This window comes from Marmota monax, unplaced genomic scaffold, assembly GCF_021218885.2.
Source record: "Marmota monax isolate L192 unplaced genomic scaffold, Marmota_monax_Labrador192_F-V1.1 WCK01_AAM20220418_F8-fsc00056, whole genome shotgun sequence".
NCBI classification, from domain to species: domain Eukaryota; kingdom Metazoa; phylum Chordata; class Mammalia; order Rodentia; family Sciuridae; genus Marmota; species Marmota monax.
In genome coordinates, this window is record NW_026695212.1 from 1,080,340 (window position 1) to 1,575,707 (window position 495,368).

Genomic DNA, 495,368 nt, shown 5'->3' on the forward strand with positions numbered 1-495,368 from the left:
CCCTCAAAAAAATCTAGAATTGTTGTTAGGAAAAGGACCTTGAGGGTCAACAGCAACAAATTGAATATGATCCTGCTATATATTCACAAATTGCTGTAGATGGAGTTAAGGGATGGAAGACTTTACAAGGACATGGAAATTTACAAGGTCAATTATCTAAGATAATACAAGGAGTTAATGACCCTTACGCTGAATTTGTAGATAGGCTTATTCAAATGGCTACCAGAGTTTTTGGGGACACAGAATGAGCAATGCCATTAATTAAACAGCTAGCCTTTGAGCAAGCAAAGAGATGGTGCAAGGAGGCCATTAGACCATGGAAACATGGAGATTTAAACACATATATTAAATTATGTAGAGATATTAATGAACAAGGGCAAGTTTTCGCAGCTGCAGTACAACAGGCTTTAGATGCCAGGCCAAACACATGCTTCAATTGTGAACAAACAGACGCTTGCATGGTAGGCGGGCCTGTGACCCACCGGCAGAACAGGCGCAGCGGCCTGCTGAGGGGCAGAGCTGCCCCCTCACACCGTGCCTGCAAGGTAGGCAGAACTGTGACCACCGGAAGAACAGGCCCAGCGGCCTGCTGAGGGGAAGAGCCGCCCCCTCCCCCTGCGCCTGCAAGGTAGGCGGAATTGTGACAACCGGCAGAAGAGGACCAGCGGCCTGCTGAGGGGCAGAGCCGCCGCCTCCCCCCGCGCCTGCAAGGTAGGCGGAACTGTGACCACAGACAGAACAGGCCCAGCGGCCCGCGGAGGGGCAGAGCTGCCAACCACGCCTGCAAGGTAGGCGGACCTCCGACCCCCCGGCACATCAGGCCCAGTGGCCTGCTGAGGGGCAGAGCCGCCCCCTCCCCCCGCGCCTGCAAGGTAGGCAGAACTGTGACCACCGACAGAACAGGCCCAGAGGCCCACGGAGGGGCAGAGATGCCCCCCATGCCTGCAAGGTAGGCGGACCTGTGACCCACCGGCAGAACAGGCCCAGCGGGGGCAGTGCCGCTGCCCGCGCCTGCAAAGTAGGCAGAATTGCGACCACCTACAGAACAAGCCCAGCGGCCCGCAGAGGGGCAGAGCCGCCGCCCGTGCCTGCAAGGTAGGCAGACCTGCTACCGACCGGCAGAAGAGGCCCAGTGGGCTGCCGGCGTGGTAGGCACATTGCCCCAATTGGAGGAGGGGCAGAGCTGCCACCGGCGCCTGCAAGGGAGACTTTGCAACTATACAAGACCAATATAAATATATAGGGGTAAAATTCAATAGCACAACAGTTTCACCAAGCAGAAAGAAACACGAACAGTATGAAGAGACAAGGAAAGAAAGGATCACAAGCAATGCAGTCAACTCAACGTTAGAAGAGGTAATATCTGCAGCAGATGGAATGTCAGATAAAGAATTCAGGATATACATGCTTCAGATGATCTGGAGTCTCAAGGAAGACATCAGACAGCAAAATCAGACAATGAAAGATCACTTCAACAATGAATTACATAAACAAATCCAAGAAGCAAAAGATCAACTATACAGGGAGATAGAGGTTATAAAAAACAAACAAACAAAATCCTAGAAATGCAGGAAGCAATAAACCAACTTAAAAACTCAATTGAGAATACTACAAGCAGAGTAGAACACTTAGAAGATAGAACATCAGACAATGAAGACAAAGTATTTCAACTTGAAAAGAACATAGACAGCTCAGCAAGACTATTAAGAAACCAAGAGCAGAACATCCAAGAAATATGGGATAACATAAAGAGACCAAACTTAAGAGTCATTGGGATACAGGAAGGGATAGAGGTTCAAACCAAAGGAATGAGCAATCTATTCAATGAAATATTACGAGAAACTTCCCAGACTTGAAGAATGAGACAGAATCCCAAATCCTAGAAGCCTACAGGACGCCGAATGTGCAAAATCATAAGAGATCCACACCTAGACACATTATAATGAAGACGCCCAACATACAGAATGAGGAGAGAATTTTAAAAGCTACAAGAGAAAGGAAGCAGATTACATTTAGGGGTAAACCAATCAGGATAACAGCTGATCTTTCAACACAGACTCTGAAAGCTAGAAGATCCTGGAATAACATATTTCAAACACTGAAAGATAATGGGTTCCAACCAAGAATTGTGTATCCAGCGAAATTAAGCTTCAGGATGGAAGATGAAATTAAAACCTTCCACGATAAACAAAAGTTTAAAGAATTCGCAGCTAGAAAACCATCTCTTCAAAACATCCTCGCCAAAGCATTACAGGAAGAGGAAATGGAAAATAACAATGAAAACCAACAGTGGGAGGTAGGACAGTAAAGGGGGGGAAAATAATCAAAGAGGAAAACAAACCATGTTTAGTAACAGAAATAAACAAATATGGCTGGAAGAACAACCCATATCTCAATAATAACCCTAAATGTTAATGGCTTACACTCACCAATTAAGAGACACAGGCTAGTAGAATGGATCACAAAACAAGACCCAACAATATGCTGCCTACAGGAGACGCATTTGATAGGAAAAGACATACATAGGCTGAAGGTGAAAGGTTGGGAAAAATCATATCACTCATATGGACTTTGGAAACAAGCAGGAGTGTCCATACTCATATCAAATAAAATAGATTTCAAGCCAAAGTTAATCAAAAAGGATAAAGAGGGACACTACATACTGCTTAAGGGAACCATACACCAACAAGACATAACAATCATAAATATATATGCCCCAAACAATGGTGCAGCTATGTTCATCAAACAAACTCTTCTCAAGTTCAAGAGTCTAATAGACCACCATACAATAATCATGGGAGACTTCAACACACCTCTCTCGCCACTGGACAGATCTTCAAAACAAAAGTTGAATAAGGAAACTATAGAACTCAATAACACAATTAATAACCTAGACTTAATTGACATATATAGAATATACCACCCAACATCAAGCAGTTACACTTTTTCTCAGCAGCACATGGATCATTCTCAAAAATAGATCATATATTACAAGCTACATCCTCAGTTCTTTTCAGGGATGTAGCTTGGTGGTAAAACATCCCTGGGTTCAATCCCCAGTACCAAAACAAACAAACCAACAGACAATAAGCAAAACAAAACAACAACAACAACAAACAAACCAGAAGGTCCAGAGAGCTTCTTAACTAATTACAGACAGAAAGGTAGGGATCAACTCTAATTAAAAAAAAAAAAATAGATCATATATTATGTCACAGGGCAACTCTTAAACAATATAAAGGAGTAGAGATAATACCATGCGTCTTATCTGATCATAATGGAATGAAACTGAAAATCAACGATAAAAGAAGCAAGGAAAAATCATGCATCACTTGGAGAACGAACAATAGGTTACTGAATGATCAATGGGTTATAGAAGACATCAAGGAGGAAATTAAAAAATTCTTAGAGATAAATGAAAACACAGACACAACATATCGGAATCTATGGGACACATTGAAAGCAGTTCTAAGAGGAAAATTCATTGCTTGGAGTTCATTCCTTAAAAAAAGAAAAAACCAACAAATAAATGATCTCATACTTCATCTCAAAATCCTAGAAAAAGAAGAGCAAAACAACAGCAAAAGAAGTAGAAGGCAAGAAATAATTAAAATCAGAGCTGAAATTAATGAAATCGAAACAGAAGAAACAATTGAAAAAATTGACAAAACTAAAGTTGGTTCTTTGAAAAAATCAACAAAATCGACAGACCCTTAGCCATGCTAGAGAAGAGAAGATGAGAGAGAACTCAAATTACTAGCATACGGGATGAAAAAGGCAATATCACAACAGACACTGCAGAAATACAGAAGATAATCAAAAATTATTTTGAATCCTTATACTCCAATAAATTAGAAGATAGTGAAGGCATCGATAAATTTCTTAAGTCATATGATCTGCCCAGATTGAGTCAGGAAGATATAGACAACCTAAACAGACCAATATCAATTGAAGAAATAGAAGAAACCATCAAAAGACTACCAACTAAGAAAAACCCAGGACCGGATTGGTATACAGCAGAGTTTTACAAAACCTTTAAAGAGGAACTAATACCAATACTTTTCAAGCTACTTCAGGAAATAGAAAAAGAGGGAGAACTTCCAAATTCATTCTACGAGGCCAACATCACCCTGATTCCTAAACAGACAAAGACACTTCAAAGAAAGAAAACTACAGACCAATATCTCTAATGAACCTAGATGCAAAAATCCTCAATAAAATTCTGGCCACTCGGATACAAAAACATATCAAAAAAATTGTGCACCATGATCAAGTAGGATTCATCCCTGGGATGCAAGGCTGTTCAATATACGGAAATCAATAAATGTTATTCACCACATCAATAGACTTAAAAATAAGAACCATATGATCATCTCGACAGATGTGGAAAAAGCATTCGACAAAGTACAGCATCCCTTTATGTTCAAAACTCTAGAAAAACTAGGGATAACAGGAACATACCTCAATATTGTAAAAGCAATCTATGCTAAGCCTCAGGCTAGCATCATTCTAAATGGAGAAAAATTGAAGGCATTCCCTCTAAAATCTGGAACAAGACAGGGATGCCCTCTCTCTCCACTTCTGTTCAACATAGTTCTCGAAACACTGGCCAGAGCAATTAGACAGACAAAAGAAACTAAAGGCATAAAAATAGGAAAAGAAGACCTTAAATTATCACTATTTGCAGTGACATGATTCTATACCTAGCAGACCCAAAAGGGTCTACAAAGAAACTATTAGAGCTAATAAATGAATTAAGCAAAGTGGCAGGATATAAAATCAACATGCATAAATCAAAGGCATTCCTGTATATCAGCGACAAATCCTCTGAAATGGAAATGAGGACAACCACTCCATTCACAATATCCTCAAAAAAAATAAAATACTTGGGAATCAACCTAACAAAAGAGGTGAAAGACTTATACAATGAAAACTACAGAACCCTAAAGAGAGAAATAGAAGAAGATCTTAGAAGATGGAAAAATATACCCTGTTCATGGATAGGCAGATCTAACATCATCAAAATGGTGATATTACCAAAAGTTCTCTATAGGTTTAATGCAGTCCCAATCAAAATCCCAACAGCATTTCTTGTAGAAATAGAGAAAGCAATCATGAAATTCATATGGAAAAATAAAAGACCCAGAATAGCAAAAACAATGTTAAGCAGGAAGTGTGAATCAGGCGGTATAGCGATACCAGACTTCAAAGTATACTACAGAGCAATAGTAACAAAAACAGCATGGTACTGGTACCAAAACAGGCGGGTGGACCAATGGTACAGAATAGAGGACACAGAAACCAATCCACAAAACTACAACTATCTTATATTTGATAAAGGGGCTAAAAGCATGCAATGGAGGAAGGATAGCATCTTCAACAAATGGTTCTGGGAAAACTGGAAATCCATATGCAACAAAATGAAACTGAATCCCTTTCTCTCACCATGCACAAAAGTTAATTCAAAATGGATCAAGGAGCTTGATATCAAATCAGAGACACGCCATCTGATAGAAGAAAAAGTTGGCTATGATCTACATACTGTTGGGTCGGGCTCCAAATTCCTCAATAGGACACCCATAGCACAAAAGTTAATAACTAGAATCAACAAATGGGACTTACTCAAACTAAAAAGTTTTTTCTCAGCAAAAGAAACAATAAGAGAGGTAAATAGGGAGCCTACATCCTGGGAACAAATCTTTACTCCTTACACTTCAGATAGAGCCCTAATATCCAGAGTACACAAAGAACTCAAAAAATTAGACAATAAGAGAACAAACAACCCAATCAACAAATGGGCCAAGGACCTGAACAGACACTTCTCAGAGGAGGACATACAATCAATCAACAAGTACATGAAAAAATGCTCACCATCTCTAGCAGTCAGAGAAATGCAAATCAAAACCACCCTAAGATACCGTCTCACTCCAGTAAGATTGGCAGCCATTATGAAGTCAAACAACAACAAGCGCTGGCGAGGATGTGGGGAAAAGGTACACGTGTACATTGCTGGTGGGACTGCAAATTGGTGCAGCCAATTTGGAAAGCAGTATGAAGATTTCTTGGAAAGCTGGGAATGGAGCCACCATTTGACCCAGCTATTCCCCTTCTCGGTCTATTCCCTAAAGACCTAAAAAGAGCATGCTACAGGGACACTGCTACATCGATGTTCATAGCAGCACAATTCACAATAGCAAGACTTTGGAACCAACCTAGATGCCCTTCAATAGACGAATGGATAAAAAAAAATGTGGCATTTATACACAATGGAGTATTACTCTGCATTAAAAAAATGACAAAATCATAGAATTTGCAGGGAAATGGATGGCATTAGAGCAGATTATGCTAAGTGAAGCTAGCCGATCCCTAAAAAACAGATGCCAAATGTCTTCTTTGATATAAGGAGAGTAACTAAGAACAGAGTAGGGACGAAGAGCATGAGAAGAAGATTAACATTAAACAGGGATGAGAGGTGGAAGGAAAAGGGAGAGAGAAGGGAAATTGCATGGAAATGGAAGGAGACCCTCAGGGTTATACAAAAGTACACACAAGAGGAAGTGAGGGGAAAGGGAAAAATAATACAAGGGGGACAAATGAATGACAGTAGAGGGGGTAGAGAGAGAAGAGGGGAGGGGAGGGGAGGGGGGATAGTAGAGGATAGGAAAGGCAGCAGAACACAACAGACACTAGTATGGCAATATGTAAATCAATGGATGTGTAACTGATGTGATTCTGCAATCTGTATATGGGGTAAAAATGGGAGTTCATAACCCACTTTAATCAAAGTGTGAAATATGATATATAAAGAACTATGTAATGTTTTGAACAACCAACAATAAAAAAAAGAATTACAGTTGTCAAAATTTTTTGAAAACAGAAAGTGAATATAGAACTAGTTATTGACTTAGCAAAGAGGAGAAAGATACAAATAATGAGTGCAAACCAATACCACTCCTTAGTTCTGCTCTCTAGAAGATAGGCCTTGTTCATTGTTCCTGTTATTTTTTATTCATAAATAATATTGTATGGTTTTATCATATACAACATGATGTTCTGAAATATACATACATTTTGAAAAGGCTAAGTCAAGCTAATTAACAAATATATTACCACAAGCGGTCATCATTTTCTGGTGAGAGTGCATAACATCCACTCTTTTTACATTTTCAAGAATGTATCCTCATTAACTATGATCACCTTATTGTATAAAAGAGCTCTTGATATTTATTCCTCCTATCTAACTATCCTTTAACCAACAACTCCTCATTCCCTCCTCCCCACTCTCCATGCCAGTCTCTGGTAACCACTACTCTACTTTCTGATTCTATGAGAACAACTTCTTTACACTCCACATATGAGTGAGATTATTTGATATTTATCTCCCCATATCTTTCATATTCCACCAACTTAATGTTCTTTTAGTTCATTCATTTTGTTGCAAATGGCAGGATTTTATTCTTTATTATGGGGTATTTAAAAATAGGCATGAGTCCTAAAGAGATATTTATCTAAAAAAAAGACCTATAAGAGGCCAAAAAAGTATACAGAAAAAACATATTCAACAAAACTAATTATCAAGGAAAAGCAAATCACAATCACATCGAGGTTTCAATTCTCCTGTTACAATGGCTATGATCAAAAAGATAAAAAATATTGGTGATGATATAGAGAAAAGGACATCATTGAATACTATTGATGGGTATGTAAATTAGTATAGCCATTATGGGAAATAGTATGGAAGTTCTTTAAAAAGTTCAAAATAGAACTATCATCAGATGACCCAGAAATCACACTACTGGGTATGGAGACAAATAAACTGAAGTCAGCTGTCAAAGAGATATCTGCACTCTCATATTAACAATCATTGTTAACAATCACTGTTGGAAGGGAATGAACTAAGTGTCCTTCAACTGATTATGGGATAAAGAAATTATGATGTAAATAGATAATATCTACCTTTTGATGGTGCCACTTAAAAGTGTTTCTACTTTACAGAGGTGCAAAAACTATGTATGCAGTAGAAACTGTACATCAAATTTAGAATTTTGATCTTTTCCCCTGTAGCAATATGCAATATTATATTCCCTTGTGATGTTGGGCAGTGAAAGCAAGCCAAAGCTCCCACTTAACCATGTGACTACAGGAGTAAACAGCAGATACTCTACAGTATTGTGTTGCTAAACTACAATGTTTGGTAAGTTATGTGCATTAAATGCATTTTTGTGTGATTTTTCAACTCACAATAGGGTTATAAAGATGTAACCCCATGTAAGTTAAGGAACATCTGCATACACAATGGAATACTATTCATCCATGTTCATTATTCTTAATAATGTCATTTCTGAGAGAGAATTCAGTGGGAAGAATTCCTCTTAGCATTAGCAGCCCTTCCTATTATTATTGATTTAGTACATTTCAACAGTCCTTTGATTTCCAACATTTATTATTCTAAATAGTGATTGTATAAGTATGTACCAAAGCCAATAAGCATATTATGCTGTCTATGGACCTTGACTCTCCTTGCCAGTCTTGAGAATATTTTCTTATATAGACCTTAATATTCAACCATTACCCTAATCCTCAACTCTTCTATTTCCATCTTAATTTCCAATTAAAGACAAGTCTGACATAGTGAATTAAAAAACAATATTTGCTTTCCCAAGCTGTAGTCCACTATTCTTGCATATTTTTGTATTACACACCTATAATCACATAATAATATTAGTATTTTATATATATGTAAACTTCTGAAAATAAAGGCAAGAAGAATATCCTGCATATGTTATCTATAGATAACTATATTAATTAGTTTTCCATTAGTATAACATAATATCTGAATTTGGGCAACCTTATAAAGAAAAGAGGGTTATTTAGCTCTCAGTACTAGAGATTCAAGCATATGGTACTGACTTCTACTCAGCTCTGGTGAAAGTCTCATGATGGATAACATCATGGTAGTGGAAACACATAAAAGAACACATCACATCATAAAATAGAAAATCAGAGAGAAAGGAAAGAGTCAGGATTTCTCCTTCTGTCAAGAACTAACAAAAGAGTCCCATAAGACCACCTTAATTCCTTCCAAGTGCAGTGCTCACAATGACCTGAGGACCTCCCCTAAACCCCACCTGTCACATCACCACATTGAGGACCAAACCTCTAATACATGAACCCTTGGAGGACAAGCTCAAACCATATCCAAACTTCAGCAATAGCTAATCAATAAAAGAAAAATAATCATAATCCTGTTATATTCCTCAACAATAACAGTGTATGAAAGTTGATAGCAAAGCAATATCTTCCAAGTGGCAAAGAAAACCACCTACAGTATCAAACACCAAATGACATAAATACATACAAAACTACCCTTGAAACAGAGCCTTGAAATAATTAGAAATTTAGCTCATTCCCATACAAGTTGGCAATTTATGGTTTTACTGGACTTAGCTGGGCTCACCAACATGTCTGAAGGTCAGCTGGCTATTAGCTAAAATAGGATGACTTTGTATCAGATAATTCAAATGAGTTGAGTAACACATGTTCTCATGGCGATGGTTTAGGGCAAGAACCATAAAACCAAATAGTCTCAATAACTTCTCAATAGTCTTGTGTTGTACTTGTTAACATCTGTATTAGCCAGAATTCTCTAGCAGAACAGAACCAATAGCAGATACACATACATATATACACACATACATATGCCCTTTTATAATCATATGTGTGATTATGATTATAAAAGGGAATATATTATATTGACTTAAACAATCAGAAACCAATAGTTCCACAATGGCTGTCTGCAGACTAGAGAGCTGGAGGAAACAATAACTGCTTAATACAAGAAACTAGAGTCTCAGAAAAAGAGGAACCAATGATGCAGCCCTAGTCTGGGACTAGAAGTCTAACACTCCCTCAAGAGTCACTGTTCAGAGTCTGCTTTGGAAGAGTGAAGGAGCTGGAGTCCAATAACTTTAGGAAATCACAGCAGTAATCCAAGCGCCCACCCAAGAAAGAGAAAATGGCGCTTGCATCTGCGCTGTCTTCCTCTTTCCTCCACCCTCATTCTGTCCAGGCCCCTAGCCCATCGGTCTGCACTGCCCACATTCAGGATGGCTCTGTCCTCTCTGTTTGCTGCCCCACGTGTCAATAATCTCTGAAATACCCTCATCAACACACACAAAAGTCTCAATCCAATCAAGCTGACAATCTACATGAGTCATCAGAACATCTCATTTACCAAAACAAGTCACGTGAGCCAAGTCCAGAATCAAGGCATTGATGTTGCCTTGATAAGGATTAAAAAGTAGGGTCTTGATAGCTTTGGGGACAGGAGTCCCCTGTGTTTCTTCTTTGCTAGTAAAGCAATAAACCTTCTTTTTCATTTTTTCTTTTCTTTTTTTCCCCCCAAAACCATGTCCTTGTTACTGGATTGGCATTGGGGACAAGGACCAAGCTTTTGGCAACAGATGGAGATTTTGGCAACAAATTTGGTACCCCAGGTGGAGAGTTTTCTTGGGTAGTCCTGGCTTTCCAAGGAACCCCACTTCCATGCTGACGATGTAAGGTGAACTTGTTGAGAGCCAGCTGAAGAGTTAGGAGAGGGGTGAGTTTGCCTTGCGTTGAACCGGAGGAGCTGTTCCTGTGAGTAAAGGGAGGAACTGAGGGACCATCCCAGCAGCTGCCCAAGCTCTTTTGCTTCAGGGAACCCTCGCCTTCTCTCCCTGAACAGTACAGGTTGCTCCATCATGGTCCACTTTGAGAAAAAGGAAACTGAACTCAGGAAAGTCGCAACACTCATGACCATTTTTAAGTCCCCTGGTGTGTACACCAAGACCCTTGATTCCACACATCTGGTTCCTTTTTTGGAGAACATCTGGTTTCTCTTTCTGCAGACATCTGTGGTGCCACTGGTGTAGAAGTCATGGTTAAGTGGGACTCAAGAACCAACCTAGGGCTGGGTGCTGTGGCACATGCCTGTAATCCCAGTGGCTCGGGAGGCTGAGGCAGGAGGATCATGAGTTCAAAGCCAGCCTCAGCAAAAGCAAGGTGCTAAACAACTCAGTGAGACCCTGTTTCTAAATAAAATACAAAATAGGGCTGGGGATCTGGCTCAGTGGTTGAGTGCCCTGAGTTCAATCCCTGATACCCGCCCCCTCCCCCAAAAAGAGCCTAAGGATATGTACTCCCTTTTGATTTGTTCTAGGTTCTCATCTGTTCATTGGCCTTAGACTTAGGAATTCCCTTTGGTTGTTGGTTTTGGCCATGGTTTCGGGGCTCCTCTCTGCTTGTCTCTGAGTGTTTCTTTTTTGTACAGTCTTGCAATTGGAGTTGGTCTGCCAAAGGTGAAATGAGTTGAAGAAAAGACCACCAATAGATATAAGCCTGTCTAACATAATGTTTTACTGTAATAATCTGGCTTTTAAATAGCTTTCTGGATTATTATACAATCTTGTAGTTGGAGTTGGTCTGTGAGGGATAAAGTATATGAAAGAGATTCTGTATGTTTAGGCATTTTTGCAGTTTTGTGACAAGGGATTTGAATCATCAGGAACTAAGTTGAAGGTGCTAAAAGTCACTGCCTTTGGTGTGCAAGGATAGCAGAACATGAGAAGAAAGGGTTAAAAAGATTTCAGTATTTTAAACCCAGTGCTGGCACTCGTGGCACTGTTTCTCAGCCTGGCCCCAGACGGCCGCAAATCATCTCACTGAGGTCAAAGACACTGGGGGTGGGGGATCCCAGAAAAGCTTCTGGGCTATAGAAAAATGGCCAAAGAGAACCTGGACTCTGCCCTGCCTTCCATCCCCTTGTGCCCTGTATGTGTGTGTGTGTGTGTGTGTGTGGCAGGGCTGGGGTGGGGGGGGCGGGGATGGAGTCTGCTGGCCACAAAGAATCTGGCAGTAGGTTCCAGCATTGTCAGTTTATGACCTGGGGACAGGAATAGTCTCTACTTAAAGATCTGACAGGACATCCCATTTGGCCAGGGGATATTCATCACTGGGGAAGAACAATTCTTGCTATAATAGTATCCCATCAAACTAGATGCCTGGGGAAACTGGTAGAATAAATAACTACATCCAGAAAAGAAAAGGCCAACCTGTGTTTTGTAGACAGCCTTTGCAAAGGGATCTCAAGGAAACCTAAAGAAAAGGATGGAAAGAGCCTTCTCCATTGCACACCAATATGTCTAATATAAGAAAAAGAGCCCCCAAAGAGCCTCTGGGTTCAATTGACAGTCAGGAACTCACTTAAAGTCGATGGCATCATGATAATGATAAGGCAGACAGGTCAGCCTCAAAAATAGCCTGTGCTCCAACCCCTTGAATGCAACCCAGGAGAAAGAAAGACTAAGGCATAGTTTTTGTATGTGCTGGATTGTCCAACTCTCTTCTGGGATGAAATTTGTTGTGTAAATTAAACATACAGATAACATTCTCAAGAACTGTTTCAGAATATGAATTTAAATAAGGGTCCAAAACTGGAAAAGATAAAAGAAAGTTACAGGTATGAAAATATACAGAAAATTAACGTTTCTGGATGAGAAAGTATCTTGGTAAAGTAATATTCTTGTGCTAAAGTCCAAGATGAAAGAGAACAAAACTAAGTATGTGAAGTTGTGACTGTCTAAGTAAGTCACAGACAGTTTGTGGAAGGTGAATCTCAAAAAGTTTGTGTTTGATTAAAGTTATTTAAACATTAATGTACTGATATGAAGCAAAGTCTGAAACATCGATCTGCTCTTATCTAACAAGATAATTTTCTTGTATTTGTTAGTTTTTTTTTATTACTTGCGGAAACTAGGTCTTAAAGGAATTAGGATTTGTTCCTTAAAAGTCTTAAATGATTACTTTGTAACTGGTTAGACAACTGTTATTTAGGTTATGACAACATAGTTGACATCCTAAATATATGTGACTAGGTATACATATGCATCTATGAACTATATCTGTCTAAGCTTTGTCTAAGTGTTATGTAAAAGTTTATAAAATGAAAGCTTATGTAAGTTTACTGGTGAGATAATGTTGAGTCCTCTCTTTTATACATTGTTTCTGATGTAGAAGGGCCACATTGTTATTTGAAGACCTGTCATATCTATTTGCTTTGACTAAGTCAATTTCTGATTATTAACGTTGTTTCCTTATTGTATAAGAGATTTAACGCTGTCCTTTGATTTTTATTAACTTATGCAGACCTGTGATTACTGTTACCATACACTCCGAATTCTAAATTGTACTTTAAATGATAAACTTAGTTAAATGTAAAGCTTAGGAGAGAACTTTGTTTTCCAAACTAACATTATGTGTAGCAAAATGCTCAGATTTGTATAAATATAACAAATTTTGTATTTAATTATTTCATTTGATGTTTTATAGCTAGATAAAGTAATCTGTTGTCAATAAGTTATATATACAATTTTGTGCTACTCTTCACACTGGAGTTGGAACTTAAATGCATTTTTGGAAGACAATAAGGAGACCCTGATCTGTTTAAATGTGATATTGTAAAACATAGAAGTATTTTGCAACTTTTTTTCACAAAAAGAAAGTTAAGCTGTCTTAGTCTTTGTTTGAATCATGTTTTAGATGCAATTGTATTGTGTTATTTGTCAAGAGCCCCACCTTACCTGAGATAAGGCTCTTCCTTGCACCTTTATTACATGTTACAATGACTTCCAAATAGGCTAAACTTGAGCCCATTTACAGTTGTATTCAAAAGATTGAATTTTGTTGTAAATATTACTATGATCTCAAAATAAACAGGGGGTATAATACATAACTAAGGCTTAAGATTATAAAAATCATTTTACTTGGTTCATAACCATTACACAAACTGAATATATTTGCTCTGTTAATTTCATTTTGTATTTTCCTTGTAAACTTTGTAAAATAAAAAAGTAGAGTCTTTTTTAACTCAAACCTCCACATTTAACCAAACTATTATTCACAATGAAATACAGATATTTTCAAATATTCAACTACTATTTAATTTAGTACCCATGATTTGTCTTTAGAAAAGTTACTAAGAAATAATTTAAGAAGAAAATTCAAGAAGAAAAATAAGTCTAAGGAGAATATAGAATACAACAAATAATGATGAGAAAGAAGGAACTTTGCAAGATCACACTGAGAAGAGAATCCTTTATTGTAGAGCATATGGAAGCTTTGGATTAATTTTCAATAAATTTATTAAGTCACATATTTCAATTGCTTCTTTAATTGCCATTGAGTAATGAACTATTCTCCATTTGTTTTGAGAAGCTAACAAATAGCTGCTTGAATTATATCATAATGCCACCAACTATAATTCAGTTGATTGTTAGAATTTTAAGTATATTTAACTATGTATTAATTCAGTGATCTTACTTTTAAAACACTTATGTTTTAACAGACTGAGCTTAATTTAAATTTTACAAAATCAAAAAAGAAGGTCATAAAGATATCTGGCATCAAATTTTATGCTTGGCTAATATTTAGAAAAATAACAACCTAAAAACAAAATCATCGGCAAATCTTAAAGCAGATCATTTCAAAATAAAAAGCTATAATTTTTCATACACTAAATGGTGATGAATGCACAGCAACAAAATTAGTTAACCTTTTTTTATCCAAACAAAAATGGTGAAAGAGAAATATTCACAATGAAAATGAAAATATGCATGCTTTTATAAGTTAGTATAGTAATTCTTCATTTTCCTTATCAAGTGTTCCAGATTAGACAAAATTTTTTGTGTTATCTCCTACACAGACTTGGAATTCAAAATAAACTTTTCTCCCCTATTAGGAATGATATTGCATATGGAAATGGCACTAAAACAGACACCCAGACCAATATACAGAAGACAGAGAAAAACCCACATATCAACAGTCATCTGATTCTGAAGAAAGGTACCAAAAACATACACTGGAGAAAATAGCAATCTTTTTAACAAATGGTGCTGGGGAAATTTGATATCCACATGTAGAAGAATGAAATTAGACCCTTATCTCTCACCCTGCACAAAAATCAACTCAAAATGGATCAAACACTGGGAATTGGAACAGAAACTATGCATCTACTACAAGAAAACACAGGGTCAACACTCCAACATTAAGGAGTAGGCAACAGTTTTCTCAGTAGGACTGCTAAAGCTCAGGAAATAAAGCCAAGCTTCTGCACAACACAAGAATGAAAAGAGAAAATTACAGAATGGGAGAAAATCTTTGCTAGCTACTCTTCTGAGACAGGATTAATATTCAGAATATATATAAAAACTCAAAACAACTAAAACAAATAACAAATGGTAATCAGTATGGAGATTCCTCAAAAAAAAAAAAACAGGAATAGAACCACCATATAACCCATATATACCACTCCTTGGTATTTATCCTGAAGAATTAAAGTCAGCATACTGTAGCAATACTAGCATACCCCTGTTAATAACAACACAATTCACAATAGCCAAATTATAGAACTAGCCTAGGTGTCTGTCAATGTATGAATGGACCAGTAAAATGTGGTATATATACACATTGGAGTTTTATTTAGCCATAAAGAATATCATTTGTAGAAAAATGGGTGAAACTTGAGAACATTATGTTAAGTGAAATAAGCCAAACTCAGAAAGTAATTTTCTCTCATATTATGTGGAAACTAGACAGGATGAAGGTAAAGAAAGGGAGTGGGGTATCTTGTGAAAAGTAAAGGGAGAAGAGGAGAGGAGAAGGACCAACAGGAGAGAAAGGGACAGGGCAATTACTGGGAATGATATTGACCTAATCATATTGTATGTTGTGTGCATGTACAAATATGTAACAACACATCCTACCATTATGTGCAGTTACAATGCACCAATAAAAACATGAAAAAAGCTGAAAAGAATAAAATAAAAAGAATGGTATTGCATAAAGGAATTGGAGATATTACTCACCAACTAATAACTAGATAGCTACCATCTCCAGTACTTAAAACCTCAAAATTATTGGCTTTTCTTTTGTATACAGTTAAAAGATAAGCCCTTCTCAGAAAATTGCCTTGTGGTAGGTCCTCACTGAAGGACTTATACACAGTGGCAAATGGAAAATAAGTTGATACTCAATGGGAAAAAAAGATAGTCATAAGTCAACAAATGTCAAAAACTCATTGGGGGGGGGGGTATGATAACAGGGTTGCAAAAAGCTATCATGTTTGTCTAGTAAAACATAAAGTATCTATCATTTGTTAAGACTTGCTTTATTTATCTAGCTGACACTTTATGTTGTGTCTGGGAAGTTTTCCATTTTGAGGAGGGTAGAGTTGGTTCCATGAATCCCTGTGTGTACACGGACTGCCCCTACTTTGCACAGCCTATGAATGTTCATCATCCTAGCAAAAGACACTTGAAAGAGAGGAACATGGGAAGGCAGTCCCTCCAAATTTTACCAGTCCAAATCAGAAGTCATAAGATTATTTGAGAGAATCTCCATGCAGTTTTCCAATATTCCTTCTGTGTCTTCATTATGCCAATGCCATTAGAATGCCCTCCCCACTCTGGGCTAAGGAGCCCAAAGGAGGTGAAACTGGAGAATCCCATCTAACTTAAGTTTAGCTGGAAAAATAAATTTTTGATCCATTCAAAAATTTTATAGTAGCTCTCAAGGGGCCTTTGCATAATGTTTGGTCCTATTTGCAAACTTTATTTAAAAACATTGCAATATTATAAATTATTTTTATTAATTTGATTCCATTTTAACTACTTGCTCATCAACTAAATTCTCCATTATACCAAATAATATTCATATATCTAACAAATTAAACCTTTAAATTTTTTTATTAGTTTAGATAAATCTAAACTTCTCTTATTTACCTTTTTATTTATCATAAATTTAAAAGGATTTCAACTTAAGATCATGAATCTCAACTATTTAATCGGTTACTTCAAATCAGAGCTACAAGACTGACTGTATTCAATCAAGTTTTTTACATGTGATAAGTACTAATAGTGATAGCAAATACTTACAAAGTGCCTGTTTCATGCCAAATGTTGTTCAAAACCTATAAACTAACAAAGATATAAACAAATTTTTATTGTTTTATCCCTTCTGTATTTAAATCTTTCCACAACTAGGGAAAGCATAGCCATTAATGCAGATAATTTTCATCAAGTTAATTAAAGTTATTTACTTTGGAGTTTTTGAAGAAAACAAGATACAGTCTCCAAAGCAATTCTTCTCACCAGAAAACTGTGATATCATCCCAAGCTTTCTCAATATGCTTGAAATTACCAATAACCAGAGACTTAGATCAAAACACTAATAAGATTATTGGTGGTGACCATTATGGAACTCACTAAGCTCTATGTCATAATATGCTCACATAATAAGCTCCAAAACCTGAAAGTTCAAATAAAAATCAGGCCCATATCCTTGGATTCAGTTTATGTAAGCACTCCATGATTGTTTTGTCTACATTCAAAAGAATGTAGACTAGAACCCATAAAGCGATTGCATTTTGTTTTTTTTTTTTTTTTGGTGGGATTCATGTGACTTTTAATTTATTATTTTACTAATGTCTTACAGCAAATGTGAGGAATAAAGATAGGGATAGGAAGAAAAGTGTCTTTTGAGTTCCTTGAGCTATTGAAGCATGTGCTAGAATAAGGAAGTTCAGTAAACGCATCATGTCCTTGTCACCACAGAGCTCATAATGGAGCTGTGGGACAGGGACAGGGGCAGCTGTAGCTTTGTTGGAAGTAAGCGCTGAGAGTCCTGCATCAAACTTGGCACATGTGGCAGACAGGGCAATGCAGATGCTACATAGTCAGGCGGATGAAAAACTGACCCTCCAGACTACAGTCCAGGAAGTGAGAAGCAATGTGCACACCACTCTGGGGTCTGCGTGTCTCTGCCTTTCCAGCAAGGAAGGGACACCTGCCAACCATGCAGCAGTGAGGCAACTGTGGGGGAAGACTCTTAGAAAAAAAGAGAATGATTTCTTTTTTATGTTTGCTGGTGATGCTGATTGACCAGAAGTGAGATTGTTATTGTTTTTTAACTTTTGGGCAATAGCATTGTGTCCTGGTGATAAAATATCCTCTACTTAGCATTCTTAAAAGGCATAGGAGAGTGAAGGCAAGGCCTCTTTAGGACCTAGACTAGTGAGAAGGGGAACACATGGATTCTAAGGATAAGGGCACAAAAAAGCTAGTTCTATACCACACAGTCTGACACAGATGAGACCTTGGCTTTTTCCACTGCATTTTGGACTCTAAATATTTGTTATTATATTTCTCCTTTATCTTAAAAACAAAGATTCTTCAAAAAACAGAAGTTCAAACACTCAGAAAAATCACAACACCCAACCCCTTTATGTTCTATCTAAACCTAAAAATTAATACTATTTAAAAACAAACAGGCCATTGGACAAATGTGTGACCAAATAGACATCAGCAACTGCCAGCTTCCTCCTCAAACACATAACAAGAATGATGCAAGACTTGGGCTTCCCCATTGCCATAGAAATTTTGGAGAAATGTAATTAAAATAATATTTTATCTATTTCTAAGATAAAAATACTCTCCACAACAAAAAAAAAACAGAAACAGAATACTTCTATTACTGCATAAAGATTAGATCATAATGTAACACACATCACAGCCAATGTGCTAAGTGATTGCAAAGATAGGAAAAAACCTTAACCTGCTATACATATGTTATGGTTTGGGTGTGGAGTTGTCCTTCAGAAAGCTCCTGTGTTGATGAATAAATGTTCCTAGGTAAAGTGATTGGATTGTGAGAGTTGTAACCTAATTAGTCCACCTCAGTTTGAATGAGTGGCTAGTAATCATAGGCAGGTCTGGTATCTCTGGAGAAGGTAGGTTACTAGGGACATGCTCTGGAAGGGTGCATCTGCCCTATGGGCCCTAGTCTCTACACCCTTCTCCTTCCTAACCATGCCAGGAGCTGAGCAGCTTTCCTCTGCTAGGCCCTTCACATGAAATGCTGCCTCACTTGGGGCCCAGAGCATGGTGCTGGCCGTCTACGGACTGGGACCTCTAAAAACACAAGCCCCAAATAAACTTTTCCTCCTCTGAGTTGTTCTTGTCAGATATTTTGGTGACAACAATGAAAAGCTGACTAAAACAATATGCATATTTCCAAAATAAACAATAACTAGTCCTCAAGTAAGAGGATTAGACAGCACTTCTTGCGCCACACGGTACATCCTTCCTTTAGCTGGATTATGGTGACCGACTGCATCACTTTATATATATATATATATATATATATATATATATATATATATATATATATATATATATATATAGAGAGAGAGAGAGAGAGAGAGAGAGAGAGAGAGAGAGAGAGAGAGATTTGAAATTTAGAGCAAGCAGCCTCCAAAGTTAAATTTCTAGAAACTGGAAACTAAAAACTCTTCAAAGAGATGTAAGCAGCAGGGTCTTGAAAAAGGCCTTCCTAGGTCTAAAGATCCATCTAGTTTTCAGATTAGCTAGCCTACAAGCTTACTAAAGTAAATGCTCTAAGAAAAAAAAAGGAGGGGAATCTCTTTCCTTACTTTCCACAGGTAGAATTCAACTCTTGTTTCTTAAAATAAACTTTCATTTTTAGAGCAGTTTTAGGTCCACAGCAAAAATGAGTGAAAAGTACAAAGATTTCTTATATCCCCTGCCCAAAATTTGTTTTGCCAGCTAAACTTAAGTTAGATGGGAGTCTCCAGTCTCACCACCTTTGTCTCCTTCAGTCCAGAGCGGGGAGGGCATTCTAATGGCATAGGCATAATGAAGACACAGAAGGAATATTGGAGAACTTCAAGGAAATTCTCTCAAATAACCTATGACTTCTGATTTAGACTGGTAAAGTTTGGAGGGACTGCCTTCCCATGTTCCTCTCTTTCAAGTGTCTTTTGCTAGGATGATGAACATTCATAGGTTGTGCAAAGTAGGGCCAGTCCATGTACACACAGGGATTCATGGAACCAACTCTACCCTCCTCAAAATGGAAAACTTCTATCTTATATATCACCCAAAGTCCATAGTTTACATTAGGGTTCACTCTTGGTATTGTACATTCTGTGGGTTTTGACAAATATATAATTGCATATACCTATCATTATAGTATCATATAAGAGTGTGACAGGCTCTTTCATCAACAGTGAAATCCAACAGTTTCACTGCCATGAAAAAATTCTATGTGATTTGCCTATTCCTTCTTCCCTCCCCACTAATCATTGGCAACCACTGATTCTTATACTGTCTCCATATTTGGCTTTTTTCCAGAAGGTCATATAGGTGAAACCATACCTATGTAGAATTATCCAGTTGGCTTCTTTCACTTAAAAATATGCATTCATGATTCTTCCATTTGTATTTATGGCCTGAAAGTGCATTTCTTTTTGAAGAATATTATAGTACCTGGAAAGTCTCTTATTTTTTATTAATATTTGTCCATACAGAGCCTAGGATCTTTCAAGTTTTTTTAGTGGAGTGCTACTGAAATTTTAGGTAGGACAATTCTTTCTAACCAGATAGAAGGTAGCACTGATCCTATGCAACAAATATTTGTGAAACCCAAGTTATTGAAAAAAATTTAAAGTCCTGCCAAAACTTACCAACTGTCTCCACATGGAAACGGTTGCCCCTGTCAATCACTATTAGATCCCTCTTTTCTCACTGCTATTGAAGTTGTCTAATACCATCTTCTACCATCCAATACCAGTATTTTTACTATTAATAATTCTAGCACTAATACTAAGCTAAAACACTAATCTAACTCTAATATCTAACTTAATATCAAATATTTAACGAATATGGGCTGGGGTTGTGGTTCAATGGTAGAGCACTCACCTAGCATGGGTGAGGCCCTGGGTTCGATCCTCAGCACCACATAAAATAAATAAATAAATATATTTTTAAAAATACTTAACAAATATGTAATTTGATCATTTAATTCTATGTTCCTATTACTAATATATCTAATTCTAATACCCTCCTTTAATACATGTGTGCCAAGTATACACACACAATTCATTCAGCCATCCATCCAGGGAGTGCCACAGACTCTTTCATCAAATTGCTTTAATGCAAAAATTGCTAAATTCCTTAAACCTCAGGAAGACACAGCCTATAAATGATGGATTGAAAACACACAATGCCCTTCAAAAGACATTCTCCTGTTCGGTGAATAAATGTAATTCTCATAAGTAGGCTAAGGAAATTATCCTAGGAGAAATCTATTTCACTGAAAGTAAGTTTCTACCAACCAAACTTTTTAATTTTAGCAACTGGAAATAGATCAAAATGGAGTAACTCTTTCCTCAGAGAAAGCCTTCATAACTAAAGGCCAGAGGGTAGATGATTGTAGAATTAAAGAATCAATCTGTAGCAGGAAGCAAGATGTGAAGACTAGCATTTAGACGTGTATAATATGTGTACGATACACAATACATGTAAGAAATTCTTACACATTGTTAGGTGTATTCATCACATACAATAAAAACTTTATTGCCTGCCAAAAGTTACTGAGCTGCTGTATTAATATAGACATGTGACAAGTTCACTGAGACTATTGTTCAGAGGTTTCAGGGTTCCATTTATATTGGTCTCCTTGGAAAGTGCCCTCCAAACAATTTCTAAAGGCTTAACTAACATGAACATTTTGTTGAAAAGTATTTTCAAAATTGTGTTGAATTGTGTGTCTGCGTGTGTGTGCACATGCATGCATACATAAATTACTTGGAAAGGTTCTCACGATTATTTCCAAAAATATTCAATGTTAATAATGATGCATGCTTTTAAAGCTAAAATTACATGAATTAGCATTTTAAAACTAATAATTTTCTCTTTTCTTAGCCTTAAGCATAAAAAGAGGAACTTAACACCAATAAAAAAAATATGGAAAATAAAAAAGAGGAGCTTAACTAGGGACTGATAAGAAAAACAAGACATTCTAAAAGCTTGACTACCCCACAATCTGGAGGTTAGCTACCAAAAAGGTGGTAGTTGAGAATCATGCCTGATACTCAAAGCTGCATTCTTGAAGGATGGATATCAAAGCAACCACTCTCGGCATTTTCTTGAAAATTATATATTCATTTTATTTTCTCAATATTATTTTTCTCTTTTGGGCACTTTTAAATCAAATATCCTTTTTTAAATTCCAAAGTCTAATAAAAGCAGAGTTTTCGGAATCTGGGAAATATAATAGATTGGGGGGGGGTTGTTTTGTTTTGGTTTTGGGTTTTTAGTTTATTTGTTTTTTGTTTTTTTGTTTTTTGTTTTTTTGTTGGGGAGGGGGTCTTTGAAGTCATTGCCTTTGGAATGCAATCAAAGTTTTATTTTTCTTTTGTGAGACTTATCTTTTCACAAATACACTATTTCACTTAGCAACAAAGGAATTTTTCAATTTTATTAGATATTTCATGAAATGTGCAGTCCAGGAGCCAAGTGTTCATTTAATTCAGCACTACCTTCTGGCTTTTTAGAACTCCCAGAGCCACAGAAGCACAGCACCAATCTGCCTTCTTTCTGAGAGAGTGGACCATGTGTCTTCCAGAAGCTTCACACCAGCCATACAGCTTTAGAAAACGTATTTCCAATTGGAGATCCACATGTGTAAAGAAAACTCAATAGTCTTTTCATTGCTGGAAATTGTTTGGTTTTCACCCATTGTACACCAAGACCTGTACAAAAAACTCAGGGCCTATGACAGAATATGAGGCACCCACATACTTATAGAATCATATTTACTATCACAAAAAGATACTGAAACATTTTGTAGACTCAAATTACAAAACAGAATCCACCCTATAATCTTATTTTTAAGTGAGTATGTGAAAGTCAATATATTTGAAAATGTATGTATGAGTTTGTTTCCAACTTTCAGTCCTTAAAATTTGTGTGACCTTGATGTAGACTGACCCTGACTACTCCAAACTTGCTTTTTCACTTGAAATTTAAGCATAGAAAGGAAAAGTCTTTAACTATGGAACTGGAAGCAGGTTGTAACCTTCTATTTCCTTTTGGGTGACTACTAAGCAGTTAAAAGTGTTAAGAAAGTTTCAATAAATGAATTAAATATAATTTAGTTCATTTGAATGGATGTCATTTGTAGGCCATCTTATATTAAATAACATAGTATAGCCAATTATCTTATTTGTGACTATCACATAATGCCTAACACATAATAAACTAGCTATGATTATCATCATCATTACTTTTAAAATTATATAACTCATAAAAATTTATAAGACCAAAATCACTACAAAATTTCCAAATCAGTTTAGAAATTATACTAGAGCAAGATATCCTAGACTGGTTCTTAAAATGAAAGACAGCTTAATTAAAATTGAGCAGCCTGAACATCTGAAAATAAAAAAAGAATTAAAACTCTGTCACAATCTAATGTCATTACTAAATTCAAGACACATTAAATGCCTTGGAATTACTGTATTTTAATAGTTGCCTATATGAGATTTAATTTAAGTCATAATTCAGCAAAAGCAATTACCATAACCAGAAATAAATCTTGAATAATCCCCCTTAACTGCTATATCATCAGGCAGGCTTTCCTACAGAGGGGTGTGTTAACAATGAACAGCTTCCCAAATGAGCATTGAAATGATATGTTTGTTTCCTTGGAACAAGAGGCAAGAATAATCTTCAGATGAGATTCAGCAGATTGAGTTTCATTTCCCATATTTGGTCTCTGCTCACATTCTTGGTTATTGGTTAATTCTGAGGAGTGGGGAAAAAGTATATGTTGGATAAATTCCAACATTTCAGGTTTGCTTGAGAGACAAAGTGAAATAACATGGAGTCCAGGAACCCCAGTGATGTTTCAGGAATGTTCAACTAATAGAACAATGAGAAAAGTTAAATCTCTAGGCAGAAAGAGAAACAAGGACAAACTCAGTGTATTCCCCAAAATAATTGTTATAAAAAGTGTCTGTTATGAAAAGGGCCCCTTTTCTATTGCTGCTCTCCAGTATTAATACCACTACAAATGGAGTCACTGGGTTGTTTCTAAGAACAATCACCTCATCCTTTCCTAATAACTAATTCCATACCAGAACTTGTTTAGAAATTCTATGAAGAGACAAATGACACCTTTGCAAAATGGACAGGTATTTGAAGAATCAAACCACTATAGTCACCTCCTTCACAGGTTCTATTAAGAGACAAGTCAGAGCTTTATTATAAATCTCTTTAAAACCTTATGAGTACTGTTTCTGCTCTAATGAACAAAAAAGAGGTATTCCAATTCCACCTAAGCTGCCACTATGATAGTAAGAAATAACAAAGGAGACAGATGATTCCAATTTTCCAGATGTAAGGAAAGAATAACTACTATATATAAGGCATTGCACTCACTTATTTTAATCCCCACTCAATTCCAATATGATATTATTTGTCCACACTTTTTAAGGAAACATCAGTTGATATGTGGTAACCACTTTAGTTAGTGCTATGGCTTAGATCTGAATATCTCCCAAAGTCTCAAGTGTTGAAGACAATGCAGCACTAACATCCTGGTATAAGCCTGTTGGCTGTGTCACAACGCAGTAGAAAAACTGAAAGGGAACTGACTGCATGCAGATGGGTACATGTAAGAGCAAAGAAGCAAGACAGTGGGGAAGGGACAGGTTTGCTCTGTAATAACAACCCACTCTTGTAATAATAATCCACCCCTATGGGACATGACTCCTTCCCACAAGACAGCAACAATCTATCCATGACAGTAGAGCTCCTGTGACCTAATTACCTTCCACTAGGTCCAATCAAAGTTTCCAACACCTCAGCACCACTAGCCTGGGGATCATATTCTACTACATGAACCTTTGGGGAACAAATGATATTCAAATCACAGCAGGAAAAGACTGAACCTATATGCCATGTTAATTGATGCTCTCTTCATCTTCAAAGTAGTGAGCAATTTAAAAGTTGAAAGCAAGAAGTCAAATTTTTTGGATTGTCATTTAAAGCATCAATCTGTATGCATTATAAAGATAAATTAATAATGGTGCCCAGTGGCTGCACAAAGACTACCAGAGATTTTGTAGCTAGCAAATAAGAGATAATGGTAGCTTGGACCAATGGTGGTAGCGGGGAAAAAAAATGGAAAACAGCAAAAGGACTTGATGAACATTTAGGAATGAAATAGACAAATCCTTATAGCCAGAGAGATATGGATTTTGTCCAGAAGAGGACAGAAGTTTGCAAATACTTTCTTCATAAGCCCAACAACATTATTAAAATAGTTTCAAATAATTTATTAAGGCATCATTTACATAAAACAGAAAGTCACTTTAGGATCAGAACCTAACATGATTTTTTTAATTAAAGACATGAAATAACTCTATTCCTTGCAAGTTCCTCTCTTCTTTTCTATTTCTTTTAAACATCAGACTAGATTCCCCTTCCCTCAGTCACCTTTCCTTTTTTTCTTCTTTCATAAGACTCTAATGTGTTTTTTATTACTATTATTTAATGTAGGAAGTTTATGTAGGATCTAAACCCATTTACTGGAGAAAAGAAATAACATTCTTTGGTGCATCTGAATGTCCCAGTCAGTTAAAAAGAAGAGAAAGTTTAATGTGAAGAGAAACTTGAATGGGTGGACTTTTTTATGATTACCAAAATTAAATTTATCATCTGATGTCCTTCTAAATAAATTCTACAATCTCCTGAAGAACAGTTTTTGGTCTCATTTGGGCAATGGAAATACACTAGTCATAGCTATGACATTTAGGTCATAACTATGTGATTCATTAGTGATCCCATTTTTTTTTCCTGGTACTGTGGGTTGAATGTAGGGGAGCACTACTAATGAGCTATATCCCAGTCCTTTTTAAAAAAAAAAAATTTATTTTGAGACAGGGTCTTGATAAGTTACTGAGGCTGGCCTTGGACTTTTCCTGCCTCAGTCTCCCAAGTCACTGGGATTACAGGTATGAGTCACCATGCCTGACTGAGAATCTTTTTATGTATTCTCAAATTGTCATCCAGAAAAGTTGTACAATATATAGATATAGCAGCAGCATAGATGAATGACCCATCTTGAATGCATTGAATATGACATTTGCTCAGTGTCTGCCCACTTGAAACATAAAGAGTGGTAAATTTTATTGTTGTTTAAATTCGAACTTCTTTGAATACTAGTGAAGTTTAGTGGTTTTATCCATATTTTCTTTTCTCATGTCATGCCATTCTCCCTAAAGGATAATATGCCATCTCTACCGGGTACCACTAGTCATGCTGATACTGATGCTCTGAGGACAAAGGTGCAAAGCTTCAAGGTGTTCTACAGTTACATTGAATCATGTATAAAAGCAATGGTACTGAGCCCCTTTTAGCACGACAATCCCTTTCATGATCACCTACATTGTCAAACCCCTCCCAACACATACATTCAGAAACAGACAGAAAAACCTAAGGAGACAGAGACTCAAACATCAGAAGAACAAATAATGCTCATAATTGCTCCCAACCCTTCCAATGATTAAGTTTTTGTTTTTTTAATTCTCTTCTTCAAATTGAGTTCTCAGTTCTTCCTTCCCAAAGCTCTTCACATTCACATAAATAGATAATGGTTGATTCATCTCATTACCCACTAGGTATTTCCAAGTTCCAATGGAAACAGTTTAAGTGAAATCTGGACACTCCTCCTTTCCAAAATCTCATGTATTTATGAAATATATAAATATATTTATAAACATATTAGTCATTTGGATTTCTAATTCTATGAATAGATTGCTGATATCCATTGTCAATGTTTTTAGAGGAGTGTTGATTTTTATTCATTTGTAAGAGCTAGAGCTCATTCCATATCATATGTCAAAGCCAATTACTTGGTTTTCAGTTGTCTATATTTCTATATGTCCTTGTCATATTTTTTAATAATCTAGACAAATCTATCAATTTCTGTTTGAATTTTTCTAAGTTTTCATACTAACAGAATAATTTATTATTTGGACATTTGTCTATATTAATACATTTTATACTACTTTTATAATTTCTTTTCTCTTTAGCTATTAATATATCTGGGCTATATTTTTTAAATATTGTGTCAATAGAAATAAATTCTTGAATTCAAAATATAACAATAATTAGTTTCCCAAACATCATTTGTTAATTACTCACCCTTTCCTTTCCTCTTCTTTTTTAATACTTCTTTTAATTTATATTAAGTTCTTACTGAATTAGAATATATATATATATATATATATATATATATATATATATCAGTGAAAGAATGCATAGTGTTTGTTAATAATAATAAACTGATCTGTTTATTTTGTACCAAAACCACACTGTTTAGTTACTGATTTTTCACAACATATTTTAATATGTGGTGAGATAAACTTTGTAATCATTCCTCTTTCTCCGACATTTCTCAGTTATTCCTCCTATTTCTTTTCTTTCAGATAAACTTAGATCTCTTGCCTGAGTTATTAAAGACTTAGATCAGCTTGCCTGAGTGATTTGAAGACAGCCATTTCAAATATTCCCAGACTGTGGTGAGCCGCTTCTGCCGTTTCTGCAGATTATGGTCGCCATTACAAGATGGCGCTGGCTCCGCTGTGGTCTGTGACAAACAATTTCTTATCTGGGAAAGTTGGCACATGATTTTTCACCACCCTGTGAGAAAGTTCCACGCGGCAGCTTTGCATTGGGGCTTGGGATGCTTTATTAAGGCTGGGAGGGGCACCCGAGAGGAAGAAGAAGAAATATCAAGGGCCTGAATAAACTGTTGAAAGAAGATTCTCGAGTTGCGTCTTCCTTGCGGGCAAGGGGTCGCGACAAGTGGTGCCGAGACCCGGGAACCAGAACTTTCAACAGTCAGGGATGGTGCACCGGTTAGTCCCAGGTAAGTGGGATCCGCGATCAAAGCGGGGTTAGTCCCAGGTAAGTGGGATCCGCGATGAAAGCGGGGTTAGTCCCTAGTAAGTGGGATCCGCGACCAAAGCGGGACAGCTCCTCTGTAATGAAAGAGAGAGCCTTACATTTTATTGCAGCTGCACTGTGTACTTTCGCTCCTACTTTCGCTTTCTTTCTTTTGTGCTTTCTTTGTTGTTGTGTCATGGGTGCCGCATCTTCAAGTCCGCTTCTCCTGGCCCTAGATGGCCTGTTACGTTCCAAGGGACTGGAAGTGAAACATAGTACTTTACAGAGATTTTTACAGAAGATAGATATCGCTGCACCGTGGTTTGCATTTTCGGGCAGCCTTACTGTGCCTAGTTGGGATAAATTAGGCAAAGATCTTGACTTTGCTTCTGAGCAGGGCATATTAGAGGGTGGGGTGATACCCCTTTGGAAAATGGTCCGTGGTTGCCTTACAGATGGTAAATGCCAGGAAGCTGTAAGTGAGGGTCAAGCTATTCTTGAGCAGCTGCATGAGGAAAAATCTGAAGGATCATGTAGTGAAGTGGCAGAGAGTATTAAAAGTAACAGTAGTGAGAAGGCAAAAGAGCCTGAAGATAAAAATAGGAGAAGGCTCTACCCAGACTTGACCGAATTAAAAACGCCTGAGAACACAAGCGACTCAGAGAGTTCTGAGGACCTTGATATATTGTTACAACAACTACATAAGATAAAAATGAAAAAGAAGAAAAAGGAGACACAGGGCACGCAGGCCTACTGTAAGAAGGGGAAGGGAGTTAACATCGGTCAACAAAACTCTGAGGAGGAGGAGGTAGAATATCTAGAAGAAGATATGGTGCCGATTGCCCCACCTCCGTATGTGGGGGGGAGCCAAGGTTCCGGGAGATCTTTTCATGCACAAGTTTGGAGTACAGTTAATACAGATATGGGACTTGCATACCCTGTATTTCAGGACAATAACAGGGGAAGATATCATGAGCCTTTAGACTTTAAGATAATTAAAACCTTGGCAGAATCTGTCCGCACTTATGGCATAGATGCCGCTTTCACTCTCACTCAGGTGGAGGGACTTACTAGATTTTGCATGAATCCCTCAGATTGGGCTAGTCTAGTCCGCGCTTGTGTTTCCCCAGGGAAATATTAGGAGTCCAAAGTTGGCTGTTTAATGTTTCTGGTAGTACCCAAGACTCGGAGCGAGATAGGAGGCTTAAAATTTTTGCAAATAATTCACAATTATCTAATGCTACATTACCCTCCGCAGCAGTCTGTCTCCAATCTCCGTTTCTGTTTCTTTTGGCTAATGATACATCACAGGGGATGCTTAATTGTTCTAGTGTTACCTGTCTCTTATCTGAGTGTTGGAATGGTTCTTGGACTGTAGCAGTGGTTATGAAAATTCCAACCTTTGTCCCAATCCCAGTCACTGCGGACCCAGATAAATTCCCCATTGTTGAGCTACTTAGAGTCCGCAGGGATTTTGGAATTACGGCAGCTATAGTGACAGCTGTGGCAGTGTCTGCTGCTGCAGCGGTTACGGCCGGAGTGGCCATGGCCAGTCAAGTACAAACTGCTGCCACCATTAATCAAGTTGTTCAACAAACTTCTACCATACTTGAGTCCCAAAATTCAATTAATCAACATATTTTGTCAGGGATTTTAGCTGCCAACCAAAGAATAGATTTACTCCAAGCTCAGGTAGAAGAATTGGCAGACTTGGTGCTTTTGGGTTGTGTTGACCAACGTGCACATTTATGCATAACCTCTGTCAGATTTAATGATTCCAGGAATGCCTCCCGCATCATTGGCGAATATTTGGCCGGAAATTGGTCCATGGCAGCAGAAAACTTGATCCAGTCTCAACTAACTCAGATTGCTGTTTTGAACAGTACCCGTGTTGAACCAGTGACTTTGGGTCAATTCACCGATTGGATATCTTCTGCCTTTTCCTTCTTCAAAGAGTGGGTGGGAGTAGGCATTTTTGGTGCAATGTGTTGCTTCAGTGTTGTACTTTGTTTGTGGCTTCTCTGTCGCCTTAAAACTCGCCATGCACAAGAAAAGGCTATGATCATACAAGCTCTTGCAGCTTTAGAAAATGGCAACTCGCCTCAAGTCTGGCTTGCGCATCTTAAGCAGTAAACCTTTGTCATGGTCGTTACACCCCAAGTTATTATAACATTGCACTGGGATCGACATGACTTTCCTTGTTATTCTCTTAGTGTTGGAAAGCCCTTGCACTCTGCCGGTCTTACTGCCATTGCACGCAGATGGGTTTCCACACTAGTGCTTTTCTATCGTCTTAAAGTCCGTGCCTTTCTTTCAGGGTGCTGTCAACTTGTTTGTCGTTATAAACAGCCACAGTTCAGCCTCAGCTATCCCCCTTCGTCCACCATCATCACGATACAGGATGCGAGGCAAGGCACTGCACTTGAGTGATCCTTGACGTGGACCTCAAGGAGAGCATGTCCTATTGCATGCGGGTTAGACGCGTCCACGCCCCGCCCCACGAAAAAAGGCGTCGGCTGATATGGCCTCAGATCTGGGGAAGGGCCCTCCTTGGGACTGAGCCATACTATGCAGCCACTTCTGCACAGTGGGATAGGACCTCTACTCTCGCCTGTATTGTTTTAATAAAACAGAAAAGGGGGAACTGTGGTGAGCCGCTTCTGCCATTTCTGCAGATTATGGTCGCCATTACAAGATGGCGCTGGCTCCGCTGTGGTCTGTGACAAACAATTTCTTATCTGGGAAAGTTGGCACATGATTTTTCACCACCCTGTGAGAAAGTTCCACGCGGCAGCTTTGCATTGGGGCTTGGGATGCTTTATTAAGGCTGGGAGGGGCACCCGAGAGGAAGAAGAAGAAATATCAAGGGCCTGAATAAACTGTTGAAAGAAGATTTTCGAGTTGCGTCTTCCTTGCGGGCAAGGGGTCGCGACACCAGACTAACCACATCTTTCTACTAAATTAAGCACTAAGTACACCAAGCACAAAAAAAAAAAAAAGGGCCGGAAGAGGTATATTTTCTTTTTTTTTTTTTAATTGGTTGTTCAAAACATTACAAAGCTCATGACATATCATCTTTCATACATTTGATTCACGTGGGTTATGAACTCCCATTTTTACCCCAAATACAAATTGCAGAATCACATCGGTTTCACATCCACGTTTTTACATAATGCCATATTAGTGACTGTTGTATTCTGCTACCTTTCCTATCCCCTACTATCCCCCCTCCCCTCCCCTTCCATCTTCTCTCTCTACCCCATCTGCTGTTATTCGATTCTCTCCCTTGTTGTTTTTTTTTCCCCCTTTCCCCTCACAACCTCTTATATGTAATTTTGTGTAACAATGAGGGTCTCCTTCTATTTCCATGCAATTTCCCTTCTCTCTCCCTTTCCCTCCCACCTCTCGTCCCTGTTTAATGTTAATCTTTTCCTCATGCAGGAAGAGGCATATTTTCTAAGCATTAGAAACTAGAAAGGAAAACACAGAAATGTCATGAGTGGTTGGACTATTTTTCAAATGCCCACATTTTACCCAACTAGAACTTCTCACACTCCTAGCTGGGCAGCCCAGAGCCCTGGCTCCTCAAGACTAAAGGATTAATGTCTACAGGCACTGTCTGCTGTGACTGAGAAGAGAAATGCCTCATTATCGAAGTGCAAGCATCCACAGGGATTGAAAGACCTTGTACCCTGTCAGTCAGGAAAGCACTGAAGGGCCCTCCCAGCTTCAGAGAAAGCCCCAGTTGAGACTGGATAGACACCCAACTCCTCCTCCTGCACAATTAGCTTCCTTCCACCACCCCCACTGGTGGAGAGATAGAACACTCTCCAATAAACTTCTAGCACACTGATGTGTTCCTCAAACTGATTTTTACAGATCAGGTAAGATATAACTATATAAAAATCAATGTTTTCCAGAACAACAGCAACAAACAAATATACATAGGGAAAAAATATTTTATTCACCATACTGAAGAATAATCTTAATTTAAAATGTGTTGAACCTTTGAGAATACAGTTTAAATCTTAACTAAAAGATATATATAAAGATATTAATAAATGAGAAAAATCTGTTCATTTTTTGGATGGGGAAACTGAATATAATATTGATTCTTCACAAGCCAATTTATTAAATTTAATGCAATTTCTGAGATTCTATTTGGTACCAAACAAATTAGTTTTCTTGATAAAAACCTTGTATATTTCAATGAAAAACTAACATAAGGGTCTGGGGTTGTGGCTCAGTGGTAGAGGGCTTGCCTAACACATGTAAGGCACTGGTTTCGATACTCAGCACCACATAAAAACAAATAAATAAAATAAAGGTATTGTGTCCTTCTACAATTAAAAAAGAAATACATACAAATAATAATAATAAAATAATGCACTGAGTAATCTGAGGTTCAGAATTTTTCTACACCACAATTCTATGACTTCTTCACCTTGGGAAATAAAAGCTAAACTTAACAATTATATCTTCTACAATGGGTATATTTTGACTCAAAATGTTTCATGAAATAAATAAGACTTCGTACAAAACAATATGCCCTAAGCAGAAAATGATCTGACTTGTCACTAAGCTTCCTAAATAAGATCATTTAACCAAAAGTTAACTAGACTCTCCCCTGAAAGAGTCTTAAATGTAGAAGTAACCAAAAGGAACACATTATCACCAGCAGCTCTGGATGTAATGCCTAAAGGAGTCAGTCTACTTCTGTCCCAACTGGCTAGCTAGAAACAGGAGACATAGTAAGCTAAGAAGTAACCAGTCTTACTACTCTTGGATTACATCCTTCTTGTTTCAGTGAAGTACTAGTGGTAAAACCAAGCTCTCTTACTGACCTAAGACAAAAACAGTATAAGTAGAAACCAAGAGCTGATTAGAGTCCAAGAAGATATCTTAACATTTCATGTGCCACAGACCTTCCATCTGAAAGAGAAGTGTACTGATCTCCTGGGAAGAGTACTACCTAGGCTGCACATATCCTGTGGTTTAACATCTACTTTCAAGAATCCAGTCTGCATAATTACCACACATGTGCCACAGTACATGCTAAGAATGTTTATCACAGCACTGTTTACAATAACAACAGAAGTAAACAAACTAAAATGCTTATCAACTGGAGAAAAAATCCACAGGGATTGAAATACAAATTGCAGAATCACATCGGTTTCACATCCACGTTTTTACATAATGCCATATTAGTGACTGTTGTATTCTGCTACCTTTCCTATCCCCTACTATCCCCTGTTGTATTAGAGTGTGGAGTTTTTATGTGATTGGTCATTAAGTAAGCATTAAAAGCAATATTTGGAGAAAATAAACTTCAATTGGGATATAAAGTTAAGTGAAAAAAATCAAGCTTTAGATAGGTAGTTAAGTACAGAGATATCTATGGATTATTTTGTCAAAAAATAAATATATTATTTGCATATTTAGTGACAAATTTCAATTCACCACCAAGTGTGTTTTAAATAAAAACTACAACTCAACTTTACTTTTCTACAACTTCTCTGAATATTTCAGGCTTGTATTCTAACATCAGATAACATCTCACAATTCCAGTCAACTTCATGTTTAATTTCAGTCAGTTTTGAAATTTGCCCTGTGAAGGTTTCAAAGATTCAGGATGCACTCATATCCTCACAATATTACAGGATCAGCCTCTATTGAAGGGTTGGCATTTTTCCACTCTAAATATGCTGAGAATATACGGTCCCAGCTGATGCTCAGCTGGTACCCACTGAGAGTCTGCATACCTCCTGAACCCTGGGCATCTCAAATGTACCTGCCCATGCCTTGGCAGCATGGGAATTCTGTCAGGTTGCTTCCTCCCAATGCTCCAATTGGAAGCAAGACCCAGAGCCCCTCTGTCTTCATATCACCAAAGTTTCCTGAAGTTTCCATAACTCCCAGAGGATGTTTACCTAAAGGGAGGAGCCAAAATCCAAGGCAAATTTCTCAAAGACCCCCACACAGTCAAGGCTAACTAACACACTTCCTCCTGATTATTTTTCTTAAACATCAAGTCAAAAAAATAACTGTCTCTCTTCCTAGGTCAAAGGAAAAACTAAATGGGCAAGTATTTTTTATACCTGTTATTCTTACTAAGAACTACATGTCTTTAACTGGGAAGAAAGATTAATTGAGTAAATTAAAGAACTGAAGAAACCAAAACTGTTTTATGTCACCTCTTCACAATAAAGACATAAAGAATTAGATTTCTAATTCTTTGGATTAAAAACATTTTGGTATACAGTCATATATATTTATATACCAAAATGTTAATGGTGATTATTTCTGGAGCATAGAATTGGAAGGTCAAAGGCAAATACTCTCATATTTATATTACATACTTTAAGAAAACATGTTGAGGTTTTAGATAAGTCTTGTTGTCTTTATCATTTGGTGTGTTTACCATATTTGACCATATAAAAATTATGTAGCAAAATATAATAACCAAACTCAAATAACAAAATAAAAATCAGCAAAACACAATGCTAATATCTGCTAATATCTATGATATATACTGAATTTCATAATTTATACACAGACCATGAATACACGGACACACACACACACACACAAATACCATAAAGAAAAAGTAAGTGCAAAAGTGACAGAGAACAATAGAAAAATGATTTATAAAAAAAAGACTTAACTCTAGTAGTCAAGAAAATGAAAATTAAGAAGATAGCGAGATATCATTTTCTACCAATGGGCCCATGGGAAAAAAAAAATAACTGTAAACTATATCACTGGTGGAAATACAGGACAGGTATATTTCCATGCATTGCTAGACATTTGCAGTATTTCACCCTTAAAGGAAAGCAATTTGCAATCTGTTTAAATTGAAACTATATATAACCTTTAACACAGCAATTGTACCCCTGGAAATCTATCCAATATATGTAAAAGTCAGTTTGTGAGAACATGCTTATAAAGATGATGATTGCAACATTTATCAAAAAAGCTGAAGCATGGAACAAAATATCCATCAACAGATGAATGGCTGAGCAATAAATCACATACCAGGTTTTTATGTAGTTATCATAAATAATAAGGCAGAATACCATGTGATTTGGAAAGATTTTCAAGAAGAATATTGACTGAAAAGAAAATTGTACATAAAATCATAATTTTGGAGAGAAAGAGAGCACTAGCTCCAAATCTAGAGATCCTATTAGGTATACAGGTCAGTATATAAGTGAAAAAAAAACTATAAATTGATTTACTGGATTAATTCATAGAATTCACTGGAGATATTCATAACAAGTTATCAATATGAGTTATCCCGGAAGAGGTAGAAGAGCTAATGTAAAGGATGAGGGGACAGAAAAATCCAAGACCAAACAGGAAATAAAGAAAAAACACTGGCTTTTTCTAAATATGATAATCTGAAATTATCATATTTACATAAAATTTCACATGTTGGTAACTTTTTAAAAGCATATAAAGCATTTTAATGGACATCTTACTTATAAGGAAACATTTCAAAAAAATCAAGATAAATCCAATATATTCATAATTAGCTATAAAAATTCATATGAAAATATAAGCTATAATCAAGGAGAAATTGATTATACTTTGCCTAATCCTAGCTTATGAAGTGGGTCAAGGCTCAAATATAACTGGTGATAATTTATCATGGCGTTAGCAAGCACTCTTTTTAAGCAAAGATCAGAGGCATTGTGAAAAGATATGATAATAAAGATTTCCCACACTATATCAAATCTCTGAAGGTAAAATTATTTATTAAAAATCAGATTTGATTCATGATGGTGGATTAGAGAAAGGCTGCATTTCCAGTTACTCTGTGGCTTGAGATTCAAGCAAGGGTATTGCTTCTCAGAGTGGTGGATGAAAGAAATTGAATATTGGGAAATATTCTCTAAGTCAGAGAGTCTTAGAGACTCAGAAATTTGAATGCATTGAACAAAGAACCAGAAAGAGTACATTGGAACCAACCCAGCTGTCAGTAGTAGTAGTGTAGGCAGAGGCACTGGTTCACCACAGAGGGTAGGCATAACAGTGAGACAGAGAGAAAAACAGTGGGATGATTTGACATGGAAAAACCTGTAGATCTGAAAAGCAGCCTGAACTTAGCTGGTAGAGAGGCTACACAATGAACTGGTGTTTGAAAAGTGCTCTATATTTCTCAGCTGGCAAATGAAGAACTGAATTAAGAGCAATCTTTAAGAGGCCATGCTGCAACTTGCTACTGCAGGATCCCAGAAGGTCATAGCAAACATTACCATACTGCCGCAGTCTGGCTGGGCACAAAATAACCGGGCCACCACACCGCCTTGTAGATTCAAACAGCAATTCTTTATTCCCGAACCCTCCCCGGCACTCTACACACACGTTCTGGGAAAATCCACACACTCCACCCGGCTCTGCATACCAAATACTCTCTGAATCCCAAGAGAACTCAACAGGAACTCAAGGAGTGGGCGCCTGAGGCAGCAGGATATGCCCTATTCCCAGCAGGATCCACCCTAAACCTGGAACCACCCTAAACCCGGATCCACCCTGGTCCTTGAGCAGGGTCACCTTTCTCAAACATTCATGCAATGTCACTGCAAATGACCTGGGTCCAAGGCAAGCCCATTTCCACAATGGAGAGTCCTCCCTCTAAGCAACATTGGGTAGGCTGACAAGGAAATTGCCATGCGTCATTCCTACTTGGCTATGGCTCTCAGCACCATACTGTCCCAGCAAGTACTTAATGTAGCCTAGGATGTACCTGACAGAAAGTGATAACACAGGTACAGAGGAGGTTGTATGAGAGGGATTCATATATTTTTTAAAAAATGGTAATCCAATTCAATTTCCTTTTGAGTCTGGTGGAGATTCTGAAAAAGTGGGTGTAAATACACTTGGGGACTAAGCTTGGAAAGGCTGTGTTCATGGGTATCAGAGTGTGTGGATGATTGCCTCCCCTGCCCTGTGAGTAGAATTCTTGGGAAGCTCCTGAGATCCAGACTCCCAATAGAGAGCAGCATCTACCTGGCCCTAGGGGAATGTTAATCTAATATCTCCAAAGCATATATAATACAATGAAGCCCTAAAGGCTCGATTAGAACTAAGCCCCAGGCACAGAAACTATCCTCATAGAACTCTGAAGCAACCTCACCCTGTGTACCACTCTGTGTCTGCCCAGACAAAACTCCAATTGACAGTACTTCCCATTCCATCCTACTTTATACTGGTTAGAAGGAAAGCTTAGATTTATTTCAACCAGCTTCAGTCTTAGGCCACTTCAACTGGCAGCTTGAAAAGCAAGACAAAAAGAGAAGAGGGTTAACAAATCCCAAACCCTGTTGTGTTCTCTCTCAAGAGACAGCCCAAGAAGAAACAGAAGGAAGGAAAGTTGGACATAGGCAAACGGAGACAATTCTTTCATGCTTCATTAAGAAACATTTTTCATGTGTGTATGGGTGTGTGTGTGTGTGTGTGTGTGTGTGTGTGTTCTTCCTGTGCTGATTAGTTTGTGGATATATTTTTTCTCAGTTTTAGTATTTTAAAAATATTGTTATTTTTCCTTGCCTTATTTTTTTAGGGTTAGGGATTTTGGTGTGTTTATTCTGTTTTTGTTTGTTTCTCTTGTTTCTCTGTCTCTCCTTTCTTCTCCCATTAACAGCCAAATTCTCTTGTCCTCTTTCTCTGCGCCTTTACTTTGTTTTTCTTATTTTTTCTTCTTGATAACCATCACTTGTTACATCTCTTCTACATTCTCTTTGTTCATGGTCTCTGACTGCCTCATGGCTGCATGTGCACTGGGAACTTGCTGTGCAAAGGTGCAGGTCAAGACTGCCCAGTTGCTATAGTGATGCATGGCCTGAGGAGGCTCCCTGCAAAGGCATAGAGCTATATGAGTCCGGATCTTGAGCTCAGGCTGCCAGGGATAGAGAATTCTGGGACTAATAAGATAACCAAAATATCTTGCAAGTGACCATGACCTTTAAGTCTGTCTGCTTTGCAGAAACTTTCCCACAAAAACCTTTTGATGATAAAACCTATATAATAAATGTGCTGTGCTAACTCTGAGTGACTGTTCCTCCATCAGAGGACAATGTCCCACCTGGTCCCAGCTTTTTCTTTATATGTGTTTGTTTGTATTTCTTAATCCCCCATCACTCCTCACCAGTTTCTGAATTAATAGCCATGCAGATCATGGCACAAACTAAATTCCAAAACCAGAAGAAGGAAGAAAATAATCAGCACCAAAATTGATGAAATAGAGAATTTTAAAAAATCAAAAAAACAATAAAACAAAGAGTTAGTTCTTTGAAAAGATAAACAAGATTGATAAGCCCATAGCCAAACTAACCAAAAGAAAAAGAAAACACACCCAAATTAATAAAATTAGGGATAAAAAGAGAGAGAAATCACCACAGACATCACAGAAATCCAGAGGACAATTAAAGATTATTTTGAAATCTTTTACTTCAATGAATTGGAAACCTAGAAGAAATGGATACATTTCTAGACAAATATTACCTTTTAAAACTGAATCCAGAAGACATAGAAAACCTAAACTGACCAATAACTATCAATGACATAGGTGCAGTAAGAAATAGAAAAAAACAAGGACTAGATGGATTCTCAGCTGAATTCTTCAAGATCTTTAAAGAATTAATGCTAAAGCTCCTCAAAATATTCTATGAATCAGAAAGGCATGGAACACTTCCAAATTTATTCTATGAAGCCAATATCACACTCATTCAAAAGCCAGAATAAGTACATATCAAGGAAAGAAAACTATAGAACAATATCCCTGATAAACTTAGATGCAAAAATCCTTAATAAAATATTAGTAAATCATATTCAACAACATATTAAGAGGAGTATACATCATGACTAAATTGGTTTTAGCCCAAGGACACAAGAATGGTTTAATATACACAAATCAATAAAAGTAATTCATCACATAAATAGAATTAAAGACAAAAAAACACTTAGTCATCTCAATAGATGCAGAAAAAGCCTCTGAAAAAATTCAGTACCCATTCATGATATAAACACTAAAGAAAGTGGGGATAGAAGGAATGTACCTCAACATCATAAAGGCTACATACAAAAACTCAAAATCAACATCAGAGTTAATGGAGAAAAACTTTCCTTTAAATTCTAGGACAAGAAAAGGATGTTCATTCTCACCACTCCTATGTAATATAGTACTAGAAATTCTAGCCAGAGCAATTAGGCAAGAGATAAAAATAGGAAAGGGAGAAGCCAAATTATCACTGTTTGCAGATGACAGGATCCTATACTTTGAAGATTTAAAAAAAAAAATTCCATCAAAAGACTGCTAGAACTAATATGCAAATTCAATAAAGTAGTAGATTATAAAATCAACATACAAAAGTCAATAGCTTCCTACATACCAATAATGAATCTGCTGAGAAAGTAATCAGGAAAACAATCCCATTCACAATAAACTCAAAAAATTAAATAAAACAAAATACATATGAATAAATCTAACCAAGGAGATGAAACACCTCTATAATGAAAACTATACAATAATGAAGAAAAAAACTTAAGAAGACACAAGAAGATGGCAGGACCTCCTATGCTCATGAATAGCCAGAATCAATATCGTTAAAATGGCCATACTACCAAAAGCAATATATAGATTCAATATAATCCCCATCAAAACACCAATGACATTCATCACAGAGCTAGAAAAAATATTCCTAAAATTCATTGGAAAGAATAAAAGAACCAGAACAGCCAAAGAAATTCTAAGACAAACAAGAATGCTAGAGGTATCCCGATACCTGACTTGAAATTATTCTACCAAGTTATAGTGACAAAAACTGCATGGTGTTAGCACAAAAACAGATACATAAACCAATTATATGGACCAGAAGATATAGAGACAAATCCACACATCTACATATCCCTGACAAGAGTGCCAAAAATACACATTGAAGAAAAGACAGGCTTTTTAACAAATGTTGCTGGGACAACTGGTTATCCATATGTAGAAGAATGAAACTACACCCTTATCTCTCACCCTGCACAAAAATAAACTTAAAATGAATCAAACACATATGAATTAGACCACAAACTATGCAACCTCTACAAGAAAACACAGGGTCAACACTCCTACATATAAGCACAGGCAACAATTTTCTCAATAGGACACCTAAAGCTCAGGAAAAAATGCCAAGAGTTGACAAATGGGATGGCATCAAATTAAAAAGCTTCTGCACAGCAAATAATTAAGAATGTACAGGGAGAATGTATGGAATGGGAGAAAATCTTTACAACTTACTTTTGTGACAGAGGATTAATAAAGTATAAAAAGAAGTCAAAAAATTTAACATAAAAAATTTAAAAATGAACAAATGAACTAAACAGACACTTCTCAAAAGAATAAATACAAATGGTCAACAAATATATGTAAAGATATTCAACATCACTAACCATTATGGAAATGCAAATCAAAACTACCCTGAAATTTCCTTTCACTTCCGTCAGAATGGCAGCCATGGACTGGGGATACAGCTCCCTGGTGGAGCACTTGCCAAACAAGTGCAAGTCCCTGAGTTCAATCCCCAGCACCACAAAAAGAAAACCAAAGTCAGAATGGTAGCCATCAAGAATACAAACAATAATAAGTGTTGGAGAGGATGTGGGGAAAAAGGAACATTTTTACCCTGTAAATAGGATTATAAATCAAAACAACTGCTACAGAAATCAGTATGGAGTTTTTTCAAAAGACAAGAAATGAAACCAATACAACCCAACTATACCACTTTTCAGTATATATCCTAAAGAATTCAAGTCATCATACTGTAGTGCTACATGCATACCAATGTTTATAGCAGCATAATTCACAATAGCCAAATTATGGGACCAGCCTAGGTGTCCATCAACCAATGAATGGATAAGGAAAATGTGGTGTATATCCACAATGGAGTTTTATTCAAAAAAGGAAAATAAAATTATCATTTGAAGGGAAACAGATGAAACTGGAGAACATAATTTTAAGTAAAATAAGCCAAACTCAGAAGGTCAAAGGTCATATGTTTTTTCTCATATATGGAAGTTAGAAAGGAAAAAGGAAAGAAAGTTGGGGGACGGTTCTTATGAAAATCAAAGGGAGATGAATAGAGTGTAGGAAAGGGAACAAGAAGAAGGAAGAAGAGAGGGAAAGGGGAAATACTGTGGAATGGTTTTGGCCAAATTATATTGTTATCTTGTGTGCATGTGTAAATATGTAGTATGTAACAACAAATCCCACCATTATGTGTAACGATAAAGCATTAATGAAAATATGGGGAAAAATCTTAAAAATGAACTTGCAAATCTTAAAAATGAACTTTCACAAATGTGAAATGGCATGTATAGTAGGCCATTTTTTAAATACTTGATTTATATCTTGTTCATAATGATAAAACTGAAATGGTAATTATGAACTTCAGTAATAAGCTTAGGTTGGACGAGACTTGGGGTTAATCAAAATATTATATTTAGACTTTTTATATCTGAGTTAACTGGTATTTTATTTTTTAGTTAACTTTTTAAGAAAGATATGGTAGTAATAAAGCTATAAACAACACTTGAACTGTAGGGAGATTTATCTTTAGTTATATGTAACTGATTATTCAAAACAGTTTTAGAAGGCAATAGTACTGAGACCATCAGTAGAGCTTTTTTAAAGTGAAAGCATGTTCTGAGGGATGAACCTAAGAAATAAAAATTTAAGGAGAAAAGCTAAACTATGAATCAGGGACATGGGGTTTAAGAGAAACCAGAGTGTACTTGGAATTGTATCATTTCTGTTAAAAATAATATCATTAATAGAGTTGGGATTGTGGCTCAGTGGTAGAGAACTTGCCTAGCATGTAAGAGGCACTGGGTTTGACCCTCAACACCACATAAAAATAAATAAATAAATAAATAAATGTCCAACTACAACTAAAAATTTTTTAAAATAATATCACTAAAAATAAGAATAATAACAACTTATTTTCAAAATTTGTGTCCTACTCTCCCATGTTGGGCAATATCCCCTCTTTTTTGGCTATCCCTTCCTCAAAGACTATTTATTCAGCAGTAAGGTATATAAAACATATTAGGAGCCAAACAAAAAGCATCTTTCCCACTGTCCTGTCATGGGATGACTATCCACTCCTACACAATTTGAACTTCTCAAGATCGGAGTAATCAGTGCCATCCCAGAGATGAGATACCATATTTATTAGGTAGTCAGAATAGTTTTCTCATTTCTGACCATTTCCTGCATTTGCTCACTGTCACCTTGAAATACTAAGGTATTTCGGGACTCTTAAAAGAACATTCTGATTTGTTTGTTAATTTTTAAAAAGAAGAAAAATACCCCTCCTTCTAGAAGAGTCAGTATTATATAAATCAGTATTTTTGATCATATATTAAGCTTGTCCAAGTCAAATGGTCCTTAGAGGTCCCTGAACCCATCCTAGATGCACCTCTGATACACCTCTATTTTTATAAATCCTTTCTCTGAATAATTTTTGTTTGCTACATTCCTCTTAGCCTTATTTTACACACACACACACACACACACACACACATTTGTCTGAATAAGTGTCAGGAAGGACATTTCCTGACTGACCCCATTCCAGGGAATACTTGGGGACCACACCCTTGTGAACCTGAGCATTACCCCACCTCTACTCTCAAACCAATGCTTCTTCATTTCTGATGGAAGCAACTCCCATGAGCTAACTAAGAAGTCTCAGTTTCCTTTAGAGACTCATAAGCTCCAAAAAGGATCCAGCTTTTCCACAAATGGCATGAACTGAATTCTTCCTGGAGTAAAAAAGAAACTGTGGCCTTCATTTCCCTTCTTTAGCTAGCACTCCCATCTTCCCTCTCCACTGGGCCTCAAAGAGGACAGCTGAAGCAATGAAGCCCACTCATTTCATCCATAGCTGGTGGGTTGGTATTTCTGAGTAAAGGGATAAAAAGAACTGGCTGCTAATATTCCCCTCTGATACTAGAAAATTAATTCTTTACCAGGGTAACACACCTAAACTTGCCTAATCCCTAGAGGTATTGATATAACCTAGAATTAAAAGCTACAGGCTTGAAGCATCATTTTAATTGATAAAGCATATTCATTTATAAAGACCATTTCCATTAAGAAACTTTTCAAATGAGCCAATGAGAGAAACACTTGACTCAATATTTCCAGGAATCACAAAGCAACACTGTTTATCCAGTGATGTAAGGGATTTGACAACTGAATGTACAGCATGTACTGTTACTTTTATTTTTAGAAATTTCTCTAGGAACTATTTTTTACCATGTACTATTCCTTATGAGTATTTCATCTACTGTTTTCTAGCAAGTAAACTGCCCCCTATTCAAGCCAGTGAGGATAATCTTCCTCATCAGAGGTCTTTTCGGGAGTCAGACAGACCTGAACCCTTCTCTGCAGTCAGACAAACCTGGATTCAAATCACAAGTTTATTTTTTTCTACATGTGTCCTTGGATAATGTTCTTAAGTAGCCTGATCCATTAAAGGAAAGTTTCTTTTTATTCTTTAGGGGTTACACAAATAATACATACATCCCAAGATCTGTATGCGGGAAACTAGAGACCCAAGAAGAGTTGATGTGTAGTTCCATTTGAGTCCCAAGTCCCAGGACTTTCTTCCAAAGCAAGAAAGTCAACCTACCTGAGATAAAACAAGAACAAATGTCTCGGTGTGAGTTAAAGGAAAGAAAAGACCAATGTCCCAGCTCAAAGCAGTCAGGTAAGAGCACCCAAATTTCATTAATTCTATCTCCACTCAGTATGGCCTGATAGTACTATAATCAGAGGCTCAGCTTCCCCTAGACAATGAACAGAACTACCAAAGTGCAATATTCAAACACTCCTTCCCCGAATTGCAATTCTTAAGTGGGGGTGACAGAAATTGGAAATGGTTAGCCATTTCCCTGATGGAACAGAGTCCCGACTATACTTTTCCTATAATATGCCTAATACAGTGTTTCATCTCTAGAACGGCCTTGGATGAACTTGTTTCCCTGCAGTTCTTCAGTTTTCTATGAATTATGGGAGCCCATAAAAGCCTTCCAATAAGTTTCCTTTGCTTAGATTAGCCAGAATCATCTATTTCTGTTGTTTACAACCAGAGCCCCTACTTCTACATCAATGCAATTTTATTGGATGTTTTCTCAGAGCAGGCACTAAGCTAGGACATTGTGGGAGCTACAGAGATTCATAAAGCATGGTGCCTGTTCCTAACTCATTTGGGAAAAAGAACATAGACCCACTAAAAGAAATTACTGCAGAAGGCAATGGATAATAAGTACCAAATGAGTAGTGAAAACAATATTCTACAGGCATTCAGAGGAGAAACATATTTCTGAGAGGCAGTGCTTTATTGTGCAAAATATGGAATTTGGAGTAGGACAATATGCTTTTAAGTCCCAACTCTCACACTTTTTATTTTAATTCTGCCACTTTGCTCCTACTGTACCTAAAAGGAGACAATGGAGTTGAAACTGATGTAAACAAGAAGGCACAACACAGACATTAGTTACCAGTTACTGCTATGAACTGGGCATGATGGGCAATTTCATGAAGTGGGTCTTTCTATCTAACAGTAAGCATTCATTTGCATGCCTAATATACACCACCTGTTGTACCAGATATACATTCCCACATGATTTATATAAGTATTACCCTTTTACAAATTAGAGAAGTAAGACCTATGGGCATTTGGTAATTTGCTGAAGGTCAAGTAGCTCATATTTGGCAAATTCAGGGTTTGAATTACATTTATCTGACTTCCAGTTCTATGTCATTTCCACAAAATTCTACTTCCCTTAGAGTACTTTCAGGAAGCATGGGATCTCAAAAGTGGATTACTATGAACAAAGATATGCATCTGGGCCTCTCTGCTCTCACTTCCTAGACATGTTAACAACATCCTCCTGATAACTCCACTAAGCCTTTCACTGGCTTCTCTCACTGTCAAGCAGAGACCTCTCAGAGCTTGTCAGTCACATGAGCCATGACATTTGTGACAAGTTCATTTAGAAGGAGATGTAGTCTAGATTTCTAGATAGAGTGCCATTGAGGGATCAGGGAAGGTGTAGCTTCTTGGAAAATGTTGCCTTTTACGCTGGTGTTTGTGTAAGACATGAGCTTAGCAATGCCACAAAAGCTACATGCTGCCAAGAACATACCACTTTATTTTCTCTTCCCTCCAACTAAAATACAGTACAAACTCTAGTTTATGGCAAGCAGTCTAAAAACAAGATACCTACTAGTAAAAGTCATCTGGTTAACAAAAAGGAAACTACTAACTTAAAATCTTTGGCTCATATCCAGAGAGATATCACAGGAAGCTTCCATAGTACCAATTTGAAAGACTCAAGGGAGAGTCCAGATGCCTTGGAATCTTGATGACCTTATTTGCACAGGTTATTATGGACCCATGGAGATAGACTTTTCCCAGAAGTCTTGATGGAATGAAACCAACATCTTGTCAAAGCCAACCAGTGATTGATTACTGTCTCACATAATCTTCTCACTTTTTTCCCTAAAGCAGTTTTACATTGGTTCTAGTTAGATGGAGCAGTTCCTGGGTCATTGGAATACTTTAAATGGCCAACAGTATAGTGATTGGGAGACTAATCATATTAACTATATCAGATGGTTTATTATTTACATGTTCATAACATCAATTATTTAATGACACAAACTTTTCAACTACTTGTATTTATTGTACAACTGAATGTGATTAACCAGTCATTACTTAAATTTTAAGAATAATTTGAAAAGTTTGATTGAATAAGAATTATATTACTACAGAATTTAACATAAATGTTTTTCACTCATAAAAATATCCAGGGGCCATGCAAGGTAAGTGGGCACAGACCTGAAGTTAGTAACCATCCAACTTATACCTTGGGAAGGATTAGACCTCTACTGGAACAAAATAAGATTGTTAATATCTAATATTTGTGGAAACTAATTAAACAACTGCTACATATCGAGTCATGTTCTTTGGCCATTTGCTGTCAAGAGCAGTAAATTAATGTTTAAATAAAAGATCGATCCTTTCATGTATTACTTTTATAAGAGATGATGAATGTTACCATTTTAACTAGTTTATTTTAATAACAAACTATTTTAATTATTATAAGAAAGAATATTATATGATAGATAAATGATAGATGAATCTAAGAGTTTTTTATTTGATCTAGAAAACATAACATATAGCCAAAGAATTATACAACAAATAAGTAATATAAATGTAGGTAGTATACTTGCTGATTTCCTGGCCTAGACTTCTTTATGCTTCAGGAACATCAAGTTATACATTGTCCCATTAGTCATCACTGTAAGGTCAGACAGCAGCCACCAAAAGGAGGCAGATTTAAAAAAGGAGGTCAGACAGCTACTGAACGAGGCATTATTGAGATTTCGCTCCCAGGTGAGACCCTCTAGACCAACAGGGCAGGTTCAGGGAGAAGAACTTGGGGCTCAACCAGACTGGAATTTTTATTGGGCTTAGAGCAGGAAGGGAGGGCTTGGGACAGGAAAAGGGGGTTTTTAGAGTCCCTTGTCCTACTGGGGTTGGTCAGGGGAGCTTGCTGAGGTCCAGGATTGGTCAGGAGACTCTGTTGATTGACTGTTGGCACCTGATTAGTGGTTCTTTCGTTTGCACAGGTTGCTTGGTGCTTTGTTCCTTAATCACCTCAAACTGACCTAACAATCACATAACCTTTAAAGTAACATTAGTCTATGAAAACAATTTCAAAAATGGTGTTTTTCAATTACATTTAATATTCTACCCTTCATTTACCTTATTAGCCTTGCAATCTTCATCTCTCCATCTATAATTTTATCCACTATATTAGTTTCTATTGCTGCTTAACAAGTTACTCCAAAATATAGCAATTTAAATCAACAAACATTTAGTAACTATCAGTTTGGGTGGATCAGGAATCTTGGTAGGACGTAGCTGGTCCTTGGGCTCAGGGTCTCTCACAAGGCTACAGTCAAGGTGTTAGCTGGAGTTGGCATCATCTGAAGGCTCAAGAGGGGAAAGGATCTGTTTCTGAGCTGTTTCTGAAAGCTCAATAGGGGAAAGGATCTGTTTCTGAGTCACTCACTGACTGCTGACAGGATTCAGTCCCTAGAAGGCTATTGGCTAAAGGCCTCCCCTAGTGTCTTGTCACTTGGGCCTCTCCATACAGCAGCTCAACATAGCACATTGCTTCCATCAGAGCAAGTGATGAGAGAGAGAGAGAGAGCAAGAAAGAAACCAGAACTATTCTGTGCTTTTAGTCTCAGAAGTGATAGCACATCCCAGTTTCCATATTTTACTAGGAATCAAGTCACTAAGCCAACCCATGTTGAAGGGAAGAGGATTTCACAGGGGCATGAGGACCAAGATTCAGATCATTGAGAGCCACAGTAGAAGCTTGCTCCCACATACAACCACAGAAATGGCCAAGGTTCACACAGCACGGTTCATACTCTAATGTTACTCAAAGTCACATTTAAAATGCTTAACATAGTGAAAACCAAATTAAATTTTTAATTTAATCTTGACTATTTCTTGCTAGCTACTCCAACATACCCTATCAATGAATTCTGATAAGTCAGGATATAACTGAGGCATCTTCTTGAAGTAAAATGCTAATACATGGGTTTCAGAGACAGAATGAAACCTGACAGAACAGATTGCAAGACTTCTGCTAATCCTGTGAATAGGCAGTATGTGATTTTTTTTTTGTAACATTACCTGGTTGGAGTCAGGGAGGAGACCTATTACAGTCATCTATCTTCAGATATTGGATTTAATCTATTTCTACCAATTCTTATCCAAGAATTGCAAATGCCCAAAAGATTTGGGTCAGTTTACAAGAAAATAGTGTCCTCCATCTATTTATTTTCAGAGTGTTTTCCCCAGCCTTCTTAATCCACAAGCAGTTTAAATGAAATAGAGTGTGTCTTCTACTTCTTAGTCATGGTTTAATTATTCCACATGAGAAGAGAATAATTAGAAAGCTTCTAGAAATTTAGCTGCTCTATTAGTTATTTACCATATAGATTTCATTGTGATAATTTCTTTTTTATATCTTTTATTGATTTTTTAATTTTATTTAAATACACAACAACAGTGGAATGCATTACAATTCTTATTACACACATATAGAGCACAATTTTCATTATGATAATTTCTAATATGCATTTCTGAGATAGCTCAGACCTTTTAACAGCAATATCTCACTTTACAAAAATCCAAGAGAGTTTGCATTTCCTTATACTTTTCTGAGAAAGGCATTATTACAGGAATAAAAGCAAATGTACCTTCAAAGTTTAAAATATATATATCAGTATGAAATATTCATCTCCATTTTTTCCAAATCCAAGACAGTCACAGATCAAATATATTCTCTAGCATCCTACTTCAGTTCCTCTTTCTAACATTGAATATTTCTTTCCCCGGGCAAAAATCAAAGACATTTAATCAGGAATCCAAAAGAAAACCAAATTTACAACACTGACTTTGCATTTTTTTAAGTTATTTCTGTTATTTCCACTGCGTTCTAAAGAATCAGAAATCAAAAATTCAAAACATCTAAAAATCAGATTCATAATTGGAAGGAAAGCAAGGAACCAGGAGATGGGTGAGCGAGAAATGAAAGATGGAGACCAGGCAGAGATACACACAGGGGTTTATTTGTCAGAGCCGACAAATAAAGGCACATCTCTCCATAAATGGAGAGAGGCAACACAGGCTTGAGTTCTAGGACTTTTATGGGGCAGACTCAGGGATTAGAGCCAGTTGGGTCCTAATGTGGGTGGTTAAGGGTGGGGTTAGTATGAGGGAGTGGTAAGCCTTTCTCAGAAAGGCCCTTGGGCAGGAAAGTGAAACTTTTTCTTAAGATGGCCATCCAGATGCTAAGCAAGAACCTTAAAATAATTGTCTTAGGGAAATCACTTCAAAAAAAAGCTAACTTTCCAGCTTTATTATTATTATTTATTATTGAGGCAAACTTCATAATTCATAAAAGACAATTTTTCTATGTGTTAACACTGCTGCTGGTTTTATTTTCTTGCTTGTGAAGTATTAATAACAGTGTTTGTGTAGGCTCATGGGAAACATGAGTAATAACACAAAATCCCCTCAAAAATCTACTCACAGTCACAGAGTTGTCACTTTCTATTTAGCAGGCATTCATCCTCATGAAGGCTTCTGACGAGAAATTTCACCCTTTGTACCTAAGTAGACAAAATAGATGAATAAAATGACTTTATTTTCTCTATAGACACGGTCAGCAGTTCGGAATTACTTTGTTCCTCTTTCAGTTTTATCCTATTCACTTTATTATACCCATTGAAAAGTTAGTTTAAAAAAATGTTGCTTTATGGGCTGGGGATGTGGCTCAAGCGGTAGCACGCTCGCCTAGCATGCGTGCGGCCCGGGTTAGATCCTCAGCACCACATACAAACAAAGATGTTGTGTCCGCCGAAAACTAAACAATAAATATTTAAAAAAAAAAAAAAGTGTTGCTTTATCTTTCAGTCCAATTCTTCTTTGTGTTTTAGGAAAAAAAAAAGTCATATACACCCCATGGAGCAACAGACAGAATGAAATTTCTGTAGTTTTTTTCTCATATACATGTTCAGGCAGCCCTGTAAAACTCAAAGTTTCTCAATATTTCCCTTTAAAACAGATTTGCTTCAAATCTGCTTAAGAATTAAGAAGGAAATTCAGAAATATTGCCTCTCAAAGAGTATTTTAATCTTTCTTCAGCCTCTATTAACCAAGAAGAATTTAAAAGACAAAAAAAAAAAAAAGGAGAGAAACGACAAAGACTCTTTTCTTCAGGGTCACAGCACAAAAGGTAGAGCACGCCACAGGCCCTCCTCAGACACACCCTGCAGCCGACCAGTGCAGCTGGGCAAGTAAGTGGGCACCCACCCAGAATTCTAAATGGAGAGGTAGGAGCAGCTGTCCTGCCTTGGGGAAGTTCATTTTCCACTTTTATCCCACCCACCCCCCTGGAGGGGAGGTGCAGTTAGACCATTCCAGCCACAGGGAAATGCTTTGCCTCAGAGACTTTACATCTGCTCTCCTTCACCTGGAATAGTCTTCCTGCAGATCCCACAGGACTCACCCCATCCATTCCTTAAATGTCAAAATCTTGTTGAGGTCTTTGCTGCTCTCCCTTATTTAAACTTTTCAATTCTCTACCCTGTTTCTTCCTTCTCTTCCTCTCCTCTCATTTTCTCCATAGCATTATCACCACCTGCCCTGCATGTCTCCCAATCCATCATCCACTTCCCCTCTCCCACCTGCTCAGTCTCATGGTGTGTATAAGGGACTGGCTGACAAACACCATCAACAACTCCCTTGTCCTCTGCCTTCCTGTTGGTTCTAACCAATGGGAGACACAGAAAGAAATCAGAGGCAGAAAGAGAAAGAGAATCTGAATTCTCTTTATTTCCCACTTCCATTTCTGCCATGTCCCTAAGGGTCAGCTGTCTGTCTCTAGAAAGGGCCAAATCCTTGCCTGACCCTCTCCATGCAGCTCTCCTTCCTGGGTTCTAATAACTTCTCCCTCCTTCACTTTCAGGCCCCAGGACATAGCATAGCCTGTGCTTTAAATTCTGCCTTATTACTAATCTTTTTACTAACCTTTATTACTTTTAATTAATAGCCTGATTAAAGTCTGTCAATTACCTATTAGCCATATTATATTAGCCTTTGTCAAATGCTTCTCCACTGCCCATTTTGACTATGACATTTCCTTTTCTAACTACTGTATCATTTGACATATCTTGCAAGATGTTTAATTACTTTCTTATTGTTTTTCTTCATTCAGTGAAGCATAGGCTTCAAAAAGTCAAGAATATTTGTCTCTTGTATACTGCTGCATTACCAGACCCAACAGACCATGCAGCATAAAAGGATATGAATAAATCATTATGGGATAAAATAATTAAATAACAAATGAATGTCTGACTTAGAAATGAACATGGAAAGTGAATTCTATAGATCCTCATCTTCTCTGCTTATTAGATCCCTGTCTTTACAGATGGTGTCTTTTATGTTTCTTTTTTTTTTAATTTTCTTCTTTCCTTCTTTCTTATCTTTCTTTTTGTATCCTTTGTTAGCATGAGATATTTTCTTTCTGCATTATTTCATCTCCCAATTTATACCTGACATTTTTGCATAACATCACCTAGCAACATCTTAGATAATTCACACAAATAAAGTCATGTAATTATAACCTGACATATAGCTTTCCACTTCATAGTGTTCATAAACAATATTCCTGAACCACAGGTAGAATCACTTTTAAAATAAAGTACAATCTGATAATGAGTTGCCACTGAACCTAACTTCTAGATGGGCAATAATAAATAACTCTGAAGTACAAATTCTGACATTGTATTTTTAAAATAATGACTAGAAGAGTTTGGAGTGTAGCTTAATGGTAGAGTGTTTATATAGAATACATGAGGGCCTGGGTTCAATCCCAAGCACTGTGAAAATAATTAACTAATATATGTCAAGATCATTGTAGTGTCATATGTAACTAATTAAAACAAATTTAAAAATGAAAAAAAAAGAATTAACTAATTAATCAAATAATACAAGCTTCATGAGATAAGGCTTTGTTTTACCCATTGATACAGCCCAGAAAATTAGAAAAGAATACAACACTAGAAGCAATTCAATGAAGCAGGTGTTTTCATCCATTGAAGATGCTGAATATATAATTGTTTCTTTAAACTCTTTTTTTTTTCATTCAGAATATGTGGTGGTAAATTTAAGGACATATTACTTTTAATTTCTGCCCCATGGCAATGTTGGAGATTATCCAAGTAAGGAGTTGATACAGTTGAGGCAGTAATATCAGTAAATACAAGATCAAAACCTCTCCATATAGCAGCTTTTCTACACAGTCTCTTATGGAACTTATAACACCTTTTCTCCTTCCTTGGTCTTCCAACTTTAGCATAATCTTATTTGAAAATAGAGAAGCTGCTGTTATGCTCGAATCCGGGACCCCCAGAGACCCAAGATCAATGTAAGCAGCAAAGAGGTGTTTATTGCGAGCTAGCTCGGTCCTCCGCGCGCGCGCACACACACACAGCAACTGGTGACGCTGAGAGGCCCCGAGCCCAGGGTTTGCAGCAGTTTTATACATTTTTTGGAGAGGGCAGGGACTTCACATACATCATAGCCTCTTTTAGCAAATCATCACACACCGCGGGAAAATCAAATAACAACTCTAAAATATGATTAGCACATTCACTGGCGGGAACAAGTTGGGTAGGGGTGATTGGTCAGTACAGAAGGGGTATTCGTTTGAACTGATTGGTTTGAGCCAAGAGGGGTGTACGTGCTGAACTACATGGTTTCCCAACTTGTTATCAACCACCATAAACCACTGGGAGGGTCATCTGGCATCCCAGGTATTTCCCTGTCTCATGCTGATTGGTGGCTGCTAGGGGGCTGCTATGGATCCCCACCTAGCCTGACTGAGTCAGGGACACCTGGCGCAGCAGATCTCTCCTGTTATTTGTAGATTAACAACTTAGCAGGGTGGGAATGTGACTAGGAGTGCTCTGTGGGTTTTTCCAAGGACAAAGGCCATGTCCCTTCCTTGGACAGCTTTGCTCTGAGATAGAGGCTGGTTTTTCATTGCCAAGTCATGGTTTTCCATTGCATTTGATGTGATTTTTTTTTTAAATCTGGTTTTTCCAGAATAATGTGACACTATAAGGAGAATTAGTTTTAGTCAACTTACAAAAGGAGCTTATATTTCTAACTCATAACTGTGCTCTCTATGCTTTCCTCAATTGTTATTCTTGGTAACATTATGGCTTTTTAAGACACCCTGAACTTAAATTTCTTAAATTTTCTCAGAATTACTTCAGGTCTTCAAATAGCCACATCTGGTCTGGGGAAAAGACAGACATAGACATTGACATAGACATAGACTTAGAGATACATATAAATACACACTTAGAGATACATATGTCTATTTATATAATTGATATTTATGTCTTTTTTCTCATTTAGCCTCACTCCTATCCCCTAAACCTATCTTCCATTTATTCTCAATCTTTATAAAGTTTGCACAGTATACTTTTTTGGGGGGTGGGGCAGTTCTAGGGATTGAACTCAGGGGTGCTCAACCAATGAGTCACATTCCCAGCTCTTTTTTGTATTTTATTTAGAGACAGGGTCTCACTAAGTTGCTTAGTGCCTTGCTGTTGCTGAGGCTGGCTTTGAACTCATGATCCTCCTGCTTCAGTCTTCCAAGAAGCTGGGATTATAGGTGTGTGCCACCATTCCTGGGCTTACACAGGATACTTTTGTTTCATCTTCACTCCTTGGACCCACAACCTAGCTCCTGTTCACATATCTGTCATGACACTGATCTCTATCAGTTTATACATGGTCTCCTCACCACAAATTCAGTTACTTGTGAAATAGTTTGGGCATGAAATACCCGAAGATTTTGGCCATATAGACTAATGCAGATAATGAAGAATTGGGGGTGAACAAGCTGAAAACAGATGGGGTATAAGAATGGAAACTGAATTTTAGAGTGTACTCCAAATCAAAAGGTAAATCCAAGACAAAGACTTGGGTGGCAAAGAAGCAATAAATAAATGAGGATGAAATGTAAATAGAATCTTGTGTCAGTTAGCTATTTCTGTATAATAAACCATACAAAAATTTAGTATCTTAGAATAATTTTTTACAGATCATTCTTTGGGTCAAAAATTCAAGCAGGGGCTGGGCAAGGTGGTGCATGCCTGTATCCCAGTGGCTGGGGAGGCTGAGGCAGATGTAATCCCGAGTTCAAAAGCAAAGTGCTAGGCTAGGGATGTAGCTCAGTCAGTAGAATGCTTGCCCCGCATGCACAAGGCCCTGGGTTCAATCCCCAGCACCACAAAAAGAAAAAAAAAAAAAAAAGCAAAGTGCTAAGCAACTCAGTGAGACTCTGTCTTTAAATAAAATACAAAAAAAATAGCACTGGGGTGTGGCTCAGTGGTTGAACTCCCCTGAGTTCAATCCCAGTACTCCCTCCTCCCCGAAAAAAAAAAAAAAAAAATTTAAGCAGGGACCTGCTGTGATGATTGTTCTCTACTCCACGTGGGGGCTGCCTGAGTATGTTCAACTAGCACTAGAGGATCTAAGATGGCCTCAATCATACATCTGGAACTTTGGCACTGGCTGTTAACTTAGGTCTTCCTTTCTGCTCTTCATGGCCTTTCTCCCTTTCTCTTCACATAGTATCTTATTCTTTATGGTTAAACAGAACCACCTTAGGACTGGACTTGGAGTACAACTGATAATTGGTTGAGACTTTATAAGGTATTAGGAGGGAGAGAAATTTTGGTATAGTTTGCAGTAGGAGAAACGTGAATTATTGTGGGCAAAGAATAGATTGTAAAAATTGTCTGTAAAGATGATCACCAGCATGTTTGTTGCCTCTCCTATCAAAAGGTACTCTGTTTTCCTTCCCTTTGAATCTGAGTTCATTTATGACTGTTTTAACCAACAGAATATAGCTGCAATAAGTCATTATCGGTTTGAGTCTTTCCTTTTAGAGATCTATTGGCTTCCGTGATCACCGTCTTAGAACTAGTCAGCAGGGAAAGAAATCAGAGTTAGGTTATTAAATAATGGCCAATTTCCAGGAGAGAGAGGGAGAGAGAGAGAGAGAGAGATTGAGAGAGAGAGAGAGAGATCAGGCCAGCACTCAGACATTCCAGACACTCTGGGCCTAGGTGATCTGAGTGAAGCCATCTTGGATACACAGCCAGATGAGCTCCCACCTGAGTGCTACTTGTGTGATCCCAGCTAACACCTCATGGAGAGAAGAGTCATAGCCAGTGAACCCTGACCTAACTCCCAACCCACAAAATTATGAACAATAAAACTGTTGTTTTAAGTCACTAAGTTTTAGGGTGGTTTGTAACCAATATTCCTTCATTGACCAAACTTCTGAATTCTCTTTTTGACTGAATCAGATTTTAGCTCCTATGCTTCCTTATAGAGTGCAATTCTAGCAAGTTTCCTGCTAAATTAGTTAAGCCGGAATTTGGAGGTATATTAAGCTGGTAATTTTCCTATGATATTTTAATGTGGGTTTTTTTTTTATTTAATATAATTTTCAAAAATAATTTCTTTCCTCATTTAGATATTTTTAATTTTACACTAAATTTTGCTTTTCTCTTAAAAAGTCACTGCAAAGTTGTTTAAACTGTAAGCCCATAAAATTTGAATTGACTTGAGTCATATATACTCACTCATTTTATCCTACATTGATGGTATGCCATTACTCATGTCTCCATTTTAGAGCTGAGAGAACAAGGAAAAGCAAGACTAAGGCCACAGAGATAGCAAGTGGCTGACCATGGATTTAAATCCAGTCAGGTTGACTCTTGAGTTAGTGACTTTCTCTCTCATTCTCCACTCTAAGGATGAATGAGGTTCAGCCCTGTCCTTAAGTAATTTCAAGTGCAGCAATAAGCCCAGACAACAAATTACAATATAATATCATGTGTTCCATATTAGCTATTATAAGGTACAGGATGAGAAAGGAGAAATTAAATGTCTGGGATAACAGGGACGACTTCACAAAGAAAGTAACACCTACTTGATTGCAATAAATAAGGTTTATACTGCTGTCCCAATGAATAAGCTAGAGATTGATTCCAGGACCCCTCTCTGATGTCAAAAATTCATGGATGCTCAAGTCCCTTATGTAAAATCATGTAGTATTTGCATGTAACTTACAAACATCTTTAAATATATTTAAATTACCTCTAGATTATTTATAATACTTGGTACAATGTAAATGTATGTCAATGATTCTCAAATTATATATTATTTAGGGAACAATGACAAGAAAATAGTCTGAACATGTTTAGTATGAACACAATTATATTTTTCAAATATTTTTTATCCACAGTTGGTTGAATCTGATGCAGAGCCCACAGATATGAAGGGAGAGCTGACTGCACTTGAAATTTTATTTGAATTCATTTTATGTGTCTAAAATAGTTGGCTCTAGTCATCAAGCAGTCATTTCTAGCATCAAATTATATATTACTCAATCTCAAATAAATGATTATGTTTTCAAAAATACAACAAAGGTTAAAAGAATAAGCTAAGTTTTTTAAAAATGCTTCTAACCCTCCCATCATTCCCCCAAACAAAACAGGAATGATGGTAAAAATGAAGAAACCAAAATTCAGAGATTTACTTACTTAACACAAAACAATAACCCAAATCTGATACAAAATAGCATGGGGTGAGGTTCTCTTAGTCCAAGTGTAACTTTCTATTCAGTTTTCTATATGTTCTAATCAAGCCTTGGTTATTATAGTGAAGTGGCACCCTCTCTCTCCACAGAAAAAGTCTTAACTGGGCTTCTCTAGAAATTCTCACCATGGCTGATTTGGGGACTGTCAGCCAAAGAGTCTCCGAGAAAAAATTCAATGTGGATAAATTTCCTATTTTCCTGTTGCCCTGTTTTGCTTGGCCACTGGCCAGGAAGATACCAGCACTCCAGGTGCTGGGCACCCCTTTAATAATTTTTCACAAATGTATCCAGTATAGTAGTTTGTAGAAATGTGCAAACAAGGCTCTGGCCTTGAACTGAGCTTCAGAGAGATGTATACATTTTTAAGATAAGAGAAGATACCAATTGGGCTCCATGGTAACAGCTGGCAGGGGAAGAAAGAAAGGAGAGAAGAAGCTCTCCCTTTCTCAGGTGTTGTCCTTGAAGTGTTAACTTGCCCAAAACAGTGAAAGAAAAAGCTGCTTTTGTGTAAACTTCTGCAGACTGTGAATTCTGAGCCCCTCCCCTTACATGCTGGGTATAAAACTCTGAAATTACCCCTATTCGGGGTTCAGGGGATTGATTGATCACAGCAATGGCTGTACCCTCTGAACCTGGCTGCAGCCAAATAAAACTGTTTCCTGCTATCTTCGGTGCCTTGCCTCGTTTGTCCCTACAACAATAGATGAAGATGATGCTTTAACCAGAAAATGTAATTTACAGGTTAAGAAATTCACCATAGAGGGAATCTCATGCTACAGAAAGCAGATCTAGATGGTTTGCTTTAAAAGAAGCAGGAAGTGAAAATGGAAGTTCTATTTTTCTATAACTCAAAGTGACAAGTGAAATAGAGTTAATTTAATAAGTAACAGTGTGTTAGGAGAAGAAATATGACAAGGAAACCATTACCATTCAATAATTATTAATGGGCTTCTTCATACTCCAAGGAACTTAAGGCACTAGAATGTTCTAAAAGTTCTGAGAATAGTAAATCAAACAGGATGAGAATTTAATTTTTGACATAACACTGAGCAAAAATCAAATATCCATGTTAACCAGTTGGATTTAGTTAGCCAGCTCAGTGATCAGGCAATAAATTGTTTTGTTTATAAAACTAATTCATTGGCATTAAATGCCATCTATAATTGCATTAAACTTGGAGTAACTGATGGTGACAAAATGCTTTTTTAAAAAGGAGTCAAAGAAAGAAATGAGGAAAAACCTGGAGAAAACAAAGCAGAAATAATTCCTCCCTCAAATTCACTACTATGGTTTTCTCCCCTGAGGTGAACGACCTCACCTCCTCCCAGCCAAACCAACTCATCCTTGAGTTCCTGCTTCAGAGCAAGACTCTGGTAGCTTTCCTTAACTGTCTTCTTATTTACTAAGGTATGAAAATTGTTTTTAAAAATTTGTTAAATTGCACAAAAATGGAGAATAAATAGGCTCTAAGAAAGCTCCAGTGCACTCTCTTAAGTTGGATATAGTAGCTTTAGTGCTCGAATTGAATGACATCCTATTTGACTGCTTGGAAAATTTTATTGACTAATTCTTACCACCAAATTGCACTCCAGCTAGTTGAGCTACCCAAATAAGTGATTTTTCACTAACAAATGCATTGCCATAGGACACAGTGCCTTATACAAAGAATATGAGCCTGGTTGCTGAACATCATAAGAATTCTAGGCTAGGAAGCTAGATTATACAAATACACCATTATGATATAACTTATAAGATAATAAAATGTGATGATTATCTAACTATCCAAAAAATAAGAAAAGTTAAATCAATTATGACACATCAATACAACAAATATTCACATAGCATAAAACAGTATATCAAGTGTTAATTTTAACATAGGGAAATATTTTTATTATCAAAAAAGTTAAGAAGCTTTCAAACAGCATGTGACAGTATAATAACTAACCTTCATTCAACACCTACTAAGTATTAAATATTGTTCCAGGTGCTTTACATGCAGAAGAATATTTACTATGATAAGAAACACACTTAGAGAAATGGGTCTAGAAATTCACCAAAAATGTAAGAAAAGGTTTCTAGGTCATACAGTTGTGTAGGCTCATGGAGTAGAGCCCACATCACAGAGGTGAGCCCTCACTGGAAACTAGGCAAGCAAATGGTTAGCATTTGTGTGAGCTATAGTTCTTTATCCTTCACCAAAATTATGAGTAATTTCAGTTTTTCCTTTGCTTTTCCAAATTTTTCAAATTCCATTTTAATAGTTTTATATAATAAACATGTATAATTTTACTAATGAGGAAAATATTTGTATTTCTTAAGTTGACACTCTCCCTAAGAAAATCCACATCATACAAAACAATAGCAGAGCAGATTTTTAGTCTCATCTCCCCTTCATGAAGGCCACAAAAACCCCAAGGAAGACAGGTTTGCAATTTTTGCATATTTTTGATAATCCCAGGAGAACTAATCAATAAAGTCCTTATACTATTCTATTTCCATTTCTTTTTTTAATATTTATTTTTTTGGTTAGACACAATACCTTTATTTTGTTTATTTATTTATTTTTATGTGGTGTTAAGGATCGAACCCAGGGCCTCATGCATGCTAGACAAGCACTCTACTGCTGAGCCACAACCCCAGGCCTCCACTTCTTGATGTAGTATAATTCAAAAGATCTATTTCAAATGTGCAACACTGACATACATACAATACTTGTTGTTTGCCATTATAAAGTTCTAAATATCTTGTTCACTTTGATATTTGTAGGAGTGATTTACAACAAAGAAGGGGCCATCAGTTCTGATGCCAAAATGATGACGGGAGCTCCAAAATAGGCTTTGGTTATTCCCATAAATCTCCTGTCCTTGGATAAACTTATTTCCCTATTCTACCCATTCTAGTGCCAAACTACCAGAAAAAAGGCTGATTTCAACTTGGTACTAGATAGATGAGGTTTTACATATATGAATCCACCTGGTCTATCTGAAGAATACAAAAAGAGACAACTGGCTTTTATGTGCCTCCGATTTGTTACAATCATAAAAGTAACAACGATGATGTGTTCTTGCCAAAGATCAAATCTGTATCTGATCTCTACTTTTTTGAGTTTGAAATTTTCTACAACCAAAATTTTTTAAAGGATATGGGTGAGCTGACTGAAACTTTGAGAGGTCTCAAAGCCAAACTGACAGGAATAGTGCCCAATCTTCCAGAACTGACTATACAGCGCTCATTGTCATGGCTGTGTTAGGAGCTTGACCCGGCAGTTCTTGTCACTCCTACTAGCTCCTGACTCTGCCTTCCTATAACCCTAGTTTATTGAGACTAGGTCTGGTGTCACAAGGTAGAGCCTAGGCCACATAGCCTAGCTCTAACTGCAAAGGAGATTGAAAAAGTAAAAATTTAGCATTTACATGAGCTACAGGTCTTTGCCCTTTGTGAAGCCTCATAAGGAGAATTCCCTAAAGAGAAAAAGGTTTAATTATGAGGTGGGCAAAATCAAAGACAAATGTTTACTATAACTTTTTCAAAAACTTATTTTCCAGATGAAGGATAAACTCCTTAGTCTATTATTCAAATTCCTCCAAAATAAAACCAGATCAATTTGTCCAGTCATAATTCCATGGTTCCTCCACTCAAATTCTATAATACAAACAAACTAGAGGACTCACAATTAGTTTTGTAAAATCCACACTTTTTCTCCATTCTTGCTTGTGCTGGCTCATCTTCTGGAATATTTCAATCCTATGATCTTGCTCATTCTTGAAATCCTATCTCATTTGTTGCTTCCTCCATGAAAATGCTCTCATGCTGGGATATGATGCCTTTTCCTGTTGCATCCCCAATCTACTTTGTTTGAACTTTCACTTAATGTTGTTGGTTACATTTTATCTTGCATCACAGTTTTACACACTAGTTTGAAGTCCTTATGTCTTATACTCTAAGCTTCTTAAGAATTTATTATGTCTTATTACCTTTGTCTCTCTGTGATGCTTAGAAAAGATCTTGAACCTAATTAGTTTTACTTAATGGAACTGAGACATGTTTATGCATAAAATATTATTATTATCATGATTTCATTTATAGGGCTTTGGTAGAATGGATCAAGAATTTCCAAATGGGAAATAGTTTAAAACTTAGCAGACTGACAGGTTTCAGTCATATGTCACACTAGTCACATTCTAGTAGGAGTCAGAGTCCTATACCCCTGAGGAGAAGACTTGCACTGTATCCAAACCTCACTTTATTTCCATCTGATCCATATTCAGTCTCATTCTTCCTCCATACATTTCCTAATGGTTGCAGCTTTATATCCAGCATTGATATCTTGGGCAAAAACACTGCTCTAAAATCTCAGAGGATAGGACAACTCTGAAAAGAGTTATGGAAGATTTTCCCAAGAGAGATGATATTTTCAATATTTTGTGGAGTTCAAGCAGGCAACTAAATGGAAAATTGGTAAAGGGAGTTTTACACTGAGGGACAGAGGACTAAAAGTATATACCACAGTCAAGATGTATGCATAATGTGTGTGTGTGTGTGTATGCGCGCGCACACACACACCTGTGTTAAAATCATAAGCATATGAGAATGTGGGACAGTAGAAAATAATCTAAATATGAAGTGCTATGCACTTGCTTGGAGTTATGTTCAATTCAAATAGTTCTTACTCTTTTGGAGATCATGGACAGTTTTGAGAATCTGAGAAACATGATGAACCCTCCTGTAGAAAATGGCATATACTGCCATAAGCATTAAAATTTCCAAAAAACTTCCAAGTATTTCAAAAATTCCATGAAGCCCAAAAATTCCATGGATGTGGGCTCACAGATTCCTGGGTTAATAAACTATTTTTTAGGCAAAAGCTATTACCAAATGCAGAGAAACTATTATTTCTTGTTCAAAACTCACGTTTTTTATTATCTTTGCTTTAGTCACCGATTCATCAGTGACAGCCCATAAGTACTACTAATCTCTGGAACAATTCTGTGGCACAGATACCTAGTTATCTATGTCAACATTAATTCTCAGGGGTTTTCTGATTTTATGCAGAATAGTAACTAAAAGACTACATTTCCCAGTCTCTTTTGAAGCTAGGTATAGTTTCATGGCCAAATTTGACCAAAGATATGTAAGCAAAGGTTATTGGGAAGGGCTTGGGTATACACCTCACTCTTCCTTCCTGCTTTCTGGAAATGTGGATGTGATGGCTAGAGAGTCAACAGCCATCCTGGACCATGGATCTACTTTGAGGAATAACGCCACTTTCTTTCCTAAGAACTACATGAAGCTGCTTCACTAGCACTAGAATGTCTATATTTGGACTTTTTTACATGAAAGAACAAATCTCCATGTATTTAAGTCACTATAGTCATTCTCTGTTATCAAGAGCTGAAAACCAATTACTTCTAGTTTTTTCAGTGCTGAAGAAAATACTAGGAACATATGACCCTAACCCTATTTTACAGCAAGGATGTGTGGGGAATTCTCTTCTTTTAGAAAACTGTCAACTACGGACTTGGGATGGCTGCCCCAGGACCACTACAAGGGAGTTTCCATTCAAGCAAAAGAGAGTAGAGAAAGAGGTTCTCCAAGAATGTAATGAATTAGTCCTTCATCAACTAAAAAATAATGAGTTTAGTCTCCACAGTTCTTCAAAAGGATGATGACTATCCCCACTTTGTCACATAAGAGATTTGTGAAGTATACCTAAATTGTTTACCTGCTAATCTCTCCTTAAGCCACAGGTTGCCTGCAAAAAAAATTATTTTCCTGCTGAGGCAGTGCAAAGCAGGGTTTTTTACAAATCAGAATGTGTCCAGTTTGATTTCTCAGTTTCAGTAGCAAGAGTCTGGAGTCTGAAACCATTTTCTACTAGCACCACACAGAGACTTCAATGTCAGTACAGACAGTCCCTGGCTTACAAGAGATTGACTTAAAATTTTTTGACTTCATGATGTTGTGTGTGAAAGCAATGCCCATTCAGTAGAAACTATACTTCACTTTTTGAATTTTGATCTTTCCTCAGGCTCACAATATACAGTAAGATACTTTCACGATGCTGGACCACTTACCACAGTTCTACAAGTCATGTGTTCTCTAAGGATAAATAACCAATATCTTACAATGTGCTGTACAGTCTTCAATAAAGTACATAAAATATTCAACACTTTATTGTAAAATAACTTTGTGTTAGGTATTTTCACCCAACTATAGGCTAATGTAACTGTTCTGAGCATACTTAGGGTAGGCAAGACTAAGCTGTAAAACATTCAGTGTTAGGTTAAAAGCATTTTATGCTTATAGTTTAAAAATATGATGAGTTTATCAAGATGCAACCTCATTATAAATCAAGGAGTGTCTCTATGTTCAAAATGGAAACTATTTTCCCCACACTTCTATAGCCCAATGAATGGTAGTAGAATCAAAGATCTGGAAATAATCTCACTCTCCTCCATTTATATCCCACTGGTCACTATGTCAGGATTCTACCACCTAAGTGATTCCTATGTCTCATTCTTTCTTTCTCATTCCTGGACTATAGCAATTGCTAAATCATTATTGTCTTCTACACATCTGATGCATATTCTTTGATGTAATGAGATTAACTTTTTAAAATGAAAATCTGATCAGTTTCATTCAAGTCTTTAATCCTGTTTCGTTCTATTCTATGATCACATCTCCTTCTACTTTATTTCTTTTTTTAAATATTTATTTATTTATTTATTTATTTATTAGTTATCGGTGGACACAACATCTTTGTTTGTATGTGGTGCTGAGGATCGAACCGGGGCCGCACGCATGCCAGGCAAGCGCGCTACCGCTTGAGTCACATCCCCAGCCCCTCCTTCTACTTTATTTCTACCTTACAGAGCAGCTGAATAAAACTACCAGCAATTGACTGAAAACATCATGCTCCATCATAATTTTCTCTAAATAAAACTTTTCTATCTTAATGTAGAAAACTACTATTCATGCTTCAATAGTTTTTGTTGGTGTTGCTGCTGCTGATGATGATGATATGAATCTTCAATAGTATTCATGCTTTAATAATTAATGGAGGTGTTACCATCTTCAGGAATCCTATCTTGATGCAACCCCAAGAAACAATATAACATAGCATTTAGGAACATGTGTTCATAAGTTCAAACTCCTGTCTCTATGACATTAGTTAAGTAATTTAACTTCCCTGTACATCTGTTTCCTCGTCGGAAAATTAAGGATAATTTCTTATGGGGTTATAGAGAAAACTGAACAAGATGCTATTTATAAAAGTGGTTTGAACTCTTTCTGGAATATGATAATCATTCAATATATGCACCTATTTTTCTTTACAAGATTTAGTTAAATTCCTTAGTCTCGTGGTCCCAGAATTCCATGAGATACTCAAATGTTATGGAAGTTATGGGTCGATTCACAAAATCTTCTCCATTTGTCTCATAATTGGAGATACTGAAAAACTAAAAATATTGTCTGTTGGACCTTCTTACAGCTAACACTTGTATAACATGCAAGCTGTGCTGTGGGGAAGATTTGAAGTGCAGACATCAGTCAGAGGTCATCTTCCAGCCAGTTCTCAATAGCCTGCACTTGCACACATCACCTTAGAAATGGCCGTGTTTCAGATTCCTGTGTACTGAAAAGCAGTTATGAAAGAAGCAGCAACATCTTGATCTGAGTCCATATGAGTAGCCACAAGCATCTCTTCTTTGGTTTCCCGGATATTCAGAAATAAAAGCACAGCAATAGTAAAAGTGTTGGTGTCAGTCTTGACTTTGACACAGTTTTTATATGATCTCAAGAACGATGTATCAAGAACAATGTATATCCCTGTATATCCTTTCTCTACTGTTCTGAAGATGTTGCTAGAGACTCAGCCTACAGTCAACTCTTCCATACCTTATAAATACACACACACACACACACACACACACATTTCCCTGTATTAAATTCCTAATTGCTTCGACTACCTAGGATGATTTCTGTTTCCCACACTGAACCCTGACAATCTAACCAAAGTATTCCTTTCATTTCTCTCAAATTAAACTCTACCACCCTGTCAGACTGCTTCCCTGCTTTCCATATACTCCCTGCTTTCCTCACTCTCTAATTCTTAGGCCATCACCATCTCAATTCCTCCCCTCTAAAATGACTCCTGTAACCCCAAATCTCCTATTTGAAACTACCTTTTAGAAATTTCCTCAGTTCATATACAGTTATAGATCTAATAAAAACACATTTCTGTTTTGCAATTTTTGGCAAAATCAATCTGTAACTAACAGTTGTTTTTACAGGATTATGAAAGTTTATGTAAATAAACTCACAATTTAGGCAAGATTTCATGAATCATTTCCAGATTTCCATAAAGTCATACTGTAATTCAGAGATCTTTTTCTCAGGGCTTTGGAAGACTTTTCAGTATTTATTTAATGCCTCTTACATCTGGTAAAAGAAAATTCTACAGCCCTAAGTTCAACATACAAATAGCTTTAAGCTAAGTTATATACTCCTTGGGGAAAACAATACTTTGAACCAAAAGAAGCCAGTTTAAACCAAGTATATAAGTGCTTCAAGTTTTAAAATGATTAAAAAATGCTGAATTTCTATACCCTTTGATTTTAATTAGGGAATGGGCCACAATCTACATTCAGGTAACTTATTTTAAGGCCTAAAATTGTACATTTTGATATCATTTTGTTCAATGATCTTAGGTAAGTAGTATAAACTGAGTAAATTATACATTTTAAGTAAAAGTCAATAATATAAAAATACTATAATTATAAAACCACTGAAGTTGTCATGGAGTTGATAGGAAATCTAGAAACATGTTCCTGTACTGTCTTCTCTGAAGTGGCTCTTTCATTGGCCAAGCCACTCTGAACACTGGGTGCCAACAGGATTCAGGGGAAACTTTATTAGAAAAGTAATCTTAGCTCAGTTTTTAACTAACTTCTGTTACATGTTCCTTTTTTTTTTTAAGTAGCACTAGGAATGTCAAGGTTTTATGTAAAATTTTGTGAAATTGCTTAGGTTTTTTTTTTTTCCCCTAACTCCTACTCTCCTGAAGACCAAGGTTTAAGCATGAGTGCAAGGAGCTGAACTGGCAAGCAATTTGAGTAGATACACAAAGCTGTTGCTCAAAATTATCTCTGTCTGACACCTAGCTAAATGAAAACCCTAAGGACTCCAACTTTCCAGCTCATTTACAAGAAACATCTTAGTTGTAACACTAAGATTGATCTTCTTCCCAACCTTCACACTTGAACAGTATATTCCTTTTCTACTGCTGCTGTAACAAATCACCACAAATGTTGTAGATTTAAAAAGCACCCCTGAGTTATTTCACTGATATATATGAAAATTTCAGGGGAGGCTCCAGTGAGCCCTCTGGTCAAAATCTCATCTAGGTGCTGCCTGGCCTGGACCCTTACCTGGAGACTCTGAAGGAGACTCCACTTCCAGGCTTGGTCAGGTTGCTGACACAACTGATTATGTTTCCATGCTGACTGTCAGGCAAGGGTCATTCCTGCTGTGTTTTGGTTTATGCCCCCTCCTTCAAAACCAGCAATAGTGCCTCAATACCTTCTTATATTTCAAATCCATGTGACATCTCTGCTGCATCTCTCTAACTTCCTCTCTTGCCTTCTATTTCTGCTTTCCGGTACAGGTTCATGGTATTATGTTGGGTCTACTCAGAAAATCCAGAAACCTCCCTAATTTAAGATCAAATAATTGCTATATAAGATAATATATTCATAGTCCCAGGGATTAAGGGCCTTTATTCTGCCTAGGGAATAGTCCACAATCTACATTTGTCTGAAAATGAGGACTCTAACTGGAGTACCCCCTTTCAGGAACATGCAACAGACCAGGAAAAAGAAATATCTGGGGTTTTTTATTTTAATTTGTTATATATGACAGCGAATACATTACAATTCATATTTCACATATAGAGCACAATTTTTCATATCTCTGGTTGTATACAGAGTATATTCACACCATTCGTGTCTTCATACATGTACTTTGGATAATGATGTCCATCTCATTCCACCATCATTTCTAACCCCATGCCCTTTCCCTTCCCTTCCCATCCCTTAAATATCTATTTATTCACAAGAGTTGAATCACATCTCTGAAGGACAAAACTTATCACTCAAAGGCACTGAAAAACAGTAAGTGTACTTATATTCTCCAATCTAACATATTTTATCAAAAATATGTCAATTTAGTCAGCATACTATAGTAACACAGCCACATCAACAATTATAGCAGCTCAATTCACAATAGTTAAACTGTGGAAGCAACTTAGATACCCTTCGATAGATGAGTGGATAAAGAAACTGTGGTGTATATACACAATGAAATATTACTCAGCATTAAAAGAAAATAAAATTATGGCATTTGCATGTAAATGGATGAAACTGAAGAATATCATGCTAAGTGAAGTAAGCCAATCCCAAAGAACCAAAAGCCAAATGTTCTCTCTGATAAGTGGATGCTGATCCCTAAAGAGGGGAACATGGGGAAAATGGAGGAACTTTGATGGAGCAAAGGGGAGAGAGGATTGGGGAGGGGAGAAGGGGGTAGAAAAGATGGTGGAATGAGATGGACATCATTACCCTAGGTACATGTATGACTGCACATGTTGTGCGATGCTACATTGTGTACGATCATAAAAATGCAAAGTTGTACTTCAATTGTGTACAATGGATCAAAATGAATTCTACTGTCTTACATACCTAATTAAAATAAATTTTTTAAAAATGTTAATTTGGTCGAATGCAAATTACAATAACAAGGTCAATATTCCAATAAGGCATTATGTGTGTTTGATTACTTGTGACTACGTGTGACAATTGGACTACTTGTGGGACTTTTTTGTCTGTGTGAACAAATAAAGAGAGAACAAATATAATATTGGGGAAAACAGACTGGATAGACAGTCATGTAAATTTTAGCATGAATTCTGCTCCAAACCATCTGTGTGATTTTGACCAAATCATTTAAGGAACTCTGATCCTAACATTTTCAGTTATGAAATTGGGTGTTTCATTAGTGTCTGGGTTAGTACCAGCTGAATATTCTGTATTTCAAGTAATTTATATTTATATAATGTAAAATGGAATATGAACCATAGATCAACTTGTTAAAATATTTCTTGATAGAAGGATTTAGGACAATTAAATTTTTTATTAAAATTTCTATAATGTATTTTTTTTCCTAGAAAATCACCAAATTTTGTTCATCTTTCAAGTCATCTCACTGGCCCACAAAAGGGAAATTGACAAGTTTTTGAAACTTCTCAAGACAGAAAATGGTATCTTAGCTATAAATAAGTTCAACATCTCATGATTCCTATACATACTAATGCAAAACAGATGAATATCAAAACTTTTTTCCAAGAAGGAAACATGGGCAGAACAAGTCCTACAAAAGATGTTATTTATCATTTTTTCCCTGTGATGAATTCTGACACCTAATCATTCTTCCTCTTGCATCCACAGCAAGTTACCCTTGCTCTAGTTCACAGCATCTATTTCCCAGTGGCCAACAATTGCAGAAACCATTTTTAGTAAACCATATGTAATATGTGTTTGGAATACAAGAGATAAAGTCTGATATTTCTTTTTTTTAAATAACTCTTTTTTAGCTGTAGTTGGACACAATACCTTTATTTATTTTTATATGGTGCTTAAGATCAAACCCAGCGCCCTGCACATGCTAGACAAGTGCTCTACCACTGAGCCACAACCCCAGCCCCTGATATTTCTTATAGACACAAAATTCCACCAGTTTCAACAACACTGACTTCACTTAGCAAAGTTGTCCACGGTTAATGTGAAAAATTTTTGTTGAAGGTAGTTAAAAGTATCCACATTAATAGACTCTCACATGTTTCCCCTTGAAAGGAATTCATGGTTCAAAAGCTTTGTTTTGAGGGCTGGGAGTGTAGCTCAGTGGTAGAGTGTTTACCTAGCATGCACAAGACCCTGGGTTTGATTCCCCAGCATCACAAAAACAAAACAACACAATAGCTTTGTTTTTCATTTTACTAGTCATTCTAGTCAGTGAATATGATTGTGGTTTTAATTTACCTTTCCCTAATGGCTAATGATGTTGAGCATATTTTCACATATCCATTTGCCACTTGAATATTTACTTGATGAAATATATGTTCAAATATTTTGCCGTATTTTCACTGCATGGTTGTTTCCTTGCCATTGAGTTGTAAGAATTCTTAATATGTTTTGCATACATTGTTTTTTCACCTATATGATTTGCAAATAATTTATCCCAGTCTGTAGCTTATCCTTTCATTATGTTAATGGTGTCTCTTTGCAGAAGAAAATGTTTTGAATTTGGATGAAGTCTAAATTATCTAATTTTTTTTTAGAGATTGCTCTTTTTGTGTCATATCTAAAAATTCTTTGCCATCCCCAAGGTAATATTAATTTTTCACTATGCTTTCTTCTTAAAGATTTATACTTTCACATTTATATCTATGATTCATTTCAAGACAACTTTATATATGGTGTGAAAATTAAGACATTTTTGCACATAGACACCCAATTATTCCAACACCACTCATTGATAAAAGTACCTTTTCTTTTTTGAATTGCTTTTGATGTCTTTATCAAACATCAATTGACTATTTATTCATACTTTTTATCTCTCTACTCCATGCTTGATCTGTTGGTCCACAGGTTCACCAATACCAGACTGTCACAATTACATGGTTTTATCATACATCTTAAAATCAAGTACCTTGTTTCCATTATTTTCTCATGGCTGTAGCTGTTATAATTCCTTTATTTTTTCCTTGTAACTTTAGAATCCACTTGTCTGTCTATGAAACATCCTGCTTGGCTGTTTCCTTCAATTTATTTAAGTCTATGTATCAGTTTGCAGGTAATTAATATTATTTAATTAGTACCCATAGGAAATTAGAGCCCCACTGTATGGGCACTTTCACCAGGACCACAGGTGTCCCACTCAACAAGAAGAGCCCTCTGAGAACTTCCTCTTACTCCCTGCCTCAGCAAAACCTAAACAAGAACACCCAAGGGAGAGAAAGAACACATGATAGAATATTCATTTCTTTTAAAACATGTGGAGCATCTAGTTGTCGACTCAGTGAAAAACCAAAGCTGGTAAAAACATTTTTTTTTCAGAAGAACAAGTTCTGTGCTTCCTAATCTCATTACAAAAGATACCCACTGTTCAGTGTAGTAAATAACCAGCTTTCCTAAACAAAGGCAAACATGCATTTTTTTTATGAAGTAGGGATTATACTTAGTACATTTTTATCATACATTTTAAATACCCATTGTGATTATAATTTTACAATTATTTTAAGCAATTTAAATAGCTACATAATATTAAATCAGAATCTAGTGTCTGTGTGATTACTTGATAGATTTTTTTTCTGCCTCAAAAAGAATTGAAATATAGAGTGTAACTTTAGGAGTCATGTATTTATTTTATATTGACAAGTCCCAAAGGTATTTAATACTAATAAATGATTGAGAAAGTCATGATTTTATAACCTAATGTTTCTAAAAAAACAATTTGTTGTAAACTGAAATGCTCTTTAAGAAAAATATCTATGAAGAGCTGGAATTGTGGCTCAGTGGTAGAGAACTTGCCTGGCATGTGTGAGGCCCTGGGTTTGATCCTTAGCACCACATATAAATAAATAAGTAAAATAAGAAATCCATTTACAACTAAAAGGTATTTAAAAAAATAAAAATATGTATGAATGCTTTATCACAGTTTTTGCTATCATAAATCAGCCAACAAGTAAATATCCTATATACATTTAAGTTTTTAGAAATATTTATTTACTATTGTTTGTTATCTGCTATATTGACTAAGATTTCTTTAAAAAAGAATATTAGTACTGAGACACACCTCTTTCTATAAGAAAAAGTCAGGAACTATGGAGGGTTTGACATTTTACCTGGTTTTATGCTAATACATTAGCCTGCCAAATTTCACAGAGCTGGCAGGAGACACAGCCTCCTGAGTTGAACCCGAAGCAAAGTAAGAAGCCTGAGGATCATGTTTGTACCACTGCTGCCCCTACATCTAGCAGAGGCAACCCAGAGGGGTCCAAGCAGGAGCTGCACATGCAGTAAGTTTATGCTGAGGATCCTTGAGCTTAGAGAGTTCAAATCATTTGTAATGAACTGTAAGCCTGCCTGAACATTTTGTCCCAAAGAAAGTTATTATTTTTATAATACTGGACAGTAAATAACTATTTTTTTCTCAAGAGGAAAGTACTACCTTCATCTTCCAAGGATATTTGCTATACAAACATCCTTGAAAAGATAACAAAATTGACCCAATTCCTTCACTCACAAGACATGTAGAAATGTGAAAGAGCCATGGAGAACTGTCAAAAGAAACAGAGGAAAGGAGGGAAGGAGGACAGCATTTAAAAGTGTTTTGTGTACACACTGCAAAAAGAACAAATTTTCTCAAGAGATTAAGGTTTCCTAAATTGAACTTCTTCATATACATGGAATAGGACTGGTATTAGAACTGAGAGCAATATAGCCCAGCTCTGTTTGTATATTTGGATGACAGGAAAATTTTTGGAGTTTAGGTTACTTGAGCAATGACCACTGAAAATACACTGATCTTCCATTTCATGAACTTGTTCAAACTAGATTATATGATCTCAGATATATGCAGTACTAAGAGCCCCCCATCCATCTCTGGCTTTTTCAAAGAATAGCATATAATTGCCCTAACATCTTTCCACATCCAAGCTTTATTCTAGAATATCTGCAAGATTGGACATATTTTGAGGCCTGTTAGAAAAATGACTAATGAGTTCTATATAGGCTGGAAAATGAGTATAGGATAAGAGAGCTGTATATAAGCAACAGTGAAAAATGTTGTAAGCTGACAGATATATACCAGCAATGCTAGCAGTGATAGAGGACCCTTGGCAAATATATCAGTAAAGGCAAATCACAAACACCACAAGGTGACAAGACAATTTTAGCAGGAATATCAAGGAGACACATGTCAGTATAAAGTGGATGGTGAGGAGCCAGTTGAATCTTTCCTTTTAAAAACTATTTTTTTTCTATTTTGCCCCCCTGAGTAGAGTAACATGAGGAACCTGGTCTATGTATGATATAGTGACCTCATTTGTGAATACAAATATCTTTAATAGCAAACCTAGATTTGACCTTGTAACATACTTTCTTACCCCCAACAAAACAAAACCAATTCACATATATATAAACATATGACTTTTGGTATGACATGTTCTTTTAAAACATGTAATCATTTCTATTAGTACATATCAGAAATCTCTAATACCAACATAGCTGCGTGCATGTGGTTAAAATTCTACCTGCAGCTCCCTCCTCTGTTCACTCTCTTTAAGTGCAGTTTCCCTTCTGCATCTTGACAGTATTGATGTTGTTGTTTGGTCTTTGGTTGTTTTTTTTTTAAACCTTTATTTTATTTATTTATTTTCTTATGTGGTGCTGAGGATCGAACACAGGGCCTTGCACATGCTCGGCGAACACTCTACCACTGAGCCATTACCCCAGTCCCAATGGTATTTTTTTATCTCAAATTTTTCAGGGGACTTTTTTTTAAAGTTTCATCTCTATTAAGTAACTGGGGGTTTTGTTTTTTGTTTGTTTGTTTGTTGCTAAGTTAATCAGTTACAATGTCACAGCAAAGAGTACAAAATCTAGTACAAAAAATTGTTTAAATTCCTTTTATCAAAACTCCTCATTTCAAACCTATAATATTTTTATTTAAATGGGAAACTGAGATATTTGATTCAGATGTTGTTTTTCCAGGCTGTATTACCCAGATCAATACATATTTGTTAAATAGACCATAGCACCAAATGTTGATCAAAAATTGTTCATGATAACTTTTAAGACAATAGACAAAAATAGTGCTGTCAAGTTGAAGATGCTGTTATTGCTATGGTGCCAGGAACATAGTCTGTCATTTACACAAAGAAGGTCTGTTTGCTCAAAGCTAGCACACCATTATTAAAAATAGTGATTAGCACATAGTCATTTTCAATAAATGTTTATTGAGGGAATAAATGAGTGCTTAAGACCATCCCCCATATTTTCACTGCCTCCTAGGTAAACACAGAGTTCTTAATTATTGGATACTGGCCTCTCAAGGTGCCTTGTAACTCCATTTTAAAGATACCACTACTTTCTGTCCTGGGAAGCAGAATTGCTTTACTCAATAACAGTCAGTGGACATTCCAGAAATGTATTTACAAATGATGGCTTTCTTGACCACTGAACTAGATAGATCACCACATTATATGTAGATTTTAGTAGATTGATTTTCTGAGAAAACACTCACTTGCAAGTTTTTGTCAGACACTCTTCAAACATGAGTATCAGAGGAAATAATACTGAGGTAACAAATAATCATAAAGTCTTGTGGCCTATAAAAACTGAGGCTAATTTTTTCCTTCATGGAATATGTCCATAGGTAATCAATAAAAAGGTTTTGTTCATAATAATCTTCCTGAGTCCAACAGCACCAGAGTTGAGGGAATAAAAACAAACTAGAACATAGTAATCACAGTTCAAAGGCCCTTTTCTATATGGATATTACCTTTCCCACATTGAGATTATGGTATAAATAGTATAGTATTATGTGTCATACTTAAATAAAAATGAAGGAAAACTGGTCCACATCTATTGAATCTGATTGAAAAACAAAACCCATACCCTAAAGGCACTTTTTCTACTCAAGGCAGTTATACTTGAATCAGGACAAAGGAATCTCCCTCCAGGAAAAGTAAATAACCTCTACCAATGATGAACTCACAAGAAAAAAAATTGAAAATATTCAAATACCAATAGTAGTATTTATAATTTTATTTTGTTTATATATTCAGATTGTTTTCAGTTCCCAAATACCAGAAAAAAAACTTTCAATCAATAAAAGCTAAGTTTATGCGGGTTACAATAGCAAGGAAAGACACAAACTAGACACTCTGTGTAGTGTGTCAGGAAAGGAAAATCAAGACAGAATACTTACAGGTCACAGCACTAGGTGATTTCAAGTGAGCCTTGAGGGCAGGGATGTGAATGGGAGTGGACAGACGTATGTGTGGTTTATAGTTCGGGAGGTGGACACAGGGAGAATAGGATCTTGATGTGAGTTCTTCATAAGTAAGCTGTTTCCCTTGGCTTATAATCTTAACTTCCAGTGGCCAGTATTTCCTGGAGCAAGTAATGAAGTTAAATTAGACTGATCTAGTATGGATTAGTCAAAAACAGAAAAGTATGATTAGGTCCAGAAATGAAAATCAGAGGCAAGAAAGTAAGTTGTTTTCAGTGAAGTATACTTATATTTTCAGATACAAAAATTATCTTTTCAAATGTGAAATGATGTGTATAAATACACAATGAATATTCTAAATACAAAATGGTATTTTCAAATACCAAAAAAATGTACAAATTTATAAACATAGTAAAAATGTAAATTAACAACAAATATTAACTGTTTTTTTTAATAACTTCATCCCCATTGCTTTATATTTTTTTATTTTAAGACATAGTCTCACTAAATTGCCCAGGCTGGCCTTGAAGTTGTGATCCTCCTGTGATCTCCCAAGTCACTGGGCTTATAGGTATGTACCACCATGCCTGGCAAAAATATATTATTATTCAAATACAAATTCTTAACAAATCATAATAAAAATAGTTGTCAAAAATTGTAACAAGCATTAAATAAAATAAATAAAACTTGGTTTATCATGAATTGTTGTAAATGACATATTACTTAATCTTTGGATTCCTAAAAAGCAAAGTATGCTAAAGTTATCATGGTTGAGCATACTTTTGCGCAAATTTTCTGCAGCTGCTAAAAAGCTAAAAAGCCTCTTTTGAACCTGCTGTAGTAACTAACTTCAAATGTTTTCCTCTAACTCCATCTTCATGGTCTTGAGAAGATCTCTTGAATAACTGTTAGACTTTGTTGGTGATGGTCAAAGATTCAAGAATTGTACTTTTCATAGCTAATGAACTGCGTTTCAAATAAAGCCTTTCTGACTTATTTTTGTCACGCTTAGAATAAGAGAATATAAGTCAGTAGGATGATTTTCTGTTCTGTCATGTTGATATTTCTCTTCTTCAGAAGGTCTTTGACTGAAGTACAAGTTGTTATTGCAATAGGAATTTGTATTAATTTTCATTTTTTTTCTCCTCTTTTTGTTTATAGATTCAAGGGAAAAGTTACTTCATTCAAAACTTTAACACAGTGTAAAATAGATTTCTTTGTTGTTTATTTTTTTAAAAAAAAAAAAAAAGAAGAGAGAGAGGAGAGAGAATTTTAATATTTATTTTTCAGTTTTTGGCGGACACAACATCATTGTTTGTATGTGGTGCTGAGGATCGAACCTGGGCCGCACGCATGCCAGGCGAGCGCGTTACCGCTTGAGCCACATCCCCAGCCCTCTTTGTTGTTTAAATCACTGCTGTATTTGAGTTTCTGCTACATGTAGCCAAAAGTATATAGAAAATCCAATAAAAACATGCAAACTATGGATAAAATTAGAAAGCTGATCTGGGGATGTAGCTAAGTAGTAGAACTCATGCTTAACATGCATGAAGTCCTGAGTTCAACCCCCAGCAACAATAACAACCAATTATATAGTTGTTTTAACGACATTAAGTTGGGCCTAAATGGTATCTTACTATCCATTTGCTTCTGTGATTCACTGTTGTCATTGAATATGTTTCTTGCATTTTCAATTGATAGTGCATATTGGGTGTTTTGCCCTGGAGAATATCACATGTGGACACAAGGAAACAAAAACAAGGATGTTTCCAGCAGCATTGCCCATATACAATTAAATCAATTAGAGTTGGAATGTTCTTACGTAAGCTACATGATTCACTATTGCATAAAAATTCAACTATTCCTCAAATTTTCTATAAATGCTATAAATCCTCAGTTACCATTCAAGGGGATTTTCAATAAAATTTGACAAGTTAATTCTAAAATGTACAGGAAAAAGCAAATGACCAAAAATGGTCAAGACAGTTTTAAAGAATAAAAGAATAAATTGAGCAAACTTGCCCTTTCAAATATGAAGACTTATTATAAATCAGTAGTAACTTACAGAACACTGCACACTAGTAATTAAAGGATGGTCTATCAATAATTGGTGCTGGGATAATTCATAATACATAGGGATAGAATGACTCAATATTCTAACTTGTTGATTCTATCCAAGTTATTCTACATACTCAATACAATTTTAATTAGATTCCAGCAGATTATCCAAGCAAGATTTTTCTTAAAGAATACACATACACACAATACACGTGTGCACACACACACGTACATATACACCACCTAAACTATAAAGGAAAAGGCTTACAAATTTAACTATATTAAAATTTTAGGATAAACAGGAGGAGGAAGGAAGATGGTGGCGAGGGGAGTGCATTGCCCCCGTGTGCTGCTTCACTGTGTGGGAGTATGACAAGTCAGGACGGCTAAAGGATATCTTGTTAGGAATTTCCAGGAATTGTGGGGTGCTCCAGAACCTGGAGGAAGGATTTCCATCGCACGAGGATCGGCTACGGGGACTCAAACACGAGAGGTTTGTCGCACGGAGGGTAACACTGCTTATTCAGCAAATCGCCCCGCGGCTAGAGTCTGCAGCGCATGCTGGGAAACGAGGAGATAGCGACGCAGGGATACAGCGCTGCAGTTTCTGCCAGCCGTGCAAGCACCGTACTCAGGGCTGAATTCTGGGTTCGAGACGGGGGAAGGAAGCGGTCCATCTCGGTTCTCCACACCGGTCAGACCACAAAGGAGGCCAGCAGCCACCATGTTGGAAAGCTGACGTCACCATCCCTGTTTTCGACTGACCGCAGCTCATTCAGCCATAGAACAGGTAATTTCAGGCTGCCATTCGCCTGCGGCTTGCAGACAGATTGCTAGGGTTCAGTGCCTGGGTGCTTCTTAGAACCTGATCTTATCAGAGCGAACACCGAGCGCGGGGCGGCCGAGTTCCGGCTCCCGGAACCGTCCCGGAACCGCCCTGGCCCAGGGCTGCGGAGCCTGCGGAGGCTGCTTCTTGGACCCTGCTCCTATCAGAGCATACACCAAGCACTAAGCGGCCGAATTCCAGCTCCCGGAACTGAGCCCGCGGGGACTGCTTCTTGGAGCCTACACTTATAGGAGCTTACACCGAGCACGGAGCGGCCGAGTTCCGGCTCCCGGAACTTCCCTGGCCCGGGGCTAGGAGCCCGCAGAAACTGCTTCTCAGTCCGGGTCCTGCTGAGGGCCGGTCAGGACTCACCCGTTGCTTTGGTTGCCCTGCAAGGGGAACGAAATGCTGCCATTCGCATAGGATACCAACATGGCAGAGATCTGATGTCATCAGAAAGCGTCGGAGGAGAGAACTTCATCAATACCAGCGGCAACATAAACAGTTGGTCTCCTGGTAAGGGGGGTGAGGCACAGACACCCGAGTCTCCTCAATTTGTCGTCGAGCCAGAGGGGAGGAGCCGGGCCGCTGCCAGCGCCCGGAGCAGGCCCAGCAGCTAGCCAGCGTGGTGACCGCATGACCCCAATTGGAGAGGGGGTGGAGCGGAGCCGCCACCCTCACCCGCAAGGTGGGCAGACCCGCGACCCAGTGGTACATGGGCGTGGTAGGAGGGGCAGGGCAGAGCCGCCGTTCGCGCTTGCAAGGTAAACAGACCTGTGACAGCCTGGCGGGTCACGCCCAGTGGCCTGCCAGTGTGGTACACACGTCACCCCAACTGGAGTAGGGGCAGAGCAGATCCTTCTCCCACGCCCGGATCAGGCCCTGCCAGTGTGGTGGTCACGTGACCCCAATTGGAGTGGGGGCGGAGCGGAACCGCCACCCGTGCCCGCAGGGTGAGCAGACCTGTGACCAAACTGCAGATCAGGCCCAGGGGTACGCAGGCGTGGTAGGAGGGGCAGGGCAGATCCGCCGCCCGCGCCTCCAAGGTAGGCAGACCTGCAACAGACAGGCGGATCAGGCCCAGGAGCCTGCCGGCGTGGTACACACACCACCCTAATTGGAGTAGGGGCAGAGCAGAGTCGCCGCCCGTGCCAGGAACAGGCCCAGCGTCCTGCAGGCGGGGTAGTCAAGACACCCCAATTGGAGTAGGGGCAGAGCAGAGCCTCCACCCGTGCCCGAAAGGTGGGCAGATCTGAGACCGACCAGCGGGACAGGCCCAGTGGCCTGCCGGTACGACAGACACGTCACCCCATTTGGAGTAGGGGCAGAGTAGAGCCGCCGCCCGCGCCTGCAGGGTAGGCAAACCGCAACCGACCGGCGGATCAGGCCCGGTGGCCTGCCGGCGTGGTACACTCGTCACCCCAATTGGAGTAGGGGCAGAACAGAGCCGCCGCCAGCGCCCAGAACAGGCCCAGTGACCTGCCGGCGTGGTAGCCATGACACCCCAATTGGAATAAGGAGAGAGCAGAGCCGCCGCCCGCGCCTGCAGGAAAGATACGCAAGCAGTATGAAAAGACAAGGAAAGAAAGGACCACAATCAATGCAGGTCAACGCAACTTTAGAAGAGGTAACAGCTGCAGCAGATGGAATGTCAGATAAAGAATTCAGGATATACATGCTTCAGATGATCTGGAGTATCAAGGAAGACATTAAACAGCAAAATCAGACAATGAAAGATCACTTCGACAATGAATTACGCAAACAAATCCAGGAAGCAAAGGATCAACTATACAGGGAGATAGAGGTTATAAAAAACAAACAAACAGAAATCCTAGAAATGCAGGAAGCAATAAACCAACTTAAAAACTCAATGGAGAATACTATCAGCAGAGTAGAACACTTAGAAGATAGAACATCAGACAATGAAGACAAAGTATTTCAACTGGAAAAGAACATAGACAGCTCAGCAAGACTGTTAAGAAACCATGAGCAGAACATCCAAGAAATATGGGATAACATTAAGAGACCAAATTTAAGAGTCATTGGGATACAGGAAGGTTCAGAGCTCCAAACCAAAGGAATGAGCAGTCTATTCAATGAAATAATAGGAGAAAACTTCCCAGACTTGAAGAATGAGACAGAATCCCAAATCCTTGAAGCCTACAGGACGCCGAATGTGCAAAATCATAAGAGATCCACACCTAGACACATTATAATGAAGACGCCCAACATACAGAATAAGGAGAGAATTTTAAAAGCTACAAGAGAAAGGAAGCAGATTACATTTAGGGGTAAGCCAATCAGGATAACAGCTGATCTTTCAACACAGACTCTGAAAGCTAGAAGATCCTGGAATAACATATTTCAAACACTGAAAGAAAATGGGTTCCAACCAAGAATTGTGTATCCAGGGAAATTAAGCTTCAGGATGGAAGATGAAATTAAAACCTTCCACGATAAACAAAAGTTTAAAGAATTCACAGCTAGAAAACCATCTCTTCAAAACATCCTCGCCAAAGCATTACAGGAAGAGGAAATGGAAAATAACAATGAAAACCAACAGTGGGAGGTAGGACAGTAAAGGGGGGGAAAATAATCAAAGAGGAAAACAAACCATGTTTAGTAACAGAAATAAACAAATATGGCTGGAAGAACAACCCATATCTCAATAATAACCCTAAATGTTAATGGCTTAAACTCACCAATTAAGAGACACAGGCTAGTAGAATGGATCACAAAACAAGACCCAACAATATGCTGCCTACAGGAGACGCATTCGATAGGAAAAGACATACATAGGCTGAAGGTGAAAGGTTGGGAAAAATCATATCACTCATATGGACTTCGGAAACAAGCAGGAGTGTCCATACTCATATCAAATAAAATAGATTTCAAGCCAAAGTTAATCAAAAAGGATAAAGAGGGACACTACATACTGCTTAAGGGAACCATACACCAACAAGACATAACAATCATAAATATTTATGCCCCAAACAATGGTGCAGCTATGTTCGTCAAACAAACTCTTCTCAAGTTCAAGAGTCTAATAGACCACCATACAATAATCATAGGAGACTTCAACACACCTCTCTCGCCACTGGACAGATCTTCAAAACAAAAGTTGAATAAGGAAACTATAGAACTCAATAACACTATTAATAACCTAGACTTAATTGACATATATAAAATATACTACCCAACATCAAGCAGTTACACTTTTTCTCAGCAGCACATGGATCATTCTCAAAAATAGATCATATATTATGTCACAGGGCAACTCTTAGACAATATAAAGGAGTAGAGATAATACCATGCATCTTATCTGATCATAATGGAATGAAACTGAAAATCAACGATAAAAGAATCAAGGAAAAATCATGCATCACTTGGAGAATGAACAATAGGTTACTGAATGATCAATGGGTTATAGAAGACATCAAGGAGGAAATTAAAAAATTCTTAGAGATAAATGAAAACACAGACACAACATATCGGAATCTATGGGACACATTGAAAGCAGTTCTAAGAGGAAAATTCATTGCTTGCAGTTCATTCCTTAAAAAAAGAAAAAACCAACAAATAAATGATCTCATACTTCATCTCAAAATCCTAGAAAAAGAAGAGCAAAACAATAGCAAAAGAAGTAGAAGGCAAGAAATAATTAAAATCAGAGCTGAAATTAATGAAATCAAAACAAAAGAAACAATTGAAAAAATTGACAAAACTAAAAGTTGGTTCTTTGAAAAAATAAACAAAATTGACAGACCCTTAGCCATGCTAGTGAAGAGAAAAAGAGAGAGAACTCAAATTACTAGCATACGGGATGAAAAAAGGCAATATCACAACAGACACTTCAGAAATATACAAGATAATTAGAAATTATTTTCAATCCTTATACTCCAATAAATTAGAAGATAGTGAAGGCATAGATAAATTTCTTAAGTCATATGATCTGCCCAGATTGAGTCAGGAGGATATAGAAAACCTAAACAGACCAATATCAATTGAGGAAATAGAAGAAACCATAAAAAGACTACCAACTAAGAAAAGCCCAGGACCGGATGGGTATACAGCAGAATTTTACAAAACCTTTAAAGAAGAACTAATACCAATACTTTTCAAGCTACTTCAGGAAATAGAAAAGGAGGGAGAACTTCCAAATTCATTCTATGAGGCCAACATCACCCTGATACCTAAACCAGACAAAGACACTTCAAAGAAAGAAAACTACAGACCAATATCTTTAATGAACCTAGATGCAAAAATCCTCAATAAAATTCTGGCGAATCGGATACAAAAACATATCAAAAAAATTGTGCACCATGATCAAGTAGGATTCATCCCTGGGATGCAAGGCTGCTTCAATATACGGAAATCAATAAATGTTATTCACCACATCAATAGACTTAAAAATAAGAACCATATGATCATCTCGATAGATGCGGAAAAAGCATTCGACAAAGTACAGCATCCCTTTATGTTCAAAACTCTAGAAAAACTAGGGATAACAGGAACATACCTCAATATTGTAAAAGCAATCTATGCTAAGCCTCAGGCTAGCATCATTCTGAATGGAGAAAAACTGAAGGCATTCCCTCTAAAATCTGGAACAAGACAGGGATGCCCTCTCTCTCCACTTCTGTTCAACATAGTTCTCGAAACACTGGCCAGAGCAATTAGACAGACGAAAGAAATTAAAGGCATAAAAATAGGAAAAGAAGAACTTAAATTATCACTATTTGCAGATGATATGATTCTATACCTAGCAGATCCAAAAGGCTCTACAAAGAAACTATTAGATCTAATAAATGAATTCAGCAAAGTGGCAGGATATAAAATCAACACGCATAAATCAAAGGCATTCCTGTATATCAGCGACAAATCCTCTGAAATGGAAATGAGGACAACCACTCCATTCAAAATATCTTCAAAAAAAATAAAATACTTGGGAATCAACCTAACAAAAGAGGTGAAAGACTTATACAATGAAAACTACAGAACCCTAAAGAGAGAAATAGAAGAAGATCTTAGAAGATGGAAAAATATACCCTGTTCATGGATAGGCAGAACTAACATCATCAAAATGGCGATATTACCAAAAGTTCTCTATAGGTTTAATGCAATGCCAATCAAAATCCCAATGGCATTTCTTGTAGAAATAGAGAAAGCAATCATGAAATTCATATGTAAAAATAAAAGACCCAGAATAGCAAAAACAATGCTAAGCAGGAAGTGTGAATCAGGCGGTATAGCAATACCAGACTTCAAACTATACTACAGAGCAATAGTAACAAAAACAGCATGGTACTGATACCAAAACAGGCGGGCGGACCAATGGTACAGATTAGAGGACACAGAAACCAATCCACAAAACTACAACTATCTTATATTTGATAAAGGGGCTAAAAGCATGCAATGGAGGAAGGATAGCATCTTCAACAAATGGTGCTGGGAAAACTGGAAATCCATATGCAACAAAATGAAACTGAGTCCCTTTCTCTCGCCATGCACAAAAGTGAATTCAAAATGGATCAAGGAGCTTGATATCAAATCAGAGACACGCCGTCTGATAAAAGAAAAAGTTGGCTACGATCTACATACTGTGGGGTCGGGCTCCAAATTCCTCAATAGGACACCCATAGCACAAAAGTTAATAACTAGAATCAACAAATGGGACTTACTCAAACGAAAAAGTTTTTTCTCAGCAAAAGAAACAATAAGAGAGGTAAATAGAGAGCCTACATCCTGGGAACAAATCTTTACTCCTCACACTTCAGATAGAGCCCTAATATCCAGAGTATACAAAGAACTCAAAAAATTAGACAATAAGAGAACAAACAACCCAATCAACAAATGGGCCAAGGACCTGAATAGACACTTCTCAGAGGAGGACATACAATCAATCAACAAGTACATGAAAAAATGCTCACCATCTCTAGCAGTCAGAGAAATGCAAATCAAAACCACCCTAAGATACCATCTCACTCCAGTTAGATTGGCAGCCATTATGAAGTCAAACAACAACAAGTGCTGGCGAGGATGTGGGGAAAAGGGTACACTTGTACATTGCTGGTGGGACTGCAAATTGGTGCAGCCAATTTGGAAAGCAGTATGGAGATTTCTTGGAAAGCTGGGAATGGAGCCACCATTTGACCCAGCTATTCCCCTTCTTGGTCTATTCTCTAAAGACCTAAAAAGAGCATGCTACAGGGACACTGCTACATCGATGTTCATAGCAGCACAGTTCACAATAGCAAGACTGTGGAACCAACCTAGATGCCCTTCAATAGACGAATGGATAAAAAAAATGTGGCATTTATACACAATGGAGTATTACTCTGCAATAAAAAATGACAAAATCATAGAATTTACAGGGAAATGAATGGCATTAGAGCAGATTATGCTAAGTGAAGCTAGCCAATCCCTAAAAAACAAATGCCAAATGTCTTCTTTGATATAAGGAGAGTAACTCAGATCAGAGTAGGGACGAAGAGCAGGAGAAGAAGATTAACATTTAACAGGGATGAGAGGTGGGAGGGAAAGGGAGAGAGAAGGGAAATTGCATGGTAATGGAAGGAGACCCTCAGGGTTATACAGTGGAGGGGGTAGAGAGAGGAGGGGAGGGGAGGGGAGAGGTGGGGAGGGGGGATGGTGGAGGATGGGAAAGGCAGCGGAGCACAACAGACACTAGTATGGCAATATGTAAATCAATGGATGTGTAACTGATGTGATTCTGCAATCTGTGTATGGGGTGAAGGTGGGAGTTCATAACCCACTTGAATCAAAGTGTGGAATATGATATGTCAAGAAATTTGTAATGTTTTGAGCAACCCACAATAAAAAATTAAAAATAAAAAAATAAAAAAATTTTAATGTCTTTACAATAAAATAGCATAAGTAATATTAATAGATTAGGAAAAATATATTTCAATGTGTATATATGTCACCCTTAGAATAATATATATAAACAAAAATATATTAATGATATATTATAAATATATATGTATAAGCAAGAATTTATTACTTTGTAAAACAAATAAAGATGCTGACCCTACAATCAAAAGTAAAGGATAAATAACAAATGGAAAACTATAAAACAAAACAAAATATAAAACATATGAACTAATAATTAACAGAGGAGAAAAATAAAAACAATAAATATAAATAATAAATAAATACATATATTAAAAGATATTCAGCTTTACTATTAACCAGGGAAATGAAATAAAACAACAAAATACCATTTCAATCATAACAGTGGTACAATTAAAAAACTTAATCACAAAATCCTTACCACTTGGTAATTAAAATACCACATACCCTCTCTTGCATAATCTCTTATCAAATGAGAAACTAAAATGGCAAAGAGCAAAAATACTTTACTTTCAAAATGTGACCAGTGTTATAGAGGTAAATCAATAAGTTTCTATGATTTTATTATAAGAAAAAATGATTTAAAAATTTTTAAATCAACTATCCAATTAAAGAATTGGGGGAAAGATCCAACAGGAAAACAGAAGGAATAAAATAATGAAAAATAATACAAAATTTAGTAATTGCTAAACAGTTTAAGAGAACTGATAAATCCAAAGATTGTTTTTTTGGATTGTTGGAATAAGAGGGAAATCAAATAATAAAACAATAAAGTTAAATATAAAATTTGGCAAATTTAATATGAAAAGAAAAACAAAACATAAAATTAGGAAGGAGAGACAGAATGTATCTAAATATTTTTGAATCCTGATGAACTGAACTGCTCTCCTAGAAAATGAAAATTTTCAAAACAGACTCAAGAAGTATTACAAGCATAAATAAAACCAAGGAAATATTATTAAAAAACTATCTTCAAAAATAGCTCTTGAGGTGATTAATATTACTTAAAAGTGCAGTCAGACTTTCAAAGACAAATTTTCATGCTATGCAAACAGTCTTAGGGCCTAAAAAAAAAAAAAAAAGTAGGAATGCTACCCAATTCATTTGTGTCACCTAGCAACAACTCTGACATAAACAGTAGAATTTATGAAAATAAAAATAAACCTCAGACTATTGAATGGGCAGTATAAATCAGAAATATCTTTTCTATTGGAAAAAAAGAAATATCACAATGAGCTAACAGAAATATAAAAGTGTGATGTTGATGGAGGCCAGGGAATTTGTGTAAGTCACCAAGGTCAGATGATACAAAGTCAAAATCAAGAGGAAGAATACACCAAACGTTTAGGCCCTTGAAACCAGAAAAATGAAGCAAACAAAAAAGCAAGAAATGTTTCACTAAATGGGAATAAAAGAGGTTGAAATGTTTGGATCACTCGTGGAGCTCTGCAATAGACTTCTTCCCAAAAAAGATGAAAATATCTTTAGAAAAATAGCAAATGCAAATGAAGTCAGAGGTAACTTATAGATAGAGCCACACAGGTTCTTGCTGTCACAAATTATTTTTTGTGGTTCATGAATATCTTTCTAAGGCTACCACCCAGGATGGTATGCATTCAGAAGGTTTGTAGTAGAACAAAATCCACATTGATGGGACTAATGAATATGTAAGTAATCACCTTAAGTCACCGTTGCTAAAAGCAGGTGGATCGCATGTAATTCAAAAACAAAAATTTTGATAAAATGTTACAGAGTGAGGAAATTGTGTATAGAACTTAGAGGCTGTGGCAAGGAGAAGACCATGAATGAAAGATGGACAGAGGAAATGATGCTTATGCAGCTCTGCCACCTACTTCAGTGTCACCTCTAGGTGGTGCTGTTTCTAAGCTTTAAGCCTCAATATGTTCTGGTTGTTGTTTGGGCAGTTGTTTTAAAAATAAATAAATGATAATAATTTTTTTAATGCAATTTGCTTTCTATTTCCCAATGCCATTAAAATTCTACAGCGTTTCTTCACTTATTTTTGTTCCGCATCATACATGGAAACAAAATGCATCTTACTGGGATCCATTCTTGTAATTAACATGACTATCTATTGATTATATAGAGAGAGGGGAAAAAAAAAACTCAGCTGAAATTCTCCTACCATACAATCACAGAACAGATCACTTGTGTGACCTCAAAAAATGTAGGGATTCTCCCCACCAGCAAGCAAGTAATTTTGCAGTGGACACCAGCTGGGCATCCTCTAACTAGGTTCTGACACTATCTACCTGGAGATAATATCAAGTCTCAGAAGTTGAGGAGTCAGTCCCCAAGACTACCTCCACTTCAGACCCAGTCAGAAGTATCAAGCTCTGAAACTGCTGACCAACCCACTGCAAACTGGGGTTCCCAAGACCACGCCCCCTTTCAAGTTCAATTGATTTGCTAGAGTAACTTACAGAACTCAGGCAACCATTCTACTTACAGTTACTGGTTTACTATAAAGGATGTTTTAAAGATACAGATAAACATTCAGATGAAGAGATACATAAGGTTGAGGCCCTGGGTTCAATCTCCAGCACCACATAAAAACTAAATAAACAAAATAAATGTATATTAAAAAAAAAGATACATAAGGCAAGATCAAGAAGGGTCCCAAGCCCCGGAGCTTCCATCTCCTTGGAGATGGGGTGCATCCCCCTCCCAGCCTGAGAGTGAGTTCTTGTTCACCTCCCTGTAATATGTGCAGCTATCCAGAAGCTCTCCCAGAACGCTGTCCTTTGGAGGTTTTATAGAGACTTTATTGCATAGATATGATTGGAGCATAGACAACTATGTAGAAATATGATTGGACAAAGAATATAGTCTAATGCTTACAGAATAAAGCAAGGCCTGTCCACTAGAATTCCTTTTGACCTTTCTGTGCATCGTACATTCCTCCTGGGCATGGACCAATTATTCTTCTGAAATAAGGGTCTTATGATCTACTCTCAGATAAGGCGATAAGAAAATTTCTTTAGGGGCCATCTCTGAGACAGAAAGGTAGGGGAATGTTAGAGTTCCTATGACTCATGTTTGGGAAGAGAAATTCTGGTTTTTATGAGCTGCCTTGGGTGGGGGAGCAAGTAAAAGGAGGTAAGGAGAAATTCAAAGACAGATTTTGCTGTCTGAGGCTGCTTCAAAGGACAAAAATGTTCCAACCTTACAACAAAGACATGCTTATGTTCTAGTCATATACAAGATAACAAGGGGCACTATGGGAATTATAAATCAGGAACCATGCACAAAGACTCATTGTATCATAATATTAAGAGTTGTAGTTAATGACATTAATTGTTATATAGTTAAGCCCTGCTAGAAATATCTTATGAAGGGTTTGAAACAAAGGTTTGGCCAAGCTATGAAAAAAATCTCTCAAAAGTATTTAATATACTTTTTAAATATTCCCAGAACCTCAGTAAACTAAGAGGAAATTTTGGTCAGGTGTCTCAAGAATTTTGTAATTGTGGACATCTAATATATACATTTCTTTTTTTTTTTAAAGAGAGAATTTTTAATATTTATTTATTTATTTTTAGTTTTTTTTTTTTTTTTTTTTTTTTTGGCGGACACAACATCTTTGTTTGTATGTGGTGCTGAGGATCGAACCCGGGCCGCATGCATGCCAGGCAAGCGCGCTACTGCTTGAGCCACATCCCCAGCCCCCTAATATATACATTTCACAATCAATTAGCAAAAAGCATCAAAGCCTTAGTACGATTTTATTAGCATCTTGTTAATTAAGAGTTCTCACCTTTTGAATAGATTTTCACCACATGAAAACTTTGTCCCTATTTTAATTTAATTCATCTCATGTTCCTTGATTTGTGGTATTTCCCACCACTTCTCTTTCTCTTTCTTTTCTCTGTTCACCCATACCAACCAAAGAACATTAGAACAATATTCAGAAAGCTGCTCTCAGGGCAAAATGAACCACTAAAAACCAAGAGAAAGGAAAATAAACACTGCTGGATTGAGATCAACCAGTAGCTTCCTAAATAACCTAAATACACAATACAGGCATGCAGTGGTGCAAGTCTGTAATCCAGCAGTTTAGGAGGCTAATTTGAGCAGTTTCAGCAATTTAGCAAGGCCCTCAATAACTTTGCAAGATCCTGTCCCAAAATAAAAACTAAAAAGGGCTGGGGATGTGGCTCAGTGGTTGAGTGCCCCTGGGTTCAATCCTGGATGCCAAAAAAATAAATAAATAAAACATCATCAAATTGTGCAATCATTTGTGGTTTGAAGTAGAATAAACACCTTCATTTCTGTGTTTCTTTCTCTACTCAATATAACATCACCTTAATGTTAGTTTTATCTCAGATATTTTACTAGGTGGTCTTGTCATTGTGTTAACATCATAGAGCAAACTTATATAGACCTAGATGATACAGATCAATCACGCTACATGGCCTCTTGATACAGTCAAGAGGCTTAGTGAACATGAGATGTGTGCACTACAGATAATATAACATGACCTCCTGTTTAACAGTATACTATTTTTTTTTAAGTAGGAGTGCACTCTGTGGTAACAGTAGGGCTACAGGTGCAGCTCAATGGTAGAGTGCTTGCCCAGCACAAGCAAGGCCCCGGATTCCATCCCCAGCACCACAAAATACAAAATATGATTACAAAGTATAGCATAGTAAATACATAAGCCAATAACGCACTTGCTTATTATAATTATTGAGTGTTTCATGCTATGCATAATTGTATGTGCTATGCTTTTATGTGACTGGCAGGGTAGTGGGTTTGTTCATACCAGCATCACCACATATGTGTGAATTACACATTTAGTAATGATGTTGTGCTCTTACATCCCTAGGCAATAGGAATTTTTCAGCTCCATTACACTCTTATAGGATCATTGTCATACATGCCATCTGTCACTGATGGAATCATCATTATGCAGCATATGGCTGTAATTGTCATTTCCACAGAAAAGATAGGTCAAACAACTGTATACATAAATCAAGCACCATCTCCCCAAGAGATCATTGGAATAACTTATTGATCAAATTTATTAAATCTTCCACAATAAGGAAGAACAATCCTTTGACAAAAGTTTGATAGTCTCAGAAGGAAAGGGATACAGGTTGGTATTTGTAGGACTCAGGAACCTGAGTAAAAATGGCTTAAAGAAGGGTTTTCAAAGCAGTGAACTATTCTGGGAATTGAGCAAAGTTTATAACATAATAGGTTAGGGATGTGGTAGTGTGACCAACTTGTCTTAGTTTACCTGGGACTTTCCCAGTTTTAAGAGTATAAGTCCTACATCCAGGGTACTAATTCAGGCCAAGGACAATTGGCCACCATTACAAGTATGATAACTAAATTTTCCTTTAATAAGTGGCATATTTTCCCAGAGGGAACTGTTTCAGATATAACAGCCATTTTCCCAGAACAAACTGTTCAGAATAGTTTGCAGCAATTTTCTAAAATAATGAATTTAGTTATTAGTTTATGGCCTTATTCCTGGACATGAATTACTAAAACGAGTAGAAAAGTAACATCTTTATATTTGGCTTGATTTCCCATTCCTTATACATAAGGTATATGAATATAATGGTCTCAGTTCTCAATACATATACCTAGATCAGAGTATAAGTCTTGATATAAATTAGTTTGGGTAAGGCAAGAGAGTTCTCTGGGATTTTATTTTTTAATTAGGACACTACTCCTATTTGTGATGGTTTCATCCTTACAACATAATAACCTCCCAAAGATCCCCCTTCCTAATATCATCACCTTAGAGGTTAGGATTTCGACAGTCTTTAACAAATATATGTGGTTATTCCATAGGTTGTGCAAAAACACTTTGGGGGATTCCTTTGGAACTGCCTTCAGAACTGTTCTACATTGCTTTAATATCCTTAACAGCATGGTTTCGCCCTTTGACAATAGATTTAATTTGGAAGAAGAAACAATATTATTCATTGTCAAATCAGAAAACTAAGATGTGTGACTAGACAGGATTTAAGTTCAAAGACAGCCTCAGCAACTTAGCAAGGCCCTAAGCAACTTAGCAATCACAAATAAAACATAAAAAAGGCTGGGGATGTGGCTCAGTGGTTAAGTGCCCTGGGTTCAATCCCCAGTAAAAAAAAAAAAAAAAGACATGATTAAATTCAATAAAGCTAGATGAAGTCAGACATTACTACTCAATGGCAAGAATACAGAAATGAGAGTAGACCAAGGAATTCTAGTCCCAGTTGAGTCCTGAAGGAAGTAAGCACTTTTGGCCTGTCACTTCATCTCACCTGTCACATCACCTGTGGTGATGCTGATATAAATTTAGACCTAAATTTCCCTCCATAGAATTCTCTATCAATTATCTAGTTGTCACATGGAAGTCACTCAAGAGCATAATAGTCAGGAAAGGTAAGTTTTTGCTAAAGGAGGAGATAGAAACCTGTTCAGAAATGTTAACAGGACTATGCATCACAGTAGAAAGCTGAACCAGTTAGTGCATAACTCTATACTTCTGACCTATAAGTTTTCTGTCTGCCAATTCTGCTAGACATTTGAACCAGACACAACTGAAAAGAAATTGTAGCCCAACTTTCAAGGTTTGTCTTAGAAAGTTTATTGACAATATTTCATTTCACAGCTTCTATTTGCATCCCTGTAGTACATTCAACTCGTTTCATAGTAATAAAGTTTAAAATGTTTTAATTTGGTAGGGTGTACATAAACAAAGTTTGCCATTTGAACCATTTCCAAACATACAACTGAGTGCCATTCATTACATTCAGGATACTGTGCAACCATCATCATTTACTTATTCTAAAAATATATTTATATTTACTCATCTACCAGCATAACTGTCCCTAGGTGCTAGGAATTTTGTGTTGAACAAAAAATGACATGTGGCCTTCACGGACACTGGCAGGTGCTGCTGTTTTCCGAAGTCTTTACGTACAAATGGCCAAGGATGAAAGATGAAGTGAGTGCAACACTGAAGTTGCTCGAGGCTCCCACCCGGCCCCACTTACCGAAGCAGCGCCTTGAGGAGCGCTCCCTTCAATCCAGGATTCTAGATTCTAAGACAAGCAGATTCTCCACAGCCCTGAGGAGTACGAGACCAGGAGGTGGGCGGGGCCAGAGTCGTGGGCGGGGACTAGGGCGGGGCCTGTTTCGTGACTGCCCAGGAGGCGGGGCCTGGGCGGGGCTGAGGACCCGCCGCTAGGGATTATTCCGGTGACTCCCGGCTGCCAGGCCTGGGCCTGCTCCTGGCGCTGCCAGGGCCGCGGCTAGGCGTTTTGGCTTCTCTCCTCGCGCGGCTCTGTGGCCGCCGCGGCCTGACCAGAAGACTGAGTGGGATGAGGCTGACGCGGAAGCGGTTCTGCTCGTTTATCATCGCCCTGTACTGCCTCTTCTCGCTCTACGCCGCCTACCTCGTCTTCTTCGGGCACCGCAGCCGGGTGCCGACTGCGACCTCTCGGGGCTTCAGGAAGGGGGCGGCTCCAGCGCGGGAGAGGCGCGGCCGAGGTAGGACTGAGGCAGAGCCCTGTCTCCCGCCGCGCGCCAGGTAGCAGGGCTGCGGGGCTGCGGAGTTCCCTGCCCGCAGGCCCGGGATTCCTTCCGGGGCCCAGCATGCGCTTTTCCTCCTGCCGCCTCCTTATCTTTGTCCGAAGATCGCTGGCCGTCCCTACTCCCCACCACGAGGCTGAAAGGCGCGGACTCCCTTTAAAAACATATTAAATAATATCCAAGACGAACTCAACTGCCAGGATTTGCGGGAATGCTGCAAGAGGGCCAATGGGTCTAAGACATCAATGTCCTTATTGAAGGAGTCTTCTCTAATCATGCAGTGACTTTGGACGGTGACCGCACTTACCTACAAATTCTGTCCCCTGTCCTGTATTGTTAATTGTATTAGGATCCAACTCAGCAATATCTCTCCTTTTATTCAGAATTTTGCACCATAGTATCCTAAACAGGTGAACACTACATCCTGAATTATTCATATAGTTACGTATGTACAATCCTTATATTAAAGAATCGGGAAGTTAAACATGTAAATTAATACATAGTATTCCATTATTTTTAAAGGTTTTATTTTGGAGGATATGCTTGTCTTACATTAGCATTTTATTTCTAAAATCTTTCAGATCAATGGTTCATTAAGTTGCTGATTACTTTTTTTAAAAATGTGTTTAACCAGTTCAATTTCAGTTGCGTCATCTCTCCGAAAAATAGAATTTAGAATGAAATTAAAACTCTCTAATATCTAATTTATAAAATTTGAATTTATCTACAACTTTGGTTATACCTTACTGTTAAACACTATTACTCTTTTTAAAACAGAACAGTCTACTTTGGGAAGTGAAGAATGGAATCCTTGGGAAGAAGATGAAAAAAATGAGCAACAACACAGAGTTAAAACTAGTCTTCAAGTATTAAATAAACCGAAGGGAAAAACAGACCACAGTATACAAATCTGGGGCAAAGCTGCCATTGGTAAGTCAACATATAGAGCAAAGACATATAAAAAGCATTATAAATCCAGTTGTGGTGGCACACACCTGTAATCCCAGCAACTCAGTAGGCTGAGGCAGGAGGATCACAAGTTCAAGGCCAGCTTCAGCATCTTAGCAAGACCGTGTCTTAAATTTTTAAAAAAGACTGGGGATGTAAAGCGGACCTAGGTTCAATCTCAGTACCAAAATAAAAGCATTATAAATGCACATTACTGATATTAAATTCACTTTAATTTATTTCATCATTGTTCTTTAAGGGAGCATATATTTCTTTCATTTTGTCAATATTTTATTCTCCTTGCAATTAGATAACATCTGTATAAACATGCACAAATACACAGGCATGCACTTTCATCATTGGTCCTTAGCAGAACACACCTTCATTTGTAGATGCAAAGAGCAGATTATATAGCACCATTATATTGAAATGTAATGTCAGCCTGAATTCTCATGAATCTGTGTATTTTATTTATTGGACACTTAATATACAACTATATACATGTACATTTTATATATCCTTACACACACAATATAATATATATATAAAATCTCAGATGTGTCCCATGCCCTAATAGCCAAACAAGTTTGGAAAACACTGAACAGAACAAAGTTAAATTAGGTTCTTCATTTCAAGATTTTCAGAGCTTTCAATATGACACTCTTCATTGTAAATGTCCAACAAGGGGATACAGTATGTAACTGATTAAACTTGATTGCTCAAGTTTAATTGTATTAGGATCCAACTCAGCAGTATCTCTCCTTTTATTCAGAATTTTGCACCATAGTATCCTAAACAGGTGAACACTACATCCTGAATTATTCATATAGTTACGTATGTACAATCCTTATATTAAAGGATATTTTTGCTCTGTGTATCATAAGAGTCTAGTGCCCCAGGATACATGTTATGCTCAACTAGAAAACAAAGCCCTCAGTGATGACTATAAGAGTTAGAAAGGATTTAATGAAAAGAAGGGGCTTTATTTGGCCTTTGAATATGAATTGGATTTATTATGATAAAGGATATGGATTTAGAAAGTAGAAAGTACCAAACAAGAGGAAAGTGAACAGTACCTATTTCATTGTGTTTCATAAGTTCTTTATGCCTACATACAAGTATACATCCTCAAAGATCACTACTGACCTCTAAATTTTAGACACCCAGATGTAGGCCTATAAATCAATCAATATGTAACAATTAAAAAAATTCTAGTATTGATTTCTTCCATTAAATCTCCACATCCCTATTACAGTTTTAATTAACTTTATCTCTTAACAGATTTTTACTGTGTGAAGCTGTGTTACTTTTGGAGGTTCTGGATGAAAATCTGTTTCCCTCCCTTTCACAGTTTCTAGACACTACCCACATCCCTTGACTTTTAGCTTCACATGACTCTGACCTGAGTTGAGCTGCTATAAGCATTGATGTGGCTGCTTCATGTAGTATGCTGATTTTGCTGAATTAAAGTCTTTGGGGTATATATACTAAGGAGTGGGATAACTGAGTCAAATGGTGGTTCCATTCTAAGTTTTCTGGGGAATCTCCATACTCCTTTCCATAGTGGTGATACCAATTTGCAGACCCACTAGCAATGTATGAGTGAACCTTTTTCCTCACATCCTTGCCAACACTTATAGGCTTTGGTTGTTTGGGTGTTCTTTAGTGAGACAGAGTGTAATGAAAATGGAAAAAAACACATCTTTCAGCATAATTAAAACAAGGTTCCCAAAGTTGTTGTGAGGTCTCCACATTACCTTATTGTGTGATGCTATTCTCTTTTACTTTTAAAGCTTTCATTCAGATGAAATCATGATAAAACTTCAGGGACTACCCTAAGGACAAAAGATGAAGTGGTATTTGTCTGCAAGGGGCATCATGCAGTCAGGGAAGTGTGTTCAAGTGAAGAGGAGGTAAAATCCTCTTGACTTATTTAATTGTGTATATATTTCTATGAGCTCCTCTGGTAGTGTCTGGAACAAAATAGTTTAATTCCTCCAGTTTATTATAACATAAAAAGCAGTTCTAATCATATAGTGATTACTTTTACATTTCAAAATATGATGAGTAATTGGGATCCAGTGATACTAAGGGTTTCTCAAATCTAGAGGAAGGGAGGTTATTGTCTTTCATATGACCCACAGTTAGCCACATTTTACACTCAAAGCTTGAGTTGTCTCTGTCATACATTAGTTGCCACATAGACAATTGTGGGCATTTGCTTGGTGGTAGAACTGCCTGCCAACCAACCAAAAGGGGAAGATTCTAGTTTCATAGTCAAAGATACAAAGGAATAGAACATAAACTTTTCTTACACACTAGAGTATACAAGAGAGTTAATGTTTTATGTTTGTTTATTTATTTATTTATTTTTACTTGTCAGGTTTGTATCTTTGGGAGCATATTTTTGAAGGCTTACTTGATCCCACTGATGTGACTGCTCAGTGGAGAGAAGGAAAGTCAATTGTGGGAAACACACATTACAGGTATTAGTTGTGCGACCTTAACTTTTGCTGTGCTGCTATACAATAGTTTATATAAATATTAAAAGGAAAATATATTTTTATAAAACATTTTAATTTCAGCTTGTGGAGAATAGAGAAATCTTATAAATATTCATAATTAAAGCTGACTTGGACACTGAAATATGAAATATGAAACTGTCAAATGAAATGTTAAAAAATACTCCCCTTTTTTGGAATTATATATCTGTTTTATTAGATTATGTGGAAAAGTTCATGCTCTATATTTTGTAACATTTGTCTGATGATGAACATTTAACATTCTATACTTGGAAGAGTAATATACAACCCTCAGATTATTTTCATTTTTTCTTCATGTAATAGTCATGTTTATTTTTATAATATTCAGGTGATATTAAAGCTTTTGCTATCACTTTTGAGATTTTTATTAATTAAAACATTGCATGTTTAATACATTACCATCATATGTATACCATCATATTTAGTGGTATAGATTACTAATATTCAGAAATCTCCTTTTTAGATTCAATACAACCAGTGAATTTTTAAAACTTTTTTAGATTGTATTTTTATAAAGTCCTTTTTATAATTTATATTTTACAATATTCTCTAACTGCATATTTTCTGAATATTTTGAGTAGAATTAAGATCATTTATTTAGAAAAAGTATAATAAATTATAATTTATCATGAAAATTCTATTTTTATTAGATTTTTGCTTTCTTAATGAAATAAGAAAAAAAAGTATTTTAAAATGCTATTTCATGTAACAGTTGTATTATTAGAGTGAAAAATATAAACCATAGTTTCTAATTTCTATTAAGATTTCATTTCTTTCCCACTGAAATTAGGAAGGGAAAAGCTACAGTTAAGCTTAATTTCATTTGAACTTTTACTGCCATTTTTATTCTTTATTTACTTTATACATACTTGAAAAGCAGTTTCATTCTATCTTCTCAAAGTAATCATACTTGAAAAGTAAACCAATTTTTAAAAATCGTCATTGATGAGGATTATTTTTTCTTTCATCTTCAGGCTTCTGTTGCTTTAACCATTCCAAATCTTAAGCATAGTTCTCAACTTATAATACTAGGATTTGGATGTTGGAAAGTAAATGTTTTTTATGTGTATAAATTTAATAATTTGGTGTTTGAAAAGTAATCATGTGGGCTCAGTGGTAGAATGCTCAGTGGTAGAACGCTTGCCTAGCATGTATGAGGACCTGAGTTTGAGCCCTAGAAGCACAAAAAAAGAAAAAGAAAAATAGTGAAAGAAAGGAAAGGAAAGGAAGCATGTGTTATGGATATTTGTCTAATAGTTCTAGCCATAGTATATAGAATTTTCAAAAAAATTCTTAAAGAATTAGCATCTTTAAGCTTAAAAGAATAATATTACATTGTTGTATTGCAACAATGGTAGCAAAGGACTGAAGCAAACAGCATTAATTCCCAAAAGAAAACCTAATTTACCCTTCCCTTTTCAAATTTTTATGCAGATTTTATGGTCTGATCAAAGAACAATGTTATTTTCTCTTTGGATTTAAGAGAATGTGTATTCAAGAAAGTTCACCATTGTACCAATTTTTATAAAGCAACTTGTTTAAGTTTTAGGCTTATGAAAAGTAGCATATGTAATTTATCCAAAATTAATGAAGCTTTATGGAATTACAAGTTTTGAATTAGAGAGGTTATGTGAGTACTAACTTGAATGCCTGAACACATTCACCATCCTTACTTGACCAAAAATGAATCAAAAGTAATGATTTACCTTGAAGATATTGAAAGAGTTTCGAATAGCAGGATACTTGTTTTAAATAAGTGTAAATATTTAGTTTTGTTTAGGGCTGGGGTTGTGGCTCAGTGGTAGAGCGCTTGCCTAACGTGTGAGACTCTGGATTCGATCCTCAGCACCACAATAAAATATAAACAAAATAAAGTTGAAAAATATATGTTTTGTTTAAATAAACCTCTACATTTATAGAGAGTTTATATCATTTAATTTTAGCCTCCTTACTGTTCTCAGGCATTAGTATAAAGTTATTATCAGTGTTCTCAAGTTCATGAGGCTCAGAAATACTGATTCTTACAACTCACAGATCCAAAGAATGCAATCCAGAAACCAAGTAAGTAACTCAAAATGGAAGGGAACTATTAGGCAATTGCTTGTACTGGCTTCAGTGACATGTTTCTTTCCATCCAGGCAGGCTATAAGTGATACCTTGAGAGTTTTTTGATTAAACATGGAATCAAAAGCACTGGGCTTAATTATGGTAGTTCTTCCCAAATTAATGTGTTTCTGAAGAAAAGAAATATGATGATAAGAAATATGACTCCTTACCATATGAGTCAGTAACAGCATATGTAGTCTTTGCTCAGCATCTGAACACATGCAGGTCAAACTGAACTGCTGGTTAGCCCAATGAAGCCATTGACACCTTTGGGCAGTGTAGCAAGGTAACTGAGTTGAGAGTACAGCCCCTGAAGCCAGACTATTGCGGTTCATTTCCAATTCTAATACTTAGTTGTCTGATCTCACATAGGTTTCTTAACCTTTCTGTTCCTGGGTTTTCTCCAGATTATAATAAGTCAAAAAAGTTCCTGTTTCACAGGATTGTTTTAAATATTAAATGCAATAATAGATGTACAGTGTTTGGAATAGTATATAGTATGTAGTAATCACTATAGAAGTCTTCTTGCTATTTTATTATTTATTCATAATTATTTTAAAAACTGAAGTGCTGTGATAAAAGTGTGCTTTACTATAAAATTATGATAAAGCAAATTTTAAGAGAAAAGCCACCTTTTTTTCCCTAAATCTAATGTGATACTATATAATATAAATTAATCTCCTAATGATACATTTAGGAAGTTTTGTATTCTTAGGAGACTAAACTGGCACTTAGCTGCAAGTACACTACCTAAATATTAGCAGATATAGATAGAAACAAGATGGAAAACAGATTTTTAAAACCAAAAGAAATAAGAATTTAGCTGTCTCTGAGAAGGCAAATTGATTGACATAGGATGGTGGTATATTATTTTCTTTTCAAAACACATCTTGTCTTATAATGAATCAAATAATCTGAATGAAACAGTAATTTTTGTAAGTTAATCATCTGTACTTAAAAAAAAGAGTTTTGCGATAGATAAAAATTAGAAATGCAAGTAAATAACTTCTTATAATACCCAAAGATTGTTTGAATAGCAGAAATACCAGTCTTTGAATCAGTCATCAGATGACACTTCTCTGAAATTAAGTCTCAACTCCTTGCTCCGAGGAATATATATTACTTAAGACAAAGGCACTCCCTATGAGACAAAGGTCTTTCTCATATCCTTTCTATAGGTAATAATTTTTTGCGTTAGTTCCAGTAAAATTCTGTGGCATCAGGAAATCCAACTATGCATGAATTCTGGATATCATAGCATGAGATGGTATTTAGAGCAAGAGCTATAGCCCTGACTTCCCATTATCATTTATAATTTATTCTTGACAAAATAATTATTAAGTACCTTTTAGTGTCCTATTTCCCTTTTCGTCCTCCCTAGTCTACAGAAATGGTTAGGAATGTTTCTTCTCGACTTTACAAACAGGTAGCTAAAAGTGGTAGTAGACTTATTTATAAATTGATTATGCACTCCTTAGAGCAACAAATGGTAAGTTCTTAGTATCTTATTCCCACTGGTGTTTTTCATAGCTTCCCCTAATACTGAAATAAATAAATATTTAATTTGTCAGCAAACCATGAAATCAGGATTTGTTGAAATCCTACCTGGACAGTTTCAATTAAAAAAAAAAAATGCATTTTGGTATACAAGTATATGTAGGACAGAACACTGCAAAGATAGAAGTTGAAAGGTGTACTTGTAAAGTATCAAAATACAAAAATTGGGATATTTATAACACTTTTCCTTAAGTAGAGGAATTTATGTGCTATATCACTCAAAATATGAAATAATTGCTGGGCACAGTGGAGCATACCTGTAATCCCAGAGGACATGGCAGGAGGATCACGAGTTCAAAGCCAGCCTCAGCAATTTATCGAGACCCAAAACAATTTAGCAAATACCAAAATCCCCAGTACCAAAAAAAAGACAGACTGAGGAACTGTCTTTTGGAAGATTGGAAACAAAGCACACTGTGTGATCCTACATCTGAAGCTGGGGTCAGAAAAGGGACAGGAGTGTCACAGCTATTGAAATCTGAGTATTGTAAATTAGATAATAGTTTAATATCAATGATAATTTTCTCAGATAAATAATTATATTATGGTTATATAAGATGTTAACATTTGAGGAATCTGGATGAAAGGTATAAAGAAAATTTTTGTGGGACTTTTTTGCAACATTTTTGTAAATCTGAAATTATTCCAAAAGAGAAAAGTCAAAAAATATAAACAAATTTTTAAAAAAACTATGCCATAGGAAATAGTCTCACTATATTAACTATTATCAGTTAAATGCTTGTGGATTAAAGGCTCAATTATTGTTTTTTATTTTGGTACCTGGGATTGAGCCTAGGGGCACTTAATCACTGAGACATACATACCCCAGCCCTTTTTATTTTTTAATTTTGAGACAGGGTGTTTCTAAGTTGGGAAGGCTGGTATCAAACTTGCAATTCTCCTGTCTCAGTCTCCCAAGTCATTGGGATTATAAATATGCATGCACCACCATGCCCAGCAATAGTCCTCAGTATTTCATGACCTTGTGAATTAGGAGGAGTACTGCACATTTATTTTATAGAATGTCCTTTGGTTTGGTTTTGTCTCATGTTTCCCCATGATTGGATGGAGATTATGGGGTTTTATTTATAATACTTCAGAAGTAACATTGCACTGTCTTCAACCCATATTTTTTCCCCATTGCTCATTATGTTGACTTTGATCACTTGGCAAAAGTACTGCCAGTTTCCTCATTGTAAAATTAACTATTTTTTCCTCTGTGATTATTAATTATCTTACTAAAGAAATACCTTGAGACCATGTAAATCTTCCATTATACTGTGACCCACAGATTTTAGTATTTGGAAGCAGTAGTTTTCAATGTTTTGAATTCAAAAAGCAAAAAATAAAAATAGAGTACCTAGGTGCAAACAAATATATAAAATCCAACTAAGAAAACCTCATAGAAATTTCCAGACTCACTAGACAAAAATTAAAAAGTAAAAAAAGTGCAATCCCAGCAGACTTTAATGTTGTAATTCTTTAAGGAAAAAAACACTAATGGAAATTTAGATGGCAAAAAAAAAGTAATATATTGATACATTTGTAAACACTGCTTTATATCTTCAATGCTTATATAAGCATAACTCGGGGTTTTTTAATATAGAGAGTTGATGGACAAGGGCCTAAATATGTACAGAATTAAGAGGCTAAAATTAGGAGATAGAATGCATGCCTAGCGTGCATAAGTTCCTGGATTCAGTCCCCAGCATGGCAAAAAAAAAAGCGGAGGGGGGGGGGGGAATTAAGTGAAATCAACATAACAGTTTCATTCCTAAACAGTACTATCATAAAGATACCCTTTTTAATTCTTTTTCTATTCTTAGAATGGTTTAACCTGTTATTAACTAATTTACCGAGGCTGATTCTGAAAACAAATAGAGTTTATCAGACTCACTGACATAAATGCAGTCATAGAAATGGAAAACAACATGTGAGAATTTGTTTTATTTTTAAGAGGATGAGCAGGCACATACGAACAAATAAGTTTATGTTTGAACAATTCGTATGTGCCTGTTCATCCTCTTAAAAATCAAACAAATTCTCACATGTTGTTTTCCATTTCTATGACTGCATTATTTATCTAGGGTGAACAAATCTATACGAACAAATAAGTTTATGTTTGAACAATTCGTAGAGATTTGTCCACCTTAGATAAATAATATGAAAATAAATCAAAATAGAAAGTTACATGTGAAAAAAACTGACATTTTAGGTTGTTAAAAAATAAGTTCTCTGAAAAAAATTAAATAAATATATTAGTATTATAATATACTGTGAGTTAAAGCTATGATATTGTTATTAGAAGATTAAATTAATAGAAATGTATTACAAGTAACAATAAAATTACAAAAATTTGAGTGCTAAAAGTTCATTTGTAAATTAGAAGTCTACAATGTACAGTTTATGAAAAAATATTATATTATGTGTATTAATCTTTAAGATTAGTAGATTATGAACATGATTGTGACACCCTCTTTTTGGGGAAAGATGACTTATCCTCCAAAATCACATTCTCCTGGCCCAATCTCCCATTCTTATGAGCTATCATGAGAGTTGGGTGTTTCATCATAATACTAAAATGGGAAAGTGTGGAATTATAGCTACTCTGCACCTTCAGATTAAGGGGTGAATCACAGCAGCTACTCAATGTAAGAATCATTCATAAATTAGATATACCAGACAGGCCTGGTAGCCTGTACTGAAATCCCAGGAACTTGGGAGACTGAGGCAGGAGGATCACAAGTTTAAGGATAACACTGGCAATTTAACAAGTGAGACCTTGATTCAAAATAAAAAATAAATAATAGGGGTATGGGTATAGTTCAGTGGTAGCATACCCTTGACTTCTATACACAGTACTTAAAAAAAAAAAGTTAGATATACCTGTTTTATAAAACTGAAGTTTCTTATATATTAAGCAAAAAAATAATAATATAGAATCCAATGACTGACAATCATGTGACTTTGCATTGTGCATTTATCACTTATTAAGGCACTTTTGAGACCACTAGGTACTTTGTCATCATAGTTCCCTTAACATAATAGTGGTATATATGATATTCATTCATTAGTACTTGCTGAATTTGGAAAAGAGTGGAAGTGATTATGGGAATTCCAAAAATATATTGTTTTCAGAGTCAGCTTTAAAATTCAATATTTAATTGATTTCTCTGGGCTTTTTTTTAGTTGTAGATGGACACAATACCTTTATTTTATTCATTTTTATGTGGTGCTAGGGATCTAACCCAGTGCCTCACATATGCTAGACGAGCACTCCACCACTGAGCCACAATTCCAGCCCCTTCTCTGGGTTTTTTTTTAACATTGTAAGTATTTATTTGAAGGAAATTTTTCAACTGAGACAAGCAACAGAAGAAAAATATTGAAAACTATAATTCTGATTGTTAAAAATATCCTAGCATATCATAGACAAGCAAATCACTGTTTTAAAATTCTCTATATCAATTCTTTAAATATGTTTACTCTTCAGTTAATGGAACTTTGATCCTTAACTAATAACTTAGTAAATTAAAATATAGCATTCATCACAAATAAATACCTTCACTTTATAAAATAAATGTGTATCAGGAAAGTTGCTATTAAATTGAATTTACATTCCTTGGTTCATATTTTAAGCAGTAGGAGAACTTAAATGATAGAGCAAATAACTCTCTCACAGAAAATTGCTACTTATGTATTCAACATTTACTGAGGGCCTACTAAAGTTAATTCTTAGTAAGTTCTGAGAATTTCAAAATGAATAAAATACTTTCCCCTAATCTTGAGCACTTCACACTCTAGTAGTTAAGAAAAACAAATTATTGTCATGCAGTATAGAAAGCATAATAATAACAATATGCATACTCCATCATAACAGTTAATTAGGAAACACAGATGACAACTAACCTAATATGAATAGGTTGTGGGGCCTTTGGAGAAAGAATTCCTAAAGGAGGTGATAACTGCTGAGTCTTTAAAATGTGTAGGAGTTAGCAAGGCAGAGAGAGGAGAGATTATATTCCTAGCAGCGATGACATTAGAGACCCAAAACTGAGAAGCAGCTTGGCTTGTGCATGGAACTGCAAGCTATCTGATTTCCCTTAGAGCATAAAGATGAGGTAGCATGGCTGAAACTGAGAGAATTGGGCAATGGCCAGATCATGTTAAACCTTATATATACACCATCTTAAGGCTCTCGGACATTATTGCTGGCAGTGAAAAACAACTGAAGCTATTTGAGCAGAATAGTGAAGATCATGTTTTTGCAGATGTTTATGCTTCTCTAACAGCCATGTGGAAAACTTATTTGAAGAAGACAGCTGGGTGCAGGCAGACCAGATGGGAGGCTAAAAGTTTGTCCACTCTGCTAGCCCACTCCTTAACGCCTACCTAACCTCATTCTAAGCGGACAATCCTGCCTCCAGTTTCATCACAAAAATTGAGGCATCTATTATTATCTCCCTTTATTAGCTGTTGTAACATTCACCTGCTATCTACTTCATCCCTCACCCATCCTTACTCTTTCCTGAGTTCTCAGACAATGAGTTGATCTTTCCTAGTTCACCTCACTTCTACATCCCATGTGCCTCTTCCAGGACCTTGCTTGGTCAGTTACTTTCTTGCTGTCCTTTATCCCTGACTTTTCACTATTTGTTTCTTGCCTTCTTATGCAGATTTTCAAAATAGTTGTCTACACTCATAATCTCCAATCCCAACTTCTCAACCCACTGCAGTTTGACTAACTAACCTCCCAACAAAACACATATACCCACCCAACTACCTGAATCTTATGCAGTTGTTTTTCTTTTCCCTTAAAATTTTGTAACCTCTATCACTGTTTCCCAGACTGTGTACTGAGACAAGGAAACATGGCTACCTTTGACATCTGTCAGACACCATGCCAACTGCTAACTGAAGGTGGTATCACAGTAGAAACACTAGATTACCCTATATTTATTTTAATGATGTTTTACCTTTGTAAAGCTGGGTTTTCCTTGGTTGCTACAATTAAATGAAAGTACCACATAAAAATCAGGGTAGAACTGCCGCAGTCTGGCTGGGCACGATTCAGGAGCCACTTGTCAAAAGAAACGAACTTTATTTTTAGAACCACACACGCCAAACAAAACAGCTCCTCAGGAAAAACCCTCAGAGCCCAACTGCCACCACCGGCTTCCCACAAGGCTCTCTCTCCCACAATCCTCCTGCTCTTGAGGCCTATTGGCTGGGTCGGGTGGGCAGAGCCAAAAAAGTCCCCCAATGAGCAGCTGGGTGGTCTGAAAGGGCAGGGAAACAGCCCAATGAGCATCACCGAAGAGGAGCCAATCAGCTAGATGTTGCTGGGGCTGCTGTGAGCCAATCATCAGCTGGCAGTCTGAAAGGGCGGGGAAACAGCCCAATGAGCATCACCGAAGAGGAGCCAATCAGCTAGAAGTTGCTGGGGCCGCTGTGAGCCAATCATCAGCTGGCAGTCTGAAAGTTTGCTGGGGCCCCTTGGCTGTGGCTGTCAACATAGAACAAGAAGTGAAAGTGGCAGTATCCACTCTGATTCCAGGATGACTCAGGTGCACACATCCCATTATTAAGTATTTGTGATTAGTTAAGAATGAAATAGGGTTATTATTTTTTCTTCCAGTACATAGGTGTGATTTTTTAAATGGCTTCTAAGCTGTTAGGGAGATTACACTAAGTGACCTACTTACTTTTTTTTTTTTTAATCTTTATTTTATTTATTTATTTTTATGTGGTGCTGAGGATCGAACCCAGCATATCACATGTGTTAGGCAAGCACTCTACCACTGAGCCACAACCCCAGCCCCCCAGTCACATTTTTCCCCATAATCTTTTTTAAATTTATATTTTCTTGGGGCATTATAATTATGCATAATCATGGGATTCACTATGCCATGTTAGTACATGTACATAACATAATTTGATCAATCTCATTCCCCAATACCTTCCCTTTCCCTCCCCTTATCCACTTGCTGTATTCTACTGATCTCCCTTCTATTGTTGTTATTATTATTATAAATTATCATTACATATGGGGGACTCTTTGTGGCACATTTATATGTGTACACAGCATAAATTAATAGATTTCCTTCACTAGTGCTTACCTATGCCCTCCCCTTTTCCCTTCCTCTCAATCCCCTTCCTCTACTCCTTCAATTTAATGAGATTCCCTGACTCTTTTTATTCCTTTCTTTTTGTTGTTCTTCTCTAGCTTCCACATATGGGAGAAAACATTTGACCATTATAAGTGGCTTACACTTAGCATGATGGTCTCTAGTTCCATACATTTACCAGCAAATGACATAATTTCATTCTTCTTTATGGCTAAGTAAATTGCCATTGTGTATAATACTACATTCTTTTTTATCCATTTGTCTGATGGGTACCTAGGCTGGTTCCATAACTTGGCTATTGTGAATTGCACTGCTATAAACACTGGTGTGCATGTATAACTATTCTATGCTTTATTTTATTTCTAAATACCAAGGAGTCATATGATTATTGCATTCCAGGTCTTTTGAGGAATTGCCATGCTGCTTTCCAAATAGTTGTACTAATTTGCAGTCCTACCAACAATGTATAAGCAAAGGAGACAATTAAGAATGTGAAGAGAGAACTTACAGAATGAGAGAAAATCTTTGCCAGCTATTCTCTGACTGGGGATTAATATCCAGAATATATAAAGAATTAAAAAATCTTAATACCTAAAAAACAAATAACCCAATCAATAAATGGGCAAATGAACTAAACAGAAGAAATACAAAAGGCCAATAATTATATGAGAAAATGTTCAAAATCTTAGCAATTAAGGAAATCCAAATCAAAACTACAGGGAGCTGGGCGTAGTGTCACACATCTATAATCCCAGTGTCTTGGGAGGTTAGGTAGGAGAATTGTGAGTTCAATTTAGTAAGGCCCTAACAGACCCATTCTATAAATAAAATATTTTAAAAGGGCTGGGGGTTATGGCTCAGTGGTTATGCATCCCTGGGTTAAATCCCTGGTACCAAAAAAAAACTACTGATATTTCATCTAACTGAAGTTAGAATTACAGTCATCAAGAATACAAATAACAGTAAATGCTAGTTGGAGGGAAAGAACTAATTACTTTTTTAAATGGAACTGTTAGGCATTTCTTTTGGTTTGGGAATCACTAAAACAGTTAATGAAACCGTAAAGATGCTGAGAATCTCTGACCTGTGCATTAGGTCTGTAGCATTGACCCCAAGGAGGCTTTCTTTGTCCTGTTTCCCAGTACCTTTCATTTTCCTTTCCCCTCAGAGGCAATTGTTAATATGAGTTTGATGTGTATCCTCCTATTCAAATTTTTACATTTATTCTGATACTAGATATATAAGTATAAATCTTTTTCCTATGTGTGCTTTCAAATTTACATAAAATTATCATTTTAGGAAAAAAGGTTTGTTTTCCTTCATATATTGAGGCCTAATCTTCATTGGAATGTTTAAATGTGACAAAAGAAATAAAAATAAAAGATCCCACACTTCTGATCATCATATGCAAGTTGATCTGTCTCCAGTCAAAACTTCCTATTGATCTTCAGTCATGTTCCATCATCTAAACTTGTTTGAAAGAACTTATTATATTATAGAAATTTCATTTCTAGAGAGAATATGAATTAAAGTTCATTATAGATTATATATAAACTGATTTGAAACTTCTGATACCAAATACCTTTATCCTATTTTTGTCTGTCTCTTGTTTTTCATTTGTTGTTTTCATCAGCTTCCTCACTGGTCCATCTGTAGTCCCAGGGTACTTCCCCATTGATACCAGTAATGTGGTGCTTGTTTTAAATGGAAGAGAAAAAGCAAAGATCTCTCATGCCACCCAGTGGTTATTTTTTGCACAGACTTTAATGAAAACTCAAAAACTTCAGCATCTTGCTGTGGTTTTGCTTGGAAATGAACTTTGTAATAATGACTGGATACTCAAGTTTCTCAAAAAAAATGGAGGCTTAGTGGAGCTGCTTTTCATAACATATGACAGCCCCTGGATTAATGACGTGGATATTTTTCAATGGCCTTTAGGAGTAGCAACGTAAGTATAAAACATGATTACTCTTTTCTAGACTCTAAGTTACAATAAATTGTTTAAAATGATGACATATTTGATTTTTCTTAGATCATTGAGGCCAAGGATAATCTTTCCTAAAGGCAAAATTAGGGTGTGGTCTCATTCTTTGGTGACAACAGTGATGTTTTCAGAGTATTATATTCTTTTTATGAGAACAGATAAGCTTGTTTTATTTTGTTTCAGAATTCTGAGATGAAGGATGGATATTCAAGCTTTATTAGGAGTACCATAAAGAGATGTTTAGAAAAAAATGAATAATGATAAAATAAACAAAATTACTTTTAAGGCTAAATATTATTATATTAAGAGCACACCATACCCTTGGGTTTGGGGCTGGTTGAATTTGCACAGATCCCTTCTATAAAAGGAAAGATTAATTAAATGTGGCTAATTATCTTAATATATAATCTTTTTCCAGCTATAAAATACAAAACATTTTTTTTATCTCTCTGTTAACAGACGGTTTTAATTAAGATTACAGTAGCTTTAAGGTAAATTGTACTCTGGTGTAATACTGCACACCTGTAATCCCAGCTACTTAAGAGGCTGAGAAAGAAGGATCACAAGACAAGTTCAAGGCCAGCCTGGGAAAATTAACAAGAACCAGTTTCAACTTAAAAAATTAAAAGGACTGGGGATGTAGTTCAGTGGTAGATCTCCCCTGGGTTCTGTTCCCAGTATTATACACACACCCAAAAATGGTAAGTTGCCACTAGTACATAAACCTGAGGACAAGGATTGTTATCTCTTTTGTTCACTTCTAATTTTAGATTAAAGCCTAAAATAGTGCCTGTATGTGGTAGGCATTCAATAAATATTAGTTAAGTGGACAGATTATTTGATATGATTTTTTAATCAAATATTCATTATTCAGTCACTGGTTGCCAGATGTAGCCTTTGACCATTGTTTAGCTAGCTGCACAAATGTTAGCAGGAAAGCATGCTAGACAAGACATATTCCCAGGCCTACTTTTACAATATTCTGACTCAGTAGGTTTGGGTGGGGCTAGTCAGAAAGGTTTTTGTTAAATATAGCCAGATTTAAGAGCCTCTGGAAAAAATCTATCCCTTGAGAAGAGCCCATATTCGTAAAATGCTTTGAAAATTTTTACTTTTTCACAGTAGCATTGCATAACCTATTCACATAGTATAAGATGGATACTTATGATAATGCTAGTATTGTTGGACTAGGCCAACAATCATGTCTTACAGATCAGTAATTCTCAACCAGGGGACAGTTCCCCACCCCACCCCACCCCACCCTGTCCCAGGAGACATTTGGCAAGGTCTGAAAATATTTTGGTTGCTGCAACTGGAGGGTGGAGGTTGCAAAAACTGGCATCTAACAGGTAGAGCCCAGGGGTACTGCCAAACATCCCACAATGTATAGGACAGCTTCCACAACAAAAGTTACCTGACCCAAAAACATCCATAGTGCTGAAGTTGGGAAACCTCATTATAGACTAACTGTAACAAATTATTAAAGCTTTGCTCTCATATGAAGGTTATATTTAGGCCTAGTTTGATCCTTGTTATCCCCAAATGCCCCTAAGAATGACTCACTTGCAGTAAGCCTTCCTTATGTGGAATAAAAGATTTTTTTGTTTGTTTTAATCTACTTGAAAAGCCCTTGGAATTAATTTTTCAGAATTCTTTGCTATAGCAACATATGTTCTATAATATTTCCTTTTTTCTGTGTGTGTGTGTGTGTGTGTGTGTATGGGAATACAGTGTGATGTCTGGATATGTGTTTACAAGGTGGAACAATTAAATTAGGCTAAATAACTAATCCATCAACTCACATACTTATAATTTTTATGGTGAACCGTTGAGAATCTATTATTTTAGCAATGTTAAAATATACAGTGAATTATTTATTATAATCACCATTCTGTGCAGTACACCACTAAACCTTATTCCTCCTAACTGAAACTTCGCACCCTTTGATCACTCTCTCCCTACTAAGAGTATTCTGTGATCTTCCCATCACCTGGCTAAAACATTAATTAAATCATGAATATAATGAATGTAGATGAGTCATTATGCTTTGAATTTCTTGAATTCAATAAGCCTAACAACTATAAGTGAATAATAGAAGTAAAAATAAAAAACAAAGAATTTTAGGCACAATATCTCAATGACATTTTTCTAAGAGATATCAATGTTAAATTTTTTCAAGTCACTTGATTCAGAGACTTTTCTGAAGTAAGTATAGAAAGTTAACAACTTTAGATTTAGAAATCTTATTTTAAGTCTCTTTCTATGTATAGTCCTACCTAAGAAGATGGAATGTAGGGATATTGCCAATCATATGTCATAAATTAACTCATATGTACTTATTTTTATAGATACAGGAATTTTCCTGTGGTAGAAGCAAGTTGGTCAATGCTGCATGATGAGAGGCCATATTTATGTAATTTCTTAGGAACTGTTTATGAAAATTCTTCTAGACAGGCACTAATGAACATTTTGAAACAAGATGGAAATGATAAGCTTTGTTGGATTTCAGCAAGACAACAGTAAGTTCTGTTTACTTGATTCATCCATTCTGTTCTTCAGTCTGAGTGTAACTTTATGTACAAACACAGAAGGTTTCCATTGAAGCATTATTATCTCCATTTATACCAATCTTTCCCAAGAAGATACATTGGTAATTAAAACTGTGAAAAGATTAGGTTGTATACATCAAAATAGGGTGACTGTCCTATAGCTGTAGTCCATCTTGAAGAAAAACACTTGTATCTATCATTTGCAAATGTCACGTTAGGGTTTCTTCAATAATATTTGTTATTCTAATTTGGCACACAAGAGACTGTAAATGTCAGTAAGGTCTTAACTCCCTGAGATATTCAACAGACCAATTTGGTTTGCCAAGACTTGCCTACTTTATTTTTCACACAATCAAGAACCTGACACCATCCCGAGGACAGGGATTATATATTCTTCTTTGAATCCTCTACTCTAACACAGGGCCTTGAACAAGGTAGACCTAGGATAAATAGTGAGTGAATAGACCTACTAAGGTTAATTTTCTTCCATCTTTTATATAGAAAACAGGTGTTTGTGGAGTAAAGGAAGTAACTTTGGAATCATTTATGCTGTTTTTAAATAAACGAATGGAGTTTTTAATATAAAGCACATTCATTAGGGAACTAGTACCTTAAAAATGTTTTTCTAGATCTAGGAATTTATTTTTTTAATTATAGAAAATACTCTCTTCTAGAATTCTTCCTAATCTACTGTGAAGGTAACTGCTGTATTCCAGGAATTGTTTTGTGATAAATATAATAGTGAACAAAAACAATCCAAGTCCATGCTTTCCTGGCACTTATGTGATTTTTGGAAGAGACAAGAACAGAAAATGAGAAATATCATGAAAAGTAATTAGGCAGAAGAGGGGCATAGAGAGGACTAGGGGTTCTGGATCACTTGGTATTTTCACACAAGCAAGGTAGGCATTAAGCACAGACCTGCAGAAGGTGAAGGGAGGTGAGCCTGTGTATATTTGAGAGAAGAGTATTCAGGCAGAAAAAAAAGAGCAAATGCAAAGATCAGAAGGCAGGAAAGCACTTTTCACAAGGGCCAATGTGTCTGCAGAGGAGTGGATACGAACAGTGTAAAATAACAAAGGCTTTCAGGAGAAAGAGAATTATTCTTATAATTCCTCTCAGTCCATTGAGCCCAAGGTTGAGTAGGTATCTTTGCTTATCATTGCTACTTCCAGACCATTCTCTTCTTTCCCTCCATAATACTCCCAACTTTAAATTTCATGCCCACAGACAAAATTGCAATTACTTTACTCTCTGAAATCATATACTGGCCCTTGGGTTCATCCCCCTAATCCCTTGAAGAGTTTTGCTTCTAGCACATTCTTAGACCTTGTCTGACACTAGTGTGGTGATTTCCAAATCTAGCTAGATGGTTCTTCCATCACCTCCATCTTGCAGTTCCTTTATACCTTTTCATCCTTGCTCTGGGCCCCCAGATTACCTTAACCATTTCCTTTCATGCTCATTTTTTAGACATTGTCATTACACATATCACATTCCCTCAAGGTGACCTCAAATTCTAACATCTCTGTACCATATTCTACCATTTTTACCTCATTCCCTGTAATAGTCTGACTCCAATAATTCAGCTAGAATTGACAGTCCTTTGTTCCTACTACCCTGTTTATCCTTCATTCCATCTATTCACTTTATTGTATACCCGACATAAATTTTATAGTCAGTCAGAACTGCATATCCCTTCAACTCCCCAAGTTTCTTAAACTGGCAATTCCCAACTGTAATTAAATCCAGCTCTCAGCCTACTCCATACCTGCACCCATGTAACTGAACATATCCTGACTTAACATATACGACTTTGAACCTGAAGTGCCCAGCAATCATCCTCTTCCTTGCCCATGCATTCTGCCATTCTCCTAGAAGACTGTTTTATCCCTGCTCTCTCCTGAACTGTAATGCCACCTCTCCATCTCTTTTACTTTATTATCTTATTTTTATGTCACTGAGAAAATAAAAACAGGAAAGAAAGTCTAGATTCCTAACTGATCACCCAGCTTCTACCCTTATCCCCTACAATCCATTCTGAACCCCACAACCAGACTGATGCTCATCATCATCAGGTCATGTCATCCTCTAATCAAACCCTACATGTAAGACACCCCTTAGATAAGGCCATTCAGACCTTATCTCCTATTTCCTTCTTCAGTTCCTCTGCTTCAACTATCCTGGCCTTCCTGCTGTTTCTGTAATACACCTGACACACTCTGTCACAGGCCTTCGTTCTAGCTTGCTCTGTACTCTGCTCTCCCAAGATCTGCATGGCCTGCTCCTTTACCTCAAACTCTGCTCAGATGCCACTATAGTGAAATATTCCCTGGTCACTTATTGCAGACTGCTACCCTATCCTCTTGCAGCTTCTCTCTTATTTTTCCACACAGCATTTAACACATTCTAGAAAACTTACTGATTTGATTTTTTTTTTTTTTGTACCAGGGATTTAACCCAGTGTTGCTTAACTAGTGAGCCACATTTCCAGCTCCTTTTTTATTTTATTTAGAGACAGGGTCTCACTGAGTTTCTTAGGACCTTACCTGATTTGACTTTCTTACTGTCCATGTTCACCACTAGAACTAGAATGAGAAGGGAGAGAAGAAAGGACTTGGCACTCGAAAAATAAAGATTAAATTAATATTACTCATTCAGGAATTTTTTAGTGACCAATAGGTTGTTTTTAATGTGCATCTATAAAATGTTCAAATTTTGGAGCTGGGGTTATAGCTCAGTGATGGAATGCTTGGCTTACATGTATGAGTAACTGGCTCTTATCCTCAGCACCACATAAAAATAAATAAATAAGGGTATTGTGTTCATCTACAACTAAAAATTTAAAAATTAAATAAAATGTTCACATTTTTAAGAAATCTATTTGGGCCAAGATTTTAGGTATCTTTTGTCTGTCCTTATAATGTGTTCACCATTTCTGATAACTGACATTAAAAAAGACAAAGTATTTTCTTTCAAAAAGATTTGCTTAGTAAAATGAAACCTACAGTTATTTTTCTGGTTTTCCAGGTGGCAGCCTCAAGAAACAAATGTAAGTCTTAAGAATTACCAAGATGCTTTGCTTCACAGTGACCTCACTTTGTGCCCAGTAGGAGTCAACACAGAGTGTTATAGAATATATGAGGCCTGCTCCTATGGCTCCATCCCTGTGGTGGAAGACGTGATGACAGGGGGCAACTGTGGAAATTCGTCTGTCCACTACAATGCCCCTCTGCAGTTACTCAAGTCCAGGGGTGCTCCCTTCATCTTTATTAAAAACTGGAAGGAACTTCCTGCCATTTTAGAAAAAGAGAAAACTATAGTTTTACAAGAAAAGATTCAGAGAAGAAAAGAATTACTTCAGTGGTATCAACACTTCAAAACAGAGCTAAAAATGAAATTTACTGATGTTTTAGAAAATTCATTTTTAATGAATAATAAACATTAATTATTAATTATCTTTTGAACTAAGACATGATTTTTTAAATCATTTCCATTACTGAGTATGTGTACATATTAATAAATGTTCTTTAAATGTTGTCATAAATTCTAGATTTACACTGTATTTACACTGACCAAGTACACCACTTATTGGGCCACTCCTGTGTACAAGCTATAAATGAAAGTGAAGTTACTAAGATTCATTTCTACAATTGAGTATTTCAGCATCTCTCATAGTAGTTACCAGTCACTGGGGGAGATGGTGGTAAAAGGATATAAAATTTCAACTAGATAGAATAAGTTCAAAAACTAGTGTACAACATGATGGCTATGGTTAATAATATATCAAAAGGTTTTAAATGCCAAGAGAGTAGCTGTTAAGTGTTCACCACAGAAGTGGTAACTGTGAGGTAGTGCTTATGCTGGTTAGCTAAAGTCACTCTACAATATGTATTTCCTTCAAACCCTAAGTGATAAGTACATACAATTTTATCTGTCGATTTAAAAACTTGACAAGAAAATAGAATAACCACACTCTAGGGAAGCATTTTCTTGTAGTCAAAAGACTGCAATTTGGAGTCTGACAAAACCAGGATTAAGATCTTGCCTCTACACCTTCCACCTGGGAACTGATAAGCTACAACTGAACATATCCTGACTCACATATATGACTTTGAACCTGAAGTGCCCAGCAATCATCCTGACTTATGTGACTTTGAATCTGAAGTGCCCTCTTCATTCTGAGTCATGGTGGCTTTCAGTGTGAAATGGTGAAAAGAGCATCTCACAGGTTCCATTGTACATGTGAAATATGTAAGTTATCTAATATACATACTGTTTAGAGTAATATGTTTTTCTTTCTAACTAATTGGCAATAACTTTGGCTAATTAACACATGCTTATGTACATAACCTGGGAACAATCGAATGCCATGCTAGGAATGTATGTGGACAAATCTTTCAGAGTTAAGACTTTTCAGTTACCCAGGACTATTTTACATCTGGTTAAGACAGTTGCCTGGATGCAGACTTTAGTCAAGATTCATATAAAACGATGAACTGGAGCAGCTAGAACCCAATTAGTGCCTAAACTCAGTAGTAATGGTCATGGAAGTATAGAATAAGACTTTAGCCAACTCAAATTGTAGCACGAAGCATGAGGTCGGATTCTTTGTCCCATGAATTTGAAGAATAAAATCCATGGACACAAGGGTGAGAGCAAAGTAACAGGATTTATTAGGGTAATAAAAGAATGCAGAGCTTCCAAGAAGGGATTGGTCCCAAGAGAGGGATACCCAAGAGTGCTATTGTCTAGGTGTTTATATAGATCTATGGTTTAAGGAAGTCAGCCCTCTGCCCAATCTTGGGTAAGGCAGTTGGTGTCCACGAGGTATTTATGAAGCCTATAGTCCAATCAAAATATCAGTCAAGAATGTTTCTTTCTTTGGAATGTCATGGACCCCAGTCATGTAGGTCCTGATTTTAAAATAGCCTTTTTGTAAGTTTTTTAGCAAATATATGCAGGTGCTGTTTGTGCTCTCCTGCCCAGGAAGTTACCTAGGAGCCTGTCTCCCTTCCTCCCAGCCTTATCTCTTCCTCCTGACATCAAAATGAGAGGGCTTCAAGCAAAGCCTGCCCGATTCCTGGGAGAGATGTGACTTTGATTAAACCCAGAATTTTAATTTTCAGGTCCTTGGGCTCAATCAGCCGTCTTGCCTGACTCCTTATTATCTCAGGACTCCTCAATTAACTGAGGACTCCTCAATTAAGCCTATCCTAGGGCTTCACTCCTATGACATTGGCAGATTTAACACCATTGTGCCCTTCAGGAAGCCTTTTGTCTCCTCATTCATTATATGAATGCCATGGATACTCAGCAAGTGGAAATCGCCCCACACTTTCTTAGACCTGAAGCTCCCACAATGTAACAACATCATCAGACAGGTTCTGGCCACCTAGATATAAAGGACTGACAGCCGTGGTGGAGAATCAGGGTGCCTATGTAACCCTGAATCACAAGCCTATGTAACTCTAAGGGAAAATGCCCACTTAATCCCCTGCTAAAGTCACTAATGGTAGCCATGTTAGATCATGTGACTTCTGCTTCTGTCCCTCACTTTGGGGAATCGCTGCGGGCATTTGATTCAGTGTATCCCATTGGTAGGCTTCCTACTGACCCTAGACATTGGTATTAAAATAGAGAACTGAGGCAAACATCTAGCTCAAGACATTTGTGAGTCAGGAAATACTGAGAACCTGGGAGTCAATTTTATGCAAAAATAGAGCAATAGACGCAATGGAAAAGGAGTTACGAATCAGCAGTGAGGCTGTGAGAGAAGTAAAGATGCTAAAACATTCTCAAAGAGAGATACTGCCTTCCCCAGAGCTGCCCCAGTGGTCCCTGATGGCTTAACAGCTCCAGCTTTCGTGAGTTTTGAGATTGCATTTTTTTGCCCCCATATGTATCTTTAGAATTATCTGTTCTGTCCCACCCCTCCCCCTGCTTACCCCTCCTTACTGTGGCTACTTAGCTGAGTTCTAAACCAAAAGAGCCTAACCAAGACAATGACCAAATGCTTCATCTTCCAGAGTTCCCATTTTGCCTTTTCCTTGGAGAAGAGATCACCCCAGATCCAAGATTTTGCATACCAGCTCTTCTAAGTGAAAGAGGTCTATGAACTGTATTTTTCAAGACTGGACCATCTTTCTCTTTATGTGGGACTCATTACTTCCCATAATCCTTTCAAGAATGCTTTCTGCACTGATGTATTTGTTGCCAGAAAGACCTTTGGAAAGTCAAGCCCATGGGGCAAGAGACAAATGAGTCAAAACAAATGTCTCAATGTTCTCCAACATGCTTTCTTAACCATACAGAGTTTCTGGGTAACATACTAAGAGGCCAACTCTAGGTCATCAGTTGTCTCCAGAAGTAGTGAGAAATCTTTGGGATTTGTAACACAAAGCTGGAGTGCATACAGTTAAAAGTCCCAAAACCTATCAAGATCTAGATTCAATGTTCATAATTATTTAGAAATATATCTTCATTAAGTCAAAAGTACAGTCTAAGGCCAATGCTGAAATGGACTCCATGTTTCAGGTTTCTTTTCTGGCCAAACCAGAGCCTTAGGAAATGTTACCAGGTGGCAAAATGCATTCAAACATCAAATATTTTCTAACACATGCTATATACAAGAACTTAACTAAATGTTAGGAATTTATAAAACCAGATATCAAAAAACAAATCCTATTCTGAAGTATTCACAGCCTGATAAGGGAGATAGTTACATAAGTAGTTACAGAACGTTTATGCTAACAATTCCAATGGACATTTACAAAAAGCTGTGGGAATTCAGGAAAAGTACTGAGTGACTAATAGGCAGGGAGCGTATACAACATGAAAAATAGATGATTTATGTCCCGGGCAGGATAAAATGGGACTGTGTGATCGTGCTACCCAAAATGACATGCTTTTCAAAACTTTTAAATTATTTCCAGAATTTTCTATACAGTATTTTCAAACAGAAGTCTGTCATCAGTACCTGAAACCTCAGAAAGCAAAACTATAGATAAGGAAGGACTGCCAGAGTTCTTGATCTTCTCAGAAACCTAGTCCCATTTGCTGAGAGTTGTCTGGCACATGACTTGGCATCATCTATGGGTCAATGATTTTCAAAAGACTTCATTTAGCCCCTTCTGGATGTCTTTTGTACACCTTAAACTACATAACTAAGCTGAATTCATAGTTGTCTTCTTCCAAAAAACACACATGCAAACCTATTTGCTCTCATTCTTTATCTCAGAAAATGGTGTCACCAGTCATGCTGTCCCACCCCAGAATCTTTAAATTTCTATCCACCCCACGGCCTTCCAATTACTTACCAACTTTCTGTGCACTTCACCCCTCCCGAAACTCTCCCTGGAAGAAGGCCCTTCCCCTCCATCCCCATCACCTCTTCCTCTTCCTAAAATGCAAACTTGGTCTCCTCTCAGCGGGAAAAACCACAACTATGTGCCTCCTCCACCTCTCCAACACTCACCACCTCTTCGGTTTCATTGGTACAAATTAGTCGTTTCTTGTTTCAATATACTTTGAAAGTAAATCTGAAATTTCAAGTTCTTTGAAGGAAAAGCTCTACACACAGAGAGAGATCCACCCCTACAGCAAAATCCCTATCCATCACAATCCACTTGAAAGCATCTGTGGCATTTTGCTGTCTATGGAAAAAAATTAACTTTTTGTAAATCGTTACTCCAAGGTCCTTCCTCGTCTGCCCCTGGTCTGTTTCTCCAGCCTCCTTTTCTTCCTCCCCTCCAACAAGTGCTTCCAGCCTACCCTCACTCACGGCTCAGTAAAGGCTTTCTTGGTCATGCTTTTAAACAGCTTTTTTCTCTTTCAAGAATGCTCCTCACTCTTCTTCCAACCCCTGTAGCTTCTGCAGCAGCAATAAAATATGTTATGCTTAGCATTATTTTAGCATCTAAAATAATATTTCTTTAATTCAGTTACTGGATGCAGTTTTCTTTATTGTTAATCTACCTCCTCCCACCATAGTATAAAATTTGTCAGAGCAGGAACTCTGCTTCTAAGTCACAGAAGGAACTTTTGTCTTGTAAAAGTCAGTTACTTGAAGACTCAGAGCAATAGGATCAATATCCTGTCTTACACATGTAAAAAGAAATGTAAATCAAAATGTTCCAGGAAGGCATGTCCATACTATGAGTAAACTCACATCAAGACAGATTCTATTCTGTACTGGAATGAAATAATGAATCCAAGAGCCTATCTTTTGTTCTAGTAATGAACCCAGAAAACTTAAATGGTACTCTTGCTTTTTGTTTAACATTCATATGTTTAAACTGGTGAAAACTTGTACTTTTACTGATTTTTTAATTTTACATTTTATTTAGTCAATTTTTTAAACGACAAAGTAATCTTTTTTTCAGGTACTGAATTTCTACAGCAGAAAACGTTTACATTACTGAAATTAATTCCAATTTAAGAAATCATGAAATATCACATAAAGTTCTACCTGTACGTTATGTTATATGACTTACAAAATAATTTAAGGTTGAAAGCCTTTCTGGCAAGTAGAATTTCTGAAATATTAAGTTTAATAGAGTATCAACAATTTCTAATACATCCTCCATAAATACAGAATAATAGCTTATATGTCTGGGAATTAGTTTTCACAAGCATCACCGATTGTTATTAGCTATATTTGTTACCAAGAAAACTAATTAAGATACTATGTGAACAGAATTGAAGTAAGACAATTAGACAAAAATATATCTTTAAGCTTTAGACACTTAGCTGGGCCATTTTCTACAGCAGAAAGACAGATTTTTTTTTTTTAATTACCAGTTAAAGAGAAATCATCCGCTCCCTTTCTGACTTGCAGTATCACTTCCACTATTGAAAATTATGGTGTAGGCTGTTCAACTGTCAGGATGTTATCTTTGTTGAAATAATTTTATTGCAATGTTTCACTTGTGTCCTGATTTATTGCTAAAATGACATCCAAAAGAAGCAAATTATGCAAGTGAATAGAGAATGCTTTTTGCAGTCTTGTAGGTGACAAACTTCCACCCATGATTTCCACGCATCTTTCTTGTTTAAAATAGATTTGAGGGCTGGGGCTGTAGCTCAGTGGCAGAGCACTTGCCTAGCGTGTGTGAGGCCTGGGTTCGATCCTCAGCACCACATAAAAATAAACAAATAAAATAAAGGCATTCTGTCCATATCAACTACCAAAAAATTTTTGAATTAAAAAAAGAAAAGATTTGAACTGCTTTGAATATATTATCTTATTTACCTTTCCAAGATGAAAATGGAAAACACAGTTGTTGCAACTGCACTTCTTAAAGAAGCCTGTGATGAAACCTTAGTTTTGAGAAACTCACAACAGAAGAGGAATTGCCCTGTCAGGCTATAGGGGCCTCCTCCTGTTAGGGGACAGACAGATATAAGTGATGGCAGCATGAGGATAAGGAGGAAATTCTATAAAACGGACCCACTGTGCTGACCCTCACATTTTCACTTTTAAAAAGCCACTTACCTGCAACCCTGCCTGGAGATGTAACATTCCTTACTCAGCAAAATATCTGTTAGCAGGAGATATGCAGGACCTGAAATGCTGGTAAGAAAAACACAAATTACCCTCAGGGGGAGGGTTTTTTTGTGACTCTTACACAACCCTGAACACAGAACTCAGGAAGATAATTTTTCCTAACCATAAAATCTGTAAGAACAGCATGGGCTTAAGTGACCTAGAGTTGTCATGGCAGTGGGGACTTGAAAGTCTGATGTTATCCTGCTGTCAGTCAAAAATAAAGAGGTGACCTGGACAGAACTCTCTGGAAACTTCCCTGGGACCCTCAATAAAATTAGAGGGCAGGAGGGGCATGCTGTTCTTTCCTCTCTGAGAGGACCCACTGTCTCCCCTGAGTTTTGTCCCCTTTTCCCCTTTCCTGTCCCTTCAAATAAATTCATTCCTGCTACTCCAACTGACATGTCTGAAAGCTTTCCAGCCTGACCACAAGAATCAGGGTGTGAATGGGGGTCTTCGGACCCCAGCCCTGTAACACTTCAACCATTGCCTCTCTCCAAAATTGGACACTGATCCTTTCCAGTAAGACACATTTGGGTCTAGATTTCTAAAATGTTCCTTGTTCCTTCATTTTTATGTATAAGCTCTTCTTTTGCAATGTGTTACTTGCAATGCTTGATGTGTTCACTAAAACAAAGCAGGACATGTGGTAGTGGATCATTAACTCAGGGCAGACTTCTAACTGGTGCCAGCCCATTATATCAAACAGGCTTTCTATTCTTCACTTTCTTTTGCTAAAACTCCAGGGGGGATCTGTGTTCAGATTTAGTGAATTTCAGCAAAGCTGATCAGCTCATGTCATCTACATTCAAACTTTTGATACTTTGTTCCTCGTGGATCCTTTTGAATTAATTTTGATGTTTTTTAGAAACACTGCATGAAAATATCAATCCCTTTGACTTGTTTGGCACCTCTAAACTCATCCAAGGAGAGTGTTTCACTCCAGCACCCAAGTCCTGGTCCTGGTATTAACCCACCTGTATCTCACTGGCTTACAAATATTTCTTATCCACATTTCATCAAAGCGACATCTTAGCTGCAACCTCTGTAGGGCTCCACAGACCTGAGCTCAACTTGGCTCCACCTGTCTTCTCCTTTTAGAGCTAGAAGAAGGAGTAGACCCTCTCTGTGATACTTTGTTTTCATGGTCGAAGGCCAGAAGAGAAATTAATGACATACACCATGTTCATGCCTTGGATTTTAATACTTCTGCCCAAAACTGGTGCCTTCTGGAATATTCTGCTCATATTCCAGTGGCCAGAGTAATCACAGGGACAAACCTGAATTCAAAGTGATAAAGGTATATGCTCTGTCTTCTGAAAGAGAGAAAACTTTGGGAAGAATAGTTCAATTTACCACACCTTATTTGACTGAATTTTGAATTCTGGGAGACATATATTGGTGTCCTGGGGCTATCCATAAGCATTCCAGTTCCACTGTCCTGAGCACGTGGTAGGATTATACTCATTATAATGATTATACTCATTACTTTGGCTTGTAGAGCATAGGTGACGTGTTTCATTTTTAGGAAGAAGTGTTAAGAGTCAACCAACATTCACCTCATTCCCTGTATGGCAGTTATGTGAAGATGGACCTCAGTCAACCTGCATCTTTGAGTGAGCAGAATCCCCCTGACAACCCACAATGAATGTGGAAAAGGAGATAAATAAATTTTTGGCTATGTTAAGCCACTGATGCTAGAGACTTGCTTGTTGTCACAGCATAACTTAGCCCATTCTGACTAGCCCATTGGGCTTTTTAGGGATGGTTCTCCTTCTTATTGTCTACCATATGCATTTATAGAAAACAAAAGATAACTGCTCTTCCCTGACAGGGAGCCCAGAGTTTCTAAAGCTAGCAGGTAAATGTCCAATGAGTAACAGGAGATATACATACCTCAAAGTATCTCTGAACAATATATTTACTGGTTACAAAAGAAAATAAAATAGAAGCTCACAGTTAAGAAAACTGATAGACACCAACTTATTAAGTGATGAATACATTAATAAATAAAAATATCATATACCTCCTGATAAATACAAACATCAGTTCTGTAAAAATCCTGGTAAAAACACATACCCCAAATCTAACCCCAAGAAAACACTAGAAAGAACCAAATTGAAGGACATTATTAAAAGTAGCAAATGGCCAACATTATCCAGACACAAATGAATAAGAAGAATAGTATGTGGAAATTTATGTGACAGAGAAACATTGCAGATCCCATTGGGAAACAATGTACACTCCAGTAAGTGGTAATGGGAAAACTACCCACATGAGGAAAAAATGAAATTCAATCATTTCTCACATATGCAAAAATAGGTTCTAGGTAGACTGGAAGTGTAGCTCAGTGGTAGAGTGCATGCTTAGCATATGCAAGACCCTGGGTCCAATCCCCAACACTGCAAAAACAAAAACAGAAGACAAAAAACACACACACACACACACACACACATATTATAGGAAAAGTTGATAAATTTGACAGCATAAAAAGAGAAGAGAAAGAAATAGAAATAGAAAATTTATGAAGTGACTATAACTGGCAAAGTTTGGAATTCAGAATATATGAATAACTGCAATTCAAAAAAGAAAAAAAAGCAACCGAATAGAAAAATGAGTAAAAGACAATAGTCCAGAAGAAAATAAATGTCTACAAATCTCCAAAATAATCAGGAGGTCTTCAATGCTTGATGAATCTGAATACCCCTCCCAAGTTCACCAATGACCCAGAAGAACATGGATTCATATGCAGAAAGTGGGGTTCCAGAGCTTGCTGCCAACCATGATACCAATTCATCTTACAAATTAAAAAACGAGTATAATTATTTTTTATTTAAATTAGATAAGTGATGTGATGCAAATTTTTTAAAGGAGCAAATTTTAGACTGACAGTAGCAACAGTTAATTATAAAGAAGTCTCTTAGAAATACCATAGAGCTAGAGATGAAAGTCATAAAACCCCAGATGGTGTAGTTCTCCAGTAGGACCGTGAACTTCATCTTTGCTAGATGCTCAGTGATTGAGAAGCATCTGACTCAGCTCTGCCCATCGGTGATAAATGGCTGCAGAAAGCCTGCATTCGTTCACTCGTTCACTCAGCTCACCCTCCAACTGACATGTATAGATCACTCCCATGTCCAAAGCGTCTTGGAAGACATTCTCACCATGAACCAGGGATGTCAGTGTAGCAACAGAATCAGCACTGCAATGTCAGGAAATTCACCTGAGCATTTACAAGAAATCACAGAAGGTGGGGAGTGGGAGGAAAGGCAGAAAGAAAGAGGGAGGAATGGAAGGGAAAGGAAAGAAATGTGGCTCTTACAATAAAGACTGTGATTTATGCTGAGCCAGCTTCTCTTTTAGGAGAAAAAGATCACATTGGAGGACTAAATAAAGATCATGATTAAAAGGAACACAGTAGAATTTGAGGAAAAGGTGTCAAGTCAAAGGCAAATTGTCAATTAATAACAACACTTAAAAGCACTTTACTGAGGATATTTCCATGTCACAAAGACCTAGAAGTGAGAAGGAAAAGAAGCCTATAACCTATTTACATCTTTATTTGTCCATAGTTGTATTTATCTACTTATGAAAAATAGATACCGATAGACTGGGATGAATGGACAGATGGATGGATGAATAGATAGATAGATGTAAAATATATGCGATTTTTATCCTCATATACTAAATATAATTTCATAGTTAACAAACAGAAATGCAGAAAGCCTCAGTTTTTATTGTTTCACAGTGGAAAGTGGGTGCGCCCTCCACCGTGCACGTTCAGATCGTTTCCACAAGAGGGCGCCGTGAAACCGCAGAGAGGGCGGTCATTTTCCTGACTAGAGGTAATTCTCAGCTGAAGAGTTCTGGAAAAGGAGAACCAGGCATTTGGACGGGTTGGCACAGTGCTGCTTTAGAACCAGGGAACAGAGCATCCCGGGACCACCGCCCACGTGTAATTTTCTGTCAAGCACTTTTCCTTTACAACTTAAGAATTAAATACTTGTGAATACTATCAAGACAACATCCCTTATGAGAAGCTTTTTGTTCTTCTTGATGTGAAAAGAGAAATAAGATTACTTATATTGTACTGAATGTGACACATTCATTAGATCTTCATGAAAATTTCACTTAAATTTATTTAAATGTAATAAATCCTACTTAAATAACCATTAAGGCCAATGGGAGTGTAATCCTATTTTCCTATGGGGCATTGTCCTGGGTTCATTGGGCCTCTCTCCTGTATTGTGCCACATTATCCAGACAACTCAAGGAAGAGGAAAGACAAAGACCCAATAAACATGTAAGTATATCCATCTTCGATAGTCATCAGAGATATGCAAATTAAAATTAAAAGGAGGTACCATTCTAGACTCATCATACTAGCAAAAATTTAAAAGTCAAATTTGAGTTTGCAGGAAAGTGGGCACCTTCATGAACTGCTGGAGGAGTTTAAGTTATTAGAACCACATTGGAGAGCAATTTAGCACATATAATAAAGTTAATGATGCATACACTGAGATTCAGCAATTCCACTCCCCCCTTAAGTTGAAAACTTGGCATCACATTAGACTCATTATTCCCGTGAGTTATCAACTCACCCTCCTATCAGGAACTCTTACACACGTGCATAAGGAAACAAATTCAAAAACAGTCATAGCAACATTTTATAATAACAAAAAAAAAATGGAAACAACATACTATCCCTCAATAGGAACCTAGAGAAATAAAATGTGGAATAGTCATTCAGAAGAAAATTAATGAAACTATGTTGACTACAGGTACCTGAAGCTACATGATTGAATATTGTTTTGAAAGTAGGAAAAGAATACATGCAATGGGATTCTACATAGCAGTGAAAATGAGTGAGGTAAGCCCGTGTACAAATCTTGTACTAGATTCCCAAGACTGCAGTAAAAATGGCTTAAAACTTAACGGCTTACAACAACATAAATTCATTATCTTAGGTTTTTAGAGATAGAAACCCACAATGAGACTCCCAGGACTAAACTCAAGGTGTCAGTAGGGTCAAGGTGTCCTTCTGAAGGCTTTGTAAAATAATTAATTTCCTTGCCTTTTCCAACTTCTAGAGGCCCCTCACCTTCCTTGGCTTGTGGCCCCATCCTTCATCTTCAAACCCATTAATTCCATCTGCAACTTTAATTTGCCTTTACCATGATAAGTAACATATCCTCAGTCTAGAGAAGGAAAATGTTTTTAGGCTCAGTGGCCAAACCTGCAAAATAAACTGATGGGGGGAGGATTAGCAGAAGAATACAAATTTCACTGATCTTAAAAGTTTTACGTGACACAGGGGCAGAGGGGATGATTCGTAGATAAGGAAAATAAATAAATAAGCAGATGGGCCTGGAAGCTTTTACCCCATTCAAAGGTTGATAAATTTGTGGAGCAGTGTCAAGGCAAAGGAGTTGCATTCCTCAAGACTAAAACACTCAGGGTCACTCCAGGTGAACTAGGCTGCACAAAATAATCACACAAGAGACAGAGATTACCTTTTTCTTTGGGTCCTGTGACAGCTCCTCTGACCTTAAGGGTCCACAGAAAGAGAGAGAGGAGCACACGCTGAACCCTTTTATTGAAGAGAAGCCATTCAAATGAGGCAAGGGGGTCAGGTTCCAGGGGGTTGAGTCTAGCTGCAGGTTGACTGACCTCTAGGAAGCCCACACCCAAAGGCAGAGCAAGACAAGAGGACACATAAAGGGAGTTTCCATGGAATATTCTATCCCAAACAGGGCAAAGGGGTAGTATTATTAAAAAAAAAAATTGTGAGTGTAGCTCAACCCCCTTGGGTGACACACCTATATCTGAAGGCATACCTTCTACTTCCCTGGCTGGGGCAATGCCCAGATCACCATGAAATGTAGTGATTGGGCTCTGACCTTCAGGACTGGAAGGTGTGCGTCATTCAGAGTGGCTCCCCACACAAAGGAAATGTTTCTGAACATTCTAGGAATGTGGAAAGGTAAACATTTGGAAGACACTACTAGTAGATTAGGGAAAGCTAGTAAGGTTAGTTTATGTGGACTCTCCAGGTACCATCTCTGTCTTAAGTAATTAGAGTGGCTTCCTGCACAGCCAGGTAGAGGAAGGGCAAGAGTTCTTCCTGTCTGCATTTTCTCAGATGGCTTCACCTCAAAATAATCCTATGCCAGAGTGGCATCTGTTGATCCCCACCGCAGACATTGGGGACTATGGTCAATTAAGGTGCAGCAGGGTAGAGACATAGGAGCAACACTTGTAGCAACCATAGCACTCATGAGAAATTGCTGAGTCTCAAGGTATTGAAGAGTTAGACTTTATCAGATAAGTCCAAGTTATTTTCCAAGGTGATTATACCAATTTACACTCCTAGAGACCCATTTTCTTGAATAACTGGCCACTCAAGTTTTCTCTTGAGTTAGCTAAATTTCTAAGCAGTAGGGAAGGTTTTTTATTTGCCACTGAAGTATAAGTGTTCTTGAAGCCCCACTTCTTGCCTATTGGTAAAGGCGAGACGTCAGTTGGATGTTGCTCATCTATTCTTCAGGTCTTCTCCCTCAGTTTAAGAAATCACCTTCCCTGACCCCACAGACTATCACCCCATGTTTCTGGTTCCTGCTGAGATGCCACTTCTTTGCAATGCCACTTCTTTGTTTGGCTTCCCAACCCCTTCCCAGAACCCTGCAGAGTTTATCAGGTTTAGGAATTATGCACTGGTTTCCTGGCTCTTATTGGGTCTGTATTCCACACTAGTTTGTAATCTTCTTGAAAGGGGGAAAGGGGCTTGTTATATTCATCTACACATGCTCAGCGTGAAGCACAGTGCCTGATACATAGTTTCATCTCCATAAAGATCTAAATAGCCAAGCATGGTGGTACTCACCTATAATTCCAGTGGTCAGGAGGCTGAGGCAGGAGGTTCGTGAGTTCAAAGCCAGTCTCAGCAAAAGTGAGGTGCTAAGCAACTCAGTGAGACCCTGTCTTTAAATAAAATATAAAATAGGTCTGGGATGTGGCTCAGTGGTGGTCAAGGGCCCCCGAGTTCAATCCCCAGTAACCCCCGACCCTCCCCCTAAAAAAATCTACTAAATAGATGACATTGTCCTTAATCCAAACACTCTTAGCTTGAAACAGAACATGACAAGTGTTTCCATGAGCAAAAAGATTATTCAATTCAGGTGGGGTGGTGCACATCTGTAATACCAGTGGCTCAGGAGGTTGAGGCAAGAGGACCACAAGTTTAAGGTCAGCCTCAGCAACATAGTGAAAACCTGTATCAAAAAAATATAAAAGGGGGCTGGGGTCGTGACTCAGCAGTAGAGCACTCACCTAGCATATATGAGACCCCGGGTTCTATCCTCAGCACCACATATAAATAAACAAAATAAAGGCATTGTGTCCACCTACAACTATATGTGTGTGTGTATGTATTTTAAATATATATAAAATATAAAAAAATATAAAAAGTCTGGGGATGTAGCTCAGTGATACAGTACCCCTGGGTTCAATCCCCACCAGTACAAAATCAAAGAAAGGAAAAAAAAAAGGTTATTCAAGCTTTTATACTTTATTTCCATTTTGACCAATCATAAAGAGTGTTCTAAACTTCCTTTCAAATTCCCACCAGCTCCTCTTGTTATTCCATTTCTCCCTCTCTTATAAAAACCCTTTGTATTTTACTCTATCTTTAATAGATTCAATTCTAAGAGAATGGGTGAATTTGGCAATGTTGCAAACAAAAGCAGAAAGTCCCGCTTTGGTTTTCCCCCATCTCCAGCTCCAAGTCTGCAGACAGCTCTGTTGGACTGTCAGGATCACACACAATCAATAGCTGAGATAAATCATCATCTGATCCTCTGGCACAAGACAGCAAGCCAGACAATAAACCAAAGACCCCAAGTGAAACCCATGATCAATGATGTGTCTCAAAGAAAATGCCCAGCAGACAAATGGGGTTTCTGACGGCTCCTGTGCTTGCATTTTCTTGTAATCTCATTAGGATACGCACCTCTTTGTCTCCTTGTAGTAAGTTTCTCAAGTGTGCACTGACATTCTAAACCCACATTATTACAACATCACATTCATGAGTCAGAGAATAAAACCTTAAACCTGTCTAAATCTAATTTCCGTGTGTGTGTGTGTGTGAGAGAGAGAGAGAGAGAGAGAGAGAGAAAGAGAGAGAGAGAGAGAGAGAGAGAGAGAGAGAGAATCTTCCTTTAATGTGGTTATGGATCTATATATCCTAAGTTTTAGCTGATGTCAGTAATGACAAGCGCTTAAATTTACAAAGGGTTTCATGTACATTAGTGCATTTAATTTGATATATTTTAGGTGAAATGACTTCTAGATAGGCCCATCTAAGCCATTGCAGGGCGAGAAGCTGGCAGCAGCCTCCTCTGGTCCTAGCGAGCATGTACCCCTCAGGTTGTACCATCCTGCTGTCAGTGTTCTGCTCCCCAAGTCAGCTCTTCCCATAGTGGCCCTCCAAGAGAGGGGGCTAGGCCTGGAATTTCTCCTGGCCAGGAAGACTGGCCATGTGATAGATGAATCAGAGCTGGGCTCTATAGCTATGAATAGCTGTTATGGGTTAGTGTCCTGTTCCCGTGTAATGACACTCTAACAAGGACTTCCTGTGCCTTAATCCAAGCATTTCAGGATCTGCCAGACATTACTTTGGTTTTTTAAAATTTGCAATTAGAGAGAAACTAAGAGACAGAAAAAGTGACAGACTCGACAAAAGGTTTCAGCCTCCCCATTATCTCTTGAAATAAGAACACCAAAAACAGAGGGGGTCATCCACTCTGCTCCCACCTTCAGCCTCCAATGATCCAGATGGCCCAGGGCTCAGGACTGGCTCCATTAATGGGGACTTGAGGAGCAGATAAGGGAGGGGCTGTCCTCTTCCTACCCCTGAGCCACTGCCTGTACATCTGGGTGACCATTCAAGAGGAGAAAAACTGTTAGAGGTTGTGGTGGTAGCGAGATGTTCTGGTCTATTTCACTTTCATCACGGAGATTTTGTGGGCTAATTAGTAACATCCAATCACAGTTATTCTGGGTTTTTGTTGTTGTTGTTCATTTGTTTTTGTTTTATTTTGTTTTTCAGTGCTAGGGATCGAATTCAGGGCCTTGTACATGCTAGGCAAGTGTTCTACAGCTGTCCTCTTCCCCTTGACTCTGTAATAGAAATACTAAAAATCAAGCAAACATAATCTCTTAAGTAAAAATGAGGTCAGGTACTAATTCCTAAAAGAAGCAATAAATGAGTAATATTCTGTTTCACTGTCACAAATACATAGCCAACAACACAGTGGTTAAGTGGTTAGACTTGGGAGCTGGACTGCCCTGATTCTGAGTCTGGCTTTGCTAAGTACTTGATCTATGTCCTTAGGAAAGACTTGTCACCTTCTGCACCAGAATGCCTTCATCTCTGAAATGGGAGTGATAATAGCCCTCACTCAGGGCTGCAATGAAGACTTAATGAGCAACTTGTGTGACGTGCTTGGAACAACACGTGTGCACATCCATACCTCTAGACAAATGCTCGCTGTTTTTATTGTTGTCATTCTGGGAAGAAAAATGACAGATCCTTGTGGAACTTTAGTTAAAATAATAGATAGTAATCACAATTTCTGATTCCAAATTGGATTCTGAGCCCCTCAAAGAGATTAAGCAATGCAGATAATCCAAGCACTAGGGAGAAGCCAACTGGAGAGCGATTTTGGCCCAAAGGTTTCTCAGGGCCCTCCATGGGAGCCATTATTTAATTTGCTTCCTCGTCCTCTACAGTGAGCTCTGGTCCTAATCCACAGCTTACAGCTGTGCCCGTATGGTATAAACTGATGAAACCGGTTACCCCACATTCATTCAAATAGCCTGTCCTGGGTTTATGAAACTCAACTAGAGCCAGCAGCAAACCAGAGGTTCCAAATCAAATTGGAAGAGTGCATTCGCATCCAGGTGTGCTGCTGAAGGGTCTCAGGACACCCAGGTACACTTCACAGGAGATGCTCCCCATGCCAGGACACACTGGAATTTCTGCCTGTAGTTCAATCAGGATCAGCTTCTCCAAAGCTGCCTTCCCCAAACTCTTCAAATTCTGAACACAGCTCTGAAATTCACAATGCCATTTCAAATATATCCTTTCCCTCAGTCCCTCTCTTTCTCTCTCTCCTTCCCTTCATCCCTCCAGCTCTAAAATCATATACTCTTTTCCCTATTTTATAGGGAAGTGGGGCAAAGGTCAAATCAATAAAATGATGGAATTTCACCTTCAAATTCAGGACTCTTTCTACTCTGCCTCAGTTGCCTCAAATTGAATAGATCTTACTCTCAGAGCCTTCTGCTAAAGACATTGAAATGTAATCCATCTTACTTTCATCCTAAATGTCATAGCTCTTTATCTCTTACTTTTGTTCATCCTTCTTCACTTTGATAAACTGACTTCATCAAAATTAATTAAGGGAGAGTCCAGGAAGACAGAAAAAAAATGTACTGGCAGAATCTGCTTGGTCCATCTTGATCCACTCACGAAAATTGACTTGATGTGGATTGAAGACTTAAATGCAAGCTCTGAGATATATAATTCCTAGGAAAACAGTGGGAAAGCTCCTTGGCACGGGTCTTGGCAGTGGTTTTCTTGGAGATGACCCTAAAAGCACAGGCAACAAAAGCAAAGTAAACAAGGGAGAGAACATCAAACCAAACAATCTCACGTGGCAAAGGAAACAACCAACAAAATGAAAAGGCACAGAACAGGAGAAATACTTGCAAACCATACATCCAATCAGGAGGTCATACTCAAAATATATTAGAAACTGATACAACCTAATAGGTAAAAAACAAAAACAACAACAACAATAAAAAACAAACAAACAAACAAATAACTCAATTACAAAATGGGCCATTTTTCCAAAGACATACATCAGGAGCTGCAAATGAATCATTGCTTTTAACTGTGTAACCCCAGAGAATGAGAAGCCTCTCCTAGGAATCCTTCAGCGCTCGGGCACCAAGGGGAACACCCATTTGCAAATGACTCCTGTTGATAGGGAGAATTCCTTGCTTGTCTTGGAATGTACTAGTTCAGAAGCCTTGAATTCAAATCCCCAGCTGCCCTGAGGTAGAAGAGATGGGTGCAAACTGATAAGCCCCAACTAGGCTGTTTTGCTCACAAACTTTGTCCTGTTTATTTCGGAAGAAGCCTTTTCTCAGTGAATCCCTTTGATGTTTAAAACCTATAAAATAAACACACAGGGTCTCAATCATTGTTAGAACCAGACTCCATCCGAGCTGGATCACCCAAGTCCTACTTCCACTCATAATTGAGTCTTTGCCCTTATTTCTTATAATTTTTTTATTTTTTTTAATCCAACCACTACCTGCATTCTGAGAACCGTTTTGTGCTGCACAGATGGCAGTAGAGACTCATACGAATGGCCATTGGGTATGTGAAAAGATACTGAACATCACTAATCATCAGGGAAATGCCAACCAAAACCACAGTGAGATATCACACATACCTGTTAGGAAGGCTCTGAGCAAGAGACACGAGATAACTAGTAAGGCACCGTTCAAATTCTGAACAGAGCTCTGAAATTCACAATGCCAGTTCAAATATATCCTTTCCCTCGGTCCCTCTCTTTCTCTCTCTCTCTCTTTCCCTTCATCCCTCCAGCTCTAAAATCATACCAGGGGCACCCTGGTGCTCGGTGGGTGGGAATGTAGATTGGTACAACCACCATGGAAAACAACATGGAGATGCCTCAAAAAATTAAAAATAAAACTGCCATATGATTCAGCATCCCCACAACCGGGTACATATCTGAAGGAAATGAAACCCCCATGTAGAAGAAATAGCTGCCTTCCCATGTACATTGTAGAATTATTTACAATAGCCTAAGCATGGCCACAACCTAAAGGTCAGTTGATGGATTAATGGGGTTTTTCAAAAATTTGTGTCTATGCAGACAGAGGAATATGATTCAGCCATTAAAAAGGAAATCCTGCCATTTGAGACAACATAAATGAACCTGGAGGACATTATGCCAAGTGAAATAAATCATACATGTACCAAATGATCTCACTTATATGTGGAATCTCAGTCAAACTAATAAAAACAGAGAATAGGAGGGTACTTGCTAGAGGTGTGGAGAGTGATGTAATATACCTAACATACTGAAATATCCCTATAAAGGTGATTGTAATTAATAATATTTTATTGTATACTTAAAATTGCTAAGAGTAAATCTTAATTGTTCTCATGAGAAGAAAAAATGTACTTATGTGAGGTGGTGGATATGTTAATCTAATTTTGACTGTAGTAATTATTTTATAACATATCATATATGAAATATCAACATAAAGATGTTCTTTGATTTACAATAGGGTTACATCCAAATAAATCCATCATAATATGAAAATATTTTAAGTTAAAAATATGCCTAAGCCAGATGTGATGGTACATACCTGTGATCCCAGCTACTCAGGAGACTTAAGGCAGGAGGATTACCAACTCAAGACCAGACTGGGCAATTTAGTGAGACCGTGTCTCAAAAAAAATAAATTAATAATAATAATAATAATAATAATAATAATAATAGCTGGGATGTGGTCCAGTGGTAGAATGCCTAGGTTAAATCCCCAGTATCAAGGGGGAAAAAAGTGTTTACTATGCCTAATCTACTACTGAACATCATAACTCAGCCTAGCTTACTTTACACATGCTTCAGAATACACAAAGCTTATTTTATAATGAAGTTTTAAATATCTCACATAATTTTTGAATACCATATGGAAAGTGAAAAATAAAATGTATTGGTATGTTTTGGTACCATTATAAAGTCAAAAAATCATAAGTAAAGGCTGGGAATATAGCTCAATTGGTAGAGTGTTTGCCTCGCATGCACAAGGCCCTGGGTTCAATCCCGAGCACCAAAAAAAAAAAAAAAAAAAACCAAAAAACTCACAAGTCAAACAATCAAAAATCAGGACTATCTGCACATGTATATAAAATATTTATAACCTATAAGTAAATATGTATGTATCTAACATGGAAATGTATAGTCAATTTTCCCTCAATAAAACTGTGGAAAGAAGACTGTGTGCTGTAACTAACATGGAGCTCTGGAGTACATCAAATGCTTGCAGCCACCAGGAGAAGGCTGGACAATTAACTGCAGTTAATGTGGTCGATTTCACCTCTTTTTCTCAGTGTAGCTCCCCAACCCCGTACTCAGCCCTTTGCCAGTCATCTGTGTACATGTTCCTGAAGCAGCTAGTATACAGCTTGTGGGAGCCAAAGTGAGCAAAAAAGACCCTCTCCTCTAAATATTGGGGATCTCTGCTCTGCTTACTGGTTGCTGCTTCTGATCACAAAGGCAGCCATTGTGGCACCCACCATGTTGCTGCAAGCCTGTTCCCTCCAGCTGAGATAACTTCTAGGGAATTTAAGTATCCTGTATTCTTACCCCCATCTTTACCCCATCCCTCCTAATTTTTCTTTTCTCTCCTTTTTGGAGCTAGACATTAAATACTGGCATATTCAAAAACAACTACTTATATGGGGAAAATTAAAAAGTGATTATACATGCCCAGGAAGAAGTTCAGGCTCAGAGAACTAAGAAGAACTAAAGTTTGTACATTAGTCTGGACTTGTCACATTATTGATTCAAATATCCAGTTTTCAATAACAAAAACAAAAAATCACAAGATTAAAAAAAAAAAACAAAAAGCAAGAAAGTGTGGCTCATCTGAATGGAAAAAAAAAAATGGTCAGAAATTTTTCCTGAAAAGACATGATGGCAAATCTACAAGACAAAGACTTCAAAACAATTGTCTTGAAGATGTTCAAAGATCTAAAGAAGATGCACAGAAAGTCAAGAAAACAATGTCTGAACAAATCAGAAGCATCAATAAAGATTAAAATACTTTAGAAAACTAAAAAGAAATTCTAGAGTTAAAAGTACAATAACTGAAATGAAAAATCCACTAAAGAGATTCAAATTCAAATTTGAGCAGATAGAAGAATCAGTGAACTTGTTGGTACAATGAAAATTATTGAATCTGAGGAACAGAAAAAAAAATATATGATTGAAAAAAAATGTGAACACAGCCTAAGAGACCTGTGGAATATCATTGAGCAGACCAAAATATGCATTGTGAGTTCCAGGAGGAAAGACACAGATAAAAAGATAGAAAGAATATTCAAAGAAGCAATAGCTAAAAACATGTCTGTTCAAGTCTTTTGCAGCAGGCAACAAAAGAACACAGACAAATAGAACTTTATGCAAATTTTTAAATTTATGAATCAAAAGACACTATCAGCACAGTGAAAAGGTAACACACACGGAATGGGGGAAATTTTCTGCATATCACATATCTGATAAGGGATCAATATGCAGAATATATAAACAACTTCTAAAACTCATCATCAACAAAACAAACACCCTGTTTCAATGATGGCTAAAAGACTTAAACAGATCTTTCTCCAAAATAGGTATACCAATAACCAATAAACACATGAAATGTTAATCAACATCACTAATCATTAGTAAAATGCAAACCAAAACACTATATTATTTCATATTGCTTAATGGGTACAGAGTTTTGATTTTATAAGATAAGAATCATGGAGATGGATGGTGATGATGGCACACCAGCAATGTTAATGCAGCTAGTGAACTATATGCTTAAAAATGGTTAAGTTTTCTGTATGTTTTGCAATTTTTTTTTTTGGTGGTGCTGGGGATTGAACTCAGGAGCACTCAACCACTAAGCCATATCCCCAGCTCTATTTTGTATTTTATTTAGAGACATGGTCTCACTGAGTTGCTTAGTGCCTCACTTTTGCTGAGGCTGGCTTTGAACTCACGATTCTCCTGCCTCAGCTTCTAGAGTCGCTAGGATTACAGGAGTACGCCACCATACCCAGCTTATGTTTTACATTTTTTGAAAAAAAAAATCAGGAGAAAATAATTAAGAAGACCTCTTATAAGACAAGGAATCCAATTTTCAAACTATATAGCTTGCCAAAATGATGTCACTATTCATTTGCGTTTTTCAATAGACAGTCATTTAGCATTTCTGTGTTCTAGCACTCAAGCATGCTGCGTCAACTTCCAGGCCAGAAAATGGACCAAACAGATAATGAGGACACTGTATAGTGATGCTCTGGCCAAATGACATAAGATGCTGTGGGGATGCTTAGGAAGGGCACTTACTGTGTCCCACGGGAGGGTGCTGAGGACAGTTTTCCTGGGATGATGCCATAGCTGAGTTTTAAAGGTGGGAAGACAGGCAGAAAGATGATAAGGATATGGAACGCTTACACACTCACGTGGACGGGCATGGATGTCCTGTGAGGACCCATTCAGAAGATGGCAAGAAGATTTTTTCACGCAGAATCATTTGAGATTCAATGGATACAGAAAGAAGTCCTCTTGGAGCTTCCCTTACCAGACTAAAACCAGTAACTTCTGTAAAATGGGGCTACCAAGAATCCTCTCTCAGTGGGGATAGTGATGGGCAGGTGTCATGGCCATAGAGAAGATGGAAAGACAACTGGCACCTGCCCAAGCCTCACCACAAACTGCATTGTCAAATTAATTCACACCCCAGAGAATGAACCTCCAAGGATAAGGCAAAGTTTTGCCTCCCTAAAGGTTTAAAGCAGGGTAACAGCCCCTGTGTGATGGTGTGAGGAAGGGGAGAGGTGCATATGAGGAGCTGCAAGAGTGGAGTGTGGCTAAAACAAATACAGGCAGGGTTTGTGCCCGGAGATGTCAATCATGAAGGGTCCTCGAGTCTGTCACGTGTGCTTTACTCAAAATAATAAGAATCACTCCTAGGACCTTGGAATTTGGAAAGGATGTAAGATAGGGCCAAAGGCAAAGGCAAGTTGTGTCTGCTGCTCTGCTTCTGACTTGTCCTTATAGATAGGGATCTGCAAACTTTTTAAAAATTTTAACCCCAACAGTAAAAATGTAGAATATGCAACTCCAGTATCTGTTAGGGCAGTGAAACTATTCCGTATGATATTGTCTCGGTGGATGCATATCATTTATACATTTGTTAAAACTCATGGAATGTATGCCTATAATTCCAGAAACTTGGAATGCTGAGGCAGGAGGATCACAAGTTTGAGGCCAGCCTTAGCAACTGAGCAAGACCCTAAGTAATTTAGTGAGACCCTTTCTCAAATAGAAAAGGGTTTGGGGATGTGGCTCAGTGGTAAAGCATCCCTGGGTTCAATTCCTAATATCAAAACAAAACAAAATTTAAAAAACATGGGATGTACAATGCAGAGTCAACCTTAACCATACACTATGGACTTCAGTAAGCAAGCTTACCACTCAAAATATAGAGTGTTAATAACGGGAAATGAATGAAGTGGGGAATTCTATGGGAAGTCCTTGCCCAATATTTTTTTGTAAACTTAAAACTGCTCATAAAGCGAATTTTAAAACAGTTGAAAAAAAAGAAGGCAGCAGTCATTTTAACTGACTTGAGAGCTGCTGCTTTAAAGGAAGACCTGGTTTATAAAAATTTGAACTTAAATCAAAAAGGTAGAGCAAGTGATAATTGTTTTTCGAAAATGTTCTTTCCTTTACAAAAAGTTATACCACAGGATTCTTTTAAAATTTCCTTTGTGCACTCATGAGGAGCATCTGTCTAACTAGGAGCATAAAAAGAGGAATAATAATTCTACAGACTGTGTTTCTGGAAAAAAAGTAACAAATCCGACAGCCTCAAATGTCCTGAGTATTATAGCGACTGGAGTATAATGGAAAGAAATGGGAGGGTTTTTTCCTAAGAAATAAACATTAAAGATAAATGTAGTCCTTGGCATAATAAATATTTTGGTTACAGTTTGCGCTACATACTAATCCATCTTTTGATTTTGACAATTGAATTGCAGCTGACATTTCTTGCCTTTCCATCATCTCTGAGTAACAATACCATCTTTTTCTTCTATTTTTGTATAAGTGATGGGATTCAATACTTTCATCAGGATGGGCTCATTGACAATTCACATTCTACTTATGCTGTGTTGCAGCCACATGTGAAATCGTAGTAGGATTTCAAAAGCAGAAAGTAGTAGCTCTGATGAGAAGGCTGTTATATGTGGGTGTTTGGAAGTTAGCAATACGAGATAAAAGAAAGCAAATTATGTTTTAATAATGATTTGTGCAGAATGGAAACAGGTGACTTTGAGCAGATGGCTAAAAATATTATAAAGTGGCTTTTATTCAATGAAAATGAAAGAATTTAAAGTCCTGATTTATTTTTTGTTTTAAAAAGTTCTCTTGAAAATCACAGACAAGTGTTTTTTGTTTTTGTTTTTGTGGGGGGGAGCTAAATTATACCACTGAACATTTTGGAATATTTATTAATTATTCTCTTTTGCCTTTTCTCTTCCTGAGATGTTCCATTTCCTTTCCTCTTTCTTTTCTGTTCTTTCTCTCCTTTTGTCTCTCATTAGCCTTTCCTGCACAGATTCATCCAGGGATTCAGCTAAACTCACCTTTATTGTTTCATTCTGTCCTCTTCTCTGCCAGAGAATGGGCATCCGGATGAAATTGGCAAGGTCTTTTGACAGCTTGTCTTTAGTCTCTGCTGCCAAAAAAGTAAAAATGGGTATTTATACGGTCCATTTCAACAAGCTGCTATTATATTGTGGGCCAACCATCTTTTAAAAAAAGATTAATATTTCTTGATTGATCACCTGGAAAACTGCGCTGGACTGATCCAACCTATGAGTGAATGGAATTTTCCTAGATTTGGACAGGGTTCAACAGTGTCTTCAGGTGGATACTCAGAAGTGGGTTTTCACATTTGGATTTTGTTTACACCAATCACAGAGTATGGGGCTCATAATACTGGGTTGAACCATATGAAATTATCACTTTTATGTCAAAATTAATTAAATATCAGCAATATCATATGGTTCAGCCTAGCAGATACTCAAAAATGCCTGTTAATTAGAACTGAATAGACTATAGAAATCATCCTATAGAAGATTTGAAATGGTGTATAGGAAGTGCAGAAATGCAGTAAATTACTAAAAAACTACAAAACAACTCCCATTAAGACCAAAGAAATTCTCATCTACCCTTGGAAGTTCCAACAGGAAGTAAACAGGACACAAATAAAATCTAGAAAGTTTTCCACAATTGCAATGATTTTTGCTATATATTTGGAACTTAGCTTTCTGCACCAAAATAATAACAATGACAGTGAAGACAACAAACATTTATTTAGCACTTATTATGTATCAGATTTGATGCTAAGTACTTTATATATGCTTTTGTGTTTGATCCCTACCATAGACCTATTAGAATAATTGTCTCAATCTTATCAATGACAAGGTTAAAACAAAGTTTTTGTTATCTTTGAGAAAGTAGTCCAGTTTCTTAGAGACACATTAAATTGAAGAACATTCTTGGCAATGTCTTCAATGTTACCTGAATAAATGTAGAAGATTTTTCATAAGGATGTTCTTTTAATATCTTTTGGCCTTGAGCAAAGATTCTCATGCATAATAATTAGCTGGAGATTTCTTACCCTCCTCAAATTTGAACCTTATGATTTCTTTGCTCCTCAAAATGTGATTCTTATGACAGCACTCTTGACATGGCCTAGGAGCTTATTAGAAATGCAAAATCTGAGGCCTCACTCTGAAGGAATCCAAAATGTATTTTAACAAGATCCCCAAGTGATTTGGATGCGCATTAAAGTTGAGAAGTGTCATTTTAAGTGTAAAATATGTTCCAGGTTTCTGAATTTTAAACGTATTCCCAAAGTGATTTTGATGTAGGTGATCAATGATAAGATCACACTCTATAAAACATTGTCCCAGGATTTGATACTAAAATGCAATCCACAGACAGCATTACTGCAAGTAGTTGGGAATCAAGTGATTGCAGAGTCCAGACCACATGCAATGGGTGGGTGGAGCAGTATGTTTTCTGATGCTCTAGCTGAATCCAAGAAATAAACATAGGATTTGGCAGGGCTTCACTACTTTTTATTCCCTCATGTAGAGGAGAATGTATCCTTTAAACTAAGGGAAGTATCAGATTGTCCACTTCAGACATAAAACTATTAGAAGCCAAAATATAGCTAAAGCCTGTGTGAATGTGGCTTGATATATTTGTGTTTATATTATTTTTGGCTCTGCGGAGAGGTTACTGGGGATTGAACTCAGGGGCACTCGACCACTAAGCCACATCCCCAGCCCGTTTTTGTATTTTATTTAGAGATAGAGTCTCACTGAATTGCTTAGTGCCTCGCTTTTGCTGAAGCTGGCTTTGAACTCGCAATCCTCCTGCCTTAGCCTCCTGAGCCACAGGGATTACAGGCATGTGCCACCATGCCCTGCTCTTTATGTTTAATTTTTTAAAAAATGATTTAAATATAGCCAGGAAACAGTGACACACTCTTGTGATCCTAGCTACTTGGGAGGCTGAGACAAGAGAATTGCAAGTTTCAGGCCAGCTTGGCTATTTGGCAAGAACCTGTCTCAAAAATAAAAAGGGCTGGGGATGTAGCTCAGTGGCAGATTATCCTTGAGTTCAATCCCCAGTGCCAGGAAAAAAAAGAAAAGAAAAGAAAGAATTAAATAGTTACCACTGGGCCCAGGTGATGTAAGGCACATGATCTATTTTGTGACTGCAGGGAACCTGGTACATTTTTCACACATGCACCTAAAGAATGAGAGTATAGGTGGCAGAGGTAGGCTTGATGGGGGGCAAATCGAAATCAGTCCTTTTTATAGTGAAGAGAATAGCTGCTACAGGCTGCGGTGGTAGCTCCGTAGTATAGCACTTGCCTAGCATGTGTGAGGCACTGGGTTCAATCCTCAGCTCCACATAAAAACAAGTACAGTAAAGGTACTGTGTCCATCTACAACTGAAAATATGAGAGAGAGAGAGAGAGAGAGAGAGAGAGAGAGAGAGAGAGAGAGAGAGAGAGAGAGAGAAAATAGCTGTCACAAGGTGGAGCAAAGTCACAGAGTGTGTGAGAACCACAATCCTGGTTGACTGTCTCCTGAACTTTGGTCACCCTGGTTTTCTGGATTTTAACTCACAGGCATTCTTCACATGCAACTTTGTTGGTCTCTTAAATATGAGGAAGATAAGGAGAACTTGAAAATAGGAAATTATGAAAGAATAATTGACTTGTTAATTACACTAGCTGGATCAGAAAAAAAAAGATACACACACACACAAAAATAATTAGTTGTCACACTTATTTTTATTATATGTAAAACTTCTTCACAAGTTCACATAAAATCATAAGTCCAGTGGGAAGCAGAATGAAAAATTGGAAAGAGCATCCAGTTTGGATGCAGGCAGATGTGCACTGGAATTCTGGCCTTGGTAGGCCTTAAGACATTCACTGAACATTCTAAGCCTCCAGACCTTCTTCTGTAAAATGAGGACAGTCCTATCTACCTTATAGGGTTCTTGTGAGAATGCCCACAAAACGCTAACCTTAAACGGTAATGCCAATTTTCAACAAGAATAAAGTGCTTATTAATATTAAGGCATTAATATTCAACACATTTTATTGACTGCTTATTGGCCATGATGATGAAATCATAGATAATTAAGATATTGTCTCTGATTTTTAAAATACCTTTTTACTAGACACAATTAAAAATGAGATTATAGCAATTAAAAGAACCAAAATAAATTTTAATGTGTGAAACAGCTTATGAGCACAATGGTTTGTTGTTGTTGTTGTTGTTGTTGTTGTTGAAATGGGCATCTCTCTTTATTGCTCAGGCTGGCCTCAAACACCTGTGCTGAAACAATTTTCCCAAGTAGTTGGGGTGACAGGCCTGAACTATGATACTATGATGCCCAATTTGTAAGCACTTTTAAAGGATTATCTCAGAAAGTAAGTACCACATCCCCAGGCCATAGGAACTAAACCATTTTACATTTAAGAAACTGAGGCCTAGGGAGGTGCAGTATTTTCACCACTTAGGAAGCCGTGGAGCTAGGTAGGTTTCACCTCTGTGTACCCTGTCTCTGGGCCTTTTTAGACCACACTAATTCAGGTCTAGACTCAGCCAATGATTCAGTTCTAGGGTTTGCAATCTCTGCCTCCACATTGTATTTCCCAGATATATACATGAACTAAATCCCATTAATGCCATGAATCATATATGAATCCCATTTAAGTTTGACTACAATTATCACTTGAGTGGGCTGCCCACCTCTGGTGGTCTCTCCTCATGGCTAACCCATCCTTCCATGCTGCCAACAGTTATCTTTATGCAACACAAACCTGATCATGACACTTCTCTACTTAAAAGGCTCTCTATTGTCTACAGAACTATGTCCAAGAGCTCATTATGACACACACAGCCTCCCCCAGCTGGTCCTGACTTTCCTTTCTAACCTCTGCTTTGGACGTCCTGGCTCTTCATTGTATACTCTTACATAAGACAGATCCACAAGCAATTAGGGCAGCCTGGGATGCCACAATAAAACCTCCTGTGCAGCAATAGATAAATTAAAAAAAAAAAACAACTTTAAAATTTTGGTTTGGAGCTTTCCTCTACATTCTATTCTCTTGTAATAAAGTTAAAAGACTTGCTAAAAAATAAAATAAAAAAACCTTAAAAAAGAAATAAATTTAAAAAAGAAAAAAAACCTGTGCAATTAAAAACAATATCCACACTTTAAATTTTAAGTTATTTTCCACTTTCTATCTGACCTGGTATTTGGGTGAAAATATCTTGTAACCCTATTTGTAGGTCCCCAGAGTACAATGCTCCTTCCCCCTAAAATGCATTCCTTTCTCTTGCTTAGGAAAGCCAACTTCTTACTGATTGTCCTTTAGATTCCTTGGTTTAGAGTGTGACTCAGTGGTAGAATGCTTGCCTAGGCCGCATGTGGCCATACATTTGCTTCCACCATACACCTCAAAGAACAAAAGGCCATTTAAACCCTGCTCAAGTACCACGGCTCTGTGAACTCTACTCCCCAAACCTTCTCATGCAATCCCTTTTTCCCTCCTCAGGGCTCCCAAGCCCATGTTCTTACAAGAGAGAGTATTTTGTCTCCTACAGAAAGAATTATTGTATTGCTTGTAATTATTTATCAAGAGTAGACTGTTTGGGGCAGGTTCCCAATCTCTGAATCCCTAGTTCTTAGGTGTTCGGCTGGCTGTAAGAACACGAAAGTTTATCGCCTAATACATGAATGAATGATCAAAGTCTAAAAGTCTCTCTTTATATCTCAGAGGGAAAACATTTTGTCATGGACACGCCTTTGGACACATCACTTATATAAATCAGAGCCACAGTATTTGAGAAGGGATTGAAAGGAGCCACAAAAGGTGCCAAGTGGTAAACGTGTCTGGGAAGGGTGGAGAGGGGGAGCCAGCGACATCCTCTGAGTGACTTGTTCCTATACCATGCCTTTCCCACCATCCTAGAATCTCCAGCTACTTCCAGGATGCAGAAGATAAGAGTGTTCAAGATGGGTGTTTCTGTCCTCCTCCACTGAAGAGCTTCTCCCTCTGATTTTTAACAGCTAGGTCATTCACAAGACAGTGTTCAGTTTTCGTACTGGGGTTCAACATCTTGGAGTCACATCTCTTTCTGTTACAGAGACATCCAGCTCTGCACTTCCCCAATGTGTTCTGAAAAGAGCCTCACAAACGTCCCCACCCTCGGCCGAAGATATCTCCCAGGTCAGGAAGGGGCTTTCCAGCTGCTGGAGCTGCGATCGCGGCAGCGAGCGGAGCGGAGCCCCAGCAGAGGCAGACGCAGAGGGCGCCGCCCACGGCTGCCCGGGCTCGACGCGCGGGGCTGGGTTGCGGTTGGCCACAAGAGGCATCCATCTTCCGGGACGAGCCCGGCGTTTCCTCAGCTAGTGGGAACAGGGACGAGGGCGGAGAAGGGCTAGAGCTTTGTCCCCTCCCGCGAATCTAGCCCCGCCTCGCAGAGCCCAGAACTGCCACACGGGCGGCCGCCGCCCGCACTTGGCTCGCTGGGAGCCTCTAAGCCGCGGGCCGTAGGCGCGGTGACAACTTTGCGGCCGCCGGGGGCGCGGCTCTCCTGGGTGCGTGTGCGAGTGTGCATGTCACCGGCGGCCTCCTGGGGGCAGCAGCGGAAAGGGGGACCAGGAGAAAGAGGTAGCCTTGGCGCCCGGTGACCAAGGAGGCAGAGGACCCTCGCTGCGCCGGCTCACGAGAGCTAAACTCCGCCGGGGCTGTGCCCAGAGCGCGTTCGAAGGTCGCAGCAGGCACCCTCCAAGTCCAGCAGCGGTGACTCGCTTTAGGACTTCGATTCCTTTTGCCTGCCCCGGCGATAGCAACTGTATTTGCAGGCGAAGAAGCGGCAGCCGCGGCAGCAGCATCCCCAGCCCGGGTGGGACCATTGAGCCCCGGAGCCGGCGGCTGCAGGCAGGAAGGGAGGGTCGTGGCTCCGATCTGAGCGCATTCTCCAGGCGCCCGTCTTCCACAGCTGGCCCTCTCCCGGGCCCCGGGTGCAGGTTTCTAACAATGGTGCGAAGCGTCGGCGCGAGCCCCGCGTCCGCCCAGCGGTCGTAGAGGAAGTGGCCGGGCTCCGGGTGGGGTGGGCAGGGAGACGCCCCCCGCCACTCGCTAGCTGGAGTTTGCGCGGCTGGCCTCTACGGCCTCGGGTTCCTTTTGGGATCATCGACGGCGGCTCAATCCCGAGAGCATGGTGCCCGCGCCCGGGTTAATCTAGTTCTCTGTTCGCTCCTTTTTCCTCCTCCTTCTCCTCCTCCTCCTCCTCTTTCTCTTCCTCCTCCTTTCCCTCCTGCCGGTGCTGCCTCTGGGTTCCCGGCGTGTGGGAGTACAACTCTGCCTCTCCAAGGAGACCGGCTTGTGACCACTGAAAAGAACTTGTTCATTGAAAGCAAACCCGGAACAGCTGGATAATGTCCACCCCCAGCAGATTCAAAAAGGACAAAGAGATCATAGCCGAGTATGAAAGTCAAGTCAAAGGTAAGGATGGGAGCGGCTGCCTTGCTCCTTTTGTGTGCCTTCTTGTCATTGTGCTCGTGGAGTTGCGTTGCTAACTTGGTGTCTGCGTTTGAGGAAGGTGGCGAGGGACAGCTGGAGCCCTGGCTGAGCCTCCCAGGGCTTCCTACCAGCAGGTCGCAGTTTCAACCCCAGTCCCGTCAAACCTACAGGGAGCTAGATACCGAGTGGCTTCCTGGGGCTGCCAGCCGCACCTCCAACAGGGAGAGAACTGGCTGGAAGTTAACCACCTTTGGCTGGCAATTTACACGCGCAGGCCGGCAGCGCTGGTGGTTTCAGCTCAGTTATCATCAACATCATCATCATAATTCTTTTTAGATGAAATCATTGTCACAACATAAGATTTCTATGGAGTCATTTTGTAGAGTCTGAACACCAAGTGGTCTAGGGCTTCATAGAGTGAAGGCTATTTCAGACATTTACACTCTCCACTATTAATTTATTAAGGCAAGCTCCTCTTTTATAAAATAGCTTTGTAATATAGCCTGGCAGTTAAACCCAGCAGACTAGTGGGATCTGACTCCTCCTTTATAATGGGCTGGAATTGAGTGCCATCTTTCACACTCACATAAGAATATCGCTTTATCATTTGGAAGCCACTTGGATGTAAAATGAAGGTTTGAATATTTGAGTAGTAGTTTCAGTCCATTCACATTGTCAACTAATGAAGAAAACCTAATTAAGGTTGGTTAACCTCTTATTACTGTCTGTATCTTGTGGTTTAAAAAATAATATTTTCTCTCCAAGTATTTTGTTTTGCTGTTGAAGTGTTTAATAAACATATATGTGTTTGTTGGGTTTTTCCTCCTCTTGTGTGGTCTCTCCATAGCTTTCCTGATGGAGACAATGGATGGAGCCTTGAGATCACTGTTGTTCTTTGGCATATTCAATGCAAAGTTCAAAAAGATTGTTATGTCGACACCTGTGTTTGTCTATATACAGTCTTATGAAAGGGCTGCTGAGACAGGCATTACTGTATTTGCCTTGGGAAAGGCAGGAGGAGCCTGACTGTTCTTTTGTGTGGTCAAGTTGTGAAAAGACCTGGAGTCCTGTGAGAAGACCTGGTGGGGGTGGGGGTTCTGGTTTAACTGATGGTGAGTGTGAATAGGAACCAACTCATGGCCACCACCCAGACTTAGGTTTCCTTTAGGGTGTCCCCTCTAGTGGAGTTAAGCTAAGCATCATTTAAGAAACAGAATTTTTTTTTCCTGTCTGGAATTAAGATAATTTATACTTAAAAGAACTTATTACACTGATTTGGAAGTTATATTAGCAGAGAAGTAATTATTTCCTTAGAACCGGGTAAACTTTCTAATGAGGGTAACCATTCTTTTCTTAATGAGTCCCACACTGCCTAAAACCATTCATTCTAAGGTAGTACTCTTGTTCAATCACCATTTCCCTGGGCAGTTTTTCCACATGGCTCTTTGTGGCAGGTCTTTGAGGGGTGGAGATCTGGTTTTCTTGCTGCTTGAAGCACTGATTGGCAGAATGCACTTCCTAGTATTGGTTTAGTTATCTCTGCTCTAAGGTTATTTGCCTATGATCAAGTCCTTATTTGCAAAAAAAAAAAAAAAAGTATATATATATATATATATATATATATATATATACACAAACATTTTTTTCTTGATTAATTTCTTCTAATGTATGAAATTTGGGGGATATGTGTTTACCTGTATACTTGAGAGTGGATGCTCTTTACATTGATTAAAAATTAGTTAAATGGGATGTGTTATAATCTATCAAATCTAGATAAGGATGAATTAGGAATATGGTGAAAATGGTTTTTGAAACTAATTTTATCCCACAAAAAATGACCTCCACCTAATTCCCTTCAACCTTCCCCCTTATGCACATTCAAGATTCCTTGGGCAGCTTTAGGACTCTTCACTGTATCTGTCCTGCCCTGTGGCCAGACTTTACCTTTCCTCCTCAAGTACTTACACATCTGGTGTCTCACCTCCATCATTGCCTATATAGGCAAACATGGGAATAGGTTATTTCAGTAGATTTGGATCATAAACATATTAAATAGCAGAAACTGACCCTTATTTCTAGGCAAAATCAAGATGGGAGAGGAGAGAAATGCCAGTTCCGTAGTGCTTGAGGCCAGCTGTCCTGTGCATTGAGAGTAGGCCCTTGGTGGGAATAGTATGGGAGATAAGACTGTTTTCCTGTTATATTTATTGAATGCCTTTTCAAGGGGGAGCATCTTACCCTTGCAGAGTACCAATTTGTGATTTGGAATAGTCTAGCCAGCTACTTTATCTAATGATAAGCAAAATAAACTGGGCTGTTCCATTGCTGAAAGAAAACCTGGCTATGTGGGACTCATTAAGACACAGATGTGTTCCCAGTGAATTAAAGCCCTATATATTGGACTCTAGGTAGCTTAGATGTAGAGGTGATTTTTTTTTTTTTACAATAGTTTTATGTTGTTTTTATTTTTATGTGGTGCTGAGGATCGAACCCAGGGCCTCGAACATACTAGGCATGCGCTCTACCACTGAGCCCCAGCCCCAGCCCTGTAGAGGCAATTTTAAGAATCATTTTAATTGTGAGTAACTTTTTTCCATCTTCCCACTTAGAATCTAATACTCCGGGATGTTGGCTTTTCTTACTCTCTCCAAGTCCCTGATAACAATTGCTTTTTTCTCAGGATTTCTGAGATAAATATCTTGAACTAAAGGAATGATCTTAGATATGGGATTTTACCACTGTGACTTCCTCCTGAGGTTTTGGGAACAGTCTTCATGTGGCCATATTCAACTGTGAATAGAACCATTCCTGGTGACAATGTGTAATTTTATGTATGAGACCGTAACTGTGTCTAGTTACATGTATCATTCTACGCAAGTCATTTAGCTTCTTTCTGGGTTTTGGTTTTCTTATCTATAAGATAAGGAATTTGGACTCTTTTATTTCTTAGGGTTTCTGAATTTCATTGAAGATGTCATGTCAGTTCATATTAATTTCTTCATAAAATGTTCAGGCTTTTCAGTTTCTCTTGGCTTCCCTTAATCATTTTTGCTTTCATTCATTCTCATGATTAATCAGTTGAGTTCTTGGAGAATTAAAATGTAATGAAATAAAGAACACAGAAAAATAATAATCAAAACCATATTCAGCTAAATATAGCATAGAGTTGTAAGACAGGGAAAATCAGAAATTATACAAATCATTAATCAGGTGTGGTGGTACACTGTTGTAATCCCTGCAACTCCTGAGGCTGAGGAAGGAGGATGGCGTTCCAGGCCAGTCGGAACAACTTACCAAGACCCTGTCTCAAAAATCTAAAACAAAACAATGCAAACTGTTAAGAAACAGATAAGTTTGCATTAGGGACAAAGGCTACAATTTAAAGGAATGTGCTAACTTTGAGTAGAGAGATTGGCCATTTCATAAATGTTGGTCAGTTTCCTTTGAAAGACTTAGAATCAAGAGAAATAAATCTCTCATTTGTGTGAGCTGTTAAAAAGCAAGAGTGTCGGGCTGGAGATGTGCCTCAAGCGGTAGCGCGTTCGCCTGGCATGCGTGCGGCCTGGGTTCGATCCTTGGCACCACATGCAAAAAAGATGTTGTGTCCGCCGAAAACTAAAAAATAAATAATAAAAAATTCTCTCTCTCTCTCTCTCTCTCTCTCTCTCTCTCTCTTTAAAAAAAAAAAAGGCAAGTGTGTCTGGAAGAGTGTATGAAGCTCAAACCAGTTGACTCTGCTGCTTGTTAGCATCTTTGGCAAAAGCTGAGCAGTGGAAGAGATTGAATAATTGGCTAACAGAAGGTTTGGGGATTATCTGAGGCTTTTAGTGATCTGCGCAATTTCTGTAATCTGCTGGAAAAATATTGTGGAAGTATACATATGGAACCAAAAGAGTAAAAAGGCACACTTTATGAACTGTAACTCTTGGATGAGAGATTGTGTTTGTTTTAATGATACATACTTTTAGTTGCTAAGGATTGACAGCTCTCATTCGCAGTAATTTACTGAGGATAGCCTCATACTCCTTGACATGGGATATGTACAGGAAGTGCCAAGAAAACCTGTTGCTCTTGATCACTCTGCTGCCTGAAATATAAATAGTACATTTTGCTCTGCAGATGGAACCTAAGGAAATGCAAATTTAATCTGATGGCTGCCTATCATGCCATAGTTTTTTTTTTAATATTTATTTTTTTAGTGGTAGTTGGACACAATACCTTTGTTTTATTTATTTATTTTTGTGTGGTGCCGAGGATCGAATCCTGAGCTTTGCGCATGCTAGGCAAACACTCGACCGTGGGGCCACAACCCCAGCTCCATGCCATAGGTTTTTAATGTGGAAATTAAAAATATTACTGCTACTAATGTGGAAATTCTGTGTACTTTTATTACTTTGATATAACCTAGATTGGAAAATAGCAACAATTTAACTTATGAACAAAAACATATAACCTGGATTGGAAAATAGCAACAATTTAACTTATGAACAAAAACTTTATAGCTGGGAAGGACTCAAACATTTCTTGTCCAACCCATTTATTATATGATGCAGGGAGTCTTAATGACAGATGTATAACTGCACAATTAACTATAACATCCTTGAGAGGATAACCTAGGTCATTTGCTTTTTGATAGTGGTTATTTGCTTTCAAATTTCTTAAAAAGCAGATATCTAAATAGAAGATAGGATACTTATCTATTTAGACTTTGAAGGAATCTTATATGGACCTAAGAAAGAATAAAAACTCTAGTCTGTGAACAGGAGTAGGTTATAACTAAGTTATATTTTGCGGTGGGGAGGGGCATTCCCTAAGATAATTTCAAGGGACTAACCATTGTTCTTAGATAACAGCTTCATATGGTGGCTTTTAAGGTAAAGAAAATGACACCTGAATGTACACAAATGTAATTTGCTTGATATTTTGGTGAAACTAATTGCAGCTACTGCAGCAAAGCCCCTTTACCTGATTAGTTTTCATAAACTGTAACTATGAGGGAATGTTCTGGAGAAGTGTTTAGACAATGTTTGTCCTATTGAAACACAGTGAAGGTTGGAGTATAACACAGGACGGTAAATCTCAGCTCTAACAATCTAAATTGGTGTGTTTGTTCCTGTGCTGTGTCTGTGTTGACCAGTTTAGGAGTCAGACATCTTTAGCTCTGTTTCAGGTTTTAAAGTCTACTTTATGGCTTTGCCAGGCCCTTTTCTTATTTCATTCATGTTACCTAGTTTCACTTCAATTCAGACAACTAAAAATTGAGATAAATAAGAAATGAAATATGTCTCATCAGTGTATTTTTGTTTTAGTAGTTTGAAGATAGAAGTTGGGATTAGAGACACTTAGGTGAGGGTACTTTTATTTCTGGGTCCAGAATTATTTCCCTTCCTATCAACAGCACATATATGTTCCCCTGTTGACCTCTCAGAATGGGAAGAAATAGAACATAGTTTTCAAGAACAGGAACTTTAGAGCTGGGGATGTAGCTCAGTGGTATATAGCACTTGCAAGGGTGTGAGAGGCCCTAGGTTTGAGCCCCAGTACTGAAAAGGAAGGAAGGAAGGAAGGAAGGAAGGAAGGGAGGGAAGGAGGAAGGGAGGAAGGAAGGAAGGAGGGAAGGAAGGAAGGAAGGAAGGAAGGGAGGGAAGGAGGAAGGGAGGAAGGGAGGAACTTTGGTCTTAGCTATTTAGCCTTGCCACTAATTAGATGTGTGACTTTCAAGACTCAATTTCTTCATCTGTAAAATAGGGGTAATAAAACAGGAGTAATAATAGTATTTACCTTGCTCTCTTTGTAAGGCTGCGGTGAGATGATTTGTGGAAAGCATTTATCACAGTCTTGGCACATAATAAATACTCAATACATGCTAGTTATTCTTATCTGGTTATTTATTTATTTATTCATTTGTATCTCAGTTGCTGCTTGTTACATTCTGATTTAGATAGTTTTTTTGAAATCCAAATCTTGGCAATCTTGATACCCAAATGGATTCCAAAGTTGGGGGGATCTTGAGTTATCTTCAGAAAATGCCATGTACTTTTAGAATGGAATGAGTTTCATGTTGGAATTAAGAAGGAAAATATAATAGGCAAGCAAGACAGATTCCCAGATCCTCATGACGTATAGATTTTATATTGTGGTGTTATTTTTTTTTTATCCAGGTGCAAGTAACTAACCCTGAAAGTACATTCCCTGGACCTTGGCTGCCATGTATGTGCTTACAACCTCTGTTTTAACTTTTCTTCACCTCTGTCTAGTGATTCTATATGGAAAACAAAAACAATAGACCAAACAGCCCATGTTATTTACCTGTGGATGAAAGGATTCTTATGACATCAGTAAAGTCATTGATTTATTTTCACAGTCTTTAGAAAAATATTTTGTTTTAAAATAAATGTAGAAAGGCAGATCAACATGATATTGAGATATCATCTCACCTCGGTCAGAATGGCCATCATCAAGAATATAAATAACAATAAATGCTGGTGAGGATGTGGGCAAAAGAAACTCTTACACAATGTACATTCCTATATTAGTACACCACCGTGGAAATCAGCATGGAAAAAAAAAAAAAACTAAACTAAAGATAGATCTTCCATATGATCAGCCATATCACTCCACTGTAGGAATACAATACTTAAAGGAATTGAAGTCAGAGATACATGTACACCCTTGTTTATTATAATGTAATTCACACTAGCCAAGTTATGGAATAGCTATCAGTCTAGGTGTTGGTCAGCAAATGAATGGATAGAGCAAATGTGATATCTATATACATATAAACATATAAAATGTGATATACACACACACACACACAAACACATATAAATACATTCACACATATATATAGTGGAGTATTATTCAGCCATAAAGGAGAACAAAATCATGCCATTTGCAGGAAAGTGGATGGATTGGAGAGCCATCATGTCAAGTGAAATAAGCCAGACATAGAAAGACAAATATCACGTTACTTCTCTCCTAGGTGGAATCTGGGGCCGGTGTGTGTGGACAATATGAAAGTAGAAAGGAGACCATTACAGAAGAGGAAGAGGATTGGGAGAGGGTGGATATAATCAAACTATGTTATGTGCATGTATGAATATGCCACAATAAAACTCATTATTCTGTATAATTAATATGCACTAATGTGGAAATGAAAAATTCTCTTATCATTGCTAATTTACTTGTGCTTCACTAGAAAGCAATTTGACATTAGAAACCATTTTCTATATATCTCCCACACCCCCTAGTATAGGGCTTCATTAAACATTTATTGAATGAATCGAGTAAGAGTTTGGAATAATGATTCTTTTATAGTGAAAATTAACATGGTAATCATTTAAATTTTTCTAGGGTATCCAAGTACTATCACAACATTAAGTTGAATTAAAATTGTAACTTCTTCAGAAAAATACAAATTTGAAAATAGTCTAGGTGTCCATTGATGGCTAACGGTTACCTAAATTTTACTGAGCAATGGTCTACTACCTTGGGCTGGGGCTGTAGCTTAGTGGTAGAGCTCCTCCTGCCTCGCACGCATGAGGCACTGGGTTCCATCCTCAGTACTACATAAAAATAAATAAATAAAGATATTTTTAAAAAATAGTCAACTACCTTGTACCCATGGAATGTTGCACAGTTGCTAACAATGGGTGCTAAAGAACATTTTACGGCATGACATGGTGAGTTATTTTATAATAATTGAAAAGAAGCAGCCTATAAAAAGGATGATGTAATATGAACTAAAGGCAACCAAAACTCTAGCTGGCATTATTGGGCACTCACAGTATGCCAGTCACTGTTGTGGCTCTTGGCATGGGTACCATGAGTTTTACAAGAATGTAAGCAGAGGTAATACATGGCAGGAGGAATCTATTTTTCCTGCTTAAAGTGGTTTCCTAATGCCTGTGTTTTGGGGCCATGGTATATCTGGCTCCTGGTAAGTTTTCAGTCTCAGTGTAGGGAATCCTCACTTTCAACTTCACCTTCTTGAAGGATGGGAGTTGGCAAGGTAGGTCCAAGCAAAGCTCAGTCTCTGGGTTGAACTTCTGATGACCAGATAATCAGATTTGGCCACAGGATAGCTCCAATTTCTTGCTGGCTTACAACTCAAAATATACTTTGATTTTTCCTTCCTTTGAGGTCAAGCGGCGGGGGTATATTTATCTTTAGAGTGCAAACCTGCCTGCCTGCCTGCCTTCTCTCCTTTTCTTCTCCCTCCCTGCCTTTCTTTCCTTTTTCCCTCTTCTTACCATCTTCTGCCCCTTCCTCCTTCACTCTCTCCCCATCCAAATGGGTATAGAAGACAATCATTTATAATTAAAAGAATACGAGGGCCTGGGCTGGGGCTCAACAGTTGCGCACCTGCCTGGCATGTATGAGGCACTGAGGTTGATTCTCAGCACCACATATAAATAAATAAAGTAAAGGTCTATTAACAACTCTAAATAAGTAAGTAAGTAAATAAATAAATAAATAAATAAAAGTTTACTGCAATTAAAAAAGAAAAAGAATACCATGCCAGACACAGACATGCAGTTTAAGAAATGGAACATTACCGGTACCATAGACTTGCATATTTATACCTTTTTGACAAATGTCCCCTCTTCCTACTTCCATCCAACAACAATTTGAATTTAGTATTAATCATTCACTTGTATTAGAAACCTCACTATAGTTTTGTGTGATATTTAGTTTTCATGTATGATACCTTCATATATCCAGAATATAGTCTTTGACTATGTACTGCATTTTCAATGATATTGAGGAATTTTATTTTTAAAAAATGGAATAATAGCCAGGCATGGTGGTGCATGTCTGTAATCCTAGTGACTTGGGAGGCTGAGGCAGGAGGATCAAAAGTTTAAAACCAGCCTTGGTAACTTAGTGAGACCCCATTTCAAAATAAAAAATAAAAAATAAGGGCTGGGAATGTGGTTCAGTGGCAGAGTGCTTGCCTAGGAGTGCTTGCACAAGGCCCTCAGCACTGCAAAAAAAAAAAAAAGTCTTGAGGGGCTGAGGCTGCATGTGTTAGGGCCTGGATTTAATTCCTAGCACCAAATAAAATTAAATAATAATTTAAGAAAATAAGTAAAATAATAATAATAATAATAATAAGGGAGGGGCTGGGGCTGTCGCTCAGTGACAGAGTGCTTGCCTAGCATGTGTGAGGCACTGGGTTTGACCCTCAGCACCACATAAAAATAAACAAATAAAATAAAGGCATGCTGTCCATCTACAACTACAAAAAAAAAAAAGGGAGCTAGGGGTGTGGCTGGGTGCTAAAGCACCCCTGGGTTCAATCTCCCATATCAAAAAAAAAAAAAAAGAATACTATGTATATATTGGCATGTATAACACATTCTTAACTTTTAAAAGATATATGTTGATGTATTTATAGGCGAAAATATGACATTTGGGATTTTCTTTATGATAATCTTGGAGTGGCAGAAAGTAGGTAGAGATACAGATAAAATAAGAGTGGCCATGAATTGAGAATCACTGGATGCTTACGTTTCCTTGTAATATTCTCTCCACTTTTGCATCTTTGAGATTTTCCCTAATAAAAGATGAAACATTAGTACATAGTCTTATAACTTTCATTTTTTAAAATTCAAGAATATGATGAAAAGATTAATCTGGAGGTGTAGCTCAGTGGTAGAGTGCTTGTGTAACATGTGAAAGGCCTTGAGTTCAATCCCTACCATCAAAAACAAACAAAAAAGATTGATCTACATTAACGTTTGTACCTGTAAAACTACTAGACTGTAATTTCACTTCTACTACTTTTCTCAAAGTAGTTGGTATTTATATTCTTACCAGAAGGGCATGAGAGTCCACCCTTCTGAAAAAGACTTAGAATTGAACAATGTATTAGTTATGGTAGAGACAAAACAGTTACAATATAGTGAAACAAACAAACAAAAAAACAGTGACTTAAAAACATAGGGGTTTATTTCTTGCTTATTCAACACCCTAGAGGTGTGCAATCCAGGCCACCAGGATAGCTTTGCCCCATTAAATTATTTAGGTTTCTTCCATTTGAGGTTCTGCCATCACCTAGAAAAAAATTGAACTTGTCTACCTGTTTGAAACCGAGTCTGAAGTATGTCTGTGTGGCAAGAAAAGCATACATCCAGTGTTTTAAAACCCAGACCCTTCTTAGCCTTTATCACTTCTCCTGGTATAACTGATGAGAACCTGGACATGTGGACCCATCTTATTGCAAGGGAGGCTGGGAAATGTAGTCTCTCTGGTGGGCCCTGTTTCTAGCTATAACTCTGTGACCATGGCAGGATAGAACAGATTTTAGTAGACAACCAGGAGTTACAATGAAGATAGAAATAGTACTTTGTTTTCATTTGTATGTCTCTTATTGCTATGAGATAGCATCTTTTTACATGTTTATGGGCCATTTGTTTTTGTAACTAAAATCCTTATTCATATCGTTGTCCATTTATTAACTTGTCTTTCTAGTGATTTATGAGTTTTGTGGGGTTTTAAAAATGTGCTCTTGATATTAGTCTCTTTGTCCACTATATCTATTACAAATATCTTCTCCCAGTTTGTAGCTTGTGTTTTCACTTGCGGAAAGGTATCTCTTCAGGAAAACATAAAGTAAAAAGCTACAGTGAGATTCCATCTCACCCAGTCAGAATACCTATTATCAAGAAAACAAAAAGTCACAAATGCTGGTGAGGATGCAAGGGAAAACACAGCTACTATGGAAATAAGTATGGAGGCTCCTCAACAAAAAAACAAGCAAACAAAGGAACTACCTACCATAGATCCAGCAATAGCACTCCTGGTTATAGACCTAAAGGAATCACAGCACGCAGTGGAGACCTATACACCCATTGTGCTAGCAGCTTTTCATCACTGTGAAGAATATCCAAGAAAATCAGCTGAGAGGAGTAAAAGTTTATTTTTGGCTCATGGTTCATAGGTTTTAGTCCGTGGTCAACTGGCAGGAACATCATAGTGGAAGGGAGTGAGGGAGCTCTGTTCTTTCAGCTCATGGCAGCTGGAGGCAGAGAGGGAGAGAGGAAAGGGCTTGGGACAAGATAAGAGTCCTCAAAGGCTTGTCCCCAAACACCCATTCTCTCCAACTAGATTCAACCTTGTGTAGTTTCTACCACTTCCCAATAGCCCATTTTGATTATGGTCAGATTATGGCACTTTTATGGTTCTGTCATTTCCAAAAAACCCTACTTCTGAACATTGCTGCTTTAGGGACCCAGTCTTCAACACATGCTTCTTTGGGGAATGCTTCATACCCAAACCATAATACCTATGTTTATCATGGCACTGTTCACAATAGCCAAGTTATGAAATCAGCCTAGAAGCCCATGAATAAATGAATGATAGACATTATTCAGCCATCAGGAATGGAATTGTGTCATGTGCAAGAAATGGATGGAACTGGACATCACCTTGTAAAATGTTATAAACCATATTCACATGAGTATTGCATGTTTTCCTCATATGTGGAATCTGGGAGGAAAAAAGATTCCATGAATGTAGAAGGGAGACTATTAGGGTAGGGGATCATGGATCAGGGGGAGGAGGAGGGGGTTAAGGGAGGGTAACCTGGAAGATGGGTACAATCAAAGCATTTTATATGCATTATAAAAATGCCACAATGAAATCCATTTTTTGTATAATTAATATGTGCTGATTATTATAAAAGGATATCTTGGTAAACAAGTTTTCATTTTAATTTGTTCAACTCTATCAATTATTTATTTTAGTTTGGTGTTTAAGCAGTCCTTTCCTACTTTGTACTTATATCATTTTCTAAATTTTTAAAATGATATGTAAGCTTTGATTCAGCTAAGTTTACTTTTCGTAATGTGTGAATTAGGGATACATTTGTTTTTTTTTTTTTTCCATATGGATGACCTTCTTTCTTCCCCATTTTCTAAATTGTCTCCTCTTTAAAAAATGATATGCCAGCTGCTTCCATCTTGACTGTAGTTTCACAGTATGCATGACCTGTTTCTGGACCCTCTGTTGTGTTCCACTGGTTAATTGATTCTTGCCCCAATAACACACAATCTTAATTACTATAGCTTTATAATAAGCCTTTTTATCTAGTAGGCTAAGTCTTCCTTCTTTATTCTCTTTCAGGAGTATCTTGGTGTTCTTGGTTCATTTTCTTTCAAATTCATTTTAACCAAATGCATTAAAAACCCATTGGCATTTTGATTGATATGTCATGAAGTTATAAATGCACTAAGGGAGAATTGACATCTTTATGGTATTTGTTCTTCCTATCCATGAATGAGAACATATCACCAATTATTTAATTGTTGTAAGTATCTTACTGTAAACTTTTATATTTCTTATGTTGTTTAATTAAATTTATGTCCCAATCTAATTTTTGTTACTAATGTTCATGAGATCTCTTAGTTTGTTTTCTTATTATTTTTGCTATTCATTAATGAAGTTTACTTTTGCATATTGGTCTTATGTCAAAGCACGTTGCTAGTCTATTATTATTTTATTGGGGTTTAGAAAATGGCACCCCAGCCCCCAAAGTATGGTGACTAAAGGATGATCTTCAAGTTATTGCTGACTTCCTTCCTTCCCTCTCTCCCTACCACTCTATTTAAATCTTCTTTCTTTCTCTAAGTGCAGGGTGGGAACTTTCTATCCAGTGAAGCTTCCTCCCTGGGAGGAATGCAATTATTAACATTCTTATAATCCAGGCAGGAGTAACTATGGGGTGGGGGGAGAAGTCTTCATTTCCAGGGACCCTCACCCAGACAATTCTTGTCAGCTGTTCTTCTGAGGACCTAAGAGATTATATCTGCCTTTTAAAGACAGTCCTTATTCACTGTGAGTTCCTTCCTTCATTCCTCCTGTAGCTTGTGGCCACCACATATAGACCCAAGCACATCTCTAAGCTTTCATTTCTTTCTGTAACTCAGGATGGTATGAAAGCCTCAACTCTGTATGACTACCACGCTGTGATTTCCCCCATGCACATTAATACATTTTTATGTGTTTTTCTCCTATTAATTTGTCATTGTCTATACATGTCAGAGAAACTTTAGAAGATGGGAAAATTTTTCTTCACCAACAATTTCAAATAATTTGTTTATTTTTTGTATAACAACAAAAAAAGAATCTTGTAATTTATAGAAAAATAATTAATTTCTTCCTTTGCAAATCCTATGGATTTAATTTACTTTTCTTGTATATTTGTTGTAGGCAGAATTAAAAAAATTTTTTTTAGTTGTTGATGGATTTTTATTTATTTTTTTAATGTGGTGCTGAGAATCAAACTCAGTGACTCACACATGCTCGATAAGTGCTCTACCACTGAGCCACAACTCGAGCCCCTATAGGCAGAATTTTGATTGTAAATTAATAATAATATTGATACTGGTGTGTTCTCTTTAAAGATGATGATTATTTTCTGTTTATTATAAATACTCTTTATCAGGTTAAATAAAATTTCACTATTTTATATATATATATATATATATATATATATATATATATATATATATATATATATTTGTGGCAAATGGACACAATATCTTTATTTATTTATTTATTTATTAAGAAAAAAGGAAAAAGAAGTTTTATTGCTTTGCTAGCAAAAGAGAAGCATAAGGGACTTCTGTCCCCAAGGCTGTGACTCTCTTGATTTATCTTTATGTGGTGCTGGAGATGGAACCCAGTGCCTTGATCCCAAAGGTGGGGTCCTTTTTTCAGTTTGTTTTTGGAGTCAATAAGAAGACCAAGCGCTGGCTGAACTGTGAAGAAGACTTTTATTCTTGGACAAGAATAGGTGAGGTAGGAGATAAATTCACCAATCAACTTCCTGCCCCTTAGGGGCTTAGGAGGTTGTAGTTATTAGGTAAAAGAAATGAGGGGAAGGAGAGGCAACACAGTTGATGCAGTTCACCAATTTTTAGTTTCTCAGTTTCTAAATTCTTTAAGGAAATAAGCCTCTGGTTTTCCTTTTTGATAATGTCTTTGGATTCTTATCTAAGTTGTACCAGCCTTATCAAATGGATTGGAGAATATTGCTTCTCTCTCTCTCTCTCTCTCTCTCTCTCTCTCTCTCTCTCTCTCTCTCTCTTTTTTTTTTTTTAAAGAATTTAACCTTTATTTGACTTATCTGTTTTCACATGGTGCTGAGGATTGAACTCAGTGCCTCACATATGCTGGGCAAGCACTCTGCCACTGAGCTACAACCTCAGCCCCTTCTCTCTCTATTTTTTAGTTGAAACTTTGGAATATTTCCTCACTAGAAAATTTGATGGAGCTATTGAACTGGGTCTAATCATTTTCTTTGTGTGAATGATTTTTTAAATTGTTAGTGCTATGTACCTCAAAGATTCATACGTTGGAAGCTTAGTCCTCTGTGTGGTGGTGTTGAAATGGTAGAACCTTTAATAAGTGGAGACTAGTGGGAGATCACTGGGGGACCTGCCCCAGAAGGGATTAAGGTAGTTTTCAGGGGACCCAGAGTTAGTTCTCCAGAGGATTATTATAAAAAGAGAAAACAAACCTTCTGTTTTCCTATCTGGCAATATAGGCTATTATATAATGTTCCTACCATTATGATGCCATCCATCATGAGGTAGTTTAACTAGAGCTGAACTGATAGTGATGTCATGCTCTTAACCTCGAGAATTGTGTGTGTGTGTGTGTGTGTTTATATTTATTTTTTAATTGTAGTTGAACACAATATCTTTATTTTATTTATTTTTTATGTGGTGCTGAGGATCGAACCCAGGGCCTCGCCACGTGCGACTCAAGCACTCTACTGCTGAGCCACAACTCCCCCCACCCCAGAATTGTGTTCTTAATATGTCTCTTTTCTTTATAAAAATACTGAGTCTCAGGTATTCCATTATAGAAATGAAAAACTAACTAATACAATTAGTTATAGGATTATTTTCATTTTCTATTTCTTCTGGAGTCAATTTTGATAAAAAAATTAATATATTTTTTAGAAATTTGTCCATTTTATATGAGTTTACCTTATTTTTAAAATGTGGGCTGATCTGTATTGAGCTTAAAATATTTAAATATTTTGCCTTATTTCCTTTTCTTGCTAAATCTGAAAAGGGGTTTATCTATTTTTGTTAATTTTCCATCTCTATTTTGTTGATTTCTGCTGTTCTCTTTACTAGTATCTTTCTAATTTTCTATGAATTTGGTTTTTTATTCATTTTCTTAAATGAGGTATATACCTCAGTCATTTTTATCCTTCTTTTCTACTGTAATAGAATAATTCAAGGCAATAAATGTATTTTCTAATATAATACAAATTCTAATATAAACACTTGGAATATAAGTATATTTTAAGATGCTTATATAACATTTCTAACATGAGCACTTTTCTCATTTTAACATCAGCTTTAATGAAAATAAAATTCCTTTTTTAAACATAATATATATTTCTAATATAAGCATTGATTCCAATGTAAGCATTATACCTAACAAAGATATTTGTTCTTAACTTCTGTGGCTCTTCTTATTTCCCTTCTGCTTTATTTCCTTCCACAGCATTTAACATCATTTGTTCCATTTTATTTTTATTTCATTTTGTTTGGGAGCTTTAAAATTCCTTATTTATATGAAAATTCATTGGTGTGATTAAAATCATGTTTTTTAAAAAAATATTTTTTAGTTGTCAATGGATCTTTTATTTTACTTATTTATATGAGGCGATGAGGATCAAACCCAAAGCCTCACGCATGCCAAGCAAGTGCTCTACCATTGAGCCACAACTTCAGCCCTAAAATCATATTTTAAAAATATTTTATGTAGCCTTTTGTGGTGGTGCACTCCTGTAACCCCAGCTACTTGGGAGGCTGAGGTGAGAGGATGGCAAGTTTGAGGCCAGCCTAGGCAACTTAGCAAGACCCTGGCTCAAAAATAAAAAGGGCTGGGAATGTAGCTCAGTGGTATAGTGCCCCTGGGTTCAATCCCCAGTTCTGAAATAAATGAATGAATGAATGAATAAATAAATAAGAAATAAAATAAAAATTTATCAGGCTGGGGTCATGGTGCTCAGTGGCAGAGCACTTGCCTGGCATGTGTGAGGCACTGGGTTCAATCCTCAGCACCACATACCAATAAATAAATAAAAATTTTATCTTTCATTATGTTAGTTTTAACAAGGAAAGTCATAAAAAGGCTCTCTTGTTTGTTCTTTCTTCCTCTCCTTTGTCTCCTTTCCTCTTCCCTTCCCTTGTCTTTTCTTTCTGATGCTGTGGCCACCAATAAGCCAATGAGTTAAACCCTACCCCTCCTTCTCCCCACCCCTTTCTCTCAGTTGTTGAACCTATCAATTCATTGTAATCATTTCAAACTTATCTAGTTTTATTTTAACAAGAGAACTCACAGTTTATATTGTCCATAGTCCAAGTTACTTTGGGGAGAGGAAGTCTGTTTTTTTTTTTTTCTAAAAAGAACTATATTGCTTTGGCCTTTTTCCATCTAGAACAATGTTTAAAGCAAGAGTGAAACAATGAGGATGATACATTCGCAAAAGAGCAAACCAGTGTTGTAGCAACCCTTTTTCAAGTACTTCATTTATTGATTTGTACATATGGAAAAATTCAGAACATAAGGATTTTAGAAATGAAATGCAAACATCTGAACCATTTTAGATACTGTTGGGAAATCTCTGGGGACTTGCTCTTGCAATCATCCAGAGCATGGCCTTACTGCAGAAGGCTGAGACAGCTTTCTTCCCTTGAGGAACTGATTCCCTTTCCTTTCCAAACTGGCTGTAGGGCCCTAGTAACAACAGGGCCCCTGGGGTGGTGGTGTCCTCCAGGCTCCTGGGTCTCAGGCAGAATGGCCAACCTGGCTTAAGAGCATTAATACTTCATGTCCTGGTTCTTGAGCCGTCATTCCCTTCTCAGTTGGTCTGTAGAAGACCTCTGGACTTTCATTCTTTGCTTTTATAATTCCGAAGGTGCAGTTTACAAAAACAGCTTCTTCCCACAGACCTCCAGCAGGTAAGATGGAGCAATATGTATCTGCTCATCATAAGTCAGACCATTTTCACTTTAGATGTCTGGCTGTGAAATGAGTATGTTTCAACAATGGAATTAAGCCTTTAAACAGTATTTACTAAGGAGAGAAGTGGAAGGAAGTCCATCTACTCATCTGATGTTACATATGTAATGGGACTGCCTGCCTTGTCTTTGGATGTCTTATCTATGCAGTTCACAAAAGTTCTCTTGGAAAGATCAATTATGGCTCTACCATTTCACTCATATTGATTACCCACAGTTCAGTCAAATAGTAATTCCCAGGCACCAGGAGAGAAAATCCAGAATTTTGTTGTTTCAGGATAACTCTGCCATAGTGTATGAGAACTAACCTCAGTGTGCTGTGAGACCAAAGAGGCAGACAAATCTAAGGTGACAATTTATTGAGGGACTTAGTGGTCCCAGGTAGCAGCAAGACAACGGGGATCCCTACAGTTTGGATCAGGGAGAGGGGTGTGTTTGAGAGTTTTTTCATCCTGACTGGTTTATCTTAAGATAATATCAAAAAGGCCCATCCCTGGAGCTAGAATCCAGTTGTGAAGTTTTACATTCCACTCTAATGATTTTGTCTCTTGATAGTTTGGTAGGAAATTATGTGGGAAAACCCAGCTAAGGTCTTTTGGGGTAGCATGGTACCATTCAAGATAGTGCAGAGATGTCAAGTTGAATCCATATATTAGTAAACCATAGCTTTGATCTGTGCTATAGGACCGAGTTCTGCCCATCCCCTGTCTTTATAGAAGAGGTAGATAAAAACAAATAGATAAAAAGTATCTTTTCAGAAGGCACAGATTGAGCAACACTAGAAATGATGAGAACTGGTTTTTCATTGATTGTCTCCAGGGCTTGATTAATTAGCTCTCATTTCTTTGACCATCCCTGTTTTTACCTTTATCTTCAACATTACAGGCATTGGGTGCATTCTTTGCTAATAGTATCATTCAAAAGGTTTTGAGAATTTGGAGAAGAACATTTATAAGTTTTTGTGCCTCTTAGAAAAAAGAGTTTTCTCAGTACAGCCTTACATAAAGGGAAAGTTAATGAATGAAAGTCAAATTGTCTCTCCATTGTTAAATGAACTTCTTTTGCCATTGTATTGATAGTGTTTATGAAAGATTTCCAAACTGCATTTTTCTGGAGTTTAGAGCTTAATTATATACATCTATATGTATTTTCAAAAAACTTAATAAAAAATAAATGTCTTCTTTGAAACTGGGAAGTCTGCTTTCCTTACACTTAGTCTAGAAATTACTCTCTTTTCTGTCAGGCATCTTGTTTCCTCGACCATCTTGGAATTAAACTGTGAAATAACATACAGAAAGCATGTACCGTGAAACTCAATAAAAATTTCTTTTGTTGCCTTTGTGGTCATTTATCTTTTGGATATTCTGACATTCTCATAACGGTGGACTCCCTTTTCAAATACCATATAACACTCTGAAACAAGCACACTTGTGTAGATTTATGTATTTTTCCATGTAACTTGGTAGTTTATAGCATGGCCTCAGGAATCAGACTGCTAGTTCTGAATCCTGGCTCAGCCCCTTTCTAGCAGTTCAACTGGGGAAAATTACTTCATCTCCTCTTCCTTACATTTTTTGCTGTTAAAATACTGATGATAATAATGGTACCTACTTAGAGCCTTGTTGAGGAGACAAACTCACACAGTAGGTGTACAAAATATGTAAATGCATTATCACTTCTATGAATTTAGGCTCTGGAAGCAATAATAATGCAATTTAGGTTACGAAAGACTTAATCAAAAGGAGCTCAGGGAGGACATGATAACTAAATGCAAGATGATATCCTGCCACAGGAAAGGGACATTAGATAAAAACTAAGGGACCTTGAATGAAGTGTAGACTTTTATTAATGTTAGAAAATACTTAGTAAGATTGAGAAAATAAAATGGTTTAAAATATTCCACTCATAACTTTTATGATTATAAAAAAAACTGTGTGGGTGTACCAGTGGTCTACTTTATGCTTCCAATGTAGCCCTCGCTGCCCTGCCACTGTGGCTTATTTTTAAAAGGACAGGATCCTTTTTCTTCCTGTCTCCCTCCTCCTTCCTAATCGCACCCCCCTCCATAATCTCAGAGGAAACAGGATTACCCTTTCTTCTCCATCCTAGGCACAGGAAGGAAGGAATTCAGACTTGGGGATGGCATAGAACATCTCAAAAATGATTATTTCCCAAAGGAACAAGTGAATTACAACTCCCAACAGAGAATCCATGCAATGTTTCCTTTGAATCACCTCTTTAAAAACCCACTGTTCCCCCTGATGGGCAGAATCCCAGCCTCTGAGACAGCAGTCCCCTGTGCTTCTCTTTTGCTAGCAAAGCAATGAAACTTCTTTTTCCTTTTTCTCAAAAGGGTGTCCTAGTTGCTGGATTGGCATTGGGGATAAGGACTGAGTTTTCAGTAGCATGGGGACATTTAAAAAGTTTTCCTTTTCCCTCTGAAGGTTTGATAAGTTTACACAATGGGAAATGATGGATTAACAGGAAAAAACAACAGTAATATACATGATTCGCACAAACACGGAAGCCATACACATTCAGTATGAGACCCAAGAAGGGGTGAGATGGCTTAACCTCAGATAGAACTAAACAGAGGGGAAGGGACATGGGCTTATTGGGGAAGGGAGGTGGTGGCAGCCTATGGAAAACTGGGGAAGAAGGTACCCAGCAAGTAAAGATTGTCTTGTTAAGAAGATGAAGGCTTCTGTGTAATAACAGCCTCCTGTGGCAATCTCTCTCTAGGCTGGTGTCAGATTTCCAATCTCTTCTTCCTGTGAAAAGATCTTTCCTGGGCAGAAAAGGGAATATCAGATAGAATAGTTCCTTTATATCTCCTGGATATTTACTTCAGTAAGGTAGATTTCATTCATAGATGTAATTTTTTTTTTAAACATTAAAGGGCACACAGTCTTTCAGATTTAATGTCTGAAGAGGTCTACAGTTTCTCTAAATCACCAAACAATGTATTTTAGGGTGTCATATTTTAGGGTCCCTTATTGAATAAAATACAGAATTGGTAAGTCAGACAATTGAAATTGCCCTCTTTCCAAAGATAATCATTCTAAATGGTTTATAGTACATCATTTTAATCATTATTGTATTTATGTTTATTATATTTTGTTTATGTCTATAATGTATTTATTTGACAGATGATAGGATCATTTGCAGGTTAGTTAATGTAGACTTTTTTTTTTTTTCTCAACAATATATCATCTATACCAGTGCTCTTCAGATGTGGTACATGGACCATGCTGGTCGCAAGCTATTTGTTCCCAGGACATGAGATAAGATAAATTGTGATAATGCTTCTTTTATCAAGAAAGTCCTGCTACAAATGAATGTCAGCTAAACCGGTGGTGGTGCTTAGTGGTATGACTCTTCAGATTCTGACCCAAGCTCCTCATCTTACTGTGGATTGGTAATAAACAGTTCACTGACCTTCATTAGAGTGGTATTGGTCTTCAACATTCCATAGAAATATGCCAAGGGCTGGCTTATCCCTTGTTAGCTGTTACTATTACCTGTTGTGCTTTGTTGATTAACTATCAAGATTGTCTTTCAAAGGGAGTGGTGGTAGCATTCACTAGTGGTCACTTTGTCCTTTAATCTGCATCAGTTTCCAGGATCAGGATTCCTCTAGAGAGGAAACATGGTGTAGAGGTTGAGATCTTGGACAAATCCAATTTGAATTATGGCTGATCTGGAACCTATTTTTTTTAATCTGAAAAATACTATTTCATAAGATTATGGGGAAGATTAAATGAGATCATGCCTACAAAGACACTAGTAGTATCTTCGCATTTAGTAAGGGCTCAGTAACATCAATAACAATAACATTATTATTATTTATTATTATTGGAAGCTATGATCTAAATTAGTTGACAATTTTTTTCTTCAATAATTTAAGACTCATTCAACTCCAAGAGGTTAAAATTACTTGACAGACTTAAATCTTATAAAACAAACACTAAAAATATAGATTTTAATGATTCTTTAGAAAAGATATGGTAGGCATTTAGCCAATCACCAGAAGCTACGCTGAGCCCAAAAAGAGTTGTGTTGGTAAGTTTCCTATGACTTTAATCTACCAAGAGATATTTTGTTACAACTTTTTACATCATTGTTGTTAGAGAGATTCCAGGGCTAATGAATTTTATTTTCTATGTGTGTATGATTGCAGCTATAGATAAAACCTGCTCATTAAGAGTTGCCAAAAATAAATCATTGGCCAAACAAAAGAAGAGAACCATTAGTTATTCCATCTGTCGGTCAAAGGCATAATCTTTTCATTTGCTTCCAGACATGTGTACGGTGCCCTAGTCCATTCTGTGTTGCTCTAACAGAGTACTATCGACTGGGTAATTTATAATAAACAGAAATTTATTGGTTCATGGTTCTGGAGGCTAGGTAGTCCAAGATGAAGGGGTCCAACGTCTGTTGTGGTTCTTCTTGTTGCCTCATCCCTTGGTAGAAGAGCTAAGAGATGATGTCTACAAGGGACCAGAGACAGAAAAAGAGAGACAGCACATGTTGCAGAGAGGCCAGTGGGGCTCCAATTTGACCTTTTCTAAAGCAACTCACTCTGGCCATAATGAACCCATCCCCCTGGTGAAGGCATTAATCCACTCATGAGAGTAGATTCCTCATAAATATGGACCCATCACCTTGTAAAGGTCCCAATGCTTAACACCTGCATTGGGGATTAAAAACATTCAAACCATAGCATATGGAACATATATGTGTGTGCATTACAAATGTGTATGGTTCTTTCCTTCCTTGGAGTAGTGTGGTAGGGTTCTTAAGGAACACCCAGGACAGATTGTATATTGAATGTCTTTGGTTGGCAGCTATTTCTCCTACATCTTCCATAAGATAACTCAGTTTACCTGAGGGTGTTTGTTGTGTCATTAAATTCTTTGCAATTTGATTGTCTTCCTGTGATGAGTCAGAAGAAAGCTTGAGTCTAGACTCATTGATACTTGTGATCTGATGCATTCATTCAGTAGTTGCAATATGAATATTGCCAGGGAGTTATTCTGGTTACAGTCTACAGTACCAGACCCTAAACTTTACAGTGTGTCCTTGTCCAGGGAGGCCCTCCTGGTTTCACATTACCCTTGGAAAAAATGGAACTCAAACCATAGAAACCTGAGGCAAGTTGCCCCAAGTTCCCATAGTGACAATATGGTGGAGCCACCAGGTTTCAAACCCAAGAACACCACCTTAAAAAAGGCCAAGTGCATAAATTGTATGTCATTCCTTCTCTATAAACCTGATGGGAGAAAAAGAGGAAGAATGATTGCCTTCTTTGTCTTAATAAACAGAGTTTATATCAATATAAATTGTATTTTTGTTGTTTAACAGTATATACTAACATTAAAATATGGCTTCTTGTTGCCTCAATTTGATGAGGAAATTCATGGTGGAGCTGCCTCTTTAGAAAAGGCAGTTGAGAGCTGGTTGTGTAGCTCAGTGGTAGAGGAGAATGCATGCTTAGCAACCAGCCTTGGTTGCATCTCCAGCACTGAGGAGAGAAAAAGAAAAAGAAGAAAGGAATAGGCAATTGGGGGAGAAGTATTTAAAAAGTATTTAAACTGGAGTGAATATTCTTGCTAAATTTAGGGCCCTGCTGTTGGGGATAATAAAAATCTCTGCCTCAGCTCCTTTGTTACTCTCAACAAATGGCTTTGCTAGTTTCCAAATGGAGAGAGCCCTCGTGTTTGGACTTTCTGGGGAAGGAAGTTGTGTCTCTTTCTCCTGTTCTTTTTATTTTACCTGTGTCTTCACTTTTTATCATTCCTCTTTGCATGCTGTGAGGACTTGAGGTAGAATCATTTAAATGCACCAGCATTACCTGGAGACTGTTCAAGCAGCTTGCTGGGACTCACCCAAGCCCCCAAATTTGCATTTCTCACCAATTTCCAGGTGATGTTGTACCTGTAGGTCAAGGACCACACTCTGGGGACCATTGCTATAAAAATCAAAGCCATTTTGTAATTTTTTCAAATTAGCCAATTTAGATGCTAATTTTCCTCCCAGTTTCCCTGAAATCTTTACCTTTCTTACACTTGCTCTCAATTCCTTTAAATGGATGTCCAATCATGGCAATTTAAACTCAGATCATAGGAAATGTATGCATCCCTGGCTCCTGTTTTGCCTTTCTCTCTCCATTTTATATTTTGGTACATCTTCAAATTATAAAAAGCCTTTTCATATCACACCTGGCTAAGTTGAAAACTAAAGTGGGAACATGAAGAACCCTTGAGGAGTAAAGCTTCAGTTTCCCTGTAAACCTGCATGTGCATGTGAACTAAGGAGAAGGAAGGCAGGATAACCTTCTTCCATGGACCTCCTCTAGAAGATTTTGGTTTCCCACCATCACCACCAGCAACTCAAGAAATTTTATTATATTTGATGGAAGCTTTTATTTGACTTATTTTATTTTTGTCCTAGGGCCTCTGATAATTCTTGCAATTGCTTTAGTAATATTTACAGGGGAACTACAATGTATGCAAGGGTTAGGATCTCAAGGCAGACATTAAGGAGAAAATTTCATACCCTTGAAAATCTCCAAGTCACCAGGGTGTGGCAGCACTTATAGTCCCAGCTACTCTGGAGACTGAGGCAGGAAGATCGCTTGAGCCCCAGGAATACAAGACCAGCCTGGACCATTTAGCAAGACCCTATTTCAAAAAGGAAAAAGAAAATTCCCAGGTCACCAAGAACTGCAGTCATGAATGCTCAAAAGACAGAAATTAACTTATCTCTTTGTGTATAGGCTGTGGTACATTGGGCCAATGTCCAGTTGAAAGATGGGCCAGATAACAATGATGCACACGTGTAATTCCAGTGACTTGGGAGACTGAGAAAGTAGGATTGCAAATTGGAGGCCAGCCTTCACCACTTAGCAAGACCTTGTCTCAAAATAAAAAATAAAAAAGGACTGGGGATGTAACTCAGTGGTAAAGCACCCTTGAGTTCAATGCCCAGCACCAAAAAAAAAAAAAAAAAAAAACAAAGCAAAACAAGAGACAATGGATGTTTAGAAAAATAAGAGTTTTCCCTCCCTCCCTTATCCTCTTCCAAGTAAACATAGACTTGCAGTTAAATTCCAGTAAGTTAAATGTGCTTGTAATGTGACTTCACTATATTGTTAAGATAACTTGGTTCTAAGCTACTAGTCTATTTTTTTTTTAGCTTCATGCTGGAGTTAAATATTATAATTCATCCATTCATTCAACAAACCACCATTGAGTGCCTCCTTTAACAAATGGAGTCAGCTCAAGGGTAGCAATTTGTTTTTTATTAAGCCACCAGATTTGGTTTACAGAAGTTGCTCAAGCAGCATTTGCTGGATGAAAAATTAGGGGAAAATCCATGTCTTTTTTGTGGCCCATGTCCTAGTTGTAGAGATGGGGAAGTAAATAAAGATGAGCTATGTAGTGAGTTAGAATTATCTTAAATATATGGGAGCATTGTGGAGGCAGAAGTTAGTTCTGCTCGGGGGAGTATGATGTAGATTCATGGGAGAGACATTTATGCTAAACTTTGATGGATGAGTAGGAGTTCTCTAGGGCAGGAAGAGCATTCCAGGTAAATAGGAGGCTCCTCCAATGACTCTAATAGATCTCCTTTTTAGGAATCATTAGCTTAGTGCTTAATGCTTTGAGCTGAGATGAGAATAGAAAGGTAATACCAGAATTAGTTAATAGCTATTGGGCGTGTATTATATGCCTGGCAGTGTAAGTGCATTTTGCACACAAGGTTTAAATCTCACAAAAAACACACAAGAGAGATATTGTTAACACCATTTTACAAATGAGAAAATAATTGAGAAATGTTTAATTTCCCAGAAATGATATCACTAGTGAGATGACAGCCATTAATTAGGTTTATGTGTGCCTTGTGTGAGTCCACATAAGTAGTTTAGACTTTGTGGACAGTGGGGAGCCATTGAGGTGGTATAGTCAGGTATGAGTGTGCAGGATAAATTTAGAAACCCTGAGTGGAGGGAGGCCAGTTTTAGAGTCTTCTTGGATTCTCCAATGACATGTCAGAGGGATCAGTTCCATCCTTGGCCTTCATTTTTATGTTCTCTCTGGAAAGAAAATGAACCATTTTCATCAAGGACTTTTACATCTTGATAGAAGTGAAGGTCGATTGATTCTTGCTAATATTTAAGTGTATATTTAGTCTGCAAACTGTGAACTTTCTGAGGACTGGGATCCAGTCAGAATTTTTCACTAAATCTGGCACACAACCCAGAGCCTGATACTTACAATGAAATAAGAGCTATCTCCTGACTGAATGAAATGTTATGTTGCTCTATCTGCTGAAATTTAGTGTGTACAGATTTATTGGTACCTCCCTGATAGTTTACTGCTGTATCTTTTGGATAGAAAAAAATACATGCCAGGTAGAACACCTAAATTCAGAAAAAAGAAGTAGTTTCTTCATAATATACAGAATTATATGTTCTCTTTCTCTCTAACTCCCTTTTTAATTTTTTTTTTTTTAAGTACAGGGGATTGAACTCAGGGCACTGTACCACTGAGCTACATCCCTAGCCCTTTTCATTTTTAATTTTGGGACAGGATCCCCTTAACTTGCCCAAGCTGGCCTCCAACTTGTAATCCTCCTGTCTTAGCTTTCACAGTAGCAGAAATTATAGGTAGGTGCCACTGCACCTGCCTTCGTTTGAGTACCTTTCTCTATACAGAGACAGAAAATGGGACAAACGCTTTGTTATTGGTGGTAATTGTTCTTTGGACTTCTTGAAGATTTTTCCTCTGAAGGATGCATATTTCATTGATCCCCTAACATGTTGGTGATGAGGGTGGTGCTAGGAATCCTGACTAAATTCACTCAGACTAGGATATACATGCATGTCAGTGTCCAGAATTCCAATCTCATAGTCACTACTTCAGCTAACAACGAACAGACAGCCATGTGTGTATGTGTGTGTGTTTTATGGTATTTCATATCATCCCTTCAAATTTAACCCAGTATCACATTTCTTCAAAGATGAAATCTTTTACCATCTCATATTTTAAAAATTTTCCCTAGTAAGATCAGCTATCCATTTTTTTAAACAATTTTCTTGTCTCTTGAGGACATTGTACTTGGAAGAACTCAAGACCAGGCACAGTCTGCATGAGGGTCTCTGGTTATGAATCTGGCATTTTTCCAAAAGTAGTACTGACTCATTTGAGATGATAGAGTAGGTATTTTGTGTCTTTCTCCTCTCCAGGGTGAAATCGCTTGTGTATGTGATATTTGCTATGGTCAGTTCTCTGGTAAATGTTTTCTCGGTTTCTTTTTTCTTACTATTTCTAAGTCATTATGTTCTGTATCCTAAATCACCAATCTTTCTGTTTTCTTCTACCATTTTGGGCCTCAACATGAATTTTACCTGAGAAAAAAAATGTAATGTCCGGATTTCTGGCATTAGGGAATTCCAGTTTTACTGATATATATTACATGTCACCATAGCTGAGAAATGTTTGTTACACTGGTTGATCACATTCAGTGAGATGTGATCTTACTTTTCAATTGGATTTTTTTTAAAAAAAGATAATAGTTGATGCAGTTGAAGATGTGGTATAATAAACAGAATTTCTCACTAGGAGTGAAGGTATAAATCGATATAATATTTTTGGAGTGTAATTAGAAGTGTATGCAGAGGCTGGAGGTGTAGCTCAGTGGTAGAGCATATATTTAGGATGGGTGACGCCCTGGGTTCCATCTCCAGCATCACTAAAAAAACAAAAAAAGTGTTTATATAAGGGAAATACTCAGGGAAGAGGATAAGGATTCATACATAACAAGGCTCATCATAGTTTTCTTTTAAATTAAGATTATAAGGCACATGAATACCCAAGAGTCAAGAATAATTTAATCAAATTTGGTATGTGAAAACATGTAAATATTACAGAACTATTAAAAACTATGACTTTGAACGAGTATTTAAGGACAAGAAATCTCTTCAGGATATCCCATTAAGTGGGGAAAAAATATACAGTGCATACAACATTATTTACACACCAAAATATTACAATCATTGTTTCTGAGAATATAGGGTGAGCAATTAAATAATATACTCTTTGTGTTTGCATATATTTTTCAATTTTTCTCTAACAAGTTTGTATTACATTGATGATTCCATGAATGAGTACATATAAAACATTAGAATGATACCAGGCCCCAGAGTAAACTCTCAAATATGTGCTTTTATAGTTGCTGAAATGTCAGTGTCATCATTTTTGTAAGAAGGAATACATAGTTCCTTCCTTCCTTCCTTCCTTCCTTCCTTCCTTCCTTCCTTCCTTCCTTCCTTCCTTCCTTCCTTCCTTCCTTCCTTCCCTTTCCTTTCCTTTCCTTTCCTTTCCTTCTTTTTGTGCTGGGGATTGAATGCAAGGCCTCCTGCATGATAGGCAAGTGCTGTACCACTGAGATAATCTCCAGCCCCTTTCTAAAATTTTATTGTGCTACAGGCTCTCACAAAGTTGCCAAAGCTGGCCTTAAACTTGCAATCTTCCTGCCTTAGTTTCTCCAGTAGCTGGGATTATGGGTGTGTGCCTCTGTGCCCAGCTATGTAATATATTTTTGTTAAACCCACCTTAACTGGAACTATTTTGTAACAATGTGCTTAATCTCTGTCCTCCATAGACTGTGGTCACATCTGTCATATACCTGCCAGCTCTAATATGGAGCATGGTATTTCTAGTAAGCGCTTATTCCACATTTGTTTGGACTCAGGGATTAGGTTTCTAATACTTCCTATGTTTTCAGTTTCTTAGCAGGAAGGACACCAATGAGAAAGCTGTTAAAATATCAGTTCTTCCCCAGTGAAAATTTTTGTGTGTTTATCAGTATTGAAATATATATAAGTGAGGAAATTGTATGGTGGTATGTGGAGTGTTGTTGAACCAGAAATATGTTTATTGGCATATTATATGTACAATGACACTGAGATGTCTTTACAATTTTTTTTCAAATGTTATAGTTTTCAAATTTTTATTTATTTTTTATTCTTATTTTCTTTTTGGTGGTACTGATGATTGGGACCAGGGATTTACACATGACGAGGCAGGTGCTGCACCACTGAGCTAAACTACCAGCCTAATTTTCAAAATTTAGATCAAGAAGAACTCAATAAAAATCATGACAGAGCTACTTCAGACATCCTTTTGACTAGTCTTTCAGATTAGAACTTTAAGCAAGGATATGTACTCTTTAACAGACTGGAGGGTATTTGGGTGGAACCATGGGAGTATTTGTGGTTACAGAAGGATCCTGTGGAAAGTTCTGTGGAAAGACAACATTTAAATCCATAGTTGATCACAAGTTTAAAGGTCTCGGCAATACACAAGGTTTGTTAATTGTGCATAGTTACTCTAAGGCTTGCTGATCACTATGAGAAAGTAATGAAACTCAGCAAGAATTACCAGCTGCTGTTTATAAAACCCAAGGATAAAATTCCCTTAATGAAAGTAATGTGCTGACAGTAGTGTTTACTGTTTAAAACATAATAATCATGTTTCTTGTATCTAAGACAACTTTCCAGAATGTATTAAATGTACCAGAGAAAATCCAGAGTAATATACTTTTTAAAAAGAAATGAATGTTTATTTACATAAAACCAACATAAAAAAGTTTTAAGATCCCTTGAACAGAGGCCTTGGTTTTATAGTTGAGCTGGGAAGATTATAGATATGGAAAGTAACTATCATTTTTGGAAATGCAAAAAATTTAGAAACACAAATGAAGAAAACACATTTGGGAAAACATTAATATCATGAAACCTAGATCTTGAGAACTTCAAAAGACTTTACTATCCACTCGATGGTGATTTTTGGAATCTCAGAAATGGTGTTGAAATATCATAGGATAGAAAGGAATAATCGGGAGGCTAATGCAATCAGAACCTCATAGCCTTTTATGGGAAGTAGCATTTGGCAAAGCCTGCTAAGCTACTGTAAATGAATGTTAATCGCATTTTATCAGCTGCTTGTACTATCTTTATTACATAATTTGAATATTTATGACCCTGCAAATATGTTTAACGGTAAAATTACAGTGTTTATGGAACTCAAATTCCAAAAAGCATGCAACCCTTTGATGGAGAAGAATTATGTTTAAATACTACAAAATTCAAGATGTTTCTATCACTTAGCAGTATTTTATATCCTGTAGAACAAGCACCTTTTCCAAGTAAAATACTGTGACAAACAGAATAGTGTATGCAAAAATTGACTTCAAAGACCAATGTGATTTAGATAATTAATTGTATATGCAACTATAGATCACCAGTAAGACCCTTTTTAACTTTTAGGGCCAAGTGAAATTAACTTTTTTCAGTATAGTTTATATCATTTTGGTTAACTGTATCCTCATCTGCTTAGACATTATTAATAATCCTCTTTTTTTTAAACGAATTGAATCGGACTTTGGAATTGGACAGACATAGTTATGTTGAAAATGAAAATAATAGATGGGAATGCCTCTCTAGTTTTGTAATTTATACTTATTTTGTGTGTGTATTTGTTTTGGGAAAATTTGACTCTGCATTCTTACTTCTTTGCCAACATAAGTCCACTAAAGGCATTTTTTTCCCTTTGGAAGGATTTAAATATGCTTGTTTTTCTGAAAAATATAATAGGAAAATACAGTCCACATTAGAACCCCGAAAACCTATAATTAAGATGTATCTCAGTAATTTTTTCCCCTGTCTTTTGTTAAAATGGAAATAGAGACTTTTTCGGGTAAATAAAATTATTGGGAGGATCAGACATTGTTTCCAAAGTTATAGTAATGTTATACCTACCTGTTTATTTCATTTTGATTATCTAAAATATTAGCAATTTAATTGAATTTGGGTATACTTTTAAATATTCTATCTTGGGGGTTAATTTAGATTTGTGGTGATGTCTACTGGTGACCACTGAAGGGTGATTAGGAGGGTGAGCTTCAGGGTCAGTGTTAAGGCCAGATCCTAAATCCACTGAGCTAGAAACCACCATTCTATTAGGCTAATAAGTCTCACAGTGCCTCAGTAGCCTCACCTTAGTGGGGTGTTGGGAGAGTTCCCTGAAATCTTTACAAATACTTGGACCTCCACAGTGCCAAGACTGTTGTTCCCTGGAGTCAATGAAAATTTGTATACATTATTACATAATTAATGTTAGGGATACTTAAAACCCTTTGCCTTTCCACCATCTGTATTTGGGAGGATTAACCAGTCAGTAACTTACTTCAAAATGTTGGCCAGGGAAAAGATACCAAGAATGCAAGTCAGATTCTTTGTCTATCTGATTACAACATTAGAGAAGCTTTGCTCTATCAGACACTTGATCCTATTGCCTAAACTGAGACTAAGGCATTTGTTTATGGATCAGTGCTGTTACTGCCTTATTAGTATAGAGCAGGCGTCAGTGAACTTTTTTTGTGAGGTTCAGGGAGTAAATATTTTAGGCTTTGTGGGCTACACAGTGTCTGTCACAACTACTTCACCACTGTAGCCAAGACCAGTCTCCTACGCAATATGTAAAAGACTGGATTAGCAGTGTTCTATTGAAACTGTGTTTTCAGAAAGCTACCATAGCTTGCTGACCCCAAGTGCAGATAATTGAGAGTATGTTGGCTTCTCCTTTTTAAAATCAGAAATAAATTTTTGCCCCAAAGTTGTAATTGGGCATTATTTGGTTTCTCTCTTCACCTCTAGGAACAGAGTAAGGGGTGATAAGGACCATTATACCTTTTCATTTGTAATTAAATAGATTTTGAACTGTAATGGACAGTGTCTAAAGCTGGCTTTGCACTTCAGTAGTTTCACATCATACTCACCCATCTCCTAGCTGTAGAGTCATTAGGTTGTGATGTGGCTTTTATAGGGCTCAGTTTTCTCATTGGTAAAATAGTAATAATGCTTACCTTGTTGGGTTACTGTGAAGTTTGAATGAATCCATGCATTTAAAATCCAGGACTCGCTGCTATTGGTCTGTCAACCATACATTTAGGAGCACTTGGCTAGGGGAATGTGGGAATTCACTTCATATACCCATTTCAGTCACTCTTTGATGGGATTAGTCACTTAAGAAATGAGTTTGTCCCATCTTAATTTTTTTAAATATTTTTTTTTGCATGAACACAAAATATTTTTATTTATTTATTTATTTATTTAAAGGTGGTGCTGAGGATCAAACCCAGTGCCTCATATATGCTAGACAAGCGCTCGACCACTGGGCTACAACCCCAGTCCCTGCCTGTCTTTAAAAGCATTAACAACTGTGTTATTTACCTACCCAAGTCCATGCCCAGTGCTCCCTGCAGTGCCATATTGTTTGGTTTGAAGTAATTGGAGACTTTTGTAGGGAAATAGGCCTCAGTGGCTTGTTCCACCCCAACCTCGCCCTCAGTTGAAGTATCCCCATCCACAGGGAGTCCCCATGGTTCTGCCACTGACCCAAAGGCCCAGATCTCATAGGTAGAGCTATAGGACTTTTGGGTCCTCAGGGTCCCCTCTATCTTTGTTGTTCTGGTAGCACCTCCAACTACTTGTTAAACCATGAATTTTGTTGCCATTGTTTTCTCTGACTCCTCCATGAAACTATGGCTTTGCAAGTATAGAGACTGTTTTATTTTCTTTTTGGCTCCCTGGCTACTGGTGCAACCTAGGTGCACCTTGAAAATGTATTGATGTGTGGATGAATGAGTGAGTGATGCTTTCCAGGCCTCTCACCAGCCTGCCATTCTTTATCTGCATACTCTTCACTTTGTGAGGGTCCCTCTCAAAAATATAACCAGATTGGGCATGGGGTTGGGGGGAGGGATGGGGGAGTTGCTCCAGAAGAACACATTGCTGTCAACACTTTTTTAAATGTCCGTAAACATGTACAATGTATTTTGGGACGTCAACTGTTCTTCTCATCCCTCTTTTTTTTTTGGTTGCTGATTGTATAATAGTGTTGTAGGAAAGCAGCCAACAATGGTGCTACCACCTTCAAAGCTGTCACATTGACTTTCTGGAAACTATCAAGGCCACACCTTACCTTAGTTGAAATTCAATGGCACTGAGCCCTTGAGATTATAGATAGTAGTTTTCTGGAGTAGACACAATGGGGTGTGAACATATGACTGGGCTGGAATATGTGAAAATGTTTGCATGGGAAATTATAGATCACTGATGCATTATATAATAAACCATTTATGGATATTTTATGATAGACACATACACAGAATAATATCAACATATGATAGGGATAGAAAAGTATATCACAATTTCATCTGCATAGTAGCAATCATTTACAAGGAAAAAAGATCTTACTAAATATAAATTGATAGTCTATATTCATGGATTAGGTTGTTTATTATATTTTGTTGGGGGGACCAGTAAAGTATATTGACTAAATGCTAACTTTGGGTCAGTGTATCTGGATTCCTATCCCAGGTCTATGACCTTGTTCAGATTACTTACCCTCTTTGAGCCTCACTTTTCTCCTCCGCAAAATGGTAGTAACAGTAGTACCACAATATGAGTTATTATTCAGACTAAATATGATATTTCACATAAAGCACTTGGGGGACCAGCATTTCTTTATTACTTTATTATCACTTGACTTGATACATGTAGGTTCTTGGTCAGTATATTAATACTTTGGGGAATAAACAATGCCTTTCAAAGTACTAATAGCAGTTATATGTGAACAATATGTGCATAGTTCTAATTTAACATTTCTGCCTTTCTTAACATTTTATATAGTAGCTTATTCTTCTGGAGATTACTCTTGAAATGATAGTTAATTTTTCAACATTCACAAATGAGAGGTGATTTAAAGCTTACTTAACTCTAGTAAAATAATAAGCAAACCATATAAAATTCAATGGGATATAATATTAGAAAAATCATGAAAACTACCAATATAGAAAACAAATGAAAAAAATTAGAATAGAGTTGTGTAGTTAAATAAATAGATGCATTATACGACAAATAGATAAGTAAGAGCTATATTTTAGTGTTGCGACTACTTTTCCTCTCCACTTCCCAGTATTTATAGTCTTTCTGTGAGATCTTTAAAAATTATATATATATATATATATATATATATATATATATGTGTGTGTGTGTGTGTATACACACACACACACACACATACAGATAGATAGATAGATAGATTTTTCCCTAGCCAGGAAATGAACCCAGGGGTACTTACCCACTGAGCCACATCTCTCGTCCTTTTTATTTATTTATTTATTTTTAAATTTTGAGACAGGGTCTCACTAAATTCCTTAGGACCTCACTAAGTTACTGAGCCTGGCTTTGAACTCGAAATCCTCCTGCTTCAGCCACCTGAGCCACAGAGACTATGAGTGAGCCCCACCATGCCCAGTTAAATAAAAACTTAAAAAAAAAAAACATGTTATTTACTCCAATTGTTCAAAATGGTAGACATTAAAAATCATTGAATCTAAGAATATCATTTATTATAAATAGCAAATTTATTGACTTTACTTAAAATCAAGTAGCTGCTTTATATAAACTTTATATAAACTAGCTTCCTAGATGGTTAAGAACAAACAGGTCCTACCCAGGATCTTTAGGTGCCCCAAATATTAATTTTGACACAGAACCTGTATTATCTGCACAGGAACACCAAAAATTCTCTTGAAACTCTCAGTCTGTGATTCCTTGTAGGTATTTTATAAAGCATCTTTTCAAGGCCAGTGAGAAGTCAGCAGCACAAACTTCTTTTGTGTTTGCTTAAGGGAATCCCCAGAGATCAAGGCTGGCTTCCGAAGTGAGTGTGGATGTATCCAATTTCCATCCGGGACCCAGCAGATCTGGTTCATTGTGTCATTGCAGTTGGCGGTGAGAGCCTGCAGTGCTCACATCTGACTCAGGCCAGGCAAGCCCACCTTCCTGCCTCATTATTACCATCTAGGGTCAGGCAACAGGAACCTTTTTCCTTTAACCCTGAATGTCTTCATTTTCGTGACACTTTGGAAGCAGAATGAAACATGCCGCAGGATGCGTGGCCACTGTGGTTGAACCCCCGTGGTTTATTACATGATGAGATTGTGCCTGGGTTGCAGATAGGCCTGCCCTTTGTCCGTCCAGGCCACCCCAAAGTGGCTCCTAAACTGAACACATTTTTACAATATCTACAGTAATTTACCAAGGTAAGTCTTTTCACCAGAAAATGAGAAGAAAACCTGTCTTTTATTTTTTGGAAGAGTCCCATATGGTAGATTGTGACACATAGCAAATGTTCTTGTTCTTATGGCCAAATGTCTTCCTAAATTGAAAGTTTTTTTAAAAAATAAATATTCTGAGTAAAAGTTGATGACATTTTGCATATGTAAATCAGTTGAACATGTAAAGATGCCTCTAGTACTAGCATCTGTCTTCACACTGTCAATCTACCCAGGACTTGCACCGTATTCAACAGGTGTACCTCCACTGTGACACTTCCTTTAAAGAGAACCCTTCAGAAGGTGTACAAAACAAGGAGAGAATTAGTCCCTGAGATTTGTATATGTTATAGTTGACAGTCCTTGTTGGTTTTGATTCATTAATTTGAGTAGGAATTCTTTGTGTTTTTTTTTTTTTTTTTTTGGATTCAGCATCTCAAAGCTGACCATGTTGGCCTCAAACCTGTAATTCTCCTGCTTCAGCTTTCCAGTAGCTGGGGTTATAGGTGTGCATACCATCAACTAGATTTTTAAAAATCAACTAAATCTTTCGGAGACAATACAGAACTTTCAACTTTCTTCTGTTTCTGCACCACATAGAGCCATTGGCAGAAGATAGCATTTTGCTGTTTCAAATGCCATTGTATCTCAAATGCTCAGGGATGATATATCATTTAAGACTCATCCTATTAAATGTGCTAACTCTGTTTTATAGACTATGCAACAGTGAAAGTAATCTAAATTACCCCTTTCACTAAAAGCTTTATAAAATTTATATGAAGTTGTAATTTAAGAAAAAAAAAAACCCAACATTTATTTATTTATTTATTTATGGTGCTGGGCATTGAACCCAGGGCCTGGCACATGCTAACCAGGTGCTCTACCACTGAGCTACATTCTCAGTCTACAGGAATTTTTTTTTTTAATAGAAATAATTCAAAATACTTTAGAAGAAAGAGTGGGAAGCTCAGTGACTGAAGGTTCTGCCTTAAGGATTTTGACCACTGGGATCATGTGGTGCCTCAGGGAGTCCAAGAAGTACCTCACTTCCACTTTCTGCCCAAGGTATCCAGGGAAACCCCAGCCCATGGGGGAGGATAAGGACAAGAACTCTGTGATAGAGAGCTAGCTCATGGCAGAGTTAGGAGGTAAAGGTGGTGATGGATGGTGTTTACCCATGCTTTCTGAAGGAGAGGGAGAAAGAGGAAACCTTCTTGCCATAAAAATCTTCATTTAGACTCACCAGAAATACTGGATTTGGCAAAGGAGGAAGAAGAAAAAATTTGGTGACCAAGAAGAGAGTCTGAAGGGAAAAGCATCTATCTTAGAAGAAATAGCACCCATTGTTCAGAAACTGGGGAGCAAATGTTTCCTGTCACTTGTGCCACCTAGATCATCTAGTGCCTAAGGATCAACTTCTAGAAGCTCTAGTTTAATTGCTGTCTGAGTCATCTCAACTCTGCAGCCTCATGTCTTGAGATGAGGAGGTTTTTTCCAGTTCCCCACACTTCTTCCCAGTATTTACAAGCTTCTCATTCAAGGAACAGAATCAACTTTGAGACAGAGAAATGGATCTTTCCAGGAAGAACCTTAGATGTTCTTCAAGGTGTTTGAATTGCTTTTTCAGGTTTCCAGCATATTGTCCTCATCACATCTTGTCATTTGCTTCAGAACTGTCCTCTTCTTGCTCTGAGTCCTAATCTGCCTTGACAGGTCATATCCTGAGAGACTCAGCCTCTTCTAACAAAGTTCTATCACTTCTTTTCCCCTCCTAAAGATTTTGAGCTGCTTTCAGTCGGGGCTTGCTTAGTCTGAAGACTTGTAAGATGACCCGTCAGGTCAGCTTTGGTGGTTTCTTTAGAGATGTTCTATAGAATTGCTTTTTCTCTCTGTTCTGGGTGTTGTAGTGTGCACCGAACTGTGCAGGCTCAGTGGGTTTCCTCCTGGCTTCTCTTGCCTGATCATCAGCACAGTCTCCATTTCTCAGTTTCCAAATGATCACACATGTCCTGTTGTCCAAAGGGAGCACCCAGGTTCAGCTTTCCCCACCCATCCCTCCAGATCTTCAGCTGGCATTTCAGAGTCTCTGGAGTTCTCTGTAGAGATCCTGAGGTGTTTTTTCTGTTGCCATTAAATTAACAGTGTTGAGTTTTTGTAGCTTTTACCATGTGTGTCTTAAAGAATTTCTTCTCTTCATCTTTGTTGGGACTGGGGGTCCAACCCAGGGCCACGTGCACATGAGGCATGTACTCTACCACTGAGCTGCACTCCCAGCCCCACTTGTGACTTTATGGATTTAGATTCTGCTTGTGGAGATTAGCTCTTTCCTTCAGTATCAGACATCAAGTATCTTAATCTGAACGTGGCAGTTTTTCTTTCCCACACCAGTTTGTTTAAAGCACGATGTGGACCAGATCACAGAACTGCACATGTCCAAGGCCCTGGGTATTTTGGATTTTCATATTTTTCCATCATAGGATAAAACTTTTTTTTTAATTGATTTTATTTTTTTAAAAAAATACACAACAGTGGAATGCATTACAATTATTATTACCCATATAGACTACAATTTTTCATATCTTTTATATAGAGTCATAGGGTAAAACTTGACAAGAAGTGCTTTATGTTTTCCTAGAAGTAGTGGAGAACTCTTAAGGTCATGTTTCTTGTCTTTCTATATAGAAAGGCTTTTATTTTTTAATCAACAGAGAGATTCTGCCTAAAACTAGGGAACTGTTAACATATCCCAGCATAACCTACCACCTTCTGTTGAGAAAGGCCAAGACTCGGGCCCACATTATTACGTAATTCTGCCATAGACCAATGTAGTGTCTCACAGATTGGCCAGAAGTACAGCTTGTGGTAGGACAGCCTAATACCCCATAATACTCCAAGCTGCCAAACGGATCCTTGTAGTCTTCACAGCAGCTGTATCACACCACACCATGGGAACACTAGGCGGGGATCTGCTCCAAACCATGCTTGCCTGGCAGCCAGGATGGAGCATGAAAGGGGAGGATCCGTGGGGTGCAGGCCTGGTCCAAAAAGAGCTTATGCCCCTGACCTTATCCACATCTCCTTCTTTATTTCCCTTAAACTGTGCTTTCTGTGCCCCTTGAGGCCTCATCCCATCTCTGCTCCCTCTGCCTGGAGAGCCCTTCCCTCTGTGTGCACACACATCCTGCAGCCTCCTCACCCCAGTGGTTTCAAGTGACCAGGGCAGGACCGGGCACAGAGTGGGTGTTCAAGGCCCCACACACGGTTATGGAAAGAAAGAATGTGTGAGTGAGTGCTAGAGGGACAAGGCCACGTTTGCTGTCCCTGGAGACTCACACATAATGCCCTGCTGACTTATCATAGTCCCTGCAGGAGAGCTTTTAACTCCCACCAGAATTCTTCTGGGAGGTGGAGAGAAGAGGCAGTGGCCCTGGTTCCTGCTCCCCTGTCCTGCCTCATTACTCCAGTGGATTGGAAAGCTGTGTATCTTGTGTGAGTTCCCCAGTCTAGATCTGCTGCTACTGTTAGAAACTATAATGCCGTACAACTTTGGAGAGATTTACTGCATAGAAACAATGGAATGCAATTCAGGAGAGCTTATGCTACAGAGAGAATATCAATGGCCTTAAGAGGACTTAAAAAAAAATATCCTTATTAATTGACCACGAGTGGATAGGGTGGGGAAGAACATAGCTAATAACCAGCCTGGATTTTCCCTGTAAAAGACAGATACAGTGCATATGCTGTCTGTGTTGAATCAAGCAGTTTCAGCCAGTTCAGGCATCTGACTTGTACCTGACACATAGTGGCCATATGAACAGATAGAGTAAATACTACTATTCTTAGCTACAGGTAACTGAAATCAAGGATGTAAGAATATCTAATGGTTGGTGAGTATTTATGATGGGCTTTCTCTGATTTCCCTTGATGTGATGTCTTCCTAATTGGCCCGTAGTTTCTCTCCCCTTCATTTCTTTTATGAATGACTGGCTTCTGTCACATTTTTCAACTTTTCAGGTACTCTGGTGTACTCCATCCCCCTGCTTCCTGGCCCAGAGACAGGGACGAATAACTCAGTGTTAATCTTGGATCACCCCTCTCCTTCCCAACCCCAAGAAACCAATGCTAATTTTACCATAAAAGAGCAAAATTGTTTGTTTTGAAGAGCCATGCTTATACTTGAGCCATGCTTAAACTTTCACAAAGCCAAAGGCCAAAGGGCAGGGAAGGTGAGCTGGAAGGGAGGGTGTGGGTGAGTGAAAGTTGTGAATGGACATTTCTCTTCAAGGTGTGTGTTTCCCCTTCTTGCCACCAGTTGCCATAGCCACTAGCAGAGGTTTGAATTTGGATTCCCCAGTAGAAAAATAAAATCCCTGTTAATTTATAAGATTGCAGTGTTGTTGTTTTTTTGTGGGTTTTTTTTTTTTTTTTTTGATTGTGGGAAGTCAGAAAAGTGGCTGACCATTGAAGTTGAACCTATTTAGGGGGATACATGGTGTGAGCAGTGTGTGGTTAAGCTGAAGGTATGGCCTCTGCTCACTCCCCCCCCCCGCCCCCCACGGTGGCCAGCTGCAGCCAGGATGATAGGGAGCAGGTCTGAGTGGCCCCACGGGAGCTCCTCCACAGGCTAAGCAGGCCTGTCCCTGCAAAACAGCAGCTGTTCACCTGGGTTACGGTGGGTCCCAAAAGGCAGCCTCTGCCCCACATTGCTCTCTGCTGTGTGCCCTTCTGTCATCTTCCACTGGTTGCATTGAATGTTAAATGCACCAGCCTTTTGAATTCTATTCACAGATTCCTCCTTCAAAACTTTGTTTCCTTCTCCTTGTCCACTAACCCTTGGCCCCACAAGGACAAAACATATTGTGTATGCCTTGCCTGGTTCCGAATACCTGATTCCAGATAACTTTTCATTTGGGGGATGGAAGCCCTTCTTCTACAGGATCAGGCCACCTGCCTGGACCACACTCTCTCTGGCTCCTTGAGACTCTCACATGTTTTTCTGGTTTCCTCCTCCTCTCTCCTGGAGGCCTTTGATGCCCTTCATAGACACCCTCACTGACAAGTCCAGTGGCCTCCACTGGCACACCTGAATTGTTACCAGAGGAAACTCCCCACTGCTAATAGCTGTGGCCTATTCCTGTCACTGCCTGTCCCTCCAGTTTTTTCCATTTTTTTGCTTGCTGGGCTGCCGCATAGCCATTCTACAAGCCATGGACCTACCACCTCGACTCCCTACTCTCCTTCCTCATTATTCCACACTGCTGGTCATTAGTTCACTACTTTCTCTTGGAAGTTATTTGTGACCACTATCAAAACTGATCACTCCCTTCTCTGGATCCTTCTGTGTCTGGCCCATGTTCTCTGAACTCGGCCTATTGATTTAAAGCTGGGTGGGGATTACTTGTTCCTAGTACCTGGTCCATCTCTTTAGGCAGAACCCCCGTGGAGGTAGTCCTTGTTGAACTGATTCAAATTGTTGATGGATGTTAAAAGTTGGAACATATTTGTATATTCAGAAAAAAAATATATTGGCAAAGGAGGCAAGTTCATGCTCCACCCCCCTTTGGGAAAAAAGTATACTTTAGCTGTGGGACTTACAGAAAAAAATTTCATCCAGAAATTATGCTATACAGACTCTTTCCCCAAATTCAGTCATTTAACAAACACAAAAGCTATTATTGAAGTAATGTATGTACATATTTAACAATAAAATAAACAAGCAGATCATGAAAAGCAACTGTCTGCAATCACCTTACTCCAGTCTTAATCTACAGGGCAAATCATTAAGTAGTTCTGCTTTAAGTTTTTCTGGTGGTTACTACCATATCTCTAAATTCTGTGATTTAGTCTCAAACAGGGCTAGTGAAAGAAAGCCGCTAAAAATAATGAAGAGTCATAAAATATTTAACACTGAATCGTTGTTACTATTTCATTATGAAAATCATTAAAAAATATTATAGAGAAATGCCTGTAAGTCATGGTATTGTTGAATCTGAATGTTCATCTCTCTTTTAACTTTGGGTCTTAGGATTAGATTTAAAAAAAAAAAACAGATGCTTGTATTATGAAATAGCGTGAAAGTGGTGTTTTTTCCTTGTCCCCTGGTTTCTCTGTCTGTTGCCTCTTGTGGGGATACAGTGCAGAAAATTTGTAGCACTTGGTTTACCAAACGATGATAAGCACTTCATGTGGCTCTTTAAAGTTGTAGCTTGCTCTACCTTTGAATCCTCTCTGAAGGTGGACTTAGAAAACAGCTGTGTCTCTACCCTAAACCCGTGTTCCAGGAAATGTTACTGAGGAGAGGCGTGCTTTTTGAAAAAGGACACAATCTAGATGCCTCAATTCAAAGTGCAAAACAGCTGCCTGTGGTGGAAAATAAGTTGGTAGGTAGAGACTTCAGTACATTTAATTAAAAGTACTGTGAGGAAAGAAATTGTAGCAATTATATATTATTAACCTAAGTGGTGCTGAGACTTTGAAGCTGTTTGCTATGTCCCATTATTTTCCTTGATTGCATGCCATCTGAGATGGAGCTGAGCTGTTCAGTTATGTAGGTATTTTGAAGATGAGCAACACAGTAAATCCAAGTATAAAATTAGGATCTTTGCAATTCTGTACTCCCCAGCTAAGCTATTGCTAAGTTAATCCAATTGTTTGCTGCTTTCATTATTTTAACGGTGATTATGCTGCTTTTCCTGCTTCCCAGTCAGTTGTTGTTTAGTTTATTGGAAAATACATGTTACATATGTCAACTAAAAATAGGGTGTCATTTTTTTTTTAAAGCTTAAATGGATGAGGCTTTTATTTCAAGCTGAAGTAAATAAATAAAATAAGGAAATTGAAGACCTGAGAAGAACAGTGCTGGGACCCATTATCATAAGAAAACCAGGCTTGACAATGTAGAGCTTAGTAGTCATTCTATTTGTGGTGAGCAGCAGGGGCCATCTCTGGCTAAGAAGGCACAGAAATGCATTTTTCTGGGCTAATAACCCTGTGAGTTTGCAAGGGTTTTAGTGAAAAGAATAAAATAACGTTCTGGATCTGATTTTGTATTTTTGAGCTGTTCTCAGCTATAGTCATTGAATGGAATAAGTTGACTGAGTGACAGCTAAGATGTGACAATTGAAGATGGCTAGGAGTCAATGGTCCAATCCCCTCATTCTACAGAAAAGAAAACTGAAACTATTAAGGCCAAGTGACTTACTGAAGTCCCCTGCTATGTGACCTTGACCAAATCCCTGCACATCTAAGTCTGCTACATTTTATTTTTATTAGATATGAACATTTCAATTTAATATCCACTGTTCCTTAGAACTTTGTTTCTGCAGCTACATCTAACATTACTGTGGATGTTTTTGCACATTGGGAAACAAAAGCCATTTGTTTACTCAAGTAAACATTTTCCAATGTTCCAGGCACTCTCTTGTTTTTTAAGATATGACTTGGTAGCTTGATTAAAAAAAAAAGAAGAAGAAGAAGAAAAAAAGTTAGTGTTCAAACCAAGACTAGAGCCTTTCTTTGGCTCTTTCCAATTTGAAACATATCCCATGTGGAAGTGACCGAGTCTTCCTAGGAAATAATATTTCATGATACCACACAGAAAGTGACATTGAAAAGGTTTATGGAACTTTTGGCCTTGTGCTGTCCAACACAGTAGCAAGTAGCCACTTTGACTATTTAAGTTAAAATTAAAATTAAAAATAGATGTGATTAAAATCTCAATTCCTTAGTCACACAACCAAATGTAGATGTGTATTGGACAGATTAGATGTCTATAAAGTCTTCATGATCTTAGAGAAGTCTATTAGACAGTACTGTTCTATCCCCATCCATACCAGAATCACTATGTTAAGTCTGGACCTGGAATCCAAAGACCTGAATGCAAACTCTACATTCAACACTCACCATTTTATATAAACTGTAAGGTCTTGGGCAGGCCCTTAACCTCCAGCTCTGGTTTTCTTTGGGTAAAATGAGATTACATATCCTTCAATATCTATGAGACTATTTTCTGTTATGCCTAAAGTACTTACATAGAAAAAGGTAGAAGTTGGGGTCATTGTTGAATTGGTGTGTTAGCTTTTTTTTTTTTTTTTTTTTTTTAATAAATTGTGGATGGAGCTTTTATTTTATTTATTAATTTATTTGTATGTGGTGCTGAGAATCAAACCCAATGCCTTACACATGCTAGGCAAGATCTCTACCACTGAGCTACAACCCCAGCCTGTGTTAGCTTTTCATCCCCGTGACCAAAAATTCTGATAAGACCAATTTAAAGGAAGAAAAGTTTATTTTGTGCTCATGGTTCAGTCCATGGTTGGCTGTTTCTATCATTCTGGGCCAAGGTGAAGTATAAATAAAAGAACATATGCTATAGAGTTTGCTCTAGTAGTTAAATAATTTGTTACCTGTGTACTTAGCCTAGTGCCTATAATTTGGCTCAGTTACTGTTCTTGGTAATAGTAATAGGATGATGACCTATTGATAATGCAGATTATGCCCATTGATAATAACTATTCATGGTACAGAAAACACATTGCAGAATATTCCAGTTGAATTATCTGGTAGGAGTACAAAGCCCAGGTACAGATCTTGAACATTAAAGGAGAAAAGGGGTGACATCAGACATGAGATTTACTAGAGGTGGGCTTTCTTACTCCATCTATAGTTGATTGACTTTGGGGAAACAGGCATGTGATTCTTTCTCCATGTTTCCTTATCCTCTGCACAGGGTTTCTAAGCAAATAAATGTCTAGTCCCAGGCATAAAGCAGACTGTGAGTGAGATATTGTAGAGGGTAGAAATGACTTTGTCAAACTGGACAGTGTGTACTTCAAGAGGCCCAAACTCAGAGCTGTGCCTCAGCCTGGTAGGACCACATAGGAATGGAGTGTTAGCACATTGAGATGTTTATGTGAAACCTCCAAAATGCTCAGTTTGGGCTTAATTTTTGTTTAATAAAACTTTGTGCATACCAGACAAAATGTGTCTGTGGATAGGAGCTGCCCCATGGGCCACCACTTCATGATCTCTTCTTTAAAGCAACGTTTCCCTATGTCTTCTCAAGAATGCAAACTTTGTTGCTAAATTGAAATTATTTGAAAAGAAGCTTCTGTAGTCAAATAAATTGGGGAACTTTGGTTCTGTGACCAGTGACGCTTACAAAATAATTCACATTGGATTTGATTTCCCAATTTTATTTGGTCAGAGGATGCTGTGCCCAAAGAACATGTACAGAAGTTCTTCATGGGGTGTCAGCGTTCTGGGGAGTGGGTTGATATGGTGGACCTCTCTTTATACTCTAGACATAAGTCTTAGCTAACATTGAGGAAGAAATCATTCTCATAAGTTACTAACCATTTTGTAATGTAAATGGAACCCCTGGTTTGTCCATTGTGACAGGGTCACATTTTCTGTTTTTAAATAAAAGATTTTATCACCAGTGAAGCCTATTGCTTGAACATATGTGCTGTTTGGTGTGGTTTCTGTAGGAATAAATATTGAGAAGTCTGCTTTTGTTTGGGAATTAGGCTACTGTGCTAGCATAAGAATCTGTGCTTCCAAATTTAGGATAGATAATAGTATGAGAACGAAAGCAACTAGAGCAATACTTAGGAGAACACTGTTTGGACATGCCAACTGTACTCTCAATGTTAGTACTCCTACATTTATTTTAACAGCTTGGTTAATTTGGAACAAAGTAATATTTTCTCTTTCATCAATGAAATCTGTGCACACTCTATGGCAGGAGGTGAAAAAAAAACTGCTCTAAAAGGAATTCAGTGAGCCTTCTATTTAGGCAGCAACTCTTTAACATGCTCTCAAGAATTCCTTTGGTAACAACCTCAATTTACCTTTCCTGCTATTTCAGATGTGTCTTTAAATAGCATGATTTACCACCATCCTATTGAAATTGTGATGCTTCACCACTTAGTAAAAGTTTCTGCATTAGAGTTCATTTAATTACATTTTCACATGTCTTTATTTGGAGGCTCCCATCCAAATTGGGAACACAGTTAACTAATAAAAATCTTGCTGGGGACTTTATTTTGGTTAGCATTTGGATTTGGGGGAGCGAAATAGATTTTTTTTCCTTGATGTTTTTCAATGGTATTTCTAGATATTAATATAGAAATCAGAGAACAAGAAGGCACAAAAGACCCACTCACGTGAAGCTGATTACATTAATAATTATTAAAGTACAGGCCTGGCACAGTGACCTTGACCTGTAATCCCAGCTGCTTGGGGAGGGAAAGATAGGTTTGAGTGGGTTGAGAAGTGGTGTCTCACACCCTCAGCACGGATGCTTCACTGTGATAAGAAAGCAGAGTTCAATTTATGCCAGCCTCGCATCCAACCAATTTACCCTACTAACTACTGGTGGGGAGTGGGGGGTGGGGGGGAAGAGGAAGAACTTCCTGTGAAATGCAGCTAATGGTGGTTTTTCAAATAGCACAAAAAGAAAAGCTGTGCACATGATGCATACTTGCAAGGGGGACTCCAACAGGATTTCCTGTGCTGGGCAGGAAGCTTGCTGGAAGCATTTTGATTCATTCAGAAATGCGGAGATCAATATGGCTGAGAGCTTGGTTTTGCAGCTCTATGGCATCTAAATATACATAGAATCAGCTCAAGAAATTCAGTTTCTAAATTATAAGAAAATTATGCATTCTGTACTCGCTCTAGTTGTGTTATCTTAAATGAGAATGTTTTCCTTGAATATTTAATGTCTTCCCTTCTGATAATTTCAAAATGTAATTCGGCCAAATAAAATGGACACTGTACTGGGCATTTTGATCTGTGTCCCAATATGGGAAATTTCTTCAAATTAGAATTTGAATCTTGCTGGGGTTTATACTGGATAGGTTGCTGCAACTTTTGGGAGATTTATATTGCATAAATATTATGGAACTGAAGGAGACATCATAGTTAGTTTGGAATTACTCAATCCAGAATAATTTGGAATAATAGTATAAATTAAGTCTCAAGGCAAAAGTTATGAGCTTTTAATTATATGTTAATGTTATTTTAGTTAATCTCTTTGATGTCTTTTCATTTGCTATTGTTGGATATTATTTTAATTTAATTTAATTTAATTTTTTTTTTTTTTTTTTTTTTGGTGGGACTGGGGATTGAACCCAGGGTACTGAACTACTTGGCTAAATCCCCCGACCTTTCTATTTTTTATTTTGAGGTGAGGTCTCACTTATTTACCCAGGCTGGACTTGAACTTGTTGTCCTCCTGCCTCAGCCTCCTCAGTAGCTGGGATTTACAGGCATGCACGTTGTGCCTGGATAATTCTTTCTTTCTTTTTTTTTTTTAAGAGGAAAACATGCCAGTTTGAATCCACATATGTTTTTTGGCAAAAGAAATGGTAAGGGAGCCATATCTATTTGACTCTGGCTTTACACTGGGCCTGTTTAGAGGTGTTTGGTGTTTTATTTCCCTCCTCATTGACCGTGTCATTGATCAAGTTTTACTGTTGTGGTTTTTTTATCACCTTTTTCACAAGTTGCTTATTGACCATGATTACATTAATAATTATTAAAGTACAGGCCTGGCACAGTGACCTTGACCTGTAATCCCAGCTGCTTGGGAGGGTAAGGCTGGAGGATCACAAGTTCGAGACCTGCCTAGGCAACTTAACAAAATGAAAACTTTTTAAAAGGGCTGGGGATGTAGCTCGCTTGCAAAGCACCCCTGGGTTCAATCCCCAGTACAAACAAAGTATAATATGCTATACCCAAAACTTCCTGAAGAAAAAAGTTTACTTTCTCAAAAATAGAATGAAATTTTCTACATAATTTATGAATTGCACTTCATTGGTGAGTGCACATGATTTTTATTAATATCTGTATTTTGTGTGTTTATGGGAGTCTACATAGGAGCTGTGAAATGACTTCTTATGTAATAAATTTAAAATATCTGAAATATCTGTTCCAGTATGTCAGACTTTAGAAAAACTCATTAATAAATATGAGTCATTGAACTCAATGCCGAAAAGTGTTAGTGTCAGAGGACTTTCTAAAATCTCAACAGAGCACTTAACAGATTTTTTATTTTATTTTATTTTATTTTATTTTGGGGGCAAAAAGGCAGGCTGGAGGAAACATGTAATAAATGATGGTCTAAAATGATACACTAAAGTACTCCCTGATGTCTTCAATGGACCATTGTCCTTCTTGTTGATAAATAAATGATGTGAATGCTCTGTAGTTGCAAACTAAGCAATGCCTCATGTCTCTGTTTGCTTTTCCCCCCCTAAGCCAAAATAAACTAAATTACCAAAAAAAAAAAAAAGCCAGTATTTAGAATTTTTCACTCTCAAGCCTAAATAAGGAATCATGCAAACTAAAGAAAAGGCTTAAAGACAATAGGAGTGAGTGGTGGAGGTAATGAGACACGTCTTTTGTAGATCTTTCTAGATTGGGAACTCCAGTACACCTTTTTTCCCCCCTTAAATTAAAGATAGTCATGGTCTGCTGGTTTGGGCTATTGTTATGTGACTGTTCAGTCATTTATTTCCAGGTATTTTGAAAAGATTCATTGCTAGTTACTGTCTTGGGTGTTAAGAATTTTAAAATGGGTGCTAAGAATTTAAAAATGAGTAGAATTAAGGTTGTGGCCTTGCAAAAATCTCATAGTTGCTTTTCTAAAGCACTATTTTTTAAAATATGGTTTATTCTTAACTACTCCATACTAAGACAGGAGGAACCTTAGAACAAATAAATCCAATAATGGAAAAAATCCTTCTAGGAAAAAAAGCTCCATTCATACTCTGGTCCTATGTCTAACTGCCCTAGTTCTCCAAAACGTAAGCTCCTCTTATTGAGTTGTATTGTCTAGTTTAATTGTGGTCCATGCTGAGCTCAACCCTGTCTTTGTGCAGTTGATTCCTCTTTTCCATGTTCTTTGTACTTGTGCTCCAAGGCTGAGCAAACTCTGTGCACAACACCATTTCCTTCTGGTTGTTCCTGCTCACGCTGATCTCTCCATAATCCTTGTTTCCAGAGTCAGAGTCACACAGTTTAGCACTTAATCACACACTGTTTTGCACTGTAGGTTTTTAGTTCTAACGCCCCAACTTGATTATCTGAGCTTGGCTGGGCGCTGTACAGCTTGGATGCCCAACTGCTCAAGGAAGAAAGCCGGACTCCAGTATTTGATAGCTGTTAAGAAAAAGTCTGAGATTTTAAAGTTAACTGGATTATCAACAAGGAATCTATATAACCCATTTAAGAAATAACCAAGTTTGGACTCTTAAGAATTATTTTAATTTTTGCAACGTGCCATTTATTTTGATATCATTTTAGGCAGCAAATCACCTGACATTGTTCTCCATGAAAAATTAAATCACTGGAGCTTAACTTGCAAACCTGCCTTGTTTGGCTCATGTGGCATTTGAAAAGTTGAGACATTTTGCAAAAATTCAGATATCTGAATAACTGTCTCCACCCCGGTGAACTCTAGGGGAAAGTAAATAAATGAGCTCATTTTCAAAGAGCCATGGAAGACACAGATAACCACAACAATATCAACAACGATGTATTGAATGTTCCAGGTCAGTTCTAAGAACAGTGTTAACCCTCACCGTATCTTAGAAGGTGGATACTATTACAATTCCTATTTTACAGATGAGGAAACCGAAACAGGCAGAGGTTAAGCAACTTGTCCCAGGGTTACACAGCTTGTAGGTCTGGGTGGAATAGAGAGCCACTTCTCCAGGCTGACTGCACATGTCCATAATAATTATGCTTTCCTATCTCTTCAGAGGGACTGAGGTTGCTTGTTCAAAAGTTTTCCCTAAAATCACAGTCTAGATTGGTTATAAAGCAACTAAACGCCTTGTAATGTGAGAAGGTGGAACAGGAGCTTATTTTTCTGTTTCCTCAGTTTGCATTTAACTTGGTTCTAAACTTTGAAACAAACCCGCAGCTGCATGAAGAAGCCTAAATCTAATTACTTAAATTTAGTTTGTGTATTTATTATGATTTTGACTAACTGCTTACTATTTTTGTCACATTGGCTCATTTCCTAGGGTCATAGCAACCTCATTCTTCTTAAGCCAGGCTGATCTTTCTCTGGATTCTGTCTGTGCTTCTCATTTGTTCTTTCTATTATTTTAGTCTTGATCTCTTAATTAGATTTTAAACAATTTAAGGATGCCATAGGCCTTTATTTTTCATGTATGTATAACATAACACTTAGGACAATATTTTTTACAAAGTAGGTTTTTATTTTTATTTTTATTTATTTATTTTTTATTGATTTAAAAAATAAATGACAGCGGAATGCATTACAATTCTTATTACATGTATACAGCACAATTTTTCATATCTCTGTTTGTATGTAAAGTATATTGACACCAATTCGTGTCTTCATAGATGTACTTTGGATGATGATGTCCATCACATTCCACCATCCTTGCTAATCCCCTGCCCCCTCCCTTCCCCTCCCACTCCTCTGCCCTATCTAGAATTCATCAATTCCTCCCATGTTTCCTCTCCCTACCCCACTATGAGTCAGCCTCCTTATATCAGAGAAAACATTCGGCATTTGTTTTGGGGGGATTGGCTAATTTCACATAGCATTATCTTCTCCAATGCCATCCATTTACCTGCAAGTGTTAAGTACTATGTATCTAAAGATGAAACTTTGTATATGTATGTATAGAAAAATTTGTGTATGTGTAACCTCTTTATTTCTGGACAATTTTTAGCATACTCTAAAGTAGAGAGAGTCTAACAAATTTCCATGCACCCATACCCAGCTTCAACGAGTCTAATAATTTTTTAAAATTGTGAAATACACATAATGAGTGTGTGTGTGTGTGTGTTAAAGGAATAACAGTGAAAAAATAAATAAACCCAATGTTGTAATCACCTGGCTTAGGAAATAAAAGCCCCTGGAATGCTATTCCCCACCAGCACTGAAGATAACTCCTCAATTTAGTATTAATTCTTTGTGGCTGAGATCTCCACATTTGTCTGTACACCAATACCTGCCTTCCTTTTCCCCTTAGTAACAAAACTTCCGAAGTTTTAACTGGACACATACCTTCTGAAGACAATATTTCTCAAGTTCCTTTGTAGTAACACATGGTCACATATCTAAGTTCTGACCACTGTGATACAAACAGGAATGGTATGTGTGATTCCTTCTTGTGTCCTAAGAAGGATTGTGCTCTCCGCTTTCCTCTCTTCTGTTGGTTGGAATGCGGATATGATGGCAGGAACTGAAGCCACATTTTAGAGACCGTGAGATAGAATCCAGGTGTTAAGGGTGGAAAGCAAAAAGGAGATTAGGATTTACTTGTTATTCCGCTGATCATTTGGCTTCTGTGTTAGTCAGCTTTTTTGTCTTTGTGATAAAAATACCTGAGAAAAACAACTGAATACAGGAAAGATTTATTTTGGCTCACGGCTTCAGAGGTTTCAGTGCATGGTCAGCTGGCTCCATTGCTGTAGACCTAAGGTAAGGCAGAACATCATGGTGGAAGAACATGGAGGAAGAAAGCAGCTCAACTAAGGATCACTGGGAAGAAGGGAGAGAGGAAGGGGCCAGTGACAAGAAACAGTCCCCAAGGGCATGCGCCCAAAGACCTACTCCCTTCTACTAGGTCCTACTGGGTCCACCACCTCTACTGGATCCACCACCTCTCAGGGCTCCATTCAGCTCTGAAGCTTCCCCTGAATTAAACATAGATAAGATCAGAGCCTTCATGACCTAATCACTTGCCAGAGGCCCCACCTGTAAACCCTGCTGCATTGAGAGTCAAACCTTCAGCACTGGAGCCTTTGGTGGGGGAGGGGGGGAGATTCCAGATTCAAACCATAAAGCAATTTCTAATATGCCTTTGTAAGTTTCACTTCTAGTGTGAAATTTGGAAAAAAAAAAAAAATCAACAGTCAGATGTTCAAGATCCTGAAGGTATAAAGTGACAAGTTTTCCTTTTGTCCCTGCCAATTGTAATGTCAGTTCCTTTTATATCCTTACAGGGACATTTGCATGGTGTTGTATATTTTAAATTAGGAAACAGCTATAATTCTTCAACAGAAATATATAAGACCCTTCTTTTGCCCATGGTTCTGAGTTTTACCTTAGGTGACAATCCTTGTCTTGTTAATGTCTCACTAATGGCCCTGAGGCCTGCTGTGTTCAGTTAAAAAACAAACATCATGGTCATTTGTCAGAGTCTGCTTTGGTCACAGGAGGGGACAGTGGCTCCGTGTGACCAGGTTATGGGATGACTAAGCTGCCCTTCTCTTTGAGTTCTTCAAAAGCTTGGTTGATGAGAGCTGAACAGACAGGAGGAGTCCCAGTACAGTCCTATAGGCTGGTCCTACTCTCTGAACTTCAGGAAAGGACCAGCACCCTCAGAAAAAGCCAAGGGCAGGCTCCAAAGCTTATGCCCTTTACAGACGGGACATCCAAAAGCTCTGCTCAAAACCTTTTCGGTCTTGATTATTCGCAACTCTCAACTATAGGGTTGAGTAACTCAGCTTCCTAATTCACAAAGCACTAGAGTCTGTGCACTGGAAAGAGGGGCAAGGGGGCTTGCTAGGAGCAAGCCCACAGACTGAAGTGGGAAATAGCAGCGAGGAGGATGACAACACAGGAAGGACTTAAACCGCCAGTAGCTGTAGCCTGGAGCCACTTAATGAAGGAGCCATGTTCCTCTGGAAGTCATTTTGCCCCAGTGGAGCTGTAGCCCAGCAAAGTGCAGTAATGAGTGTTTACGGAGACAAGCCGGTGCCATGGGAGCCATGACAACAGCTCTGAGGTGCGCTGCACTTGAAAAGCTTGGAATCCACCTGACCCATGGAGGAACAGAACTCACAGCCTTAGAAATATAGAAGACCAATGGGTTCAACTGTGTCAAAGTCAGTAACTTACACACACACACACACACACACACACACACACACAGCAAAAAGGAAAACAACAAAACTAGTTTTAATATGTGAAATAGGCAAAGGGTTGATCTTTTAAGCTGCAGTCCAGAGTTTTTAATTAGAAAAGGAGGGAGGAGGGGCTGGGGTTGTGGCTCAGCCATAGAGCGCTAGCCTAGCATGAGCAGGGCCCTGGGTTTGATCCTCAGCACCACATAAAAATAAATGAATGGAATAAAGGTATTGTGTCCAACTACAACTAAAAATATATATATTAAAAAAAAAGAAGAAGAAAAAGAGGAGGAGATGGTTCATGTAGTTGACAATTCTTTTTTTTTTAAGGAGGAAAAGCTCATAAAAAGGCTATAGAACTATAGTTATTTTTAAAAACATGCATTTTATGATTTTTATAGTAAATATAATAGGAAAGAGTGGGACTTTTATAAACCTTTCTAGAAAGTATCATCAAAATGAGGCGTTTCTGCCAGGCGGGGTGGCCCATGCCTGTAATCCCAGCGGTACAAGAGGCTGAGGCAGGAGGATCGTGAGTTCAAAGCCAGCCTCAGCAACTTACCAAGGCCCTAAGCAACTTAATGAGACCCTGTCTCTAAACATATAAAATAAGGCTGGGGATATGGCTTAGTGATCAAGTGCCCCTGAGTTCAATTCCCATTAACCCCCTGCTCCCCCCCAAAAAAAACAGAAGCATTTCTGACTCCTTTCTTTGTCTTTTGTTTGCATGCAAAAGGAGGAAGAATGCCTAGGTCCCCAGAAACCATTGCCAAGACTGCCTTCCACCTTTTGGCCACTTTTTCCTCAATAACTGTGCAGGGATCTGAGAGATCTCCAAATTCTATAGAAATTTTAATTGAAATACTTTAAAAGTTTTCTCTGTGTCCTAAAGAAGGCATATTTTGGTTATCTGGTGATGATATCCTTCCTGACAGGTTATTGCTTCTCATTTGTTTTCAGCTCTATTCCCACACCCCATGGTAAGTGTCATTTTCCATGATTTCGGTAAATTTGTATTTACGTAGCCACCACTGCGTCCAAATTTAAAGCTTCCTCATCCTCCTCAAAGCTGTTCCCTGGATTTTGTATGCAGGTGATCTCTGTTGCCACCTCCTGCTCCAGGCAACCAAGGATCTGCTGTTTCTATGAATTTGCCTTTTCTGAACATTTCATGTAAATGCGGTTAAGCATTATGTATTATTTTTGCACCTGGCTTCTTTCACTTAGCATAATGGTTTATATCATGTGTCAAACTGTAGCATGAGTTCATCGTTCATGTTTTTAATTGCTGAGTAGAATCCCATTATGTAGGTTTCACATTTTGTTTATTCATTCACCTAATGAGGGGTGGATTTTTTTCAGTGACATTTACTTTTGTGTTTATCATTAAATTAGTGCCACAGAAAATCATGGAGCAAAAGTTACAGTACAAGATACAATACAAGATTTCTCAGGTCTGTGTAATACTGAAAGGGTCCCTCCAGTATTCAAATTTAGTCAACACTGGTTAGGTATGTAAAATTATCAAGTGTCCTAGTGACTCGCTTTTCTAAAGTGACAGATAAATAATATTTATCTCTCTCTGTGGTTTACTAAATGAGTAACGAACACTGTCACTGAAAAAAAGAAATTCTCCTGACCTCCACTTAGTAAAGTTCTAACAATTTGTTACAATAGTCTTATCAATATCATTGTCCACACATTGTAAAAGAAAATTTATTCTGTATCAGAAGTTCTTCAGAGGGAAATGAGTTTGTTTCTTACAGTTGGATTCCATGGATCTCCTGGTACAAGTACTTGTCCCCCAACCTTGCCTGAACATCTGAAAGAATCATCAGAAGCTGTTGGGATCACCGAAGCAAGGAAAGGGGAATTTATCGGAATTATGGAATTCTAGTAATGGAAGACAGAACCAAAGAGAGTTGAACAACCAAGATCTAGGGTAGCTCTGGGGAGTCAAGTTATGAAAATTCAAGAATGGTATTGCTGTGCTGGTCTTGAAATAACTCAGCTTCAAATGTCTTGGGTCCTGTGGGTTTCTGCTCAAAGCTGAATTCCTGGAAAGTCAGTTACCTGTTTATCCCCAAGGATGGAGCATGGAGCACACAGGGCCACAGAAGACTGGCCTGGGAAACATCAGGCCCCACGCTGTGTCTCCTTTCCCAGTAGTACCTTTCCTTTATCACGTCTTCTCTGTGGTGAAAAGACTTTCTTTTTATTCCAGATCCATCATTCAGCAACTTTTCCCCATACTTTTTGCAGCTTTATTGAGATATATTTCACATACCGGAAAACTTTCAGAACATTCACAGACGACTGCAGCAATCAATCACTACAATCTAATTTTTATGACATTTTCCACGCCCCTTCTCCCTTAGCATTTGCCTCACTTCCTGCTGTTCATCCGGCACACCTTCCGCCCCTCCATTAAGTCTTAAGCAATCACTAATCCGTCTCTATGGACTAGTCTATTCTGGACATCTCACCTATGGAATCATGCAATATTTGGTCCTTATGACTGTCTTTATTCACTAAGCATATGTTGCCTGTCCATCCATGTTGTGGCATGAATCAGTACTTCCTGATTTTTTTTTTTTTGGTGATGGTGCTGGCAAGCATTCTACCAACTCAGTATTTCCTCTTTTTAATGGCCAAATAATATTCCATTATATAGATAGACAACATTTTCTTTATTTACCCATCAATTGATGGACATTTGGGTTGTTTCCATTGTTTTGCTATTATAAATGATGCTGCTATGAACATTTGTGTACAAGTTTTTGTATGAACATGTTTTTAGTTCTCTTGAGCATATTACTAGGAATAGAATTGCCGAGTTTTATGGTAACTCTGTTTAGCATTTTTAAACAACTGTCAAGCTGTTTCCAACAGGATTTTATGTTCTTACCAGCAAGATATGAGTGTGGTAATTTCTCTATAGTCTCAGCACCAAATGTGACTATCAGACTTTTTTGTTTCAGCCATCTCTAGTGAGTGTGAAGTGTTGTCTCATTGTGATTTTGACTTGCAGTTCCCGATAGTTAATGGTGTTGAACATCTTTTCATAGGATTAGTGGTCACTGGTATATCTTTGGAGAAATATCTATTCAGATTCTTTGCCTATTTTTAAACTTATTTGCCTTCATTATTGAGTTGGAAGAACTCTTTACATATTCTGGGTATAAATCCCTTTTCAGATATTTGATTTGTAAATATTTTCTCCCATTCTGTGAGTTATCTTTTCACTTTCTTGATGGTCCCGTTTTTAATTCTGATGAAGTCAAATTTACCTTTATTTCTTCTGTCATTGTGGTTTTGATGTCATATTTAAGGAACCCTTGCCTAACCCAATGTCATAAATATTTATTTGTATGTTTTCTTCTAGGATTTATGTGGTTTTAGCCCTAACATTTAGTGTTAATTCATGTGTAAAATATGAGGTATAGGTCCAGATTTATATTTTTGCATTTGGATATCAAATGTCTAGCATCATTTTTTTTTTTAAGTTTTCTATCCCCACTGAGTTGTTGGAAATCAGTTAACCACAAATATGGAGGTTTATATCTCAATTGTACTCCACAATGCATATTGATATATTTGTTTATCCTTATTTCATTACCACACTTTCTTGATTACTGTATCTTTATAGTAAATTTTGATGTGTGAGTCCTACAACTTTGTTCTTTTTCTAATTTTTTCTCCCCACCTCCCCCATTCTGGATAGAAAAATCAAAGTAGCTGAGATTTTAATATAAATTGCACTAAATCTATACTTAAACTTGGAGACCATTGCATTGTGAGCAATGTTTAAATTATCTGATCTATGACCATGAGATATGACCCCTAATTTAGAGCTTCCTCAATATTCTTCAACAATGATTTTTAGTTTTCATTGTAATAAAATGTTGTACTTCTTTCAAAGAAATTTCTCCTAGGTATTTTATTTTATTGCTTTTTATAATATTGTAAATGTAATTTTTTAAAATTTTATTTTCAATATTATTCATTATTGGTGTATAAAAATAAGATTTATTCTCATATTTTGATTCTGTATACTATCACATTGCTGAACTTATTTCACTTTTCTTTTTGAGTACATATCTTTATAATAACAATCTTTATGTCATTCAATTATATTCATTTATTCCTTTGAGAAATCAACAAAAATTAATTGAATAGCTATGAAATATACACAGGCATTCAACAATTTGGACCCTGTCCTCAAGGGCCTTGATAATCTGTCTCATGTAGACATGACCCTTTCTACCTCTGCATCCTACTTTATCTTTTATCACCTCACTGGATCTATCCCTTCACCTCAAACCCTATCTTTTTACTTTATGCTCCAACATGTTGACTTTACAGTTAAAAAAATCTCTTTTCAAGTATGTTTTTTCCTTTCCCTGAAACAGATTCTCTATGTATCTTTTATTTTATTTTTGGTACCAGGGATTGAACCCAGGGACACTTAAGCACGAGCCACGTCCCCAGCCCTTTTTATTTTTTTTTATTTTGAGACAGGGTCTCTCCAAGTTGCTTAGGGCCTCGATCAATTGCTGAGGCTGTGTCTTTGAACTTTCGATCCTCCTGCCTCTGTTTCTTGAGCCACTGGGATTACAGGTGTGTGCCACTGTACTCAGCTCCATGTATGTGTCTTTCAAATCCTAAATATTCTTGTCAGTGATGGCTCCAGAAAAATACACCTCTTCTTCTCTGTCCATCCTTGGCCTCTCTAGTTATTGTATTAATAGCAAAATGGTTTGTGTGCCTGTGGCAATTTTAGGTATGATTTGAAAGACATCTTTGAACCAATTTGTTCTTTCTATTTACTATTTTTTTGTAATTATTTATAAGAGAGCATATCAATCCATACTATTGGTTCTGTTTCTATGTTCTAGAGAGATGATACATAAAGTCTAGCCAAGATGATATCTAAAACTAAGCACCAGAGTATAGACTTCCATTGGGAAGGAGCTGTCTCATGCTTTTCTTTTTTGTTTAGTCATAGTTGGATACAATACCTTTATTTATTTATTTATTTATTTATTTATGTATTTTTGGTGCTGAGGATCGAATCCAGTGCCTCGCACGAGCTAGGCGAGTGCTCTACCACTGAGCCACAACCCCAGCCCCTGTTTCCTGCTTCTGGTTTCTCAGAGAATCAAATGAAATGCTATGTAATTGACAGGTGTCTTATAAAAGCTTGACCGAATCATTGAATCATTTGAACAAGGTTAAGTCCAAAATCCAGCTTGACAAATTCAGAGGTATAATTTTGGCAAGGTTACTTCTACTTAGCAGGTGTTTTTTTTTTTTATTGTTAGATATTATTAGCAGGAAATTGTTTTCCCCAATCTCTCTGGCAGCGAAGTTATTTTAACTAAATATGCCATGCCTTCTGTTCTGAGTTTATTCCTACTTCATGCTACTGACATATAAACCACTATTTTATTTTCTTTAGCTGAGGATCCTTCCAACTCTGCTTGACCATTAAGTAAATGTAGTGTTCAGGAGTAACACGATGTAGCCCAATCCCTTTCCTACCCTCTTCTGTCCCATTTTGAATTTCATGCCTCTGCCTATACATCTCTCTCCAGGAACAATAATCTTGTTTTGTTTTTGTACAGCACATTGAACTCGCGGCCTCATGTGTACTGGGCCAGTGCTCTACCACTGATGTACATCCCTAGACTTTTTAAAAATTATTATTTCTTATTTTGAGACATGGTCTCACTAAGTTGCCTAAGCCAACCTTGAATTTGCCATCCTCCTGCCTCAGCCTCCCAAGTGGTTGGATTACAGGTATGTGTCACTATGCTGGGCAATAGTGGGTATTTTGAAACATCCTGAAGTCATGGTACATTGTTGTTAGGGTGAAAATTGCCTAATCTTTTTTTTTGGTACAGGGAACCTGGGAGTTGAACCAGGCCCTTTATCACTAAGCTATCTCTTGAGCTCTTTTCATTTTTATTTTGAGACAGCGTCTCACTAGGTTGTTCAGGTTAGCCTTAAACTTGAAATCTTATTGCTTCAGTTTCCCAAGTAACTGGGACTATAAGCATGCCCCACTGTGCTTGGCTACAGTAACATCTTGAAAATATCTATAAGACTTGGCAGCAAAGCAGAATCAAGAAATTTAAAACAAGGAAAGCAGATATACATGGAGGGTCTGTTGGAGGTAGGTATAGGTACCGTAATAATTTTTTTTTCCTTGTGCTTTTACTTTCTCTGTGGGTGACAGTAAAACCATTGTAACTTTTTGTATCGAAGGAACAGAGCCTTTTGGGAGATGGGAAGTCTTCACATCCTGGTCTTTAAAAGCCACCTCCGGGGTTGGAATGCTTCCCCATTTGTCCTGACAGCTACAGGGTGATGATGTGGAAGTGTTTGGGGAATAGAGAAGGGAAGGGGCAGGTCTCAGAAACTACACACTGGACAACATATTTGAAATGTAAGGAAAAAGAAAAAACATTTTAAAAACTTTCAAATGTCCCCCAGAATAGTGTTTTCAGCTGGCCCCTGGATGTCTTCAAGTACCTGCTGACTGCTGGCCACATCTGCTTGGTCCTGTCTGTTTGCTGATTGATATCGGGGAACCCATGCATCAGCCATGTCTTGCTGGTGTCACTTTGTCTAGACCGCTGTGCCCTAAGCTGATCCCCCTGAAAAGACCTCACTAGACTTGGCTGCTGCTGGCTCTATAGCTACTAAATTAAGATAAACTCTTACATTCCTGACCCCAAATTACTCTATCCACCTGTTAAACCCCCGTAAGGCAGCACACTCCGCCTATTCTACAGACCCCAGTTGTTGTGAACCCTGCACAGCCGCCTCAGACCTTAAAATATTTAAGTATCTCCTTGATTACTCCACATTTCTACCAGGCGCTAAGTGTTTTAAATAAGGCCTGCCTGCACCGCCTTGTCTCATGCACTGCCTTGTCTCATTCCCATTTCCTCTCACAAAGGAAGTGTCTTTCCATAACCCCAAACTACGGGTTACTAATTTTAGGGATAACGAAGGTAGGATCAAGAAAGAAAATAAGCTCTTCTCTATTGATTTTCCTTAGTCATTTTACTCCAGGGGCCTATAATTAGCTCTATTTTCTCCACCTATAATACATGTTTAGGTTTACAGCGATGTTGGAAAAAGAGTGGATGATGTGCAGAGTTAGAAACTAGGAAGTCTATTTGGTCTGGCTTTGGGATACTTTTTTTTTTTTAAATATGTTTTGGTTGTAGTTGGACACAATATGTTTGTTTATTTATCTTTATGTGGTGCTGAGGACCAAACCCTGTGCATCACCTATGCTAGGTGAGTGCTCTACCACTGAGCCACAACCCCAGCCCTGCTTTTGGATACTTATATGAATGAACCTGGGAGGGAGGGGGAGGAAGCAGTTCCCTCACCTGTAGGGAAAATGATCCAAGACCCCAGTGGGTACCTGGAGCTGCAGGTAGTACTGAGCCTTATATATATTATGTTTTTCCCAATACAAACCTGATGGTTGTAAAATATAATTTATAAACTAGGCACATAAAAGATAAACAGCAATAATAATAAATAGGACAATTATAATTATGGTAAAAGTTGTATGCATGAGATGAGCTTCCTCTTTCTGTCTCTCAGAAACAATACACAGGCCTCCCCTCACCCACATGCCTCAACCCATTCAAAATACCTGTGTATGTTCTGAATTGCCAGCATCACCTCTCTTGTGCCCTAGGGCCATTATTAAGTAAACTAAGGGTTACTGGAACACAGGTACTCCACCCAGAAGGATTAAATTCACTTGTGAGTATCACTGGAGTTGTTTGTAACAACATCTTAAATACCAAGTAGAAGAACTGACTTCTTTTTTCAGTCTTCTTTATGACATTTCACCAAATGGGGAACTAGACACATAGAAGGCTCATACTCACTTTAGTATGGTCCTCTGATCTGCCTTTCTCTTACGCAATGACACGGAAACTCTTGCTTTCCCCACCTCTATTTTTATTCCTTCTACCTAGAATGCTGTTCTCTGGCCCTCACTATATTTTTCTGGCAAATCCTTCTGTTTCTCTTTTTTAAAACATTGTTCAAGGGTCACATCTTCTATAAAGCTTTTCCTTAGATTGACTCTGCATCTCTTTTTCCATAAACTGATTATTTCCTCCTATGTGACAATAGCATATACACCTTTATTTTAGTACCTATCATACTTTATTGCAGTACTTGTCCATTGACTGTTGTGGATATTACCAGTCCTCATAAAATAAGAGCAAACATTGAAGGTAAAGCATTTAGAAATTATATAGCAATTTTTTAAAATATATATACTGGAGATTGAACCCAGGGGTACTTTGCCCCTGAGCTACATCCCCAGCTCTTTTTATTTTTTATTTTGAGACATCATCTAAATAAGTTGCTTAGTGCCTTACTAAGTTGCTGAGGCTAGCCTCAAACTTGTGATCCTGTTTCGGCCTCCTAAGTCAGTGGACTGCAGTCATGTGCCACTGTGCCTGGCATCAAACTGTATAGCAATTTGACAGAATTATTTTATAGAGATCACATTTTTATGTCTTTCCTTCTTATTTTTTTCTAATTCTAAAAATTTTTACAAAAGTATCAGTCTGGAAAGTGTAGTTTGAGATGTATTATTTATTATTTTTTGAATCTGTTTTGTGCTAAACATAAAGCACCATGAGGGCAGAGTTCTTTGAACAGTATTTTTGTGTTAGTAGTAATGAACTTGACATCCAGAACAGTAACACAGAAACTGTTTCCAAACCTACCACATGTCACTTGTCCTTTGGTAAAGGCTGATATACTGTTTTATGCCTCAGTTATTATGCTTATCAGATCATACTATAATTATCTGTTTATGGCTGCATCTTTCCCTCTAAATCCTTAAGGGTAGTTGCAAAAGGTCCTTACTCACTTTTGTATTCCAAACGCCAACCATAGTGCCTAGTATAAAATGAACACTCGGCAAGTGTTGATTGAGAGACAAATGAACGTGTTCTGGCTGTTAGCTCTTCTTTTTATTTTTAGTGTCCTCACCTGACTCATTAAGTTACGGTTTAAGGAAATGTTTAAGATAGATGCAGAAGAATTAAATTTCTGACATTTAACTACAAAATTGACTTACAATTTAATATTGCTAAAAATTAAGAATTATTAGCATAAATTTTGGTAGCACTGCTTCCCACCCCCCCCCCCCGCCTGCATGCACAAACTGGGATTTGCATTTATTTACTTATTACTTGTACTACCCAAAGGTGCCTGTGTCATGTCACCATGGATTGACATTATTGTGAATCGGGCAGGGTTGAATTTTGGTGTTTATCCCTGAGTTTATCCCTCTTTTCCAAAGACTTAGTAACTAAAGGAAAACTACGAGTTTCTGTGTAACAACCATTCCCCATGATTCATTAACTCTATTTTTTCCCTTTTTTTTTCTCTTAAATGTAGTCCTTCTTCACCAGATCTACATAATTGAGACTTCAGAAACTCCCAGACTCTTCTGTTTTGTAACGTACTTTTGAGTTGTGGATTTCAGCAAAGCATCTAACCTCGCTTGGAGTGTGCTAATAAGACTGTTTGTGGCTGTTGCATTTAAATTTGTTTCTCATCTACTCAGCATTTCAAATTCCTTTTCTTCTTATATATTTGTGAGAAACCATCATGAAATAACTCAGATATTTAAAATGTGAATAATGGATATAGAATCAATAAAAAGTACGTTTACATTAACTTTAATAAGGAAAGGGATACAAATGTGGCATACATTTAAAATTAATCTTGGGATATTTCAAGCCAAGAGCTTGTTAAATAAGCAACATGAAAAGAATCAACCAGGTTGGGCGTTTTTTGTTGGTGGTGCTCAGTTTTTTCCAGTGCAGATTAGCGTTTTTGAAAAGAGGTAGGCAGGACTGACTGCCCCATGAATAATGTACTTTCAGGGAACCAGAAAAGGTAAAAATATAAATGGTATTTCTAATGGACTGGACTGTCCAATATTGCAATCTAAATAAACCATTTCCAGAGGAACCAAAAAATGGGGATATCCGTCTGTGTTATAATATAATGTAATAAAAAATTAGGAGCAGACTGCATTCATGGAGAAATAAACTGTGTGAGGCAAAAACAGCTAATAAAGAGGAGACAAGAGAATAAAAGCAGCGATCCACATTTTGAAGATTTTTAGCTGGGGACACTGAGCGATCATAGCAACTGTCTCCAAGGAGACCTGTGGAAATGTGAAAAACGTTGAGGTCACACAGACGCCCAGAGAAATTCCATATTGATTAACAACTTCTAGATGTATCTTTCTCTCTTCACCTTCAATGCCTCCAACCTTTTAAACAGCATTTATTAGAACGATAAAGGAAAACCAAATGGGATTTGCCCTGAAAAGAAAAAGTAATTCTCAGAACAGAAACTCGGCTCAAAACGTTGTGAACAGCCTTTCACTGAACTTCAAAAGCTATTCAGAAACTTGGATATTAATGAAGTGAGAAGTCCCAAGGATTAAATGCAAGGCTTGGTCATAGGTGGGAGTGCTGGTTATTGTTTTATTGAAAACAGTGCAAGCTTAAATTCTAGGGCTAGAAGAAAAACTCCCAGAAAGGACTCTCTTATAATTCCTTCCTTACAAATCAAGCAGATCCCCATCAGAGCAGGACTCCTTCCATTTCTAATTTTTCCATCCTGCTTGTTCTACAAGGGCATTGTTTAGGTGCATGATAAGGAATTATGTGGGGCTCTGAGGAGCAGTGGTTTCCCAACTTCATTCATTCAGTAAGCATATATTACTTGTCTGCTGCAGCCCAGCGACTGAGAAAAACGGCACACTTGGGCTTAAAGATGCTAAAAGGGGAGAAGGACAAAATAAAATAAAAAATGAAAACACTAATTACATAGGAAATATCCATAAAGTGTTGTAAGCACAGAGAGGCTACAGGGAAGTGACAGGGAGATGTTTGAGTTAGGAAAAAATTCCAAGAGGAAGTGTGGGTATGTTGAAAGCTGAGAAGTGGGGATCAAGTAACCTCAGTGGCATGAAAGGCAATGGGATTTAAGAAAGATCTGAGAATTGCATGCAGGCCACTACGCTTGATGAGAGGTAGTCATGGAATGTGACAAAATAATTAACTACCCCATCTCAGCTTCCCCATTTATTTCAGCTCAATTAATTCTGGGGAAATTGCAGTTTGGATGGGATATGGGTGTGCCTCACTTGATCACAATCATGAAGCCAAACCACTGAGAGCCACAGACTCTTCTACTGTGGGGGTCATTTGCATATTTGGGATGGACTGGCTGATTTCTGCTCTAGTCTCATGTTTCTCTGAAAAGTCAGGTTGCATGTAGATGTCATGTGCCTGCATTCAGGGGTCTCACCTGTGGGATTTAGTCATATTGCCAGCTGTATATCTACCTCATAGAGTAGTCATGCAGATTAATTAAATGAGTGGAATATAGGTAAAACGCTTAGAATAAATACCACCTGATACACAGTAAACACTGTTGATTTATAATTATGGGTCATTAGTATTAATTTGGGATCCTCCCAGGTCTCTGGAACCCTTGGGGTCCCGTGGGCCTGGAGACACGCAAGTTGGAGCAAATCTTTCAGTAGCACTAAGAATTCTCCAAGAGGGTATGTGCATCTGGAAGGAGGGCTACCTGGGACTTTGGCTGGAGTCCAAGTGGGAAAGCATGGATTAGTTCAGAGAAGTTTGTTTTTACTGTGAGCATGCTGGGAGCGGTGTAAGCCAGCAGGTCTGCAGTTAGTACTTTTAGGGTACAGGTAGTGCTATTGTAGTTTTTAGGGGAGTCAGCACTATAGGTTGGATTTTACCACCATAAAAATCAGACATCATTATGGATGTGAAAGATTTTGATTTTTGTGTTTTGGTTTTGTTTTAAAAAGATGTATTACAGTTCAGAGTAAAAATCTACTCCCAAGAATTGCTGATTGCCATCGGATTACGATTTCCATCCCAGAACCTGCTCAGGCCTAAAGTTGACAACAGTTGACAATCAGCTGCTTTCTGGAATTCCTGTGGGCACCAGCTTCCCAAGCAAGCTGGAGAAATTAATGAGAAGATATATCTGTGTCATTTATCATGCAGAGCACCCTCAATGAGCAGCAGGTGTATTGTTACTGTTCTCACCTTGCTGTTCTTGTAAGCTGGTGGCTACCGCAGACACACTGGAAATTTAGTGGTTTTAAGATTTCCTGGTACATCTCTGTAGTCTGACCAAACTGCAGAAATAACTATAGCATCCAAAATTGGTCCATGTTTCAAAATTGGGTGTGGAGGAAATTGGTCATAGAAAAACTGCCTGAAAAATTCAAATAGCTTCAAGCCACCAAGAAAGGATATCTTTTATGGGGAAATTATGTTGTTTTTGCCTAATAATAATAGCCTTTGCTGGGCAAAGTGCTAAAGTCCTTCTGTAATCATCACAACCACCTCCTTACCTGGTTTTATAAATAAGGAATCTGAGATTCAAGAGAAGTAATTTCCTTTAAGGTCACCCAGTTAAGAAGACTGATTTTAGAGCTTGGGTTTGAACCTGGAGATTTCAGACTTCAGAATGCTTTTGTGCTGTAGTACTTTGCTTGTACCTTCTAGGCCATTCCTTCACCTATTTATTCATTCATTCCATAAACATTTACTGTGTATTCTATGTACCCTTTGAGACCTGAGAACACTGTGGTGGACAAGAATGAGAGAGATCCCACAGCTATGGAATTTACATTCTAGTGGGAGAGACTTAAAGAAGATTAACATGGTGTGTGTGTGTGTGTGTGTGTATACACTTTTTCATATACTTTTGGTAGTGATATGTGCTATAAAGAAAACTGAAGTCCAAAGAAGAGGTGCGGTTGCTATTATTATGTTTAGCAGGGGAAAGTTGCCTTCAGTAGTTACTTTTTCCTTATCTGTGCTCAGTTATTACCTTTTAGTTTAATTTTTCTTATTAACAGTTAACATACACATACTATGGTGTTCAAACTATGAAGCATAACAGAGTAACACCAATGAACCTACCACTTAGTCTAAAAATTAAGCATTATTGATTCTGTTGCACCTTCCTGTACCTTCCCCATCCCTTCTACCTGCCTATCTTTAGAAGTAACTAATTCCTAAATGTCCTGTGTATCTTTCTCATCTTTAATTTAAAAATTAGCGTTACACTAAGCCCTATGTATTGTTTGTTTGGATTTGTAAAAATGGTATCATTGCTCCACGCTGTGGCATGTTGCTATAGTTAATTCACTTTAACAGCTGAATTATGTTCTGTTGTGTGAATGTGCAAAATCAATTGATTCATACCCTCGTTGATGGATATTTGGATTGTTTCCAGCTTTTTGCTGTTTGAACAGTGCTGCTAAAATTCGTGTATGTATCTGCTGATATACATGTACTGGAGTTTCTCCATGGCCAGTTTCTGGGAGTGGAATTGCTGGGTCATAGGATATATCAATGTTCAACTTCATATGAGATTATCATATTGTTTTCCAAAGGAGTGGTACCAGTTTGCATTCCCACCCACAAGCGATTAAGAGTTCCAGTTGATCCACTTTTTATCAGCTCTAGGTATTATAACACATTTTAATTATTTTTCCCAGTCTACTGGGCGTAAGATCATGTTTCATTTTTGTCTTCATTGACATTTTCCAGATAACTAATGAGACTGAGCCTCTGAGGAGGTGACTTTTGGACAGAAACCTGAATGAAAGAGCTAACCGTGCATGACTGTGGTGGTAGAATATTCCAAGGCTTAAGAATTTCAGAGACTGAAACTTTCCTGAGGTGTCTATAAAGCAGGAAGAGAGCAGTGTGATTAGAAGAGGTGAGCCAAGCCTGGGGTGGTGGTGACGCCTGTAATCTCAGCAGCTCTGGAGGCTGAGGCAGGAAGATTGCGAGTTCAAAGCCAGCCTCAGCAAAAGCAAAGTTGTGAGTTGCTAAGCAACTCAGTGAGACCCCATTTCTAAATAAAATACAAAATAAGGCTGGGGATGTGGCTCAGTGGTCGAGTGCCCCTGAGTTCAATCTCTAGTACCCCCCCACACACACACACACCCCAAACAAGAAGAGGTGAGCCAAGGAGATGGGGGTGAGGGAAGGCCAAGACTAGTTCTGGGACCTGGGATACCATGGTGGACACTGTACATTGGATTTTATTCCAAGAGTTATGTGAAGGCTATTATAAAGGCAAATAGGATTTGATTAAGATTTCAAAAATCACACTTTGACTTCTATGTGAATGGACTCAAGGAGACAATAAGAATGGGACCACAGAGATGAGGGACAATCCAAAGATAAGAGCTGTGTGTTCTGGCTTTTGTCAGCGGTCAGTGAGAAGGGTGAGAGGTGGATTCTGGCATTGTTTGAGGTAATATGGCTGTAATACCAGTTTGTTTGGTTGGAAGTATGAGAGAAAGAGAAGTAATGGGTGGCATCTTGGTTTAGGAACAAATAACAGAGAATTTAAGTCCATTAACTGAAAATGGGAAGGACACTGAGGGGAACAACAGCATTAGGGAGAAAATAAACAGGTTTTTTTCCGTTGTTGTTGTTATGGAGAATATATATTTATCTCTACCACAGCCAACCTAGTGCCAGGTCATGGCTATGAATGCCGCGAATGCCGCCATATCCTCCTAATTGGTTTCCCCAACCCAATGTCCACTTTGCAGCCAGCTCACTTTGAACCTCCAAGTTCAAACCCTTTCAAAGGAATGTTTTTTACTTTATGATACATCCGCAATATAACAAAAGGCCCTGAGCTGGGAGATATAGCACACACATATAATCCCCACATACTCAGAAGGCTGAGGCAGGAAGCTCTCAAGTTTGAGCATAGCCTGAGCATCTTAGCCAGACTCTGTCTCAAGGTTTAAAAAAAAAATTAAGGACTGAGGTATGGATCAGTGATAGATTGGCAGGGAAAAGAAAAGAAAAGAAAAGAAAAAGCCGTGGATGAGCAGTTCCCCTGCCCATGTCTCTGGTTTCATTTCTAGCCATTCCCTCCTCTCTGATCATCTCATAGTTCCTTGAAAGTTCCAGTCCTTCCCTTCCTCAGCCTTTGTACAGGCTATTCCTGGACTATAATTCTAAGTAACACATCCTTTGGATTTGAGCTCAAATTATAGTTCCCTGGAGAAGCCACTTGCTATTGCTAGGGTAGGCTCCTAGTTATGTGTTCTTAAAAAATACAATTTCACACTTTTCTTTCATGGCACTTAGCATAGTATATATTTACATATTTGCATAGTTATGAGTATTTGCATAGTTACTAGTATCTTTCTCTTTCTCCAGAATATAAACTCTATGAGGTCCATAAGATTCTGTTTTGCTCACTGTTCTATCTATCCTCAGTCTGATACACAGAAAACATTTAATGAACATTGGTCAAGTGAATCAGTATTGAGGTACAGTATATATTGCTCAAATATAATAATTTGGCTGGGCATGGTGGTGCACGCCTGTAATCCCAGCGGCTGGGAAGACTGAGGCAGGAGGATCGCAAGTTCAAAGCCAGCCTCAGCAATGGCGAGGTGCTAAGCAACTTGGTGAGACACTGTCTATAAATACAATACAAAATAGGGCTGGGGATGCGGCTCAGTGGTCGAGTGACCCTGAGTTCAATCCTTGGTTTAAAAAAAAAAAAAAAAAAATATATATATATATATATATATATATATATATATATATATATATATATATATATATATATTTTTTTTTTTATAAGAGAAATACATTTTGATTATAATAGATCCTTTTAAACTTGCTTTTAAAGTATCCTTGTTCCATTTTAGACTTCCTTAGCAGTCATTACAGTGCATCCACTGTTCATCATAGATGAAGTCAAGATTTAATTACTCATAATCAAAGGAATCTTGATTTCTAATCTGATCCAGTTTAATGAATTAGTGGACAGAACTTTAACCCAACTGATAATATCCTATTCATGAATCCAAAGCAAATGCCCAGGTGTAAAAGGGAATAGTAGTAAGCACTAAGCCTTTGCTCTGGACCATGGGACTAGACCTTAGTGAGATCCTATATAGAAAGTAGATCAACCATGAGAATATACAGGATGACAGATCATTTGGTAACATCTGTGCTAGGCCATCTCACTGGTGGTAAAAAAGAGAAGAATTTGTATCACATTTCCTACTCATCTATTTAAGTCTGACATCTTATGCTGACCAATCCATAAAGTAAATGATAATCCTAACACTCAAAGGTAAGTACCATTAATGATTTGCAATACCTTACAACTCTTTTACCTGTATCTATATGTATTATTTTCCTAAAATGGAAGCAAACAGTGCCACTTTTTTCTTTGGTAACATATTTTCTATCTCTAAATACATAGGTAGGTAGGTAGAAAGGTAAACAGAGCGGGGGTTTGGGGAGAGAGAGAGAATTGTATTCATGTTACTCTATTCAATTTTTGGTAACATACTTTATAAAGACATAGGTGGGTAGGTAGACAGGTTAGTAGGTAGGTAGATATAAATAGGTAGATAGAATCGTATTCATGTTACTTCATAATCATCTCCTCCTCTTCCTTCTTCTTTTTCTTCTTCTTCTTCTTCCTTCTCTCTCTCTCTCTCTCTCTCTCTCTCTCTCTCTCTCTCTCTCTCTCTCTCTCTCTCTCTTTCCCTTTCCCTTTGGTATTGGGAATTGAGCCCTGGGGTGCTTAACCTCTGGGTCATATCCCCAGCCCTTGTTATCTTTTATTTTGAGGCAGGTTCTCCCTAAGTTGCTGATGGTCTCCCTAAATGTCCCAGGTTGGATTGGAACTTGCAATCCTCCTGCCTCAGCCACCTGAATAACTGAGATTACAGGTGTGCATCACCACACCCAGCTGTTACTTTATATTCTTCCATTCTTACAACATCATTTTATAAAGCCTTCTAAATCATTTGTTCACACTTTAGTATTTTAATTTGGCACTATGTAATTTAAGAGGTAATTAGGATGAGGAAATAGTTCTATAACCAATTTTTTAACCAGTCATATCAAATAAATTTTATATGGTTTTATATAACAGAAAAAAAGTTTGAGATTATAGCTATTTCTGTATATAATTAAGATGGTATTTAATAGATAGCCTTCTTCCATCTCTGTAATCAAAATTATCTACCTCCAAATGCCCATTTAAAAATTCCTTGGTTGCATATTTAATCAAGATAATTTCCTCTCCTATTAGGCTAAGTGAGACACTTTGATAAGTTTCTTTATGAATTCCTTAATTTTATACAAGAAGTATAGATGACAACTGACAAAAATTTGTTAATTTCAGTAGGAAGTCACTTGAAAAGTGGGAGAGCTCCAAAACCTTTGTCTTTAGATTTTTGTGGCCACATTAGTTTTAATTTTGAGGTCTTTCGGTTTATTAGATTCTTTAATTAAGCCTTATAGAAAGTGGGTATCATCATTCTGTTGGCTTCAATTATGGATGAGTTAGGTTTCTATAAAGCACATAACCCTAACTTTATTTCATGAAGGATAAAGCAGATCACAAATAGATTCTCCATTAACTTTTTGAGATTATAATATGTTTCCTAATTCCATAATTTAATAGAACATTTAATTTAGGCATTACATGAAGAATTTTTGGAGGAACATCAGAATTTTTAACCTGACCAACAGCTGAATTATTGTATGATTTTCAAAAATAATATTTGCTGTCATTTTGACAACATAGAATACATCGTGAGTGAGTAAATTCACACTTACATACTTTATTCCTTAGGTGATTGGGGACTTTCCTAACTTTGCTCTCATGTTAATACCATCTTTTATTGATAATTGGGAGGGGAGCAGTTTGAAGAATTCCCAGGGAGATCACCTATCCTCCTGGAGGTTACTTGGTTGCTTTGTGACTTGGTTCTTGACAACCAGTCTGAGGATGTAAAACCAGTGAAACGTATGAATATCTCCAAGAGAGTGCTTATCTCTGGGCACAGTCTTGCCAGTGCCTGGCAGGCGCTGGCACATAGTATTGAGGTAATATATATTTGCCAAGTGGATGATTGAATTAAGGAATGAATTAATTTAAATTTTTTGTTTAAAAAGATGAGATCACAACTTGAGCCAAGCCATGCCATCTGGTTGATGGCTATTTATAGCTCTTAAGCAGTCTCATTTTACCCTGGTATAGGAGGGATGACTGACACTGCTTTGGGTGTTATCCCGTGTGTCCATGAGGCTCACAAGAACAGATGAGCTAAAGTGGTGTGATTTGTTACCTTGATCCTGGCTTATTAGCAGAAACTCTTTTAGAATAAGTGGCCCACTGTTTCTTTCCTAAAACTAAAGATAGGTTATGTTGGATGCAAATGATACCAGCACTCAAATTCAAGGTGAATCCACTGTGGACATTATATGTTTATTTTATTATTAACTATTTGCTTAGAATATCAGTGACTTAGTATCTCATCATAGTAGGTTAATTCTAGGCCTTTACATTTTATGGTTGTTTGGAAAAACAAATGAGGTGTATGGGATCTTAATGGGTTTTTTTGGGGGGGGAATACTGGGGATTGAACCACTGGGCCACATCCTCAGCCCTATTTTTATTTTATTTAGAGACAGAGTCTCACTGAGTTGCTTAGCACCTTGATAAGTTAGTGAGGCTGGCTTTGAACTCGTAATCCTCTTACCTCAGCCTTCCAAACTGCTAGGATTACAGGCGTGTGCCACCAAGCCCAGCTGGATCTTAACTTTGAGGAGGGTTTTAAGTTGAATTTCTAGAAGAAGACAAAATGAATACTGTGTACATTTAATAGCTTCATTATTAAAATTATGACAGAATGATATATTTGCAATGTAAAAATCAAAATTTATAAGTGACATCTTATACCACTTTATGTGTCCTAGAATTCAAATTTTCTGGAAAAGTGTTATAGCAAAGAAAAGTGGAGGCGGCCAGGCACAGTGGCACATCCCTGTAATCCCAGTGGCTCAGGAGACTGAGGCAGGAGGATCATGAGTTCCGAGCCAACCTTGGTAATTTAGTGAAGCCCTGAGCCACTTAGCAAGACCTTTTCTCAAAATACAATATGAAAAGTGCTGGGGATGTGGCTCAGGGGTTAAGTGCCCCAGAGTTCAATCCTTGGTCCAAAAAAAAAAAAAAAAAAAAGTAGAGGAACATACTACTAACATTTACTGAGAATTTGTTACTTAGTTTGCACACTCATCAACATGTTAGCCTCAAAAAAGAAGAAAATTGTAGCAAAGGGCAGAAGAGAAGGAAGGAAAGCCAAGTGAGAGAAAAAGGAAATGAATAAGAATGATTTTAAAACAAAATATATTTAAAAAATTGACAGGTTGGGCTGGGGCTGTAGCTCAGGGGCAGAGCACTTGCCTAGCATGTGAGGCACTGTATTTGATCCTTATCACTGCATCAAAATAAACAAAACAAAGGCCGTCTGTCTGTCTACGACTACATTTTTTTTAAAATTGACATGTAATTGATATAGTCATGAAGTGCAGTATGATATCTCAATATATGTACAATGTGTAATGAGTAACATCATTTCTTTGTGTTTAAAACATTCAAAAACCTCTCTCCTTGCTATTTTGAAATATTCAGTTGTTGTCAGTCATAGTGTCCTACTATACTGTAGAACATCAGAAGTCTTCCTCCTATCGGACTTCACTCTTCACCTGCTAACCATCCTTTTCCCATCCCCAGATCCCTCCCCCCAGCCTCTGATAACCACTATTCTACATCTTTTGATTGGATAACTTAGTCCATTTGCATTCAAGATTATTATTTGATAGATGACTCCTATCATTTGAATTGTTTTGGGTTATTTTGTATGTCCTTTGTTCTTTTTTCCTTTTATTGTTAATTTTTTTGTGCTTGGTGTTGGTTCTTTTCTTTGTCTCATTTGTGTATCACTCTGCAAATGAGCTGTCTCCTGTCACATATTTTCATGATGATCGTTATCTTCCTTTTGCTTCTAGATGTAGGAATTCTTTAAGCATTTCTTATAAGGCTGGTCTAATGGTGATGGATTCCTTCAGTTTTTGCTTATTTGAGAAAGTTTAATTTTTTTATTCTGAAGGATAGTTTTGCTGGGTATTGTATTCTGGAGGGAGGAAGTTCTTTTCTTTTGGCAGTTTTGATATATCATTTTCTCCTGGTCTACAAGGATTCTTCTACAAAATACACTTTTTTGCCTAATGGGGGTTTCTTTATATGTGACTTGACATTTTTTTCTTGCTGCTTTTAGAATTCTGTCTTTGTTTTTGAGTTTTGGGGTTATTATTATTGTTGTTTTACTTTGCCTTTTAGTGCATGTTAGGCAAGCACTCTACTACTGAGCTATTTTCCCAGCTTTTATCTCAGAGTTTTGACAGCTTAATTAAGATGTGCCTCACAGAGGATCTCTTTGGGTTGAATCTAATTGTTCTTCTTTCAGTTTGATGGATCTAGACGTCATATATCTCCCAAGGCTTGGGGCATTTTGAGCTGTTGTTTTATTAAAAATGTTTACTGTGCTTTTCTCTATCTTTTCTCCCTCTGTAACTCCTACAATGCAAAATTTTGTTAACTTCATGGTCTCTCATAGATCCCATAGGCTTTCTTTGCCCATGTTAATTCTTTTTTGTTTTCCTCTGACTGAGTTAATTCAAAAAACTATCTACAAGTTCAGGCATTCTTTTTTCTACTTCATCTAGTCTGTTGTGTGGCTTTCAATTATATTTTTATTTTGTGCATGCAGTTCTGCCACTGAAAGGTTTTCATTTGATTCTTTCTAATGTGCACCAACTTTTTGTTGAATTTTTTATTCAGATCATGAATTATTTTTCTTATTTCATTGAATTGTTTGATGATATTGTATCTTTCTAAGCTTCTTTAAGACCATTATTTCAAAGTCCCTTTTAAAGCATTTCATAAATTTTATTTTCTTTGGGATTACAAGAAAATTATTGTGTTCCTTTGGGGGTGTCTTGTGTCTTTCATTTTCATCTTTCTTGTGTCTTTAGGTTAATGTATATGCATCTTGCACAACAGTTTCATTTGCCAATTTTGTGTTGTTTGTTTGTTTGGAGAGACTTTTTCCTATGGAATGAGACCCTAAGATTGCACTGAATCTTCACATTTTAGGTCATATTTGGTCAAGGATGTATGATACAAGCTCCTCCCCAGGCATAAGATAGCCATGTGTACTCTAGGCAACTCTCCAAACTGTGTTTGGAGCCTGTGAGGACTACAGAAGTCTACAGTGGTAAAGACTGTGAGAGTCTATAGTAATAATATGGACAGTTGGAGGTCTTCCATTTATCTTTTCTTAGCCTATACCAGGTATTGGGCCCTGTTTTATTCTATGTCATTCAGTGTGATAATGTCCCTGGGGGGATATGAATGCCATTATCATCCCAATTTTATAGGTGAAGAAAGTGAAGCTCAGAGAAGGTAGTTTCCTGGTCAGAGTCACCCAAGTTGCAAGTGGTCCAGTTGGTTGGACCAATTTTGTCTACCTACTAATTCTAAGTTCTGGTGTCTTTCAGGGTAGGGCTTATGTCTCTTTTTGTTTACGTGCCTAATATCATCCTGGATTTCTTGTGATTTACATATGAGAGTAATTTTGAAATTATCCCATTTTTCATATTGTATATTAATAAACCCAAAATTTTTATCTAGAGCTACATTCTATTTCTCTACCATTGCTACCTGATACCTTTCTAATTCTCAAATTCTTCTTCTCAATTTAACACACCCCAAAATATATTAAATAGTAATGGGGGTTTAACAATTATATACATGCTTCATTTTTATATCTTAGTTAATATCATTTTCTGAAATTCTTGAATTAAATAGACTCTGCTCCCATGACTTGAGGGATTTTTGGATAGTCATCCATCCCTTTTCCAGAGTTCTGGAACTTGCTGTTTGTAAGCAGCTGCACATCCCTGCGAGACTGCAAGCTTCGCAAGAGCAGACACTGCATCTGTCAGAATATCACTATGTCCTGGTGTCTCGTGCAGCTCCGGCTGGCCCAGATTAGGAACTTCATAAATATTTATTGGCTAATTGCTAACTTTATGCTGTTGCCAACCAGCAGGCCAACCAATCAACGGAGACAGCCTCCTCACATTGACATGTGAAGAAGCAAATCCCCTGGGTCTGACCCCACTCTCCCTTAACCTAATCACAGAAGTCCGGTCCTTTTGTCTTTTGCACTTCCCGTTTTGATATTTAATTCACACTCAACCCTAAGCCCAGAATGAAAACTTTTTCCATGTCCCAAGCTTAAAACCTTATTGTCCGGTAAGATACATATACAGTGCATTAGATCTGTTCTTCTCAAAGGCAATTTGCATCTGCATTCTGCTAATGCCGTAACATTGGCAACATCATATGCATTTGTGCTTCTTATCCCATTTCTTATTTTGAAGAACTGGGGGTCCTTGAAAACAACTGGGTTAAACGTGATTCAGCAGTTCACAGTCTCCTTACTGATTCTTTACTTTGAGAATTTACAGAGCCAGAGTGCAGTCTCTGTGCTAGAATATGCAGTGAATCTTCAAGTCAGGGTATGTGTATATGTGGTGTTTTTGCTCCTGTGTTTTTTCTGTCTTGATGTTCAGAAGAACTATTGTACCCAATATATCTAAGACAAACACCTATTTTGTTGGTGATGGTGTTTGTGTTTACTTTTCTTTTTCTCTATTTTTTTTTTTTTTGTCCTTGTTGGTCAAAAAGTCCTTGTCAAATTTCAGACTTCATCTTCTTCTGGATGAATGCATTATGAAAATTGCAGCATGCAGTTCCTAAAAGGAACTCTGGAATACATCTTGCTGATGGGAATATAAATGGAAAATCATCTGATAGCTTCTCATCAGGGTAGATGTGTATCTACCCTATGATCTAGCAGCTCTACTCTGATGTGTTTAGCCAAGAGAAATAAAACATATAAAATCTTGAAAAAGAATATTCAGGGGCTGGGGTTGTGGCTCAGTGGTAGAGCGCTTGCCTCGCACGTGAGAGACCCTGGGTTCCATCCTCAGCACCACATAAAATAAATAAACAAAAAATAAAGATGTATATATAAAAAGAATATTCATAGTAGCCATCTTCATAAGAGCGCCCAGTTGGAAAAACTCAAATATTCATCAACAGTTGACGGGATAAACCAAACATTGGTACACACCTGCCATCCCAGAGACTTGGGGAGTCTGAGGCAGGAAGATTGCAAGTTCGAGGCTAGTCTGGACAACTAAACAAGGCATGTCTCAAAATACAAAATAAAAGATAAAAAAGTGCTGAGGATATAGCTGAGTGGAAGAGCACTTACCTCTCATGCATGAGATCCTGCACAGCCCCTTCGCTGTACACAGTTTACTGCATAAACAGATTTTGCTTTATTTATCCCAGTCTACTTCTTAGTTGAGAGAGAAAGAGAGAGAGAGAGAGAGAGAGAGAGAGAGAGAGCAACATGGATGAATCTCAAAACCAAGAAAACATTCTCAATCTTGTTCTGGATGGTGGTTATGCAGATATACACAGGTGTTGTTGAAACTCATTAAACCTGAGGCCCATGTTTGGTTTGGTTTGGTTTGGTACTAAGGATTTAAACCAGGAAGCACTGTACTTCTGAGCTACATCCCCAGCCCTTTTTATTTTATTTATTTTTTTTATTTTAAGACAGGCTCTCTCTAAGTTGCTTAGGGCCTCATTAAGTTGCTGAAGCAGGCCTCAAACTTTAGATCCCCCTGCCTCAGCCTCCCAATTCACAGAGATTACAAGCAGGCACCACCATGGCCTCTAGTCCTATGCATTTTATTAAGGTATCTTTTCTCTGGGAGAATCAGGCCAACACTCAAGTTGAGTATGGAATTTGCAGCCAGATGTCAATCCTAGTTCTGTCACTTACTGTTTCTGGGGATCTTTGGCAAATTGCCCACTTGTCTGCTTTAGTTTTCTTATCTATCAAATGTAAATGAAGTTAGTATCTACCTGATAAGTTGTCATGAAAATTAAATGCATTGATTGGTTTGTTTGTGCTCAGTGCTCACTTTTAAAAAACTTAAAGTAAAACCCTCTACTCTGATCTTCGTAACAATACTTCTGTACTCATTCTTGGTGGCACAGGAGAATCACCAGAGATGATTTTATAAATTACCGATACCTGGGCTACATTCCCAGGCCTTCTGATGTAATTGACTTGGGGAATGATCTGGACTTTATGATATTTTTAAAAGTCACTACATGAGTTTTTGTTTTTGTTTTTAGCTATGTTTGGATGAGTAATGCTGTATGCTATATGGTATCATAATTATATTCTAAATTTTCAATAATTGTAGTACTTCATGACAGGTAGACTGTATTTGTTCCATTTCTAATAGCATTAAAGGCCTTTCCAGAGAAAATTAAAAAGATCAATTTAGTAATGAATTTCCATAAGAATTGTTGATGTTCATTCACTTCATTTGATTTTTGCAGAGGAATAAAAGGAAATTCTAACATTGAAGAGGGAAACCTGAGATCACCTCTTTTTGTTCTAAAAACTTCTTTTCTTTCATCAGAGAGAAATACTAAATCTCTAAAGAGCTTGGGGGGTGGGAAACAGCACTACTCAAAACTGGTATGATAAAGCAGAGAAACTTTAAAAGATGGCTGCAATGCACTCAAAACGCAGATCACAAGACTCTTGGCCTTGCTATTCAAAGCTCTGTAAGTGTTAGATGTCACTTTTCTCTCTGTTTAGTTGTGAATGCAGGCAGTGCTGGCATAACAAGCATCTCTGATGAATATGTGGAAATGGGTTACATCAATTCTGTCTTGGAGGAAAGAATCCAAATGGATCTCACTTTTGTTTTGAGGGGTGACTCAATGAATTGTTTCGGGCTGGCATTAATGGAAAAGATGATCTTATTCATCGGGATCAGAAGGAAAAAATTCAAAAAGTGTCAAGAGTGTCAATGATGAAAAAGCCACATATGGCACGAGACTAATAAGACACTTTTGGTTATCATTATAATGCTATTTTTACTTTGGAAGCCGAATATGGCCAGATGAGTTTTTGAAGAAATGTGTACTTTTCTTCTCCTTATAAAACTACTTTTTGTTTGTACTTACATGCCTCTCACTGATAATAAGTTGTTAGTGGACCAGTTTATGTTTCTAACAAGTTAATCTCCACTGATTTGTGTAACTGGTGTACCTGAAGACTTCCTACCTTTGTTTTTGAGTGAGAGAGAATTCAGTCATACAAAGGAAATCTTTTATGATTGTTAGGTGTGCCTTCATCAATAATGAAGGAATGTGGGTAGTTTTATTTTTGTAGTTTTTAGCAGATGATTTCCATTTATTCTGTGTCTGGACTGACTCAAAAACTGGTCATTAATGGACAAGAAGTGATGAGACAGTGGTCCTTCCCCGATTTTCTTCTTTTCTCTGAAACTCAGTTTGTCCAACCTTAAAATGGATTAAGATTGCCTGTGTTTTCAACAAAAGAAGATAATAACCAATTTAATGTTGATCAATTTGTGAAACCATTTCATATAAAAACTTTTTTTTTTTCAATCTTGCAACTGACTATGGACATGTCTTCTATTTATCTTTTAACTGTGGAATGCATTTCCATTCCACAGTTAAAAGATAAATTTTTTTTGTTGTTTTTTCCTCCTTCCATTCACAAATTATATTGTATGCCCACTACTACATATGAACAAAGTGCTGTGTTGATGCCATGAACAAGACATATTAGTTTTTTGAGAGGTTTTCTGCTTGAATCACCAGAATTATTCTTTTATTTGTTCAGCAGATGCTATTTACCTATAATTGACAGACACAGTGCCAGGCATGTGGTTCTTATCAAAACAAATAAGGCCAGAGTACTATAAGTATTCAGAAAAACAGAGATCATACTTTCTTGATCAAGGACTGTTTTATAGAATAGGTATGATTTAGAATAAAGTAAGCTTTTTAACTGTTGCTTGTAGAGAGTGCATTCTAGAAGGAAGAAAGAAGGAAAGTGAATGAGAGCTAGAGAGCAGTGCACTGATCAGGAAGTCTGGTATACACAGGGAGTCTAGGATACAGAAGGCTGGGAGTTCAGAGCATGCAAACAACACTACAGGCTAATGAGAATGGGAGGCCAGCTTATTAAATGCCTTGAATGCTGTCCATACAAAGAGTATGGATAAATATCCAACCGTCTATGTGGGATTTCACCAAAAGACCTGGAACAGGCAATAGCAAAGGTTAAGAAAGCTTCTCCTTAGATTCTGAGTTCGGAAACATTTGACTGTGTCAAATCAGACATATGATCTGTTCTAACCATATGTACTTTGGGGATTTATCTTTAGATCTTCTAAACTTATTTTAGATTGGCAAAAAGACCACACAAAGAAATATAGTATGCAGATATGAGTATTTTCCAACAGACCTTATACAAATTGAAATTAAATTTCAGTCTTTGGTGGATATGCATCGTAGCCATGCCAAGAAATATTCATCACTAATTCTTTTAGCAGATTAATCGATGCTTTTAATAAAAAAATAAGTAAATAAATTTCAAAATTTTGTTCTTTTAAGGAAAGATACTTTGGGGTTGTGGTTCAACGTTCTTGAAATGTATCATAGGAACCTTTAGACCCGTTTGAATTTTAATAGCATACTAGTCAGGAAAAGACCCAAGGAGGTTGATTTTGCCACTGGTGATTAAGGTTGCACTTGCATTGTATTGTTTTGGGTATACAAGGAAAACGAGCCTACATTTTCTGCCCCTGATCACTTCCTTGTGTTCTTTGTGGTTTTTCTTGCATTCTGGTAGGAACCTGGTTGAAGCAGACTTAGCAGCCAACTACATACTTGTGTTATTACTAGAAAGAAGCACACTTAATTGCAGACACAATGGTAGATTTGCTAATCCCAGAGACCATATTTTGGAAGAGCGGTTGATTCTTTGGTATCCAAAGAATGCATAAGCAGAAGGACAGTAGGTGCATGCTTAGATTAAAAGTGGTAGGGATGCCTAAGGGCTGGAGAAAGGGAAACCACATTCCCTACAGTAAACAGAGACATGGGGGAAATACCAGTGCCTATGAACCCAGATCCCTAGCTGGAATTAGAAACATTTAATTAAAAAAAAGCTAGCTGGTATTAAAAACATCCTATCTAGTCAGTGCTATTTAGAAGAAGATACAGAAAAAGACAACAATATTCTGCCACATTTGGGGACCATTTAAAGAACTATGTTAAAAGAGCTCTCTTTTCTTCCCATTCCTTTTCAAAAGAGATGCATAAGTACACTAGAAGTAAACAATTTAGGACAAAACTCTTAAGTAGTTAGAGCTTGAATCTAATGTGAGGAAACCCACAGAGCTTATAAAACTTTAATACATAGCCCCAGCTGTAATGAAGCAGGCTTGCAGTTTTAAGTGAACCAGTGATAATTCGTGGAAGCTCTTAGTGTTGCACAGGATAAAATTGAAATCAACAGCAGCACAGCAATGTTAATAAAAATGAAAAGCCACCCTGTATAAATATAAGTAACTCTGGCCTATGCGGGGAAGGCACCAAGGAAAACCGTTTCTTGTCATTTTAAAATAACGTTTATGCCAAAGTAAAACTTCAGGTAGAGAAGTTGTAACCAAAGCCCTTAGAAATATTGGGGGTTTTTTTCCCCCAAGACGGACCCCTCCTAAGTTAGAGACTTTACCTTGGAAAGTTCTGAGAAGACTCTCTACTTATGCCAGTTAACGATTGCCCCCAGGGAAGCTCTGGGCATGGCAAGGCTTGGGCCCATCCATTGGCAGGTTCACCTGTCATCCCTCTGTCTCGCTCTCTCAGTTGATAAGCCTGGTCTGACCTCCTGTGGTTTTCCTTTCTCCAGCCCTTAGGCATCCCTACCACTTTTAATCTAGGCATGCACCTACTGTCCTTCTGCTTATGCATTCTTTGGATACCAAAGAATCAACCGCTTTTCCAATGTCCTCCCATAGTGCCAGCTACAGTTTAGTCAGTTCCATTAAGTTGGACTTCCAAAGCCATTCTACTCGCAGAGAATGGCTTCCTCATTTCTCTAACTGCTGCTATTCCACCCATCCTCCAAGCCCTGGCATTTCCATGAACTTCTTGGAATACACACTGGTCCACTGGAGTTCTCCCTGCTTCTGAACTCATCCAGTGTGTCCCACTTTGCAACTCATATTTTTATCTAGTCCCATATGTGATTATTTCCCTCTAGTGCTCTGTCATCCTTGATTCTTCCAAAATCTGAGCATACACCCCTGCGTATGTTCAGTAGATACCTGTGGACTGACAGATCCCCTGGGTACCATAAAGACTCTAACTGTACTAACTGCAATAAGTTAACTAACAAGATGGGAAGAAAATGGGCGGGATCATCTCAGCCACCACCTGGCCCTTTCCTCCTGGGCTTTCAGCTTGTTGTGCTGCTTTCCCAGTTTCCCCTGAGGAGGTTCTACACCATCCTCTGGCATTTTCAAATTACCTACCCTGTGCCACTTGTGCCCAGTTATTGTTTTAATATGAATTCCTGTAACATAAATTTCTGTTTAGGCTTGTTTGCCATTGTTTAATTAGCAAAGGTGGAGACTAGAAAGGTGGAACGATGATGGTAAGAACCAAATACCTTGTCATTGGGGGAAATTTCCCACAAATCCTCCCAGCGGTGTCCTTGGCCTGCCATCAGCCTGTGAACCCCAAAGGAGTAGGTCATGCCTTTGTTTTTGCATACAATTCTCTCCTCAGTGGCTGACACAAGGCCTGTACACAGTAGACATTTAATTATTTTTTTAAATAAAAAATGACCCAATGATGTCTAAGGGAGGATCTGAGCAATGAAGGGTTTATCGTGTGGGTCTGTTGCCACAGAGATTTGTGCCTTAACATAAGAAAATTCTTGTTGGCAAATTCTGAGACCAAAAGCAGATAAATGAGTAGAAGGCTGCTTATTATAATATTTATACTGCATTTCCTTCATATAGCTGCTTGTTCCAAAGTTTTGAAGATATGATTTAGGTGTATAGAAACACTGCTTTGCTGGGGTTGGGGATATGGCTCAAGTGGTAGCGTGCTCTCCTGGCATGTGTGAGGCACTGGGTTCGATTCTCCGCACCACATAAAAATAAAATAAAGATATTGTGTCCGCTTGAAACTAAAAAATAAATATTAAAAAAAGAAAGAAACGCTACTTTGTTTTTTTTTTTGTTTTTTTTTTTAATTTTTTTTATTGGTTGTTCAAAACATTATAAAGCTCTTGACATATCATATTTCATACATTAGATTCAAGTTGGTTATGAACTCCCAATTTTACCCCAAATACAGATTGCAGAATCACATCGGTTACACATCCACATTTTTACATAATGCCCTATTAGTAACTGTGGGAAAGGTAGCAGAATACAACAGAAACACTACTTTGCATGAAAATTTTGAATTTTATTTGTTTGTTTATATAATGGTGCTAGGGATCAATCCCAGGGCTTCTTCCCACATGCTAAGTATGTGCTCTACCACTGAGCTATACCCCCAGCCCACACTTATCTTTTATGAAGTGGATTTTTTGAGAATGGTGCTTCCTAAAATGATATTTATTCTACCTAGTTTGGTATCATATCTTTAAGTGGAAATGTGACTCTAATTAAATGTAAAAATGAAGTTGCCAAACATCAGGAAAATTACACAGTATTTTCTGGTCTAAAAATACCATTTATTCACACAAAACAGTACATTACTGGGTATCTTATTGCCAGATAGCTCAGTAGCTTTCTTATAAGCATTGACAAAAAGGAGGGTTTGAAAATTTAGTGGACATGTTTTAGGACATTACTTTTATTACATTTTCCTTCTTAAGCCCCCAAACAAAAATAACTTTCTATTGTGCTCTACAGAAATATGAATCAGTAACTGCCTTTTGAGATTCTATAACTGTTATGGGATTTGGAAAGAATCACAGAGAATCCAGCTCTCAGTGAGTTTAAATTTTACTTGGGATTGTGCATAATAATAAATCCCATCTTTATGTACAACTATAATGCACCAATAAAAAAATGTGGCAAAAAATTTTATTTGGAAGCCAGAAACACTTAAACCAAAAAAAGGTACTTCTCACACACATAAACATGCATAAATAGAAAAAGAGTAAAAGATGATATTCCAAAATAATGACAATGGTCATCATTCATAATGAGGCTAGGAGTGATTTTATTTTATTTATATATTCTTTCATGAATATTATATTAGAAATGCAATAAAAATAAGTTACAAAGAAATTGTCCAACAGTATACAGTGAGTACCAGATGACAGGTATGCATAGAAAGGGCTGCAGGAATCCAGAGAGTGAACCCACCTGGTCTGGATAGTGAAGATGCACTTGAGCTGGGTCAAGAAGAATAGATACTAGCACAGTGATGATATTTGTGGTTTATTATTGCCTCCCCACTAACCAGTCTTCCTTTCTTTATTGAGAAGTGTTCCAATTTTGTTCAGTTATGTTAGTTTCTTTCCAGTTATCAGGAATTGGTGTAAGATTGGATATGTAATGCACCTGTACAATGATACAGCAAAAGCTAAAACAGATGAGCCTCTGTCGCTTGTGAATTTCATCTAGTCTGATATGACACCTGGAGAAACCAGACTTGGAACCGCACTGACATAGAAGTATCCAGAGTATACCAGAGATAATTGGTAAATGCCATTATCAGTTTCTTTTCCTCTACTTAGAAGTATGTGAGTAACATTTTCTAGTTTGAGCAGGGATGAAAGCATCCTCATTGATACAACATTTCTACAAATACTCAGTTGAACAACTCTTTGAAGCAGATGAGATATGTATAATTATTCCCATACACTGATAATGAAACTAAAGTTAAGAGTATGCAAGTTGCCTGAGGGCTGAAATCCAGGTTTCTTGATTTAAAATTTTTCTATCTTCTCAATGCTCTTTCAAATGGATAGCTCCATACAAACAGAGAGAAGTGTTTACATTCATCAGTTTAGCATGGCTGCATGCTTAGCAATGATCTAGGAGCTGGGAATCTGGGAGTGGAGAAGGAAGAGGGGAAGAAAGCCATAAAAAGTGACTTTGGTATTTGGCATATGAATCCAGTGTTGGCTTTAGTGGATTTTGGTTTGGGTGCATAGGGATAACTGGATCAAAAAGGGACCAGATTGTGGAGATCTAAGAATTCCAGGTCAGAGTTAATTCTTTATAGAGTGGGAAAGGCTACAGTGTTGATAACAAAATTCCAGAATCAGAACAAAAAGAGAGGAGTAGTTTTAAAGTCCTTTTTATCTTGTTGGCAAATTCTGTATCTGTATGTATACCATTCTCTATATCATCTAACACAGAACTTGAAACAAAGGAAACACAGAAACCATTAAGAACATTTCTTTTTAGATATGAATAACTTAAGCTTTATTCATACCTCAAATGGAAATTTAGTGCTGCATTATTTTGTGAATTACTTAATTCAAACCAAACTTGGCTATGACATCTGGGCCCCATATGGTAGATTAATTAAAGCAGGGATGCTGAATTTGGATAGTTTGATATCCTCTTCAAAGACAGATCTCCCTTGGGACTAAGACGGGAAAATCCTGACATTTTGATTTCTCTGCATACTGGGACCTTTAGCATGGGAACAATAAACAGCCTTTTGTAGCTTTTTAATGAGACATGTAGTGTGTTATATTAACACCCAGGAGCTTGCCTAAAACTACCCTCCCTCACTAAGAACTAATAAAACGGGTGTACTCTAAATGCAAAGCCACCGTGCTTTTTTTTTTTTTTAACCTTCATTCTTTTCTCCCACATCAGGAGTCTTTATTTTTTCCTAGAATTGAGCTCCCCTTCACAAAATATGCAAACAGCACACCTGGTCTAGAAACAGCCCTTGGCATGAATCTCCAGTGATCTCCCACATAGCAGCAGGTGGCCCTGGATTACCAGGTCAGCCAAAAAGCAAGCTGAGTGTTGTACTCATTAGCACACCACGTATGTGGACTATGCGGTATGCAGTTGTCTCCAGAGATAAACCCATGGCGCTTTGTACAGAGATGAGTGCATCAGGAGGCTGGAAAATACTGTGTGGCCTGAGAAGGCTGCCTCCTTAAAGGGCTCAGAACAATGGAGACTAACAGGAGATTAGAGATGGGAGTTGAGGGGCCTCATAAGGCCTGTCATCTAACACGTTTTTGTGTATCTAAGCTGGGCTTTGTGCTGTCTCTGCTTCTAAATTTAAATACTTACATTTTAGCCAGTTCACATTTCACTTCTCTTTGAGTCACATACATTATGTAGGGACTTTTAAGAGCCCTTGTAGATGTGGAAGAGCAGATGCCACCCTGGTTTGAGGTAGAATCTTCCAAGCTTGAAAAGGTGTCTGGTTTTGCTCGCCTGTCACCTGTTCCTGCTGAGCCACAGTGTGCGGTGACTTTCTGGTTGGTTGTGTCCAGAAATTGGAGAAAGACCTCTCACCCCAAGCCCAATCCCATTCTCATGGATAATTGAATAGAAATGAACTTTTGATTGATTTTCCTATTCCCTATTTTTTTTCTTTCTTTGTCAGTAATATTGTCCAAGTGAAAATGACGCTTTGAGCACTTTGAATAGCTGGAAGGTGGTATAAATTATTATGCCATTTGCACACATATGGAGATGGAATAATTTTCACCATGTTGGTACCTTTTGCTATTGTTTGTGAAATTCTTTGAGAAATGTGTCTGAAATTTCTTTAATTTGAATAAAAATATACCTTAATGGCAGAGAGTTTGCTCGTGTACTTTTCAGTTTCTTCTGAGCAAAATATAATATGCTTTTTCTGATACAGAAAAATATGAACTGAGTGATCAGTTAGTATACCAACTGTTCTTACTTAGAAGGAAGTACATTCTGAGGAGATAAGTATGAGAATACCAATCCCAAGACTGATCTTGGACACTCAACAGGACCAGGGGAGGTAGAAGGGTATCTAATTCTCCACCTCTCTGCTCAGCAAGTGCCAGTGAGACTAGAAGAACAAATACCTGTGAAATACATCAAGATTTGGGGGATGACAGATATTATCTAAGGTATTTTTCATTTACTGTTGTTGTTCCAGAAACAGCTTAAGGGAGGTAGCAAATGTGTTAAATGAAGGAATTGAAAGAAAAAAAAGAAAGCATTAAAGGGAGCTAGAAAGGAGCTTAAGAGAAAAGTTTCCCGGGCCACCTAGGATGCAGGTTAATGAGTGGCCCCATGAAACCTTCCTGTAGAGGTGTGTTTCTTTCCATGAAAAGGGGAGAGCTGGTCTGTAAACACTTCACAGTAACACCAGGTCAAAAACAAGTTGTTTCTCAGGAGAAAAACAATGATTCCTAATGTCAAGATAGCAGTGTCTCCCAAGGGTGCACACAGTTAGAGAAGCTCTAATTACACCAACTGCCTAACATTATGACCCTGGGAAGGTAGTAGCTTAATGGCTCCAAACCTTTATTTCCTTCCCGTGAAATGGAGAAATTGAATGAAAAGATCCAGAATCACTGTGTCTCCACTGCAGTGAGGGTACTGTCTCCTTAATCATTTTCTCCTCAGAAAATGAAATTCTTTTTTCTTTGTCTCCTATTTCTCATTACAGGCCGAGTATCCCTTATTAGAAATGCTTGTGGGCTGGGTTGTGGCTCAGTGGTAGGGCACTTGTCTTGCATGTGGGAGGCACTGGGTTTGATTCTCAGCACCGCATATGAATAAATGAATAAAATAAAGACCCATCAAATGAATAAAATAAAGGTCCAGAAAAAATTAAAAAGCAAAGAAATGCTTGGGACTAGATGTGTTTTCAGATTTCTGAATTTTTACAGAGCTTGAAATGTCTACAAATACATAATGGAGAAGGGACCCTAACTAACACAAAACTCCATTTCTGTTTCATATGCACTTAATACATTTGGCCTGAATGTGATTTTATACAATATTTTAAATAAGTTTGTGCATTTGGACTGTGACCCATCATGTGAGATCAGGGGTGGGAATCTCCCCTGTAGCATCAGGTCAGCACTCAAGAAATTGATTTTGGATTTTCAGATTGGGGGTGCTCAAACCACATTGCACATTTAGTTTCCTTTCACCGCCCCAACCCCACTCCAGCCTTCCTTTTTCTGTTGCCCCGCATGGTATTCTGTCCCACTTGTCTTTCCCATAGGGCTGCTTATCTGTTTTCCTTTTGAAGAAAACAGAAACGTTGAGTGCAAGAGCTGTGACTAAGGAGTGTCTGCTGTGTCAGGGGAGGAAGGGGGCGGGCTGCGAGTGATGGGGTGGGGAGCACTGTCTGGAACTGAGGTCAGCCAGGAAAGAGGAAGCAGTTTTTATACTTCCTTCACTCTCTGGGATGGTCAAGGATTCCACTTGGAAGCTTGGCTTTTTGTTTAGAATACAGGCCGCAAGAAGACCTGTTTGTGGTTCTGCCACTGAAGGGCTAATTGTTCTTAACTGTATTGTGGCTAATTGTTCTTAACTGTATTGTGGCTAATTGTTCTTAATTGTATTGTGTTCAGCAGCACTAACTGCAGCATCAGCTTAAAAACAGCGTTTAGGGGAATTCTTGGTGCCTCCTCTTACATTCCAGTGTTATCAGAGGTGGAGGCAACATGCTTTAGATTGTCACCAGAAAGTCGCACAAGGGCACTTGCCTTAGGTGGCATGCGGCATCCCCTATGAATTATGCATAGTGGGCATATGGAGTTGGAGGCTGCCTAAGGAGGGGACTGCACCTTTATTGCTGCAGTAGTTGCCATTGCCACCCTGTGACCTGATGGCAGCAGTTCTAGAAATGGAGGCTGTGATTGGTCCTTCCAGTTGTTCTCCAGAGACCAAATGTCAGAAGCTTAATGGCTACTGAACAGAAGTGATGTTTTGGTATCATTCATGTTGCTGGGCTATGAAAGATAAATTCATTGTGGTAAATAAGATATCTGAGATAGAGTTATTGCCTGCTAAACACATACTAAGTTAGTTCATTCCCTTCCCTTCACATACATTTTCTCCTACTGTTTGCACTGTTTGCAATTTGGTACCTCTGTCAAGATTAACTGTAATCCCTTGTCCTTCCTTTTGAAAAAAAAAAAAAAAGGAATGGCTGTTCAGCCTTGTCACCGTGCCAGAAAATGAACTAATTATCCTTTTGAAAATGGGGAACTGGATAATAGAATAGGGCTTTCATGGTTAAGAAATATCAGTCAAGTCCATTGGATTTGACACACCAGCTCAACGAAAAATATATCTGGGGAATGTCTGTGAGCTACTTGACCTGCAGCTAATCAATAAGCTAAATAGATAGGGTGAAGCTCATGGTTTTCTTTAAAACTGTAATTGGCGTTTATTTCAGAATTTACTTAGATTTCACCAAAGTTGTCCTTTTAACAGTAAAATGTGTACACATTCTTCAGAAGATCCACAGGGTACCAAGTATTTTAATAGTGAAGGATTTATAGCCTCTCCTTTCAATGTACCCCTTAAAAAATAAACACTTTTTTGGGGCTGGGGATGTGGCTCAAGCAGTAGCGCGCTCGCCTGGCATGCATGCGGCCCGGGTTCGATCCTCAGCACCACATACAAACAAAGATGTTGTGTCTGCCAAAAACTAAAAAATAAATATTAAAATTCTCTCTCTCTCACTCTCTCTTTAAAAATAAATAAATAAACACTTTTTTGAGTGGAAAGACTTTCCAGCATATTTCTAGCATTTTCTTACCCACCATCTCAAATTTTGCTGATGATAATTTAACCCCGTTCTCTGATAGGGTGATGCCACCAAGCCTGGATTCTGTTGAATGGAATGATCCCTCCTGGCTGTAGTTTTTAGTTTTTTTTTTCTGTCTGCTTCTTAAGGAAGTGTAGTATGTTATCTTTCCTTGTTGGCACTTCCTGACTCTTTCCACATTTGACTTGTCTCCAGTGCAGGTTTGGGAATCCAATCTCTGAGTGTATTAGAATTTAAAATAGGAGGAAATGCATGATAATTATGACCTGAGGGGACCTTCTCTGAATGAAGAACCTGTGGTTCGGTGCATCTGTAACCACTCTGTTCATCTGGAAATCTCTCTCCCTCTCCACCCCCTTTCCTTGCACTAAAGTGAGAAAATGAATGCCTTCTTCTTGAAAAGATTCTCTGTGGGCACTGATGTAATTCTAGCAGCCCATAACACTATCATTTACATGGTAAGAAAAATACATTATTATACTTTCTTAATTAAACGGGGCATACTTGAGGATAACTATATACAATATGACTTACATGTAGACTTTCCACACAATCAAATGAGCCTCAGGTATTAAATAACAGGTGTTTAAGTAAAGTATATGATTGTGAATTAAGATTTTATTTATTACTTTTTAATTCAAGCCATCTTAAGTTATCTAGAAGGTTTGATAATAGGGTGTTAGGTAGGATGACATCCTTTTCTTTTTCATTGCTTCTGATCCCTGGTGATATACTGTTGTTCTCTTTCAGTCCTGGTTGGGCACACTGATTCTGCAGGTTGGCTCAACTGGTCTGGGTTTCCAGAAGTGTCTTATCCCCTTTGTGATGTCACAGTTGTTCACTAGCTACCTGAGCACTTCCACTGAGTATTGGTAGTATACTTGGCTTCTGCTATTTTTTTCCCCCTTCTCTGAGCCTGTTCTCTTTCCTGTCCACGGTACTACAAGTAAAGCATCCCTAATCTGAAATCCAAAAATCTGAAATTTCTAAGGGCCTACGAGGTGCCATAAGTGGAAAATTCTCTATCTGACCTCAGGTAATAGGTCTTGTTGCTTCAACTATTTTAATGCATACATGAAATAGAAATGAATTTCATGTTTAGACTTGGATCCCATCCCCAAGATATCTCACAATGTATATGAAAATATTCTAAAATGTGAAATCCAAAATTTGAGATACTTCTTGTCCTCCACTAAAGAAAGGAACAGTCAACCTGGCCTGCACTTTTTCTATCTGATTCTTCTCTAGATACCATCTCCCTACATGGACCCCTTCCCATGTTCACTCATTCATTATTGTTCTTAGCACAGTGTTTGACTTAAGTGCTCACTAGATAGATAGGAAATTAGCTGGTTTCTAATAGAAGCATTAAAATAGAGTGAAAGTGGGGAATGGAGGAAAAGAAAAGGAAACCCTTCAAAGTACATGAAAGTCTTATAGATGTCAGAAAATCTAAGCTAAGTCTAGTTGCTACAAATTAGTCCCTAATTTAACTCTGTTTATTGAAGGTTTCAGAAAGTGAGTAATGAGTGTCTATCACTCATTATTTGGTGAAAGGAAGCATGCTAGTGAACCAGGAGACACAATATTTTTTCCTTAGTACTTATTTCTTATAAATGGACATTCATGCAACAAAATAATTGAGTCTCCTTCATAGTAATTTTACAATAGACTGCAGAAATTTTTTTCTCAGTCAAAAAATATACTGAGAGCTGAGCATAGTTGTGTATACCTGTAGTTCCGGCTACTCAGAAGTCTGAGAAAGAAGGTACACTTAAGCACAGGAATTCAAAGCCAGCCTGGGAAACATAGTGAGATCTGTACGGATGTGCTGTTATCCCCATTTTCTAGTTGAGGACACTGAAGTCCAGAAAATTAAATAATGTGTCAAACTTGCACAATCCTAAATGGTACAGCAGGGCTTGTGTCTTAATTTGAGCTGCTATAATAAACTACCATACACTAGCTGGTTTATAAACAGCAGGCATTTATTTCTCACAGTTCTGGAGACTGGAAAGTCCAGCTTAAGGCACCAGCAGATGCAGGGTCTGGTGAGGGCCTGCATACTGGTTCATAAATGTCATCCTCTTCATGCAGCCTTGCGTGGCAAGAATGAGGAAGTTCTCTGGGGCCTCTTTTATTAGGGCACTAATGCCCTTACAACCCAGTCAGGTCCCAAAGGCCCCGTCTCCAAACACCATCACATTGGGTGTTGGGATTTAGCCAATGGATTTGAGGAGGGGCGCAAACATGCAGTTTGTGCATCCATATTAAAGCCAGGGCTTTGTGACTGCCCTGTGCCTTTCAACAGTAGGTATGAAAGCTTTGCTAGGAAGACTTGTCTGCCAGACAGGCTTGGAACTCACAAATGTGTAACTGCACATACACTGAAGGCTCTAGTTGCCTTTGGTAGTGCATGAAAGAAATAACCCAGTCTGAAAAGAGTTTGAGGACAGGTATTAACCCTCACCATCATTCTGATGAAAGAGCCTGAGAAGACCTCTAGTAAAGATCTGCTTTGGACCAGGACAGGAACCGAGGTGCATTCTGGGTGAGTGAGCAGTAAGTGCCCCCAAGCTCCCTCACCTGCCCCAGGCGGCTGAGTCCCTAGGTAGGCTACCTCGGCCTCCCAGGCTCCCAGACTATACAGTGACGTGGATAAGCCAGTGATCCATTCTCCTGAAATCCAGCTATTCAGGCAGAAAAGATGACTTCCCGACAGAGCTCTCAGGAAGTGCCCCCCCCAGCCTCAGGAAACAAAACAAATCCAGCTCTTCCTATTCCCTTATTTTAACATCCTCTTTCTGCCCACCTCGGCCCCCCACCCCCACCCCCAAGACAGCAGAAATTTAGACTCAGCACTTTTACTTTTAACTCTTTCTTGACATGAATATGGGATATTCTTCTTGCTGGCCAAAAGCTTCTCTCTCCCCCTTCCCTTTTTGTAATTTCTGGTATTTAGCTAAGTTCTTGACAGCCATCTTCTTCCCAGTATTCTTATTGCTCTACATCTCAGCTACTTATCTTATGGATCTTACAACTTCTAAGGGTTTTTTTATTTTTATTAATATTCGAGGGAGGTTTAAATATTGGAGGATACTGTCCCATTACAGTACACGGAAATTTATTTCTGTGATCTTGGTTGTTATTATCTGTCAGTTATAATGATAGTTTATTTTCTCTGTTGAAAATGGTGCTTTCTGGAATGCTTTTCCTTTTCTCTGACCAACTCCGGAAATTTTTCCTTTTAATCTTTAACCCTTATATAAGCCCTTATCCACTGAGAATCTTTCAGCTTTCTGTATTAAGCTGAATTAGGTAGGTCTAGCTCCCTGAAAAACCTTGAGATCTGGGTGCAGGTAGTTTATTGGGAAGTCCTTTGGGAATAACACCTCTTAAGAGCCTCCACAGGGGAGCTCTGGAACTGGGATGGCCCTAGAGAAGGAGCAGATTCTTGGGCAAAGTAGTCCCCTTTAGCCAAGGGCAGTTACTAGGGAGGGACTCAGGTGTGAGCCATCCACAGCCAGCACTTTGGGCAGCTGGAGGAGTGAGCAGTGATCTGTAGAGGACCACAACATCCATTGTGACACCCTTTCTGTCTGGGTCAGTCACACCCTGAGATGTTGCAGCTCTGATGTCCTTTTTTGTCAGAATCACCCTGGCAACAACCAGGAGGCTTATTCAACGAAAAAATGCCTCCTGTGTTTTGTTTGTTTTTGATTTTGTCCTAAACTGCTTTATGAACTGGAGGTCTTGGTAAATGAACTATAGAGACAAGCAACAGAATAATGAGAGAATCTGGTTTACATTTTCTCCTTTACATTGCCATTCTTACCATCCTAATTTTGACCTTAATTATCTCTGTTTGAGTAAGACTGGCTTCTTTTTTTTTTAAGCTTTACTGAGTTATAATTGATATACAATAAACACTCTCTCTCTCTCTCTCTCTCTCTCTATATATATATATATATATATATATATATATATATATATATATATTTTTAGTTGTAGTTGGACACAATACCTTTATTTTATTTATTTATGTGGTGCTGAGGATCGAACCCAGTGCACCACACATATGAAGCAAGCACTCTACCACTGAGCCACAAGCCCAGCCCCATCATATATTTAAAGTGCACAATTTAATGAGTTCTCACACGTCTATACCTATGAAGCCATCGTTCCTAAATGTTGTCATGCTCCTTTGCAGTCCTTCCTGGCTCTGTCTTCCCCAGGCAACCATTGATCTCCTTTCTGTCCTCAGATTATTTTGGATTTTCTAGGGTTTTGTAGAAACAGGATCATAGAGTACATACCCTTCTTGGTGGTGGTCTGCTTCTTTCGCTTGGTATAACTATTTCAAGATTCATCCATGTCGTTTTGTGTATCAATAGTTGTTTTCTTTTTGAGTTCTATTCCATGGACCTGGTTGATGGACATTTGAATTGTTTCCAGTTTTAACTACTATGAATAAAGGTGTTATGAACATTTGTGAATGAGCCACGCTGTGCAAATCCTCTTTTATTTCTCTTGGGCTCTTAGGAGTGGAATGACTGAAACACGCAGTAGATTTATGTTTAACTTCAGAAACTTCCATGCCAAATTGTTTTCCAAAGTAGTAGTACCATTTTACAATCTCACCTGTAGTCTATTGGGAAGTTACACTCGTGCCACATCATCACCAATGTGGTAGTTTTGTTCTTTTAAAGTTAAATCAATCTGGTGCGTATGCTGTAACATTTTATTGTGGTTTTAATTTGCATTTTTTTAGCCTAAGATCACTAAAATTTTTCTCTTGCGTTTTCTTCTTATTATTTTTTTTTTAATGATTCAGCTCTTACATTTAAGTCTTTGGCTCATTTTGAGTTAATTTTGATTTATGGTGTTAGGTAAGGTTAGGATTTTTTATGTGTAGATTCTTGTTGCAGTACTATTTGTTGAATGAACTTTTCTTTACCCATTGAACCTTTATTAAAAACCAGTTGAACTGGGCACAGTGGCTCATGCCTATAATCCCAGCAACTTGGGAAGCTGAAGCAGGAGGATTGCAAGTTTGAGGCCAGCCTGGGCAACTTAGCCAGACCCTGTCTTAAAATAAAAAATAAAAGGGGCTGGGAGTGTAGCTCAGTGGCAGAGCACTCCTGGATTCCATCTTCAGTACTTGAAAAAAATTGACTATATATGTGTGTTCATATTTCTGGACTCTGTTCTGTCGTATTGATCCGTATATTCATCTTTATGTTGATACCACACTTTATTGATTAATGTGACTTTATTGTAAGTATTAAAATTAGGTAGCATATAAATCCTTTAACTTTTTCTTTTTCTTTCAAAATCGTTGGCTATTTGAGGTTCTTTGTATTTTACCATGAGTTTTAGAGGGAGCTCATTGAGCCAACATCTAGTTCAATGTTGAACAGAGGTGGTAATCTCAGGTCCTGATCTCAGGGAATAAACCTCCAGTCTTTTACCAAAAAGTACATTTTAACGGAAAATATCACCTTGTTTCCTTTGTCCTAAATTACATAATGAAAAATGGAGGTCTACATAACGAAAAACCAACAATAGAGAAGACCTGGATTTCACTTTCTCCTTTAGTTACCGAGGTTAACATCCTACTTTTGGTCTCAATAATCCCTAAATTTGATGAGTTTTCTTAACTGTTATTTCCATCCTGCCACTCACTCTTTTTGTTATGATTTGAGAAAAAGCTTCCTAAAGAACGCTTTTGGCCGTGATGTCTGTTGTTCTTTTAACAAAATCCATTCCTGAGTCCTTATTACCCTCAGAATAAGATTCATCTGCTCAGTAGAGACGTTACTATCTCACCCAACCCAGCATCTCATATTCACCCATCTCTCTCTAAGTGTGCCCCATGGTTGGCCTGTGGATGGACTATGAATACCAAGGTGTCTAGGGATACCCACCTTCTTTACCTAATCTAAATCCAGTGACTTCCATACCTATGTTCTTATACCTCTGAATACTTATGTTTTTATTTTTTTCTTCATTTCCTGGACTCTGTTCTGTCGTATTGATCCGTATATTCATCTTTATGTTGATACCATACTTTATTGATTAATGTGACTTTATTGTAAGTATTAAAATTAGGTAGCATGTAAATCCTTTAACTTTTTCCCACAAGATTGTCAGCACCTGAAGATTCCTGCTATGCTGCATTTATTTTCACATGCCCATAGTGCTTCCTTGGTATAGTGCTTTGTGTGAGGCAGGCATCTTACATGTGTTATTGAATGAATCAGTGACTATAACTTACATCATTTCCACAAATTTTTATGTAATATCAAATAAGAGAACATATTTTTAGTACCAATGGAGAATATTTTTTCACTTCCACTGTTATCAGTGCCCTTTAATTCTATGATAGCTTCTGGATCAGTGGGGTTTTGTTGTTTTTGTTTGTTTTATTTTGTTTTCATTTGTTTCTAGGAAACTCAAGAGTCCTAGATCAGAGTTTATTATTTGAAAGGGTCTAAGTATATTCTAGAAATGGAATGTAGCAAGTGGAATTTCATAAGTTTAAAGCAGTTTTTTCAGTTTCTGAGTATTCATGATTACTGATAATTTGCTTTTCTGACCATGACCAGAGGAGTCCAATTATTCTTTGGGTGGGTGGGGGGGATTCACGAAAGGAATTCAAACTGACACACACAAAAATTCCCTTCACTCTGATACTGATTGAACCTAATAGCTCTTGTTTTGAATTTCATAATTCTACAAGAGTTAAACTTGAAAATGTATCTCCAAACAATGGAGTCTCTGTTTTCCACCAAAGGCAGTGATTGTGTTGAGCATTTTAACTGGTTATCAGACCTCAGGCTGCCGGTTTGAAGAGTGAACTTTGGCAATAGGAACTTGGCTCTCAACCCTGTTTTGCAGCTGGCTAGAATGTGAATAAACTTCTTATTGAAAGAGAGACATATCTTCTTAAAAAAGGAGAGAAATAAAACCCTCAACCTAATAACCCTCCCTCTTTCGGCCAGTCTCCAGCCTCCACTTACCTTTTTTGAAAACATCTGCAAGTATGAGAAAGAGAGGTTTTTAGATGTATCAACACTCAAAACAAAAAAAACAAAACAAAAAAAAAAGAACTCAAACTCAACAGTTATTGCTCCTTTGTAATCCTCATCCTGAGAGATTTATTCTTTGTGAAATCCCTCATAAAGAGTCTGGTTTTCTTTCTGACGTCTCCCTCTTTAAAGAACTGTGCAAAATAGCAAGGCTTTTGTGCTTTGGGAAACTCAGCTGTTGATCTTTGCTTTTTATGAAGATGCATCTCTGTCTCCAGGCATGGTAATGGCTTTAATGTGCAGCACATGGTATACAGGTGGCCCTGTATCACCAGCTCATGTCATGCCTGTGGTTTTCTACCATGATGGACTTTGGGGCAGCTTCCTACCAATCTCCACATAAATCTTTCTGTATCTCTCCATGTTCTCTCTTTGCCCCAGAGTTTACCCTCTTAACCAAAGTGTTTGAATTTTCAAGTGAGAAGGTGATAAAAGCTGTACAAACTTTTATGTTCCATAGAATTGTTGGCATTTCATCAGTATAGTGAAAGCATTTGAAATGTGTTGCAAACCTTGACTGGGACTGATAATTTCAAACAGTGAACCAATGATTCCAAAATGATCCTTATGCAGTGTATCTCCTCAAGACGGACCTACCTGCCTGTCCAGCATCCTGCCTCTCCTGCTGTGCATTAGGTGCCCACCCACATCAATGTTTGCTTAAAATTTTCTGCTTGTGGCTGTCATGGTGCTTACCCTATAATAATTCAGTTGTCAGTTATGGTTTGGTGTTTTTGTTTTGTTTGTTTTTAGTTATAAGATCTCCTAGAGGACCAGGACAGACCCATTCATATTCTTATTTTATCTCAGGTTCCTGATCTAAATAGCTAACACGTAGCAGGTTTTTAATTTACATCTGTGAATGGACCAGTCCATGCTATTTAGAATTAATGTAATTACTGCACTCACCTTTGTATTCTGAGTTCAGAATATATTCCAGCAGCCATAGCAATGAAACTGATCTGAAAAAAACACCATTCTGTTTATCGGGATTTGGATGGTGTTCTTACTCCAACTTTGGCAGATATTTTTAAGAGTATTGCATATCTTACAAAAAGAGATTGAGCTTAAAGAGAAAGCTTCCATCGTGGTTCTTCATTTCATCAGAATTTATGCTTTCTCTTTAGTCTTTAGAATGTTTATGTTGATGGAACACGATGAACTTTCTTAAGAGTACATCTCTGTAGTTCCTCAGCATGCTCCTGGTTTTCTCACTTAAAGGCTTTAAATGGCGGGGGTGGGGGGCGAAGGGGAGGGTCTGCTTTTCAGACTTAGTAACTGATAATCTCGTGTAACTACAGAAATTATAAAAACATCTTACCTCTTGGGAAGGCAATACCATTATTCATTGAATCCAGGTTTTTTGTTTCTTGTTTTCTGGGGGTAATGTATGATTAAGCCAACTTCTCTATATGTAATGGAGAGTGGGAAGGGGCAGTTTCTAACCTATGTCCTATGACCTTGTTGACCTGGATGTTGATCTAGGATGTGGGGCAGTGTTAGGTCCTGCATCCTCCTGACTTTGAACACACACTGCCTCCTTCCCCCACTATCCTACTTTCTATAGCCCTGGTGAACTAAAATTGGCAGATCACTGGAACTGTATTCTGATTTCTGGATGAGTGTAAGAAGCATAATGCATTTGGCACACCAAATGGAAGTTAGTCCTGCTCAAAGGGCCGCATGCACAGTTTGTGTTATATAACTTTAGGGGTGGGGAATGTATAAATTAAACCTTTAGAAAGAGCCCTACCTGGAGTATTGAGTAAAAGCCAATTAAGGGTTTGACAGGGGGGAAAGAAGGATGAGGTAAAGGTGCTAGCATTTTATAAAGTACTTTTTATAAGCCTGGAGTGATGGCATATGCTTGTAAAATCTGCAGCTCAGGAGGGTGAGGCATGAGGATAGCAAGTTTAAGGCCAGCTTCAGCCATTTATCAAAGTCCCTAAGCAAGTTAATGAGACTAGTCTCAAAATAAAAGGGATTGGGAATGTGGCTCAGAAGTAAAGCACCTCTGGGTTCAATCCCCAGTACTAAAAAATACCAAAAACCAAAAATAAACAAAACAAAACAAAAACACTTTGCATATTTCATCTCATCTAATCTTTAAAACAATTCAAAAGCAGGTATTATTCCCATTCTACAGAAGAAAAACCCCCATATCCAGTCAATAAGTAATTTTTTTCTGAAGTCACACAGCTTATAAGTGGAGGAGGTGGGGCTCCAACTTAAATCCCTGCAACTCCAACGCCTGTGCTCTTTCCATTGCAGCAGATCACTTGATGGCTTGTTAGTGGTCATTTTCAGTGTGTGGTAAGACTGTTTGGGAAGTGTAGAGAAAGGACATCCCTGTCAATTATCGATGTGTGCCAAGGGTTAGGAGACAGAAAGGGAACCACGCAGGGAGAATTAGACAATATGTATCAACTCATTAAACTTCAATTTTTTCCACCTTCATAGAGAAAGAAAAGACGGAAAACATCATATCACTTTATGAAGACTTTGCCTTATTCTCTTTTGCTCAGGTCTTCAATTAAATTTCTTGATTGATTTAAAGTTCATGTTTTAAAATGAAAGGGAAACCAGACTTGCATCCTTATCACTGCCATCCAGGAATTATAAAAAGTAATATGGCATACCTGTAATCCCAGCAACTTGGGAGGCTGAGGCAGGAAGATCGTGAGTTCAAAGCCAGTCTCAGCAATAGTGAGGTGCTAAGCAACTTGGTGAGACCCTGTCTCTAAATAAAAAAATACAAAATAGGGCTGGGGATATGGTTCATTGGCCAAATGCTCCTGTGTTCAATGCCTGGCACACACACAAAAAAGTAATATGGAACCAATTTTATGTCAATACTTCCAGGATTAAGGCTGCTGGTATAGCATGAATGCACTTGGAGAATTTATCATTGACTTATTTCATAGTCCTAAACTATCACTGACCAGTCTTCCCAATGTATATTTAACAATGTTGTACCTGTGTACCCACACGATATGCTGGGGATTAATCCCAGGGCCTCATGCATGCTAAAATGCACTTTCTACTATTGAGCTACACCCCTAGCCCCCAAACATATTTTTCACTATTAGCTATTTTTCTCTAATGTAAAAAATTTCACTAATACTTTTTAATACTGTAGACATGTCATTCTGCTAACAAAGGCCCTCATATATAGTTAATTCCTTTTCTTCCCCTTTATAAAAACTTTCTTAAAAATTTTACAATTATTTTTATTTTTTATGTGCTTTCAAAAATGTTTCAAACTGACAAATAAAAATTGTGTGTTTTGATGGTGTGCAACATGATACTTTGATCTACATTGCTGAATGACTAAACCAAGCTAATTAACATATGCATTGTCTCATATATTTATCACTCTTTTGTAGCCCTTATTAAATAATTTAGTTAGACTTAACATTTCATGCCTAGCTCTTTGCATTTATAAAGAAACCTTATAAATACCTCCCTTACTGAGTAAGTGAAACTTTAAGAAAAACTCCATCAAGGCACAAAATAAGACAAACTGGTTAAAAAGGAGACTGTTATGAGTGTCAGTTTTCTTCTTAAGTACTCTGCTTTTCTAGAACTATATTGAATATGAAGTTCTTATTTTTTAAAGAATTTTTTTAAAGAAATACTTAAAACTGAGTTGTATTTAAATTAAAATAATGACCTAGTGGTGGACATTTGAGTTGGGGATTAAAAAATAAAAAAACCTCTTAGATATATTAGCAGTTTTTTTTTTCTTTTGGTTACTGATAATCCGCCTGTATCCATTATTTAGAATCATTTGAACACAGCTCACTGCCCTGAAACAACAGTGTTCTCTCTCTGCAGAAGGCAGAGAATTAGGGACCTCTCCAGAAAGTCCCTGCCCAAAAATGAACATGTGTTTTCAGAGTTTGTTAGGACTGAGTGGCTGATTGTGCAATAGGACTTTGACAAGTTACTGATGTCTCTCAGCTCCATTTGCATGATATAACAATGATTAAGACTCTTGAGCAACTTTGGTCTGTAAGTAATGAAAACTACTGTTAGAGATTGAACCCAAGGGTACTCTACCACTGATCCATATCCCCCAGACCTTTTTACGTTTTATTTTGAGACAGAGTCTTGCTAAGTTTCCCAGACTGTCCTTGAGTTTGTGTTCCTCCTGCCTCAGCCTCCTGAGTAACTGGGATTACAGACATGTACTACTGCGCCCAGCTGCTTTGGAAATTTTTCTAACAGTGTTTAAATTTGGACCAGGAAATGTACCAGAACCCTCTCTTGAACATCAGAATACTTCAATGTTTGTAATTCCTCATAAAATGTATTGATCAATTCATTCAGAAAGTATTTAAAGAGTGCCTACTGTGTGGCAGGCAGTGTTCTAGGCTCCGGGACAGGAATAGCGAACAAAACAGAGAAATACTTCCTCCCTCATGGGGTTGTACTCCAGAGGGAACAGGATAGACAATCAACAGACACCTGAGTGACATATATGGTGTATCAGTCAGTGATAAGCACTATGGAAACAAATTAAGCAGGGGAGTGGGTTTGGAGAGCCCCATGGGTTGGAGTTTTGATGCATTTTAGATGCAATGGGGGCAGCAAAGGCCCCACTGAGAAGGTCAAGTTCGCGCTGACATGTTAAAAGGAGCAAAGGCAAGCCGTTGGCATGTCTTGGGAGCAACCAGCATGAAGGTCCCTAGGCTGGAGCATCCCTGGCATGTGCTTGTAGCACAGAGAATGGGGAGCAGCAGAGGAAGGTGAGAGTAAATGATGTTGTAGGACGGTGGGTGGGACCAGTCTGGACTTCTGCCCTGGGTGGCTTCAGAGTAGAGGAGGGATGTGATCTTGCTTTCTGCTTGAAAGGATCACTGGCTTGTTTGTTTAAAACGGACCAGAGAGAACAAAGACTGGAAAGGGGACACTTTCTTGCTTAACTAAATATAATTATAGTGGAAACAGGCAGTTTTTTCTTTAATGGAAGATCTTATTGAGCATGTGCTATTTGCTAGGCATTATATGTTAACCTCAGAAGGTTCTTTTAGGTATGGGATTTGGAAGAGGTATGAGGGTCAAGATGAGTTTGACTGACTGCAGGACTTCCCTGGAAATGTGTTTTGTTTTATTTTGAGATACACACACATACACACGCACATATATATATATATATACATATATATATGTGCGTGTGTGTGTATATATATATATAATTTTTTTTAGTTTAGATGGACATAATGGACATAATGCCTTTATTTTATCAAACCCAGCGCTTCACACATGCAAGGTGAGCACTCTACCACTGAGCACTCTACCACAATCCCAGCCCCTTGTGTTGCTTTTTATAAATTTTACTTTACTTTTAGAAATGATAAATCTCAATTTACCATTTCTAAAAGTAATGTTCAGAAAGAAAAGTTAAATAAAATTGAAGTTCTTGGTTTTCTAGGTTTAGTCAAGGTTTAATCGAACAAGCCAGTGATCCTTTCAAGCAGAAAGCAAGACCACATCCCTCCTCTACTCTGAAGCCACCCAGGGCAGAAGTCCAGACTAGTCCCACCCACCGTCCTACAACATCATTTGTGATTTAGGTAGCTTATTTTTTTTTCTTTGTTGTTGCAAGTTATATACATTATTTATGAACAGCAGTGGCACAGCCATGCCAATCTAGCAAGCATTTGCTGAATTATCCCTGTGTTTCAGGCATTGTGCCTGATATGGAAGATAAATTGATGATTGAGCAGTAGTTCCTGATTTCCTAGAGCTCAGGGTTTAGGAAGAAGACACAGGCACATTAATTTCGAACCATGACGACTTTAGTACAGGCCATTATAGAGATCTAAATGAAGGTAAATGGAAGATTCACAGGAAGAGATCATTCAAATTCAGAAGATCTTAGAGGGCAAGAATCTATTCTAATGTGACATTTTAAATCTTCATGAACCAAAAAGCATTAGGTCATTTTTCACAATAGAAAGTGTCATTAAAGTTTTGATCTATTGTGTAGGCACTAGATAGAATTGTCCAATTTTCAAAGATGCAGATGCATAAATTGTCCAAGGAGGCATTATGGTTGCTCAAAACAAACACTATGAAAATAGCCATACCAAATAATATAAACTCATTTAAAAAGAAAAAATAGCTATGGCTCATGAGTCTGAAGCAGGAGGATTGCAAATTCAAAGCCAGCCTCAGTGACTTAGCAAGGCCCTAGGCAGCTTAGCAAAACCCTATCTTTAAATAAAATGTTTTTAAAAGAGCTAGGGATATGGCTCAGTGGTTAAGCACCCCGAGTTCAATCTTTAGTACCAAAAAAAAAAAAAAAAAAAGAAAGAAAAAAAATCTAGTTCAAGACAATTAGTGCTGGAAGCTGGAAAGTAGAATAGCATATATACAAGAGATGTACAAGAAGGAAACTGGAAAATTATTTTTAAAGTAGGTATTTTTGGTTTTGTTTTTTGATACTGGATATTGAACCCAGAGGTGCTTTTACCACTGAGCCACATCCCTAGCCTTTTTAATTTTTTTTTCCCCTAAATTTGGAGACTGGGTCTTGCTAAGTCACTGGGGACCTTGCTGAGTTGCTAAGGTTGGTTTCAAACTTGGTGATCCTCCTGCCTCAGTTCCCCGAGTCACTGGGATTACAGGCATGTGCCACTGTGCCTGACTTAAAGTAGTCTGTTTGTCTCTCTGTGTGTCCTATTTCTTTTTAGTTATATACAATACCAGGATACACATTGATAAAATCCAAAAGCATGGAACACAACCTGCTCCAATTCAATCCAGCACTTCTCACCGCCCCCGTCCCCTCCCTCCATTCCACCAGTCCCACTTCAATCCATTTACAGTTTACTGTTTTTTGTTTTTTTAAATGAATGCCCTGTGGTTACACCCAGTGCCAGGACCCACTGTGCCATATCCATGCATGCACATACGAAAATTCAGCCAGATTCATTCCACTGTTCTTTTCTTTCCCATCCCTTCCTACTCCTCCTCAGTTCCCTTCATCACAAAAATATAAGGGAGCTTCCATCATCTGGCCCTAGGTTATGGGCAAGCTTCCATAATTACTAAGATATATTTGCCTTTTGAGGATCAATAAACAAGGCACATTTTTTTTTGTAGCAGTTTTGTTGAGCTATATAATGCGCATATACTTCAGCATATCTAGTGTATAATTCTATGTTAGTTGACTTTCTGTCATTGTGACAAAATACCTGAGATAATCAGTTTATAAGGAGGAAAGATTTATTTTGGATCATGGTTTCAGAAGTTTCAGTCCATGATTGCTTGGCGCCGTTACCTCTGAGCCTGTAGTGGCACAGTACATCAGAGTAGGAGCAGGTAGTAGACGAAGCTATTTATTTCATGGTAGCTGGAAAACAAAAAGAAGAAGGAGCTGGTGTCTCAATATCTCCTTAAGAGGCATACCCTCAGTGACCTCAGTTATTCCCAGTAGGCTTTGTTTCATAAAGATTCCACCACCTCCCAGTATCACCATGGACTGGAGATGAAGCCATGGGCCTCTGGGGGACACTTATCCAAACCATAGCAAATTAGTGTACTCAGAGTTGTGGAACCATCACGATAGCCAGTTTTAGAATACTTTCATCATAACTCCCCCAAAACTTCATATCTGTTGACCATCTTTCCCCATTCTCTCCCTATTCCGAGCCTTAAGCAGCCACTAATCTGCTGTCTTTGTAGATTTGCCTGTTCTGACCACCTCATATCAATGAAATCTTATTTGCCCTTTTGTGTCTGGCTTTTTTCACTTAGCATGCTTTCAAACTCCATCCATAGGGCATGCACCAGCATTTCATTCTTTTTTATCTCTGAATGATATTCCATCGTTTGGATATACTACGCTCTATCCATTCCTTAGTTGATGGACTTTTGAGTTGGTTTCACCTTTTAGTTGTGGTGGAGAATGATGCTATGAACATTTGAAGGCACAGTTTTTTACCAGATCACATTATCATTGAGGATAATGAATGAATCACAGACTCCTGTCCTGCTAGAATAACAGGCCAGGGTCCTTATAATTACTCAGCTGGTTTAGGTAAGGAACCAGATATCAGGCAGTTTGGCACCAATGACATTCCTGGGCTTCCGCACCCTTGGCAAACTTAATATTTGAAGATCTCAGGGTCTGGCCTCTGGCAGGAGAACAACATGAATAGGAGCAAATGCCTACAGCTGCACAAGAGAGCCCATAAATATGCTGTGTTTGGACATCCAGAAGTACCAGACCCTACAAAGAAGACAAAAAAAAGAAAGAAGCCTGAGTCCAGAGCATATCCCAGCCTGGCAGGGGCCTCCTTCAACTTGGCTTTCCCATCTAACATGTTCTAGGATCCTTCATGTCTGCAGCAACTTTTATAGATCCAAAGTAAATGTGCACTCATTCCTGCCCTCACCCCATCCCCAATTTCGTATTGAGAGAGAAAAACCATATGGGAACTGAGAGTGAACATATGGGTGTGAGATAAAACATACGGGCAGATAGAGGCGTGCCTACGGTACCCGTCTGCTGTCTTTGTTACTTGTCTAGTTGCTTCTTAATGTGTTCTTTTTCCTCTCATCAATTTTCTTCTTGGAAGATTTGCTTTTTTTTTTTTTTGGTCTCTGCATGATTTTGTCTTGAATGAGATGAGGGATATAAAAAGTCTCCAGAAATTATTTCTTGCCCAGACCTGTATCTCTGTCATATGAGCCTCACAAGGTTCCAAGTCTTGGACAATAATAAATACAGTGGTCAGTGTGAAGCACCAAAAGGACAAAGGGCACGGTGTCACATAAGGATGTTCTGTGTCTCCAGCAATGAGGGCAGCAGTCTCAGGGTATGAATGCAGGACAGTCTCTAACTACCTATTTGCTGTCTTTAAAGGTAGCTACTTCTCTGGCTCCAAATTTATACCAAGGCAGGATTAAAATTAAAAAACTGAGTTTTTTCCCAAAATGTGACTAAATTCAGGCATCTTTGGTAGGAGATGAGTGGCAGCTCCAAGAAAATACTGTGGCACCCAGTGGTATTATTATGTCCTTCAGATTCTTTCTCAGAAACTTCAGTGGGCCCCCAAAACTTACACTTTCCCCATCCTCCGAGTGCTGCCTCCCTCCGTGTGGAATTGCACAGATGTCTTGTGTGAATGCTAAGGCTTACTCCCTAGCCCTTCCTTCTCCCTCCCCAGAAGACTTCAGAATTAGAGTCGCCTCGCTAGAAGGCTGCATCCCACACTTGCTCCTAGTTACAAATTCTCCATTAGGCGCTGCAGGCTGGTTTCCCTAGTGACCATTAACCATGATGAATCATCCTCGTTGATGACTTTGACTTTATGAGCAACTTTACCGAGTGTTTAATAGGTGAAGTCACATCCAGAAGATAGCATTTTTAAAATACCCTTTGTGGACAGTGAAGATTAGCAGTGAATTTGCCATCCTTTGGTAGAGTCTGCAAATAAGAGGCCATTTGGTTAAATTGCATTACTTCAAGCAATCTATCTTAAAATTGTTTACCTGTTCTAAGTGCTTCTTAAAAAAAAAAAAGCAAACTATGGATTGAATCCATTCCTAATACTGTAGGTCATATCAACAGAATGCCGATACTTAGTAATTGCTTATGTTTAAGCTCCGATTTTCCCCCTAGTCTTCTCTTTCTTTATGTGTCTGACTAATGGTGTGTCTATTCCTAATGTTATCCCATTTATCCAAAGCATTTATTGAACTTGGATAATTGTTATCTTTTACATAAGTGAAATGTCTTGCCCCAGGAAAGTACAAATAATTGCATTGTACTTCAGATAGACCATCTTCCAGTTTGACAATGACAGGACAGGGTGTTTTTTTCATTACCGGAAGGTAGGGATTACATTGCCACCACAGTCATGTGACCCTTGCAAGACACATAAATCTAACATTGAGCAATCTGTTGAATTTCATCCATGCCAGAAAACCAAAATACTATCCTAATCCTGTCCTAATCCTACAGCTGACTGCCCCCACCAAAATTCCTTGCTTTTTCCAAAGAATTTTATTTCTGAACTTATTATTGGGAAAATAAGCTCCCGATTTTAAAAATCCATTTTGAACAGATGTATTCTTCAGGGACATAGCTAATTCATAAATTGAGGAGTCCTGTGCATTTGGTTATTTTTCTGTTTACTTATTTATCTAATTCAGTATGAATGTCAGGACAGCTGATTAAACTTGGAGTAAGTTTTACTATTTCTTTAAGACAGTGGTGAAGCCCGATAGAACGTTTGAAGCTAGGATAGAAACTAAAGAAATCCAATTCAACTGGCATTTATCTTGAAGATTTAAAAATCCATGTCATTGGATTATCCATAGTTATTTTATGAGGATTTACTAGTGTGTTTCTTTCCAGATTTGAAATCCCTACTTGATTGTGTGTATGTTTTTTTTAAACTTTGGGGAAGTCTTTTTGGATTTATAAGTAATAAACAGAATGTTTTATTATTATGATTCTTCCAAACAAGTGTTACAGTTAATAATAACACTTTCTCTTATTGAAAATGAAATAGGATATCATTTAACCTTATAGCAACCTATATAGCCTTTATAATATGCATTACCTCTCTTTTAGCAATGAAGAAACTGGTGTTTAGGGAGTTAGATAGGCTCCTCTAGGGTCACAAAGCTAGTAAAGTAGCAGAGGCAGTATTTGAAGCCGGGTCTTTTAGGTATCAAAGCCCGTAGACTTAGTCACTATACTACATTCAGATGAACCCATGAGATTTATCTTCTGGCTTTGAAACTTTTAAGCCCATTTCTTTATAGCTTTTAAAACCTCCCAATCCCTAATGAGCATGCTTTGGCATTAAGGTAAAATGACCAGAAATCCTCCAGAAGCCAGGTTGATCCACTTGCCTCCTTGTTTGCTTGGCCTCCACATCTTTGAACATCTGATGAACATTCTATGGAGTCTTACCTATGAAAACGATCCCTCTCATTATGAAAATATGCCCTCTTGTTTGGAACCTTGAGTAGAATCAATGTAAAGTAACATCGATAGACATGGGAATGACACAAACATTCTAAATCACCAACTGGAATTCCTAAAAGTGAGCATGGAAATTCTGACTCCCCTTGTTCTTCCCACCAGCATCCTCGCAGGCTAAGGGTTGCCCTCCAGAGGGTCTATGGATTCTTCCATCTTAATACTTTGTCCTTTCCTCTGCTTGCCCAATACTACTTCCTGGTCTTTTTCTCCTTTTCATTCTGGTCTTTCTTTTCAGGGACCCTCTTCATCGGTCTTCCCTCCTCGAGTCTGACTTCCCAGGGTGAACACCAAGGTGGTCTTTTTCATGTCATGTTTCTGAAGAAAATCCTTCTACGGTGCCCCTGCCCATCTCTGTGCCTCTTGCTTTCTTAGTCTCCTTTTATCCTACTATACTCAGTAACCTGTGGTAGGCTGAATAATAGCTCCCCCCAAATGTCTACCTCCTAATCTCAGATGAATCACAGGCCAGTGTGATCAAGTTAGGGATTTTGAGATGAGGTAATCCTGGATCACTTAGGTTGCAGTTCTAGTGCAATCGCAAGGTCACCGTAAGAGGGATGTGGGAGGATGAATGGAAGAAAAGGTGGAAATGTGACAGTACAGATTATAGTGTGCTTCCAGTCCAGGGCCAATGGGTGTCAGCAGGCACTAGAGGCTGAAAGAAACCAGAAAAAAATCTCCCTTAGATTTTCTGGAGGCACTGGACCTCACAGCACCCCTAAGGTTTGTTGGGACTTCTGACCTTCAGAAATGTAACACAATAAATTTGTGTTGGTCTAGTCTACAAATTTGTGCAAATCTGTTACAGCAGCAATAGAAAACAGATACAAATCTATTCTGCAACTGTTGATTTTCTTTCCCCCTGAACTTATGCTGTCCAAGGAAGTTGATAATAACCTTTAAATTTAAATTGAATTGGATTTAGATATGAAAATTAAAAGTTGCAATTCCTTAATCACATTACCACTTTTCAGGTGCTAAGTACCAGTGGCCAGTGCCTACTGTGTTGGGCAGTGTAGGAGGAGAGCATTTCCATTGCTGTCGTGTATTCTATGGACAGTATTGCTGAAGATAGGATTTGGGCCTTATGTGCTATGCCTGGCCCTGAAATTGACAGGGGTCTAGAATCTACTCAGTTGGAATAATGGAAGCTTCACCCTTTATCTTCTTACCACCCAGCTCTGACCCTGCACAGAGCAGAGGCTGGACCTGCCCTCGAAGCTGGCTTCAGCTATATGGGTGGAAAAATTACAATTATGTACAGGTGGCCCCTCCATGTGCAAGGATTTCTGGTTCAACCAACCACCAATCAAAATTTTTCTTGATCATTATTGTTTAGATTTTGAAAATGGCATCTATCTATCTATCTATCTATCTTATCTTTATTTCCAAATATAGAACTATACTGCAATACTAAATATTCCTTTTTCAAACTACATGTTGCAGGGATTCTGATACATGTCTTGTATTATCCATTGAGAATGTTCTTTGTTTATAATCTGGGCTGTTATTTAAATTCTAATGTAAAGAGGACCTTTACACTAAGACACTGGATGCCTCTTAAATAGTACAAAATTACAAAGCAGTTATAAGCTTTAACTTTGACCAATGCTTTGGTGATTGGAGGTGAGAAGCTGGCTGATTCTCTCATTGTACTCAGTGAAACCACACTTTCCAGTGTGGGAGCTACCAGCATATGTGGCTATCAGGACTCGAAAGATGGCTGGTCCAAGCTAAGATGTACTGGCAGGTTGAAACACAGGATTTTAAAGACCTAGTATAAGAAATTGTAAAACTACTTCGTTATTTACTTTTGAAGTGGTGTGGTGTATACACAATTAAATTATAGTATTTTATGGAGAGAATTAAACATTAAAATTAATATTCATCTGTTTCACTTGCTTTACTGTGTCCACTAGCAACTTGTAAATTACATGTATAGCCTACATTTGTGGCTCATATTCTGTTTTTATGTGCTTACTTTCTGAGGGCACTTATCTCCAGCTGGAACATGTCATTTGGGTATGATGCTTTGGCAAGAAAATAAAAACGTATGGAAAGAATATACTCTCCCAACAGCCACAGACCAATATCCATGTGATAGAACATTTAACTCCACAAGAACCACTAGTTCAGAAGGAAGAACCCAAAGAGTACACTATTCCGTAGTTTAATGAATTTCTTTTAAATATGAATAGTATATTTGTTAGATTTTTATCTCCATAGTGTGTTATTCGTCTTTTAACATTTTCTTCAGAACTGAAATTTTAAGTTGGCAAGTGTAGTTTCTTTAAGAGGAAGTTCTAATTTTTTAGGAACATTGGGGGAAGGTTTTACTAAGAACCTTCTTTAAAATATTTATGTTCAATATTTGAAAGAAATGTAAACCTTTTAAAACTTTTTAATGAAATCACCTGGTATGTCTAAATATAACATTGCTGATATGCCCCAAATCTTTCTTTCCTAATCAACATCTTTGTGACAGACAATATTATAGCTGCAAGATTATTTTTGTTTTTGTTGTTGTTGTTGTTTCATTTGTTTCACAAACAAAATCATATAGTTGGAAACAGCAAAAGTTGCTGAGAGAACAGAATGTATTTTGGTATTAATTTCCCCTCCCCACAAGAGGTTGTAGCAAATGCTGTTGTAAGTGAGAATAGAGGAACAAGGGATTCTAGGAACCTCCCTCAGAACCGTTTCACCTACTAACCAATTGTCATAGGCAAGTTCTTAATTTCTTGTTGCCTTAGTTTACCAATCTGTAAAACTGAGATAATGTACTTGCCTAATAGGACTGGTATGAGAAATTAAAAATAAGGTAATTCAATAAAATAGAATAATGCCTAACATAATTTATACTCATTCAAATTTAGCTACAGTGATATATTATTATTATAGTTGCTGTTATTGTTATTGGATATCTTTCACTTTAATGGAAAATTTAAGTTTTCCAAGTCCATTGTCATTCATACTTTCTGTCCTTTGTTCATTCATTCATATGAACGTAGGACCCTTCATTCATTAACACCTTTGTTTGAGTACACAAGAGTAGATGTTTATTTTATCTGTTTTAAGGATAAAATAACTTGAGTTCTACAGAGGGTCAGTAACTTGCATTTAGCAACACAGCTGGGAATCCTATCCAGGCTGGTCTATGAATTTCCACTGTACCCAAGAAGCAGTAGCCCAAGAAGCAGACTTAGTAAATCTCAAGAAATCTATTCCATATACTTTACATATACTGATGTGGTGTATATACATTGACACCTAACTCCATAGTTATTTTGTAGGTTTTCATCTTTAAATTATACACCAAAAACAGCTCACCAGTGATTACTTTTGGGTGGCTGAAGGGTATGTTTATTTTACCTAAATAAAACCCTAGCAAATTCTAAATTTAAACATTGCCCAGCACAGGGTTAACTCTATATTAAATGATAGTGTCCTCATCTGTCTTAACTGTAACCCTAGTTAAGTGGCATTGACTAACTTTTTTTCTTTTGTAACTTGAGAATTCTCCTTTCCTTCCAAAATGAGGACCTGAATCTGTTAAAGTCTTTTTGATCATTTCCAGACATAGAATTTGTCATCTTACTTAACTTTAGGCTGGTCCCAGGGTAGAGGATATAGGCTTTAGAGCCATACAAACCTAGTTCATGATTGAAACTGAGCTCTTTCACTTAACGTTTCATGCCATTGGACTAGTTGCCTAAACTTTCTGAGTCTTCATTTTAGCATCTATAAAATGTGGTTGTTAAAATGCACATTTGGGGACTTTTGTAAGGATTAGAGATAAGCTAATAAAGAGCACAGCCCTCAGGAGGTGACCCGTGATGTGGTTATTGATGCTCTTGGAAATTCTACCTGTATAGACCACTAAGGTCATATCTTCCACATCAAAGTCAGTATGTGAATAAATCATTAGGTAGGTGTTGGAAACTAAAAATGTATATAAACTAGAACTTTTCACATTAGGAAAATATTTGGAAAGATATAGAACAAAATGGTATCAGCATTAATTTCTTGGTGATGATAAAAAATTAAAAATGCTTTTTTTTCTGCCAAGTTAGAACTATTTATAACATACATGTCTGCTTTTGAATAGCAATAAAAGATAATTTCTTTTTAAGTTAAGAGAGTCATTCATATACTTTTTAAAACCACAGAAAGCATTTGAACCCTGTGAATGTGTATGTTATCTAGTTGGGTGATCCCCTATTCTTTGTATTTTTCTAATTTTCTAAGAGAAGTATACTTGCATGAAAGATTGATAATTAAAAGTGCATTTTAATAGGTATAATCACCATTCCAAAATGGAATCTGTAGTGCACTAGAACTCACAAAAATATGGATTCAGAAGAAATATGTGAAGATGTTTCAGGACTAAAGACTTAATAATAATGTTAGTAACAATAGGGACCATGTATTATTTTCTATTCGAATTTTTGTGTGGATTATCTAATTTAATCTTCATAACAGCTGATTTCAATTGAAGTTTAAGACTAAGTTACAGAAGTTAGGACTCAGAATTTAAACCTGTGCTTTCAAAATATGAAAAAGTCCCAGTCTTGGTAGCAGAGAAAATCTTCACTTATGCTTAGCTGGAGAAACAAAGCTTTCCACAGAATTTATGACCAAATTCACCTGAGACCACATTTTCTCAGCTGCGAACTGTCCATTTAAACCTAAACTACCACTCCATATTCTGAATATTCTTCATAGAATTTGTTTTAATTGGGCAACTTGAAGTTATGGGAATGAATGGAGGTGATTTTAAGCAACATCTTTTTCTTCCTTTAGGTATGAGGGATGGTATAAGAGAAATATGCAGACAGATGTCAATAAAGGGAGAGATTTGTTAAGTGAAAATAGGTGGGAATACTGAAACCTGGCTCTGTACCACTCTGTACTTGAAACTATGGGTGAGTGAACCTGCTTCTGTTCTGTAGCAGGTAATGAACTTGGCAGCTGTCTTCCTCTTAGCCTTCGGTTCTCAGATTAGGAACAGATATTAGGTTTGGTTTGAAGGAAGTTTCATATATGAAATGAGTATTAATATTTCTTTGTAATTATTAAGATTTTCCTTTCTCTTCAATACTTCTATATTCACTTCTAATGAATTTCCTTTTATCCTGGGATTTTTGATTGGTTGGCCTTGTCCATTCTTTGAGAGCATGTGCATTTTTTTTTTTTTTTGTATTTAATTTAAAAATCATTTCTTGGGCTCTTAGAAGGGGACAGTGTCCTAGCTTATTCATCTTCGCATGAAAGCGACCAGCATGAGTCATTGTTGGCACTTGATACATTTTTGTTGAGCCAGTGGATAGGCCTTTGTTGCAATGCAGGGAGACTTTTCTAGGTTGGAGTTGCCTGATGGTGGCACAGGCAAGTTGTTCTGGAGGATAGTGAATTCCAGGCAGGCAAGGACTTGGGGGCATTTGACAAGTAGGCCGTAGATGGGACCCAATGTCTAAGGCTTGAAAGTTTGGGATTCTGTGACTCCACTATTTCTCTAATATATCCAAAGAGGAGAGGGAAGAAAAAAGTTTGTCGGACTGCAGATTATCCTGTAAGGCCTTTTTTAGCAACAATAGTTACTGGGTTTCGTGGCAGTTCTGGGAGCAGAGGACTTTTCTCTAGTTTCTGGGATCAGCATGAGTAGTGTCCATCTTGAAAAATAGTTCCTGTATGAGGACTTTCAGGTTATGATTGAAAGTTGGGCTGAGCCCCAGGAGATAAAGTGAGGGAGAGAAACTGTTTTACTATTTTCAATGCTCAAAAAAATTAGTATGAGGAATTTTAGAATAAGTCAAATCACTGGCATCTACATTACAAGTAAATTGACTTAAAAACCAGAAAATACTCAGATGTAGTAGGGCACACCTGTACTCCTAGCTACTCTAAGGCTGAAGCAGGAGGGTTGCAAGTTCAAGGCTAGCCTTAAAACATAGCAAGACCTTGTCTCAAAATAAAAATTAAAAGGCTGGGCAGTGGTAGGAGCACCCTTGGGTTAAATCTCCTGTACTGGAGGAAACAAACAAACAAACAAACAGAAAATAATAGGACTCATTCAAGATGTCACTGTAAATTGTTTTATTTAGCTTTCTGTACTTACTTACATCACTGATTATTCACAAGGTCCCCCCAAATTATCCTTGATCTAAATCTAAATCTTCTTCCTCTTATATTTATGACAATTAAAAATATATTAATTTTGCCCAAAAAACTTAGAATTTCTATGTATCAGAAGTTGCAGAATGTTAGGCCAGGGGCAAAATCTGGTGCAAAAATTTGTTTGGCCTGTGCAGTATGTTGTTTTAATTTAACTAGTTGCATGTGTTTAAAATTTTGGAGATTTTACCCAAAAATCTAGACTTCTAGATTCTCACGCAAAAAAAAAATATCGGAATTGACATAACTACATCAGGTTAGATGAGGCATGTGCCGCCACTTAGCCACAGTCATCTTAACAGTCTTGTTATTTTATACCCTGCCTGCTTCTCTCATCCTGTCTGTCCTCTGAGGGCATCTGAGTTTGGGACCCTAGCTCTATACGTAATGCTCTCAGGTAGGTCTTCAGACTGCTAGTGGCTATTATTTCTATCCCACAAGGGTCCTGCTAAACAATGTAGAGTGTTTCATTGGATTTGGGCAGAGTGTTCCGCCTTTGGGATGATCCCAGCCAGCCAACCATATAACCAGAGTGAGGAAGAAAAATCTATTCCTCCTGTGCTGTGCTGCTGGTGTCAGGAGGACCCTGGTGTAGGCCACGAGGCCTGAAGTGCCCTGCAGGCTGCTTGTTCGCCTAAGCTCACGGTTCCTTGGCACCTGCACATGGGGAAGTGTCCAGTGAAGTGGCAGCAGGCTCCATTCCAGCCATTCACACAGCTTTCTGAATGCCGGCAGCCAAGAGAACATCAGCTGTGCCTGTGAGTAGTGTGGGTCCCTGCCAGAAACATCGAAACTTAAAAGGGAAAAAATGGTACTGTGGGCCAACGTGGAAGGCTTTTGGTGATACTGAATTGGGCCCGTTTGTACAGAGAAGGAAGAGGGTGCAGAGCTTTCTGTTGGACTCTACCTGTTTTGAATGGCCTTACCCTGTGCCCCTGAGCTGCCAAGATAATTAAGAAGCCAGAGTAATTTCTCTTTGGTCTCAGAGCTACTTTAAAATTAGGGTTCTGGAAAAGAAGATCATGAAGGAATCTTATGGCAGATTCCATGGAGATGGAAGTTGCATATTCAGGATCCATTCTGATTGCACCTAGATTTCTACGGGTGGATCATCTTATAACCCATCAACCTTCACATTGGTTCTAAGAGAAAAAGAACTTGTGCTTTTTGTTTGACCTTGAAGTTTCAGTCTCACACCGACCCAAGACTGAAGTCTGATACTTGGAACTTGTTAAAAGCAAAATATACTCTTTAAAAAAGTCTAAGAGCCTGGGGCTGGGACTGTAGCTCAGTGACAGAGTGCTTGCCTAAATAATTATTTAAATAAATAAATAAAAGTCTAAGAGCGGGAGTAGCTAACACCCCTCACCCCCACCCCCACCCCTGTGTGATTTGGTGACTTCCTGACACCTCCATAACTCACTTCACATTTGTTTGTACCCCCTCTCCTCATCTGTCCTTCCTGATGTCTTCTTTTTTTTTTTTTTTTTTTTTTTTTTTAATTTTTTATTGTGGGTTGTTCAAAACATTACAAATTTCTTGACATATCATATTCCACACTTTGATTCTAGTGGGTTATGAACTCCCACCTTCACCCCATACACAGATTGCAGATTCACATCAGTTACACATCCATTGATTTACAAATTGCCATACTAGTGTCTGTTGTGCTCCGCTGCCTTTCCCATCATCCACCCTCCCCCCTCCCCACCTCTCCCCTCCCCTCCCCTCCTCTCTCTCTACCCCCTCCACTGTATAACCCTGAGGGTCTCCTTCCATTACCGTGCAATTTACCTTCTCTCTCCCTTTCCCTCCCACCTCTCATCCCTGTTAAATGTTAATCTTCTTCTCCTGTTCTTCGTCCCTACTCTGTTCTTAGTTACTTTCCTTATATCAAAGAAGACATTTGGCATTTGTTTTTTAGGGATTGGCTAGCTTCACTTAGCATAATCTGCTCTAATGCCATCCATTTCCCTGTAAATTCTATGATTTTGTCATTTTTTAATGCAGAGTAATACTCCATTGTGTATAAATGCCACATTTTTTTTATCCATTCGTCTATTGAAGGGCATCTAGGTTGGTTCCACAGTCTTGCTATTGTGAACTGTGCTGCTATGAACATCGATGTAGCAGTGTCCCTGTAGCATGCTCTTTTTAGGTCTTTAGGGAATAGACCAAGAAGGGGAATAGCTGGGTCAAATGGTGGCTCCATTCCCAGCTTTCCAAGAACTCTCCATACTGCTTTCCAAATTGGCTGCACCAATCTGCAGTCCCACCAGCAATGTACAAGTGTACCCTTTTCCCCACATCCTCGCCAGCACTTGTTGTTGTTTGACTTCCTAATGGCTGCCAATCTTACTGGAGTGAGATGGTATCTTAGGGTGGTTTTGATTTGCATTTCTCTGACAGCTAGAGATGTTGAGCATTTTTTCATGTACTTGTTGATTGACTGTATGTCCTCCTCTGTGAAGTGTCTGTTCAGGTCCTTGGCCCATTTGTTGATTGGGTTGTTTGTTCTCTTATTGTCTAATTTTTTGAGTTCTTTGTATACTCTGGATATTAGGGCTCTATCTGAAGTGTGAGGAGTAAAGATTTGTTCCCAGGATGTAGGCTCCCTATTTACCTCTCTTATTGTTTCTTTTGCTGAGAAAAAACTTCTTAGTTTGAGTAAGTCCCATTTGTTGATTCTAGTTATTAACTTTTGTGCTATGGGTGTCCTATTGAGGAATTTGGAGCCCGACCCCACTGACTGTAGATCGTAGCCAACTTTTTCTTCTATCAGACGGCGCGTCTCTGATTTGATATCAAGTTCCTTGATCCATTTTGAATTCACTTTTGTGCATGGCGAGAGAAAGGGATTCAGTTTCATTTTGTTGCATATGGATTTCCAGTTTTCCCAGCACCATTTGTTGAAGATGCTATCCTTCCTCCATTGCATGCTTTTAGCCCCTTTATCAAATATAAGATAGTTGTAGTTTTGTGGATTGGTTTCTGTGTCCTCTATTCTGTACCATTGGTCCACCCGCCTGTTTTGGTACCAGTACCATGCTGTTTTTGTTACTATTGCTCTGTAGTATAGTTTGAAGTCTGGTATCGCTATACCGCCTGATTCACACTTCTTGCTTAGCATTGTTTTTGCTATTCTGGGTCTTTTATTTTTCCATATGAATTTCATGATTGCTTTCTCTATTTCTACAAGAAATGCCATTGGGATTTTGATTGGCATTGCATTAAACCTATAGAGAACTTTTGGTAATATCGCCATTTTGATGATGTTAGTTCTGCCTATCCATGAACAGGGTATATTTTTCCATCTTCTAAGATCTTCTTCTATTTCTCTCTTTAGGGTTCTGTAGTTTTCATTGTATAAGTCTTTCACCTCTTTTGTTAGGTTGATTCCCAAGTATTTTATTTTTTTTGAAGATATTTTGAATGGAGTGGTTGTCCTCATTTCCATTTCAGAGGATTTGTCGCTGATATACAGGAATGCCTTTGATTTATGCGTGTTGATTTTAAATCCTGCCACTTTGCTGAATTCATTTATTAGCTCTAATAGTTTCTTTGTAGAGCCTTTTGGGTCTGCTAGATATAGAATCATATCATCTGCAAATAGTGATAATTTAATTTCTTCTTTTCCTATTTTTATGCCTTTAATTTCTTTCGTCTGTCTAATTGCTCTGGCCAGTGTTTCGAGAACTATGTTGAAGAGAAGTGGAGAGAGAGGGCATCCCTGTCTTGTTCCAGATTTTAGAGGGAATGCCTTCAGTTTTTCTCCATTCAGAATAATGCTAGCCTGAGGCTTAGCATAGATTGCTTTTACAATATTGAGGTATGTTCCTGTTATCCCTAGTTTTTCTAGAGTTTTGAACATAAACGGATGCTGTACTTTGTCAAATGCTTTTTCCGCATCTATCGAGATGATCATATGGTTCTTATTTTTAAGTCTATTGATGTGGTGAATAACATTTATTGATTTCCGTATATTGAACCAGCCTTGCATCCCAGGGATGAATCCTACTTGATCATGGTGTACAATTTTTTTTATATGTTTTTGTATCCGATTCGCCAGAATTTTATTGAGGATTTTTGCATCTAGGTTCATTAGAGATATTGGTCTGTAGTTTTCTTTCTTTGAAGTGTCTTTGTCTGGTTTAGGTATCAGGGTGATGTTGGCCTCATAGAATGAATTTGGAAGTTCTCCCTCCTTTTCTATTTCCTGAAGTAGCTTGAAAAGTATTGGTATTAGTTCTTCTTTAAAGGTTTTGTAAAATTCTGCTGTATACCCATCGGGACCTGGGCTTTTCTTAGTTGGTAGTCTTTTGATGGTTTCTTCTATCTCCTCAATTGATATTGGTCTGTTTAGGTTTTCTATATCCTCCTGACTCAATCTGGGCAGATCATATGACTTAAGAAATTTATCTATGCCTTCACTATCTTCTAATTTGCCAGCCCCCTTCCTGATGTCTTCTAATTTCTCTTGCTCACCTAGATTCTTTTCTCTCTTTGGTTTTCCATTTATCCTTTCCTGCCCTCTCCCCACAATCTGTGGGTCCATTGTTTCCTGTTTTCATTTTTTTACTATTCCACTTCTTACCCAAGACACAGGAAAACCTAAGAGGGAGAACATACAGTGTGGGCAGAGAGCTGGGAATGAGGCGTTAAATGAAAAGGCAGCGTTTAGATCGTAGATGCATAATTAGGGGGAGAGGTGGGGAGAACTATTAGGTACTGAGGATTTGGATGGAGGAGGACAGCATTTCTCCAGCAGTGTACCAAGAGCTGTTAATGCCTCTGATCATGTTTTAAAATGAATCTCTTCCAGATAAGAACAGCTATATAAAAGAGTGGGTGTGGCAGAGGCTGTAATGCTAATATTGTATTTAAGATCTAATTAAAGGGTTTACAAAGAAGTAGAGGTGTGAGACTGGAAAATGCTGGCATTTTCACCTTTTGAAATGATATTTTGTTGTAGAGATTTAATGGTACAACATATTTAAGTCTTTTAAGTGTACCTTTTTGAAAGAAATCACAAGTTGAATAGACCACAAAATGAGTAGGAAAGACAGAAGACAGGTGTTTAAAATCATTTGTAATTTTAAGCCACTTTAACTCAAAATTTAAACCTAATTATATTGATACAAAATACAATTTTGATGATATTATGGTGCTTACAAATCCTCAACATTCTATGAAATGCAGTGGACACTGCCTTTCCTTCTCTATATCAGCATAAAATGGTGTTAAAAATCTGTTGTCCAAGATTTGGCAGGACACGTCATTTCCTGATGATTTCTTTAGTTAGAACATAGTTCTACAGCTATCTTTCCTATGTATGAATAATCTGACACCTCCATAACTCACTTCACATTTGTTTGTACCCCCTCTCCTTTTTAACTTGTTAAATAAATACACTGAGGTATTCTCTATAATAAATGAATGAAGGGCTGAATCAAGATACTATCTCTTATCACTTCAGAATATTTACTTAATACAAGTAGATGGCCAAGCCTGCCTACCTTACCACCACCTGCAATAGGGCAGACTGCCATCTGTGCAATACCCTGACCCCTCTAGATACTACTCACAGCCCTGGACCTTTGGATAAGCTGTTTCCTTCACCCATAATACCCTTCCCAAAGCTGCCCTAACTGGGAAGATTCCTGCTTAGCTGAGTAGCTCTAGAGTCTCCTTGGAGCCCTCCCTTATTTACCTGGGCAGAACTTGTTCCTTCCTACGTAGTCACATGGTGCTTTCTCCATGCTCCCACTGTGGGGCTTATTACATTGTATTGTAAACAATGTTAATTATAAAATGACTGTTACAGCCGTTTTCATTTTTTTTACTATTCCACCTCTTACCCATGATGTATGTATATATAAAATTTAGGGAATGTATATATAACATTTAGGGAATGCCTTGACTCTGTCAGTAACACAGTCATTCCAAAATGTAAGCAGCCTACACCTATAATCCCAGTGGCTCTGGAGGCTGAGGCAGGAGCATCATGAGTTCAAAGCCAGGCTCCGCAACTTAGCAGACCCTGACTCTAAAAAAATGTATAAAAAGGGCTGGGGATGTGGAGATGTGATTCAGTGATTAAGTGTCTCTGGGTTTAATCCTTAGTACATCCCCCCACCCCTCCCAAAAAAAGGCAGTTACGTTTTCATGTATCTGTAGACAGGGAGCTGGATGGAAGGCCCTGAGGTTGTTCAGAGCCCAGAACCTCGAAGATGCTCAGTAACGTTTGCCAGATGATTTCCTCAAGTATTTTCATATTCACTTGCCCCCTGTTGAGTAGACATGTTGAGTGACCTTTGCTGAATTTTTTTTTCAGATTATGTGGGTAAAAGCTGGATGTTTATGCTGGACTATAAGTGTGCTTTGAATATATAGTTTGGCTCATATCTGAAGATAAAGTAGAAGACTCACTACACAGGTTGTCTATTTCTTGGTGTTTTGCAAAGAAAAAATAGTGAAGAAGAAAGTTAATGTTTCTGACATTTCAACAAGCTTGATTGATGTTCAGTATTTGCTAAGGGCCTGAGAAATCTTAAAAGATGTGCATGTGTTGGGGTGTGAATGATATATGTATATATAAAATTGCCCTCAAGTCTGTAAGAATTTTGTTGTTCTGTAGCCTAAAGCTTGAAAGGCATTTTTTTTTCTTTATGACCCAGAATTGTGGCTCTCTGTTGTAAGATAGATTTTCAGGGAACACAGGTAACTAGACTACTTTCTGGCTTTCCTTTGCTCCTGAGCCAAAGCCCAGGTGACTCACTTGAAGTTGAAGTTGTATTGAAGCCTTCATTTATTGAAATGTAGTTAAATCAAAATAAGAAATAAAACTGGCAATACAATCCAAAGTCTCTAACAGAAGTCTAAAGAAAATTTAACCAAATGATTAGTATTTTCTTTATCAGTTTCCTAGATTAATGTATTCTCTTATGGCAGAAACAGACATAAAATATACCTATTTGAGAGAAGTATAAAACATTATGATGTTCAGTGAATTTAACTGGACTAAATAAAATAAAATGTACTTTATGGCAGAAGCTTCCTAAGGGGCATTTCCAGAAGGAATACAGGGAACAAAGAATAAAGAAGTCACAATGGAAGGGAGGGTGTCGCCCTCAGTCAGGGAAGGGAAATCATTTTGTTAATTTGATTCTAAGCTCAGAAGTGCATAACTAAGCATTTTGATTTCTTATTGTGTTTACTGAGTCAAATATATGCTACATAGTTATTTAGTACCTACCAGGTGCTATGTGGAAACCTAGAAGTATGTTATTTGTATTCAAGCAGTTTATAACACTTATAGTTCAAAACTTTACAGTAATTAGAGCATAATAACAATAGTATAATGATTTTGAAAGAAAATAAATGACTTAAATACATAGTTTTCTAGAAAGGCATGACATTCAGGGAATTCAAGGAAATTAACTTTAGGCCCTTAGCTAGATTTGGACAAATATTTTAATTTGGGGGAGGGAGTCTTTTGGTTTTAGTTTTAAGAAAGTTATAGAAATGATATGAGACATTTGGCACTTATTTGATGCATGAAATCTTTCATTAATGGATATACATTCTAATATATTTTACATATTCTAATAAAGTGTCTAGAAAACCAGGCCTGGCTCACTGAAGCTTGCTTTGTGTGATTACACACTATGTATAATTGTTCAACAATTTTGCAGCATGGACATTGGAGTCAGATAAACCTGAATGGGAATCCAAGTTGTATTACTTAATAGTTGTCTAACTTTGAACAAAATACTTAGCCTCTTTCTGTTTCAATATGGTGTTCCTATAATAGAGGGTACTACATAATGGGATTGCTGTCAGAATTGAATGTGATAAGCATTTCAAGTACTTAACACAGGGTCTGGAACATAGTAGGAACTAAATAAATACCCTCTTGTTAAGTGTAAATGGTAAATTGCCTGGGACTCTAAATTGTTTTCTAGTAGACACTTTAAAATTGTAATTACTGCAGTGAGGGAAATAGCTTTAATTTGAAAAAGCCTTAATTTGCAATTAATTTAGTACAAAAGGTTTTAAGTAGTTTCAAAGTTTTCCATTCTTAAAACTTAGAGGAACAACATGTGTAAACTTTTGTGTTTACTTCATAAGACTTCATGTTGAGTTATATTAGGAAAGAAAGTCAATGTTTAGGGGATGCCTTGACTCTGTCAGTAACACAGTCATTCCAAAATGTGAATTTTATATTCTCTACAGATCAGTGATTCCTACACACTGTCTTTTTCTGCTAGTGAAAATCAATCTACTATTAAGGTCTTAAATGTCCTCACTTAATTATGGGGAAGTTAATGAAACTCTGCCTCTTGTGCATTCTAAACAACACCACCACAGTGGATCGTTGAGATCTGAGCTTCCTTAAACTGTCCTTTCCTACCAGGTAGTTAAACTGCAATCATTGATCACTTTAATTTATTGCCCTTTTATCTTGAGCAGCTTTCATTTGGGAAAAAAATACAAATTTATTTCACATAATTTATATGCAGATGTTAATAGGTCAAAATATAATACTTGGCTTTCAAAAGCTATGAAAATGTATATCTTTATAGTAACCTTTTATTCTAAAATAATACTGAGGTTTACATCATTTCATATGAAGGTATTAAAATGAAGACTTAGAAAATGAATGTAGTCTCTCAGTAACTATCAGATATTTTTATGAAATTTAATTTCACTTTGGAAATAATGAAGATTACTACAAAGACAGTTTCTTGCCTTATTTTAATCCAAAAGAGGATTTTCCCATAACTTTACTGCCCCCAAATATGCTGATCACTTCTAGTGTTCTAGGATAAAACTGTGATTTTGAGTTTGGGATATTAGCAACTTGATTTCATATAGGTCTATTGTTCTATGTACTTTGCTTAAACTGTTGATGATAACATGATTTTAAAGTGGAAGACCTCGGGGAATCTTAGGTTCCTTGAGGCAGTGACTTGGAAGGTTATTTTTTGTCCATCCAACCTAGACTTCCTTCCCTGGAACCTAACCATCTGGACCAGGGTATCAAAAATACCATTTTGAGTTTATCTAAGAAACTATATTTCCATCCCCCACATTTGTAAGCTTTTCAAATCCTACCTATTCTTTAAAGCTTCTTTGGAAGCTCTCCTGATGATTTCCAGTTGGCCAGTGATCAGTCCTTTTATAGAAGCCCTTTATCCTATCCTTTACCATCAAATCTGGAATCTGTATTTTTTTTCATTACTCATTTAATGATAATCAGCCAATCCAGTGTTTTATACAAAGGAAAGTATTTTTCTATCTCATCTCCTTGAAGCCTTCCATTGCATTTGGAAGAGGAATATGACGGCTAGTCGTGGCCATTTTGCCATTGAGGAAACAAGAGTTGTTCAGGAATGGATACTCCTTCAATGTCTCACCTCTTCGAACTAGAGCTGTGGTGCTCAGACTTCATATCTATACTGTGTTTGCCTCATAGGTAAGTCTTGCCTTCTGATCAAGCCAGTCAACTCTTCAAAGACCTGTTTTTTTGTTATGTACTGGGGATTGAATCCAGGGGCGCTTAACCACTGAGTCATATCCCAGCCCTTTTTTATATTTTATTTAAAGACAGGGGCTCAGTGACTTGCTTAGGGCCTCACAAAGTTGCTGAGGCTGGCTTTGAACTTGTGATCCTCCGGCTTCAGCTTCTCAAGCCACTGGCATTATAGGCATGCGCTACCTTCCAGATTCTTCTTATGAGAAACTTAGTTGCTAATTTACTTATATCCTGGAGGATCACTGTCCAACAGATGGGCCACATTGGTAATTTTAGATTTTTTTTTTTTTTGGTAGTTTGGAGAAGGTGGGAGGAGTTTCCAGGGAAGGAGAATAAACAGCCATCTTGACAAACATTACAGAAATGAATTTAAGAGTCAGGAATGTGGAGGTGCTGCCTGCAATCCCAATAACCAGCAGGCTGAAGCAGGAGGATGGCAAATTCAAACCCAGACTAGTCAGTTTAGCCAGACCCTGTCTCAAAATAAAAAATAAAAATGTAGCTCAGGACAAAGCACCCTTGGGTTCAGTCCCCAATACTTTAATTAATTAATTTAAGGACATGCCAGATAGAGGCACAGTCTAGATTTATTTAAGAAAGCAGAGATGCAGGCTGGGGTTGTGTGGCTCAGTGGTAGAGTTCTTGCCTCGCACACTTGAGGCTTTGGATTTGATCCTCAGCACCACATAAACAGATAAAAGAAAGGTATTGTGTCCGTCTACAACTGAAAAAAGAATTTTTAAAAAGAAAGAAAGCAAAGATGCATTCAAGAGAAATGGCAGGCTATCTCAGAGCAAGAAGCAGCACCCCCTTGGTCTGTGTTGTGAATATTTATAGACAGTGGCTAAGGGCCTCACTAGAGGTAGAGTCAGGGCAGAGTTACATAATTTTGTGTCAGTTTTTCTCCCACTTGCATATTACCCTCACATCATGTTACTTTTTGAGGGCAAGGATGCAGGCCAAGGACCAGGGCCAAGAACACGGGCCGGGTTGCCCAAGAGTTGCTGGTTGTGCATTCCAGTGGTTCATGGGTGCTTCTCTTTTGAGACTCAGTATAGCTTTCTTTCTCTGTATCCCCAAATTCCTATCTCATAGGTGAAATTTAATAACTTTGCATAATATAATATACCCAGGATTTTATAATTTTAACATTAATATAAAAATAACTGGCATTTCTTCTTTTAGTGGTCCTAAGATTTTGAAGGTAGTGTGTATTTTGCACTCACAGACTGGCCACATTTCAAATGCTGAATAGGATTAGTGACTGTGTGTTGGATAGACCAGCTCATAAGATTTCTCCATAATGTAGTTGAAATGCACTGTGCCTCAATAACAAATTAAACAGAAATACAGTGATCATTAGTTCCACACCAGAAGACAGAAATAAGTGACTCATACATAAAATATAGGAGGCATGGGGTAAACATGGATACCCTTCATTCTGATGAGGGTTTTTTATCATTATCGTCTGTGGTTTGTTTGCCCAGTAATTCATCATTTGAATGGGGAGCCATAAAGTTACAAAGGAAACTTTATTTCATGAGGTGTAGAATACTTAACATTTTACTTATTTATTTGTGTTATTTTCTGGAATGCAAATTCAAGTACTTATCTTCCTTGCTCAGAATTGTTCCATTCTTCCCCACCAGAGTTCCAGAAGTTACTTGGTGAAAAGATTGACCTAGGAAGAAAGATTTCACTCTGCAGCATACCATATGTGGTCCTTTCTGATTCACATAGCCCATGACTAGAACTGTCCTTTATCCAGAGCTGGATTTTGGCAGCAGAGATGTTCTTGTAGCTCTCTTCTCTCCCATACCCTTTAGCCTTGAATGCTCTTCTTCTTTGGGTCTGGCAGCAGACTTCTGCTAGGCAATCTCAGGATTGCCTCCTGAGTGCTTCCCTCTTTACTCGGCGAGGAATACTTCCTCTCTCCATTACTTCTCATTGCTCCTTGACATTCCTACAGCAAGGCTCTGAAGGTCACTATCTCTCCTTATCTGTTTGTGCCTCCTTCTTGAGGGTAGGGCTCATGACTTTCATTCAGTCTGTTGTTTAGTAAGGAGTCTGGCCCTAGGAAATAATCAGTATTTTTTCAATGAAAGCCTGTTGGTACTAGTACTATATGTTCATCTGTTTCAAAGTGGTTTCCAGAGGCAGCATACTTTTTACTTATATCATCATTTAATTCTCACCACAGTCTTGTGAGGTAGGAATGATTATCCTACAAGATGAAACTTTGAAAGATTAAGTGACTTGCTCCATACCACATGAATTTTAATAGGTGACACTGTAACTCCAACCTGGACCCATTCTGATGTTACCTAATTTCTGTGCAGAGTGTAAGAGAAGCATAAATCTTTCAGATCTCTAGTGAAATAGAAAAATGGCCTTTGCTTATTCAGTCCGTTCACTTAAAAAAAAAAAAATCAAAGCTTGCCTTTATGGATTTTTTTTTTTTTTGCTCCAGATTTTTGGCCTAAGAAGCATATTTCACAAAGTTGCACCTGGTGTTTAGTTAGCCTGCAGTCACCAGGTTGTATAAATATTCACATGAGCGATGAGCATGTGAATAATCAATGGAACTAGTAAGAGTCTCATTGGGTTGTTATTTTCTTGAAGACATCTCAGTGCTCTCCCCTGTCACTTGGGGAAATTCCTTATATCTTTGGGTAAAAGTACTAATACATCTTAACAGAATGTAGACTTTTTCACTAACTGGCCAAATGAGAATATGAAATAACTGAGATGGTTTGTGATGCTTTAGAGCTACTATTTCCTAGATGGTTAAGAGGATCACAGAAGCCTATCACTTACATGCCCTGGTCTTACTTGTTCATTCAGTAACACATTCAAGAAACAGCCAGGCAAGACCTGTCTTTCCATGCCATTTACATCATTCTGTGGTCTTGCACCAATTTATTTTAAGAATTAAGACTTCCCTTATTGGAGCAGTAACAAGAAACTCCACCATTTCCTCTATTTCTGGGCAATTCCATTTTATTAAGTAAGTATTAGTCATTGGATTAGTCATTTTATAGCTTTGAGGAACATTATTTTTATTTATTTTATTTATTGTTTGAAATCACGCTCTTGTAGGTTTTTCTTATTCAATTATTTTTTAAAAATATTTTGTTGATATACCTTTATTTTTTATTTATTTACATGTGGTGTTGAGGATCGAACCCAGTGCCTCACACATGCTAGGCAAGCGCTCTGCCACTGAGCCACAATCCCAGCCCCAGTTCTTGTTCAATTATTGATGTTGATTGATTCTGTTTGATACTCTAGTAAAACAGGAAAGACTTAACAGTCATTTTTTTTTTTACAAAGAAATTTGAGCCCCCATTATAACAACCATTATGATTATTTAGTGGGTCTTGACCTAGATTTCAAATAATGTCTGCTCTCAGCCTTCTCCAAGTTCACATTTTTCTGCCTGAAAGATGTTGCACCATTCTATGCAGGTATGTGGGAGTGATGGTGGAAGCCCTTTCTAGTATTCTGTTTGGAAAATCTTTTCCATACCATTAGACATTGTAGCAATTAATATACAGATGATGTTGGCCAATAAATAGATTTACTGTTTTGTTTACAGATAAATTCAAGATGAAATAAAAATATTGAGGTGAGAGTCATTTTATGCAGACATCATTTAAAAGGGCTTATTAATATATTATCTAATTTGACAAAAAAGTATCCAAAACATCCTAGGCATGGAAATGTGAACTTGTTTTTATTATTATGATGACCATCATTAAACAGGAATTTATCAACAACTAAAATTTTATGGAATTGTAATATAGCTTTTTTTTTAATATAACAGGTATTTTTAGATATAATCTACATATTAGATACTTTACCAACTCTGAGATTTTTTGGTATATTCAGAGTTTTGCAACCATTACCAAAATCAATTTTAAATCATTTTCTTCATCTGTGCCCTCCAAAAATCCTGCATTCATTAGCAGTAACTTCTCTTTTCTCCCCAAGTCCACCAACCCTAGGTAAACACTAATATTTCTGTCTCTATGGATTAGTCTATTCCGGACATTTCACATGAATGGAATCATAGATCATGGGGTCTTTTGAGAGTGGTTTCAGTCTCTAAGCTTACATTTTCAGGGTTCATCAAGGCTGTGACATAAATCAGTATTTCATTCCTTTTTATGGTTCAACAATAGGCTATCATATGGCTATTCCATGTTTTGTTTATCTGTTCGTTGTTGATAGACATTTGAGTTGCTTCCATTTTTTGGCTATAATGAATAATGCTGCTATACACATTCATGTACAGCTTTTTGTGTGGAAATACATTTTCATTTCGCTCAGATGTGTACCTAGGAGTAGCAGTGCTGAATCATCTGCTAACTCCATGTTTAACCTTTTGAGCAACTGCCAGAAAGTTTTCCTGTGTAACTGTATCACTTTCCTTCCTACAAAAAGCAATGTATGAGGATGCCAATTCTCCACATCCTCCCCAGCACCTGTTATTGTCTTTCTTGCTGTAGCCATCCTAATGGGTGTGAAAGATTGTCTCATCATGCTTTAGAGTTGCATTTCCCCGATGACTAATAACATTGAGCAACTTTTCAAATGCTATTGGCTATTTTGTGTATCTTCTTGGAAGAAACATCTATTGATACCCTTTGCCTACTTTTTAAATTGAGTTTTTGTTTTTATTGAGTTACAAAAGTTCTTGGTGTACTCTATCTACAAGTCCTTTATCAGATATACTGTGGGGTGTCTTTTTATCTTCTTAGTGGCTACAGCTGTATATTTTGTAGCCTACTTATTCCTCAAAGCATTATGTTCTCCAAACATTAAGTGTGGGCTGGTTTCAGCTCCTCTTTCCATAGTTCCTTTATTATTGTACTAATCACAGTGTAACATGATTCTAGGATTTATCTTCCCTATAAGATGGAACTGTGTCTTACAAATCTTTTTATTTCCATAGCTTGGGACTCTGCCTAACACAAAATGGGAGCACAGTAATTGCTTGTTCCACTAAACTAAAATGAACCTTGAATTTTTTTTTAAACAATCCAGATCAATACTAATACAAGAAAGCTGATAGAAAGGGTCTTAATAGACTTTCAAAGAATCTTGTGTAGGGAGGGAAGCTGCAAACCCCGGTATAGAAACAAGACTCTATTTTTCTAGAAATCACTCCTTGAGGTTTCACTGGTGCCAGCCCTAACCTCTAATGCAAACACTTATGGCCCTACTGTGAGTTTCCTGGTGTGGGCCTCAGTGCACCATGGACTGCTGCTCTCTGTTCTAATAGCAGACTAACATTTATTTTACTCGTCTATGCATTCATTTAAAAGTTCCACAAGCAACTTGCTACCTTGTAGCTCTGATGTGGTCTAAGGAATCCAGTTTTTCCTTCTAACAAGGTATTTCCTAAGGTAGTAGTTTTCTATCATTTTTTTTAAAAAAATGATCTGTTTAAACATCCTTTTCTTGTTTGTCAAACCTTTTCCAAATTGAAAAGTTAATCAAAGGGTTCTCTTCCACATTCTAGAGCATATTTATTTTCTCACAGAGATTCTCTAGATTCTGTCACTGTACAGTTTCACTATTATTGAAATGCTACAAGTGTCTTTACTTTGATTGGAAAATTATGACACCATGAAGTAACATTTACTCTCCATAAAACAAAGATGAGGATTTAATTGTTTAAACTCAGTCCTTCTCAGAACTCTGTAGTTCTTAATTTTAAATCTTGGTATAAATAAGCAAAAGAATATTTTAAAATGAGACTCAATAAGAAAACCTATGTAATTTTTGATGCGATTTGTACTCTCAGCTACTTTTATTTCCTATTAAGCAGTAAGGCAGTTTAAACACACACACACACACACACACACACACACGTGGGGGGGGGGGAGCGAGAACTAGTTGATAGCCTAAGATGATTGATTTATTTTCTCTTAGCACAGCAAGATGTTCTAAAATTACTTCATCTCAAAAGACTTACTGGAATTCCTGAATGAGAAATACCCCCCATCCCCCCCCCTTTTTTTCCTTTATGAAACAAAAATAGCTCTGTATTTTTGGGAGAAAGAGTTTGGCAGATGTGCTGATCATAATACTGTATTGGAAAATACTTACTTTGATTGACTGAAAACCAGATGCAATTCATGGTAGTTAAAAGCCAATGATAAGGTGTTGACGCTGGTGTCCACACACTTCTGCAAGGTTAGTAAGAGTATCCCTCAATCTGACATGGAGAAACCAAGAGAAAAATGGGAAATACTTCCCTGTCTTGGTCCCCCACAAGAATGCCGCCTGGAGCATAATGTTATCGAGGGTGCGATTTCATGTCTTCTTTACCGGGACATAAGCCAGGCACAGTACAACTGCTTCAGATCATGGCATGGATGGAAGGAGGGCAGAAAGCATTTGTTTAGTCAAACTCAGAGATCAAGGTTGGAGGTCCTGGGGGAACTACTTACTAACTAAAATTCTTAAAGTGTTTAATCTCATTAAATTTTAGTGTACTGTGTGTAAAAGTGGAAGGTGATGCTAGTTCCTACTAGTAGAATAGCAAATCCTGCATTACAATGAACTGTTGTTAAAAATCAGCAAATTTCCTGACCATCTCTTCCACTCAGAACTTGATCACCAGCTATCATGGATTTGATTAGGATGTATAGGCTTCATGAGTATGTATAGTCAGCTCAGTCCTTCTCCATTGAAGAAGGATAATAGGGAAGAAATTGAAGAAGTATTATTTGGGCATTGATTTCTACTAACTCCACCAAATTAGATTCCATGCCCTCTTACAGGGAACGCGCATTGACCCTGGGGAAGATGTGATAAAGAAGTTTTGCAGTATATATTCTTTCTTTGGGGTTAGCCCTGGATCTCAGAACAAAAAAACAAGTCAGTGGTTATAGTTACTGTATCTCCCTTTCCAAAACACACATTTCTTTGTAACAGTCATTTACAGATATTTTTGCATGCCACATTTTTGCTTTTATGCTTTTTCAAAATAACTAAATGACTAAACCTTCCTGTTCCCAATATATGAAAATTGTCAAAGGATTCTTTCATATTTTTATGTGCTGATAAGGGTGCTAGTTTGAACGATGTGTAAAAAAACTGAAGGCCAAGTGAATAGGCCTTGAAGTTATGAACAGAATGATAAAGTAGAATCTGAGGGTACCCCATTATGAATGGATTATTTAGATATAGAAAGAAGTTATGTTTAGGCACAGCATTCCACTAATCCCCGAAGCTATGGGTTTTACAAATGAGAAGTTGATGCACCAGATGCCAGCCTCTGTGTGTGCCAAAAATCTTGTAGTTGCTCAAAAATCTTGAAGGAATGATGTCGATTTCTTTGCTATTTGAACTCAAAGTAGTTGAGGTAAAATGCTGCTGGAAAAATTACAGTGTATTCAGCTACCAAAGATGTCCTATGTTATCTCCTATGAATAGTTATCTGCTTTAATTATTCCCCCTCATGACCCCATGCGTGTTTGTGGCATTACAGATGTGACCCACATTTCTATTCTAATTTACTACATTCTTTCCTAAGTCTCATCTCATACTTTTAAAGGATCAGCAGACATTTTATTTAAGGAACCGACCTGGACATAGCACTCTAATAGAGGTGGAGCACACACCTAAATATACAATAGGATTCAATCCTTGTACCTTGTCCATACCAGCACACCTCAATAATTTTCATGAAATCATCCAGTCACTTCTCTTCTTTTCATAGAAATCCGAGCTCAACTGGTAGAACAACAAAAATGCCTGGAGCAGCAAACAGAGATGCGAGTTCAGCTCCTCCAGGACCTGCAAGATTTCTTCCGGAAAAAAGCCGAAATTGAGACCGAATACTCTAGGAACCTGGAGAAGTTGGCTGAAAGGTTCATGGCAAAAACGAGAAGCACCAAGGATCACCAGCAGTACAAGTAAGAGAGACTTGACTCAAATGCACCTTTTCAAGACGATATCCAGCCTTTTAAACAAATCCTATTGGTTTAAGACTTTTTTATTTTTATCTGAGAAGATATTGGTAGACACATCCCTATAAATAAAAGGAACCCTTTGCATTTATAGGTCCTGGACATCAATTTATCATATTTTAAAATAATGGTATTCTCTTGAAGTTATTCTGTTTCCATACATACATATTTAACATATTCATATTATGTTCACTCATAATCATTTTGCTAAAACCTTTATAATAATATGTGTGTTATGTGTGTATATTATATATTTATTTTTTTCAGTACCAGGGCCCAGGCATGCTAGGCAAGAGCTCTGTCACTGAGCTAAATCTCAGACCTTTTTTATAAGTTTATTTTTCAGATAGGTCTCCTTAAATTTCCCAGGCTGACCTCAAATGATACTATAATCAAATGATCCTCCTGCCTCAGCCTCCCAAAGGCTGGGATTATAGGCATGTGCTACTGTGCCCAGCCTCCAATACACATATATTTATGGATAAGTTTATATATAAGAAGACAAAAAAAAAGTGTTTGTAAAATTCTTATTTTGTTTCTTTGGGTTCTTTTTTTTATTTTTTTGAGATGGGGTTTCACATGTTACAAGGCTGGCCTTGACTCATGATCCTTCCATCTCAGCCTCCTGAGTAGCTGGATTACAAGCATACACCACCACACCTGGCAGTAAAATTCTTGATTACAGGAAACTAGTAGTTAAAATCAGTCACAGGTAGATATTTGAAAGGGCAAATTTGAAATAACTGCTTTTCAAGCAAAGACCTTAAGATTTCTGTAATGATTTTATATGAAATGAAGCAATAAGGGTTTGTTTAGCACTCCCCACCTTACCCACCCAACATGTTTGTGATCATTGCAGTTGAAACCGATTTAAACAAGAGCTTAGCAGTCGAGGTAGCTCACAACTGTAATCCCAACAGCTCAGGAGGCTGAGGCAGGAGGATCACAAGTTCAAAGCCAGCTTCAGCAACTCAACAAGACCCTAACTCAAAATAAAAAATAATAACTGCTGGGGATGTAACTGGACTGTTAAGTCAATCCCCAGTACAAAAAAAAAAAAAAGCTTTTAGCAAAATGTGTAAGTGAACGTAACTAAACCTTAGCATTAATTTAACAAACACATGCAGGTTATTCTATTAATGAATTTTACTTTATAATTGAAATCCTGGAGACAGAGAAGGCCCACAGCTCCAGTAGAGGGTACGAGTGCTCCATCAGGGGAAGCACAGGACACCATAGACAGGTAGCCTGAGATCCACTCTATGGTGGAGGTGGCGGAAGGTCCCGGAAGAAGCCTTATCTCAGTGGAGACCTGAAGGACTAGTTGGCCAGTAAAGGGGAGCTGAGGAGGACTTCAGGCCAGGGGAGCTTCATGGGTAAGGGACCACAGCAGAAGGAGTAGTGAGGGGTGAACAGAGTGGCTACAGGCATACATTGGGGCTGATTGTGGAATTCTTACCATCTTCCTGGGCAGTTTTGATTTTATTCTGAGGTCATGAGAAGCCTTTGGAGAGTTTTAAGTAAAAAATGGGACCCGCCCTCACCTGCATTTTAAAATGATGACAAAGACCAAAGGTAGAATAATGGACTGGAAGAAGACAGAGGGAGAAGGAACACAAGGGGCCTCTCCCTGTAAGGGCAAGAGCCAGGCACCCCATGGGCAGAGACAAATGGACCTTGTTCGGGAGATAGTAAAAAGGCAACATAGACTTTCATTTCTGGAAATACAGTGGGCCAGATAATCTGGAAAACACTTCTGCCACAAAACTGCTGGGAATGCTGGTTAAAATATAATCGGCATCTTTTTCATTGTACAGCTGTCCCCATGGGAAAGCAAGGGAAATTTTTAGGGCCTGACAAAGGAAGAGGGAAGGGAAGACCTAAGTGGCAGTGGTACCACCCTTTAATCCCACCTGGGCATAAACCATCTGCCCCCCTGCACAGAGGGACAAGGAGAGCTGTCTGCTCAGGCTGGGCCGCTGGGCGCCAGGCCTTTTTCTTCACCATTGGGTTTGCAGTGCCATTGTATACCCCTCCCTGTCCTGAGATCCTTCATAAAAAGTAGGGTGGGGTACGTTTGCAGAGGCAAATAGCTTTCTATTCTGGATAAGGAATATCTTTTTTTGTTCTTTCTTTTTCACTCTTCTTTCTTCTTTTATGGATGAGTTTAGCCTCTAGTTTGGGTCCAGCATAGAAATATATCTTCATGATGATTCCCAGGGTGACCAAATGTCTAATGCACTGGCAGACACTGAGGCCACAAAGAGGAGACTAGAGCCAGTACTATATTCACATGGATAGCAACTGTTCCTTTTTAAAAGCAATTGCAAATTAGACTGCCCACTCACCATTGAACAAATACATCTGAGTGTCTTTTTTTGTGTGTTTTTGTACTTAATAATTGATTGTGAACTGAAAATATGGATGGGCTCATGCTCCATAATCTGGCCCTTAGTGAATCTGATGTCACTTTTTTGTTTCTCCAGGTTTTGTTTGAGAGTTTTCTTCAAAAGATAAGCAGCTTAAAATTTTCTTTGACTTGATCAAGTTTATTATTGAATATGGGACAAAAAATGAAATAGATAATTAATCTGTGTAAAGGTTAAACTACAATTAAGAAAAGCTCAAAGACAGGCTTTATTAAATTGTCAGTCAGACCTGGGTTGGAATAATGGCTCCACTGGGCAGCTTTGCTTAAGTGACATACCCTTTCTGAGGCTTGCTTTCCTAATATGTAAAATGAGATTTTATGACCATTAAGTGAGAAACATGGCAAAGTCCTTGATATGGTTGATAGCTGACATGGGATGTGCATGCGCAAATATGGCGCAAATAACCTTCAAGTTCATGTTCTGTGGAAAGAGTAACTAACCAAATTTCTTTTCCAAGAGCAAACGGAACCTTCAAAGCATTTCTTTTTCCCTTTGCAAAAAAAAAAAAAAAATGCTGTTATCTTTAGCACAGAAATGTTACCATTCATTGAAGCTGGACTCTGGAGTCTGCTCTTATTCAGTTTGGGGATGTTTATTGTGCAGAACAATCCTTGTCCTGAAGTTTCCACTGCATAACAGAAAAGACCAAGGCTTGGATCGGCCTCCCTGAACACAAAGGCTCACTTTGACACTAGCTTTGGTCTTTATCAAATCACAGTGCCTTGCTAAGCTTCAATTCTCTCATTGACAGAAAGGATACAAAGAATCTCTGCCTTAAATGGTAGTGGTAAGGATTAAGTGGAATTAATGTCAACTCTTTAGAGCAGCCCTAGATAATCATAGCTAACTTTATATAGCACTAACTATGTGCCTGAGGCATTATTGTAAGCATTTAAAAGCATATATTAACTCAGGTATCCGCATAATAATCTTATGAGATGATATTATTATTTTACCCATTCTACAAAATTAATTGAAGCACAGAGAGGTTGAAATCATTTGCCCCAAACTACTTTGCTAGTAAATGGTAGATGGAATAAGCACCTAGAGAGCATTGCTCCAGAGTCTGTGATCTTGACCTGTATACTGCTTCTCACTTAGTAAATGATACCTTCCATTCTTATTATTTTTTATTGGTGCATTAAAATTATACATAATATTGGGATTCAGTAAGCCATATTTGCGCATGCACATTACATAATTCGATCAACCTCATTCCCCACTACCTTCTTTCTCCCTCCCCGAATTGGCTTACTCTACTTACTGATCTCCCTTCTGTTGCTGTTGTTATTGTCATCATTATTATCATTATTTGTTAGCAGGTACTGAACCCAGGGGCACTTAATTACTGGGCCACATCCCCAGCCCTTTTTATATTTTATTTTGAGACAGGTCTTACTAAGTTGCTTAGGGCCTCAACAATTGCTGAGGCTGGCTTTGAACTTGCAACCCTCCTACCTCAGTCTCCTGAGCCACTGGGATTACAGGCATGTGCCACTGTGTGCAGCAGCATTATTATTTGAATTAATGCATTATAATTTATATATATATATATATACACGGAAAAAATATATATATGATTCTTTGTGGTATATTAGAACATGGATATAGGATTATATCATTCCCCAGTACTTCCCCGTTATTACTAATAGTAATATTATGGCAACAAAAATGTGTTGTTATGAATAATACTGATTTAATGTTCACAATGGGGCAGAACACTGAAGATACAAAAAAAAGTTTGAAACATCCTCAGTGAATTTATGAAGTACTTTAAAATAAATGATACGCATACATGTTGATGTAAAGAAGGTAACATTGACTTATGTGGCTGGGTAGATAGGGAATGTCAATAGAGTGGCTCCAGTTACCTCCCATAGAGCCAGTGTTCCTTCCCTGATGGCTTTGAAAATAAATGGGAGTTTCCCAGGTGGGGGTCATAATTCTCAGTGTGCCACAGGGAAAGGGAGGGGCTGCTCTTGAGGTGCAAGTGCCAAGACCTGACAAGTGCCTGATTCATCTCTTCCCCAAGCCTATTTCTTCTGGTGAGGGTTTAGACTTGATGCAGTATTAAATCCAGAGCCTAAGAGACTTAGTGACACAAACACCTGACATAATCATTTTTTCCCCAACTTTGTTAATGTTTAGGGTCATAAATGATCATGAATAATAAAATAACACATCCAATTAAATGGCATGTGTATCCCCAAGTTAGGATAAACACTCTGTGCCACGTTGCCATTTTACAGTTTGTTTTTAAAGTGAAAAAACAAAAAAGCAAAAATTGTGCTTTACCTTTTTATTTTAAGCAGTACCAGCCCAGTTGTTTATGTTTTTGTTTGGAGTTTTTCTTTGAAATTTCTTAAAAACGTCTCCTTAGTGGTTTATTGTCACTTTTGGATTTATTATCCAGAATAAAACAAGAAGCAGTTACAAATTTGAAAAAGTTTAATGGGTTTCAATAGGACTTGTGTGAAGTCATGAGCTAGCAAAGTTCTTGGTTCTGTTCATGAGTTTCAAGACAGTGCCATAGAGCTCTGATTCCCCGGGAACCCTGTTTGGGAGGCTAAAGGTTATATATCAGGGGATTAATAAATAACCTTCAAGTTCATGTTCTGTGGAAAGAGTAACTAACCAAATTTCTTTTCCAAGAGCAAACGGAACCTTCAAAGCAGACTTTGTGCTGTGGCAAACCACACTCTATCTAAGGCATGGTAGTCAATAGATTTTTATGTAAACATAAATTGCCTTCTTCCATGGTGTATTTAAAGCTGAAGGGCTGCCTGAGCACTGTGTATGGTGGGGTCCTGCAGATGGTCAGGAGTGCAGGATTTCACTAGTGTTCATGGTCAAGGTTTTCCTCCCACGCCTGGCAAACTAATTGCTGGCTCTATGCTATGTGCAGGATGAAAGACTGTTCAGTGGGCTGAGTGTCCTGGTCTAAGAAACACTCAGAGCAGAATCCTGATCTTTTGTGTCTCCTTAGTTTGCCAGAGTGACATCACTCAACTGATTGGGGCAACTCTGAAACTGATAGTAACTCTGTCTTTCTTCACCTCTCAGGAAAGACCAAAACCTATTGTCTCCAGTCAACTGCTGGTATTTGCTCCTGAACCAAGTAAGGAGAGAAAGCAAAGACCACGCAACCTTGAGTGACATCTATCTGAACAATGTGATTATGCGGTTCATGCAGATAAGTGAGGATTCCACCAGGATGTTTAAAAAGGTACACCCAGTAAATCCTCCCGCAGCATGCTTTCTGATAACTGCCTTGTCTCAAACCAGGAGTGAGAACAGTGTCTGGAAAAAATTAAAGGAGTGAATATTTTAAAGACACAGAATAAAAAGTTAACCTTGAGGAGACATAGTTTATGTGTATGTGTGTGTGTGTGTATGTGTGTGTGTGTGTATAATACATGTATGGTATGTATATAGTATTAGATACTATGGTATTAGATACTTTAACTATACTAAATATAGTTATATTCAGCAAATTACTGGATCTATGGCCTGAACAACGTGAACACAATTTTGAAAAAGATGTACTTGCAAATTACACTTCTGTCTTTAGGAACTGTCTGAGCTTAAGAAAAATAAGATGAGAAAAGAAAAACCTCTGATTCTGTCTTAGGCTCACACATGATCAGACTTGTGAAGAACAAGATTACCCCATGTGCTGCTCTCTTGGAAAAATGTTATCACAATTTTTTCTTATTCCCACCATATCAGCAGCAGGGGCTGTGAGAAAGCAATGAGAAAAAAATTCCACAGGGCACAGAAAATTCAGTTCCTTACTCGCCAGAGAACTTCCTCTTTCCCAAATCCATTAAAAAAAGAAGAAGAAAGAAAACAGACTTGAAGGCTCTTTGTCATCGTTGCTAGCCTCAGCCAACTCTTGGCAATTTTTTGGTTGTTTGGACATTTTTGTTGACAACAATAACAAAACTGGACCATTTCCTGTACAGAGACTGCAGCTACTTGCCCAGTAAGACTGGTCCTTGGCTCTTTATATTTGTAGGACAAGAGCCTCCCCATCCCTCTCAGCTTTGTATTAATAGTATTCAGTGTCAATATTTATACCTGTATTTACTCTTCAGTAAGTAATTATGAGTTTCAGAAAGAAAATGGGGCAGAGGGAGCCACTCTGTAGATTAATGATATATTTATGTTTCAAAGAGGCCCTTTAAAACAAAGATGTAGTGTTAAGCAGGCCAGATGGAAATCTTCTTAGTCTTGTCTGATGTATCCACATTAGATTTGATTTCTGACCTAGAAATGGAATTTAGCAAGCCCTAAGTTATCATGTGCTCTATTTAATGGGGAAAAAATGTTTCAAACAAAGGAGAATTTTTAAAAATTGGAACTGAGGAGCATATTAATTAAGAAGAGAACAGGAAGAGAAATATCATAGTATCTTAGGTAATGGCGATTATAAAAAGGAGTTTAAACTGAGCTGGAAAAGTGAAGTAATTTTCTTGTTCATTGGCCCTTTCTGCTGAGACCCCCTTTGGTTCAGCAGGTGTTCTTGAGTCTCTCCCATGAGCAGGAGATTGGGATGTTAGGTGTCAGAAAGGGTATAGAGATGGAGAAAAACAGTCCTCATCTTCAAGGATGTTGCAGTTGATCCAAATCTGAATGACATTAAAAGATGCTTTCTAGTCTTGAAGGTGCTGGCAGGACCTAAAGGACCAGCTCCTCAATAGAGTTCATTTATCCATTTAACAAAACATTTTTTAAATGCCTGGTAAACCAGAGTTAAAAGACACGTCCCTGGGCTGGGGATGTGGCTCAAGAGGTAGTGCGCTTGCCTGGCATGCGTGCGGCCCGGGTTCAATCCTCAGCACCACATACAAACAAAGATGTTGTGTCTGCCGAAAACTAAAAAAAATAAATAAATATTAAAATTTAAAAAATTAAAAAAAATAAATAAAAGACACGTCCCTGCCTGTTAGAAGTTCATTATAATAATTAAGGATTACCACACTCCAGAGATGCACAACCCACTGTGGGAGCCTAAGGCTAGGGATCTCAGCTTTACCAAGGGATCAGGAAATGCTTCATGCAAGAGGGAACACTTGAAGTGAGGCTTCTAGGAGAAGCAAGCATTCATCAAGCAGACAAGGACAAAAGGCTCTCCCAGGGAAGTGACAGCATATGTTCTGGGGAGGTTTGATATGATTGGGCCAGGGGTTGTATGGGAGTGGGTGATGGCTTATGAGACCAGAAAAGATGGTCAAATGAGGAGGGATTGTATGTGTCTTGCTAAGATGTAAGAATTTGAGAGTCAAAGTCAAGAGATTGGTAACATTGGTAGAATCTGAGAATGAGAGTCAAATGGATTTGGACTTGAATTCCCTCTCTTCTGCTCACTTGCTTTGAACTCTTGAGAGATAATTCACAAGATTGAAGAGAATGTTCTCTACTCTTGAAGGGAGGGAAAAGGCAAGCCTGGACAGAGGAAGAAGCTGAACCTAGAGCTCGGGGGCAGGATAGCCTTTGGAGTTGTCTCATAGCCAGCCTTTGTTTTGGAGGCATTGGATTTGAACTGCTCTTGGGAAGGGATACACAATCTTGGGGTGGGCTAGCTCCCTTTGGTAGAGGGTAACTACCCAAAGACAGTTCCCAGAGAGGGATCAGCTGTGAGTTTCAGAACCAGTATTCCCAGAATTTGGGGGGAATGAATTCCTGGCTCTTGAAGAGGGATCCAGGTAATGCACAGTAATTACAGAAAGGAGACAGACAGACAGACATGTCTGTTTTTTTGCTATCTAGCATTCTCATGTCCAGATTTTCTGAGACTCAAAGAATTTACAGTGGATTCCTGATCACTTTATCATTTAGTGGAGAGAGCAACTGATTCTCTCACTTATCCATTGATGACCAGCTGAAAAAGCAATGCTCATTACAATTACAGATGCCAATTTCTACCTTCCTCACGTCAACAAGCAGACTGCACACCTCACCTTTCCATCTTGTTGGAAGAACAAGAGGCAGAAGCAAAAAGAAAGCCAGAGGTTATTAAGGAGAAAGACTGATTAACCTAGAACACATTTGTCATCTGAATGCAAAGAAAGCCAAAATCTACATTGTTCAAGTCCAAAAGAATTTCATGTTCCTTTATATTAGAAAGTAACACTAGTATTGTCTGCTTATTCTTTTTTAATCACCAATTTTCCTTTATAAAACACATCTTCCATTGTTATAGTTCTAGATTAGAGTACTATTTTCTTTGAAAATGGGAAGAAATCATCAGAGTTGGTCTGATGTGATTTTTACAACCCCTATGTAGTCCTTGGGGACATAAGGCTTGTTTTCTTGGGAGAGGATTCTGACACTTTTTTTCCAAAACTATTCCCATGTCTATTTGGAGATTTAGATAATTCTGTGTTCTTGAGAGTTTTGACCTGTTAAACAGCTACATCTTACTCAGTTTAGTCAATAACAGAATTCTTTTTCTCAGACTATTCTGTCAAATAAGAAGTTTGGACCAGGTTAATTCCAGTGATATTCTTGTGTCCAAATGCATGTAATTATCAAGAAGACACTTGTAAAAATACCTAATTGCATACATAGTGGCAGGAAACAGCTTAAAGATTTAAGTCTTAATCACATCAGATCTGATTACAGACATAGTTGCCCTAGCTTGACAGAAAGTTTTCAACAGGTTGAAAAAAGGAACCATTTTAAAAAGCAAAAATCAATCAAATGTTTGATTATTTTAGACTTAGACCTTTAAAGTGTGTTGGTCAGAATAACAGTGATTCAGCTTTTATACTCTGAAATCAGATATTTGGGGTGTAAATCTTGACTTTGCCACCATTAGTAGTTATGTGAACTTGAGAGTATTTGTAAACCTCATAAGCCTCATCTGTAGAGTAGGTATAAAAAGCTATTCCCCAGTAGTAGTATGGAGGATTCATGAGTCATACATGGAAAGCAACTTAGCCCAGTGTCTAGACTTAATAAGTCCTAAGTAACTAGTATCTTTATTATCATTGATATTGTAATAATTAATTCCAGATACCTGTAATAATTATGCAATTTGAGATTATCCATTAATCTCACATTAAAAAATGTGTTCTCATTCTAAGGAGACTGTATGAGGCAGCTTTGTGATGTACACTTTCAGATCATCATCTATCACTTGTTATGAAGTACATAACATCTTTGCTTATAGCTGAATTAAACTTTTTGTCCTCAAATTTCAATAGTAGTGATTAGCCAAATGAATGCTTGAGTTGGTCAGCAATCCTTGCCTTTCATATCCCCTATAGCCTTTCCACACTGAAAATCCTACCTTTGAGTCTACATTGATTGCTTCATATATTCAACAAAATGAGTTACTCAATTCCAGACCCTCATTCAGATATGGATAATCAGATATGGATAGGAGAGGACTCTGCCTTTACTCTCTTAAGCACTGCTTTATCATTTTACATACAGGTCAGAATTCCAGGGCTTCTTGTACATAAGGGTTTGTTTCATTATCAAACCCCACTCTTTCCCCAAAGAACAAGGGCTGATGATGTGCCCATCACCCTGTTCGCCAGCCCTGCCTCCCCAAGTCACGAGATACTGATTCTTCTTTCCATTACTCATACTGAAAGAGAATGTTCTACATCTGGTTTGGTGCTAGAGCCAGAAAATGTGCAATTCATATGCTACACATAAAAATGTAATTAATGTCAGCAGTCACAGTTGCAGGGCAGGCTACAGCCAGATCGCAGTAACCATTCTATTTAAACACCTAGTCACTAGATATTACTTACCAATTTTAAGAATGTTAATAGAGGTATGTGATTTAGAGGGAACACCATACAATTGTGCCATTTGAATATGTCAGATTTATCCCTGTGTTTTAAATTATCTTGAAGGCTGTCATTTTCCATGAATGATTCTCAAATTATTGATGTACTTTTAGCTGTTTTGCATAAATTACATGTGCAAGTATAGTTCTTTTTTTTTTTAATCTTCCAACAACAGCAGCATCTGTAAGCACCACTTGCTGATATTGAGCTGTGTGCCAAGGTCTGACTTTTTCTCATACTAGCTTACACATCCTCATAGCTGCCCAATGAACAGGTATTATTATTATTATTATTTAGTTGTAGTTGGACACAATATCTTTATTTTATTTTTATGTGGTGCTGAGGATTGAACCCAGGGCCTTGGATGTGCTAGGCGAGCGCTCTACTGCTGAGCCACAATCCCAGCCCCCAAACAGGTATTATTTAATCCACATTTTAAGGATAAAGAAGTAAAATGTTTGGGGATGTGATTTGCAGAGCCAGGCTGGCTAGTATATATTCTTCTCTTTGCCCATATTTTAGATAATTCATAACTAATGTGAACTTTGTTGGCATTTCTTTGGTCATAATTGGAGATGTCACTCCATGTGTACGGTCAGCAGCTTCTGAGAAACAGGACACTGGGGTTTTTGGCCCTGTTTATTTCTTATGAAAATCCTGAACAAAGCTATTCCTAGGATTAAACAGAAAAATGTGTCTGTCATCTTCATTATAGACAGGGTCTCAAAGCAGCAGAGACTGGCCCCAAGCCACTGAGAATTACCCTCCTCTGGTATAAATGTGTAGATTAGCAGATTTAGATTCATAAGACTTAAATTAACCCACTTTTGGTATTGATGATTCTGTGGATTAACTTAAAAAGAAAGATAACTAGTAAAATTCATAAACAGTTTTTATTTTTATTAAAGTCAGCCATATTCTATTTAAACACCTCAATATGAAAAAAGAAAGATATTTTATAGGGATAAAGCTCTTCTTTCAAATAGACCATTTAAATAAGTTAATATATAAACAGATGCTTTAGTTGAAGTTAATAAAAGATACTATTCTACTACAGATCTCTAAGACTCTGACCTGTATTGAAAAAAAAAGTACATAAAGTTTAAAACATTGAAAATTATCCATCTGTATGTCCATAGAAAGAGTTTCTTTTTTAATGTAAAATATATATTCATTGTAGAATATAAAAATATATATTCAGTGTAGAAATTTATTTTATTTTATTGTATTTTTTTAGAGAGAGAGAGAGAATATTAATATTTATTTTTTAGTTTTCGGCGGACACACATCTTTGTTTGTATGTGGTGCTGAGGATCAAACCCTGGACGCACGCATGCCAGGAGAGCGGGCTACCGCTTGAGCCACAACCCCAGCCCCTCAGTGTAGAAATTTAGAAAACACTAAAAAACACAGAAAAAGAATGATAATTACCCATATCAACACTATTTACTATTAATATTTTGGTCTGTTTTTTTCAATGTTTATATGTATACACGTATATATGGATAATATAAAAAACATACATATATATTTTACAAAATTGAGATCATTTCATATATCTTAGAAATCTGCCTTTCCATGTAAAGTCTCATTAACTTTTCTCATGTCTGGAAATAATTTTTTAGAACAGGATACTTCATGCCTGCATAGTGTTCTACTCTCTGCATGGCCCCATGTTATTTCCTTATTATTGGACATTTAAATGTCTCACACATCAGTGATATTTTTCTTATGCTACATTCCTGGGGATAGAATGGTTGGGTCAAAGTGTGGCCTTAGCATTTCATGTCTTAAAGCAATTCTTTGTTTTTACCTTTTCAGAGTAATGATGGTCATGGCTGTGATTTACCAACTAGTAATATAATCCCTGAAAAATAAATGGACTATTTTATTAGAGAGAACAACCAGATGTGATTCAGTATGCTTATGCAACAGTGGTAAATAATATAACAAGAGGAACTTTTTCAAAGCATTTTAGTGCACTGTAGCAGAAGAATTAAATGGTACTCTGGTAGCCTCAGGGGACAGCTTAATTATTGATAGGACCTGGATAAATAAGTAAGAATAGCTCAAGCTAACACCACTAACTTGTTCTCTTGAGTTTTATCACCATATGGCTAGCTTGTTTTTCTAGAAATAAATTAAAACCAAACTTTTATTTCTTATAATGTTATAATTTTGTGAATTATTTCAGAAAACATTTTTAATGTGTTTTTATAAATTGCATATGAGATTGTCAGGCCCATAGTAAGTGTTCAATGGTTGATGCTGCTGTTCTGGTATTTATATTCTTGCCTTTATTACTTAGTAACAATAGGACATGCATGATTGGCCTGGCTACAAATTTAGCAGATGAGTTGCTATAAAAAAAAACATTGATAATCTGTTCAGAAGCTTTATCAAACACTTATAAGCAGGACATGAAGCAGATGATATATGTGACTCCTTAAAAATTTGTTAAAACAATAATAAATTTCATGTCAGTGAGATTGATCATTTTGTCTTACATTATGATACATTTGTACCAATGCTTTAATGTTAGTAGCTGAGCTCATAATTACATTGAGAATAGTTGTTAAAAAGGCACCTGGGAACTTATTTTTAACAAAAACAAAAACAAACACTAGAAGTTCAAATTATTTTAAACAGATATCTCTGCTTTAATTTTCTTCTGTTTGCTTGTCTGTAACTTTGATTTTTGTATATAAACAGATTATATAATAAGATACACAATAAAACAATTACCTATTATAAACTAAAGGCTTAAAGAAAAAAATTGGGTCTGCAGTGTTTAATGTAAAGAAATGGAAAAACTATATACAGTAAGTAAATCATTCCCAAATGCCTTTTATTAATGAAGAATTGGCCTATTTTCCAGGTCCAGCTGAAAAATAGACTTTGAATTTCCAGTATTAGGATGATTTAAATGAGAAGAGATGAAATGAGGGACTTCTGAACAAGACAGGAGCTTGTATTTGGGCTCAAACGACCTTAACTCTCAAATTATCTGTGGAATGATTAATGAGATACAATTAAAAAAAAAAAGGATGATCCTTTCAACTTCAAGAAGCTCTCTTGACTCCTAAGCTGAAACCCTCTAAAGTTTCCCACCTCACTCAGCGTGAAGTCTACACCCTCCTTCCACAGCTTTATTTTTCCCAATATCACTTATTCCTTTCTATGTATTTTACTTAATTATATATTTACTTAATTATTTGCTCACTTTCTGTTACCTCTCAGTTTCAACATAAGTTCCCGAGGCAAGGAACTTATGTTGTTCACTGAAACAATGACTGGCATATAGTTGGCACATAACTACTTCTTTAATGAATAACTAGTAAGTAAATATTTCCATCTATATTAGTTTTACCAGAGATGAGTGACATATATGTAACAGAAATTTCAGGACAATTCAGCAAGATGTGGTATTGGTGGCCCTAGCAGTAATCCACCTTCAGAGGCAAGGGTCAGCTAGAAGGATTGATGAGATCCATCACTGAAATATCCTCTCTGTTTTTGTATGGAGTGGTAGCCCTGGAACCCTGGTCAGGAACACTGTAGTTACCTTTGAGCATCCGTAGGCACTGTCAAACTTACAGTAAGGTTTGCTTGGCACAGACTCTCACATAACTCTCCCAACTGCAAGTTTCTCTTAGGATTATTCAGATCCTTTTTCATCAATTCACTGAGATATTTGAAGACCCTTTCTGCATAAAAACTAATCAGGAACTATCTCTCAAAGTCAAGCTCTACCTCCTATTTGGTTCTTATGACAAAATCTTGCATTAGGTACATATTTATAATGATGAGTATGAATAAAACAGAAGAATCATAATTCCTGTAAAATATGCTATAGTTTATTTATTCATTTATTAATAAATACTTATTATAGTTTTCTTCATCTCAGACATTCAATTAAAATCTTAATTTCTGAGCAGCATGTTAACTGTTCACATATATGGTAGAAAAGCCCCTTGGTACTTAGGACTTGGGGGTCAGGAAATTGAAACTTCAATAGATTATTAAGAGTTAGCTGGATGTGGCCAGAGAAACAAAGGAGTTGAAAACTGTCCCAGGATGAAACAACATGTGTGAAGAACCAGATGCATTAGAGAACTCAGATTTTAAGAGGAAATGGGATGTTCTTATGAGTGATTGAAAGAATGAGAGAGAGAACATGGCAAGAGACTAACTGGAGAAGTAAGAAGGAACAGAGATTAAAGATCCTGTTGCACAGTTTGAATCTATCCTAAGAGTAGTAGGAAAGCATTCACAGGTAAATGTGGTGGTGAGATAATCAACTTTTAATGTTCTTGGAGTATACAGAGTGCATTGAAAAGTGATATGATTACAGTCTTTAGATACTGACTTTGAAGCTGTTCAGATGAATCCAGATGGTAGAGGAGGACGTTTCCCATTGGGTGTGGCAGTAGAGATAGAAGTACATACAGATTTTGAGCAGTGTGTTGGAGACAGAATCTGTAGAGTCTAGTAATTGATTGGCTGGAGTGAGAGAGGAGAAGGGAAGAAGAGGTAGCAAAGGAGACATCTAGGATTTTGTAGCTGTCAGGATGATAGAACATACATGGGAGGAGGAGGTTTGGGGCACAGAGACTATGATGGAAAGTGATGGTAGAGAAAATAATATGGTAGTTTGGCATGTGCCTGTGCCTAACTAGGTAAAATTCCCATAAGAAGACTAAAAACTTCAGGAGAGATCAAACCTAGAGAGTTGGGAATCTTTAATATGTGGCTATCAATTAAGTCTTGGAAGTACTTGAGGTAACCAGGGAGAACCTATGGGGTGAGAAGGGAAGAATAAGAAAAGCTCTAGGAGGAACCAGGAATTAAAGGGTAAGAAGAAGAAAAGTATTCTACAAAGTGACAGAGAAGGGGCAACCAAAGAAGTAGGAAGAAACCCAGGAGCGTGAAATACCTGGGAAGATCAGCAAAGAAATTATGGCGAGGAAGAATGGTCAGGTTGACAAGGACTGAGGCATGTTCTGTGATTGTAGCCACAAAGGCCATTGAAAACCTTGACTAGAACAATCTAAGCAGAACAGTATTGGTTGAGTAGTCAGAAAAGGGTGAGCAAGAAATTGTGGATAGTATCATCTAGAAATTTGCCTGTAAAGAAGAGAAATAATGAGAAATATTTGAAAGACACAGGATCAAAAGAAATTTCTTTGTGGTAATTTTTGGGGTTTTCGTGTTTTTCGGGAGGTGGGGTTTTAAGATGTGAGAACAGAACGAATTTAAAATGTTGGAGGGAAGGAATCATAAGAAGGGAGAGCTCCGAGGGCTAGAAGAGAATAGGAATAATTGATTGATCCAAGACTCTATAAAAGTGTCAAATAATGGTATCCAAAGGGCAGGCAGAAGGATTAGCATTTGGCAAGAGACTCTGTTAGGAGAGAAGAAATGACAGCTGGTGATGCTGCAGGTGGTTTTGTAGGTGAGGTAGCAGGGTACTGTGGGATGTTCTGTTCCAGTTTTTTTGTGACATTGGAAGTGTTACCGTCTGATGAGCAAGAGGAGAGTAGACCATGGGGAGCATAAGATTTGCAAAAAGTAGAGAAGATTCTGAACAACCCCTTGGAGAGACTGAGGATTACAAATTTTTTAAATGTAATAGAAGAAAAATTTCCCACTTGAGAAAATACAAACAGTCTGAAAATAGATTATGAGTTTCATAAAAACGTACTGGAGAAAACACATAAATATATCTCAGTACTTTTGAGCTTCAAGCTTGGAATTCTACAAGCATCAGATAAACATATGCTCTTTCCCAAAAAGAACACGGATTAGGTCTTATATATAATGTTAAACATCAGAAAGGAATGGACCCGGGCTGGGGTTGTAGCTTGGAGGTAGAGCACTTGCCTCAAACACATGAGACCCTGGGTTCTATACTCAGTACCACATAAAAATAAAGACAGTGTGACAATCTAAAACTAAAAAAAAAAAAAAAATTTAAAAAAAAGAAAGGAATGGACCCAAACCTACAAAAGCAACTGAAGGACAAGCTTATAATCCTAACCTTCTCTGTACAATCAAGTTGTTATTCATATTTGAAAGCAGTTGAATAATCTTAAATATATGCCATAGTATTTTGAATATATACTTGTTATGGTAGATCTGTTCAAAATGAACCCCAGTGATCCTCTCTTCCCCCATCTCTTAAGTAGCCCTCATCTACATTGACTTTTGGCTTGGCTATATATCTTGATGTGGCCAACATGATGATAGTAATTATGAAGCAAGCAGATTTTTTTGAAAATTGCTTGCCTTTTCTTGATGCTTCTGGAACCCTGAGACCAAAATATAAACAAGTCCTAGTTAGCTTGCTAAATGAGAAGCAAGACTACATAAAAGGCAACTGCATGAAAGGCAACTGAGGCATCCTAAGACAAGCACAGATTCTGGGTAAATGGAGTCTGCATAGTTCACTATGTCTTTCCCCCCAAGTGCATCTATGAAACCTGAACACAATGTCTGCAATAGCAGTTTGAAAACTCTAAAAATTAAATGGTGCATGAATTAGGGAAGAAAACCAGATTTTTAAATCCCACAAAATCAGCTGTAGGTTTCCCATTTTTGCACCCCTTCATTATCCTTCAGCCTAGAGGCAAGGCAGTTGGCAACCTGAAAGCAGACATCAGACATGAACATAGGCAACTCTCGGAGAAGCCTTGCATTGTGACTCAAAGAGCAGAAAAGGGAGAGTAAAGAATATTCCCAATCTTTTTTTTTTTTTTTCAATTCTTCATGCTCCAGTCCCCAGACATCTCACAATGGCAACAGCAGTGGCAGTAGTGACAACAGTGGGGGCCCACAAGCACCTAAAACTCTCTGAGGAACTTTTCTCTCCAATCAGAGGAGCTGTGGTCCAAGAAGATGTAGTAAATACCTGTTATCTTATTTTCTCTTTCCATCTGCTGCCACTTACTCCATAAATTTCTTCATGAGCTGTTGAACTCCCAAGCTGTACATGAACAGGTCAGATCGTAAACAATCTACCTACCAAGAACTTTGAGAACTGAGCTAAAGGATAGGACTACTATCTGAGTTCCAGACTGACCAGTGGGTATTGAATATGCAGGAAAGATCTATAGGCACTGCACAGACATTGGACACAGTACTGACATTGAAACCACAACCCACAGAAGACTGATCAGAAATTGTGTCCTGAATCCAACTAGATTAATTTCCTGATAAAACAAAATGCCACATTTTCTATGTGATTTCAACACAACCCTGAGTCTCATAACATGATATTCAAAATATAAGACTACAACCCAAAATTTACTCAAGATACGAAGAACCAGGAAAGCCTCAACTCGATGGAAAAACAATAAACAGACACAAATTGTGAATCTATATAAATATTTCAATTATTTAACAAAGATTTTTAAAGCATCCATAATAAAATGTTCCAAGAAGTAAGAGCAAACACTTTTGAAACAAAGGAAAAGAAAGTGTCAGCAAAGAAAATAGAGGCTATAAAGAGGAACAAAATGGAAATGTTTGAACTGAAAAATACAATAACTGAACATTTAAAAACTCAATAGATGGGCTCAATAGCAGAATAAAACTAACAGAGGGAAGAAATCAGTGAACTTGAAGGTAGGTTAACAAAAGATTATCCAATCTGAACAACAGAAAGGAAAAAAAGACTAAAAGAAAAGAATGGACAGAGCTGGGGTCATTTAGGACAATACCAGAAAAATCTAACATTTGTGTTATATCAGTTTTTCTGAAGGAGAGGAAAAAGACTGTGGTTCAGAAAAAAATATTTGAGGGCCGGGGTTGTGGCTCAGTGGTAGAGCACTCGCCTTGCACATGAAAGACCCTGGGTTTGATCCTCAGCACCACATACAAATAAATAAACAAAATAAAGATATTGTGTCCATGCATAACTAAAAAAATATTTTTAAAAAATTTGAAAAATGATTGCAAGAAATCTTGCCAAATTTAGCAAATGACATGAAGTAAATGGAGACTGGAGCATGAGGAATTGAAAAAAAAGATTGGGAATATTCTTTACTCTCCTTTTTCTGCTCTTTGAGTCACAATGCAAGGCTTCATGTCATTTGAAGTGAGACACTTCAAAAAGCTCATCAAAATCAAACTAGATAAACTCAACAAAGTTCACACTCAGATACATTATAATTGAACTGAAAACTAAAGATAAAAAAAATTATTGAAAGCACCCAGTGAAAAATAATACATTATTTATGGGGGAGCATCAGTTCAAATGGCTGTGGAGTTCTCTACCCACTAAATGCTACCACCACCTTACAGTTGTCACAACCCAAAATGTCTGCAGACATTGCCGCATGTTTTCTGTGGGCAGAATTGACCCCAGTTAAGAAATGCCAATCTAAATTAATCAATTCCCCCATCCTCCCAAACAGATTTCTTTAAAAGAAATGTTCCCTTTTGGTTTGTTTTTCAATCATAGAGTTTATAAATTTCATGCATATGGTAGGTCAAACTTTACTTAGCCTTTCACTACCTATAAAAAAGGAATAAGAAATATTACTCATTACCAGATTTATTCAGGTTCAGTTATTAATAAAAGATCAGCTCTTAATCAAGTTCATTTCCAAAGAGCCATAGACACACTGAATCCTTACCCATTCTTCTCATCCAAGAAGGAATTTGCGGTTGTAAGAAGAGAACTAATGAGGACAGAACATTTCTAACATATGTCGAGGTGTCTGCAGTTGGGATCAACAACTTCTAGAGAGACCTAAGAACAGTATTCTGGTTGTCAGCCAAGGTTTCTCACCATTTGGAGACTGTTTTAATTCTGCATCGTAGGATTCTAAAAGATTTCCAGCAGCTGCAAGAAATGCCAAATTGGGGGAGATTGCACATATAGCAAATATTTGAGTTAAGGAACACTTGTGATACCTTGGATTATAACGACCCCAAATATGCATTTACAGAATAGATACTGTATATGACTGTCAGATTTATTTTAGTTCCTTTTCAATCTCAAAGAAAAATTTTTTATTATTAGAAAAGCAGTTAAATGGAAATAAGAAAATTTACCAACTAATTATGTGGTCAGAGCAACCTAGAAACCTATAAAAATAAAATATTTTGACACTGGATATAGGAACTATTTACATTGAAAAAAACAGTAATGGTCAACAAGTACTAGAAAAGAAATACATGTAGCATTTTTACTTTTTAAAATTTAATCATTTTAAGTGAGCACAGAGAACCACAATTGGCTAGTGCAGTAGCTTGGCTAGAGTAAACATGTACTTTTTATTTCTTCAGCTTTAAAGATGGATATTGCAGGGGTCTACTAAAATAATAAATTTTATTATTCGGCAAGTTCTAATCATATGCTGAACTATGACAAATCCACTGTAACCTCTCTGTGGGTTTAGACCGACTCCACAGAACAGAGCCATTGCAGGTAACAGCAAGTCACCACAAAGCATGTGTTGCCTCCTAATCCTCCCAAGATCTTAGCCTTTTACCCAGGAAGATAAAGAAAATATACTTCAATACCAGTGAGCAGTCATCTGGGAGACAAGGAGAAGCCATTCTGATTTCTTTATTCATTTTTTTTTCTAAAATGAAGCTTAACTTCACTGAAATCAGCTTTCTTTTCCAAAACAGAGCAAACATTCTATTTCTCAATTCATTCAACAAACCTTTGTTGATACCTTTTTGTGATAGGCACAGTGGCAGGTAGGTGCTAAGTACATAAAGGTAAGATGCAAATTTTCAATTCATACTCGACAGGAGCTTAGAATGTAATAAGGGAAGGAAGTGTAGACATAAAAATCACCATCTAAACTGGTAACTGCTCTTACAAAGATAGAACATATTATCACAGAGGACTAAGTGAGACCTTCTCTGCCAAGGAAAAGGAGAATGTCTGCACAGAGGGACATTCAATCAAGGTCTTCAACTTGAAGTTTTATAGAGGAATTGGGGGAAGTAAATTCTTCTGTACAGAGACTAGCACAAGGACAAGGTCCTGGATTTCTGAGAGGCAGGCTGTGGGAAGGTACAAGAATTTCTGATCTCAATTTGAGGAATTGGTGTATGTTTCACCTAAGCAACTGAGAATGCTGGGAGAAATGTTTAAGAAGAGATAGAACACATTCAGCTTTGTTTTTTGAAAGCAATGTTAAGAATCCATTGGAATGGGAAGGAACTTGTCTTGGGAACCTTGTAAGGAGGCTGTGGGATTAGTAATCTGCATGGTAATGTTGGCTGTGTCATGTGAATTATGGCTAAAGCATAGTTCCATGCTTGGAATGACACTATCTTCAGAAAGTTCTCATCCATGTAGATTAAGAATAAACTGAATAGATTCCTACCTGTAACTTAAATCCAGAATATTGCTATTCAGTCCATCCAAATAAAATTTTCTTAAGACTTGAACTCCATTAGCTGATGGCTCTCGGACCTATTGAGGGGTGGGGATCTAACCATGATTCCAAGATTCTCGGGCTTACAGTAATTACAGAGATATGGGTTTGGAAAGACTCTGGAGACCAGGGCCATTGCAAGTGACTACAAGTCACTAAGAAGGATTTGTTGCCCCCTAGTCCTCCCAAGACCTAGCCTCCACCCCTGGAAGTATAAGGAAGAGGGAATACCACTAGCTACAAACCAATAAACAGTTACCTGGGAGACAAGGAGAAGTCATTGTGATTTCTTTGAGCTGTGTCATAGAAGGAATAGTTGAAGACATTAGGAATATGTAGTACAGAGAAAGTGAAGTCCTAGCTCTTCAAACATTTGTAGTCCTGTCCTATAGGAGATGGCACAGGCACACTAACTCTATAAGGGTATGGGTGTGAAGAACAGTTGGTAGAACTTAAACAGAGACAGGTGTTTACTTTATCCTAAGACAGATCTCCTAACAGCTCTGCATTCTGTAGTCAGCAAGTGCTTGACTTGAAGAATGTGCTTTGTTGTGGTTCTGAGATAGTCTCTGAAATGGACTTCATCCTCCTTAATATAGTATCACAAGTGCAGCTAAGTATTTCAAAATGCAAGTTTTGACTTAGAATTGACTAAGACATTCCAATTCAAAAGCTGATAAACACTATTTTACAGTATTTAGAAAAACAGAAAGTGACTTAACAAGATAAACCAAACATGATACTAGCTGATAATAACATCATAATACCAGAAAGGACTAAATGCACCCTGTTAAGCACACAACAGTGGGTACCATGTTTAATCCTCATAACCGCCCTGTGGAGTACATACTGCGATCCTCTCCATTTTACAGATGAGGAAATAGCTTAGAGAAGTTAGATATTTAATCTGACCTTGGCCTATCTTGAAGGCCCAGGGGTTTTTTGCCTTTCAAATGAATAAATATGCACATGCAAATTCCATGTGTATTTCCCCATGAGCCACAAGGACTTTTGTTTTTGGTCTTTAGTTGTTTTAACTTTTCTAGTTGCGCTCAGCAAGCCAAGTTCTTGGTGAAAAGAATTACTTACTCTCTAGGGATTTCTTTTTCTGTTCCTTACCTACTTTTCCTTATTATATTCATTGTGAGTTTGGTAGATTGGTAAATTAACTATAATTCTGAGATGGTGCTTTTAGGCTAGATATCAACCTTTGAAGGAAATTTCTGACACAGGTTAAATTCTGAAAGATGAATTCATTTATAAAGAAGAAATTGAGAGTTCGGTTCAGGAGTTATATATTTTGATTTGTTTAAATTGATTGAATAGGAATAATCCAAATAGGATTGAAATTGCTTTGTTCACCTCTTCTGCTAGATTGTGAATCCAGTTTTCTATGTTTGTTTGGCATTTGGAAGGCCCTCAGGAAGACCTGGTAGGAGAGGGTAAATGCATGAATGAGTATGTGAATTGATTTGTTTTTGTAGATCATCTGCTATAGTGCTAAATAAGACAAAGGTCATGGGCTTCCTACACATGTGGTACAGTTTGCTTCACCATGGACTATACTCATAACCCCAGCTAACTGTGCCATAGATGTGAGTGCTTAGTCCCCTGGGGAGCACTGTGACAGGATCTCTGCACAATCACGGTTGCTTTAGGAGAGAAAGCCAATTGGCTTTATAGATAATGTAGTAAACCCAGGTTGATGTTTTAAAGAAAACATATTACAGAAACTATAAGAAATTTCTAAGAAAGCAAAGCTATAAAATTTTTATAAAGTTCAATGTATTGAAAAATGATCTGAAAATAATATTTTTTATTTTCTTAATTTTCTTAATTATATTACAACTCATTCTGATTTTAATTGAGTCAGTTTATTAACATCAGCCACTGAGAGTTTATACTTAATTAATTCTTAATTTAGTGGCACTGAGAAGGTATTTCCAATTTATCGCCATTTTGAATAAGTAACCCTAGCTTGAAAAATTATGTTTCTTGAATAGTTGAGAAAAATGAAAATAGGATTTTAAATTTCAGTCTCAAATATCTATCTGTTCATGTCCTGTTTGTACCTGGGAGGTCATAAGTGACTTTGAGTTAGGTGGCAACCTTTCACGTTGCCACTCATGGACTGAACACAACACCTGTACACGAGACTTTCCCCCTCCATTTGCCTACCAATGACATTAACAAGTGTTCTAGGAGATGCCCCACATATTTTCCTTTAGAATTAAATTTTGTCTGATTTCAAAATGAAGTTCTAGTTCCCTTGTGTCTAGGACTCTAACTTTTCCACATTTTCTAGTTGCACTGTATAATATCTAAAGGTCCCTACTCTGGTAAAGATCTCATGATGGATGGCTCCCGCCTGGGGATAGAGTAAATTGTAAGGCTCATTGTATGATCTAATATTTAGTTTTAATTTCAGTAATTATAAAACTATGTCCCTGGATAGAAGGAAAATGTGCAGAGACACTGTACATATTATCCAGAAACTTGGCTTAGATCATTAAACCCAACCCAGATTTCACCATCAGGCATTTTGGAAGAAACTGTTGCCTCTGTCTTCAGAGTTTACTTGAATTAAAGGAATCTATTATTATAAAGACACATGAACATGAGCTTTGGAAACTTTTAAAGTACATACACAGTGGAGGCATGGCTTGACTCCTTCAACCAGAATTTACATCCAAAACCAACTGACCATAAGACACTAAAATCATTTGAAATGCAGTCATTAAATATTTAATCTGGTTTTCCTCTTTCTCTCTCACCTCTACTCTGACTCAGCATAAAGTTAAGATTCCTTGACTGGTAATCACAATAGATTTACTTTAAAAATATCTCTGTGAGTCTCTGGGATTGGTCATTTAACCCAACAGAGATCACTTGATTGATTGTGCAACGTATTCACATGTGGTTGTATTATGCTCTTTGTTTTGTCCTCTCTCTTCTTTCTGGAAGGTTCCAGGGAGCAAACCAGCAGTCCTCTATTAACCAGTCTGGCTGGGACCCACCCAGAGTAGCAATTACTCTAGCACTCCTTATAGAAAGCTGGCAGCTGCCATGGTTGGAGCTTGTCCCCCAAGGGTCATGTGTTGGAGGCTTGGTTCCAGTGTGGAGAAGGGAGAGGAGGTGGGACCTTTAAGAGGCGGGCCTACTTGGAAGGTCCTGAGATCACTGGGGAAGCTGACCTCAGAAGGGATTAATGTAGCTCTCCTAGGATTCCTGAGCTTTTGCAAAATCAAGTTGTTACAAGAACAAGTCCAATCCCTGAATCACTGTCTAGATTCTTGTTTATTTATCTATGTGATCTCTTTCTACACATGCATTCCTGACAACGTGATACCATCCATCATGAGATCTTTACCAGAGCTGAGCCAGTACTGGTGTCATGCCCTCTTGAACCTCCAGAACTAAACCTCTGATCTTTATAAAGTTGCTCAACCTCAGGTAACAACAGCCTGTAGCAACAAAACATGGGCTAATACAACCTGTCTGGCTCCTATGTGAGATGGTGAACTCTATAGGACACAGACTTGAATCAGCCTGGGTCTCATTCATTCCACAAACATATGCAGTGCCCACCATGTGCCAAGCACCAAAGCAGGCCCTGGGAATACAAAGAGGATTAGGATGCAGTCCCTGCTCTCAAAGAAATGTGATATGAGGAGAAAAAGAAATGTGATAATTAAAATAATAATATTTTGTGTTAAGTATTTAGAAAGGACCTTTCCAATAAAACCCTGTGACATAAAGACTACTAAGCATTTCTTTTTTTACAGTGAGAAAACTGAGGCCTCACAAAGCTATTTAACTTGTACACAGAGTGTAAGAAGATAGTTTGAACACAGGCAGTTCAATTTTAGAGTTTGAACTCTTAATCACTAAATTATACAGCCTACAGATGATAAATAAATGTATTATAAAAACCACAATACAGGGAGTATCTATTTTTTCTCTGGGTGACAAGGCAAACTTACAAAAGAGTTCTCACAGGGTAGCATGTAGGATTATATCAGGTACAAGGAAGGAAAGTGAGTCCAGCAGAGGAGGGAGGGATATCAAAGTTGGACCTGGGAGTTAGCAGTTGGTGAGCAGGCTGGAGGGCAGGGTCTGAGATTTGTACAATGTGAAGGAGATGAGTTATTCATGGGTAGTTATGGGAGAATTAAAAAGTTGGAGCGCTATCCTAAAAAATATAGTAAGCCTTAAAGGATTTTAATCAAATAAGCATAATTGGATTTTTAAAAATTGTAGTGACATACAGAAAAATGGATCAGCAGGGTAGCCAATAGATAGGATTTTTTACTTCTTCAAGGAAAAGTATCTAGTTTAGTCTTGGATAAACCTCAGATTTCTGACTTAATAACATTGTGCTTCTAGAAGCCATATTAACTCATAATAAACCTCCTAAAAATAATTTTTCAACATATGTCAAGGGGCTACAAATGTTTTTTGTTATTGTTTTTTGATTTTTTTTATTTTTTGGCAGTGCTATTGGGTGAAACAGGACATTATGAATGCTAGGCAAAAGCTCTATCACTGAGCTACACCTTAGCCAAAAATATTCATACGTTTATCCTCACAGTTTCACATATAGGAAATGATTTAAGCAAATAGCACAAACTATAAGATATGTCTTTAGACCAGCATTCATGACGGCAGTGCAGAGTGCTTAAAGCATATTGAATTGAAGTACCACGCTACCTGCTGGCTAGAACAGGTTTGCTGTCCCCCACTTTCTTGTATTCACCATCCTAGACCAAAGATGAAAAATGGTTGACTTCACCCAGCTAATGGAAATTAAATATTCATGGCTTTGCCTCCTGTGCAATGACTATTCTCTCAAAAATGATATTTATGAGCACTGCAACTATACTTTAAAGAGTGACAAGAAAGATTTTTGCCAACCCAAATGATTGCACATACTTTGGCAAAGAAGAAAGTGCCAAGTTAAACCTTTGAACAGATAATAAAGTTGAATGTGTACCAAGAGCCCATTTTCATGACCTTGAAAATATTGTTCCATTTCTTACTATTGACCTTTTGTATTCATTAAATGGTCCAAATTTCTCTTCAGCCATACATATATATATATATATATATATATATATATATATATATATATATATGTAATTATATATTAATAAAATATATTTTTTAAAAAAAATTTAGAAACAGCATCTCACTGAGTTGCTTAGGGCCTCACTAAGTTGCTGAAGCTGGCTTTGAACTCCTGCCTCAGCCCCCCAACCCTTGGGATTACAATTGATATTCTTTATTCTTGTTTCATGTTTTCAATAGAAATTTAAAATAATAGTTCTTAAGAAGTCTTTTGTGTTCTTTGGTATTTTGTTGTAAATTTTGACTATGTGGTGATTTGTAATATTTATTCAGTATTTCATATTATAAATCTGATTGCATGCATGAGAAATTTGTATTTAAGTACTGATTAAATGAGAATATAAAATAAAGAATTTGGGGCTGGGATTGTAGCTCAGTGGTAGAGCGCTCACCTAGCATGTGCGAGGCCCAGGGTTTGATCCTCAGCACCACATAAAAATGAATAAATGAAATAAAGGTATTGTGTCCAACTGCAATTGAAAAATAAATATTTAAAAATAATAAAAATTAAAAATAAAATAAAGAATTTATAGCCTAAAAATGGTGAAATTTAATGATTAAATTATTGACTGATTGCAAATAGTGGAAACAATAATATGAATAGTTTTGTGAATCAAATTGTAGTTGCCTGAAAATTGTATGAGTTCATCAAAAAATTTATGGTAATTTGAAAAAGGAGAATACAAAAATATATTTGATTATAATGGAATGATTAGAGTTGAGACCTATAGTTAGATAAGCTAACTTGAAGGAAATACATCAAGTCACAATGATGGTCATTTTGTCCTGTTCTCAGTTTTTCTAGTATTCTTCAATATACTTCATATATTTTCATAATGGAAAAAGATAAAAACTTTAGAGCTCTTAATTTTGAATTTACATTTGAGATATCTGAAACATCAGTATGGCAATAGTAAATAATTGGAAATAGGTCTGGAATTTCATCCCAGGCTTATATGCTGGAGACATAATGTTACTAAAATAAAGTTAACCATTTTCTTTCCCCTTGGGTCAGAATCCCAGTGAAACATATTAGAAGTTTTACCATACTTTCAACTTCTGTCTCATGTTAATAGAGAGTTGAAACCTCTTCTCTTTTCCAACTCTATCCCTGAAGCAATTGAAAGACCCTCTTTTCTTTCTCTGTATAAAAGTAATTTTAATCAGCTAATCTCAAATAACATAGAAAATACTTTATTTCAAACATATTATTTCATAATTTTTTTCTCTTATACAAAAGGAACATTCATTGCTTCCTTCAGATCAGTATCATTTTTCTGCCATGGCAGTTTTGTTTAAGGGTCAAGGGTCTACTCACACTCTTTTCCAATTTTGGATGAAATAGAATCCAGAGGCATGTGCACCCTCTTGCATTTTGATGGACTTTAACAATCCAGGTATTTTCTAGTTAGATTTCAGTTCATTAATTTGGTACACCTGTATCCTAAGCGCTATAGCAACTGTGTTTTGACTTAAAGATTGCTTCTTTTGAGGTCCAGAATATTCTTTAAAATGCTTATTCTCTCATTGCTACTATAATAAATTGGAGACATATCTAAACTGGGGTGGGGTACATGCTGTGGTCCCTTTACTATTCCCATGTCATGAGAATACAGCCCTGCCCCTAGCATTCAGCGATCGCTTATATTGTGTTCATCCCAAGTATTCGTGAATACAAGGATGTGTGAATTCATGTTTCACATAAACAAGTCCATCTGAGACCTCAGTCCAGTTTTTAACAATCTTTACAGACCACAGGAGTGGTGGTGGGAAGAAGATGGTTAATGGGTAGAAACCGAGTTCTGTGGCAGAAGGGTAACAAGGTTTTCCCTACTGAAAAAACTCCCCACCAACTTTTCACAAAATCTAAAACTCTCACCAGAGCTCCTTAAGGGCCTCTTTCATAAATTGCATGTACCATGTTGGCTTGAGGAATTGTCCATTTCCTAATGTGTTTCTTTAATTTCTTCTTTACCACTAGTAGTAAAATCCCCAAGCAAATGGAACATAGGAAGGTAAGTTTAGCATATGTACCTGGTGCAGGAGTAGAAACATAAGAAAAGTCTAAAAGTGGAGCACAATATTAGGGGGCCCTTCAAAGTTAGGGGGCACCTGGAGGAATCTAAAGGCCCAGGGCAGTTCTAGCAAGTACCTCTTGCAGAGAATTCAATGGATAAATGCCCTATGAGACCGAAACAAGGGAAAGTATGATGTGTGCATTAGAAACTGGGGGAAATTAAATAACTATAATATTTATGGAGTGTCTATGCATGTTAGGTCCCATATTAAGTGTCATGCATATTTTGTCCCATTAATGCTTATAACAACCCTCTGAGGTAGGTGCAGTGGCTGTATTTATTTTACACAGGAAACTGAGATATAGGGGTATTCAGAGTCCTTGCTTTTAGGCATTATGCTATAGTGCCTTCAGACAAACTTAATATATTTGTGGGGACAGGTGAAAGAAAAATATAAGCGTATGCTTGGAAGAGTAAGTCTTTATCTGATGCTAGATTTCTTCTACCTCACTACCCACAGTCACATAAAATGTGGAACATACAAAGAACTATCTTGCTTATTCTGTTTGGCCCACCGTAGTCTGGAGGATACTTGTGACCACAAATCAAATTCTTTAATCTGACCCTAAATATTCTTGGTTTGAGGTTAATTGAACCCAAGGGATTTTTGTTGTTGTCGTTATGTTCTGAAATCTTAGCCAAGAAATATTTTCTTTTCGGGCTTGCTACCTGAAACGTAGATAACTGAGCACAGCTACTTGGCCTTTGATCCCATTAGAGAGTTCTAAATTGGTGGCCCAGATCCTTGAATGAAATCTGATATTAAAATAACACCAAGCTGAAATCATAGGAGATTGTAGTGTAATGCGTACGTTCAGGATAACCAAGACTTGGGAGAAATAAAATGAGTTTCAGCTGGCTTCATCTGCCCACTTGTGACTCTCCTTTCACTCTGGAGTGATTCCTAGCCCACAGCCTCACATATCAGGGACCCAGCAAAACATAAAACTCCTCTTATGACCAATTGAGGGATTTTAGAAGCTGTCAAAGCTTAGAAAACAGCAGCACTGTCTTCAGGATCCCCAAGAAAACCCAGTGACAAATGCTGCCAGTAAATTTGAATTTCTCTTTTCTGGTGTCATCTTCCCTCAATATTTTATCTTCCATGAATCTTCAATTCATCACGTTTGGCTTTTTACTGAGTTCTGACCCAAAAACTTTATGTTTGTAGGTGGACTCAATTTCCTTTGAGTCCCAGAATTTTTTAAAGGGTGGTCTATGGCCTTTCCTTTCTGTCCTTTCAGTGGTGACCAGCAGACCACTTAAGCAAATAGAGTAACTATTTCAGCTATTTCAAGCATACAGTATTTCAGCTTGTTCTTAGATTCATTTAACAAGTATTTGTTTGAAGCTTCTTATGGGCAGCAAGGCCAGAGCTAGGTGAGACCAAGAGCTACCTTAACTTCTATGTCCTAGATGCTCACTCACTAAGGCAGAATGGATAAAGATATGACCCCTACCCTCAAAACTGATGTTCCAGTAGGAGGCACATCAATGAACGTGTGGATATTCTTGTTACCATCTCACTGCGGATTAATTCTGGTACACAGTTTTTCCATTCTCTGTAGCTGATGACATCGTGAATTCAAAACAGAAAGAAAAAAAAGTTGTTTGAATATGGTTTCCTTTAAACTAACTTACAGATTGTGCTGAAAACAATATTCAAATGCTCTTCTGTCAAACTCTCAGGATGAGCCTAGGGAAGAGTATTTTAAATACTGTTTTTCACCAGCAAGGTAGAAGAATGCAACTCTCTGCTTTGGTGTCTTTTAATAAAAAAATAACATTGCAGAAATAAAGTATGTGGATTTTAAGTGAACTTCATCTTACTACTTTGAAAGTGCTTTCTTCAGATTATAGTCAGTCAGATCCATATTTTGGACAGGAGAGTTAATGTCCGCTTTGTTTTCAAACTTAGCTTTTTGAGAATTTCACTGCAAAATTCCTTTGTGATGATACCAAGGAGGGAGAGACTGAATGCTGGAGGTCATCTTTAATGGCTTTAATGGCTGGAGGTCATCTTTAATGGCTCAACTTTGAAGCCAGCATGATGCTTCACCCTGCTTGCTTTTTATCTCTCTTGAAAATCTGATATGGATGGGAGGGGAGCCATCCTGATAGTCCACTTGCCACTTGCTTGCTTCTGTCCATCCTGCATTGCTTAGTATTAAGAAGGGCCATTTGGCTGAAGATGTTTATTATACCAGGGACATGCTGGCTTTATCTCTACATATATACATATATTTTTATATATATACATATTTATATGTGTGTGTGTGTGTATGTAGAGAGAGAGGTATGTAGGTATATATATATAGAGAGAGAGAGAAATATACAGATATATAAATATAAATATATTTATCCTGTTTTCAGTCAGTGGGACTTTTAATATACATATATATAATTTATAAACAAGTTTCCGTTACATTTTCAAATATTCTTTCTTAATTTCTTCTTGATTACAGAGCAAAGAGATTGCATTTCAACTTCATGAAGATTTAATGAAAGTTCTTAATGAGCTTTACACGGTAAGCACTTAATTTTTCTTCTATTGCAAGAATTCTTGGTTTAGCTTTCGGATTTGGAGAAACATTGTTCATTTTATAACTTAATGCAAGCCGGAGTGCCGGTGGGTGCTCTTCTGGTTGAAATATAGGACCAGGTGGATGCGTGCACACCACCATATGCATGTACTGTATTCCTTTGCCTCTCTCCTGATTTGGAAAGACTGCACGCCCATGTGCACACACACACACACACACAGAATTAGCATACTTTAAGAAACCAGAGGCAAGGTGCTTTATAGGATATTAGTAAGACATGTTTATAATTGGTTGGATTATATGGATCTGTGCACATATTCAATTCCAGAATATTTTGTTAAAAATTGTTGTCATTCTGGGACTTGAGAAATTTAGAGTTGCTTTATTCGGGGTACTTTAATTTCTTTTTCTTTTCTTCCGCTGCCCCTCCCACTTCAGTTCAATTAATTGTTTGGTGAATGGATTAATTTATTAAAATTACTTTTGTGAGATATCTATTTTTCCTTCCTTATAATAATTTGCTTTAATTAAAAATATTCTATTTAGGTTATTACATATGATCTTAAGAAATTAAATTATTTAAAATAACATTAGAAGAATATTTCTAGGGTCTGAGAAGGGTGCAGTGGGAGTAGAAAATGGAAATTAACAATTCACAATATATGCATATTAGGAAATATCCCAGTGTGTCCCATTTAAGTGTACAGTTGATATGTTGATATTATAATAAAATATTTTAAAATAGAAAAACAATTATTTTTAAAACTAATACCAATGATGTAAGTTGGAATTAATGATATGCCATCTAAAATTTTTTTATACTGCATTATCATATTTTTAAACATGTTTTCCTTTCAGAGGTTTTGGGGAACTTTTTATTTTAAAAGAAAATAACATAATGAGAAATGAGAATATAATTTATCCTAATGATAAATATTTACATTTTTATTGCACAAGATTACTTGAATTTTTCTTTAAGAAAAACTGAAACATTATTAAAATGTGATTCTTGATTTTTTATTTCAAGTTCTATTTGTTCCTAAAATCCACATGTATAAAATGTGATTTAATGAATTAAATTTTTAGTGTTCCACTGATAACTTCTAAATTAAGTTATAAATTAAACTTCTATAAGAGGAGTGATATTTTTACAAAATGAACTTTATTTTTGTATATGTATGATGAATATGTATTTTTATAAAGCACATTTGCTACCTCCATATTATAAATTGAATTGATTGACTTCAGCGCGTTAATTCCTCTTTAGAAATGTTAAATTGTACATGTAACCTGCAAACCCCTCATGTTATAAGGTCTATCTATAGTCCAATTAATTTTAAAAAGAGTTTTAGATTATAAAGGCCAATTACCTGTCCATACTTGATATGACTTGTTAATTTCTGACAACTCAAGATATGAGCCATTTCTGGAAGTATTATCATTTAAAAGTTAAATGAGCATTGTGCTTCTGAGACTTCAAGAGAACAAACAGAAATTCTCTTGTTACCTGTCATTGAATTGTTTTAAGATGAGAACTTCATGGTACTTTCCTTGTGGTTCCCTTTGCTTGAACGTTGTTTCATCTAGAAATAGAAACCATCCTTAATACTTTAAAAAATAAACAAGTCTGCTGGTTATCACAGCATTATGGACAAAAGCCTGTTGATATTGGTCTGAAACTAGCCAGAGTAGCAGAACATCAAGGTAAACTTGATCATTGCATGCAAGAAAAGTCAGAAGGAGGGCATGAGAATTGTCTCTCAGTGAAGGATGTATAGAGAGAAATTTCTCCTAGATCCATCCCATTGACTGGACTTAGACATTTAGCAGACTTCACGTAGTTGGATCAAGTTCACTAACACTTTCTCAAACCTCTAATCAACACCAGTCTGAAAGCCTGAAGGAGCCAGGTTCCTGGAAAGGCTACCAGGATTTGAGTGACCCTGTCAGAGTCATTTAACTTCTCAGAATCAGTGGAGGAATTAACAGATAGAGAAGAGAGGCAAAGAGGTTTTAATTATGTCATGTGTAGATCACTTTGAGCTCCTGGGGAAATATTTTGCTTTAATCAGAGACACTGTTCAGCCAAGACAAGTGGTCCATTCAATGGAAAAAGAACTACATTGTCTACCTACCTACCTCTTTCCCCCAAACCCTCCTTCTTTTCCTTTTTCCCTTCTTCCCTCAAACACACCTACTCTTGTTGCTCTAAAAGGAAATGCCCTTTGGTCTTTTCTTGCACTTTATATTCGGATACACAGATTCTTGTTCAGATGAAATCTATGAAGAGTAAGGTGAGTTATGTTTTACACAGTGGACCAAGAGTTCAAGAAGGGTGGTTATCACCATATTCTGGTTATAAACAAATAAACTGGTTTCATCATGCATAGAATTTTGTTTAGCAGATGATGTACCAATGATTGCTGAAGTTATAGATATAAACCATGTAGCCTCTAGGAATTGAGGATGCCATTTAATTGCTTGACAGACAAATATTCACTACTCATTCTCAATCCTTGAAACTCCTTGTGAGTTGAAGGTGAACATTGAGAAATATGCTAGCTGCTTTATACCAGTGGAATATTTTAAGTTATGATCAACTTTAGTGGTAGATGATGGTCTTATGTGTAGGCTTGTTTACTCCAAATTATGGCTTCTACCACAATTGCTGATATTCCAAACTTTGATCAGAAAACTTTATCTCAAATAAAATACAAATGCCCGGGAAGGCAAATAAAAAGAAATGACTTAGGATCACTTCTACTTTAGAACTTAAACTGAATTTGATCAGTTCAGATTGTCTAAATGATGTGATAGATACATGGTGTGATGAATTATAGATTATATAATAGAACATGAAGTCTGGGCTTGTGAGTAGGAGAAAGAAGATGGTAACTCAGAGTGGTTTCTGAAATAGAAGGAATGGCTTTGAAGTGATGCACCTCCATTTGAATATTTTTGCCCAGTTTTGCTTTTACTTAGGGGGAGGGGGAAAAAACACCTCAAGATAGTGTCAGGCCTCCATTTGGATTTTTAAACTACCACCAGGGACAGCCAAAGCAGTTAAGATTAAATCAGCCTTGAGTAACAGAGATGTACTCAAAATAATGGCATGAAAAAAGTAGTTTATATTCTCTCATACATAATAAAAATCAAAAGACGGGCACCCAGAGCTGGTATGTTACAGAAAGTTACATAAAGCCATCTAAAATCAGGCTCCTCTCTCTGATAGGCGGATACTAACACACAATAAGGAAGAGGTAGGGAAGAATAGAAGTACTTTGGATTAGACAAAGGGGAATGAAGGGAAGGGAGAGGGGATAGGAATAGGAAAGACAATAGAATCAATCAGACATAACTTTCGTATGTTCACATATGAATGCACAACCAGTATAACTCCACATCACATACAATCACAAAAAATGGAAAGTTATGTTACATGTATTTATGATACGTCAAAACACTTCCTACTTTCATGTATAACTAAAAAGAAAAAATTAAAAAAATCAGACTCCTCCTAATTCACTCTTCAGAGAAGCCCAATTGCAATATTTGTCCTTATGGTTCAATATAGTTCAATAGTTTCTAGAACTTCAGCCATTACCTTTGTGTTCCCTGAAACAGAATGGAGAAAAGAAAGAGGGCTGGCCCCTTGTCTTTCAAGGAGACTTAATGAAAGTCTTACATTACTAAACTTTTGCATTCAGCTTATTTATCAGAATTTAGAACATGGTCCTACCAGGCTGCATGGAGATCTGGAAATTACAGTTTTTAACTAGCTAGCTCATTGCTAACCAGTTTTTTTTTTTTAATAGGGATTCTGACAATTTGAAAAATAATGGGAGTTATTTATAGATAACTAGTCAATCCTGCCAGAGTGGCTAACATTGATTGTATGTTTATTATGTATGTGTTAGTTTTTGTGCTGTACACATTACTTAAACCATCTTAATTGATATAGTATTGCTAAGAGATGGCTATTCTTGTTATCCTCATTCTATAGAAGAAGAACTTAAGAGCTGAGAGAGGCTTGCCCTAGGTTGTACGGTACATAGGAAAGTGGAATTTCAAGTCTGGATCTGGTTCCAGAGCCTATGTCCTTTACTGTCATTTTACTTCTGTTGCTATAGTTTTGGGGAACCATTTCTAAATTAGATCTCTAAATGTTAATGCCTCCCCCACAACAAAGAATAATTAAGCAGTTTATCGCCTGCTCATTTGTATTTTTTAGCATCCATGGCATTAATGTTGCTTTAGTAAAAACGTTTTAAGTGAAAATTTGAACATGTGTCTCAATGGCAACCTGTACTTCTTAGAAATGTTAATTTAAATATCTAACAGATGGAACTCATTGTGCAAAAAAAGTGAAAGGGTAAACCAAATTGTCAGACTCCCTTTTTGAGTCAAATCTGCTAATTCACTTCCTTTTGAGTTGAATACTTAAATGAGAGCTAAAGGATAGAATCAGCTAATTTGAGAGCAAAGAAGCCAGGGAGAGTATTATGCTATAATGAAATAAAAATGACCAAACTGGCAGTCGGCAAACTTGAATCTGAATCCCAGTTACAGTGACAGCAAGCTATGTGGCCCTTGCTGGTCATCTGTATTACTGGGTTCTCTAGAGAAACAGAACCAAATAGAGTATGCGAATGTGAGTGTGTGTACAAGGTGAGGTATTATAAGGAGCTGGCTCTCACAGTTATAGAGGATGAAAAGTCCCAGGATCTGCAGTTGGCAATCTGGAGACCCAGGAGAGCAGTGGTGTTAAGTTCCAGTCCAACTCCACATCTGAAATCAAAAAACCAATGTCCCAGCTCAAAGATCATTACACAGAGAGAATGAATTGTCTCTTAGCCAGCCTTTTTGTTCAATGCAGGCCATCAGTGGATTGCATAAGGCCCAGCTACATTGGGAGGGCATTCTGCTTTATTCAATCTACTGATCCAAATATCAATCTTGTCTGCATACATTTTTACATACAGACCCTGAATATTTTTGACCAAATAATCAGGCACCCCAAGGCCTATTCAAGTTGACACACAGAATTATCCATCATGGCATTGGATGAGGCATCAGAGAAGGGGAAGGGCCAAGGCTTAAATCACAGCCCTGTCACTTTCTGGGTGCATGTGACCCTTTGCCTCAGTTTTTCATCTGTAAAATGGAGCTCATAATAATGACCAACTCTTAGAGTTAGTAAAAGAATAAACATTGTGATGACTTATTGATTCATTCAATGCACATTTTTGAATGCTTCCTTTGCCAGGCACTTTTCAATGTACTGGCAATACAGTTGTGAATAAAAACAGACCAAATACTTCCGCTCAGACTTTTATATTCCAATGAGGAGATACAGACAATAAACAAACAACAACAAAAAGTCTAAAATGGCAGGTGTAAGCACTAAGAGGAAGAACAAAGCTGAGTTAATACAGGTTAAGCATCCAGAACAATGCCTGGCACATAGTAGATGCTTACCAAATGTTAGCAGTCAGCGTCATCCTCCTCATCTCTTCCTCGCTATCAGTGGAGTGAGGATGGTACCAACTCACAGATTAAATGCAAAGATCAAGGCTGATGTTAATATTAATTACAGATGTTTTTCACATATAGACAAGCAGAGTGTTCTTTATCCAAAATGCTTTGAGACCAGAAGTTTTTCAGATTTGAGGGTTTTGTAGATTTTGAAATAGTTGCATAGACTTTACTTGTTGGACATCTTTAGCCAAAAATCCAAAATGCTTCAAAATCCCCCAAATTTTTGAGCATCTTGTCAGCACTCAAAAACTTGGGAAATTCAGGGCTGGGGCTGGGCCTCAGTGGCGGAGTGCTTGCCTAGCTTGCATAAGGCACTGGATTTGATCCTCAGCACTACATAAAAGTAAAAAACAAATAAAATAAAGGCATTCTGTCCATCTACAACTACAAAATAAAAAATCAGATTTTGGATTTTCAGAGTAATGATTCTCAATCTATGTGTGCATGTGGTTTTGTTATTGTTTTTGCTTCAGTGAATATTTGTTCAAAAAGAACAAGGAAGATAACTATTCTAAGAAAACTGAATCAATAGTAAATGTTAGTAGGTCTGCACTGAGGAGTAGGATAGTGAAAGGTAAAAATAAACAATGATGACACAAAGGTCACAAGGAGCATTCAAACCAAAATTTTCCTTCATTTAGCCCAGCAAAACATCATCATGAGAACATAATGATTTTTAAGTAATGATTTTTAGCTTGTCCCAATATCAAAATCTCAACAGGGTACGCAATATTCTTTTAATTACAAATCGTAATTTGCAATTATTTGCCCTCCATTAATTCTTTGCCTTGCCTAGGCTCCACAGCATTTTTACGAAATAGAGTTTATGTCCTCAGTAAGCTAATTCTAATAAAGATTAACACAGAAGTCATGATAAATGCACATGAAATTGATTGTTCATTATGTGTCATTGATTATCACACCCTCTGTGCATCGCTGGCACACATGGCTAGCCAGACCTGAGGTCATCCATCCTCAAGTCCCATTAAATCACAAGGAAGAGAGCTGAGAACCAGAAGATTTATTCCACCCTTACCATCAATCAAGCCCATTATCTATTCATTTCTCACGCCAGCCCTAACAGGCAGGTATCCTAATTCCAGTTTTACGAACAGGAAACGGGACTCTAAATAATTAGCTCAGGATCACATAGGCAATAAATGACTCTTCTAAAATCTAAACCCAGTTCTGTTTCCAAAGCCCATTGACTCCCCATTAGACAATTATCTAGGGAAGTCTGTGTGGGAGGAGAGAAAAGCCGGGATGGATGGAAACTGATCTAAAGAATAGATGGGATTCAAGGTAAAACACCTTTTGCTTATAAAATCTTTTCCAGACTGTTCTATGAGTTACAAAATGGTCAAACCCACGTGGTTTTGCCTGTTTGGGTTCAATATTAGGATGTGTTCATTCTGGGTACCTCTTAAAGACATACCATTCATTTAGCTTTACTACCTGTGAAGGTGTCAACTTTGCCTGTCAATGGCTGCTGCTGAGAATCCACTGTCTTGTTCCAGTTGCTTGTTTTTCTTTCTTTTGCCTAACAAATGTAAATGGTGGGTAGAACCCATTCCAGAGGCAGCTTCAAACCCAGAGGCTGCCCAGCAATTTGTTCCAGGAGTTTTTAGGGAAACAGAATTGCCAGTGAGCTCAGAATCCACTCTGGCCTTTACAACATAAAAAGAGCTACTTATTTTTTTAGAGGAAAGATGCTGCTTATTATATTGAGCTCTTCCTTTAAAATTCAGCTCAGAGGACTGTCAAGGACAGCTTTCCATTGGATTCCATGAGCCTCCTGCAAGCCTGGAGCTAAGGCTTCCTCTCTAAAAAGGAAACAGCCCCAAGGCAAGGTTGAAAAGTCACTGTGAAAGAGCTCCAGACACTTGCCACCTGATATCAGAAGATTTTTCTCTGAGTGAGCCTCAAAGAGGTTTTTATTTTATTTTTTATTTTTTAGTTAAGTATTTATTTTAGCTCAAGGGCATTTCGAGTATTTGAAATATATATTTCTGTAGTGGAAATGAAAATTCTCTCCTTAGCGAGGACTGCAAAAATGCCTGTATCTCAGAACAAAACACTAAACAAAGGGAAATATGGAGTAAAACTTTCATTAAAAGGCTCCCAAATTGTAAACCTCTTTGGAATACTACATCCTCCATGATGCCACCTGGGAAACATTTTTTCAAACCTATCTATTTCGAGATCATGGGTGGACGAAGTGTTTCCATGGGCTTCGATTGCCAGACACTTGGATGGAAAGAAAGAGGATCATATGACTTCCTGCCAACAACCTCTGAATTCTAATCTTGGCTTTGACACAGACTGACTTTGGGAATTTAACCAACTTCCTTTTTCTGGCCAAATGATTGGATTTTATAAAATTACCATTTCAAGGAACCATAATGACAGCTGTTTGATAAGAACTTTAATGTAGATGTCTCTTAGGACATCTTGTTAATTAATAATGCCAACTGCTCCCTAGCTTCTGCATGGAGTTATTTTCTTAATAAGGTTTGAAACTTAGTTAATGTTGGTGCTTTTGGACCACAGGTATAGTTGTTTATAAGTGTGAACAATATGAACTCCCCTCCCCCCCAAAAATATTTGGCTTAAAAATGAAAATGTTGGGCTGGGGATGTGGCTCAAGCGGTAACGCACTTGCCTGGCATGCGTGCGGCCCGAGTTCGATCCTCACCACCACATACAAACAAAGATGTTGTGTCCGCCCAAAAACTAAAAAATAAATATTAAAATAAAAAAAAATGAAAATGTTAGCCAGGCACAGTGGCCCACACCTGTAATCCCAGTGGCTCAGAGGCTGAGGCAGGAGGATCAAAAGTTCAAAGCCAACCTCAGCAAAAGTGAGACTAAAAGTGAGCTAAGCAACTCAGAGAGACTCTTTGTCTCTAAATATAATACAAAATCGGGCTGAAAATGTGGCTCAGTGGTCAAGTGCCCCTGAGTTCAATCCCCAGTAACCACCCTCCACCCCCAACAAAGAAAAGTGCTCAAATAATCTACTAAAACAAAACAAAAAAAACCCTACAAAATATTTCATATTAAGAATCTTTATCACTGGGCACAGTGGCACATGCCTATAATTCCAGCAGTTCAGGAGGCTGAGGCAGAAAGATCACAAGTTAAAAGCTAGCTTCAGCAACTTAGCAAGGCCCTAAGTAACCCAGTGAGACCCTGTCTCCAAATTAAAAAAAAAAAAAAAAAAAAAAAAATTTTAAAAAGGGCTGGGGATGTGGCTCAGTGGTAAAGCACCTTTGGGTTCAATCCCTGGTCAAAGCTTTATATATATATATATATATATATATATATATATATATATATATATATATATATATATATAACATATGTGATTTAGATTTAAATATAATACTAAATATATATGACACATGCCAAAACAAAGAATAAATCATGAGCATTTTCCTTAAATTTAATCTCTCAAAATAGGCCAGGAATGTTGACCAACATTAATGTAAAAATATCATGTGAAGCAAATCAAGATCTAAACCAGTTGTACCAGAGGATACAATTAAACCTCTGTTAGTTCATGATTTTCTAACTCACATGATAATCTGAATTTAATACTGTTGTAGGCCAATGGAATTTTAGCATTAGAGGGGCCTTTAGAAATTATCAAATTAACCTCCTCATTTTGGAAGAATATCACAAAACCCAGAGACATTAAGTGATCTACTAAAACCCCAGAACTAATTTATAGCCAGGCTGGAACTGAACTCAGCCTTTATTTTAATTCAGAAGAGTAAATAGGTTCCTGGGAGGTGTGTGCTGCTGTACCAGTACTGGTTCAGGGTTTTCACCATGGCAGAAGTGCTAAAGTAAGGACATGATAACAACTAACCTTTGTGCCAGGTACTATTTTAAGCATTTTACATAATTAGCTCTTAAAATTCTTGCAGTAGTCCTATGAGGTATGTAAGGCACACAGATATGTGGTACCTTGCCCAAGATCACACAGCAAGGAAGTCTCAGACCAGGCTGAGTCTGTGCTCTTAGCCTAGTACTCTACTCTCTTTTTTATTAGTGAGTATAAGGTAAAGCAGATCATTACAGTTACCCCTCTATATCGATGGGTTCTGCATCTGTGAATTCAATCAACCATAGATCAAAAATATTTGAAAGAAAAATACTTCTCTACTGAACACAGAGACTTTGTGCTCTTGTTGTTTCCTAAACAATACAGTGTAACTATTTACATAGCATTTACATTGTATTAGGTATTCTAAGTTATGTAGTGATGATTTAAAATATGCAGGAGGATGTGTGTAGGTTATATGAGAATAGTGTGCCCTTTTATATAAGAGGATTGAGCATCAACATAGACTTTGGTACCCAGAAGGGGTTGTAGAACCAAGCCCCTGTGGACAACTGTCACATTCCAACAGACAGCTTCAACCAGAGGGCTGTGGAGATCCAAAGAGAGGATACATTCAGGATTGAGAAAAAAAGCAGAGAGGAAAGGGTCTGGAAAGGGACTTCAAAGGATAGCCAGGCTTTCAGTAACAGGAGAGATGAAAGAAGGTTAAAGGCATTGAAGGAGCAGCCTAAACCAAGGCACAGAGTGAGAAAAAGCACAAGACACATTCATAGAATTTCCCTCTGGAGCCACTGAAGCCACATGGAGGAAGAACAACATCAGGAGTTGAATATTTTCAAGACAGTTACCAAAATGAGATTATTAAAAAAAGCAATAATATGGTCAGACACCCAGTCAAAAATGGTTTGAGAATTCAGAAGGCTTCTTGCGCAGATTAACAAAGGTCTCTCACTTTTCTTCTTTTTCTTCTCTTGAATAAATGAAATAAGAAGTATTCTGTTTGAGACATAGAGGCTATGTCTTAAATTCCAAACTATTATTCATTAAAGGAAAAGGATTCCATAGGAGTTTCCATTTTAGTTGAAGTTACAATTTTTTTTTTTTTAAGCAGGATCTCACTAAGTCGCTTAGGGCCTTGCTAAATTGCTGAGCCTGGCCTCAAACTTGTGATCCTCCTGCCTTGGCTTTTTGAGTAGCTGGGATGACAGGCATGCCCCAACCAAGCCCAGTTCCAACCTGCAATTCCAAGAATGTGAAGCTTTTTTGATTTTAGGATTCCAAATGTTTTATGTCCTCTGTTTAAATATTTTATAGACTAGACCTTGTAACTTAGATATCTCATGCACACATGAAACATTCAAGATGAGTGAAACATTTTCATGAAAAGAACTAAATACTTAAAGTTGCAGGTGACTTTGAAATTCTAGTAATTTGGTGGCCTTTCATTATGCATGTGCTTTTCCCTTCAACATTGCTAAATGCTCAAAACTTTTCCTTTGCCACCAAAGGCTATTGTTTAGTCTCTGCTGCCACTATGTTCATTGTGGCACTGATTAGTATGTATTCGTGTATTCTGTGTGCATGCTTGGGTGTTTTTTTTTTCAGTCGATTAAACTTGTATATCAGTGCCTCTGCAGAATTAATATGAAAACTCCTTTTTGATACAGGAACTTCCCCAACAACCTTCTTTATCATTGACTTTCTCTATTGACTTTTTTGGGCAAGGATTAAGTCTCTTTGTAGCTCAGTTTCTTTGTTACATAAAACAAAGACCATCCCTTTGCTCCCAGCCTCTCAGGTGTCTGAGAATAAGTGAGCATTGCTGGGTAGGGCTATTATGTGCTTAACAGATATTTTAGTCTATTCAGGCTGCTTAAAAAAAAAAAAAAAACCCACAGACCGGGGAGCTTATAAACAAAAGAAATTTATTTATTTTTCACAGTTCTGGAGTCTGGAAAGTCCAAAAATCAAGACATTAGCAGTATCAGTATCTGAAGAGGATTTGCTTTTTGACACTTAGTACCTTCTTGCTGTCTTCACAGGGTGGAAGGGAAAGGAGATCTGTCACAATCCTCTTTTATAAGAGCACTAGTTCCATTCATGAGGGCTCTGCCCCCATGACCTATTCACCTCCACCATGTTCCTCTGCATCACCTAGGAAGTTAGGATCCCAATTGTAAATTTGGAAAGATACAAATATTCAGACCATAGCAAATACAATAGAAGGCTGGGCATGTTTTGGTCAGATTTTTCATTGCTGCAACTAAAAGACCCAATCAGAACAATTATATAGGAGAAAAAGTTTATTTGGACTCACGGTTTCAGAGGTCTCAATGCATAGACAGCAGACTTCATTCCTTGGGGCTCAAGGTGAGGCAGGAAAGACATCATGGCAGAAGAATGTGGCAGAGGTAAGCAACTCACATGATGATCAGGAAGCAGAAAGAGCGACTCCACTTGCCAGATACAAATATATACCCTAAAGCCACAGCCCCCCAATCCCTACCTTCTCCAGCCACACCCTATCACTTCAGTTACCACTCAGTTAATCCCTATCAGGGGATTAATTCACTAATTGGGTTAAGGCTCTCACAACCCAATCATTTGTCCTCTAAACCTTCTTCCATTGTCTCACATAAGCTTTTGGGGGACACCTCACATCCAAACCATATCAGGGATTTTATTAATTATAATGGCATTCATGTAGACATCACTTGTACCAACTGCCATTGAAGTATTTGACATAGATTAATTCATTTTAGCTACATAACAACCTTATAGTTACTATTCCTATTCCAAACCAGAGATCAGAAAACTAAGCAACATGGTAAAAAGCAAAACTAGGATTTGAACCCACACAGCCTGACTTCTAGGTTTAATTACTAGATTGTTCTGAAATGGAATGGATTATCTTCTAAGACAGTGTTCTTTTTTGGAGGGCAGATGCCTAGCAAGTAGGAGAAAGGGGTTGCAACTTATAAAGTTCTACAATTTTGGAATTCAATTATTTGTCAAAGATTTGTCCCAAATCTCAGAATTGTGTCCTGTCTCTAAGTCAGATAAATAGAGAGTACTAAAAGCACTGTTGCCTCTGCTCTAAAATTGTTATAGGATCATCTCTACTGCGCCTAAGTCATATATACCAAGTGGCTGGAGATGGTTCTTTCAGCAAACATGAAAGTCCTGGGGAAAATACACAGCTCACATAGAGTTCCGCCATCCGGGAGCCAGGCATAATCGGGGTGCCAGGCTACATAGAGGTCTTCATTCTGGAGGCTTCCAGAAGATGCAAACTTCTGAACTCAGTGATAAAAGACAGCAGGGACAGGCATTCCAAGAAGGAGGAGAGTGTGAAAGAAAGCACAGGTGTGTGCCTGTATGGGGAACTCCATCACTTGAGTATGGCAAGTATGAGCAAATGAAAAAATAAATGGAGCATTACATTGGGCATTCAAAGTCCCCTGCCCTTGCCACTCTCTCTTTATCTCACCACAGTGAAATCATTTTTTAAAATTTTTTTCTTTTTAGTTGTTGATGGACCTTTATTTTATTCATTTATTTATATGTTGTTCTGAGAATCGAACCCAGTGCCTCACACATGCTAGGCAAGTGCTCTACCACTGAACCCCAACCCCAGGCCCCATAGTGAAATCTTGAGAGACAAGTGAAGGAAAATAATCTTTCACAAAATTAGAATGTATTGAATAAAATAATATTTATTTCACAGGACAGTCTTTGGTAATTGTAATGTAGGTTCGTATTGTAGTATTATGCCAAACTGTTAATTATGCTTATGCAAAGTTGTCTTTTGAACCAAAGAATAGTATAAACTAATTGAAAAATAATTGGATTTTTAGTAGTACAATATTAGTGAAATCACATAGGACAAGGCCTATTTGTGGTACATAGTAGGGAACTTCAGAAATTTTTTGTTGAATATGTATGTTCATCAGAAGTTCCTTAGACCATAAGCAAAACTAATAACCACATTTATGACTCAAAACCTTAAATTAGAAACTGTCTCTAATACTTCTAGAAATAGAGCAAGCTCAGATTAAGATTAATAAATACAGTTTACTCATTAAAAATAGAAACATTTTCTTTTTAATGAGGCATAAAATAATTTCATTAAATAGTTTTATTAAAGTAGCAAAATCTTATGAAACTAATTATAATTTATATTAGTGTTTCAAAATTATTGTTCAGTTTAACATTTTGAAAATGACTAATGCCCTATTTTACCTTAAATTTAACAAATCAAAAATAGAAGCGTGTTGCATATCAGTATGTCAGCCCTACACCTAGCAGAACCTTCCTGAGTTTTTCTCCTTAATGAGCACTTGATGATTGATCAATAATCAGTTGGGGAGCTAATTAAAGCCACTAGAGTGATAGATGGCCCTGAGTAAGGTTCATCAATGTAGCAGTATGCTAGACAGACTATGGGGACATTGTTCATTTGGGAGTATTTTCTGTAAGGCAAGGCAGCCGAGTTATGGTCTCAGAGCCCCATGGAGAATTCTAGAGAATCTTCTATCCCTGGCATAGCATAGTGTACTGTTTGCTGTCTCCAGTCAACAGAAGCAGAAGGAGATAATTAGTATAATTTGTTATTACACTTGTGTTTCTTTTAGGTTAAAATTTATCTGCCATCTACCCTGACACTAAAAAAAAAAAAAAAGTCCCCTTTAACCACTAAGAAGTGTATGTATTTCCCCAAATGATAAATCTGTATAGTATTGTTACAATTCAGATTCATAACTAAAATCCTGGAGTCAGTAGAACTTTAAAGTTGGAAAAGGCCTAAGAGATCACATGGACCAACCATCCTCCATGTAAGTGAAAAATCCTTGCCCAGGATCACACAGGCATGCACAGGGGACTGAGGGCTACACCCTCAGAAATCTAAGACAGGAGGTGCCTTGCAGGAACACTGGCTCCTGAAGATGGGGACAAAAACATTCATCTCTAGCAGAAAAAAAAAAAATAGGAATGACAGCCTGGATGCTATTTTCATATTCAGGCAGCTCCTGACTCAGGGTGGTTTAACTTGATTTTTGACTTTCTGACAGTGCCGAAACGACAGGCATTCAGTACAAACCGTACTTTAAATTTGGGATTTTGATGTTTTCTCCAACTAGCCACATGCAGTACAGTCCTCTCTCTTGTGTCGCTGGGCTGCAGCACAAGCTATCGCCCCAGCCAGCCGCACAATCAGGAGGGGAAACAACCAATTCTCTATGGGGTGCTACGTTGCCAGAGTTTTGGGGATATTGTGTTTTGTTTTCACATCGCATCATGACTACAAAGTGCCCATCTGTCTGTGTTCATGAGATCTTCAACACTTGATTATAAAATAGGCTTTGTGTGAGATGATTTTGCACAACTGCAGGCTGATGTAAGTGTCCTGAGCAGGCCAGGCTGAGCTGTAACATCATTCAGAGGTGAGGTGTATTAAATGCATTATTGACTCATGATATTTTCTACATATAATAAATTTATAAGGATGTAATTGTATTCTGAGTTGAGGAGCATCTATACTACTCAATGCCATCCTACTCCATTTCCTCTAAACCTTATCAAATATTCCCTTTGTAAAGGATATATTAAAATTCTCTTGGAAAGAAGCCTTCTGGCCCCAGAAATGATGTGATGGGTCTTTCCTTCTGTGGTCGTGGCTCTACGTTTTCCTTCCTCTTTAAGTCCACACTTGTCAGTAATTCTGAGCTGTATAGTTTGATTTGGTTATTTCCCACATTGTGGTTCTAGAGAGAGAGACCTCCTGTTGTCATGTTGTCACCTCTAATAGATGAGGCCACACTGAGCATAGCATCAGAAAGGCAGAGTTTATAGAGATATTTTGCAACATAATAGGGCCAGAATCCAGGTGTGCTGTTTTGTAGACCAAAGCTCTTTCCTTTAAAAATGCTACTGTGTATAATTACTCCTGAAACAAAATCCTTAACACTACACTGGAGAGAATATAATTGTTTTCATGACTTTTATTAGCCTGACTTCCTCCCTTTGCAGTGTTCTCTGTCCTTCCCTGTGTTTTGTTCATTTTCTGCATCTCCGTTGCCCTGTTATTTGGTTGGTTGGCAGTCCCTGCACAGCAAGATACAGAGACCCAGACAGTGCCTTTTGTTCAAAGCATTTGTTTCGACTATAAATATAATTTGAGGATAAATTCAGACTGTTATGCTGATTTCGTTTCAATGGAGCCACAATGTACCTCAAGTTTTCTTGGATAAACAAGCTGAAAAGACAGCATTTCATCCTATTTGATTGTCATGTTGGCCTGTTTGTTCATAGTTATGGTTTCGATGTAAGGTGATGTGGGAGACAATGCAAGAAAGTTTAGAGATGAAATGATTAGGTTACGAGAGCTTTAACCTAATCAGTGCATTAATCCACTGATGGATTAATTGGATGGTTACTATAAGCAGGTAGGGTGTGGCTGGAGGAGGTGGGTTATTGCAGGCATATATTTGGGGGCTATATGTTTTGTCCCTGTAGAGTGGAGCTCGCTCTCTCTATTACTCCTGGTGCACGTCCCCAGCTGCTTTCCTCTACCACATGCTTCCACCATGATGCTCTACTTTATCTCAGGCTCTGAGGAATGGAGTCAGCCATCTGTGGACTGAGACCTCTGAAACCATAAGCCCCAAAATAATCTTCCTCCTCTAATTGTTCTTGTCAGGTATTTTGGCTGCAGTGGAGAAAAAGCTAATTAAAACCCTCATTCTAAAGAATGAGTGCTGAGATTCTTAACATATGTAAAAAGAAATATTGCTAACTTCCTCCCTTTTACCTTTTTAGAAATAATTATCCTTCGAATCATGGAGAAATCATTATTTATTATTAATGAATTCTTTTATGGTAGTCTTTTTCTCAAATTTCTGTAGTTGGCATTTATTGCGCAGTTATCATGTGTTAAACTCTTTCTTCTGTGCTCTTTGTGTGTGTTAACACATTTAGTCCTCCCAACTACCCTCTACAGTAACACTGGACGTTCAGTTTCACAATGAGGAAATTGAAGGCACAGAAAGATTAAATTATGTTGGGGTGAAAAGAACTTTCTGTCTACCTCTTGGATAATTTGAAACTATAAAACAGACAAATTAACAGGAGAGTATGTGAGAATCACACCAAGTATGAAAACTCAAAATAGGACCAGATGGTTAAAGCTTAAATACCTTCTTCATAGGGGGAGGGAACTAGGGCCTGTCGGCGTTTTGGAGATAAATGAATGAGCCTGAAGAACAGATATGGCGTGGCACAAAGTCCATCTGGGCTCTGGTGTGATGTTTGACTTTCAGTCCCTTCTGTGATGTGACTTTAATCTTCCTCAGTTGAGAAAATAACAAGAAGATAGAAGGCAAGTCCATTGTTCCCTTTTGGTGCATCCAGTCTTCAGGTAATTAGGGAGCTTTGGAGAAGAGCCCTTCCCTGCCTCTGCTGCTCCCCAGAGGCTCTCAGTCTGAAATCCCAAGCAGCACATTTTGCGTGTCATTTTTCTGAGCCTCAACAGTTACTTGGCCATGATCCCACAGCCAGAAAGTACAGAGGCAGAATTCAAGCCCAGGCAGGCTATCTTAGGGGTCTGAACTCTTAACCACCAGTAGAGTGGCTCTGAAGGTGACTTCTTCTAAAAATGTTACTTTGCAAATACAGTTAGGCTTTGTGAATTCTTGTTTTCATTGGCGTAAGAACATTCCAGACCCAGGGAGAGGAGATGGGCGTGTGAAAATTCATCATTGTGACAGTCCTAACTGACCACTTGTAGTCTCAGGGATCAGCACCTTTTTTAGCCCAGATGTCACAAAAGAGAATAAAAATTACTGTCTGGGGTCATGCACAGGACTTAAGTGGGAGGAGAGGGGTGGAAGACAAGAGTTCCATTGTTGATATTGGCTGAGTAGCATTCATGTTAAGGGTTGGTTTCTCCTGCCGTTACGTTCTTTATATAGATAAAATATACTCTCCCACCATTTTTTCTCCCTAAACTTAAATTTAAGCTGATTTAAAAGAAGCCACTCCCATTCAGCCTACCCTTAAGTCCACAACTGCCCCACTCCACTGCGAAAGCAGCTTTCTCTGTGTCTTCCCCTTGAAGCCTAGCACAGTGCCTGACATATGGACACTCAAGGGCTCATTGATAGATGAATAAATGCACGTCAGCATATATTACTCCCCTAAACTTGTGCTGACAACCAGCTAATTTAACAATAACTGTTCTGATGTCCACGTAATTCAACAATAACTGTCAATGTATGTTAAAAAATGTGTATTCCTTGGGCTAGAATTGTGGCTCAGCGTAGAGCACCCGCCTAGCATGGGCGGGACCTGGGTTCCATCCTGAGCACCACATAAAAATAAAGGCATTGTGTTGTGTCCATCTACACCAAAAAATAAATATTATTTTTTTAAAAATGTGCATTCCAGATAGCCTGGAAGGTTTTTTTTCAAAATATGAATTCATGTAATATGTTTTATGAACAGGTAGGAGTCTGAGTATTGAACTCCTAGGCTTCCCTCCCTGATCTTTTAGATTCATTTTTAAGAGGTTTTTGGTTAGCCTGAATCTCAGCAGGAAACAGTGGGAAAATCTGACATTTGTCTGCCTTTGTTGCACCTCAGATTTCCCAGCTGGGGAAGGGCACCTGTGCAAAGCCAGGTAGTCTGGTCCCAAAGCCTGAACTCTTACTTCTACATCAGACCTTAGAAACTGCCAAGAATGAGGACTACACACTGTGCTATGTGCTTCCCTGCATTGCCAATTAATCCTCATTTGCCATGGAGGAACAAGGTTTAAGGAGGCTAAGAAACTGCCCGGTTAGGCTGCAGTCCTGGAACTCAAATCCAAGAACTCCAGAAGCCATGTTCTTCACCAGAATTGGCTGAGTCACCAAAGAGCAAGAGGCTGGAGACGGCAAGCATAAAGGTGCTGGTACACCATGTCCTAAGTGTGCTTAAGTGAAGTCCTGCTGCTGCCCTGATCTAGAATAAGCCCCCAGAGTCTTAGGGTGGCTGAGCAGAGGCCATAACCTGGAGGGCAGGACTAGGGCTGTGCAGGCTCCTGGAAGAACCAGGCTCCTTGCATTGCAGCTGTAGGGGTTCCCTAAGGGTGTCCTGTGGCCTTTTCTTCTCTTTGAACCTGAGTACCTCCTGGGAAACAGTAGAAATGGGCTTCTAAGTCTGTGGTCCTACCCAGGTGGTATTGTTAAAATGGTGCTCGAAGACACAGTTATAATTAGAACCCTCAATACATTGATTATAGAAAGTAGATCTTGATCTTAGGTTGTTGAGAATTAAAGCAAACTAAATAATGTCATTCCTCAGAAGGGCTTTTAGTGATTGATGAATTTAGTGAAGCAGCAGGCTATGGAGTTAGGAAATATTGTAACGAACATATTGCTTCTCGTCCCTATCCTTTGCTGAATTGCTATAGCATCACGTTTTGCTGAGGATCCAACCCAGAGCATCATGCTTGCTAGGCAAGCACTCCACTACTGAGTTACATCCCTGGCCTCCCACACCTTTTATTTTGAGATCCATAAATTCCAACATTTATTGTACTTTGCAGTTAGTGAAATAAAACTATGTGTCGTCCCATTAATGCCATGCCAGGTGTTTAATGATGGTGCTATTTTTGGATGCCAGGGATGGAGAAAAACAATGCCAGGTACATAGTAGACATTTAATAAATATTTGTTAAATTAATGGGTAGACTGACTATAAAATGAGTTCCTGGCCTTCATGTGTTTCTCACCAATTGTCTATTTTGCCCATATAGTCTATAAAGCAATATTAAGGATTTAAGGTACTCTGACTTTGTTGTAACATGTGGCAGAGTCTGAAGTGCTCTCAATAAATTAAGTCTTGGCATCCTCCCTTCCCACTACACCTTCGCTGATGCTATCCTTGCTGCCTCAATGCCCTCTTACTTAGTCTCTGCCCACTAGGGAGTATCTAAGGCCCATGTTTCAAACTCCAAAATTGTAAACTCTTAGAAGATGGGAAGCAGGTGTTTGTAAAAGAGTACTCATCAGAAGTGATGAGCACGAAGCAAATGTGGAATCAATAATTATTTTTCTGATCTCTTTTCCTCCTATGGAAACAGAGTGACTGTATCCCCAAGGTCAAGAGGCCTTCCGTCTGTGCAATGCTTTAGACTTTCCAAAGGTTATGGTGTAGCAGTTCAGAATGCCTCATCTGAAGTCAGACTGTCTGGCTTCCAACCCCCTGTTATTCGGCCAGTTACCATCTGAGTGTCCTTAGACAAGTTACCTAACCTCTTTCTGCCTCAGCTTTCTCTTCTTTACAATAATGAGAGAAATAAAGTTATCTACCTCATAAAATTACTAAAAGAATTTAAATAAGTTATTTTGTAAAGTGCTTAGAATAATGTCTGTCACATAGTAAGCATTATGTAATGCTTGTCAAACTACATATATACATATAGATCGTGCATGTCTATATTGGTGGTATATATTCACATACATAGATATATACACATACATAATAATTATGTACTCGGTAAAGTTGAAGTTAAACAATTGTGGACACACAATTTGGCATCCACAATAACTTCATAAGGTGAGCAGAGATATTAAATAATTTCCTCACACTTGGTCGTTGGTAGATCCATTCCTCTAATCCATGTCTTCTGATTCTGAACGAGAAATCAAAAAGTAGAAACTATAGCTTTTATCCACTGATCTTCCCCCAAACATGTAGTTTTCAGATTCAAAATTATTTCTTTACACCAACTGTTGAAATTTACTATACGTATTTTAATTATTTTGATTTAAAGCACAAGAATTGTGTCAGACTCAGGATATGAGCCTTTCAGTAAAAATTAAAAATAAAAATATCTATATATATAAATATATAAATCCATGATGTGAGTCACTTTTTATTTGACTACATTTTTCCTACAATTGAAGAAAGATAAATTGAGTGTGTTGAATGGGGAATTATGTTTGAAGTTTTAGTAGAGAAGAATTCAAATTAGAAAATATACGGTTGGACTACATTTAAATGGATATATGTCTGTCATGCCATTTAGTATGCAAAGACTTGTGTTTGCATTAAACTGAGGGAGAAGCAGTTACTTTCCTGGCAGTATATATTCAAAATGCACCTTTGAAAAATAAAGGCATTTTGTTCTTCTCTGGGGGGGAAAAAAAGCTGTTATTTTATTTTAAATACAAGACATATTTGACTTCTGTCAACGGCTTACATTTTAATAATGCAGTTTGTACTTGCATTCATTATCTGCAATTAGAATTCTTCAAAAGCTTTTAGCATTTTTCTCCTGAACTTTTAAAATTCATTCATCGTTACTGTTAACATTTTAGGGAACAATGATTTCATAAGTCCAACTGGAAAACTAAAAGAAATTTGTTGTCTGAAAATTACTGCTGAACTAGGTAGAGCATCCTCAGCTCTTATGCTGAACCTCATTATGGTCAGATATTTACACGCTTTTCATCATAGTATTGGGTCAGACTCTAATGTTTTCCTTTTAACCCACATTAGTTAATTAGAAATCCTATACCAGCAATCAGCTCAGTCTTTCTTTTATACTAAGGCTTAGTTTGTGCAAATTACCTGCTTATACTAGTGCCCACTATCCAAGTAAAACAAGAGTCCAGAGGACTCATTTCTTTGTCATGTATTGAACGGAAATATTTCTCAGATACCCAGAATTGTCTGATATGTCTTTTCATCCAGGTGTGGTGGGAGTCATGTGTTCTCATTTCTTTCTGCCTCTCAGTTAGCAAGAAGAATACAAACAGCTAAGCAGCTCTGTGAGTGGGGCATCTGTGCACATGTGTGTTGAGTTTTTTCACCCTCTCATTTTAAGATGTAACTGGAACCAGGACCTAAATGGTATGTGGGTTTGCTTCAGGCAGAGAATATAAACAGAGCCAAGCCTAGCAATGCAAGGTGTGTAGTGGATTCATTGACCTCGCTGTTTGCCCAGCTGCAGGGTGACTCCCTTCTCATTCCCCAGCTGCCCAGCTCCTTCCCACTACTTTTTTATTTTCTTTTAAACTGGAGTAGCCAACCAAACTTCCCCTGGATAGGTTTAATAATTACTAAAAACAGACAACTTTCCAATGACAGCTCAGAAAAAGCCGCCACTGCTGTAAAGTTTAGCCTTTACTTTGTTCTCGTTCAGTACTGCCTTTGCATTTTTAAGAAAAGACATCATTCGATTTTTTTTTTAATAAAAATAAGTAAAGGCTCTTCACCAAACCCAAGTTTTACTCTTCAAAGTAGTAATCTTAAAAATATGTGCTGTTGAACCATATGAAAATATCAGTTTTCCAAGTTTTTTAAAATAACCTACAGAAACAGCGATTTTATGTAGTTCAACCTAAATAAACAACATTTGTTCCAGAGATGCTTCCAGGCTTCACATTGTATTAAGACTCATCTTTTGAAGTGAGAAAACTAAAATTTATTACTTTAAAATATTATATTAGTCTCAACTTCTTAACAGCTATACTTGAGCTATAAAATTGAGTAACTTTTGGCTACTTGCAGATGACATGAATCTGCCTTATAATTTTTGACATATTCTATGAGAAAGTGCCAGCACTGATGCTCAGTGTTGGGTTCTAGTTCCAATATGTTCCTTGGTACGTTGGTGTATCACACCTATGTGTGTTGGTTTCTTTCTTAAGGAATATAAATGCACAAAATACCCAGATTTCAGAATTTTCCCAGGTGCCTGATTCTGCAATGCACATTAGAATTATATTGGAAAACTGATTTTTAGGTAAAATCTCTAAAAATCTGTGACTATTTTATTTTTATGTATCAGAGAACACAGAGATTATATGTAAATGTTGTTACAAGAATAAGTAGCAAATACCTTTACTCATTTTTTGAGAAAATATTTATTAAGTATGTTATCTAAAGTACTTTAGAGATAGATCAGTTTTATTTTGTTTCTGTTTTTATTAGTAGAGCATAAAATTGGCAGAGCCTCAAAAATTTACATATTCTCTAACCCTGCAATTCTACTTCTAGAAAGTTCTCCTAGGAATTATGACATAATTTTGTCCACAAACATTTTTGTAATAATAAGATAACCAAAATTTTTCATAATTGAGAATTCATTATATAGGTTAACAACTTGCATGGAAAAGATACATTACAAAATGTTCCACATATTCCTAAATGTTATTAAAATATAAGTTATGTATAATTCATTTCCAAGGGAAGAACTAAGATGAGATATACATGAAGGGTTTTCAGCACAGCTTTCTTTATAGAGCAAAAAATTGAAATAATCCTAAAATATTCAACAATACTGTTTACTTAAGTATGTATGGACATTATATAAAGAAGTATTATACAGACCTTCTTCTTATTTGGAAGAATATTTAGTGATATAGAAAAATATTCTGATATATTAATTAAAAGAAGACATTAAAAATTGTACAAAAATGGGCTGGAGTTGTGGCTCACTGGTAGAGCACTCGCCTACTACATGTGAGGCACTGGGTTCAATCCTCAGCACTACATAAAAATAAATAAATAAATAAAGGTATTGTGTCCATTTATAACTAAAAAGAATTTAAAATAATTGTACATGTAGGATGATCCCAAATATTTAAGGGGAGAAATAAATATGACATTTTTAAATGAAGAAGTGGGTGTGTGTGTTTTTATAGGTAAAAGACTAGAAGACTGTATACCAAATCTTAACCATGGTTTGCTGTGTATTTTATTTTCTGCTTTGTATCATGTATTGTCTACCCTGAAATTTTAAGTATCACTTTGTGATCAGAATAAACAATGTTTTTAAACTACAACTATATATGAACCTTAATATTTAAATTTGGTATTTTGAAAGGAGATTTTGTGTGATAAATTCCTTTTTTCCTATCTAAGCTGGAGTTTTGGTTGGGTTAAAACTTATCCATGAATAAATAGTTTATTCTGCAAATTAGTAATGCATGTGTGATTTTAGAGAAACACTTTTAAGCTTAAGAGAACTTTCTGAGTATGTTGAAAAGTTTGCAAAAGACTCTTAAATCATTTTTTCATCAAAGCCTGTCCCCTAAGTGCCTCTTCCTGGCAGGTGAATTTGCATATTTGTTTGCTTTATGTAGAAGCAATAGGCCATAATTCATGTATTTTACTAACAATCTGTCTTTTTCCTGCCAGTTGGAAGGCGATATTTTTAACAGACACATCATTTAATGGTTTGCATTCACTCTGTAAGTTACAGGCAGACATCTTTTAACAATTTGGGTTACTTTTTCACAGGTGATGAAAACATACCACATGTATCATGCAGAGAGCATCAGTGCAGAGAGCAAGCTGAAAGAGGCTGAGAAACAAGAGGAGAAGCAAATTGGGAAATCTGGTGATCCTGTCTTCCATATTAGACTAGAAGAGAGACATCAGCGGCGAAGCTCTGTAAAGAAAATTGAAAAAATGAAAGAAAAGGTAAGTGAAAATATATTGCAGAGCCCTCCGTCTTCAGCGAGGAGCTAATAATGCACTAAGAACACTGCCGCAAAATCACTGATCTAAGCACATTGTAAATTATTGTGAAATGACACGCATTTCCTCCCATGGGAAAGAAAAATGTTTAAGACACATAAAAATCATGTAATAACAGCTGGACATCATTTAGTGGTGAATGCCAAGTATTGAGTATAAATGTGGAAAACTTGAACGGCAACAAAGAGATTTCATTGCAAATGGGCCTGAAGCCCAAATACATTGTTGTTATTCCCCATAGCTGGGTAATTTTAGTTTGTTATTTAAATCAATTTCAGAATGTACTTTTCACAAAGACTTAGAGGGTCATTTGTATATGTGGAATAAATTATTTAGATTAATAAAAATTCATGTATGTTTCTCTGTCTTATTTTAGAATGGCTTTGTCTCTCAATGCCTGCATCTTCTTCCTTTCCAGAGACAAGCAAAGTATTCAGAAAATAAGCTAAAATCGATTAAGGCACGGAATGAATATCTCCTAACACTTGAAGCAACTAATGCCTCAGTTTTCAAGTACTATATTCATGATCTTTCGGATTTAATTGATGTAAGTAATTATGGTTTTTATGTTTCCATATTAAGATGGAATTAACAATAGCTTTCCTTCATTAACTGGAAAACACCATTCTTGATTAAAATAATGTTATTTTATGTAGTACTCAGAAAAATACTTCCCATTCCACTATATGGGATACTTACACACTATGGATTCTAAGACATTTGTAAAAAAAAAAAAAAAAGCGTGTATCTTAAAACCGGTGATAATCAGGTGATTAGGGTCTTTGAAGCTGCAAGTACCTGGTGAGCTCAGCCAGAAAGGGGACCCAGCCATTTGCAAATTATGCAGTGACATAGCCCCAACCATTCATTGATTCAAAATATCTTAATTGGGCTCCTCCTTTTGTGATATGCTGAGGCCCTAAGAAGCCATGTAGAATGCTTAGCCTCTGGAAAATAAAATGGAGAAGACAGGTGTTAAGCAAATGACTACACAAGTGATTGCTCTGTGACAATTATGACAAACACAGGGAAGCAAAACTGGGCAAACGAACCACTCTGACAGATTATTCCATGTCTCTGTACTTTCTTGGGATATGGAGTAAAAAAAGCAGTAATTGGGCTCATTTAGAATTCTCCAAAAATATATCCACAATTACATTCATACAGCATTTGCTGCTGTTATTCCACAGTGTTAGGCCTCTGCATCCTTCATCCTTTCATTCATAAAATGTAACCTAGTGATCATGCCAACACTGTAGGAAATGCAAAGATGAAACAGACAAAAACCCTGTGCCCCCAAATGCCAGTACCTGAATTTAAAAGATAAAAGTGATAAATGCCATAAGAAAAGCACAGATAAAGTCGTAGAGGTTCCAAAGCTTGGCTGCTGGAGCCTCACTCATATGCTACTTTGTTTTTTTTATTTTTATTTTTTTTTTAATTTTTTATTGTTCGCTGTTCAAAACATTACATAGTTCTTGATATATCATATTTCACACTTTGATTCAAGTGGGTTATGAGCTCCCATTTTTACCCCATATACAGATTGCAGAATCACATCAGTTACACATCCATTGATTTACATATTGCCATACTAGTGTCTGTTGTGTTCTGCTGCCTTTCCTATCCTCTACTATCCCCCCTCCCCTCCCCTCCCCTCTTCTCTCTCTGCCCCCTCTACTGACATTCATTTGTCCCCCTTGTATTATTTTTCCCTTTCCCCTCACTTCCTCTTGTATGTACTTTTGTATAACTCTGAGGGTCTCCTTCCATTTCCATGCAATTTCCCTTCTCTCTCCCTTTCCCTCCCACCTCTCATCCCTGTTTAATGTTAATCTTCTTCTCATGCTCTTCGACCCTACTCTGTTCTTAGTTACTCTCCTTATATCAAAGAAGACATTTGGCATTTGTTTTTTAGGGATTGGCTAGCTTCACTTAGCATAATCTGCTCTAATGCCATCCATTTCCCTGTAAATTCTATGATTTTGTCATTTTTTAATGCAGAGTAATACTCCATTGTGTATAAATGCCACATTTTTTTAATCCATTCATCTATTGAAGGGCATCTAGGTTGGTTCCACAGTCTTGCTATTGTGAATTGTGCTGCTATGAACATCGATGTAGCAGTGTCCCTGTAGCATGCTCTTTTTAGGTCTTTAGGGAATAGACCGAGAAGGGGAATAGCTGGGTCAAATGGTGGCTCCATTCCCAGCTTTCCAAGAAATCTCCATACTGCTTTCCAAATTGGCTGCACCAATTTGCAGTCCCACCAGCAATGTACAAGTGTACCCTTTTCCCCACATCCTCGCCAGCACTTGTTGTTGTTTGACTTCATGATGGCTGCCAATCTAACTGGAGTGAGATGGTATCTTAGGGTGGTTTTGATTTGCATTTCTCTGACTGCTAGAGATGGTGAGCATTTTTTCATGTACTTGTTGATTGATTGTATGTCCTCCTCTGAGAAGTGTCTGTTCAGGTCCTTGGCCCATTTGTTGATTGGGTTGTTTGTTCTCTTATTGTCTAATTTTTTGAGTTCTTTGTATACTCTGGATATTAGGGCTCTGTCTGAAGTGTGAGGAGTAAAGATTTGTTCCCAGGATGTAGGCTCTCTATTTACCTCTCTTATTGTTTCTTTTGCTGAGAAAAAAATTTTTAGTTTGAGTAAGTCCCATTTGTTGATTCTAGTTATTAACTTTTGTGCTATGGGTGTCCTATTGAGGAATTTGGAGCCCGACCCCACCGACTGTAGATCGTAGCCAACTTTTTCTTCTATCAGACGGCGTGTCTCTGATTTGATATCAAGCTCCTTGATCCATTTTGAATTAACTTTTGTGCATGGCGAGAGAAAGGGATTCAGTTTCATTTTGTTGCATATGGATTTCCAGTTTTCCCAGCACCATTTGTTGAAGATGCTATCCTTCCTCCATTGCATGCTTTTAGCCCCTTTATCAAATATAAGATAGTTGTAGTTTTGTGGATTGGTTTCTGTGTCCTCTATTCTGTACCATTGGTCCACCCGCCTGTTTTGGTACCAGTACCATGCTGTTTTTGTTACTATTGCTCTGTAGTATAGTTTGAAGTCTGGTATCGCTATACCGCCTGATTCACACTTCCTGCTTAGCATTGTTTTTGCTATTCTGGGTCTTTTATTTTTCCAACATATGCTACTTTGTATTGATCGCATCCAACAGCCTTATGATTTTATGAAATTATACATTATGACTCCCAAAAGTTGTCATAATGTAAACATACAGTAAGTTAAAGCAACTTAATTTTTATGGCGAATTTAATGTAGTTAACTATTATTTTAGAGAGATAATTTGAGACTTTTACAAAAGCATTGTTGAAAGGGAATTATTTTTTTAGCTCATCAACACTCTGATGATTTTCCCCTTTTATTTTAGTCTTCAAACAACTTTATCTTATAATATAATTTTTTTCTAATATAATTTTTTTTTCTGTAAAACCATGGAGTAATAAGGAAAACCAAGAAAACCTTTTTTCTCTTTTTATTTGTTACTAGTATTTCAGTTGAGTAAGTAATCCCTTCATTGTTTTAAATGCAGAAACTTTTTGTGGATATTTTTAAAATTCTTTTCTTCCAGCACTCTGATGAAATACAAGAAATTCTCTGTTAGAGTGCTGCTATGTTTCCTTTTAAAAAAAGAAAGAAAGAAAATTCTTTAGGTTTCCTGAATAAAAATAAAGAATAATATAGCTAAGAAAGACTAATAGAGAAGGTGAATATGATCAGAGCACAGTATATATATATATATATATATATATATATATATATATATATATATATATATATATGGAAATGTCACAAAGAAACCCTTTATTTTGTAGAAATAATATATGCTAATAATTGCTATTAAAAAAGAATTTTATGACCTCTTGTTTACAAATTCAGATCCATAAGTTTTCTATAAACTAATTTGATGTAACTTCTCTACATAATTTTTCATTTCAAACTTAAGCTAAGCCAGTTTTTGCACACAGAAAACTTTCCAAGTATTCGAAAGTATTTCTTTTATACTTACCAAGTACTGTTTTGGTTGATTACTTTTTGCAGTGTTGGGACTGGTACTGAGGGCTTCACACATACTAGGCAAGTGCTCTACCACCGAGCTATAGTTCAGCCTTTATATATATGTATACACACACACACACACACACACATACCGTATACACATGTATGTATATGTTAGAGGAGAGGCAGTACTGGGGATGGAACCCAGCACCTTGCAATTGCTAAGTATGCACTCTACCACTGAGCTAAGTGCTTAGTGCTTAAGGTGATAGTGCGAAATGGTTAGTCCTCAGCTAATATTATGTGTTGGGTCTGGGGAGCTCTACCCCAGTGCACTCAAGCACCATTTTTGACAATAGGAATCCAGCAAAGTCAAACAAAGTCCTTACTGTCATGAGGTTTATGTATATGCTGGGAAATAGACAATAAATGAAGTTACACTAACACACACATGCATGCACACATATATATATGGAGTGATAGTGCCATAAAGAAAAATAGAACAGAGCTGAGGGAATGCTTCTTTTGATGGGGTGATCAGGAAAAGCCCAGTCTTTGAATGGAGAATTGAGCTGGAGAGCCACACAGCCATCAAGAGAAGGGGACCCTCCAAGGGAAGGACTGGTAAGGCAAAAGCTGCAGAAGTAGAGTGTTCCAGAAGCTCAGTGCTCACAGGATAGCAAAGGAGATTGGTCTGGCCAAAGTTGAGTGAGGGAGAAGGGAAATGCTAGGAGAGAAGATCAGCAGAAGACCAATCACAGGGTCTTCTGGACAGTGGAAGGGTTTGTATTTTGTTCAAAGATGGTTTTGAACAGGAAATGACATCAGCTGGATTACATTTAAAGATTCTGCATAGCCAAATAGAAAAAGACTGAATGGCTCAGGAGGTCAAGCATAAACACAAAAGCTTTATCAAGAGTCTTTTGTAGTTGGCCAAGCTAAAGATGATTCTGGCTTGGACTAGTGTGGCAGTGATCGACCTATAAGTAGTAGGATGCAAAATGCATAAGGTTGCAGATGGAAATCTGATATAATGGATGAAAAAGAGGAGAGAAATGACTAAGATTCAGGTCCAGAGAAATGAATCAGGCTCCATGCCTGCCAATAATCTAGGAATTTGGGAGGCTGAGGTAAGAGGATCACAAGTTTGAGGCCAGACTCAGCAAATTAGCAGGACCCTGTTTTAAAAAAAATAAAATAAAATAAAAAGTGATGGGGATGTAGCTCAATGGCAAAGTACCCCTGGGTTCAATCCCCAGTACCAAAGGAGAAGGAAGAGGAAGAAGGAGAAAGAAATGGCATTAGTTTAACGATAGTGCTGTTTATTAAGATATTGAAGAGTAAGAGCTGTAGTTCTGTTTCATATAGCATGATTGACATGCCTACTGGCCTTCTGTGGGGAGATTCCAAGGAGCATCCTCAATGTTCTTGGAATATACAAGACAGAAAGAGCAAGTCAGAAGAACTATGAGAGTCTCCATCACTTTCATGGATATTGAGCTCTTACTGTGTGACAGGCAGGTTTCCAAGTATAATCTCACCAAAAAGGTGAATACTGTCTTTTCCATTTTATAGATTAAAAAACAGAAAGCATAATATCTGAGGCTAGCCAGAGTATATAACTTGCTCAAGGATACAATAATACCAAGTGGTAGGCTTCAAACTCAGACATCTCTTTCCCTCCAGATATAATTAACTCTGATGAAAATAAGTAATGGTTAAATATGTCAAGTGATTTTCATTTTTCTCAAAAGTCAAAAATTTAAAGATCAGCCTTAAATTTAAAATGTGAACAATTCTCAAGTAATATAACTTAAACGTGAATTTTGAAAGAAATGACGTGAAATTGGTTTGCTGCCATAGTCAACTGAAATTGAGTGCTTTCTTAGTGAAAATAATTTTTCCGTTCCTTGTGTCATTTTTAAGGCATCAGAGTCTGAATATGTACATTCTAAAATGGCTGCTTATTTTGAGAAATCCAATTTGCATATATAGTGGTGATCCTAAAATCCATTAAGTTTGACCCTTCCTGGTGAAAAAAGAAACAGGTTGATTATTATGCAAAGGTACCTAGAATCCTTTATGCTTTGTGGGTTTATTTAACAAAGTGCATTTGATATCGAGCTATCTAATAATAATGAGAAGAATTTTTATACCTCCAGTGAGGAAAAAGGCAAGCAAACCTCTTTAATGCATAGTATTTTGTACGAGAAATGACATGAAAGGCAGTAAATGTTTCTTGATGAAGTCAAAGCATTATAGAGAATTCAAATTTGGATCTTTTTATATAAATCTCCAATTTCCCTTGAGCTTCTACTCATGTCTCTTTTTCTAATATCTCTTTTTCTAACAAAATCTTTATGGTATCACAAAAATTAATATAAACTTTCCATAGAATATGTGTTTTCAAACTATTATTTCACTATTACAGAAGCAAAATAAGTAAATTGTAGAAAACTAAGAATACTATACACCAAAATGAAATGATCACATTCTTACCACTTGGGATCATTAATGTTAAAATCTAGACTTTCTCTGTGTCCACATACATAGTTTTAGTTCAAGAGTACAAAATCACATTTTACATATAGTTTTTTAACCTGCTTTTTCACAATCTCCGACTTTCCATCTCAATAGTCATCTAATAAACAGACCATATTACAATATCTGACCCAAAAATAGGTTTCAAAGCTGGTATGTCTAGATCAGATAAAATTTAGGATCATTTGTTGAATCAGGACCATATGACCCATAAGTTTTCTGTTGTATATTATTTTGGTTTTTAATCTAGTGAAGCCCCTTGTGGCAGAGACTTGGACAGTTGTTCCTTGGAATGCCCCAGCTTCTGATTTGTCTGAATACCTCCCGGATGGAGAAACTTATCCTGTTTCTCCATCCCTTGCACATTTCCCACAAAGTGAACCTTAGATTAAGTCTCGATGGATTCAGGTTAACCACTTTGACTTTGAATACATCACAGATGATGTCTTTGTATCTTATGTGGGCACATAACAACATCTGTTTTAACCTCCTGCGGCAAATGTAAAATTAACTGGCTTGGCCTGGTGTTACTCTGATTCCTCCATCATATAGTGACAATAGATTACAAATATTTTTAAATCTCCTGAATTTGTATTTTTATTAAATTGGAAATCGACTAATTTGAGACTCAAAAATGTCTGAGCTTTAACTTGCTCTTGGTCAACAAAATCCTTTCTTAGAGTATAAATTAATTACATACATAAAAGGAATATAACAATCCTTCAAATACTTTAATCAATTCACATATATACTAGTGACCCCTCTTTAATAAAATCCCCTCTTGTTAACTGCTACAGCTAAACACTTTAATAATTCAACACTGATAGAATAGTTCAAGTCTTTTCTATGTATTTAGAGGTGATTTATTGGTTTTCAAAAATATTTAATAATTCTAATATATTTTCTATTTTAGATAAACTTTACCTTGCTCATCAATATTACCTTGAATTAGCTCACTTACTTGCTTCCTCTCCCTCTCCTCTCTCTTGTTCTCTCTCAATGTTAATCATTTATAAATAGTAGTTACTGGAGGTCTACTGGAATTTATTTTTAGTACATCTTAAATTTTTTATTGTACCTTTTGGGATGAATAAATTAATTTTATGTTGAGTTCTATCACTGAAAACAATACTTTAATAACCTTTGTAGATAAATGAATTTCTTAATCAATTCCTTATTTAAGACATTAGATATCAGAACTCTAAAGTTTGTTGAGGGTAATATATTGAAGAAAATGATAACTTTCTTTTATTTTGGCTGAAAATATTTAAATGCAGTGTACCAAACACAGTTTAGAAATTTCTGGGTGTTCCAGGTACTGAACTAGCTCTAGGAAGAAGGAAAGGGGTTGTGACTGGGGAGGACTTGGGAAACTTCTGAAATATCAATAATGTTTTGTTTGGGGCTGGAGTTGTAGTTCAGTAGTAGGGCACTTGCCTCGTAAGTGTGAGGCACTGGGTTTGACCCTAACCCCACATAAAAACAAAGGCATTGAGTCCATATACAACTAAAAAAAAGTTTTTAATAATAATAATAATAATAATAATAATAATTTGTTTATTTAAAAGAACTGTATATGATAATAATAATATTTTGTTTATTTAAAAGAAGTATATATAATAATATTTTGTTTATTAAAAGAAGTGTGTATGTTCTATAATATTCTTTAAGTATGGGCATATTTTTATATTTTAGAAAGAAAAAATAGGAAGGTATAAAAATTTATACCTTAAATGTTTTTAGCCAAAAGCTCACCAACATATTTATATTTCCCAATCTTTCAATATTATGATTTCTCTTTTGTACAGTTTTGAGAACTCTTTCTTAGCACAAATCTCATCCACTGTGTGTTATCTATGACTTCTAATCTTGAGTTCTCTCATGTAAAGAAACAATATCCTGGTTATTTACAATGCCTTCACAATCTGATAAAGTTGTCAAAACTTTGCCTCATTTGATAGCAATTTTGTTTACTCTTAAGTCTTTCCAACAACTCCCTTCATGCTTCTTTCATCAAATATTTAATATTATATAATTATATAGCTAGAGTTGATCAACTTTTTCTGGAAAGAGCCAGAAAGTAAATATTTGAGGATTTGTGAGCCATATAGTCTGGACAATTCTTCACTTTGTTATGCAAAAGCAGCCGCAGATTTTAAGTAAGAAACTGGGTATGATTGTATTGTACTTAGACTTTACAAATGAGGCATGGGAGGGATTTGGCTTTCAGATTCCTGCTTTACAGAATGAACCAAGTATTAGTTAAGCCAGAGTAGACTTAAGTGAAAGACTGGTAAGAGGGATTCTCTTCTGTCTCTAAAGAAAGTCCTAAGTAAATTTTAGTTGTAGATCAACAACTTTTTGGAATCAAGTGGGAAGTGGATCAAAGTGTTAATTTCACAGCAAATAAGGATTTTTATTATATGATTCTAAAGAATATGAATTATAAGAAATATGTTGCAAATATTAGCTGAACAAAGATTAATTGGGTTGGAGGAATAAAGGGATCATTGTAGAGGAAAATAGATTCTAGTTTTGCAGATAGTAGTTTCTCTGTCTATGATCATTGCTGTCCCACATATTAAATGCAAAATAGCCTACAACTTACCAATTAAGAATTACGATATGGGGCTGGGGTTATAGCTCAGAGGTAGAATGCTTGTTTCGCCCATGTGAGGCACTGGGTTCGATCCTCAGCATCACGTAAAAATAAATAAAAGTACATATATTGTGTCCATCTTTAAAAAAAAGAATTAGGATATGTTACATGCAAGAGAAGTCATTCAGGAAACATGTTTGTAATTGAATGCTAAGAGTTTCCAGAGATTATGATTTGCTAAAATAAGTAGTTAAAAAAGGTTACAAGTCTTAATGCTAAGATTCTGTGAACTATAATCATATGCACCACTCTGCAAATTTGGAATTGTAAAACAACTGGTTTTAAGATTGTATTGCTCTTAATATAGCATCTCCCTGTCTAGTTTTACATCTTCAAAATGCATTCAAAGAAACTAAGTCCTCCATAATAAAACTTTATTGGTGCTTTGTTCCAGAGCACCTGCCCAGAAGTATTTGTGTCCTTTCACTACAGTTTGATGGTCTCCAACTTCTCCCTATAAAGGTTTGCAGATCACTTTGGAACGTGAAGGATAAATCTTTGTTACTGTTGTGGAATATTGCCAGGGCATAATCCCCTACTCTAGCCAATTTTCTTCATAAGGATATCTGTCACACATGTTTTATTGGCCATTTACACAGGATGAGATTGAAATTAGATTGCATCATATATCCCATGTCATCTTTATTTTATCATTTCTGAATAATCAGCTATGCTAAAGCTGTTAGCCTTATCTTTTTGTCTTTTGGGATATGTGTTTAATTAAAAAGCAACTTACTCAGAGTTCAGGGTTTTCTTAATTAGTTTGACTTTTCCCCCATACACAAGGGTATTAAGATTTATCCATGAAAAACCTGCCAAATTGTAATACTGTATTCTCCATTAGACCTGAGTTCTTATTAGGAAGATTATAGAGAAATCATGTTAAGTGGGTTAGGAGATTGTAGTGATCATGTAAACTAATTTAGGAATGTTTTTATCCCATTGTGTTAGAAAGGATATTCTAAAACTTTAATGAGTTGGATGACTGAAGTACTTGGCTTGGCATTTGAAGTTCTTTCCAATGGAGATGCCATGGGCCTTCACACAAAGGAACTGCACACACCTGTTTTCCTCCTGAGGCATAAGCTGTTCTTTCTTTCTTTTTTTCTTTCTTTTTTTTTTTTATTCAGTCTTCCATACTTGCTCATTCTTCTTGGCTGAACCTCTGAATATTGAAAGTCTCCTGAAGAATGATCCTCACTTTCTTTTGTTTTCTCCCTTGGCTTAATTACCATCTGATAGCGCCTAGATTTTTATCACCAGCCTTGATCATCTTCCTGGGCTTCAGATTTGTATACCCAGCTATCTTCTGGACACCTCTTACTGGATGTCTTGTGGGCATCTTGATCATCTTATGCTTCCATAACACAACTTCTTATTTCTGTCCATACGTCTTCACCCTCCATACACTTAACTTTCTTCTTACCCATTTTTTCAGAAAATGGTACCATTTTGCACCCACTTTACACAAGCCAAAACCTACTTCTCTTATCCCCACATAAATGCATCAGCAAATCCTGCCATTCCTAACTTCTGACTGTCCCACACCTTGCCACTTCTCATTGCCTGCACTCTCTGTCTCCTAGACAAAGGCTCTTCTTTTCTCACCTGAATTGTAGCAGTTCATATGTCTACCGCTGCCTCCCCCGTCTTCCAAAAATCTATTCCCTTCCCAAACAGCCAGAGTATTAAAAAAAAAAAAAACAGAACTCAGATGTGGTAGATCCTGTTTAAAATTCTCGAAAGACCTTCCCTTCTTCTTAGAATAAATCCAAACTATTCACCAACACCCTGTATGAACTGGTGCCCACCTGCCCCTCTCGGCCATTGCCTACAACTTTATCCCCACACCATGCTTCTGGTACACTCGCCTTCTTTCTATTCCATGGAACCACCAAATATTTTCTTACTTGGAGTCTTGCTTTGTACTTTGTCTTGCTTTGTACTTTTTGCTACAACACTCTCCTTCAGAACCTTATAAGTCTGATTCCTTCTCATCCGTGTTGCACCTTAACCGTCCTATAAAAAGGCACCAACAAACACCCTTTCCGCCTTACTACTATTCCGCGGACCTTTTATTTTTCTCCATCAATTTACCATATGGTCTGGATTTACTTTGACTTGCTTTGTTTGTTCTCTCTCTCCTCTCTTTTAATTTGATTCAGGCTGGTTACCAAGATTTGGCCTGGGAAAAATGAGTCTGATGGGTGGGAGATGCATTAAACAACGCACGATGTTAAGCATGCTCATTGGCTCAGGCATGGGCTACAACAGTTCTCCTCCTTCTGGCTTTTTGTCTTCTCCTATCACACAGATGTACCATTATGACCTTTTTAGTACTTAAGAGAAAACTCAAAACATTGTTTTCTAAATGCTTGGCTACAGTTAAAGTAGCAGCAAAAAAAATGAACTGCCAGCCCTCTGTGGACCATCAGGAACACAGACATGAAAACAGGTGTATGAAAGTGGCCTGTAGAGTTTTCTTAGACATCTAGCTTAGTCCTGGGAGATGCCTGTCTCTCACAAAATGTGTTTGTAGTTTCTTGGGTAAAATACTAAATGGTTAGAGAGGAAATTAGTGAAGTACAAAGAGATAATTTATTTGGAAGAAGTACACTTTATTCATTTGACTCCTAACGTTAAAGCTCTGGGCTGGGCACAGTGGTGCATGCCTGTAAACCCAGCAACTCAGTAGGCTGAGGCAGGGGATGGCAAGTTTGAGGGCATCCTCAGCAATTTAGCAAGTCCCTCAGCAACTTAGCAAGACCTTGTCTCAAAATAAAAAAGCGCTGGGTGGTAAAGTGCCCCTAGGTTAGATCACCAATACAAATAAATAAATAAATAAATAAATAGCCTCCGGACTTATCCTCCTTCTGGTCTTTTGAAGCCACTCACAGTCATGTGAAAGCTATCCATTTTTACAATTCAATTTGCTTTGGTTGCACTATTTTTCAAAAAATAAATAAATAAATAAGGGGTGGACAGAATCTTTCCCCATTATCCATAGCTCTGCAGTGGTTCAAGCCAAACATATTAACACCCAGAGAAGAGAACCAGTAAAGTCTCCCAAAGGCCAGAACATAGAAGTGAAAGTAGAATATCTCTACATAAAAAGTGGAACACTTCCATTCTCATGATAACCTGCTTAATTCTGGAGTCATGTGGGAACTTGGGGCTGCCCTCCAGCCATTTCTAGGACTGCCCTGGCAAACAACATTGGCTGTTAGTGTTCTAGAAACATAAATGTTGGACTTCTTTCCTCTGCCTTTTCATTACAGCAACTCCCATATTGCTAGCAAACTTCTACCTCGGCAGGGCTAAATGTTATGCAGTTACACAAAAAAGAAAAAGAAAAGGTGCCCTTCTGACCAGCTGTGATCCAGTTGCCCTAACATGATACCCACCACATAAACTTCAGCTGGCCTTCAGGGTTTGGGACAAGATGAAGTGTTTGTCACAGCTCTCAATACTTGGATTTCATCTTCATTTTGATTCTCTTCTCAACTCTTTTGCCTAACAAAATTAGCTCACTGTGATGATTTAGACTAAAACTTTGTGGAATCTATCTTGGCGGTTCTTTAGATATTTTTAAAATATTTATATATACTCAACTGCTTCCAACAATCTTTCTTCCTTTAGTTTTGATCCATAATTTTATGTATTCATTCAGAGTTTTTCATCCACCAGAATAACACTGTTTTGTTTGCATGAAATATTTTATTGGTTTCTTATGTATTTTCATCATTAAATGAACTTGGGTTATATAACTCAACTCTTTATGCAGAAGCTGATTTTTCATATCCTATTAGTAATCCATAAACTCCATAGAACTACTTTAGACCTTTTAAACCAAATTATCTTGAATCTTACACAGCCAGTGTCACTTCAGCTTCTGGTTTAGAAAAAAGATGATTCTGTGGCTAGCCTTGCTATCTCACGGAACCTCAAGGAATAACATCTTTCCATTCCTGGTTTCTTTTTGCTTTCAAGATGCTTTAAAAACTGAGAGTGTAGGGCTGGGGTTGTGGCTCAGCAGTACAGCACTTGTCTAGCACATGTGAGGCACTGAGTTTAATCCTCAGCATCACATAAAAATAAATAAACAAAGGTATTGCCTCCATCTACAACTAAAAATATTTTTGAAAAAAAAAAAGCCTGAGAGTGTAAAATGCAGTGTATCAGAATTAATAAAATTATGCCAATTAGTGACCTTAAAGACTGACATGTACCATGGGGGACAGGAAGGGCAGCAGAATACAATAGACACTTGTATTGCTGTGGCCGTATAACCAATGTGATCCTGCAACCTGTACACATGGAAAAATGAGAATTCATACCCCATTTGAATCAAATTATGATATGTCAAGATCATTGTATTGTCATGAGCAACTAATAAAAAAAAACCTGAGAGTGTAAAAATGCAGTGTATCAGAATTAATAAAATTATGCCAATTAGTGACCTTAAAGACCGACATGTACCCTAGGGGTCAGAGAAGGAAATTGCCCATCAAACTCCTCACGGAAACCTCCTAAACAAGTCCAAAAGATTCCTGGAGAGACGCCTAGATGAGTTACTAAGCCACATGTGAGCTCCTCCCAGCCTCTCCCTGGGTTCAGCCAGACAGAATCCACCTGGCATGCTGAGTATGGAAACACATGATGCTTTTGTTGTCTTGACATTTCTTCCCCAAAGAAGCCACACTCAGATATTTGTGGAGTGAACTCTTTAAGTCTGGAATTACTGAAAACTTAGTAGGTATTTTTTAAGAGCTCCAAGTGAGGTAATTGGGATTAATTAGATTGCTTTCTTTTTATTCTCCCCCCTTTTCCTTCTATCTTCAAGTTATAAGAGACTTGGCTTTTTTAAGGGGAAAATAAACTTTTCTCTGACTTTCTTTTCCCTCAATTTCAACTTTTTTATTAAGTTCCATTGGGATCAATACCCATAAAATGAACCAACTTGTCTCATCTGCTTCCTTATAATCAAGTGGAATCTGCCTTCTTTTGGAATAGTGGGATGTTTTTAAGCACCAGTACAGAGAGAGAGAGAGAGAGAGAGAGAGAGACTGACTTTCCTTTACAAGTTCATGTTTTCATAAAATAAGGTATTACTGAAAATAGAATGAATTTTCAGTCCTTCTGATGTGTATGAAACTGCTACATAGAACCATTATGGATTGTGAGGAGCAAGAAGAATAAAAGAGGACTTTGTTCATTTGAGATGAGAATTTCTGAATTAACCAAAAAAAAAAAAAAAAAAAGAATCATTTTCCTGTTTGAGTGCAGCTGATTTTTTTGGAAATGTATTAATGGTAAGACTGATCACTGCATTTCACAATTGTATTTTGTTTATATTCGTAATTGTGATATCATAGCTACTTTCCAATTGTTCAAATCCAGTCATCAAGTCCTCTTGCTGGCATGGGGAAATAGCACCCCCAAAGGAGTGGTAACAGGACCTTTTCTCTTGATCATCATCATCTGAGACAGCTCCTCTTAGACTTTGTGCATATGATTAACCTGTGGATCCTTTAAAAAACTTTAGGTCCTGAATTGGCATGTCAGGGGTGTGAACCAAAATTCTGCATTTTTTATAAGCCCCTGGTGATGCTACTGCTGCTGACCACAGACCAAATTATAAATAGCAGTGGTTTAGAGTATCTTTACATAAAAATTCCAAATGCAATAATTTGGAAATTTGAGGGTGAAGGGTAGAATTCTGTAGGTTGGCATTTGGTTTGTCAAAGACAGCTTAGTGGTTGAACATGTACCTTCACAAAGGCTGTGTTCCTGGTTCACATCCTGGAGGATGCATCCTTTGTATAAAGGCTGCTTCCCCTGTGCACCCTCTACTCCTATTTTTGTAGCAAACTAATGAACAGATTATATTCAATTTCCTTGAGGATGGAGGTATGTTACTGTGTTCCAGTCTTAATATGCCTGGAGCCCAGCATATTCCCTGGCTCCTGGCCAATTAATGAGTTGAATTGAATCAAAATGAATTGATTGAACTTCATTAGAACAGTATGGAGATGACCTGGTTTTGTCCATTTAAAAATCACTTGTTTTCTTTTTAAGGGATTCATACTGCCTTTATGTCCAAATTTAAAATTCTGCTGTCAATAATTAAAAACTAATTTCTAGAGTGATATACTCCTTTTAAACCATATTTGCTTAAAATGCAACATGAAAAACTAAATATAAATGTAAATTAAAGGTAATGAAGACTCAAGAATCTCAAAGTTTTATTCCTAGGCATAGTGAAAAAAAATTAGGTCTGCAATAAGAAGACTTTGAAAATCATTTTCTGTTTAAGAATTTTATTCTGGGAATAAGAGGGAAGGCATTTGTAGACTATTGTGACAGATTCAAACCTCTTCTTGTACTTGTAAGAAGGTACACATTATTCTTGAGTCTTCTATAAAGCATACAAATCCCAAAAGATTCCAGTTAAGTTATTTGCAGCTTGGAATAATTTAATAAATTATTGTATCAATCACAGTATTTCATGACTGAAACTTGAATACCATTTTTCATTATTTCATTCAATATTTGACTATACTTTTTTAAAACTTTTAGCGGGTTTATTGAGATTTAAATTCATATACCATACAGTTCACCCATTAAATCTACAATGACTTCTAGGATATTCACAGTATGTATACCCATCATCACAATCAATTTTAGGAACTTTTTAATACTCCAAGAAGAAATTCTGTACCCCTCAGCTATCACCCTCTCCCACACCATTCTTCTGTGCCTCCAGCCCTAGACAAACAAGAATCTACTTTCTGTCTCTGTAGATGTACCTATTTTATACATACCATATATGGACTCATATAATACATGGTCTTTTGCAACTGTCTTTCACATAGCATAATCTTTTCAAAGTTGATGCATGTGGCATGTATCAGGATTTTGTTCCTTTTGTGGAGAAATAATGCTTTACTATATGACTGTACCACAGTTTATTCATTCAGTGGTTAGTGGACATTTAAGCTGTTTCAGTTTTTTTAGCTATTATGAATAAAACTGCTATAAACGTTCATGTACAAGTTCTTGTGTGGAAATATGTTTTCATTTCTCTTAGATACATACCTAAGAATGGATTTTCTGAATCGTATGGTAATGGTATGTTTAACCTCTTGAAGAACTGCCAGACTGTGCAAGGGTTGCAACTCCTCTACACTGAAACCTGCTGATATCTGTCTTTTGATTGTAACCATCCTAAGGAGTGTACATGGTGACCCATTGTGGTTTTTATTTGCATCTCCATGACAGTGATTTTGACCATTTTTTCATATGATTGACCATTTCTATATCTTCTTCTCCAGATCCACTGCCCCCATTTTAAATTAAGGTATTTTTCTCTGTATTATGGAGTTGGAAGGGTTCTTTATATATTCTTACAAATCTCTTATCTCAGTTTCCTGGTAGTCAAAATACATATATTTAGTTGTAGTTCAACAGAATACCTTTGTTTTATTTATTTATTTATTTTATGTGGTGCTGAGGATTGAACCCAGCATCTAGCATGTGCTAGGCAAGTGCTCTATCACTGAGTCACAACCCCAGCCCTCCTGATGGTAACTTTTAAAGCACAACAACTGTCCATTTTGAAGAAATCAAATTTATTTTCCTTTTTCCTTTGGTTCTTGCACTTTTGATATCACATCCAAGAATTCAATATCATGATGTTTATCTCTATGTTTTTTTCCAAGAGTCTGTGCTGATAGCTCTCACATTTAGGTCTTTGATCGATTTTAAGTTAACTTTTGTATATGGTGTTCTTCTGTGTTTTTAAGTGCTGTGATCTTGGCTACCATGCAAGTCTGAACAGAGCACTAAGAACATATCTCTCTGCTGAGTATAACCTTGAAACCTCCAGACACGAGGGCCTAGACATCATCGAGAATGCAGTTGACAATTTAGAGCCAAGGAGTGATAAACAGAGATTCATGGAGATGTACCCTGCTGCATTCTGTCCACCAATGAAGTTTGAGTTTCAGTCTCACATGGGTGATGAGGTCAGTAATTGAAAATTTTAAAATTAATGAATTGTCTGTTCATTTATACTTCTCCTCATCTGTTATAACCCAACAGTTGTAAAAATTCCCATTCATTTTCTCCCTTTTGCCTTTGCACAAGATCTCAGAATAATAATATATTAAGACCAACCATTACCACCTTTTAAAACAAAGGTTGAACACTCAAATGCCAAACAGATAAATGTGCACATTTGTCTGGGTGTAAGTCCCAAATCATTCCAGAATAGTTGGGGAAGTCTTCCTCCACCTCAGAACATTCAAATTAAAATTAAAAACCAAACATCTTACAGACTCAATAGAATCTTTCTAAAGACTCCTTATAATACTGATTTAAAGATCTCTATAAAGAAAAATAATTGCAAATAGCAGGCAAAAGGAAGAGGGAGGAAAAAGTACAAAACATTTTTTAAGACTCAAGTTGATTCCATTTTAGCTTATTGTAGTGATGGTCTGTTTTTAAAAATAGATGCAGTTATAATATTCATGGAAGTTTCTTTCATGTCTTTATTTGAAACACCTAGTATTTAGATATATAAGATATATGTGTGTTTGCCAGCTATATTTCTAATCTGATTTTACTTTTGTTAAATAAATTACTTGTCAATAAATAGTAAGTATAGGTCAAGCATCCTTAATACAAATATCTGAAATGCTTCAAAATCTGAATCTTTTTGAGTGCCAGTGCTCAAAAAGCTTCAGATTTTGGAACATTTTAGATTTAGAATTTTCACATTAGGAATGCTCAACTAACTGGTAAGGAATAATGCAAACATCCCCAAATCCAAAGATCTAAAATCCAAAATAATTCTAGTCCCAAACATTCAGATAAAGAATACTGAACCTGTAGTTCTTCTCAGTAACACATGAATTTTAACAAATAAGATGAATGATTTATCCCACCCGATGTTATCTTCCCAAACCAAATGGTTGTTGTTTTCATTTTTTCAGTTGTGTATATGTTAAACGCAGAATGATAAAATGTCACAGATAACTGACTTCGATTGTATGTCAATGGGTTTATTATTATTTTAATAAAGTGGATCTGTTGCCCTTTTTTATGGCCAGTTCTTCCAGGGACCAGTAATCTCTATGATGTTTTGGAGACACCATTAAATGCTGACAAGGAAGATAAAAAGACATTATTTCTGGTGTCATTGAATAATACTCTAATTCTGATTTTTTTTCATAACTGAAATGATGGCTAAAACATGTTCTACCAAAGCCTAAGATGATAATCGCTTCTCGGCCTTTTGGCTAAGATCAAGTGTAGTATCCAAAGCCTAGGATGAGGTGCCTCTTCAGTATAATGGTAAATAATAAAATTGACTGATATCAGCTAGTGAAGCTATGGTTGAAAGATGCTAAAAATAGGCATTCACATTTTCTGAGTTTTTACTATGGGCCAGGCATCCTTCTAAGTGCTTTTGAATATATTGTCTCATTTCATGCCAGCTTTGTAGTGTAGAAACTTTCCATTTGACAGATGAGGAAAATGAGGTTTTATAACTTGCCACAGGCACTCAGCTAGTTGATGGCAGAGCTGGGATTCAAGCACAACTGGCTGTCTCCAGATCCCACACTGTCCAGAAAGGCCTGATGCCTTCATTATTTCACCTGTAAAATCCCCTGGATCATCCTTTTGCACTCTGCCCTCTGCCCAGTGGTCATTAGGATTCCACAAGCGAGGCTCCAGCATCAGAGCTCCATCTCAGGAGCGCCTGTTCTCAGAGCAGTGCTTCCGACAGCTGCTGTCTTCCCAGTCATAGCCAAGCCAGGCAGCTGCTCTCCACGCTTGCCACTTATATCCAAGTCTCTATTTAAAACTAAAGTTTTTGAGGTGGCTGATAAAAGTAAAGATGTGCCAGGTGTGGTGGCACACCCGTGTAATCCTGACAACTTGGGAGGGTGAGGCAGGAGGATCACAAGTTCAAGGACACTCAACAACTGATCAAGACCCTGACTCAAAATAAAAAGGACTAGGGATGTGGATCAGTGGTTAAGTGCCCCTGGGTTCAATCCCTTGAACCAAAAAAAAAAAAAAAAAGAAGGAGGAGGAGGAGGAGGAGGAAGAGGAGGAGGAGGAGGAAGAGGAGGAGGAGGAGAGATGTAACTGGAATCTTGAGAGAATCCATGTGACACTTGTGCTTCTGGTTGGTGGTGCCCCTTGTAACTGCAGTTTCTTATTCTCCATCAGGTGTGTCAGGTCAGTGCCCAGCAACCGGTCCAGGCAGAGCTCATGCTCAGGTACCAACAACTGCAGTCCCGCCTGGCCACGCTCAAAATCGAGAACGAGGAGGTGAGCATTTGTTCTGCCCCAGCAGTACTGGAACTCCAGGGCAAAGCAGAAGGCACGCTCACATGACCTAGGCATACCTGCTGTTCCAAGTGCGGTCTGCATCCTGTACTTTGAGCTACCAAGGTTCCTACAAAACTCTTTATAACAAGGATAAAAGCAGGGCTGGGGAGGGGATGTGGCTCAAGCGGTAGCACGCCGGCCTGGCATGTGTGCGGCCCAGGTTCGATCCTCAGCACCACATACAAACAAAGATGTTGTGTATGCCAAAAAATAAAATATTAAAATTCTCTCTCTCACTCTCTCTTAAAAAAAAAGGATAAAAGCAGAGATTAATATTTTAAAGAGATTCACTGACTATATATGTAAACATACCTTGTTTTCCTAAATTATAATTCATACTGGAAATAATTCCATGAAATATCTAATTCACATACATGTCCAAAAATATGTAGTCATGTGTAGAAGACAACTTTTGACTGATAAATTAATTTGATCCTAACTTTTGAAATCAGTAGTTATTGTGTTATTTTTCTTTATGATTTTTCCATGTTCTCCAAACTTTTGGTACTAACCATGGCATTACTTATAAAATTAGTACAAAGATCATATTTTGAAATAGGGAGAGAAAAGTTTTTATTTGCTGACATTCATATATTTTAAAGGATAGAATATGCAAATGTGAATTATGAATATACATAAGAGAGAGAGAGAGAGAAGATGCAGTTAACAATTCAGCTATTTAGATGCCTATTTCTGAAATTATCTTAATTGGATCCACATTCTCCTAAAATAAAAACATGAACCATGAATGTTTCTTATATTAGCCAAGGCTTTCAGTTATAATTTATAGGACCAAGTCAAAGATACTCAAGTCAAAAAGTCAAATAGTTAACTTGTTGATCAAGGTTTGCAGTAGCCTCAGACATGATTAGATTTTATTATCAGGAATCTCCCCCCACACACTCTCCGAAGTGATTTGTTCATATGCATTGGTGGTATTTGGGGCATACATCCAAAACTACATGGTCACTTACAGCTTGCCATCTCACCCAGCCCACATCCTTATCTCTGGAAAAAAACTTCCTCTTCATTGGCTGGGCTTAAGTCATGCATACTTGATTCTCTTGTTTTGCCAGCCTAAATATTGTGCCACTCATAGACCCCTTTGATTGACAACCCCAACAGAAATAATGTATTTCTAGAGACAGAAAATTCCCAAAAAGAAGGAATGTGGAACAGAAAGAAAAACAAACCCACATAGATAAAATTAATTTTCAAAATTCACTTTAGTACCCTGTTTTATTTTAATTCAGCTGGGGTGTTTTAAGCTATGTGCATTTCTATTAAGAAAGAGTGACCAGTTTCTCTAGACCTTTATAATTTGATCAACACTCATCATAGCTTTCAGACTTCTGTTCTTACTGGAGGAACCAAACCAACCCTTACTCAAGATGCAGCCAACATGAACTCTATGTAATAAAGTCCCACAAATGAGCCTTTCCAACAGGGAAGTATTGCTGTCCTTGAGGTAGTGTTTTAGAGCTTAGGGTTTGGGCTAGGCAGCACAAAATACTTGCCGAATGCAGTTTCTTGGATCCTGGAAGATCTATTTTGTATATCTAGTGACTTCCAATGTTTTTCAAACATATCCTCCTGCTGTTTTATTTGAAAAATATTCCTAAACTCTAGGAAAATAAAGTGTTATACCCAAGGTCGAAACTGGCAACCTACAGACCTGTTTTGTTTGGCTTCCAAAGTTTTGGCTTATAAAAGAAAAATCTGGCAATTCTGGCCCTGTGTTCCCTCGTGAACTAAAGAGCTAGGGTGTCTGAATTCACTTGTCTGTAAGTCATTCATTTTCCAGTCTTCTTACATTTATTCTATTTGTGTTATCTGCCTGGCTTTTGTAAGCCTTTGAGTTTGTAATCCTTGATATTTCCCATAATAAACTTAACATGGAGAAGCACAGTGTCCCTATAAACTGGTAGAGTCAGGCAGTACTTTTTGAGGGTTGACTTTAAAAAATTAGCTGTAGAGGCAAATGAATTGGATTGTCTTGACGTTCCCTGCAAGCATGACTAGTGGTTTATGATTTGTTAGATACAGAACAAAGTTTGCTGCAATAAAATGGTATTTTATTGGAAAGGAAGATTTAAATTAGGTTTTTGGTAATCAGTAGGTTTCTACAGGTACAGAAGGAGGAAAAGATGTTTCAGTATATCTCAAGGTATTCTGGGAAGATAGAGCAGTTTGGTTGACAGCCTGGATCTCCATGGGGATAAGCGGATGGTGAAGGCAAAGTCACATGACAGGAGGATTTCAGAGTCAAGTCAAGGAGTTTTGTTACTGTGGTGCAGTTAATTTCAGTACAAGAATGTTTTTCAAGCATCTTTGGCATTTCAGGTATTTTGCCAGGTATGGGGAACACAGAGATGGATAAGTCATAATGAGCTTCTGAGTAGATTAAGAGAGCCATTGACTGCAACAAGTAATTTGCTTAGGAACAACAGCCATCCTTGCTGATTTGGAGTCCCTTGGTAGCTCTTTCCTCTACCATAAATAAGGGATTTGCCGCTATCCTCCTCTGATACAAGCAAGGGCAGAAAATTGACATATTGGTATCAAACCAAAATTGCAAGTAAAGAAACACAGTATAATTCTCTGCCTCTGTCCAAAGTTTACTGGAAAGACTTCAATTAACTAAAAACAATTACAACTGCCCAGCGAAAGCATCAACATTGAGGAATAATTTCATCCATGTATGCAAAAGCAGGGACACTGACGTTAAGCAGATCATGAAGCTTTTCACCAAATCTTAAGACTACTTACTATAAATAGTGGGCAGCACTGGACTGTAGGGGGTCCCCTCCAAGGGACTTTCTATGCTGAAAGCCCCCAGAGCATTTTGACCTGTGGACAAATTTTCTTTGTTCTACTGTGCTTCTTTTTTTAAAGTTAATGCTGTCACTTAAAAATGGGGAGTTTTGCATAAAACTATTAATATCTTGTTCATGAAAAAAGAAAATCAAATTACACTAGGCCTCTTCCTCTGCAGGAGAATAACAGGCTGGAGCTGAGCAAGGAATGCTCCCCTCTGACAGGATGCACTTCCCCTTTGCCATGCTCTCCACTTGCCTCAGTTATTTCTTGGTTGACCCTTAAAGATTTTAAATTTGCAACATCTGCTTAAAAACAAAGATATAAACATTTGTGAAATGGCTTCCATATACTCGTAAGTAGTAAAATCTGAAATGACACAAAAGTTTGCAGAGGAGTTAATTAAATTTAGGATGGAAATTCAGAATGGATTGACATTTATTGTCATTTCACAATTCTCCCTTTACCTGTTAATTTTTTTTTTTAATGAGCTTTCAGTTTCATTATGTTACATTTGCATCCATGGTAACTCAGTCTGGTGATTGCAACTCCCAGTGAGTCCAAGAGTATTGGTAGATAAAAGTCTGCTGCCCCACAGCTTCTGCTCAATTTTTGGTTTTCTTTTTATTTACTTAAGATGATAACCTTTTTATTAAAACTGAAGCACTAATAAACATTACTCTTAAAGTCAACACTTTAAAAGCAAACTCAATCTAAGTAATCATTGATACTATTCTCATTATAAACATTTTCAAAACTCTTTCTGACCTAATGTCACACAGTCTTGTGTCTTCTTTCTCAAAGTTTGCTTTTAAGTTTTGTCATAGGGATTTCTGCTGAGGGGTGTCTGTTGCTGCTTTCTTTTAAAGCTAACCTCTGGAGCAATTCCCCAGATTTTACAGCACCCTTTTCTTAGAATTCCTCCTTCCTTCCATCATGTATACACAGCCAAAGAAAAAGGAAAATGAATGACACGAAGTAAAGCAATTCTGTCCTTTGGATTTCTTAGGACAATGTCAGTTTTAAGCAGTTTGTTACAGTTTTGGACCATTTGGTCCAGAAAATACAGTTTTCATCAGCATATCACTTCTTTGCTCTGTGTAGAACCTTCTCACAGGTGGAACAACTGAATTCTTAAATTATGCTAGTAGATTTACCACCCTGAAAAAAAAGAACCTTGAAATTCCAACAACCAATTTGCAGTAGTGTTTAATGAACTAATATCCCCACATAAATTTTCCTAGCCCACTTAAAATCTTTCACCAGCAGCTTGCTAAGAAGTGTTTCACAAACTGTTCCAAAGATATATTCCTGACATGAGATGTTTTCAACAATAATGTGCAAGATTTTAGGCAAATACTGAGACAGTTTTCATGACACGGGTAATTGAGGGGGAAGTAAGAGATATTTCAGTTTTATTCTCAATACCTAGGATAGAAAAATCACATTTCCCCTCCAAATTGCCTGTACTACCAATGACTGCAGCACAATCCCAGGTCACATAAATCACAAACCCTCATGGGAAATTTTCAAAATCTTCTAAAACAGTATGAGATATGGAGCTTGAAAACTACTTAGTTATAATGGCTGTTTTGTATCTTCTCTGTGGCCTTGAACTCTAATTATACTTATTTAAACATCTCCAACTTTCCTGTAACCTTCTACTAATGAGGGAACATGAGAACCTAACTGAAAGATAACTACCATTCAATCCCTTGAGTGATATTATTATCTTGGCCAAAATTGAAAACAGGATTGACTTCCACTACAAACATATTAATATTTTTGGTTTAAAATAAGCTTTAACTCACCGAAGGGAGGGCCCTAACCCAGAAGAACCCCAAGGTGAATGAGGACAGTTTCTAGAAAGGGTACAAAAGGCATATGGTACTCCAAAGAAAATGGCGGAGCTCAGAATGACTCTCAACAAAGAAACCACCCATTGCTGGTATGTTGGCATTCTTTGGCATCCATGTGTTTGAAAATAGGATAGTTTTAACTTTTGCCATTCTTTAAACAAACATTTTCTGATAATCTGATATAGTCTAATCATTGTGATAGTCACTGGAGCTAGATTAATAAGCTATCCCTGACTTCAAGTTAAACCCAGCGTAGGCAGAAAATTGACCTCTAAACTTGTGAGAAGTGGATTTAGGATCATGCTCCTTAAATCACAATCAGTATTGGGTATATCCCATGGGCCATTACATCAGAGGCAGGGTAGACTGCAGGAAAACAGATTTTCAGAGGTACAGCTGAAGGCAGAGATTTTGTTCAGAGAGCCCCTGGGCAATGAAGCTGTTTTGTTCCTTAAGTTATATTGTTGTTGAGAAAATGACTTTTGTTCCAAAAATTAGGAGATATCTGTATTTGTAAAGGTCCACTTAAATGCAGAAACATAGATTAATAGTGTGAATTCCTCTGGAATGGTGATGTGACCCCCTGCCCTCAAATTTGTAGGGCAGCAATGATTGAACTAGCTTTCCAGATCTGGTAACACCTTACCCAACATAGATGTCTGTACCTGTGTCACAGGCCGAGGAACAAGGGAAGGCCACGACAAGATGCTGTCTCTCTGCTCCTCCATTTTGCCAACTGTAGCCTGCATTAGCACTAAGTTTGTGTACCATAAGCTAATTAACTATGGTATTAATGTACATGTGTGTGTATGGTCCCTTTCTGCTAATTTTTAATACATCATAAATGACACAGTGCTATAATTGAAATTCATACAAGGTCGGTAATGGTGAAGGAGGGAGTAATTAAGTGGGGAGGGGAAGGAAGGATGAGGGTCACCTTTGCAGAGACAGTGATGGATCTTAGAGGATGAATAGGCCTGCATCTGATGCAAGGTGCAAGGCACAGTGCCATCAGATAGTGTTGCATGTGTCACAGCTTGAATTGTGTTACCCCCAAATTCACACAGGAAAGTCTTAGCCCCTAGTGACTCAGAATTAAGAAAAGGTCTTAACAGAGGTCACCAAATTAGAGTGAGGTCATTAGGGTAAGTCCTTAGCCCAATATGAGTGGTGTCCATATAAAAAGACGAAAATTTAGACACAAACACAAATAAAGAGAAGATGATATGAAGAGACACAGGAATAGGAAGGAGACAGCCATCTACAAGCCAAGAAGAGAGGCCTGAAGCATATCCTTCCCTCTCAGAATCAGAAGGAACCAATGCACAGGCACACACCTTTATTTTGAATATTTAGCCTCCAGAACTGTGAGACAGTAGATTTCTGTCAATTAAGTCCATGATTTGTCCTACAAAACTAATTTGTGTTTGGGGAATGATATCCCCCAAAGACTTTCTTGTTCTCCCAAAAAGTTGTAATGTCCTGGGGGAAGGGGTAGAGAGCCAGTCTACAAAAGGCCAGCAGAAGGGACCACTCCATCATTCATTTCCATGCCCAGATAGAGTGCAGGCCGCCTGGACGGCTCCTTGGTGCAGTAGATGTACACCTTGGATTTTCACGAATTCCTTGTCAAGTCTTTGACCTCTCCCCCTACCAAAGCCAACTGAATTTTCTTTCTGCTGATGTGAAGTTACCACAAGCCTTGTGTTTGCTTCGTTGTATTCCTACCCCACCCATTCCCATGGCATCATGTGTCAGAGCTGGTGTTATTCTTCAAGAGCATCCCATGGAATGATATGTAGTCTCACCCATAGTATCTGGTGACTTCTGTCACATCCTTTATTCTTCTTGACAATCCCAAATGTGCTTGTAACACCATTGCTTCTAAGAAATAAGTTGAAAAAACGAAGGAAAACATTAATTTGATTCTTCTGTGCATATTCTGTACGTGTGCATTGGATACTGGTGCTGTGACTGGTTTTACTACCCACCAGAACACGATTCTAATGAATCCTTGTTCTGAAGCCATCTGTCTCATAAACTATGTCAACATACTTTATTTTGGGGATACTAGAGATTGAACCCAGGCTTGCTCTATCACTGAGCTATATCCCCAGCTTTTTTGTGTTGTTGAAGTTTTAAATTTTGTTACAGGGTCTGACTAGGTTGCTCAGTCTGGCCTTGAACTTTCGATCCTCCTGCCTCAGCCTCCCAGTAGCTGACATTACAGGCATCTGCCACCACACCTGCCCAGTGAATATACTTTAACTACCAAATTCCAAAAAATTGTAGATTATTTTAATGCAAACAATAAATGCAGATTTTTATTTTAGGCCATGATGACTTTTTGTTTTGTTTGGGTGATTTTTCTTTTTTCCCTATTTTTGGTTTTGGGAGCTTTTTCTTTTGTCTTAATTTTAATTGGCACTGTGTTTTAATTAGAAGCCTAATTAACCTTATCACACCTCACATAATTTTATTTTTACACTCCACCAAAATCTTAAGAATATTATGTACCTTTCAACTTTCTATATCCTTTGAAGTTTTGCTGTGCTTTATGTAGTTACTTCTGGTTTGTTTTTCATTTAAACCATTTCCAAAAAAAAAAAAAAGATAAGCCCTCCACTTCTGATGCTTCAGTGCTTTTCAAAGGTGTCCCAGCATCTTCATTCCCATCCGTATTTACGATCATTTCTTAACCAAGGTCTCCTGGCTCACTTTTCCACCTTCTGTGTCTTTCCCTTTTATTGTTCATGAGGTCAGGAATTTCTTTTAAAATGTAACTCTGAGCCAGGCTTGGTGGTGCATGCCTGTAATTCCAGTGGCTGGGGAGGCTGAGACCAGAGGATCTTGAGTTCAAAGTCAGCCTCAGCAATAGTGAGATGCTAAGCATCTTAGTGAGACCCTGTCTCTAAATAAAATACAAAATAGGGCTGGAGATGGGGCTCAGTGGTTGAGTGCCCCTGTACTTAAAAAAATATCCCCTGTTCAATCCCCTGTACTTTAAAATAAAATGAACTCTGAACTGTCACTCCCATTCCTTATAGATATCAGTGGCTCCCTAGTGATCCTCAATTGAGAGTGAGGTGTTAGGGCCTTATTATAGCAGTTTATCTCCTCTAAACATTCTCCTTTTACCCACATAAAACTAGTTGTTGTAGCCCAAAGGGGCTGCTGGGGCTTCTCGCTTCTTCTACCTGGAGCACCCTTTTTTCCAGTGAATTTCTATTTATTCTTCAACACCTGGCTCAGAACTTACCTCTTCAGTTCTGTCTTCTGCGACCTCCTCAGATGGCACAGTCTAATCTCTCCCCAGTGCTTTCTTACACATTTGTAAGTATCAGGAGTGTAGTTGAATAAAGTAGTAATCATGCTTATTTAATGACATTTCACTTGTTATATGTACGCGTAAGTAAAAGGCTTTCATTTTTTTAATGTGACTATAAAACCTAAAGAGCTATAAAATAGTCAAATACCTTCAATATTTAATTATTAATTATTCTTTAGTATTTAAAATCATATATAAAATTATGTTTCAATTTAGAAATATGGTTTATTTTTCATTCTCACAATTTTACAGAGACTTTTCATATTTTCTGATACTGTATTTGTCATTACCAGAGCCACATTTTGAGTCATAAGGAATACTCTCACCAGAGTACACCTTCTTCACATCTATTAGTTTGAGATATTATACTTTAAAAAAACTCATGCATGATGCTATCATTAGAAATTTTCCCACAAGCCACAAGAACCCATTTGACTATAGATATGTAATCATGACCTCCTTAAAGTAATTATTTACAGCATTATTTTTTAAAATGATCTCAAGTATGCTTTTTTCCAACAACGTCTGTCTTTTGCTTTGTGCTTACTCCCAGAAATAATTAAGCCTCTTACATTCCTTTTTCCCTTTTTAGTAATCCTATCATAATGACCTTTTTAAACATCCAAACTAGTACTGATTGCTATTGTTTATTCACTAAATACTATGAGGCTATTTTTTTTTAATAATCAAAACGATATCCACTTCCTACAATGGTGGACTGGGTCACTCAGCTAGTTCTTCCTTTCACATTTTATTATCCAGGACAAGGTGATTAGCCAAACCTGAAGCTCGTGACACAGGAAACTACATCTTCCCAAAAGGAAGGCTCATCCAATATTTCAAACAGTAATAAAATCTAGCTATTCTAAACCACTACTGTCCTCAATGGTTTGGGAAAATAAATATTCTCTTTGGAGACTGATAACTTCACTTTAGGCCTCAAATAACTCTACAAAAATGTCCAATAAAAGTAATAAAGCACAAGAGGAAACAATAATATGAGTTATATCCAGAAGAATAACAGAGAATAAAGATCTACAGAAGCTTCAAATTTTGAGATTATTGGACACAAACTAAAAAGGGCTGCTTACAGTATTCAAGAAGATTAAAAAAACAAGCTTAGATTTCAACAGGGAACAATAGCAATAAAATAAAAGATTTGAAAATGAACCACATAGGAATTTGAGAACTAAGAATTACAATAAGCAATGAAATCAGTGAATGTTTTAACTTCAGATTAGACACATCTGAAGAGTGAATTGTCAAAGTAGAAGAAAAAGCAAGAGAAAATAATCAAAATGAAGTATGTAAAAATCAAAGGATATAATAATGGGAAACAAAGATAAGAGATTTAGAGAACATAAAGAATTCTAGTATAATAATTGAATTGCTCACCACCCAAAAAAGTATTCTATAATTGAAAAGAGAAAGTCTGAAAACTTGGCACAGTTTATGAAAAAAATCACAAAGATTCAAGAAATCCAAAAAATTCCAGGCCAAATATATAGTTTTGAATTTATTTATTTATTTTTATTTTAAGTTTTGGGTTTTTTTTAAAGAGAGAGAGAGAGAATTTTTTTTTTTTTTAATTTTTTATTGTGGGTTGTTCAAAACATTACAAATTTCTTGACATATCATATTCCACACTTTGATTCTAGTGGGTTATGAACTCCCACCTTCACCCCATACACAGATTGCAGATTCACATCAGTTACACATCCATTGATTTACAAATTGCCATACTAGTGTCTGTTGTGCTCCGCTGCCTTTCCCATCATCCACCCTCCCCCCTCCCCACCTCTCCCCTCCCCTCCCCTCCTCTCTCTCTACCCCCTCCACTGTATAACCCTGAGGGTCTCCTTCCATTACCGTGCAATTTACCTTCTCTCTCCCTTTCCCTCCCACCTCTCATCCCTGTTAAATGTTAATCTTCTTCTCCTGTTCTTCGTCCCTACTCTGTTCTTAGTTACTTTCCTTATATCAAAGAAGACATTTGGCATTTGTTTTTTAGGGATTGGCTAGCTTCACTTAGCATAATCTGCTCTAATGCCATCCATTTCCCTGTAAATTCTATGATTTTGTCATTTTTTAATGCAGAGTAATACTCCATTGTGTATAAATGCCACATTTTTTTTATCCATTCGTCTATTGAAGGGCATCTAGGTTGGTTCCACAGTCTTGCTATTGTGAACTGTGCTGCTATGAACATCGATGTAGCAGTGTCCCTGTAGCATGCTCTTTTTAGGTCTTTAGGGAATAGACCAAGAAGGGGAATAGCTGGGTCAAATGGTGGCTCCATTCCCAGCTTTCCAAGAAATCTCCATACTGCTTTCCAAATTGGCTGCACCAATCTGCAGTCCCACCAGCAATGTACAAGTGTACCCTTTTCCCCACATCCTCGCCAGCACTTGTTGTTGTTTGACTTCCTAATGGCTGCCAATCTTACTGGAGTGAGATGGTATCTTAGGGTGGTTTTGATTTGCATTTCTCTGACAGCTAGAGATGTTGAGCATTTTTTCATGTACTTGTTGATTGACTGTATGTCCTCCTCTGTGAAGTGTCTGTTCAGGTCCTTGGCCCATTTGTTGATTGGGTTGTTTGTTCTCTTATTGTCTAATTTTTTGAGTTCTTTGTATACTCTGGATATTAGGGCTCTATCTGAAGTGTGAGGAGTAAAGATTTGTTCCCAGGATGTAGGCTCCCTATTTACCTCTCTTATTGTTTCTTTTGCTGAGAAAAAACTTCTTAGTTTGAGTAAGTCCCATTTGTTGATTCTAGTTATTAACTTTTGTGCTATGGGTGTCCTATTGAGGAATTTGGAGCCCGACCCCACCGACTGTAGATCGTAGCCAACTTTTTCTTCTATCAGACGGCGCGTCTCTGATTTGATATCAAGTTCCTTGATCCATTTTGAATTCACTTTTGTGCATGGCGAGAGAAAGGGATTCAGTTTCATTTTGTTGCATATGGATTTCCAGTTTTCCCAGCACCATTTGTTGAAGATGCTATCCTTCCTCCATTGCATGCTTTTAGCCCCTTTATCAAATATAAGATAGTTGTAGTTTTGTGGATTGGTTTCTGTGTCCTCTATTCTGTACCATTGGTCCACACGCCTGTTTTGGTACCAGTACCATGCTGTTTTTGTTACTATTGCTCTGTAGTATAGTTTGAAGTCTGGTATCGCTATACCACCTGATTCACACTTCTTGCTTAGCATTGTTTTTGCTATTCTGGGTCTTTTATTTTTCCATATGAATTTCATGATTGCTTTCTCTATTTCTACAAGAAATGCCAAAAAAAAAAAAAAAAAAAAAAAAAAAAAAAAAAAAAAAAAGTGCTATGGGGATTTTGATTGGCATTGCATTAAACCTATAGAGAACTTTTGGTAATATCGCCATTTTGATGATGTTAGTTCTGCCTATCCATGAACAGGGTATATTTTTCCATCTTCTAAGATCTTCTTCTATTTCTCTCTTTAGGGTTCTGTAGTTTTCATTGTATAAGTCTTTCACCTCTTTTGTTAGGTTGATTCCCAAGTATCTTATTTTTTTTGAAGATATTTTGAATGGAGTGGTTGTCCTCATTTCCATTTCAGAGGATTTGTCGCTGATATACAGGAATGCCTTTGATTTATGCGTGTTGATTTTAAATCCTGCCACTTTGCTGAATTCATTTATTAGCTCTAATAGTTTCTTTGTAGACCCTTTTGGGTCTGCTAGATATAGAATCATATCATCTGCAAATAGTGATAATTTAATTTCTTCTTTTCCTATTTTTATGCCTTTAATTTCTTTCGTCTGTCTAATTGCTCTGGCCAGTGTTTCGAGAACTATGTTGAAGAGAAGTGGAGAGAGAGGGCATCCCTGTCTTGTTCCAGATTTTAGAGGGAATGCCTTCAGTTTTTCTCCATTCAGAATGATGCTAGCCTGAGGCTTAGCATAGATTGCTTTTACAATATTGAGGTATGTTCCTGTTATCCCTAGTTTTTCTAGAGTTTTGAACATAAAGGGATGCTGTACTTTGTCAAATGCTTTTTCCGCATCTATCGAGATGATCATATGGTTCTTATTTTTAAGTCTATTGATGTGGTGAATAACATTTATTGATTTCCGTATATTGAACCAGCCTTGCATCCCAGGGATGAATCCTACTTGATCATGGTGTACAATTTTTTTTATATGTTTTTGTATCCGATTCGCCAGAATTTTATTGAGGATTTTTGCATCTAGGTTCATTAGAGATATTGGTCTGTAGTTTTCTTTCTTTGAAGTGTCTTTGTCTGGTTTAGGTATCAGGGTGATGTTGGCCTCATAGAATGAATTTGGAAGTTCTCCCTCCTTTTCTATTTCCTGAAGTAGCTTGAAAAGTATTGGTATTAGTTCTTCTTTAAAGGTTTTGTAAAATTCTGCTGTATACCCATCGGGACCTGGGCTTTTCTTAGTTGGTAGTCTTTTGATGGTTTCTTCTATCTCCTCAATTGATATTGGTCTGTTTAGGTTTTCTATATCCTCCTGACTCAATCTGGGCAGATCATATGACTTAAGAAATTTATCTATGCCTTCACTATCTTCTAATTTATTGGAGTATAAGGATTCAAAATAGTTTTTGATTATCTTCTGTATTTCTGAAGTGTCTGTTGTGATATTGCCTTTTTCATCCTGTATGCTAGTAATTTGAGTTCTCTCTCTTCTTCTCTTCACTAGCATCGCTAAGGGTCTGTCGATTTTGTTTATTTTTTCAAAGAACCAACTTTTAGTTTTGTCAATTTTTTCAATTGTTTCTTTTGTTTCGATTTCATTAATTTCAGCTCTGATTTTAATTATTTCTTGCCTTCTACTTCTTTTGCTGTTGTTTTGCTCTTCTTTTTCAAGGATTTTGAGATGAAGTATGAGATCATTTATTTGTTGGTTTTTTCTTTTTTTAAGGAATGAACTCCAAGCAATGAATTTTCCTCTTAGAACTGCTTTCAATGTGTCCCATAGATTCCGATATGTTGTGTCTGTGTTTTCATTTATCTCTAAGAATTTTTTAATTTCCTCCTTGATGTCTTCTATAACCCATTGATCATTCAGTAACCTATTGTTCATTCTCCAATTGATGTATGCTTTTTCCTTCCTTCTTTTATCGTTGATTTTCAGTTTCATTCCATTATGATCAGATAAGATGCATGGTAATATCTCTACTCCTTTATATTGTCTAAGAGTTGCCCTGTGACATAATATATGATCTATTTTTGAGAAGGATCCATGTGCTGCTGAGAAAAAAGTGTAACTGCTTGATGTTGGGTGGTATACTCTATATATGTCAATTAGGTCTAGGTTATTAATAGTGTTATTGAGTTCTATAGTTTCCTTATTCAACTTTTGTTTGGAAGATCTGTCCAGTGGCGAGAGAGGTGTGTTGAAGTCTCCCATGATTATGGTGTGGTGGTCTATTAGACTCTTGAACTTGAGAAGAGTTTGTTTGACGAACATAGCTGCACCATTGTTTGGGGCATAAATATTTATGATTGTTATGTCTTGTTGGTGTATGGTTCCCTTAAGCAGTATGTAGTGTCCCTCTTTATCTCTTTTGATTAACTTTGGCTTGAAATCTATTTTATTTGATATGAGTATGGACACGCCTGCTTGTTTCCGAAGTCCATATGAGTGATATGATTTTTCCCAACCTTTCACCTTCAGCCTATGTATGTCTTTTCCTATCAAATGCGTCTCCTGTAGGCAGCATATTGTTGGGTCTTGTTTTGTGATCCATTCTACTAGCCTGTGTCTCTTAATTGGTGAGTTTAAGCCATTAACATTTAGGGTTATTATTGAGATATGGGTTGTTCTTCCAGCCATATTTGTTTATTTATGTTACTAAACATGGTTTGTTTTCCTCTTTGATTGTTCCCCCCCCCTTTACTGTCCTACCTCCCACTGTTGGTTTTCATTGTTATTTTCCATTTCCTCTTCCTGTAATACTTCGGCTAGGATGTTTTGAAGAGATGGTTTTCTAGCTGCGAATTCTTTAAACTTTTGTTTATCGTGGAAGGTTTTAATTTCATTCTCCATCCTGAAGCTTAATTTCGCTGGATACACAATTCTTGGTTGGAACCCATTATCTTTCAGTGTTTGAAATATGTTATTCCAGGATCTTCTAGCTTTCAGAGTCTGTGTTGAAAGATCAGCTGTTATCCTGATTGGCTTGCCCCTAAATGTAATCTGCTTCCTTTCTCTTGTAGCTTTTAAAATTCTCTCCTTATTCTGTATGTTGGGCATCTTCATTATAATGTGTCTAGGTGTGGATCTCTTATGATTTTGCACATTCGGCGTCCTGTAGGCTTCTAGGATTTGGGATTCTGTCTCATTCTTCAAGTCTGGGAAGTTTTCTTGTATTATTTCATGGAATAGACTGCTCATTCCTTTGGTTTGGAGCTCTGTACCTTCCTGTATCCCAATGACTCTTAAGTTTGGTCTCTTAATGTTATCCCATATTTCTTGGATGTTCTGCTCATGGTTTCTTAACAGTCTTGCTGAGCTGTCTATGTTCTTTTCCAGTTGAAATACTTTGTCTTCATTGTCTGATGTTCTATCTTCGAAGTGTTCTACTCTGTTGGTAGTATTCTCCATTGAGTTTTTAAGTTGGTTTATTGCTTCCTGCATTTCTAGGATTTCTGATTGCTTGTTTTTTATAACCTCTATCTCCCTGTATAGTTGATCCTTTGCTTCCTGGATTTGTTTGCGTAATTCGTTGTCGAAGTGATCTTTCATTGTCTGATTTTGCTGTTTAATGTCTTCCTTGATACTCCAGATCATCTGAAGCATGTATATCCTGAATTCTTTATCTGACATTCCATCTGCTGCAGCTGTTACCTCTTCTAAAGTTGCGTTGACCTGCATTGCTTGTGGTCCTTTCTTTCCTTGTCTTTTCATACTGCTTGCGTATCTTTCCTGCAGGTGCGGGCGGCGGCTCTGCTCTCTCCTTATTCCAATTGGGGTGTCGTGGCTACCACGCCGGCAGGTCACTGGGCCTGTTCTGGGAGCTGGTGGCGGCTCTGTTCTGCCCCTACTCCAATTGGGGTGACGTGTCTGTCGTACCAGCAGGCCACTGGGCCTGTCCCGCTGGTCGGTCGCAGATCTGCCCACCTTTCGGGCACGGGTGGAGGCTCTGCTTTGCCCCTACTCCAATTGGGGTGTCGTGACTACCCCGCCTGCAGGATGCTGGGTCTGTTCCTGGCAAGGGAGGCGACTCTGCTCTGTCACTACTCCAATTAGGGTGGTGTTTGTACCCCGCCGGCAGGCTCCTGGGCCTGATCCGCCGGTCTGTTGTAGGTCTGCCTACCTTGAAGGCGCGGGCGGCGGATCTGCCCTGCCCCTCCTACCACGCCTGCGGACCCCTGGGCCTGATCTGCAGGTTGATCACTGGTCTGCTCACCCTGCGGGCACGGGTGGTGGTTCCGCTCCACCCCCACTCCAATTGGGGTCACGTGACCACCACACCGGCAGGGCCTGATCCGGGCGTGGGATAAGGATCTGCTCTGCCCCTACTCGAGTTGGGGTGACGTGTGTACCACACTGGCAGGCCACTGGGCCTGACCCGCCAGGCTGTCACAGGTCTGTTTACCTTGCAAGCGCGAAGGGCGGCTCTGCCCTGCCCCTCCTACCACGCCCATGTACTACTGGGTCGTGGGTCTGCCCACCTGGCGGGTGTGGGTGGCGGCTCCGCTCCGCCCCCTCTCCAATTGGGGTCACGCGGTCACCACGCTGGCGAGCCGCTGGGCCTGCTCCGGGGGCTGGCGGCGGCCCGGCTCCTTCCCTCTGGCTCGAGGACAAATTGAGGAGACTCGGGTGACTGAGCCTCACCCCCCTTACCAGGAGACCAACTGCTTATGTCACCGCTGGTATTGATGAAGATCTCTCCTCCACCGCTTTCTGCTGACATCAGATCTCTGCCATGTTGGTATCCTATGCGAATGGCAGCATTTCGTTCCCCTTGCCAGGCAACCCAAGCAATGGGTGAGTCCTGACCTGCCCTCAGCAGGACCCGGACCGAGACACAGTTTCCGCGGGCTCCTAGCCCCGGTCCAGGGAAGTTCCGGGAACCGGAACTCGGCCGCTCCGTGCTCGGTGTAAGCTCCTATAAGTGTAAGCTCCAAGAAGCAGTCCCCGCGGGCTCAGTTCCGGGAGCTGGAATTCGGCTTCTTGGTGTTTCGTGTTTGCTCTGATATTAGCAGGGTCCAAGAAGCAGCCTCCGCAGGCTCCGCAGCCCGGAGCCAGGGCGGTTCCGGGACGGTTCCGGGAGCCGGGACTTGGCCGCCCCGCGCTCCGTGTTCACTCCGATAAGATCAGATTTTAAGAAGCCCCCAGGCGCTGAACCCTAGCAATCTGTCTGCAAGCCGCAGGCGAATTGCAGCCTGAAATTACCTGTTCTATGGCTGAATGAGCTGCGGTCAGTCAAAAACAGGTGTGGTGACGTCAGTTTACCAACATGGTGGCTGCTGGCCTCCTCTGTGGTCTGACCGGTGTGGAGAACCGAGATGGACCGCTTCCTTCCCCGTCTCGAACCCAGAATTCAGCCCTGAGTGCGGTGCTTGCGCGTCTGGCAGAAACTGCAGCGCTGTAACCCTGCGTCTCTATCCCAGCGCGCCTTGCAGACTCTAGCCGCGGGGCGATTTGCTTAATAAGCAGTGTTACCCTCCATGCGACAAACCTCTCGCGTTTGAGTCCCCGTAGCCGATCCTCATGCGATGGAAATCCTTCCTCCAGGTTCCGGCGCACCCCACTATTGCTGGAAATTCCTAACAAGATATCCTTTAGCCGTCCTGACTTGTCATACTCCCACACAGTGAAGCAGCACACGGGGGTAATGCACTCCCCTCGCCGCCATCTTCGAGAGAATTTTTTAATATTTATTTTTTAGTTCTCGGTGGACACAACATCTTTGTTTGTATGTGGTGCTGAGGATCGAACACGGGCCGCACGCATGCCAGGCTAGCGCGCTACCGCTTGAGCCACATCCCCAGCCCCTATTTTATTTTAAGTTTTATGACCCAGGGTACTAAGCAAAATATATTTTTAAAATCCTTACCTAGATGCATTATGTTGAAACTGTAGAATTCCAAAGATGAATTGAAAACTTAAAACTCCTGGAGAAAAAAGGTTTCATCCAAAGTAATGACAGACTGACAGTAAACATCTCACTCGATAAGAACATGGAAGCCACAGGAAATTGCAGTGGTACCTTCCATATACAGAAAGAAAATAACTGCCAAGTAGAAAAATATCTTTCATAAGTGAAGGTGAAATAAAGGATGTTTTCAAATGAAAAACAGACTCATACTAAAAGAATTTTTAAAGGGTACTCAAAATACAAGGAAAAGAGATCAAAGAATGTAATAAATATATGAATAAAGCTAAGTGAATATTGATTGTATAAAACAATAACTAGTAATGTCTTATTTAAATATATGAAAATATTTACCTGCATGTCCTATTCAATCCATTACAAAAATAGCATATAAATCTGGAGGAGGAAGATAAAGCTATCAATTTACATTAAACTTTGATAAACAAAGGCAGGCCTATGACCTTTGGTAAGTAAGATAGATTTTTAAAACTCCTGGAAGATAAATAAATAAAAAGGCTCCTAGAAGATAACATAGAACAGTATCTTCCTGACCATGTGATAGGAAAATATTTCTTAAATGGGACACAAAAAGCACCAATCACAAAGGAAAGAATCAATAAATTGATTACATTAAAATTGGAGACTGTTCATCTAAATAACAGTGAAAGTCATGGCACAGAGTGGGAAAAGGCATTTATAACATGCATAATTAACAAAAGACTCATATCCATATCTGTAAATCAGTGAGAAAAAGACTCATCACAGGAGAAAACTGAGCAAGAGATTAGAACAAAGCACTCCTAAGGAAGGAGATCCAAACTGCCTTAAAACTTTGTTCAATGACATACATCAAGGAAAAGCATGTGGAAACCCCAGGGAGATACCACTGCTCAGTGATTTAAACTGAAAAGACCAAAAATATTAACTATTGATGAGGATAGGAATTCTCCTACCTGCTGGTGAAAATATAAACTTCCACAGTCACTGTGGAAAACATTCTGGCAATACTCCTCAGCAGGAATTCTATCCATTTATATGAGGCCCAACAAAATTGCATTCATAGTAGCATTATTCATAATAGCCAAAAACTAAAAATAAATTCTCTATAAATAGCTAAGGGATAGAGCACTTGCGTAGCATGCCTGAGGCCCTGAATTCAATCCCCAGCACCACAATAAATAAATAAATAAACTAACAAATAAATAAATGTGATATAATGTGGTCTTATAGTAAATGTTCATCTATAAAGTACCATACCCGTAAGAAATGAATGAATCTCACTAACATTGAGCAATCGAAGCAAGACAAAGAATACATGCTGTAGAATTCCATTTATGCAAAGTACAAAATGGACAAAACTAATATGTTGTTAGAAATCAGGGGACCTTGGAGGAAGAGGGAAGAGTGTGTGGAAGTGGGTAACAGAGGTTTCTTGTCTGTTGTTTATGGTCACAACAGTTGTCCACTCTGATCATTCATCAGGCTGTACACACATGGCCTCTATTTTTCAGCATGTAGTTTCACTTCAGTTAAAAAGGTTATTTAAAGCAAAGGAGTAATTGTGAAAACCCGTGATCTCTGAGATTTAAATATAAAGTATTGTATATTTCAGTAAATTTCAAAGGAATCCTCCTCTTACTTTGGTGATGTGAGGTATTGATGACCTGTCTCTCTCCCCTAATAGGCTCTGAACTCCTTGGGAGCGGGCCCCCATGTCCTCATCTCTGCTTGACACAGTGGACTCTCACTGAGCAGATGTGGGATCTGTGAAACAATGTACTAAACCTGAAAAATATATTTCTGTTCCAAGGTCAAAAAAACTACTGAAGCCACCTTGCAGACAATACAAGATATGGTCACCATTGAGGACTATGATGTATCTGAATGTTTCCAGCACAGCCGCTCCACAGAGTCTGTGAAGTCCACTGTCTCTGAAACCTACCTGAGCAAACCCAGCATCGCCAAGAGGAGAGCCAACCAGCAGGAAACCGAGCAATTCTACTTCATGGTACTCCCATTGCTCCCCCAGCCACTCTTGACAGGGCCCAGATCCACAGTTCCCTAGTGCTCCTTCCATAACTGCATCAGAATCATCTGGGGTCTTGATTAAGATATGGACTCCTGGGGCTGGGGTTGTGGCTCAGCGGTAGAGGCCTAGCATGCACGAGGCACTGGGTTCCATCCTCAGCACCAAATAAATGTAAAATAAAGATATTGTGTCTACCTAAAATTAAAAATAAATAAATATTTTTTTTAAAAAAGATATGTACTCCTATCCACACTCAGAGTTCCTGATTCATTCAGTCTTGATAGAATTAGGAGTTCATGAAGAAGTTAAGACTGCTCTAAAAATAGGAACTTTAGGGGCTGGGGTTGTGGCTCAGTGGTAGAGACCTTGCCTGGCACACATGTGAGGCACTGGGTTCGATCCTCAGCACCATATAAAAATAAATAAAGAATTGTCTCCATCTACAATTAAAAAAACAAATTTTTTTTAAAAAAGACCTTTAACTGCTTATTAAAATGCAGATTTGATTTCGGTGGGTCTGAGGAGGAAGGGGCCTGAGAGTCTGCACCTGGAATAGGCTCCCAAGTGATGGCTGATACTGTCAGACTGCAGACCGCACGTTGAGTAGCACAATTCTAGAATCGAGAAGATAAAAGTGACTGGGCTTGATATCTCTTATGAAAAGTTCCTTGACATTGAATAGTTTGAAAACTTAAAAAAATATATTTTTACCTTTCAATTGCCTTTTGCAGAAACTTAGAGAATATTTGGAAGGCAGTAATCTCATCACAAAACTTCAAGCCAAACATGACTTGCTGCAGAGGACTCTTGGAGAAGGTCAGTTATGTGGACTTTGTGGGAAGATAATGTGGATTATGTATTGTATCATGAGTGTATTCCATAAAGAGTGAATCATATACCTGCAATTTAAGAAACAACACTATGTGTTTAGAATTGCTTTATCTGTGCCTGTGATGATCAAGTTCTCCCCTCAATCCTTTTTTTTTAAGCTTGGTGGTGAACTTGAGGAATAGTCAATCGAGGGAGGGCTGACAACTAACACAGAGCTCCTGTGGGATCTTAGAGCATGGTGCTCTGATGGGGGACATTGGGAGGGCCTTACTTGCTGCCACCTGCTGACCCCAGTCACTTACTCCTTCCCTTCTTAGGCTTCTCCAGCCCCACCCCTGTTTGTTTTAATGGGCTGGTCTCTGTTGTTCCATCTATTGACTTTTTGGACTCTGGAAACCAGCTAAACGAGTTTGGGTGATTTTTTTTCCCTCTTTTATTAGGCATTCTTGGTAGTTGAGAAATAATAGTATAAGTAGATTGCTCTGTCTAATAATAAAAACAAATGCAAGAGTTAATGCTTATATAAGACTTTCTCTGGGCGGGGCATTGTTTTGAACTATATTCTTAATTGAGCGCTCTTAGTTTCTTCATTTTTACAAATGAGCAAAATGGACTAAAAACATAGGGGACTTGTGTAAATGCTATTCTTTCTCCTTTTGTCTTTATGAAATTTAAAAGGAAAAAATAAATACAAAGGCCTCAGAGTATGCAACTTTAATTATCTTTTATTTACACTAGATCCTGCTAGACATTCTAAAAAGTAAAAGAAAATTTAGAAGAGGGTGAGAAATGAGTGAAATGAGTGGAGTGATCGAGTCAAAAAGAGATTGCCACACATAGACCTGTACCCGGGCCTCCTATCATTCCGGAATCTTCCTTGCCCAGCAGTATTCCCATCACCTGTCTCATCTTTTCCTCTAAAGAACCCGTCAACACCGGGGAATGACCACATGGAGAAAGGTTATCATGACCTAAGCCTCCACATATTACACAGTTAAGATGTCCTATTCCAAAACAAAAGGCCAATTTTACCTAAGAGAGAAAATATTTAAACTACTGAAAAGTGACTAAAAAATAAAACAACCAAATGCAATGTGTGGCCCTTCATTAAATCCTGAATCAAAAAACAAAAGTTATGAAGGACATCTTAAGCACAATGGGAAAATAAATATAAACTTTATATTATTGAATTAATGTTAATTTTCTTAGTTATAATAATGGTACTGTGATTATAAAGAATGGTCTTATTCTTAAAAACACCCACTTTAGTATCATTACTTTTAAATGGTTCAGAAAAAGACAGATGATAAAACCTGTGTGGTAAGTGTGAACAACTTGGAAATCTAAACAAAGGGTATAGGATATTCCTGGTACTATTCTTTCAACTCTTCTGTAGGTTTGAATTAAAAAAAAAAAAAAAAAAAAAAAAAAGCCTTTTTATCTCAATAGTTTTCTCACTGAGCAATTGTGTCACTTTTTTTCCCTTCTCCCTCATAGTGTCATGTAAATTCTTCCCCTACCCCTCATTTATCATAAATGCCTGATATTTTAAGCAATAACTTCAAGGTCAGTTGCCAGCCCCGAAGCATAAATTATCAAGTATAGAAGAATGCTTTCAGACACAAAGCTTTTCCCTACAAGTCTGAAGTCCTCCTGTCTTTAGAAATTGTTGAGTTTGAGAGAATTCAGTACTGTGGGTAAATTAAATTCATTCTTGGCGTTTTATGCAGACACGTGTTAATGTGGCTTAAAGCCACGTTCTGAAACTTTGATGGGACTTATTCAACATAATTTCTCCTAGGTCTCCTAGAGAGAAAGCCCCAATAGTTTTTACGTGTCATTTTACATGTCATTCTTGGATAGAGCTACATTTTGGCCAATTTGCTGAGTCTGTATGCCAGATTCTGTCTCTAGCTGCTGTGCTGTGTAAAGCCACATTATATCTTGTGAACCCTAAGCCAGAAATTCTTCGTCTTAGAATTTTCTTTCAGTGGGTTCCAGTGTCCCACAGTGCCACACTATGTTCAGGTGTCCGAGATCTTCACTGCTTTCAGTTTCTTCTGCAGAAGGAACTGGATGGCTTTCATGTGGTGGCCGCAGACACACTGGGCTCTGCCCACAGGTTGCAGACCTCTGTATTCCCCAGTCCTGCCCCTCAAGCAAGCTTGGCAACACACCAGTTTCTGGTCAGTGGCTGGGTTTGTCACCCAGAGAAAATCTGAGCATGGTAGACATGCTCCACCTTTCAGTTGTGACCATTGTGAGTCTGCTGGCTTTCCATGCAAGCCCTATTCACATTAATTCGCTTATACTAAAGGAGACCAGGGGATTTAATGGCACCTGTCCCACGGTGAAGTAATCCAATGGTGAGCCCTTAGGAAGGGATCCAAGTCCTGATTTGGTTAAATAAGGTTAGTAGGACAGGATGAAGGGGCATGTTTGGGGACAGTCTTGACTTTTGAGATAGAAATCACCTCTCTGAATTATACTAGACTCACTGCTGCAAAAACTGCCTTCATGGTAAAACAAATAGAGCCTAACCCCAGGATTTAGCAGTTGATCGTGCACAGCTGAGACTCTAACTACAGACATGTGTTTGGCCTGCCGTACTGCTCGCTTTTGGCAGGCTACCAGTGGCCCAGTAAGTTCTGTGCTTTACAACATTGTGAAACAACTACATGGGGCTCTTAAAGTGACACTGTCAAAATTCAGAATTCTAAATCTTCAAAAAGTATTAATATAGAAAGAAACACATAATGAGCTCTTAAAGCCACACTCACCATCACCACCTTCATCCTTCAGCAATACCACTATATCATTTTGTGATGTCATTTGTTTTTAAATCCATTTGATTGATGATAGTAAATGAAATATACATCTATAAAACTGAGGTTCTTTTTCAGTAGTGAGCCTTAATATTCACATTGGCTTCTTTGTGTACATAAGGAGCTAAGAGCGTGTAAATATCTATAAAAACCTTTTGCTAAACCCAGAAAATCTGACAGTGAAAGCCGAGTTCTACGTTACATTGTTTTCTGCCCTGGGCCTAAGGAATTCAATGGGGTATCTTCACGTAATCCATTGTCTGTCTTTGAGTAGGAGTACAAATATACTTTCAAAAGACAAGCTGATTGTGAATAATTATGTCTTCTTAGAAAAGCACTGAAGTAGTTGGTATTCTTAAGGAAGAAAAGGACTGGGAAGTGACGCCAGGAATCCTCATCAGTCATTCATTAGGACAAATCCGTGGTGTCTCCATCCAGTTTGAGCTGTGCATATTTTAAATTTTTTCTCTAGCTTTTTTTTTTTTTAAATCTCGAGTTGTCGCCAAATTGTGTGTCGTTTTTTCCCTTTTGCTACATAGAGACACGATGCATTTAGGTGTGAAAAATAATTCACTTCATAATTCTCAAGTGAAATTTAAGAGTAATCAAAGGGAGTGTATGTACCAAGAAAGTTAATCCTGGGTCATTTTATTTCCTCCAAATGTCTTATATGGGAGAGGAAGGCAGTGTGTGGCTCTGTAGTTTTCAATAATTAAATAGGCTTCCAAAGAAAATGCTTGAAATCTAATCCTCAGACCACTGGAAGCTTTCACATCTCTCTGGGAAGGAGAGCCTTCAAAGCCTGTGCATTATTGATCTATTAATGATGATACTGATTAAAAAATAAAACCTCATTCATCAGCTGAGACACACTGAGGTCTATTAGCTGAGAAAACGATGGATGTGGTGGTGCATGCTGTGAGTGATAGTTCTTGCAAAGCTTGTTCTTGGTTCATTACTCAAAACTTATCTTTTATAGGTTTTTAATTTTTTATTTCATGCTATTAACTATAGATGGATGGAGCAAAATAATTTTAAGCCACTTTATATAATCATCCTTTTCTAAATCTAGGGAATAACTTGATGGGATATTTTAACAACAAAAAAGAAAAATATTCAGGTTCTAAAACATTTCACTTCTAAGTATTATCATCAGCATCACTACCATTGACTCACTTGAAAATGATTAGCCTGTATTATTTAAGGTTTCAGATATTTGCTAATTTAATAATTTTCATATTTATGTAATGTTTTTAGATTTACTAAAACCTTTATGATTTTTTTATTCTTCTAGGACAGACAGAATCATAAGCTATGATTCATACTTTTCCTATAGGATTACTCAAAGTGTTTTCCAGGAAAAAAGACTCACTTTTTTTTTTCTGTTTGTTTGTTTGTCTATTTGTGGTGCTGGGATAGAACTCAGAGCCTTTGTGCATGCTAAGATGTGCTATACCACTGAGAGCTACATCCCCAGCCCAAGACTTACATTTTTAAATTAGTACAGTTAGTGCTTGGGAGCTCAGAGTTAGAATTAAAACAAACCTGGATCTAGAGCCAAGTCCACCCCTTACTAATAGCATGACCCTGGATAAGTCCTTTCTCTATGTGCTCAGTCTCTTTTGTAAAAGAAGAATAAGGTTATTGTGTAGAGTATTTAATATAAAGTGCTTAGTACACTTTACAATATTTGTTGCTTAATTAATACTTAGAACTGTTATTATCACAGTGTGTAATAAATATTAAACATCTTGATATTTTTATTTTTACTAATATATATATCATATCATACTTTTATTTCATAATAAAGCATGCAACATGACAATACAGAACAGCACAAGCCACATAGTTGCTTGAACCTCAACCATTTGCTCATTCTACTAGTTCACCCTTGGTGATCTCAGTCAGCTCCTATGGTCCCAGGACAACCTAACTGGTAGTGACTCAGATCTTTACCTCCATCCTTGTCCTCTCTGTGCCTTAACCTTATCTGGCCAGATTTCTGCTGGACACTTCCATTTGACAGTCTACAAATCCCCAAATGTCAGCCCACTGTCAGTCCCTCTCCTTCCCAGTAGTTCTCTTCCATTCATGAATATCTATATTTTTTCTGCAGTTCCGTGTAAATGTTCCCTTTGTTCTTCTCTCAAGTAGCAGAAGATCAGCAGAAGAAAAGAACCTATACTTAAAAAATAAAACCTAAAAGGACCTATAGTTAAAAGACAGAATCAGGTAGAGGAAGAGGAATCAGGTTCTTTCCCTTCCCCCTTATTTCCACCCAACTCTGGCCAAGAACTAATTCTGTCAACACTTATAGCAACCTAAATCTATCTATGTTGAAAAAGGTGTTCTCTGATATTATCTGTTGCCCCCTGCTTAATCACTAGATAAAAATCAAACACTTCATGTCACTTTTTATTCAAGAGCAGATAGAGCAGCAGGCTCTGTTACAGCCTGGAGTCTTCATCCACCATTCCCAAGAAGTCAGCTTTCTCTACAATGTGAATCTGCACTACAAAAGTATTATATATCATATACTTATAAGGCCTTGCCTATAAGTCTGAATCACTGCATTATGTTATAATGACCCAAGCTCACCCATTTTTGCTGCAATATGACCTTCCTCTGCCAGCTATATGTTCAAGCTGTTTCAGAATCAATCATCATTTTGCAAACAAACCAGCTGAATGGTTCAGCTCTCCCAAACCTCTTCTCCACCCAGAATGTAAGAAAGAGCAGACAGCAGCCATTGACACATATAAGCTTGAAATTAGAGCAGATCATGTGAGTGCTATGAAAATTCAGCCCTGTTATTTAAAACAAGTCAAGAAGCCCAAATGTCTAAGAAGCAATTCCTACTTTAAGTGACAGAACTCTATGAAAGGCTTTTAGCTTTCAAGTTGCTGGAATGCAGTATAATTTAATGTTCTTGTACATTATTATCTGCAAATGTCATTTCTGCTTAGAGAATGCAACTTCTCTTACAGTGCCCTGATTTCATGTCACAGAAAGAATACCAATTTTGTCTAAAGGAAATGGAGTTGTCTCAACTGTTTGACCTCATACTTCTCCCCAAATATCATTCAAGACAGAATAACTAACATGCAAATCTTGGATATATTGTATTTTTATTTTGTGTTTAAAATTACAGTCAAGTAGCTAATTCTTGTTAAAAAAAAAACTACCTCAAATTATCAGATGAAATGTTTACCTCATCTATAGAATTAATTAAAATTGTGTAAATTTCATGCAATATTGACTTTGAATTATTTGTCTACCTTTATATGGTATACTCATGCTTGCTACCATAAAATGTGTAAGTTAAAAACTCAGTATCTAAAAATAAGGGACAGATGATATAAAAGACTATCAAATCGACTCTACTGATTCCATTGAATTTACTAATTTTATTTTCTGTTTCTGCAGGTCATAGAGCTGAATATATGACTACAAGGTAGGAAGATATTTTATTATAATTGATAATGTATCTCACTTCCTTTTCTATTTAACAAGAATCAAATACTTGGGGTTCTCACCAGATTAGATACACTCTAGAATATCTGAGGGTTTCCCAGTGGAACTTTAAATCTTCTTTAATAAGCAGAACCAGTATCAAAGACCTCAGCTGAACAGGTTTGGTTTATCTAATCCAAACACATTAAGTTTTTAAAAATATTATGACAAGACTTTTGATTTGATAATTTAGTTAACATATAATATGATATGTATATCTACCGCAGTAGTAAGTAGAAAGTATTAGTTACAGCCAGGCTGGGTGGTACATGCTTATAATCCCAGCTACTTGGAAGGCAGAGGCAGGAGGAAAGTTTGAGGCCAGCCTGGGCAACTTAGTGAGACCCTGTCTCAAAATAAAAATTTAAAAGGACTGTGGATGTAGCTCAGTGGTAGAGCACTTTCCTAGCATGTGCAAAGCTCTGAGTTCAATACTTACTCCTATAAAAAAGAAAAAAACAAAGGAAAAAGGAAGGGAGGAAGGGAATAAAAAGAAAAAATTAGTTCCTTTATGCTTCTACTTTGTCTTATGTCAGATAAAAAGTAGAACAATATTGAACACAGGATTTTTAGCTTTCTGCTAAACCCTTTATGGTTCACTTTAAAAAGTGAAATTTTGGCTGGGCATGGTGGTGCCTGTAATCCAGTGGCTGGGGGTGGCTGAGGTAGGAGGATCACAAGTTCAAAGCCAGCCTCAGCAATTTAGTGAGACCCTAAGCATCTTAGCAAGACCCCATCTCAAAATATAAAACATTTTTTAAAAAGGGCTGGGGATGATGCTCGGTGGTTAAGTGTCCCTGGGTTCAATCCCTGTTTTTTTGTTGTTGTTGTTGTTTGTTTGTTTTTTTTAAGTTGAACTTCTAACACCTACAACCCATTGCTTTTTTTTCCCCTTACCTTTCATAGAAGGATTTTGAAGTTACTGTTAGGAAAGAAAAGCCATTTTGGAAGCTGATCCTGATTTGGATTGGAGAACACTTGTCCCTGCTTTTATGTTTCTATGGTACCATTTGTACAATAGCCAGAAATTATTCTAATTGATAGCAAGACTTTGGACTTTTGAAGGCTGTTTCGGTTTTGTTCTGTTTGAAGTAAGAGGTTTTTAGAACATTGGTGTATCTGGCAATTTGGTTTTCAAGGTTCTATACTGTTAGACAATTGATTCAGAAGGAAGTTCCTCTTACTTCCTGGTGAATTAACTGGAAAGATAAAGCTACTCACTTTTCTAAACTTATCAAAAAAAACTGCTGAGGTTTTTCTTTGGTTGGTCAGTGACAAAGAGGAATATTGCTTCTGCTAGTAGTATGCAGCTTATGGAGATAATTTTTACATATACTATCTCTTTAGACCATCATTTTTTTCCCTGCTGTTTCTAGGTTATGACTCATGTAAGCAACTAAAAATATTTAAAGTCTTCCAATGTAGTATTTTGCAATAAAAACTGTAATTGCCAAATAAGCTAGATATTCACATCAACCTGACAATACTTCCTCTCATGTGGACAAACCCATTCAGGAAATCAAACTGCCAGGAAGTCGAAGTTGTGTGATAGGCACAGAGCCAAAATGAGTCAGGCAGCTGGGAGCTGAATAGCCTTGACTCTGTTCACCTGATATGGGCAGAGTGGAACCAGAACTGTGGGCACCCTATTCTGCACCTCTGCCAAGAAATTGACTTTGATAGGTATTCATGCAGTTAATTTTATTCCAAGTCCCTCTCACAACTTTAGTTTCTTCACGTTTATCTCATACTTTAGAACCTTTGGGACAGACAATCTGCAGGTCTTTAGTAGAAATATCAAGACATCCCTGTTAGCTCCAGCTACGATTGCCTTGTGTCTTCCAATCATTCAGGAACAAATATCCAATGCCACTGGAGGCTTTGTCTCCAGCTACAGAATTTGGTAATCTCACGAATCAGTGACCAAATTCTGATCCTCTTAGCTTCGACAGGTACTCCAGATATCACCAAACATACAGCTCTGTTGAATCTTGTAATAATTATGTTTTCCAGTTTCTGTATGTCATGCTTTGATATCATGGGTCCTTGCCAAGTCTGGAGGGACTGCCTCTCCCAGTTAGTCAGGTCTTTACCAGCCAATACAGAGTCCACATTAGAGTCCACCTCCTTCATCAGATTCTCACCCAGGACTACTGTTTCCCCTTGCTTCGGGGCCAGGAATAGACTAGGGATAGTCACAGTGTCACAGAGCCCATGGAAATTATTCAAATCCACCTCTCTGAAACCTGTTGATCCTGTTTCTCCCCTTCCTTCCCCGGGCAAACCACAACAATGGTTCTTACCCACATTTCCCCCTTGCTCCCTCTGCCTCCCAACCCATGCTGCTGCATCCATGATGATGTCATCTCTTGATCTGTTGACTTCACCATACCTACATTTTAAAACATTTACAAAATAGTGAAAATGTGGGTGAAATCAAATATATATGGTTAAACTCCTTGGTGGTTAGTTGTTTTGCTTTTTCATACCTACCAGATTTCTTACCCCAAGAGTGGCACTTAATTTAGAGTATAAGAGATTTCAAAAATTTTCAGCTGTGGTAGATCATGACTTGCTGCTTGATCAAATTTTCCATATTCATTTTTACATATTTGAGAAGGCTCCTCTTGGGCTGTGAGACACTGTGACACCTCTGGTACTGCTGCATTAGTCCTCTAAGCCCACCTGCTGGGAGAGTCTTAGAATTTAGCTATGAAAGGCTTTCTCAGCAGGTTCATTCCTCTGCATCTCTTGATTGCTGTGGTAGTACTTTTTGAAGCCATTTGAGCTTCGACATAAATTTTTGGGATTTGGTTTCTAAACTAGACTTTCTGAATTTGAACAAAATGAATTAAAAAGATGATTCTTCCTAGACAGTCTATTGTTTAATGGAGAATTTTGCATTATTTCCCACTGTGTTGTGCATTGTCCTCGAAACCTTACGTTTAAGAGGTTTAAATTGGAATATCTGGAAAGAGGTGACGGGGCTCTTGTTCCATGTATTCCTTTCTGTGCAGATTTAGAAGTTGAGTCAGGTAATCCTGTCCCTCTTTCCTCTAAAGGGAGAAGGCAGAAAAAGAGTGCCTCCCTCCAATTACAGTGCAGGGTTTCTAAATACAGTACCTGTGCCCTGCATGTGCATATGTCAGATAGACTGGCTTACCCACCAAAGCAGGCAGACAGACAGATGGAAAGAGTACGGAACAGCATAAATGAGTGCATCCTCATGATCTACAAATATTTAGGTGATAAGACAATTTGTTCTACAGGAATAATTATTCATCTGAGCCTGTGTCCCCAGTCAGAACCAGCAAACTCTTATTTTTTTTTTCCTCATTTGTGACCCATTAATAGTTAACATAAAATCCCATTAATACTTAAGGGGTACTGAACAGATGTGATATTACTTACACTGAAAAATTATATTGTAGCTAAAAATTTTATATTTAATTTCTCATTTGGGGATGTATGAGAACCCTAATTTTTACCACTGATTGTGTCTTACTATGTGACTTGTAAACCAAATAATAAGAACCCTACATTATAACATTGGCCCAAATAGTTCATATTCCATTTGGTAATGCTTATCATTTTTAAATAAACTAGCAAACAAATGCCAGCTACGACTATAAGAAAACATAATCTAAAGGAATAGCTTATATGTTTTTTGATACATAAGTAAAAGTAAATAAATGGGAAGGGGTGGGACTGTTTTTTCCTGTGGGTGGGGGTGGGGAAGGAACCCAAGATCCCATGTTTTGTAATTCTGATGTGACCTTCGGGTGTTTCATTTATTGTTTGATTTCTGCCATGCTCAGTAATTATATTCCCTTCCCTTAGGCCTCCAAATGTTCCCCCTAAGCCCCAGAAACACAGGAAGTCCAGACCCCGCTCACAGTATAATGCTAAGTTGTTTAATGGGGATTTGGAAACATTCGTCAAGGTACCGCACCAGCCATCTGGGTGGCTGATCTCCACGCTTCTCACTATAATGGTCTCAGCCTCTCATAAAAGGGGGGCAGGTCATTATGTCCGAGTCTATCCTGGGGCTCTCTGCTTTCCCAGAAAATCAATATAATATTTCCTGAAGTCAGAGAGGAAAGAATATTTGGGTTGGATACCTTCAAAAGAGGAAATAAATGTGGGTGTTGTCGTGTGAGCAAAAGAGAAAGCTCTCTTCTTTATTTAAAAAAAAAAAAAAGCCATAAATTGTAAAAAAGGGAAACAAGAAACCTGATAAGATGTTTTATTTTTCCTCATGTAAATGAGATGGCACAAAATATATTTTTAAAATCCATTTGTTAGACTCGCTCTGAAGCACAGCGAGAGTTTTGACTTCTGATGACTTGAGGAATAAATTATATTGGATCAATTGTAAGACCCTGTGGTCTGTGTCTTGTATCTCTGCTGCGATTACTCTCTGTCTTCTTTTTCATCTGTGTTTCTGATAATGCTTCTAGCCGAGGACGAAGGAACTCGCACGCGAGGCACCAGGTATAGTGCTAGAGGGAAGTGAGGGCTCGGCCTTTCTCGCTGCTGGTCTCATTTCCAAGTCCTACTCCTGCTTGGCTTTAATTCGAGTTTTTAAGGGCTTTCAGAGAAAAATGTTTGCAGTTGGAAATTCTACAGGTTTATAAATAAGATTTACTTAAGAAGGAACACCAGTATAAGAGGAATAGTCTCCTCCAGTAAAAGGAGATAAATGCTTGGTTTTCACATTTATGTGTTTGGAAGATGTATCAAATTGAGGTCAAGGGCTTTTATTAGGGAAAGTGAATGTTAAATACCAAAATGCATTTAATAAAGATTATGGATCCTAATGTAAATCATACACACACAAAAGGAGCTTTCTCCTTCATAGCTCACATTTTATATCATGGGCCACTGCTATGCTTTTGAAGACTAAATCTGTGTCATGTTATAGACATTTACTTTCTTTAAAAATATATCTCATCTACTGAATATATGCGCTAATGAATAAAAAGTATGTGCATGCACCGTGTCTATGGACAGACAGATACATCATACATGGAAAGGGAGAGGGATTGGAAACCACTAGCAGCTTTGAAAATGAGCCCTAACCCTGAAATTAAGTAAAAAGCCACTGAGCAACCTAAATAGCAATCACAAATCCATTGCCTTGAGCTTTAAACCTAGAAGAGCCTTATTGGCTCTAATTTAATGTAAAATTATTGTCAAATTTGATTATCTAGTTTCCCAGCCCATGGCATATAAGCAGCGGCAAATTAGATGGAGAGAGGGAAACAATAAAATGAAAGCAGCGAGATATGCAGCTGATGGCCTGGCAGGGAAAGAGAATACGGGAAAGCTCAAGAAAGCAGCTATAGGATTCTGCCATATTTGCTGATGCTCTATGAGAATGGATGCTTAAGATGATAGGAAAGCACGTCATATTTTAAAAGATTTTCCACTAAGAATTGCTAAAAGAAGCCAAACTAAGGTACTAAAGAAGGAGCAAAGCAGTTGTGGGAATTTACCTCTGTGAGCTCTCCACCATCTGGGATGATGGATTGAGGAAACTTCTTCGGCAGTGACTATAACATGGAGAAGGGTGCAGAGGTCTCTGAGCATCTGAAAAGTGCTTGTCCAGTTGAGATCTCCTCAGTACTGCTGTGAGGCTGCAAGAGCAAAGCCATTTTTTTTCCTGTAGGGAAACTGAGACCCAAAGAGATTTGTTTGGATGGCAGCTGGAATGCAGCCCACTGATGGTTTCACTTCTTAGAAAATATTTCATGTCACCCATGAAATTAAATTCAAACATGCTCATTACTTTTTGACTACAAAATTCCTTTAATCTGAATGAAATTCCAATCACCCGAGTGACTGTAAAGGTAAGAATATGTTTAGATAATACATAAACATTTCATTTAGAAATTTCTTACTGCAAACATTTTTCTTTTAATAATCTTTTATTCCTTGTTTTTCTTTTTGTTTTGATACTAAGTTCTACAGAGGTGTAAACTAATATTCTCCTTCCATCACTTATGTTTAAATATTTATTGCTCTTTTATTTTATATAGTTACATGAAATGTTCATATGACAATTATTCCCACTAAAACATGTTTGTGTTTTAAAGAAAAATCCCTGTGGGTATTGAGTAAAGTTTAATGTAATTACATTGCTGTTCTTAAGCCAACTAGTTCACATGAAGATGTGCTTTTATTCTTAAGGCTCTTCTTTAAGGAATTAATAAAATGTATGCTCCTAAAACAAATTAACTAATCAGAGAAACTTAATGCAGGCTCCAGAAGTAATTGAACCATTAACTGGTTTATACACTGATTAGATTGTCTTAAAACTTAAAATGAAACTATTCCTTAAGAAGTGCATTACCCGTTCCAGAAATAGTAAAGAGCTTAAATTGCTGATCTGTATTATTCCCAATCTTTGCCCCCACTGCTAAATTGGAAAGGTTCGTGGATTCTGAATTGTTCTAATATATCAAGAACAAGTTCTTCTTGTGTTTCAGAATAAAATTCCTCATGAATTAGGCCTTATGTCAGCTAATCATTTTTTAATCCCATGTTTCCTTTAAAGTTCTAATTCCTGAAAGATCAGAGTCTTAAAAGTACATGAAGAATAATTCCATACTCAGTAACTCGATTTAACTCTGCGGAGTGCATGGCATTGATACATTTTTAACTGTGGCCGCAACAGCTCCTTCATCTCATTTGTCACCCTCTGTGTGTTTTAAAGTATATTCAGAATTCACATATGTTCAGTTGAAGGCAGTGAGTGACTATTTTACAAGACTTGAAGAAATAGGAAAAAAAAATCTTCCTTCCTAAGAAAATGAGATCTAATGGGATGGACATTTGTGTCATCTTTTTCCTTAATCCTTAAAACATGAAAAATAGGAAGGGTCTTCTAAAAGGATGAGTAGGTTCTGATGCAAACTAAGTAAATACATGAGACATTTTTATTACTTGTGAAACAGTTCCTATAGCAGGCATTTGTAACCGTGGAAGCTATTTTTGTAACTCATCATGCAGGTGGCAAATTCTCTGGAATGTGGCAGAGAGATGGCTGGAAGGTGACTCTTTAAGTTGCACTATTTGGTGACTAGTGCAACTTAATCAGTTCTAAGGTGCTATGATTATGATGCATAGTGTTCCTTTAAAGTCCATCAAAGAGTGACCACTTGTGTCGGGAACTCTTTCAAACAATGAGTTCTTCATTTTGGTTTGTAAGCCTAAGTAAAAGAGATGAGCTAGCTTTTGACATCTCTAGACATAGAAGGCTAAGTTGAAGCCAGTGTTGCTTTCTTGTGTTAAATGTATTTAATGTAGTTTGCTTCAGAACAGAAATATACCTTTGCTTAAATATAAATCCTTTCACTATTCATTGATTCATTCATTCATTCACTCATTTTGGTGTTGTATATTTTAGAGGGGGTGGATTTGGAAATCTAAAAGGATAGAAAAACTCTAATTACTGTTGAACCATGAGCTTTATTCTTATGTGTGATTTAGATCTCTCCTTTGAAGTTCACTGATTTCCATCTCTTTACCAGGACTCAGGACAGGTCATCCCCCTCATTGTGGAAAGCTGTATTCGGTTCATCAATCTCTATGGTAAGCCTTAAACTACAGAATTCTTATTTTAAAAAAAAAATTATCACCAGCAGTGTTTTAGTGAAAATTTCTTTGTGCTTTACATTGAACTCTTGGGAAAAGGAGACCTACAGGATGTGATGGAGTGTCTCATTCTCTTTTGCCTTCTGTTGCCTTTAGGTCTTCAGCATCAAGGGATTTTCAGAGTGTCTGGCTCCCAGGTGGAAGTCAATGATATTAAAAATTCATTTGAGAGAGGTAATTGTATGTCCATACCTATAAGCAAAACATAAAACAGCTTAAGAAGCTGTCATCTCCTGTCCTGCAGTGGTAAACTCACTCTGTATAACCTCAAAACCTTTACTTCAGGGTGGATGCTAGGGTCAGAATTTATTCAGAATAGCTGAGGAACAGGCCCAAGTCATGTGTTTGTTATTAAATGTAGAAAAGCATATGAGCTGTGCATTGTGGTTTAGGACTAACAGTGATCCCCCATGATGTGTGTCAAAGGTGGCACCTGAAAGGGTTCCAGAAGAAGCAGGGTGGTCCTGGCCTACACAGAAGGTGTGTGAGATGGCTCCTCCCAGCTGCCCCCTCTCTCCTTCCTTCCTCAAGAGCTCTCCCCTTCCTCTCACTACCATCCCTGACTCCTTCCTGTGACCCTTCTTGTTTCCTTACTTGTAATCATAATTGAATGTCACATAAATTCTACTGAACTATTAATGAGAGCATTATGATCAGCAAAATCCTACACGTTCATGTCAGGAAGACCTAGAATCAAATCGGAGTCCCATGGGATTTGGGTCAAGTGACTCAGTTTTTACTTTGGCCTCAGTTTCCTCACATGCAAAATTATAGGATTGTTGTGAGGATTAGACTTGATCTGTGAAAATGCCTAACTCGTTTCAAGATAGCAATTATTCATTAATGTTCTCCAATTAAAATGCATTTACTTCTGGGTACATCTTTACTTTCTTTCATCTGCTTAGAAGTTAAGGTGAAATGCAGAGCAGTTACCACAGTTCCCAACTTCCCTCCCTCTGTCTCATTTCCCCTTGCCTAGACCTGGTATAGAACCATTTAAAATTTGAAGTTGAAGAGTAGACTTGGGGCCATCCTGTTTTTTTCTAGTTCAAAATTCTCTGGCCAACATGATGCATAGGAGCAGAAGAACCTCCCCTCCCATACTGACCATATTCAGAATGATAGGTTCAAACATAGTGAAGCATCGGGTTCCTGTGCCAGCCACAGCAGGCAGATGCTCTATTATTTTTCCTTGCAAATTCCCCTGGTATTAATTATTAGTTTGTAATTTGTTGGGCTGAAGTTTTCTCACAGTGGGCCAAAAACAATAATAATAATGATAATAATTCTGGTGAATTTGTGTTCAATGATTTTTCAGCCCTACAAGCAGAGGGAAAAAAAGGAACAACAAGTTCCTGAAAATAAACTGCCCCAAAAGGCAAACAATATGTCAGAATCCAAAATCCACTTTGTGTGAACCTTAGAAAGAGTAGATTTGTGAAATCTAGACCTGTGATTTAAGGCTGCATGTTATGTTGAGCTTATTAAGGATTTTATCTGTTTAATTCTCAGAGAGGTGGGCTAGCCAGCCCAATTTCCTAATATTTTAAAATTGCTTACCATGATGAAAAATAAAATTTTGTATTTGTGATATGTTTTTAAAATATGAACTTTTCATAAAGTTCTTTGGGAGGTGTCATTAAGGGGACATTTTCAGATTCCTTCTCTTGGCTTCAGAATCTTCCAGTGTTCAAGGTGCCTTTCAAATGTACTATGAACACCATCATGCCACTTGGGGAGGCACCTGTTTATTTACTTGTAGGTGTTCGGAAGTTATATTTGATATTTGTGATAAATTTTGTTGACCTATATAGCTTAGCCAGACAAAACTCTACTGGGTCTTTTTCCCAGTAGGATAAGTAACACAGAATGTATTTTTTGAATTCATGTCAAACTAAGATTACTGATTTTCACTTTAAAAGATGTTGGGTAAAATTATAAATCCCACAGTATTTTATTTTAAGATTTGGGTAACTTGTAAGGGAGTATTTGGTAGCTGAAGACTTTTTTTTTTTTTTGAAGCTTTATTTTAGTCCGCTATTTTTAGGTTAATCATGGGGTGGGATATCTAAACCAATTATTTTAATTTTAGTACCATATAATCTTTCATAAAGCGTAATTAAAAAATTCATATATATATATATATATATATATATATATATATATATATAGCAATGTGTGTACATAAAAACATATTCTCTTTTTTTGTTTGTTTGTTTGCTTTTTAGGTGAAAATCCTCTGGCTGATGACCAGAGTAACCATGATATTAACTCAGTGGCTGGTGTTCTGAAGCTCTATTTCCGTGGGCTGGAAAACCCCCTCTTTCCTAAGGAAAGATTTAATGATCTGATTTCTTGTATCAGTAAGTGGACTCTTTTTTCCTTAATATTTTCCCACCAGAATTATTACACGAACCAACTTCCTGGAAAAGTCAGTGGCCCTTCTCCAAGTCCTCCTCCATACCCCATAACCACCACACTTCTGAGGCCATTTGTTTTCTTTCTGGGTCCAGCGTGAGTCATCCTCCCAGCTGTGGCCTCACCCTTAGCTGAGCCGGCTTTGTGCCCAACATCTCAGGCTCTGTAGGACCAGGAGCTGACTGACCCCTTAGTCACGGTAATAAAGCAGAAAAGCAGGTGCCAGCTGCCTAAGGGAGGTTGTGGGCATTTTTTTTTTTTTTTTTTGCTTTTGGTTCTTGATTTCCTCAACCAATCTTAAAAACGGGGTAATTTACCCATCTTTGAACATTAAGAAATATGTTAAATGGGATAGAAGATTATTATTATGGTACAGGAACACCAAGTGGTAGTAATCTGTCAGTGGAGAGGTGGAGATGTGGCTTAGTGGTAGAGTGCTTGCCTAACATGCATGAGGCTCTGGGACAATCCCCAGACAATAAAAAATATAATAATAATAATAATAAAATAACAATAATTATAAATACTAGTAATCATCTGTCTTTGGCCTTCCCGAGTCATGGGCCAAGTGTTCTAGGGCTGTGTATGATATATTACAAAACCAATAATCATCAACAAAGTAAAGCATTGCTGTTTTCTTCAGTAGGGGCTTTGGACACTACACAAAGGAAGGTGAAAAAGGATGATACCAAGAATTAGTTATTAACCACAGTCGGGTTCTGTGCATCTAAAATTGCAGAGCCCCTATAAGTCTGTGTTCCCAAGCAAGAGTCTAGAGCTGACTTTAACCACTTAGACTTTCTTAAGAATCAAACTTTACCCTTGATAAAGGAACCTCCCCAAGCCCCACCCCCCCCCCACCTTGGAATTAACTATTGACTTGACCTCGAAAATGTAAAAATATTTCTCTTCTCATCCCTCCTTTCCTACCTCCATCTCCTTGGTTTCTCACTGGCACTATTATAGTCTCTTAAATGGACTCACTACTTCTAGATTTTTCCTTCCTTACCTATTCTCCATACTGTCAACAGATTCAAAAGATAAAATCAGGTTATTTGCTCTCTCCCCTTTCCAAAACCTGTTTCATTATTTCTTACATAAAACCACCTTGGTGTGTCCAAGTCAAATAAATGATTTCTTCTTCTTTCTGACCTTTCCCTCTATCTGAGCTTGCCCTACTGCTATGCAGTCATCTCCTGACTCCCCTACCCTATTCTTTTGCTATTGTTGAAATATGCAGAGAACATAACAAACTACACACATGCCCATTCCCACCACCATGCCTTTGCCTGGGTTAATTCCAGTGCTGTCCCCAGTAGCTGTGGACATCTGCTGTGAAGGCTTTGCTGAATTGGCACCCCTCCCGGAATGCTATTCCCCCCACCAAGTGGAATTCATCACTTTCTCCTCTACTAATATTCCACTGGGTACATACATCTGTAATTTTTCTTATTGCCCCACATTATAATTGTTTTAATCCTTCTGTCTCCTTCCACAAAATAGGGAGTTTAGAGAAGAGGTCAAGAATGCAGGCTCTGGACTCAAACAACCTAAGTTCAAAGCCTAGCTCTGCCACTTAATCACCAGCTGTATGACTTTTGGGCAAGGTTCTTAAGCACCCAGCCTCCCAGATTTTTCAACTATTAAAGAGGCAGAACATTAGTCTGTACATCATAAGTTTGTGAGAATTGAACAAGTTAATATATGTCAAGCGTCAAGAAGAGTGTCTTGCACAGAGCATGCTCCATGACATGCCAGCACTTGGCTCCACAGGCCTGAGGTCTTAATAGGTTATTCAGTTTCATAGCCCTAACACCTGGCATAATTTCAGGTGCATGAAATTTAATACATACTTGTTGAATGACTCTAAATGAAGAGTTATATTCTACCAGAAGTTCTTTTACTGGCATCTGTGCCGAAAGTCCTGGCTGTAGCTAGGTATAAATTCCCCGGTCATAGTTCTCTCCCCACAGTCAGATCTGTCTGAAATGTAGAAGTATGCCTGTGAGTCCATTCCAAGTTCTTGCATAGCCTGAGTCATCACAGCAGACCTCTGACCCAGCTGGAAAGAACTGAAAAGGAGGTGTCTCACTTCTGGAATTCTCCTTTGGCCATGTCCAAAGATTCCTCTCACATCTTAGCCAGAAAAGTTAAGTCTGGAAAAATAATAAGTATTCTACAATGCTTAGTGGTTTTCGAGGTCTATGTCAATTTTAACATTAACATCTGCCCGTTGGATAAAAAGGATTGTCGGTTACCACTACAGAATCATTTCCCCTTTCATGGATGAGAAATATTATTTTGTGGTGGTTATTGATAACTAAGGCCATAGGGTCACACAGATCTGGGTTCCAATCATAGCTTTACCAGGTTTGTAAACTTGGGCAAAGAGGAATACTTTATCTTACTAATTAGCTGTTTCTTCATCTACTAAATAGAGTCTGTATGAAGAATAAATGAAATAATGCATGTAAAGTATTTAACATCATATGCCAGTCATGTAGTAAGCCTCAATAAATATTGCTAGCGAACATCATTACCACTTTTACAGCTACTTCTACATAAACTCAGTTCACATACGCCAATACCTGGGTAAGCCATTTACCACTCTAACTGTTCCACTATACGTGTGGTGTTTTTTGACATAATTACCTCAGATGCATTTAGAAAATGATGTTGATGTAACTCAGAAGTTGTATCGGTTCCAGCATGATTTTACCCATCACTAATATTAAATGTTTTCTAACAAAGTCAAACTTTCTCACAATTAAAGTTGGACTTAGCAAAGTGTGTAGACTGTTAGGAGAAGACAGAAGACACACACAGGCATCAATCTTTCATGCCAGCAGTGCCTGGTATGCTGCAAATGCAAATGAAGAGGCTTCAAATTCATTTCCTCTTGTGTTAAAACAGTAGATTACTGCAAATCAATGAATTCATGATATTTGGTTAATTTTGATGAAATGAATAACCTCCAGGACCTATATCTTGAAGGAAGAAGCAGCATCCCTGAGGTTTAAGGATGCAAAGGGTGCTAGGTGCACATTGCAGTTGAGATTTAACTGTTAGAATTTTAATTAAATTGCTAACGTTCTAGTGCTCTAGCATCGGGGGTTTTTTTTATTTTTTAATTTGTTCTAATTAGTTGTGCATTACGATAGAATGCATTTTGACACATATACACAAATGGAGCCCAGATTCTTCCTCTGGATGTACATGGTGCAGAGCCACACCAGTAACAATACATGTATATAGGGTAATAATATCCATCTCTTTCCACCGTCCTTCCCATCCCCACACCTCCTCCCTACCCTCACTCCCCTCTGCACAATCCAAAGTTCCTTCATTCTTCTCTAGCACCCTCCCTCCCCCCCATTATGGATCAGCATCTGCTTATCAGAGAAAACATTTGGCCTTTGTTTTTTAGGGTTTGGCTTATTTTAGTTAGCATGATATTCTTCAGATCCATCCACTTATCTGCAAATTCCATAATTTCATTCTTATTTAAGGCTGAGTAATATTTCATTGTGTATATGTACCACATTTTCTTTATCCATTCATCTCTTGAAGGACATCTAGGTTAATTCCATAGTTTAGCTATTGTGGATTGAGCTTCTATGAACATTGATGTGGTGGTGTCACTGTAGTATGCTGATTTTAAGTCCTTTGGGTATACACCGAGGAGGGGGATATCTGGGTCAAATGATGGTTCCATTCCAAGTTTTCTGAGAAATCTCCATACTGCTTTCCAGAGTGGTTTCACCAATTTGCAGTCCCACCAGCAATGTATGAGTGTACCTTTTTCCCCACATTCTCACCAATACTTATTGCTTGTATTCAAGATAATTAACACAAGGTTTAATAGGTGTCAAGCAGACTGCCTCAACCCTATTATTCCCCATCAATCATGTTGGTTTTAGTGCACAATTTATCATAATGGGAGACATTAAAAAATATTTATTAGCAGTCTCTTTATATAATTCCCCCTTTATGTAAACCCCTTTTCCTCCAACATCTTGCCTCTTAAAATGAGGGGATTCCTGACTTTTATCTCCACACAAGCATTTGCTCTTACCAATGTGACAAGGTATCTTACCACCATGATGATGTATCTGCATCATTTTCAATAAACTATTTTAAACTGACATATCACTCATCAATATCAGTAATATTATAAACTTTTGATTATTTGAATGGAGTTGATTAATCTCCTACAATAAGCAAAAACTTTCTGGAGATTCAAAGACTTGATTCTTGCATATAAGAAGCTTAACATCTATCAGGAAAGAAAAGTTGTTTATCAATAAATGCAGTCGAGGTTGAATGTGATAGAAACACATCACATTCTAACATCAGATTTAAAATTTTAGGGGAGTGAGATCTCAGAGTAATAGATTGTTTTTTACCCATGTAATCTTGTAGCATTGCCATAATTGGGTTTGATTTTCCCTATTAAGGTAATTTCATGTGACAGCTATTTTGTATAGAAAAATCTTCCCTGTACGTCTTTTCTAAGAGGTTACATAAGTCCTTGGAACACCCACTACTTTTGGCTTACCTATTTTTGGATTATTTGGGGAAAGAATTGAGGAGTGGCTGAGTTATTATCCTGCCATATTTGTGCCCCTAAATGACTCCATTCTTTGGAAGCTTACAAATATATGTATCAAGAGGGAATTTATCTTAACATTCTCTCTTTCTGTTTTAAATGTACACTATTCATTTCCCAAAAGATGCAAATTTCTTTTAAGAATTACTTATCTGGATAAAGATATGATAGAATCAAATGCAATATAAATTGGAAATGACAAACTTGGTAGTTTTTTGGTTTCTCACCCAAGAGTTGTTTTGTTTTGTTTCTGGGTCTTTTTTAAACCATCCACTTTATGAATGGTTTTGAGAATGCTCCAGGTCATGCCCACAGAGTCTGGGCAGCTTCCAGCATGTCCATGTATCATGGCTCTGAGACTCCCTAAGGCATAAGTCCAAGTAATTACTCAAGTAAGTCATGGTTTTTCCTGGCTTCTTTAGAGCTGTGAGCCCAAATGATACATTTGCACTTCATTTTGTATAATATGCTATTATTTCAGTGACTACTTGGACCTGAGGAAACCTTTTTATAGAAGGAGATTTTTTTTTTACCTATCATAGAACCAACATTTAGTCATTGTAGAGTACTTGAAATATACACAGAAGCACACAGGGCAAAGTACCATCCCCCATAAAGTCACTACCCAAGGAGAACCAGTGGCATTGCATTTCCTTCTAGGTTTGTTTTATATTCATGTGCACACCACATTTTTGGAAACCAAAGTGGAACTGTTCTATCCATACTATTTGTAACCCATCTTCTATTTAATTGTTATTATAGAAAATTTCAGATGTCTATAGGAAGAGACAGAATAATATAATGAACTCCCACCTAATTAACAACCTATCTTTAACAGTTTTCATTTCTCAGTCAAATATTCTACCTTTATCTCTTCTGACATCACATCTGTGTGTGTATCTCTGGAAAATGAGAGGTTCTTTTTTTTCCTATTACATTTCTTATCAAAGAACAATATGTAGTCATTACAGAACACTTGAAAAATACACAGTGCACATAAAACAAAATATTGTACCTCATGATGCCACCATCCAAAGAAAAACAATGGTGTGATATATTTTATCTACAATAAACAATATATTATATTGTATCTTAATATACAACATAACCACCATACCATTATTATACCCTAAAAAATTAATGGTTGCTTAAAGTCATCAAATAGGCAGTTGGTACTTTTTAAAAATAATTATTATGTGACTGATATGTGATCATCGTAGAAAAATTATAATTCCTCTGCATGAAAATAATTTAACTATTTTAATTTCTTTCCAGAAGATTTTTCTTCTTTTCTTGGGGTGCTGGTTTTCAAACACAGGGCCTTACACACATACATGCTAGGCAAGCTCTCTATCTGAGTACATCCTCAGACCATTTTCTGGTGTGTATCTGTACATGTGTGTATACTTTTAAAAGGAGCATTATTCAGATATAATTCTCATACCGTACAATTCATCCATTAAAGTGTATAATTTAACTTGGCATGGTGGCACATGTCTGTAGTCCCAGTGACTCAGGAGGCTGAAACATGAGAATCACAAGTTCAAAGCCAGCCTTGGCAACCTCATGCAACAGCATCTCAAAATAAAAAAGGACTGGGGATGTGGCTCCGTGGCAAAGTGCCCTTGGGTTTAAAAAAAAAAAAAAGTACAATTCAAAGGTTTTAGTCTATTCACAGAATTATGCAACCATTACCATAATCAATTTTAGGACATTTTCATTATTCCAAAAGAAATCCCGATTATCAAACATTAGCAGTCATTTTCCATTTACCTATAACCACCACCACCCCCAGCCTTAGGCAATCACTAATCTACTTTATGTCTCTGTAGATTTGCCTATTCTTGCCATTTCATGTAAATGGAATCATACAGTCTGTAGTGTTTTATATCTAGCTTTCACTTAGCATAAAGTTTAGCATATATCAGTACTTCATGTTATAGCATGTGTCAGTAATTTATTGTTATTGCCAAATAATATTTTGCACACATACACCACTCCTACCTGCTTTTAATAAAAATTATATCATACTTGTTTACTACAAATGAATATGAAGCTTCTTTTTGAGTTGATGAAAACATTTCAAAATTGTTGGAGGTAATGTACAATTCTGAGTACGATAAAGATCATTGAATTGTACTATTTAAACAGGTCAGTTATTTGGTATATGGTTTATATCTCAATAAAGCTGTTGTAAATAAAGTTATGTCATAGTGGCTCTTTATAAAGCGCTTTTTAAACTTAATATTAACATTTTCTCATATCAATACATATTTGTCTAAATATAGTTTTGTGGCCATATAATGATATATTTTTTTAATGTGACATCTCCTAGTTTTATACCTTCAGATTGTTCCCAATGATTTGGCAATTGTACAGAATACTATGGTGCACGTCTCAGTGCATGTATCTATTTTCCTACTTCTGACTGGTTCATGAAAAAAGACTTTGAGCTCTTCCTGGTGCTGTAATGTATATTATTGCTATAAAAGCTTCATTGACATACATGATGATTTTCTCTCTGAATTCTAAGTTTCTGTTTGATATCTTATAATAATGTTCTTAGGATTTCTTTTGTCCTTAGACATTTTTACTAGGCTGAGTATCTGAATAGGTAAAGCTTCCTAGGCTAAGACTAACGTTCTTCAATAACCTCAATAGATATCCAGCAGAATAGGAAACGTTATTTATATATTTATTTCTCTAATGCTGTTATTTAACTAATAGTGAAAGCAGTGGTTTAATTCACAGAAGTCAATTTGATATCAGTTAATGGTAGAGGTATCCAAGTAATTGTTTCCCTTTTTCCCCCCCTATGGATAGAATGCCTTTATTTTATTTGGTTATTTTTATATGGTGCTAAGGATTGAACCCAGTGCCTCACATTTGCTAGACATGTTCTCTGCCACTAAGCTACAGCCCCAGCCCAGTTATTTTTTTTATTTTTATTTGCTCTTTTTGGATGTACATGACAGTAGAGTATATTTTGACATATTATACATAATGAAATATAACTTATTCTAATTAGGATCCCATTCTTGAAGTGGTACGTGATGGGAATTACATTGGTCATATATTTTGTATATGAACATAGGAAAGTGATATCCAATTCATTCTACTGTCTTTCCCATTCCCATTCCCCCTCTCATCCCCCTATTCCCCCCCTGTCCAATCAGGGGAACCTCCACTCCCCCCACCACCACCAATTGTGAGTCAGCATTGGCATCAGAGAGAACATTCAGCCTTGCGTTTCTGGAGATTGGCTTATTTCACTTAGCATGATAGTCTCCAGTTCCATCCATTTACCAAAATGCCATAATTTCACTCTTATTTATGGATGAGTAATATTCCATTGTGTATATGTACCACATTTTCTTTACCCATTAATCTGTTGTAAGGCATCTAGGTTGGTTTCATAGCTTAGCACGCACGCACACACACACACACACAGTACTATATGCAATTGAATAACACATCGATGTTGTTACAGTGAATTTAAAAATCCCCCAGGACTGGTAAATTTACCTTTAATGCTGAGGTTGGTCTATGGAGCTTGAAAATACTGTATGCCCATTGTTAAATTATCTCTACATGTGGCCACCAGGGATTATCTTTTCCTTTGTCTACATTCTTAAGGATAAATATGCATCTTATCATTTATGATTTGTTTTCTGGCAAACGAACACTTTCACAAATAGTACCACAGAAGAACTTATATTTTGAGGGTAATGACCATTTGAATTTTTTGTAATTTTCTGTGGTGAATTTCACACGCACTTTCCTGGAGCTGCCACACCCCCACGTCGTGAACTTGAGACTGATGTGAGAGCCTTGCACTGCTAAGAAAAGACCATAAATTAACCTTGAGAGCTTTGAGCATGGGACCAAGATTGGATGAATGCCACTTTTACCGAATTACAAGAGACCTTGAATTGTGGAAACAAAGTCCAGTTTAAAATAAATCAAGTAAAATACGGATTTTCCTCACTGACACCTTTTTGGAAGGGAAGAAAAGATCCATCTTTATATCCAGCATGAAACTATGGGAGCCCATGAATTGCCCACAAGGAATGCACATTAATCAGAGTGTCAGTAGCAATCATAAATTTTGACCTGGTAACTGGACTCAGGAGAGTAAATGAGTCATTTGTACCAGAGCAGAGCTCCTGTACGATGCTGGCCTCAAGCCAGCTGAGCAGAAGCCATGAGAAGCCTCGTCCTCTCACTGGACTGAGGCCTTTGGGGCAGATGGATTGGCTGCTCCTTTAGGCATTCCACCAACTCTATTTTGCTTGGATATGTGTTTGCTCTAGTTATAGAGAATATATGCTTGTCTCACGTGACTTTATGTCGTCTTTTTTTGGTGTCATTCTTTTCTACCCCTGTAACTTTTCACTCCTGTCTTTCATTTTTATCCCAGAGCCTCCCCAATTCTCTTTTGTTGCATTGTGGCAAAGTATACTTGACTAAAAAAATTGACCACTTTCAAGTGTACAGTTCAGAGACATTAAGTAAATTCACATTATTGTGCAACCATTATCACTATTTCAGAATTTATCCTACTTCTCAAACAGAAACTGTACCCATTAAATACTAACTCCCTGTAGCCACCCCCGCTTCCTCCAGACCCTTAGACTTTCTGTCTTCCTTTCTGTCTCTGTGACTTTGCCCATAGTAGGTGCCTCATGTGAGTGGAATGACATCATCATATTTGTGCCTTTGTGGCTGGCTCATGGCACTTAGCAAGATGTCCTCAGGGTTCATCCATGTTGTAGCATGTGCAGAATGACCTTTTTAAGGTTGAAAAAAAATATTCGTGTGTGTACCACGTGTGGTTTATCCATTTATTCATGCGCATTTGGGTTGTTTCTACCTTTTGACTTTTATGAATAATGCTGCTGTGAAGTTGGTATAAAATTTGAAATTGCCTTTGAAGGGAATATGAACCAAGGCTAGAACTGAGAGTGAAAACAAGAGCATCCTGAAGTGAGCGTAAAGCTCCCGGAGGTCATGCCTGGGGTCCCTTCTGTCCTCCTGAGCCACTTCCCTTTATGGGACTTGACAGATATCAGAGGTCAATAATACAGAAGGAAGGATTCCATCTACATTCTTTCCTATCCTTTTCTACTGTAGGACCCCAAAACTAACAGTTCATCTGACAAAATACAACATCCATTCATGTTCAAAATACTAGAAAAACTAGGGATAGTAGGAACATACCTCAACATTGAAAAAGCTATCGATGCTAAACCCATGGCCAAAATTATCTAAATGAAGAAAAATTGAAAGCATTCCCTCTAAAAACTGGAACAAGACAGGGATGCCTGCTGTTACTACTTCTTTTGAACATAGTCCTAAAAACTCTAGCCAGAGCAATTAGAAGAAAGAAATTGTTGGGATACAAATAGGAAAAGAAGAATTCAAAGTATCCCTATTTGCTGATGATATGATTCTATATTTAGAAGACCCAGAAAACTTCTTGACCTTATAAATGAATTCAGCAAAGTAGCAGGATATAAAATTAACACCTGTAAATCAATTGCATTCCTATACATCAGTGATGAATATCTGAAAGAGAAATTAGGAAAACTATCCCATTCACAGTAGCCTCAAGGAAAATGAAATATTTGGGAACTTACCTAACAAAAGAGGTGAAATACATCTACAAAGATAATGACAGAACTCTGAAGAATAAAATTGAAGAAGACCTTAGAAGATGGAAAGATCTCCCATGTTCTTGGATAGGCAGAATTAAAGTTGTCAAAATGGTCATACTACCAAAAGCACTATACAAATTTAATGCAATTCCTATTAAGGTTCCAGTGACATTCTTCATAGTAATAGAAAAAGCAAATCATGAAATTCATTTGGAAAAATAAGAGGTCCAAAATAGCCAAAGCAATCCTCAGCAAGAAAAGAGAAACAGGAGGCATCATAATACTGGACTTTAAATTATACTGCAGAGCTAGAGTAACAAAAACAGCGTGGTATTGGAACCAAAACAGACATGAAGACTGATGGTACAAAACAGAAGACACAGAGACAAACCCATAGTAGACAAAGGCACCGTAAACATACACTGGAGAAAAGATAGTCTCTTCAACAAATGGTACTTAGAAAAGTGGAAATCCATATGTAATAAAATGAAATTAGACATGTATCTCTCACCCTGCATAAAACTCAATTCTAAGTGGGTCAATAACCTAAGCATTAGACCAGAGACCCTGTGCATACTAGAAGAAAAAATAGGCCCCAAATCTTCATCATGTCGAGTTAGGAACCAAATTCCTCAACAAGACTCCTAAAGCTCAAGAAGTAAAATCAAATGGGATAGAATCAAACTAAAAAGCTTCTTCAAAGTAAACAATCAAGAACATGAACAAAGAACCTACAGAATGGGAGAAAATCTTTGCCATCTGAACTTCAGATAAAGCATTAATCTCCAGGATATATAAAGATCTCAAAAAATTCAACACCAATAATAATAATAATAACCCAATCAATAAATTGGCAAAAGAACTGAACAGACACTTCGCCGAAAAATATGAATAGTCAACAAATATATGAAAAAATGTTCCACATCACTAGCAATTAGAGAAATGCAAATTAAAACTACACTGAGACTTCAAATCTCACTCTAGTCAGAATGGCAATCATCAAGAATACAGGTAACAATAAATGTTGGAGAGGATGTGAGGGAAAAGGTACATTCATATGTTGCTGGTGGGACTGCAAATTGGTGCAACCACTCTGGAAAGCAGTATGGAGATTCCTTAGAAAACTTGGAATGGAACCACCATTTGACCAGTTATCCCACTCCTTGGCATATATCCAAAAGACTTCAAATCAGCACAGTATAGTGACACCACCACATCAATGTTCATAGCAGCTCAATTCACAATAGCTAAGCTATGGTCAACGTGGGTGCCCTTCAATAGATGAATGGATATAAAGAAATTGTGGTACATATACACAATGAAATATTACTCAGCCTTAAATAAGAATGAAATTATGGCATTTGCAGATAAGTGGATGTATCTGGAGATGTCATGCTAAGTAAAATAAGCCAAACTCCACCAAAAAAAACAAAGGCCAAATGTTTTCTCTGATAAGCAGATGCTGATTCAAAATAGGTGGGGTGTTGAGAGGAGTGGAGACTCACTGGATTGGACAGTGGGGAATGGGGGTAAGGGAGAGAGGATGGGAATGGGAACAACAGTAGAATGAATTGGACATAACTTTCCTATGTTCACATATGAATACACGACCTGTGTAACTCCAGTGAAACTTCACATGATGTACAACCACAAGATGGGAGGTTATACTCCATGTATGTATAATATGTCAAAATACATTCTACTGTCATGTATAACTTAAAAGAACAAATAATAAAATAAAGTAAAACCTGGCTGCTGAAATCCTGTCCCTGGTGACCTAAACTTTAAAGTGAGGATTAGTTTGGAGAATCAGGAGATTTAACTATCAAAACACCCAAGAAGTGTTTTGGGAAGAGCGTTTGGTATTGTTTTGTTTTTCATCCTCACATGTGCCTTTATACGTGGCCAGTAAAGAGGAGAGAATTTTGCCAACAAAGGACCATTGGTGAGACCATTCATCTTTACAATTTATATTTATATGATTGTATTAAACTTTGTAACTGGTTTCAAGCATGAACATAAAATCACTAATGCAAACACAATTAACTAATGAACAAGGGGCACAAGCTACTAAATGTCAATATTAATTGATACCAGTGTGCTAAATTATCTTTTCACTCTTTAAAATAAAGCAGCAACAGGGGCTGAAGCTGGGTTAGAAGGCTTACCTCACACGTGTGACGCACTGGGTTCCATCCTTAGCCCCACATCAATATGAATAAATAAAATAAATGTATTATGTCCATCTACAACTAAAAAAATGTAAAAAAAAATAAAGCAGCAACAACCATCAGATACAGTTATTAAAAGTCAGCTATTTCAGATAATAAGCTTTTAACCAGTTAATTCTGATATAAAATAATAGGTGAAAAATCATCCCCATTAAATTCTCAATGACTTTCATGTTACTTCATCCATAGATATTTCCTCGATACAGTGTAAGTTCCCCAGTTTCCATGAGGTTGTTACAGAAGGCAAATAGCTTACTCTACAACATAGTTTGATCCTACTGGCATTCTGGGTCTAAATTGGGAGGAAATGTTAATAATTTAATTTTTGAGTTCTAGTGGCCTGAATGATATGTCCTGGTTTAATAACTTTTTTTAAGCATCTTACTCCCTCTTTTTTAGTAAATAAAAACAAAGACCACTGCCTGAAAAGTGTATTATACATATTACTTTATCTTCAATAGATGTGACCCTAGCCTACCTTGTACATAGTGGGGGTTTTTCTTGTTTTGAAATACTTTACAAATAAAAAGTCCAAATATAACATTTCCAATTCATAGTTACTACACTCATGCTATTACTAATTAGAGGTCTATATTTAAAAAATAAAAAATGTCACAGGAATGTTCAATGTGTTATTATATTTTACTTAACATTCTGGTTAAAGAGTTTCTGAAATAACATTTTTTTTATGAGATGACGGAGCTACAATTCCAACTCCTGCATATTTAAAGGCAGGCAGGAATGGAAGTGTTCTTTCCCCAGGAATCCTGATAAATTATTTGCTATTTTGCAAACTTAACTTGTGGTTGAGTGAAGAATATTCTTAATACATTTTTTGTACCTTTTTCAACTGTGCAAAGGGACAAATAAAATGGCCCCATTTGATAATAAGTAGAAAGCAGCTGGAGTCAGCATTCAAAATTCCAGGAAAATGAGTTTGGCATGAGTAATTAAGGCAATAGTTTTCAACCTTGGCTGCATAAAAGAATCCCGGCATCAGCACTTTTAAAAATCTCCCCAAGTGAACCCAAGTCAAGGCTGAGTGCCACTAGTTTAAGAGGAATGGGAAAGGGAAACTGAGTTAGGAGAATATTATGATGGTCTGAGTGAAAAAATAATAAAAAAACTTCAGCTGAGGAAATTAGCAGTCAGATAGCCATAAGAAGAAACAGCCAGACATCTCTCGCACACAAGGGACAAAAAAAGATACCGTGCTAAAAGAGATGGCTGTAACCTTGAGACTGAATGAAGTTGCCATTGAAGAGATCATATAGAAATCTTTTGAGGGATATCCACATTTGGGGGGTGGGAGAAAGTTAAAAAAAAAACGAGGTGGAGAATTGATGTTGTTCAAGTAGGATATGAATATCTCAAGAGCAGTTAGGAATTAAGAATTAGATGGAACAATATGAAGTAACTTGTGGGAGGAAGACCAGGGATTGAACTCAGGGGTACTTAACCACTGAGCCAAATCCCCAGCCCTTTTTATTTTTTATTTTGAGACAGGATCTCACTAAGTTGTTTAGGAGCTCGCTAAATTGCTGAAGTTGACCTCAAACTTGCAATCCCTCTGCCCCAGCCTCCAGAGCCACTGGGATTACAGACATGCCTCACCTCATCCAACTGAATACTTTAAAGTATTTTCTCAAATGTTCACCTTTTGGGTGACTTAAAAGTTGTCCTTCATAAAGGCACTTTGAGATCCAAGAAAAATTAGCAGATTTATGAAACAGAAGACAGAGGTTCTAATCCCAGCTTCACCCCTTCTAGCCTATTCACCTTGAGAAAGCCACTTGCCCAGGTCTCACTTTCTTACCCTATTAAATGGGGATGACAGCATATGCCCTGACTCCTGATGTTATTGCCATTAACTTAGATACTATAGTATGTTAAAAATGTATTGTAAAGTATAAATAGTGAAGCAAAGAAGGGATTAGTATAGTGACTTTTTTTGCTGCTGTTTCACAAGATCATTAGTATTGAGCTATTTTGGACAATTTGGGCCTAGAAAAGAGGGAGAATAATGCTAGGACATCCCTCCTAGGACTCTTCTTTTTAAGGAGCTCACCATCCCATGGGGAAATAAATAATATAAATATGTACTTTCTGTGAGGGCTGGAATTATATCACTGATCTGTTCCTAAGGCTTAATTCAGCACTTGGAACATAGTAGGCTCTCCTAAATATTTGCTTTAGAAAATTGGTGCAATAATATAAAACAAGGCAAAAAATCATAAATAAAATGCTATGGTAGTTTTGAGAAAGGAGAGATTCAAAATCTGGCATATTGCCAGGATCAGAGTGGCTCACAAATATGTGATGAATTAATGAATAATGGCTGGAGGAGATTGGTGCAATGCCCCTAAAGCCACATCAGGCCCTGTGCAGCAATAAGGAGTTGAAACCATATTAGATGCAAAATTTTAAATTAGCAACAAAGGGGAAAATGACTTTTAGATCTAGGAAGAATTAAACTCCTCAAGGCTAAGGCCACAGTCATCAAAACAGTGGTGGGTCAGAGGAAACACCCTCAGAAACAGTGGTACACCCAAGCTGGTCATTTATTCACTGTATTGATTATGATTGCATCTTCCCAAGGGCAAAGGACTGTTTATGTTCAGATGTATACTGCAATGATCTGCTTTAAATGTGGAAGTTAAAGGACCCTGACCATGTCATCTTCTCTCTGTAGGAATAGATAATCTCTATGAGAGGGCGCTTCACATCCGCAAACTCCTCCTGACCTTGCCCAGGTCGGTCCTTATAGTGATGAGGTACCTCTTTGCCTTCCTCAATCAGTAAGTACCCTAATGCTCTGTCAAAATGCCCATCTGAATTCTGTGTTCCTGAATCTTATAAAAATGTACATTGTGTTCTATTTATCAGCAGAGTAGAAGAGAAAATGATTGAATGTAGACTGAAGGTACATTTTTTTCTCAGCAGATCAAAGTCTTTGTATGATTGATAGATAAAAACTCAACCTCTGATCCAGAAGTTAATGCAAAAATATCCAAATACTACTAAAAAAAAAAACCTGCTAGTGAAATATGTTTTTCCAACCTCCACCCAAAGCTAACGTTTTTTTGTCAAAATGATATAAACTGTCTGCTCATTACAGAAAGTTTCTGTGATTTTTTAATGTCATAGTCAAAGATGCAAGAAAATCATAGATGAGACTTATTCACAGAACCAAAGAAGAATTTCTGCAAATGCACCATAATGAGACCCTGTGAAGAAGAATATATTTCTAAAATATTTTCTAAAGTAATGTAACAAATCTTAAAAGCCACTACACAGTTTTCAGAGAAACTTTACTCTTATTTTAGGCAACTTGATGTTCAGTTATTTCCTGATGTATGGGCTCCATTATAAGAATATCTTCCAGGAGTCCTATTGAAGAGCTTCCTTGCTGTGCAGCATTTCAGTTAAGCACTTGGAAATAAAGAAATCCAGGGGGAGTCAACATGTTGAGTAAGCTGGCATGTACCCTCCCTTCCTCAAATTAGGATATTTTCTCATCTCTATTTCACTGAAGGTTTTGCATCCTCAAAAGCCATGGAGATGTTCTACAACCCTGCTGACTAGTCCTGAAATCATACCCACTCGGGTTGGCCCCAAGAACCAAACACCATACAATGTTGGTGGGGAACCAAACAGAAGAGGTCTCTACTGCTGACCCTATGGTGCCCAGAACATTCCCAAATGACAGTAGGAATCCATTTGTATAGAAGTCACCACTGAAATAAAAAAGAAAAAAAGAAAAAAAAAAAGAAGTCACTACTAGAAACTAGTGGTATCCAGAAAGATTCAAATAATTATATTTAGTTTAGATAGAGGCTCTATGTTTAACCTTTAAATAATCCTAGTCACCCAGGCAGTTGTAAAAACCCAGGGCCTTTCCTTCTTTACTTTTAATTGCACATGTCTTAAGGCCCCGACACCCAAATTTCCAGGGCCTGCCCTATATTGCTGCTGGCCCTCTCCATGCTCTTCCTACGAAATTTTCCTGACACAGCTGAGCGAATCCACTATGAACCAATGAGCCGCAATGGAGTCTGTTCATTAAGAAAGTTTTTAAAACCTGAATTTAATGCATCACGAATCTCAACAGAAAGACAGATGCACCAGGGGTCAATCAGTTGGCATTGCTTCCAGTGATTCTGCCTGAAGTTGCTCCCTGTCTGCTTGAAGAGACAGGGGTCCAGGGTCTAGTCCAGGTTGCTTGGGACAGGAAGTTGGAAAAGAGAGATTGGGAGGCAGGGGTCTAACTCAGTGGTAGGATGCTTGCCTTAGCATGTGGAAGTCCCTGCACTGCAAAGAATTTAAAAAGAAAAAAAGCAACAAAAAGCAAGATTAGCTATTCTTTTTCATCATAAAATCAAAACTTAAAAGTAGCATTTATATATTGGGCTTTTTTTCTCTTCAAGACAGCACTAAAAAAAAGATTATGCGTCTCCCTGCTGAGCTCAAGTGTGTCTTTTGAAAATTAGACCATTCTTGTTCTGATTCTCACCTCTCCATCCTGCCCCCATTTTTAAGATGGTGTGAAACATGATCATTTGCTCTTATTGTGAACTCTTTGTAAGAGTGAATGTTTGAGAAACGGCAGAAGGGAAAGACATATGTTAGCTATGGAAATTATGCTTTTGTATTTTCTACTTTCTAGACTATCTTATTTCCGAGAAAGGGTAAAGTATCGTGTCAGGTGGTGTCTCCGTTTCTTTGTGTCTCTCATCATCTCACAAAGGTAGTTGAGTCTCCTTTTTCTCCTCCCATCTGTCATCTGTTCACCTGGATTTTAACATTTCCTTTCAAGGCTGACATTCTATATACTGAGAGAGAGCGTCTCAAAACTCTCCCTAGCACAGCATCCTAACCCATGGGTTAGAGACCTGGCATGAAAGAGATGGCTTATTTTGACCTGCCTGTGAAAATGTTTCATAAATGTCCATTGGATTTGGTTTAGACATTGGTACTAAACACCAGAAATTTCCCCAAAGTTTTCCACCTTTAGTGGAATGAGAGAATCAAGGATTCTGTTCCCCTTTTCTGGCACGTCAGTGTTTTTGTGACTCTGGTTGTTGGTTAGTGTTGGTAGACTTAGCCAACAGCAGATTTTAAAGCCTAGAGTTGTTGGTTGCTTCCTTTCAATAGTTAAGAAGAAAAGGAACTTTGTTTTCTTCTAAGATTTCCTCATGGTATATAGAAGAAAACTGAAATCTTAGGTATTTTTAAGTTGTGTGAAGACAAATTTAAAGGCATACATGAAGTTTTATGGATATCATACTGTCTCTCCAAAATTTACTTGAACAGCGTTGAGAGCCTGACCATATTTACAAATAAAACTTATCTACTTGATTTTGGTTGCCATTGCAGAGGATACTAGATTAAACTCTCTTCTAACTTTTAAAAACACCACTTAAAATTAAACAAATTTTCCCTTCTCAGTTTTTACCTAGTAGAAAATTATACCTCATTTTACTTTCCTTGGAGTTCAGTAAGTTCAACTTTTAAGTCAGCTGAAATATCATTTTATTCTAATAATAAAAACCAAGTAAAATAGTTTACATCCCTGTTTTCAGAAGGTGAAGTATCTTATTAAACATGGTTTCATTTTCCCCCTTGTTACTTTACGACTTCTTTCTTGCTTTCTTTCACAGTCTTTCACAGTACAGCGATGAGAACATGATGGACCCTTACAACCTGGCCATTTGCTTTGGCCCAACATTGATGCCCGTCCCAGAAATACAGGATCAAGTGTCTTGTCAAGCTCATGTGAATGAAATCATCAAGACCATCATCATCCATCATGAGACTATTTTCCCAGACACTAAAGAACTGGATGGACCCGTTTATGAGAAATGTATGGCTGGAGATGACTACTGGTAAGTCCAAGAATTTTAGTCTTTCCCCACCAAAAAAAAAAAAAAAAATGATGGAAGTATAGATATTGACTGAATTAGGAAAATGAATTGCCTATAAACGACCAATGATTCCATTTTTAAAAAGGAAAAAGAAAGGGAAGAAGCAGTAACATTTGCAATGTTAGTCTACTAAGATCCATGGCAACACTGGCTTTTTACTAGGGAAATTCATAGTCATCCCTCTGTTTTCCCCAAACTTACATTTTGTTAAATAAACCCACTTATTATTATGGCTTTTGTAGAGAATAAAGGTTTTGATGGTATAGAGAGCTATATTCATTTTTATTATTACATTAAATCTGAAAAAGATGGCTGATTAAATTAGCAGATTACATTTGGTGTGTTTTTTTTTCTTCTTCTTTTTTTTTTTGGTACGAGGGATTGAATGCAGGGGCACTTAACCACTGAGCCACATCCCCAGCCTCATTTTGTATTTTATTTAGACACAGGATTTCACTGAGTCACTTAGGGCCTCAATAAGGCTAGCTTTGAACTCATGATCCTCCTGTCTCGGCCTCCCAAACTACTAGGATTATAGGCATGCATCACCATGACTGGAATGTTTTTCATTCTTAATCAGATATTTTAGATTCCACATAACATATTTTAAGACTCATTTTAAAGGGGGTTTGTCAGTGAAGTAGATTTTTATTTTTATTTTCACTGTAACCCTTACTAATAAATAGTATTCTAACAAATTATAGTAATAAAGATTATTATGAGCAAATTTATTATATTCATGTATTTTAGGAATAAAAATTTTTAATATGGCAGTATGGGTACCCCCTAGTAAAGTATAGAAATGGAGACAGTATAGTCAATTGAATAACCTCAAAAGTAAAAACCCTGAAATGTTTGTGCTATTTGATACTTGAAATGTGAGTTTTAACAAGTTTCTTAGAAATCATATTCAATAAAACAAGCTTTGATTCCTTGAGCCCCTATTATATGCTGGTTACTTCATCTACATGATCTCTTGTATTTATCATGAATATTCTACCTTGTTAATTTAGAGAGGCCAGGGAGCCTGCTTAGTGATTAGTAGCAACCTAGTCCGTTCTGTTGCTATGTCCGAATGCCATAAATTGGGTAACTTATAAAGAAAAGAAATTTACTTCTCACAGTTCTGGAGACTGAAAATCTAATATCAAGATCCTGGCATCTGTTATGGGCCTTCTTGCTGATTATAACATGGTGGAAAGCATCAATGACAGAAGCAAGGGAGTAGGTGTGATCACACTCTTCCTCTTCTTATAATGCCACTAATTCTATCATGTCCCCTATCACCTCATGAAACCCTAACTACTTTCCATAGGCCCCATGAACATGAGAATTTGGGGATTGTTTCCAACATGTGAACTTTGGGAAACACACTCAAACCATAGCACCAGGTACAACTGATTCGAAAGCCCACAGGAGTCTTTCCACATGCAGCCTCCTTCAAGAACTGTCTGAGCAGCTGAGACTCAGCAGTAGCTACAAATAAACATGTCTAAATCCTCATTGTGGACCATGCCTAGGACACTGTGTTTCCCCTTTCCTTGCAGAGGATTAAGTAAAAGTGGAACACATCACTGAAAGATCAAAAATAACTGAAAGCATTTTTACTTTAGGATAGTATGACGGTTAAGAAAACTGGGTGTTATTTCCAGAAGTATTGCTTCCTAAATTAGCGACAGCCCATGCTAAATTCCAGTTCTGTAGTGTATCCAGCAATTTTACACATGAAATTAAATTTAGTAATATTCACTTGAGTACTTATTATGTGCAGGGTACTTGCCTGAAGCTGGGCTCTGGGAAAGTAAATGAATAAAACTCAGCCCTGCTGAGATACCTAATTCTATTGTCATAGTCATCTTTGTTTTAAAGCTAGTGTCAAAGGCATGTTTAGCATTCCTAGATATTTGGGCTTTATCAGTAAGCTCTGCTGTCTTATTCATTTTTTCAAAGACCAAGTATGTAAAGATAGGGTCAGTAGTATTTGATGTGTTGTAATCTAGGACATTTTGTGGTCACTGCTTTTCCAAATTGGGTAAAGCCTATGTTATAACCTTGCAACCAAGGTTAATGTAGGCTTGAGTATGTCCTTTTGCTTATACATAGTGTTTTCTAGGGCACTGCTCATTTTACACAGAAAATCAATAATACAGTAGTTATCCTTGTCCCCCAACATCAGCAATATAAATGGGATTTTACAGTAACATCAGTTTTATGTTTGTGACCAATGCATTTTTACCTATTAGCATACTTTTGAGGAGAGGTAGTGGTAGTGTTAAAGGATAAGTTTTAAAAGAGGATAAAAATCATAATTCTCATATAGATGTAAAATGAACACATGCCAAGGAATAATGGGAAAGATGCTATGGTCAGTTCAAAGACGAAGTCAAAGATCCATCAATTTATATGTAGCAAAACAATGGGTTGAGTTTGCAAAAACACGTCTGTCTATGGGGCAATAATTAAACATCTTCTGTCTGAATTCAGCTAATTTGCTTTCTTTGGATAAGAGTTATTTGTAATGCCATTTGTTCTCTATAATTTCTGTCTTAATAGAATTGTGAAATAATCTAGTTAAAGATGAATGTGGATGGATAGAGAGCTAGATATCACCATAGAACCAGATAATCAATGGAGGTTCTAATATTCCATTGACAGACTATCCAGTAAAAATTTTGCCATTAAAAACCATATTTTTCCTTGAGGCAGCAATTACTCATTTTTAACAATTCTCCCCACTTTTGTTTCATATGAATTCCCATTTCTGCTCCACAGTGACAGCCCATACAGTGAGCACGGTACATTGGAGGAAGTGGACCAGGATGCTGGTACCGAGCCCCACACCAGCGAAGATGGTAAGCCCTGTGCTCATGCTACTATAAAACCAGTTTTTCTAGACTTTTTTTTTTTTTTTAACAATTGGGTTCCCCAGGCTTCTTTTGTTTGGTTTAGTTTGGTTTTGGTTTTGGGGGTTTTATGTTTGTTTTTGTCTTTTCCTCATTTAATGTGTAAGAGTTCTCTACGGGTCTGGATCCTCTGTGTAAAGAGTTATTGTGGCCCTTTATGGGGGGCTTTGCAAAAATATTCTGTTCTGAAGCTTTTTTTTTTTTTCACATGCTTCTTATGCCCTTTACTAAACAGAGGTTCTTAACTTTAAAGCTGGTGAATTTTTCAGTCTTTTCCCTCATGGTTATTTCACTTTGTGTCAACTTTAAGAAATCCTTCTGTACTCTAAGATAATGAAGATAATTCTCCTATAGTTTTTTTTTATTTTATTGTGATAAAACACATAACATGAGCCCTGCCCTGTTAACAAAAATGTAGGTGTACCGTACATTATTGTTGACTATAGGTTCAGTTTTGTTCAGCAGATCACTAGAGCTTATTCACTTGCCTGACTGATACTTTATTTCTGTTGATTAGTAACTCCTGATTTTCTCTCTCCCAGTTCCTAGCAACCACCAGTCTTCTTTTCTACTGTTCTACCTGTCTTTCCCTATACCACAGTCTCAATTTTGATACCTTTTAATAAATCTGAATAGTTAGCAAGGCAAGGTCTCTGACTTTGTCCTTCTTTACCATTCTTGCCCCTTTGTAACTCCACTTAAATTTTAGACTCATGCTGGGTGTGGTGGCACACGCCTGTAATCCCAGCAGCTTGGGAGGCAGAGGCAGGAGGATCACGAGTTGAAAGCGAGCCTCAGCAATTTAGCAAGGCACTAAACAACTCCATGAGACCCTGTCTCTCATAAAATACAAAGTGGCTCAGTGGTCAAGTGCCCCTGAGTTCAATCCCCAGCACCAAAAAAAAAAAAAAATTAGACTCAGCTTTTCAAATTCTTAAAAAGTAATTTTTAAAATCCCTGAAAATCTGTTGGGTTTTTTATTGCAGTTATACTGATTCTATATATATTTACATGGGAGAATTGATATCTTTACAGTATTTAGTCTTCCACTCTGTGAACATGTTTCCAGTTATTAAATGTCTCCCAATTAACTTTAGACACTCTGTAGAGATTATTTTTTGAACTTTTTTACCTTTTTAAGTTTAATACTTCATATTAATTTTCAACACTTTATTTTTTAATATTGACATATAAATCATCACTCTTAGTACCTCTTCAGCTATACACACAAATTTTTTTCTTCCTTTTATATCTGTGATTAGTCTTCTTCAAAACTATCGAGTGTATTTTTACTTTTTTTTTTTTTAATTTCTACATGTTCTGTTTGGTGTACTTTCATATATAATGTTTGGCCATTTTTTATAATCTCTTGCTTTTGCTTATAATATTTATCCTTTCCATTGCTTCTGTTTATGTGTCTCGTAATTCTCATATATATTCCTAGATTTTTATCGGCTCTCTCATTGGGTTTTATTTTGCAGTGTATTTGTAAATTTTTTATGTATTAGGCTCATTTGAAGATAGGTTCCTCCAGAGAGGGTTTTCATTTTCTTCTGCCTCAGGCACAACTAGCCTAGGATGCCATCATTTTTGGTTTGAGGTTTTCCAGATCACCCAGGTATTGTGAATCTAAAATGCAGACCTGTTTGAGGGCTTGAATGTGGTTGGGACTCTCAGAGATGATGTATTCTAAGATTTAAGATAGATTATTTGCTCAGGAAGTGAGGTGGATGGGAGAGTTCCAGAACTTAGAAGTTCGAGAAGAGAACTAAACATATTATAGAAACTTCTAGAACATTACAGTGAGGTTCTCACTTAAAGAGACACCAAGAATTTGATTCTTTTGGTAGGAGAGGAAGATATTTAGATGCCCCATGCTGAGCTTCCCCAACTTAGTCTCCTATGAAAAAACAAAAGTTTAACTAGACCAGGAAAATACCCTCAGTACAAAAATCTGACTCATATGTTCTAATATTCTATTTACCTCTCTGGGTTCCCATTTTTTCATTGAATTTTTGGTCTTTAGTATTCCTTACTGTAGCTTATTAATGCAATTACCAATGTTTGGTTTTTTTTAAATATAGGATTTTCAGTTGATTTTAGCAGGAGGGCAATTAAGATTTATAGTATCTATTCTCTGCTAAAAAAAAAAAAAGGAAAAAAAAGCTAACTCCTTGTGTCTTTAAAAGCAAAACAAATTGATGTTTTCTGAATTAAAGTTAGAAGACCTTCTTTAAAGTGATTGCTTCTATTTCTTTTTTCTTTTGGGGGGAGGGGCAGAGGTCGGTACCAGGGATTGTTCAATTCAGGGGTATTTGACCACTGAGCCACATCCTCAGCCCTATTTTGTATTTACTTAACAGACAGGGTCTCACTGAGTTGCTTAGTGCTTTGCTTTTGCTGAGGCTGGCTTTGAACTCACCATTCCCATGCCTCAGGCACGCCCAGTGAGAGCTTCTGTTTCTATGAAGTTGCTTTTGAAAGTCTCTGAACCCTTCCTCTGCACCCTCCTTTCTTTTGTCTTAGGTTTCTTTGTTCTCTATATGGTTCAATCTTTTTTATCTGCTGATTTCTGTGTCCTTGCTTTCTTCAGTGAGAGGAAAAGCCAAGACAAAGCCCCAGCCATCTCTCTTCCCAAATATCAGTCTTATCATCATGCCATCTGTCAATCATTCTTACCTCATGACCTAAGAAAGAAAGTGCTGAGTGCTCTATGTATTAGATACCGTTTTGATCACATTCACCTGATTTTGCCAAAAGACAAAGCATTGCTTACAAAGGACAGATATTCTGTCCCACAGCCAAACCTCCAAAATCCTATAACTATATTAACTAGAATATTGATTACATTTTTCAATTGCCAGGTATCTCTGAAATCGTATCACCAGAGAGAACAGCTTTGGTTTTCAGTCGACTGGCTGTCACAGAACTAAACCATCCTCTGCAAGGGCAGTAGGTAGCAGATCAAGGAAGAAAAGTATCAGGGATAGTAAGGTCCCCAAGAGAAAGAATGATGTAATAATATTTTATGTAAAATTATAAGACATGGAAACATAAGATTTGGTAACACCAAGCAGTCAAGGTGTCTATCAGCACTGCTGAATTTTCTTTCCCTTTGCACAAATCACAACAGCCATGCAGAAAAACCAAGTGATCATGTTATACCCTTACTATTATTGTTATTGATATCAGTGGTAACAGCATCCTATGAAGTCTCTCTCTGCAGGATATTAACAGACTGTGAAGCTGTCCTTATGAAAGGGGCATGTGCAGCATGCCCTGAGATTGATTTGCCATGCAATGCCTAGACTAAGATGTTTGTAAATAGCTTATTGATTGACACTTGACTGTGAAATGGTTCTCAGGGGAGTAGAAAAAGTCAAAATAATGAAGTTGCTCAGAATTACTGGTTGATGTACCAGGATTACCAATAAAACATATTTTTTTCTTCATTCGGTCATTCTTTCATAACCTAGCCACATTTCAGTAAAATGAGTCTAATGATTCTGTTCCTAGTTGTTTCAAAAAATATTAAAAAGAAGAGATGATGATTGTAGAGATGATGATTGTGAAATTATGATAAAATGTATGTATATATAATTTATATGTGTGTATTTAATATATATACATATATATTAAATTGTCTTAAATAGCTCTTGGCCAGCATTAATAGTATATGATAGAATGACATGAAATATAATGTTAACTACGACACATTAATGATTCTCTTTTTTTTCCCTCTTGGACACAATATATTAAGATTATATACCATGTCATGTGCTAATATTTTCTAATTTTTTTAGTAAAATCAAATATAAGTATATGGATATGTTCATACAGGAATTTCCAAACTTGTATGTCATGAAGTCATTTTTAATAAGTTAGCATGTCTTCATTCCTCCATGACCATTTTTACTTCCCTGGAGAACTGAAGAACAGGTTTTGCTCTGTCATCTCAAGTCAACCAGAATTGATTCTTTATCTGCAAGTTTAGAACAAACTATGAAGTCATTTATTTTAAGCATAAATCTATCTCTCCTCTAAGAAGCAGACTTAGAGAATTTAATAAAACTGTCATTCATATAGTTTTAATAAAATATGATTTTAGGAGGCTAGGGATATAGCTCAGTTGGTAGAGGGTTTGCGTCTTGCCTCGCATGCACAAGGCCCTGGGTTCAATCCCCAGCACTACAAAAAAAAAAAAAAAATATATATATATATATATATATATATATATATATATATATATATATATATATATATATATAATCTGTTTGTGTGTGTATACACACACATATACATATATGTAATATGTATGTGATTTTAGGAGGGAACGCCAGAATATTACCATATGAGTTGAAAGTTATATTCAATTGCTAAAAGTCTTAAATTGTTGTTTTAAAAATTATCCATTTACATGTAAATCAGAGTGTTGTGGTACTGTGATATGAAATACTATTGACCTCAAATATTATCCACTAGCAAAATGATGGTACATTTTTCATTTTAAAAATGTTTTGTTGAAATTTAACCAGACCCTTTATATAAGATGAAACCTAAACTTTTCAGTGTTTATTGGATTTTATGCTTTTACTTTATATATCTCAGAGAACTTTGAGTTTATCAGGTGAGAAAGAAGCCTAGCTGTATATTAAAAAATCTCTGATATGTGGATGCCAACACATAACAAGGGAGGGTGGTGAGGGGAAAAATAGAAATCCATTGGATTAGATCAAGGAGAATGAAGAGAAGGAATGGGGGATAGGAATAGAAAAGTCAGTAGAATGAATTGAACATAACTTTCCTATGTTAATATATGAATACATGACCAGTGTAATTCCACATCGTGTACAACCACAAGAATGGGAATTTATACTTCATGTATGCATAATATCTCAAAATATCTCTTCTATCATATATATCTAAAAAGAACAAATTTTTAAAATTTTAAACAGATTTTTTGATAATACAGAGAGATCCGCTCTGTCTTCTCCCAGTTTCCCTCAGTGGTAATACCTACATAAGTATTGTACAATAATCACCACCAGGATGTTGATGCTGATATAATCTATTCACCATATTCACATTTCACCAGTTTTACATGCACTTATTTGTGTGTTTACTTAGTTCTGTACAGTTTTACTACATGTACAGATTTGTATGACCACAATTATAGTCAAGATGAACAGTTCCATTTCTAGGATTCCACCTACTACCCTTTATAGCCACAATCACTTCCCCAGCACTTCCCCCACTACCTCAACAACCACACACCTATTTTCCATCTCTATAATTACGTCATTCAAAGAATGCTGTATAAATGGAATTATACAGCCTGTAAAGTTTTGAGTTTTGACTTTTTTTTTCCTTGAATATCTTTTAATCTCTAGAAGACATAATTTTTAAATCTGATCTTTTAATTTGGGTCAAGGGCAGCCTGCTTGATTCATAATTAAGATCCAAACTTTGTTACTGATGTAAGAGAAAAAGTTGTCATTACTTTTGATGGTAGTTGAAAATTTTATGGTACCAAAAAAGTCCATGAGGAAATTAAAGGTATTCAAATAATATTTATTGTGCTGATTTTTCTTGATTTTTTTAAAAATAAGCTAAAAGAGCTGGGATTGTGGCTCAGTGGTAGAGCGCTTGCCTAGCATACCTCACGTGAGGCACTGGGTTCGATCCCCAGCACCACATAAAACAATAATAATAATAAGCTAATAACGCACAAACTCCCTAGTGTTTTCTGGGATGGTGATTTTTCCATGTTATAAATGGTATTAATATATTGCAAGGAAACTCCATCAGTGTCAAAAGTAAGTATCGGAGCACTGTGGAGGATATTCCAACCAAAGGAGAGATTTCATATATTATATTGCAAAGTTATAATATTTTTATTAGACTGTCATTATATCTCAAGTAAAAAGCTATGGAGATTAAGATCTAGAGTTTGGTTTTTCTGGGTGTGCAAATGGATGACAGCTACGGAATGTTTTCCTTTATCTGTTTTAACTGCCCATATTTCCTCCTGCCGGCGATTTGTTTATTACCTCGTTCAGTCTGGATATTAAAATAGCCTATTTATTTCTAAAGTCTCATAGACCTTTTGGATCGTGTATCACATCTTCCTAACAATCCTGTCCCTCTCCATGTTCTGGTGTGTTCTTTGTAGAATGTGAGCCAATAGAAGCAATAGCCAAGTTTGACTATGTTGGGCGGTCTGCCCGAGAACTGTCCTTCAAGAAGGGTGCCTCTCTGCTGCTGTATCACCGTGCGTCTGAGGACTGGTGGGAAGGCAGGCACAACGGGATTGACGGGCTTGTGCCTCACCAGTACATAGTGGTGCAGGATATGTGAGTAGTCCCAACTTTGGCTGCCGGAGTGCTCCCAATAGAGGACTCCAGAGCTGTGGCTCTTGAACTGACTTTGGTTTTAATGGTAAAAGAGCAAAAGAGGCTACAGAGATAAAATTTCTGAGCTGGACACAGTTCTTCACCTTTCAAGTGGCTCTTTGCTAATGGTTCTTCAAGGACCAGCAGATACTCATTTTCCAAACTCTACCAAGAGGGAGTGGAGCAAGAATTAGTAGGAAACACCTCTTGAAGTTTTCAGCTTCTTAGAAAAATAATCTCTGAAAAGAAAATGGCTTTAGGAGCTAGAGTGACACTGGTAATTCCAAAAACAGCAGTGTTCTTCCTTGACATCTGTCTACGGTTTTAATTCCAGTTTCCCTTGGGCGAGGATACTGACTTACAGCCTAAGGGAGTCACCTCTAGGTGTTTATTGTTTCAATCTTGCTGATGAGAAAGCTCTGATTTCAAAAATATTTAAGGACACAGGAAGATGGTCGTGACACATTAATACAGCAGGTTATAAAGTAACGTGTACAGTATAATCCCTATTTTCTTAGTACATTTTGGAATGCATTACCAATTTAAGAGTAGCTTTTCAAGGGAAAGAGAAGTACACTATATAAATTGTATACAATGATTTAGTGACTTAGCATAATTTTAGAAATACTAAATATGTAGGTCAGAATCCAGGAAATATTATGTGCATATGTAGACATGCAGTCATATATTTCTAAACTCCCTAAACATAGATATTCATAGTATAAATATTGTACATAATGCACACACTCATAGATAATGTATTCCAGGTATAGGAAAAAAGTATAGAAGGATCTTTCCTAAAATCGTAACAGTTGTCTCTTGATGTTTCGTTATAGGTCATTGTTATTTTGCATGTATATCTATATGTATAGGCATAGATATATGAAATTCCCAATTTACTGTCAACTAGACCATATTATTTTATAACAAAAGCTATATTAATAAAATGAAGGCTTATTTACATAAATGTTATCCCTTCTTTATTTATTTTTTGGTCCCATTCATCTAACAAAAGACCCTCACTGTTGATTCTTATCATTTCAGGGATGATACATTTTCAGACACCCTGAGCCAAAAAGCTGACAGTGAAGCCAGCAGTGGCCCTGTCACTGAAGATAAGTCTTCATCCAAGGACATGAACTCCCCAACAGACCGTCATTCTGATGGCTACTTAGCCAGGTAAGTGGAGTTTGGTGACCACGCTCCTAAACCTCCACTTCTCCAGGGGCTGAGGAGTCATCACAACTTCAGCCTCACAGTTTTCCTGGTGTTCTAAGTTCTCCTATTTTCTCTCTTTTTCTGTGGATATCCAGACAAAGAAAAAGAGGAGAGCCACCCCCTCCGGCAAGGCGTCCTGGCAGGACCAGTGACGGCCATTGTCCCCTCCACCCCCCACATGCTCTATCCAACTCTTCAGTTGATCTGGGGTCCCCAAGCCTGGCCAGCCACCCCCGGGGCCTACTGCAGAACCGTGGCCTCAACAATGACAGTCCTGAGAGGAGGCGTCGACCCGGCCACGGCAGCCTGACCAACATCAGCCGGCACGACTCCCTCAAAAAGATTGATAGCCCTCCTATCAGAAGGTCCACCTCATCAGGGCAATACACGGGCTTCAATGACCACAAGCCACTGGACCCAGAGACAATTGCTCAGGTACAGTGCTTTTAATGGAACACTGCATTTAAGTACCTTGGCATGATGCATGATGAAGGTGATAGGAAGATTTATATTCTGTGACTATGTTTTCGTGTAAGCCAACTAAAGAAAATAGGAGATTTATTGTTTCTTTAAGGCCTGGCTATGAGTCTTTTTTGAAGAACTATTTGTTATTGGAAGAGCCCAAGTGTATTAGGTTCATATTGATTTAACAAAGCCAAGGCAGAAATGTAGGAGCCAGGAAATTCAAAACCAACGTTGGAAAATAGCCAGGAAACTCATGAAAAAGAAGAAGGAGAAAGGACTAGCCCTAGCAATCCTAAGTATATTCTGAAGCTAGCAAAACAGACAAATGGATGAGACTCAACAGAGAGCCCAGAAACAGAAAAATTTTAGCACATAGTTATTTAGCACATAGCTTTCAACCCAGTAAATGATGGATTTGTCAATATATAATAGGATCAAATCAACAATGGTTAGTCATTTGAAGGACAGCAAAACTGGATCCCATGTACCTCTCTCACACACACACCTTTTATGCCCAACACTGACTGCAGAGAGGGATTCTGTGGTTTCTTTCTAATGATGAGCATCAACAAAGTAAAAGTAAAATGATATTAATGAATTTGCCCGTTGTTCTACCATATTGCCTTCTGGTTCTTTTTATAACTTAAGACATCAAAAAATATGTTTATCTTAGTAACAAAGGAGGTTAAATAGTTTTCAGGGTTTGACATTTGAATAATCTAAAGCATCTTCCAGATATCACTGAAGCTTAAAAAAATACCTCAATAGATCAAAGAGTGAATAAGAAATGAATGAAACAAACATAGAGAAGTGGAAGGGATGGATTATTCTTAACAAAAAGCATCCAAGGAAATCTTCCCTGATATGACACATTTCTGAGCTATTTTGAGTGTCCTAGTGAAAAAGAATTCTGGATAGCAAATTAGATTGTGTGAGGAGTTTAATGTGTTTTTTTTTTAATTAAATGAATATAAAGTGCACAACAATTTCCCAGCAAAAATCAAAAAAGCTTTTGACCTTTTTGGTTTTTTCTATTCAAGCATTATGCAAGACCCTTTGAGACATATTTAGAACCAATGGTATTTAATTATAGCTGGATTTAGTGATTTAAGAAACCCATAACATCATTGCTTATAATAAGCAGGTAGAACATGATCTAGGTTAGGAAGACAAAAATTAAAGAGTTTGGGGGGTAGATAGGCATAGTGAAGTCTATTTAACCCTTTTGTTTCCAGAACCAGGAAACCCTCAAATTATTAACCATAAAAACAAAAACTCATTCGATATACCAGGCTCTACACATTCTCTCTGGGGCAAATGTAAAAAAAAAAAAATCCATATGCTTAGAGTAAATGGAAATCACATCCAAAAGTAATCACTTAAAAAGTGATGTCACCCTCACAGATCTGTCCTTTGTTTATCTTTCCATGTCTAGTCTTCAGATTTCCCCTGAGGACAAATGATCATATAAAAACATAAAAATTCTTTTATTAAACAAACCAGTGGAATCTATGATGGAGATTTTTTTAAAGGATACAGTATCTATATGGAATAATCATGTCTTGGTCTATTCATTGTTGTGGAGACTATTGTAATATCATGTCTTGGCTTATCTATTTAGCAGACCCTTATTGAGCACTTGGTGTATACCAGGCCCCATGATAGGCTTTATAGATGAAAGTGTTTAACAATAGCTGCTTCTTCATGGTGCTTCCAATGTGGGGGGAATAAGGATAGGAAAATAGATTGCACTGTACCATGGTACAAGGATAATTGTCTAAATGAGCAGAAGAAGTAGTAGGAATATAGAATAGAGACATCTCAACCGGACTAGGGCAGGTTTTCTGCACCATCTCATATAACATTCTGTTTTGTTTTTTGTTGTTGTTGTCATTAAAAATTATAAAACTATATACTTAAAAACTTCACCATTTTTTAAAAAGAGAGAGAGAGAATTTTTAATATTTATTTTTTTAGTTTTCAGCGGACACAACATCTTTGTTTGTATGTGGTGCTGAGGATTGAACCCGGGCCGCACGCATGCCAGGCGAGCGTGCTACCACTTGCGCCACATCCCCAGCCCCAAACTTCACCGTTTTAAGTATATAGTTCAGTGAAGTCTATTCACATTCTTGTGAAAAATTCTCCAGAACTTCTTTGTCTTTCAAAACTGAACCCCTCAGTTCGGCCGCAGTGACACACACCTGTAATCCCAATGACTTGGGAGACTGAGGCAGGAGGATCGAAAGTTCAAGGCCAGCCCGAGGCAACTTACTGGGACCCAGGCTCAAAATAAAAAGAGCTAGTGATGTAGATCAGTGGTTTAGCACCGCTGGGTTTAATTCCTGGATATATTAAAAAAAAAAAAAACCCTGAAATTCTCTACACATTAAACAATAATTCCCCATTTCTCCTTCCCTTGTCCCCTGGCAACCACATCCCTTTCTGTTTCTATGAATTTGACTACTTCAGATACTGCCTATAAGTTGAATTATACAATATTTATATTTTTGTGACTGGCTTTCATTTAGCATAATGTCTTCAGGGTACACACATGTTGTGGAATGTTATAAGATTTCCTTCCTGTATAGCACATTTTATTTATCTAGTCATTCACCACTAGTGCACACTTCACCCTTTTGAAGCAAATATTTTGTAATTCTCACTTTATTATTTGAAATCAATTGAATGGTGATATACCTAATTTGAAAAATAATATAAATTTCTAAGTATACCATAAAGGAAAGATAAAAGGAAATAAATATATAAACAACATATTCAGATGAATTTATTTGTTATCTTTAGATATACATGACAGTCAAGTATATTTTGACAATATTATACATACATGGAGTATAACTTCCCATTCTTGTGGTTGTATTTGATGTGGAGTTTCATTCTTATATGAACATAGGAAAGTTATATTGATTCCTAATCCTATCGCCAACCCTTCCCTTCATTCCCCTTTATCTAATATAATGAACTTCTATTCCCCCACCCCTTATTGTGAATTAGAATCTACATATCAAAGAGAACATTCAGTCTTTGGTTTTTTGGGATTGGCTTAATTTACTCAGCATGATCTTTCCAGTTCCATCCATTTACTGGCAAATGCCATAATTTCATTTTTCTTTATAGCTGAGTAATATTCCATTGTGTATATACACCACATTTTCTTTATTCATTCATCTGTTGAAGGAACTTAGGTTGGTTACCTAGCTTGGCTATTGCTTGGCTATAAACATTGATGTGCCTGTATCACTACAGTTTGCTGATTTTCAGTCCTTAGGGTATAAGTCAGGAGTGGGATAACTGGGTCAAATCGTGGTCCCGTTACAGGTTTTCTAAGGAATTTCCATACTGCTTTCCAGAGTGGTTGCACCAATTTGTAGTCACACCAGCAATGTATGAGTGAAACTTTTCTCCCATATCCTTGCCAATATTTATTATTACTTGTATTCTTGATAATTGTCATTCTGGCTGGAGTGAGATGAAATCTCAGTGTAGTTTTAATTTGCATTTCTCTAATTGCTGGTGATTTTGAACATTTTTTCATATATTTTTTGACTATTCATGTTTCTTCTGTGAAGTATCTGTTCAATTCTTTTGCCCATTTATTGATTAGGTTATTTGGTTTTCTGGTGTTGATTTTTTTGAGTTCTTTGTATATCCTGGAGATACATGCTCTATCAGAGATGCAGGTGGTAAAGATTTTCTCCCATTCTGTAGGCTCTCTTCATGTTCTTGTTTCATTTGCTGTGAAGAAGCTTGAGCTCAACTCTCTATCATATCAACTCAGTTGACTTTTTAAGTCAACATGGGGTATAATACAATAATTAAATATATATATATATATATATATACACACACACACACACAATATGTAATGATCAAATGAAGGGAATTAACATTTCCATCTCCTAGGATATTTATCATTTCTTTAAGTCTGGATCCTTCAAAATCTCTCTTCTAGTTCTTTATAAAATATAAAATGAATTGTGAACTGTAGCTGCCCTACTATGCTCTAGAACACTAGAACTTATTCCTCCTATGTGTGTTAATTATCGACTACACTAGAAGACAAATAAAGTGGCAAAATGCTTTTACCTACACGTAGAATTTCCATAAATGCAGCAATTAAAAATGTACATGAATATGGGACTATCAAGTTAATTCAGTTAACTTACATTCTGTAAAAGGCATTCCCATTAGTGATATGATTTTTCCAAAAGGGTAGACTCCTCTTGACTATGCAGTTCCAATCAAAGCAAACAATAATTTATACAGTAGTTACACTTCTGGAAAATTTAGCACCATGAAAAAATATCTTGTCTTTCTATATTATCAACCTAAACAACAGAGAGACATTCTCCAAAGAGTAATGATATTTATTCAGGGATAGCAGAACATTGTAAATGGAACATGTGTGCTGCAGTAAATTATGAGAATATTCAAAGAGGCTAAGGGACACAGACATTTTTAAAGGGGAAATTAGGAACATTACATTATCATGAAATAGTAATCACTGGCTACAAGGACTAATAGCAGGGGTGGTGCCGGTTCAAGTTTGAATACACAATTGCTGTGCAGATGTCCTTGCAGAAGTATTTTTTGTGTAAGGTTACAGTGGCCTTTGTTCAAGGTTGTAGTTCTGGCAAAGTCTTTTATGAACAGTTTTGTTATCAGGCATACATGCCTGAGATCCCCTCCTGTGTAACCTTCCGGTTTCATTTACTTTTTTGGATAGGACTTGACAAAAAGAGGTTTCATTTTTATTTTGACAACTTTCACAATATAAAAAAGAATGAGACATTGGTGTGAGCAAGATGATAACTTGTCTCCATCACAAAATGGGGCCACAATAAAGAATAAACAGTCAGGTGCAGTGGTGCTCACCTATAATCCCAGTAACTCAAGAGGCTGAGGTAGGAGGATCACAGGTTTGAGGTCAGCCTCAACAACTTAGTGGGACCCTGTCTTAAAATGAAAAGTAAAAAGGACTGGGGATGAACTCTGGTAAAATGCCCTCTGGGTTCAATCCCCAGTACCAAATAAATAAGTTTTTAATTCAATTTAAATTTTAATTTTATTTAAAGAATAAATAACCATAATCCAACTGGAGTGACTGAAAAGATACACCAGAGAGTAGCAGGGAAGTGGTATGGTCCCTCTGGGCATGAAAAGCCAAGATAGCACCATAGAGAGGAGAGAGGGGGGCTCTGCCTCTACCAACCATCTCCCTTGCTTGGAGACCCATATAGCCCTCAGAGGGTCCAAATACAATTTGGAGAGTTGCCCAGAGTACAAGTGTTGTATTGCCAGAGTAGGACCACACATTGTGTGCCCTCCAAACACCATGACCTAAGCATCATCTTAAAACTAGGCCCACGGCTAGAGTATGTTCTGCTCTTGGGGATGAATAACCACAGAATGCCTCCATTTTTGAGTCTCTGCTGTCATTTCATAATTCTCACATGAGTGCTACAGCACCCCAACCTTGGCTGCCCGGAGTCTAGGCACAGCAAGAAAGGTTAACATCTCAGCTGCCAAACCCATACTGTGCTTCAATCCCCAGGGAGCAAGTGGTCTTGCCCAGAGAGGAGGCCACTCAGCTGGAGGAGTATGTACACCTCTGCTTGGCCTAATAGCTTTCAGGCAGGGCTCTGACCTCTTTCCCACGAGCCCGCTGTACAGTGACAGCTGACAGTACTCACAGAGGCCTGGTACCCAATCCAACAGAAAGTCAGATGGCAGCCCCACCCACTAAAAATCCTGCCGTACAGCCACCAGCCCATGTCCTAGCCAAACAGTGAGTGGTAACTCCACTCCCCAGCAAAACTGTGTCATATTTCTGGAGTCACAGACATCTTCAGTCTAGAACAATAAAGCAACCACAGAAACTGCACAGAAATCAAACTGCTGAGTCCACCCAGGTTCAAAGCTGACATACTATACCCAACCAAAACTGTAGGACCTATCCATAAGAAAAAATCTGTTTCTCTGGAAAAAGATCTATAAATCTGGAAAAGGTGACTGTTGCAGTGGGTATGCAGATAACAACATAGAAACAAAATAAATAGAACACAATGATTCTCCAGTAGCAGGCCCCAAAGAAAAGGAAATTTACAAAATGCTTGAAAATCATAATCCTAAGGAAGCTCAGTGACATATAAGAGAAAACAATTTCATTAAATTGAGAAAACCACTCATAATAAAAAAAAAAAACCGCGGAGGGGGGGGGGGCAAAAGAGAGAAAAGAATAAAAGGTGAAAACACCAATGGGACACCAGTAAGTAACAAATATTCACAATATGTGGGTTCCAAAGGGAGAAGATAGCAGAGAAAGCATATTCATGAAACAATAGCTAAAACTACCCAACTCTTGAGAGTGGACATCTAGTTATTCTTTTTGATCTGTTATTCTTTGAAGTTCAAAGAATAACAGATCAAAAAGATCTTCTTTGAGGCACACTATTAATTAAATGGTCAAAAGTAAAAAAAAATAATAATAAGTCAAACTCAAAGAATTCTAACTGTAGCAAAATAAGTCACATATAAGAGAATCCCAGTTAGACTAACAGCAGATTTCTCAACAGAAACCTTAAAAGCCAGGAGAGAACAGAGTGATATATTAAAAGTGCTGAAAGAAAAAAAAAAACTTATAGAAAAGATTATACCCATCAAAGCCATCCTTCAGAAATGAAGGAGAAAAAATCTTTCCTAGACAAACAAAAACTGAGGGAATTTTTCACAACTAGGCCAGCCCTACAAAAAATGCTAAGGGAGTCCCAAATTTAGGAGTGAAATGGAGATAACTATCATCATAGCAACATGTGAAAATCTAAAACTGATAACTTAGATACACAGCAAAAAAAAAAAAAAAGAAAGAAAGTAATGAATCAAACGTTACCACTATAGAATCCCACCAAACCACAAAAATTAATAAGAGAGGAAGAAAATATACAAAACAATCAGAAAACAATTAAAATGACAGGAGCAAGTCCTTACCGAACAATAATAACTTCTAGTGTAACAAATTAAATTCCCCAATTAAAAAGTAAAGACTGAGCCAGGTGCAGTGGCACATGCCTGTAATCCCAGGGGCTTGGGAGGCTGAGGCAGGAGGGCAGGAGGATTGTGAGTTCAAAGCCAGCCTCAGCAAAAGTGAGGTGCTAAACAACTGAGTGAGACCCTTTCTCTAAATAAAATACAAAATAGGGCTGGGGATGTGGCTCAGTGGTTGAGTGCCCAAGTTCAATCCCGATACCGAAAAAAAAGAAAAAGAAAGTAAAGATTAGCAGAATTAATTTAAAAAAAAGAAAGAAACCCAAGACCCAGTTGTATGCTGCCTAAAAGAAACTGTTCTCACCAGTAAAGGTACAGATTGAAAGTGAAGGAGGAGAAAAAGATATTCTATTCAAACAATTTAATAGGAAGCAAGAGTAGCTATACGCAGATAAAAACAGACTTTACATCAAAAACTGTAAAAAGAAACAAAGCCATTATGTAATAATAAAAGAATCAACTCAGAAAATTTAAATATAATTGCACCCAACACCAGCCCACCCAAATATATAAAGCAAGTATTATTAGATCTAAAGTAAGCAATAGACTCCAATACAATAATAGATGGGGATTTTAACACCCCAATCCTATCAGTGGACTGATCATTCAGACAGAAAATCAACAAAGAAATAGCAGAGCTAAACTCTACTATAGACTAAACGACCTAACATACACCTACAAAACATTTCATCCAGTGGCTACAGAATACACATTCTTCTCATCAGTACATGGAACATTCTACAGAATAGACCATATGTGAGGCCAAAACACAAGTTCTCGACAAATTCAAAAAGTTTGAACTCGTATCTTCTCTTACCAGGTGACATAAAATTAAAAAGTGGGAATTATACACATACAATATATTGAAATTTAAAAGCATGCTCCTGAATGGAATAGATCAATGAAGAAACAATTAGGAGAATTTTTAAATGTCTTAAAATAAGTGAAAATGGGAACACAACCTACCAAACCTAAGAGATATAACAAGAACAGTACTGAGAGAGAAATTTAAAGCAATAAGGGTCTGCATTCAAAAAAAGTAGATTTTACATAAACAACCTTACAATGTATTATGTTTGGATCTAAAATGTCCCCCAGAGTCTCTTGTGTTGTAGGCTTGGTCCGTGGTGCAGGAATGTTCTGAGGAAGGGCTTTTGAGAAGTGATTGAATCAAGAGGGCTCTGACCTTATTAGTGGATTAGTCCATTGATAGCTGAATGGACTACTGAAAGGTAGTGGAAACTTGTAAGCAATGGGGGGCATGGTTTGAGAACGTAAGTCACTGGTAGTGTGCCCTGGGAGGGTATTTGTTGCTGGCCCCTCCTCTCTCCCTCTCATTCTGCCTCCTGACTGCCATAAGCTGAGCTGCTTTTTTCTGCCACACCTATCTGCCATGATGTTCTTCTTCACCTCAGGCCCAAAGTAATGGAGCCACAGACTGAAACTTCTTAAACCATGAGTCACAATAAATCTTTCCTCCTCCTGTTATTTTTGTCAGGTATTGTGGTCACAGCGATGAAAATCTAACATGATGCAACTAAAAACTGTAAAAACAATAACAAGCCAAATCTAATATTAGTAGAAGAAAGGAAATAACAAATATGAGAGCAGAAATAAATGAAAGTGAGACTAAAAGAGAAAGAGATCAATAAAAGTTTATTTTTTGAAAAGATAAACAAAGTTAACAAACCTTTAGCTAGCCTACTGGAAAAAAAGAGAGTAAGATCATATAAATAAAATTTAAAATAAAAAAAAATTATAACTGATATCACAGAAATACCAAGGATTATTAGATACAGTCAATGACAACTATATACCAACAAATTGAAAAATCTGGAAGAAAAGGATAAATTCCTAGATGCATAAAATTTACCAAGACTGAACCATGAAGAAATAGAATGTCTAAACAGGCCAGTAACAAGTTATAAGATTGAAGCAGTAAAGTCTCCCATCAAAGAAAAGCCCAGGGATCTCACTGCTGAATTCTACCAAATGCTTAAAGAAGAACTAATACCAATTATTCTCAAATTATTCCAAAAAACTGATAAGAAAAGAATTCTTCCAAAACTTGTTTTGTAAATTCAACATTACCCTAACACCAAAACCAGAAGACACAACGATTTTAAAAAAATTGCAGCCCAATATTCCTGATCAACATAGGTACAGAAGTTCTCATCAAAATACTAGAAAACCAAATATGAAAGCACATCACAAAGATTATGCACCTTGGTCAGTTGGGATTTATCCCAGATATGTAAGGATGGTTCACCATATGGAAATCAACAAATGTGATATATCACATTCATAAAATGAAGGACAGAACCCTATGATCACCCCAATGACACAGATAAGACATATATCCTTTGATTATAAAAACCCTCAACAAATTTGAGAATGAACTATGTAGAAGGAACATAGCTCAATACAATTAAGGCCATATAAAGAGGGAGGGGTAGAGAAAAGTTGGTTAATGGGTAGTAAGTGAAGGTTCTATAGGAGGAAGAAGTGATGGTGTGCTCTTGCACTGTAGGTTGACTATGGATAACAATGTACTGTACATTGAAAAAGCTAAAATAAAGAATTTTGAAACTGTTACCATAAAGCAATGATAAATGTTTGAAACACACAAACACACATACACATAGATATAAATAAATAAATATATATATATATATATATATATATATATATATATATATATATACACATACACACACACACATATAGGTATAAATATACAAATATATGTCCAGACATGGTACCTTGCTAACATGTACAATTTTTGTGTTTTATATATTAGTTAAAAAATAAATATTTTTTGAAAAAACAAGGCCATATTCAGGTGTGATGGTGCACATCCTTAATCCTAGCTACTCAGGAAGCTGAGGCCAGAGAATCATAAGTTTGAGGACAGCCTGGGCAGCTTAAGAAAGAGCCTGTCTTTTTTTTTTTTTTTTTAATTTTTTATTGTTGGTTGTTCAAAACATTACATAGTTCTTGATATATCATATTTCACACTTTGATTCAAGTGGGTTATGAGCTCCCATTTTTACCCCATATACAGATTGCAGAATCACATCAGTTACACATCCATTGATTTACATATTGCCATACTAGTGTCTGTTGTGTTCTGCTGCCTTTCCTATCCTCTACTATCCCCCCTCCCCTCCCCTCCCCTCCCCTCTTCTCTCTCTGCCCCCTCTACTGACATTCATTTGTCCCCCTTGTATTATTTTTCCCTTTCCCCTCACTTCCTCTTGTATGTACTTTTGTATAACTCTGAGGGTCTCCTTCCATTTCCATGCAATTTCCCTTCTCTCTCCCTTTCCCTCCCACCTCTCATCCCTGTTTAATGTTAATCTTCTTCTCATGCTCTTCGACCCTACTCTGTTCTTAGTTACTCTCCTTATATCAAAGAAGACATTTGGCATTTGTTTTTTAGGGATTGGCTAGCTTCACTTAGCATAATCTGCTCTAATGCCATCCATTTCCCTGTAAATTCTATGATTTTGTCATTTTTTAATGCAGAGTAATACTCCATTGTGTATAAATGCCACTTTTTTTTATCCATTTATCTATTTAAGGGCATCTAGGTTGGTTCCACAGTCTTGCTATTGTGAATTGTGCTGCTATGAACATCGATGTAGCAGTGTCCCTGTAGCATGCTCTTTTTAGGTCTTTAGGGAATAGACCGAGAAGGGGAATAGCTGGGTCAAATGGTGGCTCCATTCCCAGCTTTCCAAGAAATCTCCATACTGCTTTCCAAATTGGCTGCACCAATTTGCAGTCCCACCAGCAATGTACAAGTGTACCCTTTTCCCCACATCCTCGCCAGCACTTGCTGTTGTTTGACTTCATAATGGCTGCCAATCTAACTGGAGTGAGATGGTATCTTAGGGTGGTTTTGATTTGCATTTCTCTGACTGCTAGAGATGGTGAGCATTTTTTCATGTACTTGTTGATTGATTGTATGTCCTCCTCTGAGAAGTGTCTATTCAGGTCCTTGGCCCATTTGTTGATTGGGTTGTTTGTTCTCTTATTGTCTAATTTTTTGAGTTCTTTGTATACTCTGGATATTAGGGCTCTATCTGAAGTGTGAGGAGTAAAGATTTGTTCCCAGGATGTAGGCTCTCTATTTACCTCTCTTATTGTTTCTTTTGCTGAGAAAAAACTTTTTCGTTTGAGTAAGTCCCATTTGTTGATTCTAGTTATTAACTTTTGTGCTATGGGTGTCCTATTGAGGAATTTGGAGCCCGACCCCACAGTATGTAGATCGTAGCCAACTTTTTCTTCTATCAGACGGCGTGTCTCTGATTTGATATCAAGCTCCTTGATCCATTTTGAATTCACTTTTGTGCATGGCGAGAGAAAGGGATTCAGTTTCATTTTGTTGCATATGGATTTCCAGTTTTCCCAGCACCATTTGTTGAAGATGCTATCCTTCCTCCATTGCATGCTTTTAGCCCCTTTATCAAATATAAGATAGTTGTAGTTTTGTGGATTGGTTTCTGTGTCCTCTATTCTGTACCATTGGTCCACCCGCCTGTTTTGGTACCAGTACCATGCTGTTTTTGTTACTATTGCTCTGTAGTATAGTTTGAAGTCTGGTATTGCTATACCGCCTGATTCACACTTCCTGCTTAGCATTGTTTTTGCTATTCTGGGTCGTTTATTTTTCCATATGAATTTCATGATTGCTTTCTCTATTTCTACAAGAAATGCCGTTGGGATTTTGATTGGCATTGCATTAAACCTATAGAGAACTTTTGGTAATATCGCCATTTTGATGATGTTAGTTCTGCCTATCCATGAACAGGGTATATTTTTCCATCTTCTAAGATCTTCTTCTATTTCTCTCTTTAGGGTTCTGTAGTTTTCATTGTATAAGTCTTTCACCTCTTTTGTTAGGTTGATTCCCAAGTATTTTATTTTTTTTGAAGATATTGTGAATGGAGTGGTTGTCCTCATTTCCATTTCAGAGGATTTGTTGCTGATATACAGGAATGCCTTTGATTTATGCGTGTTGATTTTATATCCTGCCACTTTGCTGAATTCATTTATTAGCTCTAATAGTTTCTTTGTAGACCCTTTTGGGTCTGCTAGGTATAGAATCATGTCATCTGCAAATAGTGATAATTTAAGTAAGAAAAAGCCTGTCTTAAAATGAAAAATAAAAGGGACTGGGGATATAGCTCAGTGGTAGAGCACTTACCTAGCATGTGCAAAGCCTTAGGTTCAATCCCTAGTACCACAATAAGTAAATAAATAAAAAACCAAAGCTATGTATGGCAAACCCATAGGTAAAATATAGTTAGAATAACATAGTTTATGTAAAATAAACTGGTGAAATAAATTGAAGAGGGCACCAAAAAATGGAACGATATCCCATGTTCATGGATTGGAAGAGTTAATGTTATTAAAGTGTTCATGCCACTGTAATTCAACGTAATTCCTATCAAAATGCCAATGACATTCTTCACAGAAATAGGGGAAAACAACACTCCTAAAATCTGTATGGAGCCACAAAATCCCAACTAACTAAAGCAACCCTGAGCAACAAGAATAAAGCAAGGCATCACAGTATCTTACTTCAGAACACACTACAATGCTACAGTAACCAAAACATCCTGGGCATATATCCAAAGGAAAGAAAATCTGTATGTCAAAGAGATATCTGCACTCCTATATTTGTCGCAGCACTGTTCACAATAACCTAGGGTGTGGAATTAGCCATTAATAGATGAATAGATAAAGAAAATGTGATATATAGAAAGAATGGAATATTATTCAGCCATAAAAATGAATGAAATCTGTCATTTGTGGCAGCATGGATGGAAATGAAGAAAATTATGTGACATAAATAAGTCAGGCACATGAAATCAAATATCAGCTATTTTTATGTAAATGTGGAAACTAAAAAATTGATTCCATACAAGTATAAAGTAGAGAAGTGACTGCAAGAGTCTTCAAAGGGGATTAGTTTGGAGAGAGGACCATTGCTGGTTCAGGTGTGCATTTGGATTAAGAAATATTTTCTAGTGTTCTGTAGCACCATAGGGTAACTGTGATTGACAGTATTTAATTAAATATTTTAAAATAGCTAATAGAGAATATTTTAAATGCCCCCAACACAAAGAAATAAGATGACAAATATACTTCAAAATCTAATCTAATTGCACATTATATGTGTGTGTGTTAAAATATCACACTGTATCCCATAAATATGTATATAATTATGTGTCAATTAAAATATTTGAAAATTTAAGAGGTGGGTTCTAAGTGCTGATTATTATAAATAGAGTTTTCACCTATACAAATGTCTATAGAAGACATTCAAAAATTGAACAATATGCAGGACAATTCATTATATGAACTATCCAGGGTACTTATAAGATATCTGGTATGTCTGACTCCTGACAACAGAATGCCTAGGATGTCACCTCATTATTATGACATTTAGGATACATGTATGCGTGCGCGCACACGCACACACACACACACACACACCATATTACAAAGATGCCCACAATGGGATAGTACCACATCCATTGAAATCCACTGGATAATGGCATCAGGGAAGGACCTAAACTGAATTCTGAAGAACTTCCAGGAGTTATCCAAGGATTATATATATATATATATATATATATATATATATATATATATATATATTTAGAGAGAGATAATTTTTTTAATATTTATTTCTTAGTTTTTTCGGTGGACACAACATCTTTGTTTGTATGTGGTACTGAGGATCAAACCCGGGCCACACGCATGCCAGGCGAGCGTGCTACCGCTTGAGCCACATCCCCAGCCCCTTATTTATATTTCTTGAAAGATCCTATTTATTTATATTTCTTGAGAGATTGTCGCAGTTTAAATTTAAGCAATCCTTTATCATAAATTGAAATAGAATTTCATATCAATAAGTCAGAATGCCTGACAAAGCAGATTTTAAGCAAAAAATTAATCAAGAGACAGAAAAATTAATCAGAAGATCACTATATCCTGGTAAGGGAACAAGAGATATAATGATAATAATATATATGCCCCAAATATTAGTGCACCTAATTACATTAAAAAAAAAGATAATTCTTAACATTAAACCCCAGATAGATCCCAATACAATAATATTGTATTGTTAAATGATATTGTATTATCAAAACACCATTATCACCAATAGGTCATCCAAATATAAAATCAATAAAGATATTACTGACTCAAATAATACTATAAGTCAAATGGACCTAATAAATATTTACAGACTATTTCACCCCAAAACAACTGAATTAACTTTCTTTTAATGCTACCTTTTCCAAAATCAACCATATTCTAGGTCACAATGTAAATTTTAGAAAATACAAAAAAATGATATAACCTCATGCATTCCAGCAGATCATAATGGAATGAAACTAGAAATCAACAAGAAAAAGAATATAAACCACATAAACACAGAGAGACTAAATAAAGAATGGATCAAAGAAGAAAACAAGAAATTCTTAGAAAAAAATGAGAACATATATGATAAAACATATCAAAGCTCTGGGATAGTGTGAAGCAGTTCTAAAGAGGAAAATTTATTATAAAAAATACCAAGAATCCCACTCCTTGGTATTTATCCAAAAGAACTAAAATCAGCATACTATAGTGATATAACCCCTAAATATTTATATTATAGAGGGATTGGAGGGGAAGGGAGTGGGCATAGGGTTATTAATGATGGTGGAATGTGATGATTATTATTATCCAAAGTACAGGTATGAAGACACGAATTGGTGTGAATATACTGTGTATACAACCAGAGATATGAAAAATTGTGCTCTATATGTGTAATAAGAATTGTAATGTATCCCACTGTCATATATAAATAAGAAAAAAATACCTCTGATGACTGTAGATGCAAAAATCCTTAATAAAATATTAGCAAACTGCATTCAAAAACACATTAAAAAGATAATACCCCATGATCCAGTGGGTTTTAATGCAGGGAGATAAGCTTGGTTCAACAAAAAGATCCCAAATAAATAAGCTTATGTTCCACCTCAAGTCCTTAAAAAAGAAGAACAAACTGATTCCAAATCAATAGAAGACAGGAAATGGAATTAGAAAAAAAATTGTCCCTTAAATTTATTAAGAAGACTAAGAGGCCAAGAATAGCCAAAGCAATACTAAGAAAGAAATTTGATGCAGGAGACATCACAATACCGACCTTAAATTATACTACAGAGCTATAGTAACAAAACCAGCATGGTACTGGCATCAAAATAGACATGAAGACTAATGGAATAGAATAGAGGACACAGATGCAAACCCATATACTAATTTCTGTCTGATAAATTGGACAAAGGTGCCAAAAATATATGCTGGAGAAAAGATAGCCTTTTTAACAAACGGTGTTGGGAAAACTGGATATCCATATGTAGAAGAATGAAATTAGATTTCTCTCACCCTCACAAAGTCAAATCAAAATGGATCAAAGACTTAGGAATTAGACCAGAAACCTTACAACTGCTAGAAGAAAACAAAGTCAGCACTTGCACTTACTTCCTTAACAAGACCCCTGAAGCTCAAGAAGAAAACCAAGAATCAATAAGTGGGATGTCATCAGATTAAAAAGGAAATGATTAAGAGTGTGAGCAGAGTAAATCTTTGTCCTCTGTACCTCTGACAGGAGATTAATATCCAGAATATAGAAAGAACTCAAAAATCTTAACATGCAAAAAAAAATAATAATATTTACCCCCAAAATGGGCAAGAGAACTAAATAGACACTTCTCAAAAGAAGAAAAACAAATGGCCAAGAAATATATGAAAAAAAATGTTCAACATCTCTAACAATCAGGGAAATGCAAATCAAAACTACACAAAGATTCATCTCACTCCAGTAAGAATGGCAATTATCAAGTACACAATAATAAATGCTGGAGAGGTTGTGGGGGAGGGTAAACTCATACTTTGTTGGTGGGACTGCAAATTAATACAAACATTCTGGAAAGCAGTATGGAGATTCCTCAAAATACTAGAAATAAAACCACCTCTGACCTAGGTCTCCCACTCCTTGGTATTTATCCAAAAGAACTAAAACCAGCATGCTATAGTAATATAGCCACTTCATTATATATATTACAACAGAACAATTCACAATAGCCAAATTATGGAATCAGCCCAGATACCCATCAGTAGATGAATGAATCAAGAAAATGTGGTATATATACACAATATGGTTTTATTCAACCATAAAGAAGAATGAAATTATGGCATTTGCTAGTAAATAGATGGAAAAGGAGAACATCATACTAAGTGAAATAATCCAGACTCAGGAAATCACGGGTTGAATGTTTTCTGTAATATATGGAAGCTAGAGAAAAATAAGGGAAAGAAGATTGGGGTGGGTGTTCCAATATCATAAAGAAAAAGGGAAGATCAGTGGAGTAGAAGAAGATGAGGGAGGGAGGAGGGATGGGAAAGTGGAATATAGAATCAAGTTAACAAAATTACATTCTATGCATATATAAATATGCCATAGGAAATTTCTACATATACTTTATGTATATGTAGAAAGTACCAATAAAAAATTTTAAAAAGGTGTAAAAGGAAGATAAGTGGAATAGAGGAAGGAAAATAAGGAGAGGGAGCTAGGAGGTAAATGGGGAGAAAGAGGATTTAAATCAAATTACATGCATGTATGATTTTGTGAAAATGAACCCAGTCACTATGTGTAACTATAATGCTCCAATAAGAAAATACACTTAAGGGCTGGGGTTGCAGATCAGTGATAGAGCACTTGCCTAGCATGTGTGAGGTACTGGGTTCAATTCTCAGCACCACATATAAATAAATAAAATAAAGGTCCAACAACAACTGAAAATATTTTTTAAATACATTAAAAAAAAATAAGTCAGCATGCAAGGTAGAAAATACCAAGAGGCTTCCTAGTGCCTTAGAATGGCAAATGTTTGTGATATTGCCCCATCTTGGTCTCCTGAACATTTAGAGTCAAACTAATTGCATGGGATGGCGCTATATTTGTACATTCTGTAGACTATGCTCTGCTGAATTGTTTTCTTTGAAATGAAATGTATGGGTTTCTATACTTTAGTATTCATTTTCAGTCTGTTTTTCCATCTATTTTTCAATAGGATATTGAAGAGACAATGAACACTGCTTTGAATGAACTCCGGGAACTGGAGAGACAGAGCACAGCAAAGCATGCCCCTGATGTGGTGCTGGATACCTTGGAACAAGTGAAAAACTCTCCCACCCCTGCTACTTCCACAGAATCTCTCAGCCCTTTGCACAACATTGCCCTCAGGAGCTCAGAGCCTCAGATTCGACGTAGCACTAGCTCCTCCAGTGACACAATGAGTACTTTCAAGCCTATGGTGGCACCCAGAATGGGCGTGCAGCTGAAGCCCCCAGCCCTTAGGCCAAAACCTGCTGTTCTTCCAAAAACAAATCCTACCATAGGACCTGCCCCACCTTCCCAGGGTCCAACAGACAAGTCTTGCACGATGTAAAAACCAGCTGAGCAAAGGCATAAGGGGAGGTGATTTAAAAGAAACGGATTAGTGACAAAAGTCAGTGATCCATAACTTTCCTTAGTTTTGTGCTTATAACTGGAGATCTTTTGGCTTTTCTATGTTGTCGAATGTTATGTCTGCAACTAGCTAACTTAACACGGGCATTTGTATTTTGTAATTTTTTAAATAACTGGACATATGTCATTTTAAAGACAATAGAAACACTTAGACTTACTTGAAAATCCAATGCTGCACCACTTGTAATGAAGGCAACACCACTCCCCGCATTGTCCAGTGCTTCAGGCTTAGTGGAGCCCAGGTGAATCTCCTGAAAGCAGGAGAATCTGAGTGCCAGGTTTTATTGGAGTAGAACCAGTGTTGGTCTGTGGCATTTAGGGTAATAGCTGAAAGATTATGGCACTATTTGGCAGCTGAGAGTGAGCACCTCTGATTCCATTCAGAGTAGGGGTCAAGCTCCTGCTAAAAACTTAAAAAAGGGTTGTCACAGTGGGACCTTCAGCCCGTGGCTTGAATGAGTTGAATGATTGCCTTTTCTGTAACAGTCATTTCCTTGGGTTCAGTTGAAAGACCAGTGAAGGGAGTAGAACCTCACAGTTATTGCTTGAACTGAACCCGGGAAATGAGAGAGAGATGCCATCTCAAAGCTATAGATGTGAATCCTTCCATAAGCATGATCAGGCCCCAGAGATGTCCAAGTCCATCAGGGCCTAGAAAGGACTAGAACAGTCTAATGTTAAAGATTTTCTAGTGATACCACAAACCCCTAAAAAAAAATCTGTTGTTCAATATCTGCCTACAAAATATGTGTCCCCTAAATTCTTATGTTATCCTCTTTGGAAATGGAGAGAGCAGACAGGACATGAATCCTTGATTCACTATGTGTTCTCCTCTGACAAAATTACCTTGCTTCCTTTAAATACATCACAAAGGCCTGATAAGCCTGCATTTGAAATCCCAGCTCTCCTCTCCATTTTTCTCTTTGAGCCAACCCAGAACTGACTATGGTACTTGAGTTCAAAAGCCATGCTAGGCCATAGTGGGAAGATTATCTTATGATTCCAGGGTGATTTCCTCATAATTTTGTACCTTGGAACCATGATTTTTTTTTCATGTAATCTCTATATAACTCACAGTCAAGTGAGCTCAACTAGAGACTCTCTTTCTCTGTCATCCTAGCACAGAGACAATTTTTCATTAGCCCATATTTTTACTATATTTCTCTAACTTAAAAATTGGGTTTTTTTTGTTTTGTTTTTGTTTCTTTTAGTTTTGGAGCTGGGGATTGAATTTAAGGCCTCATGCATGCTAAACACACGCTTTACCACTGAGCTAATCCCCAGGCCCTCCCCAAATTGTCTTGAATGCAATTATTCCTATGAAGGTACAAATCACCATTGTCCCACTACTGGAGCTGATATCATCTATCAACCTATGAGCATTTTATCTACATTGTCATTGAACTTCCCGAGTTAAACAAACAAACAAAAATGGATGCCTCAGAACAAACTCTGCTGGACACCTCTTGATTGCCTTCTAGGTTTAGTTTCAAACTGGCATCCAATTGCATGTCCACCTAAGAGCTGCACAGCAGGAACTTTAATTAATGGGCCCACAGGTGAATGCATTATGCAGAAACAAATCAAGATCTGTACTAAAATCATTTCTTTGATCTCTACCTCAATTTGCCATATTAATTGTTCTATTTGAGAAAGAGATTAAATTAATGAAGTATTATTATCTTTCAAATGACATTGCCAATTGCTTGCCTGAGGCCTGATTTCACAAATGGATTGAATAGTGGGATTCCCCCCAGCAGCCCCCCGAGTATTTCCAGGTATGGTTATAAATTATAAGCCTTAGAATTTCCATAATGATTCTTTATTGGCCATATTGAAAAAGAGGCCCAGCTCAGCCTAAATTCATTTCCCCTAAATTCAGTGGTTGTTCAGACCTTTGACACAACAGAGACCCACTTAGGACTGAGTTTTGAATAGCACCAACCCTTTTAAACAGTTCTCCCTTAAATTCTCTGACAAGTTTCAACTTTCTTTTATAATCCTCAGTTTTTTAAAAATAATCAGGATTCTTAAAACCATTTTCCTACTCTAATGGAAGAGTAAGAGGTTAACAAAATGCATGAGAAGGACACAGGTGTTCTGAATTTATTTTTAAATGCCTTCTATGAACTTTTGACTATAGCTTTTAGATCTTACTCCCTCAAGTTCATTCCTTCATCTCCCTGGTATTCCTCCCCAGGGTCTTCTCTCTTAGTGTTTCCACTATAATGAAATAACAGTTGCCTTTCTGCCCCCCAAATCAGGCCTCTGCTGCCTTGGATGACAGAGGACGTGCTGCTGTAGAGTCTGGGAGACTGTGCCTTCTCTCAGGAAACAGCTCCTATTGTACCCCATCACTCCCTTTCTCTGGCTTCTCCCCACTTTTTCTCCCAATACTCCTAAAGTCACCTCCAGACTTTTTCCTCAATAACAAGCAAAGCATGTGACCTCCAAGTGAGCAAGGACTCAGTAAGTTCTGGCCTCTTCTTACTTTGTTTAGTAAGTCTTCAGAGTCCAAGGATAAGACAAGGTAACCACTTTCTTTGCAAAGGACCCAAAATAACACCCAGTAAAGCTCATTAAAAGCTGCAGCAGCTGAGAAGCTTCACCTGCCTCACGGCTTTCTTTAGGGCCACAGGTGCAGCGCACAGAGGGAAGACACAGGGAAGAGGGAGAGAAAAAAGGAAATGAGTCTTGGAGATGCTATGTCCCCCTCTCCATTTCAAGGGTCTTAGCAGTCTTACAGTTTGGGGAGGTGATCATTTTGATGGTGAGTAAATTATAATGCTATAAATATTAACCTTATTCCACCTGCACAAGTATATATATTCACAGCTGATACAACTGTGTTCATGTCCCATTTATAGAACTCAGTGCAGTAGCTGTACCAAGTCAGCTTTTTGGTTTGGCTAGGGATCTGGGGAGTGGATTGTTAGGATAGAGAGGAAGGTACTTAGTACACATTTTCTGATGAGTGTTAGTAAAGTGTTTCAGCCTGTTGAGTGGCACTTTGTGGAGCTCCATGTTCATGTTCAGTGTCGATGCCATTGTTCAATAGTTTCACATGTCTTCACACAACATAATCTGACCATGGGGCCCCTTGAGCCATCCATAGAATAATTTACAGCAGGGTCCCATGTAATCTACCACCTTAGTCATGAACGGTAATGAAATGATGTAGAGCTCCAAGGGTCAAATGTATTCTGTAAGAATTTCCTATGTACTTTTGCCATTCCCAAAATGGGTTTATAATTTAGTGAAAAGAAAACAGGGGATGGGTTGGTTGTGGTGTCCATAGCTTTTAGGAATGATATAGCCTCTGAAGTCCACTAACTGAAAAAACTATCATCTGATGATTACAGCCTCTGAAATCCAATGTTAAAAAGCCTAGGGGTCCATTAGGGATAAGAAGACTTCAGATGTGGCTTGATACTTACTCCTGACCATAGCAGTGAGAGGTTATGAATGCAGAAAAATGCATTTGGGACTTAGTCTTGCTTGCAGTTGTCCACCACAGAGGCCCTGAGACACACAGCAGCTTAGAATTGAAGGCTCCTTCCATGTGCAGAGCCCCGCTATTCTGGATCACCTACAGGGCTGAGAACCCAACCTCCAGCTGGGCTGGAGCATGGGACTTGGTACAGGGTGACTTTGGCACAGATGGGTAAAACAAGCTGGAATCTGAGCTTTCACTTACCCGATTATGCTTTCTTTAAAAAGAAAGAAAATAGTCTATGTGGTATAATAGAGAAGGGTACCTGTATCTTTAAATTTCGTAGGGAATTTTGTATGTTTAAATAATTGTACTGGGTTCCATAATGCTTATCTTAGAAATTGTTTAGTAAAAGAAAAAATATATAAGCCGTGCATTTGTGAATGCCCCTGTTAGAGCATTCATCCAAGTTCAATGTGTAGTGTGATGGTTATTATAGATAATTAAAGTATAGTAAGTGGCTGTGTAACAAGAGAGACTGCTATTTACCTGCATACTTAAGGGTAACTCCTGCCCACGTAATTAAATCAGTATTGTCCTTTCCTGTCAGTTTGACCAATTGCAGTACTGGTAGCTTCCTGCTTGTGACTGTTACCTACTTGTGTCAATGTACATCTGTAGTATGTACATGTGAAAGTGCCTTTCTATTTTAGAGGAGTTTAGCCTTGCTCTTGTACTGTCGCCCCGCCCCGCCCACCTCCTCCTCCCTGCAATTCCTGCTGCCCACTTGAGTGTTTGGGAACGTCCTTCATCCCTCCCTGCCCCGTTTCTACCCGCCTTTCTGTGCCTCAGTGGTCAGTGGTGTCTGTCATGCATCTTTGCGGGTCATCAGACTGTCTCGTGTTCCTCCTAGACGTGGCCGTGCCTTTCTCACCCAGCAGTGACTCCGTCTCCTCCCATCCCACCTGTCCGTGCCCTGCTCACGCTGCTACCTGCCATTGTGTTCGCCCATGCTCTGTACTGCCTCTTACCATCACATTCCCTCCTCTCTGAGACGAACATAAAGGGGGATGCTTTTACAGTTCTGGAAGAAGAAAAAAAAAATGTTTGTTAATCTGTTGTGACGATGCACTTTTCTGTATAGTACTGTACATTTTGGCATGTACCATTACAGGCTTCAGTATACAGTCGGGTTTGTTCTTCACGGTGTATCTTTATAATAAATAAGATAGTTCTGGCCGCCTTTGTCTGCTTGGTGTAATTATCCATGGTGTCTTTGTTCCTTTCTTTTTTCTCATCATTATTTCCCCCCAGAGAGCTGGGTCCCATTAAATGATGTGAACTTTTAACCTTTAAAAAACAATTTTTTTAATCTGTCATTTTTGTTTGTACATTTAAAAAGAATTACCATGCACAGGACCTTTTCCAAGAGGCGTAGTTTTTCAGAGTCATGGTTTGGGGACTCCCATATAGCAAAGGAAAAGGCACTGGGGGACTCTGAACTTAGAGACTTGAGAGAACACCTAAACACACAGTAGATTGATCTTTCCATTGAAAATGACTAGTTGGCATAATAAAACTTGTCAGGCTGATCTTTTATTTCATTTGAATATATTGAAATATAGCCCTTACGTACTGACTCTGTTTAGAATTCCCCAGGTATTGATATTTTTTTCCTTCAGTCATTAAGGCCAACTCTTTAGGTCAGGCAATGCATAATAAGTAGTTAAACTCAATCAATCATGTGTCAGATTAAATGCGGTTAAGAGATGTAGAGTTTCAAAAAATGACATAAATCTAAATTTAACTTTTGATTGAAGTATAAAGTATATACAGAAAAGGGCACAAGTCATTAGTGAATAATTTTCCAAAATAGCAGAACTGGGAGTGTAGCTCAGTGACAGGACACATACTTAGCATATGCAAGACCCTGGGGTCAATTCCCAGTAACAAAAACAAGGGGGAAAAAATGAAAGAAAGAAAGAGATAAACTCACTCACACATTCACCATCCAGATGAAGAAATAGCTTGCCATCAGATCCCGAAACTACTGTGCTCATCCCTCTATAAAGTATCCTGAAGAATCATCCTGGTTTGGTTTTTCTTTCTTCTATAAAAGGGCTCGTTCAGTTGCAGTATTTGTGCCTGGTTCCTTCTGTTCAAATTTATGTCTGGGGCTATGGATGTAGCTTGGTGGTAGAGCACTTGCCTAGCAAGTGCAAGTTTCTGAGTTCAGTCCCAGCACTGCAAAAAGAAAAGAAATACTAGAAGTCATCATTTTTGAACTGGCAGTTTTTCCATTTTTATTGCTGTATAGAATTCTACCACAGGAATAAGCTCAATATTTTATCTATTTTAGTACTTCCTAATTAAACTTTGGGTATTGTATGCAAACCTCACCAGTTAAAGGCTAAAGTAATTGTTTTTCCAAAACCTGATGGAAGGATATTCAAGGAAGCCATTTACTAGAAGGCCTACCTGAAGGCAAGTTTGGTTATTTTTATTTCACACATACACACACACACACACACACACACACTGTCCAACCCGGAGGCAAGAAATATTTCCGTATGATGTTGAAATTAGTACTAGATTTACTTAATGTTATGATCCTCTTATCCAATGCTGAATGCTTTTCCTCTATGCCCACTTTGGGGACCAGAGAGCTGGATTTAGAGGCTTCCCACCATGAACAAATACCTAAATCAGACTGTAAAATTGCTTTAGCAAGGCCCCACTGTTCTACATCTCCCTTAATGCTACCCTTCAAACCAGAGCCTTGGCTTGCCCCTGCCCTCTGTGTGCAGATCCCTCACTCTGGGATCAGAATCCCTTGGGTTGGGTCTTGTCATCAGAACTAGGGTTCATATGCCTGCACCTGATAAGGATTTAGGGAAGCAGGGAAAGAAGTTTTCTGGCTTCTACCTTAGAAGGTGTACCTTAGAAGTTGGGACACCTAAGGAGAAAAATTCCCCAAGTTTGATCTAGAGTGTCAAAAAGGTCCTGGAAAAAACAGAAACTATGGTAAATTCTGTTCCATAGGCTGGATTTTGGAAGATATGGTTAATACACCTTTGGGAAACAATCACCGTGAGGTTCATCAATTCTTCAGTAACCTTTAATCTGTTTTTACATGTGGATAGAAAACTTCTATAATGAAAACCAGTTATTCTCTCAAACCAGTTCTATCTCTCTTGCTGGGACTGGGCTGGATACTGTGTGTGTGAGAGAGACAGAGACAGAGAGTATGGGGAAGGGAGAGATTGCTGCTCCTGCAGTTTGAAACAACATGCTTTATTCAACAGGAATATATTGAAGAAAGTTATGGCATGACCCAAGACCTCTACAGCTCTCAGATATTTGCCCTCCAAGAAAGCACCTGAGGGAGAATGGCTTCCTCTTTGCTGCCTGGATGAACAGCTAAAAGGAAGGACCCTCTCAACAATGCTGCATTATACTCATCTTTTGTCTAGACATCCCTTGGGTAAAAATTGTGCCCATTTAAAAGAAAGTTAAAAAATTATGGATGATAATGTCTGTAAACTAAAGGACAGGGAAAAATCGTCAATAGTCTCATGTAATATTCAGAGTTGTACAATGATGTGACATTAGCTTGAAAATGAGGTTTGAGGTGCTCGACCTTTAATGGATTGCATCCATTTTTTAAAAAGGCAACATAGTCGAGATTTGGAATACAAATTAAAATTTGAATTTTGGTCTGTGAGTCGAGATTGTTATGGCATTAGTAACTGAATATCAGCAGATGCATTAGGAAAAGGGGAAATTTTTAATAAACCAAAATCTATTATCTGGTCTAAATTCAAACTCAGTTACTAACCTTCAACAAATTACCAAGCCATATCTCAATTTCCCAAACAGAAAAAACCCACAGGGACAATTTTACTAAAATTGTCTCCTAATCTTAACACTATATTTATTTTTAGCAGAGTTGAACTTATATTTGGTAAGGAATTGTATATCCGTATTGGGTTTTTCTCCCTCACAGCAGTTCACTTTTGAAATCTCAGGAAATGAGATTTTTTTTTTTTTTCTGCTAGGGATCAAACCCAGAGTCTTGCAGATGCTAAGCAAGCACTCTACTAGTGAGCTACATCCCCAGCCCAGGAAATATAATTTTTTAATCAGCCGGATGATAGTCAGCATATGAACAAACCCATAATTTATTTTATCATTTTCCTATTACCAAGTAAACCCGTTTGCAGATCTTGCTTTTTTGATAAAATGTTAGCAATGTGGTGAGCAGCTCTATACATAATATAAATTTAAATCATTAATTTAATATTGACTCCCGAAGGTGAAAACACAGGGTGAGAGGGTATAAACATCTCAAAGGCTCATGATAAATATTGCCAACCTGTTTTCCAGGGAGAGTGCACACACCTGCACTTCTGCCAGCAGTGTATTACAACATATAACAAGAATAAAATATTATCATTTGTCTCGTTGCCAATGGAATAGGGGAATGGTAGGTTCAACCTAAACTCCTAGTAGTTCAAAGTTAATTTGCACATCCACATTCCTAGCATGCAAATTCCTGTTTAACTTACCTTGGTATCCTAAACCTCAGGCATCTCCCTATTGCCTCAACTGAACATCAGCAAATATGGATTTTCTTTCCTCGGGCATCTTAAACTCAACAGACCCAAAAACTAAATCCATTTTCTTTTATTCCAAAACATAATCTGCACCCTCCACACCCAATCTATTCTACTATCTTTTATCTTCACTTTAACCTAGCTCTGTGCTTCCTTTCCTTTGCCTCAACTATTACAGTAACCTACAAGAGTTCCTGAGCCTATCATCTCCCTCTTGCAATGATTATCTACACTTTTGATAATCATCTTTCTTAAAAACAGAACAAAGTACAGTGGCACACTCCTGTAATTCCAGCTACTCTGGAGGCTGAGGCAGGAGGAGCACAAGTTCAAGGCCAGACTCAGTAACTTAATAAGATCCTGTCTCAAAAAAAAAATAAATATATAAAAAGAGCTGGGGGTGTAACTCAGTGGTAGAGCGCCCCTGTGTTCAACTCTCAGTACCAACCAACCAACCAACCTAGAACCAAAAATCCAACCATCACTGGAAACACAACCAAGTAGCAGATGTTGTTTTAACATATTACATAATAGCTAACATGTATTGAGAGCCAGACTCATGCTACGAATGTTGATACACTCAATCCTCACAAGAAAATCTCGAGAAAAATACAATTATTATCATCATACTTGAACAGGAGAAAATTAAGCCACAGAATAGTTAAGAACTGGCTGGTATCAAAGGTCTAGTTAATAGCAGAGCCAGGATTTGATTCCAAGACTCCTGGTCCTGGAAGCTGTGCTTGTAACAACTGCTGTATTCTGACCCCTGTAAATCCTGTGCTCAAAAGTCACAACTGCAGGGCCAGCACTGTGTCTTCTTCATCTTCATGTCCTCAAGCCTAACACATTGCTAACTAAATAGAGAATCACTGAAACACAAACAATTTCAAGGACTACCTCCTCAGACCCCTGCCTGTCACAGGAGCCTTCCTGCCCATCACTTCCTTCTGAGAACCATTAGTTTCAGCCATACCAAGTTACCTTTCCCTGAACATGCTGGGCTGCATGCTTCCTCAACACATCCGCTCCTCAGCTCCAAATGTCCCCTAACTCATCCTGATACCTACCTAGATGTAATGCTCAGCCTTCAAAACCCAACTAAAATGTTCCATCCTCCATGAAGCCTTCCCCAAACCTCCCATCTGGCATCCATTGCTCCCTCTCCACACTTCCTTGGAGCTGCACTTTCATTCAGTCAGGCTCTCTTCTGGAGAACAAGCTGTGAACAAGACACAGAAGGTTCCTGGTCTCAGGAAGTCTACTGCCTGGTTAGATTAAAAAATAAAAAGCACCAAAGAAGCCAACAACTAAATTGGCAAGATCATTTATTAGGTAATGATAGCTGTTAATAAAGCAAAAGTGAAACAGAACAGGGTGATACAAGCCAGACTGTCTGAGAGGAGACTTTAGATGGAACAGCTTGGGCGTCACCTTTCGGGGAGTAGCCTCTGAACTTACAGCAGAATGGTGAGAATAAACCAGCCATGTGAAAAGGAAGAGAAAGACTCAACTTGGCAGAAACAACACCATGTCCAGAGTGGTTAAGGAATCAGAAGAATGTTACTGTAACTGGTGTACTATAGACAAGAAGAACTGAGATTAAAATGAACACTTGAGAGGGAACAGAGACCAGACAGACTCAGAGGCCAATGTAAGGTACGTGAATGGTATTCTTATTTATTTATTTATTTATTTATCTAATTTGTTATATACGACAGCAGAATGCATTACAATTCATATAGAACATACATATAGAACACAGTTTTTCATATCTCTGGTTGTACACAAATTAGAGTCACACCATTCATGTCTTTATACATGTACTTAGGGTAATTATGTCCATCTCATTCCACCATCTTTTCTACCCCCATGCCCTCTCCCTTCCCCTCCCACCCCTTTGCCCTATCTAGAGTTCATCTAAACCTCCCATGCTCCACACCTCCAACCCCATTATGAATCAGCATCAGAGAAAACATTTGGCTTTTGAGTTTGGGGGATTGGGTAACTTCATTTATCATCATATTCTCTAACTCCATCCATTTACCTGTAAATGCCATGATTTTATTCTCTTTTATTTCTGAGTAATATTCGATTGTGTATATATGCCACAATTTCTTTATCCATTCATCTCCTGAAGGGCATCTAGGTTGGTTCCACAGTTTAGCTATTGTGAATTGTGCTGCTATAAACATTGATGTGGCTATGTCCCTGTAGTATGCTGTTTTTAAATCATTTGGGTATAGATGGAGGAGTGGGATAGCTGGATCAAATGGTGGATCCATTCCCAGTTTTCCAAGGAATCTTCATACTTCTTTCCATATTGGCTGCACCAATTTGCAGTCCCACCAGCAGTGTATGAGTGTACCTTTTTCCCCACATCCTCACCAACACTTATTGTTGTTTGTATTCTTAATAGCTATATGTATAATATGTAGAAAAACATTCTACTGTCATGTACATCCAGAAAGAACAAATAAAAAATGTAATCCTAAAAAAAGCACACAAAATTTAGTGTTATTTTAAACTAAGCAAGGTATATTGTTACCTTGTTAACATGTAATTTTTCTACTTGTCTCTTTATATATCATGAACACAGGAAACAAAAGAATTATATTTGTTCAAGCATTCCCATGAACTAGAAATTCCCTGCCTTCTTCCTGAGTTAAGGAATCTGGAACCTAGGGAATTAATGAAAAAATAAAAAATTAATACTGCCCGGCATGCTGGTACACACCTGTAATCTGAGTAAACTCAGGAGGATCCTAAGTTTGAGACTAACCTTGACAACTGAGGAAGACCCTGTCTCAAAATAAAATAAAATGTACTGGGATGCAGTTCAGTGGTAGCACACCCTTGGATTCAATCCCAAGTACCACCATCCCCACCAAAAAAAAAAAAAAAAAATCAATGTTACATATCTGCATGCAGCTAGAAGCAAGATTGTATTCTTAATGGTTCAGGACTTTGCCATTTATATGAGCATCCTTTTCCTCTTTTTTAAATGTACATAGTCTGGATCTATATTGTGATTTGGCTCTTAGCACCTCATAAGAGTTCGCTTGTCTTAGTCCCCTGGGCATCTGCAGCTTTCTCAGATCTTTGCTGGGAACAGGCTTTTAGGGAAGATGTTTATGCTGCACTTAAGAGAGGATTCTGTCTGCTCTAATGAGCAAGAAGGACAGTTAAAGACCAAAATAAATAAATAAATAAAGCCAATAATCTTCTAAAAAGAAGAAAAGCACATCACCTCACTTGCCCACTTAAACTCCCTATGACATTGTTTGCACCCTTAAATTCAGATAAGCCTAAAACCAGATATAGCTTTGGACTTAGGAGTTATTTTTCCCCACACATTTCCTTTTTTAACTTAAGGTAGTTTAATTAAATTTATTACAGTGGCAAAATTTCAGATTAATACAGACACTGAATTATTAATATTAATTACCTTCAAATGGAGAGATTACTGGTGATTTCTTATTTTCCTTTCTGTTTATATATGTGTGGGGTTTTTTAGCATTGACAACCAATTTACTAACTTTGCAAAAACGGAAAACTAAAGTATTATTTTAGTATATGAAGGAGAGGAAGAGAAAGTCTTTGGGGTTGGAAACCTGATATATTCTCCATCAAAGAAAGGGCTTTCGACCCTTGGTGGCAATCTCTACCCCTACTCCACTTCCAGCCTTCCTCTGGGACCCCCTCATTCATGTAACTTGCATAATACACTTTACAAAAATCCAGAATTAGAACAATGGCTCTAATGATTTCCAAAAGTCTCCGCCAAGTCAATGATTTTCAGAATGACCTCCATTCTTGTTTAGGTCATAATTTGACTCTAATTAAAACTAATATTATTCCTGTGTTTTTCTTTGAAAGAGAAAAACATGGAACATAAGAAATTCTTTTTTCTTGTCAGTAAACACGTTCATGCTTAGTTAAAGAAAGAGAAGACAAAACCATTAAAATGATTCTCATAGCTGGAAACTCCTTAAAGTTAGTTCAAATATGATGAGTATGTCCCCCTTGTAAAAAGCAAAGGGACATGGCCCTAATTTGCTGTTGGAGGGAGTTGTTTATCTTAAAGAAAAACTCTAGCTCCTTAGTCAAGAAAGTGATGCTATTACCAAAGGCAGTCATAGGATGAATTCTGGGAGTGACTCCTCAGGGGCTTCATAAGATAAGCTCTGGGTCTCTCCAGAAATTTGGATATTAATTTGCCTAGAGCTATGACACCTGTTCCCAACACCAAGATTCTTCATGCAGAGTGTAAAGGGTATCAGTTAGTGTTCATGACTACCCACTCTGGACAATTTAAACAAAATGTAAATTTGCTTATAGCCTGAGAGTCAGCTTTGGAGAACCCTCAGGAAAGCCAGAGAATGACCCTTGAAGGTCACCTAGCTAGGAACTCCCTCAGAGGCCTACCAGAAATGACCAGAAAAGACCATGGCTTCTTCCACTGTTCCTGAGCCCAGACCCTATAGCCCACACCTACCACCCTCTGGCACTGTCACTTGAAAGGCAGGCAGGGAGGGAAGAGAGAGCCTAACTGGAATGTCGAGCCCATTGGTGGTGACACCCTTCTGTTCTTTCTTCTCTGCTATGCACATCGCTGTGACACCTTTGAGACCTGTGGTTTATAGGTCGATGGGGAACCCTGAACACACCAAGTCTACTCCCACCCGGGTGAGAAGTTTTCACCTCAGTACTGCTCCACTTCCTGCCAGGCCCTTGCAGCACAGAGTCATGCAGTGGTCACTGTCTTCACCTCCTTTGGCTAAAGCCCATCTGCCAGAGTGTCTCTGAAGATAAAGCAAACAATTTTAATAAAGTCTAAGGAGATTGGTAAGAAACTGATTCTGCACAGGGATATGAGCTCTGTTATCAGATCTTCTAAGAAAACCTAGAAATCTAGACTTTTATCTGAATTCGAAAATTATTTGAGCCTGCACATTGGCATTTAATTTGTAGCCCCTAAAGGGAACTGGAAGCTTAGTCCAAGAAAAAGCCTTAAAAACATACGTTCTCTCCCATCTGCTCTCACAGTTTTCATTTAGTAACCCTCTTCTCACAAATCCTTCCCAGTGTCCATTCACTAGGGCAAGAAAACCCAACTATGCTTTCAAGTACATTAAGAGATTGCTTCCGGGGCCAGGGTTGTGGTTCAATGGCAGAGGGCTTGCCTAGCATGCGTGAGACACTGGGTTCGATCCCCAACATAAAAACAAATAAAAAATGTTAAAAAAAAAGTTACATCCGAAAAAATAGGCTTTTAAAAAAGAGAGATTGCTTCCCTCCCCCTTGATGACTCCTATACCCTTACACTATACAGAGAATGATAAAGTCTTTCATTCTATCTGACTTCAGGAAGCTTAACACCAATTTCTTTTAGTTTCTATCCAGAGAGTTGCTGAAAACAATCAATGATGAAAACAACATAGTGGTGGAGCATGATTGTACACACCTGTAATCCCAGTAACTCAGGAGGCTAAGGCAAGAGGACTACAAGTTGGAGGCCAGCCTCAGCAATTTAGCAAGGCCCTAAGCAATTTAGCGAGACTCTGTCTCAAAATAAGAAGTAAGAGAGGATGGGGCTATAGCTCAGTAGTAAAGTAGCCCTGGGATCAACCCCAAGTACACTCCCCCCCAAAAGTATATACATATATATTATATGTATAGTATATATATATATATATATATATATATATATATATATATATATATATATATATATATATTGTTCTAGGATGTTAAGGGCTGAAATGTGTCCCCCCAAAATTCATGTTAACAGTCTAACCCACTCCCAGCATCTCAGAATGTGACTGTATTTAGATATAGGACCTTTAAAGAGGTGACTAAGTAAAAATGAGACCATCAGAGTGAGCCCTAATCCAACCTGACTGGTGTCCTTATAAGAAGAGGAAATCTGGACCCACATCAGAGACACCAGGGATGTATATGCATAAAGGAAAGGCCATGTTAGGACACAGAGAGAAAGTAGCCATCTGCAGGCCAGGAAAAGAGACCTCAGGAGAAATCAAATATGCTGACATCTTGATGTTGGATTTCTAAGCTCAGAACTGGGGAAAATAAATTTATGTGGTACTTGGTTGCAGCAGCCCTAGCAGACTAATCCATAGGCACTGAAAGGAAGCATTAAGCAACAGAGAGGGGAAGAACCTCAAATGAAAGCCCAGCCTCTGCTGTATGCAGGATTGTAAACCCTATGGTCATGGTGCCTGGGTTTGGATACAGCAGGGTTTTTGTTTTGTTTTGTTCCATTTTGTTCTGTTTTGTTTTGTACTGGGGATTGAACCCAAGGGGATTTAACTACTGAGCCACATTTCCAGCCCTTTCATTTTTTTAATTTTGATACAGGGTCTTACTAAGCTGCTTAGGGCCTCACTAAATTGCTGAGGCTGTCTTTGAACTTGCAATCCTTCTGCTTTGTTCTCCCAAGTTGCTGGGATTACAGGCGTGCACAGATATAGGAGGGTTTTAATCCAACCAGACCTCCAGAGCCTCACCGCAGGATCTCATGTAAAGTAGTGTATCTGCACTGATGGCCAGTTACAAATTATAGGGAACACTGTTTGAGATATTTTCTAAATCCCTGGGGAGATTTTTCAGTACAATGGAGTTTAAGAATCATTATCACAAATATGCACAAATATTTTAAAAATTTATTTTAAAAGCAGCAAACTTTTAAAATAAAAATGTGCCAAAAAGACTTCCATAGAGTTCATGTCAATATACTAAAAGTAATCTCAGAAATATCGAGAGGTCCATTAATTCAGATGTGTTTCAATATATGGTCTCTAAATTCTCTAATGAGCTCTCAAATTTAACCAAAATGTTAATATGACCCCTCTTTCTTTTTCAGCACCCCAAAATGACCAACCAAATTAATCCCTTGTCTATGTAACATGTGAACGACATACATTTCCCATTGACAGGCCTGCACAGTGGCCTCTCAGCAAAGGGGAGTGAAGCCTCCCTCAGCACTGAGAGGAAAAAGAGCCCAGCTTCTGCTGCTCCTCAAAAGGATCAGCCCCACAGAATAAGTCTAGCAAACACATGGGTGAGCAATAGGTGATTGCAGTTCATTAGTAAAAGTTTCCTTTATCATTTACAATCCATTATATTTTCTGACCTATAGTTTCACACCAGAATAACTTTGGAGAGATGCAAATAGAGTTCCGCAGACACTCTTGTGGGGGACAAAAAGAAACCTAGCTGCTGCACTGTCTTCTTTAATATGAGCCATAAAAGACTCTTGGGGGGCAGGGGTTGTCTACTCATATCACAGACTTGAAAGGATTTAAGCCAGGAGATCCAAAAATAAGAAAAGATTATATAAATCCTAAGATGTATGCAGAGAAGACGAAAATAGATCCCCTTCAAAAGTAGGGTCAAGTTTTAAGGAGAGAAAGACAGGGCTTAATGAATCTACCTCCTCTTAAGAAACTGGTCCCCAAAATTTCCATTTCATCACCATGACAACTAGTACTCCATCATTGCCATAGTAACCAGCTGAATAGTATTAGTCTAAAGACATGCTTTCTGATTGGGTGACCAACGGAAGCGATTAGGAACCACACAACAATGCTGAAAAGGCTGTCTGCAATCACATTGACCTATTTCTAGTTTCTAGTATGCTTCAGTTCTCCAATGTGCTTCCCTAAAACCAAACGTTTTAGGGGATGAATAGATTTCAAAAAGTGTATAATACTTGTATTCCAACAAGCCACTGCTAATTTCAAAACCATTTGTTGTCTAATACCCTAGTAGTGTGATACTATATGAGAACCACACCCACCCACTGCTTTGCAGTTTAATCCTGATCTCCTGTTATAGCAACAGGGCATGCTAGCCACTTCTAAAACTAGATGTTGGTTTTGAGTGACAAGCTGCTGTCTTTGTTTGATAAGGCCGCTGACAAGCTGAATGGCAAGGAAACTTTGAGGGCGGGGAATCTTAGTACGGTAAAATAGCAAAGGGCAAGTACTCCTGCATGTGGCTCTTATTTGTGCATATGCATAAACTAGAATTTACAATGTGAAAATGTTTTTTTTTTTTAAATGCTGTACTCTCAGAAAGCTATTGAGTTTTTTAAAGAAAAACTTTTTTTTCTAACTTAATAATTTGCTTGGTACTTGCTCAATGCAAATTATTTGTATACTCATAAACATTCCTGGAATGCTGTTGAAAGCAAGCATACCTTGGGGGATCTATTCCAACCCCAGCCCACCTCCTCCTCCTAATTGGCCATTCTTTCACTAGGTGTGTACTCTCAGGAAACTTCCCTGAAATGTCCAGCTCTCATAAAATAGACACTGAGAACCTATCAGCAGGCAGCGCCAGCGTTGCTAAAGCAATTTACTTGAAAGGGCAATCTAGGTAGAAGGTGGAGAGTTGGGGGGAAAGGGAAGGAACTTTCCTCGGAACTGGTTTTGCAGAGCATGAACAACCAACTATTACAGATCAGTGAAAATTAAGCTTTTTCAAGATGCCTTTATGAATCCAGCAAATATTTCTGAGCACCTGCTATATAGTAGATACTCTTTAAATGCTCAAGATATGTAAGTGAACAGATGACAAACCTGCTCTTGTGGAGTTTACATTCATGTTTTACATAAGATTGAGCAAATGGCAATTATCCATATCCAAGAATAGAACTTTTTTGTGTGGGTTGACAGCAACTATGGGTGAGCCCCAATCCCTGGCATTCCTTGGCTTTGCCATGTGCATGTTGTCCTAGTCCTGATGCTAAAGGCTGGAAATAAAAAGGTTAGCAAGAACAGGCTTGGGCTCTGACAGATCAGAGAGGAAGAGAGTTGCTCAGAATGAATGGCCATCCACTTACAACCACAATTAGGCCTTCAAAGGAGAGGAACCTAAGAGCCTTCAGTCAAAGGAGACTGGCAAGGCTAGACGGGGAGGGGTTGGGGCTTCCTGAGGAAGTGATGCTTACAAGGGATGAAGGATGCAGATTAAAGGGGGCAGGGGATGACATATGATGGAGGGTGAGAAAAAACTTTCAAGTCATGGGGCACAGCGTGGGTCATCCCAGAGACCCAGAAAGAGCCAGGGAAGAATGTTTAAGAGAGGCTCAGAAAGAGGGCAGGGTTGCACACCCCTGACAACACCCACACAGCAGTGTTCATTACAAGATACACGGTTAGATTATTAAACTATAAGCTAAGTCAGACTATACTCCTTAGTTAATTTAATGATTTTAATTTAATCTATAAATGGAAAATAACTTTTATTTATTGATTTACTTTGGTACCAGGGATTGAACCCAGGGGCAATTACTACTGAGTCACATCCCCAGGCCTTTGTATTTGTTGACACAGGATCTCACTAAATTGCTGAGGGCCTTGATAAATTGTTGTGGCTGGCCTTAAATTTGTGATCCTCCTGCCTCAGCCTCGAGTTGCTGGTATTACAGGTGTGTACCACCATGCCTGGCTAAATTTTATTTATTTTAAAAATATTTTTTGTAGTTGTAAATGGACACAATACCTTTATTTTATTTATTTATTTTTATGTGATGCTGAGGGTCAAACCCAGAGCCTCACGCGTGCTAGCCAAGTGCTCTATCACTGAGCTACAGCCCCAGCATCAAACTTTTATTATTGGTTGGGGATTATAATAAAAGGAATTTTGTTTGGATTGAGATGAGAATAAAGGAGATTTCAACTCAACAAACAACTCTTGAACCCATTTATATACCAGGCATAAGACAAAAAGAGATAGAAGACATAATACCTGATCCTTGTGGTCTAGTACACATATAAAACTGTATACAGATTCATCTAGAATACTCAGAAGGTGATTAGAAAGAGGTACATGCATGGAGCAACATTTATCTGAACATTTGCTGCTAGACAAATAGAGGAGAAATGTTAGGGACTGTGGGGAAGCAGGTGGTCAAAGTGTCTCCTGAGTCACCTGGCACAGTGCTGCTGTGAAGTTCAAGGTTATATTTGCAGTTCTGTTCTGAGTCTCCAAAGAAAATTCAATTTCTTCCTCCTAGAAAAAAACTTCAGTAATTGTAGTTGCCTATCTAGCCACAGTAGCAGGATCAATTCATTTTAAATGAATATATGAGAATGGAAATTCAAGCACTGCTAACACCAAGAGAACAGATATAACCCATAAGAAGTGAGGAAAAAGTTTAGGACTATGCCTTCTTTAAAGGGGAGAGAAGTACAATAGCTACCAAAATACATCTTTGTCCAAGAGAAACTCTCTGACCCATGATGAGGAATCCCTCAGGAAGAATGACTAATATTAACAGATGTATTTGGTCTCCTCCAAGCCATTTATAAATGAAAAGCACTGCAAGCAAATATTTATCATCATCACTGTTAATAATTACTATTTTGCTTTTACATTCATTATGTAACAAGAGTTACAGATTCCATAATTCATACAAGCACAGTAAGGTAAAGAGAGAAGACCTGAACTGGAGCCTTAGAGCATGCTGCTACTTCACAAAGCTACAGTCTCTGCCAAATAAATATAATTCAAGGTGCAGAAACCAACAATACCACAGACAAAATTTCTATATGACAAGGAAAAACATGTACCATGGATCTGTTTTACAGGGTTGTAGAGTTTTCAATTGGAAAGGAAATTTACAAGCTTCTGTAGATCAACCTCCAACCTACACAATCTCTTAGTCATCGGATTAAAAAAAAAAAAAATGAGGGCTGGGGTTGTAGCTCAGTGGTAGCACACTTGCCTAACATGTATGAGGTATTGAGTTCAATCCTCAACACCACATACAAATAAATAAAGATATTGTGTGTCCATCTCCAACTAAAAAATAAAAAACGAAGGGAAAAAGGGTAGAGGGAAAAAGAAAAGGAGACAGGAAGAACAGAAGAAAAAGAGAGAGGAGAGACAGAGGAAGAATTTGAACGAATTAAATGGTATAGGGGTGCGATCAGATTCCTGAAATTAAACACAACTCACTCTGTTTTACCTCCCGCACTGTTTAGAAGGTCTGGTGAGGTATAAATAAACCGTACTGTTTTCAAAAGGCCACTCTGAGTTCATCCTATCTTTAACAATAACCCCGTGGTACTACATCAAAGGCTTTGTAGAAGATCCATCTGTACCCCAGGGCCCTGACCTATACAACATTCTTACCAGTGACCTGGATTACATACACTATGTAATTACCATGAGCCAATGGTTATCTTTCTGAAATTTTTCTGGAGGGCCAGTATGTAACCTACTTTTTAAATGTAAGTTTTAAAATCAGGATGAAGAATATTTCTGTTTATAGCACTCAGGAAGGGTATTAAGTGAATAAACTAGGTGTTCTCTTCCATGATTAATTTCTATGCTGCTAATGAGGAGTTTTCCCTAATGAGGAGTTTTCCACTGAAGTTTCTCTCCGTCCTCTGCTTTGACCCTTCTTTCTTTTACAAATTATAAGAATGTCTCATACCTTAGAAGAGCTCCCAATGTAATAAACATTTTCTCTTTTGTGGAGGTTTGAAATTTCATAGCATTTTTTTTATCATGCCTGGTTTAGATGGCTGGAGCCCAAGGTGGGGGCCAGCCACACTGTACCCCAGTGACTGTAGTACAAAGCAGAAAGGTAAATGCCATGAGAATGGTATGAACAAATTGAGACAGCAGTCTTTGAAGGGGAAGAAATTTCTCCCAGTAGGTTAATAAGGGAAAATGATACAGAAGGTAGCCTTTTTCCAGGTCTTTAGGGAGGCAAATGATTTGGGGAGGTACAGATGGCACAGGATGATGATCTATTCTAGATCAAAGGTTTTCAAAGTACAATCCTTGGGTTTGCAGTATCAACAATACCAGAGAATGTACTAGAAATGCAGATTCTAGGATCTGCCCCTGACCTACTACATCAGAAATGAGTCTTAGTGTTATTTGGCATCCAGGTGACTCTGATTCATAATCTAGTTTGAAGATCAATTATTTAGATGTAAGGTTCTCAACCTGAACTTGAATAAGGAACAAATCACATCTTTATTTTCCCTAATCTTTAACACAGTTTTAGCACTTTCCTTCCATTGTAGATGTTGCCAATAAACTACTGTGCTAATTATTAGGACCAAGGCTAGATTTTGTTATTCAATGCATTAATAAGAACACAAGAAACAATCAATTTCAAAAATATTTTTTACTTTATTTTAATATAATTGGTTTCCTTTGTAATTCTGTATATGTCATTTTATGCATTGAATATATTCTAAGAAAGTGTCCAGAGGCTTTACAGAATGCCAGAGATCCTACTATACAAAAAGTGTAATGAACCCCTAGTCTAGAAAGACCCCAGACAAAGAAAACTCAGCAAATACAGGACAGGGCAAGCATTCCATTTTGAGTGAAGCATGAGTTAAAGCAAGGAAATAGTGGAAAATAAAAAAGTGCAAAGTTTGAACCTGTCAGATGTAAATTTTTTTCCAGGGAATTCCTTCATCAAGACATCTTTTAAATTAGGGGCAAAAAGCAAAGCAGAAGGGATACAACCAAATCCACATTTATAAAGACTTACCTAATAAAGGTAAAAAGGATGGTTGGAATACAAAGAAACAGAAACTGAGAAAGCAGAGACAAGATTAGCACAGGTCCAAAATGGCTGTAGTTAGGCTCCCTTTCCAAAGCTTCCATCTGGCAGGCTATGTTTTTAGTGTGTAGTCAAGATCATAAACACTCTGATTCAGCATATGAACTCAAAGTCATAAACATTTGCTTGTGAGCAGGCGCCCACTGATGTAACCTGTTGGCAGTGTGCCTTCTTTGACCTGCAAATAAAGAAGTTCTATGGACAGGACTCAGAGGGCTAAACGGAACTGGCTGAGGGCTGAAGCTGGAGCTGGGGGCTGGCTAAGGGTTATTGCCACCTCCAAATAAAGAATGTCTACTCTCCCAACTGCATCTTGCATCTTCTTCCACCTGCTGGGATCCTGAAGCTGTCTCCTGGATGTGAGCCCCTACCCGACACAAGATTTCTAACCGACTTGATTCAAAAAAAATCCAAAGTCAGGAAAGAGGGCAACAAAGTATGAGGGTGCTCCAAGGATTTAACATTAAGAATCAACGATGACTCCAAAGTTTCCAGTGAGAATCAACGGAACAAGAGCTACACCAAGGAGAAACTAAAGAAAATGTAGAGCGAATTTGAGGAGGTAAAGTGTTCAGTGGGCTACAAGATATCCAGGTGAAAACCTTTAGCATTTATTTACAAGACTCTAACCTTCCAAACTCACTGCATCTCCTGAACAGTTTATTTAAACTTTGAGAGTACCTCCTCAACAGATTTTTATACTGGGGGCCCATGGGCCCAGAGGGGATTAAATGAACTGCAATTACAATAGCAAATTACATTTGTGTGGACATTTGGGAAGAGGTGTGTACTTTCAATATAAACTCAAAGGGTATGTGAATCCTTTGTCTTCCACAAAAATGTGAAGTACTTAATTCATCCTCTGAACACTCCAAATAAGTTATGCTAGTCAGCTTTCTGTCACTAAGACAAAACACTGGAGATAGACAACTTAATAGAAGGGACTGCTTATTTTGGCTTATAGTTTCAGTCCCTAGTCAGTTAGTTGACTCCATTGTTTCAGGGTCTGTGGTGGGGCTGAATGTCATAGTAGGGAGGGCATGGGAGAGTAAAGCTGCTCACCTCATGGTGGCTAGGAAGCAAAGAGAGAGGGGAAGGGGCAGGTCCCAATATCCCTGTCAAGGGCATGCTCCCTGTGACATAATTTCCTTCCTCTAGACCCTACCTCCTAAAGGTTCCACCACAAACTGGCAACCAGGCATTTAACATATGGACCTCTGGGGGACATTTAAAATCCAAACCACAGCATAAGGTAAGACTTCTGTCTGAAGCTTCAAGGAGGGAACACAAGTCTCAGGACAAACCAACAAAGTCTCAGGAATGAAATGACAGCAAGATTACAGTCATTTTTGAATGGTTCTGAGTCAGTAGCAGTTCACTGCACAGTCACCAGATGAGGAAGGAGTTTGGAATGTCTTGGTTAAAGTTCAATGGAAATGACAGTAGAGTTTCTGACTCATCTCTTGAGCCAATTGTCTGAATACCTGTCTCTACAAGAGCAGTCATGAAAACCCCAACTGTAAACACTAAAGATGGTCATTTTTATAACAACTCCTGCACTGCTTAGTTTTCCAGTGTCGGAATAAGGCAAGCAGCGCTGATTATGCCAGGATGGAAAGGAAGCCACAGTTTAGGAGCTGTTTTGCTTTCAGATTGCCCCCTACTGGCTAATTTCAAAAACTGTATTCTCATTCCCAATCCTGCCAAAGATTTTGCAATTATGCTGCTTTTTCTTTCCTTTTAATGCTGCTATTTTGATATAGAGCATCTCTAGAGAGTTCAGGTCTCCCAAAAAAGGTCCAAAAAAATTTAACAGAAGCCTACCAGCTCCAAAGCCAAAATAAAACAATATCAAAATGTCAACATTAGGAAACTACAGTATCAACTAATGATGGATGCTCACTAAAAAAAAGAATACCTTTAGTGTGATATATATATGAAGTGACAATGAATAAAACACAGGAGGCCAAGATATTAGAAAATTAAAAATTATGTCCACAGAATGGAATAGGTACATAATAGCTTTTAAAATATTTGGTTGCTTTTTATTAAAAGTAATTACTTTCGTTAGGTGTTATGGAAAGTGGCGTTCACAGTAAACTTAATAAGCATAATATCAGAGACTGTGACTGAGTAACCAAAGAGCTAGAATTGAGTTCTTACATACTTGGCGAAGACAAAGAAAGGAAACAAGGACTGTCTCTTACCTCTTTCTAACTGGAAAGCACTAGAATGAAAGGGCCTTAGGCCTTGTTTCCTGAGGCCATGGTTCTGACCAGGACAGCAGAATGCCTTTGTCTCCTAATGTCATAGTCACTCTTCACTACTCTAGTGTTCACTTCCTCCTCCTCTCTATTTTTCTTTCCTCTTTAAGTTGCATCTATCCCCACATCTACATTGTACTTCCTTATATTGGCACAAAGAAAGGTATAAGGAGAAGTCAGTTGTACTTTATTCTTTCCCTTTATTAGGTCCCCCCATCTTTTTTTTTTTAAATCCAGGAAATGCCTTACCTTGGCTCACTTTGGCATTAAAACATAGAAGACTGATCATGTTTGGGTTTTCTTTCCATCGTCCCCTTCCTATGTAACTAACACACACGGTGATAAACATAGGACATCATCACCATCTGATGAGCATACTTCTCTGAAAGTTCAGGAGCCTGACACAGGAGGCTTCCCAAAATCAAGAATACCTCAAAGCTGCAATGGATGTGGCAACTCCCAGAGACCAGCAACCCAGATTCACCTATAAGTGTCTTTAATAGTAAACTTCAAATCACAATTCTATTTTGGGGTATGTGAGTACTTTTCAAGAAATATAAGAACAGGGATCATTTTATGGAAATCAATTTCACATCCTCAACTTCCTTATGAACTCTTTGCTAAAATAAGCCTGTGAAGGTGCCATTCATAGGCTACCTGTCTTCTACCTTCTCGTACATGAAAACAAGCTCATCTCTCACCTATAAGTTTATGATGATGTATGTGCAGACAATTTTCCATGGGGTTCTCATGTTTCTGTAGGCCTTGAGAGTGAAGCACTGACTGCCCTTAGTTCAGGACCATCCTTCAGGGATGTCTGTATAGCAAGCATCCTTGGAAGAGTGTCTTTCTTCCCTGTAGAGACAATCCTGCTACTGTGACTATAATAATTGTCTTGTCTTCTGCCAACATCCATGTTTGTGGCAGGATAGCTTGTTAGCCAACAAGTAGGGGGAGACCAAAAAATTAGGAACCCTTGTTCTTAATATGGGGTATTATTGTAAGATGTAAAAATTCCTGTTCACCAAAGAAAGGAACATTGAGACAATTTCTTTAATCAAGTCACCATAAACAACATACCTATTCATTTGAAAGATATATTTCAAATTAAATGTAACTTTTATGCTTAGCATATATTATATTTTCTAATGCATATATATATAATTTGGTCATTAGCTCTTAGAACCTATGGTAACACAACATTTATATATATGTATGTATATGTATACACACACATTTAGAAGGGCAATTAACATTTTATTTTAATGTCAATAATTGCAATATATAATAAAACCCATCTTCGGGGCGAAACAAAATAATTTCAGTTTTTTGACAGTGCTAGAGATTGAACACAGGGTTTCATGCATGCAATCTACCATTGAGACATACCATACCCCATTTCCTAAACAAAATAATAATTTTAGGGTTTTTTTTCCATAGGAAGGTATACAAGTGCCACAAATTTAAAGACTATTCAGTAGGTTATCATTTAAACATCAGAGAGAACATTCAACCTTTGTTTTTCTGGGATTGATTTATTTCACTTAGCATGATAGTCTCCAAATCCATACATTTACCTGCAAATATCACAAAGTCATTCTTCTTTATAATTGAGTAATATGAGGAGAATAGAAGTTCTGTGGTTTAGACACAAGGGAATCAAGGAAAGGGAGGGAAGATAGGAATAGGAAAGGCAGTGGAATGAATCGAATATCACTTTCTTATGTACATATATGAATACACCACAGTGAGTCTCAACATCACATACATCCTAATTAGAATAAGATACATTTTATGTTTGTATAAATATATCAAAATAGATTCTACTGTCATGTATAACTAAAAAGAACAAATAAAAACTTAAAAAAATAATAAAATAAAAGCTATTCAGCACTTCACTGGTTACAGCCCTCGCCACTCGTGGCTACCTGGGTGGTCGGAGCCAGACTGCTTAACTACAAGCACCAACCAAGCAAAGAATCACATTGGTTTTCGTTAACTTTTATCGCCACCCTTCACATAGTCAATTTTTAATAGTTGTTAAATGAATGAATGCTGAACACTAGGAAGGAGTCGTTTCATATCCTGTCGTCTTCTGCTGGGGGCGGTGGGTCAGGAGGGCAGCTCCAACACTGGCCTACCCTGGAGTAACTAAGACCAAGATGACCCTGGGGGAAAGGAGTGTCCTATACTGCCATGTCTGTTCAAAAAAGAAATGAGCCTAGGCCTAAAACCTAGAATGTCAACCAGCTGAGTCACTGTAAGTCTCAGATCACACCACTTATCAGATTTTCTAATTTAACTGCATTCCAGAATTTCTCTGTTGTTTCCAGACTAGCAAAAGCAGAATTCACCTTATGGACAAAGTTAGCAAAAACCTTCAACTATTTTCCTCTCCTAGGTCAACAGCAGATGCCATCCTACATTCTTCTGCTGCTGCCACTGTGTGCTAAGCACCCCTCTCAGAATGTACTCCCATACAGTTGCTCCCGAGAACCCTCCCTGAGTTATACCAGGGCTAAGAGTACCACCTCCAGGCCTGGATGTTAGAGAGCTACAGGAAAGGGAGCCCATTTGTCTCTCCATCTTCTAACCTGATATCTTACACATACCATATGGTTTTAAATGTAAAGTACCCCAAAAACAGACCTTGTCATCAAAAGCAGACTGAAAAAATATGCAAACAATCAAAATACTTGCATTAATTAAGCCTTATGGATTTATGTGATACCAAGAAAAGTCTCTACAGGCAGAAGTGCACGTCAAGCCTATTTCTTCTGACTCATTTCCTCTGGAGAAGCTGCTTAGAATAATTCAGGCAAAAGGCCATGAAATAATTGCATTGGTAACAGGAACCTTGTAGAAAAGCAGAGAGGGAATTGCTAAATTAAACTGTACCTACAGGGCTTTCTTGGGGAGTCACATGGTATGTTCCTTCTTTCTCACTAAGAAAGGAGAAAAATAACTTTTTCCTTAAAGAAAAAAAAAATCAGGGGCTAATTTAATGATTTCACACACTAATTTAAACAAATAGAATAAGAATGATCCTAATAAAACATTACATAGTAAAACTACTCTTGGAAATATTTATTAGGCCAAATTATCTGCTAGACACAAACAGCACTGCTTGGCTTAGTTGGCTAAAGGTCCTGTGTGTTCAAAGTGGCTAGGCTTCATTGTGTTCACCCCATTAGTGTCAAAATTGACACACACACACACACCCAATACATATTCTTACTTACTGAAAAAGATGAACCGGTTGTAAAAACAATCAAAACGAATACTTCCAGATGCTACTTCCCCAAAGTGGGTCAGAGACCACTGGGGCATATTCTGGCTCCCTGAGACATGGGTGGGGGTGGTGAGTGGAGTGGAATTGGTGAGGGCAATATCAGAAACTAAGAGAGGAAGGAAGGGAAAAGGGAAATGGAGAGAGGGAAGAGGAAAGGTGGAGGAAAATACTCAACAGTAATGAAGACAGAACCAGGAGAAAAAAAGAGAAAGTCATAATATTTATACAGAAGTATCTTGAGGTGAGAGGGAAAAATGGCTGCTTTGCTTCAAATTTGAGGTTAAACATAAGAGGCAAAAATCCTTAAAAATTCATGTTTCTTTTAAAATTCTACAGCTTCTCTGGAAGATGCTAAGGAACTAATTCACTATTTTTAAAGCTGGTTTTTAAAAAGGCAAAAGGAAAAATCAGATTTATCAAGCCATTCCTATATAATTGTACTTCAAGGTAACCAAATATTGGGAGATGAAATTTCTCTTTGTAAATATATTCTGGCTAATAAAAAAGGAAAAATTTAATTAGAACATAACATAGATTGTAGCTGATATAAACTATCTAGAAGACACACATCCATAATCACAGTTCAAAATTTTTTTTTAAATAAATTTTTTAGTTGTAGTTAGACACAATATCTTTATTTTTATGTGGTGCTGAGGATCAAATCCAGTACCTCACACATGCTAGGCAAGTGCTCTACCACTGAGCCACAACCCCAGCCCACAGTTGAAGACTTTAACACACTTCTCTCAACAACTGATTGATCAATCAGACCCCTAAAAAATGAGTTAATAGAGAATAACTGAAACAATGCTATCAACCAACCACAAAAATTTGGGAATAAAGAACCACAAAGATTCTAAAAGAGGAAGAGTGGATGTGTTGGTTAGGCATTTATCTGCCTCCTCTTCTAAACTAGCTCTTTAAATGCTATTCAAATTTCATATGTAAGCATAGGTTGGTCATAGACTTAAAAAGAAAAAAAAAGGAGAGATGTCAAGTTTAAGGGAAGAGGGGCTCATCTTTTATTTATACAGCTTTTGAACACTAGTTTTCAAAGTCTTTTTTATATGAATGATCTCATGACAGTCTTACTCTATCCTTTGAAAAAGGCAACCCATATTTTCATATCCCATTTTACAGAAAGATAAATTGAACTCAGAGGCTAACTTGCGAAAGAAATACAACCCATAAGTCAGCTGCTAGATCAAAAGGGTGGACATGGTTTAAAGATCACCTGACTGAATCCACTGGGAGTACAGTGAAGGACCAATTATTTCTTGAAAGCAAATTTTCCCAATATGTCCAAAAGTACAAAGCAATTATAAAAAATGTATTGGCTCCTCAGTTAAGAAATAGGCTTTGGGCTGGGGATGTGGCTCAAGCGGTAGCATGCTCACCTGGCATGCGCAGGGCGCTGGGTTCAATCCTCAACACCACATAAAAATAAAATAAAGATGTTGTGTCCACCAAAAACTAAAAAATAAATATTAAAAAAAAATTCTCTCCCTCTCTTTAAAATAAAAAAAAAAGAAGAAGTAGGCTTTTTTTTCCCCCCCACACACTACCTAAAATGATGTATTGGATAATACATTGGACCTGAGAGGACAAAGCTGTAAACATTCACCCTATGTCCAAACAGAACCCTCAAAAGAAACACTCCTTGAGGGACTTCTTTGGCAGACTTGGTGCTGACCATGCTCCCAGCTACCCAGAAAATCATAAGGTTGTGGTTTTAGAAATGAATTTCAAAGTAGATAGTCGGCAGGGAATGTGCAGATTTACTCTTCCAATTAGAAAAACACAGGTGTTAGAGATCATCTTCTTACTGTATTTAGAGGATAAACCTGAGAGTAAAAATGACTCTTTCTTCACTTAAACCAAAATGTTTTTTAATATGAAAACTTTTTTGGAGGGTTTAAGAAATCATTAGAATATCAATATTTAATCTTCAGAATCCCTCAGTATAGTCTATGACAGCTGCAGTGATTCATGAATTGTCTTAGATTTTAATATTTACATCTGCCTTCTGTTCCTTGTAAATTCTTTTTTGTTTAAAAAATAAACATACAATTCAAATATGTATGCATTTGACAGCTTAAGTGTCACATATGTTTTATTTACACCCTTCTGTGTTCCACTGAAGCACATATTATTTTAGGTACATGGGAGAGCCCTATCATTAAGGCTAATGGTGGTTTTATCCAGGGGAAAAAAATACACAAACACCGAGGAATATTTTTCAGTTCCTTGGCAAAGTACAAAAAAGAAGAAAAAATGATTTGACTCTTTAGTTCCAACTGTTTTCATTTTTTTAAGTAAGGTCAATGTTGTAAAATCTGTTCATATTTTTATAGAACCTGAGTGAATAAAATGCAGAGATAAATCACTACATTCTATTTAAAGCAAACTGGCTTTTTACAAATCATATGATGAGAGAGAAATAAAGAAAAACACATGTTCTCTCCAGAAAGTAGGCGGGTGTGTTCTTCTACCAGGAAATCCAGACTAGGTGGGCAGTCCTCCCACTGACTTGGAGGCTCCCTGGCTCTGCTGATGTTGCTGGTGTGTCCTCCTTGGACACCCAGTGCAACAGTGGGTCTGCATAATCATGAGAAACAGCACTCAGCTGGCTGTAACATTTTACACAAACTTTGAAAGAACTACCAAGTAGTAACAACTTGGTTATTCTTTCTGGTTCCTTTTTACTCTGAAACAGTAACGGAAATGAAGGATTTTAGAGTCCATTATGCCTTTACTATTCCACTGACTTCTCCATGAACACCTACTGAAGGAAAATGATGAGGCAGACAGTGCTAAGATGTAGCACTGCTACTAAACATAATTTGCAGAAGGCAGACATGAAACCCAAGCTCAGATGTGCTAAGTACTCAGTTAATTACTCAACTATGAAGAGGTCTTCTGAAAGCACAATTGATTTTTAGCAAATGCAAGGCATCAAGACCTTCATTTTGATTTTATAAAAGCAGGGCACATTGTATGAGAAGCTAAAGTGGTTGAAAAACCAACACTGATACTTTCTGAGCCTAAAAATAACCAGGGAGTGGAGCCAAAGATGAACATAGATTTCAGCAAAAAAGTGATAACAGTCAAAGAGATAGTACGAAGAAGAAACCCACGATGGCTTACGCTGACTTTAAAACAGTGAAAACTTCAAACTTTAAAAAGGCAAAAACAAATGCAGTTTGGCATATAGATCACTCCAAAAGAACCAATGGCCATTAGAGTTGCCATGAGGATCATCTGAACTGTTAAAAGCTGACATTATGCTACCAATCTGATTCACCTTTAATTGCAATGACAGAAAATGTTCAGTCCACATAAAATAGAGGAAAAATACAGGAGAAAATACTGGAACGACTTTGCTGAACCGTGGAGATACACAGCAGTCCATGATCACTTCCCAGATTACTCTTTGGATACTTAATTCAACTGGTCTTAATTGCTTACAAAGTGTACAACACAATTAGAGAGGATTTGTCTTTAATACTGCTCTGAAAGAAGCATGAATGGACGTAAATTCTAGCCACATACCACTGCAGATCATCAGAGCAATTAAGAACACAAATTCCAGTCTTAAAAATCTCTTACACAAATCACTGGCTAACCTTTGGATCCAGGTTTCAGACTTGCAAAAACTTTGGGGTTCTTAAGGGCAAGTGAGAGCTCATTGAGGAAGGAAATAAAGTGGGAGTCTCGTTCAGATTTTTTTGACTCAAAAATGACAACAATGGTAAAGTGAGGTTCTGGGCGGGTAAGGAAGTAGGTACTCTGAACTTTGTCATCATAGAAATGAACCACTTTCTCCAAGCTGTTCAGGTCTGTTGTCCGGTCTGTCATGATCATGATGACATTGGGCCAGTGCATGACTGGCCTGTCACTGGGCAGAGACACCACAGCTGGATACTGGTCCACACCCTTAGGGGCCTCCCTGTAGGAATGGGGGTGGTGGTAGCCATGACCCTGAAAGCTCTCTGAACCTCGGTTGTCAAAAATTAAGGACACGTTGGCAGCATCATATTTCCTGATGAAGCTGCAAATCTTTCCAAACAGGTCTGGGTTAGCTTTTGCAGTCAATGCTTTCATTTCTGAAGCTGTCGTTTGCCGGCTCAGTGCCTCATGAAAGTAAAAACTAAACTTGGCCAGGAGCATGTTTTTGAGTTTCATCAGCCAAAGGAAAAGGTGTGGGGGCTGAACAGCCTTCTGAGACTGCCCTCCAAACAGATGTTTCTTCGTCTCCCGCTGCTTTTCAAAGATCTGGCCCCAAGTCTGAAGCTTAGTGTGAGCACTGTGCAAGTTAACCAGAGATGGGAGGAACTTCCACTCTGAGACCTGGGCCTGGGCCTTCAGGAGATGACTCAGGACATCGACTTCCAGCTGGAAACTGCTCTCCAAAGGGCTGAGGATTGGGTGGTGAAACCTACAGGAGAGATTAGAAATCAGGGGAACATTACTCCACATTGATGTTTCCTACCTTGAAAAAAAAAACCCACATGGCCAAAAAATATTATTATTTTGAGGACAGGGAAAGAAAGATGAAAGAATTCCACATTGTTTTATTTTAAGAATTATGTTACCATCATATATTATGGAAATAGCCTGGAGTTTTGTTTTGAAATGAGAGTGACTACCTTTTTTAGAAATAAAGAAATAAAATTTGCTATTAGTCTTTCTTAACTTATTTATTCTGAGAATTGTATGACTAACTATCATCAAAACAAGGCATCCTCTTTTCAGGGTGGTTCTGAAGAGGTACAGATTTAAAAAAAAAAATGTTACTAAAGGGGATAGGACTGGGGCTCAGTAGCAGAATGCTTTTCTAGCACATGTGGGGCACTGGGTTAGATCCTTAGCACTGCATATAAAAATAAGCACATAAAATAAAAGGCATGCTGTTCATCTACAACTATAAAAGTTTTTTTTAAAGTCACTAAAACATCTGTTGAGTACATACATAAAACAGATAAAGTCATTTATTATATTCCACGAGGCATTATTAAACCTATTGTACAAATAAGAGTACACGCTATAAACCTATATGTGCAACTTAGTAGACAATCAATAAATGTTTATTAAAGAAAAACAGACAGCATTTACTAGACAGCCCTTATTCAATCCTAGTTCCAAATTCCCTTCATATTTAATCCTGGTTAAAAGATAAATGGTGGGGGCTGGGGTTATGGCTCCCTGGTAGAGTGCTTGCCCAGTATGTATGAGGCACATGGGTTCAATTCTCAGTACTACATATAAATAAACAAAATAAATATACATTGTCAACTAAAAATATTTTTTAAAAAGCTAAATGGTGGCCAAATAAGAAATATCTAACAATCACAAATTAAGTAACTGGAAGAAAATCATCACAAGTATATCTAAAGTTTTTAAAAAATCTATTTATATACTCATTAAAGGGATTATGATTAGGAGAGTCACGTATCAGGTTGGACATTATAAGATAGAAACTGATTTTCATGTCAAAAAAGAATAGTTATTCACATAAAAATAACATTATTGTCATTTATTATCCACATTTTATCCTCAACATCCTCAAAATGTGGAAGTTAAAATACTAATGGAGGGTCAAGTCTAATAATATACTAAAATAATCAAAAGATAAGCCAGATTTCAAAATCTTTTCACTCACATGCTTTATTAATTTGTGTTCTTCAAACATTACACACTTGGGAATAAATATTCAGGAAGTCAAACAAACACACACACATACACGTGGTAGCATAAGTCTCAAAAGTATTGAATTCTATGAAAGGCTCCTACCACCTCGGTCTTCAGGCCCCTTGGTGCTTATGAGCATTAAATACCACAATATTCTATAATCATGGCTACAAGGAAAATCTGCCAAGGAACCATGAACATGGAACAATTAATCAGAGGAAAATGGTATGCAGTTGGAGAAAACCCTACTACAGATGTTCCCTGAATGACAATGTCAATATCCCAGTAAATCAATACTCAATTGAAAATATCTTAAGTCAAAAATGCATTCAATACACCTAACCTACAGAACATCATCTCTATGTAACAGTATACTGGGGTATAGGTTGTTTACCTTGTGACCATGACTGGCTGTGAGTGTGGCAAGCTACCAGTGTCCAGCACAAGAAAGTAATATACTACATATCAGAAGCCTGGGAAAAGATCAAAATCCACAATTTGAAATATGGTTTCCAGTGAATGTGCATCACTTTTGCATTATTGTAAAGATGAAAAAATACAAGTCAAATCAAATCAATTGTAATTCAGAAACCATCTATAAAATAATATTTCTGATACTTTTCTACTATTTTCAGTTGGAAATCATCATTTATATCCAGTGCTGTCCTTGAAAGGACATGAATTCTCTGTATAACCTTCAGAAAGAATTCTGAACAAGCTCTTTCATAACACATACTAAAAGTGTTTAAATGCTCGACATTTATTAAAGATGAATGTGAATGTCGAAGCTATTTTTCATTTTCAAGAAGAGCTAAAAATTCATGTTGATGTTAGTCTGCCAAGACACAGAGATTAGTATTATGATGCATCATTTCCCTGTTTCCACTCTGTGTGCTTCATAGTTATTCACAACTCATATTATAGGGGGATCTGTTAAATGGTTGTAATCCAAAAATAGATACTTAAGCTACAGCAGCAAGCCTGAAAAGAGTCTAGATACAGCAGAAACTGACAATTGTTTGCAGAAAACATTTGCTCTAAAGAAGGTAGGAAAGGGATGAGGGAAGGTGAGTCGGCATGCTCCACAAAATAGAGGAAAATATAAAAGAAGTTTGTATAATATTCTAATGAGGAACAAAATTCCACTTGAGAAACAGTACCTTTCTCAAATCTACATCATGAGTTCCTTTCAAAAGATCTATGCTGGTCCCATGCATGTGAGAAGCCAGAAGTCCAATTAAAAATAAATCTAAAGCACAACTGTAAATATACTAAAAGCCACAGAACTGCATACTTAAAAATGGTTAAAATGGTAAATTTTGTTCTGTCCATTTTACTACAATAAAAAGAAATCAATAACCTCTTTTCATTTAAAATGATTAGTTTATTGATTTTCAGAAGCCAAAACATTGAGGATATAGTAGTTTCCCCAGCTGTGCGGCATATGTTCCAGGACCCCCGGTGGATGCCTGAAATCTCATAGTACTGAACTCTATGTATACTTTTTTTTTTTCCTATACATGCCTATGATAAAAGTATCAACTAGGCACAGCAAGATAGTAACAACAACTAATACTAAAATAGAACAAATAGAACAATATATCATAATATAAATTATGTGCATGTTTTCTCTCTCTCTCTCAATTGCCAAGGCCAGTGGGTAGCTTATACAGTACGGATATATGGGAAAAAGGGATGATTCTCATTCCAACCAGACAGTAAGAAATTTCATCATGCTACTTAAAACAGCATGCAATTCAAAACTTACAAACTGTTTATTTCTGGAATTTTCCATTTAATATTTTTAATCATGACTGTCACGTGGACAACTAAAACCAAATAAAGCAAAATCATGGAAAAGGAGGGACTACTGTAACAAAGAAGAATTAACCAGAGATTTGCCCTACAGGACCTTCCACAGTAGAAGGAGGTATTTATAATAAAAAGTAGAGAGTAATACATTTATAATGAAGAATAAAAGTAAAATAATAGTTTAGAGGAAAGACTAATTCTTTTCCGTTGAATTATTGTAGAAGCCATAGAGGAAATGGCATTTGAATTCAGCCATGATGTTTAAATAGGTAGAAGCATCTAAGAGGTAGAAGCCCAATGACAGGTGAACGGATAAAGAAAATGCAGTATATACACATTATGGATTATTATTCAGCCTTAAAAAATAAAATCCATAGCCATGCAAGGTGGTGCACGCCTGTAATCACAGTGGCTTGGGAGGCTAAGGCAGGAGGATACAAAGTTCAAAGCCAGCCTCAGCAAAAGCGAGGTACTAAGCAACTCAGTGAGACCCTGTCTCTAAATAAAATACAAAATAGGGCTGGGGATGTGGCTCAGCAGTCAAGTGCCCCTGAGTTCAATCCCCAGTACCCCTTCCCCCGAAAAAAGAAAAGAAAATCCTCTTACATAGTACAACATAGAAGAAACTTGAAAACATTATGCTACGTGAAATAACCCAGTCACAAAAAGATCAAACTCATAGAAATAGAAAATAGAATGGTGGTTGCCAGTAGCAGGGTCAGGGAGCAATGTTATTCAACGGATGTAGTAGGATTTCAGTTTTACAATATGAAAAATGGGTTTAGGATTTCAGTTTTGTAAGATGGAAAAAATTCTAGAGGTGGCTAAGATACCATCTCACTCCAGTTAGATTGGCAGCCATTATGAAGTCAAACAACAACAAGTGCTGGCGAGGATGTGGGGAAAAGGGTACACTTGTACATTGCTGGTGGGACTGCAAATTGGTGCAGCCAATTTGGAAAGCAGTATGGAGATTTCTTGGAAAGCTGGGAATGGAGCCACCATTTGACCCAGCTATTCCCCTTCTCGGTCTATTCCCTAAAGACCTAAAAAGAGCATGCTACAGGGACACTGCTACATCGATGTTCATAGCAGCACAATTCACAATAGCAAGACTGTGGAACCAACCTAGATGCCCTTCAATAGATGAATGGATTAAAAAAATGTGGCATTTATACACAATGGAGTATTACTCTGCATTAAAAAATGACAAAATCATAGAATTTACAGGGAAATGGATGGCATTAGAGCAGATTATGCTAAGTGAAGCTAGCCAATCCCTAAAAAACAAATGCCAAATGTCTTCTTTGATATAAGGAGAGTAACTAAGAACAGAGTAGGGTCGAAGAGCATGAGAAGAAGATTAACATTAAACAGGGATGAGAGGTGGGAGGGAAAGGGAGAGAGAAGGGAAATTGCATGGAAATGGAAGGAGACCCTCAGAGTTATACAAAAGTACATACAAGAGGAAGTGAGGGGAAAGGGAAAAATAATACAAGGGGGACAAATGAATGTCAGTAGAGGGGGCAGAGAGAGAAGAGGGGAGGGGAGGGGAGGGGGGATAGTAGAGGATAGGAAAGGCAGCAGAACACAACAGACACTAGTATGGCAATATGTAAATCAATGGATGTGTAACTGATGTGATTCTGCAATCTGTATATGGGGTAAAAATGGGAGCTCATAACCCACTTGAATCAAAGTGTGAAATATGATATATCAAGAACTATGTAATGTTTTGAACAGCCAACAATAAAAAATTAAAAGGCAAAAAAAAAAAAAAAAATTCTAGAGGTGGGAGGCATAGCTCAGTGGTAGGGTGCTTGCCTAACATGCTTGAGGTCCTGGATTCAATCCCTAGCACTGGAGGGGGAAAATTCCAAAGAGCTATTGTATAAGAATGTGAATATTCTTAACATTACTGAGCTGTAAACTTAATAAAGATTAAGATGGTAAATTTTATTTTTTTAAAACCATAATAAAAAATGGGGGGAAAAAGAGTAGGTGGAATTTAGCCATGTGAAGATGGAGTCTTGATTTTCTGGCCTCCAATTCTTACCACCCTTGATTCCACACCCTTTGCTGCATAACTCTGCCGCTATTTCCAAAAGCACCAGAGAGTACTATTTTACCCCTGGACTAACTACTAGGTCATGTGACTTGATTATGGCTAAAGAGATATTAACAAATCTGATGCAAGCAAAGGCTTGGTTGAGTTTATTCTTTTGCACTTTGAACAGTGCTCCTGGTTAGAAGCTTCCCCTCCAACCCTGGCCTCAGATTGAACACGTGGAGGAGACTTAAGCCCAAAGCTCACAGCAAAGAAATAAGCCAGTAAGACCAACAGTGTTATGCAGAGCTACCCAAATGAACCCAGCTCAGACAATCCCTCTAGGGGGCAGAATAATGGGTCAATTTGGGAGTGGTTTGTTACATGAAATTACTGTGGCAATAGCTAACTGATAGATTACAGAATAATGAATGTACATTATAAACACAATAACAAAAAAAGGACCCAAAACAGAGACAGGAAATGACAAATAATTATGAGAAACATTAAATTATGAATTGTTTTTTGACTTTTGCTTAAAATCTTCAGTGACTTCTGTTTGGAGCCTCTTCCTCTAAGAATTTTGCTGCAATTTAAGGCATCTGATGGGCAGTGGTAAATGAACTTGAAAAGGTAAGCTCAGACAAAATCACAGAAGACTTCACTTAATTCTTCATGTTAAGATCTAGGCACGTCAAACGCCTAGAGAGATGCTACCACAGAAGTAATACTAATATTGGTTTTGCCTATGGAATTTTTAGTGGGCAATAATTGATGATGTTGAATTATACATGTGAAACTAACAAACTATTTCATTAACAGTCTCATTATCACAACTCATTTCTTGAAGAAAATAGGACATAAAGGCTAAATAAAAGCCTAAATAAATCATAGTGCTGCCCTAAGTTAAAATCAGCAAACTATAGTGACACAGCCACATCAATGTTTATAGCAGCTCAATTCACAATAGCTAGACTAGGGAACCAACCTAAGTGTCCCTCAATAGATGAATGGATAAAGAAAATGTGGTACTCAATGGAATATTACTCAGCTTTAAAGAAGAGTAAAATTATGGAATCTGTCAGTAAATGGTTGGAGTTGGAGAATATCAAGCAAAATAAGCCCATCCCATAAAATCCCACAAAACCAAAGGCCTAATATTTTCTCTAATATGCAGATGCTAATTCACAATAAGGTGGGGGGGGGGGCGGCGGAGAGGCACTAGGGAAGAATAGCGTTACCTTAGATTAGGTAGAGGGAAGTGATAGGAGGGAAGGGGAGGGGATGTGGGGATAGGAAAGACAGTAAAATGAAACAGACATTATTACTGTATGCATACATATGACTGCATGACCAATATGATTCTGCAACATGTACACTCAGAAAAGTGAAAAATTATTTCCCATCTATGTATGATATCGAAGTGCATAAATGCATTCTATTTTAATGTATAATTAATTAAAACAAATAAAAAATTTTTTAAAAGTCTGCCCATAAATAAAACTCATACCTTAAAATGAAAAAAAAAAATCTGCCAGCTGAAGCATTCAAATAAAGAAACTGTTTCCTAAAATGAAAATTTATATAGATCAATTTTTGAAAAACATGTTTTTAAAATTCTAGCTATAAATTTATGATTCCAGAATATAAATCATGGAATGATATATTATTCCCATGCCAGAAGTTGTTGTTGTTTGTTTGTTTGTTTTTCAGTACCAGGGATTGAACTCAGGGCTTCATGCATGCTAGGCAAGCTCTACCACTAAGCTATATCCCTAGCCCCAGAACTTTTTAAGATGCTATCTAGAAGCCAGTCACGGTGGTAACATGTCCATAATTCCAGCTACTCAGAAGGCTGAGGCAGGAGGCTAGCCTGGGCAACTTAGTAAATCCCCATCTCAAGAAAAACAAAACAAAACAAACAAACAAAAAACCAGGCTGGGGATATAGCTCACTTGCCTAGCATGTGGGTGATTCTGGATTCAAACCCTAGCACTGGGGGGGGGGGGGGGGGGGGGACTATTTAGAATGCATAAGTAATAGCTTCCTTCCTTCTTTACAGCATTATTTCTTAAAATCACATTTTTGATTTAGGACAGAACATGTTAATTTCCATTTATAATTCACCTTCCACTTTTTAACCATGAAACAGAAAGGTTAGCTAGCCAAATTTTTTTTTTTATGCCCAGTGTACAAAACAGGTAGGTAAATTCAAAACAAATTCTACAGAATCAGGAAATAGAACCAAGTTCTACCTCTTCTCCAAAGTAATCAAGGAAGAGTAAACACTCTAATCTTGTACAAGCTGAATTCATATTTCTTATTCTAAATAGAACACAATGAAACTCTTGTATAATTAATAATTATTAACATAACACAATTTGTTAATAATTCCATTTGAAATTCACCATCACAAAGGACTGTGATTCTTAAACAAGAATTTACTTTTGCTTAAAAACAAAATAAGTTTATCAAAAGAGGAAACTTTTAATATCATTGTACTCTGAACACAACTGGTTCTCAAAAGAAAAAAATCGGCTTTCCATTCATCTTTTTTTAATATATATTTTTTAGTTGTAGTTGGACAATTATTTATGTATTTTTATGTGGTGCTGAGGATCAAACCCAGTGCCTTGCAGACGAGCACTCTATCACTGAGCCACAACCCCAGCCCCTCCATTCATCTTTGAAGGGAGATTAGACACTGCAATAACTCATGGGCCTCAAATCAAGGCCAGAGAATCAGATTCCATGTTATTCATCACACTTGTTAATTTTTAAATACAAAGACATTTTATTGTTTGAAAGATAACACTATTCACAAAATTTTATATGAAAGTTCTGACATGTATCAATTTTATTGGGGCAAATAAACTTTCCTTGTCAAAGAAATGGGTCCTTTAGGTAGAGGATTAGCTCTTTCAATACAAGAGATCACCAAGATATGAATTCTTTCTCTAGAGCCCTGGAACCACAAAAGAAATGTGTTTGATGTGGAACAGATACTAAATCAAAAAAGCTTATAGAAAAAAAGGATGTTAACGCTTGTTAACAATGGAAACCATATTAATTTATACCTAATTAATCCTACTTCCCAAAGAAAGTCAATATAGAATCTTAACTTCTTAGAATTTCTTTACTAAGGAATTTATGTTGTTCAAATTAACCCAAACTCCCTAAATTACACTATTTTCAGGCTAGAATGTGTCTGTGATCATAAATTCCTTTTTAATTAGAGAAAGGTAACATGGGTAAAAGAGACTAGAGGAGAAAACATCTATTGGCCATACACTATACTGCAATTCAGTTCCATCAGATTCCTTTGACATCCACTCAAAAGATGAGAGGTACAACTAAGCAACCACCCTAAGAGTTTCAAGAATGAAATCTGGGCTTTCATCAGAAAAGGGTGAAATTTATAAGTCTCTGGAAAATGGAGTTTTTCCAAGAAGGTTCAAAGATGACAGATTAAGAATCTAATGAAATGAAAATGGCTAAATAACAATAATCACTCATAGGAGATACACACATGCATTCACAATACTAAGGCTCAATACCCAGTAGATGAGTTGACATCTTTCTCTTATTTATTGTGTAACTATGTATCAGTATCACTGAGAAGTCTGAAAACACAGGCTTCTGGACAGAAACATTAAATTTTACTCTCTTAGGGAAAAGGAAAAGGGCCAGGAGTGGGTATTTTTCTTAAGCTTCCCAAATATTTCTGCAAACCACTTCACCTTAGCATTTGGACATCTCTGCATGACATTTCTTCCTCTTAGTATCATATTCCCAATTACACTTAAGTCTTAAATTTTTGGTTTGCAAAAAAAATCATTTTACTAAAAGAAAATCTGTATTAATCAGATTCATGGAAGAAGTAAATAAATGAATATTCTAAAAATATATAAAATTTGTAAAAATATAAAAAATATAAAATTTGTAAAAATATAAAATTTGTAAATGTTTAAAAAAAGAAAGTGAATATATTTGTAGGCATATTCTCAGGAATAACAGAACTCACTAACTTCAGCTGCCCCTTTAGAGGGCTAAGATTCAGGGGCAGGAGAAACACTGTACTATACGTTCTTTGGTACTTTCTTCATTGTGAGTCATATTACCTACTGAACAATAATAAAAAGAAAATTTAGAACTGTCATACAGATCAAAGAGATATGAATATTAAAAATAAAAACCAGCTATAAAAGACATCTGTGGGACACCTGGGGAATTGTGAATATGGACTATATGATTACAGCATTACATCTTTATAAAAGATAAAATCTACTTAAATCTATAGAAATCTATTTCATGTTCTAAGAAGCATATGTAAACATAACAGAGTTTTTATACTCAGGAAATTCAACATTGATTTTCTTCTTTTTTTTTTTTTTTTTAAACTTTGAGACAAGGTTCTTGCCTGGGTTGCCCAGGCTAGTCTTGAATTTGCAATCCCCTTGCCTCAGCCTCCTGAGTAGCTGGGATTATAGATATACACCATCAACACTGGTTTTCTTTTATCTTTAAAAAAATTTTTTTCAGTTGTATAATACCTTCATTTTATTTATTTATTTTTATGTGGTGCTGAGGATCAAACCCAGTGCTTCAAACATGATAGGCAAGCGCTCTACCACTGAGCCACAACCCCAGCCCAATGCTGGTTTTCTATCATCATATAATATATATTTATCAGATAAAATTTGATTTGTTTTGCAGTACTGAAGTTTGAAACCTAAGCCTTGCACATGCTAGGCAAGTGATCTGCCACTGGCCCTCATCCCTCGCCCCTGATTACTTCTATCTCTTGTACATAATTTAATTGTTGTTTGGAAGTAAGATACAAGATGATTGCCTCTTACTTCTAAACAATAATAAAATTATATACAGAGAGAAAACAAACATGGAAAATTTTAACAATATATAAATTTAAAAGAGATATTTATATGTGCATTGCACAAATGTCTGTATTTTTAGTAACAGCTTTACTAGTATTTCATTCATGTACCATAAATATACCATAAAATTCACCCATTAAGAGTATATAATTAAATGGTTTAGCATTTTCATAGAATCATGCAACCATCATCACAATCAATTCTTCTTGGGTTTATACCTCAAAGAGAATTGCTGCTCATATGGTAATTGTGTTCACCATACTATGCCTGCAATTTTTCTATTGAATTAAAAACTCAAAATAAAAAATTAGGGGAAAACTTTAATAAGCACAAGAAAAGAAAAGAAATAATAAGCTTACAGCTATAATCCCAGTGGCTCAGAAGGCTAAGGCAGGAGGATCACAAGTTCAAAGCCAGCCTTGGCAAAAGCAAGGAGCTAAGCAACTCAGTGAGACCCTGTCTCTAAAATAATATACAAAATAAGGTGGAGTTCAATCCTGGGTGCTACCCCTCAAAAAAAGGAAATACTAAAACTTAAAAATATATTAACCAAATCATCTTGTGCTCTGACAAAATATGTACATTACATGATTCTATGTAATACACAACTCTTATTCTTAGCAGAAGAAGGTAGTAAGTGCTTACCATGACTCCTGAAGAACCAATTTTATTTAGTGACTTGCAAAATGATCAATGGAGGGAAATTACTTATTTGGAAAATAAGAAACATCTCAATATTTTATACAAGCAACGATGCATCATAAAAGAATATAAGCTCTATTTAGGATGTGGTTCAGTGGTATAGTGCATACTTAGCATGCAGAAGGACTTGAGATTAATCACTAGCTCCAAAAAGAAAAATAGAAAAACAAAAAGAATGATTCTAAAGGCAGAAGAGGGGGAAGAGTGCTTAACTTCTATGAGATTTCATACAAGGAGCATTCTCTACATCTAAGATTTAAATCAGATAATATATATAATATATACCATAGTGTCTGTCACACAGTAGTTGCTCAATATGTGCCAGATTCCTTAATAAATAAATATTCCCACCCTCCATTTATATAAGCTGTAGAATCAATTGCCGCTTTATTAAAGAAACATTTACATTTTAGTTTTGAAACAGAAAGAAATGCATGAGGCTACTTTCAGATTGTTTTCTCCAATTCTAGCTTTTCATCTGAGCCCTAGACCCTAATTTTCAACTGCCTGCTGAATCTCTACTTGAAAATCTGTAGCAACTCTAACTCAACTTGCCCTGAATTTTTGCTTTTCTTTCTAAACTTCTCCCCTTCTTGACTTCTCAGTCCTGTAAATGTTATTATTATTGGTGGGGCAAAGCTCCAAATCATCTTTGACAGCCAAGACTTGTAGACTTCTGGTCATCAGCTTGTTTCCTATTGTCTTGCAACAATGTGGAACTACTACCACTTATTGGACTATCTACCCTTTCCTTCTGCAATCACTATCTTCACTATCCCATTACACACTCCAGTGCCACAGTAATTAGTCTTAAGGTAAAGATAAGGGTATTATACTTCCCTGTTCAAAAAACTTTTCATAGTTACCCATTACTTTAAAGTATAAACTCTCAACCAGGAAAACAGCTATGTACTGATTCATTCAGCAAACATCTACTAAGCACCTACTGCCTCATTATCAAGGTTACTGAGAGAATGATGTGGTAATGAGCACATTATTTTAGGCAGATACCAGGTACACAATGCGTATTTGGTAATAGATATATTAAATTTTAGTGGGGTATAAACAGACTGTCCCTATCACCAAAACATCCTTTGATCACTGCTTTGTGAGCCTGGTCTTTCTTCTCAGGTCCACCTTTACCTTACAGTATTCTTTGCCTTTTCTTATGTATGATATCTCCTCATGTTTTGGGCTTTTTATTTTTCAAGTCTTTACTTGGTAGGTAGAAGGATTCATTACATTAGTGTTTTAGGCAGGACAGTGTGGATGAACATTAATATCTGCTTCTAATGGGATGTTTTTCTGCAATTTTCTCATGTGTACAATAGCCCCCAGACCCAGGAACAAGCTCTTGGGCATTTTCTTCTAGAGTTCAGAATTAAGAAAAGAAAAAACTGGTGCTCTAATTATTTTCACTTCAAGGTAATCAAGATTTTCTCCCTGAACTTATAAGATATTTATTTTGCTTGAAATTAAAAGTAATTCACAATTAAAAAAAAAAAAAATCCACCTTTCTTTTTTAAGCAAACATATCTGAATTCATATATCCAAAGGGTGGCATTCTTCAAAGAAATCACTCTCCAATCATTCCAATATACAATTATCTAGTTGCTATTATGTACAAGGCACTATGCCAGGCTTCAAGGAAGCAAAATAAAATTTGGTTATTTGCTTCAGTGATATTCACAGTGCTTGTAAAATTCTTTTGGTATTACACTTTGGGCCATTTTGCAGTGAGCAATCCAACATAACTGGTCTCATTTCTGTAGAAAAGCAATATCCTTCAAACAAAAGCAATTTTACAATTGGTCAACATCTTTAAAAAAAACCTTAATATTCTCCTCCAAACAACTTTTTAGTTATCAAAAAAAAAATTAAGTATGCCTCCTCAAAAATAGATGCTTGCCTACACTAAGGAAGTTTGAAAACAAAAAACAAAACAAAACTATATATGACTCTGAAAGAAATTACAAAGGAGATCCCAACACATATTAAGTAATTGCTACATCAGAGTAACAAGTAGATAACTCACTTAGCTGATTAATTTGAAAAGGACAATACATGGTATGTTAAAAAGTCACATTACTTTATATATAGTTCCCTTACTCTTAGAACTATTTCATAAGCAGCAAAATCAATTTATCATACAACTTTAAAGAATTACTTCATTCTCAATTTTTGTTATTGCTTAGAGAAGTATCCGTCCAACATGGTGTTAGCTAAGCTCAAAGGTGCCTAATCTATTCCTGTTGATTAATTAATATAAATAAAATGGAATATAGTTATTTCTCCATAGATCTTAGTGTGAAAAAAATTCAGAACCTATGTGGTAATGGGAGGGCTGCCACATTTTCTCCCTCCCTCCTGCCCTACACTGACCTGGAGCTGTATTTCTTGAGGATGGTGTCCAAAAGGCCAACAAGCTCTTCAGCGTTGATGAATTTCTGTGTGCTAAGTGTGTACATCTTCTCATAGAAGTCTGCAATCTCCATCCGAGCCTGAACAAAGAAGCAGAGCTGCTCTGACAGATGGGACAGGAGTTCTTCCACATGAGGTGCAGTCCCACCTAGGGCCCCACGGCCAGTCACCACCTTCTTCAGCTCATTATGTAGGGAAGTATAGATGGTGCGGATGGAATCCTTCCGACTGAAGAAAGACTGGCCCCCTGGCGGGCAAAGGACATAAGCACATGACAGGTAAAGAAGATAAACATAAGTGCCAATCACCTCCCAGCATTCAAAAGGAAAGAATCAGAACCCACAGAACTCAATGAGTTTACATCTACCATATTTTCAGATTTTTGGTTGAAATACAAATACTTCATGATTCATAATTTCACTGAGGAATAAGTTAAATGAATGTATTATGCAATTCATCGGTGTAGCAGTGGACCTATACAGGATTTTTTTCATCCACATTCCAATTCTCCCCATTCTACCACTCCATTTCAATAAGCATTCAGATTTATTTAAGCGCACAATTAACTTACAAAATAACATTGATATGGACCTAAAAAGCCCTCCTCTCACATAAATATATATAAAAAATAATACCTGAATTATTAAACACTTTTGTTATTTCTGGAGATTAGAATTTTCTGTTTCTGCTTTAGAGTTGCATTTCCTTTGACTCTTAGTTTTTAGGCTGTGCTAGAAAATGGAATACACACATCCCTTTTATGCATGAATACCTACTGGGATGTCAGGGGAAAAAAGAAAATCTCAGCACTCTTGACAATATAGGTTATGATATGATAAGCATCACACTCTGAATTATTAAGATCATGAACCAATTATAAGTAGCTGCTGCTGTAATTCAGAGATTCCAAATGAAATAAGCAGAAACTAAGACTAACTACAGCCTACACAACAGTCAAAAAGGATCAAACAGCATAGATACCATTTACTTCTGTATTTATACATTATCAATTATATTTCTAATTATAAAGCTAGCTTTGTGGATAATTTTCAAGCAACTCAGCACCCCACCAAGGAGCTAGAAGCAAGTCATGTTTAAAACAGTGATTTATAGGAATTTTTTTTTTAATTCAGAGACCAGTGAGTTCAAATTTTCTGTTGATAAACCTAGAGTGTTATAATGAATGAAGCATTATTCTATACATATTAAATAAGGGTGAAAATCATTTATCAAGGCATTTGTAAAATACTCACTTAACAATAAACTATTTCACAATATTGTTTTTAGTTCACTACATGTTAATGCTTTAAGAAATAAAACTTTGCCAGGCATGGTAGTGCCTGCCTGTAATTCCAATAGCTCCAGAGGCTGAGGCAGGAGAATTGTGAGTTTAAAGCCAGCCTCAGAAACTTAGCAGGGCCCTAAGCAACTTAGTGAGACCATCTCTCAAAAAAAAAAAAAAAAAAAAATATATATATATATAGATAGATAGATAGATAGAGTGTGTGTGTGTGTGTGTGTGTGTGTATATATATATATATATATACATATATATAAAAAAACACGTTATATGTGTATGTGTATATACTTGTACACATATAACATGTGTTTGTGTGTATATATACACGTATGTATGGCTGGGGATGTAGTTCAGTGGTTTAGCATTCCTGGTTTAGCATTCAATCTCCAGTACCAAAAAAAAAAAAAAAGAATCTTTTTGTTTTGGGTGGTTTTTTTTTTAACATTAACTTACATTTATTTATAGCTACATTCACATGTACCATCTGAAATAATACTTTTCCAGAAAAAAACAAATTCGTCCAGTTCTTGTCAAAATAATTGCTGATTTCACAAGTTTATGAGACTTTATGTTGTAATTGTTGGGTGTCTTTTTGTTTTATTTTTTTACAGTAGGCTAAGGCATATAACCCAGGTATATTTCACGACTAAATTAAATCTCCAGTCTCCCACCCTTTTCTTTGAGACAGAGTCTGAGGTGCCCAGTCTGTACTCAACCTTGTGATCCTCCTGCCTTAGCTTCCCCAGTTATTGGGGTTATAGGTATGCAGCACCATGCCTGGCTAAGAAATGAATCTTAATATCCCTTACTACCAAGTTGGGTGAATAACTTGTCACAGCTTACCCAGGACCTTTCCGATTTAGGAACTAAAAGTTTGGATTCCTGGGAGACTCTTAGTCCAGGTTTATTTTGAGACTGGGTCCAGCTATGTTGCCCAGGTTGGTTTCAAACTCATGGACCCAGGCAATCTTTCCACCTTAGCCTCTTGAGTAGCTGGGCAGGTGTAGGCTACCACACTCAGCTTAAGTCTAGGTTTTAAAACCAAGTCCTACCTTCTGTGAATCCTTGATTCTGGACAAACTTAATGGTGGTAACCCTTCTTAATATTAACTCTACTACTGATACTGTCTAAACACAATGAATAACACACACCTTTTCTCCTACTAATAGGTGCAAATACCATAACACAAGTAGATCAATCATCACACTAGCATTTCATACAGTAATGTACCCTGGAGGGTCTGTATTCCTCCCATGCCCATTTTCAGTCTAGTTCTGATTTTCTAGAGTGATGAGAAGAATAAATAGGCCTCTGGGCCCATGTGTAGGACAAAATCTCTTAGGTTAAGAAGGAAATCAAAGTGTCATATAAACCCCCAAATCTTTGGAAGTGTGAAAGACCTGGTTTCAAATCCCAGCTCCCAAGCTTAAAAAGCTGTGTGATGTTCAAACTACCTATCATTCAGAGCCTTTATTATTGTTTTTCAACATTAACATAAAATTAGTAGCAGGATGCATGGTACATTCCTGTAATCCCAGCAGCTTGGGAGGCTGAGGCAGGAGGATCACGAGTTCAAAGCCAGCCTCAGCAAAAGCAAGGCACTAAGCAACTCAGTGAGATCCTGTCTCTAAATAAAATACAAAATAGGGCTGGGGATGTGGCTCAGTGGTTGAGTGCCCTGAGTTTAATCCCTGGTACTCAAAAAACAAAACAAAAAAACTTGTAATAAAGCTGTTAAAAAGACAAAATGAAATAGTACTTGTAATATGCCTGGAAAATACATGCTCAATAATGCTAGACTCTTTAACTTATAACTGATATGAGAAAATTCCCAATAATATATTATTGAGTTTTGAAAACTCTATAACAAACTGCTACTTGACAAATAGCCAGTTGACCTTAACTGTGTACTCACTTCCACTATCAAACAGGTGGCCTTGGTGAAAATTTTAACTCCGCGTTGAAAAACATACCTACCTTCATCATATTTCCCTTCTCTGGAGGAATGGAAAGACTACGTAAAACAAATATCTTTAAAAGCTTATCAATATACATCCACCACCAGTATGTGAAACCAAGCAAATTAAAATCACTATAAGAAAGAGAGAAACAACCATTGCATTTCTTTTAAAAACTCTCATCTATCTCAAAACTCTCATCTATCCTAGTTTGGAATATCCAGTCAGATCTAGTATTCCTCTACACTGGGAAACAAGAAACACCTGATTTCTCTTTCCATTATTTTAAATTTACAAAATATAATTGTTTTGAATATTCCTAGGAGGCTCTAGTTATGAATGCTTAATATTTTTCAAGATTCCAACAGTTCATCTTGAAATTTTTTAAGCATATTAAAGGAGTATGTAGGGCTGGAGTTGTAGCTCAGAGTTTAAGCACTTGCCTACCACCTGAAGCACTAGGTTTGATTATCAGCATTGCATATAAATAAATAAAATAAAGGTCCATGAACAACTAAAAAGGAATATGTAAAACATCTTTTGTATTTTACTCTACAACTTCTTGCTAATGATAATTTTTAAACATCAGTTCTCAAGTCATTTTCTACTATGCCAAATTTAGCAATCAGATTTGAGGTAATTCTCCAGTAACAAAACAAAGGGAACTTTTTTTTGGCCTTCTAAAATCCTCCACAGGCACTGAATCAGCACATTTTAATCACTGATCCTTCCCAAACAGGTATTATTCTTCCTTCAAAGGAAAGAGAGGTGCTAAGACCAGGAATCCACCCAAAGTTTTTCAGTAACAGAGCCACAACAGGAACAAAAGACTTCTGTCAAATCTGTCATTTGTTCAGAGGCTTCCACTTGCTTCAATAACCAGAGTTCACTGTTATAGCCTCAGACAAACATCAGTCACAAGATAGGTCACTTTTTTTTTTTTAAATCTGGAACTTGCTCAGACAATAGATCTTAATTGTTCTCACCACAAAAAAGAAAAGAGAGAAAGCATGTGAGGTGATATATATATTAATTAGCTTAACTGTGATCATTTCACAATGTTTATGTATATCAAAACATCAAGTTGAACATGTTAAATATATACAATTTTTATTTGTCAATTATTCCTCAATAAAGTTGAAAAAAAGACTTAAGCATGCATAAACTTTTTGTTTTACTTTATAAAGAAAACCATATAAATAATCTAATTAAATATAAAACCGTATAAATATTCTAATTGGCACAATAGTTGCAGAACATGAGAATGTTTTAAATTGCAACACATAATTTTTTAGAAAATTGACAGTCAACCTAATAATCATGAGGTCCTATTATAATTACACTGACATCACATATGTTCAAAAATATGGACAAAAAACTAAGATATTTGCAAAGTTAAAATTTAAATTCTATAACTTACATTTGCTGCACTATTACTTGTACATGTAAGTTATGAAGTACTAAAGTTAAACACGCCATTTTCAGAATATTTACTCAGAAGTGAGGCCATCACCTGGGAGTTTAACAGTGCCTGGGCATGTCTCATAGTGTGAACTGCTGGGTAGGTCAATTTCAAGGACAGCCCTCAGGTTCATCCATTCCAACTGGAGTTCAAGCAGAACTCTTCACTTTACACCATGGCCACTTCAGAGAGCCCAAGTCAGAGACAGTAGAAGACTCATACATATGTTCTTACACATAGGGCAGCCACTTCTGTATACATAAAAACCTGGTTCATACAATGTACAACTAGAATACCAGATTTTTTAAAAACTGAAGTCCATAAATAGGTTTTAGGAAATCCAACCACACCCTATCAGATTATATGTAAAATTTTGTGTACATATATATCTTTGTTATTAAGGACACAGTTTTCATCAAATCCCCAAGGATGAGCTAAAAAAAGTTTTAAGAATCATGACACTTGGATCAATCACTATTCTTTATAGGTGGGAGAGTCAAAAAACCACCAAAACTGTCAGAATATTACCTATCTTCAATATTATAGCTAGAATCCTCCCCCATTTTCATAAGCATATATATACACATACAAACATGTCTATATAACATAGTATGTATAAATGATGACATACATACATATTTTTAACAGATTGTAAGGATAGCTCAATCTGACAGTGCAAAGGCAGTTCAGGTTTGAATTCTTCTACTCACAATGACAAACAATTTGTTAATCTGTAAAAAGGGAAATAACATGTAACAGCAATTGCATATTTACCAGATGCCAGTGTGGAAAAAAAAAGGAGAAAAAAAATCATACAAGGTCAAACTATTTGACCCATGTTTGCCAACAAATTAACATGCTAAATATTTGAATATCAACACCGTAAGAATCTCAAAGCTCGATCCCTTAAGTGTGTACCAAAAGCTCAATAGGTGGACACCTTCAGACAATACATGGTTTAAAAATGGAAGTTACGCCCAATTTTACCTTTCTATTCTTATATTGTATATGTGTGTCCTTCATTCACCAGACCCTCTGTGTATCTGATAATTAAAGAGGCTAAAATAAGCCAAATACTAACACATCCCAAAGCTCCAGAATTCAAACCTTTATTACCTTAAGAAATATTTTATACGCACAGTCTTTGGCTCTTACATCTATTATTTCCATATCTACTCAGATTTTATATATATATATATATATATATATATATTTTTACTACTAAAAAGAGTTGAATCTGCTTTTGCATCTATTTTTGGACATAAGAGCTACATGGAGTGCTAATGCTAAGAGCATTTACCACTTCCCTCCTAAGTCCACTTTCTAGTGTTCGGCGTATTTCTTGCCTTCCCTGCCTAATATCCATCTGTTCTTCATTCATTAAATATGTACTGACTACGAAGACGGTATAGGGCTCCATCCATAACACTCAGGGCCTTACCCTTAATAGGCCAAATAGTGTTCATTAACACAATCTGGTTATATTGCCAAGTTTTGCTTCTCTGTAGTGTCACTAGTTGGAAGAACGAGGACATAGGAGTTTGGTTAACTTCTCATTTATGGCACCTATCCATGCACGAGGCATAATGGTAAACCCATCGGTTTGAGGCACAGCCCTGCTAAGAACATCCTCCCAGTCGGTCTATCTGCGACGCAGGCCGATGGGCGGGGTTTGTGGAAGCCAGGGAAGGAAAGGAACAGTGGGAGGAGACCTGGGAATGCAGAGTTGAGCCTGCCGCTGGGAGCAAGAGAGACAGGAAACCCAAGCCACTGCCGAATGGGGAACATACCCCCTTTCCTTCCTCCTCAAGGGGCACGGGGAGCGGGGCGGAGGTACCTAGTTTCTGCCCCAGGTAGGTGAGGCTGTGATAGACCTTCTCGGCCGCGGCCAGGTGCGCCAAGGCCGCCAACAGCGACAGCCAGCTGCCCCCCGCGCTCTTGTTGGCCTCCCGTTCCTTCTCCACATTGTCCTTGGCCTTGTCGTAAGAGAAGATACCCAGGTGAGAGAAGAACGTCTCCAGCACCGCCTGTTCCACGGGGACCGGGGCGGCCAGCGGGATAGACTCCCCCATGCGAGCTGCGCTGCAGCTCGACCCACGTGGCTGCCCTCTCCCTCGCACTTCCGGGTTCTGAGGGAACAAGCATGCGCACAAGCGTGCGTGAGCGTGGCCGCCCCCAGCGGCGGGTTGCAGGGCGCCGAGGTCGCTCCCGGACCTCAGAGAGGATGCATGTGAAAGCCAAGGAAAGGAGGGAGGTAAACCGCCCCTGAGCGCCTTAGGCGCTTCGGCGGAGTTCTGACCGGTCGGGCCTTCTATTATGGAGGGCAGCTAATTCGCTGCTGCGTGGAGCCGACAGCGTTCTGAAGTGAGCTAGAAGCCCCGCCCTGTGAGCCTGCGTCGTGCTGATGACGCCACGCTTACGTGACGTCAGTTCTTGCGTTAACATCTGGCCCGAACTCAGGGGCGGAGCCGGAAGACTAGAATTGTGCCTGGAACTGTGCTCACGTTTCTAACAGGGCCCTTAGTCAGCGTGTATTGCCTTTAAACCAACACAAGTGAGTGGCTTGCAGATGAGAAGCCTGACAGGTAAAGGTTTCTATCTTGTCCCCGTCGTCTAATTTCCATCCCGTCACACACCGTCGGTTAACTCCGCTTTGTTCTAGTCGTGTAAGTTTTGTGTCGACCAGCGCCCACACAATGCTCCCAGACGTGTCTGTTCGGCTTGCCCATCCTACCTAAACGCCAGGCTTCCTGGAGGAGTTTACAGAATGAAGGACAAATTAATGTAAATTGGTGCACCTTGTCGTTAAGATTAATTACAAGTTCTCTTGAAGTTTGTGGGTGACCATGAACCCGCCTTGTATTTATGCCCACTTCTTTGAAACACTGCCCACTACTCACTTGATTTTTCCTCATTCTTTGCTTGTCCATGCTTAGTTAGTTAGTCATACTGCATTTAATTGCATGTATTTATTTGTCTTTTCTGTAATTACTGAGCTACCTAGAGCAGAGACTAAGTTCACTTAACCGTGCAATCCTTACATAACGGACAGCCAGGTGATATTTGTTGAAATAAATGAAAGAACTGTCTCTTTTTGTTTTCCCCCCTTAAACTAGAACTGTTCTGTCATGACTAACTTTTAACCCAAATTCCACTAATTTAAATTTTAATGCACATTTGTTGTGAATTGTGCAACTCTTACCTGCCCTCAAGAATGTCATCGGAGGGGACTGGGGTTATAGCTCAGTGGTAGAGCGCTTGCCTTGCATGTGTGAGGCCCTGGGTTCCATCCTCAGCGCCACATAAAAATAAATAAATTAAAATAAAGGTATTGTGTCCATCTACTAAAAAATATTGAAAAAAAGAATGTAATTGGAAAAGATCAATACTATTAACTGTGTTTATAGGGCAAAATGTACCTGATAAAGGCGATTTTCTATTTGGAGAGCAGTGTTATCTTTTTGGAAGAATCTGGGAAGCTTCCTGAAGGAGAATGTGGTGGTTGATGAATGAATAGAAGTTAATAATCAAAGAAAGTGTGGTACTAGCTGCCAAACTAACAGGCAATGGAAGACATTACAGAGCTCATAAGCCTAACCATGTATTTTAAGAATTCTTTAGAAAATAAAGGTGGCATCATAAATCAGTGTTTAAAAGAAACCTCATTCAATTAATAGTGAAGGAGACATGATTAACTATATGAAAAAAAGACTATCGACTTGTTTCCTACAACAAAGAAAATTAAAATGTAACATTTTAAAATACATTTAATACATTAAATACATAAAATACATTAAAAATACATTTTAAAATGTATTTTTAAAGCACCATAAACTAGAAAAAATGCAAGTGAATATTTCATGGTGTAGAGATAAAGAAAAGCCTTATAAATGAAAAAATTGGTACAATTTACAAAGGAATTGAATGACTTGACTATATAAGAATTTATAATTTTTACATGTCAAAGAAAACACGATGCCAATATGGGAAAAATTATTTGTAAATATATGTCAAACAGTTTTAATGTGTTAACACATCAAGTAAAGTACTTGTCTAGCATGTTCAATCCCCGGCATTACAAAATCAAACAAAAAGGAAATAAAAATATTAAAATAGTATTGTCATATGACCCAGCAATCCCACTTCTAGATATATATCCAAAGGAAATATCCACACCCTCCTGATTGTTGCAGCCTTATTCACAGTAGTTAAGATATGGAAATGATTTAAATGTACAGACATGGATGAACAGATAAAGAAAATGTCACACGCACGCACACACACACAATTGGATATTATTCAGCCAGACAAGAGAAAATTTAACTTTTGTGACAAGGATGCACCTAAAGGATACTATGCTACATGAAATAAGCCAGACAAAGAAAGAAAAGTATGTGTGATCTCATTTATATGTGGAATTTTTAAAAGAAATAAAATTGATTTTATTTCCTTTGAATATATACCCAGAAGTGGGATTTCTTACTTTCTAATCAGTAAGAATAAAAGGACATGGATATACAAGTCCCTAAAGGTAATTTAAAATCTTAAAATTATTTTTTTAAATGCTCAACATCACTAGTAATCAAAGAAATGCAGATTAAAATACTATATTCTATTTTTGTCTATCAGATTATCAAAAGAAACATTTTACAGTGATAAGCATGCAGTGATTCTGTTCTTATTTTATACTACAGATGTGAGTATAATTTGGCACAAACTTTCTGGAAAACATTTGGCAGTGCATATCAATAAATGAGAATGTATGTGAGTATCTGAAAGTAAAGCAAAGTAGATGCTTAACAAATATCAGTAATACCTATCATTTTTGTTATTTTTTATTATCAACATCTGACCTTTCATTCAACAGAGCAGTCTACCTTTCTTTATGGGTATGTATATGTACATATATGCATATGTAACATATAATATATGTAGTGAATTAACACATCCTTTCAACTCACATAGTTTTGTATGTGTGTGTATGTGTGGTGAGAACACTTAAAATCTATATTCTTAGCAAATTTCAAGTGATTATACGATATAGTATTAGCTGACAATACAGTACTAACTATAGATGACATGATTCACATCAATGAATTTATTCATCTTATAAGTGAAAGTTAGTGCCCTTTGATCAAGATCTTCCCATTTTCCCCTACCCTCCAACTCTGGCAACCATTCTACTCCCTACTTCTGAGTTCAGGTTTTTTAGATCCCACATAAATGAGATCACACATACTTTTCTTTCTGTATCTGGCTTATTTCATGTAGCATAATATCCTTTAGGTGCATCCTTGTCACAAATGTAAGATTTCCTCTTTTGTCTGGCTGAATAGTATCCAATTTTGTGTGTCTGTATGTGTGTGTATCACATTTTCTTTCTCTTGTTCATCCATGTATATACACTTACATCATTTCCATATGTTAACTGTTGTGAATAAGGCTGCAACAATGTGGGTGTGGATATCTTTTCAAGATACTGATTGTATTTCCTTTGGGATTGCTGGGTCATATGACAATTCTATTTTGGTATTTTATTTCCCTTTTGTTTATTTTTGTAGTACCGGGGATTAAACTCAGGGCCTTGCACATGCGAGGCAGGTACTTTTCCACAGAACTAGGTGGTTCTTGTTTGTTTGTTTGATTGGTTGTTTGGTTGGTTTTTTGAGACAGGTTCTCACTACTGAGTTGCCCAGGCTTTTTAAACTTTTGATTTTACTGCCTTAGCCTCCCGAGTAGCTGGGATTATAGGTGTATACCACCACCTTGTCTTTTCACTTCAAACATTTTTGAGGAACCGCCATTCAGTTCATTCCTGTTCATTCCCACCAACAGTACACAGAGTTCCTTTTTCTCCATACCCTCAACACTTGTTATGTCTTATGTTTTTGATAGTACTCATTCCGACAGATGTGGAATAATAGCTCAGATTTTTACTTTTCTGATGATCAGTAATGTTTAGTATGTTTTCATATATATGTTGTCCCTTTGTATGTTTTCTTTGGAGAAATATCTGCTTAGGTCCTTTGCTCATTTTTTAATCAGGTTATTTATATTTTTGCTATTAAGTTGTATAAATTCCTTATATGTTTTGGATACTAACCCATTATCAGATAATGTGGCTTGCAAATATTTTCTCCCATGCTATGGGTTGCATTTTCATTTTGTTGATTGGTTCCTTTGCTATGCCATTCTTCCTTTCTAACTTGATTATTATTTATTTTTCTTGCTTTCCTGAGTTTCATATATCCTCACTTATTTATTCTTGCCTTTGTTGCCTGTGCTTTTGGTTTCATATTCAGAAAAATTGTTGGCAAGACCAAAGTAAAGGAGCGGAGTTTTTTCTCTGTGTTATTTTCTATGAGTTTAATGATTTCAGGTCTTAATAATATTTTTAATGCATTTCCAGTTAATTTTTTTGTGTTATATAAGGGTATATTTTCACTCCTTTGATGTAGATATTCAGTTTTTAAAATATTATTCATTTATTGAAGAGATTTCCTCTTCCCCATTGTATATTTTTGTGCCCTTGGCAAAGAATAACCTGTATTTGGGGGTTTATTTCAGGACTCTTTATTCTGTTTCATTGGTCCATATATGTGCTTTTTGACAGTACCATACTATTTTTTAAAATTTTTTATCAGTGTGTTATAATTACACATAACAGTGGGATATGTTGTTAGATATTTGTACATTCACACAACATAATTTAGTGAATTTCATTCCTCAATATCTCCCACTATACTATTTTGATTAATATAGCTTTGTAGTATAATTTGAAATCAAGAAGTACATTGACTCTACCTTTGTTCTTCTTTCTCAAGATTGCTTTGGTTTGGTTTGATTTCAGGTATTTTGTGGTTCCATACAAAATTTAGGATTGTTTTTCCATTTCTGTGGAAAAGTGCTATTACAATTTTGATGGTGCTTACAATCAATCTGGAGATTGCTTTATGTAGTATATATGTTTTAACTATTCATTCTTGCAATCCACAAACATGGAAAATCTTTCCATTTATTTGTGTTTTATTTGGTTTTTTTTATCTGTGTCATAGTTTTTAATTTATAGATCTTTCACCCTCTTGGGGAAATTTTTTCCTAAGTATTTTATTTTTATTTTTGATGGTATTATAAATGAGACTGTTTTCTTAATTTCTTATTCAGATACTTTGTTATTAGTGTATAGAATCACAACCAATTTTTGTATGTTGATTTTGAATCTTGCAGTTTTCCTGAATTAATTAGTTCTAACAGTTTCTTGGTAAGCCAGGGTTTTCATTGTATGTGTCATTTTTATAGACAATTTAAATTCTTCTTTTCTGACTTGATTATTGTTTCTTTTTCTTGCCTAATTGCTCTGGTACATTCCTTCCAAACCTAATTTATTTAAAATTTTTTAATCATGAAAGGATATTGAACTTTGTCAAATACTTTTTCCACATCGATTGAATTGGTTATATGATTTTTATCCTTAGTTCTATCAGTGCGATATAGCATAATTTGTGTATATTGAGTTGTCTTTTTATTTCAGGGATCCCACTTGATCATGGTGTATGATCCTTTTAATGTGGTATTGAACTAGCTTTGCTAGTATTTTGTTAAAAACTGTTGCATCTATATTCATTAAGGATATTGGTTTGTAATTTTCTTTTTTTATAGTATCCTTGTCTTACTTTGTTGTACCTCATAATGTAAGTTTGAAAGTATTCCCTCCTCTTTTGTTTTTTAGAAGAGTTTGAGAAGGATTTGTATTATTCTTTAAATGCTGGGTAGAATTCACTTGTAAAACCACTTGGTCCTGGGATCATTCTTTGCTGGGAAGTTTTTGATTACTACTTCCACCTCTTTATTCACTCCTGGTATGTTCACAGTTTCTATTTCTTCATGATTCAGTCTTGGGAGGCCATATGTTTCTAGGAATTAGAATAATATCTTGTATTTAATGGATGTTCATTAAATATTTGGCTGATTCTTTGTTTTGTGGGAATGTTATAATAAAAGAGATAGAGTTAATGATACATCAAGCTGTTAAAACATTAACATTATAATGAAAGAGGTTATTTTGATATTTTGCATAGCAGCAGTAAATATTTGTTATTGATGATGTGTTAGGTATATATTGTCATATTAAAAGTAACCCCCAAAACTTAGTGACTTAAGACAATAAAAATGATTTACTATTTCTCACAATTTCACGGAGTCAGGAATTCATGAGTGCCTCAGGCAGTTCTGTCTCTCTTAAAAGGTTGCAGTTAGATGTTGGTAGTCATTTGAAGGCTCTAGAGAAGTACTTCCAAGGTGACTAACTCTCACATGTTTGGTGAGTTGGCACAGACTGTTGGCCACATGGGCTTCTCCACAGGGCTGCTTGAGTGTCTTCACAGCATGGCAACTGGCTTATCCTGGAGTAAGTGATTAATATAGAAGACCGAAGTAGAAGCTGCACTGCCTTTTATGACTTGGCCTTGGAATTCGCATATCATCTCTCCTATATTTGGGGCCAGGCTTAACTGAATTTAAACAGGAGACAGTTAAAGGTCATGAATGCTAGGAAGCCAGGATCATTGGAGGCTGTCCTAAAGACTGGCTACTGCAGATGATAGAATTTCCAACACAGAAAATTATCTATCATCTTAAAAATAGCTAAGGATAGAAAACTTTCATTTTTCCTTCAATGGCATTTTTAAAATTTATTTATTTTAATTAGGTATATATTGACAGCAGAATACATTTTGATTCATCATACACAATTGCACACAACTTTTCATTTCTCTGATTGTACACGATGTATTCAGTGGGATTTTTTTTAATATTTATCTTTTAGTTATAGTTGGACACAATGCCTTTATTTTATTTATTTTTTATGTGGTGCTGAGGATAGAACCCAGGGCCTTGCACGTGCTAGGCGAGCGTTCTACTGCTGAGCCACAACCCCAGCCCTTCAGTGGCATTTTTAAATGTTCTTTCTTGCTGGGCATGGTGGCTTGTCCCTGTAATCACAAGTGTCTGGGGAGGCTGAAGCAGGAGAATCCCAAATTCAAGTCCAGACTCAGCAACTTAGCAAGATCTTTTCTCAAAAAATAAAAGGGACTGGGAATATAACTCAGTAGTAAAGCACTCTTGGGTTCAAACTCCGCACCAAAAAATAAGATAAAATGGTATAGTGTATGCCGGGTTTCTGTTCGTGTGACTAAAAGGCTCAGGGGTCACTCCAGATAAACTGGGCTAACTGGGCTGCGCAAAATAACCACACAAGAGACACAAATATCTTTTTCTTTGGGTCACTGTGACGGCTTCTCTGACCTTAAGGGTCCACAGGAAGAGAGAGAGAGAGAGAGTTCATGCGCTGACCCCTTTTATTGAGGAGAAGCTATTCAAATGAGGCAAGGGGTCAGGTTTCAGGGGGCTGAGTCTATCTTCATGATTGTCCACTGTCAGCAGGTTGACTGACATCTGGGTAGGCCACACCCAAGGGCACAGTAAGAGAAGGGGACACACACAAGGCACTTCCATGAAAGATTCTACCCGAAACAGGACAAGGGGTTATATTACAAAGGACCAGGTGAGCATAGCTTCACCCATGGGGCCGTAGCAAGACACAAAGTTGAAGAAGGATGGGGAAAGCTCTGCCACATTTCTGTGACTGAGAGCCTCAGCACCCAGCCGGGGAGTGTGACTCAGTCATGTGCAAGGTTGGTCTCCCACAAATGTAGAATAAAATAGAATTTTCATAGTTTTAACTAAAATCTCTTCTGTTAAGTCTAGCTGGTTCTGGTGGTTCTGCTCAATGCCGTTGACTTGATGATTTTTTTTTTTTACAGGTCTTTGAAAATATCCATAGTGACAATACCAGTGACAAAATCATTTTAGTTAACAGCAGTCCATTTTAGGGGCAAAAGGATATTAAGAACAAGGAAAGGTGTTTGTTCTATAATTCATTTGAGAAATAATGGGCCACGTTTTATTTGTGGTCATTATACACAAAGTAATGTATATAAAAATGATTTTACAGTGTAATAATTATGACACTTAATTGCTACTGAAATATTATATTATTTGGGCTCTCTTCTCTTTTCCTAATTTATTTTCTGAACATAATACTTACAGTAATAAAACTGTCACTGCTTTAGCACTTACTATGTGCCGAATGTTTTACGTATCACTAATCTTTCTATGAGTCAACGTAAATGTGGTTATAGATGTTCAATATTGGACAGCACAGATATAAAAATTTCCTTCATCATAAAACATTCTTAAGGACAGGATGGAAAAAACAAAGTTATAAAAAAAGAATTTCACAGGTCAGATAAGACAAACCAAAATGAACAATAAAGTCTGTGTATTATTATTTTCAATTCTATCACACTATCATTATTCTTGACAGTATCTACATGTATGTTTTCTTTATAAATCATGTATGTGTGGATATAAATATATTAAGTACTCAATAAATTTAAAATATATTTATTTTGTATTTGTAAATCTAAATACAAAGCAGGGCTGGGGATATAGCTCAGTAGTGTAATGCTTGTCTAGCATGCATAAAACTCTGGGTTCTGTCCCTGGTACCACCAAATTTTTTGTTGTTGTTGTTACCAGGGATTGAACTCAGGGGCACTCAACCACTGAGCAACTCCCCAGCCCTATTTTGTATTTTATTTAAAGACAGGGCCCCACTGAGTTGCTTAGAGCCTTGCCATTGCTGAGGCTGGCTTTGAACTCGAAATTCTCCTGTCTCAGCCTCCCAAGCCACTGGGATTACAGGTGTGCACCAGCATACCTGGTTCAAAAGAAAATTTTTTTTAATAAAAAATAATAATAGATTAATATATTGAGTACATTATAAACTCTATGAATTGTTCTAAATGCTTCATATGAATCAACTCACTTAATTCTTAAGACAATTCTGTGTTATAACAAATTTGGAAAACAACAACAACAAAACACCCTTTATCATTATTAAAACACCCTTATCATTATTGACATTTCTAGGTAGATGCTATGGTGTGCTCCATAGATCCCAATATACAACTGCCAGGAATGTTAGCTGTTGATGGCTCACAGTTGAATTCTTCTCCAAAATTTCCTTCTGTGAAGGAAACTACTTCACTTAAGGTTATATCCTTTCCCTGGGGAAAGCCCAAATCCAATGTCTAGTCATTTTTGGAGGTACAAAGGTTTAGTTCCTCAAATGAGACTATATAAAACATCCTGGTGCTAGGGCATCTTATGAAACCAATTGAAACCTCTGTGGCAACTGCCCTGCAATTCACCCTTCTCTCTCTGCCCAGACTTTTGCTTTTCTTGCAGGTGCTGTTCTTGAATGCATTCTCCAGTAAATCACCTGTGTGCAAATCTCTGCCTTACAATCTGTTTGCTGATCCCAACCAAAGTCAACACTTTGGGGATATAAGTTCCAATTTTACCTTTTTGCATATATGTATTTTAAATTTTAAAATCTAGATTTCTTTTACTCCAAACCACAAATGGGAAATTTTCTTCTTTATGTATTGTTTTGTGAGTTAATTTTTAGTTGAGAATACTTTATAAATAACTTTGCAGGTAAGTTCTAAGTATCTACAGTGGAATTTTCAACAGCCATTTATATGGCACATCATATTTAGTCAATCTTGTATTATTGGGTGTTTTGAAATATCCTGGTTTACACTGTGGCAGATCCTGAAACTTGGCAGACAAACACCGTTCCCATCCTTCTTCCCACTTGCCTGCCTCTGGAATAGAAAATGAAATATACTCCAGTATTTAGTATTCATATCCTTCCTATTCTTCTTCTAAGAGGTAAGCTGAAGTTCTCTGAGGCTTGAGTAGGAAGTTCCAGGAAGCCATTTGCCTTCTATATAAAAAGAGACAGCCAAAGCTGGTATCATCTCTTATCTATTTTTTTTCCTTGTTAAGAGGTGTAATGTCTGGAGTTGTAATACCCATCTTTTGACCATGAGAGAAAAATCAAGATTAGATAGTTGGCCTTGACAGGATCCTTGAACATTTAAACCAATGCCAGCAACTGCCTACCTCTGGATTTTTTGTTATGATGAGAATAAATAAGTGATTTTTAGCCTACTTTGTTTAGATTTTATGTTATTTGAAACTTAAATTTCACTATTCCTAACGTTAATTTATAGAAGTAATTCAGCAGTGAGCATCAGTGTACATAAATACTTGAATGGCAACACTTAACATAAAAGTCAGAGAGGGAAAGCATTAGGATTGCACATTTCTAGCATTTCTTCTTGATTTTATGCAGCTTTGTCCTTAACCTTTGTATTTTTTTTTTCCTTGCTATGGGGTCAGAAAAATAGGGCACACAGTCTTCCTAAAATTTTCTGTTTCCATAAGCTATGTTGGACAGATTCGATCTGGAGAGGAATAATATTCTGGATAGTGAGGCAATAGATCATTTTTTGGTTTTATTTGTTGTTTGTTTGGTACTGAGGATTGAATATTGAGATGCTTTACCACTGAGTTACATCCCAAGTCCCACTCCCCCCTTTTTTTGAGATAGGGTCTTGCTAAGTTGCTGAGTCTGGCCTTGAACTTGTTATCTTCCTGCCTCAGCCTCCCAAGTCACCGGTGTTACAAGCATGTGCCATCATGCCCAGCTAGCTAATCAATCTTTTTTATGTAAATATTTTTTCTGATTTTTTTTTCTCTTCAGTACTGAAGTCATCCTACTTAGCTTCTCCAATTTTGTACTTCCAAAAAGTCGTAGTGATTGAAAGAGGAAATAAACCTTTTGTAAATCAGAACCTTTCTCTTCAAATAGTATTTTAGCAAATATACAACTTAGCATGTTCATAGCTACTGTGACATAATCAGCAAGGTGTGTGTGTGTGTTTTGAAACAAGCATTGTTCAAACTGGGTTGCATTCTAAACTAAATCATGAGTGAACTCCCTATATATTTGCCTGGGAATCAATAAGGTCTCAGGTTTGGGATGTTTGGGGTAGATAAATATAGAGAATCAAAGAATCTGAACTGAACAACCATTTTAATTAAAAAGGAGCAGTGTCAAATTGAAAAACAGATACTGAATTATGTTTGATTTGAGGTTACTAGCAGGCATTTCACGATGCAAAACCTGAATCTAATGAATCCACCTCCATACCCCCATTTATTCACCCAGCCTTGAAGTTGCTGCTAATTCTGCAGCCCCAAAAGTGTTAAATTGGCTGGTTCTGATCCAAAGGAAAGGCATGGGGTGCTTTCAGATATTATATGAAATCAAAGTGTCTATACTTGAATATCCAAGATAGAGGTGTTGCTGGCTCATTCCTACTGATGTCTTTAGGACAGAAGACAGCTACAACAGACCTGGCCAAACTGTAAGTAAGTTGCTCCAAACTAGACTTTCACTCATGAGCACAGATTAAAACTGGACTAGCACAGTCGGTAGAGTGAAAAAGCATCCTAGCCCTGGAGTATAGCTCAGTGGTATATCCCTTACCTAGAATGCATGAGACCATGGATTTGATCCCAGCACCACAAAAAAGAAAGGAGGGAGGGAAACGCAACCTACAAAATGTGAGAAAATATTTGCAAATCATATTTCTGGTAAATTATTAATACCAAAATATATTAGGAAATCATCAATTCAACAAAAAATAACCTGAATCCCCCCACCAAAAAATTGGACAAAGGACTTGAATGGATATATCTCCAGAGAAGATATACACGTGAACAAGAATATGAAAAGATGTTCAACATCACTAATCACTTGGGAAATGGAGATCAAAACTACAATGAGATACTTCCTCACATCTATTAAAATAACTACTATTAAAAAACCATAAGTGTTGGCAAAGATGTGGAAAAATTGTAACCTTTGTGCGCTATAAATTGGTGCAGCCACTGTGGAAAACAATACAGAGATTCTTCAAGCAGTTAATAATAGAACTACCATATGATCCAGCAATTCCACTTCTGGGTATATAGCCAAAAGAATTGAAAGTGGGACCTTAAAGAGGTACTTGGCACACCTGTGTTCATAAAACTGATATCCATAATACTCAAGTCAGAAGCAACCCACTTGTCCTATCAAGGAATTAATGAGGGGCTGGGGTTGTGGCTCAGCAGTAGAGCAGTCGCCTAGCCCTGGGTGCAATCCTCAGCACAAAAAAAAAAAAAAAATAAGTAAACTAAAGGTATTTTAAAAAGGAATGAATAAAGTGGTATATATGTATAATCATATTCTGTTCAGCCTTTAAAAGGAGGGAAATTCTGTCATATGCTACAGATGTGTGAATCTTGACATAATACTAAATTAAGCCAGTCACAAAAATGCAAATTGTATATTACTTATATGAGGTATCTTCAGTAGTCAAATTATTTGGTACAGAGTTGAATAGTGGTTGCCAGGGGCTGGAGGGGGGAGAAATGGGGATTTGTTTAATGGGCTTAGTGTTTTCAGTTTTGCAAGATTCAAAAAATTCTGCAGATATGTTTTGTAAAAGTGGATATGTCTTTGTAAAAAAGGTTTTCTAGTTTTCTGACCCCTGAAGACTATGCTATTTATAACACTTTTTGCATCTTTTTATTGTTAGTGTATTAGGTGCAAGAAATAGGAAATACTCAAACCACGTTCAGCAAAAGGAGATTTGATACAAGAAATCAGGAGTTTACAAAATTATTGGAAAGTTTAAAGGAATGGTCATTTGACAGGCCTCCAGAAATGATTCCTAAGACTGCTGGATGGTCTACTTGGGGAGCTGCTACCTCTACAGTAATTAGAATGGCAGGGAATCAGGGGTATCTACTAGACTGTTGAGTTCAAGGACATACCCCTGTAGCAGTGATCCAACTTAAATAAGGAAATCACTGCTGCCCTACAATGATCTCTCAGCGCCCACAGAGTTAGTTGTTAGACACTGACATACTACTACAGAAAAGTCCAGTGTGTCCATAATTGAGTTTGCCATCAAAAACAAAACAGATGGCTGCGGCCTGGGATTCACCTTCCAAGTGCATCTAATTGGCAGAAGCAGAACTCTAGCTGAAGGAAATGTGGCTTTCCCCCTTGTTGCCTCTGCAGTGTAAGAAAGAACACTGGCCTATAATCTCAGCAACTAGGGAGGCTGAGGCAAAAGGATTGCAGGTTTGAGGCCAACCTCAGCAACTTAGTGAGGCCCTAAGCAACTTAGCAAGACCCTTTCTCAAGATAAAAAAAATTTAAAGGGGGGTTAGAGATGTGGCTCAGTGCTAAGGCACCCCTGGGTTCAATCTGCAGTACCAAAAAAAAAAAGAAAGAAAGAAAAAACACTGAAGATTGGCATGGATGCTGAGAGCCAGTTAGTTTATAAGAACTACTACAACTGGTTTGTGGCTTTAGGCTCTTTTCAGGTCTCATCTTTGGCCAACTCCATGTCCTTTCATTTGAGAAGCCTTCTCTTACACTCCCTTTTGGATGCCCTTTTGTGAACTTTTATAGCACTAGCTTTATTATGTGTCTATCATTCCATATCATAATTGCCTGGTTTCCTACACTGAACTGGCGCTTTTAAAACAGAAACTCAGATTTATCATTGCTAGGGGCTTAGAGTTTTCAGTTTTATAAGATTAAAAAAAAATTCTGCTTATGTTTTTTTAAACATAGGAATATGCCTTACAACCATACACTTAAACATGATTTGGATGACAAATTTTTGTAGCTTTTTATAATCAGAAATTAAAATTATTTTTAAAATAATTAGATGGGACATCAGAGGTAGGCAGAGGACAACTTTTTGTTTACCTCACTAGGTGATTGGTTGTACTTGTTGAGAATGATAAATAGTTTCTGTATTATAACATCCCAAATAATTTTTCTTCCCTGTGTTCTTTGTTTTATACAATTAGATACTGATATCTGTATCTAGTGAAAGTTTAGTAAATGTTAACTGGCTTCTTTTTTGGCAGGGTAAAGAGAAGTTCTGTCAATATTCTATGTATGTGTATCTTTGACTGTATACCTATTTAGGTTAATAAATGCTATGGAAGAGCTAATGTTTGAAAGTTTCAACATAAAGTGTACTAAATTAAAATTTCATTTAATACACATACTGCATAAATAGATTCTATTTTTATTCCCATTTGAAGGAACAAGGTCTTAGAGAAGGTAAGTAGCTTATCTACAATTACAGAGTAAATGACAAAACTGGACTCACATCAAGTTCTGGCTAATACAAATTTGTATTCTTCACCACTGTGATGATGATGATGATTGTGATCATGATGAATGGTTCCAGACATTGTGCTAGAAATTTTATGTGTATTTTCTGAAGCAATGTATATCCTTGGTTAATGAAATATATAGTGAGGTAGACATAGCTCTTGATATTGGGGATCTATTCCTGGCTCTGCCACTAATTTATTTTGTGATCTCAGATAAACTGCTAACCCTACTGGGCTATACTTTTCTCTTTGACAAAACAGAGAATGATCCTTAAAGTAATTTTAGTTCCAAAAATTTCAGAACTCTGTGAATTAATCCTACTTTGTTTTTCACTGTATAATTACTACTTCTATGTAAGGATACTTTACTCACCCTTGAAATTATTAGCTTCTATAGGATCTTGATTTTGTTTTATAGTTTTCTTACATCTTCCATGATACCTTTTCCACTGCTCTGTATAATATATAACATTCTCATGATAGATGTATATATGTAGTTATATGGATGTAGGCTGAGATCTTCAGGGAAATACCATCCTCATAAGAAACCGTGCTTATTGTCATGTTGACTTCCTTAGGGGACAACATTCAAATATAATTCAAATGAGCACTTTTGGAAACCTTTGAGTTATAGATAGATTTTATCCTTAAAGCAGAGCTGTGGTAACTGCCCAAGAATATAGTTCTGTAACTGAATGCAGAAATGTTTTATTTTTGGAAATGATTTACCTGAGTACAGGTAAAAGGGTCTTTGCCTTTGGACAATGAAGATACTGTAAAGAATTTTCTATAGGGAACCAATTCTCTGCTTCCCATCATAGAACAGTCAGAGATTCACAAAATTTTTGACAGTTTTTCTAAATTAACATGAAGTGTTAGAGCCCTGCAGCAAAATCCCCAAACTGTGTAGGGTTAGCATGGGGTGGGGGTGTCCATATGTTGTTGGTCCAGTTTTCCTGAAAAAGTTGAATATAGAGAATTCATAAAGGAAATTGGAAACCGATATTAAGAACCATTCATTTGGGCTGAGATGTAGCTCAATGGTAGAGTGCTTGCCCGTCATGTGTGAGGTGCCACATTTGATTCCCAGGAGCACAAAATAGACAAACAAGAGAACCATTCATTTGGAAAAACACTACATATTAAAAAAAAAAAAAAAAAAAAAAAAAAAAAAAAAAAACCTTTAACCTGTTCATATGTGCATCTGTGCATTTCTTAGTAACTGTCACCATGGTAGCAAGGCAATTTGATAAGGGACCCTTTTTAGCACAGAGCATACGAAGAAGATTAACAGCTAATTGTGTACTGTCTATACCTTTATTAAATTGTGTTGATCCTTTACCTTTAACTGTTAGACCCTGAGATTTCTCCTCCTTATACCATCAACATGGTACTAAGAATATATTGAGCATTCAAATATATGTATTTACTGACTGAATTAAATGAATAGTATTTCTGTTATGTCTTCCTTTCCAAGCTACCTGCGCAGCAATTTGCTTTTTAAAAATTACCTCTACATTTGCCTGGGGGATCAAATCGAATCATTTTCCTGACTGGCCCAACATGGATTTCATGTTGGGGGGTTAAAAGGACAGCAATTAGGTATTTGGAAATACTGTATGATTAGGTAAGTAGAATAGTAAGTAAATTCACAGTCATCAGGCCATTCAAGGCCCAGAGGTTTTGTGTGAGGACTTCTGGTGACAAGTTTGGCAGCAGTTCCTAAAGTGCTTATTATCAGGCCTGAGTTAAAACCTTGAGAACAAGGAGTTCCACCACTAGGACTTCAGATTGAGAAAGCTTTTTAAGCCCCCACCTCCTCCTTATATTCAGTTAGCACTCAGCCTGGGAAGCCTCCTTATTATACCTCCTTGAGTTAATGATCATCTCTTATACAGCCTTTTCCCTAGTGTGTTCTTACATTTCATTTTTAATTGTCAGGTATATAATTGTTCTGAATTTCAGTTACTTCCATATCTATTTTTAGTATTTTGTTTCACATTTCTTTTTAAAAGAGCTTAAATGTAGATACACCCTTTTTATTTTAATAGTACCTTTATTTGCTATTTTGAGATCTGGGTTCCTGTAGTTTCAGCAGACCCTCAGCATGTGCCACACCAGCTTATAGATTGATATTCTCGTCATGTTCAAGTTTGAAAACAGCTGCAAGAATTTGTCCTTGGAATTCTTTAGCAGTAGTTTCCATTGCTAAAGACCAAATTTGGCCACTCTAGTGGATCAGCCACTGGGCCAATATCATCAGCATATTATCACCCTCACTGAGACAAACTAAACCAGATCAGCCTCTTGCAGAACAAGTTGGAGAAGCTACTTTTCCTAGAAAGGGACAGGTTAAATCCTTGCAAACCTGCTAAGGAATTTGACCTAGTTCCTTGAAACTAGAATGTTATTTGAAAGAAAAACTGGTTGCAAATGTGTTCTTCAAAATTACTTTTGAACCCCTCTGAGACAGGGGGAAAGTAATTCTCTTCACATGGCCTCACCTTCACCACCAGTTAGTTCAATTTAATGTGAAGTTGGGGAAGAAACAAATAGTACAACTTCATTTTATCAAAAGAATATGTAGGTCTCTAGTTGTAAAAGTCTGAATACAGACTGAATAAGAACTTGCAGTTCTGGCACTCAGTGCTTTTTACT

At 37.4% G+C, this 495,368-nt stretch overlaps 3 protein-coding genes and 2 pseudogenes across 9 annotated transcripts; 4 read left to right on the forward strand and 1 right to left on the reverse strand.

The window, feature by feature from the left end:
• The first annotated feature begins 90,203 nt into the window (after positions 1-90,203).
• Rxylt1 (ribitol xylosyltransferase 1) lies at positions 90,204-111,843 on the forward strand. Of its 4 annotated transcripts, none has more exons than XM_058574624.1 (6): positions 90,204-90,528; positions 91,348-91,500; positions 93,902-94,004; positions 105,486-105,800; positions 108,287-108,355; positions 111,416-111,843. In XM_058574624.1, the coding sequence occupies exons 1-6, from the start codon at positions 90,360-90,362 to the stop codon at positions 111,831-111,833; spliced, it is 1,227 nt and encodes a 408-aa protein (XP_058430607.1). In that variant the 5' UTR covers positions 90,204-90,359; the 3' UTR covers positions 111,834-111,843. The 4 variants fall into 4 exon arrangements, with proteins under 4 accessions (XP_058430607.1, XP_046286682.1, XP_046286685.1 ...); XM_046430726.2 differs by having other exon boundaries at positions 90,205-90,528; positions 108,185-108,355; XM_046430729.2 differs by lacking the exons at positions 90,204-90,528; positions 93,902-94,004 and adding an exon at positions 90,759-90,980 and having other exon boundaries at positions 108,185-108,355.
• Positions 111,844-140,919: 29,076 nt separating this feature from the next.
• Positions 140,920-432,699, forward strand: Srgap1 (SLIT-ROBO Rho GTPase activating protein 1). Of its 2 annotated transcripts, none has more exons than XM_046430664.2 (22): positions 140,920-141,923; positions 270,382-270,577; positions 276,127-276,289; positions 300,945-301,007; positions 324,703-324,885; positions 325,361-325,489; positions 341,981-342,202; positions 344,418-344,519; positions 363,502-363,699; positions 364,452-364,536; positions 370,803-370,830; positions 374,730-374,832; positions 378,425-378,485; positions 378,645-378,722; positions 380,777-380,911; positions 396,156-396,261; positions 399,124-399,348; positions 402,160-402,239; positions 408,463-408,643; positions 409,727-409,861; positions 409,996-410,335; positions 427,570-432,699. In XM_046430664.2, exons 1-22 carry the CDS (start codon positions 141,857-141,859, stop codon positions 427,945-427,947), a joined length of 3,258 nt encoding a protein of 1,085 aa, XP_046286620.1. In that variant the 5' UTR covers positions 140,920-141,856; the 3' UTR covers positions 427,948-432,699. The 2 variants fall into 2 exon arrangements, with proteins under 2 accessions (XP_046286620.1, XP_046286621.1); XM_046430665.2 differs by lacking the exon at positions 374,730-374,832 and adding an exon at positions 375,350-375,383.
• Positions 293,139-299,745, forward strand: LOC131423689 (microsomal glutathione S-transferase 1-like; annotated as a pseudogene).
• LOC124083989 (U2 spliceosomal RNA) lies at positions 343,458-343,623 on the forward strand (annotated as a pseudogene).
• A 19,298-nt stretch (positions 432,700-451,997) lies between the features above and the next one.
• Positions 451,998-478,895, reverse strand: Kics2 (KICSTOR subunit 2). 3 transcript variants are annotated; one of them, XM_046430682.2, is made up of 3 exons: positions 478,381-478,895; positions 471,784-472,069; positions 451,998-458,692 (listed from the first exon to the last, which is right to left on the reverse strand). In XM_046430682.2, exons 1-3 carry the CDS (start codon positions 478,613-478,615, stop codon positions 457,876-457,878), a joined length of 1,338 nt encoding a protein of 445 aa, XP_046286638.1. In that variant the 5' UTR covers positions 478,616-478,895; the 3' UTR covers positions 451,998-457,875. The 3 variants fall into 3 exon arrangements, with proteins under 3 accessions (XP_046286638.1, XP_046286639.1, XP_058430645.1); XM_046430683.2 differs by having other exon boundaries at positions 478,256-478,407; XM_058574662.1 differs by having other exon boundaries at positions 477,985-478,407.
• Positions 478,896-495,368: the final 16,473 nt, after the last annotated feature.

Coding starts and splice junctions, on each gene's coding strand:
- Kics2 (XM_046430682.2), bottom strand. CDS start 478,615: ATGGGGGAGTCTATCCCGCTGGCCGCCCCGGTCCCCGTGGAACAGGCG. Junction 472,070..478,380: donor CTACCTGGGGCAGAAACTAG/GTACCTCCGCCC, acceptor TTTGCCCGCCAG/GGGGCCAGTCTTTCTTCAGT. Junction 458,693..471,783: donor CTCAAGAAATACAGCTCCAG/GTCAGTGTAGGG, acceptor TCTCTCCTGTAG/GTTTCACCACCCAATCCTCA.
- Rxylt1 (XM_046430726.2), top strand. CDS start 90,360: ATGAGGCTGACGCGGAAGCGGTTCTGCTCGTTTATCATCGCCCTGTAC. Junction 94,005..105,485: donor GTGGGAAACACACATTACAG/GTATTAGTTGTG, acceptor TGTTTTCATCAG/CTTCCTCACTGGTCCATCTG. Junction 108,356..111,415: donor TGGATTTCAGCAAGACAACA/GTAAGTTCTGTT, acceptor CTGGTTTTCCAG/GTGGCAGCCTCAAGAAACAA.
- Srgap1 (XM_046430664.2), top strand. CDS start 141,857: ATGTCCACCCCCAGCAGATTCAAAAAGGACAAAGAGATCATAGCCGAG. Junction 344,520..363,501: donor TCAAAATCGAGAACGAGGAG/GTGAGCATTTGT, acceptor TTCTGTTCCAAG/GTCAAAAAAACTACTGAAGC. Junction 409,862..409,995: donor TCTGATGGCTACTTAGCCAG/GTAAGTGGAGTT, acceptor GTGGATATCCAG/ACAAAGAAAAAGAGGAGAGC.